The 574,265-nt window shown below is 41.8% G+C and overlaps 1 protein-coding gene and 1 long non-coding RNA gene across 2 annotated transcripts; both read right to left on the bottom strand.

Moving 5' to 3' along the window:
- Window positions 1-101,158: 101,158 nt before the first annotated feature.
- LOC120046575 (glutamate receptor ionotropic, delta-1-like) lies at window positions 101,159-521,030 on the bottom strand. Its single transcript, XM_038991931.1, has 16 exons — window positions 520,952-521,030; window positions 517,177-517,332; window positions 288,825-289,109; window positions 259,005-259,210; window positions 220,743-220,796; window positions 185,769-185,942; window positions 181,895-182,056; window positions 175,577-175,696; window positions 147,541-147,642; window positions 143,615-143,812; window positions 142,287-142,608; window positions 131,288-131,426; window positions 122,477-122,672; window positions 119,803-119,969; window positions 116,741-116,981; window positions 101,159-102,306 (listed from the first exon to the last, which is right to left on the bottom strand). Exons 1-16 carry the CDS (start codon window positions 521,028-521,030, stop codon window positions 101,869-101,871), a joined length of 3,039 nt encoding a protein of 1,012 aa, XP_038847859.1. The 3' UTR covers window positions 101,159-101,868.
- Window positions 308,552-315,369, bottom strand: LOC120046576. Its single transcript, XR_005476823.1, has 4 exons — window positions 315,219-315,369; window positions 314,212-314,340; window positions 313,970-314,016; window positions 308,552-309,522 (listed from the first exon to the last, which is right to left on the bottom strand). It is a non-coding gene; the product is annotated as an uncharacterized LOC120046576 (long non-coding RNA).
- Window positions 521,031-574,265: the final 53,235 nt, after the last annotated feature.

The following is a 574,265-nucleotide window of genomic DNA, read 5'->3' as shown; positions in this document are numbered from 1 at the left end:
TGCTCATTGATGGTCATGAGAGTGTTGTGAAGCTCATTATACACAACCATCACATTTGGAGAATGAAGGAGAGAGAGCAAAAAGGGGGAGAGAGAAAGATAGAAAGGGGAGGAAGATAGGGGGGAATGAGAGATCAGGGCGTGACAAAAATGATCAATGAGAGATGAGATAAAGATAGACCACCCACATCCACACACACCCTCCTATTTACAGTCTGACTGCTGGTGTAGCCTAACTCTCATTCTTGGTGACATCCATTGCAGATCATTGTTGATCCTCTTCCTCTCCTCCTCCTATAATTACAGGGTTCTCCCCAAAGAATGTAAGAGGGGCGCTGCACCACTATGTAAAAAAAGAAGAAAATATAATATTTTTTTTGTATGATAATTTAAGGCCACACTTTATAATAGAGTATTTTTTGCTCTAGATTGCAGAAAATGGGAGATTACTGGCGTAAAAACCCCCGTAAAAATACCTATACTTTCAATGTGTTAGTGGATTACAGGTGGATATCAAATAACAAAAAATAACATAATATCAGATCTACACTACCAGAAACAAATAACGCTTTGTAAATTACAGACATTTAATCATAGGAGTGGATTCTATCAAATACTAACGTTATTAGCAAGCTAGCTAGTTATTCTAGTCAAATCAAATCAAATCAAGTTTATTTTATATAGCCCTTCGTACATCAGCTAATATCTCGAAGTGCTGTACAGAAACCCAGCCTAAAACCCCAAACAGCAAGCAATGCAGGTGTAGAAGCACGGTGGCTAGGAAAAACTCCCTAGAAAGGCCAAAACCTAGGAAGAAACCTAGAGAGGAACCAGGCTATGAGGGGTGGCCAGTCCTCTTCTGGCTGTGCCAGGTGGAGATTATAACAGAACATGGCCAAGATGTTCAAATGTTCATAAATGAACAGCATGGTCAAATAATAATCAGGAGTAAATGTCAGTTGGCTTTTCATAGCCGATCATTAAGAGTATCTCTACCGCTCCTGCGGTCTCTAGAGAGTTGAAAACAGCAGGTCTGGGACAGGTAGCACGTCCGGTGGACAGGTCAGGGTTCCATAGCCGCAGGCAGAACAGTTGAAACTGGAACAGCAGCAAGGCCAGGTGGACTGGGGACAGCAAGGAGTCATCATGCCCGGTAGTCCTGACGCATGGTCCTAGGGCTCAGGTCCTCCGAGAGAGAGAAAGAAAGAGAGAAGGAGAGAATTAGAGAGAGCATACTTAAATTCACACAGGACACCGGATAAGACAGGAGAAGTACTCCAGATATAACCAACTGACCCTAGCCCCCCGACACATAAACTACTGCAGCATAAATACTGGAGGCTGAGACAGGAGGGGTCAGGAGACACTGTGGCCCCATCCGATGATACCCCCGGACAGGGCCAAACAGGAAGGATATAACCCCACCCACTTTGCCAAAGCACAGTCCCCGCACCACTAGAGGGATATCTTCAACCACCAACTTACAATCCCGAGACAAGGCCGAGTATAGTCATCAATAGGAAGTCAACTCAGCTGTTTACAGCTAGCTTTAGACAACTAGCTAGAAATTGTAGCTAATACTTGAATATCTCTGGTTGATAACATTAACTAGCAAGGTCAAAGCAATGTATAGTCATATATGAGTATTTCTGGCATAGTCATAAGTAGCTAGCTAGCTAAATAACTGGCTAGGTAGCTAACATAATAACTTTTAGGACCTAGATGTGTTCGCTGACAGGAAAAACTATTATTGGTAACATCAGCTAACAGGATAGCCTCTTCGCTCTGAGAGGCCTGTAGGTTACACATTAGCGAAAAGGCTAATAGCAGCACATTGTAACGCTAACGAGCAACCCTGTAGCTAGTTATTTAACAGTGTCGCTTTGCTGAAGGTCACAAGTCTCTAGCTAGCCAGCTAGAAAGATAACTTTGTTAGTTTGGTTGTCTACGACCTAATGTTAGCTAACTAGCAAACAGTAGTGTCCGCTAATATCGGCGATGCTATGGCACCGTTCGCTTACCTAACATTATCTAACTTTTTCCTCGTTGTGTTTACGTTACAGCCTTATTCTAAAATGGGTTCAATTGTTTTTTCTCCTCATCAATCTACACACAATACCACATAATGACAAAGCAAAAACATGTTTTAAAAAATGTTTGCAAATGTATAAAATAACGGAAATGTAACATTTACATAAGTATTCAGACTCTTTACTCAGTACTTTATTGAAGCACCTTTGGTAGCGATTACAGCCTCGAGTCTTCTTGGGTATGACGCTACAAGCTTGGCACACCTGTATTTGGCAAGTTTCTCCCATTCTTCTCTGCAGATCCTCTCAAGCTCTGTCAAGATGGATGGGAAGCGTCGCTGCACAGCTATTTTCAGGTCTCTCCAGAGATGTTCTATCAGGTTCAAGTTTGGGCTCTGGCTGGACCACTCAAGGACATTTAGATACTTGTCCCGAAGCCACGCCTGTGTTGTCTTGGCTGTGTGCTTAGGGTCGTTGTCCTGTTGCAAGGTGAACCTTCGCCCCAATCTGAGGTCCTGAGCGCTCTGGAGTAGGTTTTCATCAATGATCTCTCTGTACTTTGCTCTATTCATCGTTCCCTTGATACTAACTAGTCTCCCAGTCCCTGCCGCTGAAAAACATCCCCAAAGCATGATGCTGCCACCACCATGCTTTACTGTAGGGATGGTGCTAGGTTTCCCTTCTCCCCCGATTGCTCAGTTTGGGTGGGCGGCCAGCTCTAGGAAGTCTTGACGGTTCCAAACTTTTTCAATTTAAGAATGATGGAAGCCACTGTGTTCTTGGGGACCTTCAATGTTGCAGAATTTTTTGTTACCCTTCCCCAGATCTGTCCCGCGACACAATCCTGTCTCAGAGCTCTACGGACAATTCCTTTGACCTCATGGCTTGGTTTTTGCTCTGACATGCTCTGTCAACTGTGGGACCTTATACAGACAGGTGTGTGTTTTTCCAAATCATGTCAATTGAATTTACCACAGGTAGACTCCAATCAAGTTGTGGAAACATGTCAAGGATGATCAATGGAAACATGATGCACCTGAGCTCAATATTAGAGTCTCATAGCAAAGAGTCTGAATAATTATATATATAAGGTATTTCTGTAGAATTTTTTTTGTACATTTGCAAAAATGTTGTCATTATGGGGTATTGTGTGTAGATTGATAAGGGAAAAAGTTAATTTAATCAATTTTAAAATAAGGCTGTAACGTAACAAAATGTGGAAAAAGTCAAGAGGTCTGAATACTTTCCGAATGGACTGTATATATTTTTTTGTATATATATTTTTTCTTCAGGATTTTGGAAATTCTCCTGCGATGCCATTTTCATATCAGGCGACCCCACATGGGGTCACAACCCCTAGTTTCGGAACCACTGCAGTAGGCCCTGTGTGGAATGAGTTTGACACCCCTGCTTTAGAGGTCATCTCCACAACAAGCCCATGAAACTTAATTCAATTCAGGGATGACAGAATGGACATATAAAGGTTGTGGCCCTCTTGAAGAATGACAGCTCATATGCATCAATGCGTCAACCTCTAACTAGTGTATATAATGAGGTAATTTATGTACTGTAAATAGTTGTGTTTATATTGACTGTGTACCTTGAGGTTGTGTAGCATATTTGTGGTAAGGAGAATGTCCCTACCTTTCAAAGTGCTTGATATGTGTTTTGTGGCTTGATATGTGGTTTGGGTATGATGTACTCTGGAGTTGTCTCACTGCGACACAGATCCAAGACTTCACACAGTTTGCATGTTGCCTTCTTGTCTTACATGACAGGTATCTTTGGCAAACTACAGATATCATCAGTCCAATCACTGATAACCACAGTGAACTGAGGGCAAGTAGATTTATAGCTGCATTGGGATGTGTCAATGGGAATCTACTCTTCATCATATCAAATCATAATTCAAGGTACTCTCATCTGAAACTTGAACAGTATATAGTGTTGTGGAGTTCACAGGTAATGACTCTGTTGATTTACTGTCAGGGCAATAAATCACCCTTCAATATATTTTGTGTAATGTTGATACATGTGCTATGCAGTACATCAGTTTGTAATAAGTCACAAACAATGGATAAACTATGAGACCGTGTTAATATAAAATATAAATCAGGGGACAGTTCTAAACATTAGAATGTCTTAGAAATTAAAACATATATGGGCTGCATGGTGCGACTATTGGCTATTGATGATTTGAGAAAGTTGCAAAAAAAGTTGCAAAAAAAGCTGACTCTGTTGCTTACCTCAGGCTGAAAACGATGTTCCCTCATCAAGTGATCATATTTTCACCCATCAGACTATTCTCAATTTAGTCTTGTCTTTACTAATATGTCAAATTAGTTTTTATTTATAATAACCCATTATTAAATGGGCAGGAACAGGGCAGTATGCACTAGAATAGCGAATGAACACCTCTGTCCCGCCAGTTCGTTTTGCAATCATGCATGGTAGGCTACTCCAGTTCAGGAGCATGCAGCTTCTCACTGCGCAACAGGTGATATTCGGCATAAACTCTGTATGCCAGGGGCTCTCCAACCCTGTTCATGCAGCTACCCATTGCTTAATTTGAGAAACCGAGTGAAATCTGTTCAGGAACATGGACAACATTTCATTACACTGTTGACAGCCCCTCTCTGCACACTTGAGAAAGGAATGAAGGAGAGAGTGGAGGAGATGGAAACACGTGGTGGTATTCTGTAGCTAAAAGTAATGAGACAGCCTATTCATTATTAAAATATTATTACAAATTATTAAAAAAATGCCCTATTCAGGCTATTCAAAATCAAATACAAATTCACTATGATTGTAGGCTAACTCTGTAAGCCACCCTGCACAATCAATGAACCAACAGCATTGCATAGGCCTATACATTCTCTCCCAGACTCAATGGATAGAACATTTGGAATATATCTTAAGGTAATAGTAATACAGTCCACACTCAAAGGCGATTACTAGAATGTGTTTCATTTTGGAGTATTTTGGAGTATAGGCTAGACCAATTCTGCCGTACGCAATATGTGGTTGGCTATGTAACGGTACAATCTGTATTTTAATTAAGTTCTTTTTTTCGGGCTTGGGCTCATATATAGGCCTATGTGTATGCATAAGCTCTAATATGCTTATGGGTGTTTGAATTAATCATCACCTTAGAAATTCTATTAAGTTGTGTTATCCCCTGACTACACCGTGCGCAAGCGTTGCAAAATAAATTTAGGAATCTATGTTATTCAATTATGGCACCCACACTGCTCGCGCGCGTCAACAAGTGTCTGCGTTGCCAAGGGATAAGATAGTCATTCCTATTTCTGACGCAGATTGCGCTGCAAGTCCTGCCTCTCCCATCTCCTCATTGGTTTATAGAAGCAGGTACCCACGTACCATCTCCTCATTGGTTATACCCACGTGGGTGATTGAAAAACGAACTGTTGCCAGTTGTCATGGTAATACTATGAAAGTTTAGATGCCAATCACCATATAAGTTAAATGATGAAAAAGCCTGGAAGGAGGAGAGATGACTATAAACGATTCAGTTGGCCGTTTTATGTGTGGATTAATTGTCGGAGTAGAGGACCTTGTGCATTTCAGGTAAAATAACAACTCAGTGTTTCTATCCCAGTACAAATTAGCTAGCAACAGCAAGCTAGCTAAATAGGACAAATTAGCTAGCAAGTGCAAGCTAACTTTGCTTTCCTGGCTAATCTTTTATCTGATAACTTTATATAAATCATTCAAGATAGTTTGGCTTTAGTTGAATATTTCATACAAATCCAAATCCAGACATGAAATCAATTGGAACTCACACTGTGTGCGTGCATGCGTGTGCGTGCGTGTGTGTGTGTGTGTGTGTGCGTGTGCCTGCATGTTTTTTAGACAGCAAAAAAGGGAGAAACAGGTACATACAGAAAAGGACACCACATGTGAAGATATTTCTTATATGTCCTTTTCTCTTTACTCCTTCCCACTCAGTGACCATGTTTAGACAGAGAGATCACTCGATATTGTTGAAATCCTGCTGGCGTATAACAAATACACTACATGACCACAAGTATGTGGAGACCTGCTTGTCAAACATCTCATGTTCTGGACCTGTTAGTTGTTTAGCACCCCCTAGAGGCAGTTTGAGTTGCAGTGTAGAATTTACCGGTTTGTGTCATGTGACGGAAGCCGTTTCAGAAGTGAAGCAATGTGTAAGATGTGCAAGTGTGACAATCCTTCAACATCCTTCTTTATAAGCTTTGTAAGATGCAATGTCTGTGAGTACATTTGTTTATCAACACAAGATACATGTTTATCATAGAATTTTTATGTTTCTGTAGAAGATGAAGAATTGAGTTAGCTGTTAGCTACTTTGCATTAGCTTCAGTGCTATTTCTCCCTAGGGACGCCTAGCTTAGCAATATCAAGCATGCAGTTGCATCCTAGTAACTTTATTTAATATTTGACTCTAGATTGAGTACTCATTCCTTATTTTGTACATTTAGTGCAGTTATTGTGTAAGACTTTCTGTGCTCTATACTACTGTAACTGAAATCATGTACTTTTGTGTTTGTTGCAGTTTCACACTGTGATTCAAGTAAACTTCCAAAACAGGCACCCTGCTTTTCACTGAGTTATTTGAATGAGTGTTTAGATAGGTGGATAAGGGCTACGATACATTTAGCGAGTCCAGTATATCTCATTTCAAAATAATTGGTACTGCCTTTGCTGCTATAACAGCCTGCACTCTTCTGGGAAAGCTTTCCACTAGATGTTGGAACATTGCTGCTGGGACTTGCTTCCATTCAGTCGGGCACTGATCGGCATACTCAGCGGTGATTTGAAGTGTTTCATTTCTGCAACTTCTTTTGTGCTATTCGTCCTTGCCTTGCTGTCATCAGATCATAGAGAAGTCCACAGGAGGCTGCTGAGGGGAGAACGGCTCATAATAATGGCCGGAGCGGCGCAAATGGAATGGTAATCCGCTCCAGTTATTTTCACGAGCCCATTCTCCCCAATTAAGGTGCCCCCAACCTCCTGTGTTAAGAGAACATACAATATTTCAGATATTTGCTCAATAACACTTTTATTTCAAATAGAACACCAATGCCTTGAGAAGTCATGATAGTATTGTTTTCTATCCTATTTATTACCTCTTGATTTAACATTGAATGCAGATGGTTTCCAGTCTCCAAGGCTAATATTTCCCCAGCTGGCAGTGTTATTGCTGTCATTACAGACTCATGTCTGCTGTTGTAGGGTTGGAGCACCCCAGCACGCAGCCCTGGGGTGCAAAGGGGACCAGGTGGGGGGGAGGAACAAAAAGTGAAGGATGGAGGCATGAAATATACTTTTAACTTATGTCTGTAGCTTTCTTGAGCCTTCAATCAAAAAGACGTACACCTCCACTTCAATTAAGGTGCTGAATTCATAAATTGAACTTGTATTTCAGGATTTGAAAGTGAATGAATATTGCATTCAGCTTTTTAATTATATTTCAATTTGATTGAATAATCAAATTCAATATCTATATATTCACTTTCAATATGGTAGATATTGCATTCATTGTCGTCTGTGTATCAAGTTTACAAACCATAATTTCATTAACCTTTCTAGGACACACGTTGAACCCCTCGACAATATTCCTCTGAAAAGGCAGTGCGGGAAATTCAAAAATATATTTTTGAAATATGTAACTTTCACACATTAACAAGTCCAATAAAGCAAATGAAAGATAAACATCTTGTTATTAATCTACCCACCGTGTCCGATTTAAAAAATGCTTTACAACGAAAACACAACATATGATTATGTTAGATCACCGCCAAGTCCAAAAATCACACAGCCATTTTCCCAGCCAAAGATAGGAGTCACAAAAAGCAGAAATAGAGATAAAATTAATCACTAACCTTTGATGATCTTCATCAGATGACACTCATAGAACATCATGTTACACAATACATGTATGTTTTGTTCAATAATGTGCATATTTATATCCAAAAATCTCAGTTTACATTGGCTCCATGTTCAGAAATGCCTCCAAAATATCCAGAGAAATTGCAGAGAGCCACATCAAATAACATAAATACTCATCATAAACTTTGATTAAAGATACATGTTTTACATAGAATTAAAGATACACTTGTTCTTAATGCAACCGCTGTGTCAGATTTCAAAAAAAATTTACGGAAAAAGCACACCATGCAATAATCTGAGACGGCGCTCAAATATAAATACAATTTCTCCGCCATGTTGGAGTCAACAGAAATACGAAATTACATCATAAATATTCCCTTACCTTTGAATATCTTCATCAGAATGCATTCCCAGGAATCGTAGTTCGACAATAAATTGTTGTTTTGTTCGATAATGTCAATTATTTATGTCCAATAGCTGCTTTTTCTAGCGCGTTTAGCACACATATCCAAACGCTCGTGCAAGTGACGCATAACGTCGGACGAAAACTTCTAAAAGTTATATTACAGGTCGAATAAACTTGTCAAACTAAGTATAGAATCAATCTTTAGGATGTTGTTATCATAACTATTCAATAACGTTCCAACCGGAGAATTCCTTTGTGTCTATAGAAGTAATGGAACGCAAGTCGATATCATGTGGAATGTGCGTGACCAGGACCTGGCTCTCTGCCAGACCACTGACTCATTCCCCTCCCATCCGGCTCCAAATCACAGTAGAGGCTTCATTCAAGGTTCTACAGACTGTTGACATCTAGTGGAAGCCGTAGGAAGTGCAAACAGATCCATATCCCACTGTGAATTCAATAGGTGATGAGTTGAAAATCGACCAACCTCAGATATCCCACTTCCTGGTTGGATTTTTCTCAGATTTTCACCTGCCATATGAGTTATGTTATACTCACAGACATAATTCAAACAGTTTTAGAAACTTCAGAGTGTTTTCTATCCAATAGTAATCATGATATGCATATATTAGCATCTGGGACAGAGTAGGAGGCAGTTCACTCTGGGCACGCTATTCATCCAAAGTGAAAATGCTGCCCCCTATCCCTAAAAAGTTTTAATCAAAGTTTCGTATATTCAACTTCTCAGATACATTCATATTATGTTTTCAAATGTAGTTCTCTAAATTCAGATTCAAAACCAGAGAACCATCCTTGTACTTTGCCAGCCAAGAAAAGGCCTGTGTGGTTCATTTGGTAGAATATGGCGCTTGCTACACCAGGTGTGTGGGTTTGATTCCCACAGAGGACCAGTATGGGGAAAATGTTTGCACTCACTACTGCTCTGGAGTCTGCTAAATTACAAAATATATATATATTTTTTTCATGTAAAATGTAGAGGAGAACAGATAGAATCAAACATTATCTATGGTAAACAGAAGCTTCTGGCAGTTTCTGAAGACAGTGTGGCATTTTGAATGTACATTCTCCCTATGAATTTGTTTAGCATTTGAATCGTTTTGGCTATGAGCTATTATGACCCCATTCCTGAGACTGGGTTTGAACCATGTCTCCTGCATGTCACAAGACTGTGTTAGCCCACTTAGATAAAGTCCATAGGGATTAGTTCAGGAAAGTAAGACAAGTCTTCAAGTCTCGGTTACATTTCAACCGCCTTTGACTTCATACTCAGAGATCACGGTGTAACAGGGTTATATTGGTGATTCCCCTTTCCACTTTATTGTTAAGCCAATGGATTTTTGGTTTTAATTTTCTCTTGCCTTCACCTACTCAACATGGCATCTTATTGGCTGGTTTGCGTGGCTTGCTTACGAGGGAGGATGTTTAAGTTAGAATCGTCCCAGTGAACAAGCACCAAACCAGCAGTAAGTTGTTGGTTGCAAAGCATTGTACGTCAAAAGTGAATGTATAGTTTATATACATTTGTTTGTAAACTTACTTTTTTGTGCATATTTTTTGTGCATTTTGTTGTAGAGAATTCCAGATAATGCTAGCTAGAAACTTACTGTGTCTATTGGGGGGGGTTGTATGTTTTGTTTAGTGCGTGAGTGCGGAGTTGGATGGTGACTCGTGCATTCAATGACGTTCCATTTTGTGCTGTTTCTATCAGAATAAATCTCCATGACTGATGCTACAAGTTGGAGTCCGTGTCGATGATTGTACACAACGCAAGAAGAGTACTGTTAGTGGTGCCGTGACCATTCTTCTGGATTGGATCATCCTTCGTTGGATTTCCATCTCAGAAGTTCAACGTGGTTGCCTATGGAGAAGCAGATAAGACGTTGCTAGTGCAGTTTATGGCGATATCGCATTACGCCACAAGAGGGCAGTACTGCATCATTTTTTGATTACTTACAGTGGTCGCTCCACTAAAAGCTTCGCGATTATGCTGTCGGTACTTAGAGGTAAGTTGTGGTTTAGTATGGTACCATGCGTCACCATTTCATTGCTCCAGACCAGCGCAAGGGGGAGTTAGAACACCAATTATCCTTTTGGGTCCTACTATGTTTCTAACTGACAATGAATGGGCGACATAAACCTAAATAGAAACTTTAGTATTACGACTCCAGTATAACTTACTAAAACTGTTGTTACACCAAGATTTTTACTATTTTATTTTGTTAGGATTATTTTGCTCTTACTGTAGTACTGTAGCCCACTCCCGACCAGTCACATTGTACAGTACCTGAGTGGTGCAATGGTGTAAGACACTGCAAAGCAGTGCAAGCTGTGTTGCTACAGATGCTAGTTCAATACCTGTGCTGGCCTTGACTGGGAGACACATGTGATGACTGTAGGTTTTTGTTTTCTCTCCCTCTAAAAACAGAAATAAATCGTTCTAAATAACAAACTGGCTTTATTTACAAATTAGTAACAATGTCTCACCCCATGTTCAAGAATTGCCTTTTTCTCGCTCATTTTACGTTATTTGAAAACAAAATCATCTCAAATATTGTTATTTTTTAAACAAAGCGATTATTATTAATTAATTTAGAATTATATAAAAGCACCTTGGATATTCTCAGAGATATATTATTAACCCTGTTATTAGCAGGACAGTATATATTGGTTATGGCTCCCAAGTGGTGCACAATGGGATTGCCTTGCAGTTCTCCAGCTGTATCCACTGAAAGCGCGCAAGGTTCAAGGCACGAGGGCAGGGGGCACGGGATGGGGCGCAGAGCTACGCACAGAAGACAGACTTAGCCCATGGGGAACGGAGGAGAAGGGAGGGGGGGTGAACCCCCACCCCGCCACACTGGGTAGCACAGAGCAACACTTTAAGGGGCATTACACTAATAATGGCGCTGACTAGGAAAACGTTCCAGCTGTTCTAGCAGGTAGCTGGACAACAGACTTGCCTAGATGTAGGGTAGGGGGAGAATTCTATTGTATTTCTAATTTAGGTTCTAAGTTAAGTATTATTTTTATGATTCACATCCGACCGTGAGTCCCATAGGGCGGCGAACAATTGGCTCAGCGTTTCTCTCCCTCTAAAAACAGAAATAAATGTTTTGGCCTTTACAAATATTATTTTGGCATTTATTCAGATTACAATCACTCACTTTCATTTTTTAGAAAACGAAATAACCTCCATAATATCGTTACATATTATCAATATAGCCGGCACCTACATAAAGTTGAGTGACACACTCATTCATAGCTTTGGATCAAAATAAATAAGTACCAACATTCTTTCTGATAGTCTTTATTTAACTAGGAAAGTCAGTTAACTTCTCTAGGGTAGGGGGCAGCATTCGGAATTTTGGATGAAAAGCATGCCCAAATTAAACTGCCAGCTACTCATCCCCAGAAGATAAGATATGCATATTATTAGATTTGGATAGAAAACACTCTGAAGTTTCTAAAACTGTTTGAATCATGTCAGTGAGTATAACAGAACTTATTTAGCAGGCGAAACCCCGAGGACAAACCATTCAGAATTTTATTTTGAGGTCACTCTCTTTTCAATGTGTTTTCATTGGGAAACCAGATTTCTAAGGGACCTGCTTGCAGTTCCAGTTCCAGTTCCTACCGCTTCCACTGGATGTCAACAGTCCTGAGAAATTGGTTGAGGTTATTCCTTTGTGTAATGAAGAAGTACGGCCATCTTGAAGTAGAGTCACTCGAGGTGTCCTGTTAGACAGAAGCGCGTGACCAGAAAGCTAGCTATAGTTGGTTTTAATCCTGTATTGAACACAGATCATCCCATCTTCAATTTTATTGATTATTAACGTTAAAAAAGACCTAAAGTTGTATTACAAAAGTAGTTTGAAATGTTTTGGCAAAGTTTACAGGTAACCTTTGAGATATTTTGTAGTCACGTTTGAGCAAGTTGGAACCGGTGTTTTTCTGGATCAAACGCGGCAAATAAATTGACATTTTGGATATATATCGACGGAATTAATCGAACAAAAGGACCATTTGTGATGTTTATGGGACATATTGGAGTGCCAACAACAGAAGCTCGTCAAAAAAAAATATGCTTCTCTCCCTTTGTTTACTATTGTGCTATCCTCAGATAATAGCATCGTTTGCTTTCGCCGAATAGCCTATTTCAATTCTGACATGTTGGCCGGATTCACAACCAGTGTAGCTTTAATTTGGTATCTTTCATGTGTGATTTAATGAAAGTTAGATTTTTATAGTAATTTTCATAGTAATTCATTTGAATTTGGCGCTCTGCATTTTCTCTGGCTTTTTGCCAAGTGAGACAGTAGCATCCCGCCTAAACTCAGATTTTTGTATATAAATATGAACTTTACCGAACAAAACATACGTGTATTGTGTAACATGAAGTCCTATGAGTCTCATCTGATGAAGATCATCAAAAGTTAGTGATTCATTTTATCTCTATTTCTGCTTTTTGTTACTCCTCTCTTTGGCTGGAAAAATGGCTGACTTTTTCTGTGACTTGGCTCATACCTAACAATCGTTTGGTGTGCTTTCGTCGTAAAACCTTTTTGAAATCGGACACTTTGGCTGGATTTACAACAAGTGTATCTTTAAAATGGTGTAAAATACTTGTATGTTTGAGGAATTTAAATTATGGGATTTCTGTTGTTTTGAATTTGGCGCCCTGCAGTTTCACTGGCTGTTGACGAGGTGGGACGCTTCCGTCCCACATACCCTAGAGAGGTTAAGAACAAAAGAACAGCCTACTCCTTCCTCCCCGTCAGGGAGTTGAACCCCGGTCTTCCGCGTGCCTTGCACAACACAGGCATTATTTAGCTAAATAGCCCAGCACTGTAGCCTACTCCCAATTGTCACGTTGTACAGCGCCATATTTTCCATTCCATCCCAACGGAAACCTAGAGGGTTTTTCATTTTTCTTGGAGTAGAAACACCATAATATTAATCAAATGAATTAAGGAAGTACCAGTCAAAAGTTTGGACATACCTACTCATTCCAGGGTTTTTCTTTATTTTTACTATTTTCTAACATTGTAGAATAATAGTGAATACATCACAACTATGAAATAACATATATGGAATCAGTTAAGAACAAATTCCTATTTACCGACTCCTTCCTCGCCATCGGGGAATTGAACCCCGGTCTCGCACGTGCCCACACTACACAGGGATTCTTTAGCTAAATAGCCCAGCACTGTAGCCTACGTTGTACAACGCAATATTTTCCGTTCCATCCTAACCCAGAGGGTTTTTCGTTTTTCTTGGAATAGAAACACTGTAATATTAAGCTAATTAATTGAGCTAAATTTCTTAATCAGTCCCATGTACTATGTTCTTACAAAAAAATGTTTTAAATTCTCTAGTACAGACACTATTGAAGGCAATCAAATGCTTCTCAAATATGCCCTCTGGTGGTCAAACTAGCACCAACTAGCATTAATGGTACCAGTGGTTTTGAATTCTGCGGCACCACGCAAGATGTGCTGCAGTATACTGCGACTTTTAAAGGACAAACCACTGTAAGTGGATGATTTCTCTTATTGAGACTTTCTATAAGGATTGGGACATCCTGTTCACGGATAAATTATATAACTTTTGTTTTACTTGTTTATTTGCAATTCAAATGTATATCTGATATAACAAGGGTGAGTTTTACCAGTGTACTAGATATAGGTTATAGTTTTGACATGAGTTTTTAGTTATTTTTCTGCTGTTTGCATTTTTGTTTTAGTGTGTTGATTTCCAATTAAAGATGGAAGGTGTTGGGAAAGGTAGGGGTTTCCTGACATGTAATATGTCATCATCTGTTGGTAGGGGTTCAGCCAGAATTCCAATTGCTTCAGTTTTCCAAATACAGGGATTGGGGAGGTCTCCATGGATTTCATAGCAGAAATCCATGGAGTCATTCCATTGGGGAGAACATTGCCTCCTGTTCGGAGTCAAAGGCAATTGGTGGACATGTTGGGGACAATGTTATGGGGAATGCATGCATCTCTAGGGGTATGGGTGTGTCGGGCCTGAACCTGGTATTGAAGTCTGATATCAGGGAGCCGGTGTACTTTAGGGGGGATGGCACTGAAAAGTGCACAGTGCCCCGATTGGGAGGATATGGTCATGGTTTACATGCGCAAGAGGGGCTTATCTGTGGTGGACCAAGCAGATGAGGTAATGGGTAGGGTTATGGGAAGGGCCCTTGATGTTGTTAAAGTGAGCATACGCAGCAATCCCTCTGTTGATTTATCTAAAGGCCCAAGTCCCGTCTTTGACATACTGAAACAACATTTTAGTGACACTGCTTTTTCAAGCATACCCCTCGCTGACTTTTATGCCACATTACCTCAGACAACCATTCGACTATTGGCTCAGACTCAACAGGGCTATGGAGGTTGATGAAGATTGTCTAAAGAGACAGAAGAAAAGTGTTGAAGACACATCTCTTGAGCTCACAGTCATGTTTATCAGACATTGCCCTCACACTGAACTGTTGCTTATCTTTAAGTGTAAGCCATTACAGCAGTGGACCGCTGCAGATGTTCATGAGAGGTTGGATGAATACAGGAGGGAGCGGAGATACTCTCACTTATCTAAGGTGACCCCAGTCATCGCAACAATGGAGCAGGATGTTGGTGCTGTCATGCCACTCACCATTCCTGCTGTGAGGACCCACACGGAATCACCTAATGTGTTGCCTTCCCCAGCCCAGGCTACTCAGGGCTCAGCTGAGCCGATGGAACCTATCCTTGCAATGCTGGAGTGTGTGCTGGAGCAGAGGCAACAACAGTCTAACCATCAGTTCCAAAAAGGGAATAGGAGCAAATGGAGGTCTCATGGTCCATGTGAAGTGTGTGGGGATGCTGGACAAGATACTTACTTTCACTGCAGGGCCAATTACCTCTGCTTTCTTTGTCATGTAGCTGGCCACGCACACTCTCAGTGCCCCGAGGCCGCAGCTCTGAGCATAGCTGGTGGAGTCCCTACAGTAATCACTGCTCAGCTCCTGGAAAACTAGTAGGCCTGCATGTAGAAGCGGAGAGTGTTGGGCCTTTTATAGAGTCCCCATCAGTGTGTGATGTTGATTTGGAGTCTTTATATAGAAGTGTTTCTGAGGAAATCGAGACTGAGAAGAGTATCATAATCCAGAACACACAGACACTTTCCCAGTATGATGAAAAGTGGAAGTGAGAGCTATGCTTGACAATGGGTCGATGGCTTGTACCTTGAGCTCTAGGGTCTTACCTGAGCTGTTGCATGCAGGAGTGTTCAAAAGTCCATCATTGAGTCCTACAGAGGTAGTCTTGGTTGGTTGTGGTGGGTCGAAGATGAGGCCTTTGGGAGTATGTGAGCTGGAGATGGAGGTGTACGGCTGTAGTGTTGCTGTGCCTAGTGATTGAGGGCCAGAGTGATGACCTCATCTTGGGCAGCAATCTCCTAAAGCACTAAATTTGCCACCTGAAGACTAATGGAGATTTCTGAAAGAGGGTTTATACTCCCGTGTTTGACGGGGGTGAGGAGAGCAAGCTAATCAACATGATGGCTAATGTGGAGAGATGGAGAGACAGTGAAGTACCTGACAAAGTTGGAACTGTGAGACTGAAAGGGGCTGTGACTCTAGAGCCTATGTAGGTGCACTTAGTCTGGGGCTGACTACGAAACACTCAGAACCTATCAGCTGGCAATGCTGTTCTCGAGCCCAACACCAAGGTCAATCCTGGTAGAGAGGACGGTAGCTCTGTTGCTGGGGGATGGGTGGCTCCCTGTTGGAGAGATAAACCCTTCTCAGAAGATAGTGACATTGAGATGAAACGCCACTCTAGCTGATGTCTTTCCTTATATGGCTTTAGAGGACTTTGACTGTTTGTGTGTGAATGATGATTCACCAGCAGCATTACAGCAGCAAGTGCAGAAAACAGCTTATTTATTTATTACCTTTATTTAACTAAGCAAGTCAGTTAAGAACAAATTCTTATTTTCAATGACGGCCTAGAAACTGTGGGTTAACTGCCTTGTTCAGGGGCAGACCGACTTGACTCTGACTGATGACGGTTCCAGACGACTTTATGATACTGACAGACTTGACAGTTCAAGCAGTCCTGGGGTCTTACGTGACTTAGGTTTGACTGATATTGTCGTCTACTCCTGTCTAGTGTCTCCTGCTGTTAAGAAGAAACTCATCCAGCTCATAGCTGAGTACCAGTCCATATTTTCCGGGCACAAGTTGGTTTGTGGAAAAGCTACTGGGTGTCTTCATCGCATTTGACTGAGTGATGAGAAACCCTTTCGGATGCCATACCGACGCCTTTCACCAAATCATTGAGAAGCTCAAGCAAGCGTTGAATGAGATGGAAGAATGTGAAATCATAGGGAAGTCCAGCAGTGAGTTCGCCTCACCCCTTGTCTGGCAGAAGTCTGGAGACCTGAGACTCTGTACTGATTTTCGTTTGCTCAATGCTCGCACCATCAACGATGCCCACCCACACCCTCCCTCACCAGGTTGACCTGCTGGCTGCTTTAGATGGAAATGCCTTTTTCTGAACAATGACTTTATCTCTGGCTACTACAATGTGGAAGTGCATGAGGATGATGGAGATTCACAGCTTTTACATCGCCATTTGGATTGTACAAATACAAACATATGCCACAGGGGTTACGTAATAGTCCTGCAAACTTTATGAGGATGATGCCAAACATCTTTGGGGATCAGAACTTTCTTTGCCTGCTGTGTTACCTTGACAATGTCTTGGTCTATGCGCACACTGAAGATCTGGCTATACAGCGCATGGAAATGGCTTTTGAGCGTCTCAAGGCTCACAACCTGAAGTTGGCGCCATAAAAGTGTCACTTTATGCTGAGGTCTGTGAAGTTTCTGGGGCATATCATTAGTGCGGATGGTGTAGCTACAGACCCTGAGAAGGTGAGTGCCATTACAGGAATGACAGAAGCTGATCTGATGGAAGATGGAATTGACATTCCATCTCAGAAGAAATTGCAGTCATTCCTTGGGATGGTGGTGTATTACTAACAGTTCATTGAAGGTTGCTCGATCATCGCAAAGCCTCTCTTTGGATTGACAACTGGACACAAGGTTCCACTCTGGAAAATGAAGTAACACTCTCCTGTCAGGAAGTTGACGGCTGCCGACTGGACAGCAGAATGCAAGCAGGCTTTATTCCAGCTAAAGCAAGCCTTACTGGACCAACTTTTGTTGGACCACCCCAACTTCGACAAACCCTTTATACTCGGGGTGCAGGGGCTGTGCTGTTCCAGGTACAGGAACGGGGAGCTACAGAGAGACCTATAGCCTTCACGAGCAAGTCCCTCAGTTATGCGCAGTTTAGGTATCCTGTGCACAGGCTCGAGTTCTTTGTCATGAATTGGGCAATCTGTGACAAGTTTCACCACTGGTTATGGGGGCAACAGTCCACAATATGGAAGGATAATAATCCCTTGACATACATCCTGACCAAAGCGAAGCTTGATGCTTGTGAACAGAGATGGGTCGCCAAGCTGGCACCGTACGAGTTTGACATCAAGTACATCGTTTGGCCAAAACATTGTTGCAGTTGTTTTGAGCAGAGAGCCCTTCGTACGACCCAGTGCACTCCATTGCCTGACAAGGGTTCCATACGAGAACTTACTAGCTGAAGCTAACGCTGTGCGCACAGACATAGTCCAAGATGTGCTTCCCCGGTCCAACCACCCGTTTGACAAAGTCTCTGACACCAACAAGGTAGTCATTAGCTGCCAGGCTACTGTTGACCCCCCCATTTGGTGCTTTATCAAGACAAGTTGCTGATGTTCTTCATTCACACAGGCACTAGGTGGGTGATGTGGGATCACATGCACTGCTGTTGCCACAGCTTCCGCAGGCTGTTATGCCATCAGAGCAGATCGATGTCGATGTCCTGCCACACGACCTACTGATGCGTAAACATCGTGATGACAACGTGATGAGCAGAGGGATCTTCTTTGTGGAGACAGGAAGAAGACCATCCCGGAGAGAGCGTGCCTACGAGAGTGTTGAGGTTTTGTGTCTTTTCAGAAGTTGAGACAAGTTGTCCATGGGTGTACTGTATCGTGTTTCGAAAAATGTGGTTACAAAGCGGAAAGCTGACGGGTTTTACACTGTATCGGCAGCCTCTGGTAAGACAAGGGGTGGCGGTCTATGTATATTTGTAAACAACAGCTGGTGCCCGATATCTAAGGAAGTCTCAAGGTTTTGCTCGCCTGAGGTAGAGTATCTCATGATAAGCTGTAGATGACACTACCTACCTAGAGAGTTTTCATCTATATTTTTCGTAGTTGTCTACGTACCACCACAGACCGATGCTGGCACTAAGACCGCACTCAATGAGGTGTATAACACCATAAGCAAACAGGAAAACGCTCATCCAGAGGCAGCACTCCTAGTGACCGGGGACTTTAACCTCTAATTCCTCCCAAACCCGGATCCGGGAGCACCCCCATCAGTAAAAAAGCTGACTAGTATAGCCTAGCATAGCGTCACAAGTAAATACTAGCATCTAAATATCATTAAATCACAAGTCCAAGGCACCAGATGAAAGATACACATCTTGTGAATCCAGCCATCATTTCTGATTTTTAAAATGTTTTACAGGGAAGACACAATATGTAAATCTATTAGCTAACCACGTTAGCAAAAGACACCACTTTTTTTATTCCACCAGTTTTTTACTCCATCAGTAGCTATCACAAATTCGACCAAATAAAGATATAAATAGCCACTAACCAAGAAACAACTTCATCAGATGACAGTCTGATAACATATTTATTGTATAGCATATGTTTTGTTAGAAAAATGTGCATATTTCAGGTATAAATCATAGTTTACCATTGCAGCCACCATCACAACTCTCACCAAAGCGACTAGAATAACTACAGAGAGCAACGTGAATTAGCTAATTACTCATCATAAAACATTTCTTAAAAATACACAGCGTACAGCAAATGAAAGACACAGATCTTGTGAATCCAGACAATATTTCAGATTTTCTAAGTGTTTTACAGCGAAAACACAATATAGCGTTATATTAGCTTACCACAATAGCAAACATCACAACAGCATTGATTCAAGCCAAAAATAGCGATAACGTATAAACCACCAAAATATATTAATTTTTTCACTAATGCAGGGAAACTTAAAGGACCTGTTAATGGTGGGTCGCGACGTGTCACAGTAAATGTATAATTATTTAATTAATTACTGGAATTGATTTGGCCAAGTGCATCTGCGCTCTCTGTTCAGTGCGCTCTCTGCTTAGCAGCAGCCTCTGCTCAGTTTGGCAGCTGCGCGAGTGTGAGAGGGAGATGCCCGTAGGCTTTCTGTAGTTTTCTTGAAGATCACTCCACGACAGACACAATGCAGTGCTGTCGTTCAGCAGCAGATGATGTGCTGTCTGCCACTGACTTGTCATTCTCACTCGCCATCACTCACCGCTGTCATCAAATGGACTCATGCTAGCTACAAGTCTCAATTGTCATGAAACACATATACAGCGATTAGTTTCTCTCTATTTCATACAAAACGTATGATGAGGAACGCCCACAATGTGTTATGTGCGGGCAAGTGCTTAGTAATGAGTCTCTCAAAACGAACAAATTAATAAAACGACACGTCCTGCCCTTTCAGAACAGATCAGAATGCTTCAGGAAACAGTGCTTCAAAAGTGGAAAAGTCAGCCAGCTAGCAAGGCATTGTTGTCATTTTATAACAGGTGATGATAAGCAGAAATAAGGGAGTACTAACTCTCATAGTATTAGAGGTGAGTTTCTCTTTCAAGCCATCCCCTGGCCTTGTACACAGCTAATAGCTAACATTTGCCAAAGCAAGCTAGCTACTGATGGTGCAACCATAGTAACAGTACAGATGAAGATGAAAAAGCATCACGAAATCATGAAAACTAGTCTAGGTTGGAACTGTTGCTGTTAAAATACAATAATAATTTGTATTCTTCACTGGAATAAACTGATTGAAGCAAGATGCTTTTTGAGGCAAACACACTCACACAGGTCTGGGTTGCTCATCTACAGCAGGAAGTGGTCTCCTGCCTGACTGAGAAAGAAGTAGATGTTCTGATCCAGTTTGGCACCACATACCCTAAGCGAGTCAGGGTTCTCAACTCTGACATACTTAAAAAACAAGTACAGAAACAGTTTGAAGGCTGAGCATGACCTCAGTGTTGCACTGTCAAAAACTGAGTCCAGAATAGACATGCTCTCATTAGGACTGTGTGTGTGTGTGTGTTTCCTGGTCTACATCTTTGTGATGTGATTAATCAGTTTATTCCAGAATAAAAAATATGTATTGGATTGTAACCTCTTGAAGCTAGAGGGCGGTATTTTTATGTTTGGAAAAATAACATTCCTAATGTAAGCTGCCTATTTCTCAGGCCCAGATGCTAGAATATGCATATAATTGACAGATTAGGATAGAAAACACTCTAAAGTTTCCAAAACTGTCAAAATATTTTCTGTGAGTATAACAGAACTGTTTTTGCCGGCAAAAACCTGAGGAAATCCAACCCGGAAGTGCCTCTTATTTTGAAAAATCCCTTTTCCATTGCCTGCCTTTCCTCCATTTAAAGGGATATCAACCAGATTCCTTTTCCAATGGCTTCCACCGTGTGTGAACAGTCTTTAGACATAGTTTCAAGCTTTTACTCTGAAAAATGAGCGAGATTTATCAAATCGCGTCAGTGGATAGCTAGATTAGTTCGATTAGTTCAAGTGGTAGCTCAACATTTTCTTTCTCTCTTGTATTGAATAGTTTACCGTCCGGTTTAAATATTAGCGATTATTTATGTTAAAAACAACCTGAGGATTGATTATAAAAAAACTTTGACATGTTTCTACGAACTTTACGGATACTATTTGGAATTTTCGTCTGCCCTTCATGACCTGCCTGAGCCTGTGGATTACTGAACATAACGCGCCAATCAAATGGAGGTTTTTGGATATAAAATAATCTTTATCGAACAAAAGGAACATTTATTGTGTAACTGGGAGTCTCGTGAGTGCAAACATCCGACGATCATCAAAGGTAAGCGATTCATTTTATTGCTTTTCTGACTTTGGTGACCAATCTACATTGCTGCTAGGTGTTTGTAATGTTTTGTCTAGTGATTGATACACTCACACAAACGCTTGGATTGCTTTCGCTGTAAAGCATATTTTCAAAATCTGACATGACAGGTGGATTAACAACAAGCTAAGCTGTGTTTTGGTATATTGCACTTGTGATTTCATGAAATTAAATATTTTTTTGTATTTTTTGGGGAATTTGGCACTCTGCAATTCAGCGGATGTTTACGAAAATGATCCCGCTAAAGGGATCTGTGCGCCAAGAGGTTTTAACAGCAACAGTTTTAACCTAGACTTTCTTTCAACAATAATTTCTACAGTAAGATGTACAGTTGGCCTGATCATTTTTCATCTGTACTGTTACTTAGGGTTGCACTATCAAAAAGCCTGTGTGTGTGTTCTGTTATTCATCTGTGGGATGTGATCAATCAGTTTATTCCAGTTCAGAATGAAAATCATTTATTACATTTTAACAGCAACAGTTCCAACCTAGACAGATATGTAAGATTGTTTTTACTGGGGGAAAATAAACATCAATAGATATGTATATGGATATTTAATTTAATTGTTATTTGTTTTTGTCTATATTGCATTTGTTTTAGGCATAAGGGCAATGAAATGTATCAATATGTATGTATAGTTGCATATTTTCCTAAGCTTGGGTGCCAGGAAAACACAGAATTTCTCATTTGGGTCTCATGCTGAAAAAGTTTAAGAACCCCTGGTCTACTGTATCAAAAGCTTTGGCCAAGTCAATAAAAATAGCAGCACAACATTGCTCAGGGTAATGGTGACATCCTTTAGGACTCTAACGAGTCACCCTCCCGGATCCGGGATCCTCCTCATCAAAAAAGCTGACTAGCATAGCATAGCCTAGCCTACGCCACAGGGATATCATATAATATAATTTCATGAAATCACAAGTCCAATACAGAAAATGAAAGATAAACATCTTGTGAATCCAGCCATCATTTCCGATTTTTAAAATGTTTTACAGCGAAAACACAATATATATTTATATTAGCTCACCACAATAGCCAAACACACAACGCCATGTTTTCACCATGTTTTCACCACCAACATATCTTTCACAAAACCCACAAATAGAGATAAAATTAATCACTAACCTTTGAACAACTTCATCAGATGACAGTCTTATAACATCATGTTATACAATACATTTATGTTTTGTTCGAAAATGTGCATATTTAGAGGTATAAATCGTAGTTTTACATTGCAGCCACCGTCACAAATAGGACCAAAACAGCCAGAATAATTACAGAGAGCAACGTGAAATACATAAATACTCATCATAAAACATTTATGAAAAATACATGTTGTACAGCAAATGAAAGATAAACATCTTGTGAATCCAGCCAATATTTACGATTTTTTAAGTGTTTACAGTGAAAACACAATATATATTTATATTAGCTCACCACAAAAGCCAAACACACAACGCCATTTATTCACCGCCAACATAGCTTTCACAAAACCCACAAATAGAGATAAAATTAATCACTAACCTTTGAACAACTTCATCAGATGACAGTCTTATAACATCATGTTATACAATACATTTATGTTTTGTTCGAAAATGTGCATATTTAGAGGTACAAATCGTGGTTTTACATTGTGAATACGTAGCCATACTGCACCAAATTGTCCGGAGATATTTTGGACAGTCACGTAATCTAACCAAAAAACTCATCATAAACTTTACTAAAAAATACATGTTGTACAGCAAATGAAAGATACACTGGTTCTTAATGCAATCGCATTAAACTGTTAGATTTTTAAAAATTACTATAGTACAACGTACAGCATGCAATATTGTGAGACAGCGCCCAACAATTCTCCGCCTTGTTGGAGCCAACACAAACCACAAAAATACGAAATAACATCATAAATATTCTCTTACTTTTGATGATCTTCCATCAGAATGTTGTGCAAGGAGTCCTAGTTCCAGAATAAATAGTTGTTTTGTTTTAGAATGTCCATTTCTTCTGTCGAATTAGCGACTTTGGCTAGCCATGTGGAGGGCACATGTCCAAGAACTCTTAGCGCATGGAACGAAAAATTTCCAAAAGTCCCAATAAACGTTGAATAAACTGGTCAAACTTGGTTGAAAATCCAACTTTATGATGTTTTTCTCATATGTATCAAATAAAATCAGAGCCGGAGCATTTCGTCGTGTATACCTAACGCATTTCAGAAGACAATGTGAGGTTCCCTGGTGCGCAGTTGAATACTGCCAATAGAGCGGACCTGTCACTCCAAAAGCTCTCATTCGGTCTCACATCAAGCTAGACACCCCATTCAACATTCTACTGCCTGTTGACATCTAGTGGAAGGCGTATGAAGTGCATACAGATCCATAAATATAAGCCAGTTGAATAGGCAGGCCCTGACACAGAGCCCCATTTTCACAATTTTCACTTCCTGTTTGGAAGTTTGCTGCCAAATGAGTTCTGTTTTACTCACAGATATAATTCAAACAGTTTTAGAAACTTCAGAGTGTTTTCTATCCAATAGTAATAATAATATGCATATTGTATGATCTAGAACAGAGTACGAGGCCGTTTAATTTGGGCACAATTTTTTCCCAAAGTGAAAATAGCGCCCCCTATTAAGAAGAAGTTGGCAGTGACAGATCCATAACCTGAGTCAAAACCAGATTGTATACCGGAGTGAATACTATAGGCATCAAGAAAGCCAGTCAGTTGATTATTGTCAAGTTTTTCCAACACTTTTGATAAACAGGGCAAAATTGAAATTGGCCTATAACAGTTATGATTAGCTTGATCTCCCCCTTTAAATAAAGGAAGCACCTTGCTGCCTTCCAAGCAATGAGAACCTCCCCAGAGAGGAAAGACAGGTTAAACATGTCAGAGATAGGTTCTGCGATGATAGAAGAAAGGGTCTAAATCATCTGACCCAGATGTTTTTTTGGGGTCAAGTTTAAGGAGATCCTTTAGCACCTCAGACTCAGTGACCACCTGCAGGGAGAAACTTTGTAGTGGGGTAGGGGGAAAAGAGGGAGGAGCATCGTGGCAAGTTGCATTAGAAGGGCTGGGAGATGAGGAAATGCTGGATGGACAAGGAATCTTGACTTAATGAAGCAGTGATTAAAGAGCTCATCCATGCGCTCCTTGTCAGTAACAACCACATCATCAACATTAAGGGACATAGACAGCTGTGAGGAGGACGGTCTTTCACCGTTTTCCAGAACTTCTTGCGGTTAGACCCATGGAAAGAGAACTGCTCCTTAAAGTAAGTAACTTTAGCCTCCCGCATAGCCTGAGTGCACTTATTTCTCATCACGTATTTCTCATTTGCCTGAACGACAGCCAGTCAGCTTGAGTATGCATATATTGAGGTGGAGTAACTCTGCCAGATCACAGTCGAACCAGGGGCTGATTCTGTTCTAAATGGTCATTTTCTTTATGGGGGCGTGTTTGTTAACAACACCACTGAAAATATCAGAAAAGAAGGTCAAAGCGTCTTTGACAGAGGGGATCAAGCTGATTCTATATCAATTTACAGAGGCCAGGTCATGAAGGAAGGCTTGCCCCAAAAAGTTTTTTAGCAAGCGTCTATGAAAAATTCGGACAGGTCGTTTAACTGAGCAGCCATTACGAACACAGGCTGTAAAACAGTGATCACAAAGGTCATTACAGAAAACACCAGACTGATACATATCAGGATTATTTGTGAGGATAACATAAAGGAGAGTAGCCTTTTCTGGGTTTTTGGAGTCGTACCTTGTAGGATTGGTAATAATCTGAGAAAGATTTAAGGAGTCCCATTGCTTTAGGACTTGGTCAGGTTGTTAAATTCAGACTTAGTGTAATGGGCCAGGAGAGAGCTTAGGGCAGGTAGGGTACAGGCCGGTGCTGATGGTGGACGATAACACCCAGCAACAGTCAACAAAGAGCTATGTGAAAACTTAAAACCAGCTAGTCAAATTGTTTTGGGACAGACTTGGTAGAGATAACAGAGTACTGAAGGTGTTTCTTGTTAAAGATTGCCGCTCCACCACCTTTGGAAAATCTCTCTTGCCAAAAAAGGTTAAAATCACTCTGCTTATCCACATCTCAGTAATGACCAACATATCTGGATTGGAGCTGTGAACCCACTCTTTCAATTGATCAATTTTAGGTAATAAGCTTCTAGTGTTAACGTACAGGAAAAACAGGCTTTTATGAGAGCAGAAATCCATGAAGCAGAAATCAGAGCACAAGTCAGAATTGGGGCAAGCAACAGTTGATGGGCCAGGGTGTACATGCACATTTCCAGATATCATCAGCAGTAATACAATCAGGACACGGCAGAGGACAAGGAGAGCTCTGCAGTGTTGATTTTGTATGACATTTGAATGTGCATCAGATGGTAACAATCATATTGTACAGCAATTTCATCATGTAACATGAAGACAAAGCCGGCAAGAGGTGGTTAGAATAGGATGGGAGGCCAAAGTCTGTGTAACTAATAGAGAGTCAGAATCAAATAAAATCATAAACTGTGCCACAAAGTATGCTGAAGTAGCAAAGTTCAAATCCACATTTATAAACACAGGGTCGCTACAGTTTTTTGTTATTCGTTGTCTTAAACATTATTTTGAGTAAATTCTATGAGGGGGGAAGGTGTTCAATTTATTTTACAGTACAAGGGCATGGTCATGTGAAAGTATTTTCAAGCTGGGGAGAGGGGTGCATTTGTTTTTATGACACCTTGAGTTGGACCAGTGTTAGTACAGGTTTTCAGTGAATTTATGTAAATTCTGCAGCGCTGAAACTTCTAGAGCAAGGCTTGTTGATTTTAAATCGGGTGGATATCCTTCTCTTGACACACTTGTTGAATTATGCAAGAGAACATGACAACAACAGTAATGAATAATTAATGAAGCAGTTTAGACAGGGCAGGTGAGCGCAGGTGAGGACGTTTCTGGTGGTTGCAGCCCTGTTCGGCCTCTTTATGTTAATTTCTTCATGTATGCAAATACACCCAGAGTATATATGCAAAGAGTACATAAAATATTTTTTCTTTTAGCACAAAATATGAAAAAATACCTGATATTCTAAGAATATGTATACATGAGAATATTATATAAAAAGTGCAATTTGATAAGAAATTGAATACCTGTATTCCCACCAAAATGCCTGAACTCCATTAATTTGTTGTCAATGCCATTACAATGTTTTATGTGCTATAATTCAGTCAGTATCTTTATCCATTGTCCAAATGTTGCATTCATCAGAATTGTATTTTTAACCTTTTAACCATTTTTTTGACAACCGTTGTTACAGGGATAGGGATGGGAGACTGGGTGCTTTGGCGAATAGCTTAACTATGGATAATGCCTCTCAAGCACGACAGAGAAATAAGGCACAGCTTAGCTTCAAGGGGAACAGCTGCTTTAAACGTGCATGAACTTCTAAAACTGGGAAGGAAGAGACTGGCACGGTACACAACAATCACTCTCATATAGCACTGTTCTCCTTCAAAACCGAATGTAAAGTAAAAATAAATAAATACTTTGAAGTACTACTTAACTCGTTTTTTTTTGGCTATCTGTACTTTACTTCACCATTTATATTTTTGACAACTTTTACTTGTACTCCACTACAATGTACACTACCGGCGAAAAGTTTTAGAACTCAGTCAAGGGTTTTTCTTTACTTTTACTATTTTCTACATTGTAGAATAATAGTGAAGACATCAAAACTATGAAATAACACATAGGGAATCATGTAGTAACCAAAAAATGTTAAACAAATCTAAATATTTTATATTTGAGAGAAAATAGTAAAAATAAAGAAAAACCCTTGAATGAGTAGGTGTTCTAAAACTTTTGACCAGTAGTGTACTTTTTACTCCATATATTTTCCCTGAAACCCAGGAAAATTGTCAAATTTACACATCAAAATAACACCCCTGGTCATTTCAACTGCCTCTGATCTGACAGACTTACTAAACACAAACGCCTGGTTTGTAAATTATGTCTGGTTGGAGTGTGCTCCTGGCTTTCAGTAAATTAAAAATAAAAATAAAATCATGCCTTCTGGTTTGCTTAATATGAGGAATTTGAAAAGATTCATACTTTTACATTACTTTTAATAATTAAGTATATTTTAGCAATTACATTTACTTTTGATACTTAAGTATATTTAAAACCCAATACTTTAGACTTTTACTCAAGTAGTATTTTACTAAGTGACTTTCACTCTTACTTGAGTCAATTTCTGTTAAGGCATGACAATTGTGTACCTTTTCCGCCACTGGACTTATGGCTTTTTTTTAGAGACACGCTCCTGGTCACCGATCTTTCAGAGCACTTAAACGCACGCACGCACGTGCACACACGCGCACACGCACACACACACGCACACACACAAACACACACACACACTCCTTAGAATATTTTCTTCCCCCTCCACATCTGTCTATTGTTTGTGTGAAAGATAACCCTTTCACGGCGATGAATAAGAAGTGGTAAAACAGAAATGATGGAACAGTGTTGGGGAAGTAAACTGAAATTCCAATTCACGTTTAATGGCTAGACAGAGAGAGAGATAGTCATGCAGAGTACATCCTCAACTCCGAGATAATGGTAATATAAAAAGACTCACAACATACAGTAGAGGACAGAAGGGTAGAGAGAGAGATGTGGAAGCAATGGGAGAGAGAGAAGGGGAGGGAGAGTATTTACCAGAGGCACCAGCAGCAAAGGGATTTCAAGAGGGGTGGTCTGAGGAGGACAGGTGAAGAGGTGTCGGTTGTGTGCTAGCACTTAGCTCTTAACAGGCTCTCCCTAATGAGACGGCTATGGGAGAGATCTGGGTAGCCAAACAGATCGATGGGAACTGCTCTGTACATGCTAAACTGCACCCTGCCTATAATGAAGGACTGTCTCCCTTGGGGCGGACAGAGAGAGCAGGGAGGGAGGGAGAGAGGGAGAGAGGGAGAGAGAGAGAGAGAGAGAGAGAGAGAGAGAGAGAAACAGTGTGCAACTGCAACCTTACAAAGTCTGACAGCCCAGAAAATAGTATTTTCACTAAAATGGCTTGTATAACTCATGCATTGTTTAGAGAACCTTGAAACATACCATGTTACATTTTCTCAGACGCAGAGAACATGAAGATTACCTTTGAAAGACTCAATGGCCACAATACAGGAATTCGATACAGTAAAATAATAATAATGTATTTTTTTGTGGGAGAATATACTATTCTAGATGCTTTAAACCATGTTAATTATATTTTGATAAAATATCCAGCAGTTCCAGCATCCTCTCAGGTTATATCACCGCCTGGTACAGCAACTGCACCGTCCTCAACTTTAGGGCTCTCCAGAGGGTGTTGCGGTCAGCCCAACGCATCACTGTCTGCCCTTCAGGACATCTAGAGCACCCGGTGTCACAGGAAGGCCAAGAAGATCATCAAGGACCTCAACCACCCAAGTCACGGCTTGTTCACCCCACTATCATCCAGAAGGCGAGGTTAGTACATGTGCATCAAAGCTGGGACCGAGAGCCTGAAAAAACGCTTCTATTTCAACGTCAACAGTGAAGAGGTGACTCCGGGACACCTTGTTGCAAAGACAAAGCCATATCTCAGACTGGTCAATAAAAATAAAAGATTAAGATGGGCAAAAGAACACAGACACTGGACAGAGGAAGATTGGAAAAAAGTGTTATGGGCAGACGGATGTAAGTTTAAGGTGTTTGAATCACAAAGAAGAACAATGAAAAGATGCTGGAGGAGTGCTTGACGCCGTCTGTCAAGCATGGTGGAGGCAATGTGATGGTCTGGGGGTGCTTTGGTGGTGGTAAAGTGGAAGATTTGTACAGGGTAAAAGGGATCTTGAAGAAGGAAGGCTATCACTCCATTTTGCTACGCCATGCCAAACCCTGTGGACGGCGCTTAATTGGAGCTAATTTCCTCCTACAACTGGACAATGATCCAAAGAACAGCTCCAAACTATGCAAAACTATTTAGGGAAGAAGCAGTCAGCTGGTTTTCTGTCTACAATGGAGTGACCAGCACAGTCACCGGATCTCAACCCTATTGTTGCTGTTGTGGGAGCAGCTTGACTATATGGTACGTAAGAAGTGCCCATCAAGCCAATCCAACTTGTGGGAGGTGCTTCAGGAAGCATGGGGTGAAATCTCTTCAGATTACCTCAACAAATTGACAACTGGAATGCCAATGACGTAAGCAAAGTTTGAAGGACACCATAATTATTTCAATTAAAAATCGTTATTTATAACCTTGTCAAAGTCTTGACTATATTTCCAAATAATTTTGCAACTCATTTCATGTATGTTTTAATGGAAAACAAGGACATTTCTAAGTGACCCCGAACTTTAGAAAGGCAGTGTACATTTCCTTTTATTTTTTTTATTTCACCTTAATTTAACCAGGTAGGCCACTAGAGAACAAGTTCTCATTTACAACTGCGACCTGGCCAAGATAAAGCAAAGCAGTGCGATAAAAACAACACAGAGTTACACATGGGATAAACAAACTTACAGTCAATAACACAAGGGGAAAAATCTGTATAAAATCTGTCCAAATGAAGTAAGGAGGAAAGGCAATAAATAGGCAAATAGTGGCGAAGTAATTACAATTCAGCAATTTACACTGGACTGATATATGTGCAAATGAGGATGTGCAAGTAGAAATACTGGTGTGCAAAAGGGGATGAGGTAGGTAGTTAGAAGGGCTATTTACAGATAGGCTGTGTACAGCTGCAGCGATCGGTAAGCTGCTCTGACAGCTGACGCTTAAAGTTAGTGAAGGAGAAATAAGTCTCCAACTTCAGTGATTTTTGCAATTAGTTCCAGTCATTGGCAGCAGAGAACTGGAAGGAAAGGCGGCCAAAGGAGGTGTTGGCTTTGGGGATGACAAGTGAAATATACCTGCTGGAGCGCACGCTACGGGTGGGTGTTGCTATGGTGACCAGAGAGTTGAGATAAGGCGGAGATTTACCTAGCAAAGACTTATAGATGACCTGGAGCCAGTGGGTTTGGCAACGAATATGTAGCGAGGACCAGCCAACGAGAGCATACAGGTTGCAGTGGTGGGTAGTAAATGAGGCTTTGGTGACAAAACGGATGGTACTGTGATAGACTGCATCCAATTTGCTGAGTAGAGTGTTGGAGGCTATTTTGTAAATGACATCGCCGAAGTCAAGGATCGGTAGGATAGTCAGTTTTACAAGGGTATGTTTGGCAGCATGAGTGAAGGATGCTTTGTTGCGAAGTAGGAAGCCGATTCTAGATTTCATTTTTGGATTGGAGATGCTTAATGTGAGTCTGGAAGGAGAGTTTACAGTCTAGCCAGACACCTAGGTATTTATAGCTGTCCACATGTTCCAAGTCAGAAGCGTCCAGAGTAGTGATGCTAGTCGGGCGGATGCGGGCAGCGATCGGTTGAAGAGCATGCATTTAGTTTTACTTTCATTTAAGAGCAGTTGGAGGCCATGGAAGGAGTGTAGTATGGCGTTGAAATTTGTTTAGAGGTTTGTTAACACAGTGTCAAAAGAAGGGCCAGATGTATATAGAATGGTGTCGTCTGCGTAGAAGTGGATCAAAGAATCACCCGCAGCAGGAGCGACATCATTTATATATTCAGAGAAAAGAATCGGCCCGAGAATTGAACCCTGTAGCACCCCCATAGAGACTGCCAGAGGTCCGGACAACAGGCCCTCCGATTTGACACACTGAACTCTATCTGAGAAGTAGTTAGTGAACTAGGCGAGGCAGTCATTAGAGAAACCACGGCTGTTGAGTCTGCCGATAAGAATGCGGTGATTGACAGAGTCAAAAGCCTTGGCCAAGTCGATGAAGACAGCTGCACAGTACTGTCTTTTATTGATGGCGGTTATGATACCGTTTAGGACCTTGAGCGTGGCTGAGGTGCACCCGTGACCAGCTCGGAAACCAGATTGCATAGCGGAGAAGTTACGGTGGGATTCGAAATGGTCGGTGATCTGTTTGTTCATTTTTCTTTCGAAGCCTTTGAAAGGCAGGGCAGGATGTATATAGGTCTGTAACAGTTTGGGTCAAGAGTGTCTCCCCCTTTGAAGAGGGGGTTGACCGTGGCCGCTTTCCAATCTTTAGGAATCTCAGACGATACGAAAGAGAGGTAGAACAGACTAGTAATAGGGGTTGCAACAATGGTGGCAGATCATTTTAGGAAGAGAGGGTCCAGATTGTCCAGATTGGGATAAGTTTTTCTGTGCTCCGTTTTATGTACTTAACAAATAAGGAACACTCAAAATGTGCAATTACAAATTATAACAATTTTTATCAAAATACAGCTGTAGACAGAAGTCAAAAGATCAAACATGACATATACAACTGAAGTCTCTCATGAGTTCTGCCCCATAGGAAAAGTCCAAGTTGCTTTTATCATGCTTGTAGTCAACCCCCTGTTGCTACTCCTCAGACCAAGCCCATGCATACACAGCTATACAAACTTGCAAGAGATACAATAGTTCCAGTGTTTTCTAAGGTCTGAGCAGTGAAAGCCCATTCCCCCAAGTTGGTTTATAGAGGTATGTCTGACTAGCCTCTTATCTCTTCTACACCCCTGCAGGGCTCTTTGTTTATCTTTGAAATGCTTTCTCACAGACCCCCCCATTTCTTTATAAGAGGCACAGACTTAAAGACTGTGGAACAATTCTAAAACCTCTAGGTCTAGAACCCTATAAATGTAGAGGAGGAGGGGTCCCATAGCCCCTCCCCTTCTATTAATACAACATATTATAATCAATTATTATAATACATCAAACATTTGGTGCAGCCCCTATCATGACCCCAATTTGACCCATCAAAAGCATGGCCAGACGTAGAGAAATACTTATTGAAATTATCGATTTTCATGGATTCATCAGTGGTGACAGTGTTTCCTAGTCTCAGTGCAGTGGGCAGCTGGGAGGAAGTACTCTTATTCTCCACGGACTTTACAGTGTCCCAGAACTTTTTGGAATTAGTGCTGCAGGATGTAAATTTCTGTTTGAGAAAGCTAGCCTTTCCTTTCCTAGCTGACTGTGTGTATTGGTTCCTGACTTCCCTGAAAAGTTGCATATCGCAGGGACTATTCGAAGCTAGTGCAGTACGCCACAGGGTGTTTTTGTGCTAGTCAGGGGCAGTCAAGCCTGGAGTGAACCAAGGGCTATATCTGTTCTTAGTTGTATATTGTTTTGAAAGGGGCATGCTTATTTAAGATGGTGAGGAAATTACTTTTAAAGAACAACCAGGCATCCTCTTCTGACGGGATGAGGTCAATATCCTTCCAGGATACCCGGGCCAGGTTGATTAGAAAGCCCTGCTCGCAGAAGTGTTTTAGGGAGCGCTTAACAGTGATGAGCGGTGGTCGTTTGACGGCGGACCCATAACGGACGCAGGCAATGAGGCAGTGATCGCTGAGATCCTGGTTGAAAACAGCAGAGGTGTATTTAGAGGGCAAGTTGGTCAGGATGATATCTATGAGGGTGCCCATGTTTACGGATTTGGGGTTGTACCTGGTAGGTTCCTTGATAATTTGTGTGAGATTGAGAGCATCCATCTAAGATTGTAGGACAGCCAGGGTGTTAAGCATATCCCAATTTAGGTCACCTAGCAGTGCGAACTCTGGTGATAGATGGGGGGCAATGAATTCACATACAGTGCCTTTGGAAAGTATTCAGACCCCTTGACTTTTTCCACATTTTGTTACGTTACAACGTTACTCAAAAATGTTTTAAAATGTTTTTTTTCTTCTTCCCCTTATCAATCTACACACAATACCCCATAATGACAAAGCAAATAACAGGTTTTTAGAAATTTGAGCAAATGTATTAAAAATAAAAAACTGAAATAGTACATTCAGACTCTTTACTCAGTACTTTGTTGAAGCACATTTGGCAGCAGTTACAGCCTTGAGTATTCATGGGTATGACACTACAAACTTGACACACCTGTATTTGCGGAGTTTCTCATTCCTCTCTGCAGATCCTCTCAAGCTCTGTCAGGTTGGATATGGAGCATTGCTGCACAGCTATTTTCAGGTCTCTCCAGAGATGTTCGATCGTGTTCAAGTCCGGGATCTGACTGGGTCACTCAAGGACATTCAGAGGCTTGTCCCGAAGCCACTCCTGCGTTGTTTTGCCTGTGTGCTTAGGGTCGTTGTCCTGTTGCAAGGTGAACCTTCATCCCTTTCTGAGGTCCTGAGTGCTCTGGGACAGGTTTTCATCAAGGATCTCTCTGTACTTTGCTCCATTCATCTTTGCCACAATCCTGACCAGTCTCCCAGTACCTGCCGCTGAAAAACCTCCCCACAGCATGGGGTGGGGTGGTGCCAGGTATCCTCCAGACGTGACGCTTGGCATTCAGGCCAAAGAGTTCAATTTTGGTTTCATCAGATCAGAGAATCTTGTTTCTCATCATCTGAGAGTCTTTAGGTGCCCTTTGGCAAACTCCAAGAGGGCTGTCATGTGCCTTTTACTGAGGAGTGGCTTCCGTCTGGCCACTACCATAAAGGCCTGATTGGTGGAGTGCTGCAGAGATGGTTGTCCTTCTGGAAGGTTCTCCCATCTCCACAGAGGAACTCTAGAGCTCTGTCAGAGTGACCATCGGGTTCTTGCTCACCTCCCTGACCAAGGCCCTTCTTCCCCGATTGCTCAGTTTGGCTGGGCGGCCAGCTCTAGGAAGAGTGTTGGTGGTTCCAAACTTCTTCCATGTGAATGATAGAGGTCACTGTGTTCTTGGGGACCTTCAATGCTGCAGATATTTTTTGGTACCCTTCCCCAGATCTGTGCCTTGACACAATCCTGTCTCGGAACTCTATGGACAATTCCTTCGACCTCATGGCTTGGTTTTTGCTCTGACATGCACTGTTAACTGTGGGACCTTATATAGACAAGTGTCTGCTTTTCCAAATCATGTCCAATCTATTGAATTTACCACAGGTGGACTCCAATCAAGTTGTAGAAACATCTCAAGGCTGATCAATGGAAACAGGATGCACCTGAGTTTAATTTCGAGTCTCATAGCAAAGGGTCTGAATACTCATATAAATATGGTATTTCTTTTTTTAAAATTTGTAATACATTTGCAAAAATGCCTAAAAACCTGTTTTTGCTTCGTCGTTATGGGGTATTGTGTGTAGATTTCTGAGGAAAATGTTTTATTTAATCAATTTTAGAATAAGGCTGGAACGTAACAAAATGTGGAAAGGTCAAGGGTTCTGGAAACTTTCTGAAGACACTGTACATACTCAGGACTCCGACATTGCTTTCCTAATATACCTATATTTCTTAATTCCATTCTTTTACTTTTAAATTTGTTTGTATTGTTTGATATTACTGCACTTTTGGAGCTAGCAACACAAGCATTTCACTACACCCTCAATAACATCTGCTAACTATGTGTATGTGACCAATACAATATGATTTGATTTCCAGACGTCAGTTATGAATCAGCAGAAAACAGATTTTTCTTTCACTCTTAGAATGCTAGGTCTTCTGGCTGCAAATGCTGGGACTAAAATGATGTTGACAGCTGGGTCTTCCTCTGTGCCTTTGTTGGACTCACCAGAACATAAGACACTCCTGCAAACAGAGCCCATGTGCATGTATGGCCCCAAAAGACACAGGACATCTCTGGAGATTGATTGGTCTGTAGCAGCATAACAAACATTCAACCTGGAAGTCGTGTTGCAGTAAACTACACGTACCTAAAAAAAAAAATCTGATAATATCAGGTATTTACTAAACTATAAGATGGTGAAATGGTAATAATGCTGTATAAACTCATGTATTGCTTGTTGGTGGTCAGGTAAAAATGCAACCCTTGTAGGGGGGAAATTAATGCCTATTCTTTTTCCTTCTAGGTTGTTACTTGATAACGGTGTCTTACTCAGCCAAGACCAAATTTAACTTCCAGTAATCATACTTCAATGGATTGGACACACAATGTGTGGGCACTGATCTGATCTGATGGTTGCCGTAAAGTGCCCACGAAGAAAAGGCAAGTAATGAGAAAAATGCCAACACCAACAGACAGCACTGGAAATCCCTATCAGTTCCATTTAAGTGGTCTCTAACCTGCATCTTTAGTGACAGAGCGCTCACTCAACCTTACAGCCTCTGTCCTGATTTGGGGGGAGGGGGTCCAGAGAAACTGTGCTACGCCAATGATGGCCGGTCAGGATCAAAATGATTCAGCATTTTTGCACTCTCTTTCCATGGTTGAAAACATGACTGCTGTACTATACATCTCTCAAGAGACACTACACTCCTCTCTTGCCCTCTGGTCTTCCTCTTCCTAACATCATTCTGATCCATTTGGAACACTAAACGTCCCAGACACAAAGCTCAGCAAAGACTTGCTAAGTCATTTGGCCCTGCCGCTGTAACCGGAGTGGACAGTAGTGGAAGGTTACCTGTCGACGCGGCCCTCTAATGCAGCCTGTCAGAGCGTTCATGCAATGTGGAACAAGGACGCAGCTGAGAACAGTGGTGGTGTGTTCCAGAGGCACGGCAGAGCTTCATCAGGTGGGAACTGATGCAGTGAGACGAGGTGGAGGGCCAACTGTGAAATATTCATCAACCCAGGCTGAGGAACTATTCTCCCCACCCTCACCCTCTAAAGAAGAGCGTATCAGGGTCAAGTGACCTAGAGTGCATTAAACACAGCTTTCTGCTCTGTCCTCTATAAGTTCTTATTATGAGAGGTGTCGGTATGATGTTTTGGAGTGCAGAATCCATGAAAATACTTACATTCTTAAATACTCTGTCTACCAACTGTCTTCAGTTGCAATGGATTCAGAAATCACACTAGCGTAGCGGAACCCCCGCAGTCCCCGCAAGGCGGGGAACTACGAGGTCTGGGGGCCCATGTGCCCATCATCTCAAACTTATGTCTACATAGAATTTTTTTCAATTATACATCATTTTGACAGTAACCCTTCTTTTTCATTTCCACATGTAGCAAGTGAAGTGTTTGTGTTGTCCAATCTACATGGGTAGTAGTTGAGTCAGATAAACAATATAGTTTTCATGCATAAATTTGCCTATTTTTCAGCGGCGCTGGCAGCAGCCCGCCTCGGCCTCACCTAATTGGCTATAAAGTTTTTAAAAAACAGTTTGGTGAATCAGGTCGGACTTGGAAGGAGAGTGAGTGCGTTCTTCAAGATGGATAAACTAGAAGTAGCAGCCAGCCTCCTAGTCCCGACAGAGACCTCACTGCCTGGCCTTGGCCATGACAGTGGCCTTGCTCCTCCTCTTCTTCCTCTCCTTGAGAATAGTGACAGTTCCTCTAGTGAGAGAGCCAGTCTTCCCTCTCCTCCTCCTCTTCTTCCAGAATACCAAGCTGATGACAGCCAGAGACCCAGTGGCAATTATGAGAGCAACCCCTCTTCTGTGAACACTGGTAAGCCTACAAGTGATGAGATGGTTAGCCCCAACAGTGTGGAGTCCCAATTCCAAAGTGTAATATAAATAGACTACCAGCTACATACTCTATATAGCTATAGATAGGCTAGAAGGCAAGACTACATTGTCTGCATAATGAAACAATCCATAGTAAGCTATTGTTTTGACGGTGGACTGATTATTTGGCATTAATAGACTGGTTTTAATCAGCACCAACTTTCTATCAAAGCTGCAAGAGAGCATGAAGATGGCTAAGGTAGGCTATAGGCCTACAGGACAGTTACATATATAAAAAACAAATCTATTGGTTACTGATTCGTATGCTGTTGCATTGAAAATGTATTTAACAATCTGCAATGTTTGTATTTTCCACTTTAATTACAGAACAAATAAATACAATATTGCTGCCAGCCAGCATTCTAAATAGCAGTATAGTTTCGTGAAACATAAACATTAGGCTTAACATGAGAAAATGACGTCCAAATAAAAATAAACATGTATCCATTAAAGCAAAGCTATAGGCTACTGCAAGCACTAGCGCCACAATCTGATAGGCAGCCGCGTAGACGTCGCAATTTCAGAACCGTGGACAGGGATTGGTAGTCAGGGATTGGTATACTTTGTGAGTGGCTGACAAACAATATATTTTTTTTTGAGGGGGTTGGGGGGGGTCCAGAGAAACTGTGCTACGTCCATCATGGCAGGTCTTTCTTTCAGGTACTGCCCAAGAGTCACATCATCAGGTAGTATGAGTGAGTGGTTGGCCAACAATATAGCTGCTCTATACTGTCACGAATCCCGCTTCCTGAGTCTGGGTTTGCCTGTGTGTCTGTCCTGGAGTGTGTTTCAGGTGTCCTGGAACGCACCCTGTCTGGTTGCCGGGCGAATTAGCTCATTGGGAGATTGATTTCACCCGCACCTGTTTCCCGTCAGTAATCTGCACACCTGTCCTGATCATCATCTCTACCCTTCAAAAGCTCTGACCTGACTTCCATTCCCTGCCGGATCGTTAGCCATGAACAGTATGTTGTGCCTGAGTACCAGACTCCAGTTGGATAGAATTTGTTTTGTTGTTTTCATTTACGTATTGCTTGCCTTGTACTTACCTCCGTTTGTTTTGTCTTCAGTTACTCACCTGGATCATTCACTCCATTCCCGCCTGGTTGACAGAGGATTCTGCTACTACATTGGATTCACCTATTTCCTCTCATCTACTCACCACCGCTGCGCCATCTGGATATATCTACCTTTTCACATTTCACTGTAAATAAATACTCACCTTCTTCCTACGCTCCTTGTCCTGGTCTGCTTCTGGGTTCGATCTTGAAAGATCGTGACATATACTCTGTCCTTACTCTCCCCTGTCTCGGCCAGAGCACTAATGAAATTGTAAACTCCAAATGGCAGACACCACTTTCAATTATCACACCGTGAAGGGCAGCTAATTCCCATTTTTATGGCTCCCCCCATTCATTTAACAGTGTGTCAGTCAACGCTGCTTGTGTTTTGTTTTTCCCTTTGTTCTTATTAGCAGCAGGAAGCAGACCTATCGTGATTATATTCAGTGTAGTTAATGAGCTCTCTCCCTCCTTGGTGATTGGCCTCCTTCACTGATCCCTGGATAAGGAGCTAGTGGGGCATGAGCCCTTTCCCCGGCTCCCACTCCATTCTTAGGGAGAGGTTATTTTGGGGGGGAATGATGTGTATGCCTCTTTAACTTTCTCACTCATCATTATTCACGATTTATTCAGGATTATCCATAATCATGGTAGCATCCACATTAATGTGGAAGTGTTAAGAAACATATTCTATTCTTATTTACTATAAAAGTGACTACAAAATGACACAATACATGATTAACAATTAATTTATATTGGGCACAAAATAATCTGAAACACAACAAAAACAAATTCATCCAACAAATTTGTAGTCACAAGCTTGATATAGTCATTGCGTGCTAGGAATATGGGACCAAATACTTAACTTTTTAATTTTTTTGGTCCCCTAAAATGGGGGGACTATGTACAGAAAGTGCAGTAATTTCTAAACGGTTCACCTGATATGGATGAAAATACCCTCAAATTAAAGCTGACAGTCTGCACTTTAATTTCCCTCAGTCACTGTATCATAAAAAAATGTGTCACTGTCCCAATACATTTGGAGCTCACTGTATTTAGTCTAACGTCGGCCACCAGAGTGGGCCCAAAGCTGAGTGGTGTGACAGAGACAGGGAGGAGAGCGCTTGTGAGCAATAATTCCAGCATAATGATGTGTGAAGAGAGATGGTATTGTCAGGGGAAGGTGGGGACATAGCCAGAATCCACTTTACTTCAAAGGGATGATTAGATGGGCTCTGTTCCAAAGAGCAGAGTTGTCAACTTATTAATATCACTGCAGACACTTCTGGAACATTGGGACTTTATTGGACCTCAGAAAATATGAATATAAGTATATTCCTCAACGCTACCTTGGGCAATGCACTCAAGGAAATGATTTCACAACCCATAGTAAAAAAGGGATTTCCATCAAGTAAACCTCCACCTAAATCACAAAACAGAGACGTATAACTAAATTAATCTGTTGTATTTGTTGATAAAAGTCACGCTGAAGGAGATGTTGCACACAAAGCAATAGTGAAACATGAATTAAGGGCTCTATTCAATCAGGTTCGATCAGCACGTTAGTGGTGTTGTAGGTGGAACTGCGTTAGAGCTGTCAAATGCACAAGTGGACATTGCCATACCTAAAGCGGACATTGCCATTGGCTGTACAGAGTCGCATGACGAGAAATCCCTTACAGCCTTGTTTACAAGACAATGGAATGTGAGATGTAATCTACACCTCGATTAGGCTGATAAAAATCCTCATTACGTAATTGAATGATTTTCAATTTGAGCGTCATTATTTCTAAACTCAGCAAAAAAGGAAACGTCCCTTTTTCAGGACCCTGTCTTTCAAAGATAATTCGGAAAAATACAAATAACTTCACAGATCTTCATTGTAAAGGGTTTAAACACTGTTTCCCATGCTTGTTCATTGAACCACACACAATTAATGAACATGCAACTGTGGAACGGTCGTTAAGACACTAACAGCTTACAGACATTAGACAATTAAGGTCACAGTTATGAAAACTTAGGACACTAAAGAGGCCTTTCTACTGACTCTGAAAAATACTAAAAGAAAGATGCCCAGGGTCCCTGCTCATCTGTGTGAACGTGCCTTAGGCATGCTGCAAGGAGGCATAAGGACTGCAGATGTGGCCAGGGCAATACATTGCAATATCCGTATTGTGAGATGCCTAATACAGTGCTACAGGGAGACAGGACGGACAGCTGATCGTCCTCGCATTGGCAGACCACGTGTAACAACACCTGCACAGGATCGGTACATTCGAACATCACACCTGCGGGTCAGGTACAGGATGGCAACAACAACTGCCCGAGTTACACCAGGAACGCCCAATCCCTCCATCAGTGCTCAGATTGTCCGCAATAGGCTGAGAGAGGCTGGACTGAGAGCTTGTAGGCCTGTTGTAAGGCAGGTCCTCACCAGACATCACCGGCAACAACGTCGCCTATGGGCACAAATCCACCGTCACTAGACCAGACAGGACTGGCAAAAAGTGCTCTTCACTGACGAGTCGCAATTTTGTCTCACCGGGGGTGATGGTCAGATTTGCGCTTATCGTCGAAGGAATGAGCATTACACCGAGGCCTGCACTCTGGAGCGGGATCGATTTGAAGGTGGAGGGTCTGTCATGGTCTGTGTCACTGCATCATCAGACTGAGCTTGTTGTCATTGCAGGCAATCTCAACGCTGTGCGTTACAGGGAAGACATCCTCCTCCCTCATGTGGTACCCTTCCTGCAGGCTCATCCTGACATGACCCTCCAGCATGACAATGCCACCTGCCATACTGCTCATTCTGTGCGTGATTTCCTGCAAGACAGGAATGTCTGTGTTCTGCATGGCCAGCGAAGAGCACAGATCTCAATCCCATTGAACACGGATCGGAGGGTGAGGGCTAGGGCCATTCCCCCCAGAAATGTCCGGGAACTTGCAGGTGCCTTGGTGGAAGAGTGGGTTAACATCTCACAGCAAGAATTGGCAAATCGGATTCAGTCCATGAGGAGGAGATGCACTGCAGTACTTAATGCAGCTAGTGGCCACACAAGATACTGACTGTTACTTTTGATTTTGACCCCCCCTTTGTTCAGGGACACATTGTTCCATTTCTGTTAGTCACATGTCTGTGAAACTTGTTCAGTTTCTGTCTCAGTTGTTGAATCTTGTGATGTTCATACAAATATTTACACATGTTAAGTTTGCTGAAAATAAACGCAGTTGACAGTGAGAGGACGTTTCTTTTTTTGCTGAGTTTATATAGCTTACACTTTCTCACTCTGAACTTCTAACGCGAGTGGGACGGGTGTGGCTTGGTGACAACGATCAGCTGCTCACCGATTTGACAGCTCCAATGCAGTTAACAATGCGGGTTTTGGCTATCACCGATTAATGCTTGATGTGATTGACTAGGCCTAAGTGTTAGCGACCATAACTGAAGCTGCTATTTATAACAGACTATGCAGTAAAGTGTCAGTAGGCATCAGTGAGTTGTAGTTGAATGCCAGCTGGAGTGCTACATCATGGGAGACTCGTCGAGGCAGTGACAATGCTACTGATAGCACAGTTCAGTCGCAAAAACCATCAAGCGCTATGATGAAATTGGCTCTCATGAGGACCACCACAGGAAAGGAAGAACCAGAGTTACCTCTGCTGCAGAGGATAAGTTCATTAGAGTTACCAGCCTCAGAAATCTGCAATTAACTGCACTTCAGATTGCAGTCCCAGTAACAGACACATCTCAACATTAACTGTTCAGAGGAGACTGAACTAAAATACTGAAACCAAGAGCCACTGTTCCACCCAAGAGGAGGTCACAGCCAGCATACCTTGTTGATTGTTTGTGTTAGTCCTTCCTGCATCTTTGCATGCTCATGGACATGTCAGTGCTTCCACTGTGCTCTTTGCTCCAGGCTTGTGTGTGTGTACAGTACAAAGTGCTGGCATGAATTCAACTCCAAGTTCAGTGTGTCCTTCAAGTCTGAGAACAAAAGGTTTTCAGAATAGTCTTAGAAAATATAAACATTTAAGAAAAAACATACACAATCCAAAACTTGCATACACACACAGACATGTTTAACACCTCTAAGGTTGAGTGGTGTTAGACCATGCGGTCTCTGAAATTGGCAGCTAATTAGCATCCTCTTATTGGGGGACACACAAAGTCATTGCAATGACATTAAGTAGGATCCTATTTTTGTGGACCTATTATACAATGTTGTCAATACTCTCGCAATACTGTAAATCACAGGATTTCTAATCCAAAAATGACCTCAGTATTCCCTATGATGAATTGATGTACTCTTTACTAGTCACCACAGATCCAGGTGTAAAATGTATGTAAAAGTAGTAGATGTCTTATCGGGTTTTTCTGATTTGATACCTGTGATGCCTGTCTCCATTTGGCTGGACAAGGGAGGTATAACTAAATCAATAAAGCTAGCATACATTTTTTCTGTTTTATTTCTTACGATGCCTGGCATTAATTGAAACCTAAGTATTTTGAAATTATAGTATGACTATACAATATAATTTGTTCCTGTTTTTATGATTACAGTGCTGATGTCCCTCCTCCTGTCTAGTTTCCTGAGACCTAACAGGTTTCATAATAAATGAGTTCCCAGGGAGCTGTCCTCCCTAATCAAGTCTTGTTTCTAACACTTTCTCTGGAAGCGTTTTTCTATGAAAAAAATTGTAGATTTTATGGCAGAGAATGGAATCTGCAGGGCACTGGGATTCATCAATTTGTGTTTGAAAGTATTTTATCCATAGTGATAGAGATCACTACTTGAAAATAAACCGTTTTTGCATGGACATTGAAATTGAGGGCTTCCACTATTTTGAAGTACAGTAGCAACATGGTTTCGGAGCAATTCGTATTCTGTACATAAATCTGTGACACTCCATTTAGTATGTGGAATAACGATGGTACAATATCATACACATTATAGGACGTATAGTATCATACATCTTACTTGGTCGTTCAATATCATACGAATTTGATGATGCAACTTATCATACATCTTAGTGGATGTATAGTATATACGTCTTTCTCTGAGACCAGGTTGTTTGTTGCGCTGTAACAACAAAGGACAATTACGGGTAGAATTTACGTTAGCGTTTAGGGGAACTAACGACAAAGGTTAGGATCATTTACGTAAAAGGTTAGGAGAACAAAAACAGCAAAGATTAAGTGAATTGACGTAGCGGTTAGGTGAATTGGGTTACATTTGGAATTAGGGTTAGGGAAAGGGTTAGCTAAAATTCTTCAGTTGTCCTTGACATGACTCAAACACACAGCCTTTGGATTGCTAGACGGTTTTGGATTGCACCAACCCATTCGCCTTGACTAACCTCCCTACATTAATTTCTGTCTAAAGTAACAAGACCATTAGTTGGTATTATATGTCTTGAAGGTGCTCAGAAATAGGGGACGAAAGTAACACAAGGCCAACATTAACACACCCATTTTCTCAGATAAGACAGAAGCTAGAATGACATAGTGACATCAGCATGCTCCTAATGCAAGGGATGAGCTCCCTGGCCCCAAAAAACGCCCAGTCCGACCATGTATTGCAGAGTTATCAACAAAAAGTGGTTTTGAGCGATGAAAGTAAAAAAACAGACCCTGACGTGTTTTTCGGTTGTAGAGTTGTGTTTAGTTTTTTAAAGTTCCCAAAATGTAATTTTGTTAAACCATCTAGTGACTAAATGACAGCATTGGTTTCAAGTATCATGCTAGCTAGTCTTGGTTGTTAGCCTGGGAGAAGTTACAGGAGAGATGGTTGGGACGAAAGTAACACAATGTTAACTGAAGCACATGCCATTGTCTCCTCAAATTCATATTGCTTTTATAATGTTAGTAAAATATCAACAAGTGACAATGTTTGAAAATTATATATGACATCGTTAGAATTATGCCTTAATCAATTGATTTGATGGATCCACTACTCACATAAGCTTTTATCGACATGTTAGTGGTTAAACATATATCTTTATGACTCTGGGGGTCAATTACCTTTTGTCAAGCCATGGAAATGTAATAAACCTGATGAGTTTGCCATTTGTGAAGAGAATAAAACATTTATTCTATCAAGACGAGGAGCGCACATGATAAGGACAGCTAGAGCTTACCTGATTGGTAGGGCTATGCACGAATAGTCATTGAAAATTGTGAAAAACTTCTCAGACTACATTCCAATTAAAGTGAGATGAGAAAAGTATGGTTAATATAGCCATTACGTATATAGCCATTGTTCATTTTTATACATTTAGAACTTAGAGCATTAGTTATTAAAATTGACACAAACACCATAACAAACCCGAAACATGGAGATTAGACAGATATTGTGCACTTATTGCCAGCTGTTACTTCCATCCCAAGGCTGTGTTACTCCTTCCCCGCTGACAGTTACAAAAGTAACATTGCAGTAGTTCTGTTCTCGGTCAATTTAATTTCAACTAATTTACCCTAGAAATGAAATTACAGTTGCTAATGGTAGAGGACATATATGTTGTTTGTCATAATATGGTCTATCTCGCTCTATTAATCTCTGAGTAATTAGGAAAAAAGCGTTACATTCGTCCCAGTTCTCCCCTACGTAGAATATGTTTTGTATGGCTCTGAGGGCAGGCCGGAAGTAGTAAACTGGGTGGGACATCCTATGGGTTAAGATTGATTCACATGATTCCATCCAGGTCATCTGGAGGGATCAGCCAATCATGAGCAAACATTACATAACTTCAGGTGGCAGTAAATTATCAACCTTGGTTGTATACCTGTTAAAACAACAGTATGCACCCTTTCAGTTTGTTCACCAATTCACAGAAGTAGTAAAAGAACATTTACTACTTCAAATTGGAGATGGCCTCAATGTCATTGCCCGTGCTCTCACAGACGCCATAGAGCTCTGCTACCCGACCAGAGCCCGTTGGGCCCTGTCACTATACATCGGGTTATGGACTTTTTAAAATTAATAATTAGGGTATGGACGGGGCTCTGGTATCACTAAATTGATCACTAACATTAAAGCTGAGACATTTACTCGTGCTCTGCTGTGCAGTACAGTAATGTCTTACTAAGATCATAACATGGTGTCAGAAGTGCGTCAACCTCGTCAAATATAAGACCAGAACATTGTCCTAGTAGACAGGAGATAGAGATATTTCAGAGTTTTTCAGAGTTTAGAGTGACAAAAGGTATCTAGCTAACAGCTAACTGTCGCATGAGAAGCCCAAGGTGGAGCCGTTGCTATGGATACTCACACATACAGACTAGCAGCAGAGCGCATGCAGCATGAGCAGCACAGGGAGTTAGGGACAGACAAAGGCGAGCAGCTAATGGGTACTAATTAAGGAAGCAGGACTGGGCCTTAAATTTGGCAGAAACAATCGGGCCTGGGTAGGGTAGGCCCTGAACGTTGCGGGCATGGGTACGGCTCTGGCTTAAAATTCATGCCCTTGCAGGGCTCTAAGACGCCATAATGGGACAGATACAAAGAGTCATCTATCTAAGTCTATGCTTTTATCATATTTCAGGTTCATAAGTTCCCCCGAGGAGCCAAGTTCCATATTATCCAACATATTTCTCTAAAAAGTGCTGCTGTGGACATGGAACAATGTTTACTGGTATGTTACATTAAGGAGTAACATCCAAGCAAAATGGAATCTGTGAAATTACCCAAAAGGAAATAATGGCACACTCTTTGCAGGAAGAACAGCCAGAGCTTTGTTTGGAAAAAGAAACATGGTTATTTGTCTCTCTGAAATGAAACCATCAAATGATAGATTTCAAACTATTATATGTCTGTCATTGAACAACCCCATGCCATGATTAAATAGTGAATATATATATATATATATATATATATATATATATATATATATATATATATATATATATATATATATATATATATATTTCATAAGTTATTTAAACAATAAAAGGTAATTTACCAACATTCCTGAAAATTTATATATAGCGTTTCGGAATGAAACTCTTCATATACAATACCATTCAAAAGTTTGGACACACCTACTCATTCAAGGGTTTTTCTTAATTTTTACTATTTTCTACATTGTAGAATAATAGTGAAGACATCAAAACTATGAAATAAGTACATCAGAGCTTTGTTACGTCAAAGCAAAATTCAGTTTTGCATACACAAAATGCTATATCCACCAATTTTTCACATTTGTGTTTTTTCACTAGAAATTATTGCTTATGGGTACCTTCATGTGTGTGTAAAATATGACTGTTCTCAGATGTTTTATTCATAGAGTTTAGATGTGTATTAAAATATGGGGGTCTTTGGTGCAAAATGCTATAAATCTATTGTTTAGCTGGAATGGAAGGTTTGTATACTGTATATTTGACTGTGATATGTGGTTGTCCCACCATTTGTAAAAGACCAATGCAATAATTGTAAATTGCTCTGAATAAGAGAATCTGCTAAATTACTAAAATGTTAAATGTAAATGTTTTACATACAGACCTCATATTACTGTATTGATATTTTTTATATATTGAAGTCACAAATGTATCCTTCAAATCAAATTGTATTTGTCACATGCGCCTTACCATGAAATGCTTACTTACAAGCCCTTAACCAACAATGCAGTTCAAGAAATAGAGTTAATTAAACAATTTACTAAATAAACTAAGGTAAAAAAAAATCTAATCAATCACAAGGTAACACAATAAATGTACATAACAATAATGAGGCTATATACGGGGGTTGGTACCAAGTCGATGTGCGGGGGTACAGGTTAATCGAGGTAATTTGAAAAGTGACTATGCCTAGATCCTTTGTACAGTTCTTTTTTAGTAATGTTACATTTGACTGTGTAAAACCTAGTAGTACTACTTATTTCTCTGAGAGTGAGGTGGATATATAGCATTTGGCAAAAGAAACATGGTTATTTGTCTCTCTGAAATGAAACCATCAAATGATAGATTTCAAACTAATATATGTCTTTCATTGAACAACCCCATGCCATGATTAGATTGTGAATATATATATATATATATATATATACACATAAGTTATTTAAACAATAAAAGGTAATTTACCAACATTCCTGAAAATGTATATATAGCGTTTCGGAATGAAACTCTTCATATTGTAACGGGCGTCTAAGTCGTTCTCCTCCTCGGACGAGGAGGAGCAAGGATCGGACCAAAATGCAGCGGGTGATGAATACATGATGAATTTATTAGACAAGACGAAACACGAAGTACACTTGAATAAAATTACAAAATAACAAAAACGACGTAGACCGACCTGAACATGAGAACTTACATAAAACGAAGAACGCAGGAACAGACTAGACAAATGAAACAGTCCCGTGTGGTACAAACACTGTCACGGAAGACAATCACCCACAAACAAACAGTGAGAACAGCCTACCTTAATATGGTTCTCAATCAGAGGAAACGTCAAACACCTGCCCCTGATTGAGAACCATATAAGGCTAATTTACCGTGAACCTAAACAAGAAACAAATAACATAGACTGCCCACCCCAACTCACGCCCTGACCATACTAAACAAATACAAAAACAACGGAAAACAGGTCAGGAACGTGACAAAACCCCCCCCTCAAGGTGCGAACTCAGGGCGCACCACCTAAAAATCTAGGGGAGGGTCTGGGTGGGCATCTGTCCGCGGTGGCGGCTCCGGCGCAGGACGAGGACACCACTCCACCATTGTCTTTGTCCCCCTCCTTAGCGTCCTTTGAGTGGCGACCCTCGCCCCCGACCCTGGTCTAGGAACCTTTACAAAGGTCCCCCCTAGATAGAGGAGATATCTCAGGACAGAGAGGTAGCTCAGGACAGAGAGGTAGCTCAGGACAGAGAGGCAGCTCAGGACAGAGAGGCAGCTCAGGACAGAGAGGCAACTCCGGACAGAGGGGCAACTCCGGACAGAGGGGCAACTCCGGACAGAGGGGCAACTCCGGACTGAAGGGCAGCTCCGGACTGAGAGGCAGCTCTGGACTGAATGGTCGCTCCGGACTGGAGGGCAGCTCATGACTGGAGGGCAGCTCATGACTGGAGGGCAGCTCATGACTGGAGGGCAGCTCATGACTGGCGGAAGGCTCTGGCTGCTCCTGTCTGGCGGAAGGCTCTGGCTGCTCCTGTCTGGCGGAAGAATCTAGCGGCTCCTGTCTGGCGGACGGCTCTAGCGGCTCCTGTCTGGCGGACGGCTCTAGCGGCTCCTGTCTGGCGGACGGCTCTAGCGGCTCCTGTCTGGCGGACGGCTCTGAAGGCTCAGGACAGACGGGCGGCTTTGAAGGCTCAGGACAGACGGGCGGCTTTGAAGGCTCAGGACAGACGGACAGCGCAGGCGGCGCTTGGCAGACGGACAGCTCAGACGGCGTTGGGCAGACGGGCAGTTCAAGCGCCGCTGGGCAGACGGCAGACTCTGGCCGGCTGAGGCGCACTGTAGGCCTGGTGCGTGGTGCCGGAACTGGAGGTACCGGGCTAAGGACACGTACCTTAAGGCTAGTGCGGGGAGCAGCAACAGGACGCACAGGACTCTGGAGACGCACAGGAGGCTTGGTGCGTGGTGCCGGAACTGGCGGTACCGGGCTGGAGACACGCACCATAGGGCTAGTGCGTGGAGGAGGAACAGGGTTCTGGAGACGCACAGGAGGCTTGGTGCGTGGTGCCAGAACTGGTGGTACCGGGCTGGAGACACTCACCATAGGGCTAGTGCGTGGAGGAGGAACAGGGCTCTGGAGACGCACAGGAAGCCTGGTGCGTGGTGTAGGCACTGGTGGTACTGGGCTGGGGCGGGGAGGTGGCGCCGGATATACCGGACCGTGCAGGCGTACTGGCTCCCTTGAGCACCGAGCCTGCCCAACCTTACCTGGTTGTATGCTCCCCGTAGCCCGACCAGTGCGGGGAGGTGGAATAACCCGCACTGGGCTGTGTTGGCGAACCGGGGACACCATGCGTAAGGCTGGTGCCATGTACACCGGCCCAAGGAGACGTACTGGAGGCCAGATATGTTGAGCCGGCTTCATGGCACTTGGCTCAATGCTCAATCTAGCCCTGCCAGTGCGGGAAGGTGGAATAACCCGCACCGGGCTATGCACACGTACAGGAGACACCGTGCGCTCTACCGCATAACACGGTGTCTGCCCGTACTCTCGCTCTCCACGGTAAGATCGGGAAGTTGGCGCAGGTCTCCTACCTGCCTTCGCCACACTACCCTTTTCCCCCCCCCCAAGAAATTTTTGGGCTTGACTTACAGGCTTCCTACCCCGTCGTCATGCTGCCTCCATTCGCCGGTATCCCTCCTCACACTGCGCCAGAGAATCCCAGGCGGGCTCCGGCATTCTCCCTGGGTCGATCGCCCACCTGTCGATCTCCTCCCACGTAGTGTAATCCAGATTTTGCTCCTGCTTCCGTGCTGCCTCCTCATACCGCCGCCTCTCGGCTTTAGCTGCCTCCAGCTCTTCACGAGGGCGGCGATATTCTCCAGGTTTTGCCCATGGTCCTTTACCGTCCAGTATTTCCTCCCATGTCCAGAAATCCTGCGATCGCTGCTGCTGTCGCTGCTGCCAGTTACCCCGCTGCTTGATCCTTTGTTGGTGGGTGATTCTGTAACGGGCGTCTAAGTCGTTCTCCTCCTCGGACGAGGAGGAGCAAGGATCGGACCAAAATGCAGCGGGTGATGAATACATGATGAATTTATTAGACAAGACGAAACACTAAGTACACTTGAATAAAATTACAAAATAACAAAAACGACGTAGACCGACCTGAACATGAGAACTTACATAAAACGAAGAACGCAGGAACAGACTAGACAAATGAAACAGTCCCGTGTGGTACAAACACTGACACGGAAGACAATCACCCACAAACAAACAGTGAGAACAGCCTACCTTAATATGGTTCTCAATCAGAGGAAACGTCAAACACCTGCCCCTGATTGAGAACCATATAAGGCTAATTTACCATGAACCTAAACAAGAAACAAATAACATAGACTGCCCACCCCAACTCACGCCCTGACCATACTAAACAAATACAAAAACAACGGAAAACAGGTCAGGAACGTGACACATATACAATACCATTGTATATGTATACTCATTCAAGGGTTTTTCTTAATTTTTACTATTTTCTACATTGTAGAATAATAGTGAAGACATCAAAACTATGAAATAACACATATGGAATCATGTAGTAACCAAAAAAAGTGTTATGGATTCATGTAGTAACCAAAAAAGTATTAAACAAATCAAAATGTATTTTATATTCTTCAAAGTGGCCACCCTTTGCCTTGATGACAGCTTTGCAGGACCACATTCATTATAAAGAGCTATTATTTCTCACAATGTCAGATGTTGAATTAATTGTCAAAGGTGACACTTAGCATGGATCTTCCTGTCCTTCTGTTCAATAGAGGTACCAATGAGGGGTGAGCCCAGATCAACCAAGTCATCCCTCGTTGTAATGGAGCAGTTTGAAGGTGAGGTTTACTCATCAGTCAGTTTTTAGATTAAACTGTGCAATTTACTTCACGCTGTACTCTGATTCACATTCACATGGTGCTTTAGAAGAAAGCAGTACACCTGTAATTTGATGCATCAATATCAATGATTTACATGGACAAGAGGCACTTTGATCTGAATAAATATTTATTGTGACTGAGAGGCAGACTTTCCCTGTGTGTGATAAATCAAAATAGATTATGTCTGATGTTAAAACTTCGATTTTACACTTCAATGTCAGCCTTCACAAATGATTTCCGGACATGTTTACTTTTTAAGAACTTGAAAGTTCCTCATCAATAAGGGTATAGCAAAAATAACCACATCAAATAAACACTGTGTTGCAGTTGGACAACATCTTCTCTTCCTCTCTATGCATATTTAATGGCCTCTTTCCCCGCAAGAAATATCAATGCAGAGCCAGGGAACCTTTCCTTAAGTCTTCTCTCAAGCTTTGTTAACTGGGTGATGGTTTAATTTAGTTGAGTTTATTAGGATCCCCATTAGCTACTGCAGATGCAGCAACTACTCTTCCTGGGGTCCACATAAAACGTACAAATACAGAACAAAGTACTGAACAGTTATAGACAAGCATATTAAGTACAAAATAAAAAATAGGAATAAAAAATAAGAGAGACAGTCCTTGTTTCATTACAAAATGGAAAGAAACATCTGTCCGGTGAAGTCCACAAAACATATTTGCATGTAATTAACAGTTGCATGACCTACAGCATGGTCAACCAAGGTAATGTTTCTGAAATGTTCATGTGTGCGTGCAATTAGAAAAAACATGTTGACTCACCCTACTTGTAGAGACACGCCAATGTCATCCGCCTCTTTCAGGTTGGCTAAACGGTCTATGACACTGTCATAAAGTACACACTTTTAGTTTTTGTTGTCCTAGACTACCTGGATAAAATACGTGCTCGCTAGCCTAACTTCCTTTCATGGGAAACATTAGCTAGTTAGCCCTCTACATCTAGCTACATGTTGAACTTCCATCCTCTCAGGCCATGGGCACAATGTATGAATTTATGGTTGGATCAGAATCGCTGTTATAATCATTGGCCAGTACGGAGAATTAAGTAAAACCACATCAATGGCTAATTTAGAAAAGGACCGATTTGTGACCGACCGGCTCAAATTGGTGTTATGGAGCAACATTTGTGTTGCATTCTAAGATGCTGGGTTCTTTTGCTGAAGACTCCGAAGCGTACTTATAATAAACGGAACAGATTTATTTAATGTTCTCCTTAACACATTACAGTCGACTAAACTCTACAGTGTCTTCAGCCCAGCTCTCCAATACATCATTCAACTTTTACTTCCCTTGCATCTCGTAATCCAATCACTTCAATGCAAGAACGGAAACCCCATTGTCATTTGTAATTTAAATAACTCAACCCTTCCATACAAATCCCATTGGCTATTTGCAACCATTTTAAATCTAAACTCATTAATTAACACATAATATATTTCTCAATACACCACAATATGAAATTATGTTTTTTTTTTACATTGGATAAAAGTAGAGACTCAGAGCTACAAAATGGTATATCATACACTGCATTTTTGAGGAACAATGGGAAAGTAGTTATGCTTTGAAAGTTGATATACTTGTTAACTCACCTTTGAGAAAATGTCCTTTGAATATTTTGTTCCCTACTGGAGAGTTCTTCTTTGTCTACACCTATTCAGCATTGTTCACACCCTCTTAAGCCAGCCCCACCCATCTCTTTAAGGATTTATATGTGAGGTCATGTGCTAAACAGTGAGTAGTGTAGTAAGGATTAAGACTGAAAGTGGTAAACGTAGTAGCCTACAATGAGAAAACATTCCAGGAAACAGAAAGTGTCCAGATAAAAATATTTGTTATAAATATTAGATGATGCTTACCCAGACACACTTGTCTAAATTTATGAGTCTCTACAGAAGGTGTAGAGACCCATCCAGTATGTACCTTAAGTACAAGAACAATATCAATAACAATATCAGTGATAGATGAGGTAGTTATAGTATATGCATACAATCAGGGGTAAAGTGGCTGAGCAGCAGGATAAAAACAAGTAGGAGCAACGTATGGCGTGTGTGTTGGAGAGAGTCATTTGAATTAAATAACCTCATACAATGCAATAAAAATGATATTCACCTGAAGTGCTGATACTGCTTGAACTGTGGCAACGGCCTGAAGTACAGAGTCAGGTGTTGTTGCTAGCCATAGCTTTCCACCAGCACCGTACCATCCTGTAGTCTATCCAGTTGTGGGATGCTGACCCCTGTCACAGTGCTGTCCTTCACAAACCAGCAATCTCAGGCAGTGTTCACTCTGGTCTTTCTGAAGCGCTGCTTGATAAGGCCGAAGCACCAGTCGGGGGCAAACTTAGTGTTGCCTGTGATCAGGAAGAGAAGGTCCAGACTGTGATGGAGCTTGTGCATGGTCCGCCAGGCACAATACCAGAGCACAAACTTGTTCTTGTTTTGGTCACTGCAGTTATCACAATTCAGGTCCACACGTGTTTCCCCAACTCTGTAGTTGGTGAAGAAATGGTGCATGTAGTCGATGACTGTGCTGCTGCCTTTGCTGGATGACATGCCTTCATCAATCAAGTAGTTGACCTGTGGTATTCCTTCACAGCAGACACCAAACACTTGCGAGGAGTTCAAAAGTAGATGGGACCTGGCTGCATTGGGTCAGAAGGATAGTGCACCTGCAAACAACAAAATAACATTAAGATATGTTAATGAAAAGAAAATGTAATGTAAAATGTAATATCATTTTTTTAATGCATTACGTTTCACTTACCTACAAATGAGCAGTGCCGCAGCGCTGCATACAGAAACATAATATTGGAAACTGGAAGTTAAAATGATAACACACAGCCCGACTAGACATTCCTCTGGAAAATACAGAAATAATGTGAGATCAATAAAAGTAGTGCCAATCATCTTGGAGGTTAATTAGATAATCAAAATGTGTTGTTTATGCTTTACATACCAAGTGTCGTGTCTTTGCTATCATTAAATTGAAGACTTAGTTTTTATCAAAGATTCCTGTAATTAGGGATTACGCGATCAACTGATTAATAACGTAACTAATTAACTATGAATTTGGGGCACCAGGGAATGTATTCAGATTACAAAGTTATAATTTCCCAATATAACCTTTCAGATATTTTCATATCTGATCAATAGTCTTCTGATTATTTATTTATTTATTTTACCTCACGTTAGTCTCATTCCAAATGTCGTAAATTGTTGGTTATCTGCAGGAACCCAGTCTTCACTATGAGTCATCCATACATCAATTGTCTTAAATCACTTATTTATTACTAACTAAGTAATTCACAGAAATGCATAAACAAACAAACAAACTTAAAATGGTTACATGAAATGGAGAAATATGCCCTAGTGGGCTGAACCGGCATGGCGGCTTGTTAGACAAAGGGAAAATTGGGGGTCGACTAAGAAGTCACTACAGAGTTCATAATTATAACAATTGACATGCTAATCCTTTACACATGAACGCTCACTCATTCGGGAACAATTGCAATCAATATATATATATTTACGCTCAGTGTGTCGTCTTGATCGCTGGAGAAAAGTTAGTTTCTGTTGGAGAGTTTCGTCCGTCTCTGTCTTGGTTAGAGGAGATAGTTCAGAGTGACATTCGTTATAGAATGGATGTTTCGGCGGTTGTCGTTCTTCGCGTTCAATGATACCGAATTCCTAGCTGCAGACTAGTAGTCAATATCAAAGACTTGTTCTTATTCTGTCGGTATAGTCTTTGAGTTTAACCACGTGGTGTGGTTAAAAGATTCAGCAATGGTACTCAACCTTCGTTCTCCTCCTATGGAGAAAAAACATGGTCTAGTGATAATTTCTCAAGTTGGGTTTTTATTAGGAATTGCCGAAAGGGGCTGTCCCAGGATGTCTGACCCAACTGGGCTCAGGGGCGGGTCCTCGGATTTAGTTCAAATCAAAAGGGATTTGTATTTTTCTTCATTAAACAGTCCAAAATGATATTACACAATTATACAAACAGTATCATACTCACTCATTCATTTTATACAACAATTAGATGTAAACCTCATATCTGAGGTTATTATATAAACAGCGGTATGGTAATGTAGCCACACAGTCTCCCATGAGTTTCCCACGTTGTGACAAACGGACATGTTAATAGCTGGAATCTTCACCGATCTTTTATACTTTTTCCGGAACATGAAATCTGTTCGTACCTCAAGTTCTGTGAGGTGGAAGAAACCCCTTTGTCCTGAAAGTTTACCCTCTCTTTAATACTGTTTGGCCATGAGGAGATTCTCAGGAATTTACGACGTCTCTCTGTGACCACAGCATGGGTTGAAGGAGGAAAGGGGGAGGCAGGGAGTGGCAGGGAGAGGGGGATGGGCTTTATGTACCTAAACATGCAACGTCATGACACAAGTGTTGTCATCGATTCCTTGTAGAGACGCCACACTGCTGCTTTTGTCACATGGGATGGCAGTAGCTTTCCATCAAAGTGTTTGTGTCATGGATGGCGTCTTGGTAATACTATTGCATTATCCTCTGCGTAGTTGTTGATGAAGTTCACAACTCGCTGCAAGTCCTCATGCTTCAGGTGTAACCTGTGCTTGCTTGGACCAGCTCTCTTTTTGATGGGAGGCATTAGACCATTCTCCTTGTATGACTGGTGGAGGAGAGTCAGGCAGCGTGGGGGTCATGTAATTGATTCCGTTGGAAAGGGGAGAAATTGTGCTTTACAATGGTATTGACATTACATCGATCTGGAAGTATTACGTTTTTGGGGCGCTAAAATAAGGTAAATTGTACGGACCAAGGCAATGTACAAAAGTGAGTGAGTTTACATTAATAGTCAACTTTAACTTGGGGTCTTTTGTTTATACATAGAGCTATGTAGCTAAACACTTAACCATAATCCCAATCCATAGAGTACTAGCAATACAAACTGATTGACATAGCTAGCTAAAGTTAACCAAATAGGTTCAGTTAGCTGGCTAACATTAGGCTATAACTAGCAATGCAAAATGTCATTCTGAGATAACATTACTACACACAGATCATAAGCATAATGTTAGCTAGCGAGCCAGCCATCTAACGTCAGCTAGATAGCTAATAGTAAGCTTTAACTTGCAATGAAAACAACTTTCTGAAAAAAATTGAAACATATAATATCTGAAACTGTAGCTAGATTCTTACCCGTATACATGGATAAATGCTTCACGGCAGACTGCAACCCCTTTCATTAAATAAGACGTCCTGTGTCGTTTCCGTTTTGTTTGTACACCTTGTTTGGCCCGTTGTTGTGTCAAGTCACTCTGGTTCACACTGACCGTGTGCAATGCCATAAGAATCATCTTAAGCTTTAGCCCCCACCCAAACTCTGACCATTTTACTCGCCCTAGCAGGGCTGTTTAGGCTGTTTTCATGTTATCCAGAGCGTTGGTGACTGTAACTGTGCTCATGGCAACAATTGAATTATGTTTTTTTGCCGACATTTACTGACACCGGCCATATTCAACCAGTGTTGAGCGTTTGCAAATTCATCAGTTATTCTGCGCTCTGGAACACTCAGACGAGAGTGTTCTGAAACAGTTGTTGCAGTGACATTCTATTGAAATGGATACTTGCATAGTGGAGTCTTTTGTCTTTTAAAAAGCAGCGTTAGACAGGTTTCCTAGACATACTGACCAGCTCAAATAGACAGATGCGTGCTATATGGCAGACCAATCCAAACTCATCTCCTGGCATGTCCAGCCCACTCATTATCTTAGCCAATCATGGCTAGCGGGAAGGTTGCTGGCTTTTTCTGTGGTATAACCAACTAGTCTTGTAATTTAACAATTTTATTTGTATTTACAGATGGCATACAAGTTTGTTATTAAGGCACATGAAAGTTCACATGTTCGAGAAGGCATTTCTGCCCCAAAAAACATTTTGATTAAAAAAAAGTTTACGTTTAAACGGCTCTCCTGTAAAGTAGTGACCCGCGACATATGCCTAGTTTTCTGAAACAGGTCACATTTGAGTTAGTTAGCTAGCCACCAGAGGACAACAACACAACAAGATGCAACAATTCAAGTTTTTTTTCTGTCAATAATGACGTTTGGCTTGTGATGTGATTGGTGTGAAGCCAAATCCAAACTGTCTTCCCTTGACACTCTTTTTTGGTGCCAGGATTATTCACAGCTGAGCTCACTCAGTTTAGCTCAATGCTGATTGGCTATTATTTTATTTTCATCAAGGGAGGCCAAATGCTCGCCAGCTTCCCTTGCATTTAATGCTATGGGTGACAACAATGTCATACTCTTTCTTATCAGACAGCATCAGATAGATAAACTACACATACTGTGACAGAGGGGCGCTCTTTTGTTCACTCCGATGCTTTCTCCGGTGAAATACAATCAGCCTTTTGTGAATTAAAATACATTTATGAAACACAGAGAGACTAAATAAAAATTATTTTATTAGTACCTTTTATTTTTTATTTTTTTGTTGTATATTATTTTGGAAAGCCTTGCTTCCCTTGGCATCCATGAATACATGTCACTGCATATTGGTGGTAAGGAGAATGTCCGTGCCTTTCAAAGGGCTTGATATGTGGTTTGTGGCTTGATATGTGTTTTGGGTATGATGTCCTCAGAGTGACATGTGCTCTGGAGTTGTCTCACTGTGACACCGTTCCTAGACTTCACACAGTTTGCATGTTGCCTTCTTGTCTTACATGACAGGTATCTTTGGCAAGTTATTCAGACATCATTGGTCCAATCACTGACAACCACAGTGAACTGAGGGCAAGTAGATTTATAGCTGCAGTGGGACGTGTCAATGTGAATCTACTCTTCATCATATGATATGCGGTCCATCAGTTTGTACTAAGTCAGAAACAATGGATAGATTTAGACAGCGTTAATATAAGGTATAAATCAGGGGGCAGTGGTGGTTTAATGTATTCATTATTATGGCATTTGAAATTCCAGCTGTCACTTTCAGTAGTACCCCTCCAGAATGCGAAATCATTATCATTTAATCCTAGGGTTACACATTGTAAAAATGGGGACCCTTTCTACCTCAACATCAGTGCTGAATTCCTATTCAACAGCATAGAAATAATTTCCCCCTGCCTCTGGAGCCACTTCTATTCCTTCGGACATACACTATGTGTCTATCATATATCATGGCTCCGGGGGTAATAGACATTAATTCATAAAGTGAGGGTGACTTTGACAGTTCTAACAGGATACACAATCCCCAAGGAGGCTTGATTCACCAGTTCGGCTTGTCGCCATCTGACAAATATGTTGGAAGGGGTAGTAGGTGATAGAGTTTGGTATGAAGGTTCTTGGTGTGGTTGCCCCCCCCCCCCCCCCAAGTGTATGCATGACTGCAAGTTGCTTTGGATAAAAGTGTCTGCTAAATGGAATATAATGTATCCAGACAGTAACTGTAGCCATTCAGTTTTCTTTTTATTATTATGTGTACTGTAGAATTCCTCCCCTCATCGTAGGGAGAATTGACTTGTCTAATTTTATATGCTGCAAATCGGAGGCACCCCCGCTCCCCTCGGGACGTTGTCTACCAACTTTGAATAAGGATTGCGCCTGTGAAGGTGCTGCATATAAAATGTTGCTGTACTAATGTGGCTCTTGGGGGAGGATGCACATTTGGGAGAGAATGAGGGCTGTCATCTATGTCTGGTGGAGATTCCATTCTGATATAATCTCCTGCCATTTAGCTGCTGGTGAGGGGCTGCATGTCCAATGGTGATGAAGGTTAGCCAAACACCTCGCAGGTAAGGGACATGCATGCTTTCCATGTGAAATTACAGCACTGGTCAGAGGCAGACATAGAGAGCTCCACTGTTGCTTAAAGGGATATTTCGTTTTTTTGGCATGTTAGACCACATTTTCCACATACTTTTAGTGTTGAAGCATCATCCGGACAGATATTTTTGTAAAAGTTCCATTCCTGAGATTTATTTGGCTGGCTTAGTTGCTTGCATGATACATATAAGGGTATTGCCCAAACATGCTTCAAAACGTCTCCACATAAAATTCTAAAGACAATGCGGATAGGGAAAACAAGCAGCATTTCACTAGCTTGCACAGGGATAAGAATACGGATAGCATTGATGTCGAAGAAGAAACCACATAGATGGTTGGATTGTTAAAGATTACAAAAAAGAGCATTTCCAAATTGTGAAAATGTATTTAGATTGTACTATACGGGAATCCACTTCCATCAACATCCATTACATAATTGTGAGAGATTGAAGTTGTGACTAACTGTGCTTCATTTGAATGTACATACCCCGAAGGACCGAACTAAGAGGTGTTGTGTTTTGTAGCGAACATTTTACCCCAGAAGACTACAGTCCAGGGAGTTCTGAAAGCAAACCTATCCTCAAGAGCACTGCTGTACCAATCGCTAGGACTGAAAGTTCAACTGAGGAAAGCAGACAAAACGTCAGTAATGTTTGTATTTCGCCAAGCAGCTAGCTGTCTTGTAATAAATGTAATATCGCCATGTCAAAATGCATAGCAAAGTGTGTATTGTCATGTGTGTGGAAACAAAGGTAGGTACTATTACTAAATACCTGTCACATTCTGACCTTAGTTCCTTTTGTATGTCTTTATTTTAGTTTGGTCAGGGCGTGAGTTGGGGTGGGAATTCTATGTTGTTTTTTTATGTTTTGTTCTGTGGTTATATTTCTATGTGTTTGGCCTAGTATGGTTCTCAATCAGAGGCAGGTGTCGATCATTGTCTCTGATTGAGAATCATACTTAGGTAGCCTGTTTTCCCACTACGGGTTGTCGGTAGTTATTTTCCGTTTCAGTGTTTGCACCATACGGGACTGTTTCGGTTGTGTGTTTGCACTTTTGTTATTTTGTTCAGTGTTCTGTTGATTTATTATATATCTCATTATGGACACTTACGACGCTGCACATTGGTCCGATGCTTGCTACTCCTCCTCAGACGAAGAGGAAATCCGTTACAATACCTGTCATTACAACATGTAGCTAATACACTTGAAATATAAAAACATTATGGAAATATCCCTACAAAATCGTACTACACCAGCTCCAACGCTCGTCGGATGTGGCAGGGCTTGCAAACGATTACAGACTACAAAGGGAAGCACAGCCACGAGCTTCCCAGTGACACAAACCTACCAGATGAGCTAAATTACTTCTATGCTCGCTTCGAGGCAAGTAAGACTGAAACATGCATGACAGCACCAGCTGTTCCGGGGCAACTGTGTTCCCGCTCTCTGTAGCCGATGTGAGTAAGACCTTTAAACAGGTCAACATTCAGACGGATTACCAGGATGTGTACTTGGAGCATGTGCTGACCAACTGGCAAGTGTCTTCACTGACATTTTCAACCTGTCCCCGACTGAGTCTGTAATACCAACATCTTTCATGCAGACCAACATAGTCACTTTGCCCAAGAACACTAAGGTAACCTGCCTAAATGACTACCAACTAGTAGCCCGGTGCACAACTGAGCAAGAGGACAAGTACATTAGAGTGTCTAGTTTGAGAAACAGACGCCTCACAAGTCCTCAACTGGCAGCTTCATTAAATAGTACCCGCAAAACACAAGTCTCAATGTCAACAGTGAAGAGGTGAGTCCGGGATGCTGGTCTTCTAGGCAGAGTTCCTCTGTCCAGTGTCTGTGTTATTTTGCCCACCTTTATCTTTTATTTTTTTGCAAAGAAAAAGCCATATCTCAGACTGGCCAATAAAAAGGTGGGCAAAATAACACAGACACTGGACAGAGGAACTCTGCCTAGAAGATCAGCATCCCGGACTCACCTATTCACTGTTGACATTGAGACTTGTGTTTTGCAGGTGCTATTTAATGAAGCTGCCAGTTGAGGACTTGTGAGGCATCTGTAATTTTTAATAGCAATATATAAAGCAACTTGAGGTGAGAATATTAGAAATACTTTTAGCGGTTGATCTGCTTCTGTTAAGTGGGTGGCACTGTGTGCTCTTTTCGAAGGATGGGTCCTGGCCTTTCGGGGGGCCTAGGGATCCGGGGGGACGGGGGTGGTCTGCCCGTCACTGGGATGACAACCCATCTTGGGAGGGGTTTTGATGGGTGTAGTAGTGGAGAACATTTGGAGGGTTAGTAGCAATGCAAATATCATGGTACAGCTATACGGACACTCAATCACTACTGTACTTTTTAATGGTGAATTTACAAACATATTATGATGAATAGATTTGAAACTTGTATCTCATTATGTTAAATGGTGAAATAAGTCTATCCAGTTATTTGTAATGTCTTAGAAGAAAAGAAGAACAATATTTACCTGGCTCAAAGAGAAGGAATATAATTTTGATTGTTCACATGAAACTCATTCAACATTTTAGATGAATGTGTGTGGAAAATGGACTGGGTGTGGAAAATATTCGTCTCCCATGGACAAAGAAACTCAAAAGGGGTGATGATATTAAATAATAGTAATTTTGTTCCGAATGTGCAAATTGTCCAACCAGTTCCACCAGGTGGATGGATGATTTTAAATCTGTTTTTGGACCATAAACAGATATGGCTCATGAACCTTTACGGACCAAAATAATGATGATCCACACTTCTTTGAAAATATAAGAAATAAATTATCAACCCCACAAGCAATACAAGACTCTATTATTATGGTAGGAGATTATAATACTGTTTTAAATACCTCAGTGGACCATGAAGGAAATCACTCTACAAACTACCACCCTTATGCTCTTAAGGAAATCATGAATGTCATGGATATATTTGGACTAATAGATAAATGGAGGCTTAAATATCCTGACCTAGTGAGATATACAGTTAAAGTTGGAAGTTTACATACACTTAGGTTGGAGTCATTAAAACTTGTTTTTAGTGCCTCCCGGGTGGCGCAGTGGTCTAGGGCACCGCAGCGCTAGCTGCGCCACCAGAGACTCTGGGTTCGCACCCAGGCTCTGTCGCAGCCGGCCGCGACCGGGAGGTCCGTGGGGCGACGAACAATTGGCCTAGCGTCATTCGGGTTAGGGAGGGTTTGGCCGGTAGGGATATCCTTGTCTCATTGTGCACCAGCGACTCCTGTGGCGGGCCGGGTGCAGTGCGTGCTAACAAAGGGAGCCAGGTGCACGGTGTTTCCTCTGACACATTGGTGCGGCTGGCTTCCGGGTTGGAGTTGTGCTGTGTTAAGAAGCAGTGCGGCTTGGTTGGGTTGTGTTTCGGAGGACGCATGGCTTTCGACCTTCGTCTCTCCCGAGCCCGTACGGGAGTTGTAGCGATGAGACAAGATAGTAATTACTAACAATTGGATACCATGAAATTGGGGAGAAAAGTGGGTTAAAATAAATTAGAACTTGTTTTTAAACCACTCCACAAATGTCTTGTTAACAAACTCCAGTTTTGGCAAGTCGGCCAGGACATCTACTTTGTGCATGACACAAGTCATTTTTCCAACAATTGTTTACAGACGGATTATTTATCTTATAATTCACTGTATCACAATTCCAGTGGGTCAGAAGTTGACATACACTAAGTTGACTGTGCCTTTAAACAGCTTGGAAAATGCCCGAAAATGTGTCATGGCTTTAGAATCTTCTAATTGGCAAATTTACATCATTCAATTGGAGGAGTACCTGTGGATGTATTTCAAGGCCTACCTTCAAACTCAGTGCCTCATTGCTTGACATTATGGGAAAATCAAAATAAATCAGCCAAGACCTCAGAAAAAAATTTAGACCTCCACACGTCTGGTTCATCCTTGGGAGCAATTTCCAAACGCCTGAAGATACCACGTTCATCTGGACAAACAGTAGTACGCAAGTATAAACACCATGGGACCACGCAGCCGTCATACCGCTCAGGAAGGAGACGCGTCCTGTCTCCTAGAGATGAACGTACTTTGGTGCGAAAAGTGCAAATCAACCCCAGAACAACAGCAAAGGACCTTGTGAACATGATGGAGGAAACAGCTACAAAAGTATTTATATCCACAGTAAAACAAGTCCTATATCGACATAACCTGAAAGGCCGCTCAGCAAGGAAGAAGCCACTGCTCCAAAACTAATGTAAAAATGCCAGACTATGGTTTCAACTGCACGTGGGGACGAAGATCGTACTTTTTGGAGAAATGTCCTCTGGTCTGATGCAACAAAAATAGAACTGTTTGGCCATAATGAGCCGAAGAACACCATCCCAACCTTGAAGCACGGGGGTGGCAGCATCATGTTTTGGGGGTGCTTTGCTGCAGGAGGCACCTCACAGTAGGTGGCATCAAGAGGTAGGAAAATTATGTGAATATATTGAAGCAACATCTCAAGACATCAGTCAGGAAGTTAAAGCTTGGTTGCAAATGGGTCTTCCAAATGGACAATGACAACAAGCATACTTCCAAAGTTGTGACAAAATGGCTTAATGACAACAAAGTTAAGGCATTGAAGTGGCCATCACAAAGCCTGACCTCAATCCCATAGAAAATCTGTGGGCAGAACTGAAAAAGTGTGCGAGCAAGGAGGCCTACAAACCTGACTCGGTTACACCAGCTCTGTCAGGAGGAATGGGCCAAAATTCACCCAACTTATTGTGGGAAGCTTTTGGAAGGCTACCCGAAACGTTTGACCCAAGTTAAACAATTTAAAGGCAATGCTACCAAATACTAATTGAGTGTATGTAAACTTCTGACCCACTGGGAATGTGATGACAGAAATTCAAGCTGAAATGAATCATTCTCTCTCCTATTATTCTGACATTTCACATTTGTATATGGCACGGCTGTCACATAGGGCCATGAAGGTTCGGATAGATTTTTCCCCTTAATAAATACAATTATCACTTAAAAACAAAATGTTGTGTTTACTTGGGTTAACTTTGTGTAATATAAAAATGTGTTTGATGATCTGAAAAATTTAAGTGTGACAAATGTGCAAAAAAATAAGAAATCAGGAAGTGGGCAAATACTTTTTCACAGCAATGTGTATATATATACACTGCTCAAAAAAATAAAGGGAACACTTAAACAACACAATGTAACTCCAAGTCAATCACACTTCTGTGAAATCAAACTGTCCACTTAGGAAGCAACACTGATTGACAATAAATTTCACATGCTGTTGTGCAAATGGAATAGACCAAAGGTGGAAATTATAGGCAATTAGCAAGACACCCCCAATAAAGGAGTGGTTCTGCAGGTGGTGACCACAGACCACTTCTCAGTTCCTATGCTTCCTGGCTGATGTTTTGGTCACTTTTGAATGCTGGCGGTGCTTTCACTCTAGTGGTAGCATGAGACGGAGTCTACAACCCACACAAGTGGCTCAGGTAGTGCAGCTCATCCAGGATGGCACATCAATGCGCGCTGTGGCAAGAAGGTTTGCTGTGTCTGTCAGCGTAGTGTCCAGAGCATGGAGGCGCTACCAGGAGACAGGCCAGTACATCAGGAGACGTGGAGGAGGCCGTAGGAGGGCAACAACCCAGCAGCAGGACCGCTACCTCCGCCTTTGTGCAAGGAGGAGCACCGCCAGAGCCCTGCAAAATGACCTCCAGCAGGCCACAAATGTGCATGTGTCTGCTCAAACGGTCAGAAACAGACTCCATGAGGGTGGTATGAGGGCCCGACGTCCACAGGTGGGGGTTGTGCTTACAGCCCAACACCGTGCAGGACGTTTGGCATTTGCCAGAGAACACCAAGATTGGCAAATTCGCCACTGGCGCCCTGTGCTCTTCACAGATGAAAGCAGGTTCACACTGAGCACATGAGCACATGTGACAGACGTGACAGAGTCTGGAGACGCCGTGGAGAACTTTCTGCTGCCTGCAACATCCTCCAGCATGACCGGTTTGGCGGTGGGTCAGTCATGGTGTGGGGTGGCATTTCTTTGTGGGGCTGCACAGCCCTCCATGTGCTCGCCAGAGGTAGCCTGACTGCCATTAGGTACCGAGATGAGATCCTCAGAGCCCTTGTGAGACCATATGCTGACACATGCACATTTGTGGCCTGCTGGAGGTCATTTTGCAGGGCTCTGGCAGTGCTCCTCCTGCTCAAAGGCGGAGGTAGCGGTCCTGCTGCTGGGTTGTTGCCCTCCTACGGCCTCCTCCACGTCTCCTGATGTACTGGCCTGTCTCCTGGTAGCGCCTCCATGCTCTGGACACTACGCTGACAGACACAGCAAACCTTCTTGCCACAGCTCGCATTGATGTGCCATCCTGGATGAGCTGCACTACCTGAGCCACTTGTGTGGGTTGTAGACTCCGTCTCATGCTACCACTAGAGTGAGAGCACCGCCAGCATTCAAAAGTGACCAAAACATCAGCCAGGAAGCATAGGAACTGAGAAGTGGTCTGTGGTCACCACCTGCAGAATCACTCCTTTATTGGGGGTGTCTTGCTAATTGCCTATAATTTCCACCTTTTGTCTCTTCCATTTGCACAACAGCATGTGAAATTTATTGTCAATCAGTGTTGCTTCCTAAGTGGACAGTTTGATTTCACAGAAGTGTGATTGACTTGGAGTTACATTGTGTTGTTTAAGTGTTCCCTTTATTTTTTTGAGCAGTGTATATATATATATATATATATATATATATTATTATTTGTATTTTTTTTGTGCAAAAAAAGATATGGGGGATTGGAAGTGATGCAGACAACTACATTGATGGAAGTTACAATCTATCTGCAATATTAAAGCTGATCTACAGGCCTGGTCTTTCCCCTTAACGTGTTATGCTGTTTCCTCTCCCTCTTGCTATCGCTCTCTCCTCTCTAAAAATTATATTAGAAAGTATGTAACGCCATAACACCGGCACTTCTTTCATTTTCGTGCTCTGCCTGGCCATGAAAACTCCCGTCCAATGGTCTACAGCTATATGGTTGCATAGGAGTGGACTCAAACTACATTAAATGTGTAAATGGTCTGGATGTAGCTGGTGCAGAGGAGTCAGGCGCAGGACAGCAGAGATGAGTAATGAAAGTACCTTTACTCAAAAAGATCAAATACATATAGTAATACCAAGCCCACTCAATCGGACCGAAATACATAAAACAAACACGCACAAAAACCATGGGGAAAATAGAGGGTTAAATAATGAACATGTAATTGGGGAATTGAAACCAGGTGTGTAAAACAAAGACAAAACAAATGGAAAATGAAAAATGGATCGGCGATGGCTAGAAGGCCGGTGACGTCAACCGCCGAACGCCGCCCGAACAAGGAGATGGACCGACTTCGACGGAAGTCGTGACAAAATGACTATCACTTTGGCTTACATACATGAATCATATTCTACTTAACAAGTGGTGCTTTGCAATATCATGGTTATTTTATGACGGTCATTTCATTTTCAAAAATGTATTCTGCAATAACTTGATATGTTAAGTCAGTCTTTGTAATCAGTTCCATCTCGAATAATGGCTATATTCTCCAGCTTCCCAGCAGCAAACCAAGTGGCAGGGTAGCCACCAACAGTAATATATAAATCACTTCAGTTTAATGTATCTTGCCTGTAGCCTATTAATGCTAATTTCATGTTTTTTGTCATCATTCTAATAATTGTGTTAATTGTTACAGGTAGAGCTTCAGTTTCTAAGAACCGGGTTACATCTTGCCTGAACTGATTTGGGGGAAATGTTTCTCTATGCAAGCTTTAAATGCATCTTTCCCAACTAACATTGGATGGTCTCAGATTAACCACATTCCTTTTGCAAATTAAGGCTATCCAGAAATGGGTTCCACAAGCAAGAATGTCATTATTACCAAAGTGGTGGCTTTGGCCAGCTAAATCACAACATATTTTCTGCTTGAACTGCTGGACACATTACTTGTTGTATATCTCCCACTCCCTGTCCAGGGAAGCATGTGCTGCTCTGTGGTCCTTAATGTACTAAGACAGACAAGCTAAGCCAAATCGGTCTCATTATATTTTGAGAGGCCCAGAGAAACAAATTATGATATTTTAACATAGATCCTTCCCATAGTTCCATTTGTTGAGGAAAGGCCCATCAGGAATGGTCTTATTGTCCTTGTCTTCCTAAAAACATCTCACAAAATGTTGTCTTGAAGCTTGTGAGAATACACAGAGGGGACAGTTCCACAGAATGCACAGTATGGTATCATACTGAGATGTCTGCTCAAATCCTTATCACATTGGAAAGGGGGGTTCTAAGGCTAGGAGTGAGTCTTCATATTTAGACATAGCTCGCTACTAATCAGCTGATAGACCATGGGTAGAGAGAGAGCTGAGCTGACAATAACAGCATCGCAATTTGTTATAACAGCCCGATGGGCTAAGAAGCTATTTAGAAATGGTTTTAGACAGAATCATAGAGGTGCTTACAACAGCTACAGTAACACTGCAACAGCAGTAGTCTTCAAATCCCATTAAACATATTTAACATGAAAAGTGGGCATGTGTAGTTTAGTTTTGTAATAAGGTCTGACACAGGAGGGGTTTTAACAATGCATTATGTTCCATTCTAATAACTGATTCATCATGCACTACAGGTAATAGAAACCACACATGTTCTGTGATACTGGATTATGGCACATTTCATACACACTAAATAAAAACGTATCCACATATAAACTTCTGGTTGGCAGAAAACAGACGGTTCTTCTATTGTCGCAACTCTCCGAGAAGTGAAATGCTGCCACTCCCTCTGAATTAGTTAGTTATTAAGGCTTCATTTCAATCACTTACGGTGAACTAAACAATTTATCTGGCCAATAATTTCAAGGGCGCTTAGGAGGACCCCCAGAGCCTACTATACTGTATGTACTTAAACTCGGAAGTTGCCATGGTAACATAGACAGGTATAAGAAAATGGATGAAAGGAGCACGGAGATGGGGATGACAGGTGTTTCTTTCCCATTCTCCGACTTATTTACTATACCGTATCTCCCCAGCCACAGCATCAGCAAATATTATTTTTTAAGCAGTTCTGTGTTGGCTTTGTCTGAAAGTGGAGGCAATGTGTTAGACCAACATTATTGAATTAGTTGGTTAGGCTTTTTTTTCATTGGTAAAGCAATGATGTGTACGGTTGATTTTCTGCAGAAATTCACCAGGCTGAGCTGTAGATGATGCTCTGGCAGGTAGAGAGACGTACAACTCAGTAATGCCCAAGTTTTCAGTCTAATGTGAAAAAAGGATCAACTTATCACACAGCTGAAACATTTTGAGTTTGTTTGGCTGGAGAGTTTAACTGTTAGTTTGGGAAAAACTTGTCAAATCCACAACACAATTGCAAAAATGTTACACTTTCCTAAATGTGTAGAAATACGTAGCAATAAATAAATTAAATGGTGTTAGGAAAAGAATACATTGAGGCAACAATCAGCATTGAGACTTTAGGGAACACCTAAATTAAAATGAATTTAGATGAGTTATGAATGTGTATATTATGCCTCATCCACCCACTCAATGTTGATTTAACTGCATTTGGATAATTAAACCAATTTGCACCATTTCCACAAGAAATGTTAGTTTTGTTCAGTAATGTCCATAATTTATGTCCAAATAGCTATTTTTGTTAGCGTGTTGGGTAAACAAATCCAAAGTCAGGAAGCGCGTTCACTAAAAGCAGACGAAATGTCAAAAAGTTCCGTAACAGTCAGTAGAAACATGTCAAACGATGTATTGAATCAATCTTTAAAATGTTTTTAACCTGTTTGGGCTGCAGCCCGACACCGGTACACTTATGACAACATCCAGCTCAAGTGCAGGGCGCGAAATTCAAAAGATATTTTTTTTAAATATTTAACTTTCACACATTAACAAGTCCAAGACACCAGATGAAAGGTGCACATCTTGTGAATCAAGCCAACATGTCCGATTTTTAAAATGTTTTACAGGGAAGACACAATATGTAAATCTATTAGCTAACCACGTTAGCAAAAGACACCACTATTCTTACTCCATCAGTTTCTTACTCCATCACTAGCTATCACAAATTCGGCCAAATAAAGAAATAAATAGCCACTAACCAAGAAACAACCTCATCAGATGACAGTCTGATAACATATTTATTGTATAGCATATGTTTTTTTCGAAAAATGTGCATATTTCAGGTATAAATCATAGTTTACATTGCAGCTACAATCAGAAATTGCACCGAAAGCAGCCATAATATTTACAGACACCAACGTCAAATACCTAATTACTCATCATAAAACATTTCTGAAAAATACATAGTGTACAGTAAATGAAAGACAGGCATCTTGTGATGCCAGACAATATTTCCGATTTATTAAGTGTTTTACAGCGAAAACAAAATGTAGCGCTATATTAGCGTAGCCACAATAGCCAGAAACACTTGGGCGCCCACGACCAGTTCACATGCACGACAGATATATGAAATAACATCATAAATTGGGTCTTACTTTTGCTGATCTTTCATCAGAATGTTGAACAAGGTGTCCTTTGTCCAGATGAGTCGTTGTTTGGATTCAGAATGGCAACTTTCTCTCTCCATTTAGCAAGCGTGCTAGCCGGGTTGCACGGATCTCTCCATGTAAACAAACGGAAAAGAACGGAACACGGCAAAACTCCCGAAAAAATTTCAATAATCTGATGAAACTATATTGAAAAAACATACGTTACGATGATATGGTGACATGTATCAAATAAAATCTAAGACGGAGATGTTAGTCGTCCATAACGGGAGCAAAACAGAACGCATATCCATGTCCAAGTCGCGCGCTTCAGAGTACCGGAAGTGGACGGTCACGTCAAAGAAATAGCTTTTATTCCACCTCAGACCAAGATAAACACAAAATTTCTTCTCTCACATCCTCTTGACACCCAGAGGAAGGCGTATGAAGTGTACGTAGACTCCTACGTGTCATGACCATGTATAGGCAGGAAGTTGAACAGAGCATATATTTCTGACATTCCACTTCCTGGTCAGGGAAAGTGCTGCCAAATGAGTTCTGTTTCACTCAGAGAAATAATTCAAACGGTTTTAGAAACTAGAGAGTGTTTTCTATCCAATAGTAATAATAATATGCATATTGTACGAGCAAGAATTGAGTACGAGGCCGTTTGAAATGGGCATCTTTTATCTGGCTACTCAATACTTTCACTTGCAGCCATAAATCTTCAGTAACGTTCCAACCGGAGAATTACATTAACTTCAGATGTGCGATGGAACAGAGCTCCCTCTCATGTGAACGCGCATGGTCAGACCATGGTCAAGTCATGATAGACCTGACTAATTCCTGTCTCCTCCGGCCCCACTTCACAGTAGAGGCATCAGACACGATTCTACAGACTGTTGACATCTAGTGGAAGCCGTAGGAAGTGCAAACTCATCCATATCCCACTGTGTATTCAATAGAGGCTTAGTTGAAAATCGACCAACCTCAGAATTCCCACTTCCTGTTTGGATTTTATCTTAGCTTTTTGCCTGCCATATGAGTTCTGTTATACTCACAGACATCATTCAAACAGTTTTAGAAACTTCAGAGTGTTTTCTATCCAATACTAATAATAATATGCATATATTAGCAACTGGGACTGAGGAGCAGGCAGTTTACTATGGGCACCTCTGGGCACCTTTCATCCAAGCTACTCAATACTGCCCCTGCAGCCATAAGAAGTTAAAAAAATAACTTACTATTGTTGCCGGTGAGAACATCACATCTCCTTTGAGAGTAGAGCAAGGTAAGATAAGGCAACTTGGAGCCACAACAATCCTGAATGTAATAAAAAAAACGAATCTTTAAAGCAGCAATAGAAACAATAACAAAGTGTTTTCCTCATCCCTGTTTCAGTAAAAAGCTGAGGGATGGGGCTGGATAAATGTAGCCACTCTCAAATTGTTACATCTGCCCCTGCCACACCCTCTACTGCTCATCCTGTGTCTCCTTGACCTGCCGCCACTCCCCCAGTGCCCTCTCCCTCTCTGTGTATGTGTGTGTGTGATTGTGATTGTGTGGACGGAGACAGGTGTGCTGTAGTCAGAGCAGATCCACACCAGTTGCAACCTGTTCCATAATCAAGACCTCTACATATACTCAGTCCTGCCTCTTCCACACTGCCAGATCGTAGTCTCTGCTCAGTCAGTCTACGTTTCTAGCCGTTTATTACTGTTTAGATCCTGTTGTGCCTGTTTTCCTTGCCTGATGTTGTTTTCCTCTCCGCTACAGTTCTGCCCGCTCTGACTCTGGTCCCTGTGTCCAGTCCCACGTCTCGTCATCCTGCTACTCTGTCCTGGATTCCCCACTCTACTACTCCCTTGGATTCCCCTCCGGACCTGCTTACCCTGTCCCAAACCCTCTCGCTCCAGCCTCAGCCTCCGCACCTGTTTTTTTACAACCCGCCCGAGCTTCCCCTGACCCACACTCCATCTTCCCCCTGTGTTTCAATAAATACCTTGGTTACTTCATCCCAGTCTCCTCGTCAGAGTCTGCTCTTGGGTTCCCCTGTTCCACTCCGCGTAACACAAATAGACAGAGCTATGGATGCAAGGACTGACAATCCATGATATGAACATGATCATTTTAAACGTTTGTTATGCTATATTGTGTTTGTTTACATTTGCATTAACTAAAGGTATGTTATGTGAGTGTAGGTTGTTGAAAACCAATTAAAATGGAAAATGAAAGAACAAAACCAATCATACTTTGTTCACCGGAACAACTTTTCCTCATATTGTTTATTTAAATTGATAGACCTCAGTGTACATGAGTTATTTTCCTTACCGTTGTATGGAATAAAAAAAATTATGATCAAATAGTAGTTCATTTGCACCTATAATTCATGTTTTGTAGTATTTCTAACTCTTGTGAATCATTGGCAGTGAATTAAATCCGTTTTACATCAATGACTGATGAAATGTATGGTAAGCTGTTGATTATCTTGTAAATAGATTTTCTTTACAAGCAAACATGCAAACGAGGAAACTGACAAATGTGTGTGACTTGGGGCTTTGAAGCGTTACAGATTTCCCAGATAGAAATGTAAAGGTAATTCCCGATTGAGCCGACATATGCAGAGTTTACCGTGCCGCTGATTCGGCAACTTTGCCTTTCAATTTAAATCACGTGGTACGGATTGAAAAGCACCCTTGATGAATAAATCATACTTGGAGTCGCAAAAATGGATGTAACAACTGGATTTCCCCTTTAATTGATTGAGAAACATTAAAGTTATCTGTTGATTGAATTTTCAATCTCATTATAAATATTACATAACAAATCATACAGTAATCCTTAAGAAAAAAAAAGTATTTTAAACACCATTGAAGGTCTTCAGCCTACTGTACCCTTGCTAACTATTCCAATATAATGAGCACATAGCAACAACAGATGCAAATCAATAAGATATATTTTTGAATGAATGTGGAATGGGAAAAAAACGTGCGAATTGACAAACATATAAAGGGCATGCGTTTGACAGTTCCATAGTAAAGGTATTATTAATCATATGCTGTTTATAGAAGTGCAATACCCTGTGTAGGGCCTCAAATAACCTGAAATGGAAATCTACAGACAGTAATTTATAATTGTCAGGGATGATTGGATCACATTAACATTCTCATTATCTTTCAGGCAAACAGAAATGTTTCATTTTAAATAGAGGCTATTTGGATTGAAGCATGCTCACCTGTCTGCTCAGATGCAAAACTACGCTTAACATATAACTCTACTAAATCCTCGAAATCTAAGGCATCACACCAATACTAAACAAACCATTGAGTTTAAAAGAACCCTGTACAAGCCAATGCCTAAACGTATTCCTCCTGATGAGACATATGTCCTCATCTCTATGGAGATGTAATGATGGAGCAACGCCTCTATGGAGATGTAATGAGATGTAATGATGGAGCAACGCCTCTATGGAGATGTAATGAGATGTAATGATGGAGCAACGCCTCTATGGAGATGAAATGATGGAGCAACGCCTCTATGGAGATGTAATGATGGAGCAACGCCTCTATGGAGATGTAATGATGGAGCAACGCCTCTATGGAGATGTAATGATATGTAACGATGGAGCAACGCCTCTATGGAGATGTAATGATATGTAACGATGGAGCAACGCCTCTATGGAGATGTAATGATGGAGCAACGCCTCTATGGAGATGTAATGATGGAGCAACGCCTCTATGGAGATGTAATGATATGTAACGATGGAGCAACGCCTCTATGGAGATGTAATGATATGTAACGATGGAGCAACGCCTCTATGGAGATGTAACGATGGAGCAACGCCTCTGTGGAGATGTAATGATGGAGCAACGCCTCTATGGAGATGTAACGATGGAGCAACGCCTCTATGGAGATGTAATGATATGTAACGATGGAGCAACGCCTCTATGGAGATGCAATGATGGAGCAACGCCTCTATGGAGATGTAATGATGGAGCAACGCCTCTACGGAGATGTAATGATGGAGCAACGCCTCTATGGAGATGTAATGATGGAGCAACGCCTCTATGGAGATGTAATGATGGAGCAACGCCTCTATGGAGATATTATGATGGAGCAACGCCTCTATGGAGATGTTATGATGGAGCAACGCCTCTATGGAGATGTAGTGCTGGAGCAACGCCTCTATGGAGATGTAATGATGGAGCAACGCCTCTATGGAGATGTAATGATGGAGCAACGCCTCTATGGAGAAGTAATAATGGAGCATCGCCTCTATGGAGATGTAATGACGGAGCAACGCCTCTATGGAGCAGTAATAATGGAGCATCGCCTCTATGGAGATGTAACGATGGAGCAACGCCTCTATGGAGATGCAATGATGGAGCAACGCCTCTATGCTGATGTAACGATGGAGCAACGCCTCTATGGAGATGCAATGATGGAGCAACGCCTCTATGGAGATGTAATGATATGTAACGATGGTGCAACGCCTCTAAGGAGATGTAATGATATGTAACGATGGAGCAACGCCTCTATGGAGATGTAATGATGGAGCAACGCCTCTATGGAGATGTAACGATGGAGCAACGCCTCTATGGAGATGTAATGATGGAGCAACGCCTCTATGGAGATGTAATGATATGTAACGATGGAGCAACGCCTCTATGGAGATGTAATGATATGTAACGATGGAGCAACGCCTCTATGGAGATGTAATGATGGAGCAACGCCTCTATGGAGATGTAATGATATGTAACGATGGAGCAACGCCTCTATGGAGATGTAATGATATGTAACGATGGAGCAACGCCTCTATGGAGATGTAACGATGGAGCAACGCCTCTGTGGAGATGTAATGATGGAGCAACGCCTCTATGGAGATGTAACGATGGAGCAACGCCTCTATGGAGATGTAATGATATGTAACGATGGAGCAACGCCTCTATGGAGATGCAATGATGGAGCAACGCCTCTATGGAGATGTAATGATGGAGCAACGCCTCTATGGAGATGTAATGATGGAGCAACGCCTCTATGGAGATGTAATGATGGAGCAACGCCTCTATGGAGATGTAATGATGGAGCAACGCCTCTATGGAGATGTAATGATGGAGCAACGCCTCTATGGAGATATAATGATGGAGCAATGCCTCTATGGAGATGTAATGATGGAGCAACGCCTCTATGGAGATGTAGTGATGGAGCAACGCCTCTATGGAGATGTAATGATGGAGCAACGCCTCTATGGAGAAGTAATAATGGAGCATCGCCTCTATGGAGATGTAATGATGGAGCAACGCCTCTATGGAGCAGTAATAATGGAGCATCGCCTCTATGGAGATGTAACGATGGAGCAACGCCTCTATGGAGATGCAATGATGGAGCAACGCCTCTATGCTGATGTAACGATGGAGCAACGCCTCTATGGAGATGCAATGATGGAGCAACGCCTCTATGGAGATGTAATGATATGTAACGATGGAGCAACGCCTCTATGGAGATGTAATGATATGTAACGATGGAGCAACGCCTCTATGGAGATGTAATGATGGAGCAACGCCTCTATGGAGATGTAATGATGGAGCAACGCCTCTATGGAGATGTAATGATATGTAACGATGGAGCAACGCCTCTATGGAGATGTAATGATATGTAACGATGGAGCAACGCCTCTATGGAGATGTAACGATGGAGCAACGCCTCTGTGGAGATGTAATGATGGAGCAACGCCTCTATGGAGATGTAACGATGGAGCAACGCCTCTATGGAGATGTAATGATATGTAACGATGGAGCAACGCCTCTATGGAGATGTAATGATATGTAACGATGGAGCAACGCCTCTATGGAGATGCAATGATGGAGCAACGCCTCTATGGAGATTTAATGATGGAGCAACGCCTCTATGGAGATGTAATGATGGAGCAACGCCTCTATGGAGATGTAATGATGGAGCAACGCATCTATGGAGATGTAATGCTGGAGCAACGCCTCTATGGAGATGTAATGATGGAGCAACGCCTCTATGGAGATATAATGATGGAGCAACGCCTCTATGGAGATGTAATGATGGAGCAACGCCTCTATGGAGATGTAGTGATGGAGCAACGCCTCTATGGAGATGTAATGATGGAGCAACGCCTCTATGGAGAAGTAATAATGGAGCATCGCCTCTATGGAGATGTAATGATGGAGCAACGCCTCTATGGAGCAGTAATAATGGAGCATCGCCTCATGTACCCCAACAACTTAATGTCTCAGATGTACTCCATACCAGACATTCATGTTGCATAGATAATTGTCATTCATCATTCACACCGTAATGGGCTCAGAGGCTCAAATCATAGGCGACTTAAATATGAATTACTCAAAGATGAAGAGGATCTGCAATAGTTGAAGGCACCAGCTGACTTACACCATATGGACTGCAGTTCATCAGTTGAAATGGAAGACAGTTATGGAACGCCGTTTGGGTCTTAAAGCAAGTGGTCAAAATGCTATCTTTTTAATGCTACGTGTGTAAATTTAACAGGTGCAGGCGCTAAATTAACGCAAGCACGCGTTAAATTAACATCTTCACGCACTAAATTAACACCTACATGCGTCAAATAAGCGCGTACAAATGTGCTTGCAGGCGGTTCAACATGTGCTAAATAAACGGCTGCAAGCGGTCCTGCGCACGTCAAGTTAACGCCTAGAGCTGCTAAATTTACACCTACACACGCTAACTTAACGCGTTCCTTAATATGCAAATGTTACTAGCCAATTTCCATAGCTCCTCCTTTCAACCAGGTTTCATTAATCAGTGTATAGTCAGTTTGATGCAACAACACCACAATTGAAGAAGGCGAGAAGAAACTTCCTTATCCGCTGCAAACAGACCCTAAATGACTGCACTAGGCTCCTGCTCTCCGATAATCCTGGACTAGATGCCCTCGAGTCCACGTTAACAAGGTTGATTATTTTTAAATACTATTATTAATCATAAAGTTGATCCGCACACCCCGGCCATCGCCGCAGTGAACGCCACAGTCTTGTAAAAAAATGTACAGCCCTGCTAGCTACATAAGGGTGATTTATTGTCGAGGAGAACTGACGTGAAACATGCTTTTGTATTTTTAGGCATTTTTTTGTATTTTTAGGCTGGCTAGCTTTAATTGCAATGCCACCTAGCCTTAGCCGCGCTAGCTCGCGATTAGCATGAAACATTTACAAAACTCACATAAAGCTCATTTGACCTAAGACAATCCTGTAAAAACGTTGCTAATATCTACAACATACCAGCTTTCCAACAGCACAGATAGTACCTTTGAATACCCTTTGACATTTTTATATTTCATCTAAGCCGATGATGCAGAAATTAACAACTTCAGAACCAGGAACGTTAACGTTAGTACTATGGCACTGTTTTAACAGGAATCGTAGTCCTATGGTCTCTATTTTCACAAAACTGTCATCTTGCAGAATGGAAACCATACAGAGGAGCCTTGACTGGGCTTGGGGGAGGCTGATAAATGTTGCTTCAGCAGATGATCTAATTGATCAAGTATCTCAGTTCATTCAGGAGATTCGTTCCTCTGGCTGGCATGCACAACAAAGTAAGCAGCATTGTAGTGGGTGTGGTTGGGTTTACTGTTCTTTTCACTCTTCCTTCTCCTGCTGCCCATTGTATTCATTCTTGGTCAACATTTCTATTTATGTCTTGGATTTAAAATCCAATATTATAAAAACATTACTTGGCCACAATTTGTGACAGTTACTATAATTTAAAAGTGTTTTTGGAAGGAGGGGGGGCGGGCGGTGTGACAATACATTAAGTAGCCGAAACGCAGTGTATTATTGTTACAGCCAGTTCCGGTTACCGGGCTCCTCGGACTTGGAGAGGAGCTAGAGGTGCACCTTGTTATGCCATCACTCAAGAGCAACTGAGGTTTCTGATGTCCTGTGCTGTCAGTGTGTCTCAGATGGCAGATATTCTACATGTGTCCCGATCAACACTCAAATGTCATCTAAAGTCAGTTGTTCTTGGGCGTAATGCTATAAACTACAGACTTTAGATGCATGGTTTCCAGTTTCTTACCAATCAAACAATTTAGAATGACTACAATCAAGACACGACTTTTAAAATGACTATGATGATATACATTACTTGTTAAAAAAAAAATCCCAGACACTTCAATCTGTCACATGCACCATTATATTCTGACATGTCAGACTTGGCTCTGGATGAAAAGATTAAGGACTTGGTGGCTGGGAATGACAAACTTGGACCGGAGGCTGTTTGAGCACAATTAAGGGCATTGGGAATCCGGGTGCAGAGACGCAGAGTGAGGGACAGCATGATTTGTGTTCACCCGAGGGCGGCTGCCCTCAGAGCCATGTCGCAGAGGCTACATAGAAGGTCATACCGTGTTGCTGGACCAAACTCGTTATGGATCCTTGATGGAAACCACAAACTGATAAGGTAGATATATCTTTGTGATAGACACAATTATCTAAATCACTGGTGAGAAGTTGTACATCTCAAATTGTTCATCAACTTGTTCATCAACAACTAACATTTCAGTTTAGCAAGCAATGGCCCAATATGTCAATCATGTGGATAATAATTGTTTTATTGTGTTTCTGCTACTTCTGTGATAGATAGAATATCTGCATCATGAAATTAACAAACATACTTATATTGAGGACATACTGAGGCAAACACGGTTGGAACAAAGTATTTGTGCCTAAGTGTGAACAACAGGAGAGTCTGTCCTCTTGACCCATTAGCTTGATTCATAAACATTGTTCCACATTTTGGATGTTAATTTAATATCTGGTCTGCTGCTTCGTTATATACTCCAGGAACCTGATGCAGCATCTAAGTGGTAAAGGAGGATGGTGATGTTAGTATATTTCATGTGTTCAGCTTTTGTATCAACCAGTGCTGTGTTTTCTGATTTAGGTGGAGGATAGTCATACATGGAGGCATTGATGGGTGCAGCCGCCTCGTTGTGTTTCTCCGTGCTTCCAGAAACAATCGCAGCAGTACTGTAATGGATTGCTTCATGAATGCTGTCTCCAGATATGGTGTTCCCTCCAGTTAGGACGGACCATCGAGGAGAAAACAACACTGTCTGCTTGTTGAATGTAATACATATTGAAAATATGATTTAAAAAATAGAGCTACATGCATCCTTAAAATGTCTTCTTGACCTACACATTGATTACATTCTATAGTGAGTGATGCATGGGCTACATTTTTTTTCGATAAATAATTTTCAGAACGCAATCACATTATGTTTGACAGCTTTATTGCTTTCTCCATGTTTTTGAAATGTATAAGCCTTTAAATGACCTTTTACCGACTTCTTCTACAAATGAGGCTATACTTGTGGCAGCACCTATTCCTGTGGCACCCCATCTTCTGCACCAGTTCTTGTGGCCCCCTCCACCTATACCACTTCCTGTGGCCTCCTCTCCACCATTTCCTGAGGCTTATCGTCCACCTTCACCACACTCTTCTGTTGATGTTGGTGATGGCAATGAGTAAGTCATCCCTGTAAATAATTAAATGTCTTGTTATTACAGATGAATTGTGGGAAGTATCTGAGCTTTGTTATTCTGAATGTCTCTTTTAGTATTGACCTACAAACACTGATGAAGTTAATGAGATGCAAACCAAATTAACATGATGATGGACAACGTTTATGATTGTGCAATGAGAGGCTTTAATCCAGAGGCAAAAATAGACATTATTTTTAGGGATGCTGACGGAAAAGGGGCAGCTGATGAGGGTGGTCCCTCAAGATAATTTCTCCGGCTGCTAATGAGTGCCATCCATTCCTCTGCAATATTTGAGGGACCTGATTGGCAAAAATGCTTTTCTTGCAACTCTCAAGGTGAGTTACACTTTTACACCAACAAAGACACGTTTGTTTATGGCAATATACAGTATATGACTTGAGTAAGACATTTGATTTTTGTATGTAATGTGTCCTTTACTTACTGTTTGTCTTCTGTGTGACAGCACTCTATGATGGCGTATACAAGCAGGTGGGCCGCATGATTGCTGTCTGTCTGGTACATGGGGGTGTAGAGCCACATTTTTTTCAGAGGCTATACAGGCAAGTGTGTGGCCTTCAACCTCCTGTGCCAGAACTGAAAGAAATTGCGGAATATGACTTCCGAGAGAAGTTGGAGAAGGTAAGTACTTTATCCTGTGATGGATGTTATGTTACTGTTAATTTGCACTAAGTTTGAACAAAAATTGTGTTGTAGTTCATGAGAACTTTTCCACATGGCTTTGGTTTATTTTTGTTGGCAGTCAATCTTTAAGGGTAGTGATAATCAGTTTATTGTTTTGCTAATTTGTCCCAAAACACAGTTCAATAAACAATCTAAGATCCAGTTAGCACAAACTGTTGACGAGGCACAGGAAGCGGTCATGTTGGGTCCAGTGCGATACATTCGTACATTGGAGAGGGATGCCCTGGTGGAGTTATCCACACATATCTACTTAGAAAGCAGGATACGGGATGCTCTTGAGTAGTGAGTTTCCATATAGCTAAGGAATCTCAAGTTTAGTTAAATTCTTCAGGGCAAATTCATAGACTTTATTTTAACTTATAGATTCAAAGAGGGTCTGGAGTGTCTAGGTCTCCTGCCTTACATGAATAGACACTCAAGCCTCTTCAGAGGTTTTCATCTACGCTGAGAAACCTCTTTTGGCCAAAGACATAGCTTCTCTCTTCATAGCAGAGTGCTCCCCACCTGGTACCAATCAAAGAGCAATAGAGAGAAGAGTCATGTTTTTGGAGGGACTGACTTCTGGAGGTGGAAGGTTAGATGCAAAACCATGATCATTGAAGTAACACGGCCCACATCAGTAAAACATCACCTAATCACTCTCACAACTGTGGGACAGCATTTTGTAGCCTTATTCTTCCATGGGCCCCCTAAGAATGTAATAGATAAATTAAATCCTAAACTACTTTCACTTAAGAGTATTGTGTTCTCCAACAAGTGTTACTTATGGACTTTAATGTCCCCCCTTTCCTTTTTTCAGGGGGGGAACACATACCTTTTAACCATGGAGGAGGTTTTCATTTTCACTTTGGGGGCTTCAGCATTCCTAGGCTGGGATTGCCAGTGGAGCCACAACTACAGTTCTCTCTGCTACAGCACGGCAAGCGGTACCGGAGCGCCAAGTCTAGGTCCAAGAGGCTTCTAAACAGATTCTACCCCCAAGCTATAAGACTACTGAACATCTAATCAAATGGCTACCCAGACTATTTGCTGCTACTCTGTCTATGCACAGTCACTTTAATATCTCTACCTACATGTATATATTAACTCGACTAACCAGTGCCCCCGCACATTCTCTGTACCGGTATCCCCTGTGTATAGCCTCTCTATTGTTATTTTACTGATGGTCTTTAATTATTTACTTTTATTTTTTTGTAGTTTTTTCGTAACTACATTGTTGGTTAAGGGCTTGTGAGTAAGCATTTCACTGTACGGTCTACACCTGTTGTATTTGGCGCATGTGACAAATACAATTTGATTTAAAGAATTAATTTAAGGGGAATTATCCAAAACGTTTATTGCATGACCACCTAGTAAGTTCAGAATACTGCAGCCAATGTTATTTGATGTGTCCCAAAATAATTGATATTATGAAGGTTTCCAAAAGGATTGTCCATAAGCAAAAAAAAGTTGTGTAGTGAAAGTTTTCATAAACATTACAACCAACCACAATCAATTGGACACAGAAACATAATGCAGCTTTAATATTTAAATAAATGTATGAGTTCTTAGTGGGTAAACTGAGCATTATGCAAAGTAGTTCGGTCATGTATGTCAAGGGACTGTTACAATATGTGCAATGTTACCATAAATAAATCTCAAAGTAAATATGGACATTTCATTTACATGTGTTATGGCAATAAAATACACTGTAGTTGGTACACAGGTCGTGGTGCAGCAAGTTTGAGGGTAGTGGAGAAGCACAAGTGGGACATTGAGTGAAGTAACTGAGGGCCGAAAAGGATATCAGGGTGCCCAGGAACTTGAAGCTGCTGATCATGTCAATGTACAGTAGATGGGACAATGGTCAAGTATCACCATCTACTTTGTTTTGCTTATGCTGAGACTTGTCCTATCACCATTGTCAGGTCCCACAGCTCCTTCATGTACTCATGTGTACCATGGTAATGTTGGGTCCATTCTGGGGATACACCCAGAGCCTGCTAACCAGTTTGTGGGTCAGGATGGTGTTGAAAGCAGAGCTATAAAAGAAAATGCACTCTGACGTATGTAAAAATGTATAATTGTATAATTCCAGTTTTTTTTTATCGATATTGACTGGGCTGCAGTGGAGATGGTAAGAAGCTTTCATATCATGGGGACCTAACTTCTAACGTCCATTCCTGGTACACCCACAGACACTGCAGTCAAATGCCAACCAGTGGCTCTCCGTCCTACAGTGGCTGAAGACGTTTTGCCTGACGTCAAACATTAAGAGTGTCAGATTGAAGTGTCTGGAAAAAATGTAAACAACCATAAGAGCAGATTACTTTTTTGTCATCTTTACTGGCAGTTTTAAAATGTCTAATTGTAGTCACTTTGAATTGATTCATTGACTCCAAGAACCATAGATTGTTTGTAGTTCATAACTTTAACACAAACTGACAAACGTTGCTTGACTGTAAGTTGGGATACATGTTTTAATAACATTGGCTATTTGATTGGGCTTAATGTTGCATACCTTGTTGTGCATGCATGCCAACCAGGTGAGATTCACCTAAATTAATTGATACTTGATGAATCAGGTCTTCTCTGGTGCTTTATCAGCCTCCCCCTTGCCCACTCCTTCTGCAAAACACAATTGTGTGAAAATAAAGCGGATGGAATGAGAACCCTATTCCTTTGAAGCAGTACTGGGTATATGCCTGAAATGATTTTACCCTAATAAGCTTCGATGGACTATATTCAAAAAGTGAACGTGCACATTAAATTCTACTCTGTTCGAAAGCTGACATGTAACGTTAGATGTTAGCAAAGGTTTTACAAGGTTGTCACTAGCCAAATGTGCTTTGTGAGCTTTTCTGTGTCTTTATGCTAATCGCGGCTAACGCAAGCATTTAAATGAAAGCATTTAAATGAAGTTGTCTACCTTAAGTTGTTTTGCTTAAATACAAGGCTTTGAACAAAAAAAAATACTCAAAAACATGTCCTGCTTCAGTACTAGCCGATAAGTCACATTTAGGTAGCTTGTCTTCCTTAAGTCAATGATAAAGCAAAATAAAGACAAAAGTCCAAAAATCGAGAGCTACCAGGATTTTGAGCATCTCCGTTGTCTAATCTATGTATGCCTGGCCCTGCATGCAAGCAACACTTTTGCTAGTATGTAAGTTAATTTACCTTGATAGTATTAACACAGTCCAATGTGTTTCCGTGGCTGTTATAGTTTACATGTTTTTTCAACAGGGCTTTTAATAAAACACAAGAAGGTGCCGTTCATTGCGGCTAGCAGTATGACCGGGCAAAGTTTGAGGCTAACTATATGATATAATATGGCCGGGGTTCGAGGCTACCGACGTTAGCTAAATAAGCTAGCAAAATATCTGACTTAGCTTATGCTAAGCACTGCTGATCCTGGTGCTAGATTAATGTTAGCTGAATTGTACAGCCAGTGATGAGAAACAGATCCTTCCACTGTAAACTAGCTGATAAACTTTACCATTCAGTAACAACAAATTTCAAAGACAAAACCGTTACCTTGTAAAGGTTCAAACTCTGCTTGAAGTGTAAAAGGAAGTTCCTTCAAACTGAAATCTGGTTGAAAGGAGGAGCTAGGGAAATTGGAGAGTAAAATTAGCATATTAAGGAACGAGTTAAGTTAGCGTGTGTAGGTGTATATTTAGCAGCTGTAGGCGTTAACTTGCAGCCATTTATTTAGCACATGTTGAACCGCCTGCAAGCACATTTGCACTCGCTTATTTGCTTATTTGACGCGTGTAGGCGTTAATTTAGCGTTAATTTAGCGCGTGAAGACCGTTACTTTAACATGTACATGCGTTAATTTAGCGCCTGCACCTGTTTACTTTACACACGTAGCATTAAAAAGGTCGCGTTTTGACCATGTGCTTTAAGACCCTAACGGCGTTCCATAGACAGTAAAGACCCTTACACACAGCAACTATGCGTACATCAATGGCATCTTGTCTGGAAGTACCCCAGGCTAGGGGAAGAGATGTTAATGTAATGCTGTTTAATGTTAATGTTTTAACACACTGATGACATGTGAGGGGACATCTGCCTGCCTTGCCCAAGGGTCCTCAGGATGAATCTCAGGGTGAATCAGATCAAGGTCAGAGTAAGCAAGTGTTTGGAAATGGACAGGCGCTTAGCCGGGGTATTACGAGAGTGTGTGTTTGGGTGTATGTGTGTGTGCATGGGCGTGAGTACCTGACCTGGGACTCAGGGCTCTATTCAATCTGTTTTGCGGAAGTTTATCATTACAGTGTGATTGAAATTGAAAGGCAATGTTCCTGCGTTAGCTGACACTGCGTTTAAGGTTAACAATGCATTTGTCGGCTAAATCAGAAATTACCTTTACATGTCTATCGCATAATCTGTAACACTTCAGCGATACAGATTGAATAGATCTCTCCCACTGGGCACACCATGTCATTTCAATGTGGATAATTGGGTAATATTTGGTAGAGACATTGATCAATGAGATTACAATCTATATTGACCCACTCAAAAAGACAGCCAAAAGTTAGTTGAATTTCCAATGTGTTACCACTATGCTTTCAACCATCTAAAAGCACAACCAAATCCCGATAGAAAAACAGTCAGATTTTTGGTTTAGTTGTCACCCAAATGTCTATCACTGCGCTTTCAACCATTTAAAAGCACAGCAATGTGCTTTTAAATGGGAATGCAAATCGGAATACAATGTCAGATATTTTGTTTATTTATACAACATATGAATATGTTATCACTGTACTTTAGGGTTGAATGGCGGGAACTTGGTTACCGAGATTTACCGTGATTTACCGCCCGAAACCATTCCCTTTTCCTGGGAAAAATAACTGAGAAACCAGTAAATTATAAGAAATGATTTATATGAACAGCATGGCGGGAAATGGAACTGTTAGATTAGGTGCAACATCTAAATGTGGCTTCTCTACGGCTTCTGCAAAATTAATCAACGCTCAGGGTGGGGACAAACAGCCCATCTCTGTATGGAGCGCAGTTCACAATGCATGTAGACCTATCATCTCATCATAGTAACTTTTTTTCTTGTGACAGGTAGGCCTACATTTGCTGCAGCATAGCCTATTTTACAGTAATATAAAAACTGAAGTTAATTTAATTTACCCATCTCCATCTAGCTTTCGGGGGTCACCATGTTTTCAATTGTAAAGATTATAATGTTTTTAATTGCATCTCCAGAGTTCTAAAACAGCCTATCACTCAAATACCGTTGCTTTAAATCAGTGTACACACAAGCACTCTCTCTCCATCAACTTCATTCAAATTGCATCCAAAATAGATAATCCTGTACTAGATTGACATATAGTCCTATACAGTGCCTTCGGAAAGTATTCAGACCCGTTGACAACCTCAAAAAACGTTGTGTCACACTAAACTTACACCTAAATTCACCCACCATATCCTTCCTCAGCACTAATTGTAGCTCACAACAGTTTAGTCCTGTTATGCTGGCGTGCAAACAGCGTTGCTGATATCTCTCGAAATGGAAGCAGACTGGCTCTGTGGGACCCCCACTCTCACTTCCCATCCTGGGGCTCCTTGGAGGGGTACTGATTCATCTCAGCTGTCAGGACAGTCATCACAGGCCCCATCTCCTACCTGACATCCATCTTAAACAGAGAATAAGACTTAAGTGTCCATCTGTCTGACTATCTTCCCGGCCGGGAAGTTTTAACCTGTTTGGCGTGCAAGCCCGACGTCGGTACACTTATGACAACAGCCAGCTCAAAGTGCAGGGCGCGAAATTCAAAAGATATTTTTTTTAAATATTTAACTTTCACACATTAACAAGTCCAAGACACCAGATGAAAGGTACACATCTTGTGAATCAAGCCAACATGTCCGATTTTGAAAATGTTTTACAGGGAAGACACAATATGTAAATCTATTAGCTAACCACGTTAGCAAAAGACACCACTATTCTTACTCCATCAGTTTTTTACTCCATCAGTAGCTATCACAAATTCGACCAAATAAAGATATAAATAGCCACTAACCAAGAAACAACTTCATCAGATGACAGTCTGATAACATATTTATTGTATAGCATATGTTTTGTTCGAAAAATTTGCATATTTCAGGTATAAATCATAGTTTACATTTCAGCTACAATCAGAAATTGCACCGAAAGCAGCCATAATATTTACAGACACCAACGTCAAATACCTAATTACTCATCATAAAACATTTCTGAAAAATACATAGTGTACAGCAATTGAAAGACAGGCATCTTGTGATTCCAGACAATATTTCCGATTTATTAAATGTTTTACAGCGAAAACAAAATGTAGCGTTATATTAGCGTAGCCACAATAGCCAGAAACACTTGGGCGCCCACGACCAGTTCACATGCACGACAGATATTAGAAATAGCATCATAAAATGTTTCTTACTTTTGGTGATCTTCCGTCAGAATGTTGGACAAGGTGTCCTTTGTCCAGAACAGTCGTTGTTTTGATCTGGAACGGCAAATATCCCTCTTCATTTAGCATGGGCACTTGCCAAGTGGCACGGATCACTCCAACGTCAACAAAGTCAGAGAACGGAACACGGCAAAACTCCCGAAAAAATGTCAATAATCTGATTAAACTATATTGAAAAAACATACGTTACGATGATATGGTCACATGTATCAAATAAAATCTAAGACGGAGATGTTAGTCGTCCATAACGAGAGCAAAACAGAAGGCAAATTCATGTCCTCTTTCGCGCGCTCCAGAAACAGGAAATGGACGGTCACGTCAAACAAAGAGCTTTAATTCCACCTCAGACCAAGATAAACACGAAATGTTTTCTCTCACCGCCTCTTGACAACCAGGGGAAGGTGTATGAAGTGTATGTAGACTCTTACGTATCACGCCCATGTATAGGCATGAAGTTGAACAGAGCATCGATTTCTGACATTCCACTTCCTGGTCAGGAAGTGTGCTGCAGAATGACTTCTGTTTCACTCAGAGAAATAATTCAAACGGTTTTAGAAACTAGAGAGTGTTTTCTATCCAATAGTAATAATAATATGCATATTGTACGAGCAAGAATTGAGTACGAGGCCGTTTGAAATGGGCACGATTTAACTGGCTACTCAATACTGCCCCTTGCAGCCATAAGAAGTTTTAAGTGACACCAAAAATATCGAACAACTTTTGTAATAGTGGAACAGATTTGACACACTCATCCAATGTATTGTTCCACTCAGACTGTCCAGAATAAACTCCTGTCATTAGAAATGTAACCTGTCTTTCACCAAAGGCATTCATAATAGATTTATAATTGAAATTGTACCACTAGTCTTGTGTTATTATATCCACACCTTGGCTCAATCCTAACCCTAGCCTTACGTCCACACCCTAGCTTAACCCTAACTCTAGCCTCAACACTCACCCTAAATGTTAAAACAGCCAGCTTCAGTCAGGTGTTCTAGCACACTCTACTGGTGTTTTTAGTCGGGCAGCTTATTCTCCCATTCAAATCAAAGTTTATTCGTCACATGTTTAGTAAACAGCAGGTGTGGACTAACAGTGAAATTATTACTTACGGCCCATTCCCAACAATACTGCAGCCCTCATCCTCCACATACAACACCCGTTCTGCCAATCACATTCTGTTAAAGGTCCCCAAAGTATACACATCCCTGGGTCACTCCTCTTTTCAGTTCGCTGCGGCTAGCGACTGGAACGAGCTGCAAAAAACACTCAAACTGGACTGTTTTATCTCCATCTCTTTATTCAAAGACTCAATGATGTACATTCTTACTGACAGTTGTGGCTGCTTCGAGTGATGTATTGTTGTCTCTCCCTTCTTCTGTGCTGTTGTCTGTGCCCAATAATGTTTGTACCATGTTTTGTGCTACTACCATGTTGTTCTGCTGTCATGATGTGTTGCTACCATGTTGTTGTCATGTTGTGTTGCTACCATGCTGTGTTTTCATGTGTTGCTGCAATGCTATGTTGTTGTCTTAGGTCCCTATTTATGTAGTGTTGTGATGTCTCGCTTGTCGTGATGTGTGTTTTGTCCTTTACTATTGTTTTGCGTTTAAAAAAAAATCCCAGCCCACGTACCCGCAGGAGGCCGTCATTTTAAATAAGAATTTGTTCTGACTTGCCTAGATAAATAAAGGTTAAATAAATACATTTAAAATTAAAAACAAAAAAGAGAGAAAGAAAATTTGAGAACAACTTGAAAAATGAAACATGTAATAATAAAAGTATTAATATATACACAATGAGTAACGATAACTTGGCTATATACGAGGGGTACCAGTACAGAGTTGATGTGCAGGGGTGCGTGGTAATTGACGTACATACACTATATACATACTTATAGCACTTTTGGGGTAGTATTACAGTGCATTCGGAAATTATTCAGACCCCTTACCTTTTTCCACATTTTTTCCTCATCAATCTACACACACTACACCATAGTGATAAAGCAAAATCAGAAATATCACATTCACATAAGTATTCAGACACTTTGCTATGAGACTCGAAATTGAGCTTAGGTGCATCCTGTTTCCATTGATCATCCTTGAGATGTGACTACAACTTGGAGTCCACCTGTGGTAAATTCAATTGATTTGACATGATTTAGAAAGGCACACACCTTTCTATATAAGGTCCCACAGTTGACAGTGCATGTCAGAGCAAAACCAAGGCATGAGGTCAAAGAAATTGTCCGTAGAGTTCCGAGACAGCAATGTGTTGAGGCACAGATCTGGGGCAGGGTACCCAACATTGTCTGCAGCGTTGAAGGCCCCCAAGAACACAGTGGCCTCCATCATTCTTAAATGGAAGGAGTTTGGAACCGCCAAGACTCTTCCTATAGCTGGCCGCCCGGCCAAACTGAGCAATCGGGTGAGAAGGGCCTTGGTCAGGGAGGGGACCACGAACCCAATGGTCACTCTGACAGAGCTCCAGAGTTCCTCTGTGGAGATGGCAGAATATTCCAGAAGAACAACCATATCTACAGCACTCCACAAATAAGGCCCTTATGGTAGAGTGGCCAGGCGGAAGCCACTCCTCAGTAAAAAGCACATGACAGCTCGCTTGGAGTTTCTAAAGGACTCTCAGACCATGAGAAACAAGACTCTCTGGTCTGATGGAACCAAGATTGAACTCTTTGGCCTGAATGCCAAGCATCACATCTGGAGGAAACCAGGCACCATCCCTACGGTGAAGCATGGTGGTGGCAGCATCATGCTGTGGGGATGTTTTCAGGGGCAGAGACTGGGAGACTAGTCAGGATCGATGGAAAGATGAACGGAGCAAAGTACAAAGATATCAAATCATAGTTGTCACATGCGCCGAATACAACAGGTGTAGACCTTACCGTGAAATACTTACTTACAAGCCCTTAACCAACAATGCAGTTCAAGAAATAGAGTTAAGAAAATATTTACAAAATTAACTAAAGTAAAAAAATACAATTAAACCATAAAGCAACACAAAAAAATGACATAACAATTACGAGGCTGTATACAGTTGGTACCGGTACCGAGTCAATGTGCAGGGGCACAGGTTAGTCGAGGAAATTTGTAAAGTTACTATTCATAGATAATAAACAGCGAGTAGCAGCAAAGGTCAATGTAAATAGTCCGGGTAGCCATTTGATTAATTGTTCATTAATTGGCTTGGGGGTAGAAGCTGTTAAGGAGCCTTTTGGTCCTAGACTTGGCGCTCCGGTACTGCTTGCCGTGCGGTAGCAGTCGTGGTTGAACAGGGAATACAGGAGGGGACTAAGCACGCATCCCTGAGGGACCCCAGTGTTGAGGATCAGCATGGCAGATGTGTTGTTGCCTACCCTTACCACCTGGGGGTGGCCAGTCAGGATGCCTAGGATTCAGTTGCAGAGGGAGGTGTTTACTCCCAGGGTCCTTAGCTTAGTGATGAGCTTTGTGGTTACTATGGTGTCTAACGCTGATCTGTAGTCAATGAACAGCATTCTCACATAGGTGTTCCTTTTGTCCAGGTGGGAAAGGGTGGTGTGGAGTGCGATTGAGATTGTGACATCTGTGGAACTATTAGGGCGGTATGTGAATTGGAGTGGGTCTAGAGTTTCTGGCAGGATGGTGTTGATGTGAGCCATGACCAACCTTTCAAAGCACTTGATGACGACCAACGTGAGTGCTATGTAATCATTTAGGCAGGTTATCTTCGCTTTCATGGGCACAAGGACTATGGTGTTTTGCTTGAAACATGCAGGTATTACAGACCCGGTCAGGGAGAGGTTGAAAATGTCAGTGAAGACACTTGGTAGTTGGTCCATGCATGATTGCAGTACACGTCCTGGTAATCCGTCTGGCCTGCGGCTTTGTTAATGTTGACATAAAGGTGTTGCTCACATTGGGTACGGAGAGCGTGATCACACAGTCGTCCAGAACAGCTGGTGCTCTCATGCATGCTTCAGTGTTGCTTGCCTCAAAGCGAGCATAAAAGGTATTTAGTTAATCTGATAGGCCCGTGTCACTGGGCAGCTCACGGCTGGGTTTCCCTTTGTAGTCTGTAATAGTTGTCAAGTCCTGCCACATCCGACGAGCGTCAGAGCTGGTGTATTAGGATTCAAACTTAGTCCTGTATTAACCTGTTTGGCGTGCAAGCCCGACGTCGGTACACTTATGACAACAGCCAGCTCAAAGTGCAGGGCGCGAAATTCAAAATATATATTTTTTAAATATTTAACTTTCACACATTAACAAGTCCAAGACACCAGATGAAAGGTACACATCTTGTGAATCAAGCCAACATGTCCGATTTTTAAAATGTTTTACAGGGAAGACACAATATGTAAATCTATTAGCTAACCACGTTAGCAAAAGACACCACTATTTTTACTCCATCAGTTTTTTACTCCATCAGTAGCTATCACAAATTCGACCAAATAAAGATATAAATAGCCACTAACCAAGAAACAACTTCATCAGATGACAGTCTGATAACATATTTATTGTATAGCATATGTTTTGTTAGAAAAATGTGCATATTTCAGGTATAAATCATAGTTTACATTGCAGCTACAGTCAGAAATTGCACCGAAAGCAGACAGAAAAATTACAGACACCAACGCCAAATAACTAAATACTCATCATAAAACATTTCTGAAAAATACATAGTGTACAGCAATTGAAAGACAGGCATCTTGTGATTCCAGACAATATTTCCGATTTATCAAGTGTTTTACAGCGAAAACACAATATAGCGTTATATTAGCTTAGCACAATAGCAAACATCACACCAGCATTGATTCAAGGCAAAAATAGCTATAACGTATAAACCACCAAAATATATTAATTTTTTCACTAACCTTCTCAGAATTCTTCAGATGACAGTCCTGTAACATCATAATACACAATGCATATAGAGTTTGTTCGAAAATGTGCATATTTAGCGGCACAAATCGTGCTTATACAATGAGAATAGTGTCCATAACGTCAAGCAATCTGTCCGGCGCCATCTTGTAAAGGCACCTATTCTTATCGAAAACTATTCATAAACATGACTAAAAAAATACAGGTTGGACAGCAATTGAAAGACAAATTAGTTCTTAATGCAATCGCTGAATTACATTTTTAAAATTAACCTTACTGCGCAATACAGGCTGAGATAACGCAAGGCTACACTGCAGGAAATGGCGTCTTATGCATTTGACATTTTTCAACAGAACAATGAATTATCAGCATAAATAGTTCTTACTTTTCGATGAACTCCCATCAGAATCTTGGGAAAGGTGTCCTTTGTCCAAAAGAATCGTTGCTAGGTTGGAGAACGTCGTCTTCAACGTTGCAATTAGCAGTAAACAATAGCCATGTGGGCCAGAGATACCCAACTTCCTACAACGTCACGAAAATAAATAAATAAAATCGCAATATACTGACATAAACTGATATAATTCGGTTTAAAATAACAACATTACGATGTCTTCAACACCTATATCGAATAAAAACAGAGCCGGATATATCTAGGAGCTAAAACGGGAGCTTCTAAAATGACATGCCAAGACCCTCCCTGCGTCAGAGCGAAGAGTGGAAAGATGGGACACTTCGGTTCCAAGCAATTTATAACCTTTGGGAACTACGTAGAAACTCCATTTCAACTCTCCCTATTCGCTGACACCCAGTGGAAGGCGTATGCAGTGCATCTCAACCAATAGAGGACAGGCAAATTAATACACAGGTCTCAGAACAGCCAGCAAAATTCTGCATTCTGACATACACATAGGAAAATTGCTCTAAGTCCAGTTCTGTTTCACCCACAGATATAATTCAAACGGTTTTCGAAACTAGAGAGTGTTTTCTATCCAATAGTAATAATAATATGCATATTGTACGAGCAAGAATTGAGTACGAGGCCTTTTTGAAATGGGCTCCTTTTATCTGGCTACTCAATACTGCCCCTTGAGCCCAAACAGGTTAACGCTTTGCCTGTTTGATGGTTCGTCTGAGGGTATTGTGGGATTTCTTATAAGAGACCGAATTAGTGTCTCACTCCTTGAAAGCGGCAGCTCTAGCCTTTAGCTCGGTGTGGATGTTGCCTGTAATCCGGGGCTTCTGATGGGATATGTATGTATGGTCACTGTGGGGACGCGTCGTTGATGCACTTATTAATGAAGCCGGTAACTGAGGTGGTATACTCCTCAATGCCATTGGATGAATCCTGGAACATATTCCAGTCTGTGCTAGCAAAACAGTCCTGTAGCATAGCATTCATGTCATCTGACCACTTCCATATTCCGGATCCACCGGTACTTCCTGCTTTAGTTTTTGCTTGTAAGCAGGAATCAGGAGGATACAATTATGGTCAGATTTACCAAATAGAGGGTGAGGGAGAGCTTTGTATGCCCCTCTGTGTGTGGAGTAAAGGTGGTCTAGAGTTTTTTTTCTCTCTGGTTGCACATGTGACATGCTGGTAGAATGGAGGTAAAAACGGATTTAAGTTTGCCTGCATTAAAGTTCCCGGCCACTAGGAGCATTTTCTTGTTTGTTTATGGCTTTATGCAGCTTGTTGAGTTCTGTCTTAGTGCCAGCATCGGTTTGTGGTAGTAAATAGACGGCTACGAGTAATATAGATGCGATTTCTCTTGGTAGGTAGTGTGGTCTACAGCTGATCATGTGGTATTCTACCTCAGGCGAGCGATGCCTCGAGACTTCTTTAATATTAGACATTGCGCACCAGCAGTAATTGACAAATATACACACACCCCTGCCCCTCCCCTTACCAGACCTAGCTGCTCTGTCCTGCTGATGAACGGAGAAGCCAGCCAGCTCTATATCATCTGTGTCATCGTTTAGCCACGTCTCGGTGAAACATAACATATTACAGTTTCTAATGTCCCGTTGGTAGGATAGTCTTAATCATAGATCATCTAGTTTGTTTTCCGATGATTGCACGTTGGAAAATAATACGGAGGGTAGTGGTGGTTTACCTACTTGTCAGCGAATTCTAACAAGGCATCCTGCTCTCCTCCCCCTTTTTCTCCATCTTTTCTTTACGCAGATGACGGGGATTTTGGCCTTCTCTCGACAAAGCAGTATATCCATTGCATCTGACTCATTAAAGAAAATATATTTGTCCAGTTCGAGGTGAGGAATTGGTGTTTTTATGTCCAGAAGCTATTTTCTGTCATAAGAGACCGTAGCAGCAACATTATGTACAAATTTGTCACAAACCATGCAAAAAACTAACAAAATAGCACAGTTGGTTAGGAGCTCTTAAAATGGCAGCCATTCCCTCCAGCGCCATTATCCTTCATATCCTTGATGAAAACCTGCTCAGGACCTCAGACTGAGGCGAATGTTCACCTTCCGACAGGACAACGACCCTAAGCACACAGCCAAGACAACGCAGGGGTGGCTTCGGGACAAGTCTCTGGACGTCCTTGAGAGGCCCAGCCAGAGCCTGGACTTGAACCCAATCGAACATCTCTGGAGAGACCAGAAAATAGCTGTGCAGCGAAGCTCCCCATCCAACCTGACAAAGCTTGGGATGATCTGCAGAGAAGAATGGAATAAACCCCCCAAATCCAGGTGTGCCAAGCTTGTTGCATCATACCCAAGAAGACCCAAGGCTGTAATCGTTGTTAAAGGTGCTTCAACAAAGTATTGACTAAATGGTCTGAATACTTATGTAAATGTGAAATTTCATTATTATTATTTTTTTTACATTTGCAAACGTTTCTAACAACCTGTTTTTGCTTTGTCATTATGGGGTATTGTGTGTAGATCGATGAGGGAAAAAACTATATAACTCATTTTAGAATAAGGCTATAATGTAACAAAATGTGGAAAAGTTTAAGTGGGCTGTATACTTTCCGAATGCACTGTATATTGGGAAATGTGTATTGTTGAACTGTGTAAACACACAGTGTAATTGGAGCCTGCTTTTACATTTATTGTGGATTATGTTGATTACTTATTTCCTTTTGTTCCCAGAAACATACTACTACTACAGTACATTGTCCTCTGATGATTGAACTGCCTAAAATAAAACAAGAAATCCTGAATCCAAGTAATGGGAGCCAATTGGTGGACAGCCCCATTCAGTAAAGCCAGCTATACAGTCCTTTCATTCAAACCCAGACCATTTCTTACACTATGGGTTCTTTTATTTCTGCCTGAAATTCTGAAGGTCTTTGCAGAGGACAGTATAAAACCTTCATGGCTCTGTCAATACACTCGGTTTTTCCTGGATTATTTATCAAATTGCAAAAAGTTGTTTATCACATTGCTAATTCTGTTAAGCTCAGGTACAGGGCCGTAGTTACATGTGAGGTCAGTCAGTCAGTCTCAACTTGAGGATTAAAATAGTAGAATACACAGGTGCAATTTCAAAACCATAGTTGTGCATCAGCTGTTTTACTCTTGTTATATGTCAATCACTGACAGTCAAACACCAATTCTTTTTAGATTGGTTCATTTGTCTAGTTAGTCTAGCCAGCTATCTAAACTTGTAGTAATCATGGCTGTATTACCCGACTGGACACGCAGGGCACGTGGCCAGGGGCCCTGACCTCCAGGGGGCCCCATTGATTTTGTTAGTCACACTCACTCAGATATCATATTAACATGACATAAGTCATGGCAACGTGTAGAATTTCAGGAAATTAGCTTTTAAAATGGCAAAATGTATAGAATTGCCGGGAATTAGCTGGTAGCACTTTCCTGCAGTCAAATGAGCAAATCACCCTCTAGTGGCCTCATGAATGGAATGTTATTCATATTTTTCATAATGAATAAACATTAGAAAATCTGGTGTTTCTATTTCAAACTGTTTTATTATATTTCAGTCTTCTGTGACTGCAAACTCCAAATTGTATACATTTAAACTCTATATCTGACACGGTACAGATGTGTTCTTTTTTTTAAACCCATAACTATGTGTGTGAGGTGTATACTTTAAAAAAAAAAGTTGATTTGTTTAACTCTTTAGAGCCCATAGTGGCCGTCGACGACATTTCTATCAATTACTATAGCCTTTTTTTCCTAACAATGATATGTGTGTCAATATCGCAACATTAACTTGCTAACAACCCGTTGTCGTATTCGTGTGGCTGTTGTCATCAACCAGAAACAGAAAACAGGGTGTGCTGTCATTTGACTTCTCAAAGTCTTTTTCACTTCATTATACAAAATGATGGTGCCAAAGCAAACATGACTTTTCACTGTGAAAGAGGCTGTATCTCTATGTTGGTTGGTGATACGGATTCGGACACGTCCATGCACTTTGAAAAGCGATGTTGTCGAGGTGAGTGAAATAAGTAAACGGCAGAAATATGTTTGGTTTTGTCAATTATGCTGTGGGGAATAGCTCTCAGATTAGCAAATCCTGTCATGTCATAACTTGGTTGTTAGAGGCGAGCACATCAGTGGTGGAACTTGAATGATTGCTCTCTGTCTCACGGAAATAGCTCCAGTGTTTAGCTGTATATAGTCAGTTAACATTGTTGGTTGTTTTGTATTATTTCTACCAATGTAATTCATATGGAAATGGCCCAAGCTGCTTGCTATAGCTAGCTAGTTAGTATGTCAGTTGTGTGTAGCGGTAAATTTGAGCTGCGCTCACAGAGCGTCAACCTCAGATGTCACTTTCACTACCTCGCTATACAGACCACCAGCTAACTAGCCACCAAAATTAAAGGTAGAGTAATTTGTGTTTATCTGTTGGAATAGGTTATGGTTTGTAATTTTGGCTAGGTGCAGAAATTCATAGGCTATACATTGCCTCATTTTCCTATTATTTGACAGTTTAGCTGTCGTGTTACACAATGCCCAAACCGTACGTGCGCGTGCGCCATCGTGCACAAATTGATTTTGTCCCCCCACACCAAACACGATCACCACACGCAGGTTGAAATATCAAAACAAACTCTGAACCAATTATATTAATTTGGGGACAGGTCGAAAAGCATTAAACAGGTATGGCAATTTAGCTAGCTAGCTTGCTGTTGCTAGCTAATTTGTCCTGGGATATAAACATTGAGTTGTTATTTTACCTGAAATGCACAAGGTCCTCTACTCCAACAATGAATCCACACATAAAACGGTCAACCGAATCATTTCTATTCATCTCGCCTCCTTCCAGGCTTCTTTTTCTTCTTTGGACTTTATATGGAAATTGCCAACTAACTTTCATTATAAGGTGCATTACCACAACCGACCTCAGTTCATCTTTCAATCACCCACGTGGGTAAATGTTCCTAAAAACCAATGAGGAAATGGGAGAGGCAGGACTTGCAGCGCGAATCAACTTATATTTTAAAACCTGGCAACACAGACGCTTGTGGGCGCACGCAAGCAGTGTGGGTGCAATTATTGAATAACATGTATGTGTAAATTTATTTTGCAACGCTCGTGCACGCAACGTGTCCAGTTTGGGCATGGTGAAAACCCCTTATTAGGAAGAGAGTTAGTATGCTTCAGAAAAAGAGAGGAAGGAAAAGAGACGACCACAATTGTATCCTATTTGTTGCTCAGGTCAGTGAAAGCGAGGGAAGTGATGTGGAGAGTCAGGACTCAGCAGCAAAAGGCAGGGAGGTAGAGGAGTTAGAGATGATTGGTGGGATAGAAATATGGAGTAGAGGGAGGAGTGGAACGAGAGGAGAGTGGAGGGGAAAGGAAGAGGAGAGTGAAGAGAAGGGAGAGTAGAGGGAAAGAGGATGAGGAGAGTGAATGAGAGGAGAGTGGAGGGAGAGAGGAAGAGGAGAGTGAAGAGATGGGAGAGGAGGGGGAAGAGGAACATGGAGAGGAGGAGGAAAAAGGGAGAGGAGGAGGATGGAGAGGAGGAAGAGGGAGGGGAAAAGGGAGAGCACACTCAAGAGGGGAGCCTATGTTTCCATGGAGTGTGTCTGCCCCAAGTCCCACCATTTACCCTTGTACCACACAGCCTGGGCCTAAAGTGACAGTGGCAGGGGGGTTTGGAGTTGTTTCTAAAAGTGGTAGGAACTTATATCTGTTCCAGAGCTTGTAATGGATTACAACAAGAAAATGGGCGGGGTTGACCATCTTCACCAACTGAGGAGCTATTACAATGTTGGCAGAAAATGGTAGAAGTATGTGTTTTTTGGGGGATGCTCAACATTGCCATCATAAATGCATACATTGTGTGGAAGACCTTGCAAAGGCCCCTTCCCAGAAACAGTTGGTGCTGGTCCATGAAGGCTTTCAAAATGCAGCTTGTGCATTCACTTTGTGATATGGCTACAGTGCCAGGAAGAAGGGAGCCAAGAGTGTGGCACCAGGGTGTGTGGACCAAGATGTAACTCATTTGAAAGCAGGGGAAGTTTGAAGGGCACAAGAGAGGGTGCATTTGGAGTGGACACATTCACTGAATTGTTGTGAAAGTAAGCTACTAGTTCAACATTTTGTGTCAGTTCTAGTCTGTACTAAATCTTATTGAGAGTGGTTATCCACATTTTGAAATAGTGTCTGAATAGTTATTTGCATTTTTACATTGTTACAGAAGTAAGAATAGCTGTCAATCAAATAGCCTACTTAGTGTGGGTTTTGAAATACTTTCTGAATATTGTCCTCTGGTCACATTATATATAAATAATATTTTTAAGTATAATATATTATACTTGGTACATTTTGAGTGAATAATTTAGTCAAATTCATTACAATTGAAAAACTCCAGTTCTTTTGTTGTTGTTGAGTGTTAATCGTCTTATGATAGTGTCTTTACACAATGGAAGACAAAATGAGTGTTATTCCTATTGACATGAATGTGGTGTCATACCGTATTAAAGAAGAAGTTGTGCTCTTCAAAACTAAGTTAACTTGTAATTGTCCTGTGTTCTGTTTTTGAGCTCTGTTTAAAATGTGTGGGAAAATGTGCTTAATCTTGAACATTCTCAGTAATCTACAGAAGCATTCTAGAATTCTATTGGGGTCTAAAGGGTTAATGTGTAGCGCTTAATTGTATAGCTTATGTGTTTGTAGATTGACAGAGGTGAATGAAGCTACAGCAACCAATGTGATAATGGCTGGGTGTCAGGCTGTGGGTAACTGTTGCATGGAATCAGGCGCAGGAGAGCAGAGATGAGTGTACAAGGTAATTTATTCCACGAACAGCACCAGTATAAAACAAACACTAAAGATGCGTGAAATTACCGGTCACTCGTAAGTAACGGGCGTAATAACGAACCTGGCAAAAATACCAGCCAACAAGTAACGACCTGAACATTATATACAAACACGCACACAAACATGGGGGAAACAGAGGGTTAAATAATGAACATGTAATTGGGGAATAGAAACCAGGTGTGTAGAAAACAAAGACAAAACAAATGGAAAATGAAAAGTGGATCGGCGATGGCTAGAAAGCCGGTGACGTTGACCGCCGAACGCTGCCCGAACAAGGAGAGGGACCAACTTCGGCGGAAGTCGTGACACTGGGGTAATTTTTGCTTGTTTTTACTGTTCTCCAAATAGCATTGTAGAGTTAAATGTTTTTATAGAAATGCAGTAAATGAGCTATTTGATGGGGGTTCAGAGCTAGGTACTTATTTACATAGCTTTGATTAATAGCTCTCATCAATTTATAAATTACAGTGCATGGAAAATGCGGTTATTACAATCAGAAAAAATAAAGTAGATGCTTTTTCCAATTGGATCTGGAAGATTCGCTCGACCTTATTGATGGTTTCCTCACGCGTACAAGTGCTGGAATTATGAGGGAATTAAGTCAAGGTCAGAACACTGCTTATCTGTAGGCACACCTCCGCCACGCCTTTATTTCTTAGCTCTCCACCCAGAACGAATAGCAGGTGAATAGCATGCTATTCAGACCCAGTGCCAGGATAAAGTGACTGAGGGGGCAGTTGAAATTGGTGAGGGGGGCACAATTATGGTGGTTTCTTGCATTGGAATTATATTGAATTCTGCTTATATCACGCTATACCACAATACATATACAGTTCAAATGCTTAGACTTAGACCATTGAGTGCTTTTGAAGTGAGAGGTTGGCGCGAAATCTGTAGCCTATCTCCACTGCACTGTATCAGCACAATGGGCAGCGCCCTACACACTAAAACAAAGTCACTTTGGTAATGAAAATAGGCTACAAGATAGATAAGGTAATTCACCTATTACAGACAGTCTATATGAATGCAGCCATACACACAGCTGTTTTATGAAAAGAATCCAGACTAAATGCTGATAGTAGCCCAGTTATAGCAGTCTGGTTTAGAATAGCGACACTGCTGCGAATGCGAACCAATGAATGCAAGCAGAACAAAATAGCAGTACCAAGTAGGCCTAGTAAACATAATGCCAGCCGCATACCACCCTGCATCCCACTGCTTGCTTGCCTCTGAAGCTAAGCAGAGTTGGTCCTGGTTGGTCCCTGGATGGAAGACCAAATGCTGTTGGAAGTGGTGTTGGAGGGCCAGTAGGAGACATTCTTTCCTCTAGTCCCCCCCCAAAATAACCTGTTTGGACCTCATACAATCATGGCCACCTAATCATCCCCAGCTTCCAATTGGCTCATTGATCCCTTCTCCACTCCCCTGTAAATATTCCCCAGGTTGTTGCTGTACATGAGATGGTGTTATCAGTCAACTTACCTGGTAAAATAAGGGTTAAAAATATATATACTGTACAAAAACACAAACACATGTGTTGGTCCCATGTTTTATGAGCTGAAATAAACGATCCCAGAAATGTTTCACATGCACATAAAGCTTATTTCTCTCAAATGTTGTGTGTAACCGATGTGAAATGGCTAGCTAGATAGCGGTGGTGCGCGCTAACAGCGTTTCAATTGGTGACGTCACTCGCTCTGAGACCTTGAATTAGTTGTTCCCTTTACTCTGCAAGGGCCGCGGCTTTTGTGGCGCGATGGGTAACATGCTGACCAGACCAGACAAGTCGCGTGCGCGAGCGTCGCAAAATAAATTTTGAAATCCATGTTATTCAATTATTGCACCCACACTGCTCGCGCGTCTGCGATGCCAAGGGCTAAAATAGAAGTCGTTCCTATTTCTGACGCAGATCGCGCTGAAAGTCATCTCCTCATTGATTTATAGAAGCAGGTACCCACGTGCCATCTCCTCATTGGTTATACCCACGTGGGTGATTGAAAGACGAACTTTGTTGCCGGTTCTCATAGTAATACTATGAAAGTTTAGATGCGATCATCATATAAGTTCAAAGATGAAAAAGCCTGGAAGTAGGAGAGATGACTAGAAACGATTCGGTTGGCCGTTTTGTGTGGATTAATTGTCGGAGTAGAGGTCCTTGTGCATTTCAGGTAAAATAACAACTCAATGTTTATATCCCAGGACAAATGAGCTAGCAACAGCAAGCTAGCTAAATAGGACAAATTAACGTTAGCTAGCAAGTGCAAGCTTGGTGTGGGGGGGCAAAATAAATGTATGCACGGTAGCGCACGATGGCGCACGCGCGCAGCCGGTTTGGGTTCCGTGTTACGATGCTTCGAGGGTGGCTGGTGTTGATGTGTGCAGAGGGTCCCTGGTTCGAGCCCAGGTAGGGGCGAGGAGAGGGACGGAAGCTCTACTGTTACATTGATGCTGTTGACCCGGATCACTGGTTGCTGCGGAAAATGAGGAGGTCAAAAGGGGGGTGATGAATGTCTGCACAAACCTTTAGAAACCGTTTCAGGGAAGCTCATCTGCGTTCTTGTCATCCTCACCAGGGTCTTGACCTGACTGCAGTCCCCAATGCATAATTATAGAAGGCGAACTGCCAATTCCACTATTCTTGTTCACAGCACACACATCAGCGTGTCCCCTTATCTCATTACCAGCTGATTATCAGCTGTTGTCAAACACATGTGAGTCTGGAAAGACACTTCTCTTCCTCAAAGTGTGCAGCAAATTCGACTAGATGAAAAGCTGAAATGAGTATAACCAAATATTGTCTATTATATTAACAAGATATTTGAGTGCCTGTCTCTAACAATGGAAATACATGTCCTCAAAGATGTCAGGCAGGCAAGAAGTGGCGACATCAGGTGAGAACATTTTAGCCAATGAGAGGGCAGATACGAGTGTGACCAAGATGCCATAGATATAGGACTCATCTTTGTTTCTGTACCATTATAGCATCTGTGATAGCCTGAATGGAGCTTTCCATGCTATCTCCATTTTAAAGTCGACAATTTTATTAATCATTGGCTGATTGCTCCCAAATGTTGGAAGCCCTCAACGGCAATGTCCATGCTAAAACAGGTTATATCCATGATGAGCCATACTCGATTTTCAAAATTTATAGTACAATAAAACATTATATTTTCGTATACCTAAAATGCCTACTATTTAGAATGCAGGTTTGGGTATTCGGACACGGCCACTCACTCATACATGAAAATAAATGAAGGATTACAAAAGCGACGTGGTACAAAAACAACATGTTTTTATCATTATTTATTGTTTTCATATGAAACAAATCAACTCTTTCCACTGTCTTTGAAGTATCTTTTCATACATTTCGTACATTCATATCATGTTAATTTGAAAGAAAACATCTTTGAACTTGGCACTTAGAAAACAACCAGAAGGAATTATCACCTTAATTAATTTAGAACAAATTTTACAAAGCCATTCAAACAGTAATTTTTTGTATAATTTTGTATCTGTTTTTTAAACCCAACTTAAAAAATTGAGAATATTCAAAATACAGTTTTTTTTTTCTCACCTCTTTTTGTCCTTACTTACAAATATGTACATGAAAGTCACTTTCCTAATTTTGTTTTCCTCCATATTTCTTCAGCGAAAAATTAAATAAAATGCCAGACATATTTATATTTTCTCTCACCTGTGACGATTGATCCTTTAGCCTATAGCTCACCACAGTCAACATGAGTCCTGATCTTGTCCACATTCTGATTGGGCCCACATTTTCAGACATGGGTCTACGCATTGTTGACCAGATTTCCTGGTCCCTCCCTGTATGCAAAATATTTAACAAAAGCATATTTCCAAATAATATATATTTTTTTAATACACATATTGATGCCAAAAGTCAATGATTCCAGAGGGTGGTGTAATGATGACTTAAATGGTTTCACTGTCCAGATCCGTCTACACTTGTAAGATAGCCATCTGTTCACAATCAGATCACAAAACATCTTTCCATTATCTACACCTGTCAAAAAATGTGGGCACAATCAGAATGTGGAGGGAAAAAGATGCATGTTAGAACCTGGTATAAATGGGGCTTGAGTGTCTGTGATTGCGCTGAGGCTGAGTGGTCAGATTGAAGTCCCATGGCTTACATCAATGGCTTCTGGATTGGTTCTTCCAGGCCCTGATTGGTATGACTTTGGCATTGGTGTCTTGACAGGGCTCTGTTGGCAGAGCCCCCCGTTGGGCGCCCTGTGTTTGCAGCGGATAGAGGGCATGGTGGCGCTGCTGAGGGGTAGGGGGAGGGTTCTGCCAGTGCCCCTGCCAAGTGTCCTTCCTGCTCCTTGTCCCTCCTGGAGGAAAGTGGTCACAGAGACCGACTCCCTGTGGTGGCCCAGGTAGTGGTCCCGTGAAGGCAGGCCTTCCAGGGACTGGCTGGGCTGCATGCTGCTGATGTCCAGGGCAGAGATCTCGATAGATTGGCCCGGCAGCTGCTTGTGCGCCATGTCCTCGTCCAGGAGGCTGTTCAAACGTTGGTGGACCTGCTCTAGATTCACCTCTTTGTCCTGGAGAGAGAGAGCGAGAGAGAGTGGAGGAGAGAGAAAGGGAGAAAGATACACAGAGACATAGGTTATTAGGGAGGAGAAGTGCAAGAAAAGTGAAAAAGGCAGAAGAGGGATTGAGAGGGGGTAAAGAAAGGATTGAAGGAGAAAGAAGCTGTGATGAGCAATTGTTTGATTTAACATGGTTAATTCTCCACATTGTTTACATTACATTTCCAGTTGGAAATATATGGAACTTGAATGTTGATTGACTTCAAATAAATATTATTCAAGGAACACTAACGTAAAACCCACGTCAACACTATGCTGCAGTCACAAGCTGCAAAATTCAAGCATAATGCTGGTGAGACATTACCTTACAACAAAAACTAAATGATTTAATCTGAAATGTGTTATTTTAAGCATGTATCCACAATTCAAATGAACTATTACCAGAAAGTCTCTTCGTTCAGTACACAGCAAATTTGAAAGTGTTAATTTAACACCAGGCGTGTTAATTTGAACACTCGTCCAGTGTTTATATAGGTACTTTCTCATCAGTGTTAACCCTTTCATGCGTGAGTTCCAAATATTTCTAACGGTCGCCCCAGCGTGAGTTTTTTTATGCACGTGATGTTAGAACGTTCTCTCCATTCAAGAATGTGATTGTTATGTAACAGTACATTTAATCTGCGCTGCCCTCAAACCAAAGCACGCAGCCTATTTTATTTGTCAATTTTAAATTATTTTTTAATAACAGTTTGAAATGAGGTGTGTTCCGCCTCATTCATTCACATAAAATTTGTCATTTTTACTTTTACGGACCAATTAATTTTTTTGACATTTCTGACCCGGACAAAATTCCCCAAACACTTCTCAATTGTTTGTGCAGGACATTTACTCATCTGCCGTCCTGCATACACGTGTTCATATTTTCCACCTGTCGCCTGCATCGAAATCAAAGTTGTTTTCGTTACCAATAATACCTTTGGAAATGTGTGCGTTTCTATCAAAGTTTCTATCATACGTTATAATAGTTTCTGCATGTCGTGTTATGTCGTTTCTACTGTAACGTCATGTTTTTGTGTATATTCCTTATAACCGCGGACACGCGATGTAACGTTACTCATTTCATAACATTTATGGTGTTATACTCAATGCTTAGGTATCTAGCTACATTCTCCTATTAGCTCTGGAAAACAATGCTAATTGCGTCAGGGAAGTATTAGCATGTGTTGTATTTCGAAGCTACCCTGGCCTTATGACTCCCAAGTGGCACAGCGTCTCAGTGCTAGAAGCGTCACTACAGAGACCCATCTTCAAATCAAGACTGCGTTTCTATCAAAGTAAGTGCCTAATTACGTTATTGTGTCGTGTTATACCGTTTCTACTGTAGCTCACTGTGTGAATGGAGCATAATATATTTGTGTATATTCCTTATAACCGCGGACACGCTAGGTAACGTTACTCATGTTACTCACCTTTTATGGTGTTATATTCAATCGTGCTTATGTAGCTAGTTACATTATTCTATTAGTTCTGTAAAACAATGCTAAATGCGTCAGAAGTATTGGCATGTTGTATTTTGACGCTACCCTGGAAAAATATCTTATACCACTTGGTCGTTTTCTGAGTGCATTCCACAAAGCTGTTTATCATGTCAGCCTTATCCACTGCCCCCATTTTGAGGTAATAGTCAAGCACGCAGTCTGGTTTGATGGTTCTCTGTCTGGTTTGTTTCTCTCTCCCGTCAGGTGGTCCACCTTCCCTGTGGCCGACATGGTTGCTGTATGGACAGTGGAGAGGACATGGACGTTTGTTTCTCTCTCCCGTCAGGTGGTCCACCTTCCCTGTGGCCGACATGGTTGCTGTATGGACAGTGGAGAGGACATGGACGTCTCGTTTGTCATGCCACTTTACTGCCAGCTGTTAACATTTCTTATTTTGTATAACGGGTCATTTAGGATGGTAGTAGCGTTGATGAAATGCAGTCATAGCAGCAGAACTAGAAAGCAGTCTTTACTGTCACCAGGAATGTATACATTTCACTAATTGTGGTTGTCCCCCACTCCTGGCTCTCTCTTATCCTGTAGCTCCAAGGCATAGCGATTGGTCTCTACTATGTCTCCCACCAGCTCCTCTGTCAGAAACAACTTGAAGCACTCTGCCTCAGTTGGAAATGGAAAGGGGCGTTGCACTCCAGACTGGGACTCGCCAAAGCAAACAGCAGGGCCAGGAGGGGTGAAATGACTGGTGGCCTTCCAGCTACCACAGAACTCCTGTACTTCATCCACTGTTGGTATGCCTCCATCACCACCAGCATCTTCAAAGGGACCTGGGACTTCGTCAGTGGACAAGGGAAATTCAGATTCAGGGTTCTCAATGGCTACAAGGTTGGGGGGCAGCTCCTCACTCAGTCAGAATCTGATTCCTGACTTTCATACTCTGACTCATTGTCAGAATTTTTAAAAAAATCTCCAGAATTTCCACATTTGTTTGTTGTCTCCTTTTGAAAGACATTGCTAATGCTTCAGCTTAGCTCACTAGCTACATACATAAACAACAACACTGAATGGTTTACAGTGAGAGGGTACGTGGTTGACTGCCGGCACGCGCCACTTGTATCAATAAATCACTATCAGAAAATGTTTTGTGTGGCAATTATTTGTGTATTTACGGTTTTATTCACATGTTTTCAAATCTAGGTGACAAATCATGCATTCCGATTCTTGCACAGATTGTAATGGGCACATATTATGTGTGTAAAATACTTTTTTGAAGGTTGTACTGATTATGATGAGCTAAGCTAATTCCAGCTGTGTAGCCATGTTTGTTGACATTCAATGCATTCTGGGTTCACGTAATCGTCTGTTTGACCAAAGATGTTATAACAAAATGAGGTGAGTAAGAGTTCACTCATTTTTTGAGGACTTCCGGAAATGAATGGTGGGATGTGAACGACGGTAGATGACACACCCCTTCAACATGCATACTATAAACAGACCAAACTCATCTCGTCTTCTCTTATTGTCTTCGGTTTCTGTGAGGAAAAAATGCATGGGTGCGTGCTGAAACTAATCGTCGGATTACTTTCGATTTCTAAAAAGTGCTTTACCTAATTATTTCGATCAATGGTGAGCTCACCCGTGATGTGATTAATTATACATAGTAATTGCTATTAGCTAATTCATATTGTAGTTTGTCAGCCGAGAGTTAGAAAATATGACTGCGTGTGTTGGGTCAATCTTTCCTCAGTTAGCGCTAGGACAAATGTAGCCTACATTTTTCCGGTTAGGATGATTGTGTTATGCTATATATTCTTCTGTGAATATCTGAACATTGAATCCAAAAATAAACTGCTCACATTCTGGACATAACTTTGTAAGGACTGTGTTTGTGTAAATAGTTTCTGAAAAAAGTGTGGCCAGCTCAAACGCTGATTGTTGCGTCATTCGAAACTGGCCGTTCTAAACGAGCGTTCTAAATGAGTGTTCTAATCACACGGGTGTGATCGTACGCTTCAGGGACCACTGTAGAACGATCACACCCGTGTGATGGTACGTGTGAAAGGGTTAATTTAACACTTTTTGTAATGCTAATATTGAAACTCTCTAAATGTTAAGATATACTACTTCAGGTGTTGTTCAAATGACCCAGGGGGAGGGTTTTTTCAACACTCATCCAGTGTTTATATAGGGCCACTCAGTGTTAATTTAACACGTTTAGTGTTCATATTGAAACACTTGGAGTGTTAAAATATAACACTTCAGATGTTGTTCAAATGACCCATGGGAGTGTTTTTTCAACACCCCCAGTATTAAGCAGCAACACCTTTCAGTGTTGAGGATCAACTCTAGAGAATGCACCCTGTAGCTGAAATGACACCAGGAAGTGCTAAATATGCACACTAGGAAATAACAATTTTTTGTCTGATTTTCTCCCACTCAAATCAAGCCTGCAAGTTGAAAGCGAGTTAAACAGAAGCAATAAAGGATTTGTTACAAGAGTAGTGACTCTGCTTTGTTTCATTTATTTAGTCCACAAACAGTGCATCACAGGCACATTACAATGAAAGAGGTGCATCACAGGCACATTCAATTTAAATCAGTGCATTACAGGCACATTAAAATGAAATCAGTGTTTCACAGGCGCATCACAGTCAAAACAGTGCATCACAGGCACATTCAAATTATTTGCAGAGTTGCTATTTAAAACAAGTGGAAGCCCTCTTAAGACTAGGTATGCAATTTTCTTGACAAAGTTGCCAATAATCTGACTATTACTCAATCATGTCATACAAAGGAACAACATAAAGTCTCTCATCAGCACCATAAGCACTTTGAAGGATAAAAGGCTTATACAATTTCAGATCATCAACATTGACAACAACTTTGTCAACAACACTATCAAACACAGAGAATGCATGGTAATGTTCACTGAAATGATCAGTATGCAACTTGTCCAGCAATAGGTATACAATATTGTCAACCACAAAAGTCTGGCATTTCATGCTCCATCTTACTGCAAACTAACAGTCCCTCTCTGTACTCTGTGCCATCCATCTTAACCCAGCTGGTCAAGTAAATGGCTTTCTGCATAGTGACCTGAAGTGAGGCTGCCAACTCCTCACCACCAGTAAAATCACTCAGGGAAAACGCTTTCATCGGTCAATACTCTGTATGTCGCAATGGTGATATCTCCCAGCGATGGCCTATAGCAAATGGCCTATATGTTTTTTTGGCAAGGGACTTAGTAATATTCTTGAAGTTTTTGATGGTGTTTTTAAAGAGTTTGTGCTTTTCCTCAAACCTCATGCTCCACATTATGCAATAAAGGATTGATTTATCTTATGCATGCTGGGTAATGTATCATAAAGTGATGTTTGGGCATTATCGAATGCTTCAGATACAGTCATGCCCTGGCTAAGAAAAGGGGGGAAAAACTGTTGGTTATTTGAAGTAAGACGAGCAGTAAATTCCAGTTGTTATTTCCTGGTGGAACATCACCCAAAATCAAGTGAACGTTTCTCACAAGACACAGAGTTTGAATATAATTAAGTGCTATGCTATTTCCACTGTTCTCTAGGTTGTCTTTAGTTGGACGGTTTTTGTGCTCCAAGTACCCATAGTCAAACGAGTAGATTCTAGAGAGAAGCGCACGTTTCGAAATCAAGGGGTTATCCATAGGCCTAACTGACAGAAGAGCTTGTTTAATTTGGGAGTGCAGCCCAGTAGTAAGCTCTTCTAAATCACACACTACTGTTGACACACTATTTGCAGCACCACAAGTTAGCAACTTGTCAATGATGGAGGCACACATATCTTTAGCAAGACTGTAAAATGGCGCCGGTAAGTAAAATGGCACCGGAGCCGAAGGCAGACGTCTTACGTGCCCACTACCGATTGTGTTTTTTTGTTTGTTTATCTGTGTTATTTGTAACTTATTGTTTTACTATTGTTTTACTGTACATAATGTTGCCGCTACCAACTCTTATGACCGAAAATAACTTCTAGACATCAGGACTGCGATTACTCTCCACGCACTAGCGGAATCCTTTTTCTTCTTTCAGGACTCTGACGAGCCCGAGGCGGAGTATATACGGCTCCCTCCGGAACAGGCCCCGACCCCAGTGATCTGCGTGAAGAGGAGGTGGAGAAAGAGAGGCCGGAGGGCGGGCTGCTTTCTGAGGAGTAGGAGGCGATCGAATAAACCCCCACTCCCCTCAATTCTGCTCGCAAACACGCAATTTTGGACAATAAAATGGACAAGTTACTGGGAAGATTAAACTACCAACGGGACATTAAAAATGGTAACATTTTATGCTTCACGGAGTCATTGCTGAACGACAACAATATCAACATACAGTTGGCTGGTTATATGATGTACCGGCAGGATAGAACAGCGGCGTCTGGTAAGACAAGGGGCGGCGGTCTATGTATTTTAGTAAATAACAGCTGGTGCACGATATCTAAGGAAGTTTCGAGCTATTGCTCGCCTGAGGTAAAGTTTCTCATGCTGAGCTGCAGACCACATCACCTACCGAGAGAGTTTTCATCTATATTCTTTGTAGCTGTTTTACATACCACCACAGTCAGAGGTGGGCACTAAGAAAGCATTGAATGAGTTGTATTCCGCCATAAGCAAACAAGAAAACGCTCACCCAGAGGCAGCACTCCTAGTAGCCGGGGACTTTAACGCAGGGAAACTTAAATCCGTTTAACCTAATTTCTATCAACATGTTAAAAAAGCAACCAGAAGGAAACTAACTCTGGACCACCTATACTCCACACACAGAGATGCATACATAGCTTTCCCGCGCCCTCCATTTGGCAAATCTGACCATAATTCTATCCTCCTGATTCCTGCTTACAAGCAAAAAATAAAGCAGGAAGCACCAGTGACTAGATCGATAAAGTGGTCAGAAGAAGCAGATGCTAAACTACAGGACTGTTTTGCTAGCACAGACTGGAATATGTTCCGGGATTCCTCCAATGGCATTGAGGAGTACACCACATCTGTCATTGGCTTCATCAATAAGTGCATTGATGACGTCGTCCCCACAGTGACCGTACGCACATACCCCAACCAGAAGCCATGGATTTCAGGCAGCATCCGCACTGAGCTGAAGCTCGAGTTGCCGCTTTCAAGGAGCGGGACTCTAACCTGGAAGCGTGTAAGAAATCCGACGAACCATCAAACAGGCAAAGCGTCTATACAGGACTAAGATCGAGTCGTACTGCACCGGCTCTGATGCTCGTCGGATGTGGCAGAACCTTTAAACCATTACAGACTACAAAGGGAAGCTCAGACAAGAGCTGACCAGTGACACAAGCCTACCAGACGAGATAAACTACTTCTACGCTCGCTTCGAGGCAAATCACACTGAAACATGCATGAGAGCACCAGCTGTACCGGAAGACTGTGTGATCATGCTCTCCACAGCCGATGTGAATAAGACCTTTAGACAGGTTAACATTCACAAGGCCAGAGGGCCAGATGGATTACCAGGATGTGTACTGCGAGGATGCACTGACCAACTAGCAAGTGTCTTCACTGACATTTTCAACCTCTCCCTGTCCGAGTCTGTAATACAAACATGTTTCAAGCAGACCACCATAGTGCCTGTGCCCAAGAACACTAAAGTAACCTGCCCAAATGACTACCGACCCGTAGCACTCACGTCTGTAGCCATGAAGTGCTTTGAAAGGCTGGTCATGGCTCACATCAACACTATTATCCCAGAAACCTTAGACTCACTACAATTCCCATACCGCCCCAACAGATCCACAGATGATGCAGTCTCTATTGCACTCCACACTGCCCTTTCCCACCTGGGCAAAAGGAAAACCTATGTGAGAATGCTATTCATTGACTACAGCTCAGCGTTCAACACAATAGTGCCCTCAAAGCTCATCAATAAGCTAAGGACCCTGGAACTAAACACCTCCCTCTGCAACTGGATCCTGGACTTCCTGACCGGCCGCCCCCAGGTGGTAAGGGTAGGTAACAACACATCCGCCACGCTGATCCTCAACACAGGGGCCCCCCAGGGGTGCGTGCTCAGCCCCCTCCTTTACTCCCTGTTCACTAATGACTGCACGGCCAGGAACGACTCCAACACCATCATTAAATTTGCCGATGACACAACAGCAGTAGGCCTGATCACCGACAACAACGAGACAGCCTATAGGGAGGTGGTCAGAGACCTGGCCGTGTGGTGCAAGGACAACAACCTCTGCCTCAACGTGATCAAGACAAAGGAGATGATTGTGGACTACAGGAAAAAGAGGACAGAGCACGACCCCATTCTGATCGACTGGGCTGCAGTGGAGCAGGTTGAGAGCTTCAAGATCCTTGGTGTCCACATCACCAACAAACTAACATGGTCCAAGCACACCATGACAGCCGTGAAGCGGCCACGACAGAACCTACTCCTCCTCAGGAGACTGAAAAGATTTGGCATTTGTCCTCAGATCCTCAAAAGGTTCTACAGCTGCACAATCGAGAGCATTCTGACTGGTTGCACCACTGCCTGGTATGGCAACTGCTCGGGTTCCGAATGCAAGGCACTACAGATGGTAGTGCGAACGGCTCAGTACATCACTGGGGCCAAAGCTTCCGGCCATCCAGGACCTCTATACCCGGCGGTGTCAGAGGAAGGCCCTAAAAATTGTCAAAGACTCCAGCCACCCTAGTCATAGACCATTCTTTCTGCTACCACACGGCAAGCGGTACCGGAGTGCCAAATCTAGGTCCAAGAGGCTTCTAAACAGCTTCTACCCCCAAGCCAAGAACATCTAGTCAAATGGCAACCCAGAATATTCACATTGCCCCTCCCCTCTCCATGCCACTTTCTGTTGTCATCTATGCATAGTCACTTTAATTAACTCTACCTACATGTACATACCACCTCAACTAACCGGTGCCCCCACACATCGACGACTCTGTACCAGCACCCCCCTGTATATATATATATTTTTTTTTACTGCTCCTCTTTAAGTACTTGCTACTTTTATCTCTTATTCATATTTTTTTAAACGGCACTGTCGGTTAGGGGCTCGTAAGTAAGCATTTCACTGTTGTATTCGGCAACTAATAAACAAATAAAATGTGATTTTATTTGACTGTCCATTCTTCTCAAAACAATCACTTTGAGTGTTATCGTGTGGGACACCAATGTCACCACCCATCGGCAACATGAGAGGGCCCTTCTAAGCATCAACCAAAATACTTGACCAAAATTCTTATGAATACTTTTCAAATGTTTTCAGAAACCTGAGTATGTTGAAAACTGCTGTCTATAACCATCTTGAACACAGATCAATCTGCACTTGGTGGAGGGATAGAAGCTATTCTCAAATGAAATATCAATGACTGGCTGTTTCTGTGCAACACTTGACAACAAAAGCACCGTAATATACATTTATCTAGTTAAGAAGTTTTGTCCACAACTATCACGCTAGGGGTCTCTCTTGTTTTGTCCACATCAATGTTGTAGATGGTTGTCTGCACAAATGTGTAGAAGTTGACAAGCGCATCATCATACATCAGGTTAAAGACAAGCCTCAAGTCCACCACAATGTAGTAGTTGTCAATCTTGCTCTGTCTTCTTCTGACGGCAAGGAGGTATGGCTGTTGACCATGGCTCACATCAAGATGGGCTTCAATGCTGCAGCATGACTGCGAAACACAAAGGGTCTTTTTAAGTCACTCTCCACATGTTAAGATAATGAAGAGACAATCCAAAAAATAAATTACACAACAATTACTGTATCATCTTACCTTTTGAAAGTGCACAAGTCTGCCCACAGCAGCACTGGCACTGATCTTGGTCCTCTTCCCTCGTGCTGGTGGTGGGAGGAGATGAAGCAGCAGCAACAGGGATGACATATCATTGTCCCAGTCTGAGCGCAAGAAAAGGCAAACACCCCAAACCACATAAAACATTATCGCTGAGTTTGAAACATTGCACTAACCACGAGAGAATCCACTTACTGGTTTCGCTGTCATTCTCTGGCAGTTTTCAGGAGGCGACTCAAATCGGTGGTCGTAGTCGGGGATTTTGAAAATTTGATGACTTTAGGCTTCAATACTTTGAAGCCTAAAGTGTCCAACTTTTCAATGAACTTAGAGGTTGTTTCATTGTCAAACATCAGCAAAAAGTCCTGATTCACCTAAACCAAAGTGGATCAACTCAACTTCATGACCAACACAAAATCATGTTCTCAATCAGACAAATAGCCTGTAGTTCTGATTGCAAGATATACTACATCACTCACCAATCCTTTGATGTCCAGAAACCTGGGAAAGACTGAGGATATCTGTGCTTCTGTCTGGACAATAAACTAGCTCCAGGCGATACTGAAACCTCCATCTTCTGATAGATTTGTTTTTCATTGGCCGAGTGGACAAGGAATGATATGGCCTCCTTGCAAGCATCACCAACAAGCTGGTGGTCCAGGTCAGTCTTCCTCCTATGGGATGGGACTCCCGACTGGGGGAGGGGGTCTTCCTTGATACCATCCTCAGACAATAATTCAGATATCCTTTGCCTGTGTCAGGATAATAGAAGTGTTCCTTAGATGTGGGAAAAGGTGACCAACATGGTAGTCAAATGGTTATTATTTTTAGACTTGATTCTATGACTGTTTGATGCCTTTCAGTCCACAGAACAAGTGTCAAAATATTAAAGCAAACATGCTCTACCAGCACTTACATAGCCTTTGACGGAAAAAGGATCTGTCAAAAAAGGAAAGAGGGTCACATTTCCAAGAGCATAACATAATTTCTGTTGACGAGTGGGAAGCCTCCTGCCTAAAAACAGTAAAGCATACACACGCTAAACATGTTTAACCAAAGTTTTGTTGAAGAATGTGCTGTATCTTTCTACAGTCTCATAATGATGCCAAATAACATGAATGTATAGTTTGATTGTTTTGATCCATTGTTTGTGGCCAGATTGGCTAATGAGAAGCTTACCAATGCATCTCTTTCATGTGGCTGACTAAGATGGCAATCTTCTCTCTCCTGGCTCTGTGGTCCAATGTTTTGGGTGTCTGGTACTCTTCTAATATGTCTTACCCATCAGGTCTGCTAGTCAATGCATCTCGGACCATCTATTAAGACAAGAGAAACGTTGAACCATTTAGGGTTGTTTTATGCTGTCGTAATCTCCCTGAAGACCAAACACAGAAATGGGATTATCAACATCCAATATCAGTAATGGCTAAATCTCCTGAGGATGTTTTGACCTTTTAGACGGCCTTTCTGGAGATCTCAGGTCTAAATCACTTGACGACAGGGATAAAGTGTCTATGCACGAACTAGATGTCAAGACAGCCGGCAGGAAAAAGTCTGAGCACAAACAATGGATCAAAGCAATCAATCTATACATTCATGTTACTTGAAATCATTATGTGAGACTGTAGAAAGATACCTTAATCAAGATATTTGATTGTGAGGCACAGGTATGAACTGGCCTCAATCAGGTCCAGCAGGACATCCTCCTCCACCTCCATTTGTGAATCATCAATAATGTGTATTTGTGCTGCAGAGGGCAGTCCAAACCTATTTTGGACTACAAAAAAGAGAGACTAATCAGAATACAGGGAGATAAGCCACCTAGGGGGCAACATAATGGGTCTGAACCAAATCAAGCCCAAGTGTTCAATTAAGAAAATACATCAGACAGTTCATATATTCACCTTGATTAATGAAATCTCCATAAGAGAAACCAGGCTGCAACTTCATGAACTTCTTGCATTTTTTGTATTGGACCTTCACCAACATGTTACTCTGCACTCCTGCAAAATGCAAATACACACAATGTCATATTTAAGTTAAATTTGGTTGCAAACATTTTATGGTAAAGCTTTACATATAGAAACAATCACACAAAATTCCCCCTTATACCGTCTCCCCTTTATCTTCCCTGCAGTGGATCAACCATTTGTTCCAAATGCCACTTTAATGATGTAACAGGTTTCTACCTGCCTGCGGATCTGGGGCTTGGCAAGGCAATATTCCAGTGAAATCAACCAACCAAACTAACTAGCTATCTAACTAGCTACAAACAGTTACCACCACCGCTCAAATCTATTAGAAAGATAAACTGGCCAATACATTTCAAGCCGTATTGGCTTGAACACAATGTCTGATCTGTGATTAACAACAAGCACACACCATAGACATGTTAATCTAAATGGCAGAGGAAAACCTTACCACGTCTGGCCATATGCGCTAGCTAGCTAACGTTAGCGCTAAATTACAGTTGAGGTCAGTGTTGTAGCTAGCTATATAGCTAGCTAGCTATCTAACAATTTGTTGCCAGACAAACATTCTTAGTTATATGCGTTTTGAAGAACAAATTAGTAGATATTAGCCAGTTTGTAACCTTCACTTCCTGGCTAGCTACATGCTGCACCAAACAAGGCTCAAATTGATCACACTCGGTCACAACCAAATTAACACCATGCACGTGGTGCACCGCTAATGTTAGTTGGCCTTGTGAACTCAACACGCACATGGTTGAAATCACCTAACGGTACAGCCTAACTCTGATCCTTTTGGATTTTGATAAATGTTCTCAAATCTAATTGTTTGCTAATTTTAGTTTGCTAATTTGAAGTTGAGATAAAGTTCCCGCTAAAATTTAGCGAGATAGCTAATTAATATAGCGCTAACATTAACTAACCACATTAGCTAGCTAGCAACCGTCTAAATCTAAAGTTCGCTGATGTAGCTATTATCTATAAACAAAGATCTCAACCATTCACTTAGCCGATATAACAAGTTTGGCCACCAGCTAACTTGTTAAAAAATATTGTAAAACATGAACATATTACTTACCTTACACTACTGCACAATTCCAGCTTCCCTTGCACCATCGGCAATTAGATGAAAAGGAAGTTTCAAGTTAAAATTGGAAGCTCAATCAACAACGCTCACTGCCACCACCCAACCTCTGTACAGTAACTCTCACCTGGGAGTTATATTAGCACAGAGGGTGTAAAAACAACGCTTAAATCAACACCTCTTAACACAACTAATGTAACACCAAGAAAATGAACACTTGTTAACACTGGCCAATTTGCTGTGTAGAATGCCTTTCTTTAAATAAATGTTTCTATGGACAACAGATGCTGTACCTGCAGCAGACTACTGCATGAAAAGAATCACATCCTTATAGACTGACTGGTTCAGATGGGTATACAATGTCAATGCATCACACTTTATGAGACAAGATAGACACAATGTAGGAGACAAAGACCTAAAATCATTTAAAGAAATCATTTTTTGAAAGTCTCTATATTTTTTGTCGTTCACTACTCCAAAAGTTGCAATTTGGAGTTGAGGAGCAGTCAAAAGTGCCAAAATAAATGTTATGGATAATAGGATTGCGCAGAGAAATCTAGTGCACCGGAAAACAGCCAAAAGTATGGCCTCCTAGCTACTTCTCCTTCCTCTCATTGTTACCAAACATTTCCCATGCATCCATTCTGTTTAAATCATAACACAAAGACGCCAAACAGAAGAGACCATGGAGTAAGACGACCAGTGAAGCGATACATTTCTACTCCTAAAATCGCCCATGCCCCCCCCCCCCCCCCCCGAACCCCATACAGTACCCCGTATATCTCAGGTCTCTCCTGACCTGTGTCAATAGTCTCTGCCTCCTCCCAGTCTCCCTCTCTGTCTGTCCACATGTCACGCCTGCTTTCCGGTGAAGTACTTGTAATGTCATTATATGTCAATGGACCAGAAACCCTTTCCAGACTGTTGACCTTAGTGACCTGCATAGGATCACAGACAATCATACAGTACGTAAATAACCAGCATGGCTGTGTATCTGGACATTGACATATAATTGCAAAAACACGTATAGGGCATATTTGGACTGGGTACAATTTACTGGAAATTGTTGTCATATTGTCTACATACGCTGTAGCTGTCATAAGTGGTCTTGGTAGCTCAGTTGGTAGAGCATGGCGCTTGTTAACGCCAGGGTAGTGGTTCGATTCCCAGGATCACCCACACATGAAATGGATGCACGCTTGACTAAGTCGCATTGGATAAAAGTGTCTGTTAAATTACATATAGTATATAGTGAAATAACACCTGTCATTGAAGAACATGATAGGTTAGGACATCCAAAGATGCATTTATGATGGAGTATTACACTAAAGGACATTAAATGGGTCATGTTTAATAAATCACTCAATAATCTAATGCTCCATTAATCATATATAGCCATCATGACAACAGTTTTACATTAAGTCTATTATTTTCTGTGGGTCTTACTGCTTTATTGTATTGTCCAGTCAAACAGACAGCGTCTTGTTTGCTCACACTTTAGTTTAGGGATCCATGTCAAGCCTTTTATGTCTGCACACCACCAGGGGCTGCCCAGTCTCTTGCAGGATGAAGTTGTGTTTAAGCTGTGTTTAAGCTGTTTGGAAGCAGTAATACATGGATGGATGAGCTAAAGAGAGCGTTTGCATTGACTGAGGTAGCAAATATCTACCCAGAAGTGCAACGTTGTTGAATTAATGAACCAACATAAATGTTGTCATTATTCATATTTTTGTAGCAATCATTATTGCTATCCATGATAATGACTCACTTTTAAGCAGAAACAAGCAATTAATTGCATGTTTAAGTATCTTAATAATCCTTCAAAGGCTCTTTTGAAATACAAAAAACCCAACCCAACTTCTCTCCCACTCAAAAACAAAACGAAATGATCACATCAATTTCGACTATCAGGGCACACCTATAACTGGGTGTACTGCAGCTCTACTAAATCAGGGCTGGCGTCTGCGCCTGGATCCATAAAGTAGAGTGTGGCAGTGGCATCTCTGGGCAGGACCGGGGGGCCCGGGGGTCTGGGTCTTGGCCGGGGCCTAGGGAGGGGCCGCGGTGGGACCAGGCCCTGGATCGGGGCTGCGTTCTCGGTCACCTCTTTGGGCTGCTCACGCCGGCAGCGGTTGCTGCTCCACCAGGTCTCCAGGGCGGCCACCAGGCAGGCCAGCAGCAGCCCTGCTGCCAGGATGCAGAAGACCCCAGCGAAGCTTTGGAGCCTCAGGGATCTGCCCTCTGGCTGGGCCTCCGAGTGGCTGTCCAGGTCACAGCGACCCTTCCTGGGCCACCACTTCTGCTTCAGGATGTCCAGGTCCCCTTTCTCCTGCAGCTCCAGGATCCTTACAAACACAGATAGAGGAATTTTATAGTTCTGGGGCTTCACTGAAAGCACTGGGGTGGGTACTGTGCTAGAGTGAATTCCCATTCAAACATTAGTGATAGGATTACATTAAATGGAGTGAATTAAATTGGACTCAGTTGTGAAAATGTCAGATTTCTGGTAGAGGGGATGTTCAATTAATGTTTTTAATGTGAAATATTACAATGTAAAGATGTTATTGTGTCATAAAACCAGGTGGAGTTAGTTATATGGTACTGGCTTAAAGTTAAATCAAACTGGCCATAAGAGAAGATGAATAACAGTCCTTTAAACTAAGACTGTGGGCAGGAAAATGTTGATTCTTTCAAATGAATTGGTTTTGAAGTGAGTTAAACAAGCACTGCCATCCTGATGATGAAAGGCTAAACAGAGCCCATTAGTAATCTTACAGTATGGATGAGAATGGATATCGGAGAATGATGGCTGAAGTGGCTGAAAAGTGAACAAAGGTAGTGATTCTCTCCCAACCGAGAGGATGGCTATGCACAGGGTCATTATTTAACCCCCTTTACAACCACACATCCCACACACATAGAGCAACATAAGATACTGAATTGTATATTCACACTTATGCGTAATCCCCATTAAAGTTTTCCCCATTTGGTATCTGTGTCATTCCACGAATAGAATGCCTTTGGATAGTGTAATTTTGTAAACAAATTATATTTATTTAACCAAATTTTAACATTCTGTCATGAAGAGCACGCTCAACAACATAACAAACATGTTTCCCCATCTCCAGAGGTAAACAAAAACAAATAAAATAGACTATAAAAGGTGACAATTAAAGTGACAGGGTTGACCATAACAGGTTTGACGATTTCATCTTAAATCAGCTATAACTCCACTTATGACAGGGGGGAATGGAAGCTTGTTGTGAGCAACAGGAAGGGGCAATTGACCGTTCACTAAGCCCCGCCTCCCTCGGTTACTGTTGGTTACTGTTACAACCTCGGACGACATTTTCATGGGAAGCCCAATACATAGTATAACATTACTGTAATATCTAAATTCTTATAAGGTTTTAGGATGATTGTGCGAATGGTCGCATTTTTCTCTCACGTGGCTAATCCTCAACAGTGTGCCACTAGGCAAAATGTGCTTAGATTGAAACAAAATGTATGAGACAGGTATGATACAGTTAACACCATCTGTCTTAAAATTCACTCACTATACATCATTCATAACAACACTGTTCTTTGAAAGAACACTGTACATAACTCAAGATCTAAATGCATATTCCCATGAAACTGATTGAGATGAAATGGTTGGCATGTAGATGCTGCATGGATGTGTCACTGGAAAAACTTGAAAAATATCATTCACCTTTGACTGTGAGAAGGGGGCAGGGTGACCTCAAAAAGTTGTGCCTAAAGCAGGGCCGGACTAGCAAATTTCAGGCCAAGGGGCACCAACCTCCAGGGAATTTCAACACATTTTGGCATGGGGTAGGAAGAAATATATGCAGTTTTATAATGCAATTCTACACATTTTGTCATGAGGCTGAGAGAAAATGTGCTGTTTTATAGCACATCGCATGCTATTCTTCACATTTTTACCACGAGGATCAGAGAAGTTTGCAGTTTTAAAGCAAACTTCCTGCTATTCTCCACATTTTGCCATTGTTTATGACGTGTTCAAATCTGGGAAGCCCCCAGAGGTTTTTTATTTGGGTTCCCTGTGTGCCCGTTCAGTAATCCGGCCCTGGCGTAAAGCAGAGGTATTTTTTGCTCTGGGGAAGAGGGTTCCAGGGGGGTGGGACAAGGTTGGGACAGGGAGGAACGTAACGGGTGGTTACCTTTGATACCGTGTGAGAGGGAGAGGGAGGTGCTTCTCTAACAGGTGGGGGAGGGAGTGACACAGGAAGCGGTGAGGGAGAGACGCAACCAACCAAGCCGACTCGCGTTATATTAGACTAATAGCTGCCATAGCTAGGTTATTCATTATCAAATACGGTCACGTAGTACCTGTCTTGACTGCATCAAACCAGGAGAAGCTAGATAAGCTAATTAATATTAGCTAACTGGGCTAATTGAGGCTGCAGTGCATGCGCTTTCTCATTATACAGTTACAAATAACTCCATTCAGAAAATTAAGTAGCTGCCTACCTGTTGGCTCTTGGTCCTTGTAGCCTATCCTTCTCCTTTATCTTTTAAATTCTGTTGATTAGATATATCCTAACCTAGCCAAACACGGAGGCTCTATGACTGTAGCCTATCACCGCTGTGATGACTTATGATTGGCCGCCAACAATAACAACAAGCTACACGCACCACGCTCCACACTTGGGAAAAGTAGCAGCAGCAGCATAAATGATAAAATGTCTCTCTCTACTGCAGCAGTCGTGTTCGGATCTGTACGGGCCCTTCCGGACATGTCAGTTAAAAGTACACATACCCGTGACAATCACATCTGATCCGACCCAGACCTGTAACATTATTTAGAATTACGGATCAGGTCTTGGGTATTCGGGTACAGGTGGATCTGTGAAGACCTCTAGTCCCAAGGACCTCAACTCGCGTATAAAACAAGGTGGCATAGTACGGCTAAATTAATAGCTATTTATATGTTAAATCCACAAAGTTACAAAAACACACTATTGGAATGTGTTTGTTAGAGCATAGATGTATGGAATCAAACGAACATTTTGTGTTTTATCGAAGACTACACACAATGTTACAAGGAAAAAGGCACTATTCGTGGAACCACCCATCTACAGTACAGAAACATAAATACAGTAGGTGGCCGTTGGGATAAGTTGGCTGGAAAAGGGAACTTACTTCTGGGAGAAGAGGTCTCTGTAGGGGCTGCCATGTTGCAGGGCCAGGCCGTAGCCCTTACTACTCATACTGTTGCCTGTCACCGTCAGGGTGCAGTCATCATCTGTCAGAGCAGCATACTCCACCACAGCCATGTCCCACAGGAAGGCAAAGGAATCTCTCTTGGCCTGGGGAAGAATATAAAAAGGGGTTACATTGAGGGGATAGTGGAACGAATAGGCAAAACAGACGTACAGTTGAAGTCGGAAGTTTAGATACACCTTAGCCAAATACATTTAAACTCAGTTTTTCACAATTCCTGACATTTAATCCTAGTAAAAATGCCCTGTCTTAGGTCAGTTAGGATCAACACTTTGTTTTAAGAATGTGAAATGTTAGAATAATAGTAGAGATAATGATTTATTTCATATTTAATTTATTTCATCACATTCCCAGTGGGTTAGAAGTTTACATACACGGAATTAGTATTTAGTAGTATTGCCTTTAAATTGTTTAACTTGGGTCAAACGTTTTGGGAAGCCTTACACAAGCTTCCCACAATAAGTTGGGGGAATTTTGGCCCATTCCTCCTGACAGAGCTGATTTAACCGAGTCAGGTTTGTAGGCCTCCTTGCTCGCACACACTTTTTCAGTTCTGCCCACAAATCATCGAATGGATTGATGTCAGGGCTTTGTGATGACCACTCCAATACCTTGACTTTGTTGTCCTGAAGCTTTTTTGCCACAACTTTGGAAGTATGCTTGGGGTCATTGTCCATTTGGAAGACCCATTTGCGAACAAGCTATAACTTCCTGACTGATGTCTTGAGATGTTGCTTCAATATATCCACATAATCTTCCTTCCTCATGACGCCATCTATTTTTTGAAGTGCACCAGCCACACCTGCAGCAAAGCACCCCCACAACATGATGCTGCCACCCCGTGCTTCACGGTTGGGATGGTGTTCTTCGGCTTGCAAGCCTCCCCTCTTTTCCTCCAAACATAACAATGGTAATTATGGCCAAACAGTTCTATTGTTTCATCAGACAAGAGGACATTTCTCCAACAAGTACGATCTTTGTCCCCATGTGCAGTTGCAAACCGAAGTCTTGCTTTTTTATGTCGGTTTCAGAGCAGTGGCTTCTTCCTTGCTGAGCGGACTTTCAGGTTATGTCATTACCGGACTCGTTTTACTGTGGATATATATACTTTTGTACCTGTTTCCTCCAGCATCTCCACAAGGTCCTTTGCTGTTGTTCTGGGATTGATTTGCACTTTTCGCACCAAAGTACGTTCAGCTCTAGGAGACAGAACGCGTCTCCTTCCTGAGCGGTATGACGGCTGCGTGGTCCCATGGTGTTTATACTTGCGTACTATTGTTTGTGCAGATGAACGTGGTACCTTCAGGCATTTGGAAATTGCTCCCAAGGATGAACCAGACTTGTGGAGGTCTACAATTATTTTTCTGAGGTCTTGGCTGATTTCGTTTGATTTCCCCATGATGTCAAGCAAAGAGGCACTGAGTTTGAAGGTAGGCCTTGAATTACATCTACAGGTACATCTCCAATTGACTCAAATTATGTCAATTAGCCTATCAGAAGCTTCTAAAGCCATGACATAATTTTATGGAATTTTCCAAGCTGTTTAACCTCTTGACGCTAGGGGTCAGATTTTTTTTTTTTTTAAAGGCACAGTCAACTTAGTGTATGTAAACTTCTGACCCACTGGAATTGTGATACAGTGAATTATAAGTGAAATAATCTGTCTATAAACAATTGTTGGAAAAATTACTTTTGTCATGTACAAAGTAGATGTCCTAACTGACTTGCCAAAACTATAGTTTGATAACAAGACATTTGTGGAGTGGTTGAAAAACGAGTTTTAATGACTCCAACCTAAGTGTATGTAAACTTCCGACTTCAACTGTATTGACTCAGAGGTGTGAATACTTATATATTTCTGTATTTCATGTTCAATAAATGTGCAAACATTTCTAAAAACATGTTTTATTCTTTTAACTATGAATTATTTTGTGTAGATGGCTGAGAAAAAAGTAGATTTAATCCATTTTGAATTCAGACTAACACAACATGAATAAGTCAAAGGGGATGAACACTTCCTGAAGGCATTGTAACTAACATTGTTGTTCATCCAACATGTTTTCATTTTAAGTACAGAAACACAAAGCAATTTACCATTACACCAAGTATCTGCAGAACACTACAGAGATTGCCTGAACTAATTGCAATTAGTGGTTCAAAGATTCCTGGGAGTCAATGACAAGTGTGTGTGACTGGACTCTGTTATAACTAATTTGTTAAATTACTGGAACATTTCTCAGGCTGTTGTGTGTGTGTGTGTCTTAGGCTGTGAGATATTCACTTCAGCGTAACCATTAACTTCTAATCAGGGAAAAATAAATAAAAAATACATTATTCAATAATAGATTAACAATTCCATTTTCACCCACGCCTCCTCATGAGTAGAGCCAAGTAATTGTCTCTCTACGGACCTCATAGTATGCCCAGCATAGATCTGTTTTTGTGTGTGTGCTGAAAGGTACTTTACCTTGTATAGCTGTATTGATTCAGAATTAAACATCCTCATTTATTCTCACTCATTTAGAAAAACTTTCCTAAGTGGCTACAGTTTTCTGAAATCAATTAGTTTAGACCCGGCTGTCCCTGAGCTCACCTTGCGGATGCCTTCAGAGGGGCTGGAGACTGAATGTTCGTGTCCGTTGTTCTTGTTGATGGTTCTCCAGAGCTCAGCGAAGGTGCTGTCCTGCTCCAGAGCGTTGGTGCCTTTGGCTCTGAAGTACTCATACACGGCTGAGTCTCTCACTGTTCCGTAGGCTAGGTCCATCTGTTTGGACAAGTCCTGGAAGGTCCTGTCGAGGCGAACAAAGGGTATGGGTCACATGGAGAATAAGTAGTCATGTGCTTTTGGAGGTCGCCCTATGCGACCAGAATGATGCATTTGTCAATATTTTATTTTCAAGCATACACAGTACACTGGATTCCCACTACTAGTTCCCTTCACAAATGCATACAAGAAGCAACACTGATCTAATGTGTTTATTCAGGTATTCAAATGTTTTATATTCAGTATAACTTGGAGTACCTCTACATAAATAATAGTAGATCATTGCAATTGAACCACAGTCAAATCTGGCCTTAGCACTTGAAGTTGTGCCTAAGTATCTTTTCAAATCCTCTAACTTACAGGAAAGGAACTAATGAACAAAACAATGCAGAGGTGTTAAGTGCCAAATGTTGATGTCTTATCATAGGAAAATAAGACTAGAATACAGATGCAGCCAACAAAAAACAATGACAGAAAGGCCACAGTCGGATAACAAAGTAAGCACTCTATCATGTAGGAACTGTTCCTATGCGTGCAATCAGTGAAAGCATTACCATGTCTATCTCTCAATACTACAAGGATGACGCAAGTGAATATGTCATTGTTAAAGTCATTACTTAATTATTGAGTTTATATACCAATTCTGGGGTCTATTCGACTAATGGTTTATGTTAATATTTTCAGCGTTATTTTCACGATGGTTCACATTGATTGTCTGCATAATTTAAATATAACATTCATTTGCATGAGACAAAGTCCACTTGATCAATTTATTTAATTTTTTATTTTACCTTTATTTAACCAGGTAGGTCAGTTGAGAACAAGTTCTCATTTACAACTGTGACCTGGCCAAGATAAAGCAAAGCAGTGCGACAAAAACAACAACACATGGGATAAACAAACGTACAGTCAATAACACAATAGAAAAATCTGTATACAGTGTATGCAAATGAAGCAAGGAGGTAAGGCAATAAATAGGCCATAGTGGCGAAGTAATTGCAATTTAGCAATTAACAATGGAGTGATAGACGTGCAGATGAGGATGTGCAAGTAGAAAAAAGTAGTAGAAAAAAATTGTTATTGCTCTGGTAGCCTAGGGTGCCAATGAAATCTATACTGCCAACAACTAGTCTGGTGCAGCCATCTAAGGTTGCAGCAACTTTATATTCACAGAGCTTCTAAGGACATATAGATCAAGTTTACATAACAAATATCATGGCCCCATGTCCATTAGTTCAGTTCTTATAGCTCTGCTGTGATATCGTGCCATCTAGTGGTGTAGCGTGGCTGACTTTGAATGCAGCAGCTAAACATTCTCAAATTCATTGAGTCTATACACCAAATCTAGAGTCAATCTGAATTATGGTTCATGAGAATAAGATGTAAAAAAATATTCTTAGCATTAGTATATGTGCTAACGTGCATTTATACGTACATTACGGCCATATTTGAATGCAAAAAAAAACTAGTCAAAACCATTCAAATCTGGAGTGAATCGTATGGATGGTTCATGAGGAGAAGATGGTTTTGTGCATTAGCGTTACATATGCAAATAATGAGTTAATAGTTTCCCTGTTTTTTCATAGTACTAAGTTCAGTGAGGTTCATGTTAGGGACATGATAGCGATGACACGTTTCAAGTTGATAGGCAACTGTGGATTGGATTTACATTGGTTTAAATCAGTGGTCACCAACCGGTCAATCGTGATCGACTGGTCGATCTCCAAGGCATTCCTTGTTGATCACCAAACATTTCTGTAAAAAACCCAACGATAAAATCTTGCGTTGTTATTCAGCACTGTCAACATTTTGTTTAACACTTTTATTAGTGTGTTGCCCCTACTGCAGTTGCAACGAATGACTATAGCAAAGTATTCCGATAAGCTTGCGTTATTATTAGCAGCTTGTGTCTTTTTTAATATCAAGGAATATTTCACTTTCTCTGGTCATAGGAGTAACATGAATTGGTGCATGAGGGAGAATTAATGCAGTGCGACTTGAGTTTTGCCATCAGTTGGAAGACGGTCCCCTTTTCTCAGAGACGGCAAGGAGAGGGAAGGGACGGTGAGTCAGGGGAGGGACGGTGAGTCGGGTGAGAGGCAGCCTCACCGCTGCTACCTCCCCTCAGACTGACCATCAGATGCAGGCCATCAGTCCAGAAAAAAATGCTAATTATTATGCTCACTTATGCTCACTCAACAAATGATCTATTACCAGTGTGATCATATACCTACATTTTTAAAATATAATTTCTAAATGGTCTGAGAAGAACAAATTTGACAGGGCAAATCAAGCATAGCCAATATGCAGTGATAATGTATTGTATTTGTATTTATTACGGATGGTCATCTTCATCAGAATGCACTCCCAGGAATCCCAGTTCCACAATAAATGTTTGTTTTGTTCGATAATGTCCATAATATATATCCAAATACCTCCTTTTTGTTCGCGTTTAGCACAGTAATCAAAATTCATGAGGTGCGATCACTAGGTGCAGACGAAAAGTCAAAAAATTCCGTTACAGTCCGTAGAAACATGTCAAACGATGTATAGAATCAATCTTTAGGAGTTTTTAAACATAAATCTTCAATAATGTTCCAACCGGAGAATTCCTTTGTCTGTAGAATTGCAATGGAACGCAAGCTAACTATCATGTGAACGCGCGTGGTCAGCTCATGCCTCTCTGGCAGACCTCTGACTCAATCCCCTCTCATTCGCCCCCACCTCACAGTAGAAGCCTCAAACAAGGTTCTAAAGACTGTTGACATCTAGTGGAAGCCTTAGTGAGTGCAATGTGACACCATAGACACTGTGTATTCGATAGGCAATTCGATAGGCAATGAGTTGAAAAACTACAAACCTCAGATTTCCCACTTCCTGGTTGGATTTTTTCTCAGGTTTTTGCCTGCCATATGAGTTATGTTATACTCACAGACGTCATTCAAACAGTTTTAGAAACTTCAGAGTGTTTTCTATCCAATGCATATATTGGATATATTATATTATGCATATATTAGCAACTGGGCCTGAGTAGCAGGCAGTTTACTCTGGGCACCTTATTTATCCAAGCTACTCAATACTGCCCCCAGCCATAAGAAGTTAAACGTGTTAACCCTCGCAAGGCTGCAGGCCCAGACGGCATCCTCAGAGCATGCGCAGACCAGCTGGCTGGTGTGTTTACGGACATATTCAATCAATCCCTATCCCAGTCTGCTGTTCCCACATGCTTCAAGAGGGCCACCATCGTTCCTGTTCCCAAGAAAGCTAAGGTAACTGAGCTAAATGACTATCGCCCCGTAGTACTCACTTCCGTCACTAGAGACTAGTCAAGGATCATATCACCTCCACCCTACCTGACACCCTAGACTCACTCCTATTTGCTTACCACCCCTATAGGTCCACAGACGAGGCAATTGCAATCACACTGCACACTGCCCTACCCATCATTGTATGCATATTCTAGCTTTTACAGCTGAGTAGCAGGCAGTTTAATTTGGGCACGCTTTTCATCCAAAATTCCCAATGCTGCCCCCTACCCTAGTGAAGTTAAATCATGTTTTTAAAAAATCTGAGCAATAGATCTCTGCTTGAATTTTAACACATAAAGTGTTGTGACCACTGGTTAAAATGGACACGTAAATTGTTATTTATGATTTGTCAATTCAGCCATCTTTTGACTAATCGCTAAGATTTTTTTGTGCATATTAGCATACAGTACCAGTCAAAAGTTTGGACACACCTACTCATTCAAGGGTTTTTCTTTATTTTACTAATTTCTACATTGTAGAATAATAGTGAAGACATCAAAACTATGAAATAACACATATGGAATCATGTAGTAACCATAAAAGTTTAAAAGAAAACAAAATATATTTTAGATTCTTCGAAGTAGCCACCCTTTGCCTTGACAGCTTTGTAGTCTTGGCATTCTCTCAACCAGCTTCATGAGGAATGCTTTTCCAACCGTCTTGAAGGAGTTCCCACATATGCTGAGCACTAGTTGGCTGCTTTTTCTTCACTCTGCAGTCCAACTCATCCCAAACATCTCAATTGGGTTGTGAAGGCCAGGTAAAATGTAACCTTTATTTAACCTAGCAAGTCAGTTTAGAACAAATTCTCATTTACGATGACGGCCTATCCCGGCCAAACCCAGACGACGCTGGGCCAATTGTGCACCGCCCTATGGGACTCCCAATCACAGCCAGATGTGATACAGCCTGGATTCAAACCAGGGACTGTAGTGACACCTCTTGCACCGAGATGCAGTGCCTTAGACCACTGTGCCACTCGGGACTGTACTGTATTTGCTAATATGCATCTACAGGTATAGTGTGGCCATCTTTGTATGCATCAATGTTATTTTCACAAACTCTATAGGGACTATTGTGATGAGAGCAAATGCAACATTTGGAGTGAATCTGACTTTCAGTCCTTGAGAAGAAGATTTTGTATGATTATTTTAAGTATTAACTTTACATTGTAAAAAAAGTGAATTGTTAATAGTTTCCTTTTTTTAAGATATCAATGCCAAACTTAACATGGTTTATAATGGTAATGTATTTGATGACCCCCAAAAGCTTCAAGTTGATACGCCCTTGTTGAGTGGATTTACAAAGGATTTAAATGGACAAGTAAAATCTGATTTATCATTAATTTAGCCATCGCTTAACCAATCCCTTAGCTTTTCTCAAACTAAGTTAAGAGATGTACCTTGGGCCTACATACCAAATTACTGTTAATTGGATTTACAGATATAGGATCTTCATTTGAGCCAGTTTGCTACAGCAGGAAAATAATCCTGCAGTTAAAGGAAATGTGAATTATTATGTGGATTATAATTAATGGACATTTTTTCTAAGGATTTATACATTTTTCACTAGGGAAAATCAAGTATGAGATTTCAAAGTTGAAATTACAAACTGTAGATGCCTTTTTAAAACTCAAATACACTGAGTGTACAGGAGCCAACTTGACACAACTGTGGGAAGCATTGGAGTCAACATGGGCCAGGATCCCTGTGGAATGCTTTCGACACCTTTTAGAGTCCAAGCCAAGTCAAATTGAGGCTGTTGTGAGGACAAAAGGGGGACTCCGTATTAGGAAGGTCTTCCTAATGTACACTTAGTGTATATTATATGATCAAAATAATGGGAAAAACATATAGTTTAATACTAATACAATTGAGAAAAAAATTAAGATCTTTCGATTAACAAGTAATTTCTTAAAAAACTCGAAAAGATAGGGGTAAACATTATTGGCACCTCTAATACCGTTCAATACCTCACCCTGCGAGGATAAGGGCCCTGAGCCTTTTTCTAAAATGTTTTATGAGATTGGAGAAGACATTTGGAGGGATATTAAACCATTCCTTCATAAATAATCTTACCAGATCCTTGATATCATTTGTCTGTACTTGTGGACTTCCCTCTTCAATTTAAAAACCAGACTGAGACATTGCAAAATGTTGATTTTGTGGTCAATTAACCATTTATTTGGGGATTTTGATGGGGGCTTGGGGTTATTATCATGCTGGAAGATCCACTTGAGGCCAAGTTCAGCCTCCTGGCAGAGGCAACCAGGTTTTGTGATAAAATGTCCTGGTACTGGGTAAAGTTCATGATCCCGTTGACCTTAACAAAGAATCCAGCACCATTAGAAGCAAAATAGTCCCATAACATCAAAGATCCACCACCATTTGTTACAGTAGGTATTAGGTTATTTTCTGCATAATTTTCCTCTTTGACGCCAGACCCACCACTGGTGTGCATGGTCAAAGAGCTCTATTTTCATGTCTCAATTGGTTGGAAGAGCATTTGGAAATGTTTTGGCGAAAACATTCCTGACAATGCTGCTATCATGAAGTGACTCAGTACTGTCTATTTTGGTAAGGTTTCTCTAAGGTTTTAATCAAAGGGACATTTTACTGTGCAGGTTTTCCTCAGTGCATTTTCGACTGTATTCCAGACCAGGTCTAATAACTTGCCAATTGTCTATTATATGTTTTGTATGCCACACAAATAAACCCTTGTTACTATGAGGTAATTAGTGAATCGGTGTGAATAGAGGAGTTTCTCACGTCGTTCAGCAGAGAGACATCATCAATCTGAAGCAATACATTTAATCACAGTCCTTTAATCTCACCTCTCCACCCTGAGACATGGTGATTACGCTCTCTGATGTTTAAATAAAGAATGAGAAGTAATTATCACACCAGTTTTCATTACAATTAGTTTATGGAATGATTCAAGCAAGCAAATGTTGGCTGATGGAGCTAACAGCATTTATTGATTAAATCTTTCCTGCCACTTACACACAATAGCACTTTGATTTACACACACGCACATATGAACGCATGCATGTACACACAGAGTCTTGATTTGGCCCCAAGACAATACAGATACATCTTCCGTAGTTTTCTCCTTCCTCTGTATCATTTCCACTATAAACAAATACAGTTGAAGTCGGAAGGTTACATACACCTTAGCCAAAAACATTTAAACTCAGTTTCACAATTCCTGACATTTAATCCTAGTAAAAATTCATTGTCTTAGGTAAGTTAGGATCACCACTTTATTTTAAGAATGTGAAATGTCAGAATAATAGTAGAGAGTATGATTTATTTCAGCTTTTATTTCTTTCATCACATTCCCAGTGGGTCAGAAGTTTACATAAACCATTTAAAGGCAATGTTGAGTTAACTTGGGTCAAACGTTTTGGGTAGCCTTCCACAAGCTTCCCACAAAAAGTTGGGTGAATTTTGGCCAATTCCTCCTGACAGAGCTGGTGTAACCGAGTCAGGTTTGTAGGCCTCCTTGCTCGCACACACCTTTTCAGTTCTGCCCACAAATTGTCTATATGATTGAGGTCAGGGCTTTGTGATGGCCACTCCAATACCTTGACTTTGTTGTCCTTAAGCCATTTTGCCACAACTTTGGAAGTATGCTTGGGGTCATTGTCCATTTGGAAGACCCATTTGCGACCAAGCTTTAACTTCCTGACTGATGTCTTGAGATGTTGCTTCAATATATTCACATAATTTTTATTCCTCATGATGCCATCTATTTTGTGAAGTGCACTAGACCCTCCTGCAGCAAAGCACCCCCACAACATGATGCTGCCACACCCGTGCTTCACGGGTGGGATGGTGTTCTTTGGCTTGCAAGCCTCCCCCTTTTTCCTCCAAACCTAATGATGGTCATTATGACCAAACAGTTCTATTTTTGTTTCATCAGACCAGAGGACATTTCCCCAAAAAGTATGATCTTCGTCCCATGTGCAGTTGCAAACTGTAGTCTGGCTTTTTTAAGTCGGTTTTGGAACACTGGCTTCTTCCTTGCTGAGCGGCCTTTCAGGTTATGTCAATATCGGACTCGTTTTACTGTAGATATTGATACTTTGTACCTGTTTCCTCCAGCATCTTCACAGGGGCGTTTGCTGTTGTTTTGGGATTGATTTGCACGTTTTGCACCAAAGTACGTTCATCTCTAGGAGACAGAACGTGTCTCCTTCCTGAGCGGTATGACGGCTGCGTTGGCCCATGGGGTTTATACTTGCTTACTATTGTTTGTGCAGATGAACGTGGTACCTTCAGGCGTTTGGAAATTGCTCCCAAGGATGAACCAGACTTGTGGAGGTCTACAATTTTTTTCTGAGGTCTTGGCTAATTTCTTTTGATTTCCCCATGATGTCAAGCAAAGAGGCACTGAGTTTGAAGGTAGGCCTTGAATTACATCTACAGGTACACCTCCAATTGACTCAAATGATGTCAATTAGCCTATCAGAAGCTTCTAAAGCCATGACATAATTTTATGGAATTTTCCAAGCTGTTTAAAGGCACAGTCAACTTAGTGTATGTAAACTTCTGACCCACTGGAATTGTGATACAGTGAATGATACGTGAAATAATCTGTCTGTAAACAATTGTTGGAAAAATTACTTGTGTCATACACAAAGTAGATGTCCTAACTGACTTGCCAAAACTATGGTTTGTTAACAAGTGTGGAGTAGTTGAAAAACAGTTTTAATGACTCCAACCTAACTGTACATAAACTTCCGACTTCAACTGTATACAGAGACATAATAATTGTGTCTGAGCAGTAGAAAGATTTTGTCGACAAATATTATATTCTTGTACTAATGGGCACGGTGTTAGGGGGTACAGATGTTTGAACAATAAGCCGTGATATAAAGGATCTAGGTGCTATTTAGCATTCTCCCCAGTGACCACCATGTTCTATTTGGACAGGAGTGTGCTAAATTGGATTTATTAACAAATAACATTTGGACTAAGGAGGGAAAACTTTTTTTAAGGAGTGGGTTAGGAATTACAATTGTCTGTCGTAGTGTGAGTCACACTTGGTCCATATTTATGGGCTTGTATAAGACAGACAACATGTCAACAGCCCGCCCAACTTGAGTTTATTGGTATGTCTAATTTTGCCTAAATGGGTGAGATCTAACCCACAAAGACAAAAAACATCAGGAAATTGGCAGTGCAGGTCAATGCTGGAAAGAGTAAGACAGACCAGTATCCTTGCCAGTTGAAGACACTTACCACCAGAAAATTACCACATCATTCAATGAGTCTTAAAGATAGAAGGATACACTGTACAACAGGGTTGATAATAGTTAATAACGTACCGTACAGCGTTGTCCATGCGGGACACCGTGAGGTAGGCTGCCAGGTTGGCCGTGTAGGAGGAACACACAATGAGGGTGAAAAGCCACCAGCTGCCCATGACGATACGTAGAGCCACAGAACCCAGAATGGAGTCTCCCCCTAGAAAAACAAGATAAGTTAGTATGTACTGTATGAAGTCTTGAACAATATTATGTGGATTTGATTCATTGTTTGTGATATCACAACTTATTGCACCATTACTCTGCCGGTTTTGTTTTAGCCTGTTGATCCTAATGATCTGGTTGATTTTTTATAATGGAATTGTATTTTTCAGGACCTCAAAAAATGATTCTGCTCACTCTCTCCTGTCTCCGTATCATAGCACTTCATCACTTTATCGTACTCTTTCTAACTGTCTCTATGTCAATTTCGGGTCTTAATTTTGGTCTCTCTTTTTAACCCTCTTTCTACCAAATACTTTTCCTCTCATTCCCTCTCTAAATGCTCCTCCACATTCCCATTGTTTGCCCAGGCAGCTGGCTCTCTCTTCCTGTAGCAGAAGTCTAAGCACTCTGTCTCCATACATGGCCTAACTTCACAGAAAGCGGACGAGGAAATGTCAATGTGAATTATCATTTTGAAGAGTAAAGCCACAGAAATGTCATCTGAGAGATTCAGGCTGTGAGAAAAAAACAACATACATTTGTCTCCAAGTGTCACTATCAATGATGTACCCATAGGACTTTTTCAAAAAAGAAAAAGAAGAAAAACGGAGTAATATTGTGTTCATGCGGCACTAATACCAAGGTCAAGAGGTTCTAGATTTGTTTCAGAGAGGTGTTTGTGGAAAAATCTAAATGCCATAGGATTATATAAAAAAAAAAAAAACATATATGTATATATATACTGTATTTTCATTTTTCGTTATTTTTCATATATAAAGAAAAATATATACATATCTATATATACACAGTACCAGTCAAAAGTTTGGACACACCTACTCATTCCAGGGCTTTTATTAATTTGTTCTATTTTCTGCATTGTAGAATAATAGTGAAGACATCAAAACTATGAAATAACACATATGGAATCATGTAGTAATCAAAAAAAGTGTTAAACACATCAAAATAAATGTTATATTCTTCAAAGTAGCCACCCTTTGCCTTGATAACAGCTTTGCAAACTTTTGGCATTCTCTCAATCAGCTTCATGGGGTAGTCACCTGGAATGCATTTAATGAATTGGTATTAGGGTTTCGAAGGGTCGGAAATGTTCCAGTAAATTTCCTGAATTTTCAATGGGAAGTTAAGCCCGGGAATTTGGGGAATTTTCCTTAAATTCATCAACAAAGTTAGCTTATAACAATGAACCTTTTTGTGTGTTACACAAGGAAATCCATGGTATTGTGGGGCGGCAGGTAGCCTAGTGGTTAGAGCGTTGGACTAGTAACCGAAAGGTTGCAAGTTCGAATCCCCGAGCTGACAAGGTAAAAATCTGTCGTTCTGCCCCTGAACAAGGCAGTTAACCCATTGTTCCTAGGCCATCATTGAAAATAAGAATTTGTTCTTAACAGACTTAAATATGGTTAAATATATATATATCCAATTTGTAAGTCGCTCTGGATAAGAGTGTCTGCTAAATGACTTAAATGTATTGTGGCAAATTTTGTTGATGCCCCCCAGCCATAAACAATCCCGAATTCAATGGAATTGCAACTCTCTGCATGCACAGTGCACTCTTCCATCACATGTAGAGCTGATTCTCAAGAGACTGCACACTAATGAGATGCCATTGAGCCCACACTACTACACTGTCTGAGCCAAGGACTGTCACGCTCGTCGTCAGGTGGAAGTGAGGAGGACCAAGGCGCAGCGTAATAACAATACATCTTCCTTTTTAATGAAGATGAAACAAACACTTTTACAAATTAACAAAACTGCCTACTCAATAGGCAGTATATTACAAGACAACACCACTGGATAAAGCACCGTTGTCTGTGGATCAGTGACGTTCAATAAGACTAATATTTTGTTTAACTTGGCCTTTTTTAGAGATACACACGTGACGCTATACAAAACAAATAAGTGCAGACACTGGCAACTTACACATAGGCAATTAACCACAACCTACCTAATGACTATGGCTGCCTAAATATGGCTCCCAATCAGAGACAACGATAGACAGCTGTCTCTAATTGAGAACCAATCTAGGCAACCATAGACTTACATAAACACCTACACTGAACCCATGAACTCTACAAACACCCCCTAGACAATACAAACACCCTAGACGAGACAAAAACACACAAACATCCCCCATGTCACACCCTGACCTAACTAAAATAATAAAGAAAAACAAAGATAACTAAGGCCAGGGCGTGACAGTACCCCCCTCCCCCCCAATGGTGCGGACTCCGGCCGCAAAACCTGACACAGAAGGGGAGGGTCCGGGTGGGCCTTCCTACGGCGGCAGCTCAGGTGCGGGACGTGGACCCCACTCCACCATAGTCAATACCCGCTTAGGTGACCTCCCAGGAACGAGGACCCTTGCAGCGAGTCCCGGACTGAAGACCATCGTAGAGGACGCCACTGGACGGAGGGGCAGCTCCGGACTGAGGGGCAGCTCCGGACTGAGGGGCAGCTCCGGACTGAGGGGCAGCTCCGGACTGAGGGGCAGCTCCGGACTGGAGGGCAGCTCATGACTGGAGGGCAGCTCATGACTGGAGGGCAGCTCATGACTGGAGGGCAGCTCCGGACTGAAGGGCAGCTCCGGACTGGAGGGCGGCTCATGACTGGAGGGCGGCTCATGACTGGAGGGCGGCTCATGACTGGCGGGCGGCTCTGGCAGCTTCTGACTGGCGGGCGGCTCTGGCAGCTCCTGACTGGCGGGCGGCTCTGGCGGCTCCTGACTGGCGGGCGGCTCTGGCGGCTCCTGACTGGCGGGCGGCTCTGGCTGCTCCTGACTGGCGGGCGGCTCTGGCTGCTCCTGACTGGCGGGCGGCTCTGGCTGCTCCTGACTGGCGGGCGGCTCTGGCGGCTCCTGACTGGCGGACGGCTCTGGCGGCTCCTGACTGACGGACGGCTCTAGCGGCTCCTGACAGACGGGCGGCTCGGGACAGACGGGCGGCTCTGACGGCTCGGGACAGACGGACGGCTCTGACGGCTCGGGACAGACGGACAGCTCAGATGGCGCTGGGCAGGCGGGCAGCTCAGATGGCGCTGGGCAGGCGGGCAGCTCAGATGGCGCGGGGCAGACGGGCAGCTCAGATGGCGCTGTGCAGACGGGCAGCTCAGATGGAGCTGGGCAGACGGGCAGCTCAGATGACGCTGGGCAGGCAGGCAGCTCAAACGGTGCTGGGCAGACGGACAGCGTTGACGGCGCTGGGCAGACGGCAGACTCTGGCCGGCTGAGGCGCACAGTAGGCCTGGTGCGTGGTGCCGGAACTGGTGGTACCGGGCTAAGGACACGCACCTCAAGGCTAGTGCGGGGAGCAGCAACAGGGCGCACAGGGCTCTGGAGATGCACAGGAGGCTTAGTGCGTGGTGCCGGAACTGGTGGTACCGGGCTGGAGACACGCACCATAGGGCGAGTGCGTGGAGGAGGAACAGGGCTCTGGAGACGCACTGGAAGCCTGGTGCGTGGTGTAGGCACTGGTGGTACTGGGCTGGAGACACGCACCACTAGGCGAGTGCGGGGAGCAGGAACAGTACACACTGGACTCTCAAGGCGCACTATAGGCCTGGTGCGTGGTACCGGCACTGGTGGTACCGGGCTGAGGGCACGTACCTCAGGGCGAGTGCGGGGAGAAGGAACAGTGCGTACAGGGCTCTGGAGACGTACAGGAGGCTTGGTGCGTGGTGTTGGCACTGGTGGTACTGGGCTGGGAACACTCACCACTGGGCGAGTGCGAGGGGCTGCCACAGGAGAACTGGTGCGTGGGGCTGCCACAGGAGAACTGGTGCGTGGGGCTGCCACAGGAGAGCTGGTGCACTGAGCTGGCACAGAACGTGTAGGGCTAGGGAGGCGCACAGGAGGCCTGGTGCGTGAGGATGGCACAGTCTTCACCAGACGGCTAGCCCGCACCTCAGGACGAGTATGGAGAGCTGACTCAGGTGACATCAAATCCCCGACACGCTCCGTCGGGCGGATGTCATGCCTCATGCACCAAACCAGCAAATCCCTCATTTCTCTCTCCTCCAATTTCCCCATTAGATCCTTCACAGTCTCTACTTCGCTCACCTCCAATACCGCCCTCACCGGCTCTGATTCCATCTTCGGCTCCTCACAGTAAGCACGGGGAGCTGGCTCAAGTCTCCTGCTTGCCCCAGCTACACTCCCCGAGAGCCTCCCCCCAAGAAATTTTTGGGGTTTGCCAGCCGCTCTGCCGTGCTAGCTCCTCATACCGGCGCCTCTCTGCTTTCGCTGCCTCCAGCTCTGCCTTGGGGCGGCGATATTCCCCTGGTTTTGCCCAGGGTCCTCCGCTGTCTAATACCTCCTCCCAAGTCCAGGAGTCCTGTGTCCTCGGCCGCTGCTGTTGTTGCCCGTCATCATGCTGCTTGGTCCTAGGGTTGGTGGGTAATTCTGTCACGCTCGTCGTTAGGTGGAAGTGAGGAGGACCAAGGCGCAGCATAATAACAATACATCTTCCTTTTTAATGAAGACGAAACAAACACTTTTACAAATTAACAAAACAACAAACCGACGAACGTGAAGCTATACAAAACAAATAAGTGCAGACACTGGCAACTTACACATAGACAATTACCCACAACCTACCTAATGACTATGGCTGCCTAAATATGGCTCCCAATCAGAGACAACGATAGACATCTGTCTCTAATTGAGAACCAATCTAGGCAACCATAGACTTACATAAACACCTACACTGAACACAACCCCATGAACTCTACAAACACCCCCTTGACAATACAAACACCCTAGACGAGACAAAAACACACAAACATCCCCCATGTCACACCCTGACCTAACTAAAAGAATAAAGAAAAACAAAGATAACTAAGGCCAGGGCGTGACAGGACTCAATGCTTTCTGGTTTTGATTACAATACTGGGTGGGGTGAATATATTTTATATGACATACATGATTTTTTGTTAACTAGTAAATAGTAGCCTACAGCAAAGTGTGTTTAAATCATTTCTAACTTGTTAACAACTTCTGCTAGTTAGTTTTTGCTACCATGTGGGTTTTAGCTTGCTTGAGCCTTCTAACTGAGGAATGTTAATTCACCTGTTTCCATACATGTTTCATTTTAAAACATTTATCTTACAAATTAGTTGTTTAATCTAACTGCTTAACTATTTATCTGTACATGGAATTGTATTTTGTTTTACAATTTTTTTTCTAATCTTTACAGGAAAATGCCACGGGCAGTATTTGATGTGTGGAGACATTTCACTGCAGCTAATGTAGAAGGAAAAGCTGTGTACATTTGCAAATACTGTGCCAAATCATATGTGAAGAATGCAACAAAGATGCAGAATCATCTGGCCAAGTGCATAAAGTTCCCTCAGCGCTCACAGCAAGCAACCTCTGACAAAAGTCCCTCTACTTCTATTTGAGGTGAAAATTATGAATCAGACACCTTATCGATAGCAACAGGTCACGGTCCTCCTGGAATCAGACGTTTTTTTGACTCAATGGAGGAACGTAGTCAGAGAAATGCTGATGAGTGTCTTACTCGAGCTGTGTATGCCACTGGTTCACCTCTGATGCTCACAGGCAATGTGTATTGGAAGAGATTTCTGAAAATTCTTCGCCCAGCACACACCCCTCCAACCAGACATGCTTTATCAACTAATTTCCTGAATGCAGAGTTCAACAGAGTTCAAGTAATGGTCAAGCAAATCATAGAGAAAGCAGATTATATTGCAATCATTTCTGATGGGTGGTCGAATGTTCGTGGGCAAGGAATAATTAATCATTAGCAATCTACCTCACCATGCAAAGTGAGAAGAATAAGAGCACCACATTGAAGCTGCCCAGCAACACCCATTGGGGTGACGTTGTCATCATGTTTGACAGTCTTCTGGAGGGGAAGGAGTCTCTCCAAGAAATGGCCGTATCACAGTCTGCCGATATGGACAGCCCCATCAAGAGGATCCTCCTGGATGATGTATTTTTGGGAGAGCGTGAAACTCCTGAAACCTATAGCAGTAGCCATTTGCATGGATTGAGGGAGACAATGCCATCCTGTCTGATGTTCAGACTCTGCTTGCAGATGTAAGAGAAAAAATCCGTACTGCCATTCCCACTTCACTGTTGCTCCAAGCAGAGGAAACTGCAGTTCTGAAATACATCAAAAAGCGTGAAGACTTCTACCTGAAGCCTATACACGCCGCAGCGTACGTTGGAGCCGAAGTATGCTGGCAAGAGTATGCTGTCTGGTGCAGAGATCAACTAGGCCTATGGTGTCATCACTACCGTGTCTCGCCACCTTGGCCTGCATGAGGGAAATGTTCTTGGCAGTCTGGCAAAGTACACTTCCAAGCAAGGGCTTTGGGATGGAGATGCAATATTTTTTTTATTTAACCTTTATTTAACCAGGTAGGCTAGTCGAGAACAAGTTCTCATTTACAACTGCGACCTGGCCAAGATAAAGCAAAGCAGTGCGACACAAACAACAACACAGAGTTACACATGGAATAAATAAACGTACAGTCAATAACACAATAGAAAAAAAGAAAGTCTATATACAGTGTGTGCAAATAGCGTGAGTAGGTAAGGCAATGAATAGGCCATAGTAGCAAGTAATTACAATTTAGCAAATGAACACTGGAGTGATAGATGTGCAGATGATGATGTGCAAGTAGAAATACTGGTGTGCAAAAGAGCAGAAAGTAATTAAAAACAATATGGGGATGAGGTAGGTAGATTGGATGGGCTATTTATAGATGGGCTGTGTACAGCTGCAGCGATCGGTTAGCTGCTCGGATAGCTGATGTTTAAAGTTAGTGAGGGAAATATAAGTCTCCAGCTTCAGCAATGTTTGCAATTTGTTCCAGTCATTGGCAGCAGAGAACTGTAAGGAAAGACGGCCAAAGGAGGTGTTGTCTTTGGGGATGACCAGTGAGATATACCTGCTGGAGCGCGTGCTACGGGTGGGTGTTGTTATGGTGACCAGTGAGCTGAGATAAGGCGGAGCTTTACCTAGCAAAGACCTATAGATGACCTGGAGCCAGTGGGTCTGGCACCGAATATGTAGCAAGGGCCAGCCGATTAGAGCATACAGGTCGCAGTGGTGGGTGGTATATGGGCCTTTGGTGACAAAACGGATGGTATACTGCATCCAGTTTGCTGAGTAAAGTGTTGGAGGCAATTTTGTAAATGACGTCGCCGAAGTCGAGGATTGGTAGGATAGGGTATATCAGTGCATCACAAATTTATATATTTCTTCATTCCATTATTTTATTTTTAGATTTGTGTGTATTGTTAGATATTGTGAGGATCGACGCTGGAGACGAGAAGCAGGTACAGGGAGAACATTTAATAAACAACGGACATGAAAAAGGACAGAAACAGCGTCTGGACAGGGGGAAAATAACGACATCAATGCTGACACAAGGAACAAACTGAGGAGCAGATAAATAAAGAGGGGGTAATCAACAAAGTAATGGTGAGTCCAGGTGAGTCCAATGTTGCGCAGCTTTGCGTAATGATGGTGACGTGTGCGTAATGAAGGGCAGCCTGGCGCCCTTGAGCGCCAGAAAGGGAGAGCGAGAGCAGGCGTGACAGATCGAGCAAGGAACACAAGCATTTCGCTACACCTGCAATAACATCTGCAAAATGTGTGTATGTGACCAATAAAATTTGATTGCTATTATAAACTGGTTACAAACGCTATTATAACAGTAAAAATAAATGTTTATCATACCAGTGGTATACGGTCTGAAATACCATGGCTTTCAGCCAATCATCATTCAGGGCTCAAACCACCCAGTTTATAATTCACATCGAGGCTTTGTGGTTATCGAGAGGGAGTGTTGGAAAGATCTTTGAAATTGAGAAAGGAACTGTTGTCATTTGCAATGGATGTAAATTGAACTGACTTGACTTTTTGTGTAATGAAAAGTAAATGTGTCTCCTTGTCTATGTAACAGACATTTGGGAAACTGAATGTACTGAACGCAAGCATGAAGTGGAAATACCAAAACATTCTACTGATGACCGAATCAGTGGATTGAGAGGAAAGATTTCTTATTGGAGAGAAATCCGTTTGACTCTGATCCTGGCTCAGCTAACATGCCGGTAAGTGAAATCGAAAAGCTGATCAAGCTGTCATGTGACCGAATGCTCCAGACAAAGCATTCATGGGTCACTATGGAGGAGTTTTGGTTCCTGACTCAAAGGGAATACGCTGCAGTCTCCCCCGAGCATTAAAACTCATGGTACCCTTCGCCAGCTCATATCTGTGTGAAGCTGGATTCAGTGCTCTCGTCTACATTAAAACCAAATATCGATCCAGGTTGGATGTGACAACAGATATGAGGAGCTCACTGTCGACCACGCCCCCTGACTTTGAGATGCTCTGATGCGACACTCGTCAAGCACATGCATCAAGTATGTGATGTTGAGTTGAGAACACCATCAGAAATACTGTTAGAATGTTTTGCAATTGACTGCCATAGCCCCAAATAAAAAAGTTAACATTAGCTGTTAATTACATACTTTTTTTTCACATGGTTGGGGTCGCAATCATTTTCAGATATCAAATTGGGGTCGTGGGCCACTGTGGAAACCTCTGATGTACATCCACAGTGGCAGTCATATTTACCAACACATTTAAGTCATCCTCCAAAGACGTGAAAAGGTCAACAAGTGAAAATAAAAAAAAGTGAGGATTCCTAAAATATGGTGGGGCTTCGGCTTAAAAAGGCTGCCTGGCAAAGTGCTAGATCCGTGGTCACCAACCTTTTCTGAGTCAAGATCACTTTCGCAGTCAAAAAGCAAGCTGAAATCTACTGCTCAGATTTTTTTTTTTTTTACATTATCCTCACTCACAGTTTTGTAGGAATGAGGGTTGGGCAGTAGGTCTAATACATTATCACAGCATATTGGCTATATGATTGGCCTGCCAATATTGTTAATCCGACAATATTATATTTCAAAACGCTAGCTTTGATAACAAAATAGATCAGTTGGTTTAGCACTTAGCAAAGTCTGAATACAAGTAAATAAGTACAGTATAAAACACTGAATAGTAGTACCACAGTAGTGAACAAGGTGTATCAGTAGCCCTGTGGAGTATGAATTGAAATAATTTACTTTTTAAATTTTTACTGGACTGATGGTACCTGCATCTGATGGTCAAGGAGGTCAAATCACTACGTCAGTGATCTTCAGGTTGAAAAGTCGGAGCTCTAGAAAGATGCCAGAGTTTCCTACTTGGAATTCCGAGTTGGATGACCACTCAAAACTATTTTTCCCAACCGCCTCTCACGGTCCCTGCTCTCTCCTTCCTTTCCTCCGGTGAGACTGACCAAAGAGGGGACACCGTCTTTCACCTGATGGCGAAACTCGAGTCGCACCTGCCTCATGCACAAATTCATGTTGTTCTATCGATACTTGGCTACTCATTCATTGCAGCTGCAGCCCGAGTGGAAGTGTGGAGAAGCGCGTTTTGTAATAGTGTAGAATAAAACAGTGACAGTGCTGAATATAAACCTAAACATGAACTCACTCATAAAAACAGCAGTTCTTTGCTGTATTCATTGACAGTCTCTCTTAAAAGTTATTAAATCTTACGTAGGCTAGTAGCCTATTAAACTTGGCTGTGGCCAGGGTCATGGAAGCTCTGTAGCCACGGTGATTTGAGCTATCCGATTGGGCAGCTCAGTAGGTGCACTCGATTTAGTCACAGAGTTGCCTGTCAGCCCGGTAGGCGGAGTTTGTCTCACGGGAACACTTTGCTTACCCGGTACGCAGGACTTTTGAATCAAGTGCACCTACCGGCAACAGCTCAACACGATTTTAAAAAAGGAGCGCAGACCTTGATCGTTCATTGGCTTTTCTACAGAAATATTTAATGATTTAGGAATGCCTTGAAGATCGACCAGTCGATCGCGATCGCCCAGTTGGCGACCACTGTGCTAGACACTGTTGAGGGTTTAACAGTGGTTGCTGAAGTAGTCATTTATCCACAACTGAGATGCCTGGATCCGGACCAGACTCAAAAACCTGATATTCTTTGGGTCAAAGGCACCTTTAAAATGCTAGAGTGGGAAATGGGCTCCATTCTTCAAATGAAACAACTGTGCTACCTGTATGTGTGGCATTAATAGGGACAAAACAAAAGCCTTTTCTATTGTTTTTATGTCTGGTTATACACTGACTCTTTCCATAAATGACCATGTGAATCCAGGTGAAAGCTATGATCCCTCATTGATGTCATTTGTTAAATCCACTTCAATCGGTGTAGATGAAGGGGAGGAGACATGTTAAAGAAGGATTTTTACAATTTCAAATCCTTTATAACATGGATTGTGTATGTGTGCCATTCAGAGGGTGAATGGGCAAGACAAAATATTGAAGTGCCTTTGAACGGGGTATGGTAGTAGGTGCCAGGCGCACCGGTTTGTGTCAAGAACTGCAATGCTGGTGGGTTTGTCACGCTCAACAGTTTCCCGTGTGTATCAAGAATGGTCCACAGCCCAAAGGACATCCAGCCAACTTGACACAACTGTGGGAAGCACTAGAGTCAACATGGGCCATTATCCCTGTGGAATGCTTTTGACACCTTGTAGAATCCATGCCCCGATGAATTGACGCTGTTCTGAGGGCAAAAGTTATTGCTAATGTTTGGTAGTGTATATCTGTCTATCTATCTAGCCATATATGGATCTATCTATCTTTGTGTCATATTGCTGCCAACGGTCAAAAGTCACTGTTTTGTTGTCAGTGATATTGTACCAAGTAAGCATTTTACTGCATATGAAGCGACTTTGATGCAAGATGCTGGTGTCTCCTCTTTCCTCTCTTGTGATGCCACAGTACCAAGCTCACCTTGCTGCACAAAAGCTCCATAGACAATCCAGATGGCACTCTGGAGGGAGGTGGACACAGAGGTGGCCTGGTGTCCCCCTGCGGGACGGACCGACTGGACCCGCCTCAGGATGAAGATCATGACACCGACCACGGGGATGGCGGCTGCGATGCATGCCCAAACGGCCAGGTCAAAGGGCGCCAGGAGAGAGAAGATATTGATCTTCTCCTCAGACTTCCTCATCAGAATCCCCACAGAGTAGTCCAAGTAGCGCTTGCTGAAGTCCACCACACTCTCCCTCTCTGGAGTTATAGTGATGGCTGATACTGCCATGTCTGCTCGCTGTGGATGGATAGAGAGATAGATCAGTTACAGCCTTGAAAATACATTCAAGCTGTTGCTTCTGAGATAATACTCTGTTGATGTTTGCCATTTCATGTTCACAAAAAAAAAGTTAACACTGTAAAATAGCTGTCTGTTGTGGCTTTTTCCTTTGCTCTTTCCATTGTTATATGGGCTTGAAACTAGAACTATTTCACACAGCAGAAGGCCATGCAGATCTATAGAGCCCAGACAGATTCCAAATGCCAATTTACTAAATAATTTTATTGTAAAGCTTTATTGTAAAGGCTAATCTCACATGACAGATTTACAGTACATTGATCACATGTTGCTAGTATCTTTTTTCTAATTTCACAGCAGTATCAACACTGGTTTTGGACACCTGCTGATAGAGTGGTACCCTATGACACAAATCATGTCTGGATTGTTGGGATAAACACTATCTCAAGGCCATAATCAAAGATAAATTCTCCCTTCATGAAGTGATAATGTCCGCAAAGTATTGTTAGCGTGAAAGGCTGAAAAGTATCTCACCTGGGCTGCATTCTCTGCAGCAAGTTCACTTACAGGACATTACAGGGACTTACTTCTACCGGTGATTCTCTACTCCATTGGGTGATATAATTGATCCCTGCCCACTCACTGCCCTACTGTTAGCATTGTTAACCTGCTGAGTTGAAGCCCCTCCTGCACTGGTGACTGCTTTGTCTGGAGCAGCCTGATTGTCAGCCTGATGGCCAGACTGTAGTGGGGCCACTCTGATGCAAACATCATTGGCCTGAACAGATCTGCCACAATAGTGAGTCATCACACTGTGCAGTGACTATCTTTCCATGAAGACCAACACTATAATGGACTCCACTGTGTCAAGGCTACAGTCAGCTACTCAGGGAGGAAAGAACTGCAGCAAATGGGAAAGACGATGTCACCAGAACAGTCAACAGCAAACTATCGATCAACCTCCAAAACAAACAGTACAAACTCCAGTTGTGGTGGACAGACTTACCTTACTGATGAGCTCTCCTATCATGCCATTCCAGGAGCCGTTGAAGGTAGGGGTTCCATACTTTCCATCGGCCACCTGGTAGATCTCATACTTGAAGCCCAGGATTTTTCCCAGAGCATCCAGAACATCGATGGAGAAGCCTTTGTAGCGTTTAGGCTGCCCAAGAATGTTCTCAGCTACCATCACAAAGGGTTCCTCCTGTTGGATAACATATAGAACACAACATCATTTGGGTTTAGAAGTTCAACTTTACTTTGACTAAATGTCTTGGCTCAAAAACATACAGATATAGAGTATTCATGCAGCCAAAAGTTTAAACACTACTGTACATTTGACAAAGTGTCCGTGTGCATTAAATCACAGTCCCATAATTTGTCAGAATGCCAGCGTGGTTCATAAACGGGTTCAGTTCAACCGAAAACAATTTTTTTGTCATTTCGGACTTTTGGGTGACAACTTTATGAAGACCAGCTGCAAGTCAAACTTCATCTTCATAAAGAGTTTCCTGGGTGTCTGTTGACCTGTAACAGCCAGTGTTGTGGAGACATGTGACACTTAATCAGGCAGAAATTACCATTCTAAATGTCCTGAGGCAAACAATGGCTCTTCTTTATGGGAGAGTGTCAGGAATGAATTGAATGGGTGGAAAAGAGAGTTGAGGAGGAGAGCTGCTGGGGTGGATTGGAAAAACTACATGAATTAAACAGAGCTGCAAAGAGGGAGCCAAGCAGAACCTATGTGAATAAGAATGGAGCAGGTAAATCTTGTGTGAAGAGAGAGAGCAGAATGGTAGCGGACAAGCAGCTAAGGAGGAGCTGTATTGTATGGTTGCCCTTACAGAAAAAACATTATTTCACATGTGGAAAATCACATTATTTCACATGAAATGTTACATATTTTACATGTTTTTGGAACAATTCACATGTTCACATTTTCTCGTGTAGTAGTATGTTATCCAGCCTGGTCTCATAGACTAGACGTAAAGGTAAAGTTAAATCCGAGACACTCTAATTAGTATTATATGTTAATGCACGTTTGGTATAGTTACATAAGACAGATTGTTACTTAAGGGTGGATCTGTGGACATACAGCGTGAATGTCTAGCTACCCAAAGTTTGTGAGTTCAAATCTCATCATGGACAACTTTTGCATTTTAGCTAATTAGAAACTTTTCAACTACTTATTACTTTTTAACTACTTAACAACTACTTAGCATGTTAGCTAAACCTTCCCATAATCCTATCCCTAACCCTTTTAGCTAACCCTTCCCTTAACCCTTTTAACCTAACTCCTAAACTTAACCCTATCCCCTAATCCTAACCAACGTTTGCAACATATCATACATATTGTACATTTTCAAATTAGTAATATAATGTATGTTTTGCCAATTCGTAACATTACCGGTCAAAAGGTTTAGAACACCTACTCATTCAAGCGTGTTTATTTTTAACTATTTTCTACATTGTAGAATAATAGTGAAGACATCAAAACTATGAAACAACACATATGGAATCATGTAGTAAACAAAAAAGTGTTAAACAAGTCAAAACATATTTTATATTTGAGATTCTTCAAATAGCCACCTTTTGCTTTGATGACAGCTTTGCACACTCTTGGCATTCTCTCAACCAGCTTTTAAAAAATGTATTTAAAAAAAGGGAGGACCAAACCCTCCCCTAACCCGGACAACGCTGTGCCAATTGTGCTCCGCCCTATGGGACTCCCGATCACTGACAGTTGTGATACAGCCCGGGATTGACGCCTCTAGTACTGCAATGCCTTAGACCACTGCGCCACTCGGGAGCTTCATGAGGTAGTCATCTGGAATGCATTTCAATTAACAGGTGTGCTGTAAAAGTTATTTGTGGAATTTCTTTCCTTCTTAATTAAAGCCAATCAGTTGTGTTGTGACAAGGTAGGGGGTGGTATACAGAAGATAGCCATATTTGGTAAAAGACAAAGTCCATATTTTGGCAAGAACAGCTCAAATAAGCAAAGAGAAATGACAGTCCATCATTACTTTAAGACACGAAGGTCAGTCAATACGGAACATTTCAAGAACTTTGATAGTTTCTTCAAGTGCAGCCACAAAAACCATCAAGCACTAAGGTGAAACTGGCTCTCATGACCACCACAGGAATGGATGACCCAGAGTTACCTCAGAGTTTGCAGCCCAAATAAATGCTTCACAGAGTTCAAGTAACAGACACATCACCACATCAACTGTTTAGAGACTCTGTGAATCAGGTTTTCATGGTCAAATTGCTGCAAAGAAACCACTACTAAAGGACACCAATAAGAAGACACTTGCTTGGGCCAAGAAACACGAGCAACGGACATTAGAATGGTGGAAATTTGCCCTTTGGTCTGGAGTCCAATTTTTGGTTCCAACCACTGAGTCATTGTGAGATGTGGTTTGGGTGAACCGATGATCTCCGCATGTGTATTTCCCACCGTAAAGCATGGAGGAGGTGTTATGGTTTGGGGTTGCTTTGCTGGTGACACTGTATGCGATTTATTTAGAATTCAAGGCACACTTAACCAGCATGGCTACCACAGCGATACGTCATCTCATCTGGTTTGGGCTTAGTGGAACTATCATTTGTTTTTCAACAGGACAATGACCCAAACACCTCCAGGCTGTGTAAGGGATATTTGACCAAGAAGGAGAGTTATGGAGTACTGCATCAGATGACCTGGCCTCCACAATCCCCCAACCTCAACCAAATTGAGATGGTTTGGGATGAGTTGGACCGCAGAGGGAAGGAAAAGCGGCCAACAAGTGCTCAGCATATGTGGGAACTCCTTCAAGAATGTTGGAAAAGCATTCCAAGTTGTCACACTGGTGTAAAGGATTTTGGAGACAGGCACAGGAATACACAATAGGGTTTTTTAATACATTCAAAACAAACACGTATACAAAAACACTGGGCTGTACCCAAACAAAAGAGCGAGGGTAAACCTCGTTGAACGACACAATACCCGTAATGCACAATATATAAAGCACGCAGCATAACAGCTGAACCAACACATAGGTACTCACACCACCAACGGACATGGGAACAATAACCAACAAAGACAGAGGGAACAGAGGGCACAAAAATAACATACTAATCAGGGGAAATGGGAACCAGGGGTGTGTAATCAGACAAGACAGTCCGGGGTTGATGATAATGAATCCCGTTCAGTGAAGCCTAGAAAGCCAGTGACGTAGACCTCCAGAACTGGTGAACAGAATGAGCATCAGTACCGGGGGGATCCGTGACACAGATGAAGCTGGTTGAGCGATTGCCAAGAGTGTGCGAAACTCAACAAAGCAAACGATGGCTATTTGAAGAATCTCAAATATAAACTATATTTTGATTTGTTAAACCCTTTTTTGGTTACTACATGATTCCATATGTGTTATTTCATAGTTTTGATGTCTTCACTATTATTCTACAATGTAGAAAATAGTAATAATAAAGAAAAACCCTTGAATGAGTAGGTGTTCTAAAACTTTTGACCGGTAGTGTAATACAAAGTGTAATTCGTAACATATCATACGAAATGGGTGATGGACATCCACAAATTAAAACATACCATATGAAAAGTAACATATACTAACTGGAGTCTCTCGTATTTACATAAATAATCATATAAAATGCTCTGAGACCAGGTTGTGTTATCACATGTTGCTTTACATGTTGTCACATGTTATCACATTAACTTGACTTAAGATCATGTGATCACATTAAAATATTTGTTTTTGGAACATGTGTTTTTTTTCTGTAAGGGTGGAGTAGATCCACAGAGCCAGATGAAGAAGAAGAGCCAGATCTCACATTATGTTATAATCCTACACAGGAAGTGACAAGGTGACCAGACAGAGTATAGCAGCATCAAGTGACAAGTTGGTATAGTGTTGGTAGTGAGTAAGCACTTACTAGTAATGTTACCACCTTGACCGTCACTCCTTGCATGCCGTTCTCTATCCGACTCTCCTTTAGACTACCGTTCAGCCCACGAGTTGAGTCCCAAGTCGCCAACTGGGAGAGAGGATGGGAAAGTGAGAGCATCTTCAATATAATTAAGCAATCTATTAATTTCAGTGAAAACTCAATGGGGTGTGTGATGACTAATCTAATCACCATAGTTGGCACACAAGACAAAATCACTTTTAAGAAATGCAGGGAACTGGCCATGCAAACAGGGGTGGGTAGGTTACTTTCTAAATGTAATCCATTACAGTTACTAGTTACCTGTCCAAAATTGTAATCAGTAACGTAACTTCCGGGTTACCCAAACTCAGTAACGTAATCTGATTACATTTAGTTACTTTTAGATGACTTTCCCCTTAAGGGGCATTAGAAGAGGACAAAAATGTATGTTACCAATTGAACCACATCTATTGCAAGATAAATCAATGTTAAAGTTTACATAGCTGGCCATATATGGATGTTAAATTGTACTTTATGGGTTGGTTATGTAGGCTCCTCTAACCCATTGCTTTATACTACATATAATAATACAATTAAATTATATCTTTACAATCAGAATTCCAGTCATTCCAATAAATGTTATACCCCTTGATTTTCAAGAATAGGACTTGGAAATATGGAAGTATAGATTAGCCAAATTGTTTTACCTGAGCATAACCCCAAAACTAAGGACTTATTATCCAGGCCTACTCTGTTGATTGTGATGTTGTTGTCATGGAGGACTGGTTGGGCTCATTGATTAGAGTTGAAAAGTAAATGCTGCGCTCATGGAAAGGCATGCTTTGAGCACTACTGAAAAGTGCTATGCTAGTGCTATGCCATATGCTACATTTGCTATAGACCTATTGTTTACCTTTCGGTTGGTGACACTTTGATATATTGTTAATGAATATGAAGCTGTTTAAAGGGCAAATCCACAGATGGAACAGAAACAATAACAAAACGGTCGAATACACATCTATGGGTGCAAGGACTGACCATCCATGATATCAGAATTATTGTTTTAACCATGTTATGAGGCTATACAGCGGACATTTACATTTACAATGTTTACAAACATTGGAGAAAACAAGCTTATATTTTGTGTTTTCATGTAGTGTGACAGTTGAACAAAGCTCATGAGGCATTTCTACGTTATATTCTTCAAAATCAATGGATATATATATATATATACAGTTGAAGTAGGACGTTTACATACACCTTAGCCAAATACATTTAAACTCAGTTTCACAATTCCTGACATTTAATCCTAGTAAAAATATCCCTGTCTTAGGTCAGTTAGGATCACCACTTTATTTTAGGAATGTGAAATGTCAGAATAATAGTAGAGAGAATGATTTATTTCAGCTTTAATTTCTTTCATCACATTCCCAGTGGGTCAGAAGTTTACATACACTCAATTAGTATTTGGTAGCATTGCCTGTAAATTGTTTAACTTGGGTCAAACGTTTCGGGTAGCCTTCCACAAGCTTCCCACAATAAGTTGGGTGAATTTTGGGCCATTCCTCCTGACAGAGCTGGTGTAACTGAGTCAGGTGTGTAGGCCTCCTTGCTCGCACACACTTTTTCCGTTTTTCCCACACATTTTCTATAGGATTGAGGTCAGGGCTTTGTGATGGCCACTCCAATACCTTGACTTTGTTGTCCTTAAGCCATTTTGCCACAACTTTGGAAGTATGCTTGGGGTCATTGTCCATTTAGAAGACCCATTTGCGACAAAGCTTTAACTTCTTGACTGATGTCTTGAGATGTTGCTTCAATATATCCACGTACTTTTCATTCCTCGTGAAGCCATCTATTTTGTGAAGTGCACCAGTCCCACAACATGATACTGCCACCCCGTGCTTCACGGTTGGGATGGTGTTCTTCAGCTTGCAAGCGTCCCCCATTTTCCTCCATACATAACGTTGGTCATTATGGCCGAACAGTTCTATTTTTGTTTCATCAGACCAGAGGACATTTCTCCAACAAGTACAATCTTTGTCCCCATGTGCAGTTGCAAACCGTAGTCTGGCATTTTTATGTCGGTTTCAGAGCAGTGGCTTCTTCCTTGCTGAGCGGACTTTCAGGTTATGTCGATATAGGACTCGTTTTACTGTGGATATAGATAAGTTTGTACCTGTTTCCTCCAGCATCTTCACAGGGTCCTTTGCTGTTGTTCTGGGATTGATTTGCACTTTTCGCACCAAAGTACGTTCATCTCTAGGAGACAGAACGCGTCTCCTTCCTGAGCGGTATGACGGCTGCGTGGTCCCATGGTGTTTATACCTGCATACTATTGTTTGTACAGCTGAACGTGGTACCTTCAGGCATTTGGAAATTGCTCCCAAGGATGAACCAGACTTGTGGAGGTCTACAATTTTTTTTCTGAGGTCTTGGCTTTCTTTTGATTTTCCCATGATGTCAAGCAAAGAGGCACTGAGTTTGAAGGTAGGCCTTGAAATACATCCACAGGCACACTTCCAATTGTCTCAAATTATGTCAATTAGCCTATCAGAAGCTTCTAAAGCCATGACATACTTTTCTGGAATTTTCCAAGCTGTTTAAAGTCACAGTCAACTTAGTGTATGTAAACTTCTGACCCACTGGAATTGTGATACAGTGAATTATAGGTGAAATACTCGGTCTGTAAACAATTGTTTGAAAAATGTATTGTGTCATGCACAAAGTAGATGTCCTAACCGACTTGCCAAAACTATAGTTTGTTAACAAGAAATTTGTGGAGTGGTTTAAAAACAAGTTTTAATGACTCCAACCTAATTGTATGTAACCCTCCGACTTCAACTGTATATACAGTATATATATATATATATATATATATATATATATATATATATATATATATATATATATATATATATATATATATATATATATATATATATATATATATTGATAAGTCTATCAAAAGTGGGCGAGTTTGAGCATGCTTCTATTAGGCCTATGGATTTTTTTATCAGCATGAATTAGATTGAGCAATAAAAGCCCCAGTTGATTCCATAGGTTGGGATCCACACTATGCAGCTGTTGCAAGAGCACATTTTCACTGGCTGTCCACTGGTTTCAAAAACAATGATTGATAGGCAGTTTAAACTTCTTGAATTCAACCATTATTGGGATCAAATACACATTTAGATTTGTGAACAGCCATTCACAACAACCACAACCCATAAGGCGCAAATAGCTAAATAAGAGAGCAGCAGTGTGATTCACATCAATGCCTTATGTAGATTTAAATAATAAGTGACATCCGTATCGCCGTAGACTGCACCACCTCCAAGCGTTTATTCAAATTGGATAATCTTTGGATGCCGACAGCAGTCGCACCATTGGGAGACATAGCTTGGACTGTAGCCGACAAAAGTATATTCCTGCTCTTTTCCCATGATCCATCAAACAAATTTGGTGTGTCATCATAATCGTCTCTGACTTGTGGTCTGATTCGCTCAGGTGGAAAAAACTTATATTTGTGCCTTTTTTCAATGCTGATTTGAAAGTCATTGAGAAAACAGAGATTTATTTTCGCAAACATCCTTTCTCAATTTAAAAGTAACCCTCAAATGAATCGTCTAGTTTTTCAAAAGTATCTGTAATCTGATTACAACATTTTTGCTGGTAACGTAACGGATTACAGTTAACGTTATTTTGTAATCCCTTATATGTAACAGATTACATGTAATCCTTTACTCCACAACCCTGCATGCAAATATATGAGCTGGTCACCAAGGCAACAAGTGCAGCCTCTAGCATGGTAACAGGGTCCTCTTTCTAAATACTGCATCAGTCACACAACTTGCAACCATACTGAGGTAGTACGGACTCAGCAACATATGACAATGGATGCTGTTCACTAGAGATGATGGTGGTGATGACATTGATGGTGATGATAATGATGATGACAATGGAGGTTGTGACAATGACAATGCACTGCAAGGGTTACAAATAAAACAAAAACATGATTACAGTTATCTGAGAGAAATGTAATAGTTAGATCTACAGTGTGTACTTTTTTTCCCTAATCTTTCACACAAACAAATTCACGTCCTCATGTGCCTTCACTGTGCTTCACCTAGTGCAATATGATGCATTATGCAACCAATACAAAGCCATTAATGCCAGTTTGTCCTGGAATCTCTCTGGTTTGACAGGATGACAGGAAATAAAAGCATAATACACATTCTATTAGTTTACCACCTCACTGAATCCAATCATGTCATACAGCTACAGCATCAAAACCATCACTCTGTTTTGGCTACCTTTTCACCTTACTGGGGAAGTAAAACTTTTTCTTTCCTGTTAAATTCTTAATCACAGCTGCTAGCTGGACAAAGAACTGGCACATCTTTGGTACTAGCCTGGGGACCAAGCTGACATGACAAGAGAGCTGGCCTTAGGCCAGACACCAGGACTGTATCTAAACACAGAGCATAGCTCAGTCATCCACATGCAGCATGTCCTCTCTGCACAGCCTTCCTGCTGCCTACAGGCTATTACAACAATGGTGGGCCAAAATTAGAATGGAAAGATAGTTTCAAAAGTAATATAACCCACTTTAATTATCAGCCCATTTCAAATCATGTTAATACAAAAAAAAATATATTTGGTTTGTTTGGTCTGTTCCAAACACAAACTGTTTTCCACTTTCTATAAGACTAGGACATTTGAATGAATGAATTGGCTCATTATAGCAGCTTTATTTCACAAAGTGAATCCCTTTTAGCAATATGCCCTGTAGTCCACTATTCAAACTAACCCATTTCTATGAAAAGTCAGTAAAGATCATGAAGTCTTTGTTATGTGCTTTAATGGAGTCTTTGTTCTCTGCTTTAATATGACACAAAACCCTACACTGAATATTATCTATTGTCTAGAATTATTTATGAAGGATGTTGTAAGACCCTGTGCAACCGAGTGGACCTTCCAGTGCAGGAGACCTTACAACTTCCATGTACAATGAAGGACATCGGTAACACAGGAGAGGAGAACGAGAAAGAGGAATGGGATATCAAAATCCTGAACCAAACTCCATGGGTTATTTTAAGACTTGGGGATTTCATCACAAGCCCAACTCTGAACATTGAAGACTGATAGTGTTATGAAATATTGAGTGCTCCCTTGCTCATCCCTTCTTTCATTTTCTCTCGAATTGAACATGATTTGTTGAGTTCGAAAGAGATAAAAAAACAACATCTATGTAGTTTGAAAAGCCAGGGTTTTCATGCAGTGTACAGTTGAAGGTGGAAGTTTACATACACTTAGGTTGGAGTCATTAAAACTCGTTTTTCAACCACTCCACAAATTTCTTGTTAACAAACTATAGTTTTGGCAAGTCGGTTAGGACATCTACTTTGTGCATGACACAAGTAATTTTTCCAACAATTGTTTATAGACAGATTATTTCACTTATCATTCACTGTATCACAATTCCAGTGGGTAAGAAGTTTACATACACTAAGTTGACTGTGACTTTCAACAGCTTGGAAAATTCCATAAAATTATGTCATGGCTTTAGAAGCTTCTGATAGGCTAATTGACATCATTTGAGACAATTGGAAGTGTGCCTGTGGATGTATTTCAAGGCCTACCTTCAAACTCGGTGCCTCTTTGCTTGACATTATGGGAAAATCAAAAGAAATCAGCCAAGACCTCAGAAAAATAATTGTAGACCTCCACAAGTCTGGATCAACCTTGGGAGCAATTTCCAAATGCCTGAAGGTACCACGTTCAGCTGTACAAACAACAGTATGCAAGTATAAACACCATGGGACCACGCAGACGTCATACCGCTCAGGAAGGAGACACGTTCTGTCTCCTAGAGATGAACGTACTTTGGTGCGAAAAGTGCAAATCAATCCCAGAACAACAGCAAAGGACCTTGTGAAGATGCTGGAGGAAACAGGTACAAACGTATCTATATCCACAGTAAAAACGAGTCCTATATTGACATAACCTGAAAGTCCGCTCAGCAAGGAAGAAGCCACTGCTCCAAAACCAACATAAAAAAGCCAGACTACGGTTTGCAACTGCACATGGGGACAAAGATCGTACTTGTTGGAGAAATGTTCTCTGGTCTGATGAAACAAAAATAGAACTGTTTGGCCATAATGACCATCGTTATGTATGGAGGAAAATGGGGGAGGCTTGCAAGCCGAAGAACACCATCCCAACTGTGAAGCACGGGGTGGCAGTATCATGTTGTGGGGGTGCTTTGCTGCACGAGGGACTGGTGCACTTCACAAAATAGATGGCTTCATGAGGAATGAAAAGTATGTGGATATATTGAAGCAACATCTCAAGACATCAGTCAGGAAGTTAAGCTTGGTTGCAAATGGGTCTAATAAATGGACAATGACCCCAAGCATACTTCCAAAGTTGTGGCAAAATGGCTTAAGGACAACAAAGTCAAGGTATTGGAGTGGCCATCACAAAGCCCTGACCTCAATCCTATAGAAAATGTGTGGGCAGAACTGAAAAAGCGTGTGCGAGCAAGGAGGCCTAACAACCTGACTCAGTTACACCAGCTCTGTCAAGACGAATTGGCCCAAATTCACCCAATTTAATGTGGGAAGCTTGTGGAAGAATATCCGAAACGTTTGACCCAAGTTAAACAATTTAAAGGCAATGCTACCAAATACTAATTGAGTGTTTGTAAACTTCTGACCCACTGGTAACATGATGAAAGAAACAAAAGCTGAAATAAATCATTCTCTCTACTATTATTCTGACATTTCACATTCTTACAATAAAGTGGTGATCCTAACTGACCTAAGACAGGGAATTTTTACTTGGATTAAATGTCAGGAATTTTGAAAAACTAAATTCAAATGTATTTGGCTAAGGTGTATGTAAACTTCCGACTTCAACTGTATGCATCAGTGCTTATGCAAAGCATGGTGAGACTGTTACAATCAAAGTATACTTTGGGTAAACACATTTGTTTATACACGCCTACTGTGCAGTTTACAAATCAGGATCAATGTCAGTAATGTGGACTCTGTGAGGAAGCATCTGTCTGTCATTACCGACAATGTAAGCCTAAACATAAACCACAAACATATTTAGATCAATGTCAATACATTCAGGACAGAACACACTCTGTGACTGTACAAACGCTATGTCCAAATAGAAAGTACAAACAAAGGGATAGTGATGATTTTATGTTACTTTATCTGAGTATGTTTCTTTATCCTTCAAAGCTACATTCTAATGGATCAGCCTCAGACCTTCAGATTACGCTTCAGAACCGGGGACAATCATACTCATACTTTAGATTTTATAACTGTACAAAGAAAGTCTGCATGCTTCTCTGACTTTCAAAGACAGGGTATTCATCTTGCTGTGCTTATATAGGTAATTCATCTGGTGTGTGGCTGGGACGCTGCTATCAATATTAGATTGTCTATTAAACTCCATTACAGTACAATGTTTGTTCTATAACATAAACACATATCAATGTACACCCTTCTAATGAAATTAAATAAGACTGGGCATGTTTTTTTGGTGTGTGAGAGAGTGGGAAGGGGTGTTGTATCAAGCTACCATGTTTTCATTAGGAATGCCATTCGTATTTTCATGAATAACAATCTAGTCTAACATATCTGTATTCATATGGTCCTCGTGTGTGTGTGTGAGTGTTAATGTCACTGCTGTCTCCCTGCTTCACATGGAGCTATTTTCCCCATGAGTGGGCAGGTCCTCTGGGGACAGATAACTCTCTCCAGGCCCTTTACTAAAGAGGAACACTTCTACTACACACATCTCTGCATACAGAAGTCATATGAAAGACCTCAGACACAAACATGTCCTTTGTAACATGCAGATAACAGATAAGGGAGGTAAAAATGTAACAAGATGTAATGTCTTTTTAAAAAAAATATATTCAATGTATTTATTTGTAACACTTTACAGTATATTTAGATTGCACTTGCGTGTGTGTCTCAGCACAGAGATGAACACAGAATAACTTAGTTTGATCTAGATTGAACAAATAATAAGGGGAGCCATTGATTTATAGGATCATATTTCAAGAACAGTAGAGAAACACAAAATAATAAATAACGATAATAAAATAGTAAATAATAAATAATGGTTTCCTAATTTTCTTCTTCTTCGAAAGTAAATGTTACTGTGACAGCTACAGAATATGACAGCTATTGACACTGATATGATAGCTGCAGGCTTATCTAGTTCATAACTATCCATAATAGAACTCCACAATACTCAAATGTTTTAACAATTACATTCAAAATGACATAATAATCTCAAGCATCACCTCCAAAGTTAGCAAGGGAATATACTGTTCACTTTCACAGTCCCCTCCAAAATGCCTCATTAAAACAAAGTTTCCCTTGTTTGAACTATTTGGAGTCTCCATTTCCACCGTCAGCTCCAGAAGCCTGATGTTTACATATCGACACCCCATTACACCACCAAAATCCTTATCGACCACACCGCTCAGTCTACCTCTCAGTCTGCTATTCAGTGTGTGTATGTGTGTAGGGAGGTCTTTCTGTATATATTTTTAGCACCATGGTTGCCTTTGTCTCTCTTAAAGGACAAGTTCACTTTTTTTAACCAAATCTCTATTTTTTTTTTTTTTTTTGAGAAACTTACCCCAACAGCAATAGACTTCCTTGTGCATTTCCATGTTCAAGCATGTGCATGCTTTCTCGTATCACCACAATGAGAACGAGAAAGCCAGCGCATGCTCGCACACGGAAATGTTGCGCTCGAGTCCAACAAAATGGAATATAACATTGCGGATGAAATTCAAAATCACACAATTTCATGTGTACAACATCTAAAGACCTGCATAACTATATTGAGAGCATTGTCGTTTCTAAAATAACGTATTTAGGTGTTTCTGGAGGCTTTGTTCATGTTTTAGCTCTGCCCGTTCAACTGAAGAACGAACATGAGAAAGTCTATTGCTGGTTGGCTAAGTTTTTCAAAACCTTGTGAAATTCCCCCAAATGTTCCTGGACACCTCTATAACATGCTATTTACATAAAAATTTGATTTTGTTTAAAGTAAGTGAACTTGTCCTCTAAATGGAATGAAAGGACGGTGGCTGAAGTCTTATCCCACACCCCTGGAATAAAGACCTCCTCCATCCCCGTAATTTTGCCGAAAAGATGTATAATACCTAACAACTCAAAATAGGACTACTTAATAATGTTAGATCCCTCACTTACAAGTCAGTCATAGTCAATGAACTAATCATAAACGTGATGTGATTGACCTGTCTGAAACATTGCTTAAGCCTGATGAATTTACTGAGTTAAATGAGGCCTGTCCTCCTGGTTACACTAGTGACCATATCCTCCGTGCATTCCACAAAGGCGGAGGTGTTGCTACCATTTTTGACAGCAAATTTCATTTTCTGAGGTTCTAGTCATGAAATCTATGCAGCCTACCCAATCCCTTTTTATAGCTACTGTTTACAGGCCTCCTGGTACAGCATTCCTCACTGAGTTCCCCAAAATCCTATCTGACCCTGTAGTCATGGCAGAAAATATTAAATTTTTTCATGACTTCAATATTCACATGAAGAACTCCACAGACAAAAGGCTTTCAGAGCCATCATAGAGTTTTATCCAACATGTCTCGGGACCTACGCATTGCCAAAATCATACCCTGGATCTAGTTTTGTCCCGTGGAATAGATTTACTGAATCAGAATGTTTTTCCTCATAATTCTGGACTATCATACCACCATCTATTACGTTTGCAATCGCAACAAATAATTTGCTTATACTCCAACCAAGGATTATCAAAAGCCGTGCTACAAATTCTCGGAAGACCCAAAGATTCCTTGATGCCCTTCCAGACCCCCTCCACCTACTCAAGGATGTCAGAGTACAAAAATCACTTAACAGCCTAACCGAGGATCTAAACTTAACCTTGCATAATACCCTAAATGCAGTCACACAGCAAAAAAAAAATGTCACAAACAGCTATCTCCCTGGCATTAAGAAAATACCCGAGCCCTGAAGAAAGCTTCCAGAAAATTGGAAGTCTTCCAAATAGCCTGGAAAGACTAGTTGGAATCGTTGGTATCGTGCAATATATCGTGCAATATTGTGCAATATCAAAAAGCCCTCACTGCTGCCTGAACAGCCTTTTTTTCCAACCTGATTGAGGAGAATAGAAAAAATCCCCCCCAAAAAATGTATACTATCGCAAAGCTAAATATAAAGCAGCATTCCCCTAGTGAGGTTGGCGTTCACTTCACTTCAGCAGTGATGAATTCATGAACTTCTTCAACTAAAAGATAATGATCATTAAACTACTGAAAGAGCTACTTCCTGTAGTGGGCATTCTTATGTTGAAAGAGATCTGCTGGTGGTTGTACAACAGATCTATATGGTTGTACAGTCATCTCAAATATAAATTAAGGACCTTGGTGTTACTCTGGACCCTGATCTCTCCTTCGATGAACAAGAGCAGCCTTTTTTCATCTATGTAACATTGCAAAAATCTGAAATGTTTTGTCCAAATTTGATGCAGAAAAGCTAAACTCTGTTTTTGTCACTTCAAGATTACGCTCTACTTTCTGGCTACCCGGTTAAGGCACTAAATAAATTCCAGCTATTGTTAAATACTGCTGATAGAAACTTGACTACAACCAACAAATGTTGATCATATTACCCCAGTGCTAGCCTCCCTACACTGGCTTCCTGTTAAGGCTAGGGAATATTTCAAGGTTTTACTGCTAACCTACAAAGCATTACATGGGCTTGCTCCTACCTATCTCGCCAATTTGGTTCTGCAGTACCTACCTACACGTACGCTACGTCCACAAGACGCAGGCCTACTTATTATTCCTAGAATTTCAAAGCAAACAGCTGGAGGCGAGCTACATTTGTATGAATTGTGTGCCGATCGATGTAAACCTTTAAGTCTTTACTGAAGACTCATCTTTTCAGTAGGTCCTATGACTGAGTGTAGTCTAGGCTAGGGTTGTGAAGGCGAATGGCAAGGCACTGGCATGACGAACCACCCTTGCTGTCTCTGCCTGGCCGGCTCCCCTTTCTCCACTGGGATTCTCTGCCTCTGACCCTATTACAGGGGCTGAGTCACTGGCTTGCTCGCGCTCTTCCATCCTTCCTGTCCTCGGGCTCCTGCAGTGGGGAGATCTTTGTGGGCTATACTCGGCCTTGTCTCAGGGTAGTAAGCCTGTTGAGATCCCTTTAGGGGTGTGGGGGCTGTGCTTTGCCAAAGTGGGTGGGGTTATATCCTGCCTGGTTGTCCCTGTCTGGGTGCTAAATTTGGACTTGGCCACAGTGTCCCCCAACCCCCCCCCCCCCCCCCCCCCCCCCCCCAGTCTCAGTCTCCTGTATCTATGCTGCAATGGTCTATGTGGCGGGGGGCAAGGGTCAGCCTTTTATATCTTGTATAATTATCCTGTCTTATCTGGTGTCCTGTGTGAGCTTAGATATACTCACTCACTCACTCACTCACTCACTCACTCACTCACTCACTCACTCACTCACTCACTCACTCACTCACTCACTCCTGTCCCGGAGGATCTGAGCCCTAGGACCATGCCTCAGGGACTACCTGGCCTGACGACTCCTGGCTGTCCCCATCCCTAGTCCACCTGCTCATGCTGCTGACCCAGTTGCTGCTGTTCTGTCTCGACCTCTAAATGCCTGGCTATGAAAAGCCAACTGACATTCACTCCTGTTGTCTCTCTTGAAGCCTCTACAATGACTGTGATTATTATTTGACCCTTAAAACTTCTTATGGCTGCAGGGGCAGTATTGAGTAGCTTGGATGAAAGGTGCCCAGAGGTGCCCATAGTAAATGGCCTGCTCCTCAGTCCCAGTTGCTAATATATGCATATTATTATTAGTACTGGATAGAAAACACTCTGAAGTTTCAAAAACTGTTTGAATGATGTCTGTGAGTATAACAGAACTCATATGGCAGGCAAAAACCTGAGAAAAAATCAAAACAGGAAGTGGGAATTCTGAGGTTGGTCGATTTTCAACCAAGCCCCTATTGAATACACAGTGGGATATGGATGAGTTTGCACTTCCTACGGCTTCCACTAGATGTCAACAGTCTGTAGAACCGTGTCTGATGCCTCTACTGTGAAGTGGGGCCGAAAGAGACAGGAATTAGTCAGGTCTATCATGACCTGACCATGCTCTGACCATGCGCGTTCACATGAGGGAGCTCTGTTCCATCGCACATCTGAAGTTAATGTAATTCTCTGGTTGGAACGTTACTGAAGATTTATGTTAAAAACATTCTAAAGTTTGATTCAATACATCGTTTGACATGTTTCTACTGACTGTTATGGAACTTTTGGACATTTCGTCTGCTTTTAGTGAACGCGCTTCCTGACTTTGGATTTGTTTACCCAACACGCTAACAAAAATAGCTATTTGGACATAAATTATGGACATTACTGAACAAAACTAACATTTCTTGTGGAAGTGGGAGTCCTAGGAGTGCATTCCGACAAAGATCAGCAAAGGTAAGTGAAGATTTATAATGCTTTTTATGAGTTTTGTTGACTGCACAATTTGGCGGGTAACTGTATGGCTTCCTTTTGTGGCTGAACGCTGTTCTCAGATTATTGAATATTGTGCTTTTGCCGTAAAGCTTTTTGAAATCTGACACAGCGGTTGCATTCAGAACAAGTGTATCTGTAATTCTATGTAAAACATGTATCTTTCATCAAAGTTTATGATGAGTATTTATGTTATTTGACGTGGCTCTGCAATTTCTCCGGATATTTTGGAGGCATTTCTGAACATGGCGCCAATGTAAACTGAGGTTTTTGGATATAAATATGAACTTTATCGAACAAAACATATATGTATTGTGTAACATGAAGTCCTATGAGTGTCATCTGAGGAAGATCATCAAAGGTTAGTGATTAACTTTATCTCTATTTCTGCTTTTTGTGACTCCTGTCTTTGGCTGGAAAAATGACTGTGTTTTTCTGTGATTTTGCGGTGACCTAACATAATCGTTTGTGGTGCTTTCGCTGTAAAGCCTATTTGAAATCGGACACTTGGTGGGATTAACAACAAGATTACCTTTAAAATAGTATAAGATATATGTATGTTTGAGGAATTTTATTTATGAGATTTCTGTTGTTTGAATTTGGCGCCCTGCACTTTCACTGGCTGTTGCCATATCATCCCGTTAACGGGATTGCAGCCATAAGAAGTTTTAATGGCCATGTACTCTTATAAACTTCACCTGGCACAACCAGAAGAGGACTGGCCACCAAACAGAGCCTGGTACCTCTCTAGGTTTCTTTCTTGGTCCCACCTTTTCTAGGGAGTTTTTCTTAATCACTGTGCCTCTACATCTGCATTGCTTGCTCTCTGGGGTTTTAGGCTCGGTTTCTGTATAAGCACTTTGTGACAACTGCTGTTGTAAAAAGGGCTCTATAAATACATTTTATTGATTGATTGATAAACAACCTTAGCATAACTTTTGTTTTGAAAAGCTCCAAACCCTCATCGCCGGAATCATATCTCCTCAAATAAAGCAGAGACAGGTAGACGTGGTGCCTGTCTGTCATTGTAGCCTCCCAAAGGCCCCCACTACACCATCACTATGTTAAATGGAGATAGGTATTGAGAGAGGGAAGGAATGAGAGCGAAAGATTACCTCTTGACTTTCCTGCAAAGAATGCATCGCTCAGAGAAGAGCCAATGAGAGTCATGGCGTATGGCCATGATGGAGGTCATATGTTACCCAAGGGACTTCTCTCTCTTACCTTTTTCTCGCTCCCTTCATCTTGTTGTCTTCCTTTCTATTTCTATCTTTGTACGATATTTATTCAGGAGGAATAACAGTGAAATGAATGGCTTTCGATGAGAAATATAGGTAGGAACTCTAAGAAAATCTGCTGATTGAATACAAGTTGACACATCAATATGATCAAATTAGAAAACAACAACAACAACATACATCACTCAGCAGCACTGAGCGATAGCTAAAGAAAACTAAGTGTAGCAACCAGGAAATGGTATTTCAGTCTTCATTTGGTTCATACCCCAATAGTCGCTTCATCTGAGAGCCATCAGGCCAGTGAGAAAATTGACTTAATGCAGATAAATGATGATGGAGGGGAGTGGCAGATAAAAATAATGGGGAGAATGGAGGAGAGGTAGGCAAGAGGACCAGAAAAGTTCACCGCTAGACACTATTTGGGGTGTTTTTCCAGTCTTCCTATATATTTCTAATTGATGAGAGGGTGTTTTAGACATACTTATGCACTATAGCTGTATTTTAGAATTTTCGTACCGGGAGAGTTCAACCAATGATGGCATTTGTTGATTGAGCCTGCTGTCTTATCTAAAAATGAATGGAGTCATGTTTTCTAACAATTATTGTGGCCACATTAGCAGCGAGTAGATATTGGGTTGCCCTTGTTCAATAGAGCCGATGTTCCTATCTGTCAGGACATTGCAGGATATCTGGGTTGACTCATTTTCCCTGGCTTTGTAAAGACTACAGCCTGACGGGAGCCCTACTTCCTTGTTCCCACCATCAAAGGCAGGCTTTTCAAAATAGGGGAGGTACTAGTTTACAGGTTCACCAAAGCTTTGTTACTGTGCACTATCTATCCGAGATTGCGAAATAATTAGCTACAATGACTTCTTCTGATGAGTCCTCTTTCCAAGAAGAGCTGACCGACAACACATTTTTTTACATAGGAAGATACAGCCCTATTTATTTGAGCCGGAATACACTGAGGAGGAATTGAGACAGAGACCCAAGTCACCCCCTGTACCTGGACTTTGAATTACTCCCCTCTGGGCGCAGGTATAGGGCACCCCTCAGCAGGAAAAATAGAACGAGACAATCATTTGTGCCAGGTGTGATATCCCTCTTAAATAGCTCGGGCAAATGTTCCCATTGACCCCGTAAGGCCAGCAGGCTAGTCTTTGTTTTAAATGTTTTAAATGTTTTATTTCTTATTTCTTACTATTATTATTTATTTTATTGGTGCGTGACTGTTATTGAAAGTTGTATTGTCAATCTTGTTTTGTATTTAACGCCACTTTAAATGTGTACATGACACTGCAACAAAATTTCCCCATGGGGACAATAAAGTAAGTAAGTAAGTAGAGAGCAAAATAATTGTGAGACCAGCAAGGAGTGGTGGCAGTCTACACAAGCTGTACCAGGACTCGGGAGGGCAAATGACAAATTAGTAAGTTGTTTTTCTGTCAGTAGTTAGCTAGCAATATACTGTAACCTTTCTTTTTACATAAGGCAGTGTAGTTCAGTACAGTACAATTTGGTGATTGATTTGTCCATAACCGGGCTTGCTAGTACCACTGCTAGCCAAGTTAACTATCTAGCTAGCTAGCTGTGTTTCCTATACCTAAAATGTACTGTATTCTGACGGTCTAGCTAGTTAGCTAAACTGGATTTTTTTTTGATGATGGCGGAGAGAAAAGGAATGACTTTGGCTTTATGACTCATAAATTATTAGTATTGGAGTAACTATACCTGTGTGTTGTAGCTAGCTAGCTAATGTGTGTCTGTGGGATATACTCTACACCATGCTGCTACAGTAAGAATACAGACAGTACACAATGATTTCCCATGAATGTCTAGTAGTGTTTTTGTTTTTCTCTCACAGACAATACCACTTTTATACAAAGAAGTTGATGACTCTAAAGAGGAGATGTGAAAGGTCCCATAACTTCTTTGGGATAGGGGGCAGTATTTTCACGTCCGGATGAAAAGCGGGCCCAAAGTAAACTGCCTCTTTCTCAGGCCCAGAAGCTAGGATATGCATATAATTGGATTTAGATAGAAAACACTCTAAAGTTTCTAAAACGGTTAAAATTATGTTTGTGAGTATAACATAACTGATATGGCAGGCGAAACCCCGAGGACAAACCACCCCCCCCCCCAAAACAATTCAGCTTACCACTGTTTTCAATGGATTGATTCTTTAATTATAAGCCCAAGTCCTCCCAAATTGCAGCTCATAGGGCTTCCACTACATGTCAACAGTCTTTAGAAAGAGTTTCAGTCTGGTTTTTAGAACAATGACCCAGAAATTGTAGTTTTTCTAGGTGGCTCCCATTTTGGCTTTAGCGATTCCAAGCGCGTGGAGGAAAGCACGTTCTTTGTTGTTTATCTCCGGTAAAGACAATAACGAATCTCCGTCTTAAATTGTATTGTTTATTTGCGTATTAGGATACCTAAAGATTGATTATAAACATTGTTTGATTCGATTGGAAAGTTTATTAGTAATGTTTGGGATTCATTTTGTATGCATTTTGACGGAGGGAAACTGAGTGGATTATTGACTGATGCGCGCCAGCTAAACTGAGTTTTTATGGATATAAACGAGGACATTATCGAACAAAAGGACAATTTGTGACGTTTATGGGACATTTTGGAGTGCCAACAGAAGAAGATCTTCAAAGGTAAGAAATTAATTATATCATTATTTCTGAGTTTTGTGTCGCGCCTGGCGGGTTGAAATATGATTGTCATGTGTTTGTTTGATGGGGTGCTGTCCTCAGATAATCGCATGGTATGCTTTCGCCGTAAAGCCTTTTTAAAATCTGACACCTTGGCTGGATTAACAAGACGTTAAGCTTTATTTTGACATATTGCATCTGTATCTTCAAGAATGTTAAATATTTACAATTCTGTAGAATTTGGCGCCCTGCACTTTCACTGGATGTTGGTCAGGTGGGACGGTAGCGTCCCATCTAGCCTAGAGAGGATAACAACAATCTCCCCTTAAATCAAAGTGACTCTGAACACCTCATTGCACCACCCAAACACACCATATGCAAGTATTCCCTTTGTAGAACTGTAGTATTTACTCTAAGCGTTAGTAGTATATTTGTATTGTACTGTTTATACTGTATATATGTCATAAATTGCCATAACTGTTACTGCATACTGCTGTGTGAACTCTCCTCGGTCTCCAGAGCAAATAAACTTGGTCCTGAATACAAGCCACGTCTACTTATTTGTTATATTGACAGACTAATCTACTGTTTTATTGAAACCTGTTTACTTGCCAACAAATTCAAGTTTAAATGATACATCAACTCTCTGCATCATTTGTTTTAGCAGTAAGATTGAAGCTAGTTTATACAAATGCATTTCATGAATATCACAATGAATTGATCTCGAAGTTGAAGTCAACACTTTATTGGTTTTTGATGCAGCTGGAATCGTTTAGTTACTTGTCAGTACACATGTAAAAGAGATCATATAAAACACCCTTGTATACATATGTACAACAGCTAACAATATCTATACCACAATGCAATTGTGAGCATACTAGGCATTATATTTTGTACTACAACATCAGTCTAACTTAATATGGATGTTGTGTAGGTTGAATGTTTCAGGCAGGTTCCATAATGGTTTTCAGCTAGTCAACCTCTTCTTTTGTTGGGTAATGGTAGCATGTTTAGCAGGCGCTGTGGCGGTTCTTCACCACTCACTGCTTCGACCTCTTGCAGAAGATTTGTATGTACTGCAAGTCTCCTGGAAAGACATGAAGACTGATCATGAGGATGTGTAAAACATGAAGACTGATCATGAGGATGTGTAAAACATGAAGACTGATAACGAGGATGTGTAACCATACATTAAACCTCATGTTCATCTGTAACCAAAATAGGGTACAGTAGACTGGCATGTGTTTTACTACACTCAGAGTCAATAATGGGGCATTGAGATGGGCTGTTAGCAAAGATGTGAAAAGTTTGACTTGTAGACAGTCTAGTTGTGTATTGTTATGTATGAGCAAGTACAGTTGTACTGTTGAGTAGACAAGCACTGCCAACAATAAAGGCAATAGGCCAGAAGAATATACTGTACTAACAGCCCTTCTCCCAAATGCAAAATAACTGATTGCAAGGATGTGAAAAGATTGAGGAGCACTTGTCTTGTAGGCAGTTTAGTTTAATGGGGATTTTGTTTTCTCAAGAGGGTATTGTGCTTTCATAAATACCTTTGGCTGTCCTTGCATGTTTCGAAGTCAGATGATGTTGTGCTTGAGTTTATTCGAGGCTGAAAGCTTTCATCCAATGGGTCTACAGGCTCTGTACTACTAAAGCTGGTGTCAAGGTCATTAGCAGCAGGATTACTGTAGGACACACAGTAGTCAGTGATTAGCCAACGTTTTATTGCTTTGTCCCTACCAAGACACACTCAAACAACGTACTATGTCCACCTATCCCCCCTCATGTCAATAGATCATGCATACTAACCTTCACACACAATACCCACCCCCAACAGACACCAGTCAGTCACCCACACCATCCCCTCCTTACTAACACCTATTTTACTCCAATGTAGACTTCAAGCCTTGCATGAACAATCAACTAAGCATCCATAATACAGAGAAAACTACAGTAGACGTTGTAGCCTACTTGTAAACACACCAACAATAATAACAAGACACATTTGCTCATCATGGAGTCATGGAAATATTTAATAGATCTTAGTAAGATTTTAGGAGGTGTCTTACACTAGTTCCTTGTGCTGAGCTTGATGTTGATGCCTCTGCAGATGTTGATGGGATCGGACTCTTAATAGAACACAGTCACATTAGCCTCTGCAGTAGTTACTTCGCTATAGCTACTGTAGCTAGTTAGCTAGGTAATTTTCTGCTGCGCTGACATTGGCTGATCAGATAGCTTCCTCTTTGTAGTGAACAGGGAAATCAATAGAATAGCGTCCCTTTTCAACATTCGATGACATGGCAATCCCATCAGTTGAGACTTCCGTTCCGTTTGAAATCTTCTGGCTGAAAGTGCTGGCTACAAACACAGACATTTGGATATTTCTCACATCAATTGGATAACGTTACACCTAGGACCGTGGCAGTCATGAAATGTTGTCAGGTGGTTATTGTCATGCAAAATTTTCACAGTAATTGACCAATAATTAACATAAACACATTTAGCATCTCCAGGCCTCCACGCATACAAGCCACTGATGCACGCCTTGAATAAATCAATTTAATATTGATTTAATATTAAAAGTCTAATAAATCAATTTAATATACACAATCACAATTAATTAATTATTTATGTTAGGCAGGTCTAAAGAAACAGTATGATATGATTTTTTCAGAACAACAGAATATGAGTTGGCCTACTGTATGTTATCTGGCTATGCACCATGCCATAGGATGTAGGCTTGTTCATTTAGCAGACAACATATGCTTATAAATGCCATTATTTTATATGATTTTATAGTAGGAATGTCATTTAACTTAGCTGAATTAAATAGTTGGTAGAGCATGGTGCTTGCAACGCCAGGGTTGTGGGTTCAATTCCCTTGGGGAACCAGTAAGAAAAAAGCATGAAAATGTGTGTAAGTCACTCTGGATAAGAGTGTCTGCTAAATGACAAAAATGTTGAAAAAAAATGTTTTTAAGTTTTTCCCATTCCGAAGTGATTGCACATATGAAGTGGCAAGTTTAGTTGTGAATGATACAAACCTTTGAATGTCTTAGAAATCAAAATGTATATGGGCTGCATGATGCGACTATAGGCTATTGATGATAGTGATGATTTGAGTTGCACAAAAAGTTAGAGCTCTGTGCCCTGCCTCAAGCTGCACACGCTGTTCTCTCATCAAGTGATCATATTTTCACCCATTAACTCATTTAATCTTGTCTTTACTAATATGTAAAATTAGTTTAGATTAGAATGGCCCATTTTCAAATTGGCAGGAACAGGGGCAGGGGAAAAAATACATCATCTTTATGCACTCAAATAGTGAATGGAGGCCATTTTCCCGCCTGTTCGTTTTTCACTCATGCAGGGTAGGATACTCTGGTTATTTCACTCCACATATCATTTTTTCCCCCCAAACCTTTATTTAACTAGGCGAGTCAGTAAAGAACAAATTCTTTTTTACAATGACGGCCTAGGAACAGTGGGTTAACTGCCTTGTTCAGGGGCAGAACGACAGATGTTTACCTTGTCAGTTCAGGGATTCGATCGCGCAACCTTTTGGTTATTGGCCCAATGCGCTAAACACCTGCCGCCTAAGGTATATCACACTTTATTTGTCACATGCGCCGAATACAAAAAGCGTAGACCTTACCGTGAAACACTTAATTACAAGCCCTTAACCGACTGCAGTTCAAGAAGAGTTAAGAAAGTATTTACCAAATAAACTAAAGTAAAAAATAATAAAAAGTAACACAATAAAATAACAATAACAAGGCCATATACAGGGGGTACCGGTACCGAGTCAGTGTGCGGGCGTATAGGTAGTTGAGGTCATTTGTATATGTAGGTAGGGGTGAAGTGACTATTGTCATGACGTTGCCCTTTTTGGGTACAGCGAGCACCATCCCCATCTCTCTGCACAATCCCCCTCTCTCTATGTCTCTCTCTCTCCTACACCCAGGCTGCTGTTAGGCAGGCCATCAATTCCGACAGTACTACAATCAGTCAGACAGTATAGAGAGAGAGCGAGTTTTCATAGAGAGAACAAAGGAACTTCTTCCACATCACAGAACTTGAGAACTGAACAATATTCATGTTCTGGAGAATGTATAAATGGTCGGTGAAGAAGCCAGCTACAAACTGGTCCGTTTGGTACAAATGTGTGAAACTCATGAGAGACAATACAGCCACATTACCATAACCCTGTTTATACAAGAGTCTCAGTTGTGAGGCTTTCATCTAATTGTTGTATAAAATGAATGAGTAAAGATGAAACTATTTGGGAAATTATGTAATGTGATTTTATACTGTTCAATTCCCTTTGGAGTTTAACTAAATCATAGGCCCGCCTCATGAGCACAGACATTGATCTGGCGTCATGGGTCAGCCCCTTTCTGCTCTTCCGAATATAACCCCCACCGTGGGAATTTATCTTCAGACCATGCTTCTCTCAATTACGAGAGGGCTAAGGTGTAACGGTGGTTCTCCTCCTCTTCAACCGAAGAGGAGGAGTAGTGATTGAACCAAGGCGCAGCGGGTTGTGAACACATAATTTAATAAAGACACGACAAAACAATGAAGACAGAAAACGACCTAGACTTGAATAAACTACAAAATAACAAAACCGAAATGTATAGACAGACCTGAACAATACGAACTTACAAATAACGCGAAGAACGCACGAACAGGGAAAAATAGACTACACAAAATGACGATGAACAAACATACCGAACAGTCCCGTATGGTGCGACAAACACTGACACAGGAGACAACCACCCACAACGAACACTGTGAAACAACCTACCTAAATATGACTCTCAATTAGAGGAACGCAAAACACCTGCCTCTAATTAAGAGCCATACCAGGCAACCCTTAAACCAACATAGAAACAGAAAACATAGAATGCCCACCCAAACTCACGTCCTGACCAACTAACACATACAACAAACTAACAGAAATAGGTCAGGAACGTGACATAAGGTTTGAGTAGAGACCAAGCTTACCTCAATTAATAAAGGTTTGAGCCCATTGCTGAATTCTTAACCATACCACGTGGTTAAACTCTGAGACTATCAAACCGACAGAATAAGAACAAATCTTTGATACTTATTACTAGTCTGCAGCTAGGAATTCGGTATCATTGAACGCAAAGACCCAACAACCGCCAAAATATCTATCTATAACCACATTGCCGAATGTTACTCTGAACTATCCATTCTAACCACAGCAGAGAGAGAGAGGGCGGACAAACTCTCCAACAGAAACAAACTTTCCAACAGAGATCACGGCGACACACTGAGCGTAAGTATATATATTGATTGCAATTATTCCCAAATGAATGAGCATTCATGTGCAAAGGATTAGCATTTCAATTGTTATAATTATCCCTTTGTAGTGTCTTTTTTCTCAGTCGACCCCCACTTCCCTTTTGTCCACCAAGCCGCGATACTAGTTTATCCCACTAGGGAAACTCCGCTATCATTTCCTTGTAACTATATCTACTGTTTGTTTGTGTGCATTTCTGTGATTACTTAGTTAGTTAATAAATAAATGATTTAAGACAATTGATGTTTGGATGACTCATAGTGAAGACTGTGTTCGTGCAGATAACCAACAATTTACGACGTTTGGAAAGAGACTAACGTGAGGTGAAGAATAATTCGTTAATTAGAAGACTAATTGATCGGATATTAAAATATCTGAAAGTTATATTAGGAACATTTTATTTTTGTAATCTGAATATTTTCCTTGGTGCCCCGACTTCCTAGTTAATTATGTCTACCTGATTAGTTAATCACGTAATAATAATTACAGAGACATGATTTGATAAACTACAAATAAGTCTTCAGTTTAATGATGCCAAAGACACGACATTATGCATAGATAATAAACAGCGAGTATCAGCAGTGTACAAAAAAATGGGAGGGGGGGGGCATTTGATTAATTGTTCAGCAGTCTTATGGCTTGGGGGTAGAAGCTGTTAAGGAGCCTTTTGGTCCTAGACTTGGTGCTCCGGTACCGCTTGCCATGTGCTAGCAGAGAAAATAGTCCATGACTTGGGTGACTGGAGTCTCTGACAATTTTTTGAGGATCGGGGGACCCATACCAAATCTTTTCAGTCTCATGAGGGGGAAAGGTTTTGTCTTGCCCTCTTCACGACTGTCTCGGTGTGTTTGGACCATGATAGTTTCTTTGGTGGAAGTTTCAAGAAACTTGAAACTCTCGACCCGCTCCACTACAGCCCTGTCGATGTTAATGGGGGTCTGTTCGGCCCGCCTTTTTCTGTAGTCCACGATAAGCTCCTTTGTCTTGCTCACATTGAGAGAGAGATTATTGTCCTGGCACCACACCGCCAGTTTTCTGACCTCCCTATAGCCTGTCTCATTGTTGTCGGTGATCAGGCCTACCACTGTTGTGTCGTCAGCAAACTTAATGATGGTGTTGGACTTGTGTTTGGCCACACAGTCGTGGGTGAACAAGGAGTACATGAGGGGACTACACACCCCTGAGGGACCCCAGTGTTGAGGATAAGCGTGGCAGACGTGTTGTAACCTACCCTTACCACCTGGGGGCGGCCCATCAGGAAGTCCATGATCCAGTTGCAGAGGGAGGTGTTTAGTCCAAGGGTCCTTAGCTTAGTGATGAGCTTCCTGGGCACTATGGTGTTGAATGCTGAGCTGTAGTCAATGAACAGCATCCTCACATAGGTGTCAGAATCAACCACTATTTGAGGAGCATGCAGCCTCTTGCTGTGCAACAGGTGATATCCGCACAAACTCTGTATGCCATGGGCTCTCCAACCCAAGTGAAATCTGTTCGGAAACATCGATAGTAACATGTTTTCACAACAAAACATATTTCATTAAACTGTCGACAACCCATCTTTCTGCGTGCTTGAGAAAGGAATGAAGGAGAGAGGGGAGGAGATTGAAACACATGGAGGTGAGATATTCTGTAGGTAATGGGTCAGCCTATGAATTATGAAAATAGAAAAAAAAATCCCTATTACTAGGCTATTCAAAATCAAAAACAAATTCACTATAATTGTAGGCTAGCTCTGAATTTGTTTAATTTTGTCGTATAGGCTAGACTAATTATGTACCAAAGACATCTAAAATCAGTTATTTTAATATTTTTCTGCTGTGCATAATATGAGGAAGGGCTATGTATTGTATAATGGCACAATCCTTTTTTTAATTCATGTTTTTTTTCGGGCTACGGCTCATATATATTTAAGCCAATGCATATATGCATAAGCTCTAATATGCTTACTGGTGTTTTGAATTAATCATCACCTTAGAAAGCGCTGTCCAATTCGTTGTGTTAGGCTTTGGAACAACATCCAGAATGACCATGTTTTCCACTCAGTTTCAACCTGTTGTTGAACTTATTCTTTCTTCAAATTGATCAATCACAGTGAGGTGAGTTTTAAAGCACACACTTTTTCATGATAAGTGTGTGATGTGATTTTTGATGTCAGAGTGCTTAGAGGGACAAAAGAACCCCGAGTACCAGGCCATTAGTAACCTGATGATCATTAGTGAGTTGGGTACTAACAAAGCATGTCCAGAGTGCATAAGAGGAGACTATCGTGACTCTACGGTCAGGTGGAATTTTACTGAGGTCATGACTCATGACTGCAGTTGTGGTGGTAATACGGTCACCGCAACAGCCCTAGTTACACCACAGGGTGATCCTCCACGTCCTGAAATCGCTATGAATTCTGGATAATGTGGTTTGCTTACAACCAGGAAATGTTGCTGGCTCATTTCTACCGGTGAGATGCAGAAACGCTCGTATTTGCATGTAGTGAGGAAATTTGAAATGTTTATGACACGTATGATATGTTAATAAATAATGGACCTGTATATAGCCAAATAGAGCAGCAGTGAAATTTCCCTTTAATGTCCTCAAAGCCTACTCAACATATCGGTAAGGACAAAATTATTTTCCTGAGCGAGACAATGTTGTTTGTGATGGTCGACCTGTGTGATAGCTGAATCAATCCCACACTCCTCACCAGGAACATATGAACAGGCCATTAAATGGGACAGAGAGGTACTTGTGTTTGTGTCTGGTTTCCCCAGTAAATGGCCATGCTGCAAGAGGAAGGCAGACAGGCATACTGATAATGAACAACAACACTGAATGCATTTGGCATGCCATTAGCTGGCCCTCCCATGCCCTGCCTGGGTGCCTCTAATGATTTCAAGAAAAGAATGCTCCAGTGTGTGTGTGTCTGCTGTATCTATATGTCTGCACAGGTAGTGTGTACTCATGTGACCATGTGTATAGTATGCATGTGTTGCTTATACTGTGTAGCATGAGTGTGTAGTGTGTGTGTGTGTGTGTGTGTGTGTGTGTGTGTGTGTGTGTGTGTGTGTGTGTGTGTGTGTGTGTGTGTGTGTGTGTGTGTGTGTGTGTTTGTTTTCCGCAATTGCTAATGGCGAGAGTATGATGAATTGGCTTAATAATTCCAGTTAGGTAGTCTAGTGATTAAATCTTCATTACAGCTCCCAGTCACTCCCTGCTCCACAATGATTGCTAGTAAACTCAATTCCTCTTAATTCTGCATTAACTTTGTGACTAAACCAGGACAGAAGCATCAACAAACAACAACTTGCACAGTGCACACAAACAAAGCATACTATTTGTGGTTATGGTTAGTTAATTTTCACACACACACTTGCATGTACGCACACACGCAGACTTGCATACCACAGACACACATATATACACGCACAGACACATACATAGATGCACAGACACACACACATGTGTCTCCTTATTGATGTTGTCTAATTTCCACTTGTGGCTTTTCCATTTTAGATAACTGGCCCACTAATGAGTATCAGAAGGAAATAGTCTGTGATAGTTATTGACACAGTACTACACTGCACCTGCAGAACATATTATGCATCTCTTTAAGCTGGTATAGCTGTGTGTGTCTGACCTTCAGGGAACACTTTATATTAAGGTCCCTTATTAAACCATTTATAAACAGTTTGTAAATAGTTCACTTACCATTTATCATTATTCTTATATTTGTAAATGGCAATACGCAATCTCTAAATAGTTCTGTAAACATTTACAAACACTTTAAATTATTTATTAATGATTTATAAGATAATTAATAAGGTGTTTGATCATAGCAGGGAAGTTCAAAGTCAGAAAGTAGTACTGCAGGGAATGTTAGCAAAAAACAGGAACCCACATTATTGTGAATGGAAAAAAGGATATATTTGTGGTCAATTTTCATGTAAATATATATATTTTTGGAGACAATCATGGTAAGAATAATTGATTCTAATACACCAGATGTATGTCCTTGAACAAATTATTTTAAAATCGCACAGAAGAAGTTATAAGGATAATTGAGTTGCTAATGGCAGCCTGCAGTACAATGGTCAGCCTTCAACTTGAGTTAGTCAATGAGAGGGGGCAGCAATGAGCTAGCCTGCAATGTCACTTCTTGGAGTAGCTCAACCTGCCCATGTTATGTCTCCATGAGACGCCATCTTTCCAACTTAATTTCGCTTCAGTGCGCTATTGAGTTTTCACATAGGAATAAATGGTGTCACGTGATCTATTGCTTTGTCCATTCATATATAGTCATTGGATTACAGTTTGGAAATAATTAATAATATACTACAAATGTACATATAAACTGGTTATAAAGGAGTTATTGTCAACTCATAAGATTATTTATAAGGCATGTTAAATGGTTGATTAATGGTTTGACTCGCCATTTATATACATATTTATAAAATGTATTTATATAGGTCATGAATGGTATGCTTAAGCAATAAGGCCAGAGGGGGCGTGGTATATGGCCAATATCCCACGGCTAAGGGCTGTTCTTATGCATGACGCAATGCAGAGTACCTGGACACAGCCCTTAGCCGTGGTATATTAGTCATACCCCCGGGGTGCCTTATTGCTATTATAAACTGGTAACCAACGTAATTAGAGCAGTTAAACAAAATTGGGTCTCCAACCACCCAGTTTATAATTTTTAATTGTTAATGAGTGAATTTATAAATGTGAGTTCATGCACTTACTAATACCTCAGTTGATAACTAATGTAGATCCTTATAAACCATTTACTAATTATTAATAAACTATTTTGCAGTTCCTAATCTAAAGTTGCTGACGTTAGCGTTGTGTAATTCAATGGGCTACTTTATCATTAGCTAGCCTAGCATGCTTACGAAAAAGGCAGTATAATGAAACATTTGCATGATTTACATTTTCTCGATTTCGCAGCTTGGATAAATGGGATCATTAGGAGTACAGCGACACCTTCCATCGCTGGATTGAGGTACATTTTCAAGCCTTATCCTTCGTCCATCACCATGTTGAAAATATATTGGCATAGAACGGTTTTGACCTGAAGGTAGACTGAACTTTAAAAGAATTTCACATTTCAATTGTATTTCAAAAGAACAAAACATGCTATTCTTGTCACGCCCTGATCTGTTTCACCTGTCCCTGTGATTGTCTCCACACCCTCCTGATGTTGCTTATTTCCCCCAGTGTATTTATCCCTGTGTTTCCTGTCTCTCTGCACAAGGCCGTCTTGTATGTTCAAGTTAACCAGCGTGTTTTTCCCGTGCTCCTGCTTTTCTATTCTCTTTACTAGTCTTCCCGGTTTTGACCTTTGCCTGTTTTTCTGGACTCCATTCCCGCCTGCCTGACCATTCTGCCTGCCCTGACCTCGAGCCTGCCTGCCATTCTGTACCTCTGGAACTCTGAACTGGTTTTGACCTTTTGCCTGTCCACGGCCATTCTCTTGCATCCCCAGCTATTGTATTTGTCGAGGCCCGGCCATTTTAGTGTTTAGTAAATGGTTTATAAGGATCTACATTAATCATCAACTAAGGTATTTGTAAGTATGTGTACTCACATTTACAAATGTACTTATTAACAATTAATAAATATCCCATTCATGACATATAGAAATACATTTATAAACCATGAATCAACCATTTACAAATACTTTATAAATAATCTTATGAGTTGACAATAACTCCTTTCTAACTGGTTTAAAAGTAATTGAGTAGTTCATTATTAATAATTTACAAATTGTGTAAATATAATGATTAAACACCTTATTAATAATTCTTGTAAATTGTGAATCAATCATTTAAAATAGTGTTTATAAATGTGTAAATTACTACTTAGTGACTGCTTATTGACATTTACAAATGTAGGAACAATGATTAATAAATGTTAAGCAAACGCTTTACTAACTGTTTATAAATGGTTCATTAAGGGACCTTAATATAAAGTGTTACCGACCTCCACTATACTGCCTGCATGGAGATGGTGAAAGATGTCCAGTAGAGGTCACTCTTCCTCCTGACACTTGACAAGTATTCGCTGACAGGTATGTTATGGAACGGTTTTGAACCCCACTGAAAGCTTAAGGCACGACCCAATACACAGTTAGAATACACATTGTGCCCATGATTGCATATGTTCTTGCATGTACCGAAACACAATTGATCAATATCAGAAAAAAGCTGCGTTGTTCAACATTGACTCACCCGTTTGACATCTTTCCCAAACGTCTCACTGTAGCTGGTCCCCAGGATCTCAAACTGGACGTGGGAGTTAGAACCATCGGCACGGAAGTCCATCATTCCTGTTAACCCGGTGATCCGTCTCTATGGCAACAGCACAATAACAAGGATACTTTAAGTGGTGTCTCATCAATCAATCAAATGTATTTTATTTTGCCCTTTTTACATCAGCAGTTGTCCCAAAGTGCTTTACAGATACCCAGCATAAAACAAAATGCAGGTTAGTGTTTTTTTTATATAATTCTTATTCTGGAGGCAGCTCTGCAGAGTGGTCACTAGCTGGCACAGACACAAAGTCATAAAATCAGTTTTTAAACCTAACCTTAACCACACCACTATTTTAGTAATTTTTTTAATGTAACCTTTATTTAACTACGCAAGTCAGTTAAGAATAAATTATTATTTACAATGAAGGCCTACCAGGGAACAGTGGGTTAACTGCCTTGTTCAGGGGCAGATTGACAGATTTTTACCTTGTCATCTCGGGGATTCGATCCAGCAACCTTTCGGTTACTGGCTCAACGCCTAACCTTAATCCTAAATTGAGACCAAAAAGCACATTTAAAAAAAAAACATTTTTACAATGAAGTCAATGTTGACTTTGCATCTGGCCTATCTAAGGGGAAATCACTCAGTTCTGCCTTCAGGACAAGACTCACGACAATAAATGTCAACCTGCGCCTAAAACCTCAAAGAGCAAACAATGCAGAGGCAGATGCACAGTGGCTAGGAAAGACTCCTTAAAAGGCAGGAACTGAGGAAAGCTCAAATCTCTAATATGCTTTGAGTGGTCTATAACATGTTCAGCAATCATCTAAGTTGATTGCTGAACATGTCTGTGTCCACATTTTAAATAAGTACACTACAACGCAACCTACGCTTGAGTGCCAACGGAGTACAAATGCATCCAAATGCTGATGCATCCATATGAGGTGATATGGAAAGGATACTTTATACACTCATACTGTATGGCTTATACAGTGCATTCGGGAAGTATTCAGACCCCTTTACTTTTCCCACATTTTGTTACGTTACAGCCTTATTCTAAAAGTGATACAATAAAAAAATGGTCCTCAACAATCTACACACAATACCCCATAATGAAAAAGCGAAAACAGGTTTTCAGAAATGTTTGCGAATATAAAAACAGAAATACCTTCTGTACATAAGCATTCAGACCCTTTGCTATGAGACTCGAAATTGAGCTCAGGTGCATCCTTTTTCCATTGATCACCCTTGAGATGTTTCTACAACTTGATTGGAGTCCACCTGTGGTAAATTCAATAGATTGGACATGATTTGGAAAGGCACACAACAGTCAATATAAGGTCCCACAGCTGACAGTGCATGTCAGAGCAAAAACCAAGCCATGAGGTCGAAGGAATTGTCCGTAGAGCTCCGAGACAGGATTGTGTCGAGGCACAGATCTGGGGAAGGGTACCAAAAAATGTCTGCAGTATTGAAGGTCCCCAAAAACCCAGTGGCCTCCATTTTTATATGGAAGAAGTTTGGAACCAGCAAGACTCTTCCTAGAGCTGGCCACCCAGCCAAACTGAGCAATCGGGTGAGAAGGGCCTTGGTCAAAGAGGTGACCAATAACCTGATGGTCACTCTGACAGAGCACCAGAGTTCCTCTGTGGAGATGGGAGAACCTTCCAGAAGGACAACCATCTCTGCAGCACTCCACCAAAAAGGCTGTTATGGTAGAGTGGCTAGACGGAAGCCACTCCTCAGTAAAAGGCACATGACAGCCTGCTTGGAGTTTGCCAAAAGGCACCTAAAGGACTCTTAGAAACCAATATTGAACTCTTTGGCCTGAATGCCAAGCATCACGTCTGGAGGAAATCTTGCACCATCCCTACGGTGAAGCATGGTGGTGGCAGCATCATGCTGTGGGATGTTTTTCAGTGGTAGGGACTGAGTTACTAGTCAGAATCGAGGGGAAAATGAACGTAGCAAAGTACAGAGAGATCCTTGATGAAAACCTATTCCAGAGCGTTCAGGACCTCAGACTAGGGCGAAGTTTCCCCTTCCAACAGGACAACGAACCTAAGCACACAGCCATGACAACGCATGAGTGGCTTCGGGACAAGTCTCCGAATGTCCTTGAGTGGCCCAGCCAGAACCCAGACTTGAACCCGATCGAACATCTCTGGAGAGACCTGAAAATAGCTTTGCAGCGACGCTCCCCATTGAACCTGACAGAGCTTGAGAGGATCTGCAGAGAAGAATGGAAGACACTCGCCAAATACAGGTGTGCCAACCTTGTGGCGTCATACCCAAGAAGAATCAAGGCTGTAATCGCTGCCAAAGGTGCCTCAACAAACTACTGAGTAAAGGGTCTGAATACTTATGTAAATACAATATTTCAGTTTTCTATTCTTAATAAATTAGCAAAATGCACTGAATGCACTGTATGGTTTCTGAATGCACTGTATGGTCCAACTAGCTGGACCACCAAGCTTACCAGCTCAATTTCTATACAGACCATTGATTTTAAGTCAACGACAGGAACATGTGCTGATAAGAACATCTACTGTAGAAAAAGGGGTGCAGAGCAGGGCCGTGCACAGACCTTCAAGGGGGCAGGTGCTCCAAATGAAAAAAGGTTTTTGCTAGTAAATCTGCTAGTAAATTAGCTCAAGATATTTTACTGATTGTGATTTATCTCTCTATTAGAGGTCTTCATGGATCCAAAATTCTAAATAATGTCACAGTCTGGGGTCAGATCTGATTGTTTCGGGTATGTGTCATTTTAACTTACTTGTCCGGAAACCTAGCTATGGCAGCTATTAGTCCACTATAGCGCGAGTCGGCTTGGTTAGTTGCCATCTCTCGTCTCTCCCTCCCTCCCTCCTCCATGCTCCTTGTGTCACTCGTTCACAGTACGTCCCGACGGCACCTCTCTCCTTCTTCCTTGCTTTATCAGCTCGGGTTAGTAAAGTAGCTAAAATAAAGTAGCTGCTTCCCTGACTCGGATCACATCTTATCTGGGTCCGGATCCGGATCCGGTCTATACGGAACGGGTCTAGTTGTCCACGGGTCCGTTCGGGAACGCGTCTCGAAATTATAATTTTTTATTTATTCATGCATATCGGGTTTGGGTGGGAAAGCCCCAGGTCCATTTGGGAACGGACCCGTGAAGACCTTTACTCTCTATGTATTTCTGCCTTTCTCTGCTGTACATGTCAGCCAACCAGACCGAATATTGATGATGATGTAGGCTAAATCAAGTGTTATGCTGCTGTAGCAGTAGTGTTGATATTTAAACTAGGTAGCTAGCTACACACACTCGACCGGTGACAGCATCTCTCAAGCCTGTTTGGATACCACCATACAGGGCAGACTGGGAAAAAGTCGCAACCAGGCGCGCACAAGCTCAGTGCATGGAAGATCATCAGACGCAACTAATGGACGGGGAGGGGGTGGCAAACTTGACAACGACTAGCTGGCAGTGGGTTCCGAACAACCATGATACAAAAAAAACATTTTGAGGGAAATTATACCACCACCCAAAAGGGCACTTGGAAGAGTGGAAGGGCAAAGGGGCATGTGCTCTGCACAGGTAGAGCCCTATCTGTGCAGGTGCCTGGTGCAAAGTGATGTCCATTAGATGATGTGCAAAGTACGTAAAACGTTTCAAAATCATCTGGTTTCTCAGGGAATGGTGAGCAGTAGAGTGAAATCATGACTAATCAACAAGGCAGTGTCATCATGACTTCATAAGAAAACAATTACTAATACAATAGGTCCTTTTTCCTTTCAATATTTTCATAAAAACACTTTTGTTAATTTCTAAATGATTAATTTCATGAAGGGTTTAATCACAGCCTGTAAATTGATGCAATCAAGTACATTTTGTTCCAATTTGTTAATTTGGATAAACCAAGATGACCGAAGGCAATGCTGGTGAATGAAGCCGAGGAAGGAAAGGGGGACTCCAAGCTAGGCTGAAAAGATGTGCTATACGGCCTCCTCTTCCTAGTATCCTGAAGGCTAAAATGTGAAATCGCTGGATTTTTTGGAATGAACTCAGAGGGCTTCAATCGTAGAGGGACATCAGGGAATGCTGTGGCTTTGTTTTTACAGAGACATGGCTTACGGACGATATACTCGACTCAACCAGATGGCTTTTCCATTTTCCGTATGGATCTAAAGGCAGCTTCTGGTAAGAGTAGGAGGGAGGGGTGTCTTTCCTCATCAACAATAACTGGTGTACTGAGATTGAAAACATCTCAAGCTCCTGTTCACCCGATCTGGGGCGGTAGGTAGCATAGCGGTTAAGAGCGTTGAGCCGACTTGGTGAAAAATCTGTCGATGTGCCCTTGAGCAAGGCACATCGCAATTGCTCCTGTAAGTCACTGTACAGGATAATTAGCCAGCAAGAATCCTCTCACCCGGAAGCAGTCTTTATTGTCCTGGGTGATTTTAACCAAGCAATTATCACCAAGATGTATCCTGCCCCACAAGAAGAAACAACCTGCTGGACCATCAGATCACATCTCTCTGTTCCTCAACAAGGAGACACCAACACAGAGAATAGTGAGTCGTTGGACAGAGGCAGACTAAATGCTGCAGGATTGTTTTGAGAATACTGATTGAAATATGTTCAAAGATTCATCCACCAAGGACACTCATATATCAACATTGAAGAATATACATTGTCAGTCACAGGCTTCATTAGGAAATGTGTTGATGATGTTGTACCCACAATAACAATATGGACAAACCCCAACCAAAAACCTTTGATGAACGGAGATATCCGTACCATTCTGAGATCACGTACTGCAGCATTCAATGTCAACAGAACAAACCTCACTTACTCAGTGGTGTGCGAAGCGTGCAAGGTAAGCAGGTACGAGCTCCGCAAATCCATTGCTGAAGCAAAAAGACAATACAAACTCAAACTTGCATTGATGTTTGACAACTCATATTCATGACGCATGCGGCAAGGACTACAGACAATAATGGACAACAAAGGCAAATCCGGTGGTGCCCACCTAAGCCTCCTTCCCAGACGAGCTTAACACATTCTATGCTCGCTTCGAGGAATCCAGGAAGATACTCGCTGCTCCGGACGACCAGGTGCATTCGCTATACAAGGCTGACGTGAGGAAAACTTTCAAAAGAGTGAAAACTCACAAAGACACCAGCCCAGATGCCATCCCTGGCAAAGGTCCTCAGAGTGTGTGCTGACTAGCTGGCGGCCGTTTTCTCTGACATCTTCAACATTTCTCTGTCCCAGGCTGTAGTGCCCACCTGCTTCAAGGAGACCACCATCCTCCCAGTGCCCAAGAAAAACAAGGTGACATGCCCAAATGACAATCGGCCAGACAGGAAGACCACAGGCTGTGAGGATTGGCAACAACACCTCCTCAACCCTGACTGTTAACACACAGGCCCCCCAGGGGTGTGTTCTCAGCCGTCTGCTGTATTCCATATGTTCACCCACAACTGCGTGGCTTTGCACCAACTCCATCGTCAAGTTGGCTGATGATACCACGGTTGTAGGCCTGATAACCAAAAACGACGAGTCAGCCTATAGGAAGGAGGTAAGTGAAGTGGCATTGTGGTGCCAGGACAACAACCTTTCCCTCAATGTCAGCAAAACAAAGGATTTAAAAAAAAAATAATTGTTTTATTTAACCTTTATTTAAATAGGCAAGTCCGGTAAGAACAAATGCTTATTTACAATGACGGCCGACACCGGCCAAACCCTAACCAGGACGACGCTGGGCCAATTGCTGCGCCGCTCTATGGGACTCCCGATCATGGCCAGTTGTGATACTACCTGGGATCGAACCTGGGTCAGTGATGTAGTGATGCCTCGAGCACTGTGATGCAGTGCCTTAGACCCCTGCGTCACTCGGGAGCCCTGAAAGTGGATTGTTGTCTTCAGGAAGCAAAGGAAGGAACGTCCCACTGATCCACATCAAAGGGAACGCATTAGTCAGCAGTTCTAAGTTCCTCAGCGCCCACATCACCGAGCACTTGACATGGACCAACAACCCCACCACTCTTGTCAAGAGGGCCCAACAGCATCTCTACTTCCTAAGGCAGCTGAAGGAAATTGGCACGCCAAGGAGACTGCATGTAAGCATTTAGTTTGACGGTGTATACCATGTGAATCCTGCACATACGACAAATAAAACTTGTAACTTGAATCTAAACACAACATACTATATCATTCTCCTTGGACATCTGTATTCAAACAGTTGAGATACATGTGAAAAGAATGAAAGGAATCCATTTCGACACCTTATGAGTTAGTCTGCGTCCTACCTTCTGGATGGTGTCCAGCATAGACCAGCCTCCATTCCAGGGCTTGGTGGACTTCCTCATGCAGTTCAGACTGGCCATGCTATGCCACTTTCTGTCCTCCAGCTTACTGTAGAAGGCGTTGGCCAGCATCAGCACACTGTCATACAGGTACAAGTTGGAGACCTGGGGAGAAACAACACAATAAAACATATTCTATAAAAGGTTTTGAGCAGAATCAGCAGCGTCATGCAGGTAATGAACTAGTTTGAGATCTGGCAGGGAAAAACTCCCCAAAACTGTTGGAGTTAAAACGAGATGCTCAAAATCAATTGTTGAACCTTTACAACCTTTACACCCTTTACAAGTTTACAAGACCAACACAAAAGTGGTTCCTCTCTGCCTCTGCCCCTGTGAGGTTCAGGGGAAATAAATTGCTCAGTAGGGAATAAGCATGTCCACAGAATGAAAGGGAGAAACAGACCCATAGTGGTTGACACCTGGGGAGCAGAAAAAACCCAGTCTGACACTGCAATGACCACTTTTAAGTTACAGACAAGAGATATGAAAGATAACCTCAAGTTTTCTAATGATAGAAAAAGACATGTCTGTTGAAATGCCACAGAGCATTACTCACAATTACACCCACAGTATACCTTTTCTAACTTGTCTGTAGTGTGATTGTGATTTATTGAAGGACCACTGGAGAAAGAGAAGCCCAAACACATTCCCTGGCATTTTCATTTGGAATAAAAATAGGCTGGATTGGATTGCCTACGTCCAAAGCATGCTTTCGATATAAGGGAAGTATTTTGCTACACCAACAAAGGCATGTATGAATGGCAGGGTACAGCAATGACACAAAGAGAGATATTTGCTGAAGGACACCATTCCTCAGACCTCTGTTCCTGTATTCTATCATGGTTCACCATGAGATCAATACATGTACAATTATTGTTTTCATCATTTCATAGAGGATTCAATTGGACATTCAATCCACATGTTCATATTGGGTATAGAGGAAACACACTTGTTGAGTTGAAAGGAATGTGACGGTGGTAAATCGAGTTTACAAAATGCATACATTTTTTTAATGTTAGCTCAAACATAAACACACTAGGTAATTTCCATACAAAAGGACCCATGAGCAACATGTGATGTTCATAGGAGCATGTCAAATTGGGTGTCAAAAGAAATCCATATCTATATTTTTTTAGAAATTAAGGCATACTGTATATACATGTTCAACCATTTTCCATCCTAAAAACTTTGATTTCTGGTCAAACATATGGAAAATGGGTCTTAGAAAACATCTACCAGAAACGCAATAATGTTAAAGTAAAGACTCCTGCCAAATAATATCAACAGTGCCTTCAGAAAGTATTCATAACCCTTGACTTATTCCACATTTAGTTGTGTTACAGCCTGAATTCAAAATGGATTAAATATATATTTTTTCTCACCCATCAACACATAATACCCCATAATGACAAAGTGAAAAAATTATTTTAGAAATGTTTGCAAATGTATTGAAAATTAAATACAGAAATATCATAAGTATTCATTCCCAACCCTGAGTCAAAACATGTTAGAATCACCTTTGGCATTGATTACAGCTGTGAGTCTTTTTAGGTAAGTCTCTAAGAACTTTCCACACCTGGATTGTACAATATTTGCACATTATTATTTTTACAATTCTTCAAGCTCTGTCAAGTTGGTTGTTGATCATTGCTAGACAGCCATTATCAAGTTTTGCAGTACATTTTCAAGCCTATTTAAGTCAAGACTGTAACTAGGCCACTCAGGAACATTCAATGTCGTCTTGGTAAACAACTCCAGCGTACATTTGGCCTTGTGTTTTAGGTTATTGTCCTGCTGAAAGGTGAATTATGGGACTCCCGATCATGGTGGAAATCACTTGGAGCTGATTTCCTGGTGTTTTTATGTCCCCCCAAAAATGTATGTTGTTTTATTTTTTATTTTTTATCAGAAAACTTGGAGGGGGCAAATAAAACCACTCGGCCCGCCAGTTGGGAAACCCTGCTCAAAGGGATATTTCATGTATGCATTTTCTTTTTACCCATCTACCAATACGTGCCTTTCTTCGCAAGGCATTGAAAAACCTCCCTGGTCTTTGTGGTTGAATCTTTGTTTGAAATTCATTGTTTGACTGAGGGATCTTACAGATAATTGTATGTGTGGGGTACAGAGAGGTAGTCATTCAAAAAGTCATGTTAAACACAATTATTGCACACAGAATGAGTCCATGCAACTTATTATGTGACTTGTTAAGCCTTTTTTACTCCAGAATGTATTTAGGCTTTCCATAACAAAGGGGTTGAATACTTATTGACTCAAAACATTTCAGCTTTTCATTTTTAATTAATTGGAAAAAGTCAAGGTGTGTGAACACTTTCTGAAGGCACTGTATATTTTGTTTTGGATACTTTTTTCTGTCTTCTGTAGGTTTAAGAAACTTTGCCTTGGGCCTTGAAATTCCGTTACCAAAAACCCACATATCTTTAAGTTATTTTAAAATGTCTCTCCCTCTTGAGGAGGGAGGATAATGACAGTTCACCGAACTTAAAAGGTAGACCTATCAATTAGGTATAGTGTTTTTACTGATATAAATTTTGTTTATGAAATATTAAGTGGTTAAAACTTGAAATACCATTACCAAATCGTTAACGACATTTTCCAAAAGATCAGTAATGGAATTTCTGCAATTAAATTGGGTACAATGGGAAATCATATTAGTAACAAACCACAGTTGGGTTCAAATGTTTGTACAGGAAAGTATAGTTAAGTACAGCTCAGTAAAGAAAAGTAGAGTATAGTTCTGTACAGTACAGCACAGTAAAATACAGTACAGTAAAGAAAAGTATAGTGCAGTAGAGTACTGTACAGTAGAGTTTGGTACAGTACACAGTAGAGCACACTAGAGTTGAGTACACTGTATTGTACTGTACTCTACTGTACTATACTCTACTGTACTGAACTCTACTGAACTCTACTCTATATAAAAATAACCAGTGTGTAGAATAATACCCAAATATGTAAAGAAGGATATTGCCATTTTATACATTTGTATACCTATTTAGGATACATCACCATGAAGAGACGGAAATGCCCACTTACAACACCTAAAGCATTTGTTATCAATAAAGCTTTATGATGGTCTGGCTGTTGTACTTAAGGCTTTATGCATCACTTGATGAATCCTAAGAAAGTAAGTCTGGTGTACTAACGTATCATGATCATGATTTGAAAGGGGATAGATAAGGGGATAGATAAGTGGCCAGTGCTTTACCCAGCACAGGTAACACGTCTATATCAGAAATGAAAAGCACTTGCCTGTGCTTTTTTTTTCTCTTACAAATACTTGGCATTAGCCAGTGCTTCACCTTTTTTCACATTAATAATTGAGAGATAAAGTCTAAAATAATACCACATGATTTTACCATCTGTCCTAAACAGTGTTCTATGCTAGCTATGGAGTTTGAATAGTAAGTCACGGTCAATGCACACTAGATGACTACGGAGAACATTTCTAAGTCATTTTTAACATTAGAAATCTGTGTTCCTGTGTAATCCAGTGTCAGAATAGTGATGGTGACAGACTGAGGTGTTTAACATTGGAGGGATGTGTGAAGGAAATGACAGTGTTAGAATGATGATGATGTTCAATGTTGTGACAGCGCTGACAGGCAAATCGCTCTCGCCGACCTTCAGAAATGCTTTTGTCATGGTTATCGTCATGTCTTGTCAATATATGGGGTGATGTTGGGTGAATGACAAAGTATTCTGTGAAGGTGTGGATGCAGTGTTACGGTGATGACAGGGTGGTGACGGGGCTGATGGTCAAATAGAGTAATAAAGTCCTATCCTTCACACTGACCTCCAGGGACTGCAGGTAGCCCTCCTGGGGGTCACAGAGCAGAGAGGAGATGCGGTGGTTGTTCCTCATGCAGCGGATGTTGGTGTCTCTCCACAGAGGGAAGATCTGCCGTATAACGGTCATTCGGCCTAACGAACTGTGGACCAGCTCCATGATTTCTGTGTCACTCACCTCCTGCGACAAAAAAAGAGAGGGTGGGGTGGGAGGGTTCATGGTTAAAACCATAAAATAAATCTAAGAATTATTTTGTAAATTCCCACTATGAACTTGTCTTAAGCTGCGGATTCACATATGAATTATAGGACTAGGTACATTTTGTGTGACAACTAAGTATGATTAATCAATATACACATTAAGAAATACATGCAATAAACACTCTTCTCAAGGTCAGGTTTTCAATACATTTTCAGCTGAAAATGGATTGGGGATCATCACTAATGTCCGATATCTATCAGTTCCTTTGGAAAATTGACAAAATAAAAACTCTCCTTCAATTTCTTAGAATCCCAGAACGTACACCATAAAGCTGTGGGTAGGAACCTCCCTAATCATGTGTGCAGGCAAGGGTGATGGATGAGAGGAATGCGTTCAGGGTCAGACTGGGGATGACCTGTGAACGGTCAGATCAATAGTGATGAGACCTAGAGCTGCTGGTCTGACTCAGGAGCAGGACAGCGGTCAATGTTGATGTGACAGACAACCAGCACTCGGATCAAACACCACAGTAATGAGACAACTGACGGGGTCAAACTTATCTGTGTTTCTCTATCTCTCGGTCTCTCTCTTTCGATCTGTCCAAGTTTGGTTTTCTCTTTCAGACGTTCCATCTCCCTGCCTATGTTTCTCGTTAGCTGTCTGTCTGTCTCACTTACTCCCTCTATTTAATTTTCCCTTTGTGTCGATTTATCTCACTTGCTTTGGCCCTTTCACCCTATTTATCTCACTGTCCAAACTCATCAATTCCTTTGAGAAATACATAACTGTTATGCAACAAGCACCACACCTCATGGATAATTCAGTAGGTGTGTGCTTTACTGCTTTTAGAAAGAGGCACCTCCATTTTTATACAGCAGAAACACTACAGTATGAGTCATACAAACAACTGTAAATAATGGATATTCATGAGGGGCTGTTGTGCATTAACCGGGTGGAATATGCTGTAGGATTCATGGAGTTATGACCTCACGTCCAGGATCATCCTTCCTGTCTTGACCTGTTAGAACGTTCCACCACAGATGACTGCTGTGACATCACTTGACCCTGCAGTGACCTTGATGGAGCCATTTTGCTACAAGACAAAAATGACCACAGACTAGTTGTTTGAAAGAAAAGCACAGAGCTTTAAGCGCTAGGTCTTCATATTTTAATGTGGAGAGAACAAGTTTTGGTATGCAGGGGAAGAACGTTGGGGTACCCTTTGAGTTTGTTGATTAGTCTGGTGGCACTCTAACACAGTGTGTGACTAACATTCTGGACTGTGTATTACTGTATAATACAATTTCAGTGCAGGTCAAAGCCATCATTACAGAGCTCTATATCAGATGGAATGAATGTGTTAAGGAGATCAGCTGTTTATGCATTCAGTGTGGACATACACTTTGGGAGGAAAACACCACCAAAGCTCCTATTACTGTCCCGAGGTGACCTACTTAAGCATGGAAACCAAAAATATGTATTTCAATGGCACACATCCTCTAAATACATTAATCAAATCAAGCCTGTCTGACAGCTAAATGATCCTCAATATGCCGCTCAGTCAACGTTATTAATCTATCATGATATATAAATCAAGAAATCCTGGTGATCACCATAGAGATTTAATTAGGAGTTAAAACACTTTTTTAAGCTTTAGACATGTATGCTGAGAAGCTCTGCGACTTGGAGAAGGACTGGGCCTCTGTACTCTTATCTGGCCATCTTTCCCTTCCTCCCTCCCCCCAACAGCACACATGATCACTTGCCTCTACCATTACTAATCTGCTAGCTCTGACTAGTAGACACATACAGGTAACTGCCAACATAAAGGAAACACCAACATAAAGTGTCTTAATAGGGCTTTGGGCTACCACAGAACAGCTTCAACGCGCCTTGGCATAGATTCTACAAGTTTCTGGAACAATATTGGAGGGATGCAACACCCTTCGTTCATGAGAAATTCCATAATTTGGTGTTTTGTTGATGATGAAATGCTGTCTAAGGAATCCCCCATAGGAGTTAAATTGGGTTGAGATCTGGTGACTGAGACACACACACACTTTAAACCCCCTATGCTCCTTTGAGACCCCTCTTTCAAAGTCACTGAGATCTCTTCTTCTAGCCATGGTAGCCAAAATAATGGACAACTGATCATTTGTATACATGATCCTAAGCATGATGGTTGGTTAATTGCTTATTAATTAACATACGAACCACACCTGTGTGTGTGCGTGTCTGTGTGCGCCCGCGCACATCTCAGTCACCAGATCTCAACCCAATTAAACACATATGGGAAATTCTGGAGCGGCAATATTTCATCATCTTCAAAAGAGAAGGGTCCAGGATTATCTCCAACAACATAGCAAACTGCTTAAAGGGATACTTCTGGATTTTGGCAATGAGGCCCATTATCTACTTACTCAGAGTCAGATGAACTCGTGGATACCATTTTTGTGTCTCTGCGTGCAGTTTGAAGGACGTTTCTAACTAGCACCAGCGCAATTGCTAACTAGTGTTAGTGCAATGACTGGAAGTCTATGGTATCTGCTAGCATGCTAGCAGCAGATACCCATAGCCTTACAGTAATGGTCCTAATGCTAGTTAACATTGGCTCGCGAAACTACCTCTTAACTTCCTTCATACTGGACACAGAGACATAACAATGGTATCCACGAGTTTATCTGATAAGGGGCCTCATTACCAAAATCATGAAGTATCCCTTTAAGAGACTGACGGTCTGGGTTTGGTAGCGCTCCAGTCCTCCCTGTCATAATAAGCAACAGAGGATATAGAAATTGTATTATACCCCAGAGAAATAAGTAAAGTCAATGTAAGTAACCTAATTTATGTTCGTTTAACTGTTAACTTCGAGGATATTGTCAGCAATAATCATACGCCCATAGAATTTAATTCCACTGTTTGCACTGAAACTGTCTGCCTTAGGAAGAAGCCTACTGTTGACAGCTCCCTTAGTACCATAGCCTCAAATGTAAATGTCACTGACATGTCTACCTTGGATCAGCCTCTCAGAATAGCACTAAAAACAAACAAGCAACCCAGAAAAGTACTAAACATAGCCCATATTGTTAAAGTATGTAGCCTGTGAAACAAGGTTCATGAAATGTACAACTTATTAACATCAGGAGACATTCATATTCTGGCCATTGGTGAAACACACTTAGATAATTCATTTGATGATGCAGTAGTAGCTATATGTGGTTATAGAATATATAGGAAATATAGAAATGCAAATGAAGGAGGAGTTGCCATGTATGCCCAGAGTCATATTCCTATTAGGCTGAGAGAGGATCTCATGTCAGATGATGTTGAAGTAATATGGCTACAGGTTCATCTGCCTCAACTAAAGCCCATTCTTATAGGAAGTTGCTATAGACCACTGAGTACTAAAAGTCAGTACTTGGACTATATGTGTAAAATGCTCAATGTATGTGTAATGTATGTGATATCAACAGAGAGGTATATGTTCTGGATGACATAAATATTGACTGGTTGTCATCAAGCTGTCCACTCAAAAAGAAGATTCAAGCTGTAACCAATGCCTGCAATCTGGTACAGGTTATCAGGCAACCTACCAGGGTATTTACAAACAGAATAGGAACTAAATCATCCACGTATACTGATCACATCTTTACTAATGCCGCATGAATCTGCTCTAAAGTAGTATCCACCCCCATCGGATGCAGTGAATATAATAGCCATATCTAGAAAAAACTAAGTTCCAAAGACTGGACCTAAAATTGTGTATAAGTGATCATACAACAGGTTTTGCAAAGAATCCCATGTCGAAAAGATGTGAACAATATTTGTTCTTCTAATGTGTGTAATGAGGACCAACCTGACTTTATGAAACGGCTTCTTACAATTACTGATAAGCACGTGCCCATCCAGAAACTGACTGTTAGAACTGCCAAATCACCATAGATTATGAATTAGAAAAAATGATGGCTGAGGGATGAGGCAAAAAGAATAGAAAATAAGTGTGACAACACAGCAGACTGGCAAACATACAGTAAATTGAGAAATCTAAACTAAAGAAAAGATAGAAGAAACTATAATATGGAACAAAGTTCAATTATATAAAGAATGCTAGTAAAAAGCTCTGAAGTAATTTAAATTATATTCTATGCAAAAAAGTGAACTCGGCTTCATCCTTCATTGAGTCAAATGGCCTGTTCATAACAAAACCCTTTGATATTGCCAATCACTTTAATAACTTTTTTGTTGACAAGATTAGCAAATTGCTTCATATTCATACATAACGGACCAAATAATGAAAGTTAAGCACGGTAGTTTTGAGTTCTGCAAAGTGGGTGTGGAAGAGGTGATATTTTTTGTTGCTATCTATAAATAAGGTCATCAAGGATCAAAGATCCAAGCCACCTGGTACTGACAACTTAGATGGTAAATCAAAATCAAATTAAATGTTATTGGTCACATACACATGGTTAGCAGATGTTAATGCGAATGTAGTGAAATGCTTGTGCTTCTAGTTCTGACCATGCAATAATATCTAACAAGTAATCTAACAATTTCACAACATCTACCTTATACACACAAGTGTAAAGGAATGAGTAAGAATATGTACATAAAAATATATATGGATAAGCGATGGCCGAACGGCATAGGCAAGATGCAGTAGATGGTATAGAGTACAGTATATACATTTGAGATGAGTAGTGTAGGGTATGTAAACATTATATAAAGTGGCATAGTTTAAAGTGACTAGTGATACATTTATTACATCCATTTTTAAATTATTAAAGTGGCTAGAGATTTGAGTCAGTATGTTGGCAGCAGCCACTCAATGTTAGTGATGGCTGTTAAACAGTCTGATGGCCTTGAGATAGAAGCTGTTTTTCAGTCTCTCGGTCCCAGCTTTGATGCACCTGTACTGACCTCGCCTTCTGGATGATAGCGGGGTGAACAGGCAGTGGCTTGGGTGGTTGTTGTCCTTGATGATCTTTTTGGCCTTCCTGTGACATCGGGTGGTGTAGGTGTCCTGGAGGGCAGGTAGTTTTCCCCCGATGATGCGTTGTGCAGACCTCACTACCCTCTGGAGAGCCTTGCGGTTGTGGGCGGAGCAGTTGCCGTACTAGGCAGTAATACAGCCCGACAGGATGCTCTCAATTGTGCATCTGTAGTTTGTCAGTGTTTTTGGTGACAAGACAAATTTCTTCAGCCTCCTAAGGTTGAAGAGGCGCTGAAGTCCACGATCATTTCCTTTCATTTGTTGACGTTGAGTGTGAGGTTATTTTCCTGACACCACACTCCGAGGGCCCTCACCTCCTCCCTGTAGGCCATCTCGTTGTTGTTGGTAATCAAGCCTACCACTGTAGTGTCGTCTGCAAACTTGATGATTGAGTTGGAGGCGTGCATGGCCACGCAGTCATGAGTGAACAGGGAGTACAGGAAATGGCTGAGAAAACACCCTTGTGGGGCCCCAGTGTTGAGGATCAGCGGGTTGGAGGTGTTGTTTCCTACCCTCACCACCCGGGGGGGGCGGCCCGTCAGAAGGTCCAGGACCCAGTTGCACAGGGCTGGGTCGAGACCCAGGGTCATGTTTCAGGTCGCCTTGCCCTGATTAAAAGCAGGGGTTCGCGCTTTCAGTTTTGCGCGAATGATGCCATCAGTCCACGGTTTCTGGTTGGGGAAGGTTTTCATTGTCGCCGTGGGTACAAAATCACAGATGCACTTGCTAATAAACTCGCTCACTGAATCAGCGTGTACATCAATGTTGTTGTTCGACGCTATCCGGAACATATCCCAGTCCACATGATCGAAGCAATCTTGAAGCGTGGAATCAGATTGGTTGGACCAGCTTTGAACAGACCTGAGCACAGGCGTTTCCTGTTTTAGTTTCTATCTATAGGCTGGGAGCAACAAAATAGATTCGTGGTCAGATTTGCCGAAAGGAGGGCGAGGGAGAGTTTAGTATGCGTCGTGGAAGTTAGAGTAACAATGATCCAGAATTTTTCCAGCACGGGTCGTGCATTCGATATGCGGATAAAATTTATGGATCCTTGTTTTCAGATTAGCCTTGTTAAAATCCCCAGCTACAATAAATGCAGCCTCAGGATATGTGGTTTCCAGTTCACACCCTTGTGGTGCCCCTGTATTGAGGATCAGTGAAGTGGAGGTGTTGTTTCCTACCTTCAACACCTGGGGGCGGCCCGTCAGGAAGTCCAGGACCCAGTTGCACAGGGCGGGGTCGAGACCCAGGGCCCGAGCTTAATGATGAACTTGGAGGGTACTATGGTGTTGAATGCTGAGCTATTGTCAATGAACATCATTTTTATGTACATATGTATTCCTCTTGTCCAGATTGGATAGTGCAGTGTGATGGCGATTGCATCGTCTGTGGATCTATTGGGGCGATAAGCAAATTGAAGTGGGTCTAGGGTGTCAGGTAAGGTAGAGGTGATATGGTCTTTAAAGCCTCTCAAAGCACTTCATGATGACAGAATTGAGTGCTACGGGGCGATAGTCATTTAGTTCAGTTGCCTTTGCTTTCTTTGGAACAATGGTGGACATCTTGAAGCAGACTGGGATAGGGAAAGATTGACCATGTCCGTAAACACCCCAGCCAGCTGGTCTGAGCGGCTAGGGATGCCGTCTGGTCCGGCAGCGAGGGTTAACACGCTTAAATGTCTTACTCACGTCGGCCACGGAGAAGGAGAACCCACAGTCCTTGGTAGCGGGCCAAGTCGGTGGCACTGTGTTATCATCAAAGCTGGCAAAGATGGTGTATAGCTTGTCAGGAAGCAAGATGTTGGTGTCCGAGACGTTACTGGTTTTCCCTTTGTAGTCTGTGATTGTCTGTAGACCCTGCCGCATACGTCTCGTGTCTAAGCCGTTGAATTGTGACTCCACTATGTCTCTATACTGACGTTTTGCCTGTTTGATTGCCTTACAGAGGGAATAACTACACTGTTTGTACTTGTTCGCGCTTTCAGTTTTGCTGTTCTACAGTCACTGTTGAAGAAAGTCAGAGCAGAATGGGTTCATATGAAGTTTAACTGGTGAGAAAGGCAATGTTCGGAGAGCTGAAGTAGAGAATGGATGGAGAGGAGAGAGGGAGAGAGAAAGAGAAGAACTGAAAAGTGTTGAAGAATCGGAACAAGGTTGCAGAGTAAAAGAGATGTATTGCTGCTTCAATCTTCAGCAATTGTTGATAACAATTTTGGACAGTCTTCCACTTTTTTCAATACAAGACAGGATCAGTTACCAATCGTTGATTGATGTATGAGGGAGGGCGTAACAAGGTATCCTTCTCTCTAAATCATCAGCCAAACCACACAGAGGGCGGTGGTTGACACTGTTTGCTCTATATGGATGGATGACGGAGTCAAACAGGATTAGTTTTTTCTACAAAAAGAGAGGAGGTGACATCTGAGTCTGTGTGTGATGGATTAGAGGGAGGCGCGTTGCGTGACAGCCAGAGTCAAGAAGAACAGGGATGATATGACTGATTTTCCGTGGTAACCACCAGCAAAATGTTTGAATAGAAACAGTTGTTGACACTATCTGTGAAACAGCAGCAGGCACGGTGGAGGAGAGAAATAAAACACATTACACTACCCAAAGACAGGATTAAAAAGGTTTGATTAGGAATGTGTATTTTACATTAACATAGTGAGACAAAAATCTGTAGTAAATCATCTGTCAGAAATAGACAAGCACTTTATAGTTAACCATTGTAATGTTTGCTCTATCACATAGGCCTACTTTAATTACCCACTACTTTTGAGCTGCACAATATATATGGTGATCTATTATAATTAGAGCTATCAAATAATTAAAATAAGTAATTGTGATTATTCACAAGATTTTTTTGTAGCTAATCATGATTAATCACAATTTTTAAAATTTGCTCAAATCTGTCCCTAAAGAAAGATGTTTCCATTTAAAAAGCAGTGCATTGAGTTACAGGCATACTATGCTTTGATTGTAATGTGTATGTACTGTAGGTCGACTGCCTCTTATCAATATTCCTGAAGTTTAACAGTTGTGTGCACAAACACACCCCCACAAACACACAAAAACACACACATACTGTTAAAGCTTCAAGCATTCTAAATGAGTGTTCTCCCAATTTCTGACTGCAGGGTTGACTACAGGAAAAAAGAACTGGCTCTATGGATACAAAGAACAATCAAATCACGGTGTGACAGTACCCCCCCCCCCCCCCACTAGGGGCGCCACCTGGCGTCCTACCTGGGCGCGTACCTTACCTGGTTGACTGGGGTGCCGGCGGTGGATGGCATGAGGGCTGGGTCCAGGATGTCTCTAGTGGGGACCCAGCACCTCTCCTCCGGGCCATAACCCTCCCAGTCAACCAGGTACTGGAAATAGGGATAGGTTGTTATTCTGGCACCACCCGGCCAGGTCTCTGACTTCCTCCCTAATCACTGGCCACTTTAATAATGGAATACTAGTAACTCTAATAATGTTTACATATTTTTGCTTGACTCATCTCATAAGTATATACTGTATTCTATTCTGCTGTATTTTAGTCTATGCCACTCCGACATTACTCATCCTAATATTTATATATTCCTTAATTCCATGATTTTACTTTTAGGTTGTGCGTATTGTGTGTATTGTTGTGAATTGTTAGATATTACTGCACTGTTGGAGGAAGAAACACAAGCATTTCGGTACACCTGCAATAACATCTGCTAAACATGTGTATGTGACAAATACAACTTGATTTGATTTGATTTAGATTATCACAGCTGGTCGTGGTGGCTGATGAATGAGACATGAGACCTCCCTGCTGCCTCCATGTCCTAGTTAGCGCTGAGGCCCAGGGGGCTGAGAACTGACAGAGATAACCCCTCTTCTCCTGATGACAGCATGTCTGGCTCAAAGGCATCTGAGGGACCAGGGGGACACACAGGCGGAGAACACAAGGCCTGGAGATTACCTGGCCAAAACGGTTGCCTACATCCCTGTCACAACACATAGCACTCACAATGTCATGCTGCATGGGGCATTCGAAACAGTGTGGAACTTTATAGCTTGTCACTTACAGAGGCAGAAGCATTAGCAGGAGGTGGTGCTACTCAGAGTTATTGCTATATATTACATATTATAAACCGGGTAGTTTGGGTCCTGGATGCTGATTGCTGATAAGACAAAATACCATGGGTATGACGCAAAAATACTGTTGTTTACTGTTCTATTTATGTTGGTAACCAGTTTAAAATAGTAATAAGGCACCTCAGGGGTTTGTGGTATATGGTCAATATACCACAGCTAAGGGCTGTGCCGTGCCTAAGAACAGTCCTTAGCTGTGGTATATTTAAGCAATAAGGCACGAGGGGGTGTGGTTTATGGCCAATATACCACGGCTAAGGACCTTTGATTAGCACGACGCAACATGGAATGCCTGACACAGACCTTAGCCGTTGTCACACCCTGGCCTTAGTTATCTTTGTTTTCATTTATTATTTTAGTTAGGTCAGGGTGTGACATGGTGAATGTATGTGTTTTTGTAGTGTCTAGGGTGGTTGTAAGGTTAGGGGGTTTATTAGAGTAGTTGGGTTTATGTTTAGTATAGAAGTCTAGCTGTGTCTATGGTTGCCTGAAGGGTTCTCAATCAGAGACAGATGTCATTAATTGTCTCTGATTGGGAGCCATATTTAAGGCAGCCATAGGCACTAGGTTTTTGTGGGTAATTGTCTGTGTCTATGTTGCATGTTTGCACTTAGTCTTTTGATAGCTTCACGTTCGTCTGTTTGTTGTTTTGTTTCGTTTTCCTTCTTAAAATAAAAAGAAGATGTATTTTTCACACGCTGCGCCTTGGTCCTCTCTCTCTCCCTTTGACGATCGTGACAGAATTACCCACCAATCCAGGATCAAGCAGCGTGATAAGCGGCAACAGGAGCAGCGCAAGGAGGAATGGCAATGGGAGCGTAATCTGGACTACACAACGTGGGAGGAGATCGACAGGTGGGCGATCGACCCAGGGCGAGTGCCGGAGCCCGCATGGGATTCTCTGGCGCAGTGCGAGGAGGGATACCGGCGAATGGAGGCAGCACGACGACGCGGTAGGAAGCCTGTGAGTCAGCCCAAAAAAATTCTTGGGGGGAGGCTTAGAGGTAGTGGGCCGAGGGCAGGTAGGAGACCTGCGCCCACTTCACAGGCTAACCGTGGAGAGCGGGAGTACGGGCGAACACCGTGTTACGCAGTAGAGCGCACGGTGTCTCCTGTACGTGTTCATAGCCCGGTGCGGGTTATTCCACCTCCCCGCACTGGTAGGGCTAGATTGGGCATTGAGCCAGGTGCCATGATGCCGGCTCAACGCGTCTGGTCTCCAGTGCGTCTCCTCGGGCCGGCATACATGGCACCAGCCTTACGCATGGTGTCCCCGGTTCGCCTACATAGCCCGGTGCGGGTTATTCCACCTCCCCGCACTGGTCGGGCGACGGGGAGCATTCAACCAGGTAAGGTTGGGCAGGCTCGGTGTTCAAGGGAACCAGTACGCCTGCACGGTCCGGTATTTCCGGCGCCACCTCCCCGCCCCAGTCCAGTTCCACCAGTGCCTACACCACGTAACAGGCTTCCAGTGTGTCTCCAGAGCCCTGTTCCTCCTCCACGCACTCGTCCTATGGTGCGTGTCTCCAGCCCGGTACCACCAATTCCGGCACCACGCACTAAGCCTCCTGTGCGTCTCCAGAGTCCTGTGCATCCTGTTGCTGCTCCCCGCACTAGCCCTGAGATGCGTGTCCCCAGCCCGGTACCACCAGTTCCGGCACCACGCACTAGGCCTAATGTGCGTCCCCAGGGTCCAGTATGCCCTGTTCCTTCTCCCCGCACTAGCCTGAAGGTGCGTGTCCTTAGCCCGGTACCTCCAGTTCCGGCACCACGCACCAGGCCTACAGTGCGCCTCATCCGGCCAGAGCCATCCATCTGCCCAGTGCCATCTGAGCCATCCGTCTCCCCAGCGCCATCTGAGCCATCCGTCTCCCCAGCGCCATCTGAGCCAGCCGTCTCCCCAGCGCCATCTGAGCCATCCGTCTCCCCAGCGCCATCTGAGCCATCCGTCTCCCCAGCGCCGTCTGAGCCATCCGTCTGCCCCGAGCCATTAGAGCCGCCCGTCTGTCCCGAGCCGTCAGAGCCGTTAGTCAGTCAGGAGCCGCTAGAGCCATTCGTCAGTCAGGATCTGCCAGAGCCGCCAACCAGACAGGATCTGCCAGAGCCGCCAACCAGACAGGATCTGCCAGAGCCGCCAACCAGACAGGATCTGCCAGAGCCGCCAACCAGACAGGATCTGCCAGAGCCGCCAACCAGACAGGATCTGCCAGAGCCGCCAACCAGACAGGATCTGCCAGAGCCGTCAGCCAGCCATGAGCAGCCAGATCCGTCAGCCAGCCATGAGCAGCCAGATCCGTCAGCCAGCCATGAGCCGTACAGCCAGGATCCGCCAGAGCCGTCCAGCCAGGATCCGCCAGAGCCGTCATCCAGCCAGGATCCGTTCCTCAGTCCGGAGCTGCCGTCCCTCAGTCCGGAGCTGCCCCTTATCCTGGTGCTGTCCCTTATCCTGGTGCTGCCCCTTATCCTGGTGCTGCCCCTTATCCTGGTGCTGCCCCTTATCCTGGTGCTGCCCCTTAGTCCGGTGCTGCCCCTTAGTCCGGTGCTGCCCCTTAGTCCGGTGCTGCCCCTTAATCCAGTGGGGTTAAGTTGGCGGGTGGTCAGTTGGAGGAGGCTACGAAAGCGGGTAGTGACTATGGTGGGGTGGGGACCACGACCAGTACCAGAGCCGCCACCGTGGACAGACGCCCACCCAGACCCTCCCCTAGACTTTATGCTGGTGCGCCCGGAGTTCGCACCTTAAGGGGGGGGTTATGTCACACCCTGGCCTTAGTTATCTTTGTTTTCATTTATTATTTTAGTTAGGTCAGGGTGTGACATGGTGAATGTATGTGTTTTTGTAGTGTCTAGGGTGGTTGTAAGGTTAGGGGGTTTATTAGAGTAGTTGGGTTTATGTTTAGTATAGAAGTCTAGCTGTGTCTATGGTTGCCTGAAGGGTTCTCAATCAGAGACAGATGTCATTAATTGTCTCTGATTGGGAGCCATATTTAAGGCAGCCATAGGCACTAGGTTTTTGTGGGTAATTGTCTGTGTCTATGTTGCATGTTTGCACTTAGTCTTTTGATAGCTTCACGTTCGTCTGTTTGTTGTTTTGTTTCGTTTTCCTTCTTAAAATAAAAAGAAGATGTATTTTTCACGCGCTGCGCCTTGGTCCTCTCTCTCTCCCTTTGACGATCGTGACAGCCGTGGTCTATTGGCCATATACAACAAACCCCCGAGGTGCCTTATTGATATTATAAACTGGTTTCCAACATAATTAGAGCAGTAAAAATAAATGTTTTGTCATACCCGTGGTATACGGTCTCATATACAACAGCTTTCAGCCAATCAGCATTCAGAGCTCAAACCACCAAGTTTATAATGGCCAATATACCACGACTAAGGAATATGAACAGTCCTTAGCCATGGTATATTGGCCATATACCACACCCACTCGTGCCTTATTGCTTAAATATACCACGGCTAAGGACTGTTCTTAGGCACGAAACATTAAGATGGCGCCGAAGAGGATGGCTGACGTTTTACATACTCCTAACCAACTGTGATATTTAGTTCGTTTTTTTGCATTGTGTGTAACTTGTTTTTTTAACTTATTTTGTACATAAGGTTGCTGCTACCATCTCTTATGACAGAAAATAACTTCCGGACATCAGAACACTTACTACTCACCATGACCTGGAAGAAGTCCGACGAGACGGATATACTGCTTTCCTGGGAACAGGCCCAAATCCCCGTCATTTGCGTAAAGAAAAGGCGGAGGAAAAGGGGGTGCAGTTCGGGCTGCCTTCTGAGAATCCGCAGGCGAGCGAGTAAACTCCCACTGCCATCCGTCCTACTGTCTAACGCGCAATTATTGGAAAATAAAATTGATGACCTACGATTAAGATTATCCTACCAACGGGACATTAAAAACTGTAATACCTTATGTTTCACTGAGTCGTGGCTAAATGACAACACGGATAATGTAGAGCTAACGGGGTCTTTCCATGCACTAGCAGAACAGAGAAGCTACGTCTGGTAAGACAAGGGGTGGGGTTGTGTGTCTATTTGTCAATAACAGCTGGTGAGTGATGTCTAATATTAAAGATGTCTCAAGGTATTGCTCGCCTGAGTAGCTTATGATAAGCTGTAGACCACCCTATCTAACAAGAGAGTGCTCATATATATTATTCGTAGCTGTCTATTTACCACCACAGACCGTTGCTGGCACTAAGACTGCACTCAACCAACTCTATAAGGCCATAAGCAAACAAGAAAATGCTCATCCAGAAGCGGCGGTTCTAGTGGCCGGGGACTTGAATGCAGGCAAACTTAAATCAGTTTTACCACATTTTTACCAGCATGTCACATGTGCAACCAGAGGAAAGACAATTCTAGACCACCGTTACTCCACACACAAAGATGCATACAAAGCACTCCCCCGCCCTCCATTTGGCAAATTTGACCATAATTCTATCCTCCTGATTCCTGCTTGCAAGCAAAAACTAAAGCAGGAAATACAGTGGGTCAAAAAAGTATTTAGTCAGCCACCAATTGTGCAAGTTCTCCCACTTAAAAATATGAGAGAGGCCTGTAATTTTCATCATAGGTACACTTCAACTATGACAGACAAAATGAAAAAAAAAATCCAGAAAATCACATTGTAGGATTTTTTATGAATTTATTTGCAAATTATGGTGGAAAATAAGTATTTGGTCACCTACAAACAAGCAAGATTTCTGGCTCTCACAGACCTGTAACTTCTTCTTTAAGAGGCTCCTCTGTCCTCCACTCGTTACCTGTATTAATGGCACCTGTTTGAACTTGTTATCAGTATAAAAGACACCTGTCCACAACCTCAAACAGTCACACTCCAAACTCCACTATGGCCAAGACCAAAGAGCTGTCAAAGGACACCAGAAACAAAATTGTAGACCTGCACCAGGCTGGGAAGACTGAATCTGCAATAGGTAAGCAGCTTGGTTTGAAGAAATCAACTGTGGGAGCAATTATTAAGAAATGGAAGACATACAAGACCACTGATAATCTCCCTCGATCTGGGGCTCCACGCAAGATCTCACCCCGTGGGGTCAAAATGATCACAAGAACGGTGAGCAAAAATCCCAGAACCACACGGGGGGACCTAGTGAATGACCTGCAGAGAGCTGGGACCAAAGTAACAAAGCCTACCATCAGTAACACACTACGCCGCCAGGGACTCAAATCCTGCAGTGCCAGACGTGTCCCCCTGCTTAAGCCAGTACATGTCCTGGCCCGTCTGAAGTTTGCTAGAGAGCATTTGGATGATCCAGAAGAAGATTGGGAGAATGTCATATGGTCAGATGAAACCAAAATAGAACTTTTTGGTAAAAACTCAACTCGTCGTGTTTGGAGGACAAAGAATGCTGAGTTGCATCCAAAGAACACCATACCTACTGGGAAGCATGGGGGTGGAAACATCATGCTTTGGGGCTGTTTTTCTGCAAAGGGACCAGGACGACTGATCCGTGTAAAGGAAAGAATGAATGGGGCCATGTATCGTGAGATTTTGAGTGAAAACCTCCTTCCATCAGCAAGGGAATTGAAGATGAAACGTGGCTGGGTCTTTCAGCATGACAATGATCCCAAACACACTGCCCGGGCAACGAAGGAGTGGCTTCGTAAGAAGCATTTCAAGGTCCTGGAGTGGCCTAGCCAGTCTCCAGATCTCAACCCCATAGAAAATCTTTGGAGGGAGTTGAAAGTCCGTGTTGCCCAGCAACAGCCCCAAAACATCACTGCTCTAGAGGAGATCTGCATGGAGGAATAGGCCAAAATACCAGCAACAGTGTGTGAAAACCTTGTGAAGACTTACAGAAAACGTTTGACCTCTGTCATTGCCAACAAAGGGTATATAACAAAGTATTGAGAAACTTTTGTTATTGACCAAATACTTATTTTCCACCATAATTTGCAAATAAATTCATTAAAAATCCTACAATGTGATTTTCTGGATTTTTGTTTCTCATTTTGTCTGTCATATTTGAAGTGTACCTATGATGAAAATTACAGGCCTCTCTCATCTTTTTAAGTGGGAGAACTTGCACAATTGGTGGCTGACTAAATATTTTTTTGCCCCACTGTACCAGTGACTCGCTCAATATGGAAGTGGTCAGATGACGCGGATGCTACAGGACTGTTTTGCTAGCACAGACTGGAATATGTTCCGAGATTCATCCAATGGCATTGAGGAGTATACCATGTCAGTCACCGGCTTCATTAATAAGTGCATCGACGACGTTGTCCCCACAGTGACCATACGTACATATCCCAACCAGAAGCCATGGATTACAGGCAACATCCGCATCGAGCTAAAGGCTAGAGCTGCCGTTTTCAAAGAGCATGACACTAATCAGGACGCATACAATAAATTCTGCTATGCCCTCAGACGAACCATCAAACAAGCAAAGCGTCAATACAGGATTAAGATTGAATCCTACTACACTGGCACTGACTCTCGTTGGATGTGGCAGGGCTTGAAAACTATTATGGATTACAAAGGGAAACCTAGACGCGAGCTGCCCAGTGATGCGAGCCTATCAGACGAGCTAAATGCCTTTTATGTTCGCTTCGAGGCAAGCAACACTGAAGCATGCACAAGAGCACTAGCTGTTCTGGATGACTGTGTGATAACGCTCTCGGTAGCCGATATGAGCAAGACCTTAAAACAGGTCAACATTCACAAAGCCGCGGGGTCAGACGGATTTCCAGGACATGTCCTCAAAGCATGCGCGTACCACTTGGCATGTGTCATCACTGACATTTTCAACCTCTCCCTGACCGAGTCTATAATACCTTTGTTTCAAGCAGACCACCATAGTCCCTGTGCCCAAGGAAGTGAAGGTAATCTGGCTAAATGATTACCGCCCCGTAGCACTCACGTCGGTAGCCATGAAGTGCTTTGAAAGGGTAGTCATGGCTCACACACTAGACCCACTCTAATTCGCATACCGCCTCAACAAATCCACAGATGACGCAATATCAATCTCACTCCACACTGCCCTTTCCCACCTGGACAAAACGAACACCTATGTGAGAATGCTGTTCATTGACTACAGCTCAGCGTTCAACACCATAGAGCCCTCGAAGCTCATCACTAAGCTAAGGAAGCTGGGGCTCAACACCTCCCTCTGCAACAGGATCCTGGACTTCCTGATGGGCCACACCCAGGTGGTAAGGGTAGGCAACAACATGTCTGCCACGCTGATCCTCAACACTGTGTTCTTAGTCCCCTCCTGTACTCCCTGTTCACCCACGACTGCATGGCCAAACACAACTCCAACACCACCATTAAGTTTGCTGACGACACAACAGTCACTGATGAGACAGGCTATAGGGAGGTGGTCAGAGAACTGGCAGCGTGGTGCCAGGACAACAACCTCTCCCTCATTGTGAGCAAGACAAAGGAGCTGATCGTGGACATGCCCCTGTTAACATCGACGGGCTGTAGTGAAGCAGGTTGAGTGTTTTAAGTTCCTTGGTGTCCACATCACCTACGAACTATCATGGTCCAAACACACCATGACAGTTGTGAAGAGGGCTCGACATAAACCTTGGCCTGGGTCCCCAGATCCTCAAGAAGTTCTACAGCTGCACCATCGAGAGCATTCTGACCGGTTGCATCATCGCCTGGTATGGCAACTGCTCAGCATCTGACCGTAAGGCGCTACAGAGGGTAGTGCGTACGGCCCAGTACATCACTGGGGCCAAGCTTCCTGCCATCCAAGCCATATATAATAGGCGGTGTCAGAGGAAAGACCATAAAATTGTCAGAGACTCCAGCCACCCAAGTCATAGACTGTTTCCTCTGCTAGCGCACAGCAAGCGGTACCGGAGCGCCAAGTCTAGGACCAAAAGGCTCCTTAACAGCTTCTACCCCCAAGCCATAAGACTGCTGAACAGTTAATCAAATGGCCACTGGACAATTTACATTGACCCTCCCCCCACCATTTTTTTTGTACACTGCTGCTCCTGGTAGTTTATTATCTATGCATGGTCACTTCACCCTACCTACATGCACATATTACCTCAACTAACCTGTACCCCCGCACACTGACTCAGTACCGCTACCCCCAGGATATAGCCTCGTTATTGTTATTTAATTGTGTTACTTGTGTTACTTATTTCTTACTTTAGTTTATTTGATAAATATATTCTTAACTCCTCTTGAACTGCAGTGTTGGTTAAGGGCTTGTAAGTAAGCATTTCACGGTAAGGTCTACACTTGTTGTATTCAGCGCACGTGACAAATAAAGTTCACATTTTATTTGTTCTTAGGCACGACACAGCCCTTTTACAGTGGCTTACGAAACTATTCTGTTGCCTTACAACCTGGAACTAAAATAGATTTTTGGGGGGTTTGTATCATTTGATTTACACAATATGCCTACCACTTCGAAGATGCAAAATATTTGTTATTGTGAAACAAACAAGATATGACAAAAAAACAGAAAACTTGAGCGTGCATAATTATTCACCCCTCCAAAGTCAATACTTTGAAGAGACACCTTTTACAGCAATTACAGCTGCAAGTCTCTTGGGGTATGTCTCTATTAGCTTGGCAGATCTAGCCAATGGGATTTTTGCCCATTCTTCAAGGCAAAACTGCTCCAGCTCCTTCAAGTTGGATGGTTTCTGCTGGTGTACAGCAATCTTTAAGTCATACCACAGATTCTCAATTGGATTAAGGTCTGGGCTTTAACTAGGCCATTCCAAGACATTTAAATGTTTCCTCTTAAACTACTCGAGTGTTGATTTTGCAGTATGCTTAGGGTCATTGTCCTGTCATTGTCATTGCCTCAAATCTCTGGAAGACTGAAACAGGTTTCCCTCAAGAATTTCCTTGTATTTAGTGCCATCCATCATTCCTTCAATTCTGACCAGTTTCTCTGTCCCTGCTGATGAAAAACAACCTCACTGCATAATGCTGCCACCACCATGCTTCACCGTAGGGATAGTGTCCACCTTGCCTAGTCCGTGAGTTTTGGTAGGTTTGGCACGTTTGTTGTGATGCCATATTCTTACATTTTTAATAATGGATTTAATCGTGCTCCGTGGGATGTTCAAAGTTTCAGATATTTTTTTATAACCCAACCCTGATCTGTAGTTCTCCACAACTTTGTCCCTGACCTGTTTGGAGAGCTCCTTGGTCTTCATGGTGCCGCTTGCTTGGTGGTGCCCATTGCTTAGTGTTGTTGCAGACTCTGGGGCCTTTCAGAACAGGTGTATATATATACTGAGATCATGTGACAGATCATGCGACACTTAGATTGCATACAGGTGGACTTAATTTAACCTTTACCGAACCTCAACCCCGTATCCGGGATCACCCCCCACCCCCCACACACTGATTAGCATAGCTAGCATAGCTTCACAAGTAGATAGTAGCATCTAAATATCATTAAATCACAAGTCCAAGACACCAGATGAAAGATACAGATCTTGTGAATAAAGCCACCATTTCAGATTTTTAAAATGTTTTACAGGGAAGACAAAATATGTAAATCTATTAGCTAAACACGTTAGCAAAATACACCACTATTCTAACTCCATCAGTTTCTTACTCCTTCAGGTGCTATCACCAATTCGGCTCAACTAAGATATTGATAGCCAATAACCTATAAAAAAAACCATCAGATGACAGTCTGATAACATATTCATGGTATAGGATAGTTTTTGTTAGAAAAAAGTGCATATTTCAGGTAGAAATCACAGTTTACAATTGCACCGACCATCACAAATCGACTAGAATTACTAGATAGAGCAACGTGTATGACCAATTTACTCATCATAAAACATTTCATAAAAATAGACAAAGCATAGCAATGGAAAGACCCAGTTCTTGTGATTTCAGACCATATTTCAGATTTTCTAAGCGTTTTTCAGCGAAAACACAATAAATCGATAAGTTAGCATACTACATGTGCAAACGTTACCAGAGCATCGATTCCAGCCAAAGAGCGCTATAACGTAATCACCGCCAAAAGATATTAATTTTTTCACTAACCTTCTCAGAATTCTTCCGATGACACTCCTGTAACATCATTTTACAACATACATATACAGTTTGTTCGAAAAGGTGCATATTTAGCCATACAAAACCGTGGTTACACAATAAAAATACTAGGAAATCAAGCCTCAATATGTCTGACGTCATCTATCAGAGTGATCTAGTTTAATTGAAAGCTAATCATATACTTGACTAAAAAATACAGGGTTGACAGGAATCGAAAGACAAATTAGTTCTTAATGCAACCGCTGATTTACATTTGTAAAATTATCCTTACTTTTCAATACAGGGTTCGCCAAGTGAAGCTATACCAAACAAAATGGCGAAATATGCGTTTAAAATATTTCGACAGAACAACAATTTATCATATTAAATATTGCTTACTTTGAGCTGTTCTTCCATCATATTCTTGGGCAATGTATCCTTTCTATGTTATAAACGTCTTTTGGTCGATAGATGTCCTCTGTCCTTCGAAATATCCACTAACGATCGAACGGGACCCCAAAACGTGTCCAAAGTTTCAGAGTGCACAACAAAGAAATTCCTCAAAATCGCACTAAACGGATATAAATTGCTATAAAACGGTTTAAATTAACTACCTTATGATGTTTCTAAGTCCTATATCGAATTAAATTACAGACGGATACATTTCAAGTTGATAACCGAGCCTGTGAAAATGGCGTCCGGAGGTCCCTTCCTGCGTAAGGGCGAGCGTCGAAAGGGGGGCTACTCTCACTCCTTGGTCTTTTATAACCTCTGAGAGCTACGGAGAAGGCCCATTCCACTTCTCATTGGTTACTGACATCCAGGGGAAGGCGGGTGCAGTTCGTGTCGTTCCATAGGATAGACAGAGACCTTAAAAACTGATCTGAAACCAGAGCTTCGCTCTCAGACCTTTCACTGTCTGTCATGGATTTCGCTGTAGAAAGAGTTCTGGGTCACCCACAGACATCATTTCAACGTTGTATGAAACTAGAAGGTGTTTTCTATCCAATATAATTAATAATATGCATATTGTACGAGCAAGAATTGAGTACTAGGCAGTTTAATTTGGAGACGACAAAATGCTAATTCGGAACAGCACCCCCTGTAGTCGCAAGAAGTTAACTAATTATGTGACTTCTGAAGGTAATTGATTGCACCAGATCTTATTCACCCCTCATAGCAAAGGGGGTGAATACATATGCACGCACGATAAAAAAAAAAAAAAAAAGTAATTTTTTTTCATTTCACTTCACCAATGTGGACTATTTTGTGTATGTCCAGTATATGAAATTCAAATAAAAATCCATATAAATTACAGGTTGTAATGCAACAAAATAGGAAAAACGCCAAGGGGGATGAATACTTTTGCAAGGCACTGTGGTATATTGACCATATACCACAAACCCCCGAGGTGCCTTATTGCTATTCTAAACTGGTTAACACCCTGTGGTATACGGTCTGATATACAATGGTTGTCAGCCAATCAGCATTCAGGGCTCAAACCACCCAGCCATTATAAATTGAGTGGTTCCATCCATGAATGCTGATTGGCTGACAGCTGTGGTATATCAGACCATATACCACGGGTATGACAAAATGTTTATCTTTACTGCTCTAATTTCCTTTTGTAACCAGTTTATTATAGCAATAAGGCACCTCGGGGGTTTGTGGTATATGGCCAATATACCACGGCTAAGGTCTGTATCCAGGCACTCCGCATTGCGTCGTGCTTAAGACCAGCCCTTGGCCATGGTAATTTGGCCACATACCACACCACCTTGGTGATTATTGCTTAAATATACCACACCCACCCAGGCATTATCGCTTAAATATATAGTGTATTGCTGTTATCTACAGTGGGGCAAAAAAGTATTTAGTCAGCCACCAATTGTGCAAGTTCTCCCACTTAAAAAGATGAGAGAGGCCTGTAATTTTCATCATAGGTACACTTCAACTATGACAGACAAAATGAGAAAAAAAATTCAAAGAAAATCACATTGTAGGATTTTTTATGAATGCATTTGCAAATTATGGTGGAAAATAAGTATTTGGTCAATAACAAAAGTTTATCTCAATACGTTGTTATATACCCTTTGTTGGCAATGACAGAGGTCAAACGTTTTCTGTAAGTCTTCACAAGGTTTTCACACACTGTTGCTGGTATTTTGGCCCATTCCTCCATGTAGATCTCCTCTAGAGCAGTGATGTTTTGGGGCTGTTGCTGGGCAACACGGACTTTCAACTCCCTCCAAAGATTTTCTATGGGGTTGAGATCTGGAGACTGGATAGGCCACTCCAGGACCTTGAAATGCTTCTTACGAAGCCACTCCTTCGTTGCCCGGGCGGTGTGTTTGGGATCATTGTCATGCTGAAAGACCCAGCCACGTTTCATCTTCAATGCCCTTGCTGATGGAAGGAGGTTTTCACTCAAAATCTCACGATACATGGCCCCATTCATTCTTTCCTTTACACGGATCAGTCGTCCTGGTCCCTTTGCAGAAAAACAGCCCCAAAGCATGATGTTTCCACCCCCATGCTTCACAGTAGGTATGGTGTTCTTTGGATGCAACTCAGCATTCTTTGTCCTCCAAACACGACGAGTTGAGTTTTTACCAAAAAGTTATATTTTGGTTTCATCTGACCATATGACATTCTCCCAATCTTCTTCTGGATCATCCAAATGCTCTCTAGCAAACTTCAGACGGGCCTGGACATGTACTGGCTTAAGCAGGGGGACACGTCTGGCACTGCAGGATTTGAGTCCCTGGCGGCGTAGTGTGTTACTGATGGTAGGCTTTGTTACTTTGGTCCCAGCTCTCTACAGGTCAGTCATTAGGTCCCCCCGTGTGGTTCTGGGATTGTTGCTCACCGTTCTTGTGATAATTTTGACCCCACGGGGTGACATCTTGCGTGGAGCCCCAGATCGAGGGAGATTATCAGTGGTCTTGTATGTCTTCCATTTCCTAATAACTGCTCCCACAGTTGATTTCTTCAAACCAAGCTGCTTACCTATTGCAGATTCAGTCTTCCCAGCCTGGTGCAGGTCTACAATTTTGTTTCTGGTGTCCTTTGACAGCTCTTTGGTCTTGGCCATAGTGGAGTTTGGAGTGTGACTGTTTGAGGTTGTGGACAGGTGTCTTTTATACTGATAACAAGTTTAAACAGGTGCCATTAATACAGGTAACGAGTGGAGGACAGAGGAGCCTCTTAAAGAAGAAGTTACAGGTCTGTGAGAGCCAGAAATCTTGCTTGTTTGTAGGTGACCAAATACTTATTTTCCACCATAATTTGCAAATAAATTCATTAAAAATCCTACAATGTGATTTTCTGGAATTTTTTTTCTCATTTTGTCTGTCATAGTTGAAGTGTACCTATGATGAAAATTACAGGCTTCTCTCATCTTTTTAAGTGGGAGAACTTGCACAATTGGTGACTGACTAAATACTTTTTTGCCCCACTGTATAAGTATTTGTAAGTAGATAATTTCATCTCCCACTCTCCTAATTAGAAGGTCAATCAAATCTTATGTAATTTTTGTGTAAATAGCCAATTACTGTATTTTGACAGGTTTTAAGTCAAATGAGTTCAACATTGCACCCTCTCCTTTTTTCTCTTCCAAGTCTAACATGTTGTGTATTCCAAGTTGTATAATAAAATACATTGCCAGCATCAAACAAGGCTGATTGAAAAATAGTTTTCCTTTGTCGTTCCCTCCTTAAGGTGATCACAGCAGCATCATGTGCACTTTACTTTCACAGACAACCTCGAGGAGAGAAGAGAAAGAAAGAGGGGATGACATTTCAAAGATCTCTGGTACAGCCCGTCTTATTAATTTATATAGTGTATAAGGAGTGATAACTCTACAATATGCCACACCGTGTCAACCATTCAGGAAGTGAAGAAGAAATTTACATGGCATTAGCTCGTAAAGAACATTGCACAGTCTGATGCTATTAAAGCTAATGACTTGGTGGTGACACTCTTTCAAAATTGGCTGAAACAGAAAGGAATGTGTTGGTGTGCTGCAAAATAAATAACATACATTTTTTATATTTTACCACTTCCTCTAAGAGTTGTGTGCAACCTAAACAGGAAGATGCTATGAGGTACATTAATAAATAACATTCACAATATGAATACAAGATCATATTGAATACAAGAAGTATACTACGTCAATATTCATATGGTCCTTTCTGTGTGTGTGTTTGTTTGTGTGTCTGCACGCAATGTCATGGTCAAAACATATAGATTCAATGGTTGTAAAGATGGGGAGAGGTCTGTACGTAGTAAAGAGATGCTCCGCTTTTTTGACACCACATTCCACAAAGCAAGTCCTGCAGGCTCTAGTTTTATCTTATCTTGACTATTGTCCAGTCATATTGTCAAGTGCTGCAAAGAAAGACCTAGTTAAGCAGCAGCTGGCCCAGAACAGAGCAGCACGTCTTGCTCATCATTGTAGTGAGAGGGCTAATATTACCATGCATGCCAGTTTCTCTTGGCTAAGAGTTGAGATAAGACTGACCATCACTTCTTGTTTTTATAAGAAACATGAATCTGTTGGAAATTCCAAATTGTTTGCAAAGTCAACTTACACACAGCACTGACACACACACTTACCCCACCAGATATGCCACCAGGGGTCTTTTCACAGTCCCCAGGTCCAGAACAAATGCAAGGAAATGTACAGTATTATACAGAGCCACGAGTGCATGGAACTCCCTTCCGTCTTATTTAGCGCAAACGAAAAGCAAACCTGATTTCAAAAAACAAATAAAGAAACACCTCACGGCACAACACCTCTCCCCCATGTGACCTACTTGTTGTGTGCATGTACTGACATGTATATGTAACTGATAGATGCACACACACACTGCCGATTTTGCAGGTTTTCCTACTTACAAAGCATGTAGAGGTCTATAATTTTTATCATAGGTACACTTCAACTGTGAGACAAAAAAACAAAAATCCAGAAAATCACATTGTATGATATTTAAGTAATTCATTTTCATTTTATTGCATGACATAAGTATTTGATCACCTACCAACCAGTAAGAATTCCGGCTCTCACAGACCTGTTAGTTTTTCTTTAAGAAGCCCTCCTGTTCTCCACTCATTACCTGTATTAACTGCACCTGTTTGAACTCGTTACCTGTATAAAAGACACCTGTCCACACACTTAATCAAACAGACTCCAACCTCTCCACAATGGCCAAGACCAGAGAGCTGTGTAAGGACATCAGGGATAAAATTGTAGACCTGCACAAGGCTGGGATGGGCTACAGGACAATAGGCAAGGAGCTTGGCGAGAAGGCAACAACTGTTGGCGCAATTATTAGAAAATGGAAGAAGTTGAAGATGATGGTCAATCACCCTCGGTCTGGGGCTCCATGCAAGATCTCACCTCATGGGGCATCAATGATCGCCCCCAGGGGGTGAGGGTAGGAAACAACATCTCCACCCCGCTGATCCTCAACACTGGGGCCCCACAAGGGTGCGTTCTCAGCCCTCTCCTGTACTCCCTGTTCACCCATGACTGCGTGGCCTTCCACGCCTCCAACTCAATCATCAAGTTTGCAGACGACACTACAGTGGTAGGCATGCTTACCAACAACAATGAGACGGCCTACAGGGAGAAGGTGAGGGCCTTCGGAGTGTGGTGTCAGGAAAATAACCTCACACTCAATCTCAACAAAAGAAAGGAGATAATCGTGGACTTCAGGAAACAGCAGAGCCCTATCCACATCGACGGAACGGTAGTGGAGAAGGTGGAAAGTTTTAAGTTCCTCGGCGTACACATCACGGACAAACTGAAATGGTCCACCCACACAGACAGCGTGGTGAAGAAGGCGCAGCAGTGCCTCTTCAACCTAAGGAGGCTGAAGAAATGTGTCTTGTCACCAAAAACACTCACAAACTTTTACAGACGCACAATCGAGAGCATCCTGTCGGGCTGTATCACCGCCTGGTACGACAACTGCTCCGCCCACAACCGTAAGGCTCTCCAGAGGGTAGTGATGTCTGCACAACGCATCACCAGGGGAAAACTACCTGCTCTCCAGGACACCTACACCACCCGATGTCACAGGAAGGCCAAAAAGATCATCAAGGACAACAACCACCCGAGCCACTGCCTGGTCAGCCTGCTATCATCCAGAAGGCGAGGTCAGTACAGGTGCATCAAAGCTGGGACCGAGAGACTGAAAAACAGCTTCTATCTCAAGGCCATCAGACTGTTAAACAGCCATCACTAACATTGAGTGGCTGATGCCAACATACTGACTCAATCTCTAGCCACTTTAATAATTAAAAATGGGATGTAATAAATGTATCACTAGTCACTTTAAACTAAGCCACTTTACGTAATGTTTACATACCCTGAGTAGTTCCTGTGACACTACTCATCTCAAATGTATATACTGTACTCTATACCATCTACTGCATCTTGCTTATGCCGTTCGGCCATCGCTCATCCATGTATATTTTTATGTACATATTCTTACTCATTCCTTTACACTTGTGTGTTTAAGGTAGTTGTGAACTTGTTAGGTTAGATTACTTGTTAGATATTACTGCATGGTCGGAACTAGAAGCACAAGTATTTCACTACACTCGCATTAACATCTGCTAACCATGTGTATGTGACAAATAAAGTTTTATTTGATTTGGCTATTGTTGTGACTTAGATGAAGATCAGATCAAAATGCATGACCAATTTATGCAGAAATCCAGGTAATTCCAAAGGGTTCACATACTTTTTCTTGCCACTGTAGATATGGAGTAATTTTAGCGGAAGTAGATCATCATTCTGTAGCTTTAAGTGTGGTGGTTTATTCGTTGACAGGTATGACTTCATAACCACTCTTTTCTGGATAGTTGATTTTCTGTTTCTTTGGTTTATTTTCTATTTCCTCCTTTTTTACTTTTTTCTCGCTGGGAAAGTTGTGAGATGAGTTTCATTTAACCACTTTCTGTTCTCTTAAGGTATCTTTCTTTTTGTTTCTTAAGATACTCCTGGTATCTTATAGGATCTTGGGTGATTTTGTTTATATACTGTATGTCCTTGTTCTCTCCTTGGTTGATTTAGGGGCAAAATAAATAATTAAAGTCAGTAAAAACCATAGTAAGTCACATAAATAGACATCTAAATCCCTCAATCATCCTAAAATAAGTGTTCAATTTCAAATGAACCATTATCATATATGTAATTTGTGTGTCTTTTCATGTCTTAAGGTAAGTAAAAATGTATGAACTAATACATTCTGTCCTAACCATCAGATTTCATGATGTGTATTTGGTCATAAATAGCAGGAATTCTAGCATGCTAACTATAATTGAAAAGCTAGCATACAATGTGTCCATAAAAAAAATCTAACATAACTTGATGAAATTATAGCCTCTTTGGTAATGATGTACAATAAAAATATTATCTTCTGAAGTTATATAAACTTTTTTTCCCAATAATTTCCCAGCATCAAAATTGTAATCTCCCTCCATGACATCCTTGTGCCCCACTGTCACTAATCTTATCCATGGTAACCAAGCACACAAACTATTGAAAAAACATTATTATCACTTCCTCAAAACCCATTGGATAAGAACATGAGAGGGGAGGGACCTCTGACCTTCTCATCCAATGTATTTTGAGAAGGGGACAAGGAGAGAGGATGCAACGAATCAAGGAAATGCAATTGAGATTCCCATTTTTTTGTCAGTGCCAGACTGACTGACTGACTGAGCTACCATAATATCCATGGCCTGTCCAGAAACAACCCCTAGCCCCTACTGCCCAGAGTCTAGACACTTCTGGAAATCTGAGAGGGATTGATGGGTGGTGACATGGTGAGCGCTCCACCTTAACCTCTGATAGGCTTGATGGAATTTTGGCGGTATTGCTTACGCCTGTCCAATTCTCTCAGATCTCCACAAGTGTCTAGGGGTTGTTTCTAGACAGGACCCCACAACCCTTCGGGTGTGTGGTGGACCTACAGCATGACAATCGAGGCACTGGTTGGATGTTTAATTCCATTGCTATACACACATATATTTGCACAGATGTAAGCTGGACACAGCCACAGCAAAATAGATACTGTTGTTTTGGCTGTATAGCATAATTTAATAAGATTACCAATGGTTTAGGATATATTAGTCAGCTAAGCATTTAGAGTAATAGCAGTTGATTAAGACAATACACACTAAATAGTACGCAGAAATCTTACCTTATCTTGCCACTATGGCACGGTATGGGCAGAAATGAATCAATGAATGAATAGATAATAGATTAATAGAATGGACCAACTTTGAAAGGACAGGAAGTGTTGGCTGTGCACTTGACCAGGCATTCCACATTTAACCACACCCACATTTGAACATTGAAATATTAAGTTGATTTTTGGCTTTATATGCAAAAACTTGGAAAACAAACGATCAAAACGTACACGGACCGTAATTTTACCTTAGGAATCTTGATTTAATGTTGTCCACTAAAGTAGGCTAATTATATTAACCGCACTAACAACATAGACACCAAAATGTTCTGTCAGTCCTGGAGATCAGTACTGGAGATTAATTCCTGCACTTTGGCTGTTAAATCGTTTGCAGTATCACACAAGGTCTTTATCACTCGACTGTCATTCATAAAATCCTTTCCTGAATCAGCTTATGTTGTGTGATAATATCCCCACATATTGTAACTAAACAGCTATCAAACGCGCATCAAACAACTATTATGCGTAATTATTGAAGAACCCTGTTAATGACAGTATCGATTTTTGTTTTATTAATGATATTACAATTAATCTTTCTGTTGAAAGCATTGGATTTTGCAATTACATACATTATTTTGGTTATGTGTGAACATGAAAACTGTTTTCACACCGTAACATAGGGAGATATGAAATGTTACGAGTTTACAGCACACTTCTGAGATCTCCATACAAAAAAATCGAATCAAATCCAATTTTATTTGTCACATCCACATGGTAAGCAGATGTTAATGCGAGTGTAGTGAAATGCTTGTGCTTCTAGTTCCGACCATGCAGTAATATCTAACAGGTAATCTAACCTAACAAGTTCACAACTACCTTAAACACACAAGTGTTAAGAAATGAATAAGAATATGAACATAAAAATATATGAATGAGTGATGGCCGAACGGCATAGGCAAGATGCAGTAGATGGTATAGAGTACAGTATATACATATGAGATGAGTAATGTAGGGTATGTAAACATTATATAAAGTGGCATTGTTTAAAGTGACTAGTGACACACTTATTACATCAAGATGGCAAGATGCAGTAGATGATATAGAGTACAGTATATACATATGAGATGAAAAATGTAGGGTATGTAAACATTATATAAAGTGGCATTGTTTAAAGTGGCTAGTGATACATTAATTACATACATTTTTCCATTAATAAAGTGGCTAGAGTTGAGTCAGTATATTGGCAGCAGCCACTCAACGTTAGTGATGGCTGTTAAATTAACAGTCTGATGGCCTTGAGATAGAAGCTGTTGTTCAGTCTCTCGGTCCCCGCTTTGATGCACCCGTACTGACCTCACCTTCTGGATGATAGCGGGGTGAACAGGCAGTGGCTCGGGTGTGTCACGTTCTGACCATAGTTCTTGTGTGTTTTACTTGTTTTAATGTTGGTTCAGGACGTGAGCTGCGTGGGCATTCTATGTTGTGTGTCTAGTTTGTCTGTTTCTATGTTTGGCCTAATATGGTTCTCAATCAGAGGCAGGTGTTTTGTGTTGTCTCTGATTGGGAATCATATTTAGGTGGCTTGTTTTGTGTTGGGGTTTGTGGGTGGTTGTTTCCTGTCTTTGTGTTCGTTTCACCAGAGAGGACTGTTTCGGTTTGCCACGTTTGTTATTTTTGTATTTTGTAAGTGTTCACGTTATTCGTCTTAATTAAATCATGTTGAGCACAAACTACGCTGCGTCTTGGTCCGATCCCTGCTACACCTCCTCTTCGTCTGAAGAGGAGGTGTAGCAGGGATCGGACCAAGACGAAGAGGAGGAAGGCTGCCGTTACAGGGTGGTTGTTGTCCTTGATGATCTTTTTGGCATTCCTGTGACATCGGGTGGTGTAGGTGTCCTGGATGGCAGGTAGTTTTCCCCCGGTGATGTGTTGTGCAGACCTCACTACCCTCTGGAGAGCCTTACGGTTGTGGGCGGAGCAGTTGCCGTACCAGGCGGTGATACAGCCCGACAGGATGCTCTCGATTGTGCATCTGTAAAAGTTTGTGAGTGTTTTTGGTGACAAGACAAATTTCTTCAGCCTCCTGAGGTTGAAGAGGCGCTGCTGCGCCTTCTTCACCACGCTGTCTGTGTGGGTGGACCATTTCAGTTTGTCCGTGATGTGTACGCTGAGGAACTTAAAACTTACTACCCTCTCCACTACTGTCCCATCGATGTGGATAGGGGGTTGCTCCCTCTGCTGTTTCCTGAAGTCCACGGTCATCTCCTTTGTTTTGTTGACATTGAGTGTGAGGTTATTTTCCTGACACCACACTCCGAGGGCCCTCACCTCCTCCCTGTAGGCCGTCTCGTCATTGTTGGTAATCAAGCCTACCACTGTAGTGTCGTCTGCAAACTTGATGATTGAGTTGGAGGCGTGCATGGCCACGCAGTCATGGGTGAACAGGGAGTACAGGAGAGGGCTGAGAACGCACCCTTGTGGGGCCCCAGTGTTGAGGATCAGCGGGGTGGAGATGTTGTTACCTACCCTCACCACCTGGGGGCGGCCCGTCAGGAAGTCCAGGACCCAGTTGCACAGGGCGGGGTCGAGACCCACGTTTTCGAGCTTAATGACAAGTGTGGAGGGTACTATGGTGTTAAATGCTGAGCTGTAGTCAATGAACAGCATTCTTACGTAGGTATTCCTCTTGTCCAGATGAGATAGGGCAGTGTGCAGTGTGATTGCGATTGCGTCGTCTGTGAACCTATTGGTGCGGCAAGCAAATTGGAGTGGGTCTAGGGTGTCAGGTAGGGTGGAGGTGATATGGTCCTTGACTAGTCTCTCAAAGCACTTCATGATGTCGTAAGTGAGTGCTACGGGGTGATAGTCATTTAGCTCAGTTACCTTAGCTTTCTTGGGAACAAGAACAATGGTGGCCCTCTTGAAGCATGTGGGAACAGCAGACTGTGATAAGGATTGATTAAATATGTCCGTAAACACACCAGCCAGCTGGTCTGCACATGCTCTGAGAAAGCGGCTTGGGATGCCGTCTGGGCCTGCAGCCTTTGCAAGGGTTAACACGTTTAAATGTTTTACTCACGTTGGCTGCAGCGAAGGAGAGCCCGCAGGTTTTCGTAGCGGGCCATGTCAGTGGCACTGTATTGTCCTCAAAGCGAGCAAAGAAGTTGTTTAGTTTGTCTGGGAGCAAGACATCGTGGTCCGCGATGGGGCTGGTTTTTCTTTTGTAGTCCGTGATTGACTGTAGACCCTGCCACATACCTCTCGTGTCTGAGCCATTGAATTGCGACTCTACTTTGTCTCTATACTGATGCTTAGCTTGTTTGATTGCCTTGCAGAGGGAATAGCTACAATGTTTGTATTCGGTCATGTTTCCGGTCACCTTGCCCTGATTAAAAACAGTGGTTCGCGCTTTAAGTTTTGCCGCGAATGCTGCCATCAATCCACGGTTTCTGGTTGGGGAATGTTTTAATAGACGCTGTGGGTACAACATTACCGATGCACTTGCTAATAAACTCGCTCACCGAATCAGCGTATTCATCAATGTTGTTGTTCGACGCTATGCGGAACATATCCCAGTCCATGTGATCGAAGCAATCTTGAAGCGTGGAATCCGATTGGTTGGACCAGCGTTGAACAGACCTGAGCACGGGTGCTTCCTGTTTTAGTTTCTGTCTATAGGCTGGGAGCAACAAAATGGATTCGTGGTCAGCTTTTCCGAAAGGAGGGCGGGGGGGGGCCTTATATGCATTGCGGAAGTTAGAATAACAATGATCCAGGGTTTTGCCAGCCCGGGTCGCACAATCGATATGCTGATAAAATTTAGGGAGCCTTGTTTTCAGATTAGCCTTGTTAAAATCGCCAGATACAATAAAATCAGCCTCAGGATATGTGGTTTCCAGTTTACATAGAGTCAAATGAAGTTCGTTCATCAGTGCCTTCGATGTGTCTGCTTGGGGGGGAATATACACGACTGTGATTATGATCGAAGAGAATTCTCTTGGTAGATAATGCGGTCGGCATTTGATTGTGAGGAAGTCCGGTGAACGAAAGGACTTGAGTTCCTGTATGTTGTTATGATCACACCACGTCTCGTTAATCATCAGGCATAACCCCCCGCCCTTCTTACCAGAGAGATGCTTGTTTCTGTCGGCGCGATGCGTGAAGAAACCAGGTGGCTGTACCGACTCCGATAGAGTGTCTCGAGTGAGCCATGTTTCCATTAAACAAAGAACGTTACAGTCTCTGATCTCTCTTGAAGGCAACCCTTTCGTCTACCTTGTTGTCAAGAGACTGGACATTGGCGAGTAATATGCTCGGGAGCGGTGCGCAATGTGCCCGTCTACGGAGCCTGACCAGAAGACCGCTCCGTTTGCCCTTTCTGCGGCGCCGTTGTTTTGGGTCGCCGGCTGGGATCCGATCCATTGTCCTGGATGGTGGGCCAAACAGAGGATCCGCTTCGGGAAAGTCGTATTCCTGGTAATGTTGGTGAGTTGACGTTGCTCTTTTATCCAATAGATCCTCCCGACTGTATGTAATAAAACGTAAGATTTCCTGGGGTAACAATGTAAGAAATAACACATAAAATAACAAAATACTGCATAGTTTCCTAGGGACGCCAAGCGAGGCGGCGATCTCTGTCGGCGCCGGATGTTACAAGAAAAGAGTCCGACAGCAATATCCAGGAATTTCACAGGACCAAGGTCAATGTGTAATTTACAGTTGAAGCCGGAAGTTTACATACACCTTAGCCAAATACATTTAAACTCAGTTTTTGACAATTCTTGACATTTAATCCTAGTAAAAAATCCCTGTTTTAGGTCAGTTATGATCATCACTTTATTTTAAGAATGTGAAATGTCAGAATAATAGTAGAGAGAATAATTTCTTTCAGCTTTTATTTCTTTCATCACATTCCCAGTGGGTCAGAAGTTTACTCAATTAGTACATGGTAGCATTGCCTTTACATTGTTTAACTTGGGTCAAACGCTTTGGGTAGCCTTCCATAAGCTTCCCACAATAAGTTGGGTGAATTTTGGCCCATTCCTTTTGACAGAGCTGGGGTAACTGAGTCAGGTTTTAGGTCTCTTTGCTCGCACACGCTTTTTCAGTTATGTCCACAAATTTTCTATAGGATTGAAGTCAGGGCTTTGTGATGGCCACTCCAATACCTTGACTTTATTGTCCTTAAGCCATTTTGCCACAACTTTGGAAGTGTGCTTGGGGTCATTGTCCATTTGGAAGACCCATTTGCGACTAAGCTTTAACTTCCTGACTGATGTCTTGAGATGTTGCTTCAATATATCCACATAATTTCCCCTCCTCATGATACCATCTATTTTGTGAAGTGCACCAGTCCCTCCTGCAGCAAATCACCCCCACAACATGATACTGGAGGTTGCATGCCTCCCCCTTTTTCCTCCAAACATAACGATGGTCATTATGGCCAAAACGTTCCATTTTTGTTTCATCAGACCAGAGGACATTTCTCCAACAAGTACGTCCTTTGTCCCCATGTGCAGTTGGAAACCGTAGTCTGGCTTTTTTATGGTGGTTTTGGAGCAGTGGCTTCTTCCTTGCTGAGCGACCTTTCAGGTTATGTCGATATAAACTTATTTTACTGTGGATATAGATACTTTTGTACCTCTTAACTCCAGCATCTTCACAGGGTCCTTTGCTGTTGTTCTGGGATTGACTTGCACTTTTCGCTACAAAGTACGTTCATCTCTAGGAGACAGAACGCGTCTCCTTCCTGAGCGGTATGACGGCTGCGTGGTCCCATGGTGTTTATACTTGCGTACTATTGTTTGTCAGATGAACGTGGTACGTTCAGGCGTTTGGAAATTGCTCCCAGGGATGAACCAGACTTGTGGAGGTCTACAATTATTTTTCTGAGGTCTTGGCTGATTTCTTTTGATTTTCCCATGATGTCAAGCAAAGAGGCACTGAGTTTGAAGGTAGGCCTTGAAATACATCCACAGGTACACCTCCAATTGTCTCAAATGATGTCAATTAGCCTATCAGAAGCTTCTAAAGCCATGACATCATTTTATGGAATTTTACAAGCTGTTTAAAGGCACAGTCAACTTAGTGTATGTAAACTTCTGACACACTGGAATTGTGATACTGTCACGTTCCTGACATTATTTTCCTTTGTTTAACTTTGTTTAGTTGGTCAGGACGTGAGCTTCGTGTCTATATGTAAGTTCTCAAGTTCAGGTCTGTCTACGTCGTTTGTTGTTTTGTAGTTTGTGTAAGAGTTTTCGTGTTTCGTCTTTCTTTAATAAATATCCATTATGTCTGCATACAACGCTGCATTTTGGTCCGACCCTTACTCCTCCTCCTCATCCGAGGAGGAGGCATTAGACAGCCGTTACAGATACAGTGAAATAATCTGTCTGTAAACAATTGTTGGAAAAATTACTTGTGTTTTGCACAAAGTAGATGTCCTAACCGACTTGCCAAAACTATAGTTTGTTAACAAAAAATGTGTGGAGTTGTTGAAAAACGAGTTTTAATGACTCCAACCTAAGTGTATGTAAACTTCCGACTTCAGCTGTATTTGTTAAATGCTTAGTATATGATATAACAACAAACTGTATCATAAATGCAAGGAAAGCAAGGTAGTGTTTTCTCTCAAATTTGTGAAGACTCCAAGCATGAGAATGGGTTTAAACATACTGTAGGTTTTGATTCAACTCATGAATTACATTGAATGTATCTATGTTCCCTCTTTATACTGTATCTTAATGTACTCACAATAAAAAAAGGCAAATTATTATTAATGACTTTGTAATAGCTCCAAACAGAAAAAAATAAATGCTCACTGGTACCCTAGTTTATTAGAAAGACCCATGTGTCTGTGTGAGCGTACATTTGTGCGTGTGTGTGAGTTCACTGTGGTTGGTGGTTAGGTCAACTTAAAAGTGTACTCTGGAAGCACATAAACTCTAATAAAAAGACATCAAGGTACGTTAGAAACATGCTTTTTTCCCATTAGCATTGGCACATCAGAGGACTTATGGTCCTTCTCAGCAAATCAGCCTGAATCAATGCAAAAGTGCCCAGCTGGTCTCAGGCATGGCACAGAGCACAGTGTTTGGTATTCACAAAGTGCTTGGCATATATTGATGTTAAAGCCCATTTGGAAGACCATTTACGCAATGTCAGATCAACAAAGAAACAGGTAAAAAAAACAGCTTTGGCTTTCGAAGTGCTGTGAATGCAATAACTAATAATTATTTGGTCAATAATGTATAAAACCCCTCAGATAGAAACAAAGTGGCATGGTGTGAGAGCATTTATACTGTTTCTGAGTCTAAATATGGAAGAAGTCAGAGTGAAAGTGTTATTGGTTTTAATCCATGTCTATCCGCAGCTAATGCAACTGCAATGAAGCAAACTGAAGAAATGTGATGTATAAATATAATAATGCAGTATTGATCTCACCTCATTGGCATAAACCCAATGGCTGTCCTTGGATGCCAGGTTGGTTTCCACAGCCTGCATAGAGATAGAAAGAGGGGGGAAGGAGAGGAGAAGGAAATTAGTATAAAGAAAATAGAGATTTAATGCATTTCCCAAAATAATCCTATAACAACATAAGAGTAGGGAGTCCAAACTCAAGTACACAGGCTTGAATGGTTCACCATAGCCGTGGGAAGTAGGGGTGCTGAGGGTGCTGCAGCACCCCCTGAAAAATCTGAATTGCTATGTTGTTCATCATGGTTACTCATAAGTAAGTGCTCCATCTTAATGGCTAAGAAAGGCACAGTATAGCTCTTTCACATATCACATGACTATTCACGCATGACATCTGTCATGGTTATGCTATATATGCTTGTCCTCATCTGTAAATTGTTGTCATTACCTTCCAAATGATCCCTTTTGCCATACTGAAATTTAGATTGATAGCCCCATATCATCCTTACAAACAGTATAACTTAAAAGCCTTCACCATTTTACCTAACAACAGTGTGCGCATCAATAATAACACCCAGCACAGCCTGAAAGCTGCAGATCGATCTTCTAACCTTGGAAGAGTCATGATTTGATTTTAATGCCACGCATTTCCAGCTTGGTCTCATTGAATATTGCAGAGGCCCCTGAACACAAGAGTAAGATTTACCTCCACGGTTGAATGCTCCGTTTCTTACTCACTCTGAAATTATAGGGGCCATATGCCATCCAACCACACTTGCATTCAAACAGATAGCCCGTCGCTATCGTTAGAAACACAGAAATATAGGAAACAGCTGCTGAACTTAGTTTCCCACTACAGATTTATTCAGCAATGTAAAAACAATGAGCACTGTGTCACTAGATCATATCCTGGGGCTGAGAGCTGGAGACAAATCATCTCCCACCAAGATGTAGGCAACAAGGTCTATAGTAGTGGGTACTGCAATGAAAATAGGGTGTGTAGCCAAGGAGAAAGAGCAGGGGAGCTCCATTGCACTGTAGGTATCAGGTAGCTTATTAGCAGGTGAAAGCGCTGGTGTTTCCGGGCGTGTTGGTTGTTAGATAAGCATCGACCTTAGTTGTTCCAGGAATTTGACGTCATCAAGTCAAATGGATGATGAGGTTCAGGAACCATTTTTAGACAAGTTGTCTGTGTGGGAGTGACTGCTGTTTGTCTATAGTACTTCAACTATGAATCAAACATCATTATGTGATTTTTTCTATGCTGTAAGTTTGATTAGGTTACAAGTTATCACATTATGGCAATGACATCAACTCGTGACCTACAGAACACGTTTCATCAACACCTCTTGCCAGAAATTCAGTTGTGTTTTTTATTTTTATTGTTCACTTGAAGAGCTGATGCAAAATGAAGCTTTGGAGAGAAATATGATTTTAGGCTAGAAATCAGACTTAGGAGCAGCAACATCAGATAGCTATTATATGCTATAATGTTAATGTAACTGAATCTCACAATTAGATCTAGTAAGATCTAGAATCAGAGAAGTGAGGCACCCTGAGGCATGTCTCTAGAGTTAGTCAACACAGATAATTATATAATATAGATATTTATGACTTTAAATTGGAATTACTGGTAGGGGGATTTGAGGTCTCAACAAAGCTAACATTTATTGATGGATATGTTCAGAGTTGGATGGGTACTACCACATGGGCTATTCAATATCAATTTGAGGTCTTTATGCAGTAATGCACTGAGATTAATTCCTGAAGGATTTACAGTGACGCTACTACATTATACATTAAGCTTCTTGGCATTGAATATAAGGTTAAGGAATCATCAATTGTGTCTATATTCACAATGCAATGGATGCCAATTCTAATATTTCGACACTAACTGGTCTTTTGACCAATCAGATCAGATATTTTGCCAATAATTAGCCTGCCTATGTAGCCAATGTACTGTACATTCTAAACATTTCTCTGTGTCTTGTGGATCCCTTGTTTGAGTATTAAAACAAAGATCTGCAAGCTCGTTTGTCTCGTCTTTAAAACATAATCACTCATGCTCTCTCTGTTTTAGATTTTTGGTCAAGAAGTGCAAAAATGTATTATGCCTTCAAATGAAAGTTAATCTCTGCATCCCATGGTTGAGATCAGACTTGATTAAACAAAACACTCACTTTTAATTTAGAGTCAGAGCAGATGCATTTCAGCAGCAATGTTTCGGTCCTTAGGGCCTAGTTTTCTAAAAGTTAACACTCCTGGTGTTCTATTCATTCCATTTCTATGCATTTAATCCTATCCGATAGCCGAAATCCGGATAGATATCTTTAGAAAAACTGGGCTCTGAGCATCTCAAGCTGCATGTCAACAGCAGTGAGAATGTTTCTTTTTATATGTTTGTTAAAGGAATTTCATTCCTATGTTTATCAACCAATTCAATTAAAACCCTCTGCCCATAAATAAGAATTTGTAAGATAATTATCAGCATTAAATGGACAGAAACCAGTCTTAAAATCAATCAATCAATAGCGTTTATTCTCGAGAGTACTGAATCATAGTACAATTTACATCAGGTTATATAATAAAGATGATGTCATAGGTTTTAATGTCCATCCTCCTCTAGAATACAATGGCACTATAGTTAGAGTTCTCATTACTGTCTGCCACCTGTTAAACTATCTGCAACCAACCCAAGGTCTTTCCCCTCCCTGGGTAGAGACAAAATGTCCTGTAAGGAACACAGCATTCCAGCCTGTCTGAAGATAACTCCATTCTTTCTAATAAGGAACACATAATATTCAGCATTATGATTATAATAAGTTTCATTCATACAGTAACATCTAAGTCAAATGTATACATATTTTAGTCATTAAACACAAAAATCAAAAAAGCACAATTAGCTAGGTTTATTTTATTGACAATTTTCAATAATTAGGGAAATAACATCAGGTGTGAGCTTGTTTTGGTTCCCCATATCTCACCTACTGTATGTTTTCAACTGAACTGTTCTAGAACCTCTTAGCTCAAGTTGGAAACAATAACCCTTTATTCTAAAAATATTCCAGGAATATAACAAAAACCATAATGATTAACCTAATTAATATATTTATTGAATGACCTTTACATGCTCCAGCCAGGGAGGTTATTGTTATATTCCTGGAATATTATTGGAATAAAGGATTATGATCTCCACTTGCGCTAACAGGTATTCCAACTCATTTGGATCATTCAACAGGCAAAATCAATCTTACCCTATTGTACAGTGCATTCGGAAAGTATTCAGACCCCTTAACCTTTTCCACATTTTGTTACGTTACAGCCTTATTCTAAAATGTATTAAATATTTGTTCCCCCTCTCAATCTACACACAATACCCCATCATGACAAATCAAAAACAGGTAAAAAAAATGTTTTTAAATATCACACTTACATAACTATTCAGACCCTTTACTCAGTACTTTGTTGAAGCACCTTTGGCAGCCATTATGGCCGAGAGTATTCTTAGGTATGACGCTACAAGCTTGGCACACCTGTATTTGGGGAGTTTCTCCCATTCTTCTCTTGCAGATCCACTCAAACTCTGTCAGGTTGGATGGGGAGCGTCGCTACACAGCTATGTTCAGGTCTCTCTAGAGATGTTCGATCGGGTTCAAGTCCGGGCTCTGGCTGGGCCACTCAAGGACTTTCAGAGACTTGTCCCAAAGTCACTCCTGCATTGTCTTGGCTGTGTGCTTAGGCTCGTTGTCCTGTTGGAAGGTGAACCTTCACCCCCAGTCTGAGGTCTTGAGCGCTCTGGAGCAGGTTTTTATCAAGGACCTCTCTGTAATTTGCTCCATTCATCTTTCCCTCAATCCTGACTAGTCTTCCAGTCCCTGCCACTGAAAAACATCCCCACAGAATGATGCTGCCACCACCATGCTTCTCCAGACGTGACGCCTGGTATTCAGTCCAAAGAGTTAAATCTTGTTTCTCATGGTCTGAGAGTCCTTTACGGGCCTTTTGGCAAACTGCAAGCGGGCTGTCATGTGCCTTTTACTGAGGAGTGGCTTCCATCTGGCCACTCCACCATAAAGGCCTGACTGGTGGAGTGCTGCAGAGATGGTTGTCCTTCTGGAAGGTTCTCCCATCTCCAGAGCTCTGTCAGAGGACCTTCAGGTTCTTGGTCACCTCCCTGACCAAGGCCATTCTCCCCCGATTGCTCAGTTTGGCTCGTGCGGCCAGCTCTTGGAAGAGTCTTGGTGGTTCCAAACTTCTTCCATTTAAGAATGATGAAGGCCACTTTGTTATTGGGGACCTTCAAAGCAGCAGAAATTGTTTTATACCCGTCCCCAGATCTGTACATCAACAGAATCCTGTCTCAGAGCTCTACGGACATTTCCTTCGACCTCATGGCTTGGTTTTTGCTCTGACATGCACTGTCAACTGTGGGACCTTATATAGACATGTGTGTACCTTTAGAAATAATTTCCAATCAATTTAATTTACCACAGGTGGACTCCAATCAAGTTGTAGAAACATCTCAAGGATGATCAATGGAAAAAGGATGCACCTGAGCTCAATTTCGACTCTCATAGCAAAGAATAAGGCTGTAACATAACAACTTGTGGAAAAGGTCAAGGGGTCTAAAAACCTTCTGAATGTACTGTAATGAACACGTTTTTGTGTGTTGGTAGTTAAAACATTAGGATGTACAGTGGCTTTGATATAAAATTAATGGTGCTTCTCTGCCATCGTGAACAGTGTTGGTGTTACTCCTATCATACTTACTAATTAGGTGTCTGTGTATGACCTGTTTTGTAATGATATGCTGTAACATGACAACATCATCACTACTACTGGAACATAGGTCGATGGCATTGCTACATAGCAACCAGAGGATGTCTCGCTCTGGAATGAGGCCATTCAGTGGTCCGAAGGGTTCAGGAGGGCTTTAGATCAGACAGTCGTTTGAAAGGATGGACAATGATGAGTTGTCAAAGCTCACTGTTTAATTCTGTGCCAGTCTTACAAAGGCACCCAAGTCGTAATGAGGCCCCTCATGAAATACTCACAATGGACGGGACCCTGGCCTCATCTCCTACAGTCCTCTGTTGCTGTGGAAACGAGATCAGACCTGAGTCTACACATCTCTGTTAGTATAGAGCTAAACACTTAGGTACCTTAGAGTTTGACCTAAAAATCAACTACAGTCTATTAAACTTCAGGGATATTGTTTAAGCAGTCTATGATCAATATTATATAGGAGGTCAAATGTAGTAAATACTTTACTGGTCAATTGGCCAGTTACATATTTGCGTACCATATGTGTTTACCGGTCCAAGGGTACACTATATGGGGTACCCTGTCTTAGATCTAGTCTCAAACCCAGGGATGGGAGTTTCCTGCAGTAAATGAAACAAAGTAGTTAAGAATCATGGTGGCCAAACAGAAGCCCTGTTCTTCTCCAATCAACCTGGCCTCAGGGCCATTCATAGCTTTTGGGATGTACATTTGAATCCCTCCATTTAGTATGATATGTTACGTTACATTACAAATGGAGTAATGGTCGTACAATAACATACGGATTGGAGGACGTATAGTGTCACACTGTCATGACCTCCGCCGAAGTCGGCTCCTGTCCTTGTTCGGGCGACGTTCGGCGGTCGACGTCATCGGCTTTCTAGCCATCACCGCTCCATTTTCCATTGTTCCATTTGTTGTGTCTTGTTCCCTGCACACCTGGTTTTCATTCCCTGACCACACTGCATGTATTTATTCCTGTGTTCCCCTCCATGTCTTTGTCTGAAATTGTGGGCAGACCATTTTCCATTTGTAATGTAGCGTAACATATCATACTTGGAGGTACAAAAATGTACGTTAAATAGCAAAGGTCTGATTTATGAGTCCAGACTGCTCCGCACACAGTCAGAAAACTGCATCTCAAACAGTGAGGCTTTTACCCTGATCGTTGAGTGTTTGACGGTAGATGAGCGAGCTGATATACTGTAGCTGTTTATGCATGCCACAACATTGGTCTCTGAGTTCAAAACTCATAAAGTGCTTCAGTGTGCCTTTAACGTATTCCAGCGCATCATTATCATTTAGGATATTTTCTGTATAAGAAGACAAGAGAAAGACTGTATATCAAACATAGAGCAGTCCTCTTTGGCAAAACACATTTAATAGTGTGAAGCATGTGCTACTGTGACTTCAATTGGAACTTCCTAATGTGTAGCAACAATAATATACAAACGTTGCATTTTAACAAGGTGTCTTAGATGTACAAGAATGATCAAATCAAAGTGTCTTGGCACAGTAGGAAGATAGACATGACATTTCAACAAGGTGCCTTTCCGTACAGCTGGAACATAAACTATGCATTGCACCTGCAGGGGGTTTATGTTTTGAATCCATGATGCTACCTCAATTGAATTTTATTGAAAAATGGATGGGTGTAATCCAGATACTTAATGGAGAAGAAACATATTAACACACCGATACATTGTGTTCATCTGTAATTAGCTTGAAAAGGAGCTGGAAAAGGACATAATGCTACACATGGGGAGGGTAGGTACAAGTCTCACTCAATGTACCAATAAATATGATGCTGATATCACATATAGTGTTTTCAAAACATGTAACTGTAGCTGTGCATATGGATGATATGATTGGGTGTTCTGCTTTTATATTCCTCAGAGATTACAAACTGTACATACCTAAAGCCTCATCTTTGTGACCAGTGAAGAGGTCTTTCAGCAAACCTCAAACAAAAACACAGATTTTGCTCAGTCAATCAACATTTCGCAAGAAAAAGTAATCATGCACATTTACTGCCACAGCCCCCAAAAAATCAACAACAGCAGCTGCAACATAGACATCAGAAATACAACGGGCTAAAATCAAGTGTTTCACCATCAGTATAAATGTTGGAACACCAACATCTAGTGCCTTAGACCGAGTGGCGCAGAAGTCTAAGGCACTGCATCTCAGTGCTAGAGGAGTCACTATAGACACCCGCGTTCGAATCCAGGCTGTATTGTATCACAACCGGCCGTGATTGTGAGTTCCATAGGGCGGCACACAATTGGCCTGGTGTAGGCTGTCATTGTAAATAAGAATTTGTTCTTAACTAAATAATAAATTCTCCCGTTTTAATAATAATAATACACCTAAGAAGCCTCAAAGAGCTGATGGCAGATAAGCAGTAATCCAAAGGCAGTCCTATTGGGATGTAAAGCTATCTAATTGATCAAACTAAGAACAGTATTCAGTGAAGAATGGCATGGGATAGATTTCCAATGGAAACACACTGTATTTTGGCCAAAGACTTTTCTCTCCAGAAACTTTAGCAGCTCTGACATAGCTAGCGAAATAGAAAAGTTTTAACTGATAACAATTTAGAGTCTCACTCCACTCCTACAATTAATCAGCATGAAACCGTGCTTCCTTGCCTCGCTTGTTTTGAGGTGGTTGTGTCGGTGAAGATCCAAAAGCGGCAGCATGGGATAGTTTTTCCACTGCAGTGATGTGGGGGTTTTAAGCCCCCCCCGCCCCCAATGCTGTGTCATTGTGGAACACTTGTGGCTGTCAAAGCCTATCAATCCCATCATGCGTTGGGGGTCTGTTCTCACATTGCCTCTGAGGAAATGACACTACCCACCAGGTAGGCACAGGTAGTCCTCTAATCTATGCTGCAGGCTACGGGCTCACACTCTCTCACTGGAGAGACTGCCAAGAGAGGAAAAACAAAACAGCTGAAACTAGGGCAAAAAAGGGAAGGTGGTATTAAGATGTGACAGCCTTGTCAGGAGGTGATGAGTAGAAAAGTGTCAGACAGACTCCCAAGGCTCAGACGACTCCTGTAATCTCTCTCTCTCTCTCTCTGACTCTCCCCCTCTCTCTCACACCTCCTAATGTACTTCAAAATTAAAGTCAGGAAGAACACAAACAAGGCCACTTCAAAGTGAGAACACCCAATATTGGTTGAGAGAAATAATCAATCAACACAGTGTGGTTTCAGGTATAGTTGTTCTCCTCCCCCAGGGAAGACATGGAGGTTGTGCTTTGCTACAAACAGTTGAAGTCGGAAGTTTACATACACCTTAGCCAAATACATTTAAACTCAGTTTTTCACAATTCCTGACATTTAATCCAAGTACAAATTCCCTGTCTAAGGTCAGTTAGGATCACCACTATATTTTAAGAATGTGAAATGTCAGAATAATAGTAGAGAGAATGACTTATTTCAGCTTTTATTTCTTTCATCACATTTCCAGTGGGTCAGAAGTTTATATACACTCAATTAGTATTTGGTAGCATTGCCTGTAAATTGTTTAACTTGGGTCAAACGTTTCGAATAGCCTTCCACAAGCTTCCCACAATAAGTTGGGTGAATTTTAGCCCATTCCTCCTGACAGAGCTGGTGTAACTGGGTCAGGTTTGAAGGCCTCCTTGCTCGCACACGCTTTTTCAATTCTGCCCACACATTTTCTATGGGATTGAGGACAGGGCTTTGTGATGGCCACTCCAATACATTGACTTTGTTGTCCTTAAGCCATTTTGCCACAACTTTGGAAGTATGCTTGGGGTCATTGTCCATTTGGAAGACCGATTTGCGACAAAAGCTTTTACTTCCTGACTGATGTCTTGAGATGTTGCTTCAATATATCCACATCATTTTCCTTTCTCGTGATTCTATTTTGTGAAGTGCACCAGTCCCTCCTGCAGCAAAACACCTCCACAACATGATGCTGCCACCGCAGGGCTTCACGGTTGGGATGGTGTTCTTCGGCTTGCAAGCCTCCCCATTTTTCCTCCAAATGTAATGATGGTCTTTATGGCCAAAACGTTCTATTTTTGTTTCATCAGACCAGAGGACATTTCTCCAAAAAGTACGATCTTTGTCCCCATGTGCAGTTGCAGACCGTAGTCTGGCTTTTTTATGGCGGTTTTGGAGCAGTGGCTTCTTCCTTGCGGAGCAGCCTTTCAGGTTATGTCGATATAGGACTCGTTTTACTGTGGCTATAGATACTTTTGTACCTGTTTCCTTCAGCATCTTCACAAGGTCCTTTGCTGTTGTTCTGGGATTGATTTGCACTTTTCGCACCAAAGTACGTTCATCTCTAGGAGACAGAAAGGCGTCTCCTCCTGAGCAGTATGACGGCTGCGTGGTCCCATGGTGTTTATACTTGCATACTATTGTTTGTATAGATGAACGTGGTACCTTCAGGCGTTTGAAAATTGCTCCTAAGGAAAACCAGACTTGTGGAGGTCTATAATTTTTTTCTGAGGTCTTGGCTGATTTCTTTTGATTTTCCCATGATGTCGGCCTTGAAATACATCCACATGTACACCTCCAATTGACTCATAATGATGTCAATTAGCCTATCAGAAGCTTCTAAAGCCATGACATAATTTTCTGGAATTTTCCAAGCTGTTTAAAGGCACAGTCAACTTAGTGTATGTAAACTTCTGACCCACTGGAATTGTGATACGGTGAATTATAAGTGAAATAATCTGTCTGTAAACAATTGTTGGAAAAATTACTTGTGTCATGCACAAAGTAGATGTCCTAATCGACTTGCCGAAGCTACTCATCCCCAGAAGATAAGATATGCATAGTATTAGTAGATTTGGATAGAAAACACTCTGAAGTTTCTAAAACTGTTTAAATCATGTCTGTGTATAACAGAACTTATTTAGCAGGCAAAACCCCGAGGACACGCCATTCAGATTTTTTTGTTGTTGAGGTCACTCTCTTTTCAATGATTTTTCATTGGGAATACAGATTTCTAATTGACCTTCTTGCAGTTCCTACCGCTTCCACTGGATGTCAACAGTCTTTAGAAATTGGTTGAGGGTTTTTCCTTTGTGTAATGAAGAAGTATGGCCATATTGAACGAGGGTCACTTGTTGTGTACTGCTTGTTAGAGGCGCGTGACCAGAAAGCTAGCTACAGTTTGTTTTAATCCTGTATTGAAACAGATCATCCCGTATTCAATTTTATCGATTATTTACGTAAAAAAATACCTAAAGTTGTATTACAAAAGTAGTTTGAAATGTTTTGGCAAAGTTTACAGGTAACCTTTGAGATATTTTGTAGTCCCGTTGCTCAAGTTGGAACCGGTGTTTTTCTGGATCAAACGTGCCAAATAAATGGACATTTTGGATATATATCGACGGAATTAATCGAACAAAGGGACCATTTGTGATGTTTATGGGACATATTGGAGTGCCAACAACAGAAGCTCGTCAAAGGTAAGGCATGAATTATGTTTTTATTTCTGCGTTTTGTGTCGCGCCTGCAGGGTTGAAATATGCTTCTCCCTCTTTGTTAACTATGGTGCTAACTCAGATAATAGCATCGTTTGCTTTCGCCGAAAAGCCTATTTGAATTCTGACATGTTGGCTGGATTCACAACCAGTGTAGCTTTAATTTGGTATCTTTCATGTGTGATTTGATCCAAGATGGTGTAGCAGTGTAGGCGTGTTTTGTTCATCCTCTCGTGTACTTTTGTATTTTTCGTATTTTTTGTATATATTTAAAATATATTTCTCTTTTCGGTTTTTAATTCGATTATACCTCCCGGTAACCTGCCTCACCCAATGTGATACGGAATCGCTATTATTTTTAACTTTGGAACACATTCAAGAACCTCCAGTAGCTAACCAGCTAATCAGCTACAAGCTATTTAGTCATTTTTAGCCACTGCTAGCGGCTTTTACCTTCTGCACAGACACCAGCCCTGTTCTTAGCCTGGATATTACTCGCCAATCTACCAGCATCGGACTGTCTCTCCACAACAACGGCGGATTCCTGCCGTAATCCCTGAGCCACTACTTCTGATCCTCACAGCTAGCTTGCACCCTCCGTGGCACCCAGTACCGAAGCTATCCCTGAGGCCCACCCCCGGCCTACTCAGCTGTTTACCCGAACCCCACTCATACACGACTAGAGCCCAATACTCCACCGGATCCTTGCTGTTAACTCTGGACCTTGGCACCGGATCACCACCGCCACGAAGCTAGCACCAGTTAGCAAACAAAATTCTACAATACCTCTTTCGCCATCTGGCTTGGATTCTCTGTCGACACGGCGCCCCGCCGCACCACCACGTCTGGTCTGCCGACGAATACTCCATCCGCTGTGCCCTCAACCGGCCTCCGTCTGAGCAGACCACCCCCGGGCTACTAACTTTAAACGCCGCGTCCTAGCGTAGTGACGGCTTCCCTGTTCCATCTACTGCAGCCCCCTGGACACTATGATCACTTGGCTACATAGCTGATGCCTGCTGGACTGTCCATTAATCACGGTACTCCATTCTGTTTATTTGTGTTTATCTGTCGGCCCCAGCTGCGAACTCAGACTCTGTGTGTAGTTAATCCGACCCTCTCTGCCTAGTCATCGCCATTTTACCTGCTGTTGTTGTGTTAGCTGACTAGCTGCTGTTGTCTCACCTGTTGTTTTAGCTAGCTCTCCCAATCAAGACCTGCGATTACTTTATGCCTTACTATATGTCTCTCTCAAATATCAATATGCCTTGTATACTGTTGTTCGGGTTAGTTATCATTGTTTCAGTTTACAATGGAGCCCGTAGTTCCACTCCTAATACCTCTGATACCTCCTTTGTCCCATCTCCCACACATGCGTTGACCTCACCCATTATAACCAGCATGTCCAGAGATACAACCTCTCTTATCATCACCCAGTGCCTGGGCTTACCTCCGCTGTACCCGCACCCCACCATATCCCTGTCTGCACATTATGCCCTGAATATATTCTACCACGCCCATAAATCTGCTCCTTTTATTCCTTGTCCCCAACGCTCTAGGCGACCAGTTTTGATAGCCTTTAGCCGCACCCTCATCCTACTACTCCTCTGTTCCTCGGGTGATGTGGAGGTAAACCCAGGCCCTGCATGTCCCCAGGCACCCTCATTTGTTGACTTCTGTGATCGAAAAAGCCTTGGTTTCATACATGTCAACATCAGAAGCCTCCTCCCTAAGTTTATTTTACTCACTGCTTTAGCACACTCTGCCAACCCTGATGTCCTTGCCGTGTCTGAATCCTGGCTTAGGAAGGCCACCAAAAATTCTGAGATTTCCATACCCAACTATAACACTTTCCGTCAAGATAGAACTGCCAAAGGGGGAGGAGTTGCAATCTACTGCAGAGATAGCCTGCAAAGTTCTGTCATACTTTCCAGGTCTATGCCCAAACAGTTCGAACTTCTAATTAAAAAAAATTATCTCTCCAGAAATAAGTCTCTCACTGTTGCCGCCTGCTACCGACCCCCCTCAGCTCCCAGCTGTGCCCTGGACACCATCTGTGAATTGATCGCCCCCCATCTAGCTTCAGAGTTTGTTCTGTTAGGTGACCTAAACTGGGATATGCCTAACACCCCGGCAGTCCTACAATCTAAGCTAGATGCCCTCAATCTCACACAAATCATCAAGGAACCCACCAGGTACAACCCTAAATCCGTAAACATGGGCACCCTAATAGACATTATCCTGACCAACTTGCCCTCCAAATACACCTCTGCTGTCTTCAATCAGGATCTCAGCGATCACTGCCTCATTGCCTGTATCCGCTACGGGTCCGCGGTCAAACGACCACCCCTCATCACTGTCAAACGCTCCCTAAAACACTTCTGCGAGCAGGCCTTTCTAATCGACCTGGCCCGGGTATCCTGGAAGGATATTGACCTCATCCCGTCAGTTGAGGATGCCTGGTCATTCTTTAAAAGTAACTTCCTCGCCATCTTAGACAAGCATGCTCCGTTCAAAAAATGCAGAACTAAGAACAGATATAGCCCTTGGTTCACTCCAGACCTGACTGCCCTCGACCAGCACAAAAACATCCTGTGGTGAACTGCAATAGCATCGAATAGTCCCCGCGATATGCAACTGTTCAGGGAAGTCAGGAACCAATACACGCAGTCAGTCAGCAATGCAAAGGCCAGCTTTTTCAAGCAGAAATTTGCATCCTGTAGCTCTAACTCCAAAAAGTTCTGGGACACTGTAAAGTCCATGGAGAACAAGAGCACCTCCTCCCAGCTACCCACTGCACTGAGGCTAGGTAACACGGTCACCACCGATAAATCTGTGATAATCGAAGACTTCAACAAGCATTTCTCAATGGCTGGCCATGCCTTCCTCCTGGCTACTCCAACCTTGGGCAACAGCTCCGCCCCCCCCGCTGCTACTCGCCCAAGCCTCCCCAGCTTCTCCTTTACCCAAATCCAGATAGCAGATGTTCTGAAAGAGCTGCGAAACCTGGACCCATACAAATCAGCTGGGCTTGACAATCTGGACCCTCTATTTCTGAAACTGTCCACCGCCATTGTCGCACCCCCTATTACCAGCCTGTTCAACCTCTCCTTCGTATCATCTGAGATCCCCAAGGATTGGAAAGCTGCCGCGGTCATCCCCCTCTTCAAAGGGGGAGACACCCTGGACCCAAACTGTTACAGACCTATATCCATCCTGCCCTGCCTATCTAAGGTCTTCGAAAGCCAAGTCAACAAACAGATCACTGACCATCTCGAATCCCACCGTACCTTCTCCGCTGTGCAATCCGGTTTCCGAGCCGGTCACGGGTGCACCTCAGCCACGCTCAAGGTACTAAACGATATCATAACCGCCATCGATAAAAGACAGTACTGTGCAGCCGTCTTCATCGACCTGGCCAAGGCTTTCGACTCTGTCAATCACCATATTCTTATCGGCAGACTCAGTAGCCTCGGTTTTTCTAATGACTGCCTTGCCTGGTTCACCAACTACTTCGCAGACAGAGTTCAGTGTGTCAAATCGGAGGGCATGTTGTCCGGTCCTCTGGCAGTCTCTATGGGGGTACCACAGGGTTCAATTCTCGGGCCGACTCTTTTCTCTGTATATATCAATGATGTTGCTCTTGCTCCGGGCGATTCCCTGATCCACCTCTACGCAGACGACACCATTCTGTATACTTCTGGCCCTTCCTTGGACACTGTGCTATCTAACCTCCAAACGAGCTTCAATGCCATACAACACTCCTTCCGTGGCCTCCAACTGCTCTTAAACGCTAGTAAAACCAAATGCATGCTTTTCAACCGTTCGCTGCCTGCACCCGCACGCCCGACTAGCATCACCACCCTGAATGGTTCCGACCTAGAATATGTGGACATCTATAAGTACCTAGGTGTCTGGCTAGACTGCAAACTCTCCTTCCAGACTCATATCAAACATCTCCAATCGAAAATCAAATCTAGAGTCGGCTTTCTATTTCGCAACAAAGCGTCCTTCACTCACGCCGCCAAACTTACCCTAGTAAAACTGACTATCCTACCAATCCTCGACTTCGGCGATGTCATCTACAAAATAGCTTCCAATACTCTACTCAGCAAACTGGATGCAGTTTATCACAGTGCCATCCGTTTTGTTACTAAAGCACCTTATACCACCCACCACTGCGACTTGTATGCTCTAGTCGGCTGGCCCTCGCTACATGTTCGTCGTCAGACCCACTGGCTCCAGGTCATCTACAAGGCTATGCTAGGGAAAGCGCCGCCTTATCTCAGTTCACTGGTCACGATGGCAACACCCACCCGTAGCACGCGCTCCAGCAGGTGTATCTCACTGATCATCCCTAAAGCCAAAACCTCATTTGGCCGCCTTTCCTTCCAGTTCTCTGCTGCCTGCGACTGGAACGAATTGCAAAAATCTCTGAAGTTGGAGACTTTTATCTCCCTCAACAACTTTAAACATCTGCTATCTGAGCAGCTAACCGATCGCTGCAGCTGTACATAGTCCATCAGTATATAGCCCACCCAATTTACCTACCTCATCCCCATACTGTTTTTATTTATTTACTTTTCTGCTCTTTTGCACACCAGTATCTCTACTTGCACATGATCATCTGATGATTTATCACCCCAGTGTTAATCTGCTAAACTGTAATTATTCGCTCCTATGGCCTATTTATTGCCTACCTCCTCATGCCTTTTGCACACATTGTATATAGATTCTCTTTTTTTTCTACTATGTTATTGACTTGTTTATTGTTTACTCCATGTGTAACTCTGTGTTGTTGTCTGTTCACACTGCTATGCTTTATCTTGGCCAGGTCGCAGTTGCAAATGAGAACTTGTTCTCAACTAGCCTACCTGGTTAAATAAAGGTGAAATAAAAAATAAATAAAATTTAATGAAAGTTTGATTTTTATAGTAATTTATTTGAATTTGGCGCTCTGCATTTTCTCTGGCTTTTGGCCAAGTGAGACAGTAGCGTCCCGCCTAAACTCTGATTTTTGGATATAAATATGAACTTTACCGAACAAAACATACATGTATTGTGTAACATGAAGTCCTATGAGTGTCATCTGATGAAGATCATCAAAGGTTAGTGATTAATTTTAACTCTATTTCTGCTTTTTGTTACTCCTCTCTTTGGCTGGAAAAATGGCTGTGTTTTTCTGTGGCTATGTACTGACCTAACATAATCGCAAGTTGCGCTTTCGCCGTAAATCCTTTTTGAAATCAGACACTGTGGCTGGATTAACGAGAACTTTATCTTTAAAATGGTGTATAATACTTGTATGTTTGAGGAATTTTAATTATGAGATTTCTGTTGTTTTGAATTTGGCGCCCTGCAATTTCACTGGCTGTTGGTTAGGTGGGACGCTAGCGTCCCACATATCCCAGAGAAGTTAATGACTCCAACCTAAGTGTATGTAAACTTCTGACTTCAACGGTATGAATGAGAGGGTTTAAAAACTAGAGAGGAGGAGGTGATGTAGGAGGGTGGGAGACCAGTTCAACATTAAGCTGATATTAATTACATACAGTTGTATAGATGATCGCAGCTAGTGTGAACAGCACAGTTTGGAGGTGTTGGAGGAGAGTGGGAGTGTGGTAATATGAAGCAGAGCTGGCAGTTGGCCGGGCAGGGAGTTTAGAGAGGGAAGAGGTAAGATGATGGCGCATTGCCAGCATCATGCCTGACCAAGTTTCCAGATAACACCCTTAGGCATGGCTCATATTTAGACTACAATGGATGTTTTTAATGTATTCTGGTGTTTTCAGGTGATTCACCAAAAGCATGTCACGGTCAGACAGGTGACTGGAGAGGGTCTTTCAAATACACATTAAGTGTACAATGGGGGTTATTTGGAAAACATCACATCTATTGTAATTTACAAAGCTTTTCTTGTTGACAAGCCAAGCTAAAGGTCAATAATAAATACAATTCAGAACACACAGGACGCTCTCTATTATGTCTTGTGGTTATTGTATATACATCAATCACATCTCTGTGAATCCCTGTCTCTGTGGAACGTGTGTGGGTTGGTGGGGTGGGTGTGTGTGTGTGTGTGTACGCCTGTGTATGAGAGAGAGAGTTTTCTAGAACTGTGGTCAATGCCTGCTTGGGCGGAATCTAATTTCCAGTGCGCTCTAAAAGTGGCCGTAAGTAATGACTACAGGGCTTTATAGCTCCAAGCTTTCCAATACACCTGAGGAGCACTTTAATTCAATTTTTCTCATCAAGATCAATAAAAGTGTTTGAACTATGGCTCCTGGGCATATAATGCTCTTTAATATTGCACTGTGCTTTAAGGCCAGACATTTTGTGATGCCTATGTAACAGCTTACAGCCATGGAGACGACCATCAAGCCAGGGAAACATTGAGCTGTCAAAGCTTAGCACACCATAAGATCTCCCTTTAGTGACAAGTCGATGAAAATCGCTAAAAACCCTTCAGCACACACACACACACACAATTACAGCTATGGCCATACTTGAGGGGCATAAGACGAGACAGTGGAGAGAGTGATCACAGGGTGGGCTGAGAGAAACATGATCAAAGCCTATATTTTGAAATCACTTACTTCTCCATTAGTTTGATTAATGGGACCAGCCTAGTCCTCAGACAGAGACAAGGGCCTTGAAAAATGATGCAATTACAGCTTTTTAAATAGGGGAATGAAAAGGCCTGTTGGAGAGAGGAATCTGGAGGAGATTCTCCTGGACAGCATGCTCTCCCTCTTCATCCATCTTTCCACTATCCACCTAGCCTTCATCCCTCCATCCAACTATACCTCTTCCCAAAGGCTGTTTAACTACATATCACCTTCCAACCAGCATATTAAATGGCATGCATGTAAAACAAATGTCCCGCGATATAAAATTGTGGCACATGACATCCCGTTTTCTTCTATAATGTCACCTTAGGCTGTTCTAAAAACCTGACAAGGACAGGAGACTACTGTACTCTACTTTGCTCTAATTGAGGGGACGACTTACCTATCTCACTTTTTGGTCTGGTTTTACTACTATAATCAGTAAAGACATTTAAAGAGAAGGAGCATGAAACTGCCATCATATAAGGCTCTTTTTGTTGAGCGGCTATTGTGTGGTATTAGTGTATTAGCAAGTCTCAAGTGGGGGTCCTGGACAAAAAAACATTCTAACGAACCACCTTGAAATTTATTAAGACGAATACCATACACCCTGAGCACAACTTTCACTACAGTAAAGCAAGAACAGAAACAGAGAGATATGTCCTCTATGTTACCCTGTAATTGTCCTGCTAATCACAGAGAAAGGCTCTACTGTATCTGGATGTTAAAGGTCTGAGTGCACTACGGCGTACTGTGGTTGTCACGATCGTCTTGACTTGGAAGAGAGGACCAAAACGCAGCGTGTGAAAAATACATTCTCTTTTATTAGAGAGACGAACAACGAACGAAACAAAACAACAAACTGACGACCGTGAAGCTATATAAACAAATGGTGCTGACACTGACCACTACACAATGACATAGACAATTACCCACAAACGCATAATGCCTATGGCTGCCTTAAATATGGCTCCCAATCAGAGACAAATGAAAGACAGCTGTCTCTGATTGAGAACCACTCAGGCAACCATAGACATATTTACTAAACACAACCCCATACACTAAACCCAACACCCCCTTTACCATATAACCACCCAAGACAAGACAAAAACACAAACATTCCCCATGTCACACCCTGACCTAACTAAAATAATAAAGAAAACAAAGAATACTGAGGCCAGGGCGTGACAGTGGTGATATTGAGGACAATCATGTTTTCTCTATTCACCTCAGTGATGGCTCACAGAGCAGTGTGGGGGTGGATGCTAATAAGTCTGTCACTCAGGCTAATCACTACCGATGAACTCTTTCATCCCACTGCTGCTGTAAACATAGGATTAGAAACAGTCAGAGGTACAGAGAGAGGGGGCGAGGTATACTGTAGTAATACGGCAGTTATACAGAGAGTATTCTCATATTTCACTAATCACAATTTATTTTGGGGAATACTTTCAGTCCTGCATTTCTTTACATGTATCATATGTGCAAATGCATGAAGTAAAATTGTAATAAATTAATAAGTAAAAGTAGATTAATCTAAACCTTATCAAAGTGCTGATTTATGCTCTCATCCAATATCTGTTATCAGGCTGAAACACAAATGGATTATGTGGTGTTTGCTTTACTAATCCTACCAATCCTACCAATCCTACCACCAGAAAGCAATGAACTCATCAAAAAGAGACATCTGACAGCCCTGTAGTCCCCAGTCCCCTGTTCTCCCCTTGGCAAAATCTGAGACACATGGCCAGTGGTCAGACATGCGGCCATCTGTGTGTGTGTGTGTGTTGTGTGGTTATGTGTGTGTGTGTGTGTGTGCGTGCATGCATGCGTGCGTGCGTGCGTGCAATACCCTTCTGTAGTGATATAGGGCCCCTGGGCCATCATTAGTCTCCAATAAGTGCCAAAGGGATCACCTAAGGCTATACTTGTGAAAAAAAGGATAAAATGAAACCAGAACGGGACGTGAACAGGACACCGAATGCTGATTATCAATTCTCGATTCAAGTCAGGCAATCTAAAATCGCTCCAAATGCACGTAGAATAAAATTGATTTGATGGGTGTAAATATTGTAAAAATTGGGACTTTACAAAGTTATGTAGTGTTCCTTCAGCAATGGAAACAGTAGGGATAGCCAGAGGAAAGACTAGGGGCGATCTCACACACACACAAACACAGGATCTGAATACAAAGTGAGCGACCCTCATATGCCCTGTCCTCATAAGCCCTCTCCACTATAACTAATGATGATGATTTGCCTGCACAGATTGAACAAAATCAAAACAAACAACAAAACACTAACAGGTAGGTTAAGGTACAGTACCTAAGGGAAGTTAAGGTGTCACAGTCTAAGCTTACTTTCACATACTGAGTGTCATACATCTGAATTTATAATCAAGTCCTTGCTCCCACATTAGCATGTACAGTGTTTCTCACATACAGGAGGCTGGGAAGCAGAGTTTCAGGGAGACCAATTAAGGATTTCAATCCACTGCTTCATTTATTTTAACAGCAGAGAGCCATACCCAAGGGAAAACGACCGTCATTTGTTTCTGGAAATTCTCTGCGAAAGCTACCAGTTTTGATGAAAAAAAAACAATGTAGTGGAAATAACGGAGCGTTGTTAAATGAGAGTGGCTTAGGGGAATTAAGATATTGGCACAATACAATATGATATGACTGAATTACATATGCCGATTTGGTGTGGTGCTAAATTGCCCCCCGAAAGCAATGTTTGACTAACTTCCATTTGACAGCAATGTTTGACTATAACAGTTGAATTTTGCAGAAAATAACTGACAAATAACACCAGATTTTGATCCTTCATAGAATAACCAAAGCTGGTGGTATAGAGTAGTAATCACAACTTGCACTATCTAGTGCAAGTCGTTATTTTATACTCTATACCACCAACTTTAAGTCTTCTATAAGCCTATAGGCATTGGTTTAATGAGATAACATTGGATTCATTCCATATCTTATCGTAAAGCTATAGTGGCCTTCAACTGATTCCTAAGAGCTCAGATGTTATGGAAGTAAAGGACCAAATACCTGTTTTCCAAATGGTTGGATTAGCAATTACCCCCAAAAAACTTTTACTTAGAGTCTCCTACACTACATTACCAAAAGTATGTGGGCACCTGCTTCTCGAACATCTCATTACAAAATCATTGGCATTAATATGGAGTTGGTCCCTCTTTGCTGCTAGTCAAGTTCTTTCACACCGATCTCAACCAACCTTTTCTGTATGGACCTCACTTTGTGCACAGGGGCATTGTCATGCTGAAACAGGAGAGGGCCTTCCTCAAACTGTTGCCACAAAGTTGGAAGCACTGAATCGTCTAGAATGTCATTGTTTGCTGTAACGTTAAGACTTCCTTTCACTGGAACATTAAGATTGTAAGATTAAGATTTCCCTTTCCTGGAACTAAGGGGCCTGAACCATGAAAAACAGCCCTAGACCATTATTCCTTCTCCACCAAACTTTACAGTTGGCACTATGCATTCGGGCTGGAAGCGTTTGTTCTCCTGGCATCTGCCAAACCTAGATTTGTCCGTCGGACTTCCAGATAGTGAAGCGTGATACGTCACTCCAGAGAACGCGTTTCCACTGCTGTCACGACTTCCGCCGAAGTCGGTCCCTCTCCTTGTTCGGGCGGCGTTCGGCGGTCGACGTCACCGGCCTTCTAGCCATCACCGATCCACTTTTCATTTTCCATTTGTTTTGTCTTTGTTTTACACACCTGGTTTCAATTCCCCAATTACATGTTCATTATTTATCTGTTTATCTGTTGTCCCCATGGTTTTTGTGCGTGATTGTTTTATGTATGTTCGGTCCGTTATTGTGGGCTCGGTATTACGAAATGTTATTGGAATATTTGAGTAAAGTTACTTGAGTTACTCATCTCTGCTGTCCTGTGCCTGACTCCTCTGCACCAGCTACACCCAGACCATTACAACTGCTCCTGAGTCCAATGGCGGCGAGCTTTATACCACTCCAGCCGAAGCTTGGCATTGCGCATGGTGATCTTAGGCTTGTTAGGCTGCTCCCGACAAACAGTTTTGTGCTGACGTTGCTTCCAGAGGCAGTTTGGAACTCGGTAGCGAGTGTTGCAACAGACAGACAGACTATTTTTACTTGCTACGCCCTTCAGCACTCCGTGGTCCCGTTCTGTGAGGTTGTGTGGCCTACCACTTTGTGGCAGAGTCGTTGTTGCTCTTAGACATTTCCAGTTCACAATAACAGCACTTACAGTTGACCGGGGCAGCTCTATTAGGGTAGAAATTTGATGAACTGACGTTGTTGGAAAGGTGGCATCTTATGACAGTGCCATGTTGAAAGTCAGTGAGCTCTTCAGTAAGGCCAATCTACTGTTTGTCTATGGCCATTCTACTGTTTGTTATATACCTGTAAGCAACGGGTGTGGCTGAAATAGCCGAATCAACGAATTTGAAGGGTTGTCCACATACTTTTGTATATATAGTGTACTTGAGAATAGTGCAAAAATCATGAACACGCTACAACTGTGCATCAGACAGCATTTTGGGACTTTTTGACAACATCTAATAAAATTGTAGTTAAACCACATATTCTGCCAAACGATAATGAAGTGATCATCACATAGATACAGTAAAGGAAGCGCCTAAAGGCTACATCACCGAAAACAAATTGTCTGACACTGATTTAGAAAGTTTAGAGGTCAGCAAATAAACGAGACAGACTTGATTGCTGCTTCTTTTTTGGAGTTAACCATTTGATTTCTGGGACAGCTGAAGCAAAAAAAATATTTCAAAAATCCACCTAAGATACACCTCGGTGGGACAACTACATATCTCAGTCATAGTAAGTACATTTTTCCTCAATAAAGTAACTATCAGCAAAGTCAGTGCTAGTAGGAGGGAAAAAAGTCAAGTGCGAGTGTTAGTTTATGAAAGGTACGTTAATTTTTGGGAGGGGGGGGGGTGCTGTGGGATGATTTAAGATATTCTTTGAAGAGTTAGGGTTTCAGATGTTTTTGGATGATGGGAAGGGACTCTGCTGTCCTAGCTTCATGGAGAAGCTGGTTCCACCTTAGGGGTGACAGGACAGAGAAGAGCTTTGACTGGGCTGACCGGGAGCTGCCCTCCCGTAGGGATGTGAGTACTTGGGTTGGGGTGTAGGGTTTGAGAATAGCCTGAAGGTAGGGAGGGAAAACAGTTCCCTAGGGTAAGAGGCAGAAGCTTGAAATGTAGAGTGATATTTAGCAGCGGATAAAGAGGAACAGAAGGTGAAGAGAAGGGAGTGAAAGGATGATACTGTATGTCCTCCGGAAGTTAAACTTTCCTCCATTTTCACTCAGCTGCCTACAGCCCTGTTCCGTAAATTCGCAATGAATCACTCAGCCACAGAGCAAGAGGGGAGGGCTGAGCCGGCTGGGAGGAAAGGGGACAGTGCAGGTCATAGAATACGGGAAGGGAGGAGAGTAGGGTCGAAGAGGCAGAATCAGGAGACAGGAGGGAGAAGGATTTAGCAGAAGGGAGAGATTTATAGGATAGAAGAGAAGAGAGTAGTGGGAGAGAGATAGCGAAGATTGCCATGGCGCATGACCATCTGGATAGGGGTGGAGGAGAGAGAGACGGAAAAGGAAAAAAAGTAGTCATCAGAGACCTGGAGGGGGGGTTGCAGTGAGATTAGAAGGCAAACAGCCTCTATTATTTTGTATTTAATTTTTTTACTTAACCTTTATTTAACTTTGCTTTATCTTGGCCAGGTCGCAGTTGTAAATGAGAACTAGTTCTCAACTAGCTTACCTGGTTAAATAAAGGTGAAACAAAATAAAATAAAAAACCAAGCAAATCAAATAAGAACAAATTCTTATTTTCAATGACGGTCTACCAAGAGGCAAAAGGCATCATGCCTGATGAGGTCAAGCATTTGCCTGGGACTTGGAAAGGGTGAGGTCAAAAGAGCGAAGAATTGGTAAGTAAGAGGTGGAAAGAAATGAATCGAAGGCAGACGTTGGGAGGTTGAAGATGCCAAATACGCTGAGTGGTGAACCAGCATCAGGAAATTAGCTTATCAAGGTGTCAAGCTCATTGATGAACTCTCTAAGGGCACCTGGTGGGCGATAGATGACAACAATGTTATGCTTGAAAGGACAAGTGACAGTGACAGCATGCAACTTAAATGAGGAGATGGACAGGTAAGTGAGGGAGTAAAACAGAAAATGTCTACTTAGTTTATCACTCTCTGTCAAGACATGAAAAACGTTTGGGTATCGCCATGGAGATACACAAATTAAATTCACCGGACATGAGTTTATGTTATGCATCTAACTGTATTAAAAACATTTCCATTCTTTCTATGTACTCAACACAGTGATAAAGGATGGGGGTGACATTTACCCCTACCTTTGTGAAAGACATTGATTAATGGTATTACAGATACCTCATAAGGACCCGGTACAGTGCCTTTGGAAAGTATTCAGACCCCTTGACTTGTTACACATTTTGTTACATTACAGCCTTATTCTAAAATTGATTAAATCAAATAAATTCCTCAGCAAACTACATACAATAACCCATAATGACAAAGTAAAAACAGTTTTTTAGACATTTATGCACACTAATTAAAAATTAAAAACCGAAATACCTTATTTACTTAAGTATTCAGACCCTTTGTTATGAGACTCAAAATTGAGCTCAGGTGCATTCTGTTTCTAATGATAATCCTTAAGATGTTTCTACAACTTGATTGGAGTCCACCTGTGGACAGTGCCTTGCAAAAGTATTCATCCCCCCGCGTTTTATTTTGTTGCATTACAACATGTCATTTAAATTGACTTTTATTTGGATTGCATGTAATGGACATACACAGAATAGTCCAAATTGGTGAAGTGAAATGAAAAAAAATACTTAAACAGAAAAGGGGTGTGTGCATATGTATTCACCCCCTTTGCTATGAAGCCCCTAAATAAGATCTGGTGCAAACAATTACCTTCAGAAGTCACATAATTAGTTCAATAAAGTCCACCAGTGTGCAATCTAAGTGTCACATGATCTGTCACATGATCTCAGTATACAGTAGGTGACCAAGAACCCGATGTTCACTCTGACAGAGCTTTAGAGTTCCTCTGTGGAGATGGGAGAACCTCCCAGAAGGACCATCTCAACCATCTCTGCAGCACTCCATCAATTAGGCCTTTATGGTAGAGTGTCCAGATAGAAGCCACTCCTCAGTAAAAGGCACATGACAGCCTGCTATGAGTTTGCCAAAAGGCGCCTAAAGGACTCTCAGACCATGAGAAACAAGATTCTCTAGTCTGATGAAAGCAAGATTGACCTCTTTGGCCTGAATGCCAAGCATCACCTCTGGAATAAACCTGGCACCATCCCTACGGTGAAGCACGGTGGTGGCGGCATCATGCTGTGGGGATGTTTTTCAGTGGCAGGGCCTGGGAGACTAGTCAGAATTAAGGAAAGCAAAGTACAGAGAGATCCTTGATGAAAAGCCGCTCCAGAGCGCTCAGGACCTCAGACAGGGGCGAAGGTTCACCTTCCAATAGGACAACGCCTCTAAGCACACAGCCAAGACAATGCAGGAGTGGCTTCGGGACAAGTCTCCGAATGTCCTTGAGAGGCCCAGCCAGAGCCCGGACTTGAACTCGATCGAACATCTCTGGAGAGACCTGAAAATAGCTGTGCAGCAACGCTCCCCATCCAACCTGACAGAGCTTGAGAGCATCTATAGAGGAGAATGGGAGAAACTCCCCAAATACAGGTGTGCCAAGTTTGTAGAGTCATACCCAAGAAGATTCGATGCTGTAATCGCTGCCAAAGTTGATTCAACAAAGTACTGAGTAAAGGGTCTGAATACTTATGTTAATGTGATATTTCAGTTTTTCATTTTGAATAAAAAACTGTTTTTGCTTCGTCATTATGGAGTATTGGGTGTAGATTAATGAGGGAAAAAAAGATTTAATCATTTTTGAATAAGGCTGTAACGTAACAAAATGTGGAAAAAGTCAATGGGTCTGAATACTAAGCTATAAGAAGTTTGTTAATGGATATTTATATTTTGTGTTTTAAGTTATCATTTCAGTTTTACTTGGTGTTATCACTGTTACACACAATACGAAGGCACTGTACGTAACTTAATGGATGAAAATGGTGGTTGTACACCAGTGAGATCCCATTGAGCAATATACATTATTTTTATTTATTTTGTAATTTTTTTCATTTTACCCCCTTTTCTCCCCAATTTCGTGGTATCCAATTGTTAGTAATTACTATCTTGTCTCATCGCTACAACTCCCGTACGGGCTCGGGAGAGACGAAGATCGAAAGCCACAACACAACCCAATCAACCCAATCAAGCCGCACTGCTTCTAAACACAGCGCGCCTCCAACCCGGAAGCCAGCCGCACCAATATGTCGGAGGAAACACCATGCACCTGGCTCCCTTGGTTAGCACGCACTGCGCCCGGCCCGCCACAGGAGTCGCTGGAGCGCGATGAGACAAGGATATCCCTACCGGCCAAACCCTCCCTAACCCGGACGACGCTAGGCCAATTGTGCGTCGCCCCACGGACCTCCCGGTCGCGGCCGGCTGCGACCGAGCCTGGGCGCGAACCCAGAGTCTCTGGTGGCGCAGCTAGCGCTGCGATGCAGTGCCCTAGACCACTGCGCCACCCGGGAGGCCGCAATATACATTTTTGAAGAAAATAACTGGTAGGCATATGTCATTGTAATGTACAGGCGTTCTGTTGGTGATGGAGATGCTGTTGATGGTTGAAAAATGTCTGTGCTTAACGGCACAATACTTCTCTGCCATAAACATTACCTCAATGGGGACACATGGGGGTCAGTACGGCAAGTATAACAGGTATGTCTAGGTGTGAAACAGAACAAAATAAAACATGGCTTCTACTGCTTCAAATCTCCATCACCACAACAACTTAATGATGATAAGCCATAATATGTCACTGAAGTGTCTCCCTGCCCTCTCAAGGACATGCTTTAGGCCACTAAATCCTCTAAATTAAAAAAATGGAAGAGGTCTCTCACACAGTTTTAAATCTAAGAGATGACTTATGAAAAGGCAAATTATTTATGAAAAGCTGTTTAACTTCCTCCGATGATTCATACTACCACATAGTAAGTAATAACAATCCATAACGTAAAGAGCCAACTGCATCCGTTTCCATTTTAATGCCAGAACTTGAATACACAGTCATCTTTCTTGATTATAGCTCCCCTATTTTTTTTTACTGGACTATGCAATTAGGAACTTGACAGTCTTTTAACCTGCAGATAGGAACCGGTTGCCTTATTTGTCAGAGGTTAAATACATATTTACCCCACATGATGGTAGGGTATTGTTGATATCCTCAGGAATCCCTTCAGGTAAAATTATATAACACTGGACTCCACCCACTCAGATACAAATAGAAACAAAATGCGAGGATAGTGGACTTTAACATCTTGGGAAGTAAATCATTTTTCTCTCAGGATGGTGATAGCTGAAACTAATAGAGGCCAAAGGTTGATTTCCACAATGACTGCGCATGTATTTTTCTGTGTGTCTTTTTTACTCAGCCTATCCCCAGGTTACCCCATGCAGCATAATGAATACCACAGATTATACAGTGAGATAGAGATTCAACTTGTCTTATGTTTTATTGAGGCCAAAGAGGTGCTGCGAGAGAGAGATGAAAGTGAGAGGGAATTAAATGGAGAGTGGTGAAACTGGGAGAGAGTGGTAGAAAGTGGTATGATATGTGTGCAGAGACAGTAAGAGAGATATACAGAGACGGAGAGAGACAGAAAGAGAGACAGAGACAGGGGTAGAAAGGGTATGAGAGAGAATTTGAGACAAAAGGAGAGGCAAAATATCAGGATATGGAAAAAGAAAGGGGAAAAAGATAAAGCACTGGCAGAGGGAGACATATGAAGCTATTAGGAAGAGAGAATTTAGGAAAAACAAAAATAGAGAATCTCTGCAAGAAGGAGAGAGGGAGAGAGCAGAGGGCAGAGGAGGATGAGATGTAGGACAATGATATATCGCTTGCTGGCAGGCTCAATTTGTCATGACATTATTGTGAGGAAAATGGAATTGAAGAGTTACATACAGGGGGACTGGAAGAGGACAGGAGGTCAGGGGTGGCAGCACTAGAGTCAGAGAGGACTGATAAGAGTGGACAGTAATCGTGATAAACTCCTGGACCCCTTTACCCTTTGACCAAGACAGGCATCACAGCTCCTTTTGGATCTTCACTGCTTCACAGTGCCCTGAACTCTCTACGGATTTACTGGGAGATCTACGGCTGATCCATATTATTAGACTGGTCGATTGTTTGGTCAATAGGCTGTTGGCTGACCAAGATTTTTTTTGTTGAGCAGTAGCAAATATACAGATATCTTTTTATGGCACACGAGACACCTGCGTTATTCGCGCTCATCTCAGTTAACTAATCCATTGCGGAGGCCGAGACGAATCAATTGCGGAGGCTGTGCAGATGGCACAGTCCAAGAAGAAGGGGAGGGTGGCTGCACAATGCACGTCTCTCTCCAGAATGTGCTCTCTCCCGCAAATTCATTGTTTCATAACTTCATTGTGTGAATTGTTTGCATTTCAATGTTAGTGTCTATCAATTCCCCATTACATACAGTACCAGTCAAAAGTTTGGACACACCAACTCATCCAAGGGTTTTTCTTTATATTTACTATTTTTTACATTGTAGAATAATAGTGAAGACATCAAAACTATGAAATAACACATATGGAATCATGTAGTAACCAAAAAAGTGTTAAACAAATCAAAATATATGTTATATTTCAGATTTTTCAAAGTAGCCATCCTTTGCCTTGATGACAGCTTTGCACACTCTTGGCATTTTCTCAATCAGCTTCACGTGGAATGGTTTGCAACAGTCTAGAAGGAGTTCCCACATATGCTGAGCACTTGTTGCCTGCTTTTCCTTCACCCTGCAGTCTAACTCAAACCATCTCAATCGGGTTGAGGTCAGGTGGTTGTGGAGGCCAGGTCATGTGATGCAGCACTCCATCACTCTCCTTCTTGGTCAAATAGCCCTTACACAGCATGGAGGTGTGTTGGGTCATTGTCCTGTTGGAAAACACATGATAGCCCACTAAGCACAAACCAGATGGGATGGTATATCACTGCAGAATGCTGTGGTAGCCATGCTGGTTAAGTGTGCCTTGAATTCTAAATAAATCACAGACAGTGTCACCAGCAAAGCACCCCCACACCATCACACCTCCTCCTCCATGCTTCACGGTGGGAACCACACATGCAGAGATCATCCGTTCACTTACTCCACGTCTCACAAAGACATAGCGGTTGGAACCAAAAATCTCAAATTTGGGCTGCAATCTGAGGCTGGTAACTCTAATGAACTTATCCTCTGCAGCAGAGGTAACTCTGGGTCTTCCTTTCCTGTGGCACTCCTCATGAGAGCCAGTTTCATCATAACGCTTGATGGTTTTTGCGACTGCACTTGAAGAAACTTTCAAAGTTCTTGAAATTTTCGGATTGACTGACCTTCATGTCTTAAAGTAATGATGGACTGTCGTTTCTCATTGCTTATTTGAGCTGTTCATCCCATAATATGGACTTGGTCTTTTACAAAATAGGGCTATCTTCTGTATACCACCCCTACCTTGTCACAACACAACTGATTGGCTCAAACGCATTCAGAAGGAAGTAAATTCCACAAATTAGCTTTTAACAAGGCACACCTCTTAATTGAAATGCATTCCAGGTGACTACCTCATGAAGCTGGTTGAGAGAATGCCAAGAGTCTGCAAATCTGTCATCAAGGCAAAGGGCGGCTACTTTGAAGAACCTAAAATATATTTTCATTTGTCACTTTTTGGGGTTACAATATGATTCCATATGTGTTGTTTCATAGTTTGATGTCTTCACTATTATTCTACAATGTAGAAAACAGTAAAAATAATAAAACGCTCGAATGAGTAGGTGTGTCCAAACTTTTGACCGGTACTATATATCACTAAAAGTACATTTACCGTTAATTCCTATCATTTCTAATCTACAATGTTTGTTTGGTTATGGTAATGTCTATTAATGCACTCCATGAATTATTATTCCAGTCTTTTACCGTTCTCATTGTTGGACTGGAAACGTTGTTTGCAGAGCACACAACCTATGCTACAATTGTGTGAAACAAGAATATGGTTTATTTCATTCCATTTCCGAGTTTTGTCAATTTAGTCATTATATTTTGTTTGGAGCGCTCCTGTCAATGTTGAGTAAGGACTCACACCTGATTACGCATAGAACTAGGCGTATAGGCTACCTGGCCTGCTCTCAAATGTAGGCATATACATTTGTCCATTTGGGGATCTGATAGTATTTCTGATTGACTTAATGTACCACCACTAATGAGCTGTTGAGATTCTCAGAGTAATGTTTTCATCACCTCAAACAGCAAGGAAACAAAGTCTGTTTTTACATCCATTGAGCCTGACAATAATTCCTCAATGTATATCAAAATCTTTCCAACTCTCTCCCTTTCGATAACCACTCAGCGTGAAAGTGAAAAATGTCAGGCTCTGATCCAGTGGAAACATCATAAAATAGGCCTACCTGATTACTTCTTATCCATTGCGCAAATAGCTTACAGCTGTGTCTGCCCCAAGCTCACTGGCGTGGGAAACTCTGGAGGGGGCAGAATATTTTATGCAATGTTGCAAGGAGCTTCAGGCCAGACACAAGTTAATAGTTGATACAATGTTGCAAGGAGCTTCAGGCTGGACACAAGTTAATGTGTCGGGACAGGTTACGTTTTTTTTCTTATGGTTATCTTGATCTCTGGCTCCATCTTGAGTCATTTGTGTCTTATTTCATCAAACAGTGAGCTTAAAATATTAGATTAAATCAATGCATATATAGTTGATTTTATTAAAACACATAGGGTGTCTATGTATGGAAAAATACATGTAAAAACATTTCCAATGTCACGTTCCTGACCTGTTTTCCCTTGTTTTGTATTTATTTAGTATGGTCAGGGCGTGAGTTGGGTGGGTTGTCTATGTGTGATTTTCTATGTTGGGATTTTGTGTTCGGCCTGGTATGATTCTCAATCAGAGGCAGCTGTCAATCGTTGTCCCTGATTGAGAATCATACTTTGGCAGCCTGGGTTTCACGTGTGTTTTGTGGGTGTTTGTTTTCCGTGTCAGTAGTTGTGCCACACGGGACTGTTTGTCGGTTAGATTCTCTTTTGTTATTTTGTTTCGTGTAGGGTTCAGTTTATTTGATAATAAAACATGGACACTTTCCCCTCTGCGTCTTGGTCCGATCCCTACACCTCCTCTTCAGACGAAGAGGAGGAAATCAGCCGTAACAGAAACACCCACCAACAAAGGACCAAGCAGAGTGGAAAAGGGCAGCGACAGCAGCAGCAGAAACAGGACTCCTGGACTTGGGAGGAGATCCTGGACGGCAAGGGACCCTGGGTTCAGCCAGGGGAATATCGCCGTCCCAAGGAGGAGTTGGAGGCAGCGAAGGCAGAGAGGCGCTGGTATGAGGAGGCAGCGCGGCGACGCGGTTGGGAGCCCGAGAGTCAGACCCAAAAATTTATTGAGGGGGGGGCACACGCGGAGTGTGGCAAAGCCGGGTAGGAGACCTGAGCCAACTCCCCGTGCTTACCGTGGAGTGAGAGGGCGTCGTACTGGTCAGACACTGTGTTATGCGGTGGAGCGCACGGTGTCCCCAGTACGCGTACTTAGCCCAGTGCGGGCTATTCCACCTCGCCACACTGGTAGGGCTAGGTTGGGCATCGAGCCGGGTGTCATGAAGCCGGCCCAACGCATCTGGTCTCCAGTGCGTCTCCTCGGGCCGGCGTACATGGCACCAGCCTTACAAATGGTGTCCCCGGTTTGCCAGCATAGCCCAGTGCGGGCTATTCCACCTCGCCGCACTGGCAGGGCTACGGGGACCATTCAACCTGGTAAGGTTGGGCAGGCTCGGTGCTCAAGAGCGCGTGTACTCCTTCACGGTCCGATATATCCGGTGCCACCTCCACGTACCAGTCCTCCGATGGCAGCCCCCCGCACCAGGCTGTCTCTCCGTCTCCTCCCTACAGGTGTACCTGCCTGCCCAGCGCCGTCTGAGCTGCCTGCCTGCCCAGCGCCGTCTGAGCTGCCTGCCTGCCCAGCGCCATCTGAGCTGCCCGCCTGCCCAGCGCCGTCTGAGCTGCCTGCCTGCCCAGCGCCGTCTGAGCTGCCTGCCCAGCGCCGTCTGAGCTGCCTGCCTGCCCAGCGCCGTCTGAGCTGCCTGCCTGCCCAGCGCCGTCTGAGCTGCCTGCCTGCCCAGCGCCGTCTGAGCTGCCTGCCTGCCCAGCGCCGTCTGAGCTGCCTGCCAGCCCAGCGCCGTCTGAGCTGCCTGCCTGCCCAGCGCCGTCTGAGCTGCCTGCCTGCCCAGCGTCATCTGAGCCGCCCGTCTGTCCCGAGCCGTCAGAGCTGCCCGTCTGTCCCGAGCCGCCCGCCAGACAGGAGCAGCCAGAGCCGTCCGCCAGACAGGAGCAGCCAGAGCCGTCCGCCAGACAGGAACAGCCAGAGCCGTCCGCCAGACAGGAGCAGCCAGAGCCGTCCGCCAGACAGGAGCAGCCAGAGCCGTCCGCCAGACAGGAGCAGCCAGAGCCGTCCGCCAGACAGGAGCAGCCAGAGCCGTCCGCCGGCCATGACCAGCCAGAGCCGTCCGCCGGCCATGACCAGCCAGAGCCGTCCGCCGGCCATGACCAGCCAGAGCCGTCCGCCGGCCATGACCAGCCAGAGCCGTCCGCCGGCCATGACCAGCCAGAGCCGTCCGCCGGCCATGACCAGCCAGAGCCGACAGCCGGCCATGACCAGCCAGAGCAGTCAGCCGGCCATGACCAGCCAGAGCCGTCAGCCGGCCATGACCAGCCAGAGCCGTCAGCCGGCCATGACCAGCCAGAGCCGTCAGCCGGCCAGGAGCTGCCAGAGCCAGCCAGCCAGGAGCTGCCAGAGCCAGCCAGCCAGGAGCTGCCAGAGCCGTCAGCCAGCCATGACCAGCCAGAGCCGTCAGCCAGCCATGACCAGCCAGAGCCGTCAGCCAGCCATGACCAGCCAGAGCCGTCAGCCAGCCATGACCAGCCAGAGCCGTCAGCCAGCCAGGAGCTGCCAGAGCCGTCAGCCAGCCAGGAGCTGCCAGAGCCGTCAGCCAGCCAGGAGCTCCCAGAGCCGTCAGCCAGCCAGGAGCTGCCAGAGCCGTCAGCCAGCCAGGAGCTGCCAGAGCCGTCAGTCAGCCAGGAGCTGCTAGAGCCGTCAGCCAGCCAGGAGCTGCCAGAGCCGTCAGCCAGCCAGGAGCTGCCAGAGCCGTCAGCCAGCCAGGAGCTGCCAGAGCCGTCAGCCAGCCAGGAGCTGCCAGAGCCGTCAGCCAGCCAGGATTCGCCAGAGCCTGCAGTCAGCCAGGCGATGCCAAAATCGCTCTTCACTCTGGAGCTGCCGGAGGCGTCCTTCACTCCAGCGCTGCCGGAGTCTCCCGCCTGTCCGGCGCTGCCGGAATTCCCCGTGCATTTGGGACCCATGGCTAGGGTCCCCAGGCCAAGGTCGACGGCGAGGATCGCCGCTCATAAAAGGCCACGGGGGCGATTAAGGAGGCGGACAAAAACATTGTTTAAGTGGGGTCCACGTCCCGCGCCAGAGCCGCCACCGCGGACAGACGCCCACCCAGACCCTCCCCTAGAGTTTTAGGAGGTGCGCCCGGAGTTCGCACCTTAAGGGGGGGGGTTCTGTCACGTTCCTGACCTGTTTTCCCTTGTTTTGTATTTATTTAGTATGGTCAGGGCGTGAGTTGGGTGGGTTGTCTATGTGTGATTTTCTATGTTGGGATTTTGTGTTCGGCCTGGTATGATTCTCAATCAGAGGCAGCTGTCAATCGTTGTCCCTGATTGAGAATCATACTTAGGCAGCCTGGGTTTCACGTGTGTTTTGTGGGTGTTTGTTTTCCGTGTCAGTAGTTGTGCCACACGGGACTGTTTGTCGGTTAGATTCTCTTTTTGTTATTTTGTTTCGTGTAGTGTTCAGTTTATTTCATAATAAAACATGGACACTTTCCACTCTGCGTCTTGGTCCGATCCCTACACCTCCTCTTCAGACGAAGAGGAGGAAATCAGCCGTAACATCCAACAATTGATTGGTCGGAAGAACAGTTGACTTTTGGTCGACCAAGATTTTTTTTCGTCCGAGACAGCTGTAATCTGATTGCATCCATTGCTTGTATCTCATCACCAAGACAAGATGGTGCATTGAGCGATTAGACCTACAAGCAAATCAAAAGGGGAGCAGGTGGTGAGCAACTTTGTATTCATTCATTCTTGTCTGAATAAAAATATATTCATATCTAGACTGGCAATTACCACAAGGCAATATACTGTTTACAGTATGTACTGCACACTTGTGTATCGGCGTTATACCAGTAAAGAGATCTGAGTTATTGGTTCCAGCTAGAGAAAGGGGCTAATTCTACCATCAAAAATACTTTCAGATGTACAAATTAATAGAAATACATTAAAACATTTAAACACATATTGCAAATATTTATAGGAGATCAAAAAAATCAGTGGATGTTTACAATAATTAAATACTACAGTGACTTTCAGAAGCCTTAGATTTCGTCACAATTTTATGTGTTACAAATTGGGATTAAAACTGATTCAATTGTAATGTTTTGTCAACAATCTAAACAAAATACTCTGTAATGTCAAAGTGGAAGAAAAATTCAAACTTAAAAAAAAAGTTTAATAGAAATTAAATAACAAAAATATAGTTGTTGCATAAGTATTCAACTCCCTGAGTCAAACATGTTAGAACCACCTTTGGCATTGATTACAGCTGTGAGTCTTCTTGGTTGAGTCTATAAGTGCTTTGCAGGCATGGATTGTGCAATATTTGCCCATTATTCTTCTCAAAATTCTTCAAGATCTGTCAAGATCAAAAGTCTTGCCATACATTTTCAAGCAGATTTAAGTCAAAATTGCAATTTAGCCGCTCAGGAACATTCAGTGTCTTTTTAGTAAGCAACTCCAGTGTAGATTTGGCCACGTGTTGTGGGTTATTGTCCTGCTGAAAGGTGAATTCCTCTCCCAGTGTCTGTTGTAAAGCAGACTGAAGCAGGTTTTCTTCAAGGCCCATTTCTTAATTTAGGCTTGCCTAAACAAAGGGGCTGAATACTTATGCAACGACTATATTTTATTAAATAAAAAAATAATAAAAATATATATTATTATAAAATCCATTTTAATCCCACTGTAACACAATAAAATGTGAAAAAATCAGAGGGGTTTGAATACTTTTGCAAGGCACTGTATATCTTCATTAAAAACATTCAACAGAGGCTCACATAATATCTTCTGGGATAACAAAATATCCCCATGCTGATTCTGCTGCAATAACAAAACCAGCATGGGGGAAATTGAGTCCTCTATTCAATGTCTAACACTTACCTTGCTATTAGCCAACTCAAAGTGCTACTTCATGTGCCCAAAATGAAGAGTTCACGTCTTCCAAATGACGCCACTCAAGCAATCAACACCAGAGACCTTCATTATCATTCTGGCCAGTCTAATTGAGCTGGAGACTTTTGGAGGGATAGCTGTGCTGAGACATTTCATTGTGTTTAAAATGCTAATGCTGAAAACAGTATTGGACATGCTTAATTATAATCATCTCCTTTCATTAACACTGTGGGTGGGTTTGCAGCTGAGTGGCAGTGATGGGATCATAGAAAGGGATAGGCCAGTGGGCTTAGTGAGCATGAAAGCTTATTTTTGATGCCATCGTTGTGTTCTGTGTGTGTTGACGCAATGAATCGTGCCGTGACTACAAATACAGGTCATGTCCAGCCCTTTCCATCTTATATCAGTAGATTCAGGACGGTTCAAAGGTAGAAGGTTACCATCTGTGACTATGTGGACACTGGGGAGAGTGAATTACTGTACTCTTGGGAAAGAGTCGAGACTATGGAGAATGGCTGTGAGAATAAAGTGATAATAGATGCAAGGGGGAGAGTCACTAGATAAGAGAGTGGACCTGAGCGGTTAGGTTTTAATATAATAAGAATGTTAACACTACGGAAGTTAAAGATAGAGTTAGAGGGGACACTGGGGAGAGGGTAGACATAAAAAAGAGGAAATGATTGAGATATCAATACCACAGACTGATACCTAGGTAAATGTGAAGAATAGAGTAGACCTTGGACCGAAGGAGTAGTTATCTTAGCAGGGATAGACCTTTTGACAGGGATACAAATAAGGTTGGTGGACCCTTGAGCAAGATGACACAGTGCTACTGAGTGCTAGTAATGCTCTTAACATCCACATTGCCTTTCACTCAAGTCTGGACATAATGGACATAATATAAGTGGACATTATATCCAGACCCTAATTTCCTACTACTCTATATCATACCTATAACTCACTGACTTCAACAAAATAATAACGAAGGACATATACACTGTACAAAACTATACACACAACATGTTAAGTGTTGGTCCCATGTTTCATGAGCTGAAATAAAATATCCCATACATTTTCCATACGCATAAAAAGCTTACTTCTCTCAAATGTTGTGCACAAATTAGTTTACACCCCGGTTAGTGAGATTTCCCAGTACCTAGTTTTTTGTTGGGTTGACAGCATGGTCAATGTATTCAACCTTTTCTGGCCCATGGTGTTGCATGTGAATGTTTATCCTTTTAAGCTTGGAAAAGAGACCCTTAAACCCATACTTGGACCACACACCCACTCCACTGAAGAGCAGGCTAGTGATTGCTTTGCAACGCTTGCAGTTAGCCATTGATTCCTTCCTAACCACTCATTGTCGAATTTGCGATTTCCAACTTGTTGTCTAATGTTTATGTCCAATGGCCAATGAGCACTGATAAGTTTTATGTATAATTTATCTTCATATGACAAGGATTGAAAAGCATTTGCTAGTAGATTGTCGACATGATTCATGATGATGACTGCTTGTCTAGCTTCCTAGCTAAGATTTTGAAAGTATGATGTTGACATGATCAGTCCAATAAATGCTACGGTAGATATAACGTGATTTGACGGCATTTTATCTGTGGCCAATGACCTTGAGCCTTCTTAGATGGCACTTCTAATGTAACTCTATGCAGCACCCAAGGGGCTTGAATTTTTGAGCTCTTCCCGTAGATTTTGCGGTGATGTAGTGTCCCCGTGAGTGACAGAACATTGAGCCAATCACGGCGCAACTAGAGAACATAACCAACCCCTACGCTCCATATTTTCCACTGGCTGCCACACCACCACAGAAAGCAATGAGCTAGGCTGAAACCCCTGCATTTTGGAGCTGCCTTACTCAAAAAAGCAAAAAAGAGACCTTGTTTGTATCCAGCTTTATTAACTCATTTTTTTTTTTTTTTTTTTTTTTTACATTGCTTGTAAACTGATAAGTGACACGTATTAATGCAAAAATAACATGCAAAACAGGCAATACACAACATATATATGTATATATATACAGTACCAGTCAAAGGTTTGGACACACCTACTCATTCAAGGGTTTTTCTTTATTTTGACTATTTTCAACATTGTAGAATAATAGTGAGGACATCAAAACTATGAAATAACACATATGGAATCATAGATTCTTCAAAGTTTCCCCCCTTAGCCTTGATGACAGCTTTGCACACTCTTGGAATTCTCTCAACCAGCTTCACGTGAAATGCTTTTCCAACAGTCTTGAAGAGTTCCCACATTCACTAAGCACTTGTTGCCGGCTTTTCGTTCACTCTGCGTTCCAACTCGTCTCAAACCATCTCAATTGGGTTGAGGTTGTGTTATTGTGAAGGCCAGGTCATCTGATGCAGCACTCCATCACTCTCCTTCTTGGTCAAATAGCCCTTACACAGCCTGGATGTGTGTGTTGGGTCATTGTCCTGTTGAAAATCAAATGATAGTCCCTCTAAGCACAAACCAGATGGAATGGTGTATTGCTGCAGAATGCTCTGGTAGCCATGCTGGTTAAGTGTGCCTTGAATTCTTAATAAATCACCAACAGTGTCACCAGCAAAGCACCCCCACACCATCACACCTCCTCCATGCTTCACGGTGGGAACCACACATGCGGAGATCAACCGTTCACCCACTCTGCGTCTCACAAAGACACCAAAAATAAAACATTTTTACTCAAAGGACAGATTTTTACCGGTCTAATGTCCTTTGCTTGTGTTTCTTGTCTTTGCCAGTCTCTTCTTCGTATTGTCTCTTTTAGTAGTGGTTTCTTTGCAGCAATTTGGCCTGATTCACGCAGTTTCCTCTGAACAGTTGATGTTGAGATGTGTCTGTTACTTCAAATCTGTGAGGCATTTATTTGGGCTGCAATGTAACTCTAATTAATGTATCCTCTGCAGCAAAGTAACTCTGGGTCTTCCTTTCCTGTGGCACTCCTCATGAGAGCCAGTTTCATCATAACGCTTTATGTTTTTTTTGACTGCACTTGAAGAAACTTTCAAATTTCTTGACATTTTCCACATTGACTGACCTTCATGTCTTAAAGTAATGATGGACTGTTATTTCTGTTTGCTTATTTGAGCTGTTCTTGCCATAATATGGACTTGATCTTTTACCAAATAGGGCTATCTTCTGTATACCACCCCTACCGTGTCACAACACAACTGATTGGCTCAAACGCATTAAGAAGGAAAGACATTCCACAAATTAACTTTTTACAAGCCACACCTGTTAATTGAAATGCATTCCAGGTGACTTACTTATGAAGCTGGTTGAGAGAATGCCAAGAGTGTGCAAATCTGTCATCAAGGCAAAAGGTGGCTACTTTGAAGAATCTCAAATATAAAATATATTTTGATTTGTTTAACACTTTTTTGGTTACTACATGATTCCATATGTGTTATTTCATAGCTTTGATGTAGAAAATAGTAAAAATAAAGAAAAACCCTTGAATGAGTAGGTGTGTCTAAACCTTTGGCCTGGTACTGTATATATATATATATTATTTTTTTTTTTTTTGCTAAACAGGTGGGGCTCAAAACAGGCTCTCCCCCACCTGCCCTGAATGATGGGTCGTCACTGTTCCCTGGTGCAACAGCACATTTTAAAACCCTGATGATAAATGAGTTCACAGAGGTCTGAAATTGTTTTGATTTATTTATTTAATAACTTGTTTATGATGGCTGTGATGTTAGTGATGTTCTAATGTAATGTACTTGTTCTTTTTATTATATTTTACTTTATTGGCTCAGGGTACCATTGAAAATGAGACGCTGGTCTCAATTGACCTCCCCTGATTAAATAAAAGTTAACAAATCAAAATAACATGACCATTTGACCTTTCAGTTAATCCCAAACAGAAAATAAGGAAAGTATAATGGTGGTCAACACACCACTCACCTGGTGGATGAACACCTGTGCTCCTCTGGGGCTCATGAGCAGCACGGCCCGCCGCAGCGTGTCCCGGTAGCGATTGAGCTCCTCGGTCCGCATGGTGCTGAACAGGTTGATGAACACCCTGCTCACGTTGCGGTCCACCCTCTGCAGAGACACGTCCAGACCCTGCCGAGACGCCTGGTCCAGGAATGTTTGCAACCCGCGGATGTCTGACAGAGAAGCAGAGACAAACAGTTCAAAATGCAGCCGAAAATATCAGGAGGCGCAACTGTAACTAGGTTTAACTGATTATTTTATTACATTTTTTGTTTAAAAAATTGACGTTTAGGTCCAAAAGGCCTTCCAGGAATAGCGAGAGTTGCGCTTCCCTTCTCTGGAGGATATTGGACAGGTTTTTCAGTCATTTTCATTCTCAGCTCTTGCAGGTGGGAGGCTATTTCAGTGGCAATAAAAGTGAACAGCTTTCAGCAACCAGTATCAAACAGATGTGCTTCATTTTGTTATAAGCCAGCATATCAATTGTGTTTTAAATAAATATATCTTTTTTTACCCCTTTTTCACCCCAATTTCGTGGTATCCAATTGGTAGTTACAGTCTTGTCTCATCAATGCAACTCCTGTATGGACTCGGGAGAGGCGAAGGTCGAGAGCCGTGCGTCCTCCGAAACACAACCCAACCAAGCCGGACTGCCTCTGGACACAAAGCCCACTTAACCCGGAAGCCAGCCCCACCAATGTGTCGGAGGAAACACTGTACACCTGCGACCATGTCAGCATGCACTGCGCCCGGCCCGCCACAGGAGTCACTAGTGCGTGATGGGACAAGGACATCCCTGCCGGCCAACTCCCCTAACACGGATGACGCTGGGCCAATTGTGCGCCACTCCATGGGTCTCCCAGTCGCGGCCGGCTGCGACAGAGCCTGGATTCAAACCCAGAATCACTAGTGGCACAGCTAGCACTGCTATGCAGTGCCTTAGATCAATGTGCCACTCGGGAGGCCATATTAATTGGTATTTTAACAGGTATTTGAGTTTCTGTTATGTTGCTTCAGTTTCAATGCACAGTTTTTCTCTGTTTATAGGTTACAGCCAGTGAAGAGGCGGGTGTGCAATCTCCCTGAGAAATGTGGAGGGAAACCTCTCCAGAGAGTTTCTACTGAACAGGCAAATCAAAGGTGAATGGAAACCGGACTCTCCAACGAGAATAATCAAGCCTACAGCTGTAGCTGCAGCCGTACCAAATGTCACACTGGGTTTTTAAAGAGAGGTGAACCATGCCATTTGCAGAGTGTCTCACTTCCCACAGTGGGAATAGTGGCAATCTGCTGTGTGTAGGTTTGAGTTTTTTCCAAATCTTCTCTCCTTGCACCTCTAGAGGATTGATGAGTCATTCAGGACCCTCATCAGTGTTCAGAGTAAACAGTCTCACCCAGCCACACAAACACACGCACGCACGCACGCACGCACGCGCGCACACACACACACACACACACTGTATATCAGACAGCATACACACATACTGTACACTAGAGGGTAGAGAGCTGACAGTGGTAATATACACTGAACAAAAATATAAACGCAACATGTAAAGTGTTGGTCCCATGTTTTATGAGCTGAAATAAAACATCCCAGAAAGGTTCCATGCACACAAAAAGCTTACTTCTCTCAAATGTGGTGCACAAATTTGTTTATATTCCTGTTAGTGAGCATTTCTCCTATGCCAAGATAATCCATCCACTTGACAGGTGTGGAATATCAATAAACTGATTAAACATCACGATCACTACACAGATCAAATAAAAGGCCATTCTAAAATGTGCAGTTTTGTCATGCAATACAATTCCACAGATGTCTCAAGTTTTGAGGGCAATTGGCATGCTGACTGCAGGAATGTTCACCAGAGCTGTTTCCAGAGAATTGAATCTTAATTTCTCTACCATAAACTGTATCCAACGTTGTTTTACAGAATTTGGCAGTACGTCCAACCGGCCTCACAACTGCCCAGGACCTCCACATCCGGCTTCTTCACCTGAGGGATCGTCAGAGGGAGGAAGGGGGCTCCACAGTGGGCCCCTGCCCAGTCATGTGAAACCCATAGATTAGGGCCGAATTAATTTATTTCAACTGACTGATTTCATGTTACTCAGCAAAATCTTTGAAATTGTTTCATGTTGCGTTTATATTTTTGTTCAGTATATGTTGTGTTTATACTACTCAGGGTCACAAAGGGAAAATACAATAACAAAAAAACACTTGACCAATTCACGAAGAAGACCGCTATTGTGCACATCTTCTGCTTTCTCCTTGTGTTTCTTTGGGCAAAACTATAGGTCCATGTCTGGCCACAATAACCTCACTCACAATGCACAGAAGCAGGAATGTAATTCATGTTGTACTTTCCAAACTGTACTCTTCATAGCTTAGAAACATTGTATTTTCTCATTTTGTAGCAAAGGTGTTGTCTCTCTCTCTCTCTGTCTCTCTCTGTCTCTCTCTCTCTCTCTCTCACACACACTCTCACATTCTCTCTCTCTCACATTCTCTCACACGCACTCTCTCTCACGCTTCCTGCCCTCTCTCTCTCGCTCTTTCTCTCACACACTCTCTCACACATACTCTCTCACACATACTCTCTCTCTCACACGCGGTCTCTCACACTCTCTCTCTCTCTCTCACACGCTCTACCTCTCTCACACACACACTCTCTCGCACAGTCACACACACTCTCTCTCTCACACTCTCTCTCACTCTCTCTCTCTCTCACACACGCACTCTCACACACTCTCTCTCACACACGCTTCTTGCCCTCTCTCTCTCTCTCTCTCTCTCTCTCGCAGTGCATGCTGGGAGTTTGAGTGTTTGGTGTAGAGGTCTCTGTCCTAACTTTTTTCTTGATTCTGTTCTTGGTCTTTTCTTTCAATTTGATTTTCTATGGTGGAGGGTTAATGTACTATTTGTTTTAGCGGTATCCACAGGTTTTTTCAAAGTTAGGGTGGAAGAGGACAGAGTCAATTTCCTGGGGTTTGGAAGGTGTGGTGTGTGCGATGGCTTCTCAGCCTAGCGCGGAGGAGACACTGTCGATACGGCATGGATTCAGGTGTGTTCCTGAGAATGGAGTTAAGGTGGAGGAGGTTCTGCTCGCGGTCGGTGAACAGGTAGGAGCTGAATTTATACATTCCGCTTCCAGAATGAACAAAGCTGTGGTTGTGTTCATGAAAAGAGCAAATTTGGTTGGTAGGCTAATTGCTAGTGGAATATTTGTAAGGGGTGTGTTGGTGCCAATTTTGCCTGTTTCTAACCCTTCGACAAGGGTGGTAGTTGCAAATTTGCCTCCGTTTGTTACGGATGATCAAATCAGGAAAGAGCTGAGTCGTTTTGCTAGCGGTTTTCGTGTACTGTCGGCAGGTTTTCAGGCAGATGCCTTTAAGCACGTTGTTTCGTTCCGGAGGCAAGTGTTTATGTTTCTGAATAACAATGAGCGACAGCTAAATGTGCATTTTAAAGTGAGGCATGGGGAGGGGCTCTACGCAGGGTTTGCCAGCACAGATAGTCTAGTGTTTTGAGTGTGGGGATTTGGGGCATAAGAGCTTTGGCGTGCCCACATAAAGGCCGTAGACAAGGTGAGAGCACAAGCGCCAGTGGGGGAAATCGAGGTCAACGTGCAGGGGGCAATGAGATGCAGACAGCATCAGGAATGACCAGAGAGGTCTGGTAGGTGGTCAGGATGGGATATGAAGATGAGGAGGAAAGTCTAAGGAGAAAGATGATGAGTATTCTTTTCAGACTTCTGTGTGGATGTGGATCACCACATAACCATGGCTCGGCTATCGGAATTTTAATGTAAAGCTCTTACAAGATGCCACTTTTTGCTTCGGTTAGAAGACCTTTTGGGAAAGGTGGGTGCAGCGAAGAGAGGAGTATGAGTCTCTGAGTCAATTGTTGGATGTGGGAAAGTCCAAATTCGGCATTTCTATCAACAGTATACAGCTCTCTCATCCTCAGAGGGTCGGAGAGTATTGGGGGAACTAGAGCATTGTATTAGTGAGATGGAGGTAGAGATGGTGGGGCAAGGCAATGTAGGCCTCCAGGCTAATTTAGCTGAATTACGTAGGAACATGGGTAGTTTTTTCCAGGTTAAAGCAAAGGGAGCACTTGAACTAGGTCCATGCTCAAGGAGATGGATGCTCCCAGCTCCTTCTTTGGTTTGGAAAGACAGAGCGGTGAAGCCCATTGTCTATGGCTGTCTGATGGGCGGGGGACCTCTGTGGTGGGAGAGATGCGGGAGCGAACTGTGGAGTTTTAAACTGAGTTGTATAGGGCAGAAGTGTGTGTTCCTATGTGTGCTCAGGTTTTGTTTGCAGGACTCCCTAAGCTCTCTCTGGCACAGAGGGATGAAATGGACATTCCTTTGCTGTCCCATGAACTGGCAGAGGCCGTAACCCAGATGTCCCCCGGTCATGCACCGGGGGTCGATGGACTCCCAGTGGAGTTTTATAAAAAATTCTGGGGAATAATTGGACTGGACTTCTTTTGCTTGTTGCGTGAATTTCGCCGGGGTAGGAGAGTCGCCGATGAGCTGCCGTCGGGCGGCTCTGACTCTCCTGCCCAAAAAAAGGGGACTTGTGTGAATTTAAGAACTGGAGGCCTGTGGCATTGCTCGTTGTGGACTACACGATATATTCCAAGGTCCTGTCTAACAGACTGAAGTCCCAGCTGGACTCGATAGTACATAAGGACCTAACATATTATGTACCAGGACGCTCAATCATGGACAACTTGTTCTTAATCAGGGACATGTTGGACTTGTCGAGAGGTTCTAATGTTAACTTTGGACTGGTCTCTTTAGATCAAGAGAAGGCTTTTGATAGAGTGGACCATGAGTATCTGTTTAATGTGATGTTTGGGTTTGGGAAGAGTTTTTTGACCTGTGTGAAACTATTGTATGCTGGGGCGTCATGTATGATCAAGGTGGGAGGGGGGCTCAGTAGGCCAGTCTGGGTGAGACGGGGCATTAGACAATGATGAGTTCATTCGAGTTATGTACACTAGGCATTGAGCCTTTTTTGGGCCTGCTACGCAGGAGACTGCAGGGAGTGTACTGGACAGGCATGGGTGTGGTGACAGGCATAGTAGTGTCAGCGTATGCAGATTATGTTTCTGTGATGGTCAGGGATGGGCAGGATATGAAGGCACTAGAGACCAGTCTGAAGGGGTACGAGGGAGCTTCCTCAGCTAAAATAAACTGGGGCAAGAGCAAAGCTATGTTATATGGGGGGGATAGGGCCCCTCTGCTTCCAGGGGCTTTGCAGTGGGGTTGTGAAGGGCTTAAAATGTTGGGGGTGTACCTGGGCTCGGAGAGGTTGGTCAGGAAGAACTGGGAGGGGCTGTCACAGGCAGTGGTGTCAAGACTGGCCAGGTGGAGGTGGCTCCTGTCCCATGTCATATAGAGGGAGGGTGCTGATAATCAACAACCTGGTGGCATCTTCCCTGTGGCATAAACTGGCTGTCCTCACCGCTCACAGACCTGCAACGCAAGCTGGTGGACTTTTCTGGCCGGGCCAGCACTGGCTGAGGGCGGCTGTGTTGTACATGACCGTCCACGAAGGAGAACAGGGCCTGGTGGAACTGGAGAGCAGGGTGGCTGCATTCCGACTAAAGGCGGCGCATAGACTGCTGTGCTATACTGATGTTGGCTGGAGGGAACCAGCATGCGCACTGCTGTGGAGAGCTGGCGGATTAGGGTTGGACCGGCAGCTGTTCCTCATGAGGGCTGGAGAGGCTGAGTACATCAGGTCTCTCTGATTTTTACTCTGCAGTGCTGAGGGCCTGGCAGCTGCTAAGGCCCACACGAGAAGGGGGTGTGGAGCCTGGGCTGTGGGTGTGGGAGGAGTCTATCTTCCACAACCCAGCCATCCCTTTGAGATCGGTTCAGTCGGCCACCCTACAGAGGCGACTGATGGCAGTGGGCTTACCAAGGCTGGATGACCTGCGACTGCTGGGAGAGGAGGGGTAGAAAACCCCAGAAGTCCTGGCACAACAAACAGGAATACTGTCTCTTAGGCTGCTGGAGGGATTCCTGGAGGAGGTTCAGGAGGCACTGTCTGAGCCGGTAAGGGGGGGTGTTTGAGCGGCCAATGGGGGAGTGGCCACCAATGTTTCTGCCACTGCAGGTGACGAAAGAGACTGGGGACTGGCAAGGGGGTCTGTTAGATTTTAACACTCCGAGCCTGGGGGAGTTTGAGGGGGTGGGAGGTAAAGCCCTCTACAACCTCTTAAGGTGAGGAACATTGGGAGCCTAACAGGAGTGAAGGCACATCAGTGGCAGAGGGTATGTGGGGAGGAGAGTGTGGTGGGTTTTAGATGGAGGGTGATCTACAAACCCCCAGCACCAAAGAGGTCAGGGGACCTCCAGTGGAGGGTTCTACATGGAGCCCTGGCCACTAACAGCTGGTTAGCACGGGTTGAACCGGGAGTCGGGCAGGGGTGTCCTTTCTGTGTTATGAGAGAGACTGTGATTCATGTGTTTTCTGTGTGCGCCAGGTTAATGCCATTAATGTCTATGTTGGAATGTCTGTGTGAGAGGTTGGAGGTGTTTTTTACTCTTGGGATGTTTATAATGGGGTACAGGTATTCAAATATGGAAAAGGCCAAATGTGTTTTGCTGAATTTTCTGTTTGCTCAGGCAAAGTTGGCTATTTGGCTAACAAGGAGGAACAGGGTCAAAGGTGGGGGATAACAGACCCTTTACTATTATTTAATGGGATGGTCTCTGCGCGCCTTAGGGTGGAACTTGAGTTCTATAAAATGATAAAAAGTGTGGAGATGTTTCAGGAGATATGGTGTCTTGTATAGCTAGGGAAGATGTTTTGGATATACGGTTGTATAAGTGGTGAGTTTTTTTGTTATTGTGATATGTGGTGTTTTGTATCGTGTGGCAGAGGGAAAGGTGAGTAGGGTACATGTATGCAATACAGGATTTATTTTGGTGTTTTATTTAAGGGCAGGGGTGAGATTTTATTGAAATGAGAATGTTTCATTAAAGAAAGACAAAAAGTCTAAAAAGTCCCACACTCACTCTCTCTCACGCTTCTTGCCCTCTCTCTCATGCTCTCTCACTTGCTCTTTCTCTTACACACTCTCTCTCACCCGCTCTCTCTCTCTCTGACTCACACTCTCTCACACACTCTCTGACACACACTCTCTCACACACACACTCTCTCTCACACATGCTCTCTCACACTCTCTCTCACACACACTCTCCCTCTCTCACACACACTCTCTCTGACACTCTCCCTCTCACACACACCCTCGCTCACACTCTCTCTCTCTCACACACCCTCGCTCACACTCTCTCTCTCTCACACACCCTCGCTCACACACACTCTCTCTCACACACACTCTCTCACATTCTCTCTCACACTCACTCTCTCACACACAGTCTCTCTCACGCTTCTTGCCCTCTCTCTCTCTCTCTCTCTCTCTCTCTCTCGCTTGCTCTTTCTCTCACACACTTTCTTTCTAGCACACTCTCTCTCTCACACACACTCTCTCTCTCACACACACATTCTCTCTGTCTCAAGTTTGCCTAGCCTATTATGAATCAGTGAAAAATAAATTATTGGTTTCAAGATTTCCATTGTGGAAAAAACACTATTCTGTTTCCACCTTTTAAACCAGAGAATGAGAGTCAATGGACTGAAAATGAGTCCTCACGGAAAATGGGAGGTTTGCTCAAGTCATTACCAAAGGAAAACATATGGGGAGTATAACAGCATCAACTTTGGTCCTGCCCTAAAAAAGTGTTCAGTGGCATTTCTATCTCATACCATCACAAGATTAATCCTGGATGAAAGGCGGCCATGCAACAGCTCAGGGAGAGGGCACAGGCTAAGATGGCTGATGCGGACTTTAAAGTCCCAGTGCTAAACCTTGGGCGGCGTTCCAGAGCACAGCTACACTATCCTGGCCATAGACAGGAGGCAGAAAAGAGGATTAATGGGGAATTATGGGTCATATTTCTGGACATGTTTTCTCAAGCATCACTTAGGAATACAAATCTGGCTTTAAAAGGTTGAAATACTCTACCTCGGAAACTTAGCTTCATCACTCAACTAATATAAACTAAATAGGCTACTTTTTCTAGATTTTTTTGGCATAATAGTATATTCTGAACAGAAGGTAGTGAGACATTTTTACATTAGTTCATAAATAAGCTGTTTCGTAAACCAACTGTAAGACATCTCTGCAGACCTACTGGAGTATGAAATGTATTGTGTAATTCTTCATTATACTGTACATAATTGTGCACAAACCCATTTAATAACCTTTGCTTAAGATTTAATTGACTTCAGCATTAATTAGAAAACATTTGCTCTCATAACACCTTCATAAATAAAGTTGTTGGCAGACGGAAAATAGCACTTGTATTACATACAGTACATCTTTATGGAAATGTGCTCCATATTTTATTTGTATTTATTTAACCTTTATTTAACTGGGCAAGTCAGTTACGAACAAATTCTTATTTACAATGACGGACTACCCTCCCTTAACCCAGACGACGCTGGGCCAATTGTGCTCCGTCCTATGGGACACCCGATCACGTCCGGTTGTGATGCAACCCGCGATTGAACCCAGTCTGTAGTGACGCCTCTAGCACTGCAATGCAATGCCGTAGACTGCTGCGCCACTAAGGATCCCTAAAATTGTGAGTGCATCAGCCTGTTGTGTACTGAGGAAAATGCCATTATAAAGACAAGCCCTCATCCTCCCTCTTCCTCTGACAATCATGATATCGACCTCTGTCTATGTTAGTGCAGCCTAACTAGATTACTCAGACTCTAATCGACTTTAGTGCCCCTGATCACAGCCTGACACGCATGGCCGGGAGACACCATGGTAACCTCATTTTGTGTGTGTGTTCGCGCGCGTATGCGTGTGTCTTTGTAGGGCGGCCCAGCCCCCAAAGTGACTTTAATCAACTGTCTGCAAGAATTCCTTTGTGTTGTCATAGGAATTCGGCCTTCTCTGCATTATCTCACCAACCCCCTCTTGTCACACCTCTGGGTAGCAGAGGTTCTGTTGTCTTTACATCCTGTAGGGCTGATATCTGATTGGAGGTTAACTTTACAGTAAGACTACTGGTCAACAACTCAGATTTTGAATCCAAGCAACTCAGATGCTTAAAAAATGGTGTTAGATTCATTGTCTCATTCTTTTTTGTTCCTGAACTGCACTTGTGAGATACCAACTCTCTTTCCACCCCAGGGACACTTTTGTTTTAACTAGGCAAGTCAGATAAGAACAAATTATTATGTACAATGACAGCCTATAGCAGGGAACAGTGAGTTAACTGTCTTGTTCAGGGGCAGAATGACACATTTTTACCTTGTCAGCTCGGGGATTCGATCCAGCAACCTTTCGGTTAGTGGCCCAACACTCTAACCACTAGGCTACCTGCCGCCCCATGCACCACTTAGAGCATGGCCTTTCAGACTAGGACTTCTCTCTCTCTCTCTGATCATACCTAGAGTATTGCACTGTAATGTTTGTAACCTAAGCTTTATGCCTTGTATGTGATTTCATTCATTTTACAATGTTATTAAATATCTGCCTTTATCATTCCTCTCATACCAATTCTTGCTAGTCAACATCAACTCATTGCCTAATGCTTGCTTGCATATTTTATTTATCTTGATGGAGTCAGATAAACATAGGCTAATTGCTTACTATGGGTCGCATGCGAGGTATATATAATATGCATATATGATCAATATTACCACCCTACATGTGTGTGTGTGTGTGTACTGTATGTGCATAAATGTGCATGTGTGTGGGTGCAATTAAGGCTTAATTGGGATGTTAGACAGAATTCAACAAACTTTGTATTATCTTTAGATAGTTAGTGGGCATCATAAGTAGTCATGTAGTCATCAGAAGTAGTCATGTAGTCATCAGAAGTAGTCATGTAGTCATCAGAAGTAGTCACGTAGCCATCAGAAGTAGTCACGTAGTCATCAGAAGTAGTCACGTAGCCATCAAAAGTAGTCACGTAGCCATCAAAAGTAGTCACGTAGTCAACAGAAGTAGTCACGTAGTCAACAGAAGTAGTCACGTAGTCAACAGAAGTAGTCACGTAGTCAACAGAAGTAGTCACGTAGTCATCAAAAGTAGTCACGTAGTCATCAAAAGTAGTCACGTAGTCATCAAAAGTAGTCATCAAAAGTAGTCACGTAGTCATCAAAAGTAGTCACGTAGTCATCAAAAGTAGTCACGCAGTCATCAAAAGTAGTCACGCAGTCATCAAAAGTAGTCACGTAGTCATCAAAAGTAGTCACGTAGTCATCAAAAGTAGTCACGTAGTCATCAAAAGTAGTCACGTAGTCATCAAAAGTAGTCACGTAGTCAACAGAAGTAGTCATGAGGTCAACAGAAGTAGTCATCAGAAGTAGTCATGTAGTCATCAGAAGTAGTCATGTAGTCATCAGAAGTAGTCATCAGAAGTAGTCATGTAGTCATCAAAAGTAGTCACGTAGTCATCAAAAGTAGTCATGTAGTCAACAGAAGTAGTCATGAGGTCAACAGAAGTAGTCATCAGAAGTAGTCATGTAGTCATCAGAAGTAGTCATGTAGTCATCAGAAGTAGTCATCAGAAGTAGTCATGTAGTCATCAGAAGTAGTCATGTAGTCATCAGAAGTAGTCATGTAGTCATCAGAAGTAGTCATGTAGTCATCAGAAGTAGTCATGTAGTCATCAGAAGTAGTCACGTAGTCATCAGAAGTAGTCACGTAGCCATCAGAAGTAGTCACGTAGTCATCAGAAGTAGTCACGTAGCCATCAAAAGTAGTCACGTAGCCATCAAAAGTAGTCACGTAGTCAACAGAAGTAGTCACGTAGTCAACAGAAGTAGTCACGTAGTCAACAGAAGTAGTCACGTAGTCAACAGAAGTAGTCACGTAGTCAACAGAAGTAGTCACGTAGTCATCAAAAGTAGTCACGTAGTCATCAAAAGTAGTCACGTAGTCATCAAAAGTAGTCATCAAAAGTAGTCACGTAGTCATCAAAAGTAGTCACGTAGTCATCAAAAGTAGTCACGCAGTCATCAAAAGTAGTCACGTAGTCATCAAAAGTAGTCACGTAGTCATCAAAAGTAGTCACGTAGTCATCAAAAGTAGTCACGTAGTCATCAAAAGTAGTCACGTAGTCATCAAAAGTAGTCATGTAGTCAACAGAAGTAGTCATGAGGTCAACAGAAGTAGTCATCAGAAGTAGTCATGTAGTCATCAGAAGTAGTCATGTAGTCATCAGAAGTAGTCATCAGAAGTAGTCATGTAGTCATCAGAAGTAGTCATGTAGTCATCAGAAGTAGTCATGTAGTCATCAGAAGTAGTCATGTAGTCATCAGAAGTAGTCATGTAGTCATCAGAAGTAGTCATGTAGTCATCAGAAGTAGTCATGTAGTCATCAGAAGTAGTCATGTAGTCATCAGAAGTAGTCATGTAGTCATCAGAAGTAGTCATGTAGTCATCAGAAGTAGTCACGTAGCCATCAGAAGTAGTCACGTAGTCATCAGAAGTAGTCACGTAGCCATCAAAAGTAGTCACGTAGCCATCAAAAGTAGTCACGTAGTCAACAGAAGTAGTCACGTAGTCAACAGAAGTAGTCACGTAGTCAACAGAAGTAGTCACGTAGTCAACAGAAGTAGTCACGTAGTCAACAGAAGTAGTCACGTAGTCATCAAAAGTAGTCACGTAGTCATCAAAAGTAGTCACGTAGTCATCAAAAGTAGTCATCAAAAGTAGTCACGTAGTCATCAAAAGTAGTCACGTAGTCATCAAAAGTAGTCACGCAGTCATCAAAAGTAGTCACGTAGTCATCAAAAGTAGTCACGTAGTCATCAAAAGTAGTCACGTAGTCATCAAAAGTAGTCACGTAGTCATCAAAAGTAGTCACGTAGTCATCAAAAGTAGTCATGTAGTCAACAGAAGTAGTCATGAGGTCAACAGAAGTAGTCATCAGAAGTAGTCATGTAGTCATCAGAAGTAGTCATGTAGTCATCAGAAGTAGTCATCAGAAGTAGTCATGTAGTCATCAGAAGTAGTCATGTAGTCATCAGAAGTAGTCATGTAGTCATCAGAAGTAGTCATGTAGTCATCAGAAGTAGTCATGTAGTCATCAGAAGTAGTCATGTAGTCATCAGAAGTAGTCATGTAGTCATCAGAAGTAGTCACGTAGTCATGTAGTCATCAGAAGTAGTCACGAAGTCATCAAAAGTAGTCACGTAGTCATCAAAAGTAGTCACGTAGTCATCAAAAGTAGTCACGTAGTCACCAAAAGTAGTCACGTAGTCATCAAAAGTAGTCACGTAGTCATCAAAAGTAGTCACGGAGTCATCAAAAGTAGTCACGGAGTCATCAAAAGTAGTCACGGAGTCATCAAAAGTAGTCACGTAGTCATCAAAAGTAGTCACGTAGTCATCAAAATTAGTCACGTAGTCATCAAAATTAGTCACGTAGTCATCAAAAGTAGTCACGTAGTCATCAAAAGTAGTCACGTAGTCATCAAAAGTAGTCACGTAGTCATCAAAAGTAGTCACGTAGTCAACAGAAATAGTCATCAGAAGTAGTCATGTAGTCATCAGAAGTAGTCATGTAGTCAACAGAAGTAGTCAACAGAAGTAGTCAACAGAAGTAGTCAACAGAAGTAGTCAACAGAAGTAGTCAACAGAAGTAGTCATGTAGTCATCAGGAGTAGTCATGTAGTCATCAGAAGTAGTCATGTAGTCATCAGAAGTAGTCACGTAGTCATCAAAAGTAGTCATGTAGTCATCAAAAGTAGTCATGTAGTCAACAGAAATAGTCATGAGGTCAACAGAAGTAGTCATCAGAAGTAGTCATGTAGTCATCAGAAGTAGTCATGTAGTCAACAGAAGTAGTCAACAGAAGTAGTCAACAGAAGTAGTCAACAGAAGTAGTCATGTAGTCATCAGGAGTAGTCATGTAGTCATCAGGAGTAGTCATGTAGTCATCAGAAGTAGTCATGTAGTCATCAGAAGTAGTCACGTAGTCAACAGAAGTAGTCATTAGAAGTTGCACTATTTATGTGGGGGGCGGCTCATTTTCCTACAATAGCATGAATTGATTGCATTATGTCATGCAGCTAATTTATGCAAATGCCAGTCCAATGGTGGGATCAAGATTGTGCAGATTCAGTTTTATTAAAATGTGTTAAACTGCATTGTTGTGTGGGTAGAAAGGAGAGTAATTTATTATATGTATTTGTATTGCCAAGGCAGCAGCTACTCCTCCTGGGGTCCAAACACATTATTAAGGCACTTACATCACGCATAAAACAAAATATAAAAGTACATCATATAACATTATTACATCCACTACATATCTACAATACAACATGTATAATACCACCACACAACAAAATTACAATGTACGTGTGTGTAGAGTGAATGTGCTAGCGTGTGTGTGTGTGTATGTGTGTGTTCTTTTTCACAGTCCCCGCTGTTCCATAAGGTGTATTTGTATCTGTTTTTTTTAATCTGATTCTACTGCTTGCATCAGTTACCTGATGTGGAATAGAGTTCCATGTAGTCATGGCTCTATGTAGTACTGTGTGCCTCCCATTGTCTGTTCTGGACTTGGGGATTGTGAAGAGACCTCTGGTAACATGTCTTGTGGGGTATGCATGGGTGTCCAAGCTGTGTGCTAGTAGTTTAAACAGACAGCTCGGTGCATTCAGCTTGTCAACACTTTTTACAAAAACAAGTAGTGATAAAGTCAATCTCTTCTCCACTTTGAGCCATGAGAGATTGACATGCATATCATTAATGTTACCTCTCCGTGGACATTTAAGGGCCAGACATGTTGCCCTGTCCTGAATCAATTGTAATTTCCCTAAGTCCCTCTTTGTGGCACCTGACCACACGACTAAATAGTAGTCCAGGTGCGACAAAACTAGGGCCTGTAGGACCTTCCTTGATAGTGTCAAGAAGGCAGAGAAGTGCTTTATTATGGACATACGTCTCCCCATCTTAGCTACTGTTGTATCAATATGTTTTGACCATGACAGTTAACAATCCAGGGTTACTCCAAGCAGTTAAGTCACCTCAACTTGCTCAATTTCCACATTATTCATTACAAGATTTAGTTGAGGGTTAGGGTTTAGTGAATGATTTGTCCCAAATACAATGCTTTAAGTTTTTGAAATACTTAGGACTAATTTATTCCTTGCCACCCATTCTGAAACTAACTGCAGCTCTTTGTTAAGTGTTGCAGTCATTTCAGTCGATTTATTAGCTGACGTGTATAATGTTGAGTCATCCGCATACATAGACACACTGGATGTATTTAGTCATTAGTAAAGATTGAAAAAAGTAAGGGGCCTAGACAGCTGCCATGGGGAATTCCTTATTCTACCTGGATTATGTTGGAGAGGCTTCCATTAAATAACAACCTCTATGTTCTGTAAGGTAACTATTTACCCACAATATAACTTTTTTCAAATGTTTACTAAGGGTTGGTAACAGGCTGATTGGTCGGCTATTTGTATTTTGACAAATATGTATTTGGTGATACTGTAAAAATGACCAGTCAGAGAAATGATGGGTTCAAAGTGCCTTCAATTTTATTGCATTTCAGTCTCTTAAAATTATTTTCTATTGCTTCACTCATTACAATCCATGCTCCTCCATGACATTCTTACATATCAATATGTAGAATTAGAAATCAAGGTATTTGACACTTTAAAGGGTACTAAATGAAAATGGGTGCACTTTTCATTCCTGTAAAGACTTTTCTGCAAAAGAATGAATCCTCAATGTACAATTCTGTTTCACTATAATTACTTTGTCAACTCCTTACTCCTAGAGGGACTCAAGCAAGCTATACATTTAGTTGATTTCCCACGCCAATACAATTTAATTTAAAGGGGATCATGAATTAAAACCCAGAGGCTTATTTCCCAACAAATATAATAACCTAATGGGACCCTAGCATGGGATAAAGTAATCATTGCGTTTGCAAATAAAATAAGTCAGTAAGTCATGATAAAGCAATCAGCATTTCAGATTGAACCACTGTAGCAAGTGTCTTGAGGATTAGCAGGTTTACCATATCTAAAAATTATAATGTGGCAAAGCTCACCTGTTCCTTGCTTCCAGTGTGTAAATGTTGTTAGCTTCAGCCCTCTCTCTCTCTCTCACTTTCTTTTTGGGGAGGAATGCTAATGGAGTTACCAGCAGTAAGATTTGAGTTTTATTTACAAAAAGACATTGGGTCCAAAAATGCTTGCTGTCGTTTTACACCACAAAATACAGTTCTATACAAAAATGGATACAATACTATGAACTATCTTTCACAGCGCCTCTCTCCGGTAGCCTAGTGGTTAGAGCGTTGGGCCAGTAACCAAAAGGTTGCTGTCGATTATGGCAGCCCCCCGCACCTCTCTGATTCAGAGGGGTCGGGTTAAATGCGAAAGACACATTTCAGTTGAAGTCATTCAGTTGTACAACTGACTGGGTATACCCCCTTTCCCATGTCACTCTCTCCCACTTTGTAGTCAGTCCATATCCTCCTCTAACCTTTCTCTTGCTCCAACTCGCTTTACTTTGCTCATTATACAAGCCCATAGCACATTCCTCTGTTTGCCTATGCTCATCCACTCCTCATCTGAAAAGGGGCTACGCATTAAGACCCATCTCCTGCAGTGTGCGGCAGCTAAATCAATCTCCCACCTAATACCAGTCTAATATCTCCTCCTTTGAGAAGAGAGCAGGCCGTAAAGAGGGCAGTGACAGATGTCCCACTCCACACTCATTATGGAGCCCAGGTAATCTCGACACCGCCCAGGGAGGAACATGGTGGATTCAGGGCCCGTCATGATTTACTGCAATAGATGTGAGTTTATATAGGTGTTATACACTGAGTGTACCAAACATTAGGAACACCCCTTTTCCCATCAGAATAGCCTCGATTCATCAGAGCATTGACTCTACAATGTGTAGAGATGCTGGCCCATGTTGACTCCAATGCTTCCGACAGTTGTGTCAAGTTGGCTGAATGTCCTTTGAGTGGTGGACCATTCTTGATACGCACAGGAAACTGTTGAGAATGAAAAAGAAACAGTGCGCCTGGCACCTACTACAATACCACGTTCAAAGGCACTTCAATCTTTTGTCTTCCCCATTTACCCTCTGAATCGCACACATACACAATCCATGTCTCAATTATCTCAAGGCTTAGAAATCCTTATTTTAAAAAAATTTGCAACATTTCTTTACATGGATGACTTTTCCAAATCCAATCACTTTTCCACTTTTATTCAACATCATCACATTTAATGTTTTTGTTGAAATGACGTAGAAACAGTGTTGATTCAACCAGTTTTTGCCCAGTGGGAAACAAGCAGAGTAGAGGAGAAGGTACAATGAACGATCCACTTCTTTTGCTGACTCTGCAAAAGCCGTGATCCGTAAAAGCAAACTGAAGGAAGTTTGTTTCTCTGTTGAAGAGTTTAAAATAGTTTTTCCTCTCTCCTCCTCAACATTGACTCTATCTGTGCGGTTTTCAAAGTTAAAAATAGCAGAAACATCAGTTGATGATTGATCGTCCAAGACCATGGATGAGAGTTGCCGCGATAGGACAGTATTGGTGAGACAGTTGGTATTTATGTAAAACTCTTGTAACTCATTGTGTCTTTATTTCACCTACTGCACATCCCTGCAATCCTGCCAATCTGGAGAAATGCAGGTCAAATCCAAAAATAAAGAGCAGCATCATTCTCCAAATGAAAAATTGTTGATACAGTACAGGCATACATGGGATTACCATCTCCTTCGCATAAACAAGCAAGAAAATATAATTTTCAAATGATAATACTCTGGGTGGGACCCCATTCTCCTAGTGCTCATAGGCAAATAATGTGGAAGCTATCGCTAACCAAGCAATACTCACATGACCTCAAAAATGATGAGTTGAAAATGCAAAATAACAAATGGAACAAGATAAGGGAAACAGAGAGGAGACATTTCAAAGGGATGCCATTGATGCGTTCATGTGAATAAATGGGCATCACTAACAAACATCATTTAATGCTGTCTGAGTTTAGCCCAGAGGACACAAAACCAGCTGCTTGAACAGCGATAAAAGCAAACAGCCAAACAGTCAGCGTGACAACATTACTGTAGCAACTCTAGTCTAAATACAACATACACTAACTACAGTATAGCATCTATGGACAAACTCCCATTACAGTCCATTACAGTCCAGTCCCCTGCAGACGTGTACCGTTACCAAAACAGATTCAAAGCTGAGATAGCTAGTGAAGTGGGGCTTTAGGCTAACGATGCTCCATGAATTCCTCCATTCCAACAGAGTACATGCATGAGAGCTATACCAAATGCTATGGAGGTATGGGCTATGGACCAAAGTTTGATATCAAACATGTGTTTGATATACTGTTACTGTGATTACAGATAATCATGAATGAAACGTGAATAATGATGACTGTTAAGTTACAGGGGCATAAATATCATACCCCCCCCAAAAAAAACTCCCCTATTATTGGTAATGGTGAGAGGTTAGCAAGTTTTGGGGGCATGATCTTTGTACATCTGTAACTTTCTCAGTCATCGTTATGTATGATACATTCATGATTATTCGTAATCATTTTAGCATCCACATTAACGTAGATGTGTTCAAAAATATATTCTATAGTTACTTACAATAAAAGTTACCACAAAATGACACAATACGTGATTTACCATTCATTTCTATTGGGCACAACATAATCCCAAACACAACCAAAACAAACTGCAAATGCATCCAACAAGTTTTTAGAGTAACAAGTGTGATGAAGTCATTGTGTGCTAGGAATATCGGACTAATTAGTAAACTTTTGACAAGATTACTTTTTACCAAATACATTTGACAACACCTTTTCCCCCACAGCAGACTGAAAAGATTTGACATGAGTCCCCAGATCTTCAAAACGTTCTACAGCTGCACCATCGAGAGCATCCTGACCGGTTGCATCACCGCCTGGTATGGCAACTGCTCGGCATCTAACCATAAGGCGCTACAGAGGGTAGTGCATACGGCCCAGTACATCACTGGGGCCAAGCTTCCTGCCATCCAGGACCTATATACTAGGCGGTGACAGAGGAAGGCCCCAAAATTTGTCAAAGACTCCAGTCATCCAAGTCATAGACTGTTCTCTCTGCTAACGCACGGCAAGCGATACCGGAGCGCCAACTCTAGGTCCAAAAGGCTCCTTAACAGCTTCTACCCCCAAGCCATAAGACTTCTGAACAATTAATCAAATGGCCACCCGGAGTATTTACATTGCTGCTACTCACTGTTTATTATCTATGCATAGTGTCACGAACGTTGCTGTAAGAATCGGACCAAGGTGCAGCGTGGAATGGTTTCATCATCTTTATTCGAGTGAAACGCACAGAAAACAATAAAGAGCAAAACGAACGTGAAACTATGCAGTGCTCACAAGCAACAATACATAAACAAGATCCCACAAAAACCCAGTAGGAAAAGGCTGCCTAAATATGATCCCCAATCAGAGACAACGATAGACAGCTGCCTCTGATTGGGAACCGTACAAGGCCAACATAGAAATAAAAAAACTAGAGTACCCACCCTAGTCACACCCCGAACTAACCAAATTAGAGAATAAAAGGCTCTCTAAGGTCAGGGCGTGACACATAGTCACTTTACCCCTATCTACATGTACAAATTACCTCGACTAACCGGTACCCCCTGTATATAGCCTCGTTATTGTAATTTTATTGTTATTTTACTTTTTATTAAAAAAATAATCTATTTCTCTATTTCTTGAACTGCATTGTTGGTTAAGGGCTTGTAAGTTAGCATTTCACGGTATACACGGTGTTGTATTCGGCGCATGTGACAAATAACATTTTATTTTATTTGTTTTGTAATGAATGTAAACCACAGCTGTCTTCATGAATCTTAACTAAAGGATTAGCCTACCCATACTGTATGTAATGACACAAGTTCATGCAAACTGTCAATATCTGGGGAATGTGTGTGTGGTGTTAGATAATGTCACTGATTAAATGTATTATTTTCTTGTTGACCTGAACATTGATTGGTTATAATCTAGTTGTCCTCTCAAGAGGAAGCTTCTTACTGTGACTAATGACTGGAACATGACCCAGGTTATCACTCAACCAACACCACTGAGAGCATATACCAATAGTGTTGGATCTGTGACATCCACTTGTATTGATAAAATATTCATTAATACTGCAGAGCTTTGCTCTAAAGCAGTATCAGTTCCCATTGGCTGTAGTGACCATAACATTGTGGCAATAACAAGGAATGCCAAACTACCAAAGTCAGGGCCTAAATCTATTTAGAAGAAATCATACAAAAAAACAATTGTAGAATATGTTAAAACAATTATGTTGGTCTGATGTGTATAAGTAGGATATTCCAGACGACTTGGGAGTATTTGTAAAATTATTATTGCCAATTGTTGACAAACATGTACTTCTTAAGAAACTGTGAAAACTGCTAGAGCACCCTGGATCGATGATGAATTTCAAAATGATGCAAAAAAATGTGGCAAACAAGTCAGGCTGCTCAGCTGATTGGTTAACATACTGTCAATTGAGAAATGGTGTGACTAAACTTCACTGAGAAGTTAAATGACAACAAAACAGTGAACCATAATATTTGCGTATTGAAGATCTAATATTGAAAGAGAAGGATTGCTATTTTGAATTTGGTCAAGTTTGCGTGGAAGAGATGGAAAAACGATTGTTATCTATCAATGATGATAAACCGCCAGGTATAGATAACCTAGATGAGAAGGGTAGTTGCCTTGGGCCATTACTCTTCATTTAACAAATGATTTGCCACTCTCCTTACAAGGAGCTAAAATGACTATGTATGCTGATGACTGCACTCTCTACACATCAGCAGCTACAGACAGCGAGCTCACGGAGATTCTTAGCCAGTCACAATGGGTAATTAACAATAAACTGGTCTTAAATACATCTAAAACCAAAAACATTGTATTTGGTTCAAAGAATTCTCTCAGACCCAAACCTCTGGATTTGTGCATGAAGAGTGTGTAACATCAGATGGTCAGTTATCATGGTCAAGTCATATTGACAAAGTTGTGGTGAAGATGAGGAGAGGTACGTCTGTTATAAAAACTATTTTGACACAAAGATCAACTGTACTAGTTGATCAGGCTCTGATCTTGTCCCATCTTGATAACTGCCCGGTAATATGTTCTGGTGCAGCAAAGAAAGACCTAGCAATCTGCAACTGGCTCAAAAGAGAGCAGCACATCTTACCCTTGAAACACATAAATAACATCAACAACATGCATGATAGTGTTTCATGGTTGATGGTTGAGGAGAAATGGTCTACTTCTCTTCTAAAGAAACATTTGTGTGTTGGAAATGCCTAGCCACTTGTAAAATCTATTTGCATACACTTCAAACAGACATACTGTACATACCCCACCAGACACGGCACTATGGGTTTCTTCACGGTACCCAAACCAAAAACAGATTTAATGCGTCGCTCAGTTATGTACAGAGCTATGTCAACGTGGAATGCTCTGCCACCAGAGGTTACTCAGGCAAAAACTAGTTGTACTTTTTTTTTTTACTGATTAAAAATGTATCACGGCGCCTTTCCTCTTTCTAAAGATCTAATTTAAATGTATTGTATATAACAATATATATATATATTTTTGTTATCTCGGTGTCTTTCCAATATATAACTCTTATTTAATTTTTAATTTTATTAAATATCTTATGTTGTTTTTCTCTATAATGGTACTGTACTTTGTCAAGTATTTGTACGTTTTATGTGGAAGAGTAGCAGCCGCTTGTGCAGTAGCTAACGGGGATCCTAATAACCTAAACCTAACCTCTTCAGTCCTGAGCATGCCCCTTTTTGACAAACCACCAGAGATACCTCATGGGAAATACAGAAGAGAAGTGTGCTTTGATGATGCATATACAGACAAATCGTTATCAGTTCTGCACAAACACAACTTCCTTTACTGTAAGGCCCACTGTTGTGTCAAGTCATTACAAGCATTGACATTCATACAGCTAACTAGATACTGTATGTTATTAGGTAATACTGTTAGGCATGGACTTCAATGCTACAGCACCATGGTGCCTGGAGCAAGGAGGGTATAACTAATATGTTGCCTAACATCTGTCTGCACAGTGGAAGTGCAGAAAGTGCCAGTCGACTGATGACTCAGCAAGGAGAAATACAGCCTCAGCTTTTCATCAGCTGCTGCTGTATTTCACAAGTGATATATTTACACATAAGAATGTACAACTGAATCCATACCGGGAGCTATTCAAATAAACAAAATGCTTGTCACTTCCTTGTACAGCCATATTCAAATGTAATTTAGTACTTTGTCATGACAGGATGATAACCAGATGGGTCAAGAGCTTGTTATCTGCAGTAGAGGTTGACACGGGAACAGGAGTCCCGCGGGTCTTGCAGGTCTGTGGGATTTGGGCAGGAATGGGAGTGAAGTTCTAGAGTCAAGTTCGGGACAGGACGGGACAGGATCGACAGTCTACATGAATGGGTAGTAGAAATATGCAATGTGTGAGGCATTTCATGACAAAAACTAACTGTGTGTTTAGGGCTTATATACAGTAGTTTACTTAACCCCTTATAAATTGAAATGTTTCTTTCAGAAGAAATATGGAAATGCATAACCATGGTACAAATGAAAAGGGAACAGTTTGTAGATGATGGTGAAATTATTAGACTGAGGTGAGAACACAACAGTTCACCTGACAAGACTGAATACAAACATTACACGGTTGATTTAATGTGCATTTTACATTTACTGTACTTTTCGCCGCATTTGTTAATAACAACATCTGAAAATACTCCGGATACATTCAGTAACATTACTTTTGTAACAAAAGTAATGTTACTGCTTTTTTTGAGCTCTCCTAGCTGTGCCGTTGAGGAACGAGAGCAAGCACATTTGTAGTTGTTTTGTTTGGAACAGAGCCCTGCATCCCTGCCATCACACACTTACTGTTGTTGTTTACGCAATCCACAAAATGTTCATTATAAATCACAATCTGGGTCAGGTGGGCATCATTTGAAAGCTTGTTCCATTGCCAACATGACTAGCTAAATTATAAAATAAGATCTTACAGTGTTAGGCTTTCACAAGCCAATTCAGAGAAGCAGATCATCATTTTGGTGGGCATAGAATGGAGTCAGGTGTGCATTCAGATGCATGGTCTGCGGAACATTTTCTTCACAATACCACAAACAGGCTCATTCTGTTCAGGACATGCCAGGATATAACACCATGTCATATTGTGTAACGATCGTCTGTGGTGGAAGAAGGATCGGACCAAGGTGCGGCGTGGTAAGTGTTCATGTCTTTTTAATAAACAAAAACTGAACACTGGAACAAAACAATAAACGAAGTGAACAACCGAAACAGTACCGTGTGGCGACAAAACACTGACACGGAAGACAAACACCCACAAACCAAAAGATAAAACAGGCTACCTAAATATGGTTCCCAATCAGAGACAATGACAAACACCTGCCTCTGATTGAGAACCATATCAGGCCAAACGACAAACCCAACATAGAAACACAAAACATAGATAACCCACCCAACTCACGCCCTGACCACACTAAAACTGTAACGGCTGTCTATCTCTTCCTCCTCATCTGACGAGGAGAGGCGAGAAGGATCGGAGGACCAATACGCAGAGTGGTAAGTGTCCATGTTTTAATAATATAAACTGAACACTACACAAATAACAAAATAACAAATGTGAACGAACCGAAACAGTACCGTGTGGTGACAAACATTGACACGGAAGACAAACACCCACAAACCAACAGTGAAAACAGGCAACCTAAATTTGGCTCCCAATCAGAGACAATGCAAAACACCTGCCTCTGATTGAGAACCATATCAGGCTAAATGAACAAACCTAAACATAGAAACAAATAACATAGACTGCCCACCCCAACTCACGCCCTGACCATACTAAATAAAGACAAAACAAGGGAAAATAAAGGTCAGAACGTGACAGTACCCCCCGCCAAAGGTGCGGACTCCAGCCGCAAAACCTAAACCTATAGGGGAGGGTCTGGGTGGGTGTCTGTCCGCGGTGGCGGCTCTGGCGCGGGACGTGGACCCCACTTCACCATTGTTTTTGTCCGCCTCCTTTATCGCCCCCGTGGCCTCTTATGAGCGGCGATCCTCGCTGCCGACCTTGGCCTGGGAACCCTAGCCATGGGTCCCGAATGGACGGGAGATTCCGGCAGCACCGGAGTGAAGGTCAACTCCGGCAGCTCCGGACAGGCGGGGGACTCCGGCAGCTCCGGAATGAAGGACGACTCTGTCAGATCCTGGCTGGCTGACGACTCTGGCAGGTCCTGGCTGACTGACGACTCTGGCAGGTCCTGGCTGACTGACGGCTCTGGCAGGTCCTGGCTGACTGACGGCTCTGGCAGGTCCTGGCTGACTGACGGCTCTGGCAGCTCCTGGCTGACTGACGGCTCTGGCAGCTCCTGGCTGACTGACGGCTCTGGCAGCTCCTGGCTTGCTAGCGGCTCTGGCAGGTCCTGGCTGACTGACGGCTCTGGCGGCTCCTGACTGACGGACAGCTCAGACGGCGCTGCACAGACGGGCAGCTCAGACGGCGCTGGACAGACGGGCAGCTCAGACGGCGCTGGACAGACGGGCAGCTCAGACGGCGCTGGACAGACGGGCAGCTCAGACGGCGCTGGACAGACGGGCAGCTCAGACGGCGCTGGACAGACGGGCAGCTCAGACGGCGCTGGACAGACGGGAGACTCTGGCTGCGCTGGAGAAGAGGAAGGCTCTGGCAGCGCTGGACAGGCGGGAGCAGCTGTAGAGAGAAACCGGAGAGACAGCCTGGTGCGGGGGGCTGCCACCGGAGGACTGGTACGTGGAGGTGGCACCGGATATACCGGACCGTGAAGGAGTACAGGAGCTCTTGAGCACCGAGCCTGCCCAACCTTACCTGGTTGAATGTTCCCCGTAGCCCTGCCAGTGCGGCGAGGTGGAATAGCCCGCACTGGGCTATGCTTGCGAACCGGGGACACCATGCGTAAGGCTGGTGCCATGTACGCCGGCCCGAGGAGACGCACTGGAGACCAGATGCGTTGAGCCGGCTTCATGGCACCCGGCTCGATGCCCAACCTAGCCCGGCCAGTGCGGCGAGGTGGAATAGCCCTCACTGGGCTAAGCACGCGTACTGGGGACACCGTGCGCTCCACCGCATAACACGGTGCCTGACCAGTACGACGCCCTCTCACTCCACGGTAAGCACGGGGAGTTGGCTCAGGTCTCCTACCTGGCTTAGCCACACTCCCCATGTGCCCCCAAGAAATTTTTGGGGCTGACTCTCGGGCTTCCAACCGCGTCGCCGCGCTGCCTCCTCATACCGGCGCCTCTCTGCCTTCGCTGCCTCCAACTCTGCTTTGGGACGGCGATATTCCCCTGGCTGAGCCCAGGGTCCCTTGCCGTCCAGAATCTCCTCCCAAGTCCATGAGTCCTGTGTCCTCTGCCGCTGCTGCTGCTGTCCTTTACCACTCTGCTTGGTCCTTGGTTGGTGGGTGTTTCTGTAACGGCTGTCTATCTCTTCCTCCTCATCTGACGAGGAGAGGCGAGAAGGATCGGAGGACCAATACGCAGAGTGGTAAGTGTCCATGTTTTAATAATATAAACTGAACACTACACAAATAACAAAAGTGAACGAATCGAAACAGTACCGTGTGGCGACAAACACTGACACGGAAGACAAACACCCACAAACCAACAGTGAAAACAGGCAACCTAAATATGGCTCCCAATCAGAGACAATGCAAAACACCTGCCTCTGATTGAGAACCATATCAGGCTAAATGAACAAACCTAAACATAGAAACAAATAACATAGACTGCCCACCCCAACTCACGCCCTGACCATACTAAATAAAGACAAAACAAGGGAAAATAAAGGTCAGAACGTGAAAAAAACTAAGAAAATACAAAAGAACTATGGTCAGAACGTGACATATTGTAACTGTACATCAAACATAGTGATCATAAATGTTGACACTATATTACATGAGTTTTATTATATGGAAATGTCAAGTGCACATTTGGACGCTTGCTTGTATGACATCAAAGCGGTATTTATTATAATCTTCAACATCTCATCTTTCAAATACATTGAATCCTCTTAATTTACAGCATTTCCCTCACTCAGACAACAACAAATGTGCAAAAGTTGCTCAATTAACGGGAGGGATGGGGCAACTTCTTGTCGTGCGCAGTGCTCAAGTTCAGAATGGCTCACAGTCAAAACCCATACAGAGCTGTGATGAACAGGCCCTGAGCTCTGAAATCATGTATAGTGTGTTACTGTACAGCCACTGCATTCCAATTTAGGCACTTATCAGTGTCCAAATCTGCCATGTTGAACCTGTATACAGGTACGAGTGAAAACAGTAAAAAAATAAAATAAGAATGTAATGGCAATTTCCCTCCTTCCTTCGGCTCACTCTCGCTCCTCCAGTTGTAGGCATGGCCACTGAGCAGTCACTACTTTACCTCAGAAACCAGAATGATACTGCCTTCAAGAGAAGTATTGAGTTCATCCAATTCTGGGTAGAAGGAATGCCTTCATTGCCAAAATCTTGTAATGTGTTTTTTTATCAGCTGTGTGAGCAGGGAACTATGTCTTGAGCGCTGAGCTGCAGCGAAACAGAGCAGTTGCTATGTCTACTCACATTCAGAGTGGGGGACAGACAGAGAAGCAGCTAACGGAAGAAGTTACTCTAATTATTTCAGATTTCTGTGCAAAATAAATTCATGGGACTTGCATGGATCACTTACACATGCAGAATTACACAACCAGAGTTGTACAACTGTGGAAGATGACTACCTGACGCACCAGGTATTAATGTGCTGTTTTGCTGCTTTGTGAAATACATCCTTGAGTGTCAAACGCTTTGTGAAATACATCCTAGAGCGTCAAATTACTCCTCAGACTACAGATAGACCAGAGGAAGTGGAGAAGACAGGGGTTTTGATACGATCACACTCAGAGAACATGTGAATGACATGTTCTTTAATCACTCGTCTGCACTGAGGGTATTTTGACTGTTTGGAAATGTAATTAAAGTGTTGAGTTAAAGAGTGTAACACCAGGACGTGGATGTCAGTGTTACTGCCTCGTCAAAACTGGTCTCTTTATTCATTATTTAACACTAATTGGGCCTGGTTAAATTCAGAATGAACACATTGTTTAGTCATACTTCTTGTCTATTCCTCTCCCTAATTAGTTGCATCTTATTAAAATCGAATCCAATTGTATTAGCCACAGGCTCCGTATACAACAGATGTAGACTAACAGTGAAATGCTTACACCAAATGTATTCAACCAAAATGTCATGACAAACTCTTGAGTTGCTGATGTTATAACAGGAAAATCAATAAACAATAGTATTTATTTATGTGTCTACTGAAAGTGTGTGAAGCATGAGTCCATGATAAAGTATCCCTACCACAGGTCTCAATCTACTTTCAAACAACTATGAATGGGTGTACAACGTCTGTACAACAGTTACTGGTCTCAGCAATGCATTGCTTATTCCAGAGTTGTGTTCTAAAAGTGGATTAGAAAAGGTCTGGCCTAAAGGGAGTTGTAGGTGAAATGAATTAAATAATCCAGCCAATTAAGACTAGCTTCTCCAAGAACCGTGTCAAGAGTGCAATCTATCATTACTGTTTTCCTTGTGGCCATGGGATGAAACGCACAAGCAATCAAGGTTTCAACCAACAAATGCACACATGAAAAACACAAGTCCCACCCTAACCTAATCAGCGTGCGGAGCACTTGCAACAAAAAAAACTCCCCCTTTGTACTGTTGGTTGAATTTCGTAAAAAAAAATGTTATAAATAAAATTACACATTGTACCTTTAACATGAACATGACCAAGGATTTAAAACCTGTTGAGGACAGAGGGCGCTGTTTTCACTTTGGGGGAAAAACGTGCCCAATTTAAACGGCCTCGTACTCAATTCTTGCTCGTACAATATGCATATTATTATTACTATTGGATAGAAAACACTCTCTAGTTTCTAAAACCGTTTGAATTATATCTGTGAGTAAAACAGAACTCATTTGGCACAAACTTCCTGACCAGGAAGTGGAAAATCTGAAATCGATGCTCTTCTAGGTCCTGCCTATAAATGGGCATGGTACGTATTAGTATACATGCACGTCATACACCTTCCCCTGGATGTCAAGAGGCAGTGAGAGAAGAAATGGGGTGTTTATCTTGGTCTGAAGTGGAATGAATCCTCTTGGCATGACGTGTCACCAGTTTCCTGTTTTCAGGAAGGCGCGAGGTTGGACCTGGAATTGCCTTCTGAAAAGCTTTCGTTATAGGCGACTACTATCTCCGGCTTTGATTTTATTTGATACATGTGACCATATCATCGTAAAGTATGTTTTTTCAATATAGTTTAATCAGATTATTGAAATTTTTTCGGGAGTTTTGCCGTGTTCCGTTCTCTTCCGTTTGTTGACATGGAGAGCTTCGTGCCACTTGGCTAGTGTGCTTGCTAAATCGAGAGAGAAAGAGGCCGTTCTAAATCCAAACAACGATTGTTCCCGACAAAGGACCCCTTGTCCAACATTCTGATGAAAGATCAGCAAAAGTAGGAAACATTTTATGATGCTATTTCATATATCTGTCGTACATGTGAACTAGTCGTCGGCGCACAGCTTTTGGGTACTCTCTAGCTATACCGAAGCTCTATGTCGTAATGAAGTTATTTTTAGAATTCTAACACGGCGATTGCATTAAGAACTAGTGGATCTATCATTTCCTATACAACATGTATTTTTTAGTTATGTTTATGAATAGCTATTTGGTCAGAATATGTGTGTCAGAAAAAGTGTCAGAAAAAAATCCGGACGTTGTGGGAAAAAGTAGCCACGTTAGCACAATGTATAACCACTGATTTCAGCTCTAAATATGCACATTTTCGAACAAAACATAAGTGTATGTATAACCTGATGTTATAGGACTGTCATCTGATGAAGAATATCAAGGTTAGTCAAAAATTATATATCTTTTACTGGTTTGTCACGATCGCTAACTTTTACTGCTGGGGAATGGCTTGTGTTTCTGGCTATTGTGGTAAGCTAATATAACGCTATATTGTGTTTTCGCTGTAAAACACTAAATAAATCGGAAATATTGGCTGGAATCACAAGATGCCTGTCTTTCATTTGCTGTACACTATGTATTTTTCAGAAATGTTTTATGATGAGTATTTAGGTATTTGGCGTTGGTGTCTGTAATTATTTTGTCTGCTTTCGGTGCAATTTCTGATTGTAGCTGCAATGTAAACTATGATTTATACCTGAAATATGCACATTTTTCGAACAAAACATAGATTTATTGAATAACATGTTATAAGACTGTCATCTGATGAAGTTGTTTGTTGGTTAGTTTGGTTGGTTCTTGGTTAGTTAGGTTGGCTTTGTGCATGCTACCTGTGCTGTGAAAAATGTCTGTCCTTTTTTGTATTTGGTGGTGAGCTAACATAAATATACGTGCTGTTTTCGCTGTAAAACATTTTAAAAATCGGACATGTTGGCTGGATTCACAAGATGTGTACCTTTCATTTGCTGTATTGGACTTGTTAATGTGTGAAAGTTAAATATTTCTAAAAAATATATTTTGAATTTCGCGCTCTGCCTTTTCAGTGGAATGTGGGAGGAGTTCCGCTGGCGGAACGCCAGAGCAGTACAGGTTAAAACAACTTTTTAGGCAATTACACAAGCATCCCCTCTGCGAGTCAGTGTATGGCTTTGACAACATGTTCTAATCGTTTTGAATCACTAAACACTCTGACCTCATTATGGAGATCCCCAGATTGCTATTTATGTGAAGTGTGATATGAAGTGATTTACTATTGATATAATGCTCATACACCATGAGAACATGAAGCGATGATGTCTTATGAAGTGATTTCATTGGAATGATTTACAAACGTTGACAGGGAGTAATATTTCATCTATGCTTCAAAAGCACCCAAAAATGAGTTTATGATGATGGAGCAAAGGTCTAAAATATTTTCATCCTGGCAGTTCAGATGTACCGTTCATTGTAAACAGAACATACTAAAGAGTGCAATGGGAATCTAAGGTAGACAAAACAATAATTGGAGGTGTGTGAACCACAAACACCCAGTTGATGGGATAGTGCAACATTTGGCAACATTTTTGTATTTACCCAGAGTCAGATGAACTCATGGACACCATTTTTATGAAGGAAGTTGAAGGTAGTTTCTGGAGCTATTGCTAATAGCGTTATCACAATGAATGGAAGTCTACAGGAAGAGCAAGCATAAAAATGGTATCCATGAGTTCATCTCACTCTGGGTAAGTACAAAAAAAGGGTTATTTGCCAAAATGTCACACTATCCCTTTAAACATTGATCAGCATTGTCAACAGAACAATAAAGTTTCAGGAAAAAAACTTTTCTCCTATTGATTACTACTGGTTGGCTATCACAACTATGGTCATCATCATCATCCTCAACCTTGTACTGGCCTTCCTCATTGGAGAAGAGGTATTTTGAAGGTTGCAAATAAAAAAACATTCAACAAAACCTGTAAAATACAACACTCCACTATGTTTTCCACACACCCACCCATCAACCCCCACGCCACCCCCTCTACCCCACCCCCTCTACCCCACTCACCATAGTCAGCATCATAGAAGATTATGAACTTCTGCCAGCGCAGCTCAGTGACCAGGGTCAGCATGACGTCGTTGAGGCGTGCAGGCGGACGAGCGGCCAGGGTGTAGCTCTCCCCATCAGGGCTGGGGTTGAGGTGGCAGGAGGTGCGTGGCGTGCCCTCGCCATTCCTCTGGATAAACAGGTGGGGTATGTGCATGGCGTCGGTCAAGGACTGGAGGGCGTTGGCGGCTGCACAGCCTGTAGACGTCACCAGAGCCAGGATGCCCTGGTTCATCAGCTCACAGGCTGAAGAGGGACAAGGATAAGAGAGGGACATGATAAGACAAACTTCAGACATTCCAATAAGGAAGCAGAGAACACAAGGGATCAGTAGTGGTCAAATGAAAGTAGTGTGTTCTGTTTGTAGAGATAACTAAGATAAAGATGGAGATTAAAAAAAAAGATGGAGATAACAAAATTCCCCCCAAAGATCAAACTCCTGGAGAAATTGGGAAGGGACTTATGGCACAGAAAGTATGTGAGGTGAAGGGACAGAAGTTAAAGGGCAGGTCAGAGCAGGTCACAGCAGGGCAGGGTAGGACATGGGCAGGGTAGGACACAGTGCAGGACATGGGCAGAGAAAAATAGAGCAGGAGACCAGGGTATGGGCAGGGAAGGAACTGAGGGCACATACTGCCATGGGCATTAGGACAACAACAGAAAGAGGATGGGTGAAAGAGTGGGTAGGTCTTGTAGAAAAGTAAACAAAGCATCCCTTAAATGTCACAAAAAAATGCATAAGTACAGTACAACAGTTATGCAATAAATCCCTTTCTCTTTTGCATGCACCCCCTCATCCCTCCCCATCACCACAGAAACATATCATCACTGTAATCTGTCACTGTAATCTGTTTGTAATAGTTGGTCCAACCACCACTTCCTCCTGCTGTTTGTTTATGTTTGGGAGAAACCAAGATGCTTGTGGTTGGGACAAATTATTATTTATATTTTACAGTACTGTATAACATCTATTGCTCCACATTTACTCTGAAATGCTGTTCATTATAAGTAATAGTAAATATTGTATGAATATTGCGCATCTCTGTCAGTGAGTTCTGCTTATGAAGTGTTATAAAGTACTATGCTAGTTGGAAATGTGCTTGGAGCCATTCAAAATGGTAAATAAACATTCAATGTCAATGTCTTTATTCAAAGATACAATACAAATAAAATGTTCATAAGTTAAACAAGTTTAATGTGAGTGTACAAGCTGTAAATCTTCTAAACTTCTACCGACTCCCACCCACACAGTAAACACATCAACACATATCAACCACCTACAGTATAACCAAACAGAAGTCCGAAGTCTAATTAACCGGGACTCTGATTCAGTCTTAATAAGGCAGGAAACTTTCAATCAACCATGCCTTGGGTCAATGAATACTTGTCTTGCATAAATAAGTACACTGAGTGTACAAAACATCAGGAACACCTTCCTAATATTGAGTTGCACCCACTTTTGCCCTCGGAATAGCCTCAATTTGTGGGGGCATGGACTCTATAAGGTGTCAAAAGCGTTCCACAGGGATGTTGGCCCATGTTGACTCTAATGCTTCCCACAGTTGTGTCAAGTTGGCTGGATGTCCTTTAGGTGGTGGACCATTCTTGATACACACAGGAAAAGGTTGAGCGTGAAAAACCCAGCAGCGTTGCAGTTATTCACACACAAACTGGTGAGCCTGGCATCTACTACCATACCCTGTTCAAAGGCACTTAAATATTTTGTTTTGCCCATTCAAACTCTGAATGGCACACATATACAATCTCAAATGTCTCTATTGTCTCATCTACACAGAAGTGGATTTAACAGGTGACATCAATAAGGGATCATAGCTTTCATCTAGATTCACCTGGTCAGTCTGTCATGGAAAGAGCAGATGTTCCGAATGTTTTGTGCGCTCAGTGTATTATCAATGCACCTGATCGTTCCATGCATAAAGGTACTGCTCTCTGGCCCCATATGGGGGTGGAGGGGGGTGTGGGCAGGAGGAGGAAGAGAGACAGAGTGAGAGAGAGAGAGAGAGAGAGAGAGAAAGAGAGGGAGGGAGAGAATAAAACCAAAAATATGTGGATGAGTGAGGGGAAATAGGAGTAGAAAATCAGGGGGCGAGAGAGAGAGAGGGGGGAGACAGAGAGACAATGAGGGCATTTAGGTGATTGAGGGACCTATTGTCCCCGAAGCACCTTCACATGCTAATGAATCACCCGTGACCGGAACCCTCAACAGCTCAAAAAATTCCCAACTGCCTTGGCACTCACAAATTCAGTTCGACAGTTCAGTAGAGGAACTCAGTGGTTGAAATTACCCAAAGTACAGAAGAGCAAAATATCCAATTTAAAGTGAATGTTTTTCTACATAAATTGCGTTTAATTGAGACCTTAGAATATCTGTGTCGACCTAATCAAGTAACAGTGTGTAGGAAGAAATGTAGCTGGGAGTTTAATTGGTAAAACCAAGGCCTTTCGATATCACACCTCGTACCCTTCAGAGGAGACTGGGGAGGAGCATGCTCCTCAGTGAATTTCATTGAAAAAGTTGTAATTTTTAGATAAAACTATACTAAATATAATCACGTCACCAAATAATTGATTAAAACACACGGTTTTGTCATGAAGTTCTACAGTAGCCTCAGCAGCACTCTGTAGGGTAGCATCACGGTGTAGCCATAGGACAGCTTGCGTCTGTCCTCCTCTGGGTACATTGATTTCAATACAAAAACCAAGAAGGCTCATGGTTCTCACCCCCTTCCATAGACATACACAGTAATTATGCCAACTTCCGGAAGACATCCTCCAACCTATCAGAGCTCTTGAAGCATGAACTGACATGTTGGCCACCTAATCAAAAGATAATGAAATAATGAGCTACAGCTAGCTAGCACTGCAGTGCATAAAATGTGGTGAGTAGTTGACTCAAAGAGAGCGAAAGACAATATTTGAACAGTTCTGAACAAATTAATTTCTTTAAAAATGAAGGAGAAGCAATAGAGAGACCTAGCTATATTTCTTTGTATTTTTTTCCACTTTCACTTTTAATTAGCTAGAGAATGCAGCTAGCTAGTTTAGCCTTACCCAAACACCCGTTTCAGAGAGACATGCTATGTTAGCTAGCTGGCTATGGCTATCCAACACTGCAATTTTTCCAAGACAAGGCAAGCGTTTGGTTTTATTAATTTATTATCCCCGGGACCCGACAGTGTAACTGATAAACTGCTTGCTGACTGTACATTGTACGGCATGATTGTAGCGGGTTTACTAATGTGTTAGTTCTAGTAGATATGTTGACTATGACGTTAGCTAATATGGTGACAACGATGTAGGCTGTGTAGCGGGTAGCAGTTATGATATGACAGTCACAGACAGCTGATGTGTTGTGCACTGAAGTCCACATGCAAAGGGAAAAAGTGAGAGGAGGAGAGCGTGTAGATGCGAGAAGGAATTATACAACAAACAAAATGATCATGCTGTTTGTATGTGGCTGCTATGAAAGTGAACTGTGTGTGCGTGTGATCAGGTTTGTATTCATTCTGCCGATTCTGTTGAAAAATGTTTCTTAAATGGAAGCAAACGGAATGAAACGGGGATAAACATACCTGAATTTCTCTTTTGCTGTTGGACTATATCAGCTAGATGCAGGCTAGAGTGTGTAAGGTGGTATTGAATGGGTCACTGTCTGTCACCTTGATTACTCACATTTTTCTCTTGACCTGTGCACCTATGTTGTAAATTTTCATTCATAAGCTTGGTTGTAGTAAACACATGATGGGTATAGGGAACATTTTGGTATCATGTTGTAGCATTAACCTATCAATGTTACATTGAGCTGGATGAATGGAATGTGAATGACAGTCATCCAATATGCTGTAATAGAAATAACGCTGTTACGCACACCTCTAAGAAGAGGGAACGCAACACCCTGCTACAACTCAACTCCCCGTGAAGTGAAAGAGGTATGGGACTGTAGGTGCGAGTAAGGATGACAAAAGGCAGAGAATTTACCGTTTACTAGGAATTTATTCCTTCACAAGGTAATATGGGGAAAAGGGTCTGGACGGAACCAAAGCAAAGAAAGTAAATATCAAAGCCCCCTCTCCTACCTTACCTGCCTACCCACTACTTACCTAACTTAGCACCAACTGATGCGCTAACCAAAATACAGGGGGTGGGGAGAATTTCAGGAAGCCATTTCCTGAAACACACACTCAAATACACAAACTACAACACAGAAACTGGGGAACGTAACAAACGCCATGCTCATTAAAACTGACCGCCATTGACTCGATACCGGTACTCCTTGTATATAGCCTTGTTATTGTTATTTTATTGAGTTACTACTCAATTCTTATTTTTTTTTTTGAATATTTTCTTACTTTTTAACTGTACTGTTGAGAAAGAGTTCGCAAGTAATCATTTCATGGTTAAGTCTACAACTGTTGTATTTGGTGCATGTGACAAATAAAATTAGATTTTATTTGACCATCCTACGCTCTACTAATGTGTCATTTTCATAATGGCATCATTTTCCCCTTCTCTCCCTCATTCTACAAGCTAATGGTGTGTCAGGAAATGGAACCAAATAGGAGCACAGCCATTATGTCTACACTAAACCCCTCCTATCTCAGTATAAAGAGGACATGATTCGCCCATTTTTTGACTATATTAATATTTCAATTCCATTACAGACAAGCCTCTCTGACGGGCAGAGGTCTGCAGAGGCGCTGGCAAAGATGATAATGATGGAATAATGACTACTAAATGTTCTCACTAGAGTAGAAAGGGGCTATCATTCATATGCTGCTGTGCATCTGACACATCATGTTCGTTGAACTGCAGGCCTCATCCGCAGGAAGGTTTGCTTACTAAAATAAATGTACTCAGACTTGGATAGGTTAGCATGGTATATATACAGTGCCTTTGGAAAGTTTTCAGACCAATTGACTTTTTCCATATTTTGTTACGTTACAGCCTTATTCTAAAATGGATTAAAGAACAAATATTCCTCAGCAATCTACACACAATACCCCATAATGACAGCGAAAACAGGTTTTTAGACATTTTTCCAAATTTATAAAAAATAAAACAGTAGTATTCAGACCCTTTGCTATGAGACTCGAAATTGAGCTCAGGGGCATCCTGTTTCCATTGATCAACCTTGAGATGTTTCTACAACTTGATTGGAGTCCACCTGTGGTAAATTCATTTGATTGGACATGATTTGTAAAGGCACACACCTGTCTATATAAGGTTCCACAGTTGACAGTGCATGTTGGAGCAGAAACCAAGCCATGGGGTCAAAGGAATTGTCTGTAGAGCGCCGAGACAGGATTGTGTCGAGGCACGAATCTGGGGATGTGTACCAAAAAAACTCTGCAGCATAAAAGGTCCCCAGGAACACAGTGGCCTCCATCATTCTTAAATGGAAGAACTTTGGAACCACCAAGACTCTTCCTAGTGCTGGCCGCCCAGCCAAACTGAGCAAGGGCCTTGGTCAGGGAGGTGACCAAGAACCCAATGGTCACTCTGATAGAGCTCTAGAGTTCCTCTGTGGAGATGGGAGAACCTTCCAGAAGTACAACCATCTCTGTAGCACTCCACTAAACAGGCCTTTATGGTAGCGTGACCAGACGGAAGCCACTCCTCAGTAAAAGGCACATGACGGCCCGCTCAGATAAAACCAAGATTAAAGTCTTCGCCTGAATGCCAAGTGTCACGTCTGGAGGAAACCTGGCACCATCCCCATGGTGAAGCACACAGGCAAGACAATGCAGGATTGGTTTTGGGACAAGTCTCTGAATGTCCTTGAGTGGCCCAGTCAGAGCCCGGACTTGAACCCGATTGAATATCTCTGGAGAGATCTGAAAATAGCAGTGAAGCAATGCTCCCCATCCAACCTGACAGAGCTTGAGAGGATCTGCAGAGAAGAATTGGATAAACTCCCCAAACACAGGTGTGCCAAGCTTATAGCATCATACCCAAGAAGACTCGATGGTGTAATCGCTGCCAAAGGTGCTTCAAGAAAGTACTTAGTAAAGGGTCTGAATTCTTACGTAAAGTGATATTTCAGTTTTTTTCTTATAAATTAGCAAACATTTCTAAAACCTGTTTTTGCTTTGTCATTATGGGGTATTGTGTGTAGATTAATGAGGAAAGAAAACAATTTAATCAATTTTAGAATAAGGCTGTAACAAAATGTGTAAAAAGTCAAGGGGTCTGAATACCTTCCGATGGCAAAGTGTTGCATGTGTCATTTTTAGGTACTATGGGAAGAGCTTTTCAGTATGGGTAGAAGAGCTGGAAAAATTTTACCTCTGGTAGATTTGGATTTTGCATCAAAAGCAATAATCAATTTGTGTGTGGGGTGAATTTAAACACGCCTAATAAACACAGTGCATACCATTATGCTGACGCAATTATTGCCACAATGCTGTCATGCATCACATTCTATTGACATTAAAATGAGCCCAAATCGGGGGTTAATCAAGTGAAATATCTTATGTTCCTTAAGATCTTAATTGAAAACATTAAAAAGACATCTGTCTGACGGATTAAAAGCTGTTTAACAACACATTGTTTTGATTCAGATGTTTCCCTGCAGATGCTACTGCCACATCAAAGCACTTCTGTATGCACAGATTGGGATGTGGCAAATTATTATACATCATTGCAGTCACAGGGGACATTATATACAACTTCTGCCGAGCAATCCATTGCAAATTATGAGATTATCTTCAATGTGTACAGTCGTAATTGGAGCATAGCAGAATGAAGCTAATGAACCTCACCAATGCTGTGGTGAAAGTATATAAAGGTGGGCTGTTGGAAGAATTTCAAACTGCAAATGAGATGATCTCATTTAGTGTCTCTCTCTCTCTCTGTAAACACAAAGTTTAATCAAAGGGGAAACCATTGCAAAAATAACCAGCGACTGCATTAATGTTGACACCATGTACTCAGTATGTAGCACTTATACAGTAGCTTTAAATCAAGTTAAATAGTTTAATAAAGGTTAAATAAAAAATATAAAAAATACAGTAGCTGTAAAACATGTTGAATGTAGATAGAGACAATAATATTGGTATATGTTGTGACATAACCAATGAGACAGATTAAAAGACCAGCCACACGGATTCCACATGTACCCAGGATGTGTGGAAACCTCTTGGCAGTTAGGCCAATAATAAATTGATATTTCATAATCCCATTGATTTTCCTCAGTATAATTCAGTAGGTATTCAATCCAAATCTTCTAAAATCATTCACTCCTTTTGACCATGGTTAATCTGTGAAATATGATTGTTTCTAGTTATGGAAATTAGGCTAGTGGCAATGCCCAAACATTTTTGAGATACCCCTACCCGATGTACAGTACCAGTCAAAAATGTGGACACCTACTCAATCAATCAAGGGTTATTCTTTATTTTGACTATTTTCTACATTGTAGAATAATAGTGAAGACATCACAACTATGAAATAACACATATGGACTCACGTAGTAACCAAAAAAGTGTTTTATATACATTTTATTCTTTAAAGTAGCCACCCTTTGCCTTGATGACAGCTTTGCACACTCTTGGCATTCTCTCAACCAGCTTAATGAGGTAGTCACCTGGAATGCATTTTCTGTTGTGACAAGGTAGGGGTGGTATACAGAAAATAACCCTATTTGGTAAAAGACCAAGTCCATATTATGGCAAGAACAGCTCAAAAAAGCAAAGAGAAACGACAGTCCATCATTACTTTAAGACATGAAGGTCAGTCAATACGGATAATGTCAGGAACTTTGAAAGCTTCTTTAAGTGCAGTTGCAAAAATCAGCAAACGCTATGATGAAACTGGGTCTCATGAGGACAGCAGAGGATAAATTCATTAGAGTTAACTGCACCTCAGATTGCAGCCCAAATAAATGCTTCACAGAGTTCAGAGGAGACTGCGTGAATCAGGCCTTCATGGTCGAATTGCTGCAAAGAAAACACTACTAAGGAAAGCAACCTCAGCTGGAAACCAATAATAAGAAGAGACTTGCTTGGGCCAAGAAATACGAGCAATGGACATTAGACCAGTGGAAATCTGTCGTTTGGTCTGATGAGTCCCAATTTGAGATTTTTAGTTCCAACCGCCTTGTCTTTGTGAAACACAGAGTAGGTGAATGGATGATCTCTGCATGTGCGGTTCCCACCATTAAGCATGGAAGAGGTGTGATGTTGTGGGGGTGCTTTGCTGGTGACAGTGTCAGTGATTTATTTAGAATTCAAGGGACACTTAACCAGGATGGCTACCACAACACTCTGCAGCGATACGTTTTTTCAACAGGACAATAACCCAAAACATACCTCCAGGCTGAGTAAGGGCTATTTGACCAAGAAGGAGAGTGATGGGGCTGCATCAGATGACCTGGCCTCCACAATCACCCTACCTTAACCCAATTGAGATGGTTTTGGATGAGTTGGACCACAGAGTGAAGGAAAAGCAGCCAACAAGTGCTCAGCATATGTGGGAATTCCTTCAAGACTGTTGGAAAAGCATTCCTCATGAAGATGGCTGAGAGAATGCCAAGTGTGCAAAGCTGTCATCAAGGCAAAGGGTGGCTACTTTGAAGAATCTAAAAATATACTTGTTTAACAATTTGTTGGTTACTACATGATTCTATAGGTGTTATGTCATAGGTTTGATGTCTTCACTATTATTCTACAATGTAAAAATAGTTTAAAAAAATAAAGAATAACCCTTCAATGAGTAGGTGTGTCCAAACTTTAGACTGGTACTGTAGAACAAAACACAACCATGTTTTTTTTTATCCCTAATGTCTCCCATTTATGAAATGGATGGATGTGTAAAAATGTTTTACTGTAAAAGTGGTTAAATGTATAGATATTGAGACACACCCCCTAACCTCAGAAAATGCAGAATAATGCCTGGCTGGAGGGGGGATGGGCAGCATAAGCTAATGTAACCCAATATTGCAAACTCTGATATTGCTAAAATGTTTAATACAAGTAGTCCGTTGTCTGTCCTCCATACACAAACAAACAGCATTAGGATATCTTAATGCATCTTGGAAATATAGACCTGTAAACACAGAGATACAATAGGAGGAAATGTCAACAATGAATATTTATGATGAATGTAAGCTTTACTTTTTGGTAGCGGACTAAAAGACAACTTTCCAAGTAAAATTTACTCTGTGCTGTATGGCCCTGCCTGACAAAGTATATACAGTTACACATGCTTTTTTATGTCGTGGCTATTTTAATCTGCTGTAAGGAAAACAAGTGGGCTCAGACATCAGAATTAGATTGTTTGGGTTCTGTCACGTTCTGACCATAGTTCTTGTGTGTTTTGCTTGTTTTAGTGTTGGTCAGGACGTGAGCTGGGTGGGCATTCTATGTTGTGTGTCTAGTTTGTCTGTTTCTATGTTTGGCCTAATATGGTTCTCAATCAGAGGCAGGTGTTTTGTGTTGTCTCTGATTGGGAATCATATATAGGTGTCTATGTTTTGACGTTAGTTGCTTGTGTCTGCACTTTCGTTTGATAGCTTCACGGTCGTTTGTTGTTTTGTCTAGTTTGTATTAGTGTTCGTGTTCGTTTCTTCTTCTATTAAAAAGAAGATGTATTTATATCACGCTGCGCCTTGGTCCTCTCTTTCACCTAACGACGATCGTGACAGAATTACCCACCATAATCGGAACAAGCAGCGTGATGACGGGCAACAACAGCAGTGGCCGAGGACACAGGTCTCCTGGACTTGGGAGGAGGTATTAGACAGCGGAGGACCCTGGGCACAACCAGGGGAATATCACCGCCCCAAGGCAGAGCTGGAGGCAGCGAAAGCAGAGAGGCGCCGGTATGAGGAGCTAGCACGGCAGAGCGGCTGGAAACCCGAGAGGCAGCCCCAAAGATTTATTGGGGGAGGGCACACGGGGAGTGTAGCTGGCCAAGTAGGAGACTTGAGCCAGCTCCCCGTGCTTACCGTGAGGAACCGAGGATGGAACCGGAGCCAGTCGGGGTGTAGTTGGAGGTGAGCAGGGCGAGTGAAGTAGAGACTGTGATGGAGCTAATGGGGAAATTGGAGGAGAGAGTTATGAGGGAGGTGCTGTGTTGGTGCTTGAGGCACGACATCCGCCCGACGGAGCGAGTCGGGGACTTGATGTCACCTGAGTTAGCTCTCCATACTCGTCCTGAGGTGCGTGCTAGCCGTCTGGTGAAGACTGTGCCAGTACCACGCAGCAGGCCTCCTGTGCACATCCCTAGCCCTGCACGTCCTGCGCCAGCTCAACGCACCAGCTCTCCTGTGGCAGCCCCTCGCACTCGCCCAGTGGTGCGTGTTCCCAGTCCAGTACCACCAGTGCCAACACCACGCACCAGGCCTCCAGTGCGTCTCCAGAGCCCTGTTCCTCCTCCACGCACTCGCCTTGAGGTGTGTGTCCTTAGCCCGGTACCACCAGTTCCGGTACCACGCACCAGGCCTACTGTGCGCCTCAGCCGGCCAGAGTCTCCCGTCTGCCCAGCGCCGCCTGCGCTGCCCGTCTACCCAGCGCCGTCTGATTCTGCCGTCTGCCCAGAGCCATCTGAGCTGCCTGCCTGCCCAGAGCCATCTGAGCTGCCTGCCTGCCCAGAGCCATTTGAGCTGCCTACCTGCCCAGCGCCATCTGAGCTGCCTGCATGCCCAGCGCCATCTGAGCCGTCCGTCTGTCCCGAGCCGTCAGAGCCGCCCGTCTGTCCCGAGCCGTCAGAGCCGCCCGTCTGTCCCGAGCCGCCCGCCAGTCAGGAGCCGCCAGAGCCGCCCGCCAGTCAGGAGCCGCCAGAGCCGCCCGCCAGTCAGGAGCCGCCAGAGCCGCCCGCCAGTCAGGAGCCGCCAGAGCCGCCCGCCAGTCATGAGCCGCCCGCCAGTCATGAGCCGCCCGCCAGTCATGAGCCGCCCGCCAGTCATGAGCCGCCCTCCAGTCATGAGCCGCCCTCCAGTCATGAGCTGCCCTCCAGTCATGAGCTGCTCTCCAGTCATGAGCTGCCCTCCAGTCCGGAGCTGCCATTCAGTCCGGAGCTGCCATTCAGTCCGGAGCTGCCATTCAGTCCGGAGCTGCCATTCGTCCGGAGCTACCTCTCTGTTCTGAGCTACCTCTCTGTCCTGAGCTACCTCTCTGTCCTAAGCTACCTCTCGGTTCGGAGCTGTCTCCTCAGTCTGATGGGGCCCTTTGTGAGGGTTCCTAGGCCAAGGTCGGCGGCGAGGGTCGCCACTCAAAGGACGCTAAGGAGGGGGACAAAGACAATGGTGGAGTGGTGTCCTCGTCCAGCGCCGGAGCCGCCACCGCGGACAGATGCCCACCCAGACCCTCCCCTAGAGTTTTAAGGGATGCGTTCGGAGTCCGCACCTCAGGAGGGGGGTACTGTCACGTTCTGACCATAGTTCTTGTGTGTTTTGCTTGTTTTAGTGTTGGTCAGGACGTGAGCTGGGTGGGCATTCTATGTTGTGTGTCTAGTTTGTCTGTTTCTATGTTTGGCCTAATATGGTTCTCAATCAGAGGCAGGTGTTTTGTGTTGTCTCTGATTGGGAATCATATATAGGTGGCTTGTTTTGTTTTGGGGATTGTGGGTGGTTGTTTCCTGTCTCTGTGTTTTCTCTGCACCAGCTAGGACTGTATCGGTTTGCCACATTTTGTTATTTTGTAATTGTTAAGTGTTCACTGTTTATCATTATTAAATATGTTGAGCACCAACTACGCTGTGTCTTGGTCCGATCCCTGTTACACCCTCTCTTCTCGTGAAGAGAGGGAAGGCTGTCGTTACAGGTTCCAAGGTTCCTTGATGGATTTTGTTACTTTAGCCCCTACTATTGAAGTTAAATCAGGTAGGTGCGACTATAGTAGGCTCAGATTGATGCTCAATGTTAAATTCTAATCTTTCTACCATCACATCTAAGCCAATATGTGACCCGTTTCAAGAAGCTAGGCGTATGTTGAATGTCACCACTTCACTACTTTAATGTTTAAAAAAAATGTTTTAATCAAAATGTGTTTTTGGCAGAAATGCCTTCTGGAACATGTCAACTTTCATGTCCTTTAATAACAAACTTGTATGACATCTGTGAATACAAACAAAATTGTTAAATTACGAGCCTAGTTGGTTTAGCCATGGAAAAATACAGGAAACTTCCCACTAGCCATGGTTGGCTGAGATAATGGATGGGCTGGACATGCCAAGAGATGAGATAAGATTGGTCTGCCATGCAGAATGCTTCTATCTATAACATGAGCTGCTCCGTTTGTGTGGATAATCAGCTTTTTTTAAAGAACTGATGCTATCAACATTGCTGCAATGAAGTTAATAGCGCTATCGACAAAGATCAATGGGAAAAAGTTGTGATGGACTACTTTCAGGAGGACGATTGTGCCATGCTGACTCTCTCTGACTCTGAAAATGAATCAGAAGATGAGGAAATCCCTGATTAGGTAAAACATATTTTTATTGAACCAGACATTGTAGTCTTCTGATGGCAGTGATGGGGGAAGAAAAGGTGATCAACAGTGTTGTTGTCATTGAAGAAGTTGACTGAGATTGGAAATCAGTGTCGAAGCAGAGAGATGATTGCCAAATGCGGAGAGTCGAAAAGAGAACACAGAAGGCTGTTGTATAAAACACATGTCTCCGGATTATATTTTCATACTAAGGGCAACCATGGCATCCATGACAGAGAGCGAGAGTGTTCATCCATGTGTACGGATAAGAGTCTAGCTACATTTTCAGATATTATACATTTCTAATTTTGTCAGAAAGTAATTTTCATTGCAAGTTAAAGCGTACTGTTAGCTAGCTAGCTAATGTTACGTGTGTGATCTGTATAGTAATATTAGTTGTATCTCAGAAAGCCATTTGCATTGCTAGTTATAGCCTAATGTTAGCTAGCTAACATTGAACCTAGTTGGTTAGCTTTAGCTACCTGCAGATTCATGCATGGTGCATGGTAGTATTAGTTGGGATTATGGTTCATTGTTACATGGCTAAACAAAAGACTCCACTATGCAAGTAACCATTTCACAGCACCGTTTACACATTCTGTATCCTGTGCAAGTGACAAATAAACATAGATTTTATTTGATATAGAGTGTTTACCAGAGTAATATGAAGAACAACATGACCTGCACCAAAGTCAAATTAGGATATAACATTAGGCCAACGAGAGGGTGTCCAAGTTCTAGAATTCTCCAGTCTCCATTCTCCCTGCTTTTATTTTGTCACATTCACAACCGTAAGCTATTTTATGTAATTAGCTTGCCATTACCTAACTTGTAAATAATGATCTTGTAAGTTAATTTTCTTGTAATAAAGAATACAAATTGACTAAAGTTAAGACCTTGTCAGCTATATGATATGGTCAGTATTTGAACTGGCTAGTCAGCTAACAAGCTAGAAACAAACCAAATCATTGATCAGAAAGTTGCTTTTAGTGGCCTGGTTTTTAAATGGATGGGTTTATTGGTGTTAAAATACACCAGTTATGATATTTTGGACCACCAGGCTGCTGATGTCATGCAGCCAGTTGTTTTTGTGTTTATACTTCTTATAACGACAACGACAAGTTTGATGTCGGACGACAATAGAATGTTCAGGATGTCACTGCGACAACTGTATACAGAAATGTCGATAGAACTAGTATAAACCAGCCTTTAGTCTTAAAATCTCTGGTTGTTTAGTACATTACCATACTCACTCTGTTTAGCACATGGCCTCATGTGAATCCTTAAAGAGATGGGTGGGGCCAAGGCTTAAGAGGGTGTGAACGATGCTGAATGGGTGTAGACAAAGGAGAGTTCTCCAGTAGGTGTACCAAACATTCAAGGAACATTTTCTCAAAAGTGGGGTTACAAATGTATACATTTTCTAAGCAGAATTACATTGTTCCTCAACTGTAGTGTTGATATACCATTTTCTAGCTCTGAGTATCTACTTTTTTCAAATGTAAAAAACAACATTTTGCTACATAAGACTGAATCGAGTCGGTCGGTCCCATATGGCCACACGGCTGCTAAATGGCACAAGCATGTAATGAAAGTTTATTCAGGCTCTGGATGTTCACTGATTAGTGAGGAAACGTACCATGCATTGTGGCCTGGTGAGCCACCAGATCTCTTGCAAGACAATGGGGTGTTAAGGCAATGGTCAAAGACCCAGTTAGAGGTGCGGGGTAGGATTTTTGTGGTCATGAGTTATCGAGGAGACCACAGCATTCATGGCACAGGAGCCAGTTTATTGGGCTGAGATTGATATGAGCCTTTAGCCATCGAGGTCACGGGGGTTTATCACATTCAAAACTCCCCGGATTCGATTATCAAGGAGCATGAAGAAGCTTTCCAGGGGCTTGGGCTTTGCAGTGAGCCTGTAAAGCCAGTGAAGTACTGTAAGTGGGCTATGCCCATTGTGCCTGTGACCAAGAAGGATGACAGCCTTAGGATATCTGGGGACTTAGCGGCACAGTGAACACTGCAGTGTTCCCTGATGTTTTACAAAGCTGGACATAAGACAAGCACACCGGCAGCTAGCTTTAGATGATGATGCAGGGGAGCTCTTGACTATCAACACACACCGGGGGCTTTTCAGAGCAACAAGGCTTTAGTTTGGAGAGTCCACAGCGGTGGCCATTTTTCGCACTACATGGACACCTTGCTAGCAGGCATTACAGGGATCCAGCCGTATTTGGATGACATACTGAATACAGGCCGGACCCCGGAAGAGCATAAGTATAGGCTGAGGCACTTTGTGGAAGCAGGGCTGCAACTGCAGAAAGAAGTTCATTTTTGCTGCACCCAGTGTTGAGTTCCTGTGGTTCCACATTGACACGGATGGCATGCGATTGACCCAAGATAAGGTAAAGGCCATTACGGAGATACTTTCTCCCCGGAACAAGTCTGAGCTACAGTCATTTCTGGGGATTCTCAACTTTTACAACTGCTTCCTGCTTGACAGTGTTGGAGCCTACTTGACCAGGCAGCTCCCTGGAGTTGGACTGACCCTCATGTGGAAGCCTATAAAGAGGCACAGAGCAGCTAGATGGGCTGTTAGCCCTCTATAATGATAGAAAACCCCTGTTACTGGACCATATGGGCTCTGTGCCTTGTTGAGTCATGTGGAATCTGATGCCCGAGAGGCACCGTGTGCTATGCATCTAGGACCCTAACTGCCACTGAACGAAACTATGCGCAGCTGGATAAAGAATCCCTGGTTGTTAGCTTGATGTCCTCTGCTGTCGTGATAAGCACCCTCCGTCTACTATTTGCCACTCATGGGTTGTGTGACGTCCTGATGTCAGACAATGGAGCTGCCTTCACTTCTGCTGAGTTTAGACACATCACCACAGCCACATATAATCCGCCCTCCAATGGGCAAGCTGAACGCATGATTCAGACAACCAAGGAGGCTCTGTCTAGGATCTCGGTGGGTGACTTGCAGACACAAATATCAAGGTTCCTGCTGTCTCAGCATGTTACGCCCACAGCCTCTACTGGGAAGAGTCCAGCCGAGCTGTTACCGAACGGGCGATAGACCACCTTAGACCGGCTGCACCAAGACTTTGCAAGTGAAATGCGTCTAAGGCAGCAGGATGATGCAGAAAGGGACCATAGTCATTTAATGCATTTTGGCTTTAAATGAGGAGCTACTCTGGAGGACCTAAGCAGGTCCCTGCAGTCGTGGAAGAAGCCACTGGACCTGTCTCTTACAGGACTCGGACGCCTGGCAGTCAAGAGCACCGCAGCCATGTGGATCAGCTGCAGGGCTGCAAAGCAGAAGCCCCCTTTGCTGCCACCTCCCCCTTCGCTGGCTTGGATGACCTGGACACCACGCCTTTATGTGGAAGCAGAGTGCCAACTCCAGAGCCATGCTCGCCAATGTTATGGGGAACCCACTATGTGACTGAGGGGAAGAAGCGTTGTGTACTGAGTATAGTGGTGTGCGCCCCATGGGTGGGGAAGTTCACCTGCTGACATGGTGTTCATGTTTATTGGCTGCACCATGGAGTAAATAGCCTAAACGTACCTTTCTGACTCCTCATTATTGGATTGTACTTTCACCATGTCACGGACATAATAGAAGCTCTCATTTTAGTTGCAACTGTTTGGTGAAATGATTACACACCAGTCTGGCCAGTCAGATGAAAGCTAATGCTGGCTATGAAAGCACACCACCTGTGCCATTAAGGTCCAGAATTTTTGTCAGATGCCACATCACAGGTTACAATAGCACTGCCAATGACAGTCATTTTGTTTGCTCCAAAAAACATCTGTGTTTGCATGTGGAAATTGTATAATGCACCTATAACAGAAAAATCACATTCTGGTGTCACACCCTGATCTGTTTCACCTGTCTGTGTGCTTGTCTCCACCCCCCATCAGGTGTCTACCATCTTCCCCCATTATCTCCTGTGCATTTATACCTGCGTATTCTGTTTGTCTGTTGCCAGTTCGTCTTGTCCCGTCAAGTCCTACCAGTGTATTCCCGTGTTTCCTGTGCTCTTAGTTTTTGCTTTATTTTTCTTTTATATAGTTCTGACCTTTCTGCCTGTCCTGATCCTGCCTGCTGTCCTGTACCTGCCTGACTCTGCTTTGGATTACAACTCTTTGCCTGCCTTAACTTACCTGTTGCCTGCCCCTTGAACTATAATAAACTCTGAGACTCGTACTACCCGCCTCCTGTGTATGCATCTGGGTCTTAGCCTGAGCTGTGATATTCTGGTGTAAAAAACATGTACATTTAAGGAAATTCACGAGCACCACAATGTCTACTTCCCCCATGCTCTACCAAGGTTTTCCATCACAGAGCTTTGACCTACTACAGTAGATACTGTATGTTGGTCTATTGTACTTCAAACAATGTGTAGGCAGGTTGACTAGGATTCAAACCTTCTCAAACAGCCTAATTCATACTCTTCAGAAGGATAATGGACTTTACAGAGTCCTGTTTTAAAATAATGTATGTATACATTGAGTATACAAAACATTAAGGACACCTGCTCTTTTTATGACATAGACTGACCAGGTGAATCCAGGAGAAAGCTATGATCCCTTATTGATGTCATTTGTTAAATGAACTTCAATCAGTGTAGATGAAGGGGAGGAAACAGGTTAAAGAAGGATTTTTAAGCCCTGAGACAAGTGAGACATGGATTGTGTATGTATGCCATTCAGAGGGTGAATGGGTAATACTAAATATTTAAGTGCCTTTGAACGGGGTATGGTAGTAGGTGCCAGGCACACAGGTTTGTTTCAAGAACTGTAACGCTACTCGGTTGTTCACGTTCAACAGTTTCCTGCGTGTATCAAGAACGGACCTCCACCCAAAGGACATCCATCCAACTTAATACAACTGTGGGAAGCATTAGAGCCAACATGGGCCAACATCCCTGTGGAACGCTTTCGACACCTTGTAGAGTCCATGCCGCAACGAATTGAGGCTATTCTGAGGGCAAAGCGAGGTGGGGGGCTGCCATAGTACCATTTGATGGAGGTTAAATCACCTGTAAATATTTTTTTTGTGTACAACACCCATGCCTATAAAGACTGGGTTGGTGTAATTTTATTCGGAATCCAATATGGTCAACATGATTACACTCAATCATGTTCACATTTTTGCCCTTGTTTATTTTGTATTATGTTATTCTGTCTTTAAAAGGGTTTCATAAGTCTCTTGGTATATGTAGGACTATGAGTGTCACTGCCATGCCTCTGCTGTCTTTGAATAGCTGAAGCCAAACAGCTTTTTAATGTGTGTTCATGTTTAAATCTCATTCACACACTTACAGCATATCAACAATGGGCAATTCTGCTAAATATAACAAGCCTTTCGCGACAAAAGCACGTAGTAGAGTAACAAAGTCACAGGAAAGCAACCTTAACTACAACAGTATGTACTGTGCAGCTGAAACATTTTTCGTATTTTCCCCACTGAAACTAAGTGTGCAAGGTTGATTCAAAGTCTTTGAGGTGACCAGGACATACAGGGTGAGGACAAAGTAGCCAGTGGTTGTTGTAGTTCTGGGGCCTAACCAGCTTGCACATTATGGGTAAGCTGCAGTGACATGTATGACAGGCTGGGTATTGGCGCTGTGTGGTGATCAGTTTCCAATTCTACAACAGTGCACGCACACACATCCGGATTTCAAAATAACACTCCACACTTCAAACGTTCTATCCAGGACGGCACAGCAACAGCAGGGGCCCTGCTGGCTCGCCCTGCTCTAAATGAACAGAATCCAGACCATTTATATGGAATCCAGAGAACATTCTTGTTAACACCAAAAACCTTGCTTTTTGGGAGAAATCATAAAATAAACTTCTAGGCTAGGAGATAAGAAGTGTATTGATGAATGCTATGATCATTGGGTCATGTAGAAATGTTGAATGATATTAAGTATTTTCCCCGTTTCCCCCCCCCCCCCCCCCCCAACAAAAACACCAACTTGGAATTGTTCGAACAGGGACTTTCTCCCATTTTCGCACTGAAAGGACAATTGGGAATCTGACAAGAGATTGAGTTAAAAGAAACCATACTCTCCTTTCCCCTCTTTCTTCCCCTTGCTAACGACTTCATCATTGCATATCATTTTGCCATAATCTGTCAATGATTAATTCATCCTTTACTGTAGTATTACCTTGTTTTTATGATAAATATTCTTTGTTTTATAAAATAATATCACTGTCTCTGAGATGTTTCATCCCACGTCAATAAAATTATTGTGATACCTACGGTTAATCCCTACTCGCTAAGAAAATGTCCTATTGACTTAAATGATTGGTGGTGCCCCATTTACTGTAGAAAATACATAAATCCATATTTTATATTCCATAATTAATTACCCAATTTATTAGACATTATCATGATGTTAGGCCACTCCTGTACACATGCTTAATTGACCTGTGGGTGGACTTTTTGGTAACACATTACCTTAAGTGTACATTAATGCATATGTAACTAAATAGTAATACACGTATATATAAAATAGTTAAATGTAATTACTATGTAAAAAATAAGTAATTACACTGTAATAAAGGTTTAGTGGTATAGGTTATTACACAAGTGGAACAAGAACATGTAATTACAAATCAGCTTGTCGGAGGTTATTCCACGTGTAATTACTCATGATTTATGCACATGTATTTACAAGATGTCTTGTTCCAAATGTAACTAACATGTTCTGTAATTACACTTTTGCAGTCTCCTGTGTAGCACCATGTTAACAATGCATCTTAATATGTAACCTTGTTACATGTAACTACATAAGTCACTACCACCAAAATAAACTAGGCTAGGACTCTGTCAGCTGTTGTAACAATGCACCCCCTATCATTAACTACAGCTTCAGTTATCTTATTTCCATATTATTTGGCTTAAAGGATGTACTGAATTAAATGTAAGAGCAATGTATTTACAATGGATATGCATGTAACTATAATGTACCTACCCAGGAGCAAGCAACTTAATGTAAAGTGAAACACATAATGGTATAACCTTTGTAAATAATATGTACCTGCCTTTGAAAAGGGATTTCGGGTTTATTTCCCAGGCTTCAAATGTAATGTAAGTGAAATGTTCAAAATAATATAATGTTTAAGGTCAATGTAGGTAATCATGAGCAAGCATCTTCAAGTAAAGTGAAACACAGTAGGGTAAACCTTTTTATTAAAATCATTGGGAAAATACACTTCAATGTAGAATAAATGTTGTTACAGCACCTAAAAGTGTAATTACAATTTACTTTCAATGCAATTACATATTTCACAGGATATCAACATGTAACTTATTACAAAGTTATAAAGAAAAGTATCGTAACTACAATGTTTCTGCTCAGGAACAAGCAATTTAATGTAAAGTGAAGCACATTGTGAATTACTCATGTAATCACTATGTAGTTACTATGTTACAACTATGGCAGATACCCAGTACAGTACTTGGGAATTCTATAGTTAGGGGTTGGCATGTAGATGTATTTTGCAGTGTTTCCACTATATGCATTCAGGAACGGCGCTCCGCCATTCTAAAATCATTCGCTCCTTTTGGATTTTAGAATTTGATTTAATTTTGTGATTATCTTTGTGGAACATGTACAGATGGCTCTCTTCACTGTACATCTGGAGCAAGTGTCAACCACTCACAATATTTTGTTTATTTTGTTTCGAATTTACAGCCAGAACATGCTGTATCCTTAACATTTAAACATAAATGTGTGCAAAATCAAGTTTATAGGGGATATGGAGCAGTTCCTTGCACCACATCTCAGAAAACAGACTAACATCTTTATGATTGTTTTAGAGCAGGGACACACTATCTTACTCTTACATTATCTCTACCCGGTGTGTGTATGTGTGCGGGCACGTGTGGGTGTGTGAATGAGTGTGCATAATCAGTGTTTATTTGAACTTATAAGTAATAGGGAGCAGTTCATTACGCCTCATTCTATTTTATAGCATAGCTCACCTCTGCTGTTACATTTTTGGTGATCCTCCTTGCATATTGGTTGAGCCTCTCTTTAGAGCTGTCAAACACTGCCTGTGAATGAAGGAACTCCGGCACCACAAGCATGATCTCTACCAGAGGGGCACTCATCACCACAGTGTTGCGATCCACTCCCACGCTGTGGAAAGCAGCGGACATGCTTCCCTTCTTTTTGTAGGTGTGGCTGCCAACATGGAAAACATAAAGACATTTATTAATGTGCTTGCTGAAATCAGAACACAATAGCATTTATTCTAAACCAAAAAACTATATCCAAACTTCATCCATTTAGGAATGATGGAGGCCAATGTGTTCTTGGGGACCTTCAATGCTGCAGAATTGTTTGGTACCCTTCCCCAGATCTGTGCTTCGACACAATCCTGTCTCAGAGCTATACGGACAATTCCTTCGACCTCATGGCTTGGTTTTTGCTCTGACATGCACTGTCAACTGTGGGACCTTATAAAGACAGGTGTGTGTGCCTTCCAAATTTTCCAAATACACTGCTCAAAAAAATAAAGGGAACACTTAAACAACACAATGTAACTCCAAGTCAATCACACTTCTGTGAAATCAAACTGTCCACTTAGGAAGCAACACTGATTGACAATAAATTTCACATGCTGTTGTGCAAATGGAATAGACAAAAGGTGGAAATTATAGGCAATTAGCAAGACACCCCCAAAAAAGGAGTGATTCTGCAGGTGGTGACCACAGACCACTTCTCAGTTCCTATGCTTCCTGGCTGATGTTTTGGTCACTTTTGAATGCTGGCGGTGCTCTCACTCTAGTGGTAGCATGAGACGGAGTCTACAACCCACACAAGTGGCTCAGGTAGTGCAGTTCATCCAGGATGGCACATCAATGCGAGCTGTGGCAAAAAGGTTTGCTGTGTCTGTCAGCGTAGTGTCCAGAGCATGGAGGCGCTACCAGGAGACAGGCCAGTACATCAGGAGATGTGGAGGAGGCCGTAGGAGGGTAACAACCCAGCAGCAGGACCGCTACCTCCGCCTTTGTGCAAGGAGGTGCACTGCCAGCGCCCTGCAAAATGACCTCCAGCAGGCCACAAATGTGCATGTGTCTGCTCAAACGGTCAGAAACAGACTCCATGAGGGTGGTATGAGGGCCCGACGTCCACAGGTGGGGGTTGTGCTTACAGCCCAACACCGTGCAGGACGTTTGGCATTTGCCAGAGAACACCAAGATTGGCAAATTCGCCACTGGTACCCTGTGCTCTTCACAGATGAAAGCAGGTTCACACTGAGCACATGAGCACGTGACAGACGTGACAGAGTCTGGAGACGCCGTGGAGAATGTTCTGCTGCCTGCAACATCCTCCAGCATGACCGGTTTGGCGATGGGTCAGTCATGGTGTGGGGTGGCATTTCTTTGTGGGGCCGCACAGCCCTCCATGTGCTCGCCAGAGGTAGCCTGACTGCCATTAGGTACCGAGATGAGATCCTCAGACCCCTTGTGAGACCATATGCTGACACATGCACATTTGTGGCCTGCTGGAGGTCATTTTGCAGGGCTCTGGAAGTGCACCTCCTTGCACAAAGGCGGAGGTAGCGGTCCTGCTGCTGGGTTGTTGCCCTCCTACGGCCTCCTCCACGTCTCCTGATGTACTGGCCTGTCTCCTGGTAGCGCCTCCATGCTCTGGACACTACGCTGACAGACACAGCAAACCTTTTTGCCACAGCTCGCATTGATGTGCCATCCTGGATGAACTGCACTACCTGAGCCACTTGTGTGGGTTGTAGACTCCGTCTCATGCTACCACTAGAGTGAGAGCACTGCCAGCATTCAAAAGTGACCAAAACATCAGCCAGGAAGCATAGGAACTGAGAAGTGGTCTGTGGTCACCACCTGCAGAATCACTCCTTTTTTGGGGGTGTCTTGCTAATTGCCTATAATTTCCACCTTTTGTCTATTCCATTTGCACAACAGCATGTGAAATTTATTGTCAATCAGTGTTGCTTCCTAAGTGGACAGTTTGATTTCACAGAAGTGTGATTGACTTGGAGTTACATTGTGTTGTTTAAGTGTTCCCTTTATTTTTTTGAGCAGTGTATATATCATGGTGTACAAGACACACGTCTGATTCACGCCTGTCTGAGTAGACTAATCCATTGTGGAGGCCATGGGGATGGCGCAGTCCATCACTCAAAGACATGCTACTTATATTGTATACAGTTAAACTACATAAGAACAATGGTGCAACACTAATAAAAATACATTATTTTATAACAAATGCGCTATAACAAATGCGTTGGCTAGTGGTCGCTGTCCACGGTTCTTAAACACATTAGTCCGCTGTTGAATTGGTACCTTTTCCAAGACCATGTTGCTATGTGCTTAATAGCAAAATTAACCAGCATATTGGTGTTGAGAATAATGCCGCGGAGGCAGCAGCATAGTTAGGAGACGAGAAAACAGCTCTTGCATTATTGTCTACGAAAAGTGAGGAGGAAACGCCAACTTAATTAGGTCTATAATCAATAGCCTAACAGTTAAATGTGCCTGGCTTTATAAATCCTCCACATATACAGTATCTATAGAAATAAGACAGATCCTGCTTCTGTTGCCTGTTTGAGTGTCTATTTAATACCATACTGATTCTGTGAGCACCATGCCTTATGCAACGACATAACAAACAATTTTAAAAATGCGGCTGTTTTTAATCTTTGCTTTGCTGTAATAAAGGCTTTCAACTTCCCTGGTATTATTTACAATATATTTAGTGTTGTTTACATTGTTCCAAATTGTCAGAAAAATAATATTTATAATAATAATAATAATAACGCTCCTTTTTCTTGATCTCCTTCTAATTGTTATTATTACTATTACAACCATCATTATAATAAAAAGTAATGTCATTATCATTAGTAGGCTAAGTATAGCAGCCTTGTATAACCACCAGCTATATGCCTAAGAGCGCATCCTCTATGGTCTTAATACCGTAACTTACTTAGGTGTATACTTCAATACTCATATACTGTAGGCTACTGTATCAATCAATCATTCATTTGTTCATGTCATCACAAAGCATACGAGCCATTCATGATTTGAAATGCAATCAAGCATTTTAGTTTTAAAATAAAGCGAGCCTTGAATAATTAAACAATAAATAAACTGTTCCATTTCGGAAATTGCATTCACGAATGAACGCGACTGTTTAGTCTTTGCTGTAATAAAGGCTTAACAACAACAAAAAACCTTACAACAGACTCTCTGCTACGCTTATTATTTATTTAGTGTTTTTTTTTTTTTTTTTTTTTTTACATTGTTCCAATTGGTCAGAATTGCTTTATTGTAATCTAACAGCACCTGTTTGGCACACACAAAATGCACGCAGCACTTGCTCCTTTATTTTTCTTGATCTCCAGTATATTCCACAACTAGTCAAATATATTCCACACATCTGACTTTCCATTTACCTCATGAGCATCCAGTAGCCTAAACATTCCCCCCTTTCGAGTGGTTGCTGCAGCAGAGAGACAACGTGTGCTAGTCGCAGTCACTTGCTGTCTTTTTTTTTTTAAACATTGCGTAGCAATTCTGAGCCCGGCACAATCAAATCAATTGCTGGTCGGATTCCCTCTAGTCATTTGTGCGTCTTAATTATTTAATCAAACAGAGTGCTTAAAGCATCAGACAAGCTCATTGAATATAGATGATTTTATTCAAATGCATAGGATGTGTCTATATATGGAAAAATACAAGTTTTAAAATTCCGACCAATCAATTAGTCGAAAGAACAGAAGACTCTTATAGTCGACCAAGATTTTTTTAGTCGGGGAAAACTCTTTTACAAATGGTATCAAAGTGTGAGTTAAGCAGCCCTTAACGTAATCAGGAGCTGTTCTAATTTTAAATGACAAGAAATAGAACTCAGCAGACTTAACAATGGTCCGTTTGGAATGTTTAGGAGTTTGAATAGGAGTATGTGAGCTTTTGGGGTATTAAAAAGTCCAACAGAAAAAGTATAAGTAGTATCAAGAAAAAAAGTCATAGCTGGAAATGTAACGCTCGACAGAATAGAGTTTAAGTGGTGATAATAGTTTTTACGTTTTATTAAGTTGATAGGGAGCACAGAAAGTGGGCGGAAGAGGAATAATAATATTAAGTATGCAGAATAACAAGAGAGTTCTTGCGTTCTGCAAGCACACTTATTATAATACCTCCGTGAAATTAGCTAATTTCCTTTATGCATGAATGCAGCCAAGCCAATCAGGCAGTAATCTACACAGGCAGCACATTTCTGCCAAAATTGGATCATGAATAAATGTGTTTGCGTACCTGGACCCACCCCTTTTGTGATGAGAAATGACACATTCATGACTAGCTGTGTTCATGTAGCACACACAGAGTCATATTTGCCTAATTTGGCGTGAACAAAACCAATACACTTAGGAAGACCTCTTAAACCCTGTCTGAGGAAACAAGGTCAGAGGAATAATTTAATAGCTAGTAAGGTTTAGAGACAGCTCTAGAGTCGAACTTGTAGCTATCATCATCATTATCATCATCTTAATTACTATCACTCTTATTGTACAGTATGTGAAAGTTCTCGGTCCCTTACTCTAAAACAAAAGTTTAAAGATGCCATTAAACAAGGCAAATAAACGTACCCACAGAAGAGGCAGGACTTGGTCCTAGGGAGTCTGACCTCCTTGCCCTACAGTTAAAGGAAAAATAAAGAGAACATTCAGGCTAATGTCAGCCAACAGATGATTGGTGAAAGACATTATCAGCGACAGTCTTTGATATAAGCCTCCTTATCTTCTTTAATGACAAATTGAGTTGGCTTGACAGCAATTATGTTGACAAAATCCCAGACAGATATGGAAACAGACTTCTGACATTATCTTACCATACAACTGGTTAACAGTTTTGCGGAGAAAGTCCCTCTCCTCTTCCAAAGCCTCCATCTTGATTTTCCTCTTCAGCATCTACATTTTCATATTTTCAGTTGTATGGTCAGAGGGGCTTGATACAGACACTATAATTCAAACAAAGGGCATTCGTTGCAACGTTATAAGATATTCTACAGAACAATTGTTTAACGATGTCATTAGACAATGCAAACACACTGAACAACAGATGAGGCAGGACTTGGTTGTCATTGGGAGAGAGTCTGACCCCCTTGTCCTAAAGGGAGAAACAAAGAAAACATCCTCGCTAATGTCAGCCAAGAGATGATTGGGTAAAGCAGGGATTCCCAACCACTAGACAGTGGACCGGCCTGCCTTTTAGATAGTTTATAGCCTGGCTGATGCACAGATCTGTGATACACACAAACAGGTCGGATAACCATTCGTTCCTCCACAATATTCAAAACACAAAAATCAAGATGGATTTAGGGCCGATCTAATAACACATGCAATACATGGGTGAGCCATTGGTCTGTATGGGTCGACCTGTGTTCATTGACCCGTAATCAGTCATGTCTAAACGCAACAGCCCACTTTTTTATATTTTCAATGAACGGCCCTTCATGCTTATTACCTGTGTCATAGGTTAAGTATGAATGGGTCTGGCACGGGCTAAACCCGCTTCAAATATACAGGTTAAACCCTTGTTCTTGGTGTAAAAGTGGTATAGGTATTTGCATGGGGCGAGGCTCCCACCACCCTCTCTGATCAATTCATTCTTGTCGCACTTCTGAACTGAAATATGAACTGAAGCTTACTTACAAAGGTTCTACCCACTAGCAAGCACTTTGCAGTGTCAATATTACAGACTAGTCACATAAACAATATCAAAGAGCCAACAGAGACTGGTGCTTTGGTCAGGTCAGATATTTAACTTTCTAAGAAAAGTAATTGTATTGTTGTTTCTACTGAAACCAAACATTTTGATGAATTAAGCAATACTTACCATCTATGGGAGCTATATCATCATCTACAGCAACCACAGTTGGTTCCTGTACCGCTTGCTTAGGGATCTCAACATCTACCACTTCGGTTATGGCATCATCCTCTGCTGATGAGGCCATCTTCTCTCATTGTTTGTAAGTCCTTTTACATTAAATTCTATAGATGAACAAAGAACACATTTCCAGTATAAACCAAAGTACTGTTGAAAAATGTGTCATGCAATCTAATTGGAATCCATTATAAATGTGTGGAACATACAAACATGGTTTTCTGAATCACTAAGGGTCTAGCGAGCTCTCATCTAAAAAGGTACTAAAATGTAATTTTATGTAATTGCAGGTATTCATTCTAGCTATGGTTATTACAAGTGGAATACTGCATAATACTTCTAAGGCCAATTATATGAATACATCAGGTATTACTGTAGGAACCCATGCGTAATTACATATATATTATCACATAGGAGCTGTAACAGTTACTGTATATCTACATTGTATATACTTTTTGTAGTATTAGGTTATTACTTATGTGAAAATTGGTATATCACTTCTTATGTAACTACAATGTTGGTAACAACTTCTAATGAGCTGGCTAGAGCTATGGCATACAACTAGCGAGCAAAATAAAGCAGCCAGCTTGTCTAACTAACTACCAGCAAATAGTTTGGCTAAGCTAACCTTAGCTAGCACCACACTGACAATAGACTAACCTAGCTAGTAACATTAACCTTAGTTTGCTTATTAATTGAGGTTGCTAGCTATCTAGCTAACTAGGCTGCTATATAGGCTTTACATTTGCTTATGAAGGACATCTGATTTAGATTTGCACTATTTGAGTCGGCTTCTATTCGGCTACACATGGCCAACCTATAATGTTAGCCAGGCTACACATGACAAATGGCTACATGGCCAAGCTATAGCCAGTCTCCTAGCTAATGCTATTATAATGTAATTACCACTAGCTAGCTACCTAGTTAGCTAGACATCAAAAAGTTAGCTGACAGTTAGAAAACTGGCAACAATTAACATACCTTTTGCGCCTGTTACATTGTTAGCAAGATAATAAACCAAGTGAAGATAATATAATTGGCAAAATACAACCATCAAGCTACTGTTTGTGCAAACCAGCAACAGTTCAGCTGTGTCACTTAGTCCTTAACCAACGTTACCTAGATAGCTAGCTATGTTAAAAACGACAGGATGGGAACGAGAAAAAGATGGTCCCACAAAAAGCGCCTCATTTGCACTGATATGTCACATGAAATCCACCGATTAACAAGACAAATTCAATAGTACATTTTAACTACAATAATATATTACTACTTATTTACCTTGGTTCTCCTTGGTCAACGTTGACTGTCCCTGCGTTTTGTCCTCGATTTCGCTCAACGTGATTTGTTGTTGTTGTTGGGGGGGGGCTGAGTAAAGTTCCTACAATTTCCTGCACGTCGGTTTTTCACGGATACAAAGAAGATAATGATCCGGAATGCATGCAAAGATGGATACATATAGTAAATTAATATTACAACTGGTATTGATTGGCCTAAAACACTTTGTAAAAGTTTGAAATTAGGAGTACTCACTTTCATCTTGAGCTGGTATGTAAGCCTAGTTAGATAGTCTCATAGGTTCTAGGTGTGTACACTGCTGGGCTGAGCTAACCGGGCTGACATTGACCTACAGTATATCTCATTTTTCAGTCCAGATTTCCAGTCTCTACAAGGGCTCGCGCTCCTCTGTGTCCAAGTTGCATTCCCATTCTGGACACTCAGGACTGCCAGCCCGTGTAGAGCAAGTGAAAAGCTTAGAAACGCACACCATTCTGGTCTACCTTTGGCCTGCAGCCTACCACTCAAGATGTTTCATCTCTATCTGGAAAGCTTTTGTTCTCCTAATTCCAACAATGTGGATGCATTCCTACTGTTACTGAAACAGTGAATTGATAATCATAGAATGGAATTGAATGTAATATAATTACTTAGTCTATGTTCCATTTCAAGTATCACTTAGTGTCAGTCTCTAAAACGTGCACCTGTGTCTGAGTTAAATGTGGGTGTTCCTTGCAGGATTTGTCGAAACAAGAGGCATCATCAGACTCCCTCTGCTCCATCAGGAAGGATTTCATCTTTAGCCATTCTCGGGTTCCACTTACAAATGGGTAACATTTCTTCATCAGTGGGTTAATGAATGACACACTAAGAAAGTTTGGGATAATTATATTTTTAGAAAGTGGTTCACAATCAGGTGCTACATTACCCAAAAGAGTTTAAGAAAATCCCTGACACTTTTTTTGTTTTGTTTTTACACTGGGATGGGATGCTTCATTGATGATTAAATAGTTGGGCTAGTGGTAGACCTGCCAAGGTTAGAAAATACATAATTTTGACCACTTTGTTTGTTAATATCTGTCACCCCCAGAAATCCATGCTCTTTCAGCCCCAATAAAATTAAGCATAACAACCATACACAAGGTACTGGTGAGTGTGGGGCTCTCTGCTAAGTAATTACATGTTCGTTAGTGTTCCGTGGCATAGGTTAGAACAGAAATGGAACAAGGTATGGCGAGTAGGTCTCTCCAGGCTGAAGAGAATGTGGTTTAAGGACAAGTTAAGGTTGTGTTACCAAAAGCTGGGTTTGAATGTCTGGGGCCTATGGTGGATTCCATTTATGAAAAAAAGTATTGGGGTTTCCATTGTCATATACTATTGATCTGATTTGTTATTTTCTTTTTGCAATATTGCAGAATTGCACAGGGGTTACACTACGTATTCGGCTACCCGAGTGGCGCAGTGGTCTAAAGCACTGCATCTCAGTGCAAGAGGTGTCACTGCAGTCCCAGGTTTGAATCCAGGCTGCATCACATCCGGCTGTGATTGGGAGTGCCATAGGGCGGTGCACAATTGGCACAGCGTCATCCGGGTTTGGCTGGGGTAGGCCGTCATTGTAAATAACAATTTGTTCTTAACTGACTTGCCTAGTTAAATAAAGGTTAAATGTAAACACATATATATATATATAGAGGATGGCATTGCACGGAGCTCAAGGACCCTGACAAGAATGACGAAAAGCATGAGAAAGGTGAGAGGTGCATTGTCATTGTTACAGTTGTCGATCAACACCCAATTATTATCAATTTTGACTCTGAAAAAGTTTTGTTTACCTATGTTCACTCTGAGGACCTTTTTGCTCACTTACAAACAATATGTAGAAGCGTGTTTTTAATAATCCGGCTTTTGGGATATTTCATGCAATATTTACTGGACAGTGTAAAGGGGCACTCCAAGATTTTCAACATTTAGCTTGCTTTGCCAACCATCCCGACCAGTGTTTCCCACAGAAATGTAGTGGTGGCAGGCCGAGAAGGGCAGCATGGTGCGACTGGAGAGGCTTGCGCCACTGCTGCTGCCTTAATGTATTATTCTTGTGAGCCTACACTATTCAGGCAAATTGAGTAAAAGCTGTTACAAATGTGTTTTGAATACTGTTTTTAGAGCTTCAACTAACAACTATTCGGATAATCAATCTGTCAATTATTACTTTGATTACTCAATTTGTTTAAATTTAAAAAAGCCAGTTTTGCTGACCAGATATAGGCTGAATGTTTGATCAAATATTAAAATGTTTCCATTTCATTACAGTGCAAATAGCAACAACAGACAAACTCAAACTCAGTTATTTTCTGACAACTTCCATTAAAGTGCATTTCCACATAAGACAGGAGCAGGGTCAGCTCAAGATGATTAGGGACCCTAAGTAAGATTTGATTTCGGTGCCCCTCCTATAGAAGTTGAGGGTCATACTTCCCTGGGACACTCAAGTATTCTCATATCACTAACATTTGTCTTACCTCTCATTATTGAAGGTCTGCAACAAAGCCCTGAGGAGGTTCAAGGGGAGGAAGGGTTTCTAAATTGGGTCAAGTTCTCTACGGAGATTGGTGGTGATAGATGCCAGGGGCACTCAAGTCCTCGCACAAGAGAAAAGTATAGCATTATGCATTTTGATGTAGTAACATTCATTATCTGGGCTTGGGGACTGAGATATAATTTGTTGATATATTTCACTTATGGTAATCAGTTGCCATTTTAAAGTACTCCCCAGTAAATATACTGATATGGATGAAACAAATAGAGGGCTTGCCCATTTCATATACTGAATTATTTGATAAATACATCTCTCAGTTCTCTTGGACATATCATGTTTCAGGTCATTCAACATTGCAATATACAACTTCACCCATCAGACCTTGTGTCATAAGTTAAATTATGCTAGTTCTCATGGATTATATATATTTTTACTTTTACCCTTTTTTTCTCCCCAATTAGTAGTTACAGTCTTGTCTCATCACTGCAACTCTCGTACAGACTCGGGAGAGACGAAGGTCAAGAGCCATGTGTGTCAGAGGAAACACCTTACACCTGGCGACCATGTCAGCGTGCATGTCCCCAGCCCGCCACAGGAGTCGCTAGAGCGCAATGGGAAAAGGACATCCCTGCCGGCCAAACCCACCCCTAACCCAGACGACGCTGGGCCAATTGTGCACTGCCCCATGGGTTTCCCGGTCGCAGCCGGCTGCAACAGAGCCTGGACTCAAACCAGGATCTCTAGTGGAACAGCTAGCAACAGCGATGCAGTGCTTTATTCCACTGCACCACTCGAGAGGCAGTTCTAATGGATTTACTGATCCCTCACCATTTCAAGGTGCGACTAACCACTGGCCAACTATCTGTCACAAAATAACGATATTCACTTATTCCTATCTTTCAGTACAATCGTGGAAGGATGGGGCCAATGTGAAGAAGACAGGGTTGGTTGTTTGGGATGATGGAGATTAAACAACAGACGGTGCCCAGTTCTTAAAATGGTGGAAAACCGTTCACAGGCAACCTTAATCCCTATCATCAGATGACATGTGCGAAGAGGTTCCACCATTCTGAGTGACTGCTGGAGAGCTTTTGTCAGGACTCTGAATATGCTGGTTTACAATCACCAGACAAACAACTTTGTGGATCCTCACACAGTTTGTCACACACACAAAACATTGAAAGAGTGTGGCAGTCAATAAAGAGGCAGGTTGGGAGGCTAAGGTGCAATCAGACCAAAAAAAGTTTAAAGAGGCATAACCTTTTATTGAGTGGATATACTGGTTGGGTAAAGACAATTCGAAAGGAGTACTCTCTCAACTCGTCAAAGACATCCGATTAGTGTATCAGCTGTAAGATTTTCACGCTTAGCATGCACCCCCTAGAGGAAATGTCAAGACCATTCCAAGCTGTAAGATCAGACATTGTTTGTCACATAAGAAGGGTCAATGTTGTCTTTCAAATGACTGTGTTTCATTCTTTTGACAGGGTTATAAGCATGTTTTGTTGCTATCAGTGTCTTTTGGGTCACTCCACTTAAAAATGTTTTTATATCACACGGGAGACTATGGATTCCATTGCGTCCAAACATATCACTGTCCGATCAACATGCTATGCATCAACCCTCAAGAAAGTGTATTACCAAACTTGACCTACCACAATAAAAAACACAAAAACACGTGACATAGTAAAACTACATGTTAATTACATGAGTAAATCAAAATGCGTTTCACTTTACATTAAGTTGCTTGTTTCTGTGTAGAAACATTGTAGTTATGATACAATTTTTTTGTAATGACATTGTAATAACACATTTTGATACACTGCAAAATATTTAATATCAATGAAAGTACATAGTAATTACACTTAAAGGTGCTGTAACAACATTCTTCCTAGATTGAGATTGATTCCCATTGATCACAACTACAAGTACTGTGTTGGGTGTCTGCCATCATGGTAACATAGTAACTATTTAGTACTGTAATTACATGAGTAATTCATGATGTATTTCACTTAACATTAAGTTGCTTGTTCCTGTGTAGCAACATTGTCATTTCAGTACTGTTATTTATAACAACATTGTAATAAATGACATGTTGATATCCTGTGAAATAGGTAATTGCATTGAAAATGAATTGTAATTACACTTTTAGGTGCTGTAACAACATTTATTCTTAATTGAAGTGTATTTTCCCAATGATCGTAATAAAAAAGTTTACCCTACTGTGTTTCACTTTACTTGAAGCTGCTTGCTCATGAGTACCTAAATTAACCTTAAACATTATATTATTTTGAACTTTTCACTTACATTACATTTGAAGCCCGGGAAATAAACCCGAAATCCCTTTTCAAAGGCAGGTACATATTATTTACAAAGGTTATACCATTATGTGTTTCACTTTAGTTTAAGTTGCTTGCTCCTGGGTAGGTACATTATAGTTACATGCATATCCATTGTAAATACATTGCTCTTACATTTAATTCAGTACATCCTTTAAGCCAAATAATATGGAAATAAGATAACTGAAGCTGTAGTTAATGATAGGGGGTGCATTGTTACAACAGCTGACAGAGTCCTAGCCTAGTTTATTTTGGTGGTAGTGACTTATGTAGTTACATGTAACAAGGTTACATATTAGGATGCATTGTTAACATGGTGCTACACAGGAGACTGCAAAAGTGTAATTACAGAACATGTTAGTTACATTTGGAACAAGACATCTTGTAAATACATGTGCATAAATCATGAGTAATTACACGTGGAATAACCTCCGACAAGCTGATTTGTAATTACATGTTCTTGTTCAAAAGCCTGTTCTTGTTCCGCTAAACCCTTATTACCTTGTAATTACATAGTATTGACATAGTAATTACATGTAACTACTATGTTATTAATACATTTATTACTATTTAGTTAAATATTAATTAATGTACACTTAAGGTAAAGTGTTATCGATTTTGTTATGTTGAATATAGACTGTGAAGTCAAATCCTACATATTCAAATCAAATGTTACTTGTCACATGCACCAAATACAACAGCTGTAGACCTTACCGTGAAATACTTACTTACAAGCCCTTAACCAACAATGCAGTTCAAGAAATATAGTTAAGTTATTCCTTCATATTCTTTTGGAAGTAGGGTAGGAAGATTATTTGGATGATATTAACTGTGCGTGTTTGGCTGGTTGGCTGTGACCACGGTCAGTGGCAGGCCCAGCAGCAGATAAGGAGAGTGACAGAACCGGTGAGGCCGACCTCGGGTTAACTAGAGGTTACTTAGAGTGTAGGTCATAGACTACAACTAAGAAGTGTTATGAGGGACATAGCACAGCTCCACACACATACACATTTGAAGATGATCCCTGGGCTGTGATGGACAGTAAAGAGGTTGCGGAGGAGGTGGAGCTGGTCAAGCATGGTGCACAAAGGCCAATATCTCACAGTCAATCCCCAGCCACCATACACAATGACATACAGCATCTTTGTTAAATTTGGCCATCCTAAGGGGCCTCGTTTGCCGGATGTTGTGGGGAAAATAGGGAAAAGGTTAGACCGATGCATGAGTCTCATTTTTCACGAGCCCAGTTCATGTATCACATGGGCTGGCCAGCCATGGTTGGTAGCAAAAAGGTACATATGAGTGCAATGCACGCCAGCACTTTCCAGATTGGACTATATTTCCTTTTGTTGGAGCCTCAGAGTTCCTTCATTGATCCTCAAAGAGGCTTGCGACTTGAAATACTTGGTGTTGCCATGCCAAGCAAGCACTCTGCTACCTTTTCTATATCTGGACAAATGTGTTTGAGTGTAATTATGGCAAGTATTTTGGATTCCCAAAAAGTTGAACTGCACAAAAATAGACTTGACTACAGGTCATAAGAATAGTACATAAATCTGAAAGACGTCTCATTTAAAACATGTCTATATACAGGTGATTTAACCACAATTTAATGGTATTGTGGCAGGGGGGAGCTAATGTCATTGCAAGAGTAGGTAGGGGCTGAACAAATAAAATCCAGAGGAAACTTTTCAGCGTCTGTGCCCAATTGTTTTTCTTAGAGCTGATTATATTACAATAGCCACAACATCAAAAAACATGTAACTGTATGTATTTTTGACATTTTTGTATTTTTGTATTTTTTAATTCATCCTAAATATTCATCTATGACATTTCCGCCTATTGTATCTCTGTGTTTACAGGTCTATATTTCCAAGAAGCATTAAGATATCATAATGCTGTTTGTGTATGTAGTGCAGACAACTGCCTACCTGTATTTACATTTGTTACATTATAAGAGGATGCACTATTGGGTCACATTAGCTTATGTGGCCCATCCCCCCTACAGACAGGCATTATTCTGCACTTTCATAAGTTTAGGAGGTGTCACAATATCTATAAATGTAACTACTTTTGCGGTAATATATTTTTACATAACCAACCATTTCATAAATGGGAGACATAAGAGATGTGAAAAAGCATGGTTGTGTTTTGTTCCACCTCGGTGTAGTGGTATCTCACAAACTAAAGCCCTTTTTGAGGATTGGCCACTAGCCTAAATGTGTCTGTAACACTATATGGATGGAATTAAAGGCTTGTAATCAAGCATACCAGATCTGGCAATACCTCCCCGAGTGTGGCGATGAATGGTTAACAATTCTAAGAAGAAAAGAGAACCCATCTCTGCCCTCTGATTCAATGTGTCCTATCAATCAAAAACTGCCACCAAAGTATCAGTTTGTGGAGACAGAGAATAATAAATCCGGTCAATCTATTAAAAGAGGATTCATCACTCAATAATGCTCACACTAATTACTCTGGTGCGTTGTTAGCTTGATGTCTGACAAATAAAATAAAATGTTATTGTTATACACATGGTTAGAAGATGTTAATGCGAGTGTAGCGAAATGCTTGTGCTTCTAGTTCCGACCATGCAGTAATATCTAACAAGTAATCTAACAATTTCACAACAACTACCTTATACACACACGTGTAAAGGAATGAATAAGAATATGTACATACAAATATATGGATGAGCAATGGCCGAACGTCAGTATGTTGGCAGCAGCCACTCAATGTTAGTAATGACTGTTTAACAGTCTGATGGCCTTCAGATAGAAGCTGTTTTTCAGTCTCTCGGTCCCAGCTTTGATGCACCTGTACTGACCTCGCCTTCTGGATGATAGCATGGTGAACAGGCAGTGGCTCGGGTGGTTGTTGTCCTTGATGATCTTTTTGGCCTTCCTGTGACATCGGGTGGTGTAGGTGTCCTGGAGGGTAGGTAGTTTGCCGCCGGTGATGTGTTGTGTTGTGCAGACCTCACTACCCGCTGGAGAGCCCTACGATTGAGGGCAGAGCAGTTGCCATACCAGGCGGTGATACAGCCCGACAGCATGCTCTCGATTGTGCATCTGTAAAAGTGTGTAAAAGAGTTTTTGGTGACAAGACGAATTTCTTCAGCCTCCTTAGGTTGAAGAGGCGCTGATGCGCCTTCTTCACCACGCTGTCTGTGTGGGTGGACCATTTCAGTTTGTCTGTGATGTGTACGCAGAGGAACTTACAACTTTCCACCTTCTCCACTACTGTTCCGTCAATGTGGATTGGGGGTTGCTCTCTCTGCTGTTTCCCGAAGTCCGTGATCATCTCCTTTGTTTTGTTGACATTGAGTGTGAGGTTATTTTCCTGACACCACACTCCGAGGGCCCTCACCTCCTCCCTGTAGGCCGTCTCGTGGTTGTTGGTAATCAAGCCTACCACTGTAGTGTCGTCTGCAAACTTGATGATTGAGTTGGAGGCGTGCATGGCCATGCAGTCATGGGTGAACAGGGAGTACAGGAGAGGATTGAGAATGCACCCTTGTGGGGCCCCAGTGTTGAGGATCAGCGGGGTGGAGATGTTGTTTCCTACCCTCACCACCTGGGGACGGCCCGTCAGGAAGTTCAGGACCCAGATGCACAGGGCGGGGTCGAGACCCAGGGTCTCGAGCTTGATGATGAGTTTGGAGGGTACTATGGTGTTAAATGCTGAGCTGTAGTCGATGAACAGCATTCTTACATAGGTATTCCTCTTGTCCAGATGGGTTAGGGCAGTGTGCAGTTTGATTGCGTCGTCTGTGGACCTATTGGGGCGGTAAGCAAATTGGAGTGGATCTAGGCTGTCAGGTAGGGTGGAGGTGATATGGTCCTTGACTAGTCTCTCAAAGCACTTCATGATGACGGAAGTGAGTGCTACGGGGGGATAGACATTTAGCTCAGTTACCTTAGCTTTCTTGGGAACAGGAAAAATGGTGGCCCTCTTGAAGCATGTGGGAACAGCAGACTGTGATAAGGATTGATTGAATATGTCCGTAAACACACCAGCCAGCTGGTCTGCGCATGCTCTGAGGACGCGGCTAGGGATGCCGTCTTGGCCGGCAGCCTTGCGAGGGTTAACACATTTAAATGTTTTACTCACGTTGGCTGCAGTGAAGGAGAGCCCGCAGGTTTTGGTAGCGGGCCGTGTTGGTGGCACTGTATTGTCCTCAAAGCGAGCAAAGAAGTTGTTTAGTCTGTCTGAGAGCCCTGACCTGTAGTGTATGGAACCCTGACCTGTATGGAACCCTGACCTGTTCACCGGACGTGCTACCTGTCCCAGACCTGCTGTTTTCAACTCTATAGAGACCGCAGGAGCGGTAGAGATACTCTTAATGATCGGCTATGAAAAGCCAACTGACATTTACTCCTGAGGTGCTGACTTGCTGCACCCTCAACAACTACTGTGATTATTATTATTTGACCATGCTGGTCATTTATGAACATTTGAACATATTGGCCATGTTCTGTTATAATCTCCACCCGGCACAGCCAGAAGAGGACTGGCCACCCCTCATAGCCTGGTTCCTCTCTAGGGTTCTTCCTAGGTTTTGGACTTTCTAGGGAGTTTTTCCTAGCCACATGCTTCTACACCTGCATTGCTTGCTGTTTGGGGTTTTAGGCTGGGTTTCTGTACAGCACTTTGAGATATCAGCTGATGTAAGAAGGGCTATATAAATACATTTGATTTGATTTGAAATAGAACCACTGGTGTGGGAAACCATGACTCAGGGAAACAGTGTTCTGACCACATGAAGGGGGATGTCAAGAGGAGTTGAAAGAGCTGAAATAATTAGGAGGGAAATGAACGAGACGTGATAAATGTTGTTAGAGGACGTACACGAGTGGTCGCAGGACCCATGTAGAGGTCTCCACACTGCCTGAAGCTGCTTTATAGTGGCGTGGGACTGTTTGATTGACCAATTAGCCACACTAGGCCAATATAAAGAGAGTGTTAGAAGCTTGTAAGTAATAAGATGGATGTAGGAGGAGAACGAAGAAAAGGAGGAGGAGAAAGTGGGTAAATGGGTATACAGTGGCTTGCGAAAGTATTCACCCCACATGGCATTTTTCCTGTTTTGTTGCCTTACAACCTGGAATTATAATGTATTTTGGGGGGGTTTGTATCATTTGATGTACACAACATGCCTACCACTTTGAAGATGCAAAATATTTTTTATTGTGAAATAAACAAGAAATTAGACAAAAAAACAGAAAACTTGAGCGTGCATAACTATTCACCCCCCCAAAGCCAATAATTTGTAGAGCCACATTTCGCAGCAATTACAGCTGCAAGTCTCTTGGGGTATGTCTCTATAAGCTTGGCACATCAAGACACTGGGATTTTTTCCCATTCTTCAAGGCAAAACTGCTCCAGCTCCTTCAAGTTGGATGGGTTCCGCTGATGTACAGCAATCATTAAGTCATATCACAGATACTCAATTGGATTGAGGTCTGGGCTTTGTCTAGGCCATTCCAAGACATTTAAATGTTTCCTCTTAAACCACTCGAGTGTTGCTTTAGCAGTATGCATAGGGTCATTGTCCTGCTGGAATGTGAACCTCCATCCCAGTCTCAAATCTCTGGGAGACTGAAACAGGTTTCCCTCAAGAATTTCCCTGTATTTAGCACCATCCATCATTCCTTCAATTCTGACCAGTTTCCCAGTCCCTGCCGATGAAAAACATCCCCACAGCATGATGATGCCATCCCCGTGCTTCACTGTGGGGATGGTGTTCTAGAGGAAATGAGAGGTGTTGAGTTTGTGCCAGACATAGTGTTTTCCTTGATGGCCAAAAATCTCAATTTTAGTCTCATCTGACCAGAGTACCTTCTTCCATATGTTTGGGGAGTCTCCCACATGCCTTTCGGTGAACACCAAACATGTTTGCTTATTGTTTTCTTTAAGCAATGGCTTTTTCCTGTCCACTCTTCCGTAAAGCCCAGTTCTGTGGAGTGTACGGCTTAAAGAGGTCCTGTGGACAGATACTCCAATCTCCGCTGTGGAGCTTTGCAGCTCCTTCAGGGTTATCTTTGGTCTCTTTGTTGCCTCTCTGTTTAATGCCCTCCTTGCCTGGTCCGTGAGTGTTGGTGGGTGGCCCTCTCTTGGCAGGTTTGTTGTGGTGCCATATTCTTAAAAAATTGTAATAATGGATTTAATGGTGCTCCGTGGGATGTTCAAAGTTTCAGATATTTTTTTATAACCCAACCCTGATCGGTACTTCTCCACAACTTTGTCCCTGACCTGTTTGGAGAGGTCCTTAGTCTTCATGGTGTCGCTTGCTTGGTGATGCCCCTTGCTTAGTGGTGTTGCAGACTCTGGGGCCTTTCAGAACAGGTGTATATATACTGAGATCATGTGACAGATCATGTGACACGTATACTGCACACAGGTGGACTTTATTTAACTAATTTAATTACTTCTGAAGGTAATTGGTTGCGCCAGATCTTTTTTAGGGGCTTCATAGCAAATTGGGTGAATACATATGCACGCACCACTTTTCATTTGTTTATTTTTTGATTTTTTTTAAACAAGTAATTTTTTTCATTTCACTTCAACAATTTGGACTATTTTCTGTATGTCCATTACATGAAATCCAAATAAAAATCTATTTAAATTACATGTTGTAATAAAACAAAATAGGAAAAATGCCAAGGGAGTGAATACTTTTTGCATTCGTTCAGAACCCATCTTATTACGGTATGAATACCTTAGTGCAATCTTATAAACCACCGGGTAATGTGGTGATTAGCCTCAACGCTTTGAACCATGTGAACTACACTGAGTCCACAAAACATTAGGAACACCTGCTCTTTCCATGACATAGACTGACTTCGTGAAGCCCTTATTGATGTCACTTGTTAAGTCCACTTCAATCGTTGTAGATGAAGTGGAGGAGACAGGTTAAATGATTTTTAAGCCTTCAGATATTTGAGACATGGATTGTGTATGTGTGCCATTCAGCGGTGAATGGGCAAGACAAAATATTTAAGTGCCTTTTAACAGGGTATGGTTGTCGGTGCCAGGCGAACCAGTTCGAGTGTGTCAAGAATTGCAACGCTGCTAGGTTTTTCACACTAAAAAGTTTGCCGTGTGTATCAAGAATGGTCCACCACCCAAAGGACATCCAGCCAACTTGACAACTGTGGGAAGCATTGGAGTCAACATGGGCCAGCATCCGTGGAACATTTTTGACACCTTGTAGAGTCCATGCCCTGATGAATTGAGACTGTTCTGAGGGAAAAAATGGGGTGGAACTCAATATTAGGAACGTGTTCCTAATGCTTTGTACTCTCAGTGTACACCGGAAACCATTTTGAAAATTATGTTTGAAGGCAAAACTCGGCTACATGTATAGCTAAGCTAAGTCTTACAGTTACCATGTGGTTGAACCATTGTTACGGTTCAAAGCTTTTGCAATAATATAATTATCTATTCCAAAATTAACCATAATCTAAAATATCTTAAAAGTAACAGCAATCTATATCCAACTATAGTTGGACCATCTACACGTTGCATGCATTATCTACAATGCAAGTCGTTTAGTGCTAAAATTAGACTCAAGGTTGTTGGTAGCAAAGACAACATGTTTCGCATGTGAAATACTTCATAACCTTTTCATTACCAAAGAAAGGCAGAAGAGAGCGTTTTGACATCTTTAATGGTAGGTTTCCTGTATGCTTATATCCTGTAAGCCTCCTAAACACGGCTAATGAGGGGAGCTTTCAGCTCTGGGTTCCCCTGTAGATGGATAAATACAGCTGATCTCAGCTGGCGAGTGTTCCCCCAGTGAGGCAGTGACCTTAAGGTCAAATGACTACAGAGCCTGTGGGAAGAGAGTGCCCTTGCTAGTGGGTAAGTCTACCCACATCATGCCCACTCACAGAGAGATAACGAGAGAGAGAGCGAGAGCGAGAGCGAGAGCGAGAGAGCAGCGATAGATATACTGTAAGGGAAAGGAGGGCGACATATACACAGTGCTGAGCGTTAAAAGAAAGAGACATGGCTGTACTGGCTATAACAGATGGTAGGTCCGCTGGGTCACTCAGTAGATCAGTAGAGCGCAACACCGAATAAAACAAGCTCACAAAAGGCTGCTATGAGTCTGACGAACTTACACACAAACCAATGTTGTAGCTTGGCAACATCAGTTTTCTTACAATCACATAGAGTGTTGTACTTAAAGCACTGAAAACTCGACACAAGCTTTGGTAAGACCAATATTTCCACAGCTGGCTCTGGATTCTTTCAAAAGTTTCCTCTAGGAAATGTGTTAGCCTTAGATCTTACTCAATTAACTTGTATTTCTTAGACTGTGCTGATGTGTTCACTTTTCTGAGTGCATAAAGGCATCCTGGCCTCACACAGTGAGGGGTATAGTTGAGTCTGACAGCTAACTGAAACACCCAACCACATCTGACTTCTCAGCAGCTATCACTGCCACTATCATCACACTCTGACCTCCCTGCATGTCACAACGTCTAACATCTAACAGAAGTATAGTGAAAGGCACAACTATAAATACCACAAGTGACATTTCCACTGAGCTCACTGACGACAAACATAAAAAATAGTTTTTAAAAAAAGAAAGAAATAAAACAAGTTTAAAGCATCTCGAAGATTGAAGAGACTATGAAATATCAACGTAGGCAGTAAGCCACTGCTTGTGATTTTAATCAAAGCAGAAATACGGGGGTGGGGGAGGGGGGGACTCTGCAGGCGAATATAACATCTGCAGGTGACACACTAAATTGATGTTACCAACCTCGTTATAGACCAGATTTGCTTTAACTCACATCACACATTAAGGTAAATGACAGTTTACTTAGGGACTAAATAAATGCCATCATATTTCCTCTTAATTCTCTGTCTATTCATATCTATCTCAGTCCCGGGAACCAGATGGCTCATCCTCTACTAAATCTCCCTTGCTACCTCTCTAAGATGGTGCAATGTGACATTAAGGGACGTTCCATCCATCTCAAATCAAATCAAATTTGATTTGTCACATGTGCCGAATACAACATGTGTAGGTAGACCTTACAGTGAAATGCTTACTTACAAGCCCTTAACCAACAATGCAGTTTCAAGAAAAAATGTAAGTTAAGTAAAAAATAGATTAGTAAAAAAAATAAAAATAAACAACAGCGAGGCTATATACAGGGGGTACCGGTACAGAGTCAATGTGCAGGGCACCGGTTAGTTGAGGTAATTGAGGTAATATGTACACTACCGTTCAAAAGTTTGGGGTCACTTAGAAATGTCCTTGTTTTTGAAAGATTTTTTTTTTTTTTGTCCATTACAATAACATCAAATTGATCAGAAATACAGTGTAGACATTGTTAATGTTGTAAATGACTAATGTAGTTGGAAACGGCAGATTGTTTATGGAATATCTACATATGCGTATAGAGGCCCATTATCAGCAACCATCACTCCTGTGTTCTAATGGCACGTTGTGTTAGCTAATACAAGTATATCATTTTAAAAGGCTAATTGATCATTAGAAAACTTTTTTGCAATTATGTTAGGACAGCTGAAAACTGTTGTGCTGATTAAAGAAGCAATAAAACTGGCCTTATTTAGACTAGTTGAGTATCTGAAGCATAGGCATTTGTGGGTTTGATTACAGGCTCAAAATGACCAGAAACAAAGACCTTTCTTCTGAAACTCGTCAGCCTATTCTTGTTCTGGGAAATGAAGGCTATTTCATTCGAGAAATTGCCAAGAAACTGAAGATCTCGTACAACGCTGTGTACTACTCCCTTCACAGAACAGCGCAAACTGGACACCCTAATGTACTTGTCCTCTTGCTCAGTTGTGCACCGGGGCCTTCCACTCCTCTTTCTATTCTGGTTTGAGACAGTTTGCGCTTTTCTGTGAAGGGAGTAGTACACAGCGTTGTACGAGATCTTCAGTTTCTTGGCAATTTCTCACATAGAATATCCTTCATTTCTCCGACAATTTTTAGGGCCTTCCTCTGACCCCAGCTGGTATAGAGGCCTGGATGGCAGGAAGCTTGGCCCAGTGATGTAGTGTGCCGGACGCACTACCCTCTGTACTCTTACTTAAGAGATACACGTTCAGGCAATGTGTTTGTACATCCAAAGGTCACTCCTCCATTACATTTCTGAAATGACGATATTCACACGTATATAATGTACAGTATGTCTTTTAGCTGTCTTGGACAACATAATTAGGATTGGGAGAACTGTGTCCCCCTCCCTGAGGCCTGTAGTAGAGAAGAAGCTCATATATGTGCTGTATAGTTGGATGATAGAAATACCACTGTGGAACATGGCGTTGTGACGGGCTGATGGGAGAGCATTCAAAGGCTGTCACCTCCAAAGAAGTCGTCACTGTGTTAAACCATATTTGTCCACACTGACATCCTGAATAGACCTGTTACTTCCACAGTAGATTACTTGTGAGGCAAATGCTTTCCATACAGCAGCTTGAACTGCACATTTTGTAGGGTGGAAGCATGTAGCCTGTGCCTCGGCAGCCGCTTTGTCAGAGTGGTAAAATGTAGAAAGTGACTGAAGCGTACCGAAGCTTTACCTTTGCAGTGTAATTTCCTACAGAAGATCTTTCCTTTCATGTCATGCATGGGGAAGCGCTCTAGCTTTGGATGTTCAGCTGCACCCTAATTCACCAGAGAGGGGAAATTAATAAAAAAGACATTGCAGAAACACAAAGGCACAAAGATATGTGGAGACAATTACAAAATATCAACTGAAAGCAGTAAGCCTATTATGCCAAAAATATGAGATTTATGGACAAGCAATTTGGAGATTAAATGCTAAATAGTGTAGCGACAGCAGCCTATTAGAGGATCTGGAGGTGTGGCTTGTTGGAGGTGTGGTCTTACGCTAGCTCTGTTTGGACAACCGTGGGTGAAAGTCTCATGCCAGTTCAATTGTTACATTTTACTCTAGTAATAAATGTTACACTTGTATACTGTAAACTTTGCAGTCTTTCTTGAAACTGACATAAATGCATGTGATACCAGAGAGCCTACTAGAAATATGTTGCTAAGACAGTTACCATTGTATTACAATAGATTATTCAGACATTACCATGAAAATGATCATATTTCCTCTGTCTGATCTCAATCACAAGTCATGTTGGTTTGGGGACCAAGTGGCAGCAGACATGACTGTTAAAATGGTAAGCCACAAGGCAGAACCCTTAGTACAGTACACACAGAAACACACATTCTAATCTGGTGTCAATGCCAAACAAATCACTACCAGCTACATTTCTAGCAGTTTCCCAAACCACTAAACCCATAAAAAGCAACAGCAAAGGCAATACATCAAGATTCACAATGCTACACTACTTATGCACAATGCTATACAATCCTTTAGGGAGGCACAGAGAAAGAGAGACAATAGAGAAATGGTACCACTAAAGAGACCTGCTAATTTGACGGCATATTGCAGCCGTAACCAAGGAATTAATGTGTTTTTCGTGTTTTGCACAACTACTAAACATCACATCTAGTTTCTGTCAACTATGCATTCGCAGAAACAAGGCCATGCATACCATTCATCTCCAGTTACCATCTCCAGGAAATAGAAGTGAGTGTTGTTTGTGCTGTGAGGGGTCACCTTGGCATTTAGCAGTGTATTCACAGCCAACTGAAAAACATGTCCCACTCCCAAAATAAGATGTGATCAATTTAACATGTGGGATGTTTTTTTAACTGACAGGTAAAAGCAAAGAGTTGGGTCGCTTAATTGACTTGATAATGGGTATCTGTCTTAGCAAGGCCATTACCGTCCATCAGCATTTAATGTGAGCTCAAGGAAGCATGTTGTTGACATTTTCAGATTGGCATAACAAGGCCTTTGCACCTCATGCCTGACTGACTGGTCCCAGGTCCCCAGCCTGGCGACTATAATGAGACAATCTTTTTTTTTTTTACGTTACTGCCCTAGCATAAAACTGTTGGACGTCACCAAACTAACCGTTCACACAACAAACAGATCACAAAATAAATCACCCAACTTGTGTTATAAGGGTTTTCATATTCAACAGTTGGTTGAAAATGTGAATTTATAAATATATAGTTATTCCTTAGAGGGAGACTAGACAGTGAAACCATATGGTCTGCGTCTATAAGAGGGTCAATGAAAAATAATTAAAATCAGTGTAACAAACAACATCTCTTTTTAAGCAAAAAAAAGCCAATTGCGTTCTTGTTCAATTGTGTTTGTTTACTTTTCCCACCATTTCCAACATGCCTCATCCCCTCCAGTAAATCAAATCAAATTTTATTTGTCACATGCGCCGAATACAACATGTGTAGGTAGACCTTACAGTGAAATGCTTACTTACAAGCCCTTAACTTCTCTAGGATAGGGGGCAGCATTTTCACTTTTGGATAAATAGCGTGCCCAATTTCAACTTCCTTCTACTCATCCCCAGAATATAAGATATGCATATTTTTAGTAGATTTGGATAGAAAACACTCTGAAGTTTCTAAAACTGTTTGAATCATGTCTGTAAGTATAACAGAACTTATGTAGCAGGCAAAACCCCGAGGACTAACCATTAATTATTATTATTTTTTTAGGTCACTGTCTGTTCAATGAGTTTTCATTGGAATACTGGATTTCTAATCACCCTGTTTTCAGTTCCTACCACTTCCACTGGATGTCACCAGTCTTTGGAAATAGGTTGAGGTTATTCCTTTGTGCAATGAAGAAGTAAGGCCACCTGGAAACAGTGTAACGTCATGTGTACTGTTTGAGAGTTGCGCAAGACTAGAAAAGTAGCGTTAGTTTGTTGATCTCCTGTATTGAAAACAGATAGACCCGTCTTCAATTTGATCGATTATTAACGTTTACAAATACCTTAAGTTGTATTACAAAAGTAGTTTGAAATGTTTTGGCAAAGATTAGAGGTAATTTTTGAGATATTTTGTAGTGACGTTGCGCAAATTGGAAGCTGTTTTTTTCTGGATCAAACGCGCCAAATAAATGGACAATTTGGATATATATGGACGGAATTAATCGAACAAAAGGACCATTTGTGATGTTTATGGGACATATTGGAGTGCCAACAAAAGAATCTCGTCAAAGGTAAGGCATGATTTATATTTTATTTCTGCGTTTTGTGTCGTGCCTGCAGTGTTGAAATATGCTACACTCTCTTTGTTTACTGTTGTGCTATCATCAGATAATAGCATATTATGCTTTCGCCGAAAAGCGAAAGGCTTTCGCCTTTTGAAATCTGACATGGTGGCTGGATTCACAACGAGTGTACCTATAATTTGGTATATTACATGTGTGATTTAATGAAAGTTTGATTTTATATAATTTTTTTGAATTTGGCGCTCTACATTTTCCCTGGCTATTGGCCAAGTGGGACGCTACCGTCCCACATATCCCAGAGAGATTTTAACCAACAATGCAGTTTTAAGAAAATACCTAAAGTACAGAGTCAATGTGTCTGAAAATTGATTTTAAAGAACTGATTTTAGCACTGAAAGATTCCAAAAAGGGGCCAATCGTTTCAGGTCCAGTACCATTGTTGGGCCGCGGTTGTGAAAGATTCAGCTGGCTACCGGCATGACACACCTGGCTTAAAGATTACTGTAGCTTTGTTGGAATCACTTTTATAGATAACTTCAACACCTTCTGGAAACAGAAGATGCTCTACAGGAATGACAAAGTCCATCCAAATCATCTTGGATCCTGGACTCTGTCCAAGCATTTCAAGTCTGCATTGAGACAATGACTTATCAATGACCCAAGACCAGCTCAGTTAATCCCTACCATTGTGTCACTGAGTTGTCATAATGCTGCGTCAAATGTACATTAACCCAGGGGTGTTGGCAGACACAATGTAAGTAACTTATGTCCCCCTAACTTCCCTGAACACCTCTGTTGGTCCTACAGCTATTGCATGCAGTAATCATGTGCCTATGAACCAGAGTTATCTGAGGCGGTGTGCGCTAGTAGGAAGTCCACTGTGTGCAGCTCTCCCTGTACTATCTGTTCCAATATAAATAACATGAGCAAGTCTACTTCTGAAAACTGTAAAAACAAATAGCCCATATTAACATAGAGTGCATTCGGAAAGTATCCAGACCCTTGACTTTTTCCACATTTTGTTAAGGTATAGCCATATTCTAAAATAGATTAAATAGATGTTTTCCTCATCAACTATTATTAAAAAAAAATTTAGCCCCTTTTCTACCCAATATTCAATTGGTAGTTACAGTCTTGTCCCATTGCGAAGGTCGAGAGCCATGCGTCCTCTGAAACACGACCCAGCCAAGTAGCACTGCTTCTTGACACACTGCTCGCTTAACCCAGAAGCCAGCTGTACCAATGTGTCAGAGGAAATACCTTACTACCCGACTAACCCGTACCCCCGCACATTTACTCGGTACCGGTACCTCCTGTATATAGCCTCATTATTGTTATTTTATTATTACTTTTTATTATTTTTTACTTTAGTTTATTCGGTAAATATTTTCTTAACTCTTTCTTGAACTGCATTGATGGTTAAGGGCTTGTAAGTAAGCATTTCACTGTAAGGTCTACACCTATTGTATTCGGCGCATGTGACAAATACAGTTATTTTTTAATATGAGCTCTGTCAGAGTCGCCATCGGGTTCTTGGTCACCTCCCTGACCAAGGTCCTTCTGCCCCGATTGCTCAGTTTTGGGGGTTCCAAACTGCTTCCATTTAAGAAAGATGGAGGCCACTGTGTTCTTGGGGACCTTCAAGGCTGCAGAAATGTTTTGGTACCCGTCCTCAGATCTGTGCCTCGACACAATTCTGTCTCGGCGCTCTACAGACAATTCCTTCGACCTCATGGCTTGATTTTTGCTCTGACATGCACTGTCAACTGTGGGACCTTATATAGACAGGTGTGTGCCTTTACAAATCATGTCCAATCAATTGAATTTACCACAGGTGGACTCCAATCAAGTTGTAGAAACATCTCAAGGATGATCAATGGAAACAGGATGCACCTGAGCTCAATTTCAAGTCTCATAGCAAAGGGTCTGAATACTTATATAAATAAAGTATTTCTGTTTAGTATTTTTATTATTTTTAATAAAACCTTATTTGTTCATTGAAAATGGTGAATAACTCACCACAGGTTAATGAGAAGGTAGTGCTTGAAAGGATGCACATAACGCTGCAATGTTGGGTTGTATAGAGTAATTTTACACACACAGTCTGTGCCTGTATTTCGTTTTTCATGCTAGTGAGGGCCGAGAATCCACTCTCACATAGGTACGTGGTTTCAAAGGGCATCGGTGTCTTTAACAACGCGATTTGCCAAGGCAGGATGCTCTGAGCGCAGCCCAATCCAGAAATCTGACAGTAGCTTCTGATTAAATAAAATTTCCACAGAACCGCTTGTTGCAATTTCGATGAGGCTCTCTTGTTCAGATATTGGTAAGTGGACTGGAGGCAGGGCATGAAAGAGATAATGAATACAGTTGTTTGTGTCATCCGTTTCGGGAAAGTACCTGCGTAATTGCGCACTCAACTCACTCAGGTGCTTCGCTATATCACATTTGACATTGTCCGTAAGCTTGAGTTCATTTGCACAAAAAATCATTCAATGATGGGAAGACCTGTGTCTTGTTCTTGTTAATTGAAAGAGATTTGCGTCAGTTCAAATCTGGCATCAGGACAAAATGTGATTCATAGTCACCGAATATATTTTAAGTATTTTAATTAAACTCAAACGATAAATGGTAAATGCAATTTTCGTATATACGGGTTCACTGGATCTCCGCGCAGGGTAGATCAGAGAACTGTGGAATGTACACAAAATAGTAGTTTTATACTATGACACTTTCATTCTAAACTTGTCCAGTTGGCCTATCATAGTAGAGGTTTAGCATGGTTCATACTCTTGCTCCTCCTTTGTGGGCCCCCAAACTTGTCCAAGCCCCTTGGCGTTTTCCTTCTCCACATCTGGTTGTTGGGTAGAGCAGCTCCATCCTGTGTCCCCCTCAATTCTACACTGAAACAGTTCCTAATATGGTATTGTCCAGAAATCTAAACTCCTGGTTGGTCTAGAGAGATGCACCCCTCCCCTCTCCAGACTGTCCACAGCTTTTATGGCCTGTGGTGGTCAGTCCTTACACACCTACCCCCCTCTGTATTGTGTGTGTGTGTGCAACAAAACAACATTCACCTTCAACCAATATGCTAACAGCCTATAGTGCATAAACATAAATCCTAACATAATGCAGACAGAGAAGAGCTCCAACTTCTTACGCACATTGAATATAGTTGTGGAGAGTCCCTGTAATCCTAGATTCAGATCATTCAGGTGAGAAAAAACATCACCCAGATAGGCCAGTTGTGTGAGAAACTCGTGATAATGCAAGCGGTCAGAAAAGTGAAAATGATGGTCAGTAAAGAAAACTTTAAGCTTGTTTCTCAATTCAAAAAAACGTGTCAATACGTTGCCCCTTGATAACCAGCACACTTCTGTATGTTGTAAAAGCGTTACATGGTCGCTGCCCATATCATTGCATAGTGCAGAAAATACACGAGAGTTCAGGGGCCTTGCTTTAACAAAGTTAACCATTTTCACTGTAGTGTCCAAAACATCTCTCAAGGAGTCAGTCATTCCCTTGGCATCAAGAGCCTCTCTGTGGATGCTGCAGTGTACGAAAGTGGTGTCAGGAGCAACTGCTTGCATGCGCATTACCACTCCACTATGTCTCCCTGTCATGGCTTTTGCGCCATCAGTACAGATTACAGATACCAACAGGAGCCACATATGTTAGTGGAATTCCCGCAAGAGAGTAACGGTTAATGTGATTGGATGTTAATTATTTGACTAGGTTACCTGTATTTCACATTGTGTTGTTATTTTGCTGAACACATTTTATTTTTGGCATTGAAACAAGGCTAGTCAGGCGAGAAAAAAACCTCACCCAAATGAATAGCCCTGTTAAAAAATGTGAAGATTTGTTTTTTTTGCACGTACCCCAGTTTGGGAATACCTGATCATAGGTATAACATCTACTGAAAAGAAAGAAATGCCAATGGGGGCAGTGTTGCGGTCTATATTCTGAACCACATTCCTGTAAAGCACATTCCTGTAAAGCACATTCCTGTAAAGGATCTCTTGTTAAATACTGTAGAAGTAATATGGCTACAGGTTCATCTGCCTCATCTAAAGCTCTTTCTTGTGGGAAGCTGCTATAGACCACCAAGTGCAGTCAGTATCTGGATCTTATGTGTGAAATACTTTATAATCTATGTGATATCAACAGAGAGGTATATTTTCTGGGTGATTTCAAAATTGACTGGCTTTCATCAAGTTGCCCACTCAAGAAAAAGCTTCAAACTGTAACCAGTGCCTGAAACCTGGTTCAGGTTATCAGTCAAACTACCAGGGTAGTTACAAATAGCACAGGAATTAAATCATCACAATGTATTGATCACATCTTTACTAATGCTGCAGAAATGTGCTTTAAAGCAGTATCCAAATCCATAGGATGTAGTGACCCCAATATAGTTGCCATATCTAGGAAAACCAAAGTTCCAAAGGCTGGGACTAATATAGTGTATAAGAGGTCATGCAAGAAGTTTTGTAGCAAATATTAAATTGATGATGTAAATAATATTTTCTGGTCTATGGTGTGTAATGAGGTGCAACCAGATGCTGCACTTAACACATTTATGTTGACACAGTTACTAATAAGCACGCACCCATTAAGCAAATCACTGTTAAAGTAAAAACTGTTAAACTCCCTTGGATTGATGAGGAATTGAACAATTATATGGTTGAGAGGGATGAGGCAAAAGGTATGGCAAATAAGTCTGGCAGCACAACCGATTGGCAAACGTACTGCAAATTGAGAACTCATGTGACTAAACTAAATAAAAATAAGAAGAAACTACACTATTAAACAAAAATTAATTATATAAAGAATGATAGTAAAAAACTTTGGAGCACCTGACATTTTGGTCAAAAAGGCAAACTCGGCTCCATTATTCATTGAATCAGATGGCTCATTCATCACAAAACCCACTGTTATTGCCAACTACTTTAACGATTTTTGCATTGGCAAGATTAGAACATTTATGCATGACATGCCAGCAACAAACTCTCATAGTACACATCTAAGTATATCTGACCAAATTATGAAAGACAAGCATTGTACTTTTGAATTCCGTAAAGTGAGTGTGAAAGAGGTGATTTTTTTTTTTTGTGTATCAACAATTACAAGCTACCGGGGTCTGAAATTTTGGATGGGAAATTACTGAGGATAATAGTAGCCGACCAATCAGCCTGTTACCAACCCTTAGTAAACTTTTTTTTTTTTAATTGTGTTTGACCAGATAAAATGCAATTTTACAGTAAACAAATTGACAATAGACTTTCCCTGGTTATAGGGAAGGACATTCAACAAGTACAACATTTACACAAATGACTGATAATTGGCTGAGAGAAATTGATGATAAAAATATTGTGGGGCGGGTTTGTTCAACCCCCTGCTGCTGGAAAAAAACGTATACTCGTATAGCTTAACACCCCCTAATGTGGATAAAGAGTTTCCTGTCTAACAGAACACAGAGGGAGTTCTTTAATGGAAGCCTCTCCAACATAATCCAGGTAGAATCAGGAATTCCTCAGGGCAGCTGTCTAGACCCCATACGTTTTTCAATCTTTACAAATGACATGCCACTGGCTTTAAGTAAAGCCTATGTGCGGATGACTCAACACTATACACGTCAGCTACTACAGCGACTGAAAAGCATTGTATTTGGGACAAATCATTCACTAAACCCTAAACATAAACAAAATCTTGTAATAAATAATGTGGAAATTGAGCAAGTTGAGGTGACTGTCATGGTCAAAACATATTAATACAACAGTAGCAGTAGGAGTCTGTTCATAATAAAGTGCTATTCTGCCTTCATAACAACACTATCAACAAGGCAGGTTCTACAGGCCCTAGTTTTGTCGCATCTGGACTACTGTTCAGTTGTGTGGTCAGGTGCCACAAAGAGGGAAGTATGAAAATTACGATTGGCTCAGAACAGAGCAGCACGGCTGGCCCTTAAAAGTACATGGGCGCTAACATTAATGATATATGCATGTAGATCTCTGATTGCTGAAAGTGGAGGAGAGATTGACTTCATCACTACTTGTTTTTGTAAGAAAGTTGACAAGCTGAATGCACTGAGCAGTCTGTTTAAACTACTAGCACACAGCTCATTCACCCATGCATACCCAACAAGACATGCCACCAGAGGTCTCTTCCCAATCCCCAAGTCCAGAACAGACTTTGGGAGGCTCACAGTACTACATAGAGCCATGACTACATGGAACTCTATTCCACATCAAGTAACCGATGCAAGCAGTAGAATCAGATTTAAAAAACAGATAAAACTACACCTTATGGAACAGCGGGGACTGTGAAGAGACACACACATATGTACAGGTACAATCCAAAATGTATTGTGGCTTCCGAAGGTAGAGGACCAGAAAGTGGAAAAAAATTGCCTTACAATGACTGACTTATTGGTCAAATCTCTATGTTAACTTGGCTCACGGATGACTTAGCAATATCCTGCTGGGAGATTATGTATCCAGACCTGACCACCCTAACATGTTGCCATCTCGCTTGCCGTGACAGGCTCAATAGAGCTGGGTGCTGCTGAAACAGAGTAGCACCAATATTACCCAAAGGCTACAGAAACAGCTCTCCATACTGCAGTACCATCCATCCACTCCTCACTCCCCTCCAGCCGCCCAGTCAGGGTCTCCTCCACTCAACGCTGTGAAAGCACCCTAGGGGCCTGTGAGTCATTTCTGCCTATCTGCAGAATGGCCTCTCACAGCAACATCTGCTAACGTGGCGCCTCTGCTATGGGCTGACTAGAGCAGCTTTACAGAGGGCTCCTGGGTTCTGGTGAAATGAAATATACATATGTCTGTGAGACATCAGGGAAGTACATGGCCAGAAGCATTTAGAGAGGAACAGCCCCCCCCAGTCTCTCCTGTCGCCCAGTCATGCGGTCTTCCACTATTACTAGAGCTGGATAATGGAAAGATTCACACAAAACAGTTGCCGCTAACTGTATTATCTTCTTTCATTATGGTTTACAGTGGGTTGCACTGTACAAGAGCATTGGGCTCCCTTTAATATTTTGTATTACAATATACTGTTTGGATTCATTAATCTGTTTGCTCACAGAGAACATTTTGCTTACTGGGGTGAAACGTGAGCATAATGTGCATAATCCCCACAAGTACTGTACAGGAATCTGATTCCCTGATTGAATTGTATTTATTGTTTACCTTAAGATATTAATTGTTTCCGCTATCTTGATAAGAACTATAACAGACACACACACACACACAGAGAGAGAGAGAGACACACACACACAGAGAGACAGAGAGCGAGAGACACACACATAGAGAGAGAGAAAGAGAGAGACATACAGAGAGAGAGAGAGATGGAATGCAATGAGAGCAAATTACACATTACGAAGACAAAGTGTGATACGTTTCTTAATTCCAGCAGCAAACAACCACAGGGACAATCCAGGGGATAAATCTGATGAATATGAGATGCAATTATCCTCTGACAGTTCTATCCAATCTCCTTCAATAACACCATCCAAATCAATCATCCTAAAACCCAACCAGGTGTCATCAAAATGAGACGTAGCCGGGCTCCCGGTCTCCAACTTCCCTCCCACGCCTCAGTTTAGCATTCAGCACAGTGCAGACCAGGGAGCACCTTGCCTTTTTAACTGGCCACATTGCACCGTAAAACAGCTAATCAATGCGAGGGAAAACATGTCCTTGAGTAAGCATAGTATCACACTATATTGGAATGACCACATTAGCCTGTGGGCCCGAGACAAATTGTTTACATTAACCTGGTGAATGTGGCATGGCTGGGAACTAGCTGGTCGTATTGGAAGTCGATAATTAAAAGTGAGTGAATATATGATTGCTAAGCTTTACAAGATAGTAATTGAGCAGCCCACTAACCATTATGGACAAACAGAGAACATGAGTAAGATTATAACTCTGTGACTGCTAACCCCAGTGACCTGTGTTTGCAGAGGTACATCTACAGTAGAGCCCAGCGCTAGAGGATCTGCTGACTCACTGTCAGTTGTTTCACCATGGAAACTGATGCCGGCAGACAATCCTGTCAACAAACTCAAAATATGATATTCTTGTTTTTGCTTGTTTACGTACAACAACAAAAAATGAAAAAGGAGTGGATTCTGTTACTTCATAGGTTTTGGTTTTGAGACAACACTGGTTGATGTGATTTAGACAACAGGCTTTTTTTCATCTGCAGGGTACACACACTCGAACAATAACCTTATTGAGTTCTACAGACAGATATGTTCTTTTGGAAGCAAAGTCTTAGCTGTCTTTTACTGTTCAATAAAACATTTTGTTATACAGTACCTTCTATACAACGCATTATAACCTATAACGTCGCTTCCACATCAAAAGTAAAGTAACACTACTCCTGTCTCTGTAGAAACATATAAACTTCAGAGTTTTTTATTACTGAAATGCCCTCAACACATGTATTTGTCTTCTGTGAGAAGAAACTGATGTCCCACTCCCACTATTGTCAATGCTGCCTGCTACATGGACAATGTTGCCTGCTACATGAGTTGTGCCTCTGTGATGCTTGTGGTTGCGTTAACAGAACAGCAGGGTTTCTATACATTCCCTATGTTAGGGCCCAGTTTTTCAAGTTATCTGATAGAATTTCGGAAATCGGATAAGATTAAATGTTAGAATTGGATTATTAAAAACTGGAAAATTATATTCTGATTCTCCGAATAGGGATGAGGATTTGGTAATCAATTTGACGTTTAATAAGGATTGTATGTCATTTTTGCGTTTTTCAAAACTCAAAAGGTAGTGATTTGGATAGTTTTGATGCCGAAAATCTGGATTATCTGGATCGCACTTGAAGGGCAGACTCAGGGTGGATCTAGAAAGCTGAAAGGCACTACAACCAAGAAACGTAACTAAGGTGAGGAGGTTTTAAAAATATATATAGGTTCATTATGTAAAATTGACTGCAGTATTGGTATGAGGACAGTTGTTATATTGATAAATGCATTACTTACCTATAAGTTATATGCAGGCTCTATTATTTTTAATCAAGCTACCTTTATTCATGTAGTTTACTCATCCCTGTTTTCCGTATGACAGTGTAGATGTAGTACCACCGCCTGTCCAGTAGTTGGCAAGGTGTAGGCTGGTACAAAGCACTGGAAATCTAGATTAAATCACTTTTATTTTTATTTGTCACATACACATGGGCAGCAGATGTTAATGCGAGTGTAGCGAAATTCTTGTGCTTCTAGTTCCGACCATGCAGTAATATCTAACAAGTAATCTAACCTAACAATTTCACAACAACTACCTTATACACACAAGTGTAAAGGAATGAATAAGAATATGTACTTAAAATATATATGAATGATGGCCGAACGGCATAGGCAAGATGCAGTAGATGGTATAGAGTACAGTATATACATATGAGATGAGTAATGTAGGGTATGTAAACATTATATAAAGTGCCATTGTTTAAAGTGGCTAGTGATACATTTATTACATACATTTTTCCATTATTAAAGTGGCTAGAGTTGAGTCAGTATGTTGGCAGCAGCCACTCAATGTTAGTGATGGCTGTTTAACTTCTTTGGGACAGGGGGGCAGTATTGAGTAGCTTGGATAAAAAGGTGCCCAGAGTAAACTACCTGCTACTCAGTCCTAAAAGCTATAATATGTATATAATTAGTAGATTTGCATAGAAAACACTCTGAAGTATCTAAAACTGTTTGAATGATGTCTGTGAGTATAACAGAACTCATATGGCAGGCAAAAACCTGAGAAAAAATCCACCCAGGAAGTAGGAAATCTGAGGTTTGTAGTTTTTCAACTCTTTGCCTATCCAAGATACAGTGGAAATGGGGTCATATTGCACTTCCTAAGGTTTCCACTAGATGTCAACAGTCTTTAGAACCTTGTTTGATGCTTCTACTGTGAAGGAGGGGGGAATGGGAGCTGAATGAGTCAGAGGTCTGCCAGAGTGGCATGAGCTGACCATGCGCGTTCACGTGAGAGGTAGCTTGCGTTCCATTGCAATTCTACAGACAAAGGAATTCTCCGGTTGGAACATTATTGAAGATTTATGATAAAAACATCCTAAAGATTGATTCTATACTTAGTTTGACATGTTTCTAAGAACTGTAATATGACTTTTTGTCTGAACTTTCGCCTGGACCTGCCCGCGCGACGTCAGTTTGGATTGTGTACTAAACATGCGAACTAAAAGGAGGTATTTGGACATAAATTATGGACTTTATCGAACAAATCAAACATTTATTGTGGAACTGGGATTCCTGGGAGTGCATTCGGATGAAGATCATCAAAGGTAAGTGAATATTTATAATGCTATTTCTGACTTTGTTGACTCCACAACATGGCGGATATCTGTTTGGCTTGTTTGGGCTCTGAGCGCTGTACTCAGATTATTGCATGGTGTGCTTTTTTGGTAAAGCTTTTTTGAAATCTGACACAGCGGTTGCATTAAGGAGACGTTTATCTAAAGTTCCATGCATAACACTTGTATTTTCATCAACATTTATGATGAGTATTTCTGTAAATTGATGTGGCTCTCTGCAAAATCACCGGATGTTTTGGAAGCAAAACATTACTGAACGTAACGTGCCAATGTAAACTGAGATTTTTGGATATAAATATGAACTTTATCGAACAAAACATACATGTATTGTGTAACATGAAGTCCTATGAGTGTCATCTGATGAAGATCATCAAAGGTTAGTGATTCATTTTATCTCTATTTCTGCTTTTTGTGAGTCCTCTCTTTGGCTGGAAAAATGGCTGTGTTTTTCTGTGAATATGTACTGACCTAACATAATCGTTTGGTGTGCTTTTGTCGAAAAATCCTTCTGAAATCTGACACCTTGGCTGGATTCACAACAAGTGTAGCTTTAATTTGATATATTGCATGTGTGATTTCATGAAAGTTTAATTTTTATAGTAATTTATTTGAATTTGGCGCTCTGCAATTTCACTGGATGTTGGCCACATATCCCAGAGAGGTTAACAGTCTGATGGCCTTGAGATAGAAGCTCTTCTTCAGTCTCTCGGTCCCCGCTTTGATGCACCTGAACTGACCTCGCCTTCTAGATGATAGCAGGGTGAACAGGCAGTGGCTCGGGTGGTTGTTGTCCTTAATTATCTTTTTGGCCTTCCTGTGACATCGGGTGGTGTAGGTGTCCTGGAGTGCAGGTAGTTTTCCCCCGGTGATGCGTTGTGCAGACCTCACTACCCTCTGGAGAGCCTTACGCTTATGGGCGGAGCAGTTGCCGTACCAGGCGGTGATACAGCCCGACAGGATGCTCTCGATTGTGCATCTGTAAAAGTTTGTGAGTGTTTTTGGTGACAAGCCAAGTTTCTTCAGCCTCCTGAGGTTGAAGAGGCGCTGTCTGTGTGGGTGGACCATTTCAGTTTGTCCGTGATGTGTACCTCGAGGAACTTAAAACTTTCCACCCTCTCCACTACTGTCCCGTCGATGTGGATAGGGGGCTGCTCCCTCTGCTGTTTCCTGAAGTCCACGATCATCTCCTTTGTTTTGTTGACATTGAGTGTGAGGTTATTTTCCTGACACCACACTCCGAGGGCCCTCACCTCCTCCCTGTAGGCCGTCTCGTCGTTGTTGGTAATCAAGCCTACCACTGTAGTGTCATCTGCAAACTTGATGATTGAGTTGGAGGCGTGCATGGCCACGCAGTGGGTGAACAGGGAACAGGGAGTACAGGAGAGGGCTGAGAATGCATGCTTGAGGGGCCCCAGTGTTGAGGATCAGCGAGGTGGAGATGTTGTTACCTACCCTCACCACCTGGGGGGCGGCCCGTCAGGAAGTCCAGGACCCAGTTGCACAGGGCGGGGTCGAGACCCATGGTCTCGAGCTTAATGATGAGTTTGGAGGGTACTATGGTGTTAAATGCTGAGCTGTAGTCGATGAAGTTCTTTCAGGGCCGTCGACGTGTCTGCTTGGGGGGAATATACACGACTGTGATCATGATCGAAGAGAATTCTCTTGGTAGATAATGCGGTCGCCATTTGATTGTGAGGAATTCTATGTCAGGTGATCTTGATATTGTGGTATCTGGTATCTGGATCAGAATGATCATATCCAATTATTTTATGAGAAACTGGCTCAAAAACAGCCAGATATATTTGATACTGGATAGCAAAAAAAAGAGGATTGCCCAGTTGACAGCCTCAGTATCAGATGAGAGTTGTTGGTTTTGCTTGATGAGTTCAGGCTGTACGAATATAAATGTGATTGAGTGGGAAAGCTATTATGCATGAAAAGTGAGCAAAAGACCAAGTTTAGAAGACTTGGGACATTGTGAAATCACATTACTTCAGATATAAGAGAAAATAGATTGTCTATGCAGCCTCTCAAGTACAGTATGTATAAAAACCACTACAAATAATTGAGATAGTCTCCTATTGTACGGCAGTCTTAAAACTGGATTATTGAAGTGAGAGGACCCATCTCTCACGATCAACAAGTCACTTATGCCAACTACATGTAAGAAGCTTTGAAGTAAAAAGTAAAGAGCCAGAAAAGCTAGCATATGATTTGATGTCTAGGTTTACTTCTACATATTCTTCACTACATATTAACAACAGCGATACACTGGGTGTACAAAACATTACGATTTCTATGACATAGACTGACCAGGTGAATCCAGGTGAAAGCTATGATCCCATTTTGATGTCACTTGTTAAATCCACTTCAATCAGTGTAGATGAAGGGGAGGAGACAGGTTAAAGAAGGATTTTTAAGTTTTTGGACAATTGAGACATGGATTGTGTATGTGTGCCATTCAGAGGGTGAATGGGCAAGAACAAATATTTAAGTGCCTTTAAATGGGGTATGGTAGTAGGCGCCAGGCGCACCGCTCTGAGTGTGTCAAGAAACGCAATGCTGCTGGGTTTTCCACGCCCAAAAGTTTCCCCTGTGTATCAAGAATGGTCCACCACCCAATGGACATCCAGCCAACTTGACACAACTTTGGGAAGCATTGGAGTCAAACTGTGCCAGCATCCCTGTGAAACGCTTTCAACACCTTGTAGAGTCCATGCCCCGACGAATTGAGGCTGTTCTGAGGGCAAAAGGGGGTACAACTCAATATTAGGAAGGTGTGCCTGATGTTTTGTACACTGTGTATATTACATGCACAGTACCGATATCTCATCCACCTCCCACACCTTGCGGTATTTCTTCACTGCATACAAGATCAAACATATGTATCATAATATTAACATGTTACCCTGTTTGATTAGCATTTTATTAGGAAATAACAAATCAATAGGTGATTGATCTGTATTCATAGCTTCTCAGCTAAATTGATGATGTATATCATATCAGGCTATAGACATGACTACTCATGTGTCACAGAGAAATAAGTAATATGCCATGTCCTTCCGCTTGGTTCAATAGGTACATTTATGCAACATGCTGCTCTTATGTGTGACTCACTGTTCATCTCCATGCTGAGAAGGGTAGTGTGTGGATAATGTGGGGAAAATATAATGTGGGACGCTGTGAATAGCTAAGAGGGGGGCTAGTACATATACAATATATGTCCCTGAGCCCCTACTTCAGGAGTACATGTTTATCTGGTACTGAGAAACACAAGGAATATGGTAGATTCTCTTTCTCTCTTGTCCTCCACGCCCCCTCTCCATCTTCCTCTCGCTCTCCCGCTGACAGACTCCAGGATTTTCATCCCTGATCTTTTCCTCACATTTATACCCTACTTTTCTGACCCCAATTACCCTAAATAATCCCAGATTAACATCTACATTTATATGCCAATTAGGATCAATTATCGTAACATGTAAACCTATATTTTTAAGAAAGAAACAATATTGTTGAACATATTGATTATTTGCATGGGTCAAAACATTCAAGGTGTTATTTCCAGTGGTGGAAAAAGTGTTAAATTGTCATTCTTGAAGTATTGGATACCTTAGTAGAAAATGACTAAATTAAAAGTGAAAGTCACCCACTAAAATACTACTTGAGTAAAAGTCTAAAAGTATTTGGTTTTAAATATACTTAAATATCAAAAGTCAATGTAATTACTAAAATACTCTTAAAAATCTAAAGTAAAAGTATAAATCATTTCTCATTCCTTATCCAGTATTACAGTATTAATCTTTACTGCCAAACGGTTGTATGGAGCTGTGAGCTATACCAGCCAAGATGAACACCCTTATCAATATGTTTTGATGGGGATCGGTGCCCTTATCTGGGGCTGACAGCAGCAGTCCAGCCGTGAGGAAAAGGACATGGGCGTTTATCCGGCCATGGGTGGAAAGAGGTGGGTGAGGGGGTTAACGCCATGTTAATGTGCTGAGTATCAAAGTGCTGAATATCACCAGCCAAACACCTGAATATTATTGTACACTTACAATATAGGGGTGACAATTTACCATTACAGGGAAAGTTCACCCCAGTTACATTTTATGTATTGGTTTCCTTGCACTATAAGTAGTCTATTTGCAAGGTATTACAGCAATCCATGCGTTGGTTTTGTTTACCTGGTGACTGTTTCAAAGCCTAACTTTTTAGAATTTGTGGCACAAATCCAATGCAGGTCAATGGTACCTACAGTATATTCGAATTTTCACGCTTCGTGTCCAGTTTTTCTATAAGTAACTTCATTGAGTTACACAATCAATTTAAGACACATGAACATGAAGCGTGAAATTCTAAGATAGGTATCATTGAATTGCATTTGTGCCACAAACACCCAAACTATTACTTTAACAAACAATCTGGTAGTAACATGTCTCTTTACTGACAGACATTGACCACATTAGCCCTATGGTGCTCAGTTCTATTTCAATTCAGTGAAGTTATTGAATAGGAGTGATACCGTGAGACTATCCATTTCAAAGAGTGCTTTGTCTCAATACAAATAAATGAAATCTAAATCAGATCACATTTTATTAGCCACATGCTTGATTGACAACAGGTGTAGACCAACACTGAAATGCTTACTTACAGACCCTTTGTATTTATTATGTTTTATTTATTTTACCTTTATTTAACTAGGCAAGTCAGTTAAGAACAAATTATTTTTTTCAATGACAGCCTAGGAACAGTGGGTTAACTGCCTTGTTCAGGGGCAGAACAACCGATGTTAACTTTGTCAGCTCGGGGATTCGATCTTGCAAAAAACAATAACACCTGGAATAAAAACACGATGAATAACGATAACTTGGCTATATACATGGGGTACCAGTAACGAGTTCTTGTGCAGGGGTACGAGGTAATCGAGGTAGAATGTACATATACTGTAGGTAGGGGTAGTGACTAGACAATAGGATAGATAATAAACAGTAGCAGCAGCGTATGTGATGAGTCAAAAGGGTCAACGCAGATAGTCCGGGTAGTTGTTTGGTTAAATATTTAGCAGTCTTATGGCTTGGCGGTAGAAGCTGTTCAGGGACCTATTGCAGAATTGGTGCATCGGTACCGCTTGCTGTGCGGTAGCAGTGAGAACAGTCTATGACTTGGGAGGCTGGATGCTGACAATTTTTAGGGCCTTCCTCTGACACCGCCTGGTATAGAAGTCCTGGATAGCAGGGAGCTCGGCCCCAGTGATCTACTGGGCCTTACACACTACCCTCTGCAGCGCCCTGCGGTAGGATGCCAAGCAGTTGTTATACCAAGCGGTGATGTAGCCAGTCAAGATGCTGTCAATGGTGCAGCTGTAGATCTTTTTGAGGATCAGAGGGCCCATGACAAATATTTTCAGCTTCCTGATGGGGTATTGAGCCATTGTTGTGCCTGCTTCATGACTATGTTGGTGTGTGTGGACCATGTTAATAGTGGCTAAGTGAGGTGGACATCGAGAAGTTTGAGGCTCTCGACCTGCTCCAGTACAGCACTGTAACAAATGTGAGTGCTTTAAGGCGATAGTCATTTAGACATGTTACCTTGGCGTTTTTGGGCACAGGGACTATGCTGGTCTGCTTGAAACATGTATGTATTACAGAATGGGTCAGGGAGAGGTTGAAAGTACTAGTCCTGGTAAATCTCTTTGGCCCTGTGGCCTTGTGAATGTTAACCTGTTTAAACGTCTTACTCAGATAGGCTACTGAGAGCGAGATCACACAGTCATTCACAACTGCTGCTGCTCTCATGCATGGTTCAGTATTGTTTGCCTCGAAGCAAGCATAGAAAGCAATTAGCTAGTCTGGTAGGCTCGCATCACTTGGCAGCTCACAGCTGGGTTTCCCTTTGTAATCCGTGATAGTTTGCAAGCCCTGCCACATCCGACAAGCATCAGAGCTGGCGTAGTATAATTAAATCTTAGTCCTGTATTGAAGCATTGTCTGTTTGATGGCTCTTTGGAGGTTGTAGCGGGATTTCTTATACAGTGCCTTGCAAAAGTATTCAACCCCCTTGGCGTTTTTCCGATTTTGTTGCATTACAACATGTAATTTAAATTGATTTTTATTTGGATTCCATGTAATGGACATACACAAAATAGTCTAAATTGGTGAAGTGAAATGAAAAAAATTACTTGGTTAACTTCTTTCAGCTAGGGGGCACTATTTTTATATTTGGAAAAATAACGCTCCCAAGGTAAACAGACTATTTCTCAGGTCCAGATCATAGAATATGCATATAATTTACAGATTAGGATAGAAAACACTCCAAAGTTTCCAAAACTGTCAAAATATTGTCTGTGAGTATAACATAACTGATTTTGCAGGCGAAAACCTGAGGAAATCCAACCCGGAAGTGCCTTTTATTTGGAAAAATCCCTGTTTCATTGCCTGCCTTTCCTCCATTTAAAGGGGTATCAACCAGATTCCCTTTCCAATGGCTTCCTCAGGCTGTGACCAGGCTTTAGACACAGTTTCAGGCTTTTATTTTGAAAAATGAGCGAGATTTATCAAAACGCGTCAGGTGTCCTTTTTATTATTATTATTATTTTATTTTTTTCACCTTTATTTAACCAGGTAGGCAAGTTGAGAACAAGTTCTCATTTACAATTGCGACCTGGCCAAGATAAAGCAAAGCAGTTCGACACATACAACACAGAGTTACACATGGAGTAAAACAAACATACAGTCAATAATACAGTAGAAAAATAAGTCTATATACAATGTGAGCAAGTGAGGTGAGATAAGGGAGGTGAAGGCAAAAAAAGGCCATGGTGGCAAAGTAAATACAATATAGCAAGTAAAACACTGGAATGGCTGATTTGCAGTGGAAGAATGTGCAAAGTAGAGATAGAAATAATGTGGTGCAAAGGAGCAAAATAAATAAATAAGGTAGGGAAAGAGGTAGTTGTTTGGGCTAAATTATAGATGGGCTATGTACAGGTGCAGTAATCTGTGAGCTGCTCTGACAGCTGGTGCTTAAATCTAGTGAGGGAGATAAGTGTTTCCAGTTTCAGAGATTTTTGTAGTTCGTTCCAGTCATTGGCAGCAGAGAACTGGAAGGAGAGGCGGCCAAAGGAAGAATTGGTTTTGGGGGTGACCAGAGAGATATACCTGCTGGAGTGCGTGCTACAGGTGGGTGCTGCTATGGTGACCAGCGAGCTGAGATAAGGGGGGACTTTACCTAGCAGGGTCTTGTAGATGACCTGGAGCCAGTGGGTTTGGCGACGAGTATGAAGCGAGGGCCAGCCAACAAGAACGTACAGGTCGCAGTGGTGGGTAGTATATGGGGCTTTGGTGACAAAACGGATGGCACTGTGATAGACTGCATCAAATTTATTGAGTAGGGTATTGGAGGCTATTTTGTAAATGACATCACCGAAGTCGAGGATTGGTAGGATGTTCAGTTTTACAAGGGTATGTTTGGCAGCATGAGTGAAGGATGCTTTGTTGCGGAATAGGAAGCCAATTCTAGATTTAACTTTGGATTGGAGATGTTTGATGTGAGTCTGGAAGGAGAGTTTACAGTCTAACCAGACACCTAGGTATTTGTAGTTGTCCACATATTCTAAGTCAGAGCCGTCCAGAGTAGTGATGTTGGACAGGCGGGCAGGTGCAGGCAGCGATCGGTTGAAGAGCATGCATTTAGTTTTACTTGTATTTAAGATCAATTGGAGGCCACGGAAGGAGAGTTGTATGGCATTGAAGCTCGCTTGGAGGGTTGTTAACACAGTGTCCAAAGAAGGGCCAGAAGTATACAGAATGGTGTCGTCTGCGGAGAGGTGGATCAGAGACTCACCAGCAGCAAGAGCGACATCATTGATGTATACAGAGAAGAGAGTCGGTCCAAGAATTGAACCCTGTGGCACCCCCATAGAGACTGCCAGAGGCCCGGACAACAGACCCTCCGATTTGACACACTGAACTCTATCAGAGAAGTAGTTGGTGAACCAGGCGAGGCAATCATTTGAGAAACCAAGGCTGTCGAGTCTGCCGATGAGGATGTGGTGATTGACAGAGTCGAAAGCCTTGGCCAGGTCAATGAACACGGCTGCACAGTATTGTTTCTTATCGATGGCGGTTAAGATATCGTTTAGGACCATGAGCGTGGCTGAGGTGCACCCATGACCAGCTCTGAAACCAGATTGCATAGCGGAGAAAGTATGGTGGGATTCGAAGTGGTCGGTAATCTGTTTGTTGACTTGGCAGCTGCTTTCCAATCTTTGGGATAATCAGAAGAACTAATCCTTTGATTAGTTCCTGCGCGCGAGAGATGTAGCTTGACATTTTCTTTCTCTGTAGTATTGAATAGTTAACCGTCCGGTTGAAATATTATCGATTATGTATGTTAAAAACAACCTGAGGATTGATTATAAAAAACGTTTGACATGTTTCTACGAACATTACGGATACTTTTTGGAATTTGTCTGCCTTTCAGGACCGGAACGAGCCTGTGGTTTTCTGAACATAACGCGCGAACCAAATGGCGGTTTTTTGTTATAAAGCTGATCTTTATCGAACAAAAATAACATTTATTGTGTAACTGGAAGTCTCGTGAGTACAAACATCCGAAGATTATCAAAGGTAAGCGATTAATTTTATTGCTTTTCTGACTTTCGTGACCAAGCTAATTTGCGGCTAGCTGTTCTTACTGTTTTGTCTAGTGATTGATAAACTCACAAACACTTGGATTGCTTTCACTGTAAAGCATACAGTGGGGAGAACAGGTATTTGAAACACTGTCGATTTTGCAGGTTTTCCTACTTACAAAGCATGTAGAGGTCTGTAATTTTTATCATAGGTACACTTCAACTGTGAGAGACGGAATCTAAAACAAAAATCCAGAAAATCACATTGTATGATTTTTAAGTAATTAATTTGCATTTTATTGCATGACATAAGTATTTGATACATCAGAAAAGCAGAACTTAATATTTGGTACAGAAACCTTTGTTTGCAATTACAGAGATCATACGTTTCCTGTAGTTCTTGACCAGGTTTGCACACACTGCAGCAGGGATTTTGGCCCACTCCTCCATACAGACCTTCTCCAGATCCTTCAGGTTTCGGGGCTGTCGCTGGGCAATACGGACTTTCAGCTCCCTCCAAAGATTTTCTATTGGGTTCAGGTCTGGAGACTGGCTAGGCCACTCCAGGACCTTGAGATGCTTCTTACGGAGCCACTCCTTAGTTGCCCTGGCTGTGTGTTTCGGGTCGTTGTCATGCTGGAAGACCCAGCCACGACCCATCTTCAATGCTCTTACTGAGGGAGGGAGGTTGTTGGCCAAGATCTCGCGATACATGGCCCCATCCATCCTCCCCTCAATACGGTGCAGTCGTCCTGTCCCCTTTGCAGAAAAGCATCCCCAAAGAATGATGTTTCCACCTCCATGCTTCACGGTTGGGATGGTGTTCTTGAGGTTGTACTCATCCTTCTTCTTCCTCCAAACACGGCGAGTGGAGTTTAGACCAAAAAGCTCTATTTTTGTCTCATCAGACCACATGACCTTCTCCCATTCCTCCTCTGGATCATCCAGATGGTCATTGGCAAACTTCAGACGGGCCTGGACATGCGCTGGCTTGAGCAGGGGGACCTTGCGTGCGCTGCAGGATTTTAATCCATGACGGCGTAGTGTGTTACTAATGGTTTTCTTTGAGACTGTGGTCCCAGCTCTCTTCAGGTCATTGACCAGGTCCTGCCGTGTAGTTCTGGGCTGATCCCTTACCTTCCTCATGATCATTGATGCCCCACGAGGTGAGATCTTGCATGGAACCCCAGACCGAGGGTGATTGACCGTCATCTTGAACTTCTTCCATTTTCTAATAATTGCGCCAACAGTTGTTGCCTTCTCACCAAGCTGCTTGCCTATTGTCCTGTAGCCCATCCCAGCCTTGTGCAGGTCTACAATTTTATCCCTGATGTCCTTACACAGCTCTCTGGTCTTGGCCATTGTGGAGAGGTTGGAGTCTGTTTGATTGAGTGTGTGGACAGGTGTCTTTTATACAGGTAACGAGTTCAAACAGGTGCAGTTAACTTCTTGCCACTATAGGGGGTGCTGTTTCACATTAGCATAATTTCCTCTACAGATTAAACTGCCTCGTGCTCAATTCTTGATCGTACAATATGCATATTATTGTTATTATTGGATAGAAAACACTTTCTAGTTTCTATAGCCGTTGGAATTTTGTCTCTGAGTGGTACAGAACTACTTCTACAGCACTTTTCCTGACAGGGAGTCAGATTTCAGAAATTTTTACCCCTGATCTGGAGTCGGTTTTAAGGTGCCTGTAGATGCTATGGAGAAACCGACACTGCCTACGTCTTCCTCTGGGTGTCAGTACGTCATCACGCTTTGAATGGAGTCGATTGCGCAATCAGAGCCACTATAAAACAAGAAAACGTGGAAGTACCTTCCTTTCCCTTCGCGCGTCTTACGCAAGATGGACATCGGACTTGCCTCTTTCCAAATGGTTGTTTAGCCAGTGATATTTCTCCGGTCATGTTTTTAGTCGTTATAGTTGTTAAAAACATCATAATGTAGTTAATTTGAACCGTTTTATAGCAATTTATATCCGTTTAGTGCGATTTTGAGGAATTTCTTTGTCGTGCACTTTGAAGCTTTGGTCACGTTTCGGGGTCTCGGTCGATGTTAGTGGACATTTCGAAGGACACAGGACATCTATCGACCAAAAGAAGATTAGACCCAAGAAAGGATACATTGCCCAAGAATCTGATGGAAAATCACCTCATAGTAAGAAATATTTAATATGATAAATCGTTGTTCTGTCGAAATATTTTAAACGCATAATCCGCCATTTTGTTTGTTATCGCTTCACTTGGCGAACCCTGTATTGCACAGTAAGGATAATTTTAGAAATGTAAATCAGCGGTTGCATTAAGAACTAATTTGTCTTTCGATTCCTGTCAACCCTGTATTTTTTAGTCAAGTATATGATTAGCTTTCGATTAAACTAGATCACTCTGAAAGATGACGTCCGAGACTTTGAGCCTTGATTTGCTAGTATTTTCATTCTATAACCACGGTTTTGTATGGCTAAATATGCACATTTTCGAACAAACTGTATATGTATGTTGTAAAATGATGTTACAGGAGTGTCATCGGAAGAATTCTGAGAAGGTTAGTGAAAAAATTAATATATTTTGGCGATGATTACGTTATAGCTCTCTTTGGCTTGAATCGATGCTCTGGTAACGTTTGCACATGTGGTATGCTAACTTATCGATTTATTGTGTTTTCGCTGTAAAACGCTTAGAAAATCTGAAATATTGTCTGAAATCACAAGATCTGGGTCTTTCCATTGCTATGCTTTGTCTATTTTTATGAAATGTTTTATGATGAGTAAATTGGTCATACACGTTGCTCTCTATAGTAATTCTAGTCTAGTTGTGATGGTCGGTGCAATTGTAAACTGTGATTTCTACCTGAAATATGCACATTTCTCTAACAAAACCTATCCTATACCATAAATATGTTATCAGACTGTCATCTGATGAGGTTTTTTCTTGGTTATTGGCTATCAATATCTTAGTTTAGCCGAATTGGTGATAGCTACTGGTGGAGAGAAAAAATGGTGGCCAAAGAAATTGTGTATTTTGCTAACGTGTTTAGCTAATAGATTTACATATTGTGTCTTCCCTGTAAAACATTTTAAAAATCTGAAATGGTGGCTTTATTCACAAGATCTGTATCTTTCATTAGGTGTCTTGGACTTGTGATTTAATGATATTTAGATGCTACTATTTAATTGTGACGCTATGCTAGCGATGCTAATCAGTGTGGGGGGGGTGGGGGGTGATCCCGGATACGGGGTTGAGGTTCGGTAAAGGTTAATACAGGTAATGAGTGGAGAACAGGAGGGCTTCTTAAAGAAAAACTAACAGGTCTGTGAGAGCTGGAATTCTTACTGGTTGGTAGGTGATCAAATACTTATGTCATGCAATAAAATACAAATTAATTACTCAAAAATCATACAATGTGATTTTCGGGATTTTTGTTTTAGATTCCGTCTCTCACAGTTGAAGTGTGCCTATGAAAAAAATTACAGACCTCTACATGCCTTGTAAGTAGGAAAACCTGCAAAATCGGCAGTGTTTCAAATACTTGTTCTCCCCACTGTATTTTCAAAATCTGACACGATAGGTGGATTAACAACAAGCTAAGCTGTGTTTTGGTATATTTCACTTGTGATTTCATGATTATAAATATTTTTAGTTAAATAAAGTCCACCTGTGTGCAATCTAAGTGTCACATGATCTGTCACATGATCTCAGTACAGATACACCTGTTCTGAAAGGCCCCAGAGTCTGCAACACCACAAAGCAAGGGGCGCACCACCAAGCAAGCGACACCATGAAATCCAAGAAGCTCTCCAAACAGGTCAGGGACCAAGTTGTGGAGAAGTACAGGGTTGGGTTATAAAAAAATATCTGAAACTTTGAACATCCCGCAGAGCACCTTTAAATCCATAATAAATAAATGGAAAGAATATGGCACCACAACAAACCTGCCAAGAGAAGGCCCGCCCACCAAATCTCATGGACCGGGCAAGGAGGGCATTAATCAGAGAGGCAACAAAGAGACCAAATATAACCCTGAAGGAGCTGCAAAGCTCCACAGTGGAGATTGGAGTATCTGTCCATAGAACCACTTTAAACCGTACACTCCACAGAGCTAAGCTTTACGGAAGAGTGGCCAGAAAAAAGCCATTGCTTAAAGAAAAAAATAAGCAAACAAGTTTGGTGTTTCCATAAAGGCATGTGGGAGACTCCCCCAAACATATGGAAGAAGGTACTCTGGTCAGATGAGACTAAAATGTAGCTTTTTGGCCATCAAGGAAAATCTATGTCTGGCGCAAACTCAACACCTCTCATTACCCCTAGAACACCATCCCCACAGTGAAGCATGGTGGTGGCAGCATCATGCTGTTGGGATGTTTTTCATCGGCAGGGACTAGGAAACTGGTCAGAATTGAAGGAATGATGGATGAGTCTACGTAAAGAGTGTCACGCCCTGACCATAGTAAGCTGTTTTTCTCTGTGTTGGTTTTCTCTGTGTTGGTTGGGGCGTGATAGTGACTAGGGTGGGTCATGTAGGTGTATTACATTTCTATGGTGGCCTGATATGGTTCCCAATCAGAGGCAGCTGTTTATCGTTGTCTCTGATTGGGGATCATATTTAGGTAGCCAATTTCCCCATTGTTAGTTGTGGGATCTTGTCTATGTATAGTTGCCTGTCTGCACTAGTCGTATAGCTTCACATTCCGTTTGTTGGTTTTGTTGTTTTTGTTAAGTGTTTCATTCAGTAAAGAGAATGTACGCATACCACGCTGCGCATTGGTCTCATCATTACGACGATCGTGACAAAGAGAGACAAAATTAACAAATCTTGAAGGAATATACCTACAGTAAGTGAATAAAAATAAGCGATCTCAGTTAGCCAATGTGAGAAAATCAGTGAATGAAAAACATTAAATGAGCCTGATCAGCCGTTTGAGGCAGTGGCAGTACAGGTAGAGGAGGACAATGACAATGCCGGCAGCAGTACGTTGAGATGCAAATTAGATGAAGATGACAGATAGCAGCGATCAACCAGACAGCAGCCAGCCAGCCAGACAACAGTGGATTTTATTCCACATGTCACGAATAAACCAACTTGTACATGATTTGATTGTCTACACACTGGACTGAAAATCACCATAGACCCCACCAACCAAGGATTCTGTAATTGTGTCATGATAGAATGTGCACACTGTGAAGGTGATCGTGATGCATTTAGGAGGAGTGTTTACACTTCCTCTAAGCTGCAGGAGTATTCCAGGGGAGATGTGGCATCTGACATAAATGTGAGGATGGTTCTTCTAGCCCACAAACTTGGACTTGGTTATGCAGCTCTAAAGAAAATAAGCGAAGTCCTAGGGATTCCTTCCTTGCATCTCAGCTCATATCAGAGACATGACAGGAGAGTGACAGGTAAACAAAAGGGGAGAGTAGCCCATTATTGTCAGGTGATTTGCTGTGTATAAATAATACAGATTTCCTTACTCCAGCAAATGTATTCAAAGTGAATAAACAGAGTGATAGGAAAACATAACTATACAATGAGACTGTCACATAGGCCTACAGTGTCATAGGGCTGTAGCCTACTGTGATTACTGAGAAATTAGCTTTACTTAAAGTAAATACATGCTGATATGTTCATATTTACACAGGGTAACATGCTGATATTTAATCCTGGAGTTATGACTGTAATGTCGACAGACATCATAATAAGTACTTTTCCCCCTCACTTTAGTTGCAGAGATTCAGAAAGGGCTACAGTCAATGGAGAGTGCCACAAAGATAATTAGAAGAGTATATTGTTATAAAGACCCAGACATAGCAGAGTTGCTGAAGGAGGATGAGGATGCCATCATAGAAATGAATGTATCCTTTGATGGCATTTGGCACAAGAGAGGATTCACTTCCAACTACGGGATAGGTGAACACCAGTCTCAACGTCAACAGTGAAGAGGCGACTCTGGGATGCTGGCCTTCTAAGCAGAGTTGCAAAGAAAAATCCATATTTCAGGCTGGCCAATAAAAATAAAATATTAAGATGGGCAAAAGAACACCGACACCGGACAGAGGAACTCTGCTTAGAAGGCCAGCATCCCAGAGTCGCCTCTTCACTGTTGATGTTGAGACTGGTGTTTTGCAGGTACTATTTAATGAAGCTACCAGTTGAGGACTTATGAGGCGTCTGTTTCTCAAACTAGACACTCTAATGTACTTGTCCTCTTGATCAGTTGCTCACCGGGGCCTCCCACTCCTCTTTCTATTCTGGTTAGAGCCAGTTTGCGCTGTTCTGTGAAGGGGGTACTACTCAGCGTTGTACGAGATCTTCAGTTTCTTGGCAATTACTCGCATGGAATAGCCTGCATTTCTGAGAACAAGAATAGACTGACGAGTTTCAGAAGAAAGTGCATTGTTTCTGGCCATTTTGAGCCTGTAATCGAACCAACAAATGCTGATGCTTCAGATACTCAACTAGCCTAAAGAAGGCCAGTTTTATTGCTTCTTTAATCAGCACAAAAGTTTTCAGCTGCGCAAACATAATTGCAAAAGGGTTTTCTAATGATAAATTAGTCTTTTAAAATGATAAACTTGGATTAGCTAACACAATGTGCCATTGGAACACACGAGTGATGGTTGCAGATAATGGGCATCTGTACGCCTATGTAGATATTCCATACAAAATCTGCCGTTTCCAGCTACAATAGTCATTTACAACATTAACTAACGAATACTGTCTACACTGTATTTCTGATCAATTTTATGTTATTTTAATGGTCAAAATAATTGCTTTTCTTTCAGAAACAAGGACCCCAAATGTTTTAACAGTAGTGTATATGTGATGTTCATTTGTAAGTTTAGAAGAAATATATGAATAAGAGTTTAATTAATGTGACATAAATGGTAATATTTATAAAAAGTACATTTTAATTGCATTAGCCTATCTTTATCGGCCATTTTCTCGAAATGACATGTTCCCGGTGCACCAATTCATTTTTCTCAGTCTTCAAAGGAAGTACATTCACATTATTCCACACACAGGTTCTTAGGTCTTATAGTCAGACATTTACAGAGGCTTATTATTATATCTTGTTTCGTTTTGATTTTAAGTGTTGTTTTATGTGTAAATATATGCAAAATATGCATCCATCATAATTAAAAAAATATATAATTCCATGAAATTACAATATTTTGATAAACTGATCTGTAAAAGTCTGACCATTGAATGTCTTATCACAATAAAACATTCTGCCTCGAAGCAATGTGTTGAAAAACAGATTCTCGTAATATGCATATTAGCACATATTTAAGGATGGTTTGCTTCATTTGCATATTTTAATTTAAAATAAAATAAAACATAAAACAATAACATATTGTATTTATGTATACTTTCAACTGGTAAAGTTTATTTTTGATGAGACTAAAGAAAAAAATCCATATTAGCCTGTGGTGCCTGGCCTTAACATGTAAATGTCTTGGAATGGCCTAGTCAAAGCCCAGACCTCAATCCAATTGAGAATCTGTGGTATGACTTAAAGATTGCTGTACACCAGCGGAACCCATCCAACTTGAAGGAGCTGGAGCAGTTTTGCCTCATAGAATGGGGAAAAATCCCAGTGGCTAGATGTGCCAAGCTTATAGAGACATACCCAGCTATAATTACTGCAAAAGGTCGCTCTACAAAGTATTGACTTTGGGGGGGGTGAATAGTTATGCACGCTCAAGTTCTGTTTTGTCTTATTTCTTGTTTGTTTCTTAATAAAAAATATTTTGTATCTTCAAAGTGGTAGGCATGTTGTGTAAATCAAATGATACATACCCCCCAAAAATATATTTTAATTCCAGATTGTAAGGCAACAAAATAGGAAAAATGCAGAGGGAGGTGAATACTTTCGCAAGTCACTGTAAGTCTCCCGCTCCTTGAAAGCGGCAGCTCTAGCCTTTAGCTCAGTGCGGATGTTGCCTGTAATCCATGGCGAAACAGTCCTGTAGCTTCGCGTCTGCTTAATCGCGTCTGCTCATGTCATGTCACTGGTACTTCCAGTTGGAGTAAGCAGGAATCAGGAGGATAGAGTTATGATCAGATTTGCCAAATGGAGGGCGAGGGAGAGCTTTGTCTGCGTCTCTGTGTGTGTGTAAAGGTGATCTCGAGTTGTATTGCCTCTAGTTGCACAGTGACATCCTGGTAAACATTTGGCAAAACAGATTTCAGTTGATTTAAATCAACAGCCACGAAAAGCACCACCTCTGGATGTGCTTTTTCTTGTTAGCTTATTGCTCTATCCAGCTTGTTGAGTGTGGTCTTAGTGCCAGCATCTGTTTGTGGTGGTATATAGACAGCTACAGAAAATATAGATAAACTGTATTAGTATGTATGGTCTGCAGCTTATAACAAGGAATTCTAACTCAGGCGAGCATAAACTAGAGATGCATTATAGATCGTGCACCAGCTGTTGTTAACAGAGAGACCCGTCCAACTCTCATCTTACCGTAGGCTGCCATCAGATCTTGGCGATGCATGGAGAAGCCAGCGAGGTATATGCTATCCATGTCCTTGTTCAGCCACGGCTCCGAGAAACAAGGATATTACAGTGTTCAGGTCCCGTACAAGAACAGAGTTTCACTTTATCCCCTGAATTCACTTTGTTAAAATAAAATTGACTCAAACCCAGATTTGAGTTATTTGCAGTAACGTTACTAGCAAGAAGAAAATTGTATTTAAGCACCCGTCAGCTTTATCAAGTTCCCTTTAACATTTTACTTAGAGTAATTCTTTACTATTGTCGCCCCAGGCTTCGGGATTTAATATTTTGTTAAGCATTGTGTGATAAAATACTTTATACAAAAATGACTTTGGCATCTCCAGAATCCACAGCCGGCGTGATGTGGTGCCACTCATCAGGCAGTTAGCTTGTATCTGAACTGTCTGTGTCATTCAGCACTGCTGGTGTATGTTCTGGTATCTGTATACTGATCTAGTACTTAATGCATGTAGGACTCATATCTTTCTTGTCAAGTCCCTGAGGCCTATTTGTTTGCTGCCAGTGACTATCTACCTCCATCCACACCCCATTGTGTTTGCTTGCTCATCCTGTCAGAGACTAGATCTTGGTTTATTTATACACTGTCAAAAAGCTGTCCAAACTGGATTATAGCACAGACTCTGCATTTTGTCAGACAAGGAAGAAGCAGAGATAGAGGCGAGGAGCTATGATAATGTGCTGATTTTGAAAGGATGGAGAGAGTGATATAGGGACGTGGACAAAGAGGTGGGCTGTTGCACACAGAAAGACAGATGGCGGGAAAGAGAAAAATAAAAATTAAACGGACAAACAGAGGGAGTTCTACTAACATAACAAGTGGCCGGCCAGAGAGAGATGAAAGAATAAGATGAGATGGATGAAGATGTGGAAGGGGGTATGTGTAGAGATGAAAAGAGAGGATGGAGGGAGAGCGAGGTAGATCTATAATGGATCAGTCCTGATGCTGACTGCAGCAAGAGCATCGATATGGAGCGTGCATAGGCTGACCCTTCACCTAACCAACCCACATAAACATGCCAGCAACTGTGGGAGCAACTGTGGGAACCAGCTAATGACGGTGGGTGTGTGTGTTTGTGTGTGTGTGTCTGTGCACATGGATGCTTGCATGTGTGTACTGTGCATGAGTGTGCGCGAGAGAGATAGAGAGAGAATGACGTGAGTGAAATCTTAACTCTCTCAGCAGGGGAGCAGAGCAGTGAAAAGGATGGCTGCACACTCATTAGAGACCCTGCTGCTGCACCCTACATTCATCAGTAACACACACACACACACTTGCATATGACCACACTCAAACAAACACACACATATGCACCTGGAGGGATCTTGGAAGGGGTTCGACACATTCATAACATTTAGAGAACATTCTAAGACACACAAGTTGACATACAGAGCATTCGGAAAGTATTCAGACCCCTTGACGTTTTCAACATTTTGTTACGTTACAGCTTTATTCTAAAATGTATAAAATGTTTGTTTTTTTACCTCATCAATCTACGCACAATACCCCATAATGACAAACAAAAAACATTTTTGGGAAAATTTAGCAAATTTATGAAAAAAAACTAACTTAAATATCACATTTACCTAAGTATTCAGACCCTTTACTCAGTACTTTGTCGATTACTGCCTCGAGTCTTTTTGGGTATGATGCTACAAGCTTGGCACACCTGTATTTGGAGAGTTTCTCCCATTCTTCTCTGCAGATCCTCTCAAGCTCTGTCAGGTTGGATGGGGAGTGTCGCTGCACAGCTATTTTCTATTTTCGTCTTCAAGTCCGGGCTCTGGCTGGGCCATTCAAGGACATTCAGAGACTTGTCCCGAAGCGACTCCTGTGTTGTCTTGGCTGTGTGGTTAGGGTCATTGTCCTGTTGGAAGGTGAACCGTCACCCCAGACTGAGGTTCTGAGTGCTCTGGAGCAGGTTTTCATCAAGGATCTCTTTGTACTTTGCTCAGTTAATCTTTTCCTTAATCCTGACTAGTCTCCCAGTCCCTGCCGCTGAAAAACATCCCCACAGCATGACGCTGCCACCACCATGCTTCACCGTAGGGATGGTGCCAGGTTTCCTCCAGACGTGACACTTCGCATTCAGGCCAAAGAGTTCAATCTTGGTTTCATCAGACCAGAGAATCTAGTCTCTTATGGTCTGAGAATCCTTTACGTGCCTTTTGGCAAACTCCAAGCGGGCCGTCGTATGCCTTTTACTGAGGAGTGGCTTCCATCTGGCCACTCTACCATAAAGGCCTGATTGGTGGAGTACTGCAGAGATGGTTGTCCTTCAGGAAGGTTCTCCCATCTCCACAGAGGAACTCTGGAGCTCTGTCAGAGTGACCAAGGCCCTTCTCTCTCTCTCGATTGCTCAGTTTGGCCGGGCGGCCAGCTCTGGGAAGATTATTGGTGGTTACAAACTTTTCCATTTAAGAATTATGGAGGCCACTGTGTTCTTGTGGACCTTCAATGCTGCAGATATTGTTTGGTACCTTTCCCCAAATCTGTGCCTCGACACGATCCTGTCTCAGAGCTCTACAGACAATTCCTTCGACCTCATGGCTTGGTTTTTGCTCTGACATGCACTGTCAAATGTGGGACCTTATATAGACAGGTGTGTGTCTTTCCAAATCATGTCCAATCAATTGAATTTACCACAGGTGGACTCCAATCAAGTTGTATAAACATCAAGGATGATCAATGGAAACAGGAAGCACCTGAGCACAATTTGGAGTCTCATAGCAAAGGCTATGAATACTTATGTAAATAAGGTATCTTTTTTTAATAGTTTTGCAAAATATTCTAAAAAGATTTTTTCGCTAAGTCATTATGGGGTATTGTGTGTAGATTGATGAGGAAAATGTTTTATTTTTAACACATTTTAGAATAAGGTTGTAACGCAACAAAATGTGGAAAAAGTCAAGGGGTAGCAAAACAGTGATAGACACACTGATGGACACACATACACACTCACAGATGGAGGGACACAAATGTGCAGCGACAGTCAGTTAGTGAAAGGAGAATATGGTGTGTTAGCAAAAGCAGCAAAATATTTTTTTTAAAAGCACTGTGCCAGACAAAATATGGCAATAATAAAATACACTAGTCTCCTCCTTCGACCCTCTTATCTGCCCTGCACTCACACCCCTCACTATAAGCCACGAGCAGACAATACCACCCCCCCACACCCACACATATGCATATAAACACAATGAGAAAGCTGGAATTCTATCCCACAATAGGCTATTTCTCTCTATATATAATTCTCTATAATCCCTCATCCCCCCTCTGTCTTGCTGACACACACACAAACACACACACACACAAACACAGGGCCGGCCCGCTCATTAGGCAGGATTAGGCAACTGCCTATGGCGGCAGATTGATGAGGGCGGCCTTTTCTGAGCTAAACTGACCAAGACGCACCTCCAACAACACATACAACCTCACAATTCTGCCCCGAAACAATGACAGTTTCTCTGAACCAGTGTTAAATTGGCTTTTTAGGTGAGCACATAAGCAGTGCCCACTTTGTCAAAGGCAGGAACGCAAAATATGTATCTTCTCCATTCCCAGCGTGTCTGTCCAGGGTTCTGTTGAGAGACGCATCGCTGCGGCACTCCACCAAAATTCCGTCAAGAAAATAATTGAACATAAATCATGTAGCAGATATAGCATATGGTGGAAAGAGTATGTGGCCTTTGCTGTAGCCTACATGCTGAATAAAACATGTATGACAATGTAATGAGAGGGAAGCTTTTTAGGCTACTTCATGCATGTTTCTCCGATCAAATAGCCTAACCTAATGGTTTTTCACGAAGCCATTTTGGTCTTTGTGTATTAGATATGGGAGCACTCTATCCAATCTCCTGGCTAAAGCTTTAGCAATAATGTTTGAGTCTGAGTTCAGAAGAGAAATCGGTCTGTAATTTTTACATTTTGTTGGGGATTTGTCAAGCTTCAGAATAAGAGTGATTAAAGCACTCCTTAGAAAGGAGGGGAAGCAACCTTGCTGAAACGATTCATCATACATATCCAAAAGTAGACATAGAAGTTTGTCCCTAAATATCTTATAAATATCTATTGGGAGCCCATCTGGACCTGCCGCTAGTCCTCCCTTCATATTGGAAATAGCATCAGATATTTAAATACCGTCCAATTCCTTTTCCAGATACAATTTGGTGTCTTTTGAAATAGAGGGAAAATCAAGACCATTCAAAAATGACGTCTGATTAGTTAAATTCTCAGGAGATTCAGAGTTGTAAAGTGTGTTGTAGTAGGAAGCAAATGTTTGGTTTATTTCTACAGGATCCATTGATATTTGTCCTTGTAAATGATGAATTGCATTCATGGCTCTGTCTGAATTTAATTTCTTAATGTGCCAGGCCAGCAATTTGCCAGGTTTTTCACCTTGATAATAGAAGGGCTTTTTCAAGCTGTTTGCAGCATTTGAGGTGGAAAGTTCTTCATACTGAGCTTAAAGAGCAAATACGTCCTTGTTTATTTCTTCTGAGTTATCCAAAAAAGCTCTATCATTTTCAGATGTAATTGATTTGATACTGGTAAAACGTATAATTTGCCCCTTAATATAGCCTTTGAAAACCTCCCGTCTGGTACTCGCTGACGTTTGGTCAGTGTTCAATGTAAAATAAACATCTATATGCACTCCAACGTAATGTAAGCAGTCTGGGTCCTGTAACCATCTGGGATGCAAACGCCATTTGTCAAACAAGGTAGGCCAGTTGAGAACAAGTTCTCATTTACAACTGCGACCTGGCCAAGATAGAGCAGTGCGACACAAACAACACAGAGTTACACATGGGATAAACAAACGTACAGTCAATAACACTATAAAAAAATCTATATACAGTGTGTGCAAACGTAGTAAGATTAGGAAGGTAAGGCAATAAATAGGCCATAGTGGCAAAATCATTACAATTTAGCAATTAAACATTGGAGTGATAGACTTGTAGAAGATGAATGTGCAAGTAGAGATACTGGGGTGCAAAGGAGCAAAAAAAAAAATAACAACATGGGGATGAGGTAGTTGGGTGGGATATTTACAGATGGGCTATGTACAGGTGCAATGATCGGTAAGCTGCTATGACAGCTGATGCTTAAAGCTAGTGAGGGAGATATACGTCTCCAGCTTCAGTGATTTTTGCAATTCGTTCCAGTCATTGGCAGCAGAGAACTGGAAGGAAAGGCGGCCAAGGGAGGGGTTGGCTTTGGAGGTGACCAGTGAAATATACCAGTTGGAGCGCATGCTACGGGTGGGTGCTGCTATGGTGACCAGTGAGCTGAGATAAGGCGGGGCTTTACCTAGCAAAGACTTATAGATGACCTGGAGCCAGTGGGTCTGGAGACGAATATGAAGCGAGGGCCAGCCAACGAGAGCATACAGGTCGCAGTGGTGGGTGGTATATGGGGCTTTGGTGACAAAACGGATGGCACTGTGATAGACTACATCCAATTTGCTGAGTAGAGTGTTGGAGGCTATTTTGTAAATGACATCGTTGAAGTTTAGGATTGGTAAGATAGTCAGTTTTACGAGGGTATGTTTGGCAGCATGAGTGAAATTGGAAGCCGATTCTAGATTTAATTTTGGATTGGAGATGCTTAATGTGAGTCTGGAAGGAGAGTTTACAGTCTAACAAGACACCTAGGTATTTGTAGTTGTCCACATTTTCAAAGTCAGAACCGTCCAGAGTAGTGATGCTAGACGGGCAGGCGAGTGCGGGCAGCAATCGGTTGAAGAGCATACATTTAATTTTGCTTGCATTTAAGAGCAAATGGAGGCCACAGGAGGAGTGTTGTATAGCATTGAAGCTCGTCTGGAGGTTTGTTAACACAGTGTCCAAAGATGGGCCAGAAGTATACAGAATGGTGTCGTTTGCGTAGAGGTGGATCCGAGAATCCCAGAAGCAAGAGCGACATCATTGACATATACAGAGAAAAGAGTCGGCCTGAGAATTGAACCCTGTGGCACCCCCATAGAGACTGCCAGAGGTCTGGACAACAGGCCCTCCGATTTGACACACTGAACTCTATCTGAGAAGTAGTTGGTGAACCAGGCGAGGCAGTCATTTGAAAAACCAAGGCTGTTGAGTCTGCTGATAAGAATACGGTGATTAACAGATTCTATGAATACGGCAGCACAGTATTGTCTTATATCGGTGGCGGTTATGATATCGTTTAGGACCTTGAGCGTGACTGAGGTGCACCCATGACCAGCACGGAAACCAGATTGCATAGTGGAGAATGTACGGTGGGATTCAAAATGGTTGGTGATCTGTTTGTTAACTTTGCTTTTGAAGACTTTAGAAAGGCAGGGTAGGATAGATATACCGTGGGGAGAACAAGTATTTGATACACTGCCGATTTTGCAGGTTTTCCTACTTACAAAGCATGTAGAGGTCTGTAATTTTAACAAAAATTCAGAAAATCACATTGTATGATTTTTAAGTAATTAATTTGCATTTTATTGCATTTTATTTATTCCACTAAGATGATATGTGAAATATCACGTAGTATCTGTTTGAAAATAAGCAAATAATAGCTCCACCTAAAACTGTAACGCTAGTTAGTGAAGCCTGACTAACCTTAAAGTTACAGTATGGACAGTCCAAAATAGTTGTAGATGATCCACAACAGGGTCGGCTGCTAGTAGCTACCAAGTAACAAAACATGATATCTTGGTCCCCGTACATCACCTTGCCCATAGCCCTGGCTTTCCGCATCACTCAGACTTTTTCTTGAAAGTCGAGAAACTTCATGATACGGACTCGAGTAGAGGGGTGGTTTCTTGGGCCTGTAAGAGTCAGATGTCGATGGGCTCTTCCGATGTGCAGGGGATCCGGAAAGTTGTCCGGCCCCAATGCTTCGAGAAGCCATCTCTCGAGAAATGCGACTGCGTCACCATTTTCCAGATTCATGGGTAGATTAACCAATCTCAAATTAGACCTTCTGTGGTGGTTCTTGAGCGAGCTTAGTTTTGAAGTAAGGTCTGCCACCTGTTTTTCCAGCTTTTCGTTCGTTCTTTTGACAGTGACGACAGTATCTTCCACCATGCTATTGCGTTCCTCTGCTTCATCCAAGTGCGTGGAGTAGGCTTGTAGGTCACCTTTAAACTCACTAATCCCTGTTAGGACACCTTCGAGTTTGGTGGAAAAGTCTGCCCTCATGGCAGAGATTGCTTCCAAAACCCCTTGGCTCTGGTTCTGGTTTAGATTGTCTACATTGTTGGTTGTCATGTCGTACTAAGTGGTGTGAGGAGCTTGCAGGGCGAACTGGCCTAGCCTGGACCAATTTTGGCGATGCAAGATGTTCAAATCAAATCAAATGTATTTATATAGCCCTTCTTACATCAGCTGATATCTCAAAGTGCTGTACAGAAACCCAGCCTAAAACCCCAAACAGCAAGCAATGCAGGTATAGAAGCACGTAAACCTGTTTTGTTTTAGGAGGACTATGTTTAAGCCGATTCATAACGGATGTAATATGCCTGAAATTGTCCAATAAAATTGCTGTTCGTGTTGCGAGGATTTAAAATAAGAGATTAAAAGAAGTTCAGCCGAAATTGGCAGGAGAGCACTAAAAACACGTCCGCTCAGTTCAACGCCACAACCACGCCCCCTTAGATAGGAAGGCAGAGCGGTCAGGACCGGCCCTGCACACACACACCTCTATTAGCTGTGAGTACTACTCAATCCGACAACAGGTTTACTGAGAGTGGAGTGATAGCAGCCAATCCCCAGACCTGAAAAGACCAGATATTTTAATTTCTGGGTCAAAATAAATGCTCCAGGACTGGACTAGCAGCTCAAAAATAATAATAATTAACTCCAGTCCAGTACATTGTGGAAGAATGGCCATCCATTTTGTGTCATTTCTGTAGTTCACAATGACATTGCAGTAACATTTTACCACTCAACTCCTTTAACACACAGCTGGACAGCATTCATTTACTATATACTTTTCCCCTGCATGACACTGTTCTTCACAAAACATTTTTGCTCTTTGTACAGTTTTCTGATAATGTCATCCTGGAGGTGTTTGTATATACCAGCATGACCAGTCACATAAACATAGATCATACTGAATATTGAAGGAGCCAGCATGCAAAGCAACCCAATAATTTGAAAGCCACTATCTTGAAAAGGAGACTTAACGAGGTGGCAAAGGTTTGCAAGGAGAAGACAAAGCTAAAAATTGAAGAACAGGAGGGTGTCATGGACAAAAGAGGCATCATTATTGCTTAAGCTACAAGCTTGTTATGCATCCTACAACCAAACGTCTTCTGGTATTACTGCTTCCACTACCTGCAACTTATCATACATTCGTAAAAAATCTAATAAAAAAGAGCAGAGAAAGTTGCAGCTGATGTAAATAGCCTGGGGAAACTAGAGCAGGGTGACAAGCATTGGGCTGGTGTTGAGTTGGGGGTGTTAAGAGCTGACTGTGAACGTTCTTTGAAGTTCTGCAGGTTGCAGAGGTTGTCGGTAATGAGGAAGTTCAAGGCTTGAATCCTTCATCAGACACATTTAAAAACATGGCTGACTCCACTGACAGATCAGGAGGAGAAGAGAAAGGTAAGCTTTCCTCTCTTAACCTCCCCTCCTATCTCGACGCCCTTCCCGAGGATTTGAACGGCAATAACACAGTAATCAATAGCACCAGGCACAAAGAATGCTATCAGAGAAAGAAAATGTGGCTACATATGCAAAAGTCATACACCCCATCGGTTGGACAGGGGCTATGTGAATGGAGGTGGTGGTAATCCTGAGATTTAATGGCAGATAGGTAGAGATTCTCTTTACACACATCAGATGCTACAGAAGATCAGCATCAATGGATGGCTATCAAGAGTAGATTAATTGACAGCCTGCAGCCATCACAACCTTGAGCTGAGGACAAAAGAACAACAATGGAGGGACTGGCTCAGTTATTAGACCGTTAGAAAGCCCGAAGTTTTAGTAATCTCAAACCTTGTTGCTTTGGAATTCTGTAGATCTGGGACAGGTATTCTCCACTCACACACAGAAATACACTTTAGACTTTAAAAGGAACACTTATTCTGACAAGCACACAGAGATATGAGCACCTACATTCATAAGCACACACTCGCACACACAAACACGCACACACCCACCCACACCCACACTTTGAGTGAGGGTGTATACAACAACAAGGACAACGATTAGATTTGATCGCAGCAATAGCTTGTCTCTGCCATCAGGGCTGCCATTAAGTGGAGAGGACTTCCTCATCTTTTAACGTGACAGGCTCATCTGCATGTACAGAGTGGGCAAGATCAAAACACATGGTCCTCTACTGATGAAAGACACCCTTACTCTAATCAAATGCTACTAATGAGTCTCTCTCCATCTCACTATCTGTATCCCTCTCTATCTCTCCCTCTCCCTGTACCTCTATCTTTCTCACCTCTCTATCTTTCTCTATTAGCCCCCTTTATTCCCCCCCACACCTTTATATCCCTCTTTCCCCTATCCCTCTCTCTACAAAAGAGTAGAGGTTGTGAAGTAGAGGTTAAATGTCAACAAGCAAGATCATTTTCACCACTTGGATGAAAGCCCATGCTTGAGGCTTTTCAATTTCACATGAGCGACCCAGATTGATCGCCACGAACCAAACATGATAATATAACTTAGACTGATCTGCTGCACACAGAAGATACCAGGGCCAGTAACCGTGCTGAGAACATCATAATCTTGTCCAATACCAGCAGCATTTTTATTGACAGGTGTTATTGAATTGTGCATTGATCATTGCTGTCCATCACTTCAACTTGTTTGGTTAGAAAATATTTGTGTGTGTGTGTGTGTGTGTGTGTGTGTGTGTGTGTGTGTGTGTGTGTGTGTGTGTGTGTGTGTACACAATATATATGGGTGTCTAACATAGGTTTCTCTAGATGTCCCTCTATTATTGACCACTTTGCCCTATCCTCCTCTTCTGTAGCCTGATAAATATGACGAGGTCATTGGCGACTTCCACCTGCCTTTCCCATAATTCTATTCTATACGAAGTACTCAGCAGGTCACTTCAAAACAGATGAATAGGGAGGAAATATGTTGCCTTGACTTTAATGGATTACATCTGTGAGGCATGGGCCACCGTTATTCATCCCAAGGTTACAGAAATGACGTGGAGCACTCAATCTTTAAAAAAATAAGGAAAACTAGTGCTGTAATTGTTTTTAAGAGTAAAGATAACCTTAGTATTTTCCTCTCTGTTCAATGGCTAAAAGAGCTTTTACATTCTTCACACAGGATGAATCTCACCGATGTTTGAACAGCATATTTTGGGGACCACTAGCTAATAATAAAGTGGACAATGGCACTCACCATGCTACATGCCATGGTCCATTATGGAGAAAAAGATGCAGGATGTTGGATCTGCAGGCTTTTAAAATGTGTGAAAAAGCTGAGAGCTTATTCATTAGTGACACTGTGCTCTTAGAGGGTCACCAGAATGACATTGTCTGGTACATCCTAAACAGCCCTCTAATGAGTAAAACATTTAGAGAAATCAAGCGAAGACAGGGAGTTAATGGGTGGATGATGGGTGGTGAATCGAGTTACGGAGGAGAGGTACAAGACAGGACATGTTCCAAACATATGATCCATTAAGGTAACACTTTTAGGCATAGTGCCTTTGATGCTATAGCCTTTTTTGAGTCATATACTCTAGTGTGTCTTTGGTCAAAAATTATAAAAAAGTTTCACTTCCACCATTCTAGAAATCAATCATGCACACTCCCTCATCCCCACCTAGCCCCCCCACCCCCCGGTGTCCCTGTTCTAATAGAAGTAGGGAAAAGCTGTACCCAGTCTCCAGCCACAGCCTTAATTAGCCAGACCAAAACAAATCACAGCACTAATCCCAATTAGAGCTGGGTAATGAGAGGACCATTTGTGTGAGGGTGGAAGCACCGGGCCTCAACCCCAAACTCAATTACACAGCCATGCAAGTCACACTGGGGCGGGGGGGGGGGGGCACGGAGGTGGGGGAGAGCGGTGGCTCACACAAAAGAGAGGAGAGACACTTGAATTTAAACATGTACTGAAAAGGATCCAGGGAGTCGCAAACGTGAAGATGCAGCCTCAAGCACAATCTCCAACACAGGACAAGTCTAAAATAATGTGATGCTGAGAGGATGCAGCATTTCCAAATTACATTTGTGCCCCAATTCAGTGGGGGGTTAGAGATACATGTAACTCAATTAAAGCAGACAAAAGGTGCAATCCGGCTGCTACACCAGGGGTGCCCAACTACAAAAACACACTGAACTTTCTACAGATATACTCTACTACATCATAGTAATCATACTATAGACACCCTGATGCAGGAACATAGGCCTACACATATCACTTCAGTTGTTTAGCAGTCCAGAGGAAAATTAAACTTGAGGCAACCATCATAATGCCCTCAATACCTGGGAATGGTAAAATAACACACTGTCTTATACAGCATGTCCTGAAAAAGATCATTCATCTTAAATTCTCCAAGCATTATGACCTCAATGATTTTTACTTTTATTGAATTTCATGTCACACAACAATCCGTTTCAAAAACCACATTTCCTTTAAAAGTTTTTATGCGAGTAAAGTCATATCGTATAAAAAAAATCACAACAGCTGTGATGGAAAACGGAAGTTTTGGTGTAATTTTATAAATGGCGACAGATATTTTGTTTGTTTGTCATGGTGGTATCTTTTTGTGTTTGTAAAATTAATTATTGTTGGAAATGATGATGGAACCGTCTTTATGCACAAGTATTTATATATATATATATATATATATATATATATATATATATATATATAACCATCATATTGAAGTAAATTTGGAGTCACACGATGATATGGTGTTTGGTCCTCCCAGTATGACTTGAGGAACCATGCAGTTTTTTAGGCTAGAGATTAAATAAATGATGATGAACTTCACAGAGTGGTGAAAGTGCACGGTGATGAGCTTGATGCTGCTTTCAAATACATATCAAGGGTCTTATTCTGGTGACATGATGATCGAAGCTTGACTTCCGTTTGACAAATAAAAATATAGACCTTTAGATTTTTATTTGGTATGTGAAAATTGAGGTAAAAGAGTACATGTGTGCTCAACGTCATCACGCACTGATTCTTATCCTCAACAAGTCCATTTTGTGGAAACATTTCACTGGTGGGAAAATGTGCATATTTTATTTATGCAGATTGTATAATATTTGCATGAAAATTTGTTGCCAATTGGATGAAAACCTAACTAAAGATGCAGTCTGGGATTTTAAGCACAACAAATTTGTAACATATTGTACGAATTAGATTTGTAACATATATGAATACCTAAAAACGATCAAATATACAGAGTGTACAAAACATTAGGAACACCTTCCTAATATTGAGTTGAGCTGCATTTTGCCCTCAGAACAGCATCAATTCGTCGGTGCATGGACTCTACAAGGTATCGAAAGCATTCCACAGGGATGCTGGCCCATGTTGACTCCAATGCTTCACATAGTTGTGTCAAGTTGGCTGGATGTCCTTTGGGTGGTGGACCATTCTTGATACACATGGAAAACTGTTGAGTGTGAAACCCCCAGCAGCGTTGACGTTCTTGACACACTCAAAAGGTACTTAAATATTTTGTCTTGCCCATTCACCCTCTGAATGGCACACAAACACTATACATGTCTCAATTTTATGTCTTTGTATTTATTAGGGATCCCCATAATCTGCTGCCAAGGCTATTTTGTATTTGAAAAATAGTCATGAAGATTAGGCTATTTACCCTAATCTAATGTTCAAATACAAAATAGCTTAATCTTCATGACTAATGTTCAAACTTAGACGTCAAACATCGTCATGGTTCTGGTCTAATGCTTTCTACTTTCTCTCAACTAGGGTGTTATTCTGTTGGTGTAACCTCAAATTTTGTTTCACTGCAAATACTTTACCACACTGCCACACATTCATCAAATATTTTACCACACATTCATCATCTTTTGTCTTGCCCATTCCACTCAGTTGTCTCAAGGCGTAAAAATCCTTATTTAACCTGTCTGTCTCCTCCCCTTCATCTAAACTGATTGAAGTGGATATAACAAGTGACATCGATAATGGATCATACTGTAGCTTTCACCTGGATTCACCTGGGCAGTCTATGTCATGGAAAGTTCCTAATGTTTTGTACACTCAGTGTATATACATTTTTGTTTTGCAGGACATAACATATAATACGAAACGGATGACGTAATAGACCAAAAAAACGAGGACCGGTTTTGGCCCCTTTCAAAACTACTGGCTGAAATTACACAAAAGTTCTGGAGCATCACTTTAATCAGAGAGAAAGCAATGTTAATCTAAAACTTCATAAAACATTGTACAACAAAAAGTTTTACTAAGTTTTACTATGTTCAAAGCTATGACATTTCCTTCTGCTCAATTTGGTCTACATGCAGGGCGGGAATGGGCAATGTATTACTGTAATGAAAAATACAGCGCATTTCAATGTAACAATTACTTTTCCACCAATTAAAAACCACCATATATGTTCCATCACGAGAAGTCTGGCCTGAGGTTGCAACAGTTCTCAGAGATAGTTGTGTGACTAAAATTATATCTGTGAAATGTGGATCTGAGTCTAATTGAGATATTAATAATAATAACAACAATAATAATGTTGAAATCTCAAGCTAGAGTTAATTAAAGGGACCAACAGAAAATTATGGAGGGAAACCGGACCAGAAATGTATGTGGTCTATCACAGTTGACTGAGAAGAGCTATTTATTCCCGCCAGCAAGTTGGCCACTCACCTATTCCATCACAGAGAAAGAGTTAGGTAGCGATTCAAACATTAATTTAGCAGTTTGACTCTGGAAACGATTAAACATGAATACACTCACAACTATGGAGGAACTCTGGCATTTTCAAACGAGAGAGGTGATTACAGTTTCATCAAGTCACACAATAACACATTCTCCGCGTGAGCTTTAAAAAAGCTGTTTTGTAAAAGGACAGCTATGGTTGTGAGCGATACCATTCATTTTGAAGTGCAAATTGCTCTGTACTTTAAGGGAGTGGGACACTAAAGCTTTAGCAGAGCAGTGATTACTTCCAAAATGGTTCCACGCTTGCAAATAGACCATGATGACAATGACCATGATTGCTCTTGATCTGTCATGCCCTGGCCTTAGTTATCTTTGTTTTCTTTATTATTTTAGTTAGGTCAGGGTGTGACATGGGGGATGTTTGTGTGTTTTTGTCTAGTCTAGGGTGTTTGTATTGTCTAGGGGGTTTTGTAGAGTTCATGGGGTTGTGTTCAGTGTAGGTGTTTATGTAAGTCTATGGTTGCCTGGATTGGTTCTCAATCAGAGACAGCTGTCTATCGTTGTCTCTGATTGGGAGCCATATTTAAGGCAGCCATAGGCATTAGGTAGGTTGTGGGTAATTGTCTATGTCTTGACGTTAGTTGCTTGTGTCTGCACTTTCGTTTGATAGCTTCACGGTTGTTTTGTCTAGTTTGTATTAGTGTTCGTGTTCGTTTCATCTTCAAAATAAAAGAAGATGTATTTATATCACGCTGCGCCTTGGTCCTCTCTTTCACCTAACAACGATCGTGACATGATCAGTCATTTTACATTACATGAACTGAAGGAAAACATTCATTAGTAGCCTAGATATGGTACACTATAGTGGTATATGGTGGAACTCACTGAAGAGTTCAAAAGATAGTTTGACAATGTTTATCTTTTGTTCACATTGCAATGAAAGCCTGGATATGTGTTGTAAATCCAACAGTGGGAACTATTTAATCAGTATTGGCTACATGTATGCCCATGCACCAATTTTAGCTGATTGCTTTAATGAAGGCTCCAAAAGAACACTGTGTCATCAGGGGTTAATAACACAGTGTATGTGACTCTCATTCAAGGGCACTGAGTTTTCAATGCTATTCAAAGCTAATCTTCTTGAATTTTTCTTAACGACGTCTATCCCTTTAACCTAAGGTGGTCGTTGGATGACAATCACCATCAAAATAGTTTCAAGAATGTTGGAATCCACCAATAGCCACACAGATATAATGTTTCTGGATTGTCTGTGAGAGGCCATCTCCACGGGAGGGTGAAATTAATTAAGTTGCCATTCACATGTCGCCATTCAGAATTTCAATGACAGTAGTCTGCTGATGGTGTCTAGCAATTATGTGATTACTTTACCCCCAGTGACACTTTCACATCCAAATCAAATTGCAGGTATTGGCACATGCAGACAAATATTCTATTATGTATCAATTCCTCTGATGACTTTCATTATGTCAGGGTCAAAATGTAGAGATGGGGACTAAGGAAAATTATAGACTACTTGCTGTGTTGATGCACGGTTCTATTCTGAACCAAGGAGTTATTGAAGATCTCATCTCCACAAGTAGATGCTAAGTCTAAAATGAGGTTTGATCATGTCATTGTGAGATGAAACATCTGTGTGCTTATATGACAAGACGTTCACAGTACTCAGTCAACATAGAGGTCAGCGGGGCATCATAAACCAAGACCTGGAAAGACTTTTACAACCAGGGAAAAATTGAATGATGGCCTTATTGTCAGGCTTGTTCGAAGAAGTGGACCAAGGTGCAGCGTGGTAGGCGTACATGTTTCCTTTATTATGCAAATGTTGCCAACAAAACAATAATACAACAAAAAAACGACCGTGAAGCTACGTAAGGCTATACGTGCACAAACGAAGATAACTACCCACAACTACCAAAAGGAAAAAAGGCTGCCTAAGTATGATTCCCAATCAGAGACAACGATAGACAGCTGTCCCTGATTGAGAACCATACCCGGCCAAAACATAGAAACAAACCACATAGAATGACCACCCCAAATCACACCCTGACCTACCCAACTAGAGAAATAAAACGGCTCTCTAAGGTCAGGGTGTGACACTTATAGCTCAGGGGTGATCATAAAATGTGTTGTGTTGAAAACACTGAAATTCCTTTGAGGTGTGACAGCCGTATTCATGAAAGACACAAAGTCTAACAACAGATTAGATCAATCAATCAGATCTTACATTTTTATTTTACCCTTATTTTACCAGGTAAGTTGACTGAGAACACATTCTCATTTACAGCAATGACCTGGGGAATAGTTACAGGGGAGAGGAGTAGGGATGAATGAGCCAATTGTAAACTGGGGATGATTAGGTGACCATGATGGTATGAGAGCCAGATTGGGAATTTAACCAGGACACCAGGGTTAACACCACTACTCTTGCAATAAGTGCCATGGGATCTTTTAGTGACCAGAGGGTCAGGACACCCGTTTAACGTCTCATCCGAAAGACGGCAGCCTGAAGGTTGATACAACCCCTTTGGGGGACCCTCCTTTGGAAATCACAGAATTATTTTTGGAAGCTGCTTTTGATTCTTTCCATTTATTTTCTCTCTCTGGACTCTCTCTCTCTTTGTCTGGACTCTCTCTCTGGACTCTGACTCTCCAGGATTACATTCACTGGATGATTAAGGAGTGAACTGCTCACCCCCAAAAAGAGTGATAAAGCATTTATGCCAGGGTTAGAAATGGTACACACATGGGATTACAAAAGGGATTAAATAGCTAACTCCACCAGCTAATAGCATGATTTAACACTGGAACCACTGGGCCTCGAGGGACCCCCTTCACGCTAATGAGCAGTCATTCTGACTGCAACATTCTAACAGTGTAATTAATACATTTCATATATGCTATTGCTAAAAATAATAATTTGGTTGTGTTCATGAAGGTGTTAGGTAACATTAGAATATTATGTTTTTTTGCCATTTCAAATAATGATAAAGCATTTTCTTTAGTTTATGTTACTGTAGTCTATACTGTATGCAAAAACAGAAAAAAAACGTGTTCAATAATTTTTATTTGTGGAGAGCCTTTGTTACAACTATTAAACAGAAACCACATGTGTTGGAACACGGTAACAGCTTATTTTTATAACATATTTCTTTACAGAATACCCCAACCACAAAGATGCACGGTCAGCAAAATGCACAGTCAAATAATGAAAACAGTAGCCTAAACATCATTATAAGCGCCAAGTGTGCTTGATAAATAGTGAAAATCAGCACAAAAGCAATAATGGCATCATAATTAATATAAGTGTTGATATGACAGCAGTCAAAAATAGTCAATTATTGTCAGTGTGTGCTTCCATGGTGTGCGTTTTCACGCAATGGCACAAGTTGGATTTCATTTAGAGGTTATCCCTTGTTCTAACAGTGGACACAAATCTTTACCACTTTCAACTGATTGACACACTTCCCAAAAACACATCGCTTGCAAGTGACACTGGTGTCTTGGGTTCTGTTCTTTTTGCATCTGGCCACCTGGCACTCTCCTCCTTGGGAGATGTGAGCAATTACGCTCGCTCAAAGGCTCGCATGGAATCTTTGCTGCTGCCTTGGCCTTCATATGTGGGTGGTTATGTTCTATTTCCCTCTTTCATCTATTTTCACTCTCCTCCCTCCCTCCCTCCCTCCAGTCTCTTTCTCTCTCTTCAGTCTCTTTCTCTCTCTTCAGCCTATGTCTCTCTCTTCAGCCTATGTCTCTCTCTTCAGCCTATGTCTCTCTCTTCAGCCTATGTCTCTCTCTTCAGCCTATGTCTCTCTCTTCAGCCTCTCTCTCTCTCTTCAGCCTCTCTCTCTCTCTTCAGCCTCTCTCTCTCTCTTCAGCCTCTCTCTCTCTCTCTCTCTCTCTCTCTCTCTCTCTCTCTCTCTCTCTCTCTCTCTCTCTCTCTCTCTCTCTCTCTCTCTCTCTCTCTCTCTCTCTCTCTCTCTCTCTCTCTCTCTCTCTCTCTCTCTCTCTCTCTCTCTCTCTCTCTCTCTCTCTCTCTCTCTCTCTCTCTCTCTCTCTCACTCTCACTCTCACTCTCACTCTTAATTCCATCAGTATGGAAATGTGTCACAGAAGTGCTCCTTTTTATCTGCGCCTCGTAAAAATGTGCGACAGGAAACTGAAAGCCAATTAATCTCTCCTCCCATCTTCATCTCTCACTCTATCTTTTCTCTCTCCTTCTCCTTCAGATCAATAAAGAAACAGGAGCCCAGTGGTTATCTGTAATTCCAATTACATTGGAATCGTAATTAGAAGAGAATCAGGGGTCTAACTGCACAATGCTGGAAAAGTACTTTTAGTCTCCTCACTGAGAAGGAGAATTAGACCATTGCTGTGAAGGGATCCCGTGATGCAGTTAGCCCCAGTTGCTGTGACCACTACTATCTGTCCCGGGATCCTGCTAGACCAAAAAGTAGGAAGTTGTTTGGCATAGCTAGCTACTAGCTATCAAGCTAGCAGGGTTTTCCATGAAAAGCTTGAACACAGCCGTGACGCGGTTAGCCCTTGTGGCTTGGACCGCGGAAGTGTCCCGGGCTTGTAGCTGTATTCGCTGCTGCCTGTTGCTGATTTCCAGTGTCCTGACCTGGCTGGAGATGCGTGGTATAGCTACCAACATTAGCTGACGCTGCTACCATGCCACCTAAAGCTGCAGAGCTGCAGTTTCTCTAGCGTAGGTGAAAGATATTTTAAACCAACAAAAATGATTAGAAAAGGAGCTGTTATAACAGCAGAAGAATAGCTTTAAGAGCTTTGTCCGAATATTGGTGGATAAAACAAACCAAATAATAGACGATTTGACCAGAGAGGTCCAGCACCTGAAAAACGGTTTGCATTTCCCCCAAGGAGAGCTTGATGTGATGAAACAGGACTGCAGCAAGATGACAAATAACTGTAAGTCCTCTAGAAATGACACCAGCACTGTCTATGAATCTATGATAGCAATGACAGGAAAACAGGATGATCGACAAGGACACTCAAGGCGAAATAACATTGCTGTGGATGGAATCAGTCTCCAAATGAGACCTCGATGGAGTCTGAGAAGAAAGTGAGGAAAAGTATTGATGAAAAGCTGCAGATCAATCTTAGGAAGATTGAGGTGGAGAGCGCCTGCAGGACTGGAATCTCCAGCCCAGGTGACAGACCCAGGTCGATATTGGTAAAGTTTCTGAGGTTAAAGGACTGTCACGACTTCCGCCGAAGTCGGTCCCTCTCCTTGTTCGGGCGGCATTCGGCGGTCGACGTCACCGGTCTTCTAGCCATCGCCGATCCACCTTTCATTTTCCATTTGTTTTGTCTTGTCTTCCCACACACCTGGTTTCATTTCCATCATTACATGTTGTGTATTTAACCCTCTGTGTCCCCCCATGTCCTTGTCTGGAATTGTTTATTGTAGTGCTTGTGCACGTTATGCTGGTGTGTAACGTGTTTTGTTTACCCATTGATTTATTCTTCTGTTTACGGTGGTTTTGTTTATTAAACTGCACCGTAAATCAGTTTTTGCTCTCCTGCGCCTAACTTCTCTGCCGCCAGTACGCACCCCCTACAAGGACAAGGTGGCTGTTCTGGAGCGAGTCAAGAACCTGAGAAGAACCAACATCTTCCTCAATGAGGACTTCTCTGAAGCTGTGCGTTACTTAAGGGTAAAAAACAATACTGTAAAATCACCAGGAATTCATCAAAAAAATATGTTTTACTTTAGGCAAAACAAAGAGTAGTAGTCTGTTTGGAAAGGGTGGCTATTAATAAACTAGTCCTGAACACTATATAAAACTAAAAGCATTGTATTTGTTCTAGGCCTCAGTTGAATCTGGTAATGAATGATGTGGCTGTTGAGCAAGTTAAAGAGACAAAACTTCTTGGTGTCACCTTACACTGTAAATGTGCATTGTCAATGCACATGGGGAGGGGTCTGTCTGTGATAACGAGATGCTCAGCATTTTTAACACCACAGTTGACCAAACAAGTCCTGCTGGCTCTAGTTTTATCTAATCTTGACTATTGCCAGGTGATATGGTAAAGTGAGCTACTGTCACAGAGGGCTAATGTCAACAGTATGCATTTCAGTCTCTCTTGGCTCATAGTAGAGGAGAGATTGACTGCATCAATTCTTGTTTTTGTGAGAAATATTATTATGTTGAAAAATTCCAAAATGTCTGCATAATCAACTAACATATAGCTCTGACAGACATACTTACTCCTTCATGCAAACAGGAGTCTCTTCACAGTCCCCAAATCCTAAACGAATTCAAGGCAATGCACAGTATTATTTTGAGGCATGAACTAACAAGTCAAAGGTTTGGGACCGCTAACACCTTCTCCTCTGTTGTGTTGGTGTAGACATGACTCGACATGACTCAACTAAAGGACCAGGAATTGGGAGTCACTCACCTGAGCCACCATCACCATGCGTACCACCACCCAGTGTGCATCAAGCACTAAGTTGATGCACAGCAGCCATTTTGGATGGAATGTTCACCACACAAGTTGCTGGAACAAGCTGCTTTCTACCTTACCTGACACCTTAGACGCACTTCAATTTGCTTACCGCCCCAATAGATCCACAGACAATGCAATTGCTATCGCACTGCACACTGCCCTATCCCATCTGGACAAGAGGAATACCTATGTAAGAATGCTGTTCATTGACTATAGCTCAGCATTCAACACCATTGTACCATCCAAGCTCATCATTAAGCTCAGGGCCCTGGGTCTGAACCCCGCCTTGTGCAACTGGGTCCTGGACTTCCTGACGGGCCGCCCCCAGGTGGCAAAGGTAGGAATCAACACCTCCACTTCGCTGATCCTCAAAACAGGGGCCTGTCAAGGGTGCATGCTCAGCCCCCTCCTGTACTCCCTGTTCACCCATGATTGCATGGCCACACATGCCTCCAACTCAAGGAACTTTCCTGGTGCCAGGAAAATAACCTCTCACTCAACATCAACAAAACAAAGGAGCTGATCGTGGACTTCAGGAAACAGCAGAGGGAGCACCCCCCTATTCACATCGACGGGACCGCAGTGGAGAAAGTGGAAAGCTTCAAGTTCCTCGGCGTACACATCACTGACAAACTGAAATGGCCCACCCACACAGACAGTGTTGTGAAGAAGGCGCAACAGCGCCTCTTCAACCTCAGGAGGCTGAAGAAATTTGGCTTGGCACCTAAAACCCTCACAAAATTTTACAAGCTCCTTTGATACTCCTTTTCCCCTATTTCATAATCAATCTCTAATCTCTTCCTCTCAATATATCCTTCTCTTTTTATATCTCCATCTCCTCCCTCCTTGTCTGTGTGTCTTTCCCTTCCACTCTTCATATCCTGCCCCCCTCTGTCCCCCACCCCCCTTTGTGAATGTACACCCTCAATTCAAATTCCATTTAAGGGGCTTTATCCTTATCTTTCTATTGGTTTGTGTGCTTGGTAGATGGAGTGGCCTTTATTGGGCAGGATTGGTGGCTCCTGTGTGTGTGTGTGTGTGTGTGTGTGTGTGTGTGTGTGTGTGTGTGTGTGTGTGTGTGTGTGTGTGTGTGTGTGTGTGTGTGTGTGTGTGTGTGTGTGGGTGAGTGAGTGAGTGGGTGAGTGAGTGAGTGAGTGAGTGAGTGAGTGAGTGAGTGAGTGAGTGAGTGAGTGAGTGAGTGAGTGAGTGAGTGAGTGAGTGAGTGAGTGGGTGAGTGGGTGAGTGAGTGGGTGAGTGAGTGAGTGAGTGAGTGAGTGAGTGAGTGAGTGGGTGAGTGAGTGAGTGAGTGAGTGAGTGAGTGAGTGAGTGAGTGAGTGAGTGAGTGAGTGAGTGTGAGTGAGTGTGAGTGACTGTGAGTGAGTGAGAGAGAGAGAGACCCCATTTCTTGTCTGACCCCAATAGCAACCGTCTCTAACAATGCAGCAATGATGGGCCTTGTCCAGTATTAAAACACTGCTAATTAGGCCTCATCACAAAGTCAATCAGGGTGAACAATGTGAATCTTACACAGTGACGCCATCTATCCATTATTAGTCATAGCAGTACAAACATTCTGCAGGCTCTTTTTGTTGAAATGGCTTTTGAATGTTTGTCCTATTTCCACCCCTCTTTCTCCCCAATTTACTATATAATCTTCTGATAACCTCTCACTTCTAAATAAGCATCCTGCTGAAGTGTAAAGTGGTGTGGAACTTGAGTCAAGTGTTCCTCTCCATCTCCCCTCATTAGGGAAAACGAGTCAGGACAGGAAGCACGCCGGCTGGCACTTTACGAAGCTTCCCCTGGCCACTTCCTGGTTCCTGGCCAATGCTAATGCCCAGCGCTAACCTGCTGGCCAAACAACCACCCCATTTCCTCCCCTAAACTCCATTCATCCTTGCTTGACATTGGAACTACTAATATGGTGTAATGTTTGACATATGACGAAGCAGCTGTGATGTGTGTAAATTTTGTGATGTTAGCCAGCAAAGGACTATCTATTCCTTAGATTCTGTATTCCTTAACCTGTCTAGGACTGGGGTTCCGCTAGCGGAATGAAATTGAAATTGCAGTGCGCCAAATTCAATCAACAGAAATCTCATAATTCAATTTTCTCAAACATACAAGTATTAGACACCATTTTAAAGATAAAAATCTCGTTAATCCAACCACAGTGTCCGATTTCAAAAAAGCTTTTCGGTGAAAGCAGAACATATCATTATATTAGGTCAGCAACTAGTCACAGAAAGTATACAGCGATTTTCCAACCAAAGAGATGAGTCACAAAAAGCTGAAATATTGATAAAATGAATCACTAACCTTTGATATTCTTCATCAGATGACACTCCCGGGACAACATGTTACACAATACATGTATGTTTTGTTCAATCAAGTTCATATTTATATCCAAAAACCTCAGTTTACATGTGGCTTTGCCTCCAAAACATGCCGTGAATTTGCACAGAGCCACATCAAATCACAGAAATACTCATAATAAACATTGATAAAATATACAAGTGTTATTCACAGATTTAAAGATATGCTTCTCCTTAATGCAACCGCTGTGTCAGATTTCACATTTTTTTTACGGAAAAAGCAAACCATGCAATAATCTGAGTACGGCGCTCAGAAAGACCAACACAACCCAAGAAGATATCCGCCATGTGCGAGTCTACATAAGTCAGAAATAGTATTATAAATATTCACTTACCTTTGATGATCTTCGTCAGAATGCACTCCCAGGAATCCCAGTTCCACAATAAATGTTTGATTTGGTCCATAAAGTAAATACCTCCTTTTGTTAGCGCGTTTGGTAAACAAATCCAAACTCACGACGAGCGTGCAAGTCCAGCGGAAAGTACGGACGAAAAGTCCAAGACGTTATATTACAGGTCGTAGAAACATGTCAAACTAAGTATAGAATCAATCTTTAGGATGTTTTTAACATAAATCTTAAATAATGTTCCAACCCGGAGAATTCCTTTGTCTTCAGAAAAGCAAATGGAACGGGAGCTACCTCTCATGTGAAAGCGCATGGTCAGCTCGTGGCTGCTGGCAGAACTCTGACTCATTCCCCTCTCATTCGGCCCCCCTTCACAGTAGAAGCATCAGACAAGGTTCTAAAGACTGTTGACATCTAGTAGAAGCCTTAGGAAGTGGAAGATGACCCATATCCCACTGTATATTCAATAGGGGCTGAGTTCAAAAACTACAAACCTCAGATTTCCCACTTCCTGGTTTTTTCTCAGGTTTTTGCCTGCCATATGAGTTCTGTTATACTCACAGACATCATTCAAACAGTTTTAGAAACTTCAGAGTGTTGTCTATCCAATACTTCTAATATTATGCATATATTAGCATCTGGGACTGAGTAGGAGGCAGTTTACTCTGGGCATGCTTTTCATCCAAACGTGAAAATGCTGCCCCCTATCCATAAGAAGTTTTAACATGTTTCACTACAAAAATGTCTGCCAAGTTATTAATTGTAAGTAACCTCCCACAGGGAGAAAAAGTGGATGATATCTGGTTGTCAGCTAAGCTCTCCATTCCAAAACCCATAGATTGTGTCTATTTACTCAAATAAGGAACATATATCATCGATGGTTCTGAATCTGTAACATGTTACCTCCTTAGTTTTTATCAATTAAATGAGACAAGTCAACGTTTTACATCAGTGGGCAATAGGATGACTCCTCTATTTTTAGCATCTATTTGACATTACTTATATTATCTAACAGGCAAAACATCTGTGAACTTCAGAATGGAGACCTGTCTTAGCTTAGGACCAGGCCGGGACTTTTGCTTCTGCTCTATATAGAACATGGTAGAGTGGAATGAAGTGGCCCTAGTAGCTCCTTTCATCTTCAATGCCGTGAATTTGAATGTTATCAGCAACTTTATTGATTCACTTGGCCCAGTTGTGAGATACAGAGGCTCTCCAGACTGTAGTTCACAGTGCCAGTCTGGTCGTCTGACAGATAACACAGATGACATGGCCAGAACCAATACTTCAATGTCTCTGTTGTCTGGATTTTGAAGGAATGCCATTGTGACAAGGGCAAGTTATGTCTCACATTATAAAAATAGTTCTAGACACACAGTGTTTTATTGATATATGTGAAAAGTGATATTATTAATCAATGCCCAAGTAAAATTTGATTTCTGACTTTGAAGCTCTGAAGCAGCCAAGAGTGATGAAGCATTCAAATGTTTTAGACAACCACTCACAACATCACTCATCTGTATACCCGTTCGGAATACATTTTCCTTTTCCTGTGATGAAAGTGTAGATAAGGTGTTACATTTTTAACTGTTTCCACTAAAATCAAATTATGTTACTTGTTGAGGTTCCATCTTTGATTGACAGAATGGTTTATGTCAGTGTCCAGTAGAATCCCCCTTCTCTCAACCATAGAAATGATCGGCAACAGGCAACTGTTGGAATGATAGACGCTGAAATATCACCTCAGAGAAATATACCATCTCTGTCAGAAGCGGTTCAACCCCCTGCTGAGATGTTACAGACAAGTTATTCAGCGAAGCCAACAAGTAGCATCTGCCCCTCTCTCTCTCGGTATGTGTGCTTGGTAGCTGGAGTGACCTTTAGATTATTGGGCAGGATTGGTGGCTCCTCAGAGAATGAAAGAAAGGGAGAGAGAGAATTGAAATATTGAGAGACCCCATTTCTTGTCTGACCCCCATAGCAACTGTCTCTAACATTGCAGCAATGATGGGCCTTGTCCAGTACTAAAACACTGCTAATTAGTCCTCATCACTAAGTCAATCAGGGTGAACAATGTGAACCTTACACAGTGACGCCATCTATCCATTATTAGTCATAGTAGTGCCAATATTCTGCAGCCTCTTTTTGTTGAAATGGCTTTTTATGATTGTTCTATTTCCACCCCTCTTTCTCCCCTATGTGCTTTATAATTGTCTCATAACCTCTCACTTCTAAATAAGCATCCTGCTGATGTGTAAAGTGGTGTGCAACTTGAATCAACTGTTCCTCTCCATTTTCCCCTCATTATGGAAACAGAGTCAGGACAGGAAGAACGCCGGCTGGCACTTTACGAAGCTTCCCCTGGCCACTTCCTGGTTCCTGGCCAATGCTAATGCCCAGCACTAACCTGCTGGCCAAACAACCACCCCATTTCCTCCCCTCAACTTTATTCATCCTTGCCTGACATTGGTACTACTAATATGGTGCAATGTTTGACATACGACGAAGCAGCTGTCATGTGTGTACATTTTGTGATGTTAGCCAGCAAAGGACTATCTATTCCTTAGATTCTGCATTCCTTAACATGTTTCACTACAAAAACGTCTGCCAAGTTATTCATTGTAAGAAACCTCCTGCAGGGAGAAAAAGTGGATGATATCTGGTCGTCAGCTAAGCTCTCCATTCCAAAACCCATAGATTGTGTCTATTTGCTAAAATAAGGAACGTATAGCATTGATGGTTCTGAATTTATAAAATGTTATTGCCTTAGTTTTTAAACAATTAAATGAGACAAGTCAACGTTTTATGTCAGTGGACAATAGCATGACTACTCTATTTCTAGCATCTATTTGACATTACTTATATTATCTAACAGGCAAAACATCTGTGGACTTTAGAATGGAGACCTGTCTTAGCTGAGGATCCGGCAGGGACTTTTGCTTCTGCTCTATATAGAACATGGTAGAGTGGAATGAAGTGGCCCTAGTAGCTCCTTTCATCTTCAATGCCGTGAACTTGAATGTTATCAGGACTACAGTGATTTACTTGGCCCAGTTGTGAGATACAGAGGCTCTCCAGACTGTAGTTCACAGCGCCAGTCTGGTCGTCTGACAGATAACACAGATGACATGGCCAGAACCAATACTTCAATGTCTCTGTTGTCTGGATTTTGAAGGAATGCCATTGTGACAAGGGCAAGTTATGTCTCACATTATAAAAATAGTTCTAGACACACAGTGTTTTATTGATATATGTCAAAAGTGATATTATTAATCAATGCCCAAGTAAAATTCAATTTCTGACTTTGAAGCTCTGAAGCAGCCAAGAGTGATAAAGCATTCAAATGTTTTAGACAACCACTCACAACATCACTCATCTGTATACCCGTCCGGAATACATTTTCCTTTTTCTGTGATGAAAGTGTAAATAAGGTGTAAAAACTATAACTGTTTCCACTAAAATCAAATCATGTTTCATGTTGAGGTTCCATCTTTGATTGACAGAATGGTTTATGTCAGTGTCAAGTAGATTCCCCCATCTCTCAACCATAGAAATGATCAGCAACAGGCAACTGTTGAAATGATAGACGCTGAAATATCACCTCAGAGAAATATACCATCTCTGTCAGAAGCGGTTCAACCCCTTGCTGCGATGTTACAGAATCAAGTTATTCAGGGAATATAAATAGCAAAATATAAATCTTTAGTATCCCTTGGACTACACTTTGTCTATGGTAAAAATAGTATTCCCTAAATAATACATTTGCATACAAATCTGGATCAACTAAAGACAAAAAAAAATATTCGTGAGAGGGGATCATGCCTGGGGTTGTTCTGGAAAATAACCACAAGTAGTTTGTAAAGAAAGCAGGTGTGAAAATGTCTCAAAGAAAACAAAGGCAATATTTCACAGACAAATAACGTATATTTTTATAGCTGCACTTTCAGCAGTCAGGGAGAGGTGAGAGAATGCTTTAAAGTTTTATTTATTCATTTATTTATTTATACACAGACCTCAAGCACTTCAGTGCTTATGAACACACAAATAAATGTGTCCTTTATTCCACTATCTGCCCCGTTAGCAGTCGTTGAAGTGGATGGAAAAGTGTGCCGGTAGTCAATTAAATGTTTTGCCAACCAGGGTTCATATTTTCAAAACAATATTCTATATGAAGTGTTGGTAGTCAAGCAGTAGGCAGTCAACCTGTGTTGCTCTTACAAATACAGTTGTGAGACTCACTTCATCAGCAAGTTAATATTCTGACAAAAAACAAACAGATGCACGACATATGCACCCAGACACACAAAAACAATATCCAAAGATCAACAGAACAGCTTTGTCAATGTCGGTACGGTGTTTAACCATCCTTAGAAGTATACGGCACAGAAAGTGTTCCCATCAAGAGATCCAAACACAGGTTCGAAGGCATCCACACAGTGTTCATCATTTATCTCCTAAACCACTAGCGTCAGTCTCAAAGACCTACTGTACAGCATGATTGATAGTCCACATAACTGTGATTAACATGCTGTCCTTCTTAATTACCTGAGATGAATAGCTGTGGTGGTGTAATGCAGATTCAGCCATGTTTCTGTGGAGTGACCTGCATGTGGATATCTGACCATCGGATTCAGTGACCGATGAATCCTCCATTGCACCTTGCCAATGTTAATTAGCATTGGCTAGACAGTGTGAAAGATGAGACAAAGTTAAGCTAAGCATTTGTCCATGCTCCATGACATTGGGCACACACACACCTCTCTCTCTCTATGACAGTCGCTGACCATGGGGAATATAATGGAACTCTCATCCCTACTGCTTCTGCTATCTCATGTCTGTTGTTGATGACATTCAAATCCTTCAGATTCAATCATTTTTCTTTGCATTGTCCTACCACTTGTGTGTGTGCGTGCATGCTCAGTAAAGCCCACTCTATTCACAACATCCAGGTAGGAGTGCTGTTACCTTGTTGACTTTTCACTCAGTCAGAAATAGCAAGCACATTTCACTGCAAAAGGCAAGCCTTATTGCATTTTTCAATCAATAACTTAACCAACACCTACAATAAAAACAAATAAGTGTGTAAATATTTAAACCCTAGGAAACTCTTTTCCACCTTCTCCTACTTCCTTAATCCTGCAAACCTTCTCTCTTCGGACAACTTTGTCAACTGCTTTGAAAAGCAGCTTGACGACATGCTCTACTAATTCACTCAGCCTATTGAGTCCACTGGACTCACTCATATTTAACTACCCTACGCCTTGACTTCTTCCTCCCCTCTCTCTACAGATGAAATCCTACAACTAGTGAGGTGTGGCTGCCCGACAACCTGCCCTCTCAACCCCATCCCCTCCTCCCTTCTCCAGATCATCTCTGGAGACCTTCTCCCATTCCTCACTTCCCTTATCAACTCATCTCTGAGCACTGGTTGCGTCCCCTCTGAATCCAAAATGGCCCGAATCGCTCCCCTCCTCATCTGACCTCAAAAAATAGACCTGTATCTTTTCTTTCCAAAACACTTGAGTGTGTTGTCTAGGATCAACTTTCTTGTTATCTCTATCAGAACGATCTTCTTGACCCTAACCAGTCAGGCTTCAAGACTGGTCACTCAACCGGAACTGCTCTTCTTTGTGTCACGGAGGCTCTCCACACTGCCAAAGTTGACTCTCTATCTTCTGTTCTCATCCTCCTAGATCTATCCGCTGTCTTCGACACCGCGAACCATCAGATCTTAGTCTCCACCCTGTCAGGGCTGGGCATCTCAGGCTCTGCACACTCTTGGATTGCATCTTACCTGGCAGGCCGCTCCTACCAGGTGACGTGGAGAGGATCTGTGTCTATACCATGTAATCTCACTATTGGTGTCCCCCAGGGCTCAGGTCTAGGCCATCTCCTCTGTTCTCTATACACCAAGTCACTCGGCTCGTCACATGGTCTCACCTATCATTGCTATTCGGATGACACTCTACTACTTTTCCCCTTCCCCCTTCTGACACCCAGGCGGCGACACACATCTCTGTGTGCCTGGCAGATATCTCAACTTGGATGTCGGCCCACCACCTCAAGCTCCCCGCTTGTACTATCAAACCCCTGCAACTTATCCAGAACACTGCAGCCTTACCAAGTTCTCTCATGTCACCCCTGTACTTACTACGACTGTGATAGGTGGTTGTCCCACCGAGCTATCTTAAGATGAACGCACTAACTGTAAGTTGCTCTAAATAAGAGCATATGCTATATTACTGAAATGTAAATATGCCTCTTGTAACATGATGTACTGCATAATAGGACAAAGGGGCTATGTAATTGCTATGAATTTCAGTCAAATGTCTGTCCTATCCAAGCAATAGGGCAAGGATGTTATACTGATCACCTGAACTGGTCAGGGACATTTCTGGATCCTAGTTAGGTGCTACCTATTAAATATATCAATACAGTACAAACAGTGACAACTTTGCGGTCCATAATACAGCATCCCTAAGGCAGCTCTGTGACGTCCACACCTAAAGTTGCACGTTTCAAAGTTTATTCACCACGTACACAAGATACAATAGGTGTAAAACAGTACAGTGCAATTCTTACCTTGAGAGCTTTTCCCAACAATGCAATGATAATTAGAATATACTGTAGACAACAGCTTAATTAATTGTTATAATGATAATAAAAGGAATTCATCTCAGAACGACAAGTGTCTTTACAAAAGCTTGCAATAATTAATCACTTTTAAAGGAATTCATGAATGCCTTTTATCTCCATCCATTGTGGTTATGTGCCATATTGTAACGATTTTCTTCTTCTTCTGACGAGGAATATGAAGGATCGGACCAAAATGCAGCAGGATACGTGTCCATGTTAAATTTATTAAACTGAACACTGAATACAAAATAACAAAGGAGAACCAACGAAAAAACGAAACAGTCCTATCAGGTGACAAAACACAAAACAGGAAACAACTACCCACAAACACAGGTGGGAACAGGGTACCTAAGTATGGTTCTCAATCAGAGACAACGAAAGACAGCTGCCTCTGATTGAGAACCACACACGGCCAAACACAAAGAAATAGACAACATAGAACACCAGACATAGAATGCCCACCCCAACTCACGCCCTGACCAAACCAAAATAGAGACATAAAAAAGGAACTAAGGTCAGGGCGTGACACTTATCAATAGTTCTGAGGGGGCGTGACTGCATTGCCTCGATTAGAAGAAGCAAGAACATATTTAGCTGTGTTCGCTAGTTTCCCCAAATTCTACAAATGAAAGCAAAATCTCCTGAAAATGTCAAATGACAAACTCCCCCAGTGGCATTTACATATTCTATCAACAGGGTTTGAAGTTTCATTACTGCAAATAAAAAAGTCTCCAGAGAGACTAAAAGGGCGCTACAAAGTAAGTTGGCTCTAAACACTGGTTTGATAAATGTGCAACGTTGCAGAAAATCTTCCATATCATCATTAGCACCTTGTAATAAAAGGAAGTAGCTTGCAAACCTAGTCATAGATTATTTATTGAAGAGCCTTCTAAACACCCGAAACTCTGCCCCTCAGATTGTGTGTGTGTGTGTGTATGTGCGCGTCTTTGTGCGTAGCTGTTTGTGTGAGGAGTGAGTGTGCTCCTCAGTCTCCACAATGATCAACGTTCCATTGCTATGAACCTATTCCAACACAATGTGAAAGACAGCTGACAGAAGTACATTTATTGAAGAGCCTTCCAACCACCCCAAACTGTGTGTGTGTGTGTGTGTGTGTGTGTGTGTGTGTGTGTGTGTGTGTGTGTGTGTGTGTGTGTGTGTGTGTGTGTGTGTGTGCGTGCGTGCGTGCGTGCGTGCGTGCGTGCGTGCGTGCGTGCGTGCGTGCGTGCGTGCGTGCGTGCGTGCGTGCGTGCGTGCATTTGTGTGTAGTTGTTTGTGTGTGAAGTGAGTGTGCTCCTTAGTCTCCCATTGACCCATTGCTATGCACCTATTCCACACAGTGTGATAGACAGCTGACAGATAGTCTGTGAGTGAATTGAAGACCTCTAAGTTAGCCAACCATTCATATTTCATTACCCTCTCCCTCTAACTCGCCTTCCCATAGAAATAAAGTTTAATTGGTCCAGAGAAGCACTTTGTCACAAAGTACCATGTGATTAAGCATTCTGCCTGGCTCCTTCTTGCCAGCGGTCAATTATTAACTTCACTATCACACTGGCTAAGCAGGAGAAGATATTCAGGCCAGCCCCTTGTTTTGACAGTTAACACGCTTTGCTTTGAGGATGAGTGGAAACCACATATTTCATCCATATCATTACATGACAGGTTTCATGCAAAAGCCGGGACATATGCTGATGCATAGTGTATGCTGACGCATGGTGTTGACAGAGATCAGAGACAGCATGGCCCCACAGATCGAGTGGCCTTTGAACTAAGTCCCTTTCCACAGTGCTGAATGTGGCCGGGTGTTCATCGATTCCCAGACGTGTGTGTCACATACACCTTATCCTCTCTGCCTCCTTTTGGGGCGTTAGGCTGTGTGTCACACAGGCTGTCTGTGTATTTGATGCACTGTGCAACGTGCTCCCGAAGGGAGAGCAACTGAGTATTAGTAGGCTGACAGACGTTGGTGAGAATACTGTTCACTTCAAGAACTCTAAAGGGCGACTGCACTCCCTGATTTGGTCTTGTTTTAGATTTGGTCCATTAAGAAATGCTAACTGCTATGACTGAATGCAAACGTTAGTTGGTTTCGAGGTGTGTTTTTATTTGGGTGTCGCTTGTAGGTGGAAAGAGTTAGCCAAATTATTTTGCCACTAGCTTCAGCTGGCTGATGTGCGACCATGGCAAAATTGGTTTGACTTTGGATTGCCTATCTCCGAGGATAATTAGGTACCGTCAATACATTACACAATGTAAATGAGACAATATTTTCATGTTGCACACTTTTTAGTTTTCTCATTAAACAATATTTGTAAACACATTTGTAACATGTACAGTTGGTTTGAGTTTTTTAAGTCATTGAAATATGGAGATATTGGAATTTTAACATAATGTCCATGTACATTGTGTAAGTTACCGATGGTCCCTAACTAGCCCCATAGGGATATCCAAAGTAACCCCACATTTACCACAGGCATTACGATTGAGTTGCATGCAGCTCCACTCCGAATTGATTATTACTTATGTGCTGCCAGCTGTGGGCAGGATTGAAACAAACCCAAACTTCATTTACGCTGTGATGCAGACAAAACCATGTCTCACATTTTTGGCCAAAATTCTCTTATTTACACATTGTAGTCATTTTTGACAGTAGAATAAATGTATCTGACTCATATCAATTTCACATACAGTAGGCTGTTTTCTAAATGAGGAGTTGGTTTTTAGGGATAGTTGCTTTTTAGGTCCAATATGTGGCCACTCCTGGCAAAATGTTGCTTTGCTATTAAAGTGGTGGTCAGATCCAAGACCACAACACAGACACACACACATACACATACAGAAACACAGACACACACACAGGCACTTGCACATGCACAGCATTTAACCATCTGTAATGTGGCTGGAGAGTTCCAAGTTTCTCACTCATTAAGCTGTGATAGCATGGTGCTAATGAAGAGCATCCCCTCCTCCCAGCCTGTGATCTCTTCTGGTGGAGGGGGCATGTGGCTAGCGTTATTACCCCAGGGAAGGTAGGCATGAGGCAGGCAATGCGATCCTACTGAGTGGTCTTTCCAAGAAAACCACATACTCTGTGAGGTCTTTCTAGGAAATCGATGTCCCACTATCGAAGCGGGCATGCAGAATGAAAGTGTCAGCACACCGTCACAGATAGGCACACACAGAACACTCATACTACCACGCGAAGACAAACGTATAATCTAAACAAACAACACACTCTCTCTCTTATCACACTGACAAAGAGCATCAACATCTGTGCTCGTCACATCCGGCTGTCAGGCATGCGTCTGTCGGCCATCCCACTACTGAGTCACACGGTGCTAATGGACCCTCGAGCGCCACACATGAGATCATGACTTCCTTCAAATGAGCCATGCTGAGAGGGCCAGCAGGCAGGCCATATCAAAGCCGAGCACTGGATGTGCGAGTAAACACCAAGAGAAACCAGAGTCCCTCATTAACTCACTACTACCTCCTAAAGAAAAGTGCTCCACTAAAAGAGCCAGCATAGCAGTGGTGCTATACACCCCATGTAGCACTACAGTAGAGAGATGGCCGTGGCAAATGCCAACAATAAATATTCCCAATATTCCAGTCTGATTTTTTCCCAAAAATGCAGACACATGCACTTACCCAGATAAGTATCTAGACACAGGCGATAAACAAAAGACCTAGAGCAACAGATGCATAATACACAAACACAGACATATATGGAAACAGACAGTCTAAACCAGGGTTCCCCAGCTTAATTTGACCGGCGGATGATTTTATTTGGCCCCCCAAGTTTTCTGAGAAAAATGAAAACAAGTTTTGTTTTTTAACTTGACATACTGTAAAATACTGTGAAAACACCAGCAAATCAGCTCCAAGTGATACATATATATATATATTTTTTTTTTTTTAGATCTGTTACAAATTATTATCACGAATAATTGAAAGATAAATGTGACTGTATAAAAACGTCAGCAAGGTTTGAAATTATTATATTTGATTCAAACATTATATCTTGGGCTTATTGTGGTCAATTTGCAGTCTACAAATTATTTGTAATCATGTTCCGGCCCCCTGACCATCCGCATAAGAAAAGAATCGGCCCACGGCTGAATCTAGTTGATGATCCCTGCTCTAAACACAACCAGAAAAATGAAAAAAGTAATTAAAACAAATTGAACAGCAACCTCCTGTCTTTCCCCCAACCATTTACATTTGACATCTTAATCCTTTAGCAGACGCTCTGGAGCGACTTAGTTAGTGCATTCATCTTAAGATACTTTTTGAAGTTTTTGGAAGATGGGCAGGGACTCTGCTTTCCTGACGTCAGGGGAAACGCTTTCTACCATTGGTGCCAGGACAGAGCTAATCCTAATCTGATCTCGATAGCTAGGTCTATTTGTTTGTTGTATATTATTATTTTTTTAGTTTCCTTCTCAACAGAAGACCCATTTAATGATAAGGTTGGAATCCATTATGTGCTTCTGCTCTCTCCTTTGATCTGTGAAAACACTTTGGCTCTGCCTCCAGAAGGATGGTTGGAAATGGAAAATGAATCATTTAGATTGTGACACGCTCTTCCATGGAAATCTGTCACTACACAGGGCTAGGTTTAGACTCCAGTCTTAGTAGACAGTTCTCTAAAGCCATAAGAAGGATGGAACAGCTGCTGGGACCATATCCATAACTGCAGCCTTCTCCACAGGCCTAGATCCTCCAGGATCCACAATTATAGCATATAGAATCCAAAAGCCTCTGGAAAAGTGTTTATAACTGATTATCTGTGTAGCCAGGCCTGGAGGGTTCACTCACATATGTGAATGGAGCAATTATTAAAGAGGCAGGAACTCAATTATTTCCCCCAAATTAGTGGCAGGTGTGGGTTGCCAAGTGAGTTGGGCCTGATGGGGTCAGAGGTGCCAAGCTGGGGCCCAGAGAGTCCAGGTGTCCCCATCAGGCTCCCAGCTCCAAGGATAAAAGTGGCCAATGTGAAGTGGGCTCAATCTGTTTGTGCTGTGTTCCCGGGTAGGCGAAGTGTTCCCATTTTGAACCATTTCATGTGTCTGAAGATACAAACTCTGCCTTCCCGTCGGGCCCGGACAGCAAATCAACTGCACTATCGGCCTACCACTGGCCAATCGGATGGTTCAAATTACTGTGTCTGCAGTAACGTAGCAGGCATAAAAGAAAGATACAGCAAAGTTGCTACTGTGAGAATTCAAAACTTTTAAAACCATGACTAGAGAGACTGTCAATGAATACAGCAAAGAGCGATAGATCTCGGATTGCATTTTGACTCAGAAAAGGTTGGTGACCACTGCTGTAGAGTTTTTATATTAAAATGCCACATAAAAAATGTAAAATACATATTAATGTGTATATATTTCAATATTCATATATATATATTTTTAAAGACTACTAATATTAGAGCAAGCGGTAAAGCTTCATATGACATACATTTTTGCATTGTAGCATCTACAGATGATGATTATGGAGTCTTAAATTAGGCCTGGGTAAGGCCAAAATGTCATGAATCGGCCAACTTTATTAATTATTTCATTATTATTATTTTAGAAACAAATGTAAAATATATGTCAACAATGCTTCCTCCAAAGGACTATTCTATGGATTACATTTCGTGAAAATCACCAAAATCATTGTCTTTTTTGTCTGGGTTTCGTGAGGAATGGGCCTTTGAAAATGTCTGTCAATGTAAAATGAAAGGTTTTCCCTGGTTTCAAAGCCTTCCCACATCTTATCAAATCTGGTGATGACTTCTTGCAGTATACAGTACTACATCGTACGGAAACGGATCTGAAGCTGATTTTTTGTTTAAATATTGTAAGCATTATTATCTGTTTGCCAGAAGGACTTAAAGAGTCCATAGAGAGCCGAGCGGTGCGCTGTGTCACATGTTTGGGATAACCCACAATGCTTCTGGATGGCTATAGAGATTCACCATTGCTGTAGACATGGGGAAAATCTCAATTGCATACTTATCACGTCCTCTCTCCTCTCCTCCTTCTCAAAACCCATTGGATGAGAAAGCCAGAGGTCCTTCCCCTTTCACCTTCTCCTTCAATGGGTTTTGAGAAGGAGGCGAGGAGAGAGGACGCGAGGAGTACGCAATTGAGATTCTCCGATGCACTTGACAGGCATCCATGTCCATCCTTACCCCCCATTTCCTGCCCATTTCTTGACACATGTTAGGACCATTTTGTCATCTTTCCAGGTCCCTCTGTTGTATCTGAACTTTTCTGTCACAGAGCAAACAAACTGTAGTCTTGCAAGTCGATCAATATAAGTTAGCCTTCGAGGCACAAATGCATAAAATACTGTTAGTTTGAAGAGATGAGGGAAAGAGAAACCTTCGCAGTCTATCAAACTACAGCCTTTTGTATTTTCTCTGCAAGGTACCTTCCCACCCACTGGCGTACCGTGCCCATGCGCCTGTTAATGTCTATAAAACATTTTTTTAAATAATTTTGACAGTAACCCTCCAAAAGGTCATTTATAAACCTTTTTAATTTGCATACGGAATAAGAAGCTAAGTATTTGTTTCTTGGGCTTCAAGAATGAGACTGATAAAAGTGCCTCAGGACTTGAAAAATGAATCATTTAATAACTGATTGAAAGTAAGGGGATATCAGTCAACAAATTCCGTGGTCAAGGCTACAACAGCGCCAGTGCAATGAATGGAGCTTACTCAGGGGTTTATAAGTGCATATCAGAACGAGAGGCTAATGCTTGTTTGGCAGTTCTTCATAACTTTTAGATTAGAACACGATCTCTCAGCTAAAGCGACAGTTACAAGGATTGATAAAAACACCTTGATTGCCGTAGCAACATCAGGGAAACTGGGCAGAAAGGAGTGGTGTTTTAAATAAGTGGTTCTGCATCATCTTTCAATGAGCCTCTCATTCTCGTTAATTGCCAGCCTCAACACGTTACAGAAAGAGATTAACTGTATAGGAAGCTCTGGGGACAGGTCGTCTGGATACTGGACAGCCAATAAATTGGCAGATGCAAACAGATTATCATCATTAGCGGACAACAGATCTTGCGGGCTCAAACTAAAAAAGCTGTTTGCATTTTTGTTACATACTGGTGAACTGCCGCTTGAGTTGTGTGGTTGCAATATAAACAGTCCCTTATCTCTGGTATTTCTTGGCATGCATCATTCAAGGCTAAGTTTAAATTGTGTGCAGCGCAATGGACATACGTGTCTCAGGAAAGAGACTGTCTGGGTTGTCAATACTTAGTATAGAAAACATTCGACAACCTAGGCCTACAGGATGTGACAAAAATGCAAGGTGACGCTGTCGCCTACTGTAGCTACTATAGGCCTCTACATAGAAAAAAATAGACAAGCACAGACAGATCACTTTTCTCTAAGAGAAAGTAACAGAAAAAAGACAGACACAGGTGAGATAAACGTCAAGGAATACTTCAGAACAATTGTTAGGCTATTTGATGTGTAGTTTTTATATATCTTTATAAATAGCAGCTTAAAAGCAATTTCATCCTGTATATAGCTACAGATAGTAGACTACACTGCATAATGAAATAATCCATAGTAAGCTAGTGTTTTGAGGGTGGACTGACTACATTATTTGGCATTAATTGACTGGTTTTATGCACAACAACTTTCTATCCTAGCTGGGAGAGAGCGCGAGGGCAGCTCATGTCATGGAGGTCCAGGTAGCCTTTACAGGACAGTTGTATATATACAAATATAAAAGATTGGTAGCTGATTACTATGCCGTTGCATAGAAAATGCATTTTACAATCGGCATTGTTTGAATTTCCAACTTGAATTACTGAACAAGTAATTACATTATAACTTCATCAAATGTTAGGCTTAACATGAAAAAATGACGACCAAATAGTCCTAACAATAAACATTTATCCATTTCCTAAAGCAAAGCTATAGGCAGCCACATTAAACTTGTCGCAATTTCAACACCATGGACAACAATTGTTAGTCTATACTTTGTAAATCCAATCCTACCCCACAAAATGTAGGGTAGGATTGGACCTATACTTTAGACAGCTTAAAGCTAGCATAGTGGTATACTGTACATGTGCCTTCAGAAATTATTCACACCCCTTGACTTTTTCCACATATTGTTGTGTTACAGTCTGAATTTAAAATGTATTAAATGCAGATTTTGTGTCACTGGCCATCACACAATACCCCATAATGTCAAAGTGGAGTTATGTATTTCGAAATGTTTACAAATTAATTAAAAATGAAAGCTGAAATGTCTTGAGTCAATAAGTATTCAACCCCTTTGTTATGGCAAGCCTAAATAAGTTCGGGAGTAAACATGTGCTTAACAAGTCACATAATAAGTTGCATGGACTGACTCTGTGTGCAATAATAGTGTTTAACATGATTTGCTTTTAATGACTACCTCATCTTTGTACGCCACACATTCAATTATCTGTAAGGTCCCTCAGTCGAGCAGGGAATTTCAAACACTTATTCAACCACAAAGACTAGAAAGGTTTAACCAATGGCTCGCAAAGAAGAGCATTTATTGGTAGATGGGTAAAAAAGCAGACTTCGTCACTTCCCGCTGAACGAAGGAGAGCTCGGTTTGTTGTTTCGGAAAGTTTGTTTTAAAAGTGTATTGGAAAGTTTCTCAGTATCTAGCTAACTTTTTAGTTTGGCTAGGTGGCTGTACTACAGAAACACCGCTAACCAAACAACAGTGCTAGGTGGCTGTACTACAGAAACACCGGTCGTCGTCGTGGGAAAGACTTATTGTTAAAAACGTTTGTAAAGAACTGGTTGCATTAAAGAGCCAACCTGGATACTAAGGAGATCCTGAGGGAAATTGACAAGTACAAACATCTTTATGCTGTGGAGGAACAACATACTCCATCATGGAAAGACCCGGCTACATCAAAAAATAACTCTAACCCGACAAAACAAAAGACAGACAGACAGATTCATCTACAGACACGGACAATTTACTTACCGTTGAAGTAGACGCTAGTGCTCTGGCTGGAATCCATGCTGCACTGGAAAATTTGTATGAGGAGGTAGCAGGGCTGAGGGGGAATTTGGAGTTTAGACAGAGTGAAATTATCACGCACCAAGGAGAGGACAAGGCACTCACAGGTAAAAATCCACGATTCCAACATGAATCGTCTACTCAGGGAAAGCAGGGTGATGAGGGAGTCGCTACTAGACATACAAAGCTGTAGCATGCGTGAAAATCTAATATTTTCTGGGATTCCTGAAAATATTAATAATCCAGAGGGTGCGATCAGAGAATTCATGCAATCCACCTTGAAACCTCCTCTAGAGACTGTAAACAAGGTGGCTTTCCAACGAGTACACAGACTTGGAGCTCAGAGCGACAAGACCAAGGGTTCCCGACCGATCATCGAAAAATTTGAACACTACCAACAAAAGGAGCTGATCAAATGCAGGAGAAGGGAGCTTAAATGGACCAAATTCAGTCTCAATGACCAATGTCCACGGGAGATAAACGAATGTCGCAAGAAGCTGTATCCTGTACAAAGGCAACAGAGGGAGAGGGGTAAGCGTGCCTTTCTCAGGATAAACTCTTTATAGATGGACAGCTATCCCGAGACAGCTCTAGAACACCAAGGCTGTACTAAATTCTACAGGGACTTTAAGTTACGAAAAAAAGAAAGTATGGGAACTGTATAAATATCTGAACACTATGAAGTGGATATGAACACATACGTACTCAATTACATGCTAGCGTACACATACAGACTTATACATACACATACACATTTGATCTCGCTCTCTTCTCTCACTCTCTTTCTCTCTTTTCTCTTCTCCTCTTCCTCTCTCCCCTTTCCCTCTATTGTCGAGAACTGTTTAATAATTGAATATGTTTCTTGTTTGTCAATCTTTTCTATATCTTTGTCTACATATTTATATATGTTTACAACAAGCAAGGGGAAGATATCAGAATAGGGCCATTGGGGAATAATAACATATTGCACGGGATACAGTTGTACTGTAGTGAAGCCGTCTCTATAGTAATGCAAGGTCTCTTTCATGATCATGTGAAACGTCAATTGCTATGGAAATGCTGGGATGTGTTTTTCAATGATGTTAAAGTAAATATGATGCAACTATGATGGTTAAACTATATGGATTACAATTATCATCATGAATATTAAGGCTATACGCACTACATGTTACACACATAGACACTCAACCATGCAAATTGGCAGAGTTGTATTTATTTGAACAGCACACATTATAGTCTTACTCTTATACAGACATCGTACACACTCTCACAAAATCACATCCAATATCATACACATCAACCTACTCAGATTTACAACACACATAATGACTTGTCTGAATGTTAGAACATCTGTTGCATTGGCTCAGGCAAACAGGCAAGGGAATAAAACAAATATTGCTAGAACCTATTTCTTGAGTTCTAAATATCAGACATTTCAAAGCTCTAATTTTGACCGTCATAATACCTCTTGTGGTAATAACTTTACAAGCATGAATTATGGTCAATTTAGACTGAGAATAGCATCTAGTTAAGGTAAGGGGTGAAATAAGTATAGACAGTTATAATTGTAACAGTTTAGCAGATTATTTAAAAAAAGAAGATCAGTCTTTACATGGCTAAAAGAAAAGGAATATAACATATACTGTTTACAGGAAACTCACTCTACATCCTTAGATGAAGTTGCGTGGAAAAAGGAATGGGGTGGTGAAATAATTTTCTGTCATGACAAAGGAACTCAAAAGGTGTGATGATATTAATTAACAAATATGTCGATCTGAATTTGCAAATAGTCGGGAATAATTCGCAAGAAGGTGGAACTTTTTGAATATGAAAGTGGACGAAAAGAGATTTGGCTCATTAATCCATTAATCACTCTACAAACTATCATCACCGTGCCCTTAAGGAAATCACAAATATTGTGGACACATTATATATAGTGGATATTTGGAGACTAAAAAACCCAGACCTAGTGAGATATACATGGAGGAGACTTAATCAAGCTCATCGTATTGACTACTTTCTTGTCTCTTTCTCTCTTGCATCAAAGGTTAAAAAAGTTTTAATAGGAGACAGAATGTGATCGGATCATCATCTAATTGGCCTTCACATAAGTCTTCCACGTGGATGGGGATATTGGAAATTTAATCAAAGTTTACTGGAGGACAACTTATTTTTAACTAAGACAAAATAATTAATAACTGAATTTTTCCATTATAATATAGGTTCAGCAAATCCCCTTATTGTTTGGCTTTAAATGTACCTTCAGTTGTCATTCAATTCAATATTCATCAATAATAAAAAAGCAGTTTCTGGCTAAAGAGACAAGACTAACAAGGGAAATCCATGAACTAATAGTCCAAGTAGATAGCAATAAAATGATACAACAGAGATACAAAATAAGTTAGAGGAAAAACAAAAACAACTTGAGGAACTTAATCAAGAACTATCTAATGTAATATATTACAAAAATAAAGCAAACTGGATGGAATATGGAGAAAAATGCACAAAATTCTTCCTGATTCTCCAAAACAGGAACGTTAACAAATAATTATTTGCAGAAACTCGCTACTGAAGATGGAGTCATCTATGATTTTCCGAGTGGTATTTTAAAAGAGGAAGCTAATTATTTTAGGCAGATGTTCTCTTTTCTGTCTCATCCTCTCCCACTGAATGAAGATTACGGTAAGGAATTCTTTCCAACTAATAATAAAAAAGAAAAATGAACAAATGTACAGAAAGATAAGTGCGAAAGCCAAATTAGAGGAATAATTTTTTGAGGCTATTAAATCCTTTGATTTAATGGCTTGATGGCATACCGGTAGAGGTAAATCAAGCCTTTTTGATATACTAAAAGCTCCATTGTTAGATTGTTTTAACTACTCCTGTAGAAATGGTAGTCTGTCAGGTACTCAGCAGGAAGGTCTGATTTTTCTATTATTAAAACAAGACTCAGATGGCAAATATAAAGACCCAGTCTATCTAAAAAAAACTGGAGACCCTTACACTTCAATGTTGTGATGGAAAAATACTAGTGAAATGCATAGCACTCGGAATAAAAGTTTTTTTTACCAGGTATTGTTCATTCTGATCAGACAGATTTTTTACATGAGCGATACATTTGAGATAATATACGATATATTTTTTCAATTTCGGTAATTCTCTTATAAAATGGGTAAAAACGATGTATAGCAACCCCAGGTGTAAAATAGTAAATCACGGCTCCTTCTCAGAGAGTTTTGAATTGTCAAGGAGTTAAACAAGGTTGTCCGCTGTCACCATATCTATTCGTTATGGCCCTCGATATGCTAGCTATTAACTTCACTAGGGTAGGGGGCAGCATTCGGGATTTTGCATGAAAAGCGTACCCAAATTAACCTGCCTGCTACTCAGCCATAAAAGCTAGAATATGCATATAATTAATGGATTTGGATAGAAAACACTCTGACGTTTCTAAAACTGTTTGAATGATGTCTGTGAGTGTAACATAACTCATATGGCAGGCAAAAACCTTAGAAAAAATCCAAACAGGAAGTGGGAAATCTGAGGTTTGTAGTTTTTCAACTCATTCCCTATCGAATATACAGTGTCTATGGGGTCATATTGCGCTTCCTAAGGCTTTCACTAGATGTAAACAGACTTTAGATCCTTGTTTGAGGTTTCTACTGTGAAGTGGGGGCGAATGAGAGGGGATTGAGTAGTGTCTCTCCCAGAGTGCCATGAGTTGACCACGCGCGTTCACGTGAGATAGCTTGCGTTCCATTGCAATTCTAAAGACAAAGGAATTCTCCGGGTTGGAACATTATTGAAGATTTATGTTAAAAACATCCTAAAGATTGATTCTATACATCGTTTGACATGTTTCTACGGACTGTAACGGAACTTTTTGACTTTTCGTCTGCACCTAGTGATCGCGCCTCATGAATTTTGATTACTGTGCTAAACGCGCTAACAAAAAGGAGGTATTTGGACATAAATGATGGACTTTATCGAACAAATCAAACATTTATTGTGGAACTGGGATTCCTGGGAGTGCATTCTGATGAAGATCATCAAAGGTAAGTGAATATTTATAATGCTATTTCTGACTTCTGTTGACTACACATGGCGGATATCTGTATGGCTTGGTTTTGTGTCTGAGCGCTGTACTCAGATTATTGCATGGTGTGCTTTTTCCGTAAAGTTTTTTTGAAATCTGACACAGCGGTTGCATTAAGGAGAAGTGGATCTAAAATTCCCTGCATAACAGTTGTATCTTTTAGCAATGTTTATTATGAGCATTTCTGTAAATTGATGTGGCTCTCTGCAAAATCACCGGATGTTTTGGAAATACTGAACATAACGCGCCAATGTAAACTGAGATTTTTGGATATAAATATGAACTTTACCAAACGAAACATACATGTATTGTGTAACATGAAGTCCTATGAGTGTCATCTGATGAAGATCATCAAAGGTTAGTGATTCATTTTATCTCTATTTCTGCTTTTTATGGTATTCCTCTCTTTGGCTGGAAAAATGGCTGTGTTTTTCTGTGACTTGGCTCTGACCTAACATAATCGTTTGGTGTGCTTTCGTCGTAAAGCCTTTTTGAAATCGGACACTGTGGCTGGATTTACAACAAGTGTATCTTTAAAATGGTGTAAAATACTTGTATGTTTGAGGAATTTGGGATTGGGATTTCTGTTGTTTTGATTTTGGTGCCCTGCAGTTTCACTGGCTGTTGACAAGGTGGGACGCTAACGTCCCACATACCCGAGTGAGGTTAAAATCAGATCCAACAACAACATTAGAGGATTAGAATTCCAAGTTTTTAAAACAAAGGTGTCTATGTATGTCCGCAAGCTAGATCCCTGCAATGACTTATTGAAGTTCTCGATAACTTTTCTGTACTCTCTGGACTAAAATCGAATTACGATAAGTGTACAATATTATGTATTGGATCTTTAAAAAATACAACTTTTACATTGCCCTTGCAGTTTATCTATAAAATGTGATGATGGTGAAGTAGACATACTTGGTATTCATATCACAAAATATATAAATAAGCTCTCTACAATGAATTTCAATAGAAAAATAGAAGACAAGATCCTGCAAACATGGAAAGGTAAATACCTGTCTATTTATGAAAAAATTGCCCTGATTACCTCCTTAGTCATACCTCAGTTTACTCACTTACTAATGGCACTGCCTACTCCTGATGATTCGTTTTTCAAATCATATGAGCAAAACATATTTTGCTTTATCTGGGATGCTAAACCAGACAAAATAAAGCGTGCCTATCTATATAATGAATATGAATTGGGTGGGTTGAGATTATTAAATATAAGAGCACTAAACCTCTCTCTAAAAGCTTCACTTTTTCAAAAGTTTTACTTGAACCCTAAATGGTTCGAAAGTAGATTACCAAGAAAAGCTCCTCCATTGTTTAAAAATTGCCTTTTTGCCTTAGCGCAGATTGCCATGTCTCATTTTCGAATAATTGAAAATTATACTTTTTTCAAAGTATTTTCCTTTTTCAAACAAGCATTGCAGAGCTGGCTACAATTTAAATTTCATCCACCTGAAAAGATAGAACAAATATTACAACAAATATTATGGCTGAACTCAAATGTGCTGGTTGATAAAATACCTGTATTTGTGTGAAAGATGTTTGAAAAGGGAATTTTGTTCTTAAATGATGTTGTAAATTGGAATGGTAGAGTTATGTCCTTCATGGAGTTATCAGAATTGTGGCAGTGGGAGGAGGTAGGGAACTGGTCTGTCTGCCCAATACAAAGGATCAAAACTGGCAGAGGAATAAAAAAAAGCATAAATACGAAAGTATACCAGTTTAATTATAGGACCAGGATGTTGACAACTGTGCCATACAGATTGCAAAATAGTTGGGAAGAGAATTCTTGATGTACCGATTCCATGGTACAGGGTGTATGAGTTGATATATAAAACAATGCAAGATTCAAGAGTTCGTACTTTCAGCTAAAATTATTATATAGAATTCTTGCCACCAACAAAATGTTGAATATTTGGGGCATAAAATCATTGAAGCTCTGCAGATTTTGTTGTGAGGATACAGAATCAATAGACCATTTATTTTGGTATTGCCAGGTAGCCTCGGGTAGCCTGTTTCTGGTCTCAGGTTCAGGAATGGCTGAAAATGCAAAGCATTGATCTAAAAATGTTTCTAGAAATAGTACTGTTAGGAGATCTGGAGAGACCGGATCAGTCAATTACTAATATACTAACACTCTTAGTAAAAGTATTTATCTTCAACTAGCAATCTGTGGATTCTATTTGATTAGATAGATTAAAATTGTACGTTAAACATCACAGCATAGTTGAAAGATATGTGTTGCGTAGAAACCAGAAGAGGGTGGCCAGCAGAAATAGATGGGATGGGCTGAGTGAAGCTGAGGGTTGGGATGTGGAATTGGAGGCAAGTGGGAGTGGAGTTGCTATGCGGGATATAGAATGATGGTCAAAGATAAAAGTTTTTTTTTTAAGTAAAAATAAAACATACTTTTATTATGTTTGAATGACACTGAGGGGCAGTGTTTTTACAACTAATGCCAGTTTGCCTGAGGCTGATGCCGTGCAGGTGTTTGTACACATGCATATACACACACTCTCATTCAAATAAACACATACATGAACACACACATACATGTAATAGTGCCAGACACAAACATATACAGTTGGCATTGCTGTTATGATTTTAGTTGCCCTTGCTGTTTTTTTTGTTGGTTTTTTTGCATTGTTGTTTGCTGTTTTCTTCTGTCTTTTCAATTTTTCTCTTTAGTTCATTCTCTTGTTTGTTGGTACATTGGGGGGTTATTGGGGGTGGGGTATGGAATTAATTGTATTTTTTATTTTTATTCTGGGGTGGGGGGTGGGAGGGGTCTCGAAAGGTTGAGGGACAGCTATTGGGGAACTGTGGGGGGGATCTTGGAGGGTTCGGGTTCACGTTTTTTGGCCTGGTGGGAGATCTGTCAATGTGCCCATGAGCAGGGCATTGACCCTGGATGCTTCTGTGTGTCGCTCTGAATGGGAGTCTGTTGGATGACTGGTATAGCGTAGTTGTTGAACGGCTTCACTGTAAGTATACTGTATGTGTCGGATATTAAATTTAAAAAATATATATATATTTTTTTAAAGAACACTATTTTCCTAGAAAACCTATACCCACTCCAATTTGCATACCGCCCTAAAGAACCACAGATGATGCAATCTCTATTGCACTCCACACTGCCCTTTCACTCCTGGACAAAAGGAACACCTATGTGAGAATGCTATTCATGGTTGAGCCAAGAGTGTGCAACGCTGTCATCAAGGCAAAAGGTGGCTACTTTAAAGAATATAAAATATATTTAAATTTGTTTAACACTTTTTTGGTTACTACATGATTCCATATGTGTTATTTCCTAGTTTTGATGTTTTTTACAATGTAGATAATAGTAAAAATAAAGAAAAACCCTGGAATGAGTAGGCGTCTCCAAACTTTTGACTGTATATATTTAAATAACTAGATGCAGTACAACCAAGATGGAGGCGTTCAAAATTATGATGGCTGCGGATCTGGATCTGCTTAGCAGATAATAAGAAAAGACGATCAGTCCTTACCTGGCTAAAAGAGAAGGAATATAATATCTATTGTTTACAGGAAACTCATTCTACACCTTTAGACAAAGTTCTATGGAAAAAGGACTGGGTGTGCAAAATATATTTCTCCCATGGGCAAATAAACTCAAAAGGGGTGATGATATTATTGAAGAATCATTTTGATCCAGATGTGCAAACTGTTCAAACAGATTCACAATATTATGCTATTGGACCATAAACAGATTCGGTTCATTAATCTATATGGTCCAAATAATAATGATCGACACTTTATAATAATATCTATTATAATTTATTGAGCTTACAGGCAATACATGACTTAAATATTAAATATTATGGAGGGAGATTATAATATGGTTTTAAGTACTTCATTGGACAGTAAAGGAAATCTAACTACAAACTATCCCCCTCATGCAGATAAGGAAATTATGAATACTATGGATATATTGGAACTAGTGGATATATAGAGGCTTCAATATCCTGACCTAGTGAGCTATACATGGCGGAGGCTCAATCAAGCAAGTGTCACGACTCCGACCGAAGGTGACTCCCCTTCCCGTTCGGGTGGCGCTCGGCGGTCGTCGTCGCCGGCCTACTAGCTGCCACTGACTCTTTTTCCTCCCCCTCCTTATGTGTTTATTTGGTACACCTGTGTTGAGGTGATTATAATTAGTTGGGCTTTATTAGTCAGCCAGCCCGTACGTTTCTTTGTGCGGGATTGATCAGTTGTACCATGGTATCGGGAGTAGACGAACGTATTGTTTATTTCGTTCGTAGTGTGTATTTGGACTGTTTTTTTGTCCCCCGTGTATGGGGCATTTGTTTGTACACCCAGTGTTTTCGTGGGGACATTTGTTTACCGTGTGTGCATTAAAAGCACTCTGTTGTTCCTGCGCCTGACTTCACACCCCCGACACCCAGAGCGTTACAGCAAGTCGTTGACTACTTTCTTGTCATTTTTGCTGGCACCAAAAGTTAAGAGTGTTGAAAGGGGACAGAATGCTGTCGGACCATCAAATAATTGGTATACACATTACTCTTACAGACTTTCCACGAGGGCGAGGATATTGGAAATGTAATCAAAGCCTACTGGATGACAACCTTTGTTTTTAAACCAAGACAGAAGAATTTAAACTTACTTTTTCCTACCTAACATAGGTACAGCAGATCCCCTATTGTATAGGACACTTTAAAATGTGCTTTTAAATGCCATGTAATTCAATACTAATCTTTAAAACAAAAACAAAAATGGAAACTATAAAAAGGGAAAAAGAGGAACTAACAGTAAAGACAGATAGCAATAAAAACTGTAACAGAGGCACAGAATAAGTTAGAGGAAAACAAAAGAAAATGGAGGAACTTATTCAAGAAAGATCAAATCAAATCAAAATAAAATACAATTTTATTGGTCACATACACATGGTTAGCAGATGTTATTGTGAATGTAGTGAAATGCTTGCGCTTTTAGTTCCAACAGTGCAGCAATATCTAACAAGTCATATCTAACAATTCCACAACAAATACCTAATACACACAAATCTAAATAAGGAATAGAATAAGAATATATAAATATAAATAAATGGATAAGCAATGTCAGAGCGGCATAGGCTAAGATGCAATAGATAGTATAGAATACAGTATATACATATGAGATGAGTAATGCAAGATATGTAAACATTATTAAAGTGGCATTATTAAAGCGACTAGTGTTCCATTTATTAAAGTGGCCTAGGATTTCAAGTCACTATATAGGCTACAGCCTCTCTGTACTAGTGATGGCTGTTTACAGTCTGATGGCCTTGAGATAGAAGCTATTTTTCAGTCTCTCAGTCCCAGCTTTAAATGCACCTGTACTGACCTCACATTCTGGATGGTGGTGGGGTGAACAGGCAGTGGCTCGGGTGGTTGTCCATGATGATCTTTTTGGCCTTCCTGTGACATCGGTGCTGTAGGTGTCCTGGAGGGCAGGAGATTTGCCCCCAGTGATGCGTTGTGCAGACCGCACCACCCTCTGGAGAGCCCTGCAGTTGTAGGCAGTGCAGTTGCCGTACCAGGCGGTGATACAGCCCGACAGGATGCTCTCAATTGTGCATCTGTAAAATGTGTGAGGGTTTTAGGTGACAAGCCAAATTTCTTCAGCCTCCTGAGGTTGAAGAGGTGCTGTTGTGCCTTCACCACGCTGTCTGTGTGGTTGGACCATTTCAGTTTGTCAGTGATATGTACGCCGAGGAACTTAAAGCGTTCCACCTTCTCTGCTGCTGTCCCGTCGATGTGGATAGGGGGCTGCTCCCTGTGCTGTTTCCTGAAGTCCACAAGCATCTCCTTTGTTTTATTGACGTTGAGTGAGAGGTTATTTTCCTGACAACACACTCCGAGAGCCCTCACCTCCTCCCTGTAGGCTGTCTCGTTGTTGTTGGTAATCAAGCCTACTACTGTTGTGTCGTCTGCAAACTTGATGATTGAGTTACAGGCGTGCATGGCCACACAGTCATGGGTGAACAGGGAGTACAAAAGGGGGGCTAATCCTCCCCCAGTGTTTAGAATCAGCGAAGTGGAGATGGTTTTCCTACCTTCAACACCTGGGGGCGGCCCATCAGAAAGTCCAGGACCCAAATGCACAGGGTGGGGTTGAGACCAAGGGCCTCAAGCTTAATGATGAGCTTGGAGGGTACTATGGTGTTGAATGCTAAGCTATAGTCAGCATTACATAGGTATTCCTCTTGTCCAGATGGGATAGGGCAGTGTGCAGTGTGATGGCGATTGTATCGTCTGTGGACCTATTCGGGAGGGAAGCAAATTGAAGTGTGTCTAGGGTGACAGGTAAGGTGGAGGTGATATGATCCTTGACTAGTCAATCAAAGCACTTCATGATGATAGGAGTGAGTGCTACGGGGCGATAGTTATTTTGTTCAGTTACTTTTGCATTCTTGAGTACAGGAACAATGGTGGCCATATTGAAGCATGTGGGGACAGCAGACTGGGATAGGGAGAGATTGAATATGTCTGTAAACACACCAGCCAGCTGGTCCACGCATGCCCGGAGGATGCAGCTAGGGATGCCGTCTGGTCCGGCAGACTTGCGAGGGTGAACGTGTTTAAATGTCTTACTCAAGTCGGCCATGGAGAAGGAAAGCCCACAGTCCTTGGTAGCGGGCCACGTCAGTGGCACTGTATTATCATCGAAGCGGGCAACAAGGTGTTTAGTTTGCCCAGAAGCAAGAAGTCGGTGTCCGCAGCGTGGCTGGTTTTCCTTTTGTAGTCCGTGATAGTCTGTAGACCCTGCCACATACGTCTTGTGTCTGAGCCATTGAATTGCGTCTCCACTTTGTCTCTATAGTGCCATTTTGCTTGTTTGATTGCCTTGAGGGAATGACTACTCTGTTTGTATTCTGCCATATTCCCAGTTGCCTTGTCATGGTTAAATGCGATGGTACACACTTTCAGTTTTGCGCGAATGCTGCCATCTATACACGGTTTCTGGTTAGGGTAGGTTTTAATAGTCACAGTGGGTACAACATCTCCTATACACTTCCTTATAAACTCACACACCGAATCAGCATATACGTCAATATTATTCTCTGAGGCTAACCAAAACATATCCCAGTCCGCGTAATCAACACAATCTTGAGGCGTGGATTCCGATTGGTCAAACCAGTGTTAAATAGTCCTTAGCACGGGTACTTCCTGTTTGACTTACTGCCTATAGAAAGGGAGAAGCAAAATGGAGTCGTGGTCAGATTTGCCAAAAGGAGAGCGGGTGAGGTCCTTGTATGCATTGCGGAAGTTAGAGTAACAGTGGTCCAGTGTTTTTAGAGGGCAAGTGATACAGTCGATATGCTGATAGAATTTAGGTAGCCTTTCCTCAAAATTACTTTGTTAAAATCCCCAAGACAATAAATGCAGCCTCAGGATATATGGTTTCCAGTTTGCATAAAGTCCAGTGAAGATCCTTGAGGGTCGTCATGGTATTGGCTTGAGGGGGGTTAACTTCTTATGCCTGCAGGGGCAGTATTGAGTAGCTTGGATGAAAGGTGCACAGAGGTTCCCAGAGTAAATGGCCTGCTCCTCAGTCATAGTTGCTAATATTTGCATAGTATTATTAGTATTGGATAGAAAACACTCTGAAGTTTCTAAAACTGTTTGAATTATGTCTGTGAGTATAACAGAACTCATATGGCAGGCAAAAACCTGAGAAGTTCCACTTCCTGTTTGGATTTTTTCTGAGGTGGCAGATTTTCAACCAAGCTCTCATTGAAATTACAGCGAGATATTGATGAGTTTTCACTTCCTACGGCTTCCACTAGATGTCAACAGTCAATAGAACTTTGTCTGATGGCTCTAATGTGAAGGGGGGGGCGAAGGAGACAGGAATTAGTCACCACTGCCACGAGCTGACCATGCTTTGACCATGCGCGTTCACGTGATAGTCAGCTCCGTTCCATCGCTCAACTGAAGTCAATCTAATTCTCCGGTTGGAACGTTATTCAAGATGTATGTTAAGTTTCTACTGACTGTTATGGAACTTTTGGATATTTTGTCACGTTATAGTGGACGCGCTTTGTGACTTTGGAATTGTTTATCAAACGCGCTAACCAAAGTAGCTAATTGGACATAAACAACGGACATTATCGAACAAATCAAGCATTTATTGTGGACCTGGGATTCCTAGGACTGCATTCTGATGAAGTTCATCAAAGGTAAGGAAACATTTATCATGTATTTTCTGGTTTCTGTTGACTCCAACATGGCGGCTAATTTGGCTATTGTTCTGAGCGCCGTCTCAGATTATTGCATGATTTGCTTTTTCCGTAAAGTTTTTTTGAAATCTGACACAGCGGTTGCATTAAGGAGAGGTATATCTATAATTCCATGTGTATAACTTGTATTATCATCTACATTTATGATGAGTATTTCTGTTGAAACAATGTGGCTATGCAAAATCACTTGATGTTTTTGGAACTAGTGAATGTAACGCGCCAATGTAAACTCAGATTTTTTTATATAAATATGAACTTTATCAAACAAAACATGCATGTATTGTGTAACATGAAGTCCTATGAGTGTCATCTGATGAAGATCATCAAAGGTTAGTGATTCATTTTATCTCTATTTCTGCTTTTTGTGACTGCTATATTTCGCTGGAAAAATGGCTGTGCTTATTGTGGTTTGGTGGTGACCTAACATAATCGTTTGTAGTGCTTTCGCTGAAAAGCATATTTGAAATCGGACACTTTGGCTGGATTAACAACAAGATTACCTTTAAAATGATATAAAACACATGTATGTTTGAGGAATTTTAATTATGAGATTTCTGTTGTTTGAATTTGGCGCCCTGCACTTTCACTGGCTGTTGTCATATCGATCCCGTTAGCGGGATGCAGCCATAAGAAGTTAAACACGGCTGTGACAATAACCTAGAGAATTCTCTTGGGAGATAATACGTTTGGCATTAGATTGTGAGGAATTGTAGGTCAGGTGAATAAAAGGACTTGAGTTCCTGTATGTTGTTACAATTACACCATGAGTCATTAATCATGAAACATAAACCCCCGCTCTTCTTCTTTCTGGAGAGATGTTTATTCCTATCGGCGCAATGCACTTAGAATCCAGGTGGCTGTACTGACTCTGACAGCATATCCCGAGAGAGCCATGTTTCCGTGAAACAGAGTATGTTACAATCCCTGATGTCTCTCTTGAAAGCATCACTTGCCCTGATTTCGTCAACTTTGTTATCTAGGGACTGGACATTAGCGAGTAATACAGCATTGATGAGCGGTGGGTGGTGTGCGCGACTCCGAAGTCTGAAGACTGCTCCGACTCTCTCTCCTCTGGCGGCATTGTTTTGGTTCAGCCTCCGAAATCAGTTCAAATGTCCTGGGTGGTGCGGACCAAGGATCAGCTTCGGGAAAGTCGTATTCCTGGTCGTAGTGCTGGTATGTTGACCCCGCTCTGATATCCAATAGTTCTTCTCGGCTGTATGTAATAACAATTAAGATTTTCTGGGCTAACAATGTAAGAAATAATACATTTTTAAAAAATACTACAAAGATTCCTAAGGAATAGAAGTGAGGCAGCCCTCTCTGTGGGCGCAATTCTGTAACTTGTTAAGGTTATGGTTAGGAGTTAACCTTAACGAGTGAAATATATAATAAATTATAAGCGAACGGGATGGAATATTGGGGAAAATTGCACAAAATTATTTTTTTATCTTCAACATAGAAATACTACCAAAGATAATTTACAGAATCTTGTTACAAATGTCGGAGTCATCCATGATTCACCAAACAATATTTTGAAAGAGGAAGCGAAGTACTTTAAAAATATTCTTTAATTTCAGTCTCCTCCATCTCCACTAACTGAAGTTTATTGTAAGAATGTTTTTCTATTAATAGTGTAAGATTAACAGCTAGTTGCAGAGGATGAACTTCAAGATGCAATTAAAGCCTTCAAGTCCGGGAAAATTCCAGGGCTGGATGGCATACCAATCTTTTTCGATGTACACAAAGGTCCGTTATTGATATGTTTTAGCCACTCCTATAAAAATGGTAGACTATTAGATACTCAGCAAGAAGGTCTGATTTCACTATTAGTGAAACAGAACCCAGGTGGTAAATATAAAGATGCATAGAATTGAGAAGGTATTGTTGGATATTACTCATCCTAATCTTCTGCCCCCTGGCATATTTTCTGGCTAGCGCTTGCATTGCCTTCATTGTTGTTTTCCTTGTTTTCCTTTTCTGTGTATCATGTTGTCGTTTCTACTGTAGAATACCGTATGTATGGAGCATAATGTATCTACTGTTTTATTCACGTTTTCAAGTTCTGGTGACAAATCATGCATTCCGATTCTTGGATAGATTGTAACGGGCACATATGATGTATGCAAAATACTTTTTGGACGGTTGTACTGATGTGTGGCGCCATTTTCCTTGACATTATACAATGCATTCTGGGTGTCATGTAAACGTCTCTCAGACCAAATATGTTATAACAAAATGAGGCGAAGGGATGGTTCACTCATCTTTCGATTAAACTTCCGGAAGTGAATGAAGAGAAGTGAAAGATGGCAGACGACACACCCCCTTCAACATGCATACTGCAAAAAGACCAAACTCATCTTGTTTCCTCTTCTTATCTTTGGTTGACACAAAAAAAACATGGTGGCGCGCACAAACTACTCATCGTCGGATTACTTTTGATTTTTGGAAAGTGTTTTACTCAAGTTTTTTGATCACTGGTGAGCTCACCCATGATCTGATGAATTGTAAATATTAATTGCTATTAGCTAATTCATATTATAGTTTCTGTCAGCTGCAAGTTAGCTAAATATGACCTCCGGTGTTACGTGAATATTTCCTCACTTAGCGCTAGGACGAATGTAGCCTACATTTTCCAGTTTGGATGATTGTCCTATGCTGTTGCTACTTCTGTGAATGTCTGAACATTGCATCATAAAATAAAATGGTTACACTCAGGACATAACGTTGTAAGGACTTGTGTTTCTGCTAAATGTTTCTGTGACAAAAAACAGTGTGGCCAGCTCAAACGCTGAATGTTGCGTCAATCGAAAACTGGACGTTCTAGATAAGCGGTCTAATCACACCGGTTTGAGCATATACTGCAGGGACCACTGTAAAATGATCACTCCCGTGTCTTGGTACATGTCAAAGGCATAAAAACCGTTTAATCTTTGTCAATTATACCATAAATAGGACTGGTGAAGTTATGTCACACATGCAGTTAACAAAAATATATGTAAATGTCTGTTCTATCCAAAATTGAAACCAACTAATCGCAGCAATACCGCAAAAATGGAGTAGGCAAGTGGACAGGGGAGAAGGTAAGGAACTTGTCTGTCGGCCCTGCATTAAAGACCAAAATTGGCTAAAGAAAACTGTCATGAATTAAAAAAAATATATACAAGTTTAATTTAAGAACCAAAAAATTGACAACTGCGCCATAAAGGTTACAACAAAGTTGGGAGGAGATTTTGTACTGCCCTTATGTAGCTTGTTTTTGGTTGCAGGTTCAGGAATGGCTGAAAAAAATTAACATTTACAGTACCAGTCAAAAGTTTGGACACACCTACTCACTCAATGGATTTTCTTTATTTTTACTATTTTCTACATTGTGGAATAATAGTGAAGACATCAAAACTATGAAATAACACATGGAATCATGTAAGGGAAAGGGAAAGGGGGATATCTAGTCAGTTGTCCAACAATGTATTCAACTGAAAAGTGTATTCTGTATTTCACCCAACCCCTCTGAATCAGAGAGGTGCGGGTGCTGCCTTAATCGATATCCACGTCTTCGGCGCCAGGGGAACAGTGAGTTAACTGCCTTGCTCAGGGACAGAACAACAGATATTTTCCTTGTCAGATCGCGGATTCGATCCGGCCTAACGCTCTAACCAGTAACCAAAAAAGTGTTAAACAACCAAAATATATTTTAGATTCTTCAAAGTAGCCACCCTTTGCCTTGATGTCAGCTTTGCACACTCTTGGTATTACTGACAACAACAGTAAATAATTAGGCAGTCTAGACAGTGCAGGTGAGTGCAGGTACGGGTAGACAGAACAAGTGTTTGGTAGGTGGAAGCCCTGTTCCTCCCATTTATGTTAATTCATTAATACATGCAAATACACCCCATTTATGCAAATAAAGCACTATGATTATTATTATTTATTTTACACACAAAAAATACCTGATACCATAAGAAAATGTATATACAGTATAAGTGCAATCGAAGAGAAAATAAGTGACATTTTACATTAAATTGATGACCTGAATTCCCACCAAAATCCATGTTCTGCATTCAATATTTGTCCGTGCCAGTAAAATGTTTTATATGCTATAATACAGTCAATATCTGATGGATTATAACTTCCAAAAGTTTGAAATATTTTCATCCATTGTCCAACTATTTCATTTAATGGAATTGTTTTAAAACCTTTTAAAAATGTAGATGACCATTGTCAAATGTGTGATATAAACAACCCCCATTTTGACGGAGACACACTATGAAAAAAACAACACCCTCCCTTCGTCGGTTTGTCCCTCAGTCTCTCTCTCAGGACAGCAATAAGACACTCAGCCTATTTAGAGCAGTCTACCATTTATTCCCTTATCGGCCCGTCCTATCAAGGCTTCTTTAAAATGGCAGGCGTGAAAGTAAAAGCCCCCCAGGTCCTCTCTCTATCTCTCTCCCTCCTCACTCCTAGATATTGCCATTTCACTGTAGCGCTCCATTAGACCCCAGAGGGCCCGGATCCAGGCAGCTTTTAGCCCTCCCTGCAGACTCGTCCTGACCACTTTTACTGTGACCTCCGCCACCCTCCCTGTTGCCGCCGACAAGCTGCCATAAAAGGCCATAGGTTATAGGGCTGGGTGTGTTGGGTGTGTGTGTTTGATATTCTTATGGATCAGACACGTAAAAGAAGATCCCAACAGAGAACAAGGGAATTTCACGGATCCTGGTTAAACAAGTATACGTTTGTTCATGCGTGGGTGTGTGCATGTGCGTGTGTGGGTTTGTTTTCAGCACAACCTCAGTCTAATAATTGTACAGTCTGAGCTTTTTAACCTCCACTCTCTAAGGGATCCTGAGAGGCCTTCCAAAGCTCAGATAAACCAAAGGTTGCTCACAGCTCTGTCTCTGATCTCTAACAAGCCTGTAGAGACTAAAAAGCACTGCAGTAAGCTGCAAAGTACACTAAGACATCATGAAGAGACTGCATTGATCGTCCTAAAACAAGAGAACAATCACATGCAGTGTGCTCATTTAAACAGATACAGAACTATACACAAAAGCTATTTGTCAAGGATATCTATTAGTTGCATGGGCACCGCTTGTTGCCAACTGTGTACCTCCGCAATTAAAATCAATGCTAAACACACTAACATACACACACCAAAAAACAAAGGGACACCTGAGCCTTTTGTCATCAGCAATGCATATGCCACAGTAAAAAAACAGTAAAAAAATCCAGAAAAACAGTAAAAAAAAATAAAAAACAACACCACTTTTGTGTTATTCTTTGCAGATACAGTATATTGCACAGAAATGTTATTTTAGTAAACAAAAACTGAAAGTAAAATAAACAAAAATTATAACAAATATTTAGTAAATTGAAATAAAAAAAAATGTAAAAACTAAAACGATACTGAAACTATTATTTTGACTGTAAAACGAACTAAAATTAAATTTAACATAAAATGTTTTTTTTTCTTCGTTTTTTACTTCTAAATGGGTTTTCAAGCTGTTTTTATGGGGTTTTCAAGCTTCTGAATCTGACAGGTAAATGCTTCCAGTAGATGGCAATGTTTTAAATGTCTAGCTTCTGCATCACAATCACTAGCTATCAGTAGCTAACAGGTAAGAAATCTGAGGCCGTGTGCGAAATGTGAACCATAAAGTGCATTTGGAAAGTATTCAGACCCTTTGACTTATTCCACATTTTGTTATTCTAAAATGTATTAAAAACATTTTTCCCCTCATCAATCTACACACAATATCCCATAATGACAAAGCAAAAATAGGTTTTTCTAAATTTTTGAAAACTAAAAAATTACATTTACATACACTACCGGTCAAAAGTTTTCGAACACCTACTCATTCAAGGGTTTTTCTTTATTTTTACTATTTTCTACATTGTAGAATAATAGTGAAGACATCACTATTGTGATGTTTCCTATTTATTCCTATCACTAACGTTTCCTATTGAACATACTCCTTTCCGTAAGAAATATTATAGTAAGATTACATTTTAGGGTATCTGAGGAATAAATAGAAACGTATTTTGACTTGTTGAAACAAAGTTTAGGAGTACATTTTCGGATTCCTTTCTCTGCATGTTGAACGAGTGGCTTACTCAAATCGATGGCGCCAACTAAACAGACTTTGTGGGATATAAAGAAGGATTTTATTTAACAAAACGACACTACATGTTATAGCTGGGACGCTTTGGATGACAAATCAGAGGAAGATTTTCAAAAAGTAAGTGAATATTTAATCGCTATTTGTGAATTTATGAAACCTGTGCCGGTGGAAAAATATTTTGTTCTGGGGTGCCGTCCTCAAACAATCGCATGGCATGCTTTCGCTGTAATAGCTACTGTAAATCGGACAGTGCAGTTAGATTAAAAATAATTTAAGCTTTCACCCAATATAAGACACTTGTATGTACCTAAATGTTTAATATTTATTATATTTATTATAAATATTATATTTAATACTTTATTGAAGCACCTTTGGCACGGATTACAGCCTCGACTCTTCTTGGGTATGACGCTACAAGCTTGGCACAAATGTATTTGGGGAGTGTCTCCCATTCTTCTCTGCAGATCCTCTCAACTTCTCAAGTTCAATTGGGAGCATCGCTGCACAGCAATTTTCAGGTCTCTCCAGAAATGTTTGATCGGGTTCAAGTCCGGGCTCTGGCTCGGGCCACTCACGGACATTCAGAGACTTGTCCCGAAACCACTCGTGCGTTGTCTTGGCTGTGTGCTTAAGGTCATTATCCTGTTGGAAGGTGAACCTTCGCCCCAGTCTGAGGACCTGAGCGCTTTGGAGCAGGTTTTCATCAAGGATCTCTCTGTACTTGGCTCTGATTGGCTCTAGTTCAATCTTGGTTTCATCAGACCAGAGAATCTTTTTTCTCATGGTCTGAGAGTCCTTTAGGTACCTTCTGGCAAACTCAAAGTGTGCCGTCGTGTGCCTTTTACTGAAGTGTGGCTTCCGTCTGGCCACTCTACCTTAAGGGCTTGATTGGTTGAGTGCTGCAGAGATGGCTGTCCTTCTGGAAGGTTCCACAGAGGAACTCTGGAGCTCTATCGGAGTGACCATCAGGTTCTTGGTCACCTCCCTGACCAAGGCCCTTGTCCCTCAATTGCTCAAATTAGCCGGGCGGCTAGCTCTAGGAAGAATCTTGGTTGTTCCAAACTTCTTCTATTTAAGAATGATGGAGGTCACTGTGTTCTTGGGGACCTTCAATGCTGCAGACATTTTTGGTACCCTTCCAAAAATGTGCCTCGATACAATCCTGTCTCGGAGCTCTACGGTCAATTCCTTCGACCTCATGGTTTTTGCTATGACATGCACTGTCAAATGTGGGACCTTATATAGACAGGTGTGTGACTTTCCAATAATGTCCAATTAGTTGAATTTACCACAGGTGGACTCCAATCAGGTTGTAGAATCATCTCAAGGATGATCAATGGAAACAGGATGCACCTGAGCTAAATTGTTCGAGTCTCGTAGGAAAGGGTCTGAATACTTATGTATTGTCATTATGGGGTATTGTGTGTTGATAGATTTTTTTACATTTATTTCATCTCAGAATAAGGACATACATAACAAAATGTGGAAAAAGGGAAGGGGTCTGAGTACTTTCCGAATGCACTGTACTGTAGGAGTGAAAAATATCGCAAACAAAATGTAGAGCCCTGTACGGGATTGTTTAGAGTACATTGGTCGAAAGGACAAAAGAAAATGTAGTGTCAGAAGAAAAAAAAGAAAAAAAACAACCAACCTCAAATTTAATTTGAATAGCACCCACAAAATTCATACAAACAATTTTCCCGATAATTACAAGGTGAGACAGCCAACAGCTATTAGTAGCTACATGTCAACGGCAACGATAGGACAACGAAATGTAGCAGTTTGCATGACAGGGTGCCATGTTTCTGCTCTTAATTCAAATGAGTGAAAAACAAGAAGTAGCACTGGTTCATTTATTCATTGAGTCTGGCACATCCACGAGACTGTGAGATGAGCCAGCCTTCAGAAAATTCAACCAAACACTTGATCCCAAATGTAAAACTCCTTTTGCTGCTAGACTAAATGGGTTGATTGCTTTGCAAATGGATACAGTAACCCAGAAAGTTAAGGAGATTCTGATAGAGGCATGAAATATAACCCTGTGGGTAGACAGATGGAGCAAGAAAGGACTGACTGCTTCCTTTACGAGCATATCAGCCTGCTTCTATCACCCCTCCTCCAACAAGGCACAGCATGTGTTGCTCAACCTCCATAGGAGTTAGCATCCACACACCAGAGATGTAATTGACCGCACATTGACAACCAGACCGCACATTGGACACATGGGACATCCAGAGGAGAAGATCCTACTCGTCGCAACTGACAATGGGGCGAACATAGTCGAGGCTATCAAGCTATTACAGAACAGCCAAGAGCAGTGTTGTAAAATAACTACAGTGCCATCAGAAAGTATTCATACCCCTTGACTTATTCTACATGTTGTTGTGTTCAGACTGAATTTCTCGCCAATCTACACACACAACACCACATAATGACAAAGTGAAAACATGTTTTTAGAAATGTTTGCAAACGTATTGAAAATGAAATGCAGAAATATCTAATTTACATAAGTATTCATACCCAATAGTCAATACTTGTACTTGTAGAAGCACATTTAGCAGAGATTACAGCTGTGAGTCCTTCTGGGTAAGTCTCTAAGAGCTTTCCACAACTGGATTGTGCAACATTAGCTCATTATTATTTTCGAAATTCTTGAAGCTGTCAAATTGGTTGTCGATCCTTGCTAGACAACCATTTTCAGGTCTTGCAATAGATTTAAGTCAAAACTGACTCAGCCACTCAGGAACATTAACTGTCTTCTTGGTAAGCAACTCCAGTGTAGATTTGGCCTTGTGTTTTAGGTTATTGTCCTGCTGAAAAGTGAATTCATCTCACAGTATCTGGTGGAGAGTTGAACCAGGTTTTCCTCTATGATTTTGCCTGTGATTGGCTCCATTCTGTTTCTTTTTTATTCTGAAAAACTCCCCAGTCCTTAACGATTACAAGCATAACAATAACATGATGCCGCCACCACTATGCTTGAAAATGTGTAGAGTAATGTGTTGTAAATTTGCCCCAAACATAACACTTTGTATTCAGGACAAAAATCGAATTGCTTTGCCACATTTTTTGCAGTATTACTTTAGTGCCTTGTTGAAAACAGGATACATGTTTTGCAATATTTGTATTCTGTACAGGCTTCCTTCTTTTTACTCTGACAATGAGATTAGTGGAGTGGAGTAACTATACTGAACCAGAATATAAACGCAACATGCAACAATTTCAAAGATTTTACTGAGTTACAGTTCATATAAGGAAATCAGTCAATTGAAATTAATTAATTAAGCCCTAATCTATGTATTTCACACTGGGGTGCAACTTTGGTTTTAGAAGTGTGGGGGGACATAACCTGGCATGGGTTGGGGGTCCTCCCCCAGAATTTTGTTGGCCATCTAAAGCTAATTTCCTGCATTTCTACACAATCCAATTTGCCGTCTCTATTTATAACCTCAAAAAGTAAGCAAAAATGCATGCAAGTCATCAAGCTAGTTAAGAGATCATTTTTACATATGTTTAAGTGATTGATAAGACTGAACTAGTTCAAAGGTAATTTAATAATCAATATTGAGTTGCACATTTAACCAATAGCTTAACAAATGAACAACTCTTAAAAAAACTACAAAGACTTCTGATTGTCTATATCAAATTTCAACCAGACCGCACAGCCAGCACGAGCTGCCTGCACGCCCAACCCCCACCAGTCTAGTACATAACGCAACTCTCCCAAACCAATTTCGTCCCCACCTTTTTTTTTTTTATTCCTAAGGGAAAGGTTTGGAAACAAAAGTAAAATAAAAAAAATTGTAAAATAAAAACACATACACCTCAAATATACATTAACACACAGAAACAGAACATCCTCCATATAATTAATAGCTATAGCTATTAGCTTTAAGCCTAAACTGTAGCTATAAGCCTAAACTGCTGTCCTGTAGCTACTGTAGATCTACCCATCAACTCAAGATGGAACTTTGTATCATTCACTGATATTGTTATATACTGCAAAATTCCCCTGAGCTCCATAGACTGGTCTTCCCTGGCTGTCTGACCCTGCTCAGACACCTGTCACCATCTCCTAAGAAATGATGAGCATAGTGTTGTGTACTGATTGTGCACCATGACAGTGAAGCCTGTAGAGATGTTTATTACTGTCAGTGTGAAAAGTAGGGAATTAGCAAGGGTAACTGACAGATTAATAACGTTACATTGCCAGCTATGCTGACTAATAAAAACTCACATTGCACTGATAAAACGTCAGAATATCGGTCTTCAATCGTTTGGCCGCTGGTTTCATCATTTTGATTCAGGTCTAGTGTGATTGAGGCAAAAATAATTGCTAACATTAGCCAACTTTTGGCCAGCTCACTCTAACAGTACATCAACCAAGTTAATTTACTTCTGTTGAAACGGGACAAAACAAAGGCTACAAAATATTTCCATACAAACAACAGCTGTTAGATAACGATATGAGGGGGCTATTATTTTTATCTGACAGATAGCTAGAGGCTAGAGCTGAACTGGCTGTGGTAGCTAGCTACAGTCAAGAGGGGAAGAAAAATTTGCTAACGTTAGATGTCATCTACACTAGCTACTGAGAATAAACACTAGTTTAGTTAATTAAACATCAGTTACCTTACCAGCTACATCAGCCAACTAAAGAGTAGCCAGTTTCTGCTCAGCTTGCTTTTAGGAGCAAGAGCGCAACACACACACACTGACAGCAGCTGCCTATGTTCAACTCTCCCGTGCTGGTCCAGACAGCCTTCCAGAAGCTTTGCCTTCACACAGCCTGTCCGCCCGCTATGTGGTGTCCGCAGTGGTCCTAAATCCAGCAGTCTGAAAATTCCAAACAGCCAACTCGACCACTCTGAGGCGTCCACATGGTCCTTAAGCACACCGTTGCCGCTTTTTGTATCACATTGCAATAATTAAACTGGGAGGGGGGGCAAAAATGCAATTTCAGAATGTGGGGGGGACATAACCCTCGTCCCCAGTGAAAGTTGTGCCCCTGATTTCACATGACTGGGCAGGGCTGCAGCCATGGGTGGGCCTTGGAGGGCATAGGCCCACCCACTGGGGAGCCAGGCCCAACCAATCAGAATGAGATTTTCCCCACAAAAGGGCTTCATTACAGACAGAAATACTCCTCAGAAATACTCCTTGTTACATTTCCAATGCTTAGCAGAACAGGAACATTTTCCAATTCACGCACTTATCAAGTGAACGTCCCCAGTCATCTGATCTGGCGGACTCACTAAACACAAATGCTTGTTTGTAAATGGTGTCTGAGTGTTGGAGTTTGCCCTGGCTATCCGTACATTTTAAAAACAATAACATTTTGCCGTCTGGTTAGCTTAATATAAATCTTTTTTTATGATTTATACTTTTACTTTTGATATTTAAGTATACTGAACAGAAAGATAAACACAATGTGTAAACTGAAATAAAAGATCCTAGAAATGTTCCATACGCACAAAGAGCTTATTTCTCTCAAATGTTCAGCACAAATTTGATTATATCCCTGTTAGTGAGCATTTCTCCTTTGCCTAGATAATCCATCCACCATCCACCTCATTAAACAGTACGATCCTTACACGGGTACACCTTGTGCTGGGGACAATATAAGGCCACTCTAAAATGTACAGTTTTGTCACACAACACAATGCCAAAGATGTCTCAAATTTTGAGGGAGCGTGCAACTGGCATGCTGAATGCAGGAATGTCCATCAAAGCTGTTACCAGATAATTGAATGTTCATTTCTTTACCATAAGCTGCCTCCAACGTCGTTTTAGAGAATTTGGCAGTGCGTCAAACTGAACACCACAACCGCAGACCATGTGTAACCACGCCACCAGCAAGATCATCTGAGACCAGCCACCTGGACAGCTGATGAAACTGAGGAGTATTTCTGTCTGTAATAAAGCCCTTTGGTGGGGAAAAACTCATCCTGATTGGCTGGGCCTGGCTCCCCAGTGGGTGGGGAAATCAATAGATTAGGGCCTAATTAATTTATTTAAATTGACTGATTTCCTGTAACTCAGTAAAATCGTTGAAATTGTTGCATGCGTTTATATTTTTGTTCAGTATATATTTTAGACATTACATTGACTTTTGATACTTAAGTATATTTAAAACCAAATACTTTTAGACTTTTACTAAAGTCGTTTTTACTAGATGCCTTTCACTTTTACTTGAGTCATTTTCTATTAAGACATCTTTACTTTTACTCAAGTATGACAATTGGGTACTTTTTCCACACTGGGCAAGAGAATACCCATAACCAACAACAACCAGAGCTGGCCATAGCTTTGAACGGTGCGGCAGAAATGTCATGAAACTTAGTCGGACCCTGACAATTATGCTTTTAAATCCAAGTCACATTAAGATTGATTTATATTTTAAACATAACCAAACCTATCACCTGACCTACTATGTGACTTCTTAAGCACATTTTTACTCCTGAACTTATGTACTACTGCCCCCCAGGGGCAAGAAGTGACATCCCCAAAAAAAGACGAACTATAGGCCTACAACACATAAATGGCTTTTAGATTCCCACGCACAAGGCTACTTTCTGTCCCTAACACGAAAAATAAAACCAAATACGAAATAGAACTTATTTTATGAAACCCAAACTAAATAAAAACAAATAAATCAAGTCTGAAAACGAACTGAAACTAAACTGAATTTTAACAAAAATCTAAAACATATATATAAATATTCCATATTCTTCTGGGGGCTTTTTTAGCACGCAACAGTAAATTGAATCACATTGCGAGGAATGCATTTTGGGTTTTCATTAACAACCATTGTTATCATATGTGTCAGCGTGTGTTGAGCCAGGTGGAAGGGTGCTGGGGCCAGGCACCAGAGTGGGCAGGGCTTGCATAAGGGGCTCTGATTGGGGAGGTGTGGTGGGTACCTTGGCCAGCTGGTACTGCAACTCAGGGGAGAGGTTTAGTGAAGACGGTGCCAGAGGTTATGAATAAGGGGTGTAGCGTCCCTCCGCCAAGTGGCCAGCCCCAAGGCTGGGCTATTTTGATCCTGCCCGAGCAGCTTACTACTTACTTCTGCCCGTCTCCATCCCTGTTCCGACACTGTGACCCACTGTGATGATGCAAACTTACACAATGAAGAGAATCTCTTCCACACATGCTCTCACCTCCACAAATCACCATGCTTCGCTCACTTTCTCCCTCTTACATCATGGTCCAATCCACCTACACATTCGGTTAGAGAATGTGAAAGTTTGGCTCTTGCTGTGATGTGAAAAGCTGAATATTCATAGTTCCCAGAAGCAACAATCAGCCAGTACGTCTTGCCTGGCCAAGGCACCACTTAGACCAAGGCACAACATACCTGCATAATTTCTCTGACTGGCCTTTTCTCGCTTTAGAGGAGCTCGGAACAGTAATAATAGTAATAATAATAATAATAATAATAATAAAAAACTGTAGAAATGAAAAGGAAAAACTGAAAAATAGGAGTCAAAACAACTCATCAGACTAGACAAAAACCTGAATAAAGAACAGGGTGGACTTAAAGAAGGGAAAGAGTGTGATGTATGGGACGGTTAGGGCTTTGGATACAAACCCGGTTTAGGGTAAGGGGCAGGATTGGGGTTAGGATACGAACCTGGTTTAAGGTAAGGAGTAGCACCACGGGTTTGGTGCTGCTCAGTATGGTGAAGAGAGGAGTGTCTTTGTTGTGTATTTCTTTGCATGTGTGTGTGTGTGTGGGGGGGAGGGGGGGGGATTAAGGGTAGGCATTGTCAAAGAAGCGATGCTTTAGGAGAGACTGAAGGATAGTGATGGACTCCAAGTCACGAATGGCTGGAGGGAGGGAGTTCCAGAGCCTACAGTAGGAGCAACCATGTCAGACCCTGTCATAACAGAAACCAAACCATGAGGTCCAAGGAATTGTCTGTAGAGCTCCGAGACAGGATTGTGTCGAGGCACAGATCTGGGGGAAGAGTACCAATGGTAGAGTGGCCAGACAGAAGCCACTCCTCAGTAAAAGGCACTTGAAAGCCCGCTTGGTGTTTGCCAAAAGGCACCTAAAGGACTCTCAGACCATGAGAAAAAATATTATCTGGTTTGATGAAAACCAATATTTAACTCTTTGGCCTGAACGCCAAACATTACATCTGGAGTAAACCTGGTACCATGCCTACGGTGAAGCATGGTGGTGGCAGCGTCATGCTGTGGAGATGTTTTTCAGAGGCAGGGACTGAGAGACTAGTCAGGATCAAGGGAAAGATGAACGGAACAAAGTACAGAAATCCTTGATGAAAACCTACTCCAAAGCACTCAGGACCTCAGACTGGGGCGAAGGTTCACCTTCCAACAAGACAACGACCCTAAGCACACAGCCAAGACAAAGCAGGAGTGGCTTCGACTTGAACCTGATCTAACATCTCTGGAGAGAACTGAAAATAGCTGTGCAGCAACACTCCCCATCCAACCTGACAGAGCTTGAGAGAATCTGCAGAGAAGAATGGGAGACACTCCCGAAATACAGTTGTGCCAAGCTTGTAGCGTCATACCCAAGAAGACTCGAGGCTGTAATTGCTGCCAAAAGTGCTTCAACAAAGTGCTGAGTAAAGGGTCTGAATACTTATGTAAATCTGATATTTCAGGTGTATTTTTGTATACATTTGCAAAAATTTCACAAAAACTTTTCACTTTGTCATTATGTGATATTGTGTATAGATTGAGCAAAAAAAATATTTTATCAAATTTAGAATAAGGCTGAAACGTAACAAAATGTGGAAAAAGTCAAGGGGTCTGAATACTTTCCGAATGCACTATTTGAAAACCATTGACAAAACCTGTCCTCACCATGTAATGTAGGGCAGAGAAAATAAGGGAGCACGTGAATTTGTCTTCAATTACGACTTTTCCAATGTTTACATATGCCATTGGCTCTTTGTTAGTCAGCTTTGGTCCCTGGCTTTAGCACAGCAGTTAGCTGAGAATTACTTTCTGAGGTGTCGCTTTCCTCATGGTGGATTTGTACGAGAACTGATAGCAGCTTCACCACTTAAATGCTACTCCTCATGTCACAATGCACGGCTAAATTATCTTCCCTCACTAGCTGTCACATTAAGTCATTTTAATTACAGTTCCTAGACATGGATTAAATAAGTCTGCCCCCAGTGATGACTGTAGGCAAGCATTTGAAGCACTTCACTGCACCTGCTTTAACAGCTTTGATTTGATTGTGAACTGCTTCTCTCTATTTCTCTCTTTGACTTGAGATGTTGGAAGAAGCCTCTCAGATGAGGTTTTAAGGGGCTTGATACACACAGTATCTTACTAGTGCACACCTGTATTCAACATCTGCAACCCTTAGGTAACAACGGGCATTCAGTATCTTATTTGTACAACTTGCTACGTTAAAAAAGGATACAATAGCATTTGAAGTGAACTGGCACATACACAGCCACACACAAAAGCTAATTTGGTTTAGCTATCCCACCTGTGCAGCTCCATCTTGTTCCTATACACGGCTTGAACTTTACCTCGCAAGGGAGTCTTCTGTACTCCCCTCACACAGAACGACTTTTGAGTAAGGCGCCTTTTACAGAAGGACTTGCAAAGCTGCCAAAATGTACTTGTACCAATGTTGTTTGCTAACCCTACTGCCTCCCCCTCCCCTCACAGTCTCTCTGTGAAACTCTGTTCAATAGCATTCCTTTCTTACAGATCACAAAAGGAGAAAATGGTGCACTGCCAGACAAATTGGATGCACCTAGCATCAAGCCGAATCTGGAGAAAAACAAACAAGATAGAAAAGATACAGCTACTATGTTCATTCTTCTTCAGTAGCAGGCCCACTGTGTCCTAAAACAGTGGTTCCTAAACCTCTCCTCACCTCTCCAGACGTTTCATCATTTCATCATTTTGTTGTTGCCATGAACTAGCTCACCTTATTCATTTAGTCAAGGGTTTGATAATTAGTTGACAATTTGAATCAGATGTGCTAGCTCTGGAATATATCAATCCATGGAACAGTTGTGGCTCCCCAGGAGAGTTTTGAGAGACACTCTCTTAAAAGACTACATCTGTTCTGCTGGTATTTCTTATTATTCGTGGTCTTATTCCAATCCGATTTTCCATGGGGACAGAGACGTCCCAGTGCTCTATTTTGATGCCAGTGTGCTGTTCTTTTGGTTCAGTCTGGTACTTAACATAGAGAGGAACAAAAAAATTATAATTACAAATATACGTTTTTGGAGCAGCAATATGGGAGCTACAGCAAAACATAAATGGAGCGTCTATTGACCTGCTTCAAGCCTCCAAGCATGACAAGGCTGTACATTTCTGATAGCGCATTGATAACAAGTTGTTTATGTCAGATAGGCTCCACATACAGGTGCTGTTCTGTGGCAGAAACATGTTTCTTGCATGGGTTACAGATGCCTATATCGGTCCGCTAATAGAGGAATAGTAAAGCAAAATGAGTAGAATTGGAGCAAACGTACTTTAAACTGCAACATCTTCTCCACGCCCCATGGCAAAATGTGTAGAATTGCAGGAGATTACAAAATTCCACTTAGGTCCCCAAAAAGGTTAGAGCTGGCTCTGACTGCATGTATGGGTAAGGATGTGGGTACGTAGACCTATACGTATAATTATTTTGTGGCCCCCACCCCAATCAAAGTTGCCCCTGGTTTAGACTGAACTACCGTTATGCAACACAACACAAAGTCATAATCATCCATCAGAACATGGAAAAACACAACATAATCTTCTCATTTCAATTTCCTCTGATATCTGTTAGCCGAATGGAGGCCGAGCTAAAATGTCTGCCACTTTTGTAATTGCCTTCATTAACACTGCATGATTCTCACAAATGTGCCATGATGCAAATGCGCCATGACACACACACCCACACACACATACATACACACACACACACATTTGCACCTTATCAGAGAGCAATGAACAATGATAATCCATCATGATAATTATCATAATGGCAATAAAGTAATTACATCTCTGTGATGCCACTAAATTTGTCAATATGGAACAGGCCTGTAATAATTGCGGAAGCTGAGCTATTGTTGGATCAGAATTTAGTTGACAATTTCAATCCCTTTTGGAAACAAAACACGTTTTATGAGGATCCACCCAAACAATTTGGGTTCCTGTATCCTTTCACAGCAAGGCTGCGTTGAGACAATGACTTATCAATGACCCAAGCCCAGCTCAATTAATCCCTCCCATTAGGGATTAAGTAACCTAAATTATGTAAATAACCTAATTCAATGTCCCTCTAACTGCCCGGAATACCTCTGCTGATCCTACAGCTATTGTATGCAGTAATCATGTGCCTATGAACCAGAGTTATACTGTTAACACTGAGCCGTTGTGCCCTAGTTGATAAAACAGTAGCTAAAATGGGGAGAAGTCTGTCTATAATAAAGCGCTGCTCTGCCTTCTTAACAGCACTATCAACAAGGCAGGTCCTACAGGCCCTAGTTTTGTCACACCTGGACTACTGTTCAGTCGTGTGGTCAGGTGCCACAAAGAAGGACTTAGGAAAATTACAATTGATTCAGGACAGGGCAACATGTCTGGCCCTTAAATGTCCACGGAGAGCTAATATTAATGATATGCATGTCAATCTCTCCTGGCTCAAAGTGGAGGAGAGATTGACTTTATCACAACTTGTTTTTGTAAGAAGAGTTCACAAGCTGAATGCACTGAGCAGTCTGTTTAAACTACTAGCACACAGCTCATTCACCCATGCATAACCCACAAGACATGTTACCAGAGGTCTCTTCACAATCCCCAAGTCCAGAACAGACTATGGGAGGCGCACAGAACTACATAGAGCCATGACTACATGGAACTGATGCAAGCAGTAGAATCAGATTGGGGAAAAAACAGATACAAATACACCTTATGGAACAGCGGGGACTGTGAAGAGACACCCACACACAGGTACAGACACACGCATACACACATGGGCGCTGCACACGCACTCTACACACACGCACATTGTGGTATTGTTGTGTGGTGTTATCGTGCATTTTGTGGTGTGAATATGTAGTGGTGTAGCGATGTTATATGATGCACTGTTTTATCTTTTTTATGTGTACTGTAAGTGTCTTGATGTGTTTTGGCCCCAGGGAGAGTAGCTGCTGCCATGGCAGCATCTAATGGGGATCCTTAATAAAATACAAATACAATAGCACTGTTTATCAGCCATTGGAACACCTCTCTCCATCCCTTAGTCTGAATCTAAGCTGGCTACAGTACAGTGTGAGAGGGACTGTGTGAAGTGACAGGGAGGACTGTTTTTGAAGTTTGTTTTTCTGTTTGCCTAATCCATCTACTCAAACCCCTCTGGATGTGGGGAGCTTGGCAACGAAAAACACAGCTGTTTGATGCTTGACAGCGAAAGAGAGAACGAGAAAGAGCAAAGAACACAAGATTGGAATGCAAAGAAATATGAATACATATCTTTACTTAAGCTTCTTAATGTCATTCTCAATAACAGGTTGGTGAAATATACAGGTAACTGCCAAAATAAAGGAAACACTAACATAACATGTCTTAATAGGGTGTTGGGCCACCATGAGCCAGAACAGCTTCAATGCACCTTGGCATAGATTCTACACGTATCTGGAACTCTATTGGAGGGATGCGACGCCATTCCATGAGAGATTCCATTATTTGGTGTTCTGCCTACTAGGCAGAGTTGCAAAGAAAAAGCCATATCTCAGACTGGCCAATAAATAGAAAATATTAAGATGGGCAAAAGAACACAGACACTGGACAGAGGAACTCTGCCTAGAAGGCCAGCATCCCGGAGTCGCCTCTTCACTGTTGACGTTGAGACTGTTTTGCGGGTACTATTTAATGAAGCTGCCAGTTGAGGACTTGTGAGGCGTCTGTTTCTCAAACTAGACACTCTAATGTACTTGTCCTCTTGATCAGTTGTGCACCGAGGCCTCCCACTCCTCTTTCTATTCTGATTAGAGCCAGTTTGCGCTGTTCTGTGAATGGAGTAGTACACAGCTTTGTACCAGATCTTCAGTTTCTTGGCAATTTCTCGCATGGAATAGCCTTCATTTCTGAGAACAAGAATAGACTGACGAGTTTCAGAAGAAAGGTCTTTGTTTCTGGCCATTTTGAGCCTGTAATCGAACCCACACTTGCTGATGCTCCAGATACTCAACTAATCTAAAGGCCAGTTTTATTGCTGCTATAATCACCACTAACATAATTGCGTTAAGGGTTTTCTAATGATCAATTAGCCTTTTAAAATGATAAACTTGGATTAGCTAACACAACGTGCCATTGGAACACAGGAGTGATGGTTGCTAATAATGGGCCTCTGTACGCCTATGTAGATATTGCATAAAAAATCTGCCGTTTCCAGCTACAATAGTCATTTACAACATGAACAATGTCTACACTGTACTTCTGATCAATTTGATGTTATTTTAATGGACAAAAAATGTGCTTTTCTTTCAAAAACAAGGACATTTCTAAGTGACCCTAACTTTTGAATGGTAGTGTATGCATTGTATAGTCCTCCATAGTGTAATGCCTGACAAAGAGAGCTAATTAGCGAGAGGCAGCATGGCTGTGGGCCTTATGTAACGTTACACCAGTCTGTCAGTGAGGAGAAGGGGAAAAGGGCGTGAACAAACAGGAGCACAGGGAGAGAGAACTCAAGTCTGGCTGCTCGCCAGCCTGCAACTCGGCCTGTGCACAAATCCACAATCCTATCCTTCTTTGGCAAAGTGGTCACAAACCAAGAGTAATACGCCGCCTTAAAACGTGTGTGTGTGTGGAACAAATGGGCACTGTTCACATCCATGATACAGCATCTTTTCCAGTCACTGCACTAGTTCATCCTACAGTGACTGCCTGTAGAGCTGCATTAGTACTCTGTGTTCGTGGCTTATCCCGGACTAACTAAATGCCTGACATAGTCATCCAGTTGGACTGGCAGTGGAACTGTCAAATAGTGGCAGCGCTGTTGCTGATGCTGCCGTGACTGGAATGCTGGAGGCTGATAGGAGGTTGATGTGCCTGAGTTTCTGCTTCATCGTCCCGCTCTCTGTCTGCATCACCGCCACCAGCCCAGACACACTTGTTTATGACAGGAGCTAACAACATCAAGTACCCTCCGCCACCTCCTAGATGCTGATTGGCAGGTGTGATGGGACAAGGCACTAATTGTGGCTGAATGTTCCCTAATATCTGTGTGCTGTCATGCTGATCAAGGCTGGAGGATAATAAATGGGTAATTCATCATGTTTTTCATTCTTTCAGTCTTTGTGTATAAATGTCAAGGGACAAACATTGTTTACATACCTTTTAAAATGTATTTATTATTATTTTATAAAACAATACAAAACAATACACAGACAACACTAATGGCCACTCCCATAGCTATTTAGCATATTTTAAGACTTTTTGTGTATATACAGTACAGTGTTGACTTGATTGTCTATTGATGGAAATAAAGGGAGACGGGGATTGAGTTGGTGCTTTGTTCAGTGATAGTTATTGGCAATAATTACTATAGGAAAGGTTGTCTCTCCAATCACTGCAATTATGTCCGCAGGCTTTAAGAAGCCTTGTTCCATAGCAATGCTTATGTCTCCAGCACAGTTATTGAATATTGCTGTTCACTTTGTCTAGCATCTGTAAAAAAAAGGCAGTCAAGTGAAAGACAAGTACTGAATCAATCTAGCGTTTTCAAAGTAGACGCAGAAGCATCACTCCATAAGCAGTTGTCCACATTTACATGCATGAAGTGATAACTTCCTTAAGGATGGCTACGCAAACAGTGTTCTAGGGAGTTGTTGCCATATGCAGCAGTGTACATGATTTAGTATAGCATTCCCATTGTATCTGGATCAGAGTAATAACGTTTCCAAAGCACAAATGTGTGATAAAGAAGTGCCACACTGTCATAGACAATGATAAGACTGGTGTAAGGCTAGTTTGGTTACGATGGTAACAGTATAACTTGTAGGAGAGTGTTAATGCAATGCTGAGAATATCCCCAAAGTGAGCCCTACTGAAGCACATACTATTGCTTTTCTCCGAGGATGAATAAATCAAATAAAGAGGATCCCCCCCCCCCATTGATTTTATGACTAAAGCATTTTCTTAGGTCAAGAGTTCAAGTAAACAGATTAGGAGGGTTGTGACCTTTGACCCCCTTCACTAGGCAGCCGTCTCCTTTAATGTGTTACTAATGACAGAGATAACCTGCGGCTGACCCGCCCCTGTCTGAACGAGGCTGCTGCATCAAGAGGTAGCCCGACCTTCACATCAACACGCGTACATACACACACACGCAGATCCCAGAGCAGAGCAGCTTCATTCCACTGAGTGAGCATCGCTCATGCCTCAGCACTAACACACACTCTAATTCCCTGAGGTCAGAGCAGTGGCAGAAAGGGCATCAAGTTGCATGACCTTCAATTCATTTCATATCTAAATCATCTCAAAACAATCTCAGATTGAACTAATAAGAAATAAAGAAAGACTAAGTACTCTAGGCGTTGGTGAGTGAAGAGCGAGAGAGACAGAGAGAATGAGCTCACAGGTCTGTACTCTGCATGCCATGCCCCTGTTTAAAAACGTCATTCACTTCTGCTCTAAGGCTGTCAATCTGATAAACACCTTTAGATACCTGACAGGAGGGGTGCTTGTAACACATTAGCAGAGAGTAAGAGAGGGATGGGCTACTCTCCAACCCCAGGGTTAGCCTACCTATAACACCAATCATTGTCTTCTTTTTGGCTAGGGGACTATAGTACAGTATGAACTGGATAGTAAACTGCTGGACCACCTGCGTTGTAAACGTCATCTGTAACTGTGCTTAGCCTGCACAATCAGTCAGGATCAAATGTAAAGTGTATACAGCAGGTGAAAACAAGGGTTCAAGTAGTTGAGCAGCAGGATACAGGTAAGAATAAATATGAATAAATAGTAACAGCAAATGTACAGTGTGGTTGAAATTTGTGAAAAAGAAGGAATAATGACTGTATAAAATGTATAATTAAAATACTGAGCTACACTGAGTGTACAAAACAGTAGAAACTCATCAGAACAGCCTCAATTCGTCAGTGCATGGACTCGAAAAGGTGCCATGAAGAGATGCACCTGATTAGCAATGATGTTCAGATATCCTGTGGCATTAAAATGTTGCTCCACTTTTATCAAGGGACCAACGTGCAATGAAAACCCACCCCAGACCATCACACCAACACCACCAGCCTGCAATGTTGACACGAGGCATAATGGATGCATGTATTCATTTGGTTTTCTCAATACCCTAGTCCTCCCATTAGTGTGAAACGGCAGGAACCGGGATTTATCAGACCAGGCAATGTTTTTTCCAATTCTCCAGTGCCAAGTGTTTTCATTCCATCCCTGGAACTGCAGTTTCTTGTTTTTTGCTGAAAGAAATGAGACTCTGTAAGGTCGTTGGCCGCCATACTCCATTCGTGTCAAGGTACGACGAGTTGTGGGTCTTTGGGCACCAATGTTGTGCTGGACTGTCAGTTGACTAACTGTAGCCTGTCTGTTGCTCTGCACAACTCGTGTCAGCCTCCTTTGTCCTCTTTCATAAATGATCTGTGTTAAACCACTGGCCTGCCATTGGCTGGATGTGAAAAACCCAGCAGCGTTGCAGTTCTTGACACACTCAAACCGGTGTGCCTAGCACCTACTAACATACATACATAGCCGAGGGAAGTAGTGTTGCTGAAGGTGTTACAACCCCCCCTGAAAAATCTGAAATAAAAACATTTAAAGTATAAAAATATATAATCCAGTCCAATTCAATGAATTACAGTGTAGACTAATCCAAGTGTAGACTGCGACACAATGTAAATGGAGAAGGATGCTAAAATGTGGTCAGTGGCAGAACAAAATAGCAGGTGATCGGAGTTGTCCATGGTGCTGTCATTCTAGGTATTTTATTACCTTGTTCATACTGAGCATAGGACGGTTGCATTTTGGCTTCTGCTCAGATGGATGAAGCCAATGGGGAACACATGCAGCATACAGACACCACCACCGGCTACAGACCTACCACAGATCTTACTTGCAGTGGTGTAGTGCTATTTCGTTCAGGAGAGGGAGCACAAAAAAATATGTAAATGATGTCATCATTTCCTCAATCAAAGTTTGTACCAACAGATGTAGCCTATTGAATAGCATATCCTTACAGGGCTCTCCAACCCTGTTCCTGGAGCACTACTGAACTATAGGGTTTCACTCCAAATCCAGTTGTAACGAACCCAATCCATTTTATAAATCAGCTATGTATTAGAATCAGGGGGGCTAGATTAGGGTTGGAATGAAAACCTACGTGATGGTAGCTCTCCAGGAACAGGGTTGGAGAGTCCTGTTATAAAATATGCATAAAATGCATCCTCCAATTGCAACGTTCACCTATGTCCACAAATATTGTCTCAAGAAAATGTAATATTTGTTATACCCTCAAACACCAAGTTAGGCATACCTCATTTGAAAATAGGCCATCATCACTGTCAATCGTGAATTACAATTATTCACGTTTTACCTGTGAAACTGCATCTGCATGCCAATCATTTCATGGGAGTAGCCTATGCATTTCAATGTTCTTGAACTACTGTTTTGTGAACGAATTATAGCAGATTATGTTAACAAACTATTAGCCTTTCTTGTATTTTGTTTCAATCAAACCATATAACCTGCCGAGTGGTTCGTCTATTCAGCTTCAGCTAACCATCCTAAAATCATTAGAAATGTGGAGGTGTTTTTGGCGTAACAGTAACATTAGCCTATAGGCCAACTATGCTCTGCTATTATATTCGGTACTGTTAAGTAAAATACTAATGAATCATTATGTGATCTTGCAAGACATTGATTCAGCTTTGACCTAACTTTACTAAACGGCACCATTGTGAAAAGTAATAATCTTCTATTTGTAATAATAATAAGTGATGAGTAGGACTATTAGGCGTAGGCAACATAACTTGATAAGTGTTATTGTAAATGATTGGAGCGCTCTTCGTGGTTGTAAAAGGACAGCGCTAAATAAACATTGATTTGATTAGCTTGAACACATGGTTACAATATACCCTATTACAGAATAAAAGAAAACAAAGGCCAGAACTATCAATTCATATAATTTATGTGCATAGATTTAATCAATAAATCAATATACCAAGTAGTGAAAATAAATCATTACTACGTAGAATTGCAGGAAATCCGTTTGAAAAAAGCCATAAAATCAAGCTTTTGGTGTAGCGTTTTCATGCATCTCAATAAGCTATGACCTAAATGCATTATTACCTCCATCTTGACCCAATTCATATTTCCATTTTCCCACCCCGACAAAGCCTACCAAGCCAGAACGGGCCCTGCGTCTCAACCACTAGCCAGTATAGGCTAAATATCCCAAGCAGGGCTACAGCAACTTCCAACTTCCAGAGACGGTCAAGCTCTTGGGCTTTGAGGTGTCCTCGGCAGAATGGTGCAGCTGTAACCAAGTGGTCACATATTGTATCGTTCTGGGTTCCACTGCGCAAGAGCAGGTTGGTGGAGTTTTATCAACATCAACGGAGACATGGTTAATTTAGTTTCGTTTTTACGTTCTGATGTTCTTCACTTGTAAAATATATTTTTTCGTGGTAATTAAATATAATTTATTTAGAAAATTGTCCATGTATTCTCAAATTGAAAAAAGTGAGGGAGCTTCGTGCACACCTGCTTACTTGTCAAGCTGCACAGCACTATTTCATCAATATTTATTTTTGTTGCCAAAAATATATTTTCACAAAAGTAGTGCACTTGGCCATTAGGGAAATGGGGATACCTAGTCAGTTGTAAAACTGAAAGCATTCAACCCAACCCCTCTGAATCAGAAAGGTGCGGGAAGCTGCCATAATCGACATCCACGTCTTCAGCACCCGGGGAACAGTGGGTTAACTGCCTTGCACAAGGGAAAAACGACAGCTTTTTACCATGTCGGCTCAGGGATTTGATCCAGCAACCTTTTGGTTATTGGCCCAACGCACTAACCACTAGGCTAGAGTGTCAGGCATTTTAGCAGAACGAAATATAGTTTTCTGTAATGCAAAGATGTTATGGGGGCTAGCACCGCATTACCCCCCAGCGAAAAGATCAAAGCCCCCCCCCCCCCCCACCTACTTGCCGCAACTATGCTACCATTCCCCTTTCATAGACACTTAAATATTTTGTCTTGCCCGTTCACCCTATGAATGGTGACATCAATAAAGGATCATAGCTTTCACCTGGATTCACCTGATTAGTCCATGTCATCCTATAGATCTCCATTTTTATGGAATGGTCTGCCTACCCATGTGAGAGACGCAGACTCGGTCTCAACCTTTAAGTCTTTACTGAAGACTTATCTCTTCAGTGGGTCATATGATTGAGTGTAGTCTGGCCCAGGAGTGTGAAGGTGAACGGAAAGGCTCTGGAGCAACGAACCGCCCTTGCTGTCTCTGCCTGGCCGGTTCCCCTCTCTCCACTGGGATTCTCTGCCTCTAACCCTATTACAGGGGCTGAGTCACTGGCTTACTGGTGCTCTTTCATGCCGTCCCTAGGAGGGGTGCGTCACTTGAGTGGGTTGAGTCACTGACGTGATCTTGCTGTCTGGGTTGGCGCCCCCCCTTGGGTTGTGCCGTGGCGGAGATCTTTGTGGGCTATACTCGGCCTTGTCTCAGGATGGTAAGTTGGTGGTTGAAGATATCCCTCTAGTGGTGTGGGGGTTGTGCTTTGGCAAAGTGGGTGGGGTTATATCCTTCCTGTTTGGCCCTGTCCGGGGGTAACATCGGATGGGGCCACAGTGTCTCCTGACCCCTCCTGTCTCAGCCTCCAGTATTTATGCTGCAGTAGTTTATGTGTCGGGAGGCTAGGGTCAGTTGGTTATATCTGGAGTACTTCTCCTGTCTTATCCGGTGTCCTGTGTGAATTTAAGTATGCTCTCTCTAATTCTCTCCTTCTCTCTTTCTTTCTCTCTCTCGGAGGACCTGAGCCCTAGGACCATGCCTCAGGACGACCTGGCATGATGACTCCTTGCTGTCCCCAGTCCACCTGGCCGTGCTGCTGCTCCAGTTTCAACTGTTCTGCCTGTGGCTATGGAACCCTGACCTGTTCACCGGACGTGCTACCTGTCCCAGACCTGCTGTTTTCAACTCTCTAGAGACCGCAGGAGCGGTAGAGATACTCTTAATGATCGGCTATGAAAAGCCAACTGACATTTACTCCTGAGGTGCTGACTTGCTGCACCCTCAATAACTACTGTGATTATTATTATTTGACCATGCTGGTCATTTATGAACAGTTGAACATCTTGGCCATGTTCTGTTATAATCTCCACCCGGCACAGCCAGAAGAGGACTGGCCACCCCTCATAGCCTGGTTCCTCTCTAGGTTTCTTCCTAGGTTTTGGCCTTTCTAGGGAGTTTTCCTAGCCACCGTGCTTCTACACCTGCATTGCTTGCTGTTTGGGGTTTTAGGCTGGGTTTCTGTGCAACACTTTGAGATATCAGCTGATGTACGAAGGGCTATATAAATACATTTGATTTGATGTCATGGAAAGAGCAGGTGTTCCTAATGTTTGTACACTCAGTGTATATTGTATGCTAATACATATGTTCAGAGAAAGAGATTTTGTTTAACAAGTAATATTTTTTTTTCTCATAAAGGTAGGGGTCAAAATTGACACCTAAAGATTCGTATAAATAAAGTAGTCAAAAGTTTGTGACCCAAACTTGTTGGATGCATTTGCAGTTTGTTTTGGTTTTGTTTCAGATTATTTTGTGCCCAATAGAAATTAATGGTAAATAATGTAGTGTCATTTTGGAGTCACTTTTATTGTAAATAAGAGTAGAATATGTTTCTAAACACTTCTATACAATTTCAAAAACATTACAATACATTCATTACAGAATTCACAACACCCTACGTGTGTGCCCTCAGTCCCATACTCCACTACCACATATCTACAACACAAAATCCATATGTATGTGTGTATATAGTGCGTATGTTATTGTGTGTTTGTATGCATGTGTCTGTGCCTATGTTTGTGTTGCTTCACAGTCCCCGCTGTTCCATACAGTGTATTTTTATTTGTTTTTTAAAATCTGATTCTACTGATTGCTTCAGTTACATGATGAGGAATAGAGTTCCATGTAGTTAAATCAAATCGAATCAAAGTGTATTTGTCACGTGCGCCGAATACAACAGGTGTAGACCTTACAGTGAAATGCTTACTTACAGGCTCTAACCAATAGTGCAAAAATGGTATTAAGCATAATTGGTTGGGCGCCCATAAAACTGCTGCAATTTCTTCCCCCGCCATTTTGTCACACATTATGGCTCTATGTAGTACTCTGCGCCTCCCATAGTCTGTTCTGGACTTGGGGACTGTGAAGAGTGGCATGTCTTATGGATTACGCATGGGTGTCTGAGCTGTGTGCTAGTCGTTTAAACAGACAGCTCGGTGCTTTCAACATGTCAATACTTCTCACAAATACAAGTAGTGATGAAGTCAATCTCTCCTCTACTTTGAGCCAGGAGAGATTGACATGCATATTATTAATGTTTGCTCTCTGTGTGCATCCAAGGGCCAGCCGTGCTGTCCTGTTCTGAGCCAATTGCAATTTTCCTAAGTCTCTCTTTGTGGCACTTGACCACAAGACTGAACAGTAAACCAGGTGCGACAAAACTAGAGCCTGTAAGACCTGCCTTGTTGATAGTGCTGTTAAGAAGGTAGAGCAGTGCTTTATTATGGACAGACTTCTCCCCATCTTAGCTACTGTTGTCAATATGTTTTGCCCATGACAGTTTACAATAGAGGTTTATTCAGCAATGTTTCCAGTGTCATCTTTCTCCTAGTTTTATGGCTACTGCACCAAGGGCTTTTAGTCTTTTATTCAGTCAGCTCCACCCTGGCTGCCCCCCGACGCAGCAGACCAGCTCCAGCGTCACAAAAGACGAAGCTGACTGATTGGCTCCGACATTAATTTCATAGAACTTTATCCATGGCTACACTTCCATTTCATGTTGAGGGAGTGTTCATTCATCTAGACGTGCCCTCTTGACAGATGAGCTAATTACCATTGGCTGTGACTCACGCAAAGATCTCTAGATTACTTACTATTGTTTTGCTCGCTTTTCATCTTCCCAGAAAAAAGGGAATGGGATGAAAAAAGAAAAGACAAATCTTGGCCTGTCACTTGTATGGCTAAGAGCAGATACGGGCACTGGAAGCTTGACAACTTCAGAGAAAGGGGATGTGGAAAAGACTAATGTTTTCCCTGAATGATGATAATGACTAAATTGGATTTGGTGTTCAGATTTTCAGAAAGTGTCAACGTCTACAGGGACAGACATTAGGGTTGGGCAGTATCCAGATTTTCATATCATCATACTGTTTATGCACCATACCGGTGTAAACGGTACTACCAGAAATGCACAAAGGCCCACAACCCCCCTCCGGGATACAGTATATACTGTACGGTCTGTCGCCCAAGCCTAACAGACATAGATATCCTATTTAATTAGTATTCTAATTCCTAATTCTATGGGGACAGAAGTTATTATTTTACATAAAATACCTGACAATGAAAAACTCTGGGCATATTAATAGCGTATAACTTCCTCAGTCAGGGGAAAGCTCCTGCCCTTTATCTATGCTAGTGTTGTGGTACTTAGCATGCATTCCACACACGTGTGAGCATAGCACAATCAATGTACTGTACATCTATCAACGGCTCAGTTTTTCCATACTAAGCATATCCTTCCAGACGTGTTTATGATGCAGCCAATTGATTAGCTGTCCCATGTCCCCATTGTAACTTTTCAACCAGACTAGTAAAAGACCAAAACACAATATATTAAATGCATTATGGCCCATTTTAAAAATGACACATTTTGATGTCATGTACTGGCCCTTTTTACCACATTTATATCAAATGTCAAGTGCATTCAACACAGCATGAAACATTAACACAATAACTGCAAGGTTTGTGGTAAAGGCCAGTTAGACGATTTTCATTACAAACATGCATTTGAGGCACACTTCATGCATTTGAGAAAACAATGTTCCCTCTAACACGACTATATACTGTATTGCTCTCTTGATTTCCTGAGCACTTGTCAGCTAGCTAGCTAATCTCATTTGGAGCATGAAATGTGTATCCTTCCTTATCTCTTTGTTCCCATCATCTGTGCCCCTATATGTGTCCAGCTCTCAAGGCACGATATCAGATGAAATGGAATGGTGCCTTGAGTTATTGAAATATGAAAACATGGCTAAAAATAAAGTATTGGTATTTGGTATGTATTAGGATCCCCATTAGCCGCTGCAAAAACATCAGCTACTCTTTCTGGGGTCCACATGAAACATGACATAATACATAGTACAGGACATTATTAGTCCTGGACTGAAATACATCAATATAAAACGTCAAACATAGCCTTTATATAAGGAAATACACACAATATATAGGTTGAATACATAATACAATACAAATTACAATACAAGATGAATACAATGGTTGTGTCTCTTCACAGTCCCCTTTGTGCAGTAAGGTGTCCTTTTATCAGTTTTTTAAAAAATCTGTTTTTATTGCTATCTTGAGTTACCTGGTGTGGCAGAGAGTTCTATGTAGTCATGGCTCTATTTTATACTGTGCATTTCCCAGCCTCTGTTCTGGACCTTGTGTTCTGGACCTTGTGTTGTACTGATGAGTGTCCGAACTGTGTGCTAATTGCTTGAACAGACAGTTCGGTACCTACAAGACATCAATACCTCGCACAAAGACCAATAATCAGCTTCTTGGTCTTACTGACATGGATGGAGAGGTTGTTGTCCCGGCACCACACTGACAGGTCACTGACCCCCTCCCTGTAGGCTGTCTCATCATTACCGGTGATTAGGCCTATGGTGTTGGAGTCGTGCGTGGCCCGCAGTCGTGGGTGAACAAGGAGTACAGGAGACGACTGAGCAAACACCCCTGTGGGACCCCGGTATAGATGGTCAGCATGGCGGAGGTGATGTTGCCTACCCTCACCACCTGGGCTCGACCCGTCAGGAAGTCCAGAATCCAGTTGCAGAGGGAGGTGTCAGTCTCAGGGTCCTACGCTTGGTGACAAGCTTGGAGGGGACAATGGTGTTGAACGCTGAGCTGTAGTCAGTGAACAGCATTCTCACATAGGTATTCCTCTTATCTAGGTGGGTGAGGGCAGCGTGGAATGCAACTGAGATCGCGTCGTCTATGGATCTGTTGGGGCGGTATGCAAATTGGAGTGGATCTAAGGTGCCTGGGATGATGGACTTGATGTGTGCCATAACCAGCCTTCGAAAAGCACAGGGTGGCAGTCAATGTGGCATGAAGCCTTACCATTCATGGGAACAGGAATGATGGTAGTAGTCTTAAACGATGTGGGGATTACAGACTGGGACAAGGAGAGGTTGAAAATGACTGAATATGCCTGCCGCTGATCTGCGCATGCTCTGAGAACGTGCCCTGGAACGATCTCATTATGCCCTACTTTGAACTCGGCTGCTATGATCAAGTCAAACTGAGAACTGTACCAGACTAAGTTAGATAATGGCGTCTCTTATGCAAACAATACTCAAGACCATGGGCCTTGAGTATGGTGGCCCTAAGGGGCAAATGACTTGAATGGATAGTTCAAACAGGGCAGATTAAAACTTCCAACATAGAGCATGTTCAAGATTATAGCCTACTGTGTATGTGGTTGATATTACCGAACCCTGTAAATGGCCTATAGTCTCCTTTTCAAACAGAGGAGGATCAAATTATATGCTGTGTGCTTTATTGTTTCTGTAGCCATAGTGATATAATCTTATGGCACTTGAAAGAGCAATTAAAAAGGCCTACTGTATAATTACTTTTCCCTCTTTGACATGGCATGCATTTTAATTAAGTCTAAAAGTTGTACCTGTTTTGAAACTAAATGGAATTTATAGAACACTGTTGTGATAATTGAATTACTACTTGCTATTTTCAAACGTTGTTCAACGGCAGAGACCAAGAAAATGTAATTGGTTTTCCTGCTCGAACCAAACTTTAACATACCGTGAGTAACATGCCTCATTGTAAATGCATTTAAAGTGTTGCGAAATATAGATTGGGATAAAGAGTTCAAAGTGGTAAACATTTTCATACCATCACCACACAAACGAATGAAAGCAGAATGTCCTCTCACTGTCAACTGCAATTATTTTCAGAAAACTTAACATGTGTAAAGATTTGTATGAACATATCAAGATCAACAACTGAGACATAAACTGAACTAAACTGAAGTTCCATAGACATGTGACTAACAAAAATGGAATAACGTGTCCCTGAACAAAGGGGAGGTCAAATCAAAAGTAACAGTCAGTACGTGGTGTGGCCACCCAGCAGCATTAAGTACTGCAGTGCATCTCCTCCTCATGGACTGCACCAGATTTGCCAGTTCTTGCTGTGAGATGTTACCCCACTCTTCCACCAACGCACCTGCAAGTTCAGGGACATTTCTGGGGGGAATGGTCATAGCCCTCACCCTCCGATCCAACAGGTCCCAGACGTGCTCAATGGGATTGAAATCCGGTTTCTTCGCTGGCCATGGCACGCACAGAACGAGCAGTATCGCTGGTGGCATTGTCATGCTGGAGGGTCATGTCAGGATGAGCCAGCAGGAAGGGTACCACATGAGGGAGGAGGATGTCTTCCCTGTAATACACAGCGTTGAGATTGCCTGCAATGACAACAAGCTCAGTCTGATGATGCTGTGACACACCGCCCCAGACCATGACAGACCCTCCACCTCCAAATCGATCCCGCTCCAGAGTACAGGCCTCGGTGTAACGCTCATTCCTTCGATAATAAACGTGAATCCGACCATCACCCCTGGTGAGACAAAACAGCGACTCGTCAGTGAAGAGCACTTTTTGCCAGACCTGTCTGGTCCAGCGACGGTGGGTTTGTGCCCAAAGGCGAAGTTGTTGCCGGTGATGTCTGGTGAGGACCAGCCTTACAACAGGCCTACAAGCCCTCAGTCCAGCCTCTCTCAGCCTATTGCGGACAGTCTGAGCACTGATGGAGGGATTGTACGTTCCTGTGTAACTCGGGCAGTTGTTGTTGCCATCCTGTACCTGTCCCGCAGGTGTGATGTTCGGATGTACCGATCCTGTGCAGGTGTTGTTACACGTGGTCTGCCACTTTGAGGACAATCAGCTGTCTGTCCTGTCTCCCTGTAGCGCGTCTCACAGTATGGACATTGCAATTTATTGCCCTGGCCACATCTGCAGTCCTCATGCCTCCTTGCAGCATGCCTAAGGCACGTTCACGCAGATGAGCAGGGACCCTGGACATCTTTCTTTTGGTGTTTTTCAGAGTCACTAGAAAGGCCTCTTAAGTGTTCTATGTTTTCATAACTGTATAACCATAACCTTATTTGCCTACCGTATGTAAGCTGTTAGTGTCTTAATGACCATTCCACAGGTGCATGTTCATTAATTGTTTATGGTTCATTGAACAAGCATGGGAAACAGTGTTTAAACCCTTTACAATGAAGATCTGTGAAGTTATTTGGATTTTTACAAATTATCTTTGAAAGACAGGGTCCTGAAAAAGGGACGTTTCTTTTTTTGCTGAGTTTAGTTGAATTTGCTGAGTGAGTGCACTATTTTTAGCTAAGGTGTACTTTCCTTCCAGGGTGTCTATGCAGAGCCATACTCCCTCTGAGAAGGAAGCAAATAACAGAACTGTTCCTCAGTGGCCTCTTTAAATCACCATGACCAAAGCTGAGTAATGCTATGAATAAATGACATGCATTATTTCACATGAGTTCTGCTATGAGATTTTTTTCTCTGTTGGTTATTCCCCCCCCGCCCACTCCCAAAATGAGTCCTACTCCTCGTCTTTCTCCTGGGGTGTAGGGACGTCCCCACATCCCAAAACTGCTGTGAATGTCTCCACATTACTGATGGATGGTCACAGGGCTGGCGTCACCAACAGGGAATGATTGAAATCCCTGTTGGTAACATTAATCTCTCCCCACACTGTCCTTAGAAGTAAACACACATCGTCTTATGCACTCTAATAATGCATGGCCACTGGGTTCTATAACTTACAGGCCCTTGTTAGGGAAGAGACGTCAGCCTTCTGCATAAACTCTCTGCTTACTGCTGTGTTGCCAGAGCAGCTCGGTCATTATGTTGATATGATTGCCATGGACTTGGACCTGCTGCATATTCATTATACGTTAGGAAGCAGTATAGGTAATTTTTTTACCCCTATAGTGACACAGTGTTTCTGAAGAATGAGCAGGTGTGGACCGAGAGGTCGCAGACCCCGGGCTCCTGCGTTCTCACCAGATGGCAGGTATAAGTCGCCTCTCACTTTAGCATCTCCTTGCTGAGAGATATATCGCCCGCTGTCAAGGATGGTGTCACGAGGCCAGCAGCAGTCAAGTCAAATGAATGCAGCTACACTTGTGAGATGCATGTGCCTTTTTACAGCCATAATTTCTCTCAATGGGGTTTCTCTCAATCTCCGAAGTGCTGTTCTGTGTGTAGCATCAGTTAACAGAGACACTCTCCCTCTCCACAACACAGCAGCTAATTATCCATTTGGTGCCAATTTGCAGCAGTCTTATGAGCTCCTCCAAAGTTCTCCAGAGGTATTTAGGACAGAGCAGAGCATGGTTAAGTATTTGTGTGTCTGTATTATGTCTGTTCTGTACTGTGTATTGGTTGGCAATGAAGCGTCTCAGCAGGATGATGTTGTCTTGAAGTGACTGTGTATGTCAACTGAGTGTGAAGATGGTAGAGGGCAGAGCCTCCACAGCCAGAGGGCTCAGTAATTGCAATGGTATGAAATGAATAAAGTCATTAATGTTAATGTCTTTAGGGGTATTACAGCGTATTATTCACGTCCTTTATTCAGGGAATGAATGGCTTTGAACACATTGAGTAAAGCAACATTTGAATATCTTAAAATACACTACAACAAACAGAAAGCATTCCTCCACTGACAACATTGCCTCAAGTAATGGTGTTGTCAAATCAAATCAAAATATTATTTGATTTGTTATACGCTTCGTAAAAAAACAGGTGTAGACGAACAGTGAAATACTTACTTACGGGTCCTTTTTCAACCATGCAGAGACAAAGATTAAAAAATATATATAATACTGACACGAGGAATATATGCGCAGTGAATAACAATGATGAGTAAAAATAACATGGCTATATACAAGGAGTACCAGTACTGAGTCAATGTGCAGGGGTACCAGGTAATTGAGGTATTGTAGCTATGCACATATACGTTGTGTTAAAGTGACTAGGCAACAGGATAGATAATAGACAGTAGCAGCAGCGGGTAGCCATTTGATTAGCTATGCCCAGTGACACGAGCCTACCAGACGAGCTAAATCACGTCTATGCTCGCTTCGAGGCAAGCAACACTGAGGCATGAATGAGAGCATCAGCTGTTCTGGATGACTGTGTGATCACGCTCTCTGTAGCCGACGTGAGTAAGACCTTTAAACAGGTCAACATACACAAGGCTGCGGGGCCAGACGGATTACCAGGACGTGTGCTCTGGCCATGTGCTGACCAACTGGCAGGTGTCTTCACTGACATTTTCAACATGTCCCTGAATGAGTCTGTAATACCAACATGTTTCAAGCAGACCACCATAGTCCCTGTGCCCAAGAACACAAAGGCAACCTGCCTAAATGACTACAGACCCGTAGCACTCACGTCCGTAGCCATGAAGTGCTTTGAAAGGTTGGTACTGGCTCACATCAACACCATTATCCCAGAAACCCTAGACCCACTCCAATTTGCATACCGCCTAAACAGATCCACAGATGATGCAATCTCTATTGCACTCCACACTGCCCTTTTCCCACCTGGACAAAAGGAGCACTTATGTGAGAATGCTATTCATTGACTACAGCTCAGCGTTCAACACCATAGTACCCTCAAAGCTCATCACTAAACTAAGGATCCTGGGACTAAACACCTCCCTCTGCAACTGGCTCCTGGACTTCCAGACGGGCCGCCCCAGGTGGTGAGGGTAGGTAGCAACACATCTGCCACGCTGATCCTCAACACTGAAGCTCCCCAGGGGTGCGTGCTCAGTCCCCTCCTGTACTCCCTGTTCACCTACGACTGCATGGCCAGGCACGACTCCAACACCATCATTAAGTTTGCAGATGGCACAACAGTGGTAGGCCTGATCACCGACAAGACAGCCTATAGGGAGGAGGTCAGAGACCTGGCCGGGTGGTGCCAGAATAACAACCTATCCCTCAACGTAACCAAGGCTAAGGAGATGATTGTGGACTACAGGAAAAGGAGGAACAAGCACGCCCCCATTCTCATCGACGGGACTGTAGTGGAGCAGGTTGAGAGCTTCAAGTTCCTTGGTGTCCACATCAACAACAAACTAGAATGGTCCAAACACACCAAGACAGTCGTGAAGTGGGCACGACAGTGCCTAACATAGTACTAACACCATGGCTCATGCCATATGCCCATTGACATCCTGCTCTTGATTAGGCCTCCAATGCAACATGGCCTGCTGTGATTCTAAGCTCTAACTCACTGGCATGTCTGTACATCTACTAGAGTCAGATGAGGCCCCTGGTAATGTAAGCTGCAGGATTAAGCTTGGCATGGACACTTATTATAGACCGATCTCACTAATATACACTGACTACAAAATAATTGGCAAAAAGATTTGAGCAAATGATGGGTGAATGCAGCATCAGACTTTCTCTTGGCTTGGATTCATTGTGCGCCGCCCCCTGGGTCTCCCGGTTGGCTGCGACAGAGCCTGGACTCAAACCCAGAATCTCTAGTGGCCCAGCTAGCACTGCGACGATGCAGTGCCTTAGACCACTGCGCCACTCAGGAGGTCCCTGGTGGGGGCTTTTTGTAACGGTGAAACTAATTATCCGGGAAATGAAGTTGGAAATACCTTTATGCGCAAATATTGATATAATAACCATCATATCGAGGTAATATTGGAATCACTTGATGATATGTTGTGTGGTCCTCCCACTATGTCTCTGGAAAGCAGGCAGTTTATTTAGGCTACAGATGAAATAAATGATGATGGGTGGTGAAAGTGCAAGGTGATGAGCTTGATGCTCCTTTCCAATAAATAACGAGGGTCTTATTCTGGTGACATGATGATCGATGCTTGGCTGCTGTTTGACAAATACAAATGATATTGTTTTTAGCCATAATAATCTCAAAATGTAGGTAGCACTGTATTTGCGAGCTGTTGGCTAGAGTGGATGTGCCAAGACCAGAGTGGACACGTTTGCTATATAACGCAACAGTTTTTGTGTGACAAAACCATCAGAAGAGTTGAAAAAAACAAAATCATTCAGTACGTTGTAATTTACTGCTAAAAGTTATTTTTATGTGCACTACAACATCACACACAGCCATTTATCCGCAAAAAGTCAGTTTGATAGAGACACATCTCTTGTGGGAGAATGCGCATATGTGTTATGCAGATCGTTGAATATTCGCATGAAAATCGGTCGCAAATTGGATGGAAACCTAGCTACTGATATCCTATACGGTTTTATCTTATAGGATCATATAAGATTCCAATACAAGAATCCAACAGAAAATACATATCAGATTTTGGAACCAGTCTTGTTGGACTCCTATTGGATATTATACTCCTGTATGTAAAATCCTAACAGTGTGCTGCAGTAAGGTGTAAGGGTCTAATCTCCCGACTCCACAGCACATATCTGAGTCCTTACCCACTTTCTCTACCCCTCTCTATATCTGTACTTACATCTGCCCTATAATAAAATATATAAAATAACTCTGATCTACTTAAATATATTCATTTTACCCTAGTCAAAAAATCCCATACACCTGGGCCAGCTTCAGCATGCATGCACCCGGCCCACCACAGGAGTTGCTAGAGCGAGATGGGACAAGAACATCCCGACCGGCCAAACCCTCCCCTAATCCAGACAACGCTGGGTCAATTGTGCACCGCCTCAGGGGTCACCCGGTTGCGGCCGACTTGTGACACAAGCCTGGGATCAGCTAGCACTGGAATACAGTGCCTTAGACTGCTGCACCACTCAGGAGGCTACTTAACTAGGCAAGTCAGTTAAGAACAAATTCTTATTTTACAATGACAGTCTAGCACAGCCAAAACCTCCCCTAACCTGGACGATGCTGGGCACCGCCCTATGTGACTCCCGATCACGGTCGGTTATGATATAGTCCGGGATCAAACCAGGGTCTGTAGTGACGCCTCTAGCACTGAGATGCAGTACCTTAGACAGCTGCGCCACTCAGGAGCTATGGACACAGCCAAACTACGGAAGTGATGGATTCAACTTCCACTTTACTTACTGGTCCTTTGTAGCTCTGTTTATAGTTTGCTAATGAATTTAGCATATTTTAAAGGGGGAAAGTAATGAGGAAAATACTTTAGTTTATTTACATGCAGTATTCCCCAACAAATCAATTGTTTTTCCCAATTACATTCCTCTGCCATTCGACCCAGCCTCTGTGCCGCATGAGTTAAGGCCAATCGAGTCGATGCCTTATAGAAACAGAGGACATTAACGTTTTGAACCACAGTCATAGAAGATAATTGCATTTTAGATTAAAGTCGTACTCAATTGATTATCAGTGGATATTGACTCGATGTGAGAGTCAAGTGCAGAAAACATTGGACTGGCTGGCTAGGGTGATTAACTGCATGTTGCTGGATTCTATTTGAGATCAAGCGAGAAGATTAAAAGGCCTTTCAATGAGCGTTGAAATTGCATTAAAGAGGCAATGTAAAGCTAAAGGCCCTTTAGGGTTTACAGTAGAGCTAAAAGCACTTTAGAGACCCTCTTTCAGTGTTCGGGGTATACAGTAGAAGGGTACACGTGTAGCTAGTGCTTGCTTTTCAAAAAGGTACCTCTTAAATGTGTCACTTTTTAAAGTTCATAGCATTCTGTTACGTCAAGGAGATATTTACTTATCACACCCCCTAGCCATTAAACTTGCTCGGTGCGAAATGGAAAGCCTGCGTCAAATTGAACCAACTTGCTGACCAGGTAACATTTGGAAGAGTCCCTCGTGTGTCATTCCAGTTGAAAAATGATCTTTCCCAGCACGAGTCACAATAATTGAGAGGGCTTCCCTTAACAGACTGGACTCAAACAATTGGACACCTGACAGGACATGTGGTTCCAGAGACAAAGAGGGTCTTAGGAAGATATTAACTGTAATTGGGGAGGAAGGGACACTCATCAACCCACATAGTGTGATACTGACATCATACAGTGACAAAGTGACAAAGTGAAACCAACCTGAGATAGTGTTAGAATAATACGTATTAGAGGCAGTGCCAGGTATTTGAATTGAGGACAGTGATAGAGATAGAGGTCTTCAAAGATCCACTTGTACCCGAATACCCGAGACCCGATCCAGAATTCTAAATGTCACGGGTCTGGGTCGGATCTGATATGATTGTCACAGAACTTAATTTTAACTGACTGGTCTCGAAGGGCCAGCACAGGTCCGAAAGCGACTGCTGCAGTAGAGAGAGAGAGAAATTGTATAATTCATGCTGCTGCTCTTGCTTTTCACGAGAGTTGAGCGTGGCACGTGTAACTTAAGTAATCAAAGAGGCATTAGGCTACAGTTATAGAGCCTATATGTGTGGCAAAAGGTAGGATATATCTAATCAATGGAAGACGGAATTAAAAGTTAAAGGAGAAGGATAGGCTACAACGACCAAGAGCCAACAGGTAGACTGCTACTATGAATTCTGAATGGAGTTTTTGTTATTTGCAACTGTAGGATGAGAAAGAGCATGCACTACAGCCTCAATTAGCTTACGTCATTATTATTTGTATTTTTTCTTCAGATTTCTTAAGTTATCTTAGATTCATTCTGAATATTTTGAGGAAGTGGTAATGGCTTTGTTCCGATGATGTCTCATGGTGACAAACATCAGAAACTGCCGAATTGAACCACACCCCCAAGACTGAAATCATGTTTTTCTTAATGAGCAACAGAGAAATGTATGCGAAATCGGTGCATTCAGTTGCTCTTTAAAACTTTAGTCCACTATACAGTACATTCTGAAAGAATTCTGACTCCTTGACTTTTTCCACATTTTGTTACGCCTTATTCTAAAATTGATTAAATAAAACAATTTCCTCATTAATCTACACACAATACCCCATAATGACAAAGCGAAAACTGGTTTACAGAAATACCTTATTTACAAAAGTATTCAGACCCTTTGCTATGAGACTCTCAGACCATGAGAAACAAGATTCTCTGGTCTGATGAAACCAAGATTGAACTCTTTGGCCTGAATTCCAAGATCATGTCTGGAGGAAACCTGGCACCATCCCTCCGGTGAAGCATGGTGGAGGCAGCATCATGCTGTGAGGATGTTTTTCAGTGTTTTTTGCTGTTTTTCAGCAAAGTACAGAGAGATCCTTGATGAAACCCTGCTCCAGAGCGCTCAGGACCTCAGACTGGGGCGACGGTTCACCTTCCAACAGGACACCGACCCTAAGCACACAGCCAAGTCAACGCAGGAGTGGCTTCAGGACAAGTCTCTGAATGTCCTTGAGTGGCCCAGCCAGAGCCCGGACTAGAACCCTGTCAAACATATCTGGAGAGACCTGAAAATAACAGCGCAGCGACACCCCCATCCAACCTGACAGAGTTTGAGAGGATCTGCAGAGAAGAACGGGACAAATTCCCCAAATACTGGTGTGCCAATTTTGTAGCGTCATACCCAAGAAGATTCAAGGCTCTAATCGCTGCCAACGGTGCTTGAACAAAGTACTGAGTAAAGGGTCTAAATACTTATGTAAAAGTGATATTTCCATTTTTTTCTAAACACCTGTTTTTGCTTTGTCATTATAGGGTATTGCTTGTAGATTTATGTTAGAACAAGGCTGTAACGTAACAAAATGTGAAAAAAGTCAAGGGGTCTGAATACTTTCCGAATGCACTGTATCTGCCCACTAATCTCTGCTCATTTAGAACAACAAACATATTAACAACACAGGAGGGAAAGGCATGAAATGTGAGGCGAGAACACAAAACACTTCTCCTAACAGACTTGAAGCTAATAATGTTTCCCTGTGTCATGCTATCTAGATTAATCATAATGAATCACACAACGAGCTTTGAAAAATACAGACATTATGAGAATTGTCAAGGTACACTTAGGTAAAGCTTGGTCTAAAGTGGCAGACTCCTGCAATGCAGACCATAGAAACCATTGCATGAAAATAATAATGATCATTACAAATGAAGAATACTGTATTTGTGATTTCTCAGTAACAATCAGCCAATTACCCAAAGTATATGAATTACGGTATATGGTATGGACTGCCTTTCATCTGCAAATATATCAACGTAGGACAGACAAAGTATTTCACCTTCTAAAACTTGCAGGTAGAAGAAAAAGGTATTGCATATGAGTCCAAGAGTTTCTGGCTAGGAGATGCTCTTTCTGACTAGAACATGCTCTTTCTGGCTAGAACAGGCTCTTTCTGGCTAGAACATGCTCTTTCTGGCTAGAACATGCTCGTTCTGGCTAGAACAGGCTCTTTCTGGCTAGAACATGCTCTCCCACTCTCCATAACAACAAGAGCAGGGTGAGAGGACATGTTTACATCAGCAGGAGAGTGGATCTACCCTGTGGAACAAGCACTGCAGGCTAACATGACTCCCTTTCTCTCCCAGAGGGGCATCATCTTCCTCTCCTTTTCCTTCAATCTACCTATCCCCCTCTGCTGCTTGTTGTTACCTGTACCCCTCATTCTCTCTCTTTTTGTCTGTCTTTCTATGTATTTTAGTCTCTTTACTCCCTCTCTCTTCCCCCCTCTGTTTGGTTCTCTCTCTCTCTACTTCCCTCTGACCGTCTCCAATCCTTTACTCCCCTCTGTGTAGTTCTCGCTCATTCTCCTCTTTTCCCGGAGTTCATGGTTATCTGCTGTGGTTGGACACGCTGGCTGACATTATCTGTGGAGATTGAGTGTGTTGAACCAGAGCTCCATGCTCCCTGCAGTGTCTCCTCGTCCCCCATGTTCCACAGTCTGATGGGCTTGCCATTTCCACTCCATCAGCTGTGTCCTGGTGTGTCCCTTTATCCCAGACTCATACCAATACACTTCATCTGATAGCGCTCATACGTAGCAGTACCACTTATTTTAAACCCCATCACACACACACACAAACACACGAGGATAAATTCAGTCACTATTTATTGTTGAACTCCGAATCCAGGCTCAAGTCCTAATCGAGGCACTTGTCATCGCCCATCTGGACTACTGGAACTAGCTGTTGGCTGGGCTCCCCGCTTGTGCCATCAAACCCCTGCAACTTATCCGGGAAAGCAGCAGCCAGACTGGTGTTTTCCCATGTCACCCCGCTCCTCTGCACACTCCACTGTCTTCCAGTCGAAAGCTCGCATCCACTACAAGACCATGGTACTTGTCTAGGGAGCGGAACTCTAGGGGTTGAATAATCCCACAGAACACCTCCTCGCACCCCCTCACCCCCCAGTTGTGAACTAACACTCGCAATTGACTTTTCCCCCTTACTAGCTCTGACTTTGCTGATAGTTACTTTATTGAGGAAAAATGTACTTACTATGAATGTGATATGGTTGTCCCACCTAGTTATCTTAAGATTAATGCACTGGATGAGAGCATCTGCTAAATGATTAAAATGTAACTGAGAGGGTTTGATAGCCTGCACAAATGGACTGCAATCAAGGTAAATTAAATTAAATTTGTATTTTATTTAACATTTATTTAACGAGGCAAGTCAGTTAAGAACAAATTCTTATTTACAATGACGGCCTACCAAAAGGCAAAAAGCCTCCTGCGGGGACGGGGGCTGAGATAAAAAAAATAATAATAATAATAAATATATATATCCTATATATACAGAACTGCTGTATTTGAAGCATCACTTCCTAACGCCCAGTTTCCCTGGTGTTGCTATGGCAATCAAGCTGTTTTTACCATCCTTGTAACTGTCTTTTCTGTGGAGAGATCGTTCTCTAAACTGAAACTCACAAAGAACCACATATGAACAGCCTTGGTTTCTCAAATGACTGCCTCGCCTGGTTCACCAACTAACTCTCTGATAGAGTTCAGTGTGTCAAATCGGAGGGCCTGTTGTCCAGACCTCTGGCAGTCTCTATGGGGGTACCACAGGGTTCAATTCTCGGGCCGACTCTCTTCTCTGTATTGTGGAAGGACCACCAGAGGGCAGGCTGGGCTCACGGATGGTAGCCCAACAAGGCATGGGAGACAAGGTAACCAGAGGCAATTAAGCACAGCTGACACTACTAATGAGATATTCTCCTTCCCCTATAAGAGAGAGTATGGAACCAGCAGAGGGGGGAACTATCTCTGGAAGATGGCCACCGAGACAGAGGAGCTATCTATGAAGAACCATTAAGACGGTGACAATGCCGTGACTTTTTGTTGTAGTTTAAAGACAATCATATTGTGTTCCTGTTTTGATCTGTAGAAGAAGATATGTTTTCTTTTTCCTTTGGGAGATTTTCGTTGATTACGTTGGAGTGTTTGTGTTGACCAAATGCCCTCAATATAGAACTATGTTCAATCAAGAAAACCTACTCCTGACTCGTTTGTTCCACCTTCCTGCTTTTGAGTGACGCACAATTACTTGGTCCGCTCACAGTATACATCAATGATGTCGCTCTTGCTGCTGGTGATTCTCTGATCCACCTCTACGCAGACGGCACCATTCTGTATACTTCTGGCCCTTCTTTGGAAACTGTGTTAACTAACCTCCAGACGAGCTTCAATGCCATACAACTCTCCTTCCGTGGCCTCCAACTGCTCTTAAATGCAAGTAAAACAAAATGCATGCTCTTCAACTGATCGCTGCCCGCACCTGCCCACCCGTCCAGCATCACTACTCTGGACGGTTCTGACTTAGAATATGTGGACAACTACAAATACCTAGGTGTCTGGTTAGACTAAACTCTCCTTCCAGACTCACATTAAACATCTCCAATCCAAAATTAAATCTAGAATCGTCTTCCTATTTCGCAACAAAGCATCCTTCACTCATGTTGCCAAACATCCCCTCGTAAAACTGACCATCCTACTGATCCTCGACTTCGGTGACGTCATCTACAAAATAGCCTCCAACACTTTACTCAACAAATTGGATGCAGTCTATCACAGTGCCATCCGTTTTGTCACCAAAGCCCCATATACTACCCACCACAGCGACCTGTATGCTCTTGTTGGCTGGCGCTCGCTTCATACTCGTCGCCAAACCCACTGGCTCCAGGTCATCTACAAGTCTTTGCTAGGTAATGCCCCACCTTATCTCAGCTCACTGGTCACCATAGAAGCACCCACCCGTAACACACGTTCCAGCAGGTATATCTCACTGGTCACCCCCAAAGCCAATTCCTCCTTTGGTCGACTTTCCTTCCAGTTCTCTGCTGCCAATGACTGGAACGAATTGCAAAAATCACTGAAGCTGGAGACTCATATCTCCCTCACTAGCTTTAAGCATCAGCTGTCAGAGCAGCTCACAGATCACTGCACCTGTACATAGCCCATCTGTAAATAGCCCATCCAACTACCTCATCCCAATACTGTATTTATTTATCTTGCTCCTTTGCACCCCAGTATCTCTACTTGCACATTCATCTTCTACACATCTATTCACTCCAGTGTTTAATTGGAATATGGTAATTACTTCGCCACCATGGCCTATTTATTGCCTTACCTCCCTTATCTTACCTAATTTGCACACACTGTATATAGAATTTTTCTACTGTATTATTGACTTATGTTTGTTTATTCCATGTGTAGCTCCGTGTTGTTGTATGTGTCTAACTGCTTTGCTTTATCTTGGCCAGGTCGCAGTTGTAAATGAGAACTTGTTCTCAACTAGCCTACCTGGTTAAATAAAGGTGAAATAAATAAATAAAATATATATATTTTTAAATATGACGCATTAGGCTCTCGGTCTGATATGTGCTTTTAAACATCTGAGTAAGCTCCACTCATTGCACTGAAGCCGTCGTAGCCTTGACCACGGCATTTGTTCACAGATATACACTTACTTTCAATCAGTTTAATTATTTATTTTTCAAGGCCTGAGGCACTTTGATCAGTCACATTCTTGAAGCCCAATAAACAAATACTTAGCTTCCTATTATATATGCAAATTGAAAAGGTTTAATCATGTATTTTTGGAGGGTTAGTGTCCAAATTATTTATTAACTAAATACAAAAAATAGACATTGATGGCAGGGCTGCAGGGGTGCCTGGTACGCCAGTGCCTGTTAGTCACTGCATTTGTGGCATACCTGATACCCTTGAAACACACATTCATACCCCACCTCCACACACACAAACAAATCTACACACCCTTTCATCTCATAAAAGGAGGGTCCTCTCTCCCTTTCACATCATCCACCTTGACCTTATCCTTAAGTAATTAAAATCTTAACAGCATAAACAGGAGTGTGTATGTACGGGCATATAGACATCTGTGTTAGCAGTATAACAAATCTGTTCAGCAGCACGCCATCCTCATCAAATAACTATTTTCATCGCGATTAGACCAAGGCTTACTAGTTCATGTTTGAAAAAAACAAACACATTCATTTTTTTCTCAATCAACCTCTAATTTCTCTCCTCATGAATTAGGTTTTGATTCACTCTGATGTGGCCTAAAACAGCTGCCAGGTGAATGGTGATGAAAGTAAAAATAGACAAATCAAAACAGACAGAAAAGGTTGCTCACAAGACTGGGTTGCAAAACGGTCTAGGGTAAAACAACTTGTTTTGACAGACAGAAAGCACCCAGGTAGTCCCAACCTTGAATGTCTCCTATCCTGAGGAATGAATGTAGAACTATGCAACACTAGCTCAGCATTGCAGCTCTGTATGTGTGTATGTCTGTAGTTTGGGTGCATGAGAGTGTGGGTTTATGGGAGTCTGGGTATGTCTAATTGGACTCCCACATTAAGAGTGGGGATATTTCCACAGTGATTAAGGCGAGACAGAAGCATAAACACATCATTTCAAAGCTGCAGTTTGTGGGCCACCAGTAGCGGTGTGTGGCTAAAATCACTGGGGAAGCCAAGTGTTGTGATAATTCTGTTGTTTGCTCTATAACCTGTTAGTTCATATGCTTTGCGGCCATGATATATATAGGCCTAAGTCCGAGACAATAAGAAGACTCTGTGGCAGAAGAAATTCATCCACAAATTTGTTTCATCACAAAACCAAAGAGCAACATCTGTCCGGTGGAGTCCACAAAGCATATTGCCATATGTCACAAACAGTTACATGACCTACAGCATGGTCAACCAAGTTAATGTTTCTGAAATTTTCAAACTACTAAACAACTATTGATAAAGAACACTGGAGAGTTATCGCAGAAACTTCCTCCACTATTCCAGCACCATTTCAACATCATCAAATCACTATGCTTGGTCTAATACAGTGACAACTAAAAGATTCCAAAAACAATTTAGTCCGATTAACGTAAGCTAAATATAATGTGGCTGTCCATGGTACTGATTATGTGTGTGTGTGGTGTGTGTGTGTGTGTGTGTGTGTGTTTCTTATTCTTATTTTTATTATTATATATACAGTTCAAGTCAGAAGTTTACATACATCTTAGCCAAATACATTCAAACTCAGTTTTTCACAATTCCTGACATTTAATCCTAGTAAAACTTCCCTGTCTTAGGTCAGTTAGGATCACCACTTTATTTTAAGAATGTGAAATGTCATAATAATATTAGAGAGAATGATTTATTTCAGCTTTTATTTCTTTCATCACATTCCCAGTGGGTCAGAAGTTTACATACACTCAATTAGTATTTGCTAGCATTGCCTTTAAATTGTTTAACTTGGGTCAAACGTTTCGGGTAGCCTTCCACAAGCTTCCCACAATAAGTTGGGTGAATTATGGCCCATTCATCGTGACAGAACTGGTGTAACTGAGTCAGGTTTGTAGGCCTCCTTGCTCGCACGCGTTTTTCAGTTCTGCCCACAAATTTTCTATGGGATTGAGGTCAGGGCTTTATGATGGCCACTCCAATACCTTGACTTTGTTGTCCTTAAGCCATTTTGCCACAACTTTGGAAGTGTGCTTGGGGTCATTGTTCATTTGGAAGACCCATTTGCAACCAAGCTTTAACTTCCTGACTGATGTCTTCAGGTGTTGCTTCAATATATCCACGTAATTTTCCTTCCTCATGAGGCCATCTATTTTGTGAATTGCACCAGTCCGTCCTGCAGCAAAGCACCCCCACAACATGATGCTGCCATCCCCGTGCTTCACGGTTGGGATGGTGTTCTTCAGCTTGCAAGCATCCCCCTTTTTCCTCCAAACATAACAATGGCCATTATGGCCAAACAGTTCTATTTCTGTTTCATCAGACCAGAGGACATTTCTCCAAAAAGTACAATCTTTGTCCCCATGTGCAGTTGCAAACCGTAGTCTAGCTTTTTATGACAGTTTTGGAGTAGTGGCTTCTTCCTTGCCGAGTGGCCTTTCAGGTTATGTCGATATAGGACTCGCTTTACTGTGGATGTAGATACTTTTGTACCCGTTTCCTCCAGCATCCTCACAAGGTCTTTTACTGTTGTCTGGGATTGATTTGCACTTTTCGCACCAAAGTACGTTCATCTCTAGGAGACAGTACGCGTCTCCTCCCTGAGCGGTATGAGGACTGTGTGGTCCCATGGTGTTTATATTTGCATACTATTGTTTGTACAGATGAACGTGGTAGCTTCAGGCCAAAGTTGCTCCCAAGGATGAACTAGACTTGTGGAGGTCTACAATTTTTTTTCTGAGGTCTTGGCTGATTTCTTTTGATTTTCCCATGATGTCAAGCAAAGAGGCACTGAGTTTGAAGGTAGGCCTTGAAATACATCCACAAGTACACCTCCAATTGACTCAAATTATGTCAATTAGCCTATCAGAAGCTTCTAAAGCCATGACATAATTTTATGGAATTTTCCAAGCTGTTTAAAGGCACAGTCAACTTAGTGTATGTAAACTTCTGACCCACTAGAATTGTGATACAGTGAATTATAAGTGACATAATCTGTTTGTAAACAATTGTTGGAAAACTTACTTGTGTCATGCACAAAGTAGATGTCCTAACCGACTCCAACCTAAGTGTATGTAAACTTCCGACTTCAACTGTATATATATTTTTTTTTAACATTTTTGGGGGAATCCTTGCTTCCCTTGAATCCAAGAATAAACGTCACTGTAGGCCACATTTCCATAGTACCTGCCTCCACATTGGACATCATCATTAATAGTATGGTTTCAATATTTCCGGGGCTGTGTCGTAATATATGCCACTCACAGTGGCACAGCTAGAAAAGCTAACATTACATGCATCCGTCACACACCTTGAAAAATGACCTGACACCTGTAGGTATGAACTATTCTATGTGCTAACCCCTCTCCCCGGGAGAGGCAAACACACACATACACGGATGCATGCATACGGACATACACGTACACACACATGCACACACTATTTTTATATGAATTCACAGCAGAACCTCAGTAATGCAATTCAAGACTGGTGATCATTCATACACAGCTATTTACTCTCCCTAACATGCAAACAAAGGAGCACTGAACCACTATCTTCCCTGTGCCCCCATCCTATCCTTACAACACAACCCCCTACCTCATACAGAACATAAAGATTTCAATAAAGGGGAACAGATTAAATAAGAAACAACCATCGTGCGTAAGGAGGCAGGCCGCAGCAGTGTCTCCCTCCATGACATTTAAGAAGGGGTTGGAGAGGAGGGAGTGATGGTGCTGTGATCCAAGAGAGGGAGAGTGGAGAGGAGCGAGAGAGAGAGAGAGAGACAGGAGGCTGATGAGTGGTTAAATATTCATAAAGGCTGACCGGGGGATCAGTTATCCGCGGGGCCCTGCCTGTCGATAGAGCAGGAGATAGAGGAGCCACCAGGAGACCACAGCATAATGAGCACACACACAGAGTGGGACCAGTGGTGTGCATGTGCAAACACACACCGCCGAGCGACTATTGACTACATGTAAATACATATACACACTCCCACACACAATGGCTACGTCCACCCCTACAAGTATCATACTTAAATAAAATACTCTAACAGGTATGACCACAAACCCTCCCACACACTACACAATAGGGCTGCCCCCGACTAAAATATTGGTAGACTGAGAGTTGTCTGTTCTTTCAACCAATCGATTGGTCAAAATTTTAAAACTGTATTTTTCATACATAGACACACCCTGTTTGAATTAAATCAACTATATGTAAGCTACTGAGCTTGTCTGATGCTTTAAGCACTGCGATTAAAAATGAAGACACACAAATTACTAAAGGGAGCCAAAGATCAACATAGCCTAACCAGAGAAGAAAAGCACCTGTTCCCGACCCTCCTCCTCCCGCTGGCCTTCGCAGATGCTGCCGTTACACTCCTGAAGTTGCCGGTAATAGGCTACACCAGCTCTCTGCAACCTTTTCCATTTGGAGTGCCAAGTTATCCTACCATTTCTACTGATCTGCGTGCAAGTTATGATTTAAATATGCACATTTTCTTGTGGAAAAGTTTCATTTCATTATAATAAAGTCTTCATATGTCAACACCAATGTCATGTGGGTAATCAAAATCCTATCTGAAATGATACAAATCTAAAAAGAACTTCAATTGCCAACATGTTATAATTACATAAACCAACAAATACAAACATTGCAACCTGCAGGTAGAACATATCCTGCTAAAAATAAATATCCTATGAATCACATTAGCTATGCATGGCCTGTCTGCAAGGAACTTGAAACATTGTATCAACTATTAACTTGGTCGGCCAGAAGCTGGTGCTAGCAAACTTGAAACATTGTATAAAATATTCTGGACCCTCAGTTTCCCCAGCCAGTGAGCTCCGGACAGACAGACACTGCTGTAGGCTATTTGCACAAGGGATAACAAGTAATCAGGTAGGCTTATTTTATGATGTTTCCACCGGATCAGAGAATTACATTTTTTTTATTATACAAATATTTTTCAAATAGGCTACGTTGAGGAACTATTGTCATTCTCAATGGATTTTGAGAAGCTCCACATTGATAGTGAGTGTAGCCTAGGTGGTGCGCTCTGCAAACAACGTGTCCACTCCTACAGTACAATGACAACGGTAAGACGGTAATAATAATATATTGAATGCACTAACAGAAATTACAGTAACCAAATAAACATTGTTGATTAGAAATGTACTACAGGTGATACTGGTGCGTCATTCCTGCGGCCTTCACAATGGATTAGTCCACTCAGACAGGCGTGAATTAAACAGGGGTCTCATGTGTCATACATTTTTTAAAATATATTTGCCACTGCTCGACTAAAATAATGTTGTCGGCCAACAGCCTATCAAACCAAACGATCGACCAGTCAACTTAATGGGTTCAGCCCTACTACACAAACACATTTATTCCACGCCAACATAATGTCTATATCTCTACATATACAAAGCACATAGGCAGTAAGTAAAACAGATCCAAATGGTCTGGAATGGAGAGAGTGGAGCTGCATTTGTCACTCCCGTCAGTGGGACAGCGGGCCCATTACCTTGATAAACATGCATCATCAGAGATAATGTGCCACACACACACATACACACACTGAGGATTGGACGCACACAGTGTATTGATGTGACTGGCCTGAGTGTGCTGCTATGCGGATTGATCCATGCTGAGGGCCCTCTTCTCCATCTCAGAGGGGATTGGAATTAAATTAACTCCACTCTGTCCATCCAGTCTCCTCTCTATGAGGAGAGTCCTTGGACACTGACCACAAGAGTGATAAAACGACTGAAGATGGCGAGATGGGAATACCAGAGAGAAAAAGAGAGTGTTGGGTGGATAGCGAGATGAGAGTCAGGGGAGAGGGAGAGGAGGAAGAGAGGGAAAGAGAGGGGTGGATTAAAGATGAGAGTTAGAGAAAAGGCTAAAAGGGAGAGGGGAAGGGAACAATAAACAATGAAATGGAGTGAAAAAGGTGAAGATGAGCGAAGAGAGATGGTCTAGTAAAGGGAAATAGATGGGATAATGGAGGAAGGGAAAGAGGGTGTCAAGGTAAGAGGTATAAATTGACAGGTATGTTGGGAGGTGGAGAGAGATATGAAAAAGAGTGGCATCTGAGTGCAAAATACATCCTTCAGAAATCTCTCTCACACACACACTCTCACACTGACACTCACACTGACACACTCATTCACATTCATTCACACTCATTCACACTCACTCTTTCAGCCCTTCAACCATATACTGATAATCAGTGACAAGCTACTCACCAAAATGTGCATGTGAGGCCACTTTTTAAAGCAGAATAACTGTCTGTTTACAGTATGTTTAGAAACATTACTCTGTCATAAGTGATCTGTACACACCACTTTCCTAAACCTTTGACTGTGTCATCCATCATTTTGGGCGAGTCATTTACAGAAAAGAGAAAATATTAGAGATATAAGGAGAAACTGTTTGAAGAACTCAACAAAACATGGGTAATAGCTACTACCTACTTCAATGCACACACCTTGCTGCGCCAGTTGCAGGCAGCCAGCAGCCTGTATTCATCTACATATTCCAGGGGGAACCGCTGTACTATTCTCATTTCCTTGAAGGCATCTACTCTCAGCGTTTTGTGATGCAGCTATTCAAAGTGCAGAGGTGGTAAAAGTTCCCTTTCATAAAGATCCCCAAAATAAGGAAATAGGCCTAAACCTTCAACAAAAGGCAGTAGAACGAAATGTACCGGGAGAAATGTATTTAGCCGTAGAACGAAATGTACCAGGAGAAATGTATTTAGCCGTTTATAGAACACTGAAATATAGTCTAGATGTATTCAAAAGTAAATTTTGTTTTATTTTGGTATATGTATAATTTCAATAATCTAGCTAATCATCCAGGTATCCCGGCACAGCAGCTATGCTAACCACATCCAACGCTTGATTAAAGCTGGATGATTTATGTTAAATTGGATTTCATGGGCAGTTGACAGTGAAACATTCCATCACGATCCAAACACTAACACATGCCATAGCAGTACAACAATACTTCACATCAGTTAACCAAGCATTTGTAATTTGTGTGTGCCATACAAAAAGATATGCTTAACGCTAAATGTTAACACATGTTCTGTTTGGCATAGTGGTAGTCTTATCATTAATATTGTGTGGGCACTAGGGGCCAAGCAGGCATTTTCTTAGCTAATTAACCAGCCCATGTTTTTGAGGACTTTGCTCTCAACTTAAACAAGGCTATTGATCCTGATGGGAGATAGACGGCTTGCTGGGTTTGATTAGCATGCTGTATGGACAAGATAAGAGAGCACAGTGAGATGCCAGAGTGGAAGCTAAAGGCCTTCCCAGGCACATCGCTTCCAAAATCTCTTCGTTGCGACTGGGACTAAGTTAACAAAATCTTTAAGTGTGTGTGTGTGTGTGTGTGTGTGTGTGTGTGTGTGTGTGTGTGTGTGTGTGTGTGTGTGTGTGTGTGTGTGTGTGTGTGTGTGTGTGTGTGTGTGATGCTAATCACACACCCCAGTCACACAGACCGTTCGGGGCAGTAAAATGCTAGACAGCGCTGCATCTCTGGGAGTTAAAAAAAACCTAATGCTATAAAACACATAGCACCTCATCACCAAGTTTGATGCCTAATGCATGGCAGAGCAGGCCCGAGGGACCTAGCCGAGTCTCGTACTAGAGTTGTTCATTTGTTTTCACGCCAACAGCGATTCTCATCAACTTGTACACTGTGACAGTCATTCAGGACACACTTCACATCTCCCCCTCAAGGTTTGCCTCTCACTTTCTCTGAACTGCAAAGGCAGCTGTCGCTGAGTCTCTCCAGAGCTATTAAGTACTAACTCATATCTAGTATGTTAGCGGAAAAGCCTCTGGTCTTTGCCTCCCATGTGAAATTATTAGGACCATAACATTTCTCAGTCCAGACCCATGCAACCCGATGAGAAAAAATACAGAGACTATACCAAGGGCACATAAAGTTTCATGGCAGGGGAAAAGTTCTGGCCCAAATCTTTACTCGAGGATGTACAGTATAGCGTCGATGTTTGCGCTGGTTACAAGGCCATGTGGGTTAGAATATTAATAGATGAGACTGGTGTTGGAAAGCTGATCCAACCATTCCCTCCAGTGTTTCGGGAAAATAAATAGATACACAACTCTGATGAATAATGAATAATGAATTAGATGACAGAATTGTTATACATGTAGTCGGATCAGAGGGGATTATTCTAAACCTCATTTATAATCCGAGGTCCATCATCAGTTCAAGGCATTGGGTAAATTAACCTAATTCATCCACACTGTGTGTGTGTGTGTGTGTGTGTATGTGTGTGTGAGGTTAAGTATGACATGAAGTAGCCTGTGCGGTTTTGAGAACATGCGGAGAGAAAAGTGGCCACTGCCATGGCCAAATGACGTAGCGCCTTCCCCAGTTCCCCATCATTATCCTTTCAGGGAAAATAGGTGCCACAAGGACACAGTAAACATTCAGGGTGGAGAGGGCGTTTGGTGACCCATTTATGACCATATTTGATGTGTAACCATGGCAACATCACTGCCAGCTGCCAGAAGTTTACTCACAGCTCTAAATTATTATATTCCTTGGTATATTCTGATAAGTTAATTCATGTGAAAACAAAACAAATTAAGCATATCGTGGCATAAGCCACCAGACAATATTTACTTTCACTTGTTAAGCATAATACAGATTTAGGATCTTATTTTGAGACAATTTGCTACAGCAGCAAAATAATCCTGCAGCAACAGGAAATGTGAATTATTATGTGGAATATGATGAATGGACACTTTTGTAGGGGTTGATGAATTTTACATATTGGGGAAAATTTACTTTTAAATTTCTAAGTGGAAATTACAAACTTCAGAAGCCTTTTTAAACCTCAAATACACTACAAGTTTTAATAACCCCTCTGGGATTTGTGGGACGCTAGCGTCCCACCTCGACAACAGCCAGTGAAATTGCAGGGCGCCAAATTCAAACAACAGAAATCTCATAATTAAAATTCCTCAAACATACAAGTATTATACACCATTTTAAAGATAAACTTCTTGTTAATCCAACCACTGTGTCCAATTTCAAAAAGGCTTTACGGCGAAAGCACACCATGCGAACGCATAGCCACAAAAGAAACCATACATACATTTTCCAGCCAATGAGAGGGCTCACAAAAGTCAGAAATAGCGATTAAATTAATCACTAACCTTTGATGATCTTCATCTGGTGGCACTCCCAGGACTCCATGTTACACCTTAAATGTTTGTTATGTTCAATAAAGTCCCTCTTTATGTCCAAAAACCTCAGTTTAAATTGGTGCGTTATGTTCAGTAATGCATTGTCTCAAATAACAATTGCAGAGAGCCAAATCAAATTACAGAAATACTCATCATAAACATTGATGAAAGATACAAGTGTTATACATAGGTTTAAAGATAAACTTCTTGTTAATCCAGCCGCTGTGTCAGATTTCAAAAAGGCTTTACGGCGAAAGCAAACCATACTATTATCTGAGGACAGCACCACATCAAACAAACACAGACACTCATATTCCGGCGAGACACAAAACTCAGAAATAACTATATAATTCATGCCTTGCCTTTGAAGATCTTCTTTTGTTGGCACTCCAATATGTCCCATAAACATCACAAATGGTCCTTTTGTTCGATTCATTCCGTCGTTATATCTCCAAAATGTCAATTTATTTGGAGCGTTTGGTCCAGAAAAACACCGGTTCCAACTCGCGCAATATGACTACAAAATATCGAATAAGTTACCTGTAATCTTTGTCCAAACATTTCAAACAACTTTCCTAATACAACTTTAGGTGTTTTTTAACGTAAATAATCGATCAAATTTAAGACGGGATAAACTGCGTTCAATAGCGGATAAAAACAAAGTGGAGCGAGATTTCAGGTCACGCGCCCAAACCACAACAGTACACTTCACTCGACCCTCGTTCTGAACAGGGCTACTTCTTCATTTCTCAAAGGAAAAACATCAACCAATTTCTAAAGACTGTTGACATCCAGTGGAAGCGATAGGAACTGCAAGCAACTGCCTTAGAATTCTAGATTCCCATTGAAAGCTCATTGAAAAGAGAGTGACCGCCAAATAGGTTTTGTTATACTCACAGACATGATTTAAACAGTTTTAGAAACTTCAGAGTGTTTTCTATCCAAATCTACTAATTATATGCATATCCTAGCTTCTGGGCCTGAGTAGCAGGCAGTTTACTTTGGGCACGCTTTTCATCCGGACGTGAAAATACAGCCCCCTAGCCTAGAGAGGTTTTAAATGTCCTGCATTGCAGGAAAGTTCTCCAGTCACAGGGTGATCAAATGAAGATCCTATATCTGTATGCTGATACCCAGTGCGGCTTTGAAACAATTTAGCTTGAAAAATATGTTGAAATCATTGACGCTTAACACTAGAACCTCCTGTCCTTTCAGCCTATAAGTACCCAGTAGAGAACGTTGCCGGGCGTCTCCTTTAGCATATGCATCAGATGCATATCAACCTGCAAGGTGCACAAACTTAATCACCAACGTTTGATAAATAGTGCATCAACTATTGTAAAACAATTAATTGCATGAAGAAATATTTGTGGAAATATAGCAATTAATAAAAAATAACAATAGTTATTAGTTAGAATCAAGGATTTGTTTTGTATGATTTTTTCCTAGAAGAAACATAGGCCTATAGCCTATTTTCATTTCCCTTACAATAAAAACATTACAGTGTAATCCATTTGATCAACTTTATTTGTAACTTTTGATTAGTAATAGAGTTACAGTAATTCATAAAGTCCAGTTCGTAAAGTCCAGTTACAGCTTATTTTGACAAAGTAGAAACGAAAAAGATAGTAATATAACCAGTCAGGTGCGCAGAATAAATTATTTGCTGTATTCCTAAACGAAAGCACCAGTGCATGAACAATTATAAAGGATTAATAGCATAAAGAAATATTAGTGGAAATATATTCATGACAAGATATAAAAACAGCCATTTGTTGATTGTATCTGACACTGTATTGTGCACGTACACCCGTGCCTGTACGCATGAATCAATCTTCTTTTCTCTTCATGCTTTGGGTCCATGTCAGCACACATCTTCGGGGCTTTGTGTGAGCAAGCTCCAATAACAAACCGGTTGCACTCAACACAGCTTACATGGGCCTTGGTTCGTGTGCACCTGCCGCAGGTGTCGCATAATCTCTCTGAAGCGGTGGGCGTGGCATGGTCTCTCTGAGTTCACCCTATACCTATCAGACCCAAATGACTCCACATCCATGCTCTTTCCGTCATATGCCCCACGGACATACAAGAGTGCAATAAATGCTTTGAGTTCATCCATAGACATGTCCCACACACTGTTTCCTTTTCTGTGTGTGGGACAATGTCTGATGTGCTGCAACATCTGCATGTCACATAAACTCACCACTTTTTTCTACCCAAACCGTGCGATTCCTCCCACACTCCTGTCTCACCGTGGCAGTGGGGATCACAGTCTCAGTTGGCTCTGTTCTGGTTTTTCTGCGGTGAGGCTCAGGCATCGGAGGCGGACGCTCAAAGTCAACATCAGAATCAGATTAAGATGTTTCATCAGCCATGTCGATTTCAAGCTCAATATCCGATATCCTTAGTCTAACTCATCTAAATTCTGAAATGCTGTCAGTGCGTCCATTCGTTTGGTTTGGCTTGCCATTGTGAATTACACACATTGTATGTTGTACACAGTATCTGATTTGACTCTCCGAGGGGAAAATATTTACCATTTCCAGCCTTTCATAATAAAGTAATTAGACCGCCGACAACACCCACAATTCCTCATCATCATTACACTATTGTTGAATCATCCCCTTCACCGTCATCATTCAGATCAATCAAAATGAAACCCCCCTCTTCCCCTTCCTCATCATCCTCATCATTCAGTTCATTGAAGTCACATGTACCATTATCAGTTTCTATCTGGTTTCTATGGCCCATTCATCCATTGAAGAGGGTGAATAGCAAATTTTCATTTTAATCTTATTATGTTACTAGTTTTTGCTTAGTAGCCAGAGAAATGCTGACACGCGAGTGGTCATGTGCTTAATGGACGGACAGCACGGATATTCTTGGAAAAAGTTGCATTTGGAAACAGAGATGTACCTCTTGAATTTTGAGAGTTATTTGACAAAGATGGAGTGTCATAGAAACTGCAGAATATGCTCTTTCTGATACTATATATGTCTGAAGGAGGATCTGATAAAGTGATGATCCTTTCCCTGCATCTGTCAATTACAAGATACACCTATCTCTTCATGAACAATTTGACAACTGATAGGCATAATATTGTCACTTATCAGATTATCGTCCATTTCGTGTTGTTTATCTATAGGCTAACTCGTATTATGTGTGAAATTAGTTTAGGTGTGGTTTTGATGGACTGGCTGTGCAGGCTGACTGGCATTGTTTGTTTTCCGCTCAACTCGGATTGAATCAAGGATATTCTAATGCAACATGTAGCATGTTTTCGTTTCCCTTACAATGCATTTAATTAGTAATTAAACAATCCAATAACAGTTTATTTTTACAAAGTAAAATGTAAAAGAGAATGGCATCAACCCGCAAGGCCAACGCTGATATATACGCATAACACAAACTCATCGTTACAACATTGTCTTTCTAAATTCAAATCGAAACCTTTACCCTCCTTATCATTCAGTTAGGCCTAATTTCAATTCAATTTTGAAGTATGACCCGTTCATCCATTTCTCATTCATTCAGTGAGAAGACAGAGACGCATTAGAGCCTGGCTGGGTACCAACGTCCTACAGCACATTGTCTTGGCGGGTTAAATTGGGAGTCGTTGTGAAAAAGAAATACTTTTCTTGCCATCTCACAGAGTTCAAGTAACAGACACATCTCAACATGAACTGGTCAGAGGAAATTGTGTGAATCTGGCCTTCATGGTCGAATTTCTGCAAAGAAACCACTACTAAAGGTCACCAATAAGAAGAGACTTGCTTGGCCCAAGAAACGCGAGCAATGGACTTTAGACTGTTGGAAATCTGTCCTTTGGTCTGATGAGTACAAATGAGATTTTTGGTTCTAACTGCCGTGTCTTTGTGAGATGCAGAGTAGGTGAACAGATGATCTCCGCATGTGTGGTTCCCACTGTGAAGCATGGAGGAGGAGGTGTGATGGTGTGGGGGTGCTTTGCTGGTTCCCTATCTGTGATTTACTTCGAATTCAAGGCACACTTAACCAGCATGGCTACCACAGCATTCTGCAGCGATACGCCATCCCATCTGTTTTGCGCTTAGTGGGACTATATTTATTTTTCAACAGGACAATGACCCCAAACACACCTCCAGGCTTTGTAAGGGCTATATTACCAAGGAGAGTGATGGAGTACTGCATCAGATGGCCTCAGCAATCACCCGACATCAACCCAATTGAAATGGTTTGGGATGAGTTGAAGGAAAAGCAGCAAACAAGTGCTCAGCATATGTGGGAGCTCCTTCAAGACTGTTGGAAAAGTATTTCTCATGAAGCTGGTTGAGAAAATGCCAAGAGTGTGCAAAGCTGTCATCAAGGCAAAGGGTGGCTACTTTGAAGAATCTCAAATCTCAAATATATTTAGATTTGTTTAACACTTTTTTGGTAAGTACATTTTTCCATATGTGCTATTTAATAGTTTTGATGTCTATACTATTATTCTACAATGTAGAAAATAGTCAAAATAAATAAAAACCCTTGAATGAGTGGGTGTGTCCAAACTGGTACTGTATATTTACAAAAATATATATATGGGGGATTGGAAATGATGCAGACAATTACAATGATAGAAGCCACAATCTATCTGCAATATTAAAGCTGATTTACCCCTTAAAAAAATGAAATAAAAAAAATACAGAATGTGCTTCATCAGGCTCTCTCTAGTCTGTATACCCAACAGAGTCATTAAGAAGTGTTGCTCTCATTAGCGAAGTAAAACACACTAACTCACACCTCCCATATCATTTTAAGATGCCATAGATCTTAAGGCTTAATAAAATGCATTAAAAGATGTACAGTCTAAAAGACGTCCTCTGGACACCTCTTGTTATCTGCCTGCAGCATGATGATATACTGTACATACGGTCACGTGGATGGATGCCTTGGCCGAGGACCAGAGCTATAATTTCTGGGAGAGAAATTATACCGCATATTTAAGCAACTGGCGGACGTTATCCACAATGGGAAAGAGTCAGTCCTCTCATGAAGTCAGATCCGCCAAGACGATAAGTGAATTCACATTCCCGTTAAAGGTGTCTTTAGGTAGGAAAAACGAATTAGTGCAATACTGTGATGAATAAGAGTAAAAGATGATCTGTGCTTAAAAAATGTCTTATCTCAAAGCTAGGAGAAATGGTGGAATGATAATAGTGTGGTGGCCAGATTGGGAGACGTCAGTGATGCCATCCTCCGTCAAAGGTCAAACACACACAAAACAACATCAGAGAAACGTCCTCCTATCTAGATAATAACATGGCTCCTCCATGTGGTCCAGGATCAAGGTAAGTAAAACAAAAATAATAGCAAGATGAAAGAGTCCTATCTGATGAGGAGCAACTTAATGTCAGGTTATGAGAGGAACCAGATGGAAGATCATCAATCCTCAAAAGCACAGCCAGTACGGGATTAAAATGCAAGAGGAGATTCACTGATGAAATGGTGTGCAGGCACGTACACACACTCACGTATGGACACACACAAGCGCACGCGCACACACACACACACACACACACACGAGAAGGCAAGACAGGCATCCATCAGATCTGAATACACCCAGGTAAATCTAACGCTCAATAAAGTAAATATAAACCTCTAGCAGCTGTTATCTGGCTTCAGCAGGAGTCAAGGCAACGGCAAGCCAGCATGTTGATGGTAATGGAAGCCTGAGCATCAACTACTCATCTCCTTCCATCCTAATGGCATGCATGTACCTGGTCATCGTCAAACCCACCACAGTCAATCCCACAATACATGTGCTGTGAAAGGATTGAAAGAGAGCCTGTCTGTCTAGTAGGAGAAGATGCTCTCTTCACACACACACCCTTCCCCCATCTCCCGATGACTCTGGGCCTCACAGACATTCCAAAAGGGAGCAGTGGTTCAGTAAATTGCATTAGCTAGCGTTTGAGCACTACTGTTATGAGAGGGGAATTGAATCCCATATTTCTCTCATCTCACTGGCTTGCTATGTGTGTGTGTTGGTTGTGGTTAGATTTTTCCTCTCTGGGCATGTATATCATCTCCCTACATTCCCTTTGAGTATGTGGGTAATAGAGAATGGGGGGAGAGAGAGAGAGAGCGAGACAATTTCAATGGGAGTTGTGAGATGAGATGAGCTATTCCCTCTCCGCTGGTATAATCTCCTCCCGTTCCCAGTGAGTCTCGGGGCCTTGCCTACCTAGTCGTCTCTGCGTTGTCCCGGCTCCTTAATGTTTGAGGTCAGGCCTGACTGAGAACAGGCAATAAGAGCTCCCTGGCCTGCAGTATCACTGCTCAGTCAGTTAGAGCAGTCTGACACAGCTGAACTTGCTCCAAACACTTGACCATGACTTATTCCTCCACTTACCTATCATGACTCTGCCTTGTGTTCTCATAGTTCACTGAAGCATCATACTTTTCACCGCACTATAGTACTGTATAGGTAGAAAGGTAGAACATGTGGTTGAAAAAAAGAGCAGCAGGCATGTCTTTGTGATACAGAGATTCCTGTCTTGTGGAGGACGAGGAGAAAGACAGATACCTTCTCTCCGACTCGTAAGTGGTGACTTCAACAGTTCTTAATTAATAGCCTAGACTCCATAATAAAATGTATTCTCCATTCAAAGTGGGTATCTGTACCATAAAACCGAGCAGTTTACTTGTTATCTTATTTTTCTCTCACATAGCATATGTGAATATACCCCGTTCAAAGGCACTTAAATGGTTTGCCTTGCCCGTTCACCCTCTGAATGGCACACAAACACAAGCCATGTCTCAATGTTCTCATGGCTTAAAATCCTTCTTTAACCCGTCTCATCCCCTTTATCTACACTGATAGAAGTGGATTTAACAATTGACATCAATAAGGGATCATAGCTTCACCTGAATTTACCTGGTCATGTCAATGTTTTGTATACTCAGTTTAGAAGCATAACCAGATACAAATCATGGGCATTTGTAGAAATGAATGTTTGTTTATGGCAACTGTGAAAACACATTCATAATACAGTATGCATGGGATGATTAGAATAGCTCATTTACCAGCCAACAGAATGGACAGCTCAGTTGACTAACATAATCTGGCAGACACTGGCAACAAATGTTATAATATGTACATACGCTGTGTATGCTGTGATTGGCCTATGTCATATCTACAGGTAACTGCCAAAATAATGAAAACACTTGAGTAAATTAGGGATGCAAAGTAAGCAATTAACATCCCGTCATGCTTACGGTCATGTATAAAAATGCCGGGCAGGCCATTATTTTGGCCAATATTTTGGCTACCATGGCTATGCCCGCATAGGATGACAATGTCCCAATCCACAGGGCATAAGTGGTCACTAAATGGTTTGATTAGCATGAAAATGATGTAAACCATCAGTCACCAGATCTCAACCCAATTGAATAATTTGGGGAGATTTTGGAGCGGTGCCCGAGACAGCGTTTTCCACTACCATCAACAAAACACCAAATGATGGAATTTATCGTGAAAGAACAGTGTCACATCCCTCCAATAGAGTGCCAGATACCTGTAAAATATATGCCAAGGTGCACTAAAGCTGTTCTGGAACGTGGTGGCCCAACACCCTATTAAGACACTTTGTTGGTGTTCCCTTTATTTTGGTAGTTACCTGTTTATGTCTGTGGAAGAGGCTGTAAGATGGAGTGTCAAAAAAGAGCCATTTCAAGTAAGCATCATATCACCTACGCATGCAGCTGGGCATCTAGCCCCTATGTACTGACAAGTGATCAGACTTTTCTCAATCTGATCTGATATTTTCTAGAACAACCACTGTTGTTTTGGTAAATCAGTATACTACCACTAGTACTCTCCCTGGAACTAATAAAATGGGATTACACGTGTTTTTGTGTGATCAGCCAGACATGAAGGAACAGCTCTGAGTGAGGTTTTCCAGCCTCTGGAGATGGCAGTGGTTCGTACCACATGTGCTACATGTTAACTCAGAGCCTTGGATGAGATACGACTGCAGAGCCTTAGTCTCAGCCACTCTCCCAGCAGCCAATGTAAACTGTCACTGACGGATGTAGACTGGAGACTGCCATGACACCATGCCTCTCTTGCTTCAGAGCCTCCTACTCTTTGCTAAGGGATACACCCAATGACAGATTACATGTGTTTAAGCATGCCCAAACATGAAGATTACATTTAAATAGTCATGCATTGTTATGCATGGGAATCACTTGGCGCATGCCTTTAGATACTACAGTGGATGGAATATGTGAAAGAGGCTTTGGAGTCTATGATGGAAAGTTGCAGGGAAATAGAAAATGAGCGAGGTAAATACAAAATGGTATGTTGCCTTGTAAATGCATATTGGGTGAATCAGACTTTTGTTTACAACCTTAATTTTGCCAAGAACGATGGTATTTTACGCTAAATAATGTTGCTATAACAAAATATGTCATAGACACTCTGGGGCCTCATCTTCATTTGGTTAAAGGCTGAGTGAAGACCACGGGAATAGTAGTGAGTTGTGAGGTGGGTGGAACATGTCTGTTGCTACACATGATACATTACTGCCTACCCTCCATCTCTTTACGAATATCCTATATAACAGTACACATTTAAAATTGCACTCATCCTTTCTCTCTCAATACCATCTCCATTTGTAAAGGTTCTTCATATATAAGAGTTTGAGTCAACCTTGTTGTAGGCGAGTACTTCATGGGAAGGGGGATGTTTTCGTATTTCCCCTGCATGATTGCGTGCATTTCGTTAAGTTTCCCAAATATATCTGTTACATAGGCAAGGAGACATTTTCTTTTCATTACACAGAAAGTCAACAAAGTCTGTTTTTTTTTTACATCCATTGTGAACGACAACAGTTCCTCTCTCAATGCAAAAAAAATCTTTCCAGCACTCCCCCTTCGATAACAACCTAGCCTCGTGTGAAATAGAACATTGTCATATCTGATCCCATATCTCCACAGTTTGGCAAACAGGCGTGCGCGCAGTGGGTGTGGTTGGATGTAGTTTACAAATCGAAGTTACCTGCTGCAGTATATCTCAGAGTTCTGTGCTCAGCTCTTTTGCTGCCAGTTGCTCTCTGTGTTTCATACAATGCGTCCAATGGCAGAGGGAGTCACATTCATAACTAGAGTGCAGAGGCCTGCTCACCGTCCCCCCATAGATGGAGCTCCATCTTTGCAAAAGCCCACCATTCTATCACATGGAATCTGTTTTTCGTCAATATAGCCACGCAGAACACTGAACATCCCCTGTGACGTTTCATGCTCGGTAATCGTGAGACAGAACAATATGTCCTCATGAATAGGAACCTCCGTCATATATAGCGAACAAAAGTCAATCATGGGCATCACAGCTAAAGTCCATTTGGAGCGCATAGGCTGGGGAGTTTTTGAGTCGTTCAGTCAGAGTTTCCACTTGATTGCTAGCAATAGCATAAATATATGTTTTAACTGTTATCTGACAAAGGTATTGATGTGAGTGTCTGTGCCTCTGCCCCCCCACACATTGTTTACACTATCAATTGTGACCAGTAATATCAAAGACTCTGCAATAGCGCCTGGTTTCAAAGCGTAGCGGGCCTAGCCATTCACTGTGGGAATGATTCAAGTGCAACCATCAAGTGTCCATTTGTGATAAGCATGCGCCTGTGAATAAATGTAGAATCAGTGGAAGGGACAATCCCTGGTTTTCAGATAACTTGGAAGAATGAACTACATAGAGAAATATATCTTGGGCTCAAGCTAGACATACAAATGCTCCTGTTGATTGGGCCTCCAGAGCGCTAAGAAACAAATGCACAGGTTTGATCAGGAAGTCCAAATCAGATTAATATTTAAATACAGTCATAGAGAACCTAAACAACCCTACCAAGTTCTGGAAGCTAATCAAATCAGTGTCAGGTTCTAATGTATCCTCTGGCCTTCCTGACCATTTAATGATGGATTCTAATGAAGTGAAAGATAAAGCCAATATTGTAGGGTTTTTTAACAAGCACTTCATATCTGCTGGTTTTCAGTTTTTGATAATGGTGGGGCCCAGGCCTCTAATGTAAGCTCTGTTATAGTCAACTATGACATAGGCCCTCATGAGAACTATTTTATCTTTGAGCCTGTTTCTTATACTGATGTCTATAAAGCACTAAAGGCAATATACACTAAATAGTCTGCAGGTCCAGACAACCTGGACCCCTACCTCTTAAAGATAGCAGCTGGTATTATTACTGAACCTGTGGCTCACATTTTCAACTTGAGTCTCTTGACCAATTCCATACCTAGCATTCGTAAATCAGCTTATGTCCTCCCACTGCTTAAGGGTGGAGATCCCTCAGATGCTAATAACTATCATCCTATCTCTAAACTCCCTATCCTGGCCAAAGTCTATGAATCCCTAGTGAACTCACAGTTCAAAAACTTCTTAATTGAAAAGAACATACTGAGCAGTGTTCAGTCTGGCTTTAGATCGGGGCACAGCACCACAACTGCAGCTATGGCAGTGGCAAATGACATCATTAATGCACTTGATAAAAAGCAACATTGTGCTGCTCTGTTTGTGGATTTATCAAAGGCCTTTGATTCAGTTGACCATGAATTGTTTCTAGCTAGACTCAGAAACATTGGTCTCAGTGAAGGGACAGTAAAATTGGTTTAGGAAGTATCTTTCTGACTGAACACAATGTGTATATAATGACAATCACAAGTCTAGCTTTCTTGAGATTAATATAGGTGTGCCCCAGGGTTCCATTTTAGCTCCAGTGTTGTTCTACATTTTTATTAATGATCTGGGAAATGGGATGCAACCAGCAAAGTTACATCTATATGCAGATGATACAGTCATATATTCATGTGCTCCTTCTCTGGTTCAGGCTGTTAAAGAGCTCCAGACTGCTTTTCAGTCACTGCAGGCCTCCCTTTATGGTCTCAAACTGATCTTGAATGTACAAAAAACTAAATGCATGATCTTTACCAGAGCTAGAACTCTGTCAGAGAAGGTTAGCATTGTTACATCTGGTGGCTTATCCATTGAAAAAGTGTTGTCCTAAAAATACCTACTGTAGGTATTTGGTTGGATGACACGTTGTCGTTTAAAGTTTATATGGATAATCTTGTGACAAATCTTAAATTGAAATGGGGTTTTTATTTTTGTAATGCTTGCTTCCCGCTTATGGCTAGAAAGAAGCTTGTTCAGGACACTTTTCTCTCTGTAATTGATTATGGTGACTTGTTGTATATGCATGCAGCCTCCTCTGTCTTACAGAGACTGGACTGTTTATCATGAACCCTTGCGCTTTATTACATATGCCAAGTCACTCACCCACCATTGCACCTTGTACCAAATGATAGGTTGGACCTCACTTTATATGCACAGAAAGATACATTTGTATGTGTTCATCTACAAAGCCATTTTGGGTAAACTTCCTCTTTACCTCTGTAGTCTGGTCTCCTTCACCACCAGCAGTTACCATACCCACTCTGATAGGTGGTTGCTACTTAAAGTCCCCAGGACATTCACAGTATTAGGCAAGACGGCCTTCTCTTCTTGTGCACCAGAGGCATGGAATAGTTTACAATTCATGATTCATCTAGATATGTTAGTGCCACTGAATTAATTTAAAATATTGATGGGAGACTCTGTTACGGAGGAGTGTAAATGCTTTTTTAAGGCTGGATCATGTTGTGTTGTATTGTTGTATATTTTCATTGCGTAATGTATTGATTGTTGCTGCCTTCTTGGCCAGGTCTCCCTTGAAAAAGAGACTCTGGGTCTCAACGGGCTTTCCTGGTTAAATAAAGGTTAAATAAATAAGAAAGTGCTGCCTTTTCCCATGATCTAAGGGTGCTCTCTGGTTGAATTTTATCTTTTAGATTTAAATAATTTTCATTTAGATTTTTAAGATTAACCACATTAATCATTTTGAGATACAAATACGATATCATAATTTACATACGTATACATAAAAATAAGGATTTTGGACGTTGTCCCACGACCCCTAGTTTGGGAACCGCTGCAGTAACTGCAGAAGTATGTCCTTGCCATACAATAGTATGCCAGTGTAATAATTAAACTGTGGCTTCTCTCTCATTCCAATCTGATGAGCCTGAGTTAGACAGCTATTCAGGAAGCTGATTTACCTGTCAGAAGATTACATTACATATCCAGCCTAGTAAAAGCTGCTTCTAAACAGTGATAGACATTCCAGCATGTCTACCTGCTATAATAGTTCAGCTCTGTTTAGCATGTGAGACATGGGTACCATCAAATAAGCCCATATGTGAGCTTGGTTTCAAGCTTGATAAGTACTATGGTCAATCATTTGACCATAAAGCATTAAGAAGGAAAGAAATTCCACAAATGTACTTTTAACAAAGCACACCTGTTAAATGAAATGCATTCCTGGTGACGACCTCATGAAGCTGGTTGAGAGAATGCCAAGAGTGTGCAAAGCTGTCATCAAGGCAAACGGTGGCTACTACGAAGAATCTCAAATATAAAATATATTTTGATTTGTTTAACACTTTTTTTGGTTACCACATGATTCCATATGTTTAATTTCATAGTTTTGATGTCTTCATAACTATTCTACAATGTAGAAAATAGTAAAAATATAGAAAAACCCTTGAATGAGTAGGTGTATCCAAACTTTTGGCCTGTACTCTATGTCAGCTCCTTTTTTCAACATACAGTTGAAGTCGGAAGTTTACATACACCTTAGCCAAATACATTTAAACTCAGTTTCACAATTCCTGACATTTAATCCTAGTAAAAATTCCCTGTCTTAGGTCAGTTAGGATCACCACTTTATTTTAAGAATGTGAAATGTCAGAATAATAGTAGAGAGAATGATTTATTTCAGCTTTAATTCTTTCATCACATTCCCAGTGGGTCAGAAGTTTACATATACTCAATTAGTATTTGCTAGCAATGCCTTTAAATTGTTTAACTTGGGTCAAACGTTCCAGGTAGCCTTCCACAAGCTTCCCACAATAAGTTGGGTGAATTATGGCCCATTCCTCCTGACAGAGCTGGTGTAACTGAGTCAGGTTTGTAGGCCTCCTTGCTCGCACACGCTTTTTCAGTTCTGCCCACAAATTTTCTACAGGATTGAGGTCAGGGCTTTGTGATGGCCACTCCAATACCTTGACTTTGTTGTCCTTAAGCCATTTTGCCACAACTTTGGAAGTATGCTTGGGGTCATTGTTCATTTGGAAGACCCATTTGCGACCAAGCTTTAACTTCTTGACTGATGTCTTCAGATGTTGCTTCAATATATCCACGTACTTTTCATTCCTCGTGAAGCCATCTATTTTGTGAAGTGCACCAGTCCCTCCTGCAGCAAAGCACCCCCACAACATGATGCTGCCACCCATGGCTTCATGGTTGGGATGGTGTTCTTTGGCTTGCAAGCCTCCCCCCTTTTCCTCCAAACATAATGATGGTCATTATGGACAAGCAGTTCTATTTTTGTTTCATCAGATAAGAGGACATTACAATCTTTGTCCCCATGTGCAGTTGCAAACCGTAGTCTAGCTTTTTATGGCAGTTTTGGAGCAGTGGCTTCTTCCTTGCTGAGCGGCTTTTCAGATTATGTCGATATAGGACTCGTTTCACTGTGGATATAGATACTTTTGTACCTGTTTCCTCCAGCATCTTCCCACGGTCCTTTGCTGTTGTTCTGGGATTGACTTGCACTTTTCACACCAAAGTACGTTCATCTCTAGGAGACAGAACGCGTCTCCTTCCTGAGCGGTATGATGGCTGCGTGGTCCCGTGGTGTTTATACTTGCATACTGTTGTTTGTACAGATGAACATGGTACCTTCAGGCGTTTGGAAATTGCTCCCAATGATGAACCAGACTTGTGGAGGTCTACAATTATTTTTCTGAGGCCTTGGATGATTTATTTTGATTTTCCCATGATGTCAAGCAAAGAGGCACTGAGTCTGAAGGTAGGCCTTGAAATACATCCAAAGGTACATCTCCAATTGACTAAAATGATGTCAATTAGCCTATCAGATGCTTCTAAAGCCAAGACATAATTTTCTGGAATTTTCCAAGCTGTTTAAAGGCACAGTGAACTTAATGTATGTTAACTTCTGACCCACTGGAATTGTGATACAGTGAATTATAAGTGAAATAATCTGTCTGTAAACAATTGTTGGAAAAATTACTTCTGTCATGCACAAGTAGATGTCCTAACCGACTTGCCAAAACTATAGTTTGTTAACAAGACATTTGTGGAGTGGTTTGAAAACGAGTTTTAATGACTCCAACCTAAGTGTATGTAAACTTCTGACTTCAACTGTATATATTCCTTCCTTTTGACATGTTGATTAGAAGGGAAAGCCACCATTTCCCCTCTTTGCAGGAAAATGTTAAAATAATCTGTACAGCGTCATCGACATTTAGAATTGATGTGTCAGATCAAGCGAGGCTTCTGTTTCAATTAAAATTGGCTCGCACAGGACAACATTTACACTAGAATGAGCCTGATGTCTCCCTCATGTAATTACAGCCATAGGTCAAAGAAACATGGAGTGGAGCACGCTTGTCTCTCCAAGCCCAGCAAATCACTGCCGTGCACAACACCTGCCCTGCGTCATTACCACTCTGCTCCTCTAGGGAACTGGAGATGCTCAGCATCTTTCAATTTGAGTTCCACTCTTTACCATGGGTTCTTTTCTTTTTCTTCTTTTGTATGTATTTTTAATTTGTGTTGTTCTAATTAGACAGTATTGAAGTAGATGGGGAGAGTGATTAAGGAAACTTAGTAGGAAGGATATACTATATATACAGTGCCCTCCGTAATTATTTGGACATTGAAGAATTTTTTCTTTTTTTGTCTCTATAATGCAAGAGTTTGGATTTGAAATCAAACAATGACTATGAAGTTAGAGTTCAGACTGTCAGCTTTCATTTGAGGGTATTTTCATTCATTTCGGGTGAATCATTTTAGGGGAGCAAAAGTATTGGGACAAATTCACTTATGCGTATTAAAGTAGTAAAATGTAAGTATTTGGTACAAATTCATAGCATGCAATGTGTCACGGCTGCTCCCCCTCCCTGGCGCTCGAAGGTGCCAGGCTCCCCAGCATTACGCACTCCTGCCACCATCATTACGCACACCTGCCTTCCCCCATCACGCGCATGAGCGCTGTTCCCCGCTTCAGGATCAATGTTCGTTTGTCTTTGCATACCCGGTTCTGACGCTGTCCAGTTTGATGTCTGTTCCAAATTAAATGTTCTACTCCCTGTACCTGCTTCTCTTCTCCGGCGCTGGTCCTTACACAATGACTACATCAAGCTTGTGACTCTACACATTTGTTGGATGTATTTGCAGTTTGGTTTGGTTGTGTTTCAGATTATTTTGTGCCTAATATAGAAATAAATGGTAAATAATGTATTGTGTCATTTTGGAGTCACGTTTATTGTAAATAAGAATAGAATATGTTTCTAAACACTTCTACATTCATGTGGACGCTACCATGATTACGGATAATCCTGAATGAATCGTGAATAATGATGAGTGAAAAAGTTAGACGTATAAATATCATAACCCCAAGACATGCTAACCTCTCACCAATACAATAACAGGGGAGGTTAGCATTTTTTGGTATTTGTGCGTCTATAACTTTTTCACTCATCATTATTTACGATTCATTCAGAATTATCCATAATCATGGTAGCATCCACATTCATGTAAAAGTCGTATTTACAATAAAAGTGACTCCAATGACACAATACATAATTTACAAATTCATTTATATTGGGTACAAAATAATCTGAAACACTGTCACAAAATGAGGAAAAAGCCATCTCTCTGTGTAAGGGATATATTTCCCTGTTAAATATGAATTAACTATTGGCTCAAGGGGACATTGCAGAGTCCCATGGGGTGTCAATATTCAGTATTTGTCCATATGGAGTAGTATTTAGTATCTTATTAGTATCTTATTTGACACATATCACCTCTTAACTGGTGCACTCCCAATGCATAAATTATTCAACATGGCTTCCCATGATAATTAACTTTTAAATGAATGCGAAAATTAAAGCTCAATGACCACACATAATTCATGCTCATGCCTTGATAGGGTGAAAAGGATCTGTGAGTTCTTTGTTTCACCCTGTGCATGATCTAATGTGAGAAATGAATCTCTATATTCAACACACAAACACACACACATAAACACACACGCCATCACATACCAAGCAGTACATGCCTAGGAGACATGACAAGGTTAGGCTGTTATATGAGAAAAAGTGTCTGCCTGAGGGGAAATGCCTGACTGATTTACATGTTTGACACTGGCATTACTGCTCCAGGCCACTAACTATTACCGCGCTTACTACACTGAACACAGGTGGATGAGTGGGAGCAAGTGTGTGAGTGTTTGACCTATCCCATGTGGCTCAGTTGGTAGAGCATGGTGTTTGCAATGCCAGGGTCGTAGGTTCAATTCGCATGGGTGACCAGTATGAAAACCAGTATGTATACGTTCACGTCTTACGGTAAGTTGCTCTGGTTAAGAGTAGCACAAAAATGTAAATAATAATAAAAAATTGGTGTCAGTCAGTGTGTATGAGAATCTACACGTGTGTATTGGTGCTCCAGAGTATCTCCTGATCAATCATGACCATACAGACATATCAAGGCATAACTGGTAGGTTCACGGTTGTCTGAGATACAGTACCTCTGTGGTAAGACTACAGAGTAAAAAGAACATGTGATACTGTAGATAGAGATTTTAAAATTCAGTTACAACAGATGTACTATTAAAAGACAGATACAAGCTTGGACAGCTGGGGAACTCAATAGAAGAACTTCACCAGGGAGCATTAAATTCTCCTGGTTACAGCCCACATTACTCTTCACAGGGAGAGAATCTAAAGGAAAAACCCCCAAAGGAATACCTCTCATTCCCGAGCCTTGGAGTACAGCCACACACTAAGGGAACCAAATGAAATACACTTTAATTTAGGCCAGTAATTGATTACCTCAGAGGAGCCAGAGATGTGCGGTCTAATGATCTGATAAGCCAGCCATCTTGGAGAAGGTCGGTCCTTAGATAAATGTAATCTCAAGCTGAAGTAGTTAGAGCGGTTACCGGAATTTCTGACACAATACCAATGTTGGGAATCGGATTGTAAATACTTGTGGTTTGTAAATGCCACCTCCTTCAGCGATGTAAGGTATGCCCTAAGACCATGATTCATAAACACATGAAGGAACCACTTTTTGATTGAACCTTTATTTAACTAGTCATTTAAGAACAATTCTTATTTACAATGATGGCTTACCCCAGCCAAACCCTCCCCTAACCCGGACAACGCTGGGCCAATTGTGCACCGCCCTATGGGACTCCCGGTCACAGCTGGTTGTGATACAGCCTGGGATCGAACTCGGGTCTGTAGTGATGCCTCTAGCAGTGCGATGCAGTGCCTAAGACTGCTGCGCCACTCGGTCCACTTGCTTCAAGAATGTGTGAGCAATAATGAAGTGCAGACAATCCAACTTTTTCGATATTTCTAGTGTAACTAGAAACTGGGGGAAAAAACATTAAACTCATCCCATATCTGTGCCATACCAGGTATTAATTTACTTACAACCTCATTCTAATCACATTAGCCTACGTTAGCTCAACCATCTCGCGGGGGGGGGGGCGACCCCATAGAGGTTAACACGTTTTTGTTCAGCTTGTCTTTATAAACTGTCAAAAGCCCAAAATCCAAGCTGCTGTAAGAATAAGTTGAACAACTAAGCAGGTTGGACCATGTCAAAATTCCCAATAGCTGGAGTCTCTCATCTGGGTAAGTCTTGGTATAGTAAAGCAGTGTGATGGGAGTGTGTTTGCTGAGCTTTGTCCCCTCCCACACAAAGGCCATTGAACTGCAGTCAGATGCTACAGGCTTGACTAAGTGACAGAGCTAGAGAGCGACAGAGAAAGAAGCGTCACTACAGTAGGGATCAACATTTGAAATACTTTCACTATTCAAATAATATCTTATTTTTGGGGGGGGGTGATCATATTTTTTTCTTCGGATATCCGGATAGTTGAAATACATGTGTTTAAAAAAATAAAAAAAAACTTGGGAAATGGCTTGTTGCGCAGCTTGCGCGACTTGGGAGAGAGGTGCCACTCTGCTTGCTTCGGTGACCGCAAGGGCCTTTGAGTTTGCCGACAGAGATGCCATACAGACTCGCACTAGTTAGACAAACTTGTAGATGCCATAGGTCAGGGGTATTCTACTCTTACCCTACGAGGTCCGGAGCCTGCTGTTTTTTTGTTCTACTTGATAATTAATTGCACACATCTGGTGACCCAGGTCTAAATCAGTAGAGGGGGACAATGAAAACAGTTGAACTGGCTTCGAGGTCCAGAGTTGAGTTTGAAGGCCATAGGTAATCTATCATTCCATCTCGTAGTGCCTGTCTTGACTGCACCAAATTGATGTAAAGAAGCTAGCTAAGATAGCCAGCTATGTTAGTCAGCTAGCTAGCTCGCTACCTAGGCTAATTGAGTCTATTTTGCAGCGCTTCCTGTCAATGTCTACAACAACTCCATTCAGATTAAACATCAGCCTACCTGGTGGTTGATCGTTGTAGCCTACTCCTTCTCATTTAACTAACTTCATTCTGTAACTTGTATTCTATCTTGCATTGATTTCCCACATGACTTGCTTGCTACACATGGAGCCACTGAATGTAGACAGTTGCACTTTTATTGGCCGACAATAACAACAAATGAGTGAAACCGGTGTAGGCTACTATGGTAGGCCGATGTCTTTTTACATCATAAAAACTACATTCAGTAGTTTGCTGTTTTAATTAAGAATTGTAAATGTCATGGTATGTCCTTGTGTGTAGCAATGTAACATATATGTAAGCATTTCACTGTAAGGTCTACACCTGTTGTATTCGGGGCATGAGACATACAAATACAATTAGATTTTTTTGATAATTGTATTTAATTTAGACATTGTATTTAATTTCATTGTTAAATAGGCCTATTATAATTGTATTATAATTGTATTAATACTCTTGCAAGTATTCGAATAATAATGTCCCTTCAGATATTCTAATAACTGTGCCCATCCTATACAGTAGCACTAAAGCACTGAACTACTCCCCGCTTGTTCTCCCGGCTTCCATCACTCAGAAGCAGGTAGTATAGGAGCATAATGGAAAAAACTGACATTTTGACCAATAGCTTCTACCCCCAGACCATCAGGCTGCTGAATAGCCACCACTAGGCAGCTACCTGCTCCCCCTGTCCCCCGTTCTACCCCTCCACCCTGCTACTCCCCTTATGGACATTTACCCTGTCCCCACCCCAAATGGACATGCATTTTCTTTATTTTTTTCACTTCTCTTTTTGACCTGCACTATTGGTGTTCGGAGCTTAATAATTTCACTGTATCCTGCATTACATCTGCCACCCTGTGCATGTGACTAATAAACTCATATAATCTATTTAGGCACTGGTCTGGCATAGGCACAACTACACAATTCACTCTCAAGTCACTACCTACTACAGCCCATAAGAACATTGCATAATAACACCACCAAAGGGTAAAGATCAACAACTACATATATGTGTAGTATTTTAAGTGAAAGCATTCGTAATGTTCGGACTGGTGCATTTCAGTGGGCTCAGCCTGCTGGTTTGTATGCTGCCATAGCGCAGTAACACATGGCAGATCAAAATTCTTCACAACAAATCTTTAGCATGTATACTATGTCATAAAAAAAACATATAAGCCAATGAAATATATCACAGATATCTGTATTCCACTGTTACAGCGATCAGCTCACATGCAGAGGGAATCACTGTAGCAAGTGGAAAGTGGTGACAGAGAAAGAGACTGGTTGGCAAATGGTTAATGAGTGTAAATCGAACCATCCTGCAATTTATGGGGCATGCGGCAAATAATCAAGACATGAGGATGAGCCTCCAGAGCTTTTTAGCTCTGATTTCAAGCATTTCAAATCAAATCACATTTTAATTGTCAAATGCTCCGTAAAAAAACAGTTTTAGACTAACAGTGAATGCTTACTGACAGGCCCTTCCAACGATGCAGGATATCTATATTTTTTAAGTGTCTTGAGTGAATAAGGGAATGTCAGAGTGGCTTCTGGAGGAATGTGTGAGACAAGTGGTATATTGAGCAAACAGACTCATTCCTGTGTCACATAACATCACAGTGGGTTATGACCAGTAAGGTAATACACACACACACACACACACACATTTGTGCATGTGAGCATAAACGCAAGCACTTGCACACTCGTGCACTCACACACGCACACACACCCTACCAGTATATTTTTATATCAAAGCTAAACACACATGCTTGCTTAGTATTTAATGGCTGTGTACGCTTCCAGTTGAGTTGTTCTGAGCTCCTCAGGTGTTTGTTGGCCTCGACTACATAGCTGCACCATTAGCAGTAGTCAAACCCCTCCAGAGTTAACATGGCTGTCAACTCACAGTAGGGCCATTCCATATGATTTAATTCACTTTGACTGCACTCCTTTTGATTTGAATGTGGTAGAAGTGGTCAGAAAGTGACTTTTTTTGCCACAACGTTCAGGAGATAGTGACCCATGTTGCATACCGCACCCCATCATGAGATATCACTGAAAAAGATGAACGGTTGAGTTTTATATCATTTGAAAGATTAAACTATTTTATGATCTATTGAAAAAGAAAAAATTCACCTCTAAATTTTTTATCAATAGAAGTCGTTTTTTACGCTTCAACGTCAATTATCAAAAATGCCTAAACTACAATTTTTTCCATGTTCCTATATGTTGTAGCGTAAACCCTATTTTATATCATCATTTGTTATTGTGTTGTGCCCACCATCGGTTGAGACACAGCATATGCTTGAATAAAGGGTGAGAGTCTTGTTTTGGCTGATAAATGTACTAAAATGTGAATACAATTTCAATTTTCAAATGCTACCACAAAGAAAGTTGGAGGTCCACACATTAGATCATTTTGACTTAAGTGGGAATATCCATTGTTATAAATTAAACTGTCAATCCTCCATAGGAAACCTATTGAAATCCTAGACATATAGATAATAGAATAAACATTCTCATTCAATATGAGATACTAAGGTGGATGGACCGGCGGCCATGTTTCTGGTAGTAATTGGAAGTTAAAGTTTAAATTTTATTTAAATATTTCAATGGTGTACCAGCTACTGTAAATTGCAGTGGTCTGAAGGAATAAATTCATACAGTATTCAAGAGTATGCTGTGTCTCAACCGATGACGGGCACAAGACAAACACCTCATGTGATGTAAAATTGAGTCTAAACTACAACATTTCACACAGTTTTTAACAATTGAAGTTAAAGGTAAAAAAAAAGGATTTAAAAAATATATATATTTTCAAGAAATCATAGAGTAGTTTGACAACCCTGTTTGTAAGCTTTAAAATTATATGAAACTTAACCGTTGATCTTTTTCACTGACGAAAACATGGATTTATCATGAAGGGGATCGGGGTATACAAAATGGACCAACTTTGAGCAACTCTATCTCCTGAATGTTTTCGCATTCAGGCCCCAAAAGCCCCTTTCTGGACACTTCTACCATGGGCACTTCTAGCATGTACTGAAGGTTTTGTTCAAACAAAAGGGGTGCAGTCAGAAAGTGATTGAAATCATATGGAACGACCCAGTAATAAAGTCTATCAGGGTCTCACAACAAAAGCTCTAATCAAAGATAGCAGCGGTAAAATGCTCCCAGCGGTAGACTCAGAGAAAACTTACTTTATTTTTGCTTTATTTAACTAAGCAAGTCAGTTAAGAACAACTTCCTATTTACAGTGACAGCCTTAGAACAGTGGGTTAACTGCCTTGTTCAGGGCCAGAACGAAATATGTTTACCTTGTCAGCTCAGGGAACTGACACAGCAACCTTTCGGTTACTGGCCCAACACTCTAACCACTAGGCTACCTGCCACCCCAGAAAAGGGGCAGATAGAATGTGTGTGCCTGTTTCTAGCTGTGTACTGATTGTACATGCTGAATGTTTGTCTGTCCTTTGGTGTGTATTGATTTAATGTGTGTGTGTGTATGTGTATGAACTTTTTTGCGTGCCGCTTTGTGTTGCTTAATAAGCAAGTATAAGCAACCAAGATGTTAAGTCAAGCAGAAATATGACCCAATGCAAGGTGGGAATGCACCTAGCATGGATCATCGATCCCCAACTGGCCTCAATAAGGAAATCACACAGCCAATATGTCCACTCCAGCCAACATCTACCACATGCAGCCATAGATCTCATAGACTACAGCAATCCTGCACTGATTTTTCTGGTCGACCTAATAGTTCAAAACATTGACCACAGTTTAACTTCAGCTCAAACTACCACAGCCCATATCCCACAGCTCTTGCTGCTTTTTGGGGAGCAGAACTCTGGGGAGAAGTCTTGACAGTCCCCAGAAGGGTCCAGAGCACAGCTGGATAATCACAGTGGAAAGGTCGGCCAGTTATTGGCTTTCCCTTGGTGTTGATGACTTGTGTCGACACCCAGCTGCTGCTCCTAGTCCTTAATCTGTTCCCCCATGGCACCCAGGCAGGAGACCAGGCGGTGCTCTGTAAATCATAGAGCTACATGTTGATATCACTATACGGCCAGTTATTGACGCTGTATATAAGGAGCTTTCAATATGAGAGAGGACTGAATTAATCCCCATAAGTCAGTGGTGAAAGGCTGGTGGGAGATGGGGAGGTATGGAACAGTAGGGGCTCCTATACACTACAAGTATAACAATAGGGAGGAAGGAGAACCAGCAGCGTCAAGGTGGGTCTAATAGCAGCTCTTTGGATGGTCTCCATTAACCCTCCATGTTCCTAATTGATAGTACCATGTGATTTTCCTCATGGGAGCCATTGGAGCCAGTGTGTACTCTAAGATGTGTTAGAGTATTGTACAATAAAGAGTTAAAGAAGTGTTTGTATTAGAGCACACCTCAGAGGTTTCCTCTGTCCTTGAAGTGCTGCTGTTCCTGCAGCGGGATGCTAGAGCACTAATCACTCCGTGACAAATCTGCCTCTTCCTCTGCTTGTTTTTCATTTGGATAATGCAGCCCATTTCTAAGTGATAAAATAACCTCTCCAGAGTTGTGTTTTCACAGCCTGATTAAATGTGATCACCATGCCAGTTCTTCCTATGGGAATTTGCATCATTAAGAGAAAATAAATAGGCCTCCTGAGTGGCGAAGTGGTCTAAGGCACTGCATCGCAGTGCTATCTGTGCCACTAGAGATCCTGATTCAAGTCAAGGCTCTGTCGTAGCTGGCTGCGACCGGGAGACCCATGGGGCGGCACACAATTGGCACAGCGCGTCTGGGTTAGGGGAGGGTTTGGCCGGCCTGGATGTCCTTGTCCCATTGCACTCTAGCGACTCCTGTGGCGGGCTGGGCGCATGCACGCTGACACGGTCGCCAGGTGTACCGTGTCTCCTCCGACACATTGGTGCGGCTTCCGGGTTAAGTGGGCATTGTGTCAAGATGCAGTGTGGCTTGGCTGGGTCGTGTTTCGGAGGACGCGCGCCTCTTGACCTTTGCCTCTCCAAGTCGGAGATCGGGGAGAAAAAGGGGTAAAACAAATATATAAAAAGAGAAAACAAATAATAGTAATCATATGCAGGATTACCAAAAACAAATGGCTGTATCTGCTCATCAATCGGAGAGCAAGTCTTTTCAATTCAAAACAGTTTTACTCAAACTTTTAAGAGTTTTAAACTTTTAATAAATGCAATAAGCCTATGGGCTGTGGGGGAGAAGTGGAGAGGGCGTACACTGGAGACTGTGGAGTAGTCAGACTAGTAAAAAACACTGATTGACTGATGAGTATATTTAGTAACTAGATGCCAGATACAAGGGAGTCATTATTGATATTGGCATTGGAACAGACCTATCAGGGGTGTGCTGTCTTTCACTTCATAAATTCAATGTTCCTTCACGATACAGTGTCAGGTTAGTAATCAACTTAAAGATGCTTGTCCTGAGACGCTAACATGCTGTACGCCAACCTGTTACACTGTACCTAATTTATCAGATGAGATGGATGAATTAACAGGAACACTTTGTAAACACATGTAAGCCTGTAGCCAGTTCTTGGAAATAGACAATGAATACTGGATTCAAAGTATTATAAGGGAAGTTAAACTACCACTCACACTTGTTTTAAGTCTACAGAGATAGCTAAGGCTGAATTTACACAGGCAGCCCAATTCTGATCTTTTATTTTACTAATTGGTCTTTTGACCAATCAGATCCGCTCTTTGGTCAATAATTGGGAAAAAGTTCAGAATTGGGCTGGCTGTGTAAATGCAGCCTAAGTAGTTGAGTGCAATCATAATACAATATCAAATGTAAAAATGGACATATAAGTTTTAAAATGGACATATACGTTTTCAAATACTGTAACTCCCCCTTTTTTGGCCCGCAAATTGTTTTTGACGAACAAATCGGAACGAAAAAAATCTGTGCATCCTCCGCTGAATTTTGAAATCCCGATGTGGCCCTCAAGCCATAATTATTGCCCACCACTGGACTAGATTGTCTACTTTATCTGACAGGCATGTGTCTTCATGTCCAGAAGTCTAATAACCCAATCTGGAGCTATCTCCAGGGAGAAACTAACACATCCTGAACATTCAGATTCTTATCTGTCCCTAAATGCTCTCTCTTTGATAAAAACCAAAATAACAGCACTGAAGCTTGCTGCACATTCAAATGCTTTATCCTCCCCAGAAGACAGAGAGGGTATTGGGTATTTGCATGGGGTGTTTATCTAAATCTAATAGCCCAGTATAATTGGCAGGTTTCTATGAATCCACATCCGTTCACGCAACAAACCAAAACACAGTAAAATGAAGAGCCGTCAATGTGGGGGAATCCATATGTAGCAGGCATGATAAGTGATTTCCCAGGTGATATCACTAAGGACCTCGGCATTACCCCAGAATCTTTAGACCACAGAGTTAATCATAATGGCACAAGGGGGTGTTGTAGTCTAAGAATGCAGAGATCGAGCACAGTAAGCTGTAAAGAAGGAATGGGAGAACCAATGCAACCGAAAGCACGTTGAACTCCCCTGGTTATTCTCCACAGTATGAATACCTAGCCATATTTATCCCCATATTGCAGTATGCAAACATTCTGTTGAGCTGACAAGGCTACACCGATGTTCACAGTACGGATACATGTAGTGTCATTCTGCTTGTTTTGCCGTATTTACAAAAGGTGATGAAAAATTCAGCATGCCCATATGTTTTCTGATGGAATTAAATATGCATTTTAATTATCAAAGGCTAATTAGTTATGTTAGTTCTGTGACTGACAGTCTGTTGTGGCTAGAGAGGAAGAGGGGATGTGTGAAAAGAGAAGCGCTAACCCTGTGGGTGGATCATCAGGAAGGAAACTTTTCACACCTAGTGTGTGTGTTTGTGTGTGTGTGTGCGCCAGTGGAAGCTCCTCAGAGGAGGAAGGGGAGGACCATCCTCCTCAGTGAATTTCATAAAACTAAAAATGGTAAAACATTGAAAAAGTTATTATTTTTTGATAAAACCATTTAAAATATATTCACGTAACCAAATAATTGATTAAAACACACTGTTTTGCAATGAAGGTCTATAGTAGCCTACACAGCACTCTGTAGGGTAGCACCATGGTCTAGCTGGAGGACAGCTAGCTTCCATCCTCCTCTTGGTACATTGACTTCAATACAAAACCTAAGAGGCTCTTGGTTCTCACCCCTTTCCATAGACTTACACTGTAATTATAACATCTTCCGGAGGACGTCTTCCAACCTATCAGAGCTCTTGCAGCATGAACTGACATGTTGTCCACCCAATGAATGGATCAGATAATTAATCTAGTACTGAAAGCATAAGCTACAGCTAGCTAGCACTGCAATGCATAAAATGTTGTGAGTATTTGACTCAAAGAGAGAGAAAGACAATAGTTGAACAGGTTTCAACAAATTAAATTCTTCAAAGATGAAGAAGAAGCAAGAGAGAGAGTTTCAGTTTCACTTACTTAGCTAGCGAATGCAGCTGGCTAGTTTAGTTACTCAATCACCCGGCTCAAACAGAGCGATGCTATGTTAGCTAGCTGGATATGACTATCCAACACAACACTGGAACTCTTACAAGTCAAGGTAAGCTTTTGGTTTTATTAATTTATTGCCACCTGGGTCCGCCGGTGTAACTGCTTACTGACTATGCACTGTAACAGTACTGCATGATTGTAGCGGGTTTACTAACGCATTAGTTATTTTAGCTATGTTGACTAGGACATTACTTTAGCTAATATGGGGACAACAATGTAGGCATGTGTAGAGGTTATGACATGGTTTGGCTTGGAAAGGTTTTTTCGCCTGGTCACATACAGCTGATGTGTTGTTCATTGAAGTCCACAAACAAAGGGAAAAGGTGAGAGGAGGAGAGTGCATAGGGGCTAGAATGAATACAACGTGGCTGCTATGATCAGGGGTGTATTCATTCCGCCAATTCTGTTGAAATCTTTTTTTTAAATGGAAGCAAAACGAAACAGGGATAAAAATACCTTAATTTGTCCAATAGAAACTTGTTTGCAACTGTTGGACTAATGATTACACCCTAGATAAGCTAGAAGCAGGAAAGAGTGTGAAAGGCGGTATTGAATGTGTCAATGTCTGTCCATGTGTCACTGTCTGTCATCTCAAATTTTCCTCTCGACCTGTGTGCACCTACGTTGTAAACCTTCGTTAATAGGTTAGGTTGTAGCAACCTCATGATGGTTAGGTTCTAACTATCAGAGTAAGAACTCAACGGACACTATGAAAGCTCAAACCAAGTTTATTCTTCCCAGAGGATCGAACAGCTGAACAGACAAAGACATGGTTCCACCCGTGGTAGTATATATACCCCATGTTGGGTGGAGTCTCCTTCTTATCGCTAAACATTGCATCATTATTGCTAGGCAGGGAGCTAAGTGATCTGGGCAATAAACAGTTCCTCCCCTTATCACTACTGCCACATGTGACCGTTTTCCCAGCACTCAGCCCCTCCCAAGCTTAAGTACGGCACCTCATGTCTCTATTATAACTAATGATTAATAATATAACTAATGATGATTAATAACAGTTAAAGCTCAGAAATCCAAACCCATCAATGGGTATAGGGAAAATGTGAGTATCATGTAGTAGCCTAAACCGATTGATGTTACATTGAACTGGGTGAATGGAATATGAATGACAGTCATCCAACATGCTGTAATAGAAATAAGGCCGTGCTCATGGAAAAAATAATTGTCCTCCCTCATCATAAACGGCACTGACTGCCACTGGTGTGCGTGCATATGTGTGTGTCCCCGATGGATCAGTCACAGTCACATTTCAGACACACAGTGGCACCTTATGTGTGCACATTATGCATTTGAGTGGCATTTCATAAACAAGTACTTGATTACTGGCATTTTCAGTTGCAGCCTTTATTCATCAAGCTTCCACTCATTATATCATTGTCTTGTCATATAAAACATACACCAGTGGTCACCTACCGGTGAATCGCAATCGACTGGTCGATCTTCAAGGCATTCCTAGTTGATCACCAAACATTTCTGTCGAAAAGCCAATGATAAAGGCTTGCACTTCCTTTTTTTTATTAGTGTTACGCTGGTAGCAGTAGGTGCACTTGATTCAGAAGCCCTGTGCACCGGGTATGCAAAGTGTTCCCATTTTGAACCATATAATTTGTCTGAATAGACAAACTCTGCCTACTCGGCGGACCAGGAGATATCAAATTAAGCTTTGTTTATACAGCACATTTCAGACAAGGAATGCAACACAATGTTCTTCACAGGAAAAAATGAATAAAAACAATGAAAATAAAAACTGAAATACTTACTACACAACAAACATAACAAGACAAATAAACAAAAGAACAATAAAAACTGAACAACTAACAAGAGCCCTAAGGAAATCAAAGCTAAAAAGGTGTGTTTTAAGATATATTTTAAATATGTCCACAGTTTCGGCCCCCCCCTCAGGTTTTCTGGCAGGCTATTACAGAGGCTTGGGGCATAGTAACTAAAGACTGTCTCTCCAAGCCTCTTGGTCCTAGGCTTTGGGATAGTTAAAAGACCATATCAGTGCCAGAGAACCTGAGGGACCTACTGTACTGGACACATAACTTAAAAGCATGTCTGACATGTATTTGGGTGCACAATCGTGGATTAATTTATAAACCAGTAGAAGAATCTTAAAATAAATTCTAAAGGCACAGGCAGCCAGTAAACAGACGTTAAAACCGGTGTAACGTGTGCTCTCCGTCTGGTCTTGGTCAGTACCCGTGCTGCAGCATTCTGTATGTTTTGCAGTTAACTAATGGCTATCTTGGGTAGACCAGACAGGAGAGCATTACAGTAGTCAAGTCTGCTTGTAATAAAAGCATGGATGAGTCTCTGTATCAGCCTGAGAGAGAAACAGCCACACCTTGGCAATGTTCCTTAGGTGGTAAAAAGCTATTTTTGTCAAATTGGAAATTGAGTTCAGAATCTAAAATAACACCTCAGCTTTTAACCTGGTGTTTTATATTTATTGCCCGTGAATTAAAATGCGTGGCCAGATTCTCTTTCTGTGCTTCTGCTCCATTAATAAGTACCTCAGTCTTGTCTTGATTTATTTAGCTGGAGGAAGTTGTGAGCCATCCAAGTATTTAAATCACTAATTATCTAATAATTTATCCGTGGAGCTAAAATCCTCTGAAGACACAGACATGTAAAGTTGTGTAACATCTGTGTAGCAGTGAAAATCAATGCAGTGCTTTCTGATTACTCTGAACCGTACCAGACCTAAAAACATGTGGAACGCCACATGTGATATATATTTTCTTTGAGTTATATTCACTGACAAAAAACTCTCAACCGGTTAAATAGGTCCTAAACCAATTTAGAACTGAACCGGAGAGGCCAACCCACCTCTCCAGTCTGTCCAGAAGGACATCATGGTCAACAGTGTCGAATGCAGCACATAAATCCAGGAGTACAAGGACAGAGAGCTGTTTGGCAGCTACAACGACAGAGACCTGTTTGGCATTTTTCATGGCAGATTCTTTATCCATAAAATTAAGTGGGCGGAGAACAAACCCCTCTTCACATTGTTTGAGATAGAATTGAAATATTATTTTGAAATGATCAATAAGTGTAAAAACAAAAAAGGAATACATAGCATAAAACTTTGACAAAATGAAAATGTATCTCAATATGTAACACCTCTGTCTGTTAGGTTTATGTACTCTTGTTTGTATATTTCTGTTTTTGTATTTGTTTTGTTTATAATAATAATAAACAAATAATAAAAGTCAAGCACCCAAGCTAACTTGCTAGCTACTTCCAGACACAAATGAGAGAACAGCTCACTGAACATTACTCGCCCTAGTAGAGCTGGTTAGGCTGTTATGTTATCCAGAGTGTTGGTGACTGCAACTGTGCTGTCAGATTGTCATTTCGCAAATTCAGTTCTGACCTCACAACGGCAGTCAAGCACCCTAGCTGACTGGTAAACATTGGCTAGCTTGCTAGATCCTTTCAGACACATAATGAGAGAACACCCCACTCTGACCATTTTACTCGCCCTAGCAGAGCTGGTTAAGCTGTTTTCATGTTATCCAGAGCGTTGGTGACTGTAACTGTGCTGCTGGCAACAATTTAATTACGCTATTTTGCCAACGTTTACTGACACCGGCCATATTCAACGGGTGTTGAGCGTTCGTAAATTAATCAGTTATTCTGTGCTCTGGCACACTCAGACCGGAGTCTTTTGTTAAGATATGTAGCTAACTAGCCAGCTAGCTAGGTAAACAATGAACCATAATCCCAACTCATGACGTTACTACCCTGCATGAATCTGCAGGTAGCTAACCAACCAGGTTTGATGTTAGCTAGCTAACATTAGGCTATAGCTAGCTAAGAAAATGGCCCTGAGATACGAATAATAAGATCATACATGTAACGTTAGCTAGCGAGCTAGCCAGCTAATGTTAGCTAGCTAACAGTACACTTTAACTTGAAATGAAAATACTTTGTCAAATTGAGAAACGTGTAATATCTGAAAATGTAGCTAGCTAGACTATCTTACCAGTATACATCATGAATGGATGCATCTCCTGTTGGATGCCATGATTGGCCTTAGTTTGAAGATGTAATCTGGAAACAGGAGTTTTCTCCATCTCCTTAGCTATCATACTCGAATTCCACTGATTTCAAAACTCAGTCCTCCAGAAAGTGGAGAGCATACACATAACGTTAGCTAGTGAGCCAGCCAGCTAACTTTAGTTCGATAACAGTACACTTTAACTTGACATTAGGCTTATGCATTTTTACTACGCGATACATTAAAAAAAAATCTGTTTGGACAGGATTACCTAGACATACTGACCAGCTCAAATAGACAGAAGCGTGCTATATGGCAGACCAATTCAAAATCTCTCGGCATGTCCAGCCCACTCATTATGTCAGCCAATTATGGCTAGCGGGAAGGTTGCTGGCTTTTTCTGTGGCTAAACCAACTAGGCTCGTAATTTAAACATTGTATTCGTATCTACAGATGGCATACTAGTTTGTTATTAAGGCACATGAAAGTTCACATGTTCGAGAAGGCATTTCTACCAAAACACATTTTGATTTATAAAAAAGTTTACGTTCAAATGGCTCTCCTGTGAAGTAGCGACCCACGACATACGCCTAGTTTCCTGAAACCAACAATAACAGCTCAAATAAGCAAAGAGAAACAACAGTCCATCATTACTTTAAGACATGAAGGTCAGTCAATATGGAACATTTCAAGAACATTTCAAGAACTTCAAGTGCAGTAGCAAAAACCATCAAGCGCTATGATGACACTGGTTCTCATGAGGACCGCCACAGGAAAGGAAGACCCAGAGTTACCTCTGCTGCAGATGATAAGTTCAGTAAAGTTAACTGCACCACAGATTGCAGCACAAATAAATGCTTCAGAGTTCAAGTAACAGACACCTCAACATCAACAGTTCGGAGGAGACTTCATGGTCGAATTGCTGCAAAGAAACCACTACTAAAGGACACCAATAAGAAGAAACTTGCTTGGGACAAGAAACACGAGCAATGGACATCCGGTGGAAATCTGTCCTATTGGTCTGATGAGTCCAAATGTGAGATTTTTGGTTCCAACCGCCGTGTCTTTGTGAGACGCAGAGTAGGTGGAATGGAAGATCTCCGCATGTGTGGTTCCCACCGTGAAGCATAGAGGAGGTGTGATGGTGCTTTGCTGGTGACACTGTCTGTGATTTATTTAGAATTCAAGGCACACTTAACCTCTTTAGGATTAGGGGTGGAGTTTACACTTTTGGGGAAAATCGTTCAAAATTTAAAACGGCCTCCTACTCAATTCTTGCTCGTACAATATGCATATTATTATTAATATTGGATAGAAAACACTCTCTAGTTTCTAAAACAGTTCTAATTATTTCTCTAAGTGAAACAGAACTATTTTTACAGGACATTTCCTATCCGGAAGTGAGATTTCCAATATCGAGGTCTCTCTTCAAAGGCTTGTCTATAAAAGGGCTTGTCACTTATGACTGTAGAAACACGCCATACGCCTTCCCCTGGGTGTCATGCGGAAGTGAGAGAAGAAATGAGGTGATTATCTCGTTCAGGGGTTGAATACAACCTCTTTGATTGAGAGGACCGCCATTTTTTTTTTTTTGGGAGGCGCGAATTTGGACCTGGTATCGCCTCCTGGAAAACGTTCGTTATTGATGAATATGATCTCTGGCTTCGATTTTATTCGATACATGTCACAATAGCATCCTAAAGTATGTTTTTTCAATATATTTTAATTATATTATTGAAATTTATTCTGGACTTTAGACGTGATGCGATGCAAGAATTTTGTCAAGATGGAGAGGTTAGCGTCGCACTGCCAGTGTGCTTGCTAATTCAAGAGGGAAATCGTTCGTTCTGGATCGAAATAAAGACGTTTCTGAACAAAGGACCCCTTGGAGAACATTCTGATGGAAGATCAACAAAGATAAGGACCCAATTTGGGATGCTTTTTCATATATCTGTCGAACTGTGCTATGCTACCGTTCGACTAGAATCAATGATGCTGTGTGCTAGCTAATGTAGTAAGCTAATATAACGATATATTGTGTTTTCGCTGTAAAACACTTAGAAAATCGGAAATATTAGCTATATTCACAAGATCGTTGTCTTTCATTTGCTATCCACCATATATTTTTCTGAAATGTTTTATGATGTGTAATTAGGTAGTTGACGTTGGTGTCTATTTACTCTGGCTGCTCCCGTGCTATTTCTGACTGTAACTATGATGGTAGCTATGATGGTAGCAGTAATGTAAAACTGATTTATAGCTCAAATATGCACATTTTTTTAACAAAACATAGATTTATTGTGTAACATGTTATAGGACTGTCATCTGAGGGAGTTGTTTCTAGGTTAGTTAGGTTGGTTCTAGGTTAGTTAGGTTGGCTTTGTGCATGCTACCTGCATGCTACCGGTGCTGTGAAAAATGTCTGTCTATCTTTTGTATTTGGTGGTGAGCTAACATAAATATACGTGGTGTTTTCGCTGTAAAACATTTTAAAAATCAGAAATAGTTGCTATATTCACAAGATCTTTGTCTTTCATTTGCTATCCACCATATATTTTTCTGAAATGTTTTATGATGTGTAATTAGGTAGTTGACGTTGGTGTCTGTATTTACTCTGGCTACTCCCTCTCCTCTTTTGTATTTGGTGGTGAGCTAACATAAATATACGTGGTGTTTTTGCTGTAATACATTTAAAAAATCGGACATGTTGGCTGGATTCACAAGATGTTTATCTTTCAAATGCTGTATTGGACTTGTTAATGTGTGAAAGTTAAATATTTAAAAAAAAAAAAAAAAAATTGAATTTCCCGCTCTGCCTTTTCAGTGGAATGTGGGAGGAGTTCCGCTAGCGGAACCCCAGTCCCAAACAGGTTAACCAGCATGGCTACTAGAGCATTCTGCAGCGATACACCATTCCATCTGGTTTGTGCTTAGTGGGACTATCATTTATTTTTCAACAGGACAATGACCCTTAACACACATCCAGGCTGTGTAAGGGCTATTTGACCAAGAAGGAGAGTGATGGTGCGGCATCAGATGACCTGGCCTCCACAATCACCTGACCTCAACCCAATTGAGATGATTTGGGATGAGTTGGACCACAGAGTGAAGGAAAAGTAGCCAATGAGTGCTCAGCATATGTGGGAACTCCTTCAAGACTGTTGGAAAAACAATCCTTATGAATCTGGTTGAGAAAATGCCATGGGTGTGCAAAGCTGTCATCACGGCAGACAAAGGGTGGCTACTTTGAAGAATCTAAAATATATCTAAAATATATAACACTTTTTTGGTTACTACATGATTCCATATGTGTTATTTCATAGTTTCGATGTCTTCACTATTATTCTCAATGTAGAAAATAGTACAAATAGAGAAAACCCCTTGAATGAGTAGGTGTTCTAAAACTTTTGACCGGTAGTGTCATAAAGATATTTTGGAAGTGATGCAGATAATTACATTGATGGAAGCTACAATCTATCTGCAATATTAAAGCTGATCTTACCCACCCCCCAAAAAAAGCATTCTGCTGAGTGGGAGGAAAGGCTGTTTGATCATTACAGGTTTGAGGAAAATTCCGAAGCTGGATCCCCAATGGGAATGGAATGAGGCTATTGTCATGCAGATAGCCATGTCATACCCCGCTGCTCAAATAGTCCTGATCAAATAATCATTACTGTGAGGCTCCGATGAGCCTGGGATGAGCCCATGGTTGGCAGCAGCCTGACACGTCTTCATTCAGCTTGACTCTGCTCAAACACAGCACGGAACAGGCAGGATGTTGTCATCAGCATTACTATCATCTATGTCTACCATTGATCGTACTTCTCTTTACATAAGCAACGGGCAGGTTTCAACCATTTCTGATGACAAGTCTATGTTTTGAAGTTTCCTAGTTAGTTTCCTGTTTAGTGAATACACTAAAAACCGTACTGACGCAGAGTTCACTTGAAAAGCACAAAAATGGGAAGACTATAGTGGAAGTGGATTATTTATGCTTGAAGCAGCTAAGAGTAACATCAAAGACTAGCAAGCGCTACAAGGACATCAACAGCACGGAAGGATTGAAATGCATTATAGGACTAGAGGGATTATTGATGATATTCCCAAACCCATTCTCCGAACCCCAGCCTTCTCATACATAATCAGAGAGTTACACTGTTTAAGGGTAAATTGTGCTTGGTGCAGAGGACAAAAGGCTGTAGATCTCTAAGGGTGAATCACATAGACACTTTACAAAACGTGCTGTCTGAGCTACTTGCCTCCTTAGGCAGGGGATTGGGCTATCACACACACCAATGGCTATCCTGATCTAGCTCAACACTAAAGCCTCCATTAGCCTGAACAATAGGATTTAGCCTTGGTCTATGTGTCAACAAATCCAATGTGGTTCCAAATTGGGATTTCCTCAGAAAATCATAATGAAAGTTGTGATATTGAAAGGAGATTGTGTTCCAACAAGGAAAAAGCATTAATAATCTGATCCAATAGCTTTTATCATGGATATAAAAGGATTGCTTTGAATAGTGGCATTTTATTACTGGGGCTGTTGCCCTGGGGTGAAGAAGGTTGATTTGAAAGAATTAGAGATCATCTTTTTACACACAGTCCATTAAGACACCACCACAAAACAAACAGACAACTGATCTGATTCAGTCCATAAAAACACACTGTGAGGCATTCTGTCTGAGAAAGTACAGTATATCCAAGAGACAGAAATGTCCAAAAGTACCATGACAGCATCACACAGTATGATAGTTAGAAAGTCGAGCACAATCTAGAGAAGTAGGCTACTTTAACTTCTAGTGACAGCCAGCCAATACACACAGTCTGTACAGATTCCATCATCTACACTACTGAGAAATTCAGTGAAGAGAAATCCCTAAGGCCACAAACATGCTTCTCCAAGACGATCAGTCAGAGGCTGCTGTGTATCACTTTACGTTAAGTTGCCCATATTACTATGTAACTACACAGTAACAACTATTGTAACAACATAGTATTCATATAGGTATTACTATGTAATTACATGGTAATAAGGTTGTAGCGCTATCAGTTATTACACAATTTGAACAAGCAATGTGTAATTACAAATCTAGTTGCTGAAGGTTATTCCACATGTGTAATTACTGATGCTATTACAAATGTTCTTGTAATACTATGCAACTATTGTTGTGTAATTACACATTTGAAGGTCACCTGTGAATTACCATGTTAATAACTCAAACCAAAATGTGTCTTTCTTACATGTAACTAGGTGCCACTAACATCGAATCCACATTTAATACCAGGGTTGATAAATAGGTCAGGACTTGGTGACAACAATTGTAACAAGACACACTGTCATTAACTACCGTTAATTTTCAATTAGTGTATTTCTATGTTATGACCTGGCTCAAAGGCTATACTGAATCAAGTGTAATGTTAGAGCAATGTAGTTACATAGGACATACTTGTAGTTATCATTTTTTGGTCCTCCAATAATCGGTATTGGTGTTGAAAAATCATAATCAGTCAACCTCTAGTGCTTAGGGTCAATGTCTTGTTGGAAGGTGAACCTATGTCCCCAGTCTGAGGTCCTGAGCGCTCTGGAGCAGGTTTTCATCAAGGATCTCTCTGTACTTTGCTCCGTTCATCTTTCCCTCGATCCTGACTAGTTTCCTAGTCCCTGCAGCTGAAAAAACATCCCCACAGCATGATGCTGCCACCACCATGCTTCACAGTAGGAATGGTGCCAGGTTTCCTCCAGACGTGACGCTTGGCATTCAGGCCAAAGAGTTCAATCTTAGTTTCATCAGACCAAAGAATCTTGTTTCTCATGGTCAGAGTCCTATAAGGGCCTTTTGGCAAACTCCAAGAAGGCTGTCATGTGCCTTTTACTGAGGAGTGGCTTCCATCTTCCACCTCCTACCATAAAGGCCTGATTGTGGAGATGGGAGAACCTTCCAGAAGGACAACCATCTGTGCAGCACTCCACCAGAGGAACTCTGGAGCTCTGTCAGAGTGACCATCGGGTTCTTGGTCACCTCCCTGATCAAGGCCCTTCACCCCCGATTGCTCAGTTTGGCCGGGCGGCCAGCTCTAGGAAGAGTCTTGGTCGTTCCAAACTTCTTCCATTTAAGAATGATGGAGGCCACTGTGTTCTTGGGGACCTTCAATGCTCCAGAAATGTTTTGGTACCCTTCCCCAGATCTGTGCCTCGACACAATCCTGTCTCAGAACTCTATGGACAATTCCTTCGACCTCATGTCTTGATTTTTGCTCTGACATGCACTGTCAACTGTGGGACCTTATATAGATAGGTGTGTGCCTTTACAAATCATGTCCAATCAATTGAATTTACCACAGGTGAAGTCTTATCACGTTATAGAAACATATCAAGGATAATCAATGGAAACAGGATGCACCTGAGCTCAATTTCAAGTCTCATAGCAAAGGGTCTGAATACTTATGTAAATTAGGTATCTGTTTTTTACATTTACTAAAATTACAAAAAATCTGTTTTCGCTTTGTGGGGTATTGTGTGTAGATTGATGAGATGATTATTTATTTTAATACATTTTAGAAAAAGGCTGTAACGTAACAAAATGTGGAAAGGGGAAGCTTTCCGAATGCACTGTAAAAGGCTTCATTGCCAAAATCCCGAAGTATCCCTTAAATGTAAAGTGTTACCGGCTGTTGTATTGTTCTTTTTGGAAGTGGAACATGGAATGAAGCACACTGCTCTTTATACTTCTGATTTCGCAATTTCACAAAGTGGAATAGCCCTGACATTACTTTCACAGTGTTACATTTTGGTGTGGCTCATGTGGTAGCAGGCTTTCGTCTATGAAAGGAGGTAACACAGACACAAATGCATAATTTTCTGAATGTGAGGGAAGCATACAGGAGAACTATAGACCTTTTTGTCAATGACAGACAATGGATGGGGAGTATCTGTCTTGCTGCACATTATGTCCAGACAGAGAAGTGATATCAGGATATTGAGCATATCAGACAATAATTTTCCAGACATTCTGCCAGGGCTTTTGTAACAATTTCCTATCATTTTCACCACAATTATGATCCAATTTCACTCCCTAGCTCACCCTCTCTCCCATCCTCTCCTGCTAAGAACAGATATGCAGAGCACGATCCATGCAACAGGTAGATATTGAACAAAACAGTTTCTGAGAAGCCGCATCCATGCACACCTAAAATAAGAAACATAAATCAGCCACTTCCATCAAACACACCTGTTATTGAAATGATAGTCTAAGATAGTGACATTTCAGTTTTTATCTACTTCTACATCCATGTTCTCCACACTGCAACATGTGCTTACTACTTGTCACATAATGTCTAGCCTCTGACTGTTAGTAAAAAGTACACATTTAGAATTGTGACTAAGAGTAGCTGTTGCTGTGGTTTTGGAAGGATATGTTATTTTGCATGTACACACATGGTGGGAGAAAGCTATGTAGGATAGAGTGTCTCATTCCTCTGTCGTGTACTACATTCCTGTGTCGTGTACTACATTCCTGTGTCGTGTACTATGAATTCGTAGTGGTTGCGAGGAGGATGTTGGCGTAGCAGTGAATGAGGACACGTAGGACAGCTATCCGTCCTGCTGGTTTGGAGAATGGGAGGATGGAGACAATTAGAGACGCGTCGCCCACACATCTAGCCCTCCAGCTAACTAGTCCTGCTCATCACCTCATCACCTCCTACTCATCCACTTGTTTTTCTGTCCTCCGTTAAGACATCGTGACGAAATACAATTTTCTCATTCCAATACAGAGGTTGTTTCGTTCAGACTTTTAAGCTGCAGCACAGTGAAGATTTCCTAAGCTTACTTCTTATTTTGCTATGCTTGCCATGTCCATGCTACAGGTTCAATCAGAGTTAGTTTGTAGTGGAACTGTGTCAAAGGTGAAGTCACTAAAAACAGTAAGAATCACCAATTATACACATTTTCTGTCTGGAAATTGTGGCCTGTAGACAAATCACTGCTGAATTTACTGCTGAATGTGGCCAGCAGAATGATGATTGACTGAGTATGATTGAACATAAGTGTGATTGAACCTACGTTGTTTGGGATTGCAGTTGAGAAACTTTAATCTGACCTTTAACGCTTGCCTTAGTAGCTAGGGACTGTTTACGCCATGCAGTCATCTAGTCTGTCCATTAGGATCAGCTCTAACGATCGATAAACTTTGCACAGCTTTCCTGCTTTATTCAACATTTTCAAGAATCACACAAAGGAATAAGTCTCTATCAAGTTATTTACATTACATGTATGTATAATGTATGCATACATGTATAATGCAGAACTGTACATGTTCATTTAATCTTAAGGCTGTAATATTCACAAGGCATGTAGGCTATGTCTGCATATCCAAAGCTGCTAGTTTGGCAATGATGACAGTGTTGTATGGGCTATTTGGCCAGTATATGTGAAGCTGCTTAATTGCCAGGACATCTACTGCTCCAAGCAAACACACACACACACACACACACACACACACACACACACACACACACACACACACACACACACACACACACACACACACACAAACAAACAAACAAAAAGTGGCTCACACGACATGTGTAGCAAATAACACTTTACTGCAGCACTGATTAAAAAACGGGGTAAATGAGAGCAATGGTACGGAACATTTTCTGTCTTGGGAAGGACATAATGAGGTCAAAGCTGTAGATGACTAGGAAAGGGAAGAAGATGAGTGTACTGTACTTGACTAAGGTAAAATATGAATAATTCACATTAACTTTAGTTACAAAGTGCCCGAGGACGTTCATTTCACACACGTATACCCCCCCCCCCCCCCCCCCCCTCTCTAGAAGATCCTTTTTAACCTGTAGTTACTTCATAATTAACACCCTCTCTTATGGAGAGGTGGAATGATGTACCTCAGATATTTATCCACCCTCCTACAGTATGATTGCCAAAGGATACCCTAGTAAGTGACATCACAAGAATGGACAGATGGATAAAGAGGACACCGCATGACTGGTTATGGAAAGTCATGTGAAAAACTTCCAGACAAATACAAAATCTGCACAATGCTTAGTGGTTATAAATCAAGTCAGTGTTCGTTAAGCAGCGAAGCATGATCCTATTTGTGAGGCATAAAGCATACTGGTTGGGTCGAGTATACCACAGCATGCAAAGACATTATTCATCTCACATTTCCTTTACCAGCAACAATCTGTGAGAAAGACTGAGATAAAATAATATTTTGTGTATGTGGCTTTTCCACTTGCATTATATACAGTAGCACTTTATGTCTGTAGAAGTTCATTTGGGTGGCATGACAGAAATGGCTTGGGGAATTAATTGGGTTTGTAGCTTGTAGCTTGCTATGACTTCAGCCATGACAGGTCTCAAAGCAATGTGTTCTGAAAAAAGGCAAGAGCTATAGTGCATGTCTGAATGTAATGCATTTTGAGCAGTTGGAAAATAAATATATAAACACAATAAATTATCATTATTGATAGTATTATGTCCAATGGACTGCATTTTGTCCAGATTTCATCTGCTCTTCACAAAGAAAACAGGGTTTTGGTGTTTCAGTCTCTGTCAAAAGGCTTACATAGCCTCATTATGAGGTGAATCCATAATGCCTGGGCAGGAGTGTGGGGACTTGTGGCAGAGTGACACAGTAACAGATGGCCCCACTCACTGATGCTGAATGGAACTGTGTTTCTAGGCGATACCACAGACAACTACTCACAAACACTGTCTCATTTGCCTTGTAGTCAATGTGGCAGTGAGCTGAACCGAGAGACACACAGTTTCAAATGACTTCATCTTTTTTATTCCCTAAGATTTCACAGCCCCCCTCCACTCTCCCTTTCCGTCCCCCCTCCTGTTTAATCTAATAGGATTTACTCTGAGGCTTATTTTCCGCTCCTCGTCTTCCGTCCTGGAATGGAGTCCTCCGCAGCCAACGGTGAAGGAGGTGGGTAGTAAATTATACACACTGCCCTCCAAGCTCTTCGGCATGAGGCAGGGGGGTTCCAACAAATGCCTCCCCCTGAACACCCCCACACTCACCAACTCCTTCCCTCCCCATCCCTCCTTCCTCCCCACCCCCCCCCCTCCACCTCACCATCCCTGCCCTCCTCCTCTCCATCCCCCCTCCTCTCCATCAATATTTCTCGAGCACTTTTTAAGCAGCTCAATAATGTCAAAGCACAACAAACCATAGAAAAAAGATACATTATGCCATAGACTTGTGACCTGGATGTATAAGAGAGTACTGTATATAGGCTGACAGACAATCATAAGCATCCATCTGATTGGACAATCAGTATCGATTCCCTCTTCACCACCTACATCACTATTACTGTTAATGGAGCATTGGTGGAAAATCTGAGGTTTTGGGGTCACAGAAAAGTGAAAACATCTGTCATATTGACCTGCACTGTTCTTACTGCAACATGGAAGGGAAATGCAGGATAATAACCCATGTTGGTGTTGGTTTAGTAAATCATTTCTACAGACAGACAGGCAAGTACATGTGAATAGATAATATGACAACATACTACAATAACAATGGATTGGGAATCTTCATACCGTATATGACAGAGTCGGTCCAATTCATCCGTAGTTTCTAGCAGACCTCATACCATGATGTCTATGTTTACCTTCCACAATAAAACTCAACCTGTAGCAGCGTGGCCCAGAGAGAGCACCACCCAATGTGCTCTACTACTATGAAAATATCTGAAATCACTTTGCAAAGACACATCAGCAGGAGTTCTCTGAACATGCGGAAACGATAAAAAAAAAAAAAAAAGAACACTGATAAGCATGAAACACCCTAATTAGTGCCTTACAGTCACTTTGTTTACATCTGAATCCAAAGTTCACCATTTCATTTCCTGAAAACCTGGCGATTACAGGCCTTGTAATCGCCGAGGGAATAGGGGGGAAAAAACAAATAACATTGCTTTACTTTTTTTTCTAAACGCGGTACCATGCTTTAAAAAGGCCAGTCTGTTTTCTGATACCCACATTAAAAGATTAGTGAAATCCCAGCTCGCGGTGACATTTAGAGAGAAGCCAATGACTCCTTTGAATACAGATCAGAGTAAAAAGAAAATTGGCAGCCTTTAAATCTAATCAACAGTGGTACCAACACGCCAGACCCCAAAGGCAAATCACATTCAAAGTGTTAGCAATTCCTCCATAGGCTGATTCCTTGAGATGACTTACACTCTCAATACATTAAGAGGTGTCTAGTAAACTCAAAGAGAGACATACAGAGTCAATAACCTGAGTGACACGACATATCCCAGTGCACCCAAGGAATGACTGCAGCAGCCCAGGTTTTTGGCACAGAGGACAAAGCCTTGTACAGAATGCTCCAGTGGAACACTTTCCATGGAGGGGGGAGAGGACGGACAGAACAGTGAACACATTTAGGAGCAGTGGCCTGGACCATAACTCACACTATCACTCTCTTTCTCAGCTCACTTTGTCTCTCTATTCTCTGACAGGTCCTATGGCGCTTGGCAATACTGACTCTATTCCAAAGGGGATATAAACAATTCATATTCTATGGAGTGTCTTTCAGGCCTCGATGTGCTGCAGGTTTGACAGGCATTTCTATTTGCCAGGCAGCCCCAGAGGTTTGGCTATGATCTAATCTGCATTAGACTACATGGTTACTACAGCATGAACAGGCACATGCAACACGCACAGGTAAGGCAGCATTCATACATGTCAGGACAGGTTGTGAGGAAAGGTACAGCAAAAATGCATACGCAAACACACCTAGGATACGAACAGTAAATAAATCACTATTTAAGAGGACACCGCATGTCCGCACACAGACAAATACACACACAGTCAACTCAGCATGTATAAAGTACCAACACACACGCACATACAGTACACGTGAACACACACTTGCACACTGAACTAAAGCAGGATCACACATACTGCATCTCTTACTATAGGCAAACTATTGTTTAACAACTACTCAGTTTGTCATGCAAATCTACACAGCCCGTCTGCAGTGCAGCGCTGCGTACTAGTAAACAATGTAAACCCTCCATACTATTGTTAGGTTCTTATTTTTCAGAGTAAATAACTCACGGACACTAGAGAAGCTTTAACCAAGTTTAATTCTTCCCAAAGGTTCTGTACAGCTGTATTCAGACACTCCAACATTTGTCCCACTCATATATATATATATATATCCCACTTAAAACACTCCCCCTTCTCTCCAATCCTTACATCTTATGGTTTAACAGGAAAAGAGTAACAAGATACCAAACCCTTATTACTCCCTTCAGGTGACCTGTCCTCACCTCCTGACCTCAACCCCTCCTTCATCTAATCCACAGATGTCCATCTGTCTTCCCTGTATCAACACGGTGCTCTGCTCCCGTCCCCCAACACATTACACAGCTAATTGTCTTTCTACAGAGGCCCAGGCTCTTTCTCCTCTGATTCTATGCTTCTTTCCTATCATTTATTTAATATCTTAATGTTCAAAATGTCAAATCCAAGACTATACAATGCAGCAACCTCTTGACGCTAGGGGTCAGATTTTTATTTTTATTTTAAATAACGTTCCCAAGGTAAACGGACTATTTCTCAGGTCCAGATCGGAGAATATGCATATAATTTACAGATTAGGATAGAAAACACTCCAAAGTTTCCAAAACTGTCAAAATATTGTCTGTGAGTATAACAAAACTGATTCTGCAGGCGAAAACCTGAGAAAATCTAACCCGGACGTGATTTTTTTTATTGTTTTATCTGTGTTTCCTGGCCCGTCTTTCTTCCATTTAAAGAGGTATCAACCAGATTCCTTTTCCAATTGCTTCCTCAGGCTGTGACCAGGCTTTAGACATAGTTTCAGGCATTTATTTTGAAAAATTAGCGAGATTCTTCAAAACTAGTCAGGTGTCCTGATTAGTTCCTGCGCGCGAGAGGGGTAGCTCTCCATATTTTTTTTTCTCTCTTATTGAATAGGTTACGGTCCGGTTTAAATATTATCGATTATGTTTGTTAAAAATAACCTGAAGATTGATTATAAAAACATTTGACATGTTTCTACGAACATTACGGATACTTTTTGGAATTTTCGTCGAACGGAACGAGGCTTTGGTTTTCTGAACATAACGCGCAACCAAAATGGCGTTTTTTTGTTATAAAAGTAATATTTATCGAACAAAAATAACATTTGTTGTGTAACTGGGAGTCTCGTGAGTGCAAACATCCGAAGATTATCAAAGGTAAGCGATTCATTTTATTGCTTTTCTGACTTTCGTGACCATGCTAATTTGGGGCTAGCTGCTGTAGCATTGACTGATACACTCACAAAAGCTTGGATTGCTTTCGCTGCAAAGCATATTTTCAAAATCTGACACGATAGGTGGATTAACAACAAGCTAAGCTGTGTTTTGGTATATTTCACTTGTGATTGCATGATTATAAATATTTTTTGTAATATTTTGCTCCCTGCAATTCAGCGGTTGTTTAGGATCTGGAGCCCCTATCTGCAAAAGCAGGGTGTTTGCGGAAAGCTGAGTATATGGCTATTGATCGGCGCCTTCAAATCTTTGGTATGACTTATTACCATATATGGACATACGAATTTATAAGGCAGGCCGAGCTGATGACCTCATTTCAAGTTGGCTGCTACCTACATTCTGGTTAGCGTTGAGAAACATAAACGAAAATATGTTGATACTAGGGATGCACAATATATCGGTGAACATATTGGAATCGGCCAATATTAGCTAAAAATGCCAACTTCGGTATCGGCCCGATGTCTAGTTTAACGCCAATGTTAAAAACTAAGCTACAGTGCATGCCTATATAACGTAGGTACATGACGTAATGATGCCACGTAAAAGTTTGCGCTACACGATCAACACAGCATTCCTAACCTAGCCCACAATATCTGCTGTGTGGAACGAGCAGTCAACAAGTCGAGCAGTCATTTGAAAGAGTAAGAAAATTTCAGCGAGACAACTCAAAGGCGAAATCCAGATAATGGAATTAATTTCCCTTGACAATCAACTGTTCTCTGTCGTGTGTGATGTTGGCTTTCTTCGACTGGTCGAGAACCGGTACACACTACCAAGTGCGCTATTTTTCAGATGTTGCCCTACCGGAGTTACACAGTAATAGCGTCACTGCTATTAGCTTCACGACATACATACTATGGAACGCCATTTGGGACTTTGCGTGTCAAAAAAGATACAGTAACACTGTCAAAGCTGTACAAAAAGTCTGCAAACAAGCAAACACCGGCCACGAATGATGTGTTTACAATACCGCGTTGGTATAAAGCATAATTTGTTCGACCACAACTTCTGGGGTAGCTAACTTTAGCTTGGTACCAAGCTAGCACAAATACAACCAGCCTGAAAACAATGACCAGTAGAACCTGCAGTCATTTTCATTATTCTTAGCAATGATTTAGGAATCCTTGTGAGTAAGTATTAGCTAGGTTGCCACTTGTTGTTTGCCTATTGAAATTGAACTTCAGTTCATGAAAATAAATAGCTAGCCACCTACTTAACCCTGTTGCCCAAAGCCAACAATATAAGCAGCCAGCTAGCTTCATCTATCTAGTGAGGCTCGACCGGACCAGGTTATGTGTTGTGAAGCTAGCCACAATAAGGATTAGGCACAATAGTGGAATTTGCAGTTTGCCTTTAAATAAAAATATGTATTTGACAGTGATGCAAATGAATACAAATAGTAGAATTATGCCATACTTTTATTTTGAAGACTTACCTCAAATTCCACTATTGTGGCTAATCCTTATTGTGGCTAGCTTCACATAGATGGGTCCGACCACCATTAATCAAATAAGCACTGTCTTATAAATTAGGGTTATTTTAAATGATGACACCTAGCTATATAGTTAGCTAGCTAACTATAGCTACTGAAACAGATTATGTTGTTTTGCTATGTTTTTGTAGAAGAACATTGTTTGCATTCATGAGCTAGCTAGCTTTTTTTATGACCAGCACTGTAGGTGCGCGAGACAACTTTACCATAGGTATCGATGAATCGTTGTGACATATGAAATACAAGTGATAGTGTAATCAATGTGTAATAACTACGCAAAAAATGTATGAACGCGTTAAATTATTATGTGACGTGCAGTCATATTCAGGTCCTTATTGGACAACAAGCTTCTTTTTTTTTGACACGCAAAGACCCAAACGGCGTTCCATAGAAATCCTGGTAGAGAATGAAACGACTGAACAAATGAACAGCAAAACAGCACAGCAAGTAAGAGAAAGAAATAGGTTTTGATTACGTTTTACTGGTAATGGGGACATACGTAAATGCCAACAAAATAACTTTTTGGTCAGTGTGGTGTGTGTGTGTGTTTGTGTGTAACCTTTATTTAACTAGGCAAATCAGTTAAGAACAGATTCTTATTTACGATGACGGGCCGGACGATGCTGTGCCAATTGTGCGCCGTCCTATGGGACTCCCAATCACGTCCGGATGTGATACAAGCTGGATTCGAACCAGGGACTGTAGTGACGCCTCTTGCACTGAGATGCAGTGCCTTAGACCGTTGCGTCCATGTGTGTGTGTCTGTTAACTATTTAACTGTACCAGAATGCTTAAAAAGCCGCTAAAAGTTTAAATATCGGTTATCGGTATCAGTTTTTTTTGGCAAGGAAAATATTGGATATCAGTATCGGCCAAAAATGTAATATCGGTGCATCACTAGTTGATACACACCGAAATCCGGGACTCCACAGATCACCGTGACCTACCGTTATTGATCACCAGCCAGAGAGTCAAAATGTTTATTTTACACAACATTTTCACCAAACAGCAAACATCTTACAAGGTAAGCTTCGATTTGGTCTGTGTTTGAGCTATAACTACATGGGGGGTATCAAATTAATCCCTAGGTTGGTAGGAACACATCTAGCCTATTGTTATCTGTATGACTTAATGGCAACATCGAATGTCCACCGAGTGACTATATCTTTGCGCATCAAAAATATGATGTTACCTGCTCACGCGCTGTAGGCATCCATATCCCCTGTATGTCCCCCGACACAACCACAATGTTTGAGAGAGGTTGGTGTTGTAGAAATCTTGTTTTTATAGTGAACAATAACTTTTAGGTATATCCAGTGTGCAAAAACAGTGCAATTACCACATTCGTACACTTTGGAGAGGTTGAATGTACCCTGGATATCCCATAACACCACCATGTTTGAGTGAGGTTGATATGGTCGGAATTGTGTTTTTACACTGAACAAATAGCATTTAGGGATTGCAAATATGTAATATCACTGGAATGATCTAATTTACAGACATATGCCACTTGGGAGAGGTTTAGGGACGACATTTGGAAACGTCCCATGACCACACCTGACAACACTTACTAAAACATATTCCCATTTCTAGTTGTTAGGTCTATCAATTCCATTTTTTCTGATATTGTTCACATGTTGTGGAAGCCATCTGATGTGTTTTCAGCTCTAGTCATCAATAATTCACTTATAGCTTGTCAATGAAAGATTACTTTCAAAATAAATAAAAAATGTTATTTTGTGTGTGCTTGATTTTGTGTATTCTGTACTATGTAACTCCTATATATCTTCTGATCATTTTCTCATAATCTCCCAGATGTCTTCTTTCCAAATATAATCATGTAATTACACATGAATATCAGTTACTTTTGGGTATATATATTTAGGCAGAAATCTACATTTTGCAATTACAATGAATAGTTATTAACAGCCCTGGGGAAAAAATGAAATGATCATTCTCCTCACACCCAGGAAATAGACATAAAGACACAAAGAAATCAATTATTGAGATTTACCTTTACTTATTAAACCACAGTGACAATAATGGTCAAAGGCCAGCTTTCCATCATGTTTAGAGCGCTGCGAATAATGAGTTGTCATAAATGGGGAATCTGGTGGGGATATTGGATTGGTCACGCCAACACTCAACAAGGAGCTATTATTTGAGTCTATTTGAGCCAGTGTAGGAAGGTAAAAGGGAACCTTACAGTTATTGTAGAAGGTGGGTTTTGTTAAGTCTATGGGCTTACCTTAGAGCAATTAAATTCTCCTCGACTTTTACCTTGAGAGAGGTTGATGAAAATGGAGTTGTAGTAGTGGGTGTTGGACGGGGGGATATTGGTGCAAAGCACTCAACATATTACTGTATCTCAACTGGGTGACTAAAATAGATGCTCATCTGCTGCAGTGAATAGTTAACGGGTGTTATAATGCAAAATAAAAACTTGAAATTTGAAAAATAACTCAAACTACCTTGTCAATGATCTGATTATTTATCAATTCGAGTCAAGTCTCAATTATAAAATAATTTACCTGAATCTATCATATCAGTCTTGATATGAAGGATGCAACCTAACCCAAACCTGTCATCATTCAGTGATCAACTTAAGGCAAATATGGATGCTCTCATCACATTTTAGTCCTTCTAGATCAAGGAGACAAATATGCTAATGAATACAGTTATGCCACAGCAGTTTTATTTCCTCTTACCCTCCTATTGATCTCCTCTTCACTTCAACCTGGACTCAGGGATAAATGTAACATAGTAAAGTAAATCCGAAACACTGAAATTAGTATGATGTGTTGCGTTTCGTATGGTATGTATTAATTTGTGGATGTCTATCATCCATTTCGTATGATATGTTATGAATTACAATATGTTACGAATTGCAATTCATACAATATGTTGCAAATTTGCAAAACGTATGATATGTTATAAATTCCAATTTGGCTAATGTTAGCTACAGTAGGTGGCTAATGCTAATGTTAGCTATGTGGCTACGGTTAGGAGTTAAGGTTAGAGTTAAGGTTAGGGTTAAGAGGTTTTAAGTAACTTTAAGTAACCATACCAAACGTATCATAATAATTTGAGTGACCTGGATTTACATCTACTATGTTACGTCTAGTCTATGAGACCAGGCAGTCCTGAGTGGCAGTCACAGTGGGGTGAATGTGAGCAAAAGAGCAAAGCAAAGGCCAACATGACCCTACTGTCACTCAAACCCCCCCCCCCCCCCCCTCATCTCACACACACCCCAGGCCCAGGAAGGCTCATCGATCCTGGGGCCTCATCGACTGGAAAGCCCCTAGAGTTCCAAAACACCCACAGTCAACCATTCAGAATGTGGAAATAGTGACTTGGTGTGACAGTGCAAGGGGTTTCACACTGTCTAGGGGGTTTGGCATGGGCAATGACTCATAGGTGAAGGCACAGGAGACAGGAGTGCAGTGCACAGAGGCTTTTATTAAGAAAATGCCAATTAAATCCTGGCTCTTTCAGAGCTCTACAGGTCAGGCTTTAAACATAGAAAAAAGCATGAAGTCGACAGGAAAAAGCTTAAACGTTGCAAATCATATCGGCCCTAAACATACCTCACATGATGTGTGCACTCCAGAACACATTCCCCGCAGAGTGAGAGCCACGCACCTTTAAGTCTTTAGGCAGTCAATGAGAGGGCTGCCACACCCTCGTTAAGGGAATGGTGCTCAGATGGAGCTTGTTCCCCTAGCCAGTATTCTTTGTGCTGGTTAGGCTTGGCCCTGCTGCTCCACACTTGGTAAGCTTTGATAATAATCAAAGTAAAGCATCATAGCCAAAGCAGCAGGTTTCATTTGCAAGGTTATTTAGGCTCACTATCAATCAGCCTTGATACCCAATAGACTTTTGTGTTGTTGTCGTATATGAACTCTTCCTCACTAATTTGTTTGGTTTGCAGCCAGAAATGAACATCTGTTGTCATCTCTTAAACTTGGTTTCAGAGCTGGTACCTTATCACCAGATGTAACAGCAGAAGCATTTTGTTAACAGAAAATGGTTTGCTTCTACATGTTTTGACGACAGGCAGCAACTCTGAATTAGGACGAGTTAAGAAAACAAACCCCTAAATAGAAGTCAACCCACTTTTACTGTGCAAAAACTTAACTTATTAAGTCCAACATGCAGTAGTTTCCCAAACACTGAGATTGGCTCAGCAGCATGCTGTCAAGTCATAGGACATTGGCTGTAACTCATCAGCGTTTTGACTGGCTACATCACTGCTTGGTATGGCAACTGCTTGGCATCCTACCGCAAGGTGCTGCAGAGGGTAGTGCGTATGGCCCAGTACATGACTGGGGCCAAGCTACCTCTATACCAGACGGTGTCAGAGGGAGGCCCTAAAAATTGTCAAAGATTCCAGCCACCCAAGTAAAAGACTGTTCTCTCTATTACCTAGTGCACGGCAAGCGGTACCGATGCTCCAAGTCTGAAACCAACAGGACCCTGAACAGTTTCTATCCCCAAGCCATAAGACTGCTAAATAGTTAACCAAATAGCAACCCGGATTATCTGCATTGACCCTTTTTGCAATGACTTTTTGGGCACATACCCTGCTGCTACTGTTAATCTATTCCTATCTACCTCAATTACCTCGTAACCCTGCACATCAACTTGGTACTGGTACCCCCTGTATACAGCCATGTTATTGTTACTTATTTATTATTACGTGTTTAACTTTTCTACTATTTCTCTATTTTCTTTCTTCCTGCATTATTGGGAAGGGCACATAAGTAACCATTCATTTGTTAGTCTACACCTGTTGTTTACAAAGCATGTGACAAATAAAATTGTATTTGATCAGAAATAATGCATTTTGAGTTTTCAAATGTAATACCTGAGTCTTATTTCAGGGCTACCATTGTCCTATTCTGTGAAACATTGCAGGGGTCTTTTGTATTTCTGGCAACATAGAGAAGGTTGATTGTATGGAAGTTTAACACATCAATTGGTATTTCAATGCAGGCACTGTTACTGTAAGAGGTGTAATTGAATTCTCATTTGAATGACAATGACAATGAGAAATACCTCACTATAGATCAGGTAATACTACTACTTTTACGCTTTGTAAGGGAGTAACTATTCAAGGCCATTGTGAAAGGATGCAGTGGACTATAGGTTGCTGAAGAAGAGAGACATACACATATGTAGCAGACCCCTTGCTATTAGGTCTTGGTTTATTTTATGATGGCATCTACATTCTTAGGCTGATCGTGTGAGTATAGAGGTCTAAGACCATAATCAGTAGATATTACACCAAACTATGAAAACAAGAAATGGAAAGATTTTTTTTTAAATACAAGCACAATGCCCGCAAATATTTGACCATGGTAAGAAGATAAGTATCCCTAAGCTATTATGCCACTGACGGCAGAACTAACCGCAAAACTGAAACGGTGTCCCCAGCCCTAAGGAATGAAATATAACAGCAGAGCAATCAATTTCTAAAATTATTCTGCTGGATATCACTTACCTTCCTGCACTGCTTGAAATGGGTTGTTAGCCTCGATACGTTTTACAGAGTGGGTGATTTTCTCGCTATGTAGAATGTCGTCGTTGAGGCTTAGGTCAGAAATGGCAAGTTGAAAAATTTCGTCATCCCTGACAGCGTTTTCCTCAAATATGGCACCTGTTGAAGAAAAAAAAAATCTATGTAAGCTTACTTTATGGCGGGAAAATAAACTGTGGTCATGTTTTTTTAATTTATTCACCAACAGGTTCATTTTATCCATCGTTGTAGGCCTATTCGTTTATAAAATTATGATGCAGTTTACACTGGACCACCTTATTGATTGTTCACTGTGGTATTTACGCCATTTGGATGTGTAGGCTAAATATAATTTAGGCTAGGCTACATTTTTACTGAAGCACCTAACCTTGTCAAAAGTTCCTGATGTAATACTGTAGCCACTCTAACACAGGTGGGATTTTAAATGTTCATAAACACTTGCAAAACGGAACGCTTTCTAGAAATTTAACTTTCGTTGGGTTGGTGTTTTGCCCATTTATTAGCAGCAAAAATAAAGACATAACAAGGTTTAAATGCTAGCAGATGCAATTACCGTGCTCTCCACGCCTGTGTGTATTCCCATTTCCTAGTCACCGTGTGCCTATAGACATGTGACCAATGACCCAACATAGTGCCCTCTAGTGTACAAAGGAAGTAACAACAGACAGAAAAACTATAAACAACACAACAACCACATAAGTAGGCCACGTTCACATTTTAATATAACTCAGTACCACTGTGAACGCTGTATGTAGGCCTATGCACATGTATTCACTTTAAAACATTGAATTTAATAGTTCTACGCTAGTTAATTTTTGTGCCCAGCTCTATGCCATTCAATTGTGCACCTCGCCGTGCATTTCAGGACCTTGGAGAGCGGCAGTAGACCTACATGGTCACAAACGCTGGCTGTATAGTACTAGCCTACAGTTCTGGAAACTATGAATGGGATTTATTTCACATACTGTATGGACCTGAGAGCAAAAGCTCCTCGCTATTTACCATTTAATTGTGCGCCTCACAATAGGCTACATTTCAGGACCTTGAAAGAAGGATAGCCTACAGGGATAAAATCCGCATCCTATGAAGCTGAGAACAGACGTGTGTTGTGGAGGGAAACATAGAGATAAACAATCCATGTATCTCTGAAGGATATAACCTCTGAAGGAAAAGTTGACCTGTGGTTGACCATCGTTGCGTGTCAGTTGCATCTCTTTGGCCGGTGTCTTTTGAGGACAGTTTATGGAGGCTACGCTGTAGAACAGTGGATTACATACAGACGATGTCATTGAGTGAAGTAATATGACAAGCCTACAAAATAAAGTGACTATATACTTCAGAGGCATGATTTATTCTGACATTGAAGGCAAATGTATGCCATGTAAGACATTAAAGGCATGAGTGTAGCTTCCGTTAAGTTTCCCAGCACTATTTTTGAGAGAGACAGAGAGACAGAGACAGGGAGAGAGAGAGAGAGAAAGACCATTGCACTTCAGCATTTGTCGGACGCAGACACATTCAAAAAAGAGAGGTAACCCAATATCGCAAACACAGATATTCCCATAAACCAAAAGTGTTGTGTAAGACAATAGAACGTGGCATGATTAATTGTAATGTCAGGGTTATCTGGGTTATGAGTGTTATTGGGGTCTACTAAAACCATACTGCAATTTCCATGGAGAATGACGCAGAAGAGAGAGAGCATTACTGCTCGTATATGTAGGCGGTGCAATGTGGAATGATGCATGACATGTATGCCGTATGATAAGTACAAAGTAATGGACATATTTAAGGGTATGCAGCAGTAGCCTATGTCTTGTTATTGAAAGGTTGTGCAAAAGTGCAATAGCATGTGTCACACTGTGCTCGAATCGAATCTATTTGGCTTGAGAATCAGCCAATGTGCCTGTTATATGTTGAGAATATGCCCATCCGTTACTCTTGCAAAGAAATACCATATATTTGCATGTGTGTCCCTCTGTGCATCCTCTGTGAATTCTAGAAAGATTTGAACCCACTTTATCCCAACATTTATCCATGTTTTCACTGTCATTTTAAAGCACGAGTTATTTTGATGCTTTGACAAAGTCATTTCTGCAGATTGCCCACGGGGCACACACTGGTTGAATCAACGTTGTTTCCACGTCATTTCAATGAAAATGTGTTGAACCAACGTGAAAAAGATGTTGTATTGACTTCTGTGCCCAGTGGGTATTATTTATTTAATGTGATTAATTATAAGTTTTAAGGTAATACAAATATATGTCCCTCATTTTAAGGTCAACCATTTTACGTGAACTTAACTTTCGTTTTAAAATGGTAAAACTATTCCTTTTTAAATAATAATTTAAACAAAGTATTGAACATCTAATAGTCATTTTTACATTTTACATTTGTTTGTCATTTAGCAGAAGCGCTTGCCCAGGGCGACTTAAAGTAACGAGTACATACATATTCATACTTTTTCGTACTAGTCCCCCGTGGGAATCTAACCCAAAATCCTGGCGATGGAAGCACCATGCTCTACCAACTGAGCAAAACGGGACTATAGTCAAATCATAGTGTAAAAACAGGTGAACTGATTCTACTCTTTTTGGCAATTTTCGGGTGTTCTGTGGTGGGAAACTGGGCGGATTGAGCATAACACGTCAACCCTGTTAGCAATAGATAGACAGGCTAGAAATGTTAAAAATTTCATTTTTTTGTGAAGCTTGCATTCAATTTCCCCTCCCGTTTGCACAGAACAAGCTTCCATTCTCTGTCACAAGGGTATTTATGTCTGATTTAAGATGAATTCGTCAACCCTGTGGTCAACCATGTTACTTTATTTGGTACTTAATAGGCACGTACTATATTTTTTATTTTATTTAACCACTTAAGATGGGAAAATACATTGTTTATTACGTTGAACATGTGCTCTTTATGACAGAATGATCAAATTAGGTGAAATAACATGTTTCTTTCCCCACCAAGTTGCACTACTCAAAAGGCACCTAATTGGAACGACCCGGCTATAGGCGTAGTTTCGTTTATAATTTGTATTTTGTGGAGATCGGGCATCAATTTAAATCTTGCCAACTCTTTTTAACATTCTATAACATCATGAGTTAATCTATCTTCCCAAAACAATGACGACTCGTGCTTTTATGTGTTGGAAAACTCTGGCTGATCAAAAAAGCATAATCTGACAGAAAAGCTCCCTCGAGGTTCAGGCTACATAAACCAGTGTAATACCAGAAGCCTACTGCATCTCTCACAATGAAAACCCGTCTATAGTATTGATATTGTGATCACGTTCCATTGAAAGGTAAGGCATGCGGTCGGGTTTAGGAGGGGGAGGGTTTAACAAACCGTGAACCACACATGGGACTATTGATTCCCCAAAAGCTGATGGGGAAAATCATCATCAATGTCTTATCGACATTTAAGACATCGATATATTCCATTCACTTACTGCACTTTCTCTAGTAGCCTAAAAAAATCCTACACCAAGATGGAAATCGAGCTATGTTCAGGAATTAGCTCAATATTGACTGCATCCAAACTTTCAGTTTACATTTGACGCAGTCAAAATAGATTAGGCCTATTTATCCCGTAAACTATCCCCGAAACTGCCCTTCATGCTCTACAGTTTTTATGCGCATCGCATGCATTTGTCTCTGCTTTACAAAGTCTTGATTCTAGATGTTTCTGCAGCACGTCTCACTAAAACCCGCGCATAGCTATCCAGGATGATTACCAATATGAATGATGGAGTCCGCTCCGGCAGAATTGCATTGCAATATCCACAGGGAAAGGCAGATCAACAGCAACTCCATCTCCGGCTTTTAGCGAAGCAGCTCATCCAAGCATTCTCGGCTGTCCGACAATCAATTGGGGCACCACAAACAATGTCCAAAAACGATGCAAATCACAACTATCGCTCAGAAGCCTCAAAACGCAGGAAACACTAAAGAAAAAGTAACAACTATATTTATACCAAGGGAAATAACTATTTAAAACGGAAAGTGAAGGGGAAATAAGGGAAGAAAGGTTGGGAACCCCGTTATTATATTCAAAGACAGATAGTGAGCCTGGCGTTCCTTCTCTCGCTCTCGCCTTCTCCAGCGCTCACCGTGTCTAAAAGCATGGCAAGCTGCAAAAATGCGGAGGGACACCCCCCCTACTCACACACACACACACACACACACACACACACACACACACACACACACACACACACACACACACACACACACACACACACACACACACACACACACACCTTCTAAATAAAGCATTCGCTCGTTCGCCCGACCCACGTGACAGCAGAGACTTCACTTCTCGGTGCTGTCTGGAGAAGCCGGGTAAAATAGAATTTGTTCTAACCGGAGAGAGACGCGGGCAGAGCGCAGTGTTTTTATTTTAGAGTAGTGGCTGATGAGGGCTGATAGATAACTATACAGTGTATGCTTGGATGCAGGTTACTAAATTCATGCAAACACTGAATAGCCTAATTCATTGCGGTAGGCCTACACGATAAACATTGGTAGTCTGATCGAAAATTATATGGTTCTGCAAGTAAGTTTTATGACCCACGCAAAACAAAATATTATGATTTTCAAGGTATGATTTGATATAGGATAATGTCAAGAAAATGAAAGAGCAGAGCAACTGGGCCAGAGAAGACGCGGGCGCAGATGTTGAGCCGAAGAAGATCCGTAAGGTGATCACCGGTGAAAGGTGATGGATAACGGACAGACGTTTGACAGACCTTATCATTTTTCAGCGCAGAAGTTACGGTCATAGGAAACAGCAAGCGAAAAACCCAAATTTACTTGGTAACAGTGGGATTTGACCAGAAGTGGAGATTGAGGAACTGCAAACAATTGATGCAAATTAGGTCTGATGATTATGCCTTTATGCTTTGCTTGACTGACTGATTGTTTGATCTCTTCACAAAACGCCGAACAAGCGAATTAATGGGCCACTTCTGTGGCGATATTGTTGAATGCCTATGTGCTAATACCTGAGGATGAATTAATCAATGTCATGTCATATTGAACCAAATCCAATTTTATGCAGGTTTACAATTCCATGGATTTAAACAGGATGGGGTTCAATTATGCATGACAATTTATTTAACTGTTATTTTACCCACTCACGAGGACAGCTGCTGAGAAGAAATATCAAGTGCAAGATGAATATGCACGATAGGCATAATCTTACAATTAAAGGATATTTCTTGTGACTGAGCATAAACGGAAATCTCTCTTAATTGTTTGGTTAGGTCTACCAGGTTCATCAGCTTTCAGGACCACTGAAGTGGACAGCGCCTTCAGAAAACGCCACAAGGACTGCTTGACTAGACTGAACTATGAGTGATCACTTTGTAGATGGCAGACAATGACGCATACATGCTGCATTAATTGTTGTTTGAATAACGTATTGTGTTGTCTAAAATATAAATTCGGTTGTAAATGTTAGATAAGACACATTTCATAACTTCAATGGCACACATAATTTGGTCTAACTTGCATAGTGGCCTACTAGACTGGAACATTAACCAAGCTCGCAATGCTGTACGTTACATTCACCTCAGTCATTCAACCACCTCTACGACTATCATATTGTATGTATTACCCACCTAACTTCCACCTGTCCATCCGGAACGGAACACAGACGTCCATGCACCAATGCTCTAAAATTCAGTTCAAATTGCAGCTCACATACCGCCCCTACTGGCCACTCTACGTACTACGACTGCACCTGCGTATTCCCTGCTCATCTCTCCGTGCGCTGATGAGCATAATAAAACACCAGAATCATTGTATTTTTTTATTTATTTTTTTAGACACATTCAGTGGTTAATTATGTGACAGGGTGAGAGGAGAGGGACAATACATTAGGTTAGGTGATTGAAGGTTACTGAAGAAGATTGCTGCATGCAGCTTTACTGAGAAATAGCTGGTTCTGGTAACCTCGGAGGATTAAATGAGCCCACTCAAGTAAACACCATCATTGATTGAATGACTTTAGATGTATTAGGACACTCAATTATTTAAACATTTGTTAAACTAAGATATACACATTCATAATCTTTCTTATTTGGTTTTCAGGGAGATTTACGTAGAACCTGTTTCCCAGACCCAGATTAAGCCCATCGTTGGACTATTAAGAACTTTCAATGAAGAAATTGAGCATATTTTATGCTGTGCCCAATAAAATTCTTCCCCTCATCTAATTTCCACTAATACAATGCATTCAGAAGCTATTCAGACCCTTTGATTTTTTCCCACATTTTGTTAAATCACAGCCTTATTCTAAAATGGATTAAATTATAATTTCCCCCCATCAATCTACACACAATACCTCATAATGACAAAGTGAAAAAACAGGTTTGTAGATAAATAGAAAATAGAAAAACCTTATTTACATAACTATTCAGACCTTTGCTATGAGACTCGAAATTGAGCTCAGGTGCATCCTGTTTCCATTGATCATCCTTGAGATGTTTCTACAACTTGATTGGAGTCCACCTGTGGTAAATTCAATTGATTGGACATGATTTGGAAAGGCACACACCTGTCTATATAAGGTCTCACAGTTGACAGTGCATGTCAGAGCAAAAACCAAGCCATGAGGGCAAAGGACATGTCCGTAGAGCTCTGAGACAGGATTGTGTCAATGCACAGATCTGGGGAAGGGTACCAAAACATTTCTGCAGCATTGAAGGTCCCCAAGTACACAGTGGCCTCCATCATTTTTAAATGAAGAAGTTTGGAACCACCAAGACTCTTCCAAGAGCTGGCCACCCGGCCAAACTGAGCAATTGGGGGAGAAGGGCCTTGGTCAGGGTGGTGACCAAGAACCCGATGGTCACTCTGACAGAGCTTTAGAGTTCCTCTGTGGAGATGGGAGAACCTTCCAGAAGGACAACCATCTCTTCAGCACTCCACCAATCAGGCCTTCATTTATGGGCAGGTGTCCCACCTGGCCAACATCCGGTGAAATTGCAGAGCGCCAAATTAAAAATACTCATAAAAAACATTCATAAAATATACAGGTGTTATACATCGGCTTAAAGATTAACTTCTTGTTAATCCAGCCGCTGTGTCAGATTTCAAAAAGACTTTACGGCAAAAGCATACCATGCAATTATCTGAGGACAGTGCCCCACTTACAAAAGCATACAAACATTTTCCAGCCAAGTAGAGGAGTCACAAAAGTCAGAAATAGCGATAAAATTAATCACTTACCTTTGATGATCTTCATATGGTTGCACTAACAAGACTCCCTGTTACACAATAAATGTACATTTGGTTCGATAAAGTCCCTCTTTATGTACCAAAAACTCAGTTTTGTTGGCGCGTTTTGTTCAGTAATCCACTGGCTCCAGGGCGGTCAAAACATGCAGACGAATACATCCTAATAGTACCAGTAAAGTTCGTCGAAACATGTCAAACAATGTTTATAATTAATCCTCAGGTTGTCTAATGTCTAAATAATCAATAATATTTCAACCGGACAGTAGCGTTTTCAATAGAAAAGAAAAACAACGAATGGCGCGTGTGACAGCAGCTCTGCATTCTTCCCCTGTCCTCTGACCAAAGGGTCTTTTTACTCGTCGTTTTTCAAAATACAAGCCTGAAAGCATGTCTAAAGACTGTTGATATCTAGTGGAGGCCATAGGAACTGCAATCTGGGCCCTAACCCATAACATAGTAAATAGGCATTCAATGGAAAACAACTCCCACAAAAAAAATCCCACTTCCTGGATGGAATTTCCTCGGGTTTTCGCCTGCCATACCAGTTCTGTCATACTCACAGACATTATTTTAACAGTTTAACAGTTTTCTATCCAATACTACCATGCATATGCATATCCTAGCTTCTGGGCCTGAGTAACATGCAGTTTATTTTGGGCACGTTTGTCATCCAAACTTCAAAATACTGCCCCCTACCCAAGAGAGGTTAAGGCCAGACGGAAGCCACTCCTCAGTAAAAGGCACATGACAGCCTGCTTGGAGTTTGCCAAAAGGCACCTAAAGGACTCTCTTACCATGAGAAACAAGATTCTCTGGTCTGATAAAAACAAGATTGAACTCTTTGGCCTGAATGCCAAGCGTCACATCTGGAGGAAAACTGGCACCATCCTTACGGTGAAACATGGTGGTGGCAGCATCATGCTGTGGGGATGTTTTTCAGTGGCAGGGACTGGGAGACTAGTCAGGAATGAGGGAAAGATGAACGGAGCAAAGTACAGAGCAATCCTTGATGAAAACCTACTCCAGAGCACTCAGGACCTCAGACTGGGGCAAAGGTTCACCTTCCAACAAGACAATGATGCTAAGCACACAGCCAAGACAATGCAGGAGTGGCTTTGTGACAAGTCTCTGAATGTCATTGAGTAGCCCAGACAGAGCCCAGACTTGAACCCGATCAAACATCTCTGGAGAGATCTGAAAATGGCTGTACAGCGACGCTCCCCATCCATCCTGACAGAGAGATGATTTGCAGAGAAGAATGGGAGAAACTCTCCAAATACAGGTGTGCCTGTCACGATCGCTGTTGTCGTGGAAATGACCGGACCAAGGTGCAGCATGGTGAGCGTACATTTTTTTTATTTGATAAATGTCGTCAACAAAACAAAGAACAAGGAAACGACCGTGAAGCTTACTTAGGCTATAATGCCACTAACAAAGACAACTAACCACAAATACCAAAGGAAAAAAGGCTGCCTAAGTATGATTCCCAATCAGAGACAACGATAGACAGCTGTCCCTGATTGAGAACCATACCCGGCCAAAACATAGAAACAAAGAACATAGAGTTTCCCACCTGAGTCACACCCTGACCAACCAAACATAGAGAATAAAAAGATCTCTACGGTCAGGGCGTGACAGTGCCAAGCTTTTAGCGTCATTCCCAAGAAGACTCGAGGTCGTAAATGCTGCCAAAGGTGCTTCAACAAAGTGTTGAGTAAAGCGTCTGAATACTTACATAAAGGTGATATTTCTGTTTTTATTTTTAAGAAATTTGCAAAACTTGATAAAAACCTGTTTTTGCTTTGTAATTATGGGGTATTGTAAGTAGATTGCTAAGTTTATCCATTTTGAAATGGATAAAGTTGCTATACCTTATCATTTATACATATCAACAGATCAGTGGTAAAGAGAGAGGGGAGTATGGGAATGTTTTATGATAAGACATATTGATGGATACTTAAATTAGCGATGTCTGACTAATTTAACTGCTCCCACCCATACAGTATAACCATAGTTGTTAGAGCTGGTACATATACTATGTCTGTGAGAGGCACTGGAATTATCAAAGGAATCCTTCCGAGGAAGCCTACAGTATCTAAATTCCACACCCGTCTGTGAAGTTTAAACATGTAACATGTAAGAGACATGCAATTAGAGGTACACTATCAGAAAGAATACAACTGACTCCAATGACACTTGCCTATTTGCATGTACATGGGATGGGAATGTAATTTCCATCAATCAAAAGAGTAGTCGGCTATAATATATTCCGTTTATTAAGGTACTTCATATGCAACCAATTCTATATTCTATTTCCAAGCAGTTAATAATCTCACATTTCTGGGCTCTTTTTGTGGTCTGTTCATACAGTTAGTTTTGGGTCAAAATATATCCCATTGAGATACACCCACAGTATTGTGTTCTCTTCACTTCTACTCATCAAGGTTGTCAACATTTAACAAATGAAAAGTGCTCTGAACAGGCCTTCGAAACATTGCCATGCGGGCGAGCGCTGGCTTTGAGTGATGACAGTGGCATTTCATTGTCACTCAAGCCAGAGTCATTAACATTAACAGTTTGAGTAATGAGGTTTGAGCAATTGAGCAACAGTTTGAGCAATTGAGCAACTGAGGAGTGGCATAGAAAATAGTTTGGGAGGTGGGCGAAAAGTTGATTTAGATTAAGAGATTCTGTCTGTCACATTGGTCCACCGAAGCACAGTGGTTAGAGCAAATAAAACCTGCAATTAAAATAATTTAGGTATGCATGGTTAATGACGACCACTACCGTTCACCATTTTTCACAGCCACTGTCCATCACCAAACTATATTTCTAAATGAGCGTATACACTGTGTGCCCAGCGTCAGATCAGGAAGCTTAAATGTGTCACGCCCTGATCTCTTTCACCTGTCCTTGTGATTGTCTCCACCCCCCAAAGGTGTTGCCCATCTTCCCCATTATCCCTTGTGTATTTATACCTGTGTTCTCTGTTTGTCTGTTGCCAGTTCATCTTGTTTGTCAAGTCAACCAGCGTTTTTCTCAGCCCCTGCTTTTCCCCAGTCTCTCTTTTTCTCGCCCTCCTGGTTTTGACGCTTGCCTGACCTGACCCTGAGCCTGCCTGCCGTCCTGTACCTTTGCCCCACCACTCTGGATGATCGACCCCTGCCTGCCTTGACCTGTGGTTTGCCCGCCCCTGTTGCTGTAATAAACATTGTTACTTCAACACAGTCTGCACTTGGGTCTTACCTGAAACATTGTAAAATGAGCAATTCGTTATACTTACATCAAGATTTATCATTTCCTTTAAACAAAGGTAATGACTCTCAAATCCCTGTTCAATCCCCAGTCATTGCCTCATAGCTTGGGGCAGCGCAGTGCAGATGGTTGGCTGTGAATTGACTGTTGTTTACAATCGAATTACTACTGTACACACATGCATGCCGTTTTGTAATTGGCCTCCGCCATGATGCGCATTGTTTTGTTTATTGACGATAGGCTACTCCTCGAGAGGAAACGTATTCAACTCAGTTGTGTGTACTGAACATTAAACCAATATATTGGTTCACTTAAATCCAGGGAGACCGCAGGGATTGTCTCACCTCTGCCACCAATGTAGCAACCGAAGGGGAACAGACAGAATTCTTTACAATTTAAATGCCATGGCAAATGTTTCTTCTATCAATAAGCAATGAGATAAAAAAAAGTAGTTATTAAGTTTATTACAAATAAACTCTAGCTTGGATTACCCTGGAGGGGGTGGTAACAGGCCGACCTACAAGACAATATTCATTGAAATGATGTGCCCCAGCTAGATGACACTCATGAGTGGACAGCAGAGTTGCACACACACACATACACACAAATCCCCTACATGGTGACAGGAATGTGTGATTGTGTGTATGTCCTACATGTGCAGGTAATCTGTGTAGAGGCCAGAAATAAATGACCAGACATGGGGTCATCACAGACCTCCCTGCCTCAGTATGCAGGTTAGCACATATAAAGGAGAGAGAGAGGGGGAGGGAAAGGAAGAGAGGAGACAGAGGGAGGAGAAAGAGGAGGATAATATTGTTAATTGAGGCCATGTTTGTATAGAAAATTATGAAGGCTATTTTCTTTCAAAGAAGTGCACACACACACACACGCACACACGCACACGCACACGCACACACACACACACACACACACACACACACACACACACACACACACACACACACACACACACACACTTCTTATACAAATATGGGCTCAGCATCATGCAACTTGATCATTTTTTATTGCAGTAGAAGAGAAATAAAGAACACCCCCAAGATAAAGGATTGGTTCCCAAAATGTTAACCTAAAGCCTAGTTCACATCTAACATACGAGACAGTTTAGATGAAGTTTGCTTAATTACCCTTTTTCTGCAGTGGGCTAAATCAGGGTCACACAGAGTGTTTCTTGGTAGTCTTAAACAAATCTACTTTGAAACAAAAGTATACACCTCACACACATGGTTATGGCCTTAAAAAAAGAAGACACCTGTACCATGTCAGACACAAAGTTGAAGTTGGAAATTTACATACCATTAGGCTGGAGTTATTCAAACTCGTTTTTCAACCAATCCACAAATGTCTTGTCAACAAAATATAGTTTTGGCAAGTCACTTAGGACATCTACTTTGTGCATGGCACAATACATTTTTCCAACATTTGTTTACAGACAGATTATTTCACTTATAATTCACTGCATCACAAATCCAGTGGGTCAGAAGATTACATACACTAAGTTGACTGTGCCTTTAAACAGCTTGGAAAATTCCCCAAAATGATGTCATGGCTTTAGAAGCTACTGATAAGCTAATTGACATCATTTGAGTCAATTGGAAGTGTACCTGTGGATGTATTTCAAGGCCTACCTTCAAACTCAGTGCCTGTTTGCTTGACATCATGGGAAAATCCAAAGAAATCAGCCAAGACCTCAGAAAATAAATTGTAGACCTCCACAAGTCTGGTTCATCCTTGGGAGCAATTTCTAAACGCCTGAAGGTACCACGTTCATCTGTACAAACAATAGTACACATGTTTAAACATCATGGGACCACGCAGCCATCATACCCCTCAGGGAGGAGACGCGTTCTGTCTCCTAGAGATGAACGCACTTTGTACAGCAAAGGACCTTGTGAAGATGCTGGAGGAAACAGGTACAAAAGTATCTATATCCACAGTAAAACGAGTCCTATATCGACATAACCTGAAAGGCCGCTCAGCAAGGAAGATGCCACTGCTCCAAAACCGCCATAAAAAGCCAGACTACAGTTTGCAACTGTACATGGGGACGAAGATTTTACTTTTTGGAGAAATGTCCTCTGGTCTGATGAAACAAAAATAGAACTGTTTGGCCATAATGAACATTGTTATGTTTGGAGGAAAAAGGGGGAGGCTTGCAAGCTGAAGAACTCCATCCCAACCGCGAAGCACAGGGGAGGCAGCATCATGTTGCGGGGGTGCTTTGCTGCAGGAGGGACTGGTGCACTTCACAAAACAGATGGCATCATGAGGTAGGAAAATGATGTGGATATATTGACGCAACATCTCAAGACATCAGTCAGGAAGTTAAAGCTTGGTCGCAAATGGGTCTTCCAAATGGACAATGACCCCAAGCATACTTCCAAAGTTGTGGCAAAATGGCTTAAGGACAACAAAGTCAAGGTATTGGAGTGGACATCACAAAGCCCTGACCTCAATCCTGTAGAACATTTGTGGGCAGAACTGAAAAAGCGTGTGCGAGCAAGGAGGCCTACAAACCTGACTCAGTTACACCAGCTCTGTCATGGAGGAATGGGCCAAAATTCACCCAACTTATTGTGGGAAGCTTGATGAAGGCTACCCGAAACGTTTGACCCAAGTTAAACAATTTAAAGGCAATGCTACCAAATACTATTTAAGTGTTTGTAAACTTCTGACCTACTGTGAATGTGATGAAAGAAATGAAAGCTGAAATAAATCACTCTCTACTATTATTTGACATTTCACATTCTTAAAATAAAGTGGTGATCCTAACTGACCTAAGACAGGGATATTTTACTAGGATTGAATGTCAGGAATTGTGAAAGACTGAGATTAAATGTATTTGGCTAAGGTGTATGTAAACCTCAGACTTTTGTCTTATGTTTCACCGAGTCGTGGCTGAATGACGACATGGATAATATACAGTTGGCAGGGTTTTCCTTGCATTGGCAAGAAAGAACAGCTGCCTTCGGGTTAGACGAGGGGTGGTGTTCTGTGTCTATTGGTCAATGACAGCTGGTGATCGATCTCTAATATTAAGGAAGTCTCAAGGTTTTGCTAGCCTGAGGTAGAGTACCTCATGGTTAAGCTGTAGACCACACTACTAGTTTTTTGTAGCTGTCGATTTACCATCACAAACCAATGCAGGCACTAAGACCACACTCAACAAGCTGTATAAGGCCATAAATCAAATCAAATTTTATCAAATCACATTTTATTGGTCACATACACGTGATTAGCAGATGTTATTGTGGGTGTAGCGAAATGCATAAACAAACAAGAGAATGCTCACACAGAAGCGGCGCTCCTAGTGGCCTGGGACTTTAATTTACCTAATTTCTACCAGCATGTCACATGTGCAACCAGAGGGAAAAATAACTCTACACCACCATTGCTCCACACACAGAGACGTGTACAAAGCTCTCCCTTGCCCTCCATTTGCCAAATCTGGCCATACTTTATCCTCCTGATTCCTGCTTACAAGCAAAAACTCAAGCAGGAAATACCAGTGAATCACTCAATACGGAAGTTGTCAGATGACGCGGATGCTAAGCTACAGGACGTACACTACATATGCAAATGTGTGTGGACACCCTTTCAAATGAGTGGATTCAGCTATTTCCTCCACACTTGTTGCTGACAGGTGTATAAAATCGAGTACACAGCCATGCAATCTCCATAGGGACATTGGTAGTAGAATGGTCTTACTGAAGAGCTCAGTGCCTTTCAATTTGGCACCATTATTAGATGCCACCTTTCCAACAATTCAGTTTGTCAAATTTCTGCCCTGCTAGAGCTGCCCCGGTCAACTGTAAGTGCTGTTATTGTGAAGTGGAATTTTCTAGGAGCAACAACGGCTCAGCCGCAAAGTGGTAGGCCACACAAGCTCACAGAATGGGACCGCCAAGTGCTGAAGCACATAGCACGTAAATATCATCTGTCCTCGGTAGCAACACTCACTACCGAGTTCCAAACTGCCTCTGGAAGCATGGCCGAGAAGCTGCACACAAGACCTAAGATCACAATGCGCAAAGCCAAGCGTCGGCTGGAGTGGTGTAAGCTTGCCGCCATTAGATTCTGGAGGAGTGGAAACACGTTACGGTAAAGGAGGAATAATGGTCTGGGCCTGTTTTTCATGGTTCGGGCTAGGCCCCTTAGTTCCAGTAAAGGGAAATCTTAATGCTACAGCATACAATGATATTCTACATGATTCTGTGCTTCCAACATTGTGGCAACAGTTTGGGGAAGGCCCTTTCCTGTTTTAGCATGACAAAGCTCCCGTGCACAAAGCTAGGTCCATACATACATGGTTTGTCAAGATGGGTGTGGAAGAACTTGACTGGCTTGCACAGAGCCCTGACTTCAACCCCATCGAACACCTTTGGGATGAATTGGAACGCCAACTGCGAGCCAGGCCTAATCGCCCAACATCAGTGCCCGACTTGACTAATGCTCTTATGGCTGAATGGAAGTAATGTTCCGACATCTAGTGGAAGGCCTTCCCAGAACAATAGAGGCTGCAATAGCAGCAAATAGGGGACCAACTCCATATTAATGCCCATAATTTTGGAATGAGTTGTTCGTCAAGCACGTGTCCACATACTTTTGGTCATGTAGTGTACATATCCCAACCAGAAGCTATGAATTACAGGCAAAATAAGCTCTGAGCTAAAGGCTAGAGCTGCCACTTTCAAGGAGCGAGACACTAATCGGATGCTTATACAAAATCATGCTGTGCCCTCCGACGAACCATCAAACCCTCGGTGACCCCCCCCCCACGGGACGGTTGAGCTAACATGTGCTAATGTGATTAGCATGAGGTTGTAAGTAACAAGAACATTTCCCAGAACGTAGACATATCTGATATGGACAGAAAGCTTAAATTCTTGTTAATCTAACTGCACTGTCCAATTTACAGTAGCTATTAATGTGAAAGAATACCATGCTATTGTTTGAGGAGAGTGCACAGTTATGAACTTGAAAATATATCAATAAACAAATTAGGCACATTTGGGCAGACTTCATACAACATTTTGAACATAAATGCAATGGTTCATTGGATCAGTCTAACACTTTGCCTAAACAGGAATAATACAATGTGGCCTTTCTCTTGCATTTCAAAGATGAACACATGTTTTTTCTTTGTATCATCTTTTACCAGATCTAATGTGTTATATTCTCCTACATTAATTTCACATTTCCACGAACTTCAGGTCCTGTGCTTCAGGTCCTGTGCTACAGGCAGTTAGATTTGGGTATGTCATTTTAGGCGAAAATTCAACAACAAAAAAAGGCTAAGGACCATGGGACTACACATCTCCCACTGCAACTGGATCCTGGACTTCCTGACGGGCCACCCCCAGGTGGTAAGGGTAGTCAACAACACATCTGGCATGGTGATCCTCCAAAAAAAAAAAAAATGTATTTTTTATGAATTATTTTAGCAAATATATTGACTTGAGACAAGACGAATCCCTTTAGCCAATCAGAGAACAGTGCGCTGAAGTTCTGTGTTCAGCCAAGCAGCTAGCTATCTAGCCAAGCTGATAGTTAGCTAGATGTTTTGCTGCAGTAATAGCTAGCCTAGCTTGCAGATATTTTTCTGATATATCACAAAGTGTGTCATGTTTCTGGTGCATGTATTTCATGAAACTCGTTTGCTATAATACCTTGTACAACAAGTGACAACTTCGTTTCAAAGTTTCATGTCATTGTAAAGAGGCATCGTTACCATGGGAACTGTCTCAACTGCATGGTCTCATTTTATTAATCTGACTGCTTGGTCTTCAGTCAGCTGTTGTACAACACAAAATTCTAAAACTGGCTAGTTTGTCTCGTCGCGTCTTATGTCGGCTGTTGTATCTGCTGTACCTCAGAAAGGTTGTCTTAGAATTGTAATATTATCTCCATGGAAAGTCCTGTACAGTAAACAATGCATGAAATGTTGTGAAATCGCTGAAAACAGTTCTGTTTCAAAATCAAACACAGATCTTCTTAAACAATATTGTTGCATTATTAGTTGAATTTAACTGTGCAAGCTGTTGTAGGAGTTGTGTTGCCTGGCTACCAAACTCTTTGCTCGGGCCAAACGTTACGCCATGCCCACCAATGTTAGTTTCTTCTCAGTCTGAAACTGAGTACTTCCTTGATGATTTCCAGAACACAAACACATCCTATCCATTCTGATTGGTCCAAGAAACCGATGGGTTGGGTCAGAGCTAGAACATATGTGCGTGAAGCAGTGTTTTTAAAGTCCGTTATTGGCTTTGATACTCTGATTGGTTAGAGATGATCCAATCACTGATGACTTTGTTTTGTACAACACCCCTCATTCTGACTTCACCACAAACGACTTCAGTGATGGCAGTATCATACTGAGCTAATGATCAGTTGCGGTACGTGGGTAAAATCACTGAGGAAGCCAAGCCCGTAAAAAACCCATATTACAACCTATGTTGTGATAACTGCTTTGTTTGCTCTATAACCCATTTGTTCATACACCACCGTGAAACACAATAGGGCCGTGGCCGGTGACAACAAAAAGACAACAGTCACACAGTGGCAGAATAAATTAAACTACACATACAGTACGTTTATTTCAGTTTCATCACACTACCGGAGAGCAACATCTGTCCGGTGAAGAAAACATTGCATTTAACACAAAGAAACACAAAGAAAACATTGCATTTAAAACAAACAGTTATATCACCTGCAGCATGGACAAGCAAGGTAATGTTTCAACAGTTTACTAAACAACTACTGATTTAAAACCACAGCGTTATCACAATGTCAGCACATGTTAACAGGAGCACTGCCTCTGGCTATTCCAGCAGCATTTTAACTTAAACATTTAATTAAACACCATCAAATCAACAAGGTTATATATGGTTAGTTTAATACACTGAAAACAAACTTAAAGATACCAAAAACGATTTAGTCCAATCAATGTTGCTAAATATCATGTGGTTGTCCATAGACTGTTTTCTGTGTGTGTGTGTGTGTGTGCGCTCAAGTAAAACAACAATGTTGACTCCCCCTACTTGTAGACTGGCTGAACACCAATGCCATCCTCCTCTCTTTCATGTTGGCAAAACAGTCTATGGCTCTGTCATACAGTACACTTTTAGTTTTTGTTGTCATATGCTACCTAGCTAAAGTGCTTGCTAGCCTAAGTTCCTCGCATGGGCAACAATGAACCAGCTGTTAGCTAGTTAACATGAGTCTACTATGATACATATAGGCTACATATTTGAGCTTCAATCATCTCAGACCAGTGGCACAACATATTAATTTATGGTTAGATCAGAATCGCCAGCACTGACAAAGGCATAATGCTGAAACGTATGCTTCGTTCATTTAAAAAATGTATACAGCACCTTTCACTTTCACTTTTTGTATTCTTTTGAGCAACGATTCAATTAATTATATATTTTTTGCATTTCTGCCTCATTGGGTTATTCCTTGTCATGGTTTTGAGTGCGAGTACTTCTTGAACTCTACAGATCAGAATCGTGGTCATAATCATTGGTCTGTACAGACTGCTTAGGCAGTCCCAAGGATTGGAAATGTAAAAACCCTTGCCTTTGGACATTTAACAGGGTTATATTGTGTACCAAAACTCGTGTGGTGTATTCATTAGTCGTGGAAAACGTGTTGCAATGTAGAAAATAGTTTTTATTGGACAAATTCAATCAGGTGCCTCCCCGTTTCATTCTGCTTACATCTATTTGCTTCCATTTGGTTTATAGTGAATACACCCCAGCGAACATACTGACATTTTACACTCACATTACATTTAACACTCATGTTTATCATCCCCACTACATTCCCATTACATAATGTCAACACTGAGACTAACACAATACACATTTCTTTGCTGTGACTGCCTGACATCTGCAAGAAGACACTCATTATTTTCATAATGATACCACTTGTGCTGCCCTGTAAGCCACACAAACACACACACTCCACCATGCAAAGAAGTTCAATACATGGCCAAGACAGAGAACACATTCGTACTCCCATAATTGGACATATCGGCTGTGACATTAAAAGTCTGTCTATGACACATTAATTCCATCAGAATGGTGCGGTGGAGAGCAGATTGCGTAGGAGCAGGGAGCCGTCAGATATAGTATTGACAGTGTCAGTGTGTACACGCTGTTACGCATAATGATGTCCATAGCAGAGTACTGAAGGACAGGGGTGGGGCAAGTAATGCCATGATGACTTCCAAGCTTGCAGTTTGTAAACCTTCTGTAATACTCCCTACGTTCCAGAGTGGTCTATCACCAGCTGGTCTGTTACCGTACACCAACATGGGCTTGTTTACCTAACAGGATGTCAAGCCTGTTGTTGGCTGTTCTATAGGCAATACACATGAACACATCCATGCAAATAAACATTCTCTCTCTCTTTCTCTCCCCCTCTCTATGGTATCTATATGTGAGGGACACCTCTAGTTCAGGCCTCTCTCTTGGTTGTAGGTTTTCTTTCATGGGCTATTGAGTAGCTTGGATGAATTAGGTGCCCAGAGTAAACTGCCTGCTACTCAGTCCCAGAAGCGAAGATATGCATATTATTAGTAGATTTGGATAGAAAAGACTCTGACGTTTCTAAAACTGTTTGAATGATGTCTGTGAGTATAACATAACTCATATGGCAGGCAAAAACCTGAGAAGAAATTCAACCAGGAAGTGGGAAATCTGAGGTTTGTAGGTTTGCCTGTCCAATATACAGTGTCTATGGGGTCATATTGCACTTCCTAAGGCTTCCACTAGATGTCAACAGTTTTTAGAACCTTGTTTGATGCTTCTACTGTGAAGGATGAGGGAATAAGAGCTGATTGAGTCAGGTGTCTGGCAGAGTGCCACGAGCTCACTCAGGCGCACCCCCGTGAGAGTTAGCTGCGTTCCATCGCATTTCTACAGACAAAGGAATTCTCCGGTTGAAACATTATTGAAGATTTATGTTAAAAACATCCTAAAGATTGATTCTATACATCGTTTGACATGTTTTTACGAACTGTAATGGAATATTTTGACTTTTCGTCTGGCCTGCGCGTCATCAATTTGGATTTTTGAACTAAATGTGCGAACAAAAAGGAGGTATTTGGACATATATTATGGACGTTATCGAACAAAACAAACATTTATTGTGGAACTGGGATTCCTGGGAGTGCATTCTGATGAAGATCATCAAAGTGAATATTTATAATGCTATTTCTGACTTCTGTTGACTCCACAACATGGCGGGTACCTGTATGGCTTGTTTTTGTGTCTGAGCGCCGTACTCAGATTATTGCATGGTGTGCTTTTTCCGTAACGTTTTTTTGAAATCTGCCACAGCGGTTGCATTAAGGAGATGTTTATCTAAAGTTCCTTGTGTAATACTTGTATCTTTTATCAATGTTTATTATGAGTTTTTCTGTAAATTGATGTGGCTCTCTGCAAAATCACCGGATGTTTTGAGGGCAAAACATTACTGAACATATCGCGCCAATGTAAACTAAGATTTTTGGATATAAATATGAACTTTATCGAACAAAACATACATGTATTGTGTAACATGAAGTCCTATGAGTGTCATCTGATGAAGATCATAAAAGGTTAGTGATTAATCTCTATTTCTGCTTTTTGTGACTCCTCTCTTTGGCTGGAAAAATGGCTGTGTTTTTCTGTGCCTAGGTACTGACCTAACATAATCAGATGTTGTGCTTTCGTCGTGAAGCCTTTTTGAAATCGGACACTGTGGTGGGATTAACAACAACTTTATCTTTAAAATGGTGTAAAATACTTGTATGTTTGAGGAATTTTAATTATGAGACTTCTGTTGTTTGAATTTGGCGCCCGGCACTTTCACTGGCTGTTGTCAAGTCGATCCCGTTAACGGGATCTCAGCCATAAGAAGTTTAAAACTGGGGCTAATAACAATTTGCATGACAAAAAGCACTGTTGAAATAAAACCAACTAGAACTTCATGGTCAATTAAATACAATAAGGCTTTCCACCATTATTGTAAACTCTACACCAACGCTCAATCACAGAAGCTGCCATACAGCTTTCTATTCACAGTAAAAATATATCCAGGAATATGTGCCACTTTCTTATTTAAATGCACTTATAAAAATCCCTGCAGAAATATTACCACCTTCCATTCTGGTAATTTTTTTTGTATTTATTTTATTTTTACAGGGACAGTGCACATTAATCAACGTTTCAGTAAAAGTGCCGGTTTTAGCCAGCCGGCTAATTTTCAACCGCAGTCCCTGGGCAGGTTATTAAAAACAATTACACTATAGACAATCATTGAGCAGTGAGCACACGCAGAGCAACATAGGACAAGCAAGACATAGCAGACAGACAGAGCAACATAGAACAAAAAGCAGCATGACAAAATTCATAAAAGCAACAAAGTGTTTCCACACCTCACAAGCTACAGACAACAGACAACATGGAAAGCGGCAATACACAGCTAGGGATTATGTTCACAAATCTGATTGACCTTTAGCCATGTCTTCATGCATTTTGTGAAAGTGTGATATGTGGTGCAGTTATGTGTGTCTGATGGCAGTGTATTCCAGACATGGGAAGCTCTCACAGAGAAGCGGATTTACTAAAGGTGCTTTTCCTTAAGGGAACTATACAGTCACCTCTCATGGCAGACCTTGTGGATCTGCTGCCATATGTTTGGGTTTTCTGTTTATCAAAAATGATGCCTATTGGGCTTCCTATCAAGCACTTTGAGAACCTGTTTGTAGACAGACTGAATAGGTTTTAATGTTGTACAGCAAGCTTGGGCCCAACTAGTCAAGCAGTATGTTAAGTGGGGGAGTATCATAGATTTGAAGTACAGTTTTGCTACCTCTGTAGTCAACCAATTTCGTATAAATTGGAAATTAGCTAGGTGGAATTTGGTTATTTGAATTACCTTTTTCACATGCTTTTGATGCCAAGATACTTAAAATCAGATACCACCTGGAGCTTCTCCCCTGACACATAGACATCTGGCTCAGTAGCATCTGTTGCCCTCTTTGTGAAGAACATGCAAACAGTTTTTTTCACATTGAGATGCAAACACGAGTCACTGAGCCACTTTGTAACCTGGACCATTACAGTAGTGAGTTCTTGTGCAGCTGGTTGTTTGCTCTTTGCATGCACATATATCACTGTATCATCTGCATACATTTGAACTTCAGACCCAGTACAGACAGAAGGCAGATCATTAATGTACAGGCTGAACAGGAGAGGCACCAGTATTGACCCTTGGGGCACACCCACATCATAGCTAAGAGTGGGCAACAGCTCACTGCTCACTCTGACACACTGAGTTCTACCTTCAAGGTATGATTTCATCCATCTCAAGGCATCAGGGGGAAAAGTTGAACTTGGACAATTTTGTGATGAGAATCTCATGGTTAACAGTATCGAAAGCCTTTCTTAGGTCCAGAAACAATTATCCTTCAAATTTGGGGTAAACGGCTGAGTCACATCTGATGAATTAGAATGAGATTTTATAGGCCTAGCATGTTATAGTGGATGAAGTAATAGGATGATGATATGATCTGTAACACTGCCAATTACAGGAAGCATAGTGCAATCAGGGTATTGACAGAAACATACATGATATTACCATAATAAGAGGATGCTAGATCATATCAAGATGTGACTAATTCAGGTCTTTTTCATGTCTTTGAGTATGAAGTTGTGAATAATTGAATAAGCATGATATATAACTTGCCGTAAACCATTTTCAACAGTGAAATACATTGGCTGCAACTGTCACCTAGTTGTTGTTAGACTCCATAGCTCACATTTTGCCGATTGGGCTTGTTTCATTACCAGATTATACAGGAAGTTTAGAGCCAATACTATTGTGAACTATATCAAATCAAATTGTATTTGTCACATGCGCCAAATACAATACTTACAAGCCCCTAACCAACAATGCAGTTTAAAAAAAAAAAGTGTTTAAGAAAGTATTTTCTAAATAAACTGAAGTAAAAAGTGTAAAATTCAAATTAAAGAGCAACAATAAAATCACAGTAGCGAGGTTATATACAGATGTACCAGTACAGAGACAATGTGCGGGGGCACAGGTTAGTCAAGGTAGAGGTAATATGTACATGTAGTAGAGGTAAAATGACTATGCATAGATAATAAACAGAGAGTAGCAGCAGCATAAAAATGGGGGGGGGGGTCAATGCAAATAGTCTGGGTAGCCATTTGATTAGCTGTTCAGGAGTCTCATGGCTTGGGGGTAGAAGCTGTTAAGAAGCCTTTTGGACCTCCGATACCGCTTGCCGTGCAGAGAACATTCTATAACTAAGGTGGCTGGAGTCTTTGGCGATTTCTAGAGCCTTCCTCTGACACCGCCTGGTATAGAGGTCCAGGATGGCAGGAAGCTTGGGCCCAGTGATGTACTGGGCTGTAGGCACTACGCTCTGTAGTGCATATCAAGATGCAAGCGTTTAATTCAACATAGATCACATTCACACTGCTAGTACATACGTCATCAGAATAATGTTTACCCCACTCTATATGATAGCATGCATCTTTTGATGATTTACAATCAACTGTGACTATAAAGCAGATACAATAAGGATGTAACAGATTTATTTTAGTATTAGATCATGTCTCGACTCCATCTGGACCTCTTCACGCAATCTTCTTCTGAATAGGGTGCAGCTCATTCCATCCACTGGATGCTGCCACTGTCCGAAAGGACACCCCCCTCTCTGCCCTCTGGAGGAAGGTCGAAGACCCCCTGAACAGAGCCATTGTAATGACTGTCGTCGGAATGAGACCAAAGCGCAGCATGGAAAGTGTCCATGATTTCATGTTCAAAAAACACTCAAACAAAATGACCAAAGGTGAAAACGAAAGCGCACAGTTCTGTCAGGAAAAAACACTAAACAGAAAACAACATCCCACAAAACCCAAATGGAAAATTACAACTTATATATGATCCCCAATCAGAGACAACGATAGACAGCTGCCTCTGATTGGGAAACACACTAACATAGAAATAAGGAAACTAGAATGCCCACCCTAGTCACACCCTGACCTAACCAAAATAGAGAATAAAAACCTCTCTATGGCCAGAGCGTGACAGCCATGAACCTCTCATAGGAACCCAGCTCCTCTCGTCTATCCCAGACGGCCGAGGCCCACTCCAATGCCCGTCCAGTCAGCAGAGAAATAACCGTGGCAACCTCGGACCTCTCGGTGGTGGAGACTCCCATCTGATGAGCGAAATAGAGAGAGCACCGGAGTAGGCAGCTACAGCATTTCAATGGAGTCCCATCATATTTGTTTGGGAGGGACAATCAGGCATCGCTGACCAGGACGGACTGCTGATGGGCTGGGGTACTGGCTTGCTGGGTCGACTTGTGGCAGAGAATCCTCTGCTGTTTGGCGATGACGCTCCTTAAGTACTGGTGACTAGGGCTGGGCGATATGACGATATATATTGTGTGATAGAAAAACGTCTATGATTTCATATTATGCTGTATCGTTTATTTCGTTGTGTCGCAAATCACACTCTTTACGGCAATATTTTTTGTCAATTGGACGAAGCTTTAGTTCTTCCACACGTGCCGCATGGAAGGAAATTTGCAACGCGTACAAACATGGAGAAGAGTGAACGTGACACAGAGCATGGAGACACGGAGCTCGTACCTGAAAGAGGGGCTACTTCGGTCACATGGACGTGGTTTGGGTATGAAAAGTCTGACACGGATCAGAAAACCATCCTCTGCAAAATATGCCGCAGGCCGCTCCCGACAACAGGCTCAAACACCACTAACCTTTTTTACCACCTATGCAAGAATCATGTGAAACAGTATGGAGAGAGTCTACGGATGAGACCCAAAAGTACAGTCGAGGGCTGCTCAAAACAAACCCCCGACTCAGACATTGCAAGAGACTTTTGCACACCATATGGCAAAGAATCACGAAGATGGAAGGAGATAACAGCTGCCGTTACAACTTACATCTGCAAAAACATGGTCCCAATTTACACGGTCGAGAAACGGGGGTTTCGTGAGTTGGTGCTAACACTCGACCCAAGGTACCAAATGCAAATTGATATGTGACATGTATTAATGCCAAAATAACATGCAAAACAGGCAAGCCCCCCCCCCCCCCCCCCCCAAAAAAAGGGGAAAAAAAGAAAAGAAGAAAAATATATACAGGTATATACAGTGGGGAGAACAAGTATTTGATACACTGCCGATTTTGCAGGTTTTCCTACTTACAAAGCATGTAGAGGTCTGTAATTTTTATCATAGGTACACTTCAACTGTGAGAGAGAGTTCCTAGGCCAAGGTCGGTGGCGAGGGTTGCCACTCAAAGGACGCTAAGGAGGTGGACAAAGACAATGGTGGAGTGGGGTCCACGTCCAGCGCCAGAGCCGCCGCCGCGGACAGATGCCCACCCAGACACTCCCGTATAGGTTTAGGTTGTGCGGTCGGAGTCCGCACCTTGGGGGGGGGGGGGGGGGGGGGGGGGGGGGGGTGTACTGTCACGTTCTGACCATAGTTCTTTTGTGTTTTCTTTGTTTTAGTGTTGGTCAGGACGTGAGCTGGGTGGGCATTCTATGTTGTGTGTCTAGTTTGTCCGTTTCTATGTATGGCCTGATATGGTTCTCAATCAGAGGCAGGTGTTAGTCATTGTCTCTGATTGGGAACCATATTTAGGTAGCTTGTTTTGTGTTGGGGTTTGTGGGTGGTTGTCTTCTGTCTTTGTGTTCTCTGCACCAGATAGGACTGTTTCGGTTTTGCCACGTTTGTTATTTTGTATTTGTGTAGTGTTCACGTTTATCGTCTTTTAGACGAAGAGGAGGAAGGCTGCCGTTACACCCATCTTGGCGCAGGAAGTCACTTGTTATGTCAACTCCTGTTCTGTATGTGCCCAATCCAAATCCCCTCGGAATGCTCCAGCAGGGAAACTCCCTCCCCTTCCCGTGCCTCAGCGTCCCTGGTTTCATCTGTCCATTGACTTTGCCACTGATCTCCCCTCTTCTGATGGTCTTAGTACCATTTTGGTGATAGTGTGCAGATTCTCTAAATCATGCTGTTTCATCCCTCTCTGGTCTCCCTACCGCTCTCCAGGTCGCTGAGGCACTGCTCCAGCAGGTCTTCCTGCACTATGGCCTTCCGGAGGATATCGTCTCTGATCGTGGCCCCCAATTCACATCACATGTATGGAAGGCTTTCATGGAGAAGCTGGGGGTCACGGTCAGCCTCACTTCTGTTTACCGGCCTTAATCTAACGGGCAGGTGGAGAGGATGAACCAGGAGCTGGGGAGGTTCCTGAGGAGCCACTGCCAGGACTGGCAGGGGGACTGGGCCCGATTACTTCCTTGGGCTGAATATGCCCAGAATTCATTGCGACACTTCTCCACTGGGCTGACTCCCAGTGTGTTCTGGGTTATCAGCCATTACTGGCTTTGGGGACTCCGAGCCAGACCGAAGTTCCTGAGGTGGATGAGTGGTTCAGGCACGCAGAAGACATGTGGAACGATGTCCATGTGAGACTCCAGCGCGTCATCCGCCGTCAGAAAGAGCAGGTGGATCGCCACCGCAGTGAGGCTTCCGTGTTTCATCCTGGTGATCGCGTCTAGTTCTCCACCAGGAACCTCCCACTCCGCCTGCCATGTAAGAGGATGAGTCCCCGGTTTGTGGGGCGGTACAACTCCCCACTAACTACCGGATCCCACCATCTTTTCATGTTTCCATCCTCAGGCAGGTGGTTCCTGGTCCCCCGCCTATGCCGTCAGATCACTCCTGGACTCCCGATATTGTGGGGGTTGGCTCCAGTACATGGTGGACTGGGAGGGGTGTGGTCCAGAGGAGCGGTGTTGTGTTCCGGTGGATGACATTCTAGATCCCAACATCGTCCGAGATTTCCACCTTTGTTGTCCGGACCGGCCCTCTCAGGACGCCGTGCATCGGGGGGGGGGGGGGGGGGGGGGGTACTGTCACATCTACTCCTGTTCCCCCGCTCCGGCGCTCGACATCACTGGTCCAGTAACCACCGGTCCTGGCAACCCATCTTTACGCACACCTGGCAACTATCATTACGCACACCTGCGTCTCATCATCAGTCACACCTGGACTTCATTACTCCCTTGGTTACTTACCCTTTATATAGCATTCTTTTGTTATCAGTCATCAGGTAGTATTGTTAATGTTTCTATGTCAGACACTTCTCTTGGTTTTTATCACTCCATGTTCGTTATTATTAAACTCACTAACTGCACCTGCTTCCTGATTCCCTATGTCTATGTTACAGACTTAAAAAGTAAGATGATTTCTATATACAATTTCACTTAGGGACAGGCCAGGCAGAACCAGGGAAATGTGGATGAAGCAAATTACACGAATACAGAGACATCTAAAGATAGCATTATACACAGAATTCGACAGAATCAACACTTCTAACTTTTAATGAGCAACAACTGTGGAAAATTATATATAGTTCTAGTCATCAACTGTAGAAGCCTTTACGAATTCCACTGAGGAACAATTGTTCTCTATATCTCTAATTAGAATAACTATGTGATTGAAACAAAATACTGCCGATCATAGGAACTACAGAATATCTCATTAGTATCCAACTGCACTACTCAATACGTTTGACAGTAACAAATTGGGCACCAGGAACATAGAAGTAACAGCCAACACCGAGGGACCCAACATGTAGATAAATACAGGCCTGGTCACTGCCAGATGAGAGGGCAGATTTTAAGAGAACTCTTGCATATTCTTCACATTCCACTGCTTCTTCCCTCCAATAATAAGACAGCCTTTGACGTTCTGAGTCTCCAGGCAATCAATTTTCATTTCCTTGCCCATGTCTAGTCGATTTTCTTTTCGAAATTGGACTTTATGCCCTATGGGTCACATGAGCACTGGTAATTGTTACCTGTCCGGCAACCCCTAGCTGCTCACAACCACGTTGATTATAAAAAAATATATTTTGGAATCCGATATCTTGTATAACTAACCTTTTCAGTTGAAGTGAACAAGAATATCTTAAATAAGCAAGTTGTTCCTGTCTCCTGAAATTGGTTCTCCTCAACAGTGGGTCCGGAATTATTGGATCCCTTCATAAAGATGAGCAAAAAATACTGTATAAAATAATTTATACAAATAGTGAGCTGTTTAGTATGCTCTGATTTTTTAAAATTATATTATTTTATGCTAGTACATTTGCTCAGAGAAAGAGATTTTGTTTAACAAGTAATAAAAAAATGATCTAGAAAAGATAAGGGTCAAAATCCCCTGTTTTCAATACTCCAATACCTTCCCCTGCAAGAATAATGACACTGAGCCTTTTTCTAACATGTTTTATAAGATTGGAGAACACATTGGGAGGGATCTTAGACCATTCCTCCAGACATAATCTTTCCAGATCCTTGATATCCTTCATCTGTGCATATGGACTGCCCTCTTCAATTCAATCGAGAGGTTTTCAATGGGGTTCAAGTCCGGAGACTGAGATGGCCATTGCAAAATGTTGATTTTGTGGTCAATGAACCATTTCTTTGTGAATTTTGATTTGCGCTTGGGGTCATTGTCTTGCTGGAAGATCCACTTGCGGCCAAGGGTTAAAGCCTCCTGGCAAGCAGGTTTTTGGCTATAATGTCCTGGTACTTGGTAAAGTTCATGATGCCATTGAAATTAACAAGGGCCCCAGGACCAGTGGAAGCAAAATAGTCCCATAACATTAAAGAGCCACCCCCGTATTTTACAGTAGGGATGAAGTCTTTTCTGCATATGCATTGTTCTTTTGATCCTCTATTTCTGTGTCATAATGACTAAAGCACCGTTTCCAATCTAAGTGCAAATGCGGTTTATCAAACTCCAGGTGGTGCTATGGTCAGATGACATGAAAATCGAGGTCTTTGGCCACGCACACCAATGGTGGGTTTGGCCTTCGAAAGAACAATGCATATGCAGAAAATACCTTATCCCTACTGTAAAATATGGTGGTGGGTTATAGGTGGATTATAGATGTTATGGGGCTATATTGCATCCACTGGCTCTGTGGAAGCGATCATGAACAATTTCCCAATCATCTTGAAAGTGCATCAGAAATACACCTTTCTGCACTGTTCAGAGTAAATGCAAAGACTAAGAAGACAATGTTCAGATTATGGGTAATCACATCTGCATTCAATGAAACCGTAATCTCCTGACTGCAGCATATGGGCAAATGTTAAATGGCTCGAGTCAGGGCAAAACAAACACACATCCATACACAGACACCTACACTCACAGGCTGTGATACATGCCCTAATGAGGAGCCACATTTCATGTAGTCATGCTCGAATGAGTGTTTGTATCGCAATGTCTTAAAATAAAAATGAAAGTGGGAAATCGGAATCAATAAAGCAACAGGGCAGAACAGTAGTGGGGTCAAAGCAGCACGCTTTGAGGGGGAGAAACACAGCCTCCTGTCCCCTGTAGTTTACCAACCTCCCTGGCTAGCTCATTCACATTTCAACAGGGTCGGGACACCAGCTGCTGTGAGTGAGAAAGCATAACAAGAGAACTATTGGACCTGAAGGAGGAGAGGGGAGAGGTCTTTAAAGAATAAAGATAACATTGGGCTACTGTTTGACAACAGATAAGGAGAACTCACTATGTATAGCAATTGAACTGTGCTTACTATCCCTGTTTAAACCAAACTGGAACCAACTGGTACTGGTCTTACATTGTGGGAATGCTTTGAGTGATCTGTTTGATATGGTCCACTGTGGTATAGTAAAAGCAAGATCAGAAATGTACTGGTTTTATTAAATAGAGCCCTAGACAGTCATTTAACTAGTCCTGTGTAGCCAAGAGTATCTAATCAGATGTACAGTACTGGCTGTACCTTTCAATGTCAGTGTATAAGGAAATAAAGCATGTTTGAGCTGGCATAAAGAAAGGAGTACAGATATCTTATGTTTGATGTGACATTTGGGAGAGGAGAACACAAAGTGTACCACTTAGAACATAAGGGAGCAATAAGATCTCTGTTTTCACCTGGTGACAACCTTCCAAAGCCTTAACACCCTAGAATCAATGTCTGTCTGAAAATCTAATTAGCATAATAAAAACAATCACCAGCAAAATCCATCTGTTTAAGCTAGAGACTTCAGTTTGTTTTATATGGGCTGTGTCTCAATCCACCACATCCACCGATGTCAGCCTTCCACATCTGCTATGGATGGTGGATGAGCTACAGCAGTTTTTGTCAGACCAGGGGTCATCCCGAAAAACAGGCTTCTCACGATAATGTCTGCAGAGTCTGATCGGTTTGGGCTTGAAACCACTATGGAAAGCTGAGACTCACAAACACAAGGGTCGGGCATAGGCACAGGAGACAGGAGCGCGATGCAAACAAAGAGGCTTTTATTTAGAAAAGGCTAATGAAATCCTGTCTCTTCCAGAGCACTACAAGGTTCAGATTAAATTTAGAAATCAAAAGCATGAAGTTCATAGAACAAGCCTAAAGCTTAAACGTTGCAAATCACACAGGTCTTAAAGGCACTGTATGGTCAATCCGACCTCATCATTGGCCGTGCAGCATTTACTGTGATACGTCCTCTGCAGAAGTCAGGGCATTCATACTTCTAGCGCTTCGCGGAGCAGTTGAGCAGAGCGGTTGTGAAGGAAGTTATAAAGGAAGTGAGTTTGTGTTTATACACAACCTCCCGCCCCCACCTACTGTCAACCAATCATGTTAATTTGGAATTATATGGAGTTCTCCGCATTGTTACAAAATTTGGGAGGCACACAGCGATGCGGTAAGGATATCAGTTTGGCCTCTGCATGCCTCCAGAGGCTCCAAAATTGCGTCACACCCTCCATATGGCGCCTCTGAACACATGTTCAGATCAAGCATAAATGGGCTTTTAGCCATACCTCTCAAGTGACGTGTGCTCTCCAGAGTACTCTCTCCAGCAGAGTGAGAGCTACACACCTTAGTCCTTAAGCAGTCAATTAGAGAGCTGGCACACCCTCGTTAAGGGAACAGTGTCCAGCTGGAGCTTGTTACCCGAGATAGCATTCCTTGTGCTGGCTAGGTTAGGTGTTAAGGGGAGGCGTGGCAGATGAGGTACAGTCCTGCTGCACCACAACACCCATTAAACAGTATGACAAGGTTATAGATGATTTGAGAAGCATCAATGTTGTGCTTATGAAAAAAGTTGTATGCTATATTGAACCCTTTAAAAGCTATAGTTTGTTTAGAGTGAGATGGATCCATTTGATGTGTTATTACCTTAATATGTCTTAGCAGGGCTTAGTGCAAAGTGTCACACCTGAAGCTGAGGTTTGAGAGGTTCATGAAAACCACATCTCCAGTCCAACCTGGCAAAAATACTGGTTGGCAGTGCAAACTCTTTTATAGGTGTATTTTATTCCAACCAGTGTTTTTACCAAAGCCCTGTTCCCTCCTGAACAGAGTGTTTTGATCCTCAGTAAGGGGTGGGTCATGCGTGCCTGCTGTTGTAAGTCCTGATCTCCTGCAGTGACAACAGTCTAGGACTGCCACAATCGTGCTTCATAAGACACCTCCACCCTGCTGGATGGGCACAGCCACCCTGGAGCTACAGTCAGGCTGGCTGAATGGTGGTTAGGTTACCCTGTTCTGTTCACTCACTTTCCCCACAGGGCTTTCATGATACATTGGAGGCGTCAGGTACACTGACCCACGCCTAATGTGGTCAGCTCCCTCACTAGGTACACACCGTTAGCACAGTGCTGGGAAGGTGTTAAGTGATTGTGGGCAAGGACACTGCACACAGGCATACGCCAGAACATGCATGCTCGGAAGCACACGCACACAAAAGCACACGTCAAAAGCAGAGTGTCCTAAAATCCCACGGCAAACAACCACAGAGACAGACCAAAGTACAACCAAAGGATCTTTATTCGAAATTACAACAATGATAATACACAGTATCGCTATGGCCCAATTAGAAATGTATAAACGGAGGATTTATGGCTAACTATGAGCACCGGGGCAAATTAACACAGCAGTTGATTCACTCACAGAGCGGTGGTCAATGTTCTTTCGGCTCTTCACGAGTAGGGGTTGTTAGTCTATTGCTGGTCCGGTAGTCAATGGCTGGGTCGGTTGTCAATGGCAGGTTGCCGGCTGTCCCTCACTCCGCATCGGCCCGGCTACATAGTAGCATCCCCTGCGATGGTAGCGTTGTATGTAGCTTCTCGCTGTTGCATCGGGAGTGTCCCCGTGTCAGAAGTCAAACAGCAGAGAGGAGCAGCGTGAGGTGGATGTCCTTTGGTTGAGAGGTCCCGTGTCCCAATCGCATTGAAGGTAAGTTCCTTTAACTCTCATTCTGGGGCATGTTTAACAATTAGTTTGGGGTTGGAGGTGGTGATAGGGAATTGGCAACATCTGTCTCAAGTCAATGTAGTCCATGCCAATCTGAGGGATCACAGCACATGATGCAAGCAAACAAATAGTACATGCAATTCAATTTCACACATGAGAATGTCAGAAGTTAGGCGAAAGGTAATCGTTGTAAACACAGTACACATACTTAACTTCACTAGGGTAGGGGGCAGCATTTGGAATTTTGGATGAAATGCATGCCCAATTTAAACTGCCTGCTTCTCGGGCCCAGAAGATAGGATATGCATATAACTGGTAGAAAACACTCTAAAGTTTCCAAAACTGTTAAAATAGTGTCTGTGAGTATAACAGAACTGATTTGGCAGGCGAAAACCTGAGAAAAATCCATTCAGGAAGTAGTTGTTTTTTTTGTTTTGTAGTTTTCTATTCAATGCCATAACAGTATCCATTGACTTAGGACTCAAACTGCAGTTTCTATGCCTTCCACTAGATGTCAACAGTCTTTAGAAATAGTTTCAGGCTTGTATTCTGAAAAATGAGGGAATAAGAGCATTCGGAATGACTGGACGCTAAAGTGTCGCAGAGCTTTTTCATGCGCTCGACAGAGAGAGAGCAATTCTTGTTTACCTTTTAAATTGACGACGTTATTGTCCGGTTGAAATATTATCGATTATTTAGGCTAAAAACAACCTGAGGATGGAATATAAACATCGTTTGACATGTTTCTATGAACTTTACGGATACAATTTGGATTTTTTTGTCTTCCTGTTTTGACTGCGTTTGAGCCTGTGGATTACTGAAGAAAACGTGCAAACAAAACGGAGGTTTTTGTATATAAAGAGACTTTATCGAACAAAATAAACATTTATTGAGTAAATTAATGTCTGCTGAGTCAACCATATGAAGATCATCAAAGGTAAGGGATTCCTTTTATCTCTATTTGTGACTCTGACTCTGTTCTACTTGGCTGGTTACTGTTTGTAATGAATTGTCTAGTGGGCTATGTTCTCAAATAATCGTAAGGTATGCTTTCGCCGTAAAGCATTTTTTAAATATGACACCGTGGTTGGATTCACAAGATGTTCATCTTTAAACCTATGTAAAATATGTTTTGTTTTCTGAATTTTTATAATGAGTATTTCTGTATTTGAATTTGGCGCCCAGCAGTTTCACTGGCTGTTGAAGAGGTGGGACGCACATACCCAAGAGAGGTTTAAAAGGCACTCATAAATTGGCATGATAGCAAAGTAACAATACATGCTGATAATGTACGTAAGTATAAGGCAGTTTGGCTACGTCTATTTAGCTATGTCTATTTTCCACAAGCTTGATTTGGCTGCCCATTAGCGCCATTATACAACTGCTTCTAGGTGTGAAAACTCTCCTGCCACAGTTCCATCCACAGGCTTAGCAGATACAACGTGTTACTACATACAGCCAGGAAGAACTATTGGATATCAGAGCGGCGGTAACTCACCAGCACTACCAGCATTACAATTAGGAATACAACTTTCCGGAATCGGATACTTTGTTCACACCCCCCAGGGCAATTGAACTGATTCCAGAGTCCGATCCAAATCACCGCCGGCGGAGGAGAGGTACTCGGAGTGGTCTTCTAGTCTGACTTAGGATGTACGAACACCACCCAACCCACCTCTTCCGAATATATTACTCGCTAATGTTCAGTCTCCGGATAATAAAGTTGACGAGCTCAGTTCATCGCGCAGACAGGAATAAATATCTCTCCGGAAAGATGAAGGGCGGGGGTGTATGTTTAATGATTAACAACTCATGGTGTGATTGTGATAACATACAGGAACTCAAGTCCTTTTGTTCACCCGACCTAGAATACCTCACAATCAAATGCCAACCTCATTATCTCCCAAGAGAATTCTCATTGGTTATAGTCACAGCCGTGTATATGCGCCCTCAAGCCGATACCACAACGGCCCTCAAAGAACTTCACTGGACTTTATGCAAACTGGAAACCACACATCCTGAGGCCGCATTTATCGTAGCTGTGGATTTTAACAAAGCAAATTTGAGAAAAAGGCTGACCAAGTTCTATCAACACATTGCCTCTAGTACTCGCGCTGCTAAAACACTCGCCCACTCCTACTACAACTTCTGGGATGCCTTCAAGGCCCTCTCCGCCCTCCTTTTGGCAAATCAGATCACGACTCCATTTTGCTCCTCCCTTCGTATAGGCAGAAACTCAAACAGGAAGTACCCGTGCGAAGGAATATTCAATGCTGGTCTGACCAATCGGAATCCACGCTTCAAGATTGTTTTGATCACGTAGAATGGGATCCGGGCAGCCTCCGAGAATAATATCGAAGAATATACTGATAGGGTGACTGAGTTTATCAGGAAGTGTATAGGAGATGTTGTACCCACTGTGACTATTAAAACTTACTCTAACCAGAAACCGTGGATAGATGGCATCATTCGCGCAAAACTTAAAGTGCGAACCATCGCATTTAACCATGGCAAGGTGACTGGAAAATGGCCGAATACAAACAGTGTATTTATTCCCTCCGTAAGGCAATCAAACAGGCAAAACGTCAGTATAGAGACAAAGTGGAGTCACAATTCAACAGCTCAGACACGAGACGTATGTGGCAGGGTCTACAAACAATCACAGACTCCAAAGGGAAAACCAGCCACGTCGCGGACACGTATTGCTTCCGGACAAGCTAAACACCTTCTTTGCCCGCTTTGAGGATAACACAGTGCCACTGACGCAGCCTGCTACAAAGGACTGTGGGCTCTCCTTCTCCGTGGCCGACATGAGTAAGACATGTATGCGTGTTAACCCTCGCAAGGCTGCCGGCCCAAACGGCATCCCTAGCCGCATCGTCAGAACATGTGCAGACCAGCTGGCTGGAGTGTTTAAGGACATTCAATCTCTCCATATCCCAGTCTACTGTCCCCACATGCTTCAAGATGTCCACAATTGTTCCTGTACCAAAGAAATCAAAGGTAACTGAACTAAAGGACTATCGCCCCGTAGCACTCACTTCTGTCATCATGAAGTGCTTTGAGAGACTAGTCAAGGATCATATCACCTCTACCTTACCTGACACCCTAGACCCACTTCAATTTTCTTACTGCCCCAATAGATCCACAGACGATGCAATCGCCATTGCACTGCACACTGCCCTATCCCATCTGGACAAGAGGAATACCTACAGTATGTCAGAATGCTGCTCATTGACGATAGCTCAGCATTCAACACCATAGTACCCTGCAAGCTCATCATTATGCTTGAGGGCCTGGGTATGAACTCTGCCCTGTGCAACTGGGTCCTGGACTTCCTGGCGGGCCGCCCCCCAGGTGGTGAAGGTAGGGAAAAACACTTGTCTGATACTGATACCTCCACTTGTCTGATACTCAACACTGGGGCCCACAAGGATGTGTGCTCAGCCCTCTCCTGTACTCCCTGTTCACCCAGTCAATCATCAAATTTGCAGATGACACAACAGTAGTAGGCCTGATTACCAACAATGACAAGACAGCCTACAGAGTGTGGTGCCAGGAAAATAACCTCTCACCCAACGCCAACAAAACAAAGGAGTTGATCGTGGACTTCAGGAAACAGCAGAGGGAGCCCCCCTATCAACATCGACGGGACCTCAGTGGAGAAGTTGGAAAGCTTCAAGTTCCTCGGCGAACACATCACTGACAAACTGAAATGGTCCACCCACACAGTCAGTGTGGTGAAGAAGGCACAACAGCGCCTCTTCAACCACAGGAGGCTGAAGAAATTTGTCTTGGCACCTAAAACCCTCACAAAATTTTACAGATGTACAATTGAGAGCATCCTGTTGGGCTGTATCACCACCTGGTACGGCAGCTGCACCGTCCACAACTGCAGGGCTCTCCAGAGGGTGGGGCGGTCGGCCCAACGATTCACAGGGGGAAAACTACCTGCCCTCCAGGACACGTACAGCACCGGATGTCACAAGAAGGCCAAAAATGTATTTCCTTTACTTTAGATTTGTGTGTATTGTTGTAAAATTGTTAGATATTACTGCACTGTTAGAGGTAGAAACACAAGGATTTCGCTTGTGTGAAAAGAGATTTGATATCTTTTCACACATCCTCTCTTACTCTCTAGCCAACACAGACTGTCAGTCACAGAAGTAATAGAAGATGAGACTTTTGGTAATTAACATGCATATTTAATTACATAAAAAACATATGGGGCTGGTGAACTTTTCATCACCTTTTGCAATTAAGGAAAAACACAGAGAATGACAGTCTCCCTGTATATATAGGGTAGACATTGATAGTAGGAGTTACATTGTTCAATACAGGAATTGTGGACCAATAATCTATTTATTATACATATTGAATGTAAAAGTACCTTTTCAGCATCTAAATAAAGAGAAAATACTGTAGCCCCTTCGCCTGTAACAAGTTTAACAGTTATACTTTAATGAATCAACCTAAAGATGTTTCTAGATGAGATTCTATCTCAAGGCCATCAGACTGTTAAACAGCAATCACTAACATTGAGTGGCTGCTGCCAACATAACTGACTCAAATCTCTAGCCACTTTAATAATTAAAAATTGGATGTAATAAATGTATCACTAGTCACTTTAAACAATGCCACAATGCCACTCATCTCATATGTATATACTGTACTCTATACCATCTACTGCATCTTGCCTCATCCATATATTTATATGTACATATTCTTCTTCATTCCTTTACACTTGTGTGTAAAAGGTAGTTGTGAAATTGTTAGATTACTTGTTAGATATTACTGCATGGTCGGAACCAGAAGCACAAGCATTTCGCTACACTCGTTTTAACATCTGCTAACCATGTGTATGTGACAAATAACATTTTATTTTATTTTATTTGAGATGTACTATCTTAATTTGATCATTGTGTTGTTGTAGAGAATTTTCCATGCATTATAATTCACACGAGACGCACTGTAGCCTGCACATAGCACACATAGGCACTTTAGCTGGCGCCCAGTGGACCTGCAGTCTGAGGTACAATGTAGGCACGGTACTGCATTGCATACAGTACCTTTAGAAAGTATTCATACCCCTTGACTTATTCCACATTTTGTTGTTACAGCCTGAATTCAAAATTTATTAAATAGATTTTTTCTCTCACCTATCTACACAAAGTGAAACATGTTTTTCGAACTTTTAGCAAATATATTGAAAATTAAATAAAGAAATATCTAATTTCCATAAGTATTCACACCCCAGAGGCAATAGTTTGTAGAAGCACCTTTTGTAGTGATTACAGCTGTGAGTCTTTCTGGGTAAGTTTATTAGAGCTTTCCACACCAGGATTGTGCAACATTTGCTTATTATTATTTTCAAAATTCTTCGAGCTCTGGTTGTTGATCATTTAGTTCTTTCTATACATTTTCAAGTAGATTTAAGTCAAAACTGTAACTCGGCTATTCAGGAACATTTACTGTCTTCTTGGTAAGCAAGGTTATTAGGTTATTGTCCTGCTGAAAGGTGAATTCATCTCGCAGCGTTTCATGGAAAGCAGACTGAACCAGGTTTTCCTCCATGATTTTGCTTATTTTTTACCCTGAAAAACTCTCCAGGTCTTAACGAAGACAAGCATGCCCATAACATGACGCAGCCACCACTGATTGAAAATATTGGAGAGTGGTACACAGTCATGTGTTGTATTGGATTTATACAACAGCATAACACTTTGTAAAAAGTTTATTGTTTTGCCACATTTTTTTGCAGTATTACTGTATTGCCTTGTTGCAAACATAATGCATGTTTTGGAATATTTCCATCTTTTCACTCTGTCAATTAGGTTAGTATCATGGAGTAACTACAATGTTGTTGATCCATCCTCAGTTTTCTCCTATCACAGCCATTGAACTCCGGAAATGTTTTAAAGTCACCATTGGCCTCATGGTGAAATCCCTGAGCGGTTTCTTTCCTCTGCGGCAATTTAAGGACGGACACATCCAAAGTGTAATAACTTCACCATGCTCAAAGGGATACTCAATATGTGTTTTTTTTTACCGATCTACCAATAAGTGTCCTTCTTTGCGAGGCATTGGAAAACCTCCCTGGTCTTTGTGGTTGAATCTGTGTTTGAATTTCACTGCTCAACTGAGGGACCTTACAGATAGTTGTTGAATACTTATTGGACCAAGACATTTCAGTTTTAATTTTTTTATTCATATATAAAAAAATATAAAAACATAATTCCACTTTGACATTATGGGGTATTGTGTGTAGAACACACCCAACGGGCCAATGAATGCAGACCCCACCCTCGGAAGCCACGCCTTACTGGAAATAACATGAGGCTCGCATTCATTTCTTCAATTCTCCACTCTTCAGTTTGAGTTTGAGTGTATTTTACAGGAACAGTGCACATTCATCAACATTTCAGTAAAAATGTCAGTTTTATCCAGCTGTCTAATTTTCAACCGCAGTCCCTGGGCAGGTTATTAAAACAATTACAATAAAGACAAACAATGAGCAGTGAACACATGCAGAGCAACATAGGACAAGCAACACACAGACAGAGCAACAGCACAAAATGCAACAAAACAAAATACATACAAGCAGCAAAGTGTTTACACACCTCACAAGCTACAGACAACAGATAACATGGAAACCAACAATGCACAGCTAGGGATTATGTTCACAAGTCTGATTGGCCTGTAGCCATGTCTTTATGTTTTTTGTGAAGGTGCGATGGGTGGTGCAGTTGTGTGTTTCTGATGGCAGTGTACTCCAGACATAGGAAGCTCTCACAGAGAAATCAGATTGACTAAAAGTGCATTTCCTTAAGGGAACTATACAGTCATCTCTCATGGCAGACCTTGTGGATCTGCTGCCATGGGTTTGGGTTTTCTGTTTGACAAAAGTACTAAGTGGAGGGGGAGCCTGAAGGAGAATGTGTCACACCATTTACAAACTTTTCAAACGCACGAAGACTACTGGATTCCCCTCAAAATTAGGTGTCTGTTAGTGGGGAGAGAGCACTCGTCCCCCTAGATCAAGGCTCTCCAATCCCGTTCCTGGAGCGCTACCGTCCTCCAACCCCAGCTGTAGCTAACCTGATTCAGTTTATCAACCTGTTAATAATTATAATCAGGTGTGCTAGATTAGGGTTGGATCGAAAACCTACAGGACATTAGCTCTCCGGGAACAGGGTTGGAGAGCCCAGTCCTAGATGTTGCAAGTTTTGGGTCTTGGTATCCGTTTTTGTGTTTGCTAAAAATGAACTACTGCCCTGCTTGTGTAGCTAATGCTTCCTTGCTTGTGTAGGATTTGTGTTTGCTAAAAGCCTACCACTTCTGCTCTGCTTGTGTAGCCAGTGCTTCCCTGCTTGAGTAAGATGACCAATTATAAGAGTAAGTTCAAAAAGGCTAACCAGAAGGATTTGAACCTCCGACTGTGCCCTGATTTCACAATGAAAATTTAAGATATGTCACACCCTGATCTGTTTCACCTGTCCTATTGCTTGTCTCCAGCCACTCCAGGTGTCACCCATCTTCCCCATTATCCCCTGGGTATTTAAACCTGTGTTTCCTGTCTGTCTGTGCCAGTTCGTCTTGTATGTTCCAAGTCAACCAGCGTGTTTTTCCCCATGCTCCTGACGGTTCTAGTCTCTTTTGCTAGTCCTCCCAGTTTTGACCCTTGCCTGTTGTCTGGACTCTGTACCCACCTGCCTGACCATTCTGCCTGCCCTGACCTCGAGCCTGCCTGCCAAACTGTACCTCCTGGACTCTGAACTGGTTTTGACTTTTTGCCTGTCCACGACCATTCTCTTGCCTACCCCTTTTGGATTATTAATAAATATCAGACTCAAACCCTCTGAATCCTGTGTCTGCATCTGGGTCTTGCCTTGCGCCCTTATGAGATAATCACAAGTGCTCTCCTGTTTGCCTGGTGTGGAAACACACTCAGGCTGCCTTGGCTCGGACCAGTTTGTGTACCCGGTTGAGTTCAGACTCTCTTGTAACCTGAATTCTTAGGAAGATTGGGGTTACTGGAGAAGGCCCTCTATTGGTTGTGGTCGGAGTTGTTTCCCACCTGTCATGTGGGGGACTGAAGGTTCAATTACCAGATGTGTATCCCAGCCAAGAAATGGCTAGCTGGCTGTGTTCTTTGCTTCCCTGAAGGTGTTCGGGAACCGCATTCTGGAAAGGATGTGGTATCACTGACTGATTCAGTTTTTTTTATCGGAGAAAGAGATGGATGAGCTAGCTCTGGCAGCTTCATGTCTCTGCAGCAGATATACTGTGGACTTTTATTTTTTAGCTACCACAGTACCCAACCCTCTGACACAATATTCACGCAACAGGCTAGGAGCAGCATAGGGTCAGTCTCAGTGCATTATCCTTGTTGCAGTGTCGGTGTTAAACGGCTTGCTCAAGGCCACAATGGCAGTCACGTAACCACCATGTCCAATAGTTTTATTCATAAAAGTTATGGCCAAGCAATTTATTTCGTGGGGGTTATTTCAAATATAAAATGAATTTGCTATTAATCCTAATGACCTTGCGGCTTTTAAAAGTTCTGCATTAAAAGTAAATGAAGTGAAAATTACATTTGTCCCTTCGTCTCCTTTTTATGAGGCGGATCAAACTGTACGTTGTTTGGTTGTAAACTTTTAACTTCTCTTTGAATGTGCATTGAAAAGCATTCTAGGTGAGTGAATCTCAGCATTAATTATGTATCACTCTTCATAAAAGAAGTGCCCCAAGGCTTTCTCTGCTACAAAGTCAGTATTAAGTCGAAATAGAATGAAACCGCTTTCATCATGGGTATTGATGATACATATCACACCAATGCAGAGTTGGGGAGAAACTGATTACAGGTAATGCGTTACAGTAATAATTTTTTTTTTTTGCAGTAACGAGTAATATAATGGAGTTACTGTACCAATTTGAGTACTAATATTACAGTTACTGATAAAATAAATATGTTGTTACATTTATTATCATTCCCTTCCTATTACAGTTATTCATCCAAATAAATATTTGTGATTATTATTATTCCCTATCTGTTGGCGCAATATTTAAAAGTTCCCCACAGCAGATACTAATTGTTTTAGTCCTCTTACCAAGTTGCTGATCACACACACGTGCACAACTACTAACTGCATTAGTGAGGGATATGAAAAATGGCAGAAGTGTCTTAATAAACACTGACTTTCTCAGCTTGGAAGCACTCCCATTACTTTGAATTGGTAGGACAAAATGACAAGAATAACAATGTAAAACGTAAACTGTGCCCATAAGAGAAACACCTCTCCCCCTCTAGAAACACAACTTCCAATCTCTTGAAACACCTGCATAGGCAACACGCCAACACAAAATTCGTAGCGAAAGAACCCCGAGACCTGACCATTGCTGATGACTGTAGGCCTACCTCATCCAAACAACCAAAGCTTGATTTTAATCGCTCAGAAGGACAGGCTGTAACCCAGGGAGAGCTGAACAAGCTTGTAGAGGAAATGCTGCCCTTATCCACAGTAGAATCTGTCATTATTAGGCTACTTGTGTTGATGTATAGGCCTACGTAATGTAACATTGACATTGTTTACATTGAGTGAGGATGTGCAACATCTTGGGGTGTAATGCAAAAATAATGTAACGAGTAGTGTAACTAATTACTTTCCCAGGGAGTAATAAGTAAATCATTTGTTATTGTTGAAAGAAGTCAAGAGCAATGGGTAATTTCTTACTTTTTTTAAATAACAACCCCAACACTGCTGAATTTTTTTTATAATAACCGTAATCCATTAAGTTACCAGCAGAATTATTGGAATCAGATTACAAATACTTTTTAAAAAACTAGTGGATTACTTTTAAATACAGAAAGGATGTTTGCGAAAAAATACATTGACACCTTTCTGTTTTCTCAATGACATTCCGTTCAGCATTGAAAGAAGGCGCAAGTTTAAGTTCGCTCCACCTGAGCGAGTCTGACTACAAGTCAGATGCCACTATGATGACACACCAAATGCATTTGATGGATAATTTTTGTCTTCTTCTAATGTCTCTTAGGAGGAAAATAATTCCAATCTGGCCCTCATACCATCATGGCCACCTAATCATCCCCAAACTTCAATTGTCTCATTCATCTCCCTCCTATTCCCCAGGAACCAATACACACAGTCAGTTAGGAAAGCAAAAGCTAGCTTTTTCAAACAGAAATTTGCATCCTGCAGCACTAATTCCAAAAAGTTTTGGGACACTGTAAAGTCCATGGAGAATAAGAGTACCTCCTCTCAACTGCCCACTGCACTGAGGCTAGGAAACACTGTCACCACTGATAAATCCACGATAATTGAGAATTTCAATAAGCATTTCTCTACAGCTGGCCATGCTTTCCACCTGGCTAACCCAACCCCGGACAACAGCTCTGCACCCCCCGCAGCAACTGGCCCAAGCCCAGATAGCTGATGTTCTGAAAGAGCTGCAAAATCTGGATCCATACAAATCAGCTGGGCTAGACAATCTAGACCCTCTCTTCCTAAAATTATCCGCCGCCATTGTTGCAACCCCTATTACTAGTCTGTTCAACCTCTCTTTCGTATCGTCGGAGATTCCTAAAGAATGGAAAGCAGCCACGGTCATCCCCCTATTCAAAGGCGGAAACACTCTAGACCCAAACTGTTACAGACCTATATCCATCCTGCCCTGCCATTCTAAAGTCTTCAAAAGCCAAGTGAACAAACAGATCACCGACCATCTCGAATCCCACCGTACCCTCTCCACTATGCAATATGGTTTCCGAGTTGGTCACGGGTGCACCTCAGCCACATTCAAGGTCCTAAACTATATCATAACCGCCATCGATAAAAGACAGTACTGTGCAGCCGTCTTCATCGACCTGGCCAAGGCTTTTGACTTTGTCAATCACCGTATTCTTATCGGCAGACTCAACAGCCTTGGTTTCTCTAATGACTGCCTCGCCTGGTTCACTAACTACTTCTCAGATAGAGTTCAGTGTGTCAAATCGGAGGACCTGTTGTCCGTACCTCTGGCAGTCTCTATTGGGGTGCCACAGGGTTCAATTCTCGGGCCGACTCTTTTCTCTGTATATATCAATGATGTTAATCTTGCTGCTGGTGATTCTTTGATCCACCTCTACGCAGACGACACCATTCTGCATACAACTGGGCCTTCTTTGGACAATGTGTTAACAAACCTCCAAATGAGCTTCAACGCCATTCAACACTCCTTCCGTGGCCTCCAACTGCTCTTAAATGCTAGTAAAATGAAATGCATGCTCTTCAACCGATCGCTGCCCGCACCCACCTGCCCGACTAGCATCACTACTCTGGACTGTTATGACTTGGAATATTTGGACAACTATAAATACCTAGGTGTCTGGCTAGATTGTAAACTCTCCTTCCAGACTCACATTAAGCATCTCCAATCCAAAGTTAAATCTAGAATCGGCTTCCTATTTCACAACAAAGCCTCCTTCACTCATGCTGCCAAACATACCCTCGTAAAACTGACTATCCTACCGATCCTTGACTTCGGCGATGTCATTTACAAAATAGCCTCCAACACTCTACTCAGCAAATTGTATGCAGTCTATCACAGTGCCATCCATTTTGTCACCAAAGCCCCATATACTACCCACCATTGCGACCTATATGCTCTCGTTGGCTGGTCCTTGCTACATATTCGTCGCCAAACCCACTGGCTCCAGGTCATCTATAAGTCTTTGCTAGGTAAAGCCCCGCCTTATCTCAGCTCACTGGTCACCATAGCAGCACCCACCCATAGCACGTGCTCCAGCAGGTATTTTTCACTGGTCATCCCCAAAGCCAACACCTCCTTTGGCCGACTTTCCTTCCAGTTCTCTGCTGCCAATGTCTGGAACGAATTGCAAAAATCACTGAAGTTGGACACTTATATCTCCCTCACTAACTTTAAGCGTCAGCTGTCAGAGCAGCTTACCGATCACAGCCCATCTGTAAATAGCCCATCCAACCAACTACCTACCTCATCCCCATATTTGTTTTTATTTTTATTTTATTTTGCACATCAGTATTTCTACCTGCACATCCTCATCTGCACATATATCACTCCAGTGTAAATTGCTAAATTGTAATTACTTTGCCACTATTGGCCTATTTATTTCCTTACCTCCTTACTTAATTTGCACACACTGTATACAGATTTTTTCTATTGTATTATTGACTGTACGATTGTTTATCCCATGTGTAACTCTGTGTTGTTGTTTTTGTCGCACTGCTTTGCTTTATCTTGGCCAGGTCGCAGTTGTAAATGAGAAATTGTTCTCAACTTGCCTACCTGGTTAAATAAAGGTGAAATAAAAATAAATAAATAAAAAAGGTTGTTTAAATGAGAATGTTTCTCAGTCAACTTACCTGGTAAAATAAAGGTAACATGAAACAAAAGTAACTGAAAGTAATCAGATTATGTTACTGAGTTTGGGTAATTAAAAAATTACATTACTGATTACAATTTTGGACAGGTAACTAGTAACTGTAACGGATTACATTTAGAAAGTAACCTACCCAACCCTGCACCAAAGAATGGCTGGATTCATGTTAGCGTGTTTACACATGTTAACACCTCTTTTATTACATAGTATGTCATCACATTGTTATCAAGACTGCAACATTTTACTGTCAACCCTAAACCTAAACCTTGAGGAAATACTATGTATTTTAACAAGTTTGCAAGGTTTCAAGATTACAAGGCGGCGTTTTTGAGTACATTTTCACAATGTTCTCTTGGGCAATGAAATCTAATATCACCTCCTGTCACTGATGTACACTTTAGAAAATAGGAGGTCTAAGGAAATAAAATAGCATAGTGGGAATGATTGTCCACTATTCTTCCAGATTGTGGCATGTTCCAGTAAGTACAATCCATCTCTGTCTGAGCAATATCGCCGCAGGTATGGAGGATCAATCCAAAGAGGAGTGTGCCAAACCTGGCATATGTTTCCCTTTTCCCTGCCAGGAATAAGGCCTGGCCTGACTAAGACAATGCCTCCCCAGAGACTTGCAGAGTTATTGCTGCACTCTGCCTCATGCTGTATATCTACTTCAGGTGATACATGTATAACAGGGAGATGGAGAGCCGATGGCTATTCTGCTACATCCCAGAATCCATGAGGGTATATCAGATATTGATTTACTTGAGGCAAGCACATGTTGGTATCAAACCTCTCTCATTGTTACTAGTATCATCATGTTGTAGAGCTAATTTACAAAAGTGATGTTCACTGCGGTGGCGACATCAACATGCCTGATACCTGAATAAAACTGTTAGTCCCAGTGCTAATGCCTTGGCTTTAGCTCAAAGGGTTAATGTTATCAGCTTTAGTGGTTGAATCGAACCTATGACCTGGGTTCAATTACGATTTGGCAACTCCAGTCACAAAGTGTTTGTGGTTAACATGTTGGAATGGAGCAAGGATAGAAGTATTGGGTTTATTACAATGTTTCAAAGAAGATGCTATCTGGTATGGGTGACAGTAATGCATTTCAGATTATGGTATTTGATGTCTGGTATTTGGTGGGTAAAATAAGTGGGTAGCTGGTGAATGATGCTTGTTAGAGCAGGGCATAATGTAAGTTGGTGTTTCCCAAACTTTTCACTCATTCCCCCCTTTCATCATTGAGGAACATTCCACACCAACAAAATCAATGGGCCAAAAAACCTAGCTTACATGGGCTAGTTGATCAACTAGACATTTCCGACAAGTTCTAAATAGCTCTCTAAGGTCTCCAATGACAATGACAAGAAGAAAACTGCAGATGCACTACCCACTACCCTAGTTTTATTCTAGTATTACAACTTTCAAGAGTAAGTTGAAAGCCCGAAAGTTTGATTTGATTTGAGTTGAAAGCCCGAAAGTCAATTTGATGTTGATAGCATTGAGCATTACATAAGCTTTATCCTCTCACTGTGTCAGTGATTATTATACTGTGCACTGCTAAAGGGGAATTGTCTGCACTCCATATACAGTGGCAAGAAAAAGTATGTGAACCCTTTGGAATTACCTGGATTTCTGCATAAATTGGTCAACAAATTTAATCTCATCGTCATCTAAATCACAACAATAGACAAACATAGTGTGCTTAAACTAATAACACACATATTATTGTATTTTTCTTGTCTATATTGAATACATAATTTAAACATTCACAGTGTAGGTTGGAAAAAGTATGTGAACCCCTAGGCTAATGACTTCTTCAAAAGCTAATTAGAGTCAGGAGTCAGCTAACCTGGAGTCCAATCTATGAGACGAGATTGGAGATGTTGGTTAGAGCTGCCTTGCCTTATAAAAAACACTCACAAAATTTGAGTTTGCTATTCACAAGAAGCATTGCCTGATGTGAACCATGCCTCGAACAAAAGACATTTCAGAAGACATAAGATTAAGACTTGTTGACTTGCATAAAGCTGGAAAGGGTTACAAAAGTATCTCTAAAAGCCTTGATGTACATCAGTCCACGGTAAGACAAATTGTCTATAAATGGAGAAAGTTCAGCACTGTTGCTGCTCTCCCTAGGAGTGGCCGTCCTGCAAGGATGACTGCAAGAGCACAGCGCAGAATGCTCAGTGAGGTTAAGAAGAGTGTCAGCTAAAGACTTACAGAAATCTCTGGAAGCCATTTCCGGCGCCGACAGAGATGGCCGCCTCGCTTCGCGTTCCTAGGAAACTATGCAGTATTTTGTTTATTTATGTGTTATTTCTTACATTGTTACCCCAGGAAATCTTAGGTTTTATTACATACAGTCGGGATGAACTATTGGATATAAGAGCAACATCAACTCACCAACATTACGACCAGGAATACGACTTTCCCGAAGCAAATCCTCTGTTTGGTCCACCACCCAGGACAATGGATCGGATCCCAGCCGGCGATCCAAAACAACAGCGCCGCAGAAGGGGCAGACGGAGCGGTCTTCTGGTCAGGCTCCGTAGACTGACACATCGCGCACCGCTCCCGAGCATACTACTGGCCAATGTCCAGTCTCTTGACAACAAAGATAGACTAAATCCGAGCAAGGGTTGCCTTTCAGAGAGACATCAGAGACTGTAACGTTCTTTGTTTCGCGGAAACATGGCTCACTCGAGACACGCGATCTGAGTCGGTACAGCCACCTGGTTTCTTCATGCATCGCGCCAACAGAAACAAGCATCTCTCTGGTAAGAAGAAGGGCGGGGGTGTATGCCTTATGATTAACAAGACGTGGTGTGATCATAACAACATACAGGAACTCAAGTCATTTTGTTCACCTGACCTAGAATTTCTTACAATCAAATGCCAACCGCATTATCTACCAAGAGAATTCTCTTCGATCATAATCACAGTCGTTTATATTCTCCCCCAAGCAGACACATCGATGGCCTTGAAAGAACTTAATTTGACTCTATGTAAATTGGAAACCACATACCCTGAGGCTGCATTTATTGTAGCTGGGGATTTTAACAAGGCTAATCTGAAAACAAGGCTCCCTAAATTTTATCAGCATATCGATTGCGCGACCCGGGCTGGCTAAACCCTGGATCATTGTTATTCTAACTACCGCGATGCATATAAAGCTCTCCCCCGCCCATCTTTCAGAAAAGCTGGCCACGACTCCATTTTGTTGTTCCCTACCTATAGACAGAAACTAAAACAGGAAGCACCCGTGCTCAGATCTGTTCAACGCTGGTCCGACCAATCGGATTCCATGCTTCAAGATTGCTTCGATCACGTGGACTGGGATATGTTCCGCATAGCGTCGAACAACAACATTGATGAAAACGCTGATTAGGTGAGCGAGTTTATTAGCAAGTGCATGGGTGATGTTGTACCCACAGCGTCTATTAAAACATTCCCCAACCAGAAACTGTGGATTGATGGCAGCATTCACGCAAAACTGAAAGCTCGAACCATTGCTTTTAATCAGGGCAAGGTGACCGGAAACATGACCGAATACAAACAGTGTAGCTAATCCTTCCGCAAGGCAATCAAACAAGCTAAGTGTCAGTATAGAGACAAAGTAGAGTCGCAATTCAACGGCTCAGACACGAGAGGTATGTGGCAGAGTCTACAGTCAATCACGGACTACAAAAGAAAAACCAGCCCCGTCGCGGACCACGATGTCTTGCTCCCAGACAAATTAAACAACTTCTTTGCTCGCTTTGAGGACATTACAGTGCCACTGACATGGCCCGCTATCAAAACCTGCGGGCTCTCCTTCACTGCAGCCAACGTGAGTAAAACATTTAAACGTGTTAACCCTGGCAAGGCTGCAGGCCCAGACAGCATCCCCAGCCGCGTTCTCAGAGCATGCACAGACCAGTCTGCTGTTCCCACATGCTTCAAGAAGGCCACCATTGTTCCTGTTCCCAAGAAAGCTAAAGTAACTGAGCTAAATGACTACCGCCCCGTAGCACTCACTTCTGTCATCATGAAGTGCTTTGAGAGACTAGTCAAGGACCATATCACCTCCACCCTACCTGACACCCTAGACCCACTCCAATTTGCCCTGGGTCTCGACCCCGTCCTGTGCAATTGTGTCCTGGACTTCCTGGCGGGCCGCCCCCAGGTGATGAGGGTAGGTAACAACATCTCCACCCCGCTGATCCTCAACACTGGGGCCCCACAAGGGTGCGTTCTCAGCCCTCTCCTGTACTCCCTGTTCACCCATGACTGCGTGGCCATGCATGCCTCCAACTCAATCATCAAGTTTGCAGACGACACTACAGTGGTAGGCTTGATTACCAACAACGACGAGACGGCCTACAGGGAGGAGGTGAGGGCCCTCGGAGTGTGGTGTCAGGAAAATAACCTCACACTCAATGTCAACAAAACAAAGGAGATGACCGTGGACTTCAGGAAACAGCAGAGGGAGCAACCCCCTATCCACATCGATGGGACAGTAGTGGAGAAGGTGGAAAGTTTTAAGTTCCTCGGCGTACACATCACGGACAAACTGAAATGGTCCACCCACACAGACAGCGTGGTGAAGAAGGCGCAGCAGCGCCTCTTCAACTTCAGGAGGCTGAAGGAATTTGGCTTGTCACCAAAAATACTCAAACTTTTACAGATGCACAATCGAGAGCATCCTGTTGGGCTGTATCACCGCCTGGTACGGCAACTGCTGCGCCCACAACCGCAAGGCTCTCCAGAGGGTAGTGAGGTCTGCACAACGCATCACCGGGGGATAACTACCTGCCCTCCAGGACAACTACACCAACCGATGTCACAGGAAGGCTAAAAAGATCATCAAGGACAACAACCAACTGAGCCACTGCCTGTTCACCCCGCTATCATCCAGAAGGCGAGGTCAGTACAGGTGCATCAAAGTGGGGATCGAGAGACTGAAAACAGCTTCTATCTCAAGGCCATCAGACTGTTAAACAGCCATCACTAACATTGAGGGGCTGCTGCCAACATACTGACTCAACTCTAGCCACTTTAATAATGGAAAAATTGATGTAATAAATGTATCACTAGCCACTTTAAACAATGCCACTTTATATAATGTTTACATACCCTACATTACTCATCTCATATGTATATACTGTACTATATACCATCTACTGCATCTTGCCTATGCCGTTCTGCCATCACTCATTCATATATTTTTATGTACATATTCTTATTCATTCCTTTACACTTGTGTGTATAAGGTAGTTGTTGTGAAATTGTTAGGTTAGATTACTTGTTAGATTTTACTGCATGGTCGGAACTAGAAGCACAAGCATTTCGCTACACTCGAATTAACATCTGCTAACCATGTGTATGTGACAAATATAATTTTATTTTATTTTATTTGGAACATGCTTACATCTCTGTTGACGAGTCTATGATACGTAAAACACTAAAGAAGAATGGTGTGCATGGGAGGACACAACGGAAGAAGCCACTGCTGTCCAAAAAAAAACATTGCTACACGTCTGAAGTTTGCAAAAGTGCACGTCAGCGCTACTGGCAAAATATTCTGTGGACAGATGTTTGGAAAGAACACACAACACTATGTGTGGAGAAAATAAGGCACAGCACAACTGTAAAGTATGGTGAAGGGAGCATGATGGTTTGGGGCTGCTTTGCTGCCTCAGCGCCTGGGCAGCTTGCTATCATCGACGTAAAAATGAATTCCCAAGTTTATCAATACATTTTACAGGAGACTTAGGCTATCTGTCCTCCAATTGAAGCTCAACAGAAGTTGGGTGATGCAACAGGACAACGACCCAAAACACAGAAGTAAATCAACGACAGAATGGCTTAAACAGATGAAAATACGCCTTCTGGAGTGGCCCAGTCAGTCCTGACCTCAACCCGATTCAGATGCTGTGCATGACCTCAAGAGAGCGGTTCACACCAGACATCCCAAGAATATTGCTGAACTGAAACAGTTTTGTAAAGAGGAATGGTGCAAAATTCCTCCTGACAGTTGTGCAGGTCTGATCCGCAACTACAGAAAATGTTTGGTTGAAGCTATTGCTGCCAAAGGAGGGTCAACAAGTTATTAAATCCAAGGGTTCACATACTTTTTTCACCATGCACTGCGAATGTTTACACAGTGTGTTCAAGAAAGACATATAATTGCTGGTGTGTTGTTAGTTTAAAACGTCTTGTCAATAGGGGGAGCTGTTAGCATTATTTTTTTCTTGGTGTTTCCAAATTAAACTGCCTCGTACTCAATTCTTGCTCGTACAATATGCATATTATTATTACTATTGGATAGAAAACACTCTCTAGTTTCTAAAACCGTTTGAATTATATCTGTGGGTGAAACAGAACTCGACTTAGAGCAATTTTCCTATGTGTATGTAAGAATGCAGAATTTTACTGGCTGTTCTGAGACCTGTGTATTAATTTGCCTGTCCTCTATTGGTTGAGATGCACTGCATACGTCTTCCCCTGGTTGTTAGCGAATAGGGAGACTTGAAATGGAGTTTCTACGCAGTTCAGAAAGTCTATAAATTGATTGGAATCGAGGTGTCCACCCTTTTGGATCCTCGCGCTGACGCAGAGAGGGTCTTGGCATGTCTTTTTAGAAGCTCTGGTTTTAGCTCCTATATATATCCGGCTCTGTTTTTATTCGATATAGGCTTTAAAGACATCATAATCTTGTTATTTTAAACCGATTTATATCAGTTTATGTCAGTATATTGCGATTTTCGGGCATTTCATTTTCTGACGTTGTATTGAGTTGGGTATCTCTTTCTCTCGCATGCCATTGTGTACTGCTAATTGCAACGTGGAAGGAAACATTCTCCAACCCAGCAACGATTCTTTTGGCCAACGGACACCTTTCCCAAGAATCTGATGGGAGTTCAGCTAATAGTAAGAACTATTTATGCTGATAATTCGTTGTTCTGTTGAAAAAGTAAAATGCATAAGACGCCATTATTTGCCGTGTAGCCTTGCGTTATCGCACCCTGTATTGCACCCTGTATTGCGCAGTAAGGTTAATTTAAAAAATGTAATTCAGCAATTGCATTAAGAACTAATTTGTCTTTCAATTGCTGTCCACCCTGTATTTTTTAGTCAAGTTTATGATTATTTATTGATTAGACTAGGTGACTCTCCAAGATGGCGCCCGACATTTTCTGGGCAGCTTGGCAACTTTTCTCATTGTATAAGCACGATTTGTGCCGCTAAATATGCACATTTTCGAACAAACTCTATATGCATTGTGTAATATGATGTTATAGGACTGTCATCTGAAGAATTCTGAGCAGGTCAGTGAAAAAATTTATATATTTTGGTGGTGATAACGTTATCGCTCTTTTTGCCTTGAATCAATGCTGGGGTGATGTTTGCACATGTGGTATGCTAATATAACGATATATTGTGTTTTCGCTGTAAAACACTTAGAAAATCTGAAATATTGTCTGGATTCACAAGATCTGTGTCTTTCAATTGCTGTACGCTGTGTATTTTTAAGAAATGTTTTATGATGAGTAATTAGGTAATACACGTTGCTCTCTGTAGTTATTCTAGTCGAGTTGTGATGGTGGCTGCAATGGTAAACTATGATTTATACCTGAAATATGCACATTTTTCTAACAAAACATATGCTATACAATAAATATGTTATCAGACTGTCATCTGATGAAGTTTTTTCTTGGTTAGTGGCTATTTATATCTTTATTTGGTCGAATTGGTGATAGCTACTGATGGAGTGAAAAAATGGTGGAGTAAGAAAAATGGTGTCTTTTGCTAACGTGGTTAGCTAATAGATTTACATATTGTGTCTTCCCTGTAAAACATTTAAAAAATCTGAAATGGTGGCTGGATTCACAAGAAGTGTATCTTTCATCTGGTGTCTTGGACTTGTGATTTAATGATATTTAGATGTTAGTATTTACTTGTGACGCTATGCTAGGCTATGCTAGTCAGCTTTTTTACTGGTGGGGGTGCTCCCGGATCCGGGTTTGGGAGGAACTAGAAGTTAAGCAGACTGTGTTTGTCTATTGTTGTGACCTAGATGAAGATCAGATTTTATGACCAGTTTATGCAGAAATCCAGGTATTTCCAAAGGGTTCACATACTTTTTCTTGCTACTGTATGTAATTCAAGCGAATGCTTTAAGCCACAACATGCATTCAACTTTTTATCCATGTTTGCATGCATGTAGTTTTGATTTTCCTTGTGGTTTGCAACTGGACCTGTTCCGTATAGACCTGTTCGTCTCTAGACCCGGTCTGATCCGAGTGATGGAAGCAGCAGAAAAGTAATTTTTTAAGTTACTTTATTAGCCGGAGATAATTATTGAGAAGAGGGAGAGAGAGGCCGAGGTGCCGCTCTAGCGGGCAGGGTAGGGGCCATACTGTGAGCGAGTGAAAGGGAGGGGGGGAGCATGGAGGAGGAGGGAGAGACGAGAGACAGCAACCAACCAAGCCGACTCGCACTATAGCAGACTATTAGTTGCCATAGCTAGGTTATTTATCATCAGATATAATTAAATAGTACCTGCCTTGACTCTATCAAGCCGGGAGAAGCTAATCAAGCTAGCTAACATTAGCTAGCTAAGTTAACTGAGGCTGCAGTACAACAATTCCATTCAGAATATTTAGTAGCAGCCTACCTGTTGGCTCTTGGTGTTTGTAGCCTATCCTTCTCCTTTTAATTCCGTCATTTTAATGTCATCTTCCATTGATTAGATATCTCCTAACTTTTACCACACACGGAGGCTCTATGACTGTAGCCTATTGCCACTTTGATGACTTATGATTGGCCAACAACAACAAGCTATACTCGCCACACTCCACTCTTGTGAAAAGCAAAAGCAGCAGCAGCATAAATTATACAATTTCTCTCTCTCTCTCTCTCTAATGCAGCAGTAGTGTTCGGATCTGTACGGACCCTTCTGGACAAACAAGTTAAAATGACAAATACCCAAGAACCGTTTGAATGATATCAGATCCGACCCAGACCTGTGACATTATTTCAAATTCTTGATCCGGACCCGTTCGAGTATTCGGGTACAGATGGATCCGTGAAGACCTCGTGTGTATGGACAGTATGGACAGTATGTCACGCCCTGACCTTAGAGATCCTTTTTATGTCTCTATTTTGGTTTGGTCAGGGCGTGAGTTGGGGTGAGTATTCTATGTTCTATGTTGTGTATTTCTTTGTGTTTGCCCGGGTGTGGTTCTCAATCAGAGGCAGCTGTCTATCGTTGTCTCTGATTGAGAACCATACTTAGGTAGCCCTTTTCTCCACCTGTCTTTGTGGGAAGTTGTTTTGTTTAGGGCACATAGCCTTTGAGCTTCACGGTTTGTTTTTGGTAGTGTTTATTGTTTTTGTCTGCGTCATTCTTAATTAAAAGAAAATGTACGCTCACGACGCTGCACCTTGGTCCTCATCTTTCAAAACCCTGACACAGTAAGTGAATAGAAAAGGTGTGTATAACAGTAGTTATATAGGATGAGCCATGACTATAATACAGTACATATATATCAAGTGGGTAAAACAGTATATGTAAAGTGACCAGTGTTCAATGACTATGTACATATGGCTACTGAATAGAGCAGCAGTCTCTAAGGTGCAGGGTACCGGGTGGTAGTTAGTGATTGTGTTGACAGGTGTAGCGGAAGGAGCCATTCAGTCCATTGTCTCACACAGAGGAGTAACAAATGATGTAATTTGTAGAAACAGTAGGCATATGTGTCCATTATGCCCTGAGAGCAGTAATGGGAGCAGCAGAGGCCCTACACCATTCCTGTCTGTACAAAGTGAGGTGGTCCAGTATCGGTCAATTTGGACCTTGATATTGCACTAGGATGTTCTGGGAATTCCTCAAATGGGAGAATTTCATCTGCTTTTCTTGACTTCTTTATCCTTAGATGTGCGCTTCTGTCTGAGAGGTTAAATCCCTGTAATGGCCCTCTGCCATCTCTCTCTCTCTCTCTCTCTCTCTCTTTCTCTCTCCTCCCCTCGTCGCCCTCTCTTTTCTTCCTACCTAAGGCTGGTCATTATATCCATTCTGTCTTCTGTCTGCTCCATTGTGCTGCTCAGCTGACCACAGAGAGACTAAATATGACCCCGAGTAATTCAGTCACAGCTCAAATAAATAACACGAGTGTGCCATTTCTTTCATTATTCCTAAATTATTGCATTCAAAAGGCAAGGGATGAGTAAACAAGAACATTTTGAGGAGTAGAGCCTGGAGAGGTGGATTGAATAAGTAAGGATTCATTGCAGTATGGGTGAGGCAGCCTTGAGTCTATATTTGTTTCTTTAAATCACTGGTAATGTTTTTACTTACACTGTTGCTACTGCAATGCGGTGAAACACTGAGGCCTGCTATTGACTGCTCTTTGATCGCACAGTGGTCTGGAAGGATGTCTCTAACTTACTGGTTTTATTATGGTACAAGAAAGCATGGCCGAACCACACGGATATGTTTCACAAAATTATCTTCTGAGAGCCTGTCACAGATAAGTTCATTATTTGAAACAAATGGTCTCTATAAATGCCAATGTGATAAAGGGGTTGCCTCTTCAATACTGAGCACCCCGCTCATTAAATCCAGCAACCATGACTTTCTAGGGAAACACAACACGAAGACACTTTCAGATTCATTCAATAAATACAACATTGTTTGCTGTGTGATGTTTATTCATTCAAATGCTAATTCTTACAAGACAGGAAGACAATTCAATTGGCTTTTCATAGACATTGGACTTGATTGGATCTGGACGTGAGCCACGTACGCGTCATCCATATACAATACTCACTGGGCACAAACTGATGGAATCAACGTTGTTTCAACATAATTTGTCAATGTATAGTGATGTGGAATCTACGTGGAAAATTCATTGGATTTGTAAAAAGTCCATGTAAACTGTTGTGTCGAGGATAGAATTTCGACCACAGGATTATAGCATCATTGTAATGAATTTAACACAGACAAACTTTGTATATGTTGAATTTGTACTTTTGAAAAAATCCGATCTTCAACATTGTATCCATTATCAGGAAAAAAAACAATAGGCTGGGCAGCACCTCCTACTGGAGAGTTGATCTACTGTATCTACAGCTATTAATTTGGTCTTCCATCTAGGGTTTTAACCATGCCCAGCTTTGATTTGTCACTGACTACTATCGATGTGCTGTTGTGAGAATGACTATTGAGAGATCTCTAAAAAACTAAATATATTCACTGTCGCTGATGATATCTTTCCAAAGCGTAGGTTTAGCAGAGCAAATGAAACGTAACGATACTTTATAAGTCATACTGTATATCATCAATGATACTATTTAGGCCTATACTGCATTTGCAAAGTCATCAAAAGTTACTTTTTCAATTCAACCCATGGTTCAACTAAAAATAGACAATGCATACATTCAAATGTAATCTTCAAGTTAATAATTAATATGTTGGATTCACGTCTCTATCAACCAAAAATCAAAGTTAAAGAATAGGACTAAATCAAATCAAACTTTATTTAAAGTGCATCAAAGTTTGAATAGATTAGATTGAGTGCTATCCTTTAACTTAGATTTTTGGTTGAGATTTAATTGCTTTTGAATAGGGAATGGTAGTAGGTGCCAGGTGCAACGGATTGTGTCAAGAACTGCAACGCTGCTGGGTTTTTCACGCTCAACAGTTTCCTGTGTACATCAAGAATGGTCCACCACCAGCAAACTTAACACAACTGTGGGGAAGTATTGCAGTCAACATGGGCCAGCATCCATGTGGAACGCTATTGACTCCTTGTAGTGTTCATGCCCCAATGAATTGAGGATGTTCCGAGGGTTGGGGAAGGTGATCCCAATGTTTGGTTTACTCAGTGTACATTTGTGAAGAAATCCAGGTCATTGCGCTCCAAAGCGCAATGATGTTTCTGTATTGGACCCAGGTCTCTTTGATAAAGATGATGTTTTTAATCACATTCTTCCTGTCCAATTAGCACACCAAATTCCAAATTGGCACCAGCATGTTTGTACTAATAGTCCAGTTTTGTAAACAAACATCAATAGTATAGGTAAGTTCAGTTCAATTTCTTTGTAAGTGTTCTTTGGTACCATGGCCAGGGCACAGAACCATGAAAGATGACAGATACAGTATGTACTTTCTGTTGTCAACATAAGTACACATAAGAACATAAACACATGACCACACTGTACTGTACATTGAGTCATATTGTCACGACTTCCGCCGAAGTCGGTCCCTCTCCTTGTTCGGGCGGCGTTCTGCGGTCGATGTCACCGATCTTCTACCCATCGCCGCTCCACCTTTCATTTTCCATTTGTTTTGTCTCATTTTCCCGCACACCTGGTTTACATTCCCTCATCAGACTAAATGTATATTACCCTCTGTTTCCCCCATGTCTGTCTGTGGAATTGTTCTTTGTGTAGGGTGTTACGCTACAGGCTGGCTTGCGCTAGGTTTGTTTCAAACCTAGGTTTGTTTGTTTTGTTTAATCCGGTTCATGTTACCGTGGTTGTGCTTTGTGCTGCCTCGCCTGTGCCTTTGGGCCAGGGTGTATATTAAAGTGCTCCTGTTATCACCCATCTCTGCTCTCCTGCGCCTGACTTCCCTGCAACCAGTCACTCACCCCGTTACACATATTCAGTATCATGTTATTGTTAGTTAATGGTTGTTATTAGCCAATTATTTAGCATACACTGATTTACAATCCTCACACATCCTATTAATTGTGTGCTTGTTTTGAA

The sequence above is a fragment of the Salvelinus namaycush genome, chromosome 4, assembly GCF_016432855.1.
Source record: "Salvelinus namaycush isolate Seneca chromosome 4, SaNama_1.0, whole genome shotgun sequence".
Lineage (NCBI taxonomy): Eukaryota > Metazoa > Chordata > Actinopteri > Salmoniformes > Salmonidae > Salvelinus > Salvelinus namaycush.
The sequence above is the reverse complement of the archived record's forward strand: the minus strand, read 5'-3'. Positions and strand labels throughout refer to the sequence as shown.

What these genes read in the sequence shown, in the direction of transcription:
- LOC120046575 (XM_038991931.1), bottom strand. Translation starts at nt 521,030, where the DNA reads ATGGAGTTGCTGTTGATCTGCCTTTCCCTGTGGATATTGCAATGCAAT. An exon ending in CACAGGTGTTCATCCACCAG is followed by an intron (nt 220,797 to 259,004) that starts GTGAGTGGTGTG and finishes ATCTCTATGCAG; the next exon opens with GCTGTGGAAACCAACCTGGC. An exon ending in TGCTGGACACCATCCAGAAG is followed by an intron (nt 175,697 to 181,894) that starts GTAGGACGCAGA and finishes CTGTTGCCATAG; the next exon opens with AGACGGATCACCGGGTTAAC.